The sequence below is a fragment of the Nipponia nippon genome, unplaced genomic scaffold, assembly GCF_047370975.1.
Source record: "Nipponia nippon isolate SJK-2023a ecotype South Korea unplaced genomic scaffold, ASM4737097v1 scaffold_9, whole genome shotgun sequence".
Taxonomy (NCBI): Eukaryota; Metazoa; Chordata; class Aves; order Pelecaniformes; family Threskiornithidae; genus Nipponia; species Nipponia nippon.
Genome location: NW_028262413.1, coordinates 47,855,737 through 48,416,333, shown reverse-complemented (window position 1 = coordinate 48,416,333; position 560,597 = coordinate 47,855,737). Strand labels below are relative to the sequence as shown.

Below are 560,597 nucleotides of genomic sequence, written 5' to 3'. Positions count from 1 at the left end.
CAAATCCTGGTCCTGGGTCCCCATCCCAACCGCTTGCAGAGCCTTTACCAACCGGCGTGGCTCACGCCTCGCCCCGCAGACGGTCTCTGCTACCAACGCTACCAGAGCACTGTGCCCACACCGGCATCGTCCTCCAACACCAGCATCACCCCCAAGCACCAGCATCACCCCACACCCGCGTCACTGAGATGGAAACCATGGAGGTGCCGTTTGATGGCTCCGCACAGGCAGAGGCTGCCCGGGTCTATTTTTTAAGTCCCATTTCTGCTCGTTGCTGAGAATGTCCCCATCAGGCATGAGCCTTTCTGGTGGCCTGCAATGCCACCAGCAGCTATGAAGAAGCAGCACCTCGGAGGAGATATGGAGCCTTGTACAGGTCAAGGCCTTCAATTAGTAACAGGTATGCATACAGCAATCTCATCATCTGTTCACATCTGGAATATCTCCTTTTCGGAGGGTACTACTTTTTATGCGGTTTCTGGAGAAATCTTTTATGGTTTTCTTCATTTTCTGAAATAGTGGTGTTACAGCAGGTAATCGTTTTGCAACGGCAATCCCGGCAAAGCCATTGCAAAATGGAAAACCTTTAGCAACTGGTTAATTCTGCCTGGGAAGAGTTTCAAATACGAAGTTTGTACACTTGCGTGTTATTTCTTGCTAATTGCAGCATCTCGGGGTGACTTCAAAGATCTCCATCAAAGAGCAGAAGGTTTAATACGGGCTGTGACGGCAGGTCAGGCTGTTTGCACTTGCCGAGCACCCGCTAACCTCCCCGCCGAGCAGGGCTGAGCGCTGGCCAGGCTGCAACCAGCATACCAGAACGATAATTTCTCTCCCTATATTTCTGTAATATCGCTTTGAAAACGAGGAAGATGAAAAAGGACAAGCATACCGGACACATTACTGCAGTTGTTAAAAAATAATGTGTCAACAGCCATTTAAAGAATAGGCTTCTGGTTCGTGTTGAGGTTTTGATCGTGAAAATCTGCTTGTTGTTGAATTTGGGTGCTCCGCTCTTGGTTTGTGCCCGATGTCCCGGCAATATGGGACCTCTTGAAGTGTCTGGGAATGAGCACCCAAGTGCCCTGATCCCACCCGAGAGAGACTGGCCTTGTTACTACCTTGTAAATTATTAACTATTAAATTATTTTTATCTTTTTAGACTAAAGGATGCAAAAAAAGAACCCCAAACAACCCAGTGGTGTGAGAAAAAAATTCTCCTTGACACAGCCCAAGCCCATCCACTTTCTCCTTGCCCTCCATCGCCTGTGAGCTGCTCACCCTCTTCCCCACGCATTGAGCTCATTGCTCCAAACCCACTTCTTCCCACCGCTGCCTGCAGTGCTGCCCGCGGTGCCGCCTGCCCGGCCCGCATGGCACAGCAACGGGCATCGGCGCCCAGCCCTCAGCCCCTGCCCAGCTGGGTATCAAACACCGTGGCCATCAGGAGGCACAGCCTAACCAGTGAAATCCAAATTAAATCACAGGAAGGGTGTGTGGTTTTGGGTTTTTTTCATTAGAAAAAGAGGAAATTTGGATGGCGGCATAACGAGTTATTTGTTTAAACACCAATAGAAACTTGTGGTAATTCAAATATCGTAAAACATTGTGAAAAAAGAAACGTAGACGGTCTGAAGCCCTGCGTGTGCAATGCCCCCAACCTTGGAGGCAGCTGGTCGCACCCCCTTCGCCCGGCACAGAGCGGGCAATGAGAGCGCTTTACATTAGATGTATAACGTCCTTTATCCACTGATCGCCGTACATATAGGTACTTCCCTAAAGTATGTCGTGGCGTGTTTAGTTAGTGTCACTTGGGTTAAATTTTAATCATATCTGTAAGTGTTTAATTAGAGTTATTGCCCTCAGGACAGAAGAAATGATGGTATATACCTTGTCGTAAAGTATTTATTTTATATTGTATACATGTAAAGTATTTATGAAGCTCAATAGTTGTTTTTTTAAGGCATTATCAGGATAATTTTCTGCAGTCATCTTATGATTCTGGAGATTTGGCTGGGAAAACCTTCGTGTAGGATTTCAGCAGGACGCCCGTGCGTGCAAGCAGTCTCCGGGGAAAAGCAGAAGTGGCAGTGGCGGGGGGGGCCGTGAGCTGGGGCCTCGTCCTGACTGCCTGTGCTGTGCAAGGAACGGGGAATACACCAGAACCGGGGAAAACACTCACCAGCATCGCCCGAGCCGGTCAAGGGACAAGTTGAGTCATTTTGTGGAGCACAAGGACAAGGGTTCATTGATCTGCTGCTGGAAAATATGTCCCCAATGCAGATGATGCGCAGCCAGTACCGTAACGCCACAGCGGCGGCTGTCCTTAGGGCAGAAAACCGTGCAAGACCACAGAAAGTACCAAAAGCGAGCGTGGCGGTGAGGGTGCCTCTCCCAGGCCATCAGCGACGTGCCCAGGGCTGCTCCATCCCTCTGTTTGTAGCATCCAGGCTGAGTTACTGGGGTAACTCAGGGACTGGACCCACAGCATCTTTGATGTTAATCATCCCAGCTCTGGAAAATGTATTTTAGCCTGATTTGATTCCCCAGTGGAGGAATGGATGCATCCAGGGCATCTGTAGGTCCGGGGATGCACAAAGAGGAACCCCCAGGACCCACCAGCTCCCCGGGAGCTGCAAATAGTGCCTGTTGGAGGAACATTTGGGGCCAGGAGCAGAAGAGCGTCCCTGGGGTGGGTGCCACCCGGGCTGTGCGTGGTGGTTACCGCCGGGCCGTGGCTGTGCTCTCGGCCCCAGCTCTGCCATCACGTCTCCGAGGGCAGGGATGCAGGCACGGAAAACCACTGGCCACGCTGGAGACCTGCCTGCAGGGACCTGCGCCATTAGCAGGCGGCAGAGCCGCAATCGGCAGCCACAGCAGCTTTGGACGCGGTTGGAGAGGCATCAAACTCCTCTGCTGGCAACTGCTGCGTCGGGGCTGAGGTTTGGACCTCCTCTGCGAAGGGATGTGAGTGCCGCAGGAGCATGTAGAGGCTAAAGCTGCTGCTCCTCCATACGTAGCATTTTCTCTGCGTGAATATGTCTGGTGGCCACCGGTGGGTCGTGGACCGCAGCCGGGCTCTGGGCTGCCCTTCCCTCCTCCTGCCCGCTGCAAACAGCAGCAATCAGGCAGCACAATTTACAGCTCATCGCTCCCGTCCTTCGGAGATCTGGGGAGCGCAGCCCTGGAAGCGGAGCTCTGCCACCAAAGTTTTCAAGGAAACACTTTCATCTAGTAAATAACATACTATTAATTTGCATGAGGGTTAAACTACTGTGCCGAGATGCATCTGCTTCAAAGCGATTTAAAGAGCAGACATTGAAGTGGTAACTCCTGCATCCTCTGAACAGCTCTTAACCAGTCTTCCCTGTTTTGTAAATGGCATTAGTATCTTAGCTGCTTATTTAAAGCTTTAAAAAGTAACCGACTTCCTTGAAGTCATTAAAGCCTAACCTTTAAACTCCAGGAGTCTAATGGTTCAAGCCAAGCATAATGTTGAGGCACATCTGTGATAAATCTGCTTTTAATCTCCACAAAGTGCTTTTCATAGATTCCAACTTTAACGTATTAGGTGTTAGATGAACACACTGAGTGCTAGTAAAATACACTAGATTGTAATCTATTACCTTTTACACAAAGCAGCATTTAGTTTTATTAACTATTGAAATATACTGAAAACTGTTAAAAAAGCACCGTGTAAATCTTTAAGATTCATGCTGTTTGATTTTATAGAGGCCTAATTCCTTGCAAAAGTAGCAGGAGAGTAGTTTGGCCAATGACTTAATAGTTTGTAGCTGATTAACAGAAACCTCCCATCTCCTTTCGGGGAGGCACTGGTTAATGAGGGGCCAGATGCGATGGAGGGGGCACTGTGGGAGCTGGGGCCTGGCCCCGTTGCACCCTGAAGCCGCTCTTTGCATGGGTGCAGGGGCTCAGGTGCAGCTTGACAAGCGGGGTGTTTAAAACTGGGGTGTCTCTGGCCCCCGGCGTGTGCTGGTGAGGGAGACCAGCCTGCAGCCAGGGGATGAGCACCGGCAGCGACAGGCAAGCCCATCTCTTTTCCATGGGGGTCCCTCTTCGGATGCGTGTCCTCCTGGTGAGAAGAGGACCTCTGGCTGTTGGGTGATGGTCGGAGTCTGTTGTAACCTCCCCGCCGCCCAAGAGGTGGTTCTTGCTGGGTTTTAGCCTGGAGTGAAATGTGGCAGAGAGGTTATTGCAGCCCCTGGGAATCCCCCGGCTGTGGTGGGAAGGCAGATGGGCTCTGCCTCGGAGTGGGGCCGGTGGGCTGAGCGCCGGGCAGGGTTGCATGCGCCAAATGATGAGATTACACTTTCCCGTTCCCTTTGGTGGTTATCAGGGTTATGGTGCGCAGGGGCTGGTGCAGAGCCAAAGGCTCCCGGGAGCCTGGTGCACCGGAGGGGATGATGAGCATCTCGGGCAATGCTCTCAGCCCGGCTCCCGCAGCACTGGGGCGGGGAGCCGATGCTTGCGAGGTCTGCAACCTGCCGCGTGTCCCTGCTGCCGGGTGCCCTGTGGATGCCGGGCGCCCTCCAGGTCACCTTCCGCATGCCCTCGCCCTGGCCAGCAGCCATTTTGCACAAGTGTAAATCCCCACTGACTGAGCCGAGCTGGGCGTTATTTTGGGGCTTTCCTCAGGTGCAGAAGCGGAGAGGATAACCACTCGGTGGGGCTGGGACCCTCGGCCGGGGGTGCAGCAGGGCCAGGCTGGCAGGCTGCTCACACCTCTGCCCCTGGCGAAGGACCTTTCCGCCCCATGCCCGCGCATGTGGGCTCTGGGAGTTTCCAGCCGTGCAGCTGGGCACCGTGCAGGATGCGGGATGAGTCAGAGCAAGAAACGGCGGGGCTGGCTGGGGGGAGGCCTGGGGTTCCCCTCCCGCCACTGCCTTGAGGGGCTGCGAGGAAAATAAACCCCACGCGCGAGCCATGGGACGTGGCCGGGGCCGCCCTCCCCAGCCCAGCTTGCTGCTGGCTGGCGCACGGGGTGCGAGCTCCCAGCTGAGCTGCGCTTGAGCAAACTCCCTGGGGTTTCCAGCCAAGCCTGGGATGCTTTGAGGCCTCAGTCGCAGGGGCGCTGGGGACATATCCTGCTCCAAACCAGGGCTGGGCAGCAAGAGGCTGAGGCTCTCGAAGGTTGCTTGAGTGCATGAACCTCTCCAGACCCGTCCTGCGTGCTCGGGGAAAACCCAGCTGGGCTGAAGGGTCCCCTTGGGCACCGGCACTCTCCTTCTCAAGCCATTGCATGCCGCCTCCCCGCCAGAAAGGCTCGGCGAGGGACAGCGGCAGTGCTCCAGTTTGCGTCTCTGTTATAGACATCAATGCAGCCAAGCGAAGCGGACCCCCCGCCTGGCTGCTGCAGTGGAGAGCGGCGAGCACGCACGGCCCCCCTGGGCCCCCCAGGAGAGCAGCGCCTGGCCGGGGGGGCCGGGCTGGGCCCCCCGGGGAGGGCGAGGACATGGCCACCGCCGAGCCAGTCTGTGTGAGCCTCGGCTGGCGGCACGGAGAGCCGGCGGGGGGAGCACGCCCAGCCATGGTTTTAATTTGCTCGCTTGCACGCGAGCGTCGGAGCTGAGTTTGCACGGGAGGCTCTGGGCTTGCGTGAGCCCATGGGACCCGTGCCCCACGGCCGCCCCACGGCTGCCCAGCAGCCCCATCCTTCGCTCCACTGCAAACGCTAGCAGCTCCCAACCACTGGCTGCACCGTGCTGCTGCACCACCGGCTGGGCTGGCCGGATCCTGGCTTGCTTGGCTGGGGGCTTCAACTCCAGGGCATGCACGGGATGCGCTTTGATGCTGGTCCCGGTGCTGAGCCGGGACGGAGCTGAGCTGGGGCTGGCTGCCGGCGCTGCAGTGAGGAGGGAGGTTTGGATTTTGGGGCTGGGCTCGTCTCCGTCTCCAGCCCTTCATCTGTACTTTTACAGCCAGCAGGACTAATTGTCAGGAAAACATGCATTTAAGGGGAAAAAATCCTTTAAGCCACAGAAAACTATAAACATGGGAATAATTAAAAGATATACAGGGCCAGAAAGTTAGCACAACAGTAGGTGATTTAAATATGTGCACAGGGACCTCTCTCCATACTTCCTAGCCAGCCACTCCCAGAGGCCTCTGAAACGGTGAAGGAAATGTTTGTTTGGATGCCAGCAGCACAAGTAGGAGCTATAAAGCCGGGTACGGTCACGGCGGCGTGCGGGGAACCTCCGTGGTCGGAGGCGGCAGCTCTGTGCAGATTTGCTGGGGCACGACTTTATTTTAATAAAAAGCTAAATTGAAAAACGTTGTTCGAGAGGCTGTTCCAGATCTGGAGGGAAATAACTCCGTTTCAGAGCTGACGAAGCCAAAGTGTGTTTTGGTTCTTTCCACTTTTGGAAGAACTGTCGATAGGTTGGTTTTTTTTTCTGTTGCTCTTTCTCCTTTCCTCTCCCTTATATGATTATTCAATTTGCCATGAAAGCTGGGACCAAACCAAAACCTCAATGCCAAAACCTCTGCACTTGGAGAACATTTGGACCCTGAGCTGGACCTTAAATTACATCTTGCACATGGCCCCAGCCGCGCTGGAGTAAAATCCAAAACATACATGAGTTCCTCGTTGTCGAGCCGCAGCTCGGAAGCGAGCTGCTTGCTGCCTGGGGGTTTCTCTGTCTTCCCCAAACCCAGGGGACAAAAATCGCGGTGTGCTGGAATGGTTTCCCCACGCGGGGACCTCTCGGTGCCGATGGGTGCTGCGGTGCCAGGGCGCAGACCTGCTCCATAGGATGGGGTGCAAGGGTCGCGGCTGCCTTTTGGGGTGTTTCGCAATGTTTCTGCCCCGGTGCGAAGCAGCTGGGGGTCCCTTTTTGGCTGGGTCGGGCACCCGCTCCCTCCTCTTTCCTCTTGCCGCGGCCGGGTAGGAAACACCTTCTGCAGCCCAGCCCCTGGGCAGGCGGCGTGGGGAGAGAGCAGCTCCTGCCAAAACCTCCTCCCGGCGGGGAGATGGGGAGATACAGGCCTGGCACGGCTCGGCTCTGTCATGGGGGATCTTGAAGCCCTGTGCACGTGTTCTGGAGCACCGACAGCCGAACGGCTGGATGCACCCCGCCAGCACGACCCCCTCTCCGTCTGCAGCGAAGAGGGTGGGTGCTCGGTGCTGGTCCCTGGGGACCGTCCCCTGAGGCATTGCTTCATCGCCCAGCTCAGGTGGGGTCTGCGCTTGGCCAGAGACCCCTCAGCGATGTCCTGGCAGGATGAGGTGGGACTGGCAGCATCTGCACGGGGATGCCCAAAGCCTCCGCTTGCGGCTGAACCCAGGGACCCGCTGGGAGCAGTTGCAAACCTCCCCTCCTTGCGCCAGGGAAAGCTGGCTTTGCTCCCCAGCCTTCACACTGGCATCTCCCAGGGCTTTGAGCTGCTGAGGATTGTGCCAGCCTTGCCGTGGTCACCAGGGCTCTTGAAGGAGACCAGCTCGCCCGGGCTCCCAACAGCACCCATCCCGCAGGCAAACCCTCCTGGCAGCAACTGCCGCCAGGCCTGGGTCCATGGCAAACAAATGTAAAACGTGGCAGGACCAGAGGGGTCTCGGTGCACAGCAAGGGCAAGGTGCTTGCTCCTGTGGTGACAACCAGCTGAGAACACCCCTGGCTTCCCAAAGAGGTGCCGGTGCCTGCCACAGCCTGGATGCCGCCAGCCAGGGCAACTCCCAGTGGGCAAAAGCCAGCAGGATCAGCCTTTTCTGTCATTGGGATCAGCCTTTTCCATCAGCGGGATCACCTTTTCCGTCTGCAGGATTACCTCTCCATCTGCAGGATAACCTCTCCATCCCCACCATCTCCCTCTCCACCCGGGGGTCTCCCTTTCTGTGGGATCCCCATGGGACCCGAGGCACGGCCACCAGAGCTGATCCCCATGGGACCCGAGGCACAGCCACCAGAGCTGATCCCCATGGGACCCAAGGCACGGCCACCAGAGCTGATCCCCATGGGACCCAAGGCACGGCCACCAGAGCTGATCCCCATGGGACCCGAGGCACAGCCACCAGAGCTGATCCCCTGGGCCCTCTCCTTTCCCACTTCAATAATTTCCTTTTTTCCCCCCTTTCCCACGTCTCTGCCTGCTCGTTTTCATCAGACACAGCCCATAAACAAGGCACATCCTCCTCTTGTGGAGCCCATGACCAGAGAGCTCTTGGCCTCATTTTAGCAGTACAAGGTGCTCCAGTGATTATTACCCCTAAATAACGTGGTTTAACAATTAACAGCTTGTTTAAACAGTATTTGCATTTTCCTACTACTGAACTGGAGACTTTAATCTCCACACACAAACAGCGGCTTGTCGGGACAAGCTGCGGGATCTCCGGGCCACGGTGCAGCCGTCCTCACCCCGGCTTGCTGTCCCTCTGCGGGGTTTCACCATAAATTACGGCGGCATTGCCGAGACCTGCGGCATCAGCCCTGCAGGCTTGGGTTCGGCTGGTGGAGGGGCCGGCGGGGCTCGGCACGGCCCCGGCGTGGTGGGTCGGACCGCGCGGTGCAGATGGTGCCGGGCGACAGCGCAGCCAGCTCCGCCGCTCCTCGGGCTCCTTTGAACGCGCTCGCTTCAATTATCTCTAATTACACGCGGTGTATCAGAAGCCAGACTGCTTTGAACCTGAAAGAGAATTTGTGCCGTTTCCAGGTGCAGAGCAGCAAGCCGCCCCAGCCACATGAAAAGTTGATATTTCTGGAACTATTAAAGAAGTGTCTTTTAATGATTTAATAAAATAGCCAGCGTAGCAATGAGTCCTCTCAGATGTCAAAACCCCAATCCCATAAACCATCACTCTGACGACTGGTTTCCTCAGATGCATCATCAGGGAACGATTTTCCGAGGCAGCCTGGGACGTCTGTAACGATGGAGCCAAAAGGGAGCCGAGGAGGGTCGGTGCCGCTCCTCCCCGCTCGCTCGGCGTGGCGATGGTCAAAGCTGGCCCGGCGCCATCGCCGAGCGCGGGCTGCGGCGTGCGTGGAGATGGGAGCACCGCGGTGCCTCTGAGGGCGCGACAGCGGGGTGATAGCCCTATTTATTTTGAGGAGGCCTGGTGACCTTTTGCAGGCAACGTAGATAAATGCTGGGCCAGGCGGCATTGTTCTCCCTTAAACCAAGAAATAGAAACATTAATCATCTAACCAGTCATTTATCATGGTTTGGGGGCATTAATTTGATGGTATGTCATTTCCCATTTGGTTTGTGTGTTGTGGAGGTTGCGTTCAAAACACCTTCAATTAGATGTAACTAATGATACAGAGCTATTTTAAGGACCGAGGATCCCTTATAGCAGGAGGTTGCTGCGACCGACACAGCCCGCGGAGCAGCCACCTCTGGCACCGGTTAGGAGCGGGGGGACGATCAGGCCCCCCTTGCTGGAGGACAAGCCACCGCCAGCCTCCCCGGGCTGCCGGGCTGCACCCTCGCACGGCACAGGGGTCTCACCCCAGGCTTGGGAAATCATGAAACCACCCAGAGCCCCCGAGTTCCCCCTTTCTCCTTCATCCCAGGCGGTCGGTGGGCTCCTTGTGCAGGCAAGCCCGGGAGAAGTTTGCTTGGTACCCAAGAACGACGTTTCCCTCCTACTCAACAACCAGCTCGTAGGTGCCAGGCTGACGTACTCCATCGCAGCGATCCCGTCACCTCTCAGGATTATTTGTAACGCAGACATTGTGGGAATGTCCTGGACCACGTCTGCCTCGCAGCTCCCTGGGCGAGGGAGGGCTGCGGTGTGCGGCCGATGGGTCCAGCTCTGTCCTGGGGGTCCATGATAATGTGATGGGGCTGCAGGTGGACCAGGTTGTGATGGGGAAGGGGACCGGGAGGGAGGTATGGGTGACCAGGGACCTCCTTTCCCATCAGATCCTGAGCAGATGTCCGGGGATGCTGCAGTACTGAGGGTCAAACAAGTCTTTGGAGCGGGGCGAGCTGGGATTTTGGATCAGGACCGGGCAGAGCTTGATCCTCCTCCATGCATCCACCGCATGAAGCCAAGCAGACCACAATGCCCAGATCAAAGAAGTCCAAAGGAGAGCGAGACCTCTGAGGACGTAGTCCCTGTGCAGGGAAACAGAGGAGACGAGCGTGCCCCAGCCTGCAAGCACCACGCTGCTGTGGTCTCGCAGAGGAGTCCCAGCCTGGCCCCGGGCCAGGGTCTGAGCGTGAGCACCGGGCGAGCTGTGGCCTGGTGATTAGGTGTGGGTTTGGTTCCTGGCTCGGCTGGGGACTCGTTGCGCAACTGGGGTGAAGCACGTAACCTCTTGCCTCGCTCGTTTGACTTTAGAGAGCTGTTAAGTCTCTGAATGGAAAAGCACCCCGTAATGACTCGGGTTATTAATGGTTGCTCGGGGAGTAATAGCAGAGCTGGGCAGATCAGAGGAGCTGCCTGCAAACAGCTCTGTCATCCTGCCTCGGAGCTGGCCTGCAACACCCTTATCTTTCCCAGACTGGGGCAGCTCCTGAGCAAAGGCTGCCCATCGTGCCAAATTGCACAGCAGAGCAGGCAAACACTCATTAGGTGCTAGGTGGAGCCTACCAAACCCATACTCGAGGGCCATCTAGAACCACAGCAAAGCCGGGCTGCAGCATCAGTCTGAGCTGTCAGCACGAAGCAGGAGGAGCTGCGTTACCACAGGTCGAAGTCAGAGCTTTGCTGTGCCTTGGAGAAAATCTCTTGCCGGACGAAAAGCAAGCACCTGCCCTGCAGCCATGCATGCAACACACCCTTCCCACCGCGGCAAGGCGGAACGCTCTCTAATGCTCACTAGAAAGTCCTGTCTCCTTAAGACCTGCTCCAAAGCAACCCAGGGAAAGGCAATTGCTGCCATTTTGGAGGGGTGGATGATTTACTCCACTGCCTGGAATGATTCACTCGGAGTCGGTCTGGTCTGTTTGGTCAGGGCCGTTTTGCAGGCTGGGCTCTCGGTTCCTGGTGCAGCATCACCTCGGGGGCCCTGGACACGGCGGCTCCGGGTTTCTTCTGATACGGGTGCACGGTGGGTGCCGGAGGGACGGCCCGTCTCCCACACCAGAGACCCCTGAGCATCCCTGTATCCCTGAGCAAGCGTGAGAGGCGAGGAAGGGGGAATGATCCCAACAGACATTTGACCTTCCCTGTCCGAAGGCTTTGTCAACACGGAGCAACCGCCTGGAATAGGCGTTGCAGAATAAGCTGTCCCGGTGAGCTGTTCGAGGCAGAGAAACCCTCGTTCCCTTGTGCAGGCTGGAGAGCCTTTAAAAAACGAAACAAAGTAAATTGCACATGTGTCTTTTGCACCAGCTTCTGGCTTTTGCACTGGAAACGTGGCTGAGACGATGGCTTTCAGCTCGAAACACCGCACTGATGCTGGCCGGGCTGGAAATCCCATCGGAGCTCAGCCCAGAGCCAGGCTGGGAGGGCACCGGCTTCCCCCCGCCGCCCCCGGCTCTCTGCCGAAGGGGAACGGGCTCCTGCCCACCTTGACTGGTGCAACCGAGGCCGAGGTCTTTTTTGGGGTGCAGGTGCAGGCTGGCATCAGTGCAGAGCTGCGCCCCAGCAGTCATTCCCGTGGCTTTTCCCCCGGGAATTGAAACACCCCCGAGCTGCCTCTATGGTGGGGTGAGCCGGACCGGGGCCCTGCCCCACGCTGGGCACTGGAGCTGCCCCCTCCCATGTGTCTGGCAGCAGGCAGGCAGGCAGGCAGCTGCCTGTAGCAAATCCCCCCCCAAGGAAAATGCCGCCGGCTCCCACGTCGGGCAGCTCGCCTGCGTGGGGCCGACACGGCTGCTCGCTGACCCCGCTCCCGAAGCACCGGTCCGAGGGCGTGCTGGCACGGCCGCGCTCGTTAGGGATGCCACAGTAATGCTTCTGTTATTCACAAACCCCACGCTGTTGTGTTTTCACCCCGGCTCCAGGCAGTGGCCTGGCTGGCTGTAAAGAGCATGAAACCCTTCTAAAACTTTCCGGCTAGCTGACAAAAGTCCTCCGTGATGTAGCGGTCCCAAGTATTTGCTTGATCTTCTGTTGCCACACATTCTTCCGAGAACAAACCCGCACAGCAACGCGCGCACGTCATTCTCCTCCGGAGAGCTGGCTGCTTTTCTCCGGTTATAAACCAAAGCTGACAAGTGTCAGACCTCCTGCCAAATTCGCACTGACTGGCATTCTCATGAGTGTTGGTCAAACAGTAAAATCCATTCATTTGTCTAAAAGCAAACCCACAGCATTCTCCTTGTCTCGGGCTGGGACAAAGTCTGTGCCTGTCTGCTCCCAACGCCCTTCCTATGATGGCAGCGGGCATCGCCCCCTCCTAACCCCGCGGCCGGCGCGAGGATGGGCTCTGCCGGGTGGCATGCCCACCCCAGCTGGTGCTTGGTGGGGGATGTTTAAGAAAGACCCCAAGCAAAGCAGGAAAGCAAAAGCCTGGGAGTTACTCGAGGCAGGGAGGGTGGGAGGCGGCGAGGCTGATGCTCTGGCTGGGCTCGGCTGCGAGCACGAGGCTTGGTCCCCTCCATCCTCCAGCAGTGCAGCCCCGGCACGATGTCCCCATCCCCAGGACCCGCCTTTGCCCCCACGGACCCCGGGAGGCTTCGTTCTCCCCCGCCACGGCGCGTGGCAGCGAGCGGCGCGGCCGACTCGGCGTGGACCGCTGTGTTTCTGGCTGACGGCGGCATCGGGGCTTGCTGCTCGGATTGACGTGCGTGCGTGTGCTTTTCGTGTTTGATTAAACGCTTCCGAGGAGGGAGATGCTTCATTTCCAGACCAGCAACAGATTGAGCAACAGAAGCATCTCTCTCTGTTGTGGAGCCTTCAGGAAGCTGTGGGTATTTTTTTTTTTCTTAAAAGACGTCGGAGATGCGCTGGGAGGAAAGCGGAAAACACAGGGCGAGTGTCGTGCAAACCTGGCAGCTCCTGCGAGCAGCTTGCGCTCAGCCTTCGGCTGGGATGAGCGACGGCTTTGAAGGCCGGGTGCGAGCGCCGCTGCTCCCGGAGCCGCTTGGAGCCGGGTGCCCTCGGCCGGGGAGGAGGCCCAGCCCCCGGGGTGGGTGCTGCCGCCCCGCTCCTGCGGCTGGAGGAGAGGAGGCCTGGGCAGCACCGCCCGCTGCCCTCTCGCCTAAGGCAGCCTCTGCTAAAGGCTGATCCTGCAAGAGGGCCACGGCCGCCTGCCCGCAGTGGGGCTGATGGGCTCCCGGGGAGGCAGCGTCCCGCAGCCCAGGCAGCTTTTGGGACAAGCCCTCTGCAGATAAATGCCATGTTTTATTGGGGTTGATGGAGGGCCTCTTCACCTTCCACCTCCCCCATTTTCTTCTTGCTTTGATGGAATTTCTCACGTGTCCTCACAGGCAGCATGTAACTTGTCGGCCCCTTTGCTGAGAGCCCAACGCGGCTCCGGGCCAGGGCAAAACAAGCCCTTGGCCAGCCCCCGGCTCCCCGCCGGCTCCTTCCCGCGGCCGGAGAGCAGAAGGCAGCCCGGCTGCACAGCGCGGCGGGGCACCCCAAACCCCGCGCCGCACCCTTCATCCCACCTGGGTGGTACGGGGAGATGGGATGCCCGCAGCTGAGCAGGGGCGTGCTGGGGACGGGGGGGCCCTGGGGCTCTGACCCCTTCCCTGCGCAGGGGATGCTCCGGGGTGGGAGACGGGGGGTACCCAGGCTCTGCGGGGCCGCGGGTGCCTGCGTAAAGGACAGTTTTGATTTCAGAGCTGCGGGGACAGCGGCCAAGCGGCTCTGAAATCAGAATTGTCCTTCACGCGGGGTCCCGCTCTTCTGCAGCCATCGGCTCAGCCTGGCCCGCGGTCCGGCGGGTGCTGCACCTCGCTGCGGGCTGCATGGGAACCGAAAGGTCCCCAGCACCTTTCCTGGGGACTCCTGGGCTTCTGGATGGCTCAGAAGTTACCACTTCTCAAATGCTGAAAGCTCACTGCTTTAGTCCCGAAGCACGTGATTTAGAGTCGGGCTATAAAACATGGTTTAATTAGCTGAGGAGCGGGGTGCGCTGGGATGGAGGGGTGCCGTCTCCTGCCCATCCGCGGGAGGGAAAGAGCCCGTCCCCACGAGAGACAGCAGCCCTGGCTCTGGGTGAGCGGTGGGACCACTGCCACGGGCTCGTACAGTCATTATTCCTCTGAAGGGAGACCACAAAATAGCTCCTGCCCAGCAGATACTTGCTGCAACTGAAACCAGTCCCGAGCTATCGCCGAAATCCGTTCTAGGCTGAGCCCCAGACAAATGTGCACAGCTCTCGTGTATCAGTGGTAAATGTCTTCCTGTTTAAAAGCTCTCAAAATCGCAGGGGTAGCTTGTTTTGACATTTGATTAGCCACAGAGAACAACTTGAGAGTGCTTGAGTGAGTGAGTGAGCAAACTCAGAAGCAATCCTGGTGCTGAATGCTCCGGCCTGTTAGCGATAGAGGCGTATCGGCCGGGGAGGGTGGGCACGGCTCCAGGGGGAAGATAAGTGGGCTGCTGGGAGAGGCGAAGGCGAGGAGAGGAAGTGGTGAGTGAAGTCAGCTGAAAACAGTTTCTTTTGCTCGCTCTGACTCATAAATTTCATTAATACCCGGGTTTGCTCGGCAGCGAGCGCAGCCGTGCGGACCTCCGTCTCCCCGGCCCCGTGTGCAGCCCTGCTCTGCTGGAGGGGGGTCTCCGGCTGCGCAGGACCCCGGAGGCGGGAGACCCACCGTCGGCGAGGGTTTCGGCTGCAAATAACCCCCCCGTCCCTTGCTGCCGGTGGCCTGAGCAGGTCGGTGACCGGGCAAAGATGCCACGCTGCTTGTCCTGTGGATGCCAGCGCGATGCTGCTGCTGGACCCCCAGGTGCCAGAGATGCTCCCAGGCCAAGGGCGTGCGGGGAAGGTGCGGGCAGAGCAGCAGGCAGAGCAGCAGGCAGGGTTTGGGGGGTGCTGGCCGGGCAGGGGGAGCATCCCTGCCTGCAGAAGATGGCAGCCACCCTCCTGCAGCCCTGGCAGTCATGAACTCCCAGGGGTTTGGTTTTTTTTTCCCCCCCGGACCTAAAACATGTTGTGTCAGGTTGGTCGTGACACTGCAGGGCTGTTTTCCTTTCTCTTGCTATCACTGCTATCAAGTAGGAGTTAACAGCTCTTGTTTATACAATGACTATCTGGCCAGAGGCTGATTTAATACCTCCCACTTCTTTTAAGTGCAAATAGACTCTAATGTGTGTATTAGGCTACTTGAATGGCTGTTCTGGTGAAATACTCGCTTTCCAAATAACTTATCTGCAGTTAATGCTGGGGAGAGGAGAAGAGCAAACTTCTTTAGAATTTAGCAATAATAAAAAGAAAACAATCCATTTAATATTTTCCTCTTTCCTTGGCTAAGCCTTTAGTCATACCGAGCCTTGCTGGCTTTTCGCAGGCAGAATCCTATAATGGTTTATGGGCCGCAGCCCTGATTCAGCAAGTCGCTTATGAGCATCCCCAGGCCTGAGCCCAACAGCTATGGCAGGCGATGCCGCGTCCCAGGACGCGGAGCTCCGCAGCAAGGCTGCCATCGCCCCGCTTCCAACCCAGCGCGGACGCCAGCCCCGCGCCGCCACCGGCCCGTGTCCCTCCCGGTCCCCGAGCCGCTCGCTGCGGGCTGGAGTGCGGCCACCGGCGGGGTGGGAGCGGTAGCCGTGCTGCGCAGGCAGCCGTCTGCAGCCGCGCTTGGCAGGAGAGACAAAGAGTAATATCATCCCTGAGCGAAACTGCAGAGTTTCTGCTGAGTCACAGTCATCAGGGAATGGGGAGAGCAATTACAGACGAAAACTGGGAAGGCATCCCAAACAAATTGGTTATAATTAACAAGTAGAAGAATAACACCAGTAATACCATTAGCAGGCCCAAAAGCCATTTGCAATATAATATCTATAATTAGACAGTATACAGCAAAAGCCTGGGCTGAGCTGCTCGCCCCGGGAAGGGAGGGCAGGTGAGCGTGGGGAGCAGAGCACCCGCGGCCCAGGCTCCGGGGGCGGCGAGCGGCGGCGAGCTCCGGCGAGCACCTGCGAGCGACCTGGCTCCGGCTGCCGGGACCGGGGAGGCTGGCGAAGGGCTGGCCCTGGCTGCGGGGACCGGGGAGGCTGGCGAAGGGCTGGCCCTGGCTCTGGTGCCCCGGGAGGCTCCGCAGGCACAGCTGAACCTGCTCTCCCTGCCGAGAGCAGCCAGGCTTTCTCCCTCCTCCGTGCCTGACATTAAATATAAATAAGTGCACAGTGTTGCTATCCCGGCAGCGGATGCAGCGTCGGAGCCCCAGTGCAGCCAGCACTGGTTGAGCGTGCAAGGCCAGCGCTGCTGCGGGCTCAGGGGCTCTGCACCCATCCTCTGCCAAAGCACAGCTCCTGCTCCCGGCTCTGCTCACCCCTGCGTGCCGGGGAGCTGGGGCAGTGCCGGGGCTGGATGCAGGCAGGGGGCAGGGAGGCAGGCAGGGGCAGGGAACACCGCTTCCCTGCCTCCAGAGAGCTCTCTGATCTCCTGTTTTCCCCGTCTGGGTTTGGACACGGGTGAGCTGGATGGAGCTGGCGGTGCTGGAGTTGCTGGGTTTGGACCTGAGCCGCAGCCGAGTCCTGTTAGCGAGTCCTGGGCCCAATCCCTCCACCAGCTCCTCGCGTTGGTCCCAACCTCCCGGCCAAAACTTTGCAACCGAGCGGATGGGCCGAGGCTTTCCTGGCAGGCGGGATGCCAGCTCCCAGCCCGGGTCTGGCTCTGCTGCCGGGAGGGTCCCGGGGCTCTCCCTCCCTCTGGCACCATTCGTGGTTGTCTGCAGAAATGCTCCCTGCCGCGGGGACCTGGAGATGGGTCCCCTGGCTCTGGTGAGAGCTCAGAGGTTACGAGGTCTCCTGCGCGAAACGTGCCTCCGACCTCGAGGAAGGTCCGTAGTACGTTCTCGTGAAAAAACGACGTTGCTGCTACCATTTACCCACCTCCTCACGCCTCCCATCCCAGCCACAGGGGTCAGGGCGGGGGGGGAAATTTTGCTTGTGAGGCTCAGGCCTTTGGTCGGTGCTAGGAGGAGTTTGCAGCAGGTCCTGAGCAGGTCTGAGCCTCCCGGGCCCCCCTGCCCGGGCAGCCCCCGGCCGCGGCGGCCACAGCCCAGCGGCTCTGGGCTGGGCGCGGGGATTGCTCAAGCAAATCCCGCGGATGAGGGTGAGGTCAATGGGAGTTCTTGTGAAAGGACGGGGTAATCGGGGCCTGTTGTGGCAACACCGGCAACCGTCGGCTCTTCCCCGTCCGCCTGCGTGCCGGGCTGCCGAGGCTTGGAAACCTCCCGGCGGCTTCTCGGTGCTGCTGGCCGTGGATGGGCAGAGCGGGCGCGCATGGCCGCGGAGGGCGACGGCGGTCCCCGCTGCTCCCTGCTCCTGCCGCCGGCCCGAAGGACCCCGGCACGGTGCCCTCATTTTTCTTTAATTGCCGTGGGGCAGAGAGAAAAGTCAGAGCTCAGGAGTTCTGCTGGGGCGTTTGAGGAGCAGGGCTGCGTCCGCAGACAAGGGCAAGGGTCCGACCCGTAAATCAGGAATTCAGGCCCCTTCCCCTTCAGGGGCCCGCAGTCCTCTGCCGTTTTGCAGGTTTGCACGGCTGCGTTTTTCCACCCAGAGCCCCAAGATTTGCTCTGAAGAGGAAAAACGGAGAAACTGGAAAAGCTCGAAGCCGGAGCGCGGTCTGTTGTGCAGGCATCGGCTCGGGCTGGCTTCGGGTGCTCAGGAGTGGTGGGAACACCCAAAACAGCTTTTGCTGTCCCCAGCCCCGCAGTGCCAGGAGCAGTTGCAGGATTGAACCCTCTCTTGCTGGGGGGGGGGGGGCTGTAAAACCTTCCTGCCAAGAGCAGATAAAGCCGAGCTTCCCCACAAAGCAAAATAAACTTGCTGATAGCTCTCCTGGCTCTCCGTGGTCGGTCATTAGTATGTGTTTCACTGCCTTCCCAGCTCTGAAATCCTTGTTTAGATAAACTTGAAAGCTAAAGGAAATTTGGCAGGCAGGGTCCTGCCCTGCGCGGAGGGCAGATAGTGTCACCTGAAATGTAAACACACACTATTGACCGGGGCCGGGACCGGCTTGTCAGCGATAAAGCCACCTCTCGGGGCGGCTGCCGTCACGCCGCCGCGCACAGGGAGCAGCGCCGGCGTCGGGTGAGTTCGGCTGGTCACGGCGGCCGGGGAGCGGGGTGGGAGCCGAGGCGACTCAGCGACCGGTGGGTGTGCACGTGTGTGCACGTGTGTGCACGTGTGTGCGCACAGGTTTCTCCTCTTCCCTCCGCCGCCTTCTCTGCACCCTACCAGCAAATCCACGTGGCCTGACGAAGCCGTGCTAACGCCATAGCCTCTTCCGGGGTCCACAGGACGCGGAATATGAAAAGGAGACAAAAAGCATGGGGGGAAAAAACCACATTTCTTAGCATCGGGGTTTTGGAACGGTTTCCCTGCAGGGTGACTGTGGCTGGGCAGAGGCTCGGGGCCGGCCCCTGGGAGCGGGGCTGCGGAGGGGCTGCGTGCCCCCGCCGAGGGGCCGGGATCTGGGAGCGCCGGGGTGGCTGATGCGGGAGCATCGACCGCGGGAGGATGGGGTGCAGCGGCTCTTCCCCGCAGAGGCCGTTTGGGAAGGGGAAGGGCAGCTCAGATGGTTTCCCCAAAGGGCGGCATCGCGGTGGGGACGGGACGGTGTCACAACACCCCGTGCCCAGAAGCCGAGCCCGAGGTTTCTCCCCAGACGGGGTGGATGAGGACATCTCCCCTTTCCTTTCCCGCGGCCGTGGGACCTCGCAGGGTGCCACGGTCGCACGCCCGGACACCCCGGCCCCGCAGCACAGGGGATGGGGCACATTTTGGCCAAAACCGCTCTTGGCACCAGCGACCTCCTAAGGGAGGGATCGCCGCACGGCCCCGGAGGACCCCAACCCCTCCTGCGCTCCGCTCCACCACCGCGTCCCTATGGCGAGCTGCCCTTTGCAGGCACCCAAACCACATCCGCGGGGCTGCACGGGGCCGCTGGTCTTTGCCGGGCATCCCCAGAGCCCTGCTCCTCATCCTCATCCTCGCCCGCTGGCCTTGGCTGCCCCAGCTCCGGCAGCGACGCGCTGGGGAGCGGCGCGGTGCCTCCCTCTCGCCCCGCATCGCCCGCGCGGGAGCCACGTGCCGTCCCCGGGCCGCGGCGACCACGGCACCGGGCGCAGCACAGGCTGGCCCGCTGCGAAGGGAGGCGGTGGCTTCTCCCGCCGAGGCTTTTTCTAAGATCATTAAGAAAAAAAAAACCTCAGAAAAATAACTTATGGGAAAAGATCACGGTTTATAATTGGGATGTGCAAATATCAATTTAAGTAGATTTTAAATCAATATGAACCAGGACGTTTCCCTTCACCCCTAATAGTTCTTTTTTTTTTTTTCAACCAGGTGAGTTTTAATAAGCTAAAATAAAACATCTGCTATTTCTGTACAGTCCTAGCGTGAGGAATATCAATTAACGAGAGGCATTCTCGGTCGTTTGAGTTCACCACAACAGCGCTGGAGCTATGGCTAGCTGGGAATGTGAAGAAAATTACAACCTTTTCGGGGAAACCATTAAATAAAAATCAGAATTTGTCCATAAGTACCACTGGGGGAGGGAAGCAGCTCGTCTAATGTGTTCTATTTTGAGCAATGAAATGAATTTTCAGTGCAAAACCGCTGCTTTCCCTTCCTCTCCCCCGGCCCCGCGGCCACCGAATGAGGCCCCAGGAAGCCCCTTTCCGCGCTCGCCCCATTTTTTGCACTTTTCCAGCCCAGCTGGGCGCAGAGCGAGGACGAACCGGGAGCGCGAGCGCTCGGCAGACGGCGCGGGCTCGCGGGGACTCGGCACCCAGCAGCACCAAACCCACACCGCCGCAGCTACAGGCTCACCAGGAACCCGCCGCGGGGTGGGGGAAGAAGATCACTTAACCTTCCCCAGCCGTGAAAAATTCACAAATATCCGCAAACCCAAGAGCTGAGGCCAAAGGGCAGCGGTTTGGAGGATCATCACGGATCGCTCCATCCTCCACCGGCTCCGGCAGCCTGCCGCCATGCCGCGCCGCGCTGTGCCCGGCGGCGAGGAGGAGCGGCGTGGCGAGGAAGGGCAGCTTCTCCCCTAAATAGATGTCGCCTTGGCAGCACGAACTGCCAGAAAAAGCACGTTACGGGGGAAATCAGTCCCGGTTCCATCGCTAATACTTCCAGGCTTGCCGTTACGGTTGGGATTGATGATCTCAAAGGTCTTCTCCAACCTAAACGATTCCGTGGTGAATTTTTGCCGGTTCCCCGGGCGCGGGCACCCTCGGGAGGCCCCATCCTGTGGCTCCAGCACCGTGGGCCCACGCTGTCCCACGCTTGCATGGGCGCTGTCCCAGCGGCTGCCGGCCCGGCTGCAGCCCCGGGGAAGCCGTGCACCCCGACGTGCGCCCCCGGGGAAGCCGTGCACCCCGACGTGCGCCCCTGGGGAGGCCGTGCACCCCGACGTGCGCCCCGGGGCCTTCGCAGAGAGCCGCTGCCTCTGCAGGGGGAAGGAAAAGCGAAGCAAAGGGGAGGCGCCATTAAAGAATGAGGAGGAGAGGGGGGAGATGGAGCGGGAGGCCGGGGGCGGCGGGTGGCTCCGGCTCCGGGGTTGGGTTCCGCACCGGGTTTTGCGTGTGCCCCCCCCCCCGCCGCCTCGGCCGGGCCCCACGTGGGGACAGGGCGGGGCCGGGCGGCGGCGACCAATGGGCAGCGCCCGGCCCTGACATTTCTTGTCACGTCAACAGCCCGGAACGCGCCTAATTAGCGACGGGGGGGGGGGGCACCCCCCCAATCGCGGGGGGGGGGCTCCTCCCCGCCCCTTAAATGGCTACGTTTCATCACGAGGGAGAAAACCCCGAAAATATTCCTTCGGTGCCCCAAATCGAGTGGCTGCCTGGCCCCCGCTGACGTCGCCCGGCGGCCGTGACGGGGGTGTGAGCGGGGAGGACACGCCCGCCCCAGCTAATTAAGCCGCCATGGCGGGCGGGGCGGGCGGGCGTTTGTCAGCGCTGCGGCCCCGCGTGGCTTTGATTGACAGCTCCCTCCCCGCCGCGCCGACCCGCCGGGGTCCAGCCAATCGCGTTGGAGCGACCGGCCGCCGGGGTTTTTGCTGATTGGTCAGGGGGTGGGGTTGGGCCCCACGTGGGGCGGGGAGGCTCCGCGTGACGTCAGGGAGAGCGGCCATTTTGTGGCCCCGGCCGGGCCCGCCCGCGGGGCCCTCACGCACGAAGCCGGGTCCCGCCGTGGGGGGGCTGCGGGCCCGGTGTCCCCCTCCCCCGACCACGGGCGGGCAGAGCAGGGCCGCCTGGAGCCTGTGGCGTTCGTGACATCACCCGCCTTCGTCATTAAAGCCGCGCGGAGTTGAAAGGAGGCGCTGGGGGGGGGGGGGTAGGGAGGGCCGGACCCCCGCGCCCGCCAGCACCGGGCAGGGCCGCGGCCTCCCCGGGCCCCGCAGATGAAGGGGGCCGCGCGGAGGGCGGGCATCACCGTGCCGTCATCCCGCCGGTTCGCTCGGTGGAGCGATGGGCGTCAGGGGGACGCAGCGGCTCTGTGGGGCGTACGGCGCCTCGCCGGGCCGCTCCGCCGAGCGCCAGGGCCGCGGGGGCAGCCCCGAACCGCGGCCCGGCGGCGGGGGGGGGACGGGGGGCGGGGCTTGGGGCGGGGGCGGGGCTTGGGGCGGGGGCGGGGCCACCCCGCCGCTGCTCTCTCTTGACATCGTTTCAGACACAAGCTGGCATTGTGACGTCGCCGCCGCCGCCGGCCACTCAGCGTCCCCCTTCCCCCGCCCCACGTGGGCCCGCCGCTCGCCCATTGGCCGGCGGAGGCGAGGACGTTGGGGTTTTGTTCCCTCCGTCACCGCCGCCCCGCTTTGCCCGAGCGCTCCGGCGGCGGCGGCGGCGCGGACCGCGTGCTCCAGCGGCGGCATCGCGGGGGCCGGGCGCGGCGGGCCCCGCTCCGCACCCGCACCGGCACCGAGCCGCGCTCCCCGGCAGGGGCCGGGCCCCCTCCCCGCCCGTCCCGGCCGCTGCCCGGCGCGGCGGCGGCAGCAGCATGGCTTGTGGAGTTACGGCGATGCCGGCTGGACGGAGCTAAAGCGCTCGCCCCCGGGCCGGGGGGGGCAGCGGCGGCACCGCTCGCACTTCGCATGCCCGGGAAGTCGGATGTGTACGGCCTCCTTCCCCCTCCTCCTCTCCTCCATGGCCGTCGTGCTCCGGCGTTAGTTCCTGGCTTTGCTTCCCCCTTCTTCTCGCAGCAGGAATTCCGCGGGATCCTCCTTCCGCCGGGGCCGTTTTGGTTGGGTTTTGTTGGCTTTTTTTATTTTTTTTTTTAATTATTTTTTGGGGGTGATTTTGCCTTTTTTGCCGGCAGCGGCTGCCGGAAGCCGGCGGCGGCGGGGGGGGGGGCGGGTAGGGAAGCGGAGGACCGCGGAGCGAAGCGGGGGGGGGGGGGGGAGGGGGGGGGGGTCGGCACCTGGCCCCGGCGGTGGCGGGCGGGCTCCGCGGGCGCGCAGCGCCGTCCCCGGCGGTGCGGAGCGGAGCGGAGCCGTGCGCGGGGGGGCCGAGCGGGGAGCCGGGCCCGCTCCCCCCGCCCTGCCCGCCCTCCTCCGCCCCCCGCACGGACTTTCCTCTCCTCTCTTTGTTCCAGTCCTCCGTCTCTCCCGGAGCGCTCCGTGGCCGGCGGGCAGCAGCGCACGTCGCCATCGCCGTAGCGAGGAACGGCGCGGTCGGTCCCAGTGACCGCGCCCCAGCCCTGCCATGTACCCCCAGGGCCGGCACCCGGTGAGTCCCGGTGCCCCCCCCGCCGCCCCGGCCCCGCTCCCCGGTGCTGAGCCCCCCTCTCTCCCCGCAGGCTCCGCACCAGCCGGGCCAGCCGGGCTTTAAATTCACCGTAGCCGAATCCTGCGACCGGATCAAGGACGAGTTCCAGTTCTTGCAAGCCCAGTACCACAGGTGAGCCCGGGGGGGGCCGGGGCGCGGCCGCGGGCAGCGCCGCTGCCTTCCCCTGCCTTCCCCTGCCTTCCCCTGCCTTCCCCTGCCTTCCCCTGCCTTCCCCTGCCTTCCCCTGCCTTCCCCTGCCTTCCCCTGCCTTCCCCTGCCTTCCCCTGCCTTCCCCTGCCTTCCCCTGCCTTCCCCTGCCTTCCCCTGCCTTCCCCTGCCTTCCCCTGCCTTCCCCTGCCTTCCCCTGCCTTCCCCTGCCTTCCCCTGCCTTCCCCTGCCTTCCCCTGCCTTCCCCTGCCTTCCCCTGCCCGCGGGGTCTCACCCCTCTCTGCTCTCTTCCCCCCTCCCCAGCCTAAAAGTGGAGTATGACAAGCTGGCGAACGAGAAGACAGAAATGCAGCGCCATTACGTTATGGTAAGAGACTTTAATCAGATTTCGGATCAGGCTGTAAATGTCATTAGCTGCTAGCCCAGCCCTGTGCTAGGGGGAAAAAAAAGGGGGGGGGACACGACACGACACGACACGACACACCCCCGGAACGGGCAGCTGCCTGCGGGGACGCCGTTGGGCAGGAGGGGCTGCCCGTGCCCGGTGCCGGGGCTGGCGGAGCCCGGGAGGCCTGGGAGCAAACACCAAGTTTCCTGTTAACCCGTTCTACCGGTGCCTGCAGCCCCGGGGGGGGGACGGGAGCGGCGGCCCCGGGCACCGGGGGTGGCCCCGGGGGTACCGGGGGCTGCCCCCCCCCCCCCCCCCGGCTCTGCCCCGGGGATGCGGGGTGAGGCCACCCCGGTGCCCCCCCCCGCCCCCCGGTGGAAAAGGGGGTTCTCGGGTTGCCACAAAAGCCTCTTTTGGGGGAAATTTGCCCGGCAGGGCCCCGGGCTGGGATGGGTGGCGTGGCCGAGGGGGTTGGCAGCACCCAGCGCCCCTTTCCCGGCGGGGGCCGGGGGCTTCCCAGCAGCACCGCTGCACCCCGGGGGGCAGAAATCCCCCCCCGCAGTGAGAAACTGGGTTTTTGGCCAGGCTCCGGGCCGTACCTGTTCTGCCAGGGCTGTGCAGGCGCCTGTCACACGGCTCTGCGCCTCTTTGTTTTTCTAAGAAGTAGCTTAGGAGGAGAAAACAGGAGTAAAAAGGAGTGTCCTCCTGTTAAATGCATGCCAGTTAAACCCTATAAACATCTGCTTGTTATAAGGTATAATTTCCTTGGCTACGAACGCTTTAAGCGCAGTTTTGACCGGGATGCTTTCTGGTAATGACCTTATGCAAATACCTTATGTTAAATTAATTCAAATTTTTCTTGGCTCTCTTTTTTTTTTTTTTTTTTTTATTCCCCAGTACTATGAAATGTCGTATGGTTTGAATATTGAAATGCACAAACAGGTGAGTAATCTAAAGGGGGAAAATTGTGAGCGATTGATCTCCTGGTGCCCTTTTCTCAACCCGAGATAAAATAGGCCCTGATTGCCCTGAATGGGGAATAGGTGCAGAAGTCGGGGATGTGACTCCCGGTGGGATGGCGGGGCCCGGCAGTTCCGCCGGGAACGGCGGGTTGATGGCAGGCCGGTGGGGTGTTTTGCCCATATTCAGGAGAAACTTTGCTTTTGCGAAGAGTGTTTGTGAGAAGAGGTGAAAACAGCCTTGCCTTCCACGCTGGGAGGTCGGTACCTGGAATAGCGCGTTCCCGGCACTGGGAAAATACTGTTATCTCCTGCGTTTTCCTCCGGTTTTGTTGTTGGTACAGCGCGACTGTTTCTAAGGTCGTAGCCCTGATACTCGCCGTGCAGCGGCGTGAGACTTAGGAGGGAATTATCTTCAGGGATACCGATAGCTTGTGGTGTGTTGCTCAATGTCACGGATTTGTCTTTGCATCTGGAAAATGAAGCAATGTTGGGTACTCTGGTGTGTTGTTTTTTTTTTTTTTGGTCTCCTCTAACATATAACTTGCCTGAGGGAAAAATATAGAAGGCCATAGCAGAATGTGGTGTGCTACCTTGATAAGATTATAGTTAAAGAGCCTAAAGGCTGGGCACATGATGGTAAAACTTAAAGGAATAAAGTTATTATTGAGATTAGACCTGATTATTTGTGCTGCTGCTGCTTACTGGTTTTAGAAGTAGTTCTAATTAAGAACTTAAGGCAGATAGAAGTTGACATCAACTTTGCAATTCGCAAATCAGCCCCATTCAACTCCAAAGTGGTTTTGCTTAATAGCAGCATCGCAGCAGCCCGGAGTAAGAAAGTGTCGTTAGCCGACTGATGAAATTCAAAGCAGCGTGTCTGCGAATCTGCCTCTCTTCTTCGCACACGCTTCCCTTTAGCTTTCGGGGACGTCGTCACGGGGTAACGAAAATAATTACTGCTTAGTCTTCGGGTTTTTTTAAAAGTATCTTCTTCCATGCAGATAATCCTGACTTCTTTCTCTCGGTCGCTGCTGCCCGGACAAAAGCGTCCAGGCGAGGCGGCGCTGCCTGCGGGGAGCGCGGGGGGCCGCGCAGAGCCGGGGTCCCCCGTGCCTGGGGCGGCGGGGCCGGCGTGCGGCTCGGGGAAGCCTCGGGCACGCTTTTCCCTCGGTGCAGCCGGGAATCCTCCTGAATGCAGAATTTCTGCTGAGGCCTGGGGTGGCCTCCTGCGAGGACCCCGTCCCCGTTTTGCACGTGGCCGGCGGGACACGGACCCTGCAGCCTCTTCAGAAGTGCTCGAGGGATCGGAGGAGCGCAAGCGTTGGTGCAGGCTGCTTTCGGGAGAGGGATTGCCCCTTACCACCTGGTCGCTCGGTGATGGAAGAGCTTCGCTCTGTGCAAACGCTGGGAGATGCTGAAATAACACAGCAAGACATCGAGCTTTTTCTCTTGATGGAAGCTTTGGAAGCAATTGCTCTTTCCCGAGATGCGCAGCGTGTTTTCCACCGGTGCATGGTCGTAACCAAAAACTGATCTGAGAGGGTTTGCGCCGCGGGATGAGTGTCAGGACCGGGGGGTGAGAGCCCGTCCCGGGCTCTGGCGTCGTTGGCGTGTGGATGGGGCGCTCCGCCATCCGCTCCGTCTTGCGGTGTGACCGTGTGGCCTGTCTTCCCCGTGGCGTTTGGCGAGGCAAAGCATCTGGGATGGTTTCGGAGGGTAACTGAGGAGCCTCAAAATGCCCAGGGGCAGTTTTCCGTGGGGCTGGTGCGCAGGCAGCTGCAGGCAGAGCCGCCGCTGCCCTCCCCGACCCGGATTTTGCAGGGTGGCAGTTCCCACGCCGCGGCGTTGGCAGCCCGGGGAGGCCCTGCGTGGTCGGTTTGCCTTGCTGGGAGCTTCGTCGCCTTGCAACTCGGCAGATAAATCTTCGCCGGATGATTCCAGCCTGCGAGGAGCATCCCCCGCCTGTTTTAGTTGTTCCTGGTGACATATGCTGCGTGCCTAGTGCTGGGCTGATGGGGGAAGTTTGGGGAGGTGAAGCTGTCTTGTTCTTTAATTGACAGCAATGTGCATGGTGCTGGAGGAAAACAAAGCGGCCCGAGCTGCTCCCAGCGTGCCTCCAGGCGAAAATGGGGCGCGAGGGAGCGGAGGGATGGGAGAGCGGGTGCCCGGGGAGGGTTCGCCCCTCTCTTGGGCTGCAGCATCCCCCCGAAAGGCATCCCCGCCGCTAATTGCAGCCTGGTCCTGCCTGCATCTGGTTGAGGGTGGCTAGTCCTGAACAAACAAGTTTATCAGCTGACCTGTTTAGCGGTTGACTTGTGTTTATCTGCACACAATCAAGTAGACTGAAGTGCTTGAATTATTCATGCAGTGTCCTGCCCTCCAGACTTGACTGCTTGTGATTACATCTGCTTGAGACAAACATTGATGGATACTTCATCTTTAAGCAAAAGGGGATTGTCTGTCTGTGGGTTTATATAACAGATTATCTCTTCTACGCTGAATATTAAGTGTGTGCATATGTGGCTGTGTGGGGGGTTTTTTTTTCCCCTTTCTTCTCGTTTTGTTTCTTGTTAAGAAAAAAATGTAGTTTCATAAACAACTCCATATGCAAGGAAATATTTAGGAAGTGACTACCCACTTTGTTGCATATAACGCAGTGAATTGCTCCTTACATCAGTCTTCCTGCTGAATGAAGCCCTGTCGCACCCGGGCTCGGCTTGCTTAAACCTGAGGCCAGTCGGGAGCTTTCTTTTTAAACCTGAGCGAAACTCTTTTTTAAGGTTAATTGATTTTTACCAAAGAAACTTTCACTCCCCTCTTGTTTTGGCATTGTTTTTGTTCAGATCTCTGTAGATAATTGCTGAATGCAGTCGGAAGGAATAAGGATTCCAAAAGAAAAACTAATTTTGCGTGGGGAAACGAGACACCTCAGAGGGGAGAACCTTTGTGCTGATTTTTTTTTTTTTTTTATGGCTGAGAACTCTCCACATAAGCACTTCTTGTTTTTGTGCTTAAACACTTAATGCTTGGAACAAACCTAAACCCTCCTGACACTTGCAGGGGAAGAGAGGCATGCTTTTTTTTTTTTCTAGAATATTCCAAGAACACAATATACTTTCTGTCATGCTTGTTAGCAAGGAGTGCCAGGTAATAATTTGCTAAATACTTCAGAAGCCAAGTAATTTGTTAGTGTGATACTCTCAGGTCTCCTAAGGTAGAAGGGAATAGCTGTCAGCCAGCTTAACCTCCCCTTCCCCTTGGCTTGCGGGCGGCCCCGGGGGTCCCGGGTGGGTTTTGGGGGTCCCGGGTGAGCTCTGCCCCCCCGCAGCCCGGGCACTGGTGGTAATTCTGTAATGAGGGGTTGTGGTCCGCCCCTCCACACCCCCTCCCTGAATTTAATTCTCATCAGTGAAGCTCTCCACTTTGCTAATAACGATAGCAGCCACAAATAGCTTTCAACATGCCATTGACAGCCTGGTTGGAGAGAGCACTTGAAATAGTGGTAGACAGCTGAAAGTACCCATAATTGTGCGCCGGAGTGAGAACCACACTGCTCAAGGGCCTTATTTTCATGTGCTTAAAGAGACAATATCCTGGTTTCAACAAATGCTTCTGGTGCTTCACCGGTGGTGTGATTTACTCCTTGCCTTCCTCCCACCGCCCCTGCCGCCCTCTTGCAGGGCTGGGGTCTGGGGGGACCTGCGCGGCGCCGCGGGAGACCTGGGGCGGCTGGCGGAGGGTTGTGGCGGTGCAGACCCGTCCCAAAAACACCGTCGGGGTGCGTGCGGGGTGACCTGTGGTTTTGGAGCCAAGGAGAAAGCTGGGGGCTCGCGGGAGGGTGCTTCTTCCCAGGAGTCTTGTGTGAGCCGTGGGATGATGTTCCCGCATCCCACGGACCATCGCTTTGGGCGCCCTACCAGCCCCATCGCTCCGGGGGTTTAGGCTTGCGGTGGAAAGTCTTTATAACGTTTTGCTGTGTTTTTCAAGAGGAGGAAGGGTCAGCTGAGCGGTGCGTGTGTACAGCCCCTTGGCTCCAGCCTGCGTCCCGCTGTTTAAATCAATAAGCAAGGGTCTGGGCTGGTGTGGCCCAAAGTCTGTTCTGAGACTGCGTCTGAGGTGGCCTGGTCTGGTGCGCTGGTGTGACTCCTTTCAAAACCATGTAGGTTCGTGGAGGATCCATCCCGCTCAGGGTGCGGGTCGGGGTGCGTCCGCTTCGTGCAGGGCGTTTGGGAAGGCTGGGGTGCTCCCTGCAGAGCAGGGGGTTTCTGGAAGCACCTCCGTCCCCAGGGCGTGGCTGAGCGCTGGCCCCAAAGGCTCCGGAGCGCTGGGAACCCAGGAGGGGTCTGGGTCTGGTCCTGCCCGAGGGTGCTGGGATCAGCCCAGGGGTGCGACCCCCGGGGCAGCGGCAGCCCTGCGGCTCCCGTTTGCTTGCTCAGCTAAGGCGAAGGCTAATATATTTTGGCACAGCGAGCATCTCTGTTGCCCAGAGCGGTGCCTGCCAGGGTGCAGGCTCCCCCCCGCACCCCCTCACCCTGATTCAAAGCTGGGGCTCCGCTTGCGCTCGAGTGCTTCGGGTGATTTTTAAGGTTGCTCCTTTCAACTCCACTCTGCGTATCCCGCGACTGACGGCCGGCAGAGTTATTTTTAAACTTCCCTCTGCCATGTCCAGGTGTAAAGACAAGAGGCCGGGGCTGCTGGGGAGAGCCAGCCCCGCAGCTATTTAACACCATGCCGCCGCACACTGCTGCAGCCGGAGCCCCTGCCCGGCTCTTGACTCGGCTCCAGCAGCGGCTCTCCGTGCCCTTAAGCGCTTTGGGTGCTGGTAGCAGCTCTGGCCATTTTAAGAGCGGGTGACGGGACTTGCAGCCTGCGGCCAAGCGGTCTGTCTCTTGATTTATAACCAGTGCAAATGTTTTCTCTGATTTCCCCCCTACCCGCTCGTGAAACACCACTCCAGAAGGGTTTCTTGTCTAGCAGCAGGTCGGATTGCTGGCAGGGGCGAGGGGCGGTGGGGGATTAGTCGGGATTTCAGGTCTTCCTGACTTCTTGCCCTTTTTAATGAGCGGCATGGAGTCGCCATCAGCATCCCGCTGCCCGGGGTGAGCGTCCCGGGAGGTGCTCCCACGGGTGCTGGTGCTGGTGCCTCTCCTGGGGTGCCCTGTGCAGCCCCCGGTCTTTCATCCCCGGCTCGTTTGCAGCCGCCGTCTCGGTGATGTATGGCGTGGTCCAGCGAAGATGCAGGGCGTTGGGAGGGGATGCGGAGGCTGGGATTGCCATGGCAACCCGCGGCGGGGAATGGAGGTTTTTCTTGGCAGGAGCGGCTCGGGGGGCTCCGCCGCTCTGGGGCAAGGTGATGAATGAGCCCTGTTATGGGGAAGGTGTCGGGCATGAAACCCTGCCCTGTTCCCAGCCCGCCGGAGGATCCCCTTTCGCTCCCAATTAAACTTTTAATGGGGACAACTGGAGTTTAATATGCTGGGGAATGGGAAATGTTCAAGTGAACAAATATTTAAAGATTATTGAATCTCATGTTAACAGGAAACCTCACGGTTGTAAACATAATATTTTGGACATCTAATATCTTCTTGCTTGCTGAATCCCACGTGGGAAGTCTCTCTCTCTGCAGAGCACAAAGTTTTTCTTCAAATCTTTGTTGGAAGTTTGGGCAGAATTGGATTTAAACGTGGAGGCCATGGGTTGTTTTGCGTCTTGTTTGCCTGGACCGTGTTAGTGCTGATGGTGCCTGGGGAACACTCGGCACCTTCCCTCCCTCTTCTGCAGAGGCGGCCTCTTTGGATGCTGCGGTTTTTTTTTCCTTTACGCCTAAACGACCTTTGCGACACACAGCCGGAGGGACTGCTCGTGCTGGCACCGCTGTTTTCACCTCAAATAAGGACTGAATTTGTTCTAGAATTTGTTAGGGGCTGGCAAGAAAGAGCTCGCAGGAGAAGCAACTGTGCTGGAGGAGCAATGCGCTGAGTGCTTGTTACGTCTAGAATCCAATAGGCTTCATCTGAAGGAATAAATATTTAATGGACCTGCAGTTTATATATAATCTAATCGATGTGTCAGTGCCAAAAAGGCCTTTAAAGAGGTTTTCTTATCGCTGAGCAACGTGTGATGTGAGCACCGGGGTGGTTATGGGTGGCACTGCTGCCGCTTTGAAGTGGCACGGCTCTGCCAGGGCAGCTGGCGGCACGCATGGTGCCAGCCCACGCTCCTGCACCACGCTCCTTCGGACGCGGCGCCGTGGCTGGCCTTGGTTTTTGCAGTTTTAGCTTGCAGCCCAATTTTGTGGGCGCAGAGTGGTCGGTGGGTGATGCACGCATGCTGGGTGTTCAAAAACTTGCGCTGGCCAGAGCCCTTCCTTCTGGGAGTATCGTGCCTTCCCCAGCTGTCCGATGCACCTCACATCCTTGTTTTCGGGTCCATGATAATCTTGGCACCTGGAGCGCTCGCGTAGCTGTAGCCAAGGTACTTGAGTCCAAACCGGAGTCACTTCCAGATGCCTCTGCCTTGCCACGGCGTGCCAGCACGTTCCCCTGACCTCTGGAAGGACTAATAAAAGCATCAGGTGTAACGCGATCGCCGGGGTGCTTTCGGAAAAGACGACGGCCAGAAATATCCCCGTCGCTTTGAAGCTGCAAGCGGCAATGCCCGCACAGAGGTGCTGGGGGTTCATGGGGACCCCTTGCAGCAGGGCCCCGAGCTGCGGTGGCTGTGGGGTCTCTGCGGGGGGGGTTCCCTCCGCGGGGGCTGGGGGACGTGGGGGTTCTCCTGGCATCTCCTTGCTTATGGTCATCCTGGGGCACATCGGTTGTGCTTGTCAGGTGAGCCTTGTAGTGCCCCAGCCACTGTCCAATTCCTCAAAGGAAGGGTTCAGTGTCTATTGGTTTTTTTCCTCCAAACTGTGATATTTGGATTTTTTTTTCTCATGGTATTTGAGCGCAGGTGGAGCTGAGAGCCCCGCTCTGGGTCAGCACCCCACTGGGGCTAGGATTAAAAATTGGAGCTGGTGTAGGGCACATCCTGGGGACGCCTTGGGGCCGAGCGGCGGGGGTCGGGGAGGGCGAAGCCTCGGGGTGCCGGAGCTGGAGGCCGTGATTTGGGGAGCACACGGGGGCTCTCCAAGTGGGGGGTGGCTGCTGCCCGTCTTAGGGAGGAGGCACCTTGCCGGCGGGGAGGCTGGAGCGAGACCCAGTTAATCACTTGTGTTATTGATAACGAGCTGCTCAGGGCTGTCGGAAGGAATTTCTGGGCGTTTGATTCTGTGCCAGGGCTCGGCTCCGGCCATTGTTGCGGCGCTGAATCCTCGCGGCTGCTCGGGCCGTGTTTGAGTTGGACCAAAAGCTGTTTTAACAGCTGCCTTGGCCGCCGGAGCAGCCGGCGTTAACTCTTGGGAGCCGGGCGGTGGCGATCCGGGCAGCTCCGCGTGCTGAGTGGGAGCATCGGTGGGGTGCGTGCTGCGGGGCAGGATGGCACCTCCCGGCACCGGGCTGCCAGCTCGCCCCGAACGTGTGCTGGGGTTATCACTCGATGAAAACGTTATTCCCAGTTAATGGAGATGATGTAGAAACCACAGTTTGACAGCACAGGTTTGTTGTTAAACTCCCAAATAATGCGGCTGAGCTGGCGGGTGTAAATGGTTACGGGTTAAGTTTCCCGAGTGTGATGGGAGGATGGCGCAAGGAGCCCGAACAGCTTTGGTTTGGGGTGGGGAGGGACCTCGACGGTGCGGAGATCAGAGCAAGCACCCACCCTCGCTGTTGACTAAACGCTTGCCGCGCGGAGCAGCGTGTGTTTGCGGAGGTTTCTTCTGAAGAAACTCAACGCCTGCAAGTAAGCGCCGGGCGCGGGAAGCGATGGCGAGGGGCTGTCCCCGCACGTGATCCCGGCTGGATGGGGCCAACTGATTTTCTGTGATCCGGCCTCTTTGGAGAGCGGCAGCTGCTGTGAGGATGGGGAGCTGTGCTAGCGTTTTCTTGAAACCAGGGGAACCCAGGCTGGTGCGAAGCTGCTGGGGCTGGTCCGTGACACTCGGTCCCATGATGGGAAGGGGACCGAAGTGTCCCGAGGGCGTGGGGAGCGGGGCCGTGTCCCTGCGCCGGCGAGCGCAAAGCGCACACAAAGGCGCTTTCGTTGCCTCTTTTGGGAGTTGCCGCTTCCTCTTGCGCGGCCGGGAGGGGACGGGGAGGGGATGCACGGGAGGGGGATGCAGGGAAGGGGACGGGGAGGGGATGCACGACACTGCTGCCGGGAAGCCTTGTGCAGTCTGGGGGGGGTTGCTCGGTACTAACTGTTGCTTTTTCTTCTTCCCTTTTTTCAGACAGAAATTGCTAAAAGACTGAATACAATTTTAGCCCAGATCATGCCTTTTCTGTCACAAGAGGTAAGGATGTTTTCACACTGCAGACGGTGGATGCTGCTTCTCCCGGGGGGGTTTCCCCAGGTGGGCAGCGCTGTGCCCCTCGGGGGATCCCGTGAGGGGGCATGGACCTGCTCCCACCAAACCTCTGGTTTGGGGGTCTGGGGCTGCTCTGGGGTGCCCCGTGAGGAACACGGCTGGGATCCCATCTACACGTTGCAAAATCCTGGGGGTGGGGGAGAGCCAGACCCCACGAGGGGCTTTGCTCGGCCATGGGGGTCTGCACCAAGCCCTCGGAGCAAAAAAGGCTGCGAGGGGCTGCTCCGGCTCCCCCTGCACCCCATGGAGCAGGGAGGTGCACCTGGGCTGCTGCTCTCATGAGTAAAATATAACCAAAAAAAGGGGTGACCAGCTCCTGCCCGGGGGTGCCGCCTTGGCTCGGTGCCCCCGTGCCCGCCTCTGACCCGGCTGTGCGCCTCTGTCCCCGCAGCACCAACAGCAAGTCGCACAGGCTGTTGAGCGTGCCAAGCAAGTGACAATGACGGAGTTGAATGCTATCATCGGGGTACGTGGACTTCCCAATCTGCCTCTCACCGTGTGTATACCCCTTTTATTCCTATCATTTACCATAACCAGAGGCAATCCTGTGCTCAGGCCGGGTTAAAGAAGGGCGGCTCGCAGCACCCTGGCCATCCCGCAGCCCCCCCAAACCACCAAAACTCCCCCAATCCGGCATCGAGCGAGACGGGGGGTGGCAGCCGCTGCTCGGGTAGCCCAGTCCCCCTCCCCGGGCACTAATGCAGCACCGGGGACCCTGGCCGGCCAAATTTGATGTTCTGCATGAGACTGGGGAGCGTTTGGGGAGCGGAGCAGGGCCGGGTGCCTGGCAGCCCTCCCGGAGCCCCCTGAGCCCAGGCATGTCTCTGCGTGTGCTGTTGATGTGAAATGTGCTGTAAACTTGATGGAGTTGTTGTTCCATGCATTGACTTACCCGCTCCCGTCTTACCGAGCTCTCTCTCGCAGATATCTCGGGCGGTTTTTAAGACTAACAATTTTTATTGTCTCTTTCATTGATGTAACAATCTCAGTCCTGCAGCATACCTGCTCTCTCTTGGAGCTCCCTTAGCGCTGGGACATCAGCGTCCCCAGCAGTGTCCTGGGGAGGTGGCTCCAGAGCTCCTCTGGGTTTTGGTGTTTGTTGTCCAAAAAATACTGATTTTTTTTTTTTTTTTTTTTAGTAACTACTTGCACTTCTTTCTTAAGCTACAAGGATCTTTGTGATTCTCTGCATTTAACTTGCTTTTATATGCATTTTTCTGGTTTTACGGGTAGCACTAAGTGTAGAAATGTGCTCCGGGCTCCTGCAGCCCTTGGGGCCGAGGAAAGGCTCGGCGGCAGCCGGATCCCTCGTGGTGGGGCTTGTGTGGTGGTGGCACTTGGGAAGCGGTCCGGGCATGGGAGCGTGTCTTATTGGGTCCACGCTGGGGTGGCAGGCAGCACCACGCAGCTGCCTGGCCTCCTGCCTGCTGCTGCCTGCACCTCACGCCTTCCTGGCAGGCTGGGAGGTGAACTGGTGCATCTGTGGCAGAGACAGCAAGCGAGGGAGATGCTCGGCTTTGAGCTGCTTTAAGTCGCAGCCAGGAGCCCAGGCAGCTAGAGGCAGATATTGGAATTCAATTAAGGTAAATGAGCGGGGCCCGTGACCCCCATTTTCAAGGTAATTGCTTCCTTGGATCAGAGCAAGTGTCGTCCTGTGATTAAGCAGCCAGCCATTTAATCGCTTTGCCTGACGAACTTTCAGGAGGCAGGAGTTATGGGCAGCCGGAGGAGCGCGGAGCTGATCCGGGCGGGCTGGGCAGCGGGGAGCATCTCCTCCCGCTGCGCCTTGGCGAGGGAGGGACGCGGGGTGGCTGCTGGCAGGAGGGCGGTGAGCGATGCCGTGTGCTTTGATGGCTTGAAGAGGAGGGCAGAGCTGGTCTCTGGGACGTGCTGCACGCTCCGGGCAGATGCGGAGCTGTTTTGGGTCTGTGCTGCTCGGTGGCTGCTGCACCTGCTCCGGAGCCCGCCGAGACGTGAAACCGAGAGGGGTTTGGTTTGTTTTTTTCCCCCCAGCAAACAGAATTTCTCCCCTTTTGTGCGTGCGCAGGGGTTTGTTATTGTAGGGTTGCTCATGTGGGGCAGACCACTCGTGTGTGTTTGTTCCTCTCGAGTGGAAGAGGGCAGCGCGCTGGGGCGTGCATGGACCCGCACCCCGTGTCCCATGGGAACAACGGGTGGCTCCGCCGTCCCCTGCCATGCCTGGCAGCAAGAGAAGGTGACTGTTTATAAACTGCACCAGCATCGTGGTGCAGGTGCTTTAAACAAAATTGACACACACAAAAAACCACACCAAATCATTAAAACCTTTTTTTTGCCCCTTTTGAGGTCAAGAACTGTTAATTTTATGCATCTAGGCCATTGTCTCACAGTTCTTCTGCTTCAGGCTTCTGTGAAATTGAGCCCTTGATTTGGTTATAGCTCTGGAAATGATTAGACTACTTTACTAAATTTAACGCAAGTGGTGAACTTAAGTGGTGAACCATTAAATCGGTTAACAAAGGCATGAAGCATGATGTACATAATCCAATTAAAAACACTCTACATACAAGATATTCCTTGCCAGCCTTTCTCATAAATTGCAACCTCCTTCATATCTTAACCATATTTGTCTGGCACATGCCGAGGGACCCCAGAAGGAAAACATCTCTGTCTGTGTGCATCTCCAGCCAGCTCCTCTTGCCTGGCCCGGACCCGGTGGCTGGGCGATGCCGATGTCCCCGCTGTCACCGGGGCTGGGTTTGCAGCACCTTTGTCCGCAGCCCCTTGCTGCAGGCTGATGTCCTGGGCTCTGCAGGGACGTCGGTCCGGTTTGGGGTCCTGCCAGCAGGTGAGGAGCCCCAGCGCAGCATCCTGAGCGGGTCTGAGCTTGCCCTTCAACTTGGGCACACTGGGGAGGTGTCAGGAGGGTCCCTGGCCCCACAAGGCTGCCCCAAGTCCTCGCTGTGTGCACGGCTTTGTCGGGCAGGACCGTGATCCTGCTTGGAGTTGAGCACCCCGTCTTGTCCCTGCCACCAGCTGAGATGTGGGGCACCCACCCGGGGCGGCTGGCTGTGGGTGCAGGCGTGTTTTTTTGGTGGCAAAGGTGGCCGACGAGCTCCTGCAGCCTGCCCTTCCCTGGGCTGTTTTGCAGCAAGCCCCTGCCTGATGTGGTTTTTAAAAACAACCTTTTTCAGGGAAGGGGGTAAGGCGCAGGGGAGGCAAGGTGGGCTTTTCAGCAGAGAAGATGCCGAGTGAGCAGCATTGCTGAGCTCCACTGCATCCCTCTGCGCCGTGGAGTCCCAGGTGGGTTTTATCCCCCTCCGTGGAGTCTCCAGGGTGCGATTCCTGAGCGCCGTGCAGGAGGGATGGGCATCGACCACTCCCTGGGCTGATGTGTGCAAACACGGTGGAGCGATGCAGCCGGGGAGGACTGCAGAGGCGGCCGCGGGGAGCTGCGAGCAGAGCCTGGGGATCCCCCAGCACCCAGCAGGGATGTGTGCTGGGCTCGTCAGCTCATCATCTTCTCCTGGCCACGGGACTGACCTGGCCGGGGCATAGCTCCTTCCAGCGATGCCGGGATGGAGGTCTGCAGCCCCAAGATGTGATCTTTGCTACCCCACGGAGCTGCGGGCAGCCCAGCCCCGACGCCAGACGGGAGGGACGAGGCTTCAAACCAGAGCTGCCTGGCGAGGAGACTTTCCAAATGGATTCTGCTCACTGGTTCCTGCCTGCCAAAGGGGAGAAAACCACATTGAACTGTGATCTCGGGCCACACTGGGATGTTCTGTCTTGACATTCATTTCCACTCCCCTGTGCTGGAGCGGGGCTGCTGCAGGGCGGCTCAGACCCCGCGGGGCCAGTCCCCCGCAGCTCACCGAGCCGTTGGATGGATGTATTTGCCAGCAGCTTAAAAAAAAAAAAAAAAAAAGGGAGGAAACCAGCAGTTTTCTGCTCCGCTGGAGGGCAAGTCTCAGGGTGGTGATTCTTCCTGCCTTCCCCGCTCTGCCCCAACTGGGTGCCGCTGCGTTGCTTGCGGTGGAGCTACGTCGTCTCCTGGGGCTGTGCCAAGGCTGTGACCCACGTCGTCGTGGGGCTGGAGTGTTGCTGCATGGACCCAGGGTGCCCGTGAGTCCGTGCCCCCCCTTCTCTGGGGCTCCTGCTGCTGCGGCGGGGTGTCACCCTGGGGTGGAAAGCCCCTGGGAGGAGCATTATGCAGTGCAGATATTTCTGCCCACTGTGGAAGTCAAAGATTGCTGAGGATAAAGCATGGGATCTCTGTGCATCCCGGCCCCACAGGGATGGGCACTGCTGGAAAGCTTGCGGGAGAGGGGCGTACTGTGCTGGAAAACCATCAGGGGCCATTCTCCAGGGTGATGCTCTGATATAATGGCCAGCCCTGCCTCTCACTTAAATGGGTGGAAATCACGTGAGACTGGGACTGTAAAGAGCCTCATTGATTTCAGCAAGAGCCCAGGCTCTGTTCCTCTTGCTTTGATGTCGGAGGGATTGATCTCGGTCCGTGTGCATGGCCAGGAGGCAGGGAGTGTGCTCCGTGCTGTCGAGGGATGCACCGGTACGGTGCTGGCACCATCCGGCAGAGCCTCTGGGGTTCGGGACCCCCACCGTGAGCTGTGGTGCTCCCCTTGCACCCCTGCTTTGAGGACACCTCCCCAAACAGAGGTCCTGAGGCTGCCCCCCCCTCTCTGCCCTGTGGATGGAGCAGCCCAGCAGAAGCCAAAAGCTCCTGCTTTTGAGGACACAATGATTCATGCTTTTCCTATAACAGCACTGCAGAGGCCTAATTGCCTTCTCGATTTGGCTTCTGCCACAGCTGAGACCTCTGTGCTGCCCGGAAGAAGCTATGTTTTAAGATAATGCATCTCCTCTGCCTGAAACTGTAGCTACAGCCTTTCAGATCTGGCTCCGGGTTGCATCCTGGGTGGGGATTTCCCTCTCCCCTTGCACAAGGCTTAGAAACCGGAGCCTGGCAGGTGTGGGTCGCCCACCCCCTTTCCCTGCACCCAGCTCTGCCCCGGGCAGCAAGAGGCTGCTCGGTCCCGCTGCACCCACCAGCATGTGACAGCCAGTCACCCCTTCCTGCTACCCCCTAAAATAGGTCCTTTAGTCGGGAGGTGGGTGGAACTGGTGCTTCCCCTGAAGACGTGGCCTCAGCGTGGGGTTTTTTTCCGAAAAGCTGCATCCTGGCTCCTGCAGCCGGGCTGCGGGGGCTGGCGGGGCGTCTGCAGGGTGCACCGAGGGGCGTGCAGGGTGCGGGGCATGCAGCCTGCCCTCCGCCTCGCTGCGGCTGCGTGTACGGCCTTGCGGCAGAGCCGCTTGCTGCCCCGCGGGCACGTGGGGGGCTGCCAGCGCGTGCGGGGCTGTGGGCTGGAGGGCGCCGGCCTTGCTCGATGGCAGGAGGAAGGCTTTTCAAGTGCACCTCCTGTGCATGCCGGGGTCGAGCTGTGCCCTGTGCGAAGCTGAGTGAAGGACCTGTCAGATTAAGCCTGCTTCTCCTGCTTTCCCAGGGTGTTTTGTGAGCTGTGGGCTGTGTCGTGGTGACTGGTGCTGCCCCGTCGGGCTGTGCTGGGGTCACCCCAGTGCTGCAGAGCATGAGCCGGTTTGGGGGCACCTGGCTGTGTCCCCTTGCAGCGCTGGGGAGGATGTGCTGGAAATTTCCTTGATGGACGTGTTGGAAATCTAGGGTCCCCCATACCTGGGAGGTATTTTTGGTGTATCCCTGCTGTGGTTTGAGCTGAGCCATGCTGCGATGGCATGGCAGGAGCCCCTTGCTCCCTGGCTGTTGTGGTGCAGGGCTGGGACTGAGCCCCTTTGAACCTTGCAGGCAGGGTCCTCGCCTGCGTTCCGTCCGTGCCCCTCAGGGTGCCCCGTGCAGGGACACGCGTTGGTGGTGCATCCGCTCGTTGTGCCGCAGGATCCTCCTCCGCGCACAGCCTGGCTTGCTAGAAAGCTGCCCGGGCTGGTGACCGCTTCTGCCGTGCTTGGCAGCACCAGGGAGGGAGAAAACCTGAACCGAGCTGGTGGCGGGGACCCGGGGGAGGCGTGGGGGGCTCCGCTGCAGCTCGGGTGTTCCCCCGGCACGTGATTCCTGCTGGAGGTCAGTTGCCCAAATGCAGCTTTCACTGGCAGCTAGCTGGGTGCTGCTTGAGGTGGCCGTGGGTGCAGGCCGGAGGGTTGGAAATGCAAGCGCCAGCTCTGAGACCCTCCCGGCTGGACCCTGCTGTCCTTGGGGTGGAGGAGCCGCGGGAGAGGTGGCCTGGGGCTCTTGGAAGTGACACCACCGAGGACAGACTGTTGACTGATAGCAACTTGGATTTCAGCTTGTTTTCTTCAAGTTTGTATTTGAAATAGAAACACAGGGGATGCGTTTGGTTTTCCCTTCCTCTCCCCAAAGCTGTAGTTCAGCTTTTTCCAGCTAAAAACGAGCAGGCAATTCCCACGGCTGGATGTGTGCGTGCTGGGATGGCTGGGGCTCGCCGCTCCCCAAAGCCCCGGGGAGCGGCCGGGGGGGGCCATGCACCGGCCCAGCCAGGCTGCAGCCGCCTGCGTGCGCGCTGGGGGCTGCGGGTGGTGATGCTGGGGGAGAGGGTGCACCTGCGCTCCGGGCAGCCCCATCGCCAGTGCAGGGGATGTCCAGCCGCTGTCGGAAGGGGACAGGAGCAGCAGAGTGGCAGGATGGGGCATAGGCACCGTGAGGGCAGTTTTCTTCTCACCATCAGGTGCCTTAAAGTTGGTCCTGAGCAAATAAGCAAAACTTTTTTTTTTCTTTCTGAGGTGGCCTGCGAGGATCCAGGATGCTTGAGTTTTCTTTCTCTGATCTGGTTGAGCAGCTGGCACTCCAGCCAGAGCTGCTTTCTGCGTCCTGCGCGGTATTTCTTTATTTTTTTTTGCTTAATATCTACTGAAAAGCAAAACCAGCCAAGTCTGCAGTAATGATGTGAACTGCCTTGAATTAAAGACAACTCCCGCAGTCTGGCCTGGGGTGCGTGTGGCACGCATGCACTCGTGCCACCCGGCCGTGTCGTGGGCAGCTGCGGTGGGGATCAGCGCCGGGGCCGTGCACGGGGCACCCTCCGTCCCTTCTGCTAACGGGGCTTCTCCTTCCAGGCAGCCCAGCGAGGCAGCTCCCCGGGGCATCACCTCGCTGCCCTCCCAGCGTAACGCCGGGCATGCCCCTTCCCGGCACTGCTCCTGCCACCGCGCCACTGCTCAATGCCTCGAAATCCCCCCCCTTGGTCCTGTTGCCCCCTCCCCAGCTCACTGGTGGTTTCATTGCAGCAGCAGCAGCTCCAGGCCCAGCACCTCTCCCACGCCGCCCATGGGCCCCCGGTCCAGCTGCCGCCGCACCCCTCGGGCCTCCAGCCGCCGGGCATCCCGCCGGTCACCGGCAGCAGCTCGGGGCTGCTGGCTCTCGGCGCCCTGGGGAGCCAGGCACACCTCGCCGTCAAGGATGAGAAAAACCATCACGACCTGGACCACAGAGGTGAGAGCGAGGGGCTGGGTCGATGGGGTCCCTGGGGGCTGCTCGTCGCTGCATCCCGCGGTGCTAGAAATGTCCTGGTCCAGGCATGGCTCTGCTCCCGCTGCCCCATCCCTCGGGAGAGTGGGCTTCAGGGGACGGGCTTCTGCTTTTCGGGATGCGGATTTCCCTAAAGGATGCTCCAGCCCCTTGGCTCAGCCTGGGCAGCCAAGGGAGGTGCGGCCGCTGCTGCAGCAATTCCCAGCGGCGGTTTCCAGGCGCTCCCAAAGCTTTCCCTGCTTTTCTTCTTTGCTGAGGTCAAGATGCTCCTTGGGAGCAGCTCAGGGACGGTGGGGTTTCTGAGGTGGTAGGGGAGGAGGGGACCTACCTCCAGGCTGCTCCTTTCTCTGCTCATTGAGGGCAGGGAATGCAAATTGCTCCCAGAACGGCACCGGCAGATTGAACCCTGTCGGCTTGATGTGCTCGCGTGCCCCCCGAGTTCGCACGCAGGTTGGAGCCCTCGCGGGCTTTGATGGAGGCTTGCTGCAAATCCTGCGTCCCCGTTCAGCCGCGCCTTAATGCTGAAGCAGCCTTCCTTCTCTCCATCGCTGTCGGAGACTTTCGATGGTCTGGAAACCAGCAATATTCACTAGCAACCTTGTTTTTTCTTATTATTAGCGATAAGACAATCTTTTTAGAAGAAAAAATGATGCATGAGTTCGGTTGCAAACCAACAGCCTTGACGATTTTCCGCACAAATCCCCCTGCCCATTAACCCACGAAGATCTGAGATCTTGCCCGTAATATGCTCATTTGCTTATCTAGCACCCAGTTATCCGACAGCCTCACGAAGCTGTTGGGCTCTTCTGCCTGGTGGATTTGGGATGTTTTTCCTCCCCGTGAAAGGCAGTGAGAAAATCTGTTGGTAGCAATTATCTCATTACATTCATTTTTCTGCATGGGTTCAAATTACCAGGAGATCCCAGGGAAAACGGGGCAGTTTGTGTACAAATTAATGGCTAAACCACATCCCGCTGACGTGGCTGCGGAGCCGGGCGGTCGGGACCTTCTCCTGGGTTTGTGACTTTGGGTGCAAGAGCCTTAGGCTGACGCCATTCCTTTTGCATTTCAGGGCATTTCCCCTTTCCCCTGTGTGTTTTGCCAAATAAATCACATTGTCTAAAAGAAAGGGGGAGGAGGCAGCGGGAGCTGGACGGACAAGGGGCATGAATTTTAAAGCAAAGCTGAAGGGAGCCCAAATAGGTTTTGAGTTAAAGCAGGAGGCCATGCAATGAGGAGCTTCTAGATCTTTTTTTCCTGTTTTAAGAATTACTCTAACTTGCTTTATTTTTCTGTCTTCTCTTTATTTTGGCTGTGACCGTGCCTCTGACACCATCTTCCACTAAAAAGAGCGAGACTCAAGTGCGGTAAGTCCCATTAACCTGCTTTTTTTCTCAGTTTCTGGTGGCTGCGTGTTTTTGTTTTACCTATTGTTTTAAAAACCAGGCTTCTGGGTGTGAGCTCCAGGGATGTCTTCTGCACAGGTCCTATTTAATAGAAGAAAAAGCAAGGAAAAAAAAAAACCCTTTGGATGGAAGAGCTGCTGGGCTGCCGGCTGTGCCGGGGCGAGTGGAGCCGCCTCCTCCAGGCTGGTTATGAGATTTGGTTTAAATCTTTTTGATTGCCGCAGAGCTTCAAGATTCGGTTTCAATTGACTAAGCCCTGTGAATGAGCACAGTCAAGTCTGCGCAGCTAAAAATCCTTCAGCGATTAGGAAAGCTATTTTATTCCTGATCACTCTTCTATTATCTTGGGTCATCTAATCTGTCGGGATGGGTTTGGCTATTACGCTGTGTTAAGTAGGACTTGGAAGGTCAAGCAGTTAACTAACCAGCTAAATAACCGTGGTGGAGGGCAGCCGTCACCTCCAGCACGGCTGCTTTTTATTTGCGTCCCTGACATCTCGGTGTTAATAGCAGCGGTTCGGTCCTTGTTTTGGCTGGGTGCAGTGCCTGAGTGTGGATGGCAGGGCGGGGAATATATTTTTTCGGTGGGCAGAGGCTGGTAGGATCCTGGTGGGGGGCTGCTCCCCCCCTGGGGGGGGGGCTCAGCCCGTGCCCCCCATCCCTGGGGCGCACAATGCCGCCGTCTCGGGGAAAAGCTGGCAGGACAAAGCCCGGCTGAGCCGCGGCTTTGCAGCGATTTCCTGCCATCCCCGAGTCCACAAATGGGCCTTTTGAGAGCCGGGGGCGGATGGGAAGAAAAGTGCCATTTAAGGGGGAAGATGGGAATTGGGCATCATTAACCTGCTCCTTCGGCGGGGAGGGGGCCGTCAGAGACGGGAAGGTTCCCGATCTATAAAACAAAATACGGGGTATTCCCCGCGGAGGTTTAATGCGCACGATAATCAGAGTTAGTCATTCATATTTTCCTAGCCTTGCCTGCGCAATAAAAAATATTTAGTTTCTTGGCGGCGGGCCAGCAGCAGGCTGAATGGATCGATGCCTCTAAATGCTTGACATGATTCTCTGGTAGCTGCGAGGTTTTTCAGCATGACTGCCTGAGAAGAAAGACCCCGGTGTTATCCAAAGCTGCTTATTGGGTACCGAGGAGAAACATGAACTGCTTTAGTTCTCCCTTTCAGCTGGGAAAGAAAGGCAGGCAGAGGAGCTTAGGAACATTTCTGCTTAGCAGGGGTGACAGGCTCTGCTACAAGACACAAAATGATGGCAATTTCTCTTGCTGCTCCCAGAAACTAATTGAAGGGCATCTGCATGGGGCCGGGCTTTCTCCGTTGCTCTCGAGGCGGTTTTGTGCTGCCATTTTTGTTCCCGACCCAATCCCGGCGTGCGCAGGACTTTCCTGGGAATGCTGGCATCTCCTGGGCTTTGCCGCTTGAAGCGGGCACAGCCAGCCCCCCCGAGCAGGGCTGCGCCGCGGGGCGCTGGGCTCCGCCGCTCCTGGTGACGGGGATTTTTCCAGACATTTTTTTGGATGCCCTTTGGCTCGGCAGAGCTGGGCTGCTGGCTCGGCTTAGCCGGGGCTGGGGTGAAGCGGTTCCTTTGCTCCCCTAATGAACGCTGGGGATGAGGCCCCGGCTCTGCTGATGCTGGAGGAAGCACCCGCGGGCTCTCGTGGGTGCCAGCCCAGGGCTGGGGCAAAGCTCTGGTGCTCCCCGTGGGGGACAGAGGATGATGGAGATGGGGCTGGTGCTCCCTTGCGGGCAGAGGATGGTGATGGGGCTGGTTCAGGGGAGCTCAGCTTTCCCCCCTCTCTGCATTGCCCAGTGCCTGCCAGTGGATCCCAGCGGCTGCTGGGAGCTGCCGTAACTGCACACCGCTTCCTCCCAGGGTTTGCCTTTCCAAACACCAACCAGCTCCTCCCTTGTTTCTGCTGTGCTTTTGCAGTAAATAGGCTCGGGTGCCCAGGAGCAGCCTTGCTGGAATGAAGCAGCATCCCCAGAGCTCGAAGCGATGCTCCGTGCACTGGTGGCCATCCCCCAGCCCCGGCTGGACCCTGTCCCCGGCTCCCTGTGTGGTGGGGCCATGGGGTCTCACCCCACCGCTGGGGTTTCACAGTCTAGGGCAAGGCTGGATTTTGGGCTCGGTGCTGGTTGAAGGGCTGCTTGCGACACCTTCTAAGCTGCTGCTCATGAAGTGCCATTTCCTTCTGTTTCCAACTTAAAAGTTTCGTCTGTTATTGCAGAATAATTCCGTTTCGCCCTCGGAAAGCCTGAGAGCCAGCGAGAAGCACCGGAGCTCCACAGACTACAGCATCGACTCCAAGAAGCGGAAAGCAGAGGAGAAGGACAGCATGAGCCGATATGTGAGTGGCAGGGACGGTCGGCGGCTGGGTCCGGCGGCCAGGGCAGGATGAGAGCTGCCGGGGGACGTGGTGGTGTGAGGTGTGGGGCGGCGGCACGCGTCCAGGCAGGACTTTGGGTGGGAGAAAGCGGGGTTTGGGTAAAACTCTCTAAACGTGGTGTGGGTGAGCTGTGTCCTGCTGCTGGGGGGGTTCGGCTCCCTGGGGGGCTGCCCCCCACCCTGGGGTTTGGCAGCTCTCTGCGGGATGTAACTCACTTTGTGTTTCAGGACAGCGATGGTGACAAAAGCGATGATCTGGTGGTCGACGTCTCCAACGAGGTGAGCCGTGGGGGCATTTCGGCAGGTCTGCTCCTCTCCCTGCGGCACGGTGGGGGGGTTGGGGGGTGGGGGCGATGCCCTAGGGGCCCCCTGGCACCAGCCCAATTCCTCCCTGAAAGAGGAGCCGGAGGGAGCCCTCCCCGCTGCTGGGGGTACCAATGCTTTCTGCTGTCTCGCAGGACCCTGCCACCCCCCGGGTCAGCCCAGCCCACTCCCCCCCGGAGAACGGCATAGACAAAGCCCGCGGGCTGAAGAAGGGGGACGCGCCAAACAGCCCGGCCTCGGTCGCCTCCTCCAGCAGCACTCCCTCCTCCAAGACTAAAGACCTGGGCCACGTATGTCCTTCGTTCTGCCGGGGGGATCGGGCCCCGCCAGCTGCGGGTGCTCGCTGGGTCCTGGGGGCTTGACGAGCAGGGGGTGCGGACACCGATGGATGAACCTCATCCTTTCTTTTTTTCCATCCCTTCTTCATCCAGAATGACAAATCGTCAACGCCCGGGCTCAAGTCAAACACTCCGACGCCGAGGAATGACGCTCCGACCCCGGGGACGAGCAGCACCCCGGGGCTGCGGCCGATGCCCGGCAAGCCGACCGGCATGGACCCCCTGGGTGGGTACCGGTCCCCTGGGTGCCCTGCGGTCCCCCATTGCCCCCTCTTGCTGCTGTCCCCAGCATGGCTTCAGCCCGTGCCCTCTGTTTGGGGCACAGCAGCTTGGGGGGGGGTCAGGCTTCTTGGGGACCTAATTCAGCTCAGGACAGGGATGCCAGCAGCTCAGGGGGTCCCCGTGCCAGAGACGGGGTGAGGAGGGAGGTCCCGCCATTGCATTTCTTCCTCGGGGGCGAGTGGGGCTGGATGCTGGCGGGCTCTGTCCCCTGACCATGTCCCCAACCCTCCTGCAGCTTCGGCCCTGCGGACACCCATCTCCATCGCCGGCTCTTACGCGGCTCCCTTCGCCATGATGGGGCACCATGAGATGAACGGCTCGCTCACCAGCCCCGGCGCCTACGCGGGGCTCCACAACATCCCCCCGCAGATGAGCGCCGCTGCCGCCGCCGCCGCTGCCTATGGCCGGTCGCCAATGGTGAGCTTTGGAGCTGTACGTAGCACTTTTAGCTCCTTTTCTCGCTCCCGGCGGGGGGGTGGGTGTGGGGAGGGTCCGGGGAGGTGCAGGGAGGGGGCTTCCCTGTCTCGGCTGTGACACCGGGGCTCCTCACCAGCCGTGTTTTGAATCAGCCACCATGAAAGGGCGCTGGGTGTGGAGATGCCTCCCCATGGGGTGATGTGCATGTGCCACTACATTGGGGTTTATCCTTCCCCCCATGCGTGGGAAGTACCCGCTGTGCAGCCCCCTTCCCCTTACTAAACACTGAGTCGTTCGCTTTAAGGCAAAACACAGGCAAAACAAGAAGGAAAACACTGCCATTAATGCAGAGATGGGGGTTCCTGCAGCTGGGGTGCTAGGCACAGCTTGGCTGTTCCTGTCCCTGGGGGCTTGGGAACAGCACAGGGAGGGTGAGCATGTCCCACGCTGGTCCTTCCAGACCAGAAACCTGTGCCTAATTCCCCAGTCCTTCCACTTTCTGCCAGGGAAAAAATAACGATTAGCTATTGAGCAGCAAGGGAAAAGAGGGAGCTACCGTGTTCCCATGCCGTCCGCGAGCCCGGGCAGGGAAGCTGTTTGCTCACGTGCCCAGCTCCTGCCTGGCCTTACCCCGTGTGCATCTCTTGGCAGGTTGGCTTCGACCCGCACCCGCCCATGCGGGCCCCCGGCCTGCCCTCGAGCCTGGCATCCATCCCCGGCGGGAAGCCGTAAGCCCCTCTTCGTCCTTTTGTGCGCTGGGTGGGGATGAGTGCGGGGCTTCACCTCGGTCTGGGTCCCACCGAGCCCCCGCAGAGCAGCGGTGGCCTCCGGCCCCCAGCAAAGCACGACCCGGCAGCCGGGTTGCAATGCCGCCCGGCCACCCCTTACTCCGGGTTTGCAGCAAACCTCTGTCTCTGGGGCTGATCCCTCTGTTTGCCCTCCCTCGGCAGAGCCTACTCCTTCCACGTGAGCGCCGACGGGCAGATGCAGCCGGTCCCCTTTCCTCACGACGCCCTGGCAGGTCCTGGCATCCCGCGGCACGCCCGGCAGATCAACACGCTGAGCCACGGGGAGGTGGTGTGCGCCGTCACCATCAGCAACCCCACCAGGCACGTCTACACCGGGGGCAAGGGGTGCGTGAAGATCTGGGACATCAGCCAGCCGGGCAGCAAGAGCCCCATCTCCCAGCTGGACTGCCTGGTAAGGGGGCTCGGCAGTGCTGCCGCGCGCGGGAGCTGGAGCATCCCCGATGCGTGTGCGAGCGAGCAAGCCGCAGCAGATTGCTCCCGGTCCCCAAGCGTGTGTCCCCCCTGCTTTCCCCCACCTCTAATGCAGTGAATCATTCATCGCCCTCCTGCTAACATCTCTTTTCCCCTCCAGAACCGAGATAACTACATCCGCTCCTGCAAGCTCCTCCCCGACGGCCGCACGCTGATCGTGGGAGGGGAGGCGAGCACGCTCACCATCTGGGACCTGGCTTCCCCCACGCCCCGCATCAAGGCCGAGCTGACCTCCTCCGCCCCCGCCTGCTACGCCCTGGCCATCAGCCCCGACGCCAAAGTCTGCTTCTCCTGCTGCAGCGACGGCAACATCGCCGTTTGGGACCTGCACAACCAGACGCTCGTCAGGTGAGCCAGCCTTGGCACCCGGCCGTGGCAGGAGGGCTGGGAGCACCGGGGCTTGCTTTTCTCCGTAATCGGGGTCTTTCTGGCCATGTTTTGGTGTGAGGACCTCAGGGATGGCAACAAGAATGCTATTTTGTGATGCTTTGTCTGTAAGTGAGCCCAGCAGGCTCGGCTGGGCTGGTGCACCTTGGCAAAGGATGCTCCCTGGATAGATTTCCAGGTGTGCTTGGTGCAGGGAAGCCTCATAAATACAGCCTGAGCACCAGCTCCCTCGAAGCAACCTAAGTGCTTTTTGCTAGTGTTCCCCTTAAAGTTTTGCATTATTTTTCGTTGTTTAAAGGCAATTCCAAGGCCACACAGACGGTGCCAGCTGCATAGATATCTCGCACGATGGTACGAAGTTGTGGACGGGAGGTCTGGACAACACAGTGCGCTCCTGGGACCTGCGGGAAGGGAGGCAGCTCCAGCAGCACGACTTCACCTCCCAGGTGAGCACGGGCTGCCCTCGGCCCCGGGAGGGGGGCACGTCCTGGCCTCGTTGTGCAGCTCCTCGTGGAGACCCCATGCAGGGGTTTATCCCTCCGTGGAAACCAGGGCAGCCCTCTCGGCAGCTGGCTCGTGCGTGGCCGTGGGAGGTTGGCTCTGTGCAGGGCTGTCCCCGCTGCTTTAGGTGTGACCGAAGGGTGTTGAAGGCAGGCAGAGCTGCGGGGCTCCCCTGGCTCTCGTTTCAGCTTCTCTTTCATGGCTTTTTCATCTACTGCAAGACTAGGCTGCCATTAAGAAAGCAGCGCTTGCCTAGGGATGCACACGGGTGTTGCAGGCTGGCTCTGGGTATCCCGCAGGTGGGATGGGTGCAGGGCTCGGGTACCTGCCACCTCCTGCAGACCCTCTCAGAGCCCTTGTCCAAAGGGGCAAAGCTGGGATCTTGTGTCCTCTTGGCAAGTGCAGCCGTCTCCGTGGGGCTGGAGCCACCCCAGCATTCGCAGGTCTCGTGCAGCTGCCCCAGACACGTGCACGTGCCTCTCCGAATCCTGCTGCGCCTCTTCAGGGCTGCCCAGCGACCTCCGCCCGTGCCGTGCGGCTGGTGAAACTGGAGTTGCGTGATCAGGGTCCAGAAAGGCAGCAGCGTGGCCGAGGTCTCTGCTGCGTCCCAGCTGCTGACCCCACAGCACTGGCAGCAGGGACCTTGCACTGCGTAACGCTGGGTATTGCGGAGCTGGGCATCCAGAAGCCGCGCCGTTGTGGTTTCCAGCCTACAAGTAGCCATGGCTTAGAGGTTTTTTTTTTTAGTCTTGCTGCCTTCCATGCCAAGTTTTCCTCTTCTGAAGGATGCCAGGAAGGTGTTTTCTGTCCCAAGACAGAAGTGCTGTCCCTTGAAGAGGCTGCATTTCAGCTGGGGTACCTCAGCCAGGGCAGGATCCGGGGCTGTGCTGCAGGGGCAGATGCCGTCCGCTGGCTCCTGGCTTTGCTGTGCCTGCGTTTCAGCGGCTGGGGACACGGTGATTTAAGAGGACCGGGCTGTGTTCCTCCCCTTCTGTCAGGCTGTTTTTCTTCTGAATTGCTGGCCTCACCGCCAGTGCTGCGGGCAAAGCCATCACATTATTAAAATCGCCAACGGGATCACCCTCAGCTCGGCTCATGCCCGGGCGATCCGAGTCTCTCCCCATTGGGGAATTGTCGGGGATGCAGAGGTGGCTGGTGCCTGCTCGGGCAGGTGGGTGCAAAGCCCCCCTGAGCACCTCCTGTCCCCCTGCAGATCTTCTCGCTGGGGTACTGCCCGACGGGCGAGTGGCTGGCGGTGGGCATGGAGAGCAGCAATGTGGAAGTGCTGCACCACACGAAACCCGACAAGTACCAGCTGCACCTCCACGAGAGCTGCGTCCTCTCCCTCAAGTTTGCCTACTGCGGTAAGTGGCTCCGGCTCTAAATTCAACTCCCTTGGTGATGGCTGGGGATGCGCGCGAGGACCGCGGCAGGATGGGACGATGCGCGGCACGGTGGCGGGGGGCTGAGCACAGAGGCTTCCAGCAGGATCTGTCCCACGGATGGTGCCATTGGGGATTATCCCCGTAAAACGATCGCGGTCGTGGTTGCAAGTCACCACGTCGCATCGCGGGAGGTGAACCAGCGCCTGCCCGTGTGCGAGCGTGGGGCAGTGCTGGGATGTGTTCTGGCAGGAGAGGGGCTGGGGCGAGCATCTCTGGAAAACCTCCAGATTTTCCAGTTTCTCCAAAATCTCTAATTTTTGAGGGTAAACAGCCAGAAGCCTCCAGGGGCAGGGAGAAGCCGGCCATGGGGTCCGGCCGGCAGCTTCGGTGCTGCCGGCCATGGGGCAGGGGGTCAGGATGGCAGCTTTCGGCCGCTGACGCCATGTTCCCCGGGCGCAGGTAAATGGTTTGTGAGTACTGGAAAAGACAACCTGCTCAACGCCTGGAGGACGCCCTACGGAGCGAGCATCTTCCAGGTAGGAGGCTGCCTCTCGGGCAGGGCACGGGGGTGGGCAGCGCCTGGACCCCCCTCTCAGCATCGTCCTGGGGGGCTGCCAGCCCTGGGGAGGGGGCAAAGCCTTTTGGGGTGGCCGGATTCAGTACCCGGCGTGCGGGATGCGGTGAGGCCACCGGCATGGATGTTGCTCAGTGAGACGCAGCTGCGGCAGCCTCGTCGGGAAACCAAACTGATGGTTTTTCCCCCCTCCCCCCTCTTTTTTCCAGTCCAAGGAATCCTCGTCCGTCTTAAGTTGTGACATTTCAGCGGATGACAAGTACATCGTCACGGGCTCTGGTGACAAGAAGGCCACAGTCTACGAGGTCATCTACTAACCACGGATTTGATAGCAGGGCTGGCAGCTCCCAGCGCCGGCGGTGGCAGGACTCGGGCGGCCGGCGGGGAGCGGCCGGGGGCTCGGGGGGGCTGCCGCGGGGTGGCCCCCGGGGCTCAGCCACGGACCGGCACACTCCGGCGGGGCTCTGCCTCGAGGGCCCGGCGTACAATACACACGGATTTATTTGGAGGTCTGCAAATATGGCACACATTGAAGCCCTAAACGGATTTTTGTTTGGTTTTAGGGTTTTGGGTTTTATTTTGAAAAAAAATTTTTTTTTTTTTTTTGGTTTTCTGGTTCTTTCCGTCTGCGCTTTGGTGGCACTATAAAGGACTTATTTTTTATCGTGACTTTTTTTTGTGCATCCTGCATAAGACTTGTGAAAAATGTAAATAACGGACTAGTAAATAGCATTGGAAGGGTGGGGGACCCCTCCCGGTACACTAGTTGTGTATTTTTCGTCTGCTGTAATTGTATTCCACTGATGGTTTTGGTGGTGGCAATTTTATTATTTTTTTTTTTTCCTTACCCCCCCGAGGCGTCCGTCGGGACGTGACTTTGCCGTGCAGCGCGTAACCAGGCTGAGCAAAGATGTCCACTGGTGAAAGTTGTTCCTACTGTCGTACCCGTGCGTTGTTCGGTGTGTTAGTGATGGTGGGACACTGCTGGGACCGCGGGGGACTCGGTCGGATCCTCAGCTACTGATGGGACATCAGCAACACAATCACCTTTTTTTATATATGGATTTTTTTGTGCTCGTATGTTTGAAGAAAAGGGGAAGCCCACGCTGCGGGATTGTCTGCGCAAGCCCTTCTTGGTCTTCGGACAGAAGCAATGAGGAGTGATTTCAAAGAAAGCATAGTAAATTCAGCTCAGGGAGCCATGAAAGATAATAGCAACTTATGTGTTTTGTATTCAAATGAAAGTAAAGAATTAGAATTGATAACCTTTAAAATACAGTTTTTTTAAAAGCAAAGTTTACTAACAAGTAGGGTTTGTGTGTGGTGGGGGGAAGGGGCTGGCTTTGGTAGGGTCCTGTGGGCTATATGGTCTTGTGTCTTCTGGTATATAGGTTCCGATGAAGCAAACCCCCTCCCCGCACAGGCCTGCGTTTCAGCGTTTTGTACTAAAGGGTTAAAAAAAAAAAAAGGACATAACGGGAAATAAAAGTATTTGTGTAGCAGAAGCGCTCACCCTGTATTGTAGCATATGGAAGAGAATTTTTATACTACATTTTTATGGATTATTTTTTAATTTTTGATTTTAATCTGGTCAAAAAAATAATGCTTAGGGTTCAGGTGAGAACTGCCTGGTTTACATACGTGGATTGTACAGACAGGGGAGAGGAGGCTGAAGGGGAGGCGATCGGTACCCGGCTGTCCTGGGGCGCGTGGTCGGCATCGCATCCCTCCGAGCGGCCGCTCTGGGGCGGGGAGAGGCCAGATGGGCTTGGAAGGAGATTTCACGGGAAACGTTTTTTCCCCTGTCAAAATAAGAGGGTTTTGAGATTTTTGCCCTTTTCTGTTCAAAAGAAAAAATAAGGGGAATGTCCCAGGCAAGCAGTTGCTCGTTAGTGCTTACTGTGTGCTGCCTCAGCCAGGGAGGAGATGGGATCGATCTTGCGCACTGATTACCCGAGGAAGGAAAAAGCAAGCTCGCTATTGAGGGAAAGTGGTTCTAAGGGCGGTTTGGCTCAGAAAAATGACTCCGAGAATGCCCCTGGTGCCGACGGACCCGTGCTGGTGCCTGGCGAGGGGTTCAGCGAGGCCCTGTCTGTGTTTTGGGGTTCGTGTTTGGTCCCCGTGGCCGGCACGGGGGCAGCTCCACCGGTCCCCTGCGCCCCCAGACCTGGGCGCAGCGTCCGACCCCGCGGCGCGTGGAGCATCCCCCCCCTTTGCATTGATGGGGTGGGTTTTTTTTTGAAAGGGATGGGGGGCTTTGAACTGCCCTCGTGGCCAACTTTCCCCCCGTGGTAAGGCCACCGCCAGCGTGCGTCCTGCGTGGTCACTGGTTTATGAGTCGGTGCTTCGTTTTCCTCCAAGAAAAAGAAAAAAAAAATAAAGGAACTGCATGTACCGGAGCTGGCGGAGGGTTACTAAGTCAGACTTCTCAACTTTACACCAAAGTATGTAGCAGAATATGTACAGCTGTTAATAACTACAACTGTTTTTTGTAAAAAAGGGAGAAAAAAAGAACAAAAAAAAAAAGGAAAAAAAGAATAAAAAGTAAATGTAATGAAGCTCAAATGAAAGCAAAGTGTCTATAAACCATTTGATCTCTGAAAACCTGCACTGAGTTGTTAATAAAAGCAAGCAAAGAAAGCGAGGGGCCGTTGTTCCTGCGTGGCGGGGCCGGGAATGGGAATTCCCATACTGATGGGAATGCCGGCGGAGGTCGGCTGGAGGAAGATCCGAGTGCGGGACTGATGGAGCAGCAGCCCCCAGCCCTTGGCTTCTCCCCTTCCCACAGTGCTGGTGGCTGCTGCCGCGGGGGTGGCGATGCGCTGCCGAGGGACCGAGGGACATGCTCCTTCCTCCTTGGCTGTCCCCTCGGGGCGAGCGAGCCCACGGCCACCCCAGACCCTATCCCCAGACCTCATCGTTTCTTTTTTCTTCCCAAAGGCATCGCCCAGCTCCTTTGTTTCTGCTGCTGCAAGCCTGCAGCGAGGACTTCGGGATGCAGCGAAGGCTGGGAGCAGGGGACCCTGCACCCCCAGGGGGATGCCGAGGCAGGGTGCCAGCCCGCGGGGTGCCCATGGCCGCGGGCGGGATGCTCGCCGTGGCTCAGGGATGGCGTCGGGCGGCTCCAAAACCACGGGACGCCGGCACCCACATTCCTGCACTGGGCCTGGGCGCCCCTGACAGAGACAAAGCGCTTTCCTTGAACTAGGACATACGAACCGTCCTGCGGGGGCTTCCCCGTGATGTATTGAACATGACAGAGCCTGCTGCGAGAGAGAAATAAAAAGCAGGAGCAGCACTCTAACTGCTTGGTTTCCCGATAATGTACAGCGGTAAATGGTTATGAGTGCATTTAAATCTGATTTTAAGCTGGATGGAATGAGGGACTTACACAGGGGACCATTAAAAGATAAAAATGGCAAGAAATCCTTTGTTGTAAGATTTCGGAGAGCCCGGTGCAGGGGAACGGAAGGGTTCGGTGGGGCCTGGCATCCCCCTCCGGCAGCCCCCGGTGCTGCCCCTTCGGGCACCCGAGCCGCTGCAGCTTCTGCTTTCAACAGTTCCCAGCAAACTGTTGCCCTTTGCAATTAATTTGGTTTGACTACAACCTTTCCGAAAGTGCTGACGGAGGAGGTGTTAAAGCGGTGCGTGGTCTCTCCGATTCCCATTTATGCTATCAGCCAGGCGCCGAACACCCGTCCTTTATAATTAAAGTATTCCAAGCCCCGCGCACTAAGGTTTTTTTTTATTATATATTCATAAGGGCTTTTTTTTAACATGCTTTTAGTTGAACCTTGGCTGCTGCTGTGACACACCAGGGCGTGAAGGCAGAGACCTCGCACACCGGCTGCCAAATCGGGTGGGCGTTGCAGTGGGGCACCAAGAAGCACCGGCGCCGACGCTTGCCCATCCCGCGTGCCCCGATGCCCGCGTGCCCGCCACAGGCGGGCGGTGGCCCCGGCGTACCCAGCAAACAGCACCTTTTGGGTGGAATTACCCACTTTTCATCAGCGATTTCCTTCTGTGAGCGCTGCAGCATCACACTCCTGCAAGGAAGGGCTCCCATGAAGGAGGCATGCAAAGTATTTGATCCTGGCGGCTGCTGAGCATCAAAACGGAGTCGTCACCCCCTTGGGTGTGCCCTATAGCCATCGCCCTTTCGGGTGCACCCCGACATTGCTCCCGGCTGGTTTCCCGCAGCAGCGCCGATCCTGGAGCCCTTGCAGGTGAGGACAGAGGTTGCACCGGGAGGGTGCGGCGGTTGGGTGCAGGTCACCGCTCTGGCAGCCGCCCGGGGCTGGGCACCGCTCCCCCTTCCCAGCCTGGCTCTCCAGGGCGGCAGTCAGCCCAAACTGCGCTTTGAGTAACCCATAATTATCGAATTACAGCGGGTAGGTCCTGGCGCGGAGGCAGGGGTTGTTAGCTTGCTGTGAAATAGCTAACTAACCCAACTGACCGAGGTGCAGGGTGGCTGCTCACGCCGCTGCTGTGGCAGTCACCCTGAGGCGCCCCGTGCAGCGAGGGCTTCGGCAGAGCCGCTCTGGGGCTCCTGCACAGCCGGGGGGTGCACGTGTGTCCCCCACCCCGAGCAGGCAGAGAAGGGGGACGGTGACCCCCAGGAACGCCTGCCCTGAGGCGCTAACCTGGCCAAGCAGCTTTTCCCATGCTGGGTCGCATCCCTAAATGGCAGCACCAGGCAGTGCTGCAGGCGTAGCAGAGCCGTGCCGTGCCGTGCTACCCCAGGAGCGGAGCAGACGGCTGCAGGCCGTGCTCCCCAGGCAGGCGGCCATGCAGGTTGCACCACGGGGAGCAGGGATAACGGGGTGCCCCTGTCCCCCTTCCTTTTCCTGGGCTCTGTGCCCGGTTCAGCGGGGCGGCTCACCCTTTGGGGTGCAAGGGGCAGCACCTCCCCGCAGCACGGCACCCACGGCAGCGGCCGTGCCGGGTGCTGTGCCGGGTGCCGTGCTGGGGGGGGCCGAGAGCCCTTTCCCACCCCCTTTCCACCCACCACCCGCTCGGTTGCGGCAGCACCTCATGCCATCCCTTGTCGCCGGCTCTCGGAACAGATGGCGGGAGGAGGCTCTGGGACACCATCAGCTGTTGTTATCGCTAGCTGATGACACGGAGTGTAAATTCTGTTGGCACTACTCCCTTCGTCTGTTCTGCCTCTGCATCCCACCAGTTTTAATTACTGTAATTGAGTTATAATGAATGATTGTGCATTACCATTGTCTGTAATGTGGCAGGGAGTATTCTGTTCGTTACACACTCCATCTAACAACATGCCCCTCCTCGTTGCTTTGTTTATCTGGTTGAAGGGTGTCATCACTTCAAATGGCAGAGATAAAACAGTACTCAGAGTGTCTGCGTTTAGATGTTTATCGTTTTTCTGTTCTCAGGCACTGGTGCTCCACTGAATCCCAGCGGAAAACTGCAGAAACAGATAAAAACTAATTTGGCTTAATCCCTCTTGAAAAAAAAAAACCAAAAAACAAACCCAACACAAAAAACCAAAACACCACAACAGCAAAAAAACCCTGCAGAGCTTTTGCCCGCTGAAAAAAATCATTAACGCGGGTTGCCGCACACCGCCCGCGGCAGGAGGGATCGCCGAGAGCCTCCCCCGGCGGGGGCTCGCCCCTGCCAGCCGCCCCTCGCTGCAGCGGGAGCCCTGTGGCTGCCAGCCTGTCCCTTCTGCGGGTGACACGGGCACCTGGAGCCCCGGGAAAGGGGCCCGGCCCTGCTCTGCCCATGCCCACCGTTCGGCCCGTGCATGGCGCCTGCTGCCGCCCTGGCCTTGGCTGCTGGGGGAGAGGCTGCGGGGCTGGGGGACAGCAGCACGAGAAAGCATCGGGGCCCCAGGGGACAGCCCGAGCCCAGCCCGTGGAGCTGTTTCTGATGGTGGCATCTCAACACTGACCGGGGACATTTGCAAAGCCCCTGATAGGGCTAAACCCCACTGCAACCAGCCAGGCTGCTCCCTGCTGGTGCTTACGCAGCCCCCGGAGGCCGGCTTCAACCTGGAGGCTCCCCGTAGCTTCGGGGGTCTCTGCTGCTCTAGGAAAGGGATATTATCCACACGGGAAATTGCGGCCTTTCCCAGCGGGCTGAGGTGAGATGCTCTGCTCCCTCCCGGCCCTGCCGAGGGTGCATGGGTGCCGGTGAGGCACTGGTGCCAGCACCCAAGGAGGAAGCTCTGCTCTTCTGATCGCCCAGCCGCTCCATTGGTGGCCTCCCCAAACCACCTCCGGACCTGCCGACGGCGCAGAGCCGGTGCAGCCGAGCTGCCAGCCTCGGTCACGGCCGTTCACAGCAAGTGCCGGCATGTACCGTCCCTGTCCCCTGCAAAGCCACCCAAGAGGAAAGGAAAAGGGGACACGGTGCCAGCCGCCGTGCCGCCGCCTCTGCTGCAAACACCTTGAGTGAGGCGGCCGCTGCATGTTCCCCTGGCCCTAAAATGCATGAAAAGCCTCATTAAAGCATGAAAAGTCTCAAAAATCTCATTAAAGGATACACGGGAGCACCGAGCCCACTGAAAACATGGCGTTCAAGGGGTACCCTTTTTATTTTTGAGGCAGAGACCAAGATCAGACTAATTTTTAAAGGCAGCTCTGCATTCGGTGAGCGCCCATCGTGCTTCTTGGCTTCTGCAAGGATAATAACGTGCTTGTGTGCACCTCATATTTCTTTTAGGCTGTGGCTGGCTTAGGAGAAAAATGTTGTGTGAGCGTTTTTTGTAAAAGACTTGGCTCCATCTGTACGCTGTCAGTAAATGGCTGGGCTAAATAACATGTTGTTATGAATAGTAGCATTTGATAGCTTTAAACCTTTTCTTTTTTCTTTTCTTTTTTTTTTTTTCTCTTTTTTTTTTTTCCCAAGGTAAATTCCAGCGGGATCAACACTACACAGGAATTGCCCCGGAGGAAGTTGGCTGTTCACCAATTCATCTTGTAAAAAAGATTCATTATTACTGTTGAGCTGAGATGAAACAATTCTCTGGAATTAACTAGTCTAATTTTGACCAGCCAATGTTTTGCTACAATGAAAGTTTTTATTGTTACACATAAAAGTCAAAACCCCCAGCACCCTTGGGGAGAAGATGGGTGAGATGATAAAGGTAACTGCGTGCACGGGCGCACGTGTGCGCACACAGAGGCACGCATGCAGGCCTGTCTGAGGAAGGTTCCCCCCCCCCGCCCCAGGATAATTATCCCGTCATTCCTGAGCCCTGGATGGGCTGTGCCATGGGGAGAAGCCCCTGGGCAGGGGTCAGGGATGCCGTGGTCTTGGCAGGATGCAGGAGCATCGGGCGGTTCAGCCCGGGCATCCCACACGTGGCGGCTTGGGCATGGGGGACGGTGGGCTGTGTCTTACAGAGTTCAAGATTTAAACCAAATGCAGACCCCAGAGCGGGTTTGGCAGCGGGGCCGGCCCCTGCCGCATCAGCGGCTGGTGTGGGGCAGCCTTGGGACCCCCCAAGGTCAGCGTGTGCCTGCCGGCGGGGGTCTCCAGGGACCCGGTGGGATTTTTGGCAGCTGGATGAACCCTACCCCTTCTCCTGCAGCCCCCATGGGCAGAACCACCCATCACGTGCAGTGTCTGGCATCGCTCTGCGACACAAGCATGACTTCCACGCTTGCTGGAATAAGCGCCCTCGCCTGCGGAGCAGGCACCTTCCGAGGCGGGACTGCCCGGTGTGAGTGACCGTGATGGGATCGGGGACGGGGACAGCACGGGACGCCGGGGGCGCGTGGCGGCGTGGGCAGCACCTCGTGCTACCCTGGGAGCTGCACCGTGGGCCCCGGACACACCTGGGACGCTAACGAGGCTGATGAGAATAAGCGCTGTGACTGACTGATAATTGGTATTTCATGCGTGCAGGTTTGATAGCTGCTGCCGGGAGGTTAATTAATGGTTCATTTATCCCCCAGAAGTACTCAACGAGAGTCTATTGACAGGTCTTGTTCACTCGGCATTTACCTTCCCACCGGCAGCAGAGGGATGAACGGCGGCAGCCCCTCCTGTGCCCGTTTCAGCGTGCGGGGGGTCCCTCTCCAGCACACACCCCACCGTCCCCGCGGCAGCCACCAAAGCTTTGCCGCTGGCAGGACGTGGCAGCGGGGCCGGGGCTCGGCCGCCACGCTCGGCAGCAGCACGCCGGCGCGGTGGCAGGGGAGAGCATCCATCAGCGGGACGTCGGGGCCCACGTTTACGCACGCAGGCACGTCAGGGCTGATTTACTGGAGGAGAGGTTCACCTTCCCGCGGACGCCGCGGCACGGGAGCCACGGCTGAATCCAGGAGCTCTCATTTAGGCACCCGAGCAAATGGCCCAGCAGTTTTAAAATGCTTTATGGCAGCACAAAGCAGCTGTGCTGTTCTCAAGGCGTATTGGAGCAGTTTAATTACATTTTGACACTAAGAGCTGTTTTATTATCCCAATTTTTGTTGTATAACTAGAACATGCAATGGATTGCGGAGGCATAATCCATTAATACTCACTTGTGAGGATTTGTAGCTTTGGACTTGTGGCCTTATACCTTACTTGCAGATAAATATATTATCCCCTGGTACAGCCTATCTGGGGGAGCCAGCGAGCCCACAACGTGCTGAGAGATGCAGTGTTTATGAACGCTCGTTACTCTGATCCCAGCGTGGCAGGGACACATCCTTGGTGTCCCAGCCGCCCTCGGTGGAGGGTCGCTCGGTCTCGGGCACGATGGGGAGCCGAGGGGACCAGGCACAGGGGAACCGGCCAGAGCTGCTCCTGGTGGCACTGCCCTCCCCGCAGGACGGCTGGTCCCACAGCCGGCACGTGTGATGGGGCTCTCTCCTTTGCTTAACCGCTCATTTTTGTGAAGCAACAGCTTTAAGCCCTCAGCCCTCCTGGAGGGGGAGGCGATGGGCTGGGGCAGTCTTCCACCATGCTCAATCCATACCCGTAACACTTCCCTGATAGTTTGGATATTAGAAATGAATGCAAAGGTGCAAAATTTCAAAGCAGGGGTGAGTCCATCTTCTTCATAAGGTCAGCAGAAGAGGGGAGTGGGTGAGTGGGACGGTGAGGCACAAGAGCTGGTCTGGGAGCCCCTGCCTGGCCCTTGCAAGGCCAGCAGGCACGGTATGGCACAGCACGGCACGGCACGGCACGCTGGTGTCGGTTGTACCCTCCTGATCACTGCTGGACAAACCGCAAAGCCACTGGCTGCCTTCAGCTTGCTCTTCTGTAGGAGGCAAAATTGTAAAAGTCAGTAGGTTTCTGAAACCACCAAGTTTCAAAGAAAGATAAAGATCAAAGCTAGCAAGGTCAAACTACAGCATCCCAGCCCGGACAGTGGCACACGGCTGCCGGGGTGACTTGTGCCGTGGCGGGTGGCTGTGTCACGGCTGCTGGAGGGGACTGGGGGGGTGATGGGGTGATGGGGTGATGGGGTGTTGGGGTGTTGGGGTGATGGGGCCAGGGAGGCCGCGGTGCTGCCCCGGGCTGTGCAGGCACAGCGGGAACCCTGCCCGGGAGGGGACACTGCCACGGGGCCAGGCAGCGCTGCGGCTTCATAGGCATCAAAGCCCTCGTTGGGGCTGACTCAATCCCACCCACAGCTGCTTTGCTCTGCACAGTATCTGAGAGCTCAAAACATCTGTGGAGGCAACATCTGGGGCAGTCCCTGTGCTCCCACACTGCTGACCCAGCCGGGAAGCTCCCAGCCAGCCCCCCCAAGACAACCTCAGCACAGCGGGTGAGCCCCCACTTCTCACTTGGGGCTCTTGGGTGGTTTTGGGCTCCTTTTTAGTTTTTTTCCTAGTAAGATTGCAAGACTGAAGGGGAGACATCTTTAATGTGGCAGAGGCTGTGCCGCTGGCCACGGGGTTCCCGGTGAGCTTAGGTTTGGCCGTGCTGGAGGTCACTGCTCCTCCTGAAAGCACCAATGCTCCTTTGAAACCAGCCAGCACTCAGATACAGAGCTTACACCCCCCTGCCCAGCTTTAATGAGATTTATCTCTCTTCTGATGAATGCCTTCCAAGGAACAGGAGCCATTTGAATGGCAAAGCAAGCGTCCCAGCGAATATACAGCCCAGGAGCTCTCCTGAGCCACCCCTGCTGCTCTCTGCGAGGGCTGGCCCAAGGCTGCACAAGAGCTGAGCCTGCCCGGCCTGTGCAAACCCATGAAAGCCCGTCCTTGGAGAGCCAGCAGCGGTCTGACCCCGTCTGTAAATGGGAACTGCGCTGCCTTACAGCTGGCTTGCTTCTTCCAGCAGAAATACGGACCATTTTCTCTACAAAGGTCTTGCTTCATCCCCGCTGCCTGCTGAGTCCCCAAGACCCTGTCCTGCTCTGTGCCGCGGGTGCCTCCGCAGCTCGATGCCGCAGCCCCCGCCGGCTGACGTCCCCCCGTAATCCCCAAAAGCAGCTCAGAAATTCCTCAAAGCAGGACCAGGGCTTTGCATGCTAATGGCAGGGCAGCGGGGATTAGCCGCCGTCCCACCCCCTGAGCAGCTCCCCGGCCCAGAAACGGCACAGACACCCTGGCAGATGCAAGGACCTCTGCCTGCTTTATGCACCGCTTTCTTAAATAAGTTGCTTTTCCCCTCCCCTTTCCTAACACTTAACCTCATGATCCTCACTCTTTGAACACACACAATTTTGGCACGCAGCTCTGCGGACCACCCTCAAAAGCAAATCTCTTTAATTTATGGAGAGGCTCAGCTTAAAACATGTGGGTTTTTTTTTTTTTTCCCCTCCTCCTTTTGCATTTTGTCCTGCCTATAAATTTTTAACAACAGTTTAGAAAACATGAGCAAATCATCAGCGACGTTTTTATAACCTGCCTAATACTTTAAATAAAAGGTTCCCCAGAAGTGCATGTCGGGAGCCGGGCAGAGCAGCATCTCGATTGCTAATCCGGCGGGTCAGCAGGGGCAGGAATAGTTACGGTTGTGCAGGAGCCCATCTGCCACCATGCCCCCCCAAACAGACCGATTTTGGGGGGGACACACTCAGGGACACGCGTGCCGGGGGCCAGCAGAGCGGCTCTGCCCTTCCTGCAAGCCACAGCCCTCCAGCAGAGCCAGCAGCCAGCCGTCCCCTGCCCGCCCCAGCCCCAAAGACCCCCCAGCCCCACACTTCCAATATCCCTGCCCGCATCGTGCGTGCCCGGAGCATCCTGCCTGCGTCCCTAGGTCTGGGATGGGAAGGCCATCAGCAGCCCCAGGGATTCGGTACAAAACCTGCTGAGAGCTTTTGCCTGAAAATAGAAGCCTGAATAGGGCTTTTCCTTTTGAAGATGCTAAAACGTTTTGTTTCTGACATTTCCAAAATGGAATTTAGCCTTTGCCTTTACAAACAGTGGTTTTTTCAATTTTTTTAATTTAAAATTGGCCGAGCTTTTAAAGATTGAAAGAAGGTTTAAATAACCTGAAAGCTCCCCGTTTCCTTCCACAAGTTTGAGGTGCCCCTAGCCGTGCTTTTGGAGCAGTCCGACCTGCTCCAGGGTGGTTTGACCCACGCCGGGCCCTCCTCCGCCCACCGGGCCCCCTTCCCACACGAGGGCCTTCGCTCTTGGCTGGGTTACGATACACACGGTCTGCTCGCGCCCCGCTCAGCGAGCTCCCACTGCTTCATCCTCCACTTAACCCCCCAGGGAACAACGTCTGTCCTTCCCCCAGGTCACTGGTGGGCACCTCCCGTGGTCCCCAGCGCTGGCAGCCCCGGCCACCCTCCGTGTGCTCTGTGCCTTCGTGTTTTTCGGGATCCCGGCACGTGAGCGCCTGGGGACAGTACGAAACCCATCGCTTCGACATTTACGATTATTCACCAAACTTGTAATCTCATCAAGGAGATATCACAAGAGCTTGACAAAGGCTGTTTCCCATAAATCCACGCTGATTGGCATTAATTGCACTGTCCTTCTCTGACTCTCTATTAATTGAGTCCCGTATCAGCTGTTCCATTATTTTTCCCGGGATCGATGTCAGCCTGACAGGCCTGTAATTACCTGGGTCATCTTGTTTGCCCTTTTAAAATACCGGCACAACATTAGCTTTCTCCCAGCCCTCTGGAACCACCCCGGTGTTCAAAGACTTATTGAAAATCAACATTAATGGCCCAACCGTTCCCCTTGGCCAACTGTTTTTAAAGCTTCTTGGCTGCAGCTTAACCTGACCTGCCGATTTCCACACGCCCGGGTTTAGCAACTGCTTAACGTTCGGGTGAGTTACCGCGGGGCCGGGAAGTCTTTCATCACCAACCACCGATCCCAACCCTTGGCTTCCTCCCAACCACCCGACCAACAGCTACTGAACACCTCTGCCCTTTCTGCATCCTCCTCCTGTAGACCAGGAATACGTCGTCAAGACGTCCTGCTCCAAAAAGTCTTCTCAGCCATATATCTGCTGGCATTAATTTTTCCTTTAATCCATTGCTTTTAACCAATTTGCATTTTTGGGTTCAGTACCTCTCGCATCTCTCCTGATGTTATGCGTAGCGGTCTTTGACTGCTGTCCTCCTGGCAAGGACCAAATTGCTCTTCTATGCCACAAAGCGTCATTTGCAGCAGGGACTTGAACAGAGCTGAAGCTCTGGCCTTACAGCAAAGCCAGCAATGAGATATCAGCTCGTAAGCGATAAAGCAAAGCCCTGGTCATGGTGCAAGCAGCAGCGAGCCAGGACTCCTCCAGGAACCCTCGCAGGGGCATCCAGCTTGCTTCTGCTGCACCAGCGCAGGCAGCGCGGCAAGCAAAGGGTTACTGCCCGTCCTCCCAGTGCTGCCTGGGACCCGGAATTGCTGGAACACGCGAAGATAATGTTCATTTGTCTTCATTAGGCGCAGGAAACATGGGAAGGAGCGGTGGTGCGGCCCAACAAGGGGCCCTTTTCAAGGATCATTGTGCCTTTCTGCCAGGTAATAGAGACAAATGGAAAGGGCTCTGAAGGTGTGCAAGCCACCCCGGGCGCAGGCTCCGCAGCCCGCTGGGAGAAAACCTGCGGGCAGCAGCGGGGGCCCGGGGGGGAGCCGCTCGGGAGGAGGCTGTTTCCACAGCAGGGTTTTCTTGACATCAAGAACAGCAGGAGAGGACGTGCCCAGGAACCGTCGGGTGCTTTGCGCTGAGGGGTGCTGAGCATCGTCCCCGGTGCGGAGGCAGCATCACCCTGCCAGGGTCCCCTGGCCCCAGCTGGGTCCCCGGCGGGACAAAAACAGGGTTTCTGCTCCCTCTCAGGGCGCTGCAAACCTCCCCGCACACCCGGGCGGCCGCTGCGCTCCCCAGCAGATGTTTGCTTACGCCGTTGGGCCACGACGACACCATAAATCCAGGCAAACCCAGCAAACACAATAAGCAATTGTTGTTTGACAGCGTCGACTGCTTTTGAACCGTCACGCAGTCTTCCATGGTGGGAAGCCGGGGCTGTAACCCCCCCGCCAGCCACCCCTTGGCCCTGTCCCCTTCCGGGGAGACCGCCCGCTCACAGCTCAGTTTATGGCCTGGCGGTAATTATACCTAGCCACAGCTCTTCTTAATTGACTGTAATGGATAGCCACATGAGGATATGGTTATATTAAAAAGGTTAATTGGTTTGGGCCGCGCATGTGTTTGGCTGGCAGTCCCTTCTGAGGCTGCCCCAGCACCCGGAGAGCGTGGCACCTCGGCACGGTGCCGGCGAGGGTCCCGGCTGTGGGTCTGGCTTGCACCAAGCTGCCGGCATCCGGATCACCGGGGCTCTACTCACCTTCTACAGCCTTCTTCCCCACTTGCCCTCCCCCAGATTTGTTTCTAAACATAAATACATGCCTGTTTCCATCAGCCTGATGGAGTAGGTGCCAAAGAGGTTCCTCTGGCTGCTGAGCGATGGGGCGCAGCAGTCACCCCCAGCTCTCCACCGATGCCGCCGCCGGTGCCTGCTCCAGCCAGGCAGGCAGGCTGGAGGTTCTGCAGGGAGCAGGGATGGCTTCTGGCTCCTCTGCCTTTCGGGAGCAGATGGAGGAGCGGCACAGCCCGTGCTGCACCGAGCCGGAGCCCGCGTGGCCCTTTCTGCCCACCTGCAACCCCAGGAGCTGTGGGGAGAGCTGGAAAAGGAGACACAGGCTGGCTGCAGCCCAGACCCCAGCAGGCTGGAGATGTTACAGCAGGATGCAGCGTGTCCCCTGGACCATCCCTGGTTAGCCTGACGGACACCCAGCCTCCGGCCAGCTGCCGAGGAGAGGGACCTCGCGGCCTCCGGTGCTGCCATGGCAGCACGTTTTCCCCAGCACGGAGGTGTCCAAAAGTGACCCCCCTGTTAGCCGAGCTGCTGGCGGGAGTGCAGCAAGTCCGTGTCCACTCCTGCTGAGTAACTAACAAAAAAGCATCTAAAAAAAGGCAGAGGTGACTGCAAGACTGATGAACAAAATCAGCCTTTGCACCCAAGGCGAGGCAAGGGGCGACGTGTCGGGCTCAGGAGCTGACAGAGAAGAGTTGCGGTTGCTCCTCTTTTATTTTATCTCCCTGCAGCAGCTCTTTGAACTGCTGGGAAAGAACAAAGCGTGCACAGCAGAGGAAAGGAAATATTGATGCAGGGAAGCGCGGAGTCACCCCTACCAGGCAAAAGAAGGAGAAGGATCCGTGTGGGTGCCCGTGCCATGTGCTCCAGCACCAACTGCACCGTGGCCGCCCGGCAGCAGCTTTAAAGGAGCAATTGTGCCCGAACACACAGCCACGGCGTAGGAAAACAAATCCCAGCAATACTCTGAGAGCGCGCGAGCCCAGCGCTCCAGAAAGTGCTTTGATTGCAGCAGGTTTTGGTGGAAGGCTATCGCAAAAAGGTTATCTCGACCGTGCGGTTTTTTGTTTTTTTTTTTTTTTTTTGTAAAAGATGAGCTGTTTTGTAACCTCACCTTGGGTATTTAATTCTCTGAAGCAAGCCTGAACTGCAGGAATGTCAAGCGAGGCTAAGTACTTGCCCTAGCATCACTACCAGACAAAAGCTGGCACTTTCTGGCATTAAATCGCTAAGAGACTGTCAAGGACTCTTCAATGCGGCTGCAAATTGTGTGGCCGAGCTGCAAAACACAACCCACAAGCTCCTCTTGGCCTGAACGCACCCGTAATCAGCTAAAACCATAATGGAGCACAGAGCAAAAAACCCCCAAAACCCCTCATTTTTCGCCATGCTGAAATGACGGGAGAAGCCCTGTGCTTCGCCTTGCCCGCTCGGCCAGCGCATCCCCATGCCCCAGGCCTCATGCATGCTCATTTTCCAGCCCGGCGATGCGGCCGCTGGCAGGATGGATGCATTTCACGCTCGGATTTGCAGGCGGGGATCAGGCCCCAGAGCATCAAGTGCATGGGTGGCGTGGGTGCCGCGGAGCGGTACCCGCTGCAGCCGGGGAGGATGCTGGGGCTGCGGCTTTGAGCCATCCATTGTGGCTGCAGAAATGTTTAGGAATCAGCCGTTTAATGAGAACAAAAGAAATTAATTGGTGGTTTAGGCCTAATGAGACCGCTGTGCAAATTAACAGTCCTCATCAGCAGAAACAAACAGAATCCTTAAACGAAGCCTTTGCGGGGTGATAAATAGGGGGTCGGGAGGGACCATCTGCCCACCCCTCCCCGGCACAGGCTCCGGGGGGAAAAAAAACACCCCAGATCTCAATAAAGCATAAATTCTCCATTTTATTCATCCAGACCCAGCTTGACACCACCATCTTACCGCCGAGATAAAGGAGAAACCCACTCGTATTTGCATCTGAAAGGGGCGAGACGCGGCCCCTGGCTGGGGAGCCGGAGCGGGGTCTCGGGGGGCGTTTAGCCCCTATTGAGGCCGGCACAAAGGGGGCCCCCGGCCCGGCGGCCGGACCCTGGGTATCCGTCACACAGCCCGTTTGTTCCCGCTGTTTACTTAAGACGTTCCTCAATTCCCAGCAAGGATTTGTATTTCGGGGTTGGTTTACTTCAGCTTGTAGGCTGGAAGAAAAAAGGGGGGGAAAAAAAAAAATCTGTCTGATCTTTAATAATCAAAGTAATTAGAATAATCCTTTCAGGGCTGAATGGGGGATTATTTCTTCGTGTCATTTTAGTTTCATCCTCATTTGGGCTCATAAAATGTGGAAAAAGCACTTCAAAAGCCCCACTGTAGTCCCCGGCCCTTCACGCTCTTGAAAATTCCCACCCAGGCGCCTGCCGAGCCCCCGTTCTCAGGGAAACCGCCGGCCCCGGCGTGTTTGGCTACAGCAAATTTATTTATTTCGGCGGTGGTCAAATAAACACCGGGTCCGGCGAGATTTGTGGATCGTTTGTTGTTTCGCTGTCTTGGGCAGATAAGGAAACCTTTGATGAAGTGAAGGGACTTTGTGTGTCTAATCTGAGCCCAGCAGCTACACGCAGCGATTGTAAAATGCTGCGGTGTCTGCAGGGAACAGTAATTACATAGGAGGATTAAAAGGTCCTAAACCTCACCTATATTTCACTTTTGTAAACTAGCGAGGAACAAAGAATTCTTGGCTCGCCCAGAGGAAAGAATAATTGACACAATTCGCAGGCGTGGGATTATTATAATGTAGATAAACGAAGAGAAGAGGACAAAACTAATTTAGGCCTGAAACTTTTCATCTGGCGTTTAACAAGAGGGATAAACACAGCTTCCAAAAGAAACGCCACAAAAAAAACCCCCCACCCCAAACCCCCCTTTCTGCCTCGCCCCGCTGGCCGCCCCCTCCCACGCGGGGGTGCAGGTCCCGGGGGGGCTGGGGCTGCCCTGGGTGGGGGGTGAAAAGAGAGGGGGAGCGCGGCCCCGTGCCTCTGCGATGCTGTAATTCCCCGGGGAGCTCCTCTCCCGCAGCAGCTTCGTCCCCGCAGCATGGTCATGGCCACGGGTGCACGCACCGCGGTGGCAGGAGGGACGAGCACCAGTGGGAGGAGGCACGAGCATCACGGTGGCTGGAGGGATGAGCACCGGTGGCAGGAGGGACGAGCACCACAGCGTCGAGAGGGACAAGGGACAAGCACCGCGGCCAGGAGAGCTGCCGTGTTTTTTCCTGCCGCGTGGCCCTGGACACTCACCCACTCGTGCAAGCGCCTGGAGAAGCTGCGTGGGAAAATCAAGCAAGCGCCCGACCTTGGTTTTGCACCCAGCTGACAGCGCCTCGCTGCTTTTGGGAACCAGAAGCTGAATTTTAACAAATTTTAGCCTTCTCATCAATAAAACACAGCTTTCCCCTCTTTTTCAAGGGCTACATGGAGCATAATAAATCAGTATTTATAAAACCCTAAGTGGCGCAGAAGTGCAAATAGCCAGCAAGCAGCCACGGTGCTGTTGCCACTTTAAGGCAGCAGATGCCTAAGCACAATACGCACCAGAATTATACAAGAACAGGGCCAAAAAAAAAAAAAAGGGAGGGGGGGGGAAGCCACGTCCTTTTTTGCCAGCTTGACTCCTGATTTCAGCTGATGAAAAGCATGCAAGCTCCCATCTGAGGCTGAAACCCAGAAAGGGTTTGTAGCAGCACAGGAATGAGCCCGGCTCCTCTGGTTTCCCGGAGTCCAGGTTGAATTTCCCGACAGCTGCTGACGCTGATAACCACCCCCAGGAGCAGTCGGTCCTATCTGCGCTCCCTGCTCCCAGGAAAAAGCAGGGCTGGAAAAAAAAAAATGAGGAATGCAAGCCTGCAGTCGGTGCGTGCGAGCGGAGCGTGCACGTGGGAGCGCGCCTGCACGTCAGCGTGCGCGGGCGTTGCTCCCGCGCTGGCATCCAGGTTGCTACGGGCAGGGGGAAACACTCCGGGCTCCGGGCTTTAAATTATGAACAATTATCAGCGGGAAAATGACAAGAATGAGAAAATTAACACAGAGCTCAATACATTCGGCTAAATGACTAACATAAATGCATTCCTATTAGGCAGTCAATATTGGGCTGGCAGCTCCTGTCTGTGCCTATTTCTCATTAGACAAAGCCTTGACCTTGACCTCATTGTCCTGTTTGCCGGGAGACAGAATCCCATAACAACTCGTTTGGCGAATGTATTGGACCAGTAATCCATAAATATTGATTCATTGTTTGCAGTGTAATTTAAATGTCAGTTATAAGCCCAGGGCAGATAAAGATCTGTATCAACAATAAAACTGGATAGAGGCTATAAATCCCCCGGGGCAGGCTGGGTTAAAATGGATATGCAATGCATGCGTCCTTTAAAAGAAAAAGCAAAAACAAAGAGAAAAAAAGAGCCACATTTCCTGTACATTAGGAGGAGGGAGGAGAGTCCTTATCTGGGCAAGCAGCGTAGGTTTGCAAACCCCAAACTGGGTGGCCCCGAGCCTGCCGCGTGCCCCTGCGGCCCCTTTGCCCCTTCCACCCTCTGCCCACCTCTGCTGCACCCCCGTCCCCTCGCCACCTTCTTCCTCCTCCTCCCCCCCTCCCCTCCAGCCGAGGTGCCCGAGCTGCGGGACCCCGGGCCTGGGGCTCCCAGCACCCCGCTCACCGGTGGCCAGGCACAAGGTGCTCCCTGAAACGTGCGTAGTTGTTTGCCCTCAGAGACGAGGAGGGGATAACCTTGGCCGATAACTGAGTAACTGCCACGAAACAGAGGGAAAAATCAGTTTTTGCGTTGAGTGCAGCTTTATAGCAGCAGTTCTGTAACTTTGTGTTAGCTGCAAACATCAGTGTCGTTGTGGCTGACGCAAAGATGCAAAACTATTGTTTTTTTTAAAAAAAAGTCCTTCTTTTTGGGCTAACAGACACAGCTCTGACTGCACTGGGGTTGTGGACCCGAACCCCCCGGAGCAACGTTTGCCTCCAAGGGCTGCAGCACCCGAGGGGCCGGAGCCCTCCCTGCATCCGCAGCCGGTGCCCCGGGGCCGTGCCAGCCCTGCACATGGCACACAAACCAGAGAAACAGCCCCAAAAGCAAGGCCCAGCACTGGCGCAGGCCATGGGCATGCAGACAAACAAGGTCATGGTGCCACTGCAGCTAAATCTGGCTGTGCACCAAGCGGCATTTAATAAAACGCCGGGGCGAGGCGATCGCCAGGCTTTACCCGTGCAGATGCTTATCCTTCTGTGTTGTTTCATTTCTTCTAAACATTTAATTACACTTCCAGTTATTTCCCTGTTAAGGCTGGATGCTGGTGGACTAATCAACTTCCCAGCGACACAAAGCAAATCCTATTGACAGCAGCGATAAGGAGTTACAGCCCGCAGCTGCTGAGCACGGCTCGCAAGCTGGCTGGAGGGGCTCGGGCAGCCCCGCGCCCCCGGCTCCCCGGCCCCCTGGCATATGGGGACCTCCACGGCCGCCCTGCCTCCCCGACCCCCGCGGCCCCGCCACTTGGCAGTCGGTTCCTGACACAAAAGCTCAACCGACCCACGTGAGGCTTTGATCCTCGCTCCCACTGCAGCCTCCTGCGTCTCCCCAAAGCCTGCCTGGCTGCCGACCCCAAAACGGGCCCAAGCCGCAGGGTGATGGCAAGGGACGCCTGGCATGTCACCGTTGGGCATGGGATGGAGGGACACCTGGCACAGCTACGGTGTGCACGCCATGGGGGGATGCCCAGCACAGCTCCAGCATCCATGGGATGGAGAGATGCCTGGCATGGCTCCAACATGCATGGGATGGAGGGATGCCTGGCACAGCTCCAGCATCCATGGGATGGAGGGATGCCTGGCACGGCTCTGGCATTCAAAGGATGCAAAGGATTTCAGCTCAGGCAAAAACCCTCCTCAGCCACCTCAGTGCAATTCCTGCACCGGGGGTCCTGTCTGGAGGCTGCAATTCAGGATAGAAAAGTGTTTCAAGGGCAGTTCCCAGCTATAAATAAAGCATTTTCCCCCATGGAGGCTGCACTCTGGGGCTGCACGGCAAAGGAAGGAAAAGATGGTTCATACACGCCCGCCCCGGTGCTGGAGGAGGCTGCGAGGAGGGCTCCCCGACGCCACGGCAATGCCAGGAGGAGCTTTGGGACCTCCCGCTGCTGGGACCGGCCGGCTTTGCTCCCTCTGAGGCGTGAAGCAGCCGGACCTGCTGCTGCCCTGCAGCAAGGGGCCCCGAAGTGATGCGGGGGGACACCCCAGGCTTTGGGGGTCCCGGGCACAGCAGCAGCATCTGCTCCCTCCTCGCTGCTCAGCCGCGGCCGGGAGGATGCGCCGGAGGTTTTCCCAGCCTGGGGCTCCTCCAGCCTTCGCTCCCCAGTGCCCCAGCCCAACCCTAAAGGGCGGAGGGAAGCCATTCCTCATTTTCTGGAAGAAGGAATCCCGCTCTCGCTCTGCACCCCTTAAAATACCCCCTTGTATCTGCTGTGGTTGCACGGCTCCGTAACAAGAAGAGCTCAGTTCTGTCTCCTTCTATCGGACCCGCTGGCGAGGCACAGGCTGTGCATAAAAACATTTCTGCAGCCTTCTTGTTGTCTCCTGGAAATTAGACACAAATTCTTGGCTCTCTCTTTCAAATACAGTCTTCTTCCTGCAAATGTATGTAAACTTGTAGCTCAAACCCATTATGCATTCAGGTGTGAATAGATAGCAATTTGAAATGTTTCTTTTTCCTGTAGACAGAACTTCACATTTTCTCCCATAGGTATTGTTTTTATGCAATACACTACAGTTTGGGGTTGTTTTTTTTTTTACTTTAACTAACAGCCATTTAAATTTTTTTATAGTCTAATATCTCTGTGAAGCAGTCTCAGACACTGAGCTCATTATTTATTGAGCTCTATCAGTGACTTTAAAAGAAATCTTTTATATCAGATTTGCAGCATAGTAATCTCCTTAGTCTGTTTGACAGGAAGAAAATCCACAGTGCATAAACTCCTTTACTGCCTCTGAATATGGGTTAAAAGAAATTCATTTTTCAGGGGAATATTCTGGAGATTAAACAGACTGGTGGGACCCGCACCTCTCCTGGCAGTGGGATGCTGATGGGATTTTATCTCCTGTCTCCGAGAGGGGAACCCAATGCCGAGCCCCGGGACAGAAAGCCCCCATGGTGGACATCACCAAGTGCCTCGACAACACAATAAATCCTTCTTCGTGTGGTCCACCTACCAGCTTTCTCTGCTAGAAGTGGCAAACCTTAATATCTAACAGCACGGAGCCAATATGGACTCAAAAGGCAGATGTTTGGGCGCGATAGGCCTTTCTCCATCTCCAGCTGCCCAGTTTGGCGGCAAAGCCACCCTGGAAAACCCCGAGGCTGGACCACGAACACAGCCCATGCTGAACTTCACCCCCAAGCAGAGCATCAGCTCCGTCCATCCTTTGTGCTGAGTTTCCTCTGGAATTAATATAAAACTCCCTTGGAAGTTTTCATTAAGGTCCTATTTAATATGGTGCAACGGGAGGCTGGTGTGGGACGCTGCCGAAGGGCACGGGCAGCGAACGCGACTTTTTAATGTGGTCCGGAGGTATGCGCACTCTAATCTTATTAGGCTTAGGGGCTTGAAGTTTAGAAGTTTAATTCAAACCCCCATTATTATGACTTACTCTTTATGCTCCCCTTGCGATGATTAATCCGTGAAAATAAAAAGTCCCTCCGTCCGTAAATTTGCAAGACACAAAAGAAGCAATAAGCCATTTTCTGGAATAATTTAAAGTGGGTTTGGAGAAAGACTTTGCTCGAGTGCTAGGGCAGATCAGAGATGCATGGGGGGACCGGCAACCTTTGAATTCCAGCAGTTACATTTTAATCCCATATTTGAATAACGTGACCAAAAGGCCTTTTCCATTAAAAAAAAGAGAGAGCAACAAAACAGGGAACCCAAGCTGGAGCTGGTTAGGCAGTGGCCAATGTGGTTCAGGGTTTCAGGGAGAGCTCGCACCGACGGGAGCCCAAGGGAGCAGGACCCCGGCGGTGTGGGACCCCGCGCCCTTGCAGGGCCCCGAGCTCCTGCAGCTCCCTGGCACCCAGAATAAAGCGCATTTGCAAACCTGTCCTTGAGAAAGCTCAGGCCGGACAAGCGGTCGTTGGCCACGGGAAGGAGAACGGTGGGTCCGAGGCCATCGCTTCAAACCACCCAAATCCGAAAGCACTGGCTGGCTTCAGACCAGCCTGACCCGCACACAAACCCGACGTCACAGCCCTGATTTTTGGGAAGGGATAAAAGATATGGGGAGGGAAGGGTTTTGTGGCAGCAAAGGAACAGCGCCCGTTGAAATCAGCAGCAGGGCACTGGGGCACCGATTCATCCCCAGTGGGCGATGCCACAGTCCTGGCACCCCAAAAAGCCATCGCCCCAGTCAGTGCTTTCGGGTAGCCCCTCGCCCCTCTCCCGGTGCCACGCACCGTTCAGCGGCGCCGCTGCCGCATGCATCACCCGGCCCTGAAGCAGCTCCTGCTCCCGCTGCCCCTTCCCCGGCTGCTGCTGCTGGAGCCGACAGGATTGCCGGGTGCTGAGCCACCCCCGTCCCCGTGCTGTGATGCTGCTCACCCCTCAGCTGGGACAGCGGAGATGAACCAGAGCAGCACGGGGCTCCAGCTTGCACCTACACACCATTTGGGGAAAACAAGCTTTTCTCATCCCAGACATTAATATCGTATGGCTTTTCTGCTCAAAAAGCACATTTGGGATTATTAGATCGCAGACATTATGGAAACTTCAGGAGAAATGCCAGGTGACTGCTGAACACCACACTTTACTATCTGAAAATAGCACTTCTGCATCTTCATCCAGTATTATTTATTTAGTGTCAGCTGCTTAAACATGCTCTGGAGGATGCTGAAGGTGTACAGCTCACAGGGCTGTTCTCCCTGACAGCTACCATCTCCTATATCACGTATTAGGGATGCTTAAGTCACGCTAACTGGAAGAGACACTGAATAAATGAATCCCAATGCCGCAGAGATGCTGTGTGTTTCCCCAAGCTGTGCAGCAGATCAGCCTGGGAAACCCATTGCAAAAGCTGGTTTCTCCATGCACAAATCTAGCAAACCCTTTTTGGGGGAGAGGAGGACCTGGAGCCCAAAGCAGCTCAGGAAGCCAGAGCAGCCAGTTGAGAACAGGTTTTTATACATCCCGGCTCACCTCGTGCTGACAGACCAATGGCATCCTTGTCTAGAGGAAATCTGAGGTCAGCGGGGAGCTGATGGTAACCCTGGGTACCATATCCCCTCCCTCCCGCATCCCTGGGTACCACATCTCCTCTCTCCCACATCCCTGGGTACCACATCTCCTCCCTCCTGCATCCCTGGGTACCACATCTCCTCCCTCCCGCGTCCCTGGGTACCACATCTCCTCCCTCCTGCATCCCTGGGTACCACATCCCCTCCCTCCTGCATCCTCTCCCTCCCGCATCCCCATCCATCCAGGATGCAGGGGGATCCCGATTTCAAGGAGGGGAGGAACCCTGCCTCTGGGTTCAGGCTCTTTGGGATCCACTTCCCAAATCCTTTAGCATCTCTCCCCACTGCGAGCAGCCACTGCCGGAGCCGGCGGAGCATCGGGTGCAGCCCCTCTTGATGTGGGAGCCAGCGGGACAGGCGCCCATGTATCTAGCAGCAGGATATGGCCCCATATGTTTTTCCTCTGCCTTAATTTACATTCCAGGAATGGATCAAAAAACCAAATAAAAACGGCAAGGCGATGCCAGCTCCTACATCTGCCTTTGGAAACCTTCAGCTGCGGCCACTAATGTTGCCTAATCCCGGCCAGACAGCACAGCTGAGAAGCTCGGCAGCGGCAGGGTGGGGAGCCTGCCTGCGGGCAGAGGGGTGCCCTGGGGATCGCAGCCCTCTCCCATGGGTGGAGACCACCACGCTCCCTCCATGCGAATCCTCCTCTCTCCTCTGAAGGCCATTGCACACGGGTGCAGGGCATGCGGCTGCACCGTGCCGAGAGGAAAATCTCCAAGCGTGCACCCGCTTTGGCCTCGATTTTAATTGCTTGTGATGAAATGATGGCATCAGGTCCCAACAAGGGCCAGCGCCTTCCAAAAAATCCCATTAGCAGCCAGGCGGCCCTGAGGTACAGCGTTTTTCCAGCAAGTTCACGGAGAGGCCGTGTTCCCCCCTCCCCGGTTTTTGGAAGCGCTTCGATGTCAGCCAACGTGTTCTGCTTTGATCAACAAAACTGCACAGGCACCGGAGCTGATGGTAATAGAAAACAAATTGAACCAGGCTGGAAATGTTTAAAAAGAAACACACAACGCGCGGGAGCCAAAAAGCACAGCCCGGCATATCCCGTGCTACACGAAGCAGCGTTTCACCCCAGACCTCAGGACATCAAACACCGACGGAGCTGGCAAAAGCCCCCCCTGCCCACCAAAGTGCATGAGGGGAGACGTGTTTATTTTTGTGACTGTTGCTTTTGCCCTGCCAGGCCCTCGCTCCCTTCAAATACACCCTTAAAATGTGGCTGACTCAAAGCTGCCCGGGGCTGCAGCTCTGCCAAGCGTCTGCGCTGCTCCCTGGGGGACGTGGGTAGCAGTGGGGGGTCTGGGGGAGTGGGCAGGGAAGCATTTGGGGGTGCTGCGAGCTCTCCAGGCTCCTAAAAGAGCTCCTAAACCCAGGATGCAGGAGGAGAGACCTGGTGGTGGTCCCTTCCCGGCACACGCACCGAAAAGCAGCTTCCCGGCGCCCAGGCAGCATCTCATCCCTGAGCTGGCCGGGGAGCGGGGCCGTGGGGAGCCCGGTGCCCCAGGGCATGGGGACAGGGACCTGCTGCCGCTGGGACCATCCCCATCCTTTCCCAGAGCATGACTGCGTGGTCCCTGCGGAGAGTGGCTTCCCAGGGGGAAGGGTCCTGCCTCCTGCACACCGGTCGTCCTGTGACACTGGCACCGGGCTCTCCCCATGGCAAAGCCCGGCTTTGCTCTCAGAAACCCCTGCCGCACAGGAGGCGCGCACACGGGCTCTGCGAGAGGCCAGGCACGAGCCCAGCAAACCTCTAAAATTAAGCACAATCAAGTGTTTGGCTGCGTTGCAACGTAACGGGGTAGCTCCAGAGGGACTCGGCCCCCAGCAGCTCTAACGACATCTTGACAAACCCCACGGAAAACCGCACGAGCCCCAGACCTGTGCGGATCTCCCTGAGTGGTTTTGAGCTTTAATGGGCAGGGCTTTGCTTTACAGCCCCAACGGCCGCTGCAGAAACGGAGCCGTTCTCCAAGTGGCAAGGGGCCAGCGGGACGGGCCGTTCACGAGCTGCAATCCAGGGTTTTTAAAAAGAAAACAAAAAAATAATGAAGGCTAATGAACACGAGGACATCTAAAGGGGTTAATGGTCAGTCAGAGATCTGAGTTGTTCCCAGGCACAGGCTCAGCCTGAGCGGAGGCGCAGAAAGGGGCGAGTGGCAGGACAGGGCATCTGGGGGGACGGGGGGACCCTGTCCCGGCTCCCCCTCTCCTACGGCCCAGGGCTGAAATTCGGGGGCACAGCACTCAACATGCCTTGCCTGAGGAAAGCGGGCAACCATCTCTTTCAGCTCGGATAACAGCACTTTGGATGTCCCAGGGCTGCTCCGTGGACCCCTGCACACGTGCCGGTGCCGCTGCACCGTATATACAGCACGGTGCTATAGGGAAGCTGTATAGACTCACTCCCAGTATACACCACAGCACTGTCGTGTCTGGCTGCCAAACCCTATGGAGAGTCATAACCAGCCAAAACCTATTTGCCTGTGCCAATTCCTCTGAGCCATGGAAAGATTCAGATTTATCATTATTTATTTCTTTCCTCAGAAATGTGGTGGCAGCTCTCTCCTGCTCTGCCTGTTCTTCCCGTACCTGCCGGCATTGTGCCTGACCTGGCAGGTCCCCGTAGGGACTGCCGGGCTGCCCCACAATGGTTCAAGGTCATACCAAAGCCGCTTTCATTTCTATTTGCTCTTTTCCACCCAGCTTTTGGGTGCGTGGCAGGAACACCTCTCGGGGCCGAGCACGCACAATGCGGGGAGCCGCTCCCCGGCCGGAGCCGCCACGCTGGGCTCTGCCCCAGCCCGTTGCGCTGGCCCCTGCCCAAGCGTCACGTAAAGAACAGGGAGCACCTGAAAACCAGAGCCATTCGGCAGGGATTGCAAACGGGAGCTGCAGGGACGGCTGGTGCCTTCCCTCCTCCAAGCCATCACTCATTGCCCGGCTAGGGAACAAAAGAGATGAGAAAGACGTAAAGTAACCCGATGTGCAACTCCAGCAGATCCCTGGGCACAGCACTGGGGAAATTTAAGAGATTTACATCTCCGCCCGTGCCCGCAGCAGCCCGGGTGTGGGGAGGAGGTTGGCAGGAGCAGTGATCTGCTACCAGCATGGGCACCGGTAGATCCGGTGGCCAGAGATACCGGGAGCCGAGACCCGCTGCTCGCCCGATGCTGGGTGGAAGCAGGCGTGCAAAGACATCCCGGTGCAGGCTGTGGTCTGATCCCGGGACACCGCAGGAAGACTATCCCATCGGTGGGACATGGGAGATGGTGCAAGAGCTGCCAGGCTCTGTATAAGGCAGCAGAGGGGTATTTTATTTTTATTATTGTCAAACATCGGGCTTGAAAACACCGCGGAACCAGCTGGGGCTCTTGAGCTGACACTCGCCGGCTCATTTGGAAAGTGCACCCTCTAGACCAGACAAGGAAAAAGTTTACAGTTCCCAATATTTTAACCCTAATCCCCGACAGAAAATCAGATTTGGGATGTAATTTGCATAGCATGTCTCATGATTTCATTTAATCTGCCCAATCCTCTTACGGAGCAGAACAGCATAAGTTATCACAGACAACGGGGCTGCTTAGAAACCGCAAATCCACCCATCCAGCAAACCTTGAACTCCGTGGTTAATCCCGCTCCTGCCAGCGCGCAGCACCGCGGAGGAGGAGAGGATGCGAGGAAGGGAGGCGAAGCCCCAGCCCCGCTCCGGCAGCGCGGGGTCAACCTCCGACCTCCCCGGAGCTGGAGTGAAATTTTAGGGCTTTGAGTCACTTCTTTGCTTTCAGGCGATTTGCCTATCCCCAGATCTTATTAGGAACTTAAATACCATCCTGATTGACACACTAAAAACATGCGTTCGGCTACGTCTGCCTTCCAGAATTAACTCAACCCAAAATTTCCTCCTAGCAGGAAACCCACGCCGGGCTCTGCTGCCGCTCGACTTTTTCAGTTAATAGAGCATCTACCAAAGCCTTTAGGCTTCATCTTTAATTTGTCCATATCATTACAGAGAAAACGTATTCTTTATAGCGATCGGATTCCAAATCGATCCAGCAATCGGAGCCGCATCCTATTTTTCAATTAACTCTTCATCATCAGTCCTGCTCCCTCGCACTCCGCTCGCATACCAAAAAAAAAAACCCCCAACAAAATACTTTTTAAATGATTTGTTGTGATCGAATAACTCCCCCAAATACCACAAAGTATTAAAATCCCTACTTCAATATCCTTTATCCTTTAAGGTTCTTTATAATTCAATAAACAGGATTTCAAATCCTCCCCAACCTGGGGTGGACTTGTTCTGCGCTGCTGTTCCAAGCCACTCTTCTAATGCATACTCTTATTAAGCTGTGCAAGCTTACAGCTCTTTAATCTTTTTGAACACATGTTGAGAAGAATAAAAGCAATTTTGTTTGGGAAACTGAAGGCCATGTTCAGCTGGAAATAAGCTTTTTCTATAATCTCACCTCTTGCTTTACAGAGCCGGCTGTGGGGCCGTTACCCAGTAACCCCTGAAAGGCACCACCTCGCTCCATTCATTTTCTCTCTTTTTTTTTAATTGTGGGAGGGGAGAATTAAGGAAAAACCCCTAATTTTGGCTCTTCTTCCCCGAATTGGTACAATTTTACAATTTCTGCCCTCAAAATAATCTCAGATCTGGGCTTCCTTTGGCTCACAGCTAATCTGGATGTAATTCCCCTACCTCTGCCTCTGCCCTTGGCAACACACAAATACAGATTAGAGGGTTATATAAATGTAATTTTCTAATTAATCATTTCAGGGCCAGCCACCACATTTTTTTGTATACCAACAAATGCACATACAGTTCAGCTGTGAGCGAGGGGAGGCTTTATATAACGGAAAGGTTTCTGCTCTGCAGCTGGAAAATAAACGGCCCCTTCACCTTGACCCCATCCAAACTCCCCAACGCGATGCCGGAGCAACCACCCGCTGCCAAAACATCCCCCACCTGCACCCCAAAGCCTTGCCGGGGCCGGGAAGGGACCCCCGAGTCGCCGGGGTTTGAGCCGCGCTGCTCCGGGGCTGTCCCAGCCATCCCGTCCCGCCGGGGAGGGATGCTGCATCCCACCTGAAACGCTTTGCGAAAACCTGGAAGAAAGAGGGGTTTGTTTTCTTTCTAAATATCTCATGGAAAAAATGCTCGCACGGCCTCTTTAAAAATAAACTGAAGTGTTCATTAGTTGGCCTATTTTTTCAGGTGTATTCTAATAGCACTAATTAACTCTAAGGTAGATTTTAGCACTTCAGCCTCCCTTTCTGCCTTCAAATGCCAAAACAAATCTTGCCATAATTACCAGCAATCCTTTTCATTACCGGCTGCCTAATTATCCTATTAATAGCACATCCTAAGAGACTATATTTGCTTGGCAGGCAAATATTTGTTTTTAAATTAGCAAACACAAAGACAAACTGCTCTGTTTGCTGAAGGATTTTGAAATGCAAAATGGTTTATATTCATGGAAAAAAAATTAATCCAAGTAAAACCAAATGCTTAATCCATTTGAAGCATTTGAATCTTTTCAGTGCATTCAACAAGGGGGAGGATAACTGTGCCAGAAGAGGTATCTTGGAATACCTTTATAATAACACGCCTGTGTCTGTACAAGGGCTCCTGGTAGTTTTATCGCTTGGGGAAGGATGCGATGCCTAGCAAACAACTGGGAAACCGGACCCTCGCGGCGAATTGTGCAGCTCAGAAGCCAGCGTGCTTCAGGAAACAACAAAAAGGTGATTTTCATCTTCCTCCCTTTTTGCATTTAAAGCCCAAACTGAAACTATTTTCAAATAGCACCTGGGGAGCATGGCTGGCGAGACCCTCTGGGGGCTCACAAGCGATTTCTCTGCAGGTACCCTGCTGCGCCGTGCAGCTGCGGGTGCAGCGGGGCCGCTCTTCGCCCCGCTACGGGACGCTGCCACGCTGCGGATCGGGCCGCAGCAAGAAAACGAGCTGCCTGTGGCTGCAGGAGCTCTCCCTCCTCTCAGGGCTCTACAGTGCAATATTTGCCTGGCACGGACGGCTCCGGCGCCGGGAGGACGCTGCGGTAGCGGGAGGATGCTGTCGTGGCAGGAGCATGCCGCAGCCACCGGGAAGGCACGCGCTCCGTGCACCGCTTGTCCCATCGAGCCGAGGGGATAACGCCATAACGTTTTGCTTTTAATAGGGAGCAGAAGTGCTCCCTTTCAGTGTGCAAAACTCCAGAGTGATTAGCCAGAAGAGTTAATTATTCATCCTATAGTTAAGAGGAGAGGTGATAAAGGACTTCAGCAGCGTGCCCTGTAGCGGTGGGCGGCACCGGGCGCTTCTCGGGACGGTGGCCCAAAGCCGCTGTGAAACCTCCATCGCTGGGAGGCGGAGGATGCTGAGATGCTCCTCTGCTTCTGCGGGAAGGCGATGGCAGAGCCTGTGGAGGAGGCCCCGTCTCCAGGATTCAAACCAAACAAGGATCAATAGATTCATCTGCAGCGGAGGAACTCCTCCGACATGCTTGCAGTCTGTGTCAGAGCAGCTGAATTATTTATGGACCTAGAGGGGCTTTTTCCCTGTCGGCTTGCAGAGCATCTACCTTCACAGACACAATTACAGGCAGCTCTCTGCAGAAAGCCAACACCTTTTTTTTTCTTTTTTTCTAAAACCCAACTACTTCTTCCCTGGGTTATAAAAAGAGAAATACAACCTCATCTTGCAAACCGCCGAGATGAAGGAGAGAAACGGGCAGCACTTTGCAGCTGTGTGTTACCGCAGGCTCAGGGGGCACAGGCAAGCTCCCAGGCTGAATGGGGGGTCACCCACGTTTGGGGTGCACATGCAGTCCCTCAACCCCGGCTCGCTTTTTCTCTGCAGCCCGAGGCAGGAGGAGGGTTAAATGTGTGGCTCTTCTTTCCAATTTAAGACCAACCTCCCATGCTGTAGCCTGGGGGATCTCAGTCCTGCTGGAGCGGGATATTGTGTCTGTCCAGATCGGCTTCCAGTGCCTGCCTGCCCCACGCTTGGTCCCACCGCCACCGCCGTGCCCCTGCCTGCAGCAGGCAGCACTGCCGAGGAGCTTAGGGGAGTTTATTTGGGATTAGAGGGTGCAGCGATAAGGCCAATCTGCTGCTCCTCCGCTGCAGGGAACCCAGCGCTGGGTCACCAAACCCCTTGCGCCCGGCCCCTTCCCCGGCCAGTCGGCAAAACCCGGCAGCCAGGGCGGGCTGAGGGTGCAGGGCGAGGGACACCACGCTGCGAGGGAAAATGAGTCGGCTCCTGGGACATAAAAGGTTAATCAGCCTGCGGAGAGCATTGCCCAGGGTCTACTTGAATGACTCAAGTCTAAAATATAGTGGCGGCCACACCGAGCACACAAAGGGGCTTTGCAATCCATTATGCCACATCGGAGACCTGGCTGAGACCACACATGTGAGAGCAGCAGTAAATAATGCATCGCCGCCCCGGCCAGCCTCCCTCCTTCTCCCTTTCCTTTTACGCTGTCAACCTCCTTGTCAGATCCTGGTGCCAGGCTGCCTGTTTGAATAAGCACCACGGGATAACAAATATCAAACCCCTCTTGCAAAAACAAAAAGACAAGAGCCCAGTACCGCTGCGAAATGCAGGGCCCTGTCCTGCTCCTTGAGGGAAGAGAAGGGATGGTGGATGAAGCTCTCCTCGCACACCGGCAACCCATGCGGCACGCACCCACCCACACCAGCGGTGTTTTATAGCCTCTGGGCTTCTCAGGCCATGGATCAGGTCGTTCGAGCGCGATGGGGCTAGGGATGTACCTTGGCTCCGAAAGGCAACTGTGGCCATCCCATACATTGCTGACTCCAGCGGCCGGAGCTCCAGGACCTGCCAAGCCTTGCTGGCACGGTCAAGTGATGCTTCCCAAAACAAACATCAGAGGCTCGTTGGTACCCAAGCTGCATCCAAGCAGATGCACAGAGGCTGCTGGTGGCAGGTCCGTGACACCCCCCGGGGACCACACTCCTCCTCCTGCACCGCCGCCGAGACCTGAGCCAGGACAGATTGTGCACCCACGTGTCACGTTGACACCGGCTGACAAATGCCTTTGGGAGAGCGACAGCAGGGCGGCTGTGCCTGCGTCCCCTTCAGCGGCCGACAAGCTGTGCGTCGCCGGCAAGGTTTGTCAGGGCTGCCACCGCCTGTTAATTGCATCGCAGACGAGGATGGGGTTTGGGAAGAGGGCGAGTCTCCAAGCTCAGCATCCTCGAACTGAAGGAGAGCCACCACTTCTGCAGCAGCAAGGTGCAGAAATTCAGGACCTCCTCTGTCTCCATCAGACGCACACCGACATGAGACTTGGCACGACTCTATCCCAGTTAGATTCAGAGATTTTAGGAGCAGAAGGAACAGCTTTGCAGCCTCCTGTGCTGAGTCAGGTCCAGAAGCTCCCCCCAAGCACACCCCTGAGGCTCCCCGGAGACTCTGACCATCCCTGGGAAAACACCGAGCCCCGGGGGTCCATGCCCACTTGTTTGCTATGTCTTTTCCCAGCAGAAGGCCCTTCTCGGGTCTGTCCCCTCTGATGGCACCAAGAAAGCGAAGAGGGTTTCTAGTAGCAAAGCCTCAGCAAGCAGTGGTAGCACCTGCTGCTCCCGGACTCCCCAAAAAGGGCAGAAATCGGAGACACGCACCCGCGGGGCCGGGCAAGGTGGGATGGGGCAGCAGCTGGGCGATGCTCCGAGGGGTGCGAGGGTCTTGTCCCCACAGATCCAAGCTCCAGCTCACTTCACCCGGTAGCCGACATCCCTGCCATTCGGTGAAGGACTGGGCCAGCGCCGTACAACCGCACAAATCAGTGCAGCAGCACCAAGAAGTGCACCCAGACAGACACCATGATAATGAAAATGCTTTTACAGGGCAAACAGGGTTGTTTTTGGGGGTTCCTTATAACCCCCCTTGTAACCCAGTGCATTACTGGGAGCAGATTGCCAGCTGTTTCATCAGGCCTCCAAAATTCATAATGATTCTAGGAGAAACCAAACCCCTTTGACGCAGAGATTTCCCGTCTTGAGCGGTTTCTCATTTCCCCGTGGACCCCCGAGGATCAGCAGACCTCGAATGCAGAGGGTCTAATCCAGCCTCCAGAGAGGCCGGGGATCACCCAGGGAGGAAGGCTCTCCTCTGCCTCCTGGGGCGGCCGGAGGGGCCCTTTCCCGGTGCTCCAGGTCTTTTGCGGAGGTCCCCATCCACCGTTCCCTCCTCTGCTCCGGGAGCCGTGTGGGATGAGCGTGCGCCTGGAGCCTTCCTGAGTCAGCAGCAATTTGGGGCTGCCAGGGATGTCCTTGGTCGGCTGCTCCATGATGATTCCCCTTCTCATGTCCTTTTAGCTCAAAATCACAACTATTTCACATTTAATTGTTTCGGTGATAAGAGAGCAATTCTTCCAGCTCCTCGATTAACTCGTAGCGTGCGTCTTGCTCCGCATCTCCTGCAGTGCTGCGGCCAGGACAGCTAACCGCCAGGGCTGAGAAACAATAACACCCCCTAATCTTATAACCACCGGTTTTCTGGGGTGGGGGAAAGGCTCCCCCGGCCAGGGGCAAGCGGGGGGCACGTGTGGGACAGGCACCCCATGCTGCGCGGGGAACCGGCTCGGGCAGTGATGCCGGAGGAGCTGGGGTGCTTGCCAATGGGCACGCTGGGGCAGAGGGGGCTGGTCCCTGCCAGGCACAACTCGGCAGTGGGAGGCTTCCCGCAAGCCTCGGGGGTCCCCAGCACCCATCGTGGGTGGGAGGCGTGGGAAGGCATCTGCAAAGGCTGGGGGAAAGCAGTCCTGGCAGCGGGACGCGTGTTTTTCCGAGAAACCCCAGTCTGGGCAGAGGATGGTGCAGCTGGAGCCCCCAGCCAGAGCGTCCCCTGGAGCTCCCCAGCCCCTGGACACCCACGGCTGTGCAAACAGGGCAGAAACTCCAGCTAGAGCCTCTCCAGCAAAAGGAAAAAAGGAAAAACCAGAGGCAGAGCGCCTCGTGCACCAGCAGCAGGAAAAACAAGCCCGGCTCCCACAATTCACCGAGGTTTGTTTTCACCTCGCGCGGGGTGGGAAGCAGATGGCGTGCCGAGGGACGGCGCCCGCCCAGGGGTCCGGCTCGGTTCTGGGTTTGATGAGCTGTGCACATGTGAACCCCGAACATCTGCAGCGCCATGTGGTGCGTGCAGCGGGCCAGGCGCAGCAGCCCCCCGCACCCCCCAACCCGCAGCTAAACACCATCAATTATTCATGACCGAGTTATTTGTGGTGCAAAGGGTCCATCAGCGACTTTGATTAAAAATCCAATGAGTAATGAATATGCAAAAGCAAGCGACTGCTTGGAGGAACAGATTTGTCAAATTGTCCATACTTCATCCAGATAAAGAAAAATCTCAAGAGGTCCTGAAATTGAAAAACTTACCATCGAATCACAGCATTATCTTAATGATTAAATCCCCTCTGCCACACAGACACTTCGCACGAATCTGAATGGGAAAATATTTGTATCTTAAATTCGAAGTAAGGGCAGCGAGAAGAGTGGCGCGCACACAAGAGGAAATGTGATTTTAATTCACATTGTGGCTCCACAGCCATTTAATTATTTTAATTAGGCTTAATTAGTGGTAAATTTACAATGATATGCTTGATACCTGGCATTAAATCTTTCATGCATAAATGTTTTGTTAAAATGAGAAAATAGGCACGTGGCATTTTGCCAGCAATTAGTGCTGAATGCTCTAATGAAAGATTACTGCTCTGCCGTGATTCATGATGACAGGCAGAGCCGGGGAGTTGTTTGTGTTTCACTGGGCAGACAATAACCCCGTCACCATCACCGTCACCTGCAGCCCCGCCACTGCCGTGGGTCTGGACCTGAGTCAGGGGCATTGCTGCTCCCCTGGAGAAGGGCATCCCCGTGCGGCCCCTCCGCAGGCCGGGGGACCGCTGGTGGCCCTGCAGGTGGCCCGGGGAGGGGACTGGCCGGCTGATGGCCACCCGCTCCCCACCCCAAGGCAGGCTGTGGGGTCACCCGAAGTATCCCCATCCTTCACAGGGGTGAAGGTGCCCTGGGCTATCTGCCTCCCTCCGCAGAATCCATCTCCATCCCGAAGAGCCAGCTGTCCCCTCCCTCCCTGTCACGCCAGGGCCCTTCTCGACACCTCCCTCCGTGCACCCCACGCTCCTCATGCCTGGATCCTCTCCCGCATCTCGGTGCAGCCATCAGCACTCAACCGCGCTTCGCCTCTCCTCGCCTTCCCTTTTTGCTTGAGTTTTCTCAGCCCCTTCTTTCCTGCTGAGCTCCAGCTACAGAAATCCTTACGCACTTTTAAAAATCCTTCGAGAAAGCTGGAGGAGAGGTGATTTCTTAGAGACACTTGTCGTGTTTGAAGCACAGCTCTTGGCTCGACGCTGGTCCCATGCTAGATGGACCAACTCCACCACCACGCAAGATCAAAAGAAGCATTTCCATCAGCTCAGCATGAAACACGGGTTTATCTCTTACCCTTCCCAGGAGGGGCTGGTGGAGGAGTGGGCGGGCAGGGGGCCTTCGAGGGTAAGGGGAGCATTTTGGTGCTGTCACCTCTCAACCTTACACTCCGTGGGATTTGGAGAAGCTGCGGGGGGAGGACACCCCGCTCCCACTGGGGACTGGCTACTTCGAGGATTTGGAAAGGGATTATAAACCCAGACTCCCCTTTGGCTATTGCAGACCACAGGATCTGGGTGAACTTGGTGCAAGGATGATTCCCAAGTGCCCTTCGCACGAGCTGCCTCCTGCCAGCTGCCCCGGAGCCCTGGAGCTACCGAACGCCTCTGCCGCCGCCTCCTTCCCTTTGAAAAGCAACCCAAACCGCTCACATCCCCTGCCCGCCAATGCAACAGAAGAGTTCAGTTTGGGCCGTGCCAAGCTACCACCCAAATCCAAACATATCTGCTGTGGAGTAACAGAAATGATTAAAGGACTGCTAAAAATTCCTCGGTTTTGTTTGGCTCTAATTGGAAGCAGTGGAGGGGGGATCCCAGCTAGGAGCACCCTGCAAATGCAGGGGCGGGTGGGGTGCACCCTATTTTCCTGAGCAAGCCTTACGTTCGCATTGTAAATGTGCCCTTCACTGCATACGGTGGCCGGGATGCAAAGCGAGCCGCTGACCCTGAGCAAGCGCGGAGGGAGAAGCCCAAGGAGCCCCGGGGAAAGGTGGTAGGAGCCGGTGCGAGAGCCGGCAGAGCTGGGGACGGCACGGGGACCCCCCCTGCATGGCTGCGGAAGAGCGATGGGAAACCATTCCGTGAATCGCAGCAGTAAAAGTCATAAGTTGAAAATTGCAAAAAATCCTCTGTCTATAGCATAGGAAACTTGTAGCGCCGTACGGCGGAGGGAAAGGCCGCTGAGCTTACTGGGCCTGGGGAAAGGTGGTTTGGTTGGGTTAGCGTGAGGAGAAACGGAGAGAAGCAATGAGGCTCCGGAGACCTTGGAAAGCTCTTGGCAGCCGACGCGAGTGAGCTATTGGAAATATATGCAGAATGACTGTTTGTTTTGCAGCTGGTGGCACACCATGTCCTCATTGCTCAGCAAACACAGCACAACCCCCACCGTCACGGAGCAAAGGAGGTGGTCAGGCTCTTTGGGAGAAGAGGGTGATTTGCATCTTTCCCCTAGCTGAGGGTCTCCCGAATTTCTAAAGCGCCTCTGTCCAGGGAAGGGCAGCAGGAGAACCACGAGGCTGCTCAGAGACTGGGCGAGGAGCAGGGGCGAGCAGGGACATTAATGCTTTATACAGAACCCAGCGCACGGAGAAGCCCAACATTGCAATTACAAACCTGCTAGAAATCACAGGAAGATATATTCCAGTATTTTCTAACTACAGTTAAGTGCACCGGGAGGATATTAACTATCTCCCCGGCCCTATTGATCTTCCTGTCTCCCGCTACTACTGGAAACAATTAGAGGTCAATAAGCAACATGAGATGAAATTTACAGCTGCCAGATAAACCATTTGGAAATATTTCCTTGCCCTTTTACATCAGCGGTTCTGTCAATACCGCAATCAAATATTTTTTATGGAAAAGAAAGTATCTTAGAAAATATATCTGTCCTGTCCCACGGACTGGGAGCAGAGCGTGTAAATACACAGCCAATGGCTGGCTGCTAGCAGCCCTTCAAGCAAAATCCAGCGTACAAATAGCAGTAAGACTTTCTGTTTTAACAGCACCATCCTTCCGGGAGCCGCGCTAATGCATTTACCCTCTCGGTGACCCTGCGAGAAGAAATAAGAAATCTTCCTCCTGAGGAAAGGAGGAAATCAGGGCATGGAAAGGTTGTGGGTGCAGTTTGCAAGGGGCACGCGTGCAGTGGCCCCGCTGCCCGCGGATGAGGATGTGGAAACGGCTGCGCAGCTTCGCTGCAGAGCCCCTGGCCGGGGGCACGCCGGGGGCTCCGTGGGGATGCACGTGTTGGACCCCGCGCTGGACGCAGGTGTAGGACACACGCATTGCATGCACATGTTGGGTGCACGTGTTGGGTGCATGCATTGCACACACGTTGGATGCCCACAGCTGTGCCAGGACTCCAGGGCACTCGTGCACACTCTGTGACCGGTCCGCGGTCCCGCAGAGATGCCTGGTTGGGTGCAGGACCAGAGACAGCACAGCCACATTGCCACGGGCACTCCTGGGGTCCTGCTGCTGCAGCGATCGCATCCCTGCCAGCCGCCTCGGCTCCTGCGGCTGGTAACGCCGGCACTGCGACGGTGCTGGGGCGAAGGGTGACAGAATAACCACAGCGGACCTGGCAAAATCACGGCATCCGAGGCAAGCGCAGAGACATCCCAGGAGCGGAGGCAGCCCTGCCCCAGCCCCCAGCACGAACACCAGGGACTCAGGACCACGCACTGGAATCTAATTTGGCTCCTGGCAAGAGAGATCCAACCTGAAGAGATGCACAGTTCTTACATTAAAAAAAAGCCATAAAGTCTACGCATACATGACAGATTTACTAAAGAAGCAATTCACTGCAGTGCCATCAAGCAAGTGTACATACAGCTCAATTTTGTAAGGAATCATTCATGGTACATTTAGTAAGGCTCCAGGATGAATGGGCTGAAGCATTCTTTTGCTATTTATCTCCTATTTTCCTTGATTGTTAACTCCTCCTCCCCGAACTCAGCTGTCACCACATTCCCACCCCTGATCCACAGAGCAGCCGTGGCGGGATGGGGAGAGCCGTGCCACCGGCCACCCCGAGCTGCTGCAGAGCTGCAGGATGGCGGAGGGCGCTGCTGCCGGAGCAGGCAGGGCTGGGGGCAGGCAGGGCTGGGGGCAGGCAGCCCCACGCTGCCAGAAGGGGCATCTCCAGACACACAGGACCACCTGCATTTTAGACCCTGCAGTCATGCACCCTTCCATCCCAGCAAGCCCTTGTCCGCTCCCACATCTCCATCTGCATCCTTGGAGCCATCCTGGAGCCACTGCTGATGTCCCACCCCAGCACTTCCCCTTCCTGAGGGCTTTGGTGGTCAGGTCCTCCGGGTGCCAGCTGGCAGCACACCACCTCCTCCTGCCATTTCTCCAAGGCTCAGAAAAGGCTAATGGCCCATCTCTCTGCAAAGGGTTGGGCCAAACCTCCGAACACCAATGCCAGCAGCCGTCTCTTTTGAAACAGCCTCCCCAGCCCTTTTCCTGCCAGGTTCCCTTCTGCAGATGAGCCAAATCCCCTCCGGACGCCAGCCCCTCTCCCTGCGCTGTCCTCTGTGCTCCTGCCCAGCCAGCCCACCCACCGCTCGGGGGGCTGCGGGTGCTCGGATGCTCACCATCCCTCCTGGCCCGAACAGCTGGGACGAGCCGCGCTTGTGAGACACCCTGCAGGTAAGCAGCACTCCAGAGGAATAAATTAAAAGGAAAGCTCTTCCTACATCAGCCTTTCTCCCCCAAGACTGGGTTTAGCTGTTCCCTAGGTCCAGCCGCATCCTCCCCATCCTACGAGCCCGGCGTTGCCCCATCCCATGCCACGCTGCCGAAGCGGCCGAAGCAGCCAGCGAGCCACGGTGCTGGCTCCTGCAGTCTGAGCACGTCTCCCACAGACCCTGTGCGGAGGCGGGCGCTCGTTAAAGGCTTTCTGTCCCCAAACGACCCCTGCGCGTCTCCGGAGGGCTCGGCTGCATCGATGCCTTCATCCTTCCAATACCTTGAATTTCGGCAGGAAGGGAGGCGTGCATCTGCGCATACGTGCCGCTGGGAACAATTTTGTCAACAGCACTTTAACATCCAAGTGATTCTCATCGCAGCTGGTGCTAGGAGCCCTGGGAACTGCAATAAAAATAGTTTTATAAAATAAATTACCTAGCATTTGCATATACTGTGCATAAAAGCACACACTTGGATGCTGACACTGAAGGCTCCCCGGGTCCAGGTCTGGGCTGGTAGCAACAAGGAGAATAGTAAACAGTGAAAAAAACCACTCTCTCCCTGTTATACCAGATGGCAAACAAGGGCTGGAGTGGAAAACTTAGCACTTCTTAATTAAATACCACTACAGTTCAGAGTCCAACCGGCTCTTGGTCAGTGAATAAAACATCATCTCTCTCCCGGAGGCGAGGGCACACCGGCTTTCCCAGGGAGGGAGGACCAGGAGCCCGCAAGCAGCCAAACCCTCCCACAGCCCTGCAGCTTGCTCCGTGCTCACTCGTGCTCGCTCCGCACGCTCCGCCAACGGTCCTCCAGCCACAAACCCGAGCTCAGCACCTTACCCCGCCTGCGTTATTCACCAGTTAACCCACAGGCATCAGCTATCCCCTCCGCTCCCTCTGTGCCTGTTGACTGGGATTTTGGGGACACCGGTACTGGGGTGCACTGGGGTCACTGGGACGTGCTGCACCCCAGTTAATGCCAGAGGTGGAGCAGCACCGCAGCCGCCCCAGCCCAGCGCCGTGTGGACGTGCCAGCATCCTTCAGCAGAATAAACCGCAGAATAATCCTGCCAAGCAAGGAGCACCCGCTCCACCAAACGCTTTGGCCGTGGCTCCCCAGAAAGGCGGGCGGAGAGCCGTCTCGCACCCCTCTACTTGCTGCACTTCTTCTCCCCCTACACTTGTGTCCTCGACAAGAAGGTGTCCCCCCCTCTGCTCCCAGGCTAGCCAGGTACCAGACCTTAGAGCAACCGTCCCCAAGCTGCAAGACCACAAGCTTATTTATTCTGAATATCAACAGTATAAAACAAATGTCTCGCCAAGAAAAGGATCGCTCTTCCAGCAGGCAGGCAGAGAGCACAGGTCGCAGCACCAGACAGATAATCAGCAGCTTTTTCAAGCCTGCAGGCTACAATAAGTAACTCGAAGGCTGAGAAACAAATGAGCCATGATCTTAAGTTATCATCGCAGGACATGGTATCCAAATCTGCCAATCTATGGCTTTAAGAGAGCTGGATATGGAAACCTCCCTTGAAACCCCTACGACAGATCCTCAGGTACTCGGTAGCTGCTGAGCGCAGGCTTCCATCAGAGCTATGAGCCCTGAGTAAACCATGAGTATGGCCATGCACGTGCGGCCCCAGCGCCGTGCGAGCAACTACACGCCGTCGAGGTGCTACGGGTGCGAGATAACGCTTAAAAAAAAGGCTCCAGGACTGATGTGCCTTTCAGCCTCCACCCTCCTCAGGGGCCTTCCAGCACACAAGAGGGGGCAAACACAGCCCCACCACAGCTCCCCGTGCCCCGAAAACCCGCTGTGGGCCCGTCTGGCCATTCCTCCTCCAGCAACGGGCGCAGGCTGGAGGATGCAGGAGGTGCCCGCAGCATAGTTTGGAGAGGGAGTGAATGAGGAATGGCTAAAAGTCCAGAAAGAGGGATAATTCACCGAGACTCACAACGAAAGCACAGCCGAAACCCACATCCCTTGGCAGCGCGCCGACCCCTGTACAGAGCGCACCCGGCTTGAGCAGCCGCACACGCAGGAACACCCGGCTGCCGCGGAAAACCCCTCTTCACTCCCTGGGAGGCAGGCTGCTCTACGGCACCCGCTCTTGACCGAAAGCTCGCCTGCATTGGGTGACCCCAACCAAACACCTCCGCTTGTGATCGCCATGGGTGGATTCATTTTATTTCCATTTAATTTGCACTGCAGGTCCTCCCTGCCCATCACGGCGATGCCTGGAGCCCAAGCAGGGTCCCTCCATGCTGCTGTAATGAATGAATAACAACAACCAGTGTTCATGCCCCGTACCTGCACTGCCACGGCACAATAAAAGCTAACGATAGCAGAGTAATTTGGCGAGGTCAGAACTGCTTTCTAGCTTCCTAGCAGGTCTCTTGGCCAAACAAGCACCAGGCATCCCCAAAACTCAGGGCTGCAGCATCCTTGGTGCCACTGCCCAGACTGCAGAGCTCCGAGGGAAATTGCTCTTCTTCCACGCCGCTAATACAATTTTTTTTACTAAACTCCTGAGCGGTGACACATAGGAGTGCGGACAGCCTGCGAGGCTCTCATACATCATCTGCTTTTTACATTATTAAAGGACTGCGCGGGTATTTTGGAGGGCCAGCTATGGAAAAGGCACAGCACATGTGCTTCTACCTCCAGGCTTTGGGATGTTTAAAGTGGTTTGGCCAGACAAGATGAAAGCGAACACACAAAATATTCTTACCTGGATGCTTTGGCTTGCCGCCGGCATTGTGCACTTGAGTTGCCCTATTTCTGTTCCTTTTGAAGAGATCCTTGGCAAAGAGAAAGGTGCGCCTTGAAATTGTCCAAAGCTTTCCTGGATTAAAATAGGAAGGAGAAAAGACAATTCAGCGATTGTTTATTGTGGGGGACGGCAGCCCCGGGCAGGGTAGGGACCCTGGCACCTTGGGGCTGTACAGACAAAAAGCTTGGTCCCCGTTTCCTAGAGGTAACACCAGACCTGGCTTGGGAAAAGCCCCCATAAACCCATTCTGCAGCCTAACACTGAGGTCTCCGAGGGCTGCAGCCGCTCACGCTGCAGGAGCCCCAGTGGTTTGTGGTTCTGCAGGCAAAAAAAAAGAGGATTTTTTTGGATACACACTCTTAAAACCGAGGGTGGACGTTTTTAAATGCCAAACCTCATCATGATGGAATGCGAGCAGCATCCTGCCGGAGCCAAGACGCCCTGTGCGGGAGACAGCAAGTCCTTTGGTGGTCCGAGAGCAAATGTCACCGGTTCCGTGGGGAAGCACTTATTTGAACAACAGCAAAACCCTTATTTTACCAAATCTTTTCAATTTTGAAAACAAACTCGCAGGGAGGATTCACTATTTGACTAACGGAAAGCTCTGCAGCCGGAGGAGGTGGCCGTTCAGGTACCGAGGAATTTACAAAGCAACCTGTTGAAGGCTCCGCGCGTGCAGCGGAAGGAGGAGGAAGGGTAAATGCAGAGCACGTGTGTCGGCAGCGACCGGGGGATTGCACGTCAAAGGCTCTAAATTTGGACATTACAAGGAACAAACTCCCTCCCCAGCCCCAGCAGCCCCACTGCAAACATCGGGATGCTGCTTCGGGGCATGAGATGAGGGAGTTTTGCCAAATTCAAACATCATTTTGAATGCATCACCCTGGGAAGGGTGCACAGGAGCCCCGGCCTTATCTGGGGAAGCACCCCAGCCCGCCGGGGGCAGATCTCTTTCCCCTCTAATTGCAGCCACATAGTATTTTTTTGCTCACAAGCCCTCATCTGTGCTAGTTATTAGTAAGGTGGGAGTCTGGCCACCTCTGCCCGAAGCCCTCCTGGCTCACAACACTGCTCACAGCCACGCTGCTGCTGGAAGGACGGCAATTCAGACACTGCATTTCCCGCAGCCGCACCGTATTGATTCCATGAGTGCAAACATGGGTCCTGACCTGCTCCCACCCTCCGGGCTCTCAGGGACACAGGAGATCCGTGCATCCCCCCGGCCCTGTGCAGCCCCCTGGCCCTGTGCATCCCCCAGCCCTGTGCATCCCCCAGCCCTGTGCATCCCCCAGGCCTGTGCATCCCCCCAGCTCCGTGCAGCCCCCCAGCTCTGTGCAGCCCCCCAGGCCTGTGCATCCCCCAGGCCTGTGCATCCCCCAGCCCTGTGCATCCCCCAGGCCTGTGCATCCCCCCAGCTCCGTGCAGCCCCCCAGCTCTGTGCAGCCCCCCAGGCCTGTGCATCCCCCAGGCCTGTGCATCCCCCCAGCTCCGTGCATCCCCCCAGCTGCGTGCATCTCCCCAGCCCTGTGCATCCCCCAGCCCTGTGCAGCCCCCCAGCCCTGTGCAGCCCCCCAGCCCTGTGCATCCCCCCAGCTCCGTGCAGCCCTCCAGCCCTGTGCATCCCCCAGCCCTGTGCATCCCCCCAGCCCTGTGCATCCCCCCAGCCCTGTGCATCCCCCTGGCTCCATGCATCCCCCAGCCCTGTGCATCCCCCCAGCCCTGTGCATCTCCCAGCCCTGTGCATCCCCCCAGCTCTGTGCAGCCCCCCAGCCCCATGCATCCCCCACTGCCTCCAATCCGGCAGCTAAGCTGGTGGCACAGGGATGTTTTTCACCAAAGGGGTGTGTGCAGGCGACTGCAGCTGAAATGCCACCAGAGGTGACAGGGCACGCAGCTCAGGGACTGGCATGTCCTCCCCACTGCTGGGGGTACAAAGGGGTGTGCAGGGCACGAGAGCTTTCCCAGGCTGCCGCTCCTGCACAGGCACCATCCTGTGGGTGCTGAGCTGCCCGTGACACCTCCGCCTCCCCAGTCCTGCCTGCGCCAGCCGAGGGCTCCCAGCACCTTGCAGGAACAGCCCCTCTGGAAAGCTCAGGGTTAACAGCATCCCATTCAAAAGGCTTTTTTCTAAAAAACAACATTATTTACAGCTCCTACCTCCTCAAGGGTAAATTTGCAGCCACATCATTAAGCACAGACAAAAGCCTTTAACCAGGCTGGGGCAGGGGTATTCACCGCCCAGGCTGGGGGGAGCCCTGCGCTCCCCATGAATGCAAACCTGGGGCAGCCGCATGCCCTGGTGCTGGAGCCGTGGTGAAAAGCGGAGCATCCCGCAGCGGCCTCGTCCTCCGGAGCCACGCGGGGCTGAGCTGACCCCGTCACCGCCGCCTGCCCGCCGTGACACGGAAACCTATTAGCCGCCTGGCTGGCAGACACCCATTAGCTGAAAGGGAAGCAGACCCAGAAAAACCAACATCACTCCCCCTGGGCCCACCAACCCTCCATCCGTCCCACTCTCACTGCTCTCCATCCCTTTATTAGCCATCCCGGGCATCCCTCCCCAGCTGCAGGCACCCTTCCAGTGGGTGCCTGCTGAAATCAAATGTTCATGGAAAGGGAAAGAGGAGACAGGGTGCTCCCGAGCTGGCTGGTCTTCGGAAGGGCAGCTTCTCCTTTCTGCCGGCAGTAACTGAGGACCACTTACCAGATGGAATAAACTGGCAATTTCTGTAGTGGTGACAAAAATGGGGTATCCTTCCAGCTGCAGCGTAGCCGGGGCTCGAGCATCGCGCTGCAGGGCTGTCAGCCTGCTCGCCAGCCCCGGTCCCCGCGGAGGGGCTCGGGTGGGCTCCTGCCCTCCTTCCTCTTTTTGGATGGAAGGAAGGTGGAAGGAGAGATGAAATCCTTCTTCCCAGGGCAGCCCGGAGAGCTGGTGGTTACGTTATGCAAAAAAGAGCCACTGTACCTTCCTGCAAAATTATGTGCTGCTAAAACTCCAGTTAATTCTTGCATTCGACCTTCATAGCATAATCTGGTTAATGTGGTTCAGGGGCTGAGCAAGCCCCATCTCCCTGCACATAATTCAATAACGGTTTGAAGAGCGAAATCCTCAGATGCTTATGTTGTCATGGAATCCATGAAATAAGATTAATCGGGGCAGAGGAAAAGAAAGTGAGAAATCAGAGCCTAGTTGGGGAGGATAAGAGGAGCTGAGGAGGATTGCCATCGAATACCAATTGCGCTCTCATCTGAAGATCTCCAGACCTCTTAAAACATGGAGAGACTTGCTACTCCTTCGCAGGAGGAGCCGTGTGTCAGTCTGCCTGGGGTCTCCAGCAACAATTCACAGGTCAGGCACTTCTCCGGGAACAGAAAAGGTACCAGAAAACAGTCTGAATTATTTTCATTTCATGCCAGCCCGCAGAGCCCCCGGGCACAGCCCAGACTCTGCTGCAGCCAGCGATGCAGCTCCTGCCTCGGTCCTGGGCTGCGGCAGAGCCCTGGGCGCCGCTCACGGCCCCTCGCCTGGTCAATGGGCCTTACAGCTTTGGTTAACTGCATTAATTAGGGGAACATGGGAAACTCAGGGATGGGAAACGCTATAAATCTCCTCCTGCAAAGAAGCAAATAATTCTTGAATTGATTTTGAGTGGCCAGGGAGCAATCTGCAGAGCAAAGGGCCCTGCTCTGACGGCCGTCTGAAACGAGGGGCACGTCTCGCCTGTGAGGAGCTCTTCCCTTCCAGTTAACGAAACAGCATCAATTTGTCTATACCCACCTCGCTGCCCTGGGGCCTCAGGAGCAGGGAATGCCCTGCACGCCCTTCTCCGGCTCCATCGCCACCAAAGCACCAGCCAATGTAATGCAGCAGCTTCTCACACGTGTATTTTCCACGCCTCTTTTTCTGGGCTTTGATGATTCCCTGGAGAATCAGAAGGATGCTGCTCCGGATCGTGGCGTGCAGACAACAGCAAGGGGTGTTTCTGTAGGTAAAATTAGGATGCTTGGATTCAAAAGGGATACCCGGGCTGCCGCCGCGAGCTGTGCCCCAGCCGGCCCTTCTGCCGGGACTCCCCCCGGCACCGACGCGCATTGCCACCCTCGAAATAATTTCCAGGGCACCTGAGCACTGCTGAACTGCACCAAGACCAATTCTGGTACACGAGCTAATCGCGGAAGGCAGCCCTAAATCAAAGCCACTGCTCTCGTTATAGATCGGAGGTGGAACTGAGCCGTAACATTTGGATATGGATTTGTACAGTCCCTAATTTAGGGGTGGGCTGAATTTCATTCATATCCCATCTGACACACACGCATTGGGCCGTTGGTTTGCCTGCAGGTGGGAAAAAAGAGAAAGCATTTTAAAAGGAAGGAGAACAACTTTCTTCCTAGGCCTCCTTAATGTTGCTCTGAACATCTTACAGCAGAAATCACTCCAGAGATCATTTAGACGTGCTTAGCTGATAATTTAAGCTTATAATTAAAAAATGATTTATTGACAGAAGCTTTAGTGGAAGAAGTTGTTAGAGTTTCATGTTAAATCTATAAAAGTCCTCATTCACATCCTTTAGACTCAAGGATTATTCATAACAAGCCCTTATACCTAGAGGGGTGGGAATAAAGTCCGTGTACCTGCTCCATTTCCCCCGTGGGGATGAATCCTTCTCAGTTAACACTCGGATGGGATAGGGCCTGAGGAATCACCTCAGTTTCCCACGTCGTCATGCCTGCCCTTAATCAGTTTGTCAGGGTTTCCTGCGCTCATCAGAGAAGGCGAGCCCAAGCCTCTCGGCTCCCTGCATCGTGCACGCTGCTGCACAACCCGGCTGCAGCAGCTAAGGGCAGAAATAAGGTCAGTCGGTGCAAGCAGGGACAGAAAGAGTCAGGGAGGGACCTGATGAAAAATAATATTGCTACGTGCCACCAGGAAGGAGGGCTTGACGTCCTTCGGAGCACGGAGCTCATAGCCCACCGGTGATGGCAGTTGCGCAGTGCGGCAGTTTATGATGTTTAAAAACTCAATTTTTTTATCTCCAGGGGGTGCAAGGCTGGGAAAGGACTTTAGGGAGTCACCCAGTCTGCCCCAAGGCTCTCCATCTCCACCAGTGTGACCCAAAGCTGGTGGAGATGGGGAAGACCTGCTCCTGATGGAGACCCACGGAAGAGGGCAACTCTTCCCACCGCCCTCCCCGTTCAAAACCATCGCACCGAAACAGAGGTGGAGCCTGGGATACCTACAGCTGTGAGCAAAACATTTACCGTCCCGTGGCACGCAGAGGCGGGCAGCGGCTGCGGCAGAGGAGCCGCCCGGGGAGCTGCTGCTGCGTCTGCAGGGCCTCCAAGGCAGGCGTTTTCCTCCAGCCAGCCCCGACCCCGAGCGCGGCCGTCCCCCCCACCCCCCGCGACAGCCCCTCGGCCGCAGGAAGATGACAATTAGAGCAAATATCTTTTGCGAGATAAGGAAAACGTTGTTTCCTGCAAACTTTACAACAGATTCTGCTCTTGGCAAGGCCAGAAGAAATTGAGGGAAATGTCGCTGGTCACAGCAAAGTTCCTCCTTTTTCCTTTTTAACAGTCGTTTTAGGTCAAAGTCTGTCTTTGTGTGCTCTAAATACGCTCTGTCAACAGCAGCGATGCAAGCAGCAGAGCCGGCACGTGATGGCCTTCTGCTAAGCGGCTCCACGTTACTTTACTCAAGATTTACTCTGCGCGGTGCCCACAAATCCACCTGATGGGAGAAGGTAAATATTTCCCAAGCTGACGCTCTCCCAGAGGAATGCTTGCGCATCACTCAGCTATGCTGGAAATGAATCACCTTTCAAATATTTGCTTTATCTTACCTTACCGTATAATTACCATCTCGACTCCTCCACCGGTTTTATTTTGTGAGCAGTTAAATAGTTGGCCTTAAACCCACAACGGAGGCAGCGAAGCCTGAAAACGATGAAGAAGCGGGGATGCTGTGGGAAGGCAGCACCTGGACTACAGCTTCCATCACGCGCTTTTCCTCCGGGACCTGCAGCCCATCCCGGATCCCAGCCTTGCTCCGAGCTGCAGCAGCCGCAGTGCCGGTGGCATCCCAAAACCTGCCCGAAAGTGGAGATAAAACCTCTGAGCCCCCCATCCAGGGATGCCCCGCTCGCCCGTCTGCAGCAACAGCAACCCTCCTCGTCCCCCTTCTCAGAAAAGCTGTAATCTAAGCAGCCTGTAGCAGCGAATTATATAGCTTTAATTAGTATTTAATTTAGATTGGAGGAGATAACTATTATATGTTTACTAAATATCAATTAATTATTTAAGATATATTTGTTGCAGCTCGCAACAATGCGTTAGATGTGTATCGGGCCTCTGTTAAACCTTAATAAATACGTGCTTTTAACAAACAATCAGCTTCTCAAGCGTAATAGCTAGTGCACGAGATGAAATGAAAAGATTAGCCAGAGCCGGTGCGTGATTTTGATGCCGGGTGCGGGAGCCGAGCAGCGGAGGGGCTGGGAAACGACATCCCGCGCTCGGTCCCCGACATCCCGCGCTTGGTCCCCGCGCTTCTCCAGCAGCATCCCAGCCAGCGCCGGGTGGTCCGGGATGTCCCGAGCATCCTTCTCAGCCGGGAGCGCTGGTACGTCCCCTGTGTTAAAGGCAGTCAAGTGTGAGGCCGAATATGAAACCGATGCTCGATCAGCAGTATGCGGATGAGAGGGGACTGTCACAAACAATGACTTTCTTTATCCCTTTGCGGTTTGTTCCCATGGCATGAAGGTCAGGAGGAAAGTAGATTTATTAAAGCATAAACAAACTGCATAAATGCTTATGGTAATTCCACTTCCGTTAAACATACCGGTTATTTTTAAAGCTACTTTAAATTATCTCCTTTCTAATGAAAACTCACATGTAATCTGTTAGTGAGGGATGTCTGTTGAACCATGAATTATTCAAAGAAGTCTCTGTTCTGTTATCTGGAGTCTCTGGAGATTATTCCCACCATTGTCCGTTGTGATGGGTCATTATGCACTCTGTGAATTTAATCTTTTAGGCTATCCAGCAGCACAGAAAAAATGTATGAATAACAATTTTCCTGTAATAACCTTCAACTAACCTTTCAACCAGAGTGAGTAATTCCAATCCTATTTTCACATCAATAGAAGAGTCAAAGCTAGGCAATTATCTCTTATCTGTTCCATAACCCTCCCCCTTTAATTTTTAAAAAGGATGTTAAAGTACTTACTGGAGGCAAGAAGAAGAAAGGAGGCTGGAATGAAGTATGGGCAAATTTTGATGAACAGTGATAGGGGTGTGGTTTAGATAATTATTAATTTCTCCCCCCCTTTTGCTGCATTCCTCCGTTCCCAGTGGCACACCAGTTGCCTCAGCCACGTCTCTACTGGGGCAGGGGGAGGAACACCGCCCCAGCCCCGCGGCTCTCCCCTTTCTGCCCTCGATCTGCACGGGAAGCGTCACCGAGTGGGCGCAGCCTCGCTGCTCCCAGTCACCGATGGCTCGGGGTGGCTCTGACGCTGCCTTGTCGGGCTCCCGGGGTGCACAGGCGGCTCTTTCGGGGGGTAACAGAGCCCAGACCGGCTCACCAGCATCCCCCAAACTCCAACCCGACCCACTCACCAGCATCCCCCAGACCCTAGCTGTGCTTCCTGGGGATTGCAATGCAGAGGAGACTCGGACACACGCCCCACGAGAGGTGGCACATGGCCTCCGGCCACCCGTGGGACCAGCCCAGTGCCAGCATCGGACGAGGGTTACCCAGAGGCTCTGGCATCCCCAGGGGGGTCCTCGGGGGGACGGGAGTTTGCCGGGAGGATTCAGGCAGCAATAAGGAAGCGCTGGCGAATCCCCGTCTGTTTGGATTTCGGTTTGCTCGGTCGGGCACCGCACCAGCCATGTTTGAAGGTCAGAGGTTTGTGATGATAAGCCAAGAATGAGTAAGCTGATTGCCAGCCTCGAACTCTCCAGTGGGAATTTGTATCGGCTGAACTCCGGAAAAAACCTCTCCAAGGCTCAGGAAGGGACATTTTATCAGGGAGGGAGGCTCAGCCGGGGGTAGGAGCTGCGGGGTGGGGAACGGGACGTCCCCGTTCCAGCCCTGTTACTGAACGCTGCGGGTTTGGGGAAGGCAGGAGTAAAACCAGCTCGCACTGCTCCCCACCCGCTCGAAGCACCTTTCTCACCCGGTCGGGTACGGGGAGGCAGGGATAGCCCCCCGCCGCTGCCAGGCAGCGTCCCCAGCACACCGGCGGGAGCTGCCGCAGTCAGGGATGCCGATGTCTCGCTGTATCTTTTATCTGCCTTACCCAACCTCTGCTCACAGGGTCTTTTAGGATGAAAACCATCACGCGGTGCGGACAGGAGCGGTGCAGGGGTGCCGGCCTCAGTGCAGCCCCCAGGCAGCAATGCAGCAATGCAGCCCTGCTGCGTGTCCCTAGGCTCGCTCCAAGCCCCTTCCCTCAGGAAAACCAGCCCTGCTGAGCCATGGCAAGACCCCGCAGCAGGCAGGAACGGTGCTGCACAACCGCACCATCCCCGGCACCTTCCCTTCGCAGGCAGAGCCGCCTCTCCGGACCGGGCACCCCAAACACCTCGGGGTGCTGTTGAGCTTCAGAGCCTCCCACGCTGAGCGGCTCCATCTCGTGCACCCAATGCCGTACCCGCACCCTGCGCCGCAGCTGTGCGAGCAGGCCAGCCCCGAGACCCGCACCTCTGGTCCTCTCCCTCTCAACGGGGATTTCTGATGTGACTTTGGTGCTGGAGAAACCTGGAACATCTGCTCTGAGTTAAAAGGCCCTGGATTTTCAAGGTCAAGGCTGCAGCATTGGCGGAGCTGCCTGTCCCGCCTGGGCCGGCTTGGGCCCCTGTTAAAATGTGGATTATTACACGTATGCAGACATACATATATAGAGAGCGAGCGAGAGTTGCAACCGCAGCTTTTGCCGTGTCCTGGTGGAGCCCGTGCGTGCCCTGGCCCCAGCTGTCGTTGCTGCGAGCACAACAGCATCCATCAATGCAAATCCCCTTCCCCAGTAAGTGTATAAAATTGCCCTATTTGCACTCGCTATTTCCTTCAGGAACAGAAATATCACCGGAGTAATCTCAGCCGGATTGCCAGCGCTGTGCTGCAGAAGCATCACATTTGAAAGTCTAATGACGGACATATTCCTCCTAATCAGAACAGTAATTTCATGGGCAAAACACCCCATTGTTTTGCAGAGAATGGCAACCAGGAAACAAGAATGCCGCGCTAAACATTAATTGTATCAGTGCCCAGGCATTTAAGAGAGCAGGGACTTCTCAGAGCAACGCACACCCCAGTTTTGGGGACAGTTGTCTTTAAGAGCCCTGGAAGTGGATGAGAAGGCTGATCTGCCGCCAGCTGGCAGGCTGGCGCGCTCCGGATAAATGCAGACTATTGTTCAGGCCTTTTACAACAGCAGCATCAAGCAAAGAGGAAAGAAAAACCAAAAATAAAAACAAATAATAAAAAAAAAATCAGCTGGCAGCACAGAGGTGAGGGCAGGAACAGGGATGCTCAGTGCACGGGGCTGGCAGGCAGTGCTGCCCAGCACCAGGATGGCCACGCGGAGGGGTGCTGGGTGCCGGCTCACCCCATGCGTCCTGCTGGCAGCCGAGCCACTGGCTCAGCCCGGGGCTGCAGCGCCGCCGAGGCCGGATCGTGCCCGGCTCGGGGCCGTGGCCAGCACCCCTCGCCAGCGGGCACCTCCGTGGGGAGCTGGCTGTTGTTCTCCAGACCCGGGGAGCACCAGCTACGCACGCCATAAATCAGCATAGGAAATCAATGCCCAGCTTGCTGCTCGCTGGGGAAGGTTAACAGTCAGACCTTGTTTGGGGGGAAATTCTTTTACCATGAGCTTCCCCAGCAGCGCATCCGTGCAAACCGCCCGGGCTTTGCCCGTACGCGGCCACGTGCAACCGGGCCCGCAGCCCCGACGCGGCGGGAGCCCAGCATCCCGGCACGCGGGGCTCGGCCACGCTGCCTGCTCCCGTCCGCAGCAGGTTGCGCTAGAGCCGACCTGTTTATTCTCCCTATTGCAGGCACTCCCCAGTTCACACCGCTTTAAGCTGATTAGAGATCGGTAGGTGTTGGTCAAATGCACTTGCCGCGCGTGTCCCAACACGTCTGCCACGCCGTAACGCCTGTCTGGCCAGCAGAAATGTTGGAGCGGCGCTGGCCAAGTCTCTATAAATTACTTATTAGTCACCCAGACTAAGATCTCCGTCCCAGATCTCAAAAATAGCTGTAGGCTGAGAACAGGCTTCTAAAAAGCAATTAAAAAGGCTGAGAAAGCAAACAGAGCAGGGTGAAAACCGAGACGTCTCTGAAGTCGGAGCTCTGCTGGGTCCGCTCGTAAACAACGTGCAATTTTCTATCGAGGGGGTTGGAAATAGAGCAGGGCACTTGTGAAGAGCTCGGCGAGGTGCATTTGTCGCTGCCTGCGCTGCCTGTTCCTGGGCTGTCAAGAGGAGAGCGGCTCTGCAGGCAGGCTGCCGGCCCGCCGGAGGAGCGGGCAGGAACGCCTCCATCCCCGCGGCCGGAGCTGGTGAGCAGCACCTGCCCGGGAGGAGGAGAGGGCGTCCAGCGGCTGCGGCCCTTTGGGGGCTTTGTTTGCTTGTTTGCTTCTTTCATTTATTTACTCCTCAGTTAAAAGTATGGGATGACAGTCAGCAGTGCCAGGAGCGCTGCGTTCAGGACGAGCACTGGTGTGGGTGAGCACCCCGACCTGCGTGCGGCTGGGGGGGCCTGCGGATGCTGCCGGGGGCGCGGGGACACCCCTGTCCCCAGCCCCGTAAACCCACCAGCCTTGGCGGAGACCTCGCAGGAGGCCCCCAGCAGCAGGTACCAGACCCCGCTCTCGCAGGTGACCCACCAACTGGTGGTCCAGAGGAGGAAGCATCACTGCCCAAAGATCTGAGGAGCATCTGGGCTCCCAGAGATGTCGTGGGCGAGCCCCTGCGCCAAGCAGCTGTGCCACATCTGCACCATCCCCCACGGGTGGGCACCGAGCTCTCCCCGGCCGCTTCCCAAGGCTTTCTTTGCCCAGGGCCCCAGCAAAGGACTCTCCGTGTGGATCTCACCAGCTGATATTTCTGGACTCCTCAAACGTGAACTCGCACAAACACTAACGTTGGATCGAGACCCAGCACTTGCGCTGTAAAATTATGCCCTATCAACAACTATGCTTCCTCCAGAGGAATAGAGTATGTGGTTTAATGACTCCAGTTGGCTTTAAAGCCTGAAATACAATTGTGCTGCCTGTGGCCAAATTTCCACTCAGACAATTTTTAAAAGTGCAGCCGCACGTCTAGGCTTATGGGTGTCTGGTGCTCGTCCTCAACGTCCCCGCGGGAGATGACCACCAGCGCCCCGAGCGCTCAACACGTCTGCGTGGCCCCAGGAGGTGGGTGACAAGGTGAACCCCGGAGCGGGGGGGTCAGGCCCCTCCACCGGCGCAGGGCAGCGGGCTCAGGAGGGTCACTCGAGAGGTCCCAGCATCCACCACAGCCAGGTGTTCTGCAGATGCAGCAGAAGATGCACCGGGCAGCGCCAGGGCACAGCGGCCTGAGCATCCACCATGGTGCCATGGTCAAGAGGCGACCTGACACCCCAGTGGTGGCAAGAGCAAAGCCTGGACCACAGTGCCAGTCCTCCCTGCTGAGATCTGCACGTGCTGCCTGGGCTGGGGCATGCCATCGTCTCATGCAACTAGTTTCCACTTGGGTGGAGGGGAAGAAACAACGCCTTGGAAGAGCTGCTGAGCAGAACAGCAGGGCTGTCTCGTGGTGGGAAATTATTTGGAGCAGGGAAGCGAGCACATGGCCAAAGGCGAGGCAGCACTGCAGATGAAGCCCGCAGCAGTGGGGATGGGCAGGAATGGTTAAAGGTCCATTTTGGGGCCACCTTCGCCCACCTGCCCCACGGCCACGGTGAGGAGCAGCGTGCTGCACAGCGGAGCCCCGTCCCTCCGCACCGCTGCGAGACCAAGATGTGCCCACCACCAAGCCCTCCGTGCTCACACTTTGCAGCAGCAGTGCAATCAGAGCCAGAACACCCCTGCCTTCCCCAACTCCATCTGCCCCATCGAATCACAGAGCAAAACGCCCGAAACACACTATTCCCGGGTCCAGTGGCCGAGAGCGGGAGCTAATTTGCCGGCACGGCTCCGCACTGATCCATCCCGCTTGCTCTGGTGGTGGCGGCAGCTCGGGCACTAATGAGGCAGCGAAGACAAACATTTTGTCAGCGCTGACAAAGGTGAGTTTTTATTAAAGCAAAAAAAAAGAAAAAAAAAAAGAAAAAAATTAATTGGGACAGCTTCGAAACGAGCCCTTGCGATGAAAGAGAGGGCGCAGCGGGGAGGCAGGTGTACTTACCCGCCGAACAAGAGCCATCTAAAGCCGGCTGCAAGCAGGTAATTTTAGAGACAATGATTTAGAGCGAAGCACAGAGAGGATTTCGGAAACCATGGTACCGGGTCCCCACGGTGCTCATTAAGGTTGTACAGATTGCATTTCCCATCTCCCTGCTAGCCCTCCAAAGTGCCTGTTATTAATTCATAGAAACATTGCAAGAGTGATTGAATCCAATGATTACTGGAGCAGGCAAACACAAGAGATGGTAAAATATTCTGTCTCTCTCTATCAAGGCTCTCCGAGCACAAAAAAAAAAGGGAAAAAAAAAAAAAAGTGTTGTGAAATATTAATCAGAGCTGTTTGCCCCTGGGCAGAAAGTGGGGAACGGTGCAATCAATGTAGCGCGAGCTTTCCCAGTGACATCTATTTGAGAAGCTGATTACTGTGGGTAAACATAACTAAATATTCTGGATCTTTGGATTTCACCTCTAGTGTCGCCACTAAAATCCGATTCCCTTATCATCCCTCCGCAGGCGCGGCCCCGGGGGAATCCGGCCGCGCGGCTCCTGCTGCAGCTGGTGGAGGGCGGAGCGGAGGGACGGGGTCTGGTACGGATTGCTTCCAGTGCGCTATAAACATCAGCTTGGGGGATGAGCCTGTGAAAGACGGTGCAGGAGCCCTTGGCAGACCAGCGGATTTATTGCCTGCTACGATCCCTGAAAGTGTAACTAATGGATTGAAGACACATAGGGAGTGCAAACAATTAATAGAAAATTAAGAGAAAGCAGCATATTAGCATCATTACAGCCAGATCTGGAAGCGCTGTCCCACGGGTCCACCACCGACGCACCCATGTCCCCCAGCTGCGCAGACAGCGGAGGGCAGGGGGAGGACGCCTCCGCCGCCCCCAGCAATAACCCCGCGCTCCTAATGAAGCTCTCACCACTAAGGTTGCTGTTAATGAGCTATGTAGTCTAATCTAATTGTTTCAAATATAATTGAATTTAATAGAACCATCCATGTCGTTATTTCTCGGTGGCTGCCAGCCGCGGACGGGCGCTCGCAGCACACCTGGACACCGGTGGGCATCGTCTGGCAGTGGCAGGGGTGCGCGGTGCTGCCTGCGTGCAGGCAGAGAAGGCAGGGTGCTGCCCGCATCCCCGCACCTCGACAACTTGCCTGGCCCTGCCTTGCTGTCAACATTGCCTTTCTATTTACCATTTTTTCCTGGGTTTGCCTATCATGTCCCAAAAAGCAGAAAACTTTGGGCTGAAAAAGGGTTTTTCCAGCAACCAAAAATATCAGAGTATTGTTTTTTCAAGAAAACCTCCCAAATTCTCAATAGAAAAAGAACTGAAGAGAAACTATTTTCTCGCAAAGCCATTTTTCTTTGGGAAAAAAACCTTCAGTAAAATTTTCAACTGGTTCTAGTTCTCAGAAAGCCGTTAATTACTTGTCATGGACCTCTAAAATAATTCTCCCCTCTTCCAACCTCCGCAGAGCCTTGGCCCACACAGGCTCTGCTTCCCCCCGCCGCTTGAAATGTCTCCGTGCAGCCAAAGCAAATGACGCTGGGAGCGTAACATGCATCTCTCCCAGATGTTCAGACATTAAAACAAGCATTAGGAAATGTGTGCGAGAGTGATGATGGACTCCTTTCATTGTCAGACTTTCCTGGCTTGGCAATAACACCGGGGCTGGCGCCGATACAACGGACAAGAAGCCGTAAGGACGTTGATGGAGCGGTGTGTGAGCACCAGCCGTTTCCAGGAATGTTTTTGCTAAACATGGTGTTTTGCTTTCAACCGAGCTGGCTCGGATGAGGAGGGCTTTCCCTGAGCAGAGAGGTCCTCGAAGAGCAGCAGGCAGGGCTGCAGCCCCGCATCGCCGTGCAGGCAGCGCTGCAGGCAGGAGCCCCGGCTCGCACCGACCTCCGCTCCGCAGATGAATTCTGTGCCAGGCTTCCTTCTGCCTGGGGAGCAAGAGATACCTCGGGGCGTGCTACGCTGGGAGAGCTTTTTTTTTTCCCCTTTTTCTCATTTATGATGGTCAGAGTTTTCTTTGGCCAAGCTGTGAGCCCCAAAACACGCAATCAAAATGCACAAACCTACAAAGCCCCAACAACCTACTCCCCCTGGATGTACGCAATCCGTCCGCAACACAAATGTGCCTTTTTGTTTTGCTTTGGGGTGAATTTTTCCTGGACTTACAGCCATGGAAACTGAGCTCTCCTTACCCGAAGCTCATATATAACCTACTTATTATCACATCATAGCTTCTCTCCCATTGCCCACCTGATATGCGTAACTTCTCCCCATACTCATGCAATCGTGACGTTCTTCTGACCCCGCTACTCTCCCTGTACATACATTTCTTTCCAATTCATTCCAATTCTGAACCATCTGGGGACTATACCAACCCCAGACGTGCACTGCACAGCAAGCCCTGCTAGGTTTCTTCCATCCTTTGACACCAGCTACCCCAGAGCAGCCCCTTCCCCAGGTCCACCGTCCTCCGGTGAAGTCTGAGCCGCTACAGACACAGATGTTAAATATCCCGATACTGGCACCTTCAGCCTTCCTGGACTTCCCTGGGCTGCCTTGGGTTTGGGCTCATTCTTCACTTTTTCATGCAATGAGTTCGTGGGGGCATGGACAGTCCCTCCCCGCCCAGCAGATGCAGTGGAGGGACCAAGCCAAGACCTGCAGCACCCGTTTAATCCATCACGGTAGCCTGAAAACAAGCCTGGACATCTTTATCAGGGTACCTCAGAGCATCTCTCTGCTGAGAGGTTCAAATCCTGCAATGCTCGGACAGGCAGCTGAAGCACTTTGTGTTTAATTGCAGAGGAGTGCACATTTTATATATAAAAATTTGTACCACTTAAGTCCCATTAGGAGAAGACAACCCCGAAATGGGAAAAGCAGCTTTATCCTTATGTAACAATAAAATTAAAAATTCGGAGCAGTAAATAGAGATGGGCTGATCTCAAGGGGGTTGGAGATTAAGTCCAGTTCAACTAAGTGCTTGGATGATTTAAACCACTTGTGTGTACAAACGCGGGCTGGGAATCTCAGGGGAACCCATGTGAAAACTTTCGCCTGTCCTGAATTTCAGTGGACGAGCGAGAACAACTTTTCCTGTGGCGGTTCAGTGTTTTTCATTCCAGGTCCCTCAAGAAAACAGGAAACGCGGAGTCAGATGGGAAGAAGTCAGCCACATTTTTGACCTAATAAAAAGGTCCTATTCAACAGCCAGGGAAAGCGATCCGGCGTTTGCCCTTATCCTGCCTTCTCCTAATCATACAGATCCTGCAGCATCCCCCGCCACAGTGCAGGGAATGGGAGAAAATACTCAAAAATGACCAACATCATCCCAGAATCCAAACTAGAAGAGAGAGGACGCCAGCCTGCTGCAGCTCCCACACTCATCGCTCGCAGGGGTGTATGTGGTTAGCTGGTTAGCCCTGAAATGCCATCCACCTGCCTGCCAGCAGCAACGCTGCCTGCACCCGCCCTGCCTGACCCACGCGAGCCCGCCAGACGTGGCAGGCAGTCCGGCATGCAGAGTGGCGGCTCTCGGGAAATAAGCCCAGAGCTTAGTCTCAGCTTTACAACCAAAGCCCTCGGTAGGGCAGATACTCATCCGTGCTGCCACAGGGACAGCCAAGGTGATGGCCCATTTCCAGCCCGAACCCCGAACTGCAGGAGAGCACCGCTCCAGAGCTGCCACCCAGTACAGCCCTGCACCCACGGATGCAAAGCGACTGATTTGAATAACGATGCTCATTTACATGTGGCTCCATATTACGCATGCACATGGTTTTTCCTCTCTCCTGCAAGCGGAGCTGGCTGTGCTGGGACGAGCTCGTGGCTGCCCGCCGGGGCTCCCTGAGCTTAGAGCAGAGACAGGCGGAGGGGACGATTACTCAGGACTTGTTTGAGCAGCACCAGATCTGTTGCTGTTGCCCAACTATGACTTTTTCAAAGGAAAAAAAAAAATATCCCTGAATGCGCTCCTTGGCTTGTCATCACTTAGCACTTCTGTCGCTTTGGACCCCAGGATCATCCCAGCTGGAACAACACAGTCACTCTCAATGCTGTGCTCCAAACCCAACAGCAGCAGCATGCCAGGCACCGTGGGACCCCGTTTCAGGGGGTGAAAGTCACCCACTGGTGCCCAGACCGGCCCTTGCAGGGATGGCTGGTGCTCAGGACGCTCCCCTGAATTTGGCCAGGTCTGTGCTTAGCCCCAGGCGTCCTGGGTAACCTCAACCAGCGTGCAGGGACCTGCCCTGGGCACCTCTGCTGAGCGGGCCAGAATGATGGCACCTGCTCTCCGGAGTCAGTGCATCCCACCATTTTGGGGAGGCATCCTAATTAATGCATGCACGGGGAGGTCTGGGCAGCTCCGTCCAACACACTGCCTGCTCACACACGCCACGTGCACCTGGATTTCCTTCTGCTCTGGAAAACCTCTCCGCCATACAGCACCCCCAGGCTGGCAGCAGTCTCACCTGTGCACCGGAGAGGACGCTCGGGCAGCTCCTCTCCCTGGCTGCCGAGGACCTGCAGGTTTGAGGGCCAGGAGGATGCTGTGGTCCCAGTGGGACGCCAAACTGGGAGCTCTATGAACAGAAAGGGGCTTCAGTTTGCAGCCTGCAAACTCTGGTGTGCCTGCAGCAAGCTTGGCAGGTGCCCCGGCGATGGCAGCCCTGCAGCCTGGACCAGCTCCTCCGCTCCCTCCCCACTGCCCAGCTCCTCAGGAAGCCTCTCAGCAAGCCCTTCTCTTCAAAGAACAACTTGTATAAATATTTTCCTAAACAAACAAGACCAACTGTGAGGTATTCCCCAAAGAAACTTTCAAAAGCAGGATTTCGTTTGTACTGAGGAACAGGGTATGCTAATGCAGCAGCTGTCTGAAGCTGCACGTCGCGACAGGGATGCATTTAATATCTGCGCCTGATGATTGAGTACTGTCTAGACAAAACCGCTTAAATCAGTTAGCGCGTGGTTTTAAGTGCTGAACTTGCTGTTATTGCTGCTAATGGGAGAACAGCCCCATTACCACCGACCCGCAAAGGCTATGCAAGACGCTCGCTTGGAGATCTGCAGAAACAACGGAACCGGGAATGCAGCAGAAAGGCTAAAATTAAAATCCGGCAGGAAAAGGGGATGAAGCAGAGTGCTTGTTAGCAAGACGAAGGGAACGTCCAATAAAATGACATTTTCCTTCTTAACACATTGCATTTGGAGGGGTTTCCGTCCTTGGCAATTGATTTGTTGCTTGTAGGTACTTTCCCTTCTGCTCAGTCACCAAGCCCAGTCTCATTATTGAATTTTTTCTTACAGTGAGGCTGGAATTTAAGTTTCCACTTGGAGAAGGTAAGCTGTGATTTGTGGATATTCCCATTAATAAAACACATTTTGTCTGCGGTGGCTCACAGCACGGCCATTGCCTTAGCTTGTCTCCAGCAACAGGACGGCCGTTGGTTTATTTGTTCAAATACTGGTGAATCCCAAAAGGTTTGTGAAATTCAGCATGTCTGGATACTCGCTTAAGGAGACAGGTTCGTCGTTATTTAGCCTTCTCCCATTTAAAAGGCTTCAGCTGGCCAATCGATGAGTAAAACCAGGACAACGCTGCAAGCATCAAAACCACAGCCAAAGCCGAATTCCCAGACTACAGTAAAGCTCATTCATCCCCGAAGGATGACGGCAGGGAGAGGAATCGTGATCGGTTCACAAATGACTTTCAGAATAAACAAAGGACTGAAGTCATTAGATAATGTATTTGCAATTAATGGTCTGTCCAGCTCCAGGCCCAATGGAAGGAGAGGGAAAGCGGAGTTGGAAAAAGCCTCGCTCTTCTTGACTGAAGTCCTGTCGCACGTTTTAATTGACAAATTAAATCCTGGTGTTGTCGCTAACCCAGAAAGAAAATCACTTGCAGCTCTGATGTTCCAGAGGTGCCGTGGTGGAAGGGGAGAGGAATGGCACGATGAAGGGAAGAGGAATGACCCAGCTTCACGGCCACGCCAGCCCTGGCTGAGCTTCGTTCATTCCTCTTTTTTTCCAAAAGATGGGAAAAATTGAAGAAACGGGGATGCGGTCCTCCCAAACTAGAGCATTAAATGGTCATTTGAATTTCGCCAGAATAATCAACATAAGGAGATGCTCGCCTTTCAAACATGGTCTCTCCTCGGGGAAGCAGCTCTTCTGGGAATAAGGAGAGGGGCAGAGCCAAGCCAGGCTGCAAATTCAGTGAGAAACGGGCAAAAGTCCTGCCGAGGCTTTGGTCCAACCAAAGCCAACCCTATTTCAGCACCATCCCGAATGGCTGGGGTTTGCTTAGACAAATGGTTCCACTTTTGGGTTGCATTAAATAAATAAATACGTTTTGAAGCTGATAAAGTCTTTTAAAAATTCATTAAAGAGAAAGAGCCTGGCGAGAGGCAGCCGAGAGCGGAGATTGCAGTCTAAAAGCCTTTTCCAACGTGAGCGACCGCTCTGATTTGCACAGCAGAAAATGGTGAGCTCCCCTTGCAAACCGCACCAGGCAGCACCGATCCCTGCCATATGGGCTGAAGAAAATTTCAAGGGACATAGTTAATAAGAACTAATTAACCTCATGAAATGCGCTTGTTGCTGGTGGCCCGGCATGTTTATTGACCGAGTCCTACACGAGGCAGTTTTCATTCCGTCTCCCTCTTTCCCATCACCCGCACGCCTGGCTGCAGATAAGGGAGCGGAGGCAGCTCCGGCACTTTAAGGAGACGTGGGGACACAGAGGGGATAAGCCAGACAAAGCACTTCACATGGTCCACTACACCTTTAATGTACAGAAAGTAATTAAAATGGGAGACAAATTCATCATCAGTCAGTTCAGTTCAAAGTGCAGCCAGGCTGTATCTTCCTTATGCATGGGTAGCGTGATGTGCATATCCGTCATAAAACCTGCATTAAAAATTAGTCAAAGCTGTTAGTACATCACAGCAGACCAGATGGTTTATGCTCTGAAGTGTTTCAGGAACCTCATTTTATTATACATGAATGCCTCATGTCGTAGGCCTGGGCTGATATTTTCATTAAACACACTCCACAAAGCATTACAGCTCTGTTGTCATTTTATTCAGCACGGATGATTTCTTGCACACAGGCTTTACGGTCATGGCTTGTCGCGGCTGCTCCTGCAGCACGGCGTGGCCCAGCTCGCCGCGGGCACGGCACGGCTTCCCCGGCACGGCTGCGCCACGACAGCCCCTCGTCCAGCTTTACGCTCCATGAGCCCGAAAGCCTCCCCGCAGCATCCCGCAGAGCTGCCTGCATCACTGTGCATGCTGCTGTGTGTCTGCTGGGCTTTTGGGGGATGTTCCCTGCAAGGGACCCTCTGATCCACAAATATTCCAAAAAGAGGAGCTCTCCGGCTGCATTCAATGCAGATTTTCCTCGAGCCGAGCCACGCGCACTATCAAAGCCACAGGGACATCCCCAAACCACCCCCCGGAGCTCTGCCTGAGCTGCTCGGCCGAGGAAGGGTATCTGGAAGAGGCAAGAGAAGACAAAGAGCAGCTGGTAAAATCTTAATGAATAACTGCAAAGGTGATGCGTGGAAGCCTGCCTGCGGTTGATGCCGGAGCAGCCCGTTAGCACAGCTCTGGACCCGACTGCACCCGCCTCGGTTTTGTGCTGCCGCGACTTCGTTCACTTCCAAACAGCGCCCCTGAAAGCAGCCAGGGTGACGGGCTCGTCCTGCTCTGCACCAGCCCGGACAGAAACCTTGTGTTTTCACAAGCCAGATCCCAGGAGAGGATCCCCAGGAACATGGGGACCAGACCCAGTGCACAAGACTCTGCTCTGTCCTGGGTACCCCGGGCCCGGCGGGATGCTCTGCCTGCACGCAACGAGAATCATTCAAAACAAAACACGCGAGCATGGACAATCCTCCTTGGCAGAGGAGAGGACAAGGGACCTGTGACAGATCCTGAATCAGGTTGCTTGGTGGTCACAGAAAAGCCCTGGATACTGATGATGAGCACCCGCAGCCGGGGCTGAGCACCTCCCTGGGGGTACCCACCTCCCCGCGCCCCGGCCGGCTGCATCTGTCTGCAGCACCAGCATCCCTCTTCCACGAGCTCATCTCAACGCGAGCTAGCCCGAGGCCTCGATAATTGAATGACAGCCTAGACAAAAACCAGCATTTAAAAAAAAAAAATAATCACATTGAAGCAGCCCGCTTTTTAATGTGGCCTGAAGAGATACAAAAATATTTTAATTCAGATTTTGGTCCACACAAATCTGCTTTAAAGCACTGGGGTCTAGCGATGTACTCGATCGAGGTTTCGGCTTCGTTGTGGGTTGGAGGCCTCGTTCACTTCACTGCAATAACTTTCTTTAAACAACAGCTCTGTGTGCGTGTGTGTTCTTGCAGCCATTTGGGGTAATAGCTATTCGGCATTTTAGATTAAGTTTAAATTGGCTCAGGTCATGTGTGTTATAATTTAAAATTTGTTATCTGAGCTCAATAGTCCATTAAAAAAAATACCTCACTGCTGAGAACAATTCAAAATGATCACATTCGCTAAAACGAGCCCCGAGATTGAAAAAGAGGGAACGAAATAACATTTTATACCGAAGACATAGTGATCCCTTCAGGTCAAAGCGAAGTGCGCTGGCAGAGCCCGGCGCAGGCAGCGCCGCGTGGCTGCAGGGTCCCTATCAGGGCTGGGGATAACGCAATAGAGGGTAATAAACACCCCAATGAATTCCACAACTATGATTTGATTTTTTTTTTCCCCCTCCCTAATTTTCTTTCTGCAGCTAAGATAAACAACTTAAATAAGATCAGGGTCACAGAGATGAACAGTTTGTGTTGCCTCAGACTTTGGTGGCGGAGAGAGGCGGCACGGCGGGGAGGGCTGGTGGGGAGCCCCTCGGCACGCAGCCGGGCTGGGTGATGAACCCCGACTCCACAGCCAGGCTGGGCCCTGGGATTGCTCCTGCTCGAGCGGGGTTTTCTGCAGGAAAGGTAGTGCCGGAGGAAGGCAGGGGTCCCGGGACCGCTCCTGCCCTGATGCCGGGGCATGGGTGGGAACTGGCTGCCGGGACATCACCCAAAGCTGCCTCCCCATCATCCACATTGCTGGCACAACAGCAGCTTCAGATTAACTTGTGGCCACCTGGATGGCAGTTAGCCACAGGGTGTGAGCTTCCTGACAGTAGGAGCAGGTCGGTCTGGAAGTCAGGAGAGCCTGAATCCAGCCCCTGCCTTCCCGGGGGCCGGTGGTCCCCTGCTGCCCACCCCTGCCCTGCCGTCACCCGCTCCCGGCACAGCTCCTGCCCCTGGGGCTCCACACCGCGCCCAGCACCGACAGAAACAAGCTCTTTCTCTATTTAGCAGTTATATGTAGGCCAATTTCCTTCACCTGGGATGGGAAAGACCACAGAGCCCAGCCAGCCATGCCATAAAATCCCATTATCAGCCTGCACCTTGACACCTCTCCAAGGGGATCCCAGTGTTTCCCCTCTCCGAGGGCTGCAAGCCACCTTCTGAAGTCAAGTCTCTTTATTCACACCTGCATTACACAGTTTCATCTTCCTTCATGCTTATGTCCCCAGTATATCCATTAATCACAATATAACCTCCTCCACAGGCTGTTTTTCCTGAGTAAGCAAGCACATTTCTTCCTACCATCATAAAATGAACTCTCTGTCCTCCATACCATCCTAATAACCACACTCAGGACCAGCTCCGCTTCGAACAGGTTTCTCTTGTGGATGAAACCCCATGACCATACAGCACGCAGCATTTTACTGCTGCCTTGGGCCATTAATTTTATCCCATCCCAAATGGAAAGACTTCTCCCAAGAACAGCAGTTGCCTTCTCTTTTTGCAGGCTGAGTCACACTCACAGGCCATGGGATGTACAAGAGAAAGGAGCTCCGGGCTCCAACACCGGTGACCACCAGAGAGCTCGGATGAAAGGTGATGGGCATGGTTTGCTGCTGGGCTGCAGCACCACGGTGGGCAGCACCTGCTCCTCTGCAGGTAGGCTCGGCCCCGGGCTGCAGGCAAGGGAAGGGGCCTCGGTAAGCTGCTCTTCCCTTAGCCTGCCTCGAGCAAAAGAGCAAACGGCGAAGCAATGAGGAGAGGCAAAACACAGGGCAAGAGCTGCTGTGAAAGATGAGACGAGGAAACGGCATGTGTGCTCCTTTACACATTCCCACATGGTGACGGCGGCAAGGAGACCAACCCCTTAGCGAAAACAAGCAAAACCCCTTTCCCCATCCATGGCCACATGAAGACATTTCTTATTTGCCAAGCTTCCAGCTTCTGAGATAAACATCTGCAGAGTCACACATCTCCCAGGCCATCTGCCCAGATGGAAAGATCTCCAGGGCAGACGCTTGCACCTTTCCATACCTTGGGATAGCATCAGCCTGTTTTGGGTAATTCCCCAATATGAGCAATTAATAACAGCAGCCCCTCCTCTCTGGTATTGACCAATGCAGAACAAGAGGAGACTTTCCTAAGAGAAGGTGTATTCCGGGTCATTAATCAGCCCATCAAAACATACCTTTTTAATAGGATAACCGCCCTGTTTGCTTTGCAGCTGTGTGCAGCAAGGACTGAAGCAATGTTATCCCCAGGCAACACGCGCAGGCGATGGGCACGTTGGAGAACCACGGATGCGCACACCCTCACCTGCTTGCACCACCGCCGCAGTGCCCGCATCCAGGACCTCGTGTGCTGGACCACCCGCTCTGCTCAGCAGTCCAGCTCCCTGCCTCCTCTTCCACCCATGCATGTCCTCCAGCCAATTCCTGAGAGTCATCAGGTCCTACAAACACAGAAAAAACAGTTGTAAGGTTCACAGTGGAGGTTATGAAAAAAACAGATGACTTTCACCCCTCGAAGTCCAGAGACGAGGAGAACTGCAGTAGGATAACCACTTCCATGAGATGCCTGGCCTTCAAACCTGACCAAGGCACTAGAGATGACTCCAAGGTTTCTCATGTAGGATTTTGGTCCTTTCGTTGTGGGACTGATGGATCACAGAGAGCCTGGGCTAAGGGGAAAGGACCAGGAAAACCAAGCCTGCTGCTGACCTTCGCATTGTGCTGGTTTCGTAGCATCGTAACAGGTATGAGCAATTTCATCCGTGCACGTTGAGGTCCGCCCACCTCACCCAACAGCTTGCACCAGCAAGGTCAGCCCCGAGACTTCAAACTTGGGTCATGTCTGTGAAATGGGCTGATTTGCCAAAGAAGGGGCTCTGAGCCGAGCCTCCCAGACTGCCCTGCCACCTCTTCCCTTCCCTTCCCTTCCCTGCATGTTGCCTCCTGTCAACACTGACCCATGGGCTCCTGCAGCACTTGGCCCTGGTTTGCAGAAAGGTTGCAGCACCGTCAACCCAGCTGTGGGCTGAAAGGCGATGGAGGTGGCCAGAGGGACATCGCCTTTGATCCCTGCGCGCCTCCCCGAGACGCTGAACGGGCAGCAGCTTGTTACTCTTGGGAACACATTTAGAAAGTCAGAACACAGAGAACCATGCAGCTTCGAGATGAAGATGATCCACTCATCTCTGCAATTGCACATTTCTCACTGAGCCTTACTCATCACCGACCGCCACAGTGCATCCTTGTGCCCTTCCCTCCAGGGCTGCTCCACAGACGGAGACGGAGGAGACCTGTGGGACACCGAACTGCTAATATCTGTAGCACTGAACGGCTGGAACGTGGTGGCCGATGTCTGGAAGGCACCATGTAGCAGCTAAGAGCAGCGGTGGGCAGTGCAAAGGGCAGAGCAGGCAGCCGTAAGGCCGCCCAAAGTAGTCTGTCAGCGCTCCCCCTTTCCCTGTGCATGGCTGTGTCAGAGCCAGACAGAGATTGAAATGGCTTCTGGCAATTTCCAAGGCCATCGCCATCCATCAGGAGCCTAACAAGTCCATTACTGTCAGCTGACAGCTCACAACACGCATCTCTGCTCTCGCAACGTTTGTGCTGACAGAGCCTGAATTATTTGCAACATCCCGCTCCCGGGGTGCTTCTACCTCGCCTCGCAACGCCGGGCTGGGTGGTCCCCCCGCCGGTCAGCATCGGCCCCCCAGCCCCGGGGACGGTCCCTGCCCCAGCCGTGCGGCGGGGCTGAGCTGCCCCCCACCCCGGGGCTCCATCCACATCCACAGGGGCACACAGCCCCTCCGGGGGGGACGGGAACAGGAACAGGGGTGGAAACGTGGGGAAAAATGAGTAATTGCACCACGCGTTTTGAAATTGGAAAATTTCAAAGAAATTTGCCCAGAGAAGCTGTGGATGCCCCCTCCCTGGCAGTGTTCAAGGCCAGGCTGGATGGGGCTTGGAGCAGCCTGGTGTAGTGGAAGCTGTCCCTGCCCATGGCAGGGGGCTGGAGCCAGATGATCTTTAAGGTCCCTTCCAACCCAAACCAGTCTGTGATTCTATGGAAGGCTCCGATAGGAAGCCCCCTTGCAGGTCACCTCCTCCTTATCAGATTTGATGTGTACATAAAATGAAAAAAAAAATAGATCTACATAACGAATCCATGCCCAAAGTCTCGGGAGCGATATGATTAACTGTTGACCATGAGTCCTTATAAGCAGAGAAGATGCGCTGACACAACAGCAGCAGTTTTGTTTCCTCATTTTCCTAAAGCTTCTAATGATCTTTAAAAGAAACCTCATGGGAGTTCTCTGCCATTTCCCCTCTCCTTTTTATCCTGGTTACGGTTTACAGTTACACTTCTGCCTCTGGACAAAGCGAGGTCTAATTAGCCACAAGCCCCCATTTATCATTTATCATCAGCTAAAGTATATTGCAACAGAGAATAAATTTGATTTTTTTTTTTTTTTCCAAGGAGGATCTTCAACTTCTGCCAACAGCATTAACAATCTGTAAAGTAATGAGGTGCTGTTGATGGTCTTAGACAGGTCTAGACAAAAACATAATTGCCTTCTGTGCTGTTATAGTTCATTAAGGCAGACGCGTTGTAGACCAAACCTCTACATCACAAAGCGTGGCTCAGTCCAAAATATTAACAACATAAGAACGAATAGACCCCTGACCTCTCCTGATGTCCCGCGGATAGAGCCGGAGCGTTTAATGGGGCAGTTTCATGTCTCTCTCTGAGCAATCGCTGCAGAAAAACACAGCTATTATCCCACACTTTCCATCTACTTTTTATCTATGTTGCCGCAAGTCTCGGCCGTAGGAAAAGCCCTTTACAAGAGTTTGCTGGATGGGCCGTGGACGGTTATTCAGCACGCGACTGCAGAGCGTGACACACCCCCAGGTCAAACCATATGCAAACAGCAAAGCTCCCGCAGCCCCAAAGGCAGCCCTGGTATCGGCGGGTATGGTTAGTGCCAATTAACACCAATTATCGGTGCCACGCTCCTCCTGGAGCGAGGCTTATGGCAACCACGAAGCAGAAGGATCTGCAAGGGACTGCAGAGCTGAATACGTGGGTTCGTATCTCTGGGTTGCTCTTTGCAACCAGAGATTGGCTCGCTGGCTTTGGCTTTCACCGATGCTACCTCAGCCCATTTTCAACCCCAGGAACTGCCCCTTTTTAATGTGCCACAAACCATTGTGCCACCCCACCAGGCACGGTCGTATTCCCAGCCGGAGCCGAGCCAGAGCCGGATCTGCAGCTCCCCACTCCATCAATGCTCGAGCTTGCTGGGAATCGAAGCGTCGGGAAGGGCCAGTGGTCCTGCCCCAAACTCGGGAATAGGATGCTGGGGGCAAGGGATTAAGATACATTCCATGGACCACTCCGGCCTAGGGGAATTTTTTCCCCTGTTTCTCCCCTGTCCTTTCTCATGCAAAACATGTGGTGACTTCACTGGAAGCTTTTACTATTGCAGGATCCTTGGGTTATGGGATTGTGAGTGAAGCTAGAAGAGCAGCAGAAACAGCTACAAGTAAGCAGGGCGATTTTGTGTTGTATTTTCGTCCTTCAGCTGCAGCTCTGCCGGAGCCCCAAGCTCCGTCGGGCCCCGGCTCACGGCCGGCTCGCCTGCAGGCATGCAGCAGCGAACAGCCCGCTGCTCCCCACCCCCCGGGAAGGATTGCGTTGGGCCAGCTTTCCCCCAAACGCAACTGCATCCTATTGTTTCTGGAAATAAACATCTCTAAAAACTTCCAAACTCTTGTAATATTTTTTTTTCTCTGTGCAGAGTGTCAAAAATTGTGAAAAGCAAAAGCAACCCAAGACACTTCCATCTAATTAACCCAAGCCACGGTTTTAATCAGAAAGAGTTTGCCTGATGAAACCTGTTTACATGTTTGCGAGCCGCGTTCATTAGGCGAGAAGCGTTAATGACGATCCCGGTGTCAGGAACTTTAAGCAAAGAGGGGTGGGTGAGTGACAGGTTCCCCCAACTTCGCTCCAACCCGCAGCTCTCAGCATCCCCTGGCAGCACGGAAAGGCTGCCAAGCCCAGAGCGACCGCTTATCTGGGGAAGGGAAAACCAAGAGGCAAGATAATAAAGATGAGCAATATGCTTTAAAGGAGCAGATGGGGTGCTTTCGCTTAGGAGGAGAACAAAGCTGCTTTCTGGAAAATTTAAAGGCGGTAAATCTAACTCAGAGCTGTGCAGCTCTACCCTGTGAGCAGCTGGAGGTGGTTTAGCCTCTAGCTGCCTCAAGAGGATTTAAACTGGCCACCCACTCTCCTCAGGGTGCCCCATGTCGTGTCCCAGACCCCGTGTTCCCCCCACTGATCGGTCAGAGCAAAGCCCCCCACCAAGGGCAAACAACCCTGAGCCCACCCAGCCGCACGCTACTCATAGTGATGCTCTGCAGCACCCATCTCTCCCCCCAGCTACCACCGGGTACCTGCTCTGTATCTTACAGAAGCCTCCGAAACCACCGCAGAGCAAACACGAAAATAAAGCAGCTCTCGGGGCTGGGGAGGGAATTTGTGGTGTGAGCCCACCCTGAGCCGCAGGTGTTGGGGCAGGGGGCCCAAGGGTCTTGACGGGGCTCTGTCTGCAGTGACAAAAGCTTCCCCCTGATAAGCATAATGAATTACTCTCATACCCTATATAGGCTGGAGTCCCATGCAAATTCACCCCAGCACTCCATCGTTATCTCTGCGCTCTAATTAGGCTTCCCAGCACCGAGAGCTGGGTGGAGCCCATGCAGGGCCATTCGTTATTCCTTAATGATGTTCTCCCTTCACAGTAACAGCTACGAGAGATGCCTGTGTGTACAGACATAAAGGGCATCTCATTTTGTTAAATGCATCCCTTGATCTTTCCTTTTTTTAAAAAAAAAAAAAAAAAAAAAAGGCTGGGATCAGCTTCGCAAGCAGGAATCATCCTCATCACGCTGCATCTCCTCAACGAGCGGTTTAATCTCTCTCAGAGCTGTAACCCTCCCAGGCTCTTTTGCAGCTCTTGCAGCAAAGGAGCCTTTTAAGACGGCGAAGGGAAGCGCAGCGTGACAGACCTCGATACCAGCGCTGAGAAAAAGCCACCCCACTTCCAGGCGACAAAACGGGCACGCTCCGGTTCCCATCAGCTCTGCGCGCTCCTGCGCTGAAAGGTCTCCTATGATATAGCTTTGCCTGTAATTAAAAACCCACACACATTCGCCTAATGGTTTCTAAACCCGTGTCTCTCCCCACATCTGTCGGCGCGGTTCTGGCAGCTGCTCGGCACCGCGGGTCCCGGGCTGTGCTGCGGCCAGCGGCGCAGGGGATGCTGGCGGGTTCTTCCCAGGCCCAGACTCTCCATTTTGGATGAATTTAACATATTAACATCACCTATTTGTATCTCATGAGAGCCTTGCGGGATTTTCCCCCTCAAAGCTTGCCATCGATGCCTCCAAGCTCCAAAAGTAAGTCAGCAAAAAAAGATTATAAAATTATAACTGCATCACTGGACACAGACAGGGAAACCATTAATTACACAGTTCCTACAGAGCACGGCCGGGACCGGCAGCAGGCAGATGGGTGCATCTGCAACGAGAGATTTCAGACGCAAACGGGAGAAGAGGGGGAGCAGTGGCCGTGCCCCCATCCCAACCCACGGGCACCCACTGCCCGCGGCGGTGCCAGCCCTCCCCCGGCAAAGCCCCGCGAAGAAACAGGACACAGCAGCACCGCAAGGGAAAAAAGGCATAAATCATGCATGTGCAAAGCCTTTCGGTAATTAACGTCACCGGTGATATGGCTGGGAAAGTTGCACCTCAGCCTCGCATGATGTTCTGCTAATTAAAGGCTTATTTTGTTACGGGAAGCCCTTTGTGTAAGATGTTTCACACAATCCAGCCTGAATTTTATGACCTGTGGGCTCCGTGAAGTGAGTAAACTGATGATCCTGGATTGTGCAATGCTCATTAAACGTTAATGCTGTGTGCATTTCCACCCCTGCGTTTGGAAGGCTACTAATCATTGTCCTAATAATTGTACAAAGCGGCTGCTCACCCCAAATCCTTTACTGAAATTAGTCCACAAGAGCCACCACGGCACAGCCCTGCCGGGACTTCCAATTTCATGTAAGCAAATGCCGGAAACTTTCTTCATTTCTTTAATATTCCGCAGGCGAGTAGTTCCACCGATGAGGAGATCACTTCTGCACATAACGGGTGAAAACCATAATAGGAACCAGAATTATAGGACCAGCATAGCGCATCTAACCAAGGTTAAACATCTCCTTACTTCATAACCCCCAGGTTATGCCCTGCCCCGGAGCAGAGGGCGTCTCGCACCGCAGAAGCATCCTCAAAGCCTTGCTGGGAAAGGGCGGCTGGAGCGCCGTTAGCATTTCAATGGGTTGAGCTGTTGATAAGAGATTATAATAAATTGGGATCCTTTTTCAAATCGTGCTACCGGCAAAATAAAATGCAGCCTGTAAATGGGAGAGAGATGGAGGCCAGGCTGTTTAAGAGCAGGCAAACCCACGCCCTGCCTGCGGTGCGCGTTAAGGAGGAGTAGCCAAGGCACTGAGAACAACTCCCTGCCTGCCAGCATTTTCCCCCAAATGGGGGAAAAAAACCCTATAAACCCGACGCGCGGTGATGCCAGGGATGACCATCCCAACGGCCGCGCACGAGGGACCGGGCTGCCGCCTCCCCCGCGCCGTCCCCGGCGTCCGACGCTCGGCTCTGCAGCCATCGCTGTTTTTTTCCGAGAGCAATTTGTGCCTATGTGGGATTTTATTAAAGCGTGCCAAACAATTCTAATTTATTCCTGCCAGCTAAAATGATAATTTCTCTCCACTCCTGTTTTACTAAATTGCTACCTTTATTTTTGCAATGTGTATATAATTACCAAATGTTACTAGATTCTACCCAAAATTTCTCTCCTTGGAATAGCAGCGATGTCTACTCACTGCTGTCAATTTTTTTTAAATGTTATGATTGATAAAATTAAACTGTGAAGCAGGGCATGAAATCTGTCTCATAGACACAATTTTTTTTTTTTGGCAATAGGAGAAAACAATGCCAGTCATAGAAAATCTCACAAAATGATTCACTGGAGAATGGAGGGAAACTTGTGGTTTTTTGCTTGAAGAACTTAATAAGACATCCACAGCAACTCCGAGCTGTATTGTTATATTCAATTACTTATGAGGCCCCAAGTTTCTCCACTTTAATTGCTCGAAGCAGGGAAGCTTTAGTCACAGTGTAATGTACCCAGGCATGTATGGGGTTTAATGAATCATACTAACTCTGCACTCCAAGCAATTAGGTAAATCTAGCTGTTAGTTAGTGAGGCATAAAATAAATTTAATCTCTCTTCTAAAAAATCAATTATAGTGCTGTAATGTATAATTCAATTTGGGTCATGCTACATAAATTTTCTGTTTTTAGTATGTTTTTCAACCGGTTGTTATTAGATTTTGCAAGCTGCATGTGTGTGAGTTTGGGGGGGGGGGGGGGGAAATGCTTTTTAAAGGATCCCGAACCATCCTTGCTGCCGCTGGGAGGGCGCAGCCGGGGCGGTTCGTCACCGGCGCTGCCCGTGGCACAGTGAGGCCCGGGGCACCTCTCCTGCCCGCGGGATGAGATCCCCCCCGGCCCCGAGGTGCTCCCCATAGGCGTCCCCCCAAAAGCAGTTTTGGGGCATCCCCACACCCCACAAACCGCCAGCCCTGGTGTTGTGGGAAGCGGGAGCAAAGGATGTGGGAACGGCGTGGCCGACCGAAACCACAGCCCCAGCGCAGCCTGGGTAAAGGAGCTGCTGGTGCTAACTGGTGAATAAAGCATGAAGGCTCGGTCCCGCCAGCCCCCCGAGGCGCTCGTGTTGCCTCTCCCTCCCGGGGCTGTGGGGTCCTGGCTCCCAACAGGCACCGAGCCCCGAGTGCAGCAGATCCCCCCACAGACACCGGGGTCCCACACCCAGATCCGAAGGCTGCCCAGCCATTCCTGGAGATCAGCCCCACTGTTTTCCCAGCTCATTGCAGCCAGACAGCCCCGCAGCTCTCCACGAACTGCTCCTACCCTGAGACGTGTGTGCCTCGAGGCCCGTTCACCACAACCTCATCCCACCTCACGGAGCCGTTGCGGGAACGGCCCTGGGCGATGCTGGGGACGTGGGTGCTGCTGCCCTCCTGCAGCACCCGGGACCTGAAACTCAGAGGGTGTCCGCCGAGTGCAGAGACGCACGACACCCATCCGGAGGTGGCACACTGGTCCCTGAAACGGCACAGGGTGCCCTAGCAATGGGTCCCAGAGCCCCGGACAAACGCTGGGCAGCGGGAGCTGCAATACAACATCATACTGGACTCTCCCTAAAGAGATGCTGTACACAGATATCTGCGGCATCCAGACAAAACCCTTGCAAGAGCACGGCTTTTGCTTTCGGCATTCAAGAGAGCAGGGTGTCGGGAGGTGCAACGGTCCACCCCGCATGGAGGGAGATGCTCCGGCGAGAAGCGAGGAGCAGCAGCGAGCCCGGGAGCTGGCAGCCGGGGCACGGGCGCAGCCTGGGAGCGGCAGGAGCAGCGCCACGGCCTTGGCACGGAGAGAGCAAGTGAGTCACGGGCTGATGCTGCAACACGGCAAACGTTCGGTGCAGAAAGCACCCACGCTTGTACTGGTGTGGGAGCAGCAAGGCTTTCAAGTAAAACACACGGTGGCAGTGGCAAAGGCTGTGAGTGTCCTCGGGCACCTCCCGAGCACTGTCATGACACGGCCACCCCGGGAAGATGACAAGGTGGCACATCGCTACGGTCTTCTCTACCCAGCAGCACGGATCGCACTGCTGGGACACACCCCATGCTCGGTGGCTACCTCTGCCACGGATCTCACCGGTGGATGCAAATGCGCTTCATTTCCACATGAAAGCAAAAAGAAAAGGCTTTGCTGGCTCTGTGACAAGACAGAATCTGCTGGAGGAGCGTGTGTTTTACAACACACTTTTCCAGAGGGAGCAAGGTGTGACATCTAGAGAACCTGGATTTTTCCCAAGCAGGTAAAACCCTGGTGTCTGACCTGGACCGGCACCCGAGGCCACATCCAGCCCACCTACCCCGGGACAGCACGAGTGGGCATGGGCGCACCAAGATGCGCACGCACCTGGTGGTGCCGTGCTGGAAGCGATGAGCCACATCACACGCACACGTCCCGGCGCGCTGCCGGCACTTCTGGGGACCTCAGCGTATGCAGTTAAAGAAGGTTGAGAGCGTATTAACAACTCTGGCATAAAGATTAGCTGGCAATACAAACAAGCCTGATTCACCACTAACTGGAGAAACTGGAAGCATAACCTCCGCACCGTGTTGCTCGATGTAATTGAAATCCAGCCCGCGGCTGGTGAGCAGATAAAGCGGCGCACCGGGGCACCCCTTCCCAGAGATGCACCGTTGTGCCCTTCCAGCACTCAGGAGAGCCCGAGCAATAAAGATGTATGAATCGTCCCGATTTATAGCCTTCTAAAGACAGCTTCTCCATTTGACGGGCACTTGGGTAAAATAAGTAATAATCCCAACAGCAGCTGCTGATGCAGACGATGCCCTTGGTGCAGAGGGTGCCAGGACGGGCTCCGGACAGGCAGAGCTGGAAGGGACAGAGTGGAGTCCCTAAGGATGCCTTTAACATGGAAACCCAGCGGGGAGCCAAGGCGCAGGCTCTCCTCCAAAGGGTTTCCCCTTTCCCAGCCCAATTCCTGGCCTCCCAGGCGTGCTGGCGATGCCGGCACCGCGCTCCTGCGGGATGCGGGTGCAGCTGGAGGAGCCGGTGCCACGTTTCGGTGGTAGGCACGGCCGTGGTTTACATCCCAGGAAAGCCAAAGGAGCGAGTTCAGAGCCAATGGATGCCGGCACCTCCCGGCACAGCACCGCCGCACACGGAGCCCGCGCGCACAACCAGAGAACTGCTTAAGCTTCTAATTAAGCCTCGCTTCTCAGTGGGTGATCAGGGCTTCACAGTTTATTAAAGCCTTTCCTCTTTTGATAATCTTTTCCTCTGCTTGCATTTCTTTTGGAGGAGGATTGTATCTAAAGCTCTCTCCAGCTGCCCGGACTCTGACAAAACAAATTATGCCAGCCATTTTTATACTGACGGGTATTTTTTCCACTCCCACATCTCCTTTTTGAATTAAAAAATTAACAGATATTTATGTTTGTTCACATCGAATGTGTTTCCTGAGCCCCGTCCTCTCTAGTGACTTTTCATGCAGCTTCCAGGGTTCTCACTCGCTTTTATTTAATACCTTTATCAATTGGTAAAATTCTAAAAACCTGTGTTTACAATCTGCAGCCGCTTCAGGGCTCGCTAACAAATACCCAAAATAGGAGGTAGGAATAATTAAAGGAAAGACACGCCGCACACGGACCTCAGCGTTACATACCATCTGGCTTGATCCATGAGATAAGTGTTATTTCAAATCCACCAGCCAAGGGCAGATTTTATTAGAAGCACAACCTCCCAACTGAAAAAAAACCCCTGCTGTCAAAATAAGCACTCGCTATTGTTAGGCCATTTCAACTTGTTGCCTAGCATTTTCCCCTCCTTGCCAGCTTAATGGAGTTTATTCCGTGATTTTTGAGCTCTCTGCATGTGTGTGGGGGGGAATCCCCCCCGGAGCAGTGTTAACTCGCAGGCTGCCCTCGGGAAGCGATGCTCGGTCCAGCCTCCCTCGGGACAAGGCTGGACCCAGGCCCCGCGCACGCAAACAAGGCATGTGTTCAGGTTGTCATGCAAGTCAAACGATGCTCCTGCTGTCAGGGCTGGTCTCCCGAGTGAGAGGTGGGAATAACCCCTGTTACGATACAGCCTCACCTGAAATGGCACCAGGGAAAGGCGTCGTGTTTCCACGGCCACGGCCCGCCCAGGGATGCCATCTCAGACTGCTCGGTGCCCAAGCATCTGCTCGCCCTCCCCAGCATGGGATCTGCAGGCAGCGACTACCGTGGTGCCCTGATTTTGGTACCATAGAGATTTATGATTTAAAATTATAACTCCCAAGCTAAAATGCTTGGCCTTAAATTACACCAACGAGCAAGGTCTCCTGGACGAGATAGGCATTTGCATACTTCAGAAGTTGGGCTTACGCAGTTTCATCCCTGTCACTGCAATCTAATAATAACCCCAGATGAAACCGTGCTCTCGGCTTCAAAGCGTGAGCACCAGGTCAAGCCCGCCCGGCCAGGGGCTTCACCGCAGACGGGGAGCCTCGTGCTGTCCGGGGAGGGTATCTGCTTCATCCCAGGGCAGCAAACGCCGAGGGGATGCCGTCCCGGGGATGCCAATCGCTCCGACCCCGCCATCCCTCCCAGCCCTATGCATCGGGGCTGGGACATGTATATGCATTAACGGCCCCGTGCTCCGGTCCGTCCCCTCTGGCAGCGGAGGCGTAAATCAGTGCTGCCGATTGCTCCCAGGCAAGAGCCAGCCCAGGGTCCACGACCAGCGTTGGGGCTTTGCCGGGTCTTGCCGGCTCCGTACCCCCGGCATGGCTACAGCCCTTGGGAGCTGCCCACAGGCCAAGTGCCGGCTCCTGGCACAGCCCGGCGGAGGGCTCTCTGCTCTGCTAAGTGCAATAATTGCGGTAATTGCATGACTAACATGTACACTGGCCTCTCAGAAATGGTAGCATGCTCCTGCCATGCTGAAATTCCCCCAAATCAGTTTTTAAAGGAACCCGTTACCTTCACTGCTGCTATCAAGCAGGGGGGCTTTTAATCAGGGCAATAACGAATGATAAACTAGGAGTGAATTAGTGCAAAATAATTGTTAAGCTCTCCAAGTTCCTAAACTCAGGCAGACCTTTCCCATCCTTTGATGTGACTAAGTTTTAATAAGCCCTGGATAAGTTCCAGGACCACAGGGTATACGTGAGAAATTTTACGTATAAATATATAATTGACGTGTCTATAAATGCCTGCAGGAATGGGCGCGCACACACACACACACACACACACGTATTGTGCTGTAACATTAATAGCACGTCCCAAATTGATACGCTGCTAAATAGCATTTCTTGTCCTGAGATCCTATTTTCACACTCGCAGCAAATACGACCTTTGTCTACGGCTGCCAGCTGCTTATAATTTTGACAGATGCAAGCACATTTCTGGGAAGCCGTATCCGTTCGGTGGCTAAAGATCAACAGGCTCTGCTCAGGCTTTAGTAAGATTGATTGGCTCAGGAGAATCCCATTTGCAGCCCCAACTGAGAATAGGTTTACCACGGAGAGGCGTTAATGACTTTGATATCAACGATCTAAATATGTCAACCTGTGACTCGTGTTGGTATTAAGGCACACTATATTTATACAAAACAGCCATTAGCAGAATGCTAATTAATGTGATTCAGTTTCCAAGTAAATCTCAGCCCTTCCAAGTGGTGTAATGCAAGACTTTATTTTAATCTCCCTGGAACTGCAGGGCTGCTGCTGCGCCTGGTCATCCCTTGGGATTAGCCAGATTTATTTTTGCTGACGTTTCCCATGGCACCCCCAGATCGGGAGCCAGTTATTGCACAGAGAGAGGCGGCGGAGGCAGCAACGCCGGGCGCTTCCCAACCGCTCTCAAAAGACAATTCGGTCCGGATGGTCGCAGCCCCACCGCCTGCTCTAGCAAACGAGTTCGCATACACAAATCCCTACCTAAATGGGATCAGCTGGGAACAACAGCACTGTTCTGCATCTCGCAGCGGGTAATTCATGCTCCGGGATTTTCTCCTGCACGCGTACGGGCTGATACTTGGATAGATGGTACCCCAGAAAAGGTGAGGTACGGACTGGCTGCTCTGGGCAGCCTCCGCTCCTGCACGTTGCCTTTGCTGGCTGGGAAAGCCAGCTTCATTGGCCTGGAGAAAGCCTCGCAGCTTCCCCAGGGCGCTCCGAGCCAGCCCTGGCTGCCCAACAGACCCCGGGAGACGCGGGAGGATGTGAAAGGCTCTTGTTCGGGACACATAACCCTGCTCTTGCATCTGCTGCCGGGGCCAAAGCAGGTACCCGGGCTGGCGACAGCATCGCTGGTGACGGGAAGCTGCACCTCGGCAGCTGCTATTCTGTGTAAGGTGTAATTAAAATGAGCCGGAGTTAGGGAGTTTTATCCCAACCGTCTGGGCTCCAAGAGCATCTGGATCAGTCTGGCCCAATCCCTACAACACCCACGGACCAGAAGAGCATGGCGATAGCTGCAGGCACTCGTACCACCACCGCCTACAGCCACGAGCCTCCTCGGACCTGGATTCCGGCGTCAAAGCCGGGTGCACCTATGGATCATTCCAGTTTTGCTTCCTAAAGTGTGCAAGAGGAAAAAGTCTTGCAAACATGGCCTGAAAGATACGATGAGAAGAGCCAAATGCATGATCTTAGTTGCCACCGATTCCCTCTCAGCTGTCCCCTTCAGCAAGAAATGAAAAGCAAACACACAGCGAACCCATTACACAGCGAGGCATCGGAAAACTGATGCCACAAAGAAGATTAATGGAGCAGAGCCACAAAAGTAAGAAAGAAAATGAAAACCAAGTAAGCACAGAGCTGGTAAAACACTCTGTTGCTGCCAAAGTGCCTGCTCGCCAAACACCCCGGGTCACCGCCGCGGCTGGAGCCTGCCGACCCCCACATCTTGCTGATGGTTTGGGCAGCCCTGTGACACCAATCCCATTAACCGCCCATGAGGATAAATGGAAGATATTTTTCCCCTTAAAAAAAAAAAAGTGAACAAGTGCCTTGGGAGGGGCTGGAGGGGCTATCCTGAAGCGAAAGGAAAGCTGCCTCTTTGCACGAGCTGCTCTGACCATCTCCTTCAGCAGACTGGGAAGTAATGGTGAAAACTGGTAACGTGGGTGAATTTGCTTCTGAAGGCTTCGGCGTGTTCCTTTATCCTGAGCTCGGTGATAGATGGTGGTGGCTTTTTACATTGTACTAATGCAAGAAACCTCTTTGCCAGATCACCATATCACTTGTTCTGCTGAAATCTCTATCAGCAAACAGGTGAATTTGGGGAGGAAGGTGAGGATGCCAGCTCCTCTGCAAGCACAGGTGTCTCAGCAGGCAGCCCTGCTGCAGGCAGCTCCCAGACACGTGGCCGTGGCTTCAAACACCCAAGTTTTGTCTTCTCGCAGGAGGGAGCCTGCAATTTCATGACCCGCTGGTGGAGGAGGATGCCACGGCTGCTGCCGCTGGAGCTTGCTGCACCCATGCGGTGCAGCCCCTCCCCGTGCAGCCCTGCCCCACGGGACACCCTCCTTCCAGGGGAGGGGAAGCCATGCCGCGTCGATCTCATCAATGCGCTGAAGTCATTATGGAATGCATTGTGGGAAATATTGGGGGTTTGTTACAGCCGAGACTTTTTTCAAACGCCTGGTATTTGAGAAACAAGCTCCATGTATCACACTCTTGTCCAATGGCAGGATGAGTGCCAGCGCTCCTGGACACCCCCAAGGACACCCACCCCGCTCAAATGTCCATGGGTGCCCCTTGCACGTGTTGGGGCCGGCACCTCACTGCTCCTGCCCAGCTGGGGCCAGCGGGGTGCCCTGCGCTCGCAGGGAGCTGCCAGCCGGCCCAGCACAGGGACCCTTCCCGATTTCGCTGGGGAGCACGTGCAACGGGTAAGCTCCGGTGCGCATTCCTGTCTCGGGAGAAGCCACTCCAGGCAATGGGAACACCGGGACCAGAACGTGGCCCAAGCCCACCATCGATTGCACTTCAACAGCCTCACGGACTTCGCTGCCCTCCCCGGCGTAACAGCTCTGCGGGTTAGGCAAGGAACAAGGAGCCCCTAAAATTCAGGGATTAAACAAATCCCAGAGCAATTTTCCAGGCTCTTTAAGGGCTCTGTTTTCCCACAATGATCAGCGCCTTTCCCACCTTCACCCCTCCACCTTGCAAAGTGAAGCACTTGGGCACGGCGTGCCGAAGCCAGAGCCCCACAGCGGGGTCCCTGCGATGCTCCCCGCAGCGCAGGCTGCTGCACGCTCCGTGCCGGGCAAAGCAGGGGCCGTACGGCTGCTCCTGACCATCACCACATGCTTTGCACGAGTATAAAAAGCGCTTCCTTTTGGTGTGGGTGACGCTGGCCGCAAAACACGCACCTTCCTCAAAACAACCCATCTCTGCTACCGTACCTGCCCCGCTGCAGCCCCGGTACGGACACTGCGCCGGTGCGAGCGGCTGCCTGAGCTCCCGAGCACCCAGCAGCCACTTTGCTCTTCGAACAGAAACACCCATTTCTTTGCTTCTGGTAATGATCAGCAAAATAAAAACCTGATTTTTCTATTGAGCCAAAGGAGCCCAGAAAGTGATGAGGCACTTTAACAACAAGAAGCATTGGGGCAGCTCCAGCATTCCTCCTCCTAGCCAAGAGAATTTATTTTTTAAAAAAAGGCAGGGATGTGTGTCCAAGGCTGTGGTGCAGCACACCCTGCCTGCCCCATGGGCTTCGGCTACAGCAACACCACGGGACAGCTCGGGGGAACCCAGGGTTGCAAAGGAGAGTGATTTAACCCAGCGCCAAGGGCGAGCGGGGTCTGACGGCTCTGCGGGGCGCAGCCCAGGGAGATTTCTCCTCAGATAACATGGTGAAGGGAAGATCTCTTCTGCTGGAGACGGGGCCAAACCCTTGGCTGACACCCAGCTCCAGTCCAGCGAGTGCCAGTAAGTGCACGTTTTGGCTCATTATGCCACATTTTCACCCAAGGCAGTGCCAAGCCACACCTCCGAGGTGGGAAACTCGGAGCTTTTGCAGGCTGGGGGGGCTCGGCCAGGCTGGGGTGCCAACAGGGCCAGGGCAACGTCAGTGACATTTGTCATCGCCGCCACTGCGCAGGGGGAATGCTGCCAGGGCAGTTTGTGCACGGGGCTTTTCCGACCAGAGTTGTAACGTTGGAGAAGCCCAGTTACCCCCTCCTGCCTCCACTGAGAGCATGAACCAGACTGAAAACCTCCGGGAAGGGCACTCGGCTGCAGCCGCTCGGGGTAAGTGGAGAACCCCCCGGGGGTAATTAATGGGAAAACCCCCGGGCAGCGTGCCGGCAGGGATGCAGGCTGCTCGCCTCGGCACGTTGCCCACGGGGAGGGGAGCATCCTGCTCCGGCCCTGATGCCATGGGCAGAGGGAAAGGCGCTGGCAGAGCGGCATCAAGCACCATCCCATCTTTCTGGGAAAGGGGCCCCTTTATTCTCCTCTCCTGGGGGATTTCTCCAGTGTTTTCCCATTTTGAGCTCCCGTGGTACTTGGGGTCCCACCGTTGGTCTCCACCACAGCCCAGGGTTGAGACCAGGCTTAAAGCAGCACCCGCAGGGACGCGCGTATTCCCGCTATCACATCCATCCCCACCAGCACATCCCGGCCTCAAACGCATTCCAGCTGGAAGGCTTAGCCATAAATCTTGTGGGGATCTGCTGGAGCTCACCGTGACCCCAGTGTGTGTCTGCTTCCTCCTACCACCGACACGACTACCGCTGCACACAACAGCCGCCGCACGCTGACAAGCCGCGGGAGGGGAGAAACATCTGGCTCTGCTCAATGCTCCGGCCCAGAGAGATATATATATAGAGAGAGAGATATATAACATGCAATTCCCACTCCAGCTGTGCTTTAACGCTCGCATGCTCAGTGCCTTCCTGGCCACACAGCCCTCCAAAAAATAAAAAAATTACAGTGTTTTAATGACAGCGCACCCCTGAAAGCTGCAGCCTGAGAGCGGTGTGCGGCATAGGGTGACCAGGGTAAATAGGGGCTGAAGGAACAGGGATTAGGAGCATAATCCTGCTCTCCCGGTGGCTTTGTGCCTGTGGTTAAATCAGTTTTCCATAGCTCAGGGCAGGGTCTCCCCAGCCCCAGGCCAGTAAGGATGTCGATGGTTCACTGGGTGTCAGCTCCGTGGGTTTGCCTGGCTCTCTCCTTCCCAGGTTTCTCCACGGGGTTTTACACCCGGGGAAAATTAGTTACAGAAAGCTGACATCTGGGATACATCTCTGGGACAAAAAAAAAAAAAAAATAAGAAAGATGGGGCAACACGGAGGGGACGGGCTGGCGGATCGCAGGCCACGGGTCACTCACTTGCAAAGACCCTTTTGAAGGGAAACGGCCCTAAAATTCAGCAAATTAATTTAGCCTCCACTGCCAGCACCCTGCTCCCTTCCTGGCTTTGCCATGATCCCAGCAAGCCCATCACCCGTTTGCCAAGAGCGACGTGGCCCTTGAGGTCCTCCCCTCTGCACCCATCTCCTGCAGTTTAGCGGGATGGCACGGTAAGAACCAGTAAACCACCCGGGAACTAAAGCACTCATCGAAATCTGCAAAATCCCCACCAAGCCCAAAATAAAACCTCAACAGCAGCTGCAAGAGCATCTCTCCACCTTAAGGGAGGTGAGGCGCGCTTTGGAGAGACGCACATCGGGAGTCAATTCTGCAAAGGCCGTAAAGTTACACGTGTGTGGAAACAAGATCAAAGGCAGAAGCATGTTTTTAAAGCCAAGGTTTTCATTTTGATCTGGGAATGATATACCGGACCCCACTCTCACGCAAAGTGGCTAAAGCCACCTGAAATCAGTGAGGTCCCAGTGATGCGCATGGGGCACCAACCCCTTTCCGTGCTGGGGTGCACCCACGTCCTGCCCTGAAAGTCACCCCCAGAGCTTGTGCTGAATCCAAGAGCCAAAGGGAATCACACAAGAACGTTTATCCCATCCACCTGCACGTATTCGGAGCCTCTGAGTTATCCCAGCAGGCTGTGCCTCTCATCCCGGCGTCTGGGCTGCCGGCAGCGGTAACACCTTCCCGCATCCCAAACCACGCGCTGCAAGATGATCAGGCGGATTTTCAACAGACTTGTTTTCCTAATTGTCTCTCTGCTCTGTTTTCTAATCGGAGATGTCTTAACACAAATAATTATAGCCAAGTAACTGATTAATCATTCAAATGAAATTAAAATTGAGTAAGTGATTTAATATATTTAGATAACGCACATGTGCAATAGAAAAAAAGTGATACTTATCTACAATTGTCACTCAAAATGGATGAGCTTCAATTATTTGTGGGGAGAAAACAGAGGTATAAAGTTCAGAATCCAAATTATTGTGTAAACTGTTGACACGTTCTGAACACTTATTTAAATGCCATTAAATAGATATTTAAATGAGAATGAATAATCACATCAATAATTCATTTGCAGCTTAAAAAGAAACTTTCATCCAATGTTTGCTGTCGGAAGAGGACAGTTTGGCTCTGAATCTTTTTAACATTGTGATAGAGGAAGAGTCTCTAAAATACCGTTTGGTCGGCGAGGCCCCAGGGCTTACATCTGATCCCCCAAACCCGCTCCCCGATCCATCTGCACAGCCTATAAATGCTCCCAGGGCTAAAATCACCTGGTTATTAAACCAGTTGGGTGCTTGGAGTGGCACGTTGGGATGGCTCCAAATGTTCCTCTATACGTGGCCCCAGACATGCCGAGCTTCTGTCCGTCGGCCATTTCGGGGCACGGTGTCACCCCCCGTCCTTCCCCCGGCAAAACCCCGGCTGGCGGCAGAGGGGCACTTGCAGTGCCGTGGAGCAGCGCCCGCCTCGCCAGGGTTATCTGGAAGGCGATTAGAAAATGATCCTCGTGATAATACGCCGGCTGATTATGTGCGTCCTCCTCCTCTCCGCTCTCACATCGCCGCTGCCTGCAGGGACAGCGAGTGCCGCGCGTCGCGTTACACCAGCCTCTGCCGTAAATATCTGTGTGCCAGGAGCGTACCGCAAGCACCGCCGGCAGGACCCGGTGCCGGGAACCACCAGCACGCCAAAACAAACCAGAGACTGCTGCAATCCCCATCTACAAATTATATTTTAATTTGGATCTTCTTAAAGACCCAGACGTTAAAAAAAGGAAGGCCACCCGTGTTTATGGCGTATTATGTTACAGGGCGAGGAAGTATAACATACCGAGCGCTGGTTCTTTAAACAGCATGTGTGCTCACGGGGGTATGTGGCAAGAGGTAACCCAACGCGATGAGACGCAGCATCAGGCATTTAAAAGAAATAGCTCTGCCAGTGAGAAACGTAGACAGCAAGTGCCTGACTTCGGTTGCTCCCTGTCCAGCTCGCAGGGGAGCATGAACGGCCTTTGGCAACGGAGAAAGACCAACTGAGCTGCAGAGCTGTTGAGCATCCCAGCCTGGTTCATACTGGGAAGACCTGGAGGGTGCCGTGGGCCTCCCTCGTCAGCACCCACTGAGCAGAGCTCAGCTGGCAAGACTGCCACGGCCACATCCCCCCATTAATTTGCTGCTGCACCTCGTCACCTCGCAGACAGTACCAGCCCGGACGCGTTGCACATCTGATTTAAACGAGGAGGACGAGGTCTCACCCAGCTCGGACCGTGCCGGTGGCGAGTGGGGAGGTGGTGCATGGCGGCACAGCCCCGCCAGACGCAAAGCTCGCTGCGGGAGGGAAGACAGATCACTCTGAAAAGCCAAAAACACAGGCAGGCAGTGCAGGCAGCAGGCTGAGCACCCTGTCCGTACAGGCAGCAAACCCACCTCACCCCTCAATTACAGAAATCACCGCGTGGTATTTGCTGTCCAGGGGCAGGGGAGGCGGCTCCCGTTATTATGAAATTATTGGGAAAGCATCGTCTGCTCTTTCCAATCACACATCCCTGTTGAGCAATAGTTTCTCAAGTATGAAGACCTACAGGTCTCAACACACCAGGCCATCTCTGCAGCCTCAGATGCTCAACTGGAAGACAAAACATGGGAATTTTTAATTGCTTTTTTTTTTATCTCCCAGCTGTCTCTAGGAACGCACCGCAGCCGCTCTGGCTGCAAAGACATTCCCCTTGAGAGCCCCAGGGAAAACTCTGGGTGCGAGTCCCTCCATCCCATGCCTGTGGTCCCCGTTGCCAGGTCGCCCTCATCAGCGGTGCTCATTTGACCCGTAGGATGATGCTCGAGACCTTCAGCTCCACGATGAGCCAGGCTTTGGGAGGCAGGGACGTGGCAGGAACGGCTCAGCCCTCTCTGCCCAGCACAGTGCCCGGGGCGGGCTCCAAAAGCACCAGCCCCCGTCTCCTCTTCGCTCCCCGGCACAAGGTGGATATATATTACTTAGCACTGCTGCGTTAAAAATATGATTGTCAGCCTCTGTAATTTTCCAGTGACAGCTCGAAAAGAAACAGCTGAGCCACAGAGCTCCAGCTCCACATGCCATCTATTTCTACTGTCAGCTCCAGAGAGATCTTAATTATAATGGCTTTTGGTGCTCATTCCTTCCTAATGCTGTAACAGGGAGATGATTGCAGCCGTAAATGAGCGATCAGTCTATTCCCTGCTGGGTAGTAAAACTGGTTGTCAGGCTGGGGAGGGACGGCACGCAAGAAACTGCTCCCCAGTTACAGTTCACGTTGCACACTCTAGATAAAATTGAATTTGGCTTACTCATAGCTGCAAGTTACAGGGCGCAAGGTGGTAATTGCCCCAGGAATGGAGAGGGAGCAAGAGGTTTAATTGGCTGCAGAGTCTGGAAACAGCAAGGATCAATTTTGCATTGGCTATAAATACGGACGATGAGCCTGGCTCCGAGGCTCCGGCTTTGCAGGCACCGGCTCAGCGTTGCTGCTTCTTATCACCCCTCCTCGGAGCTCAGGAGCAGCCGCACCGACCCAGCAGCTCAACTTATTTGCTTTGCCCAAGTGAAGACAAATTACAGCCAGGGCAAAGACTTCCAATGGATGTCAGAAAGCCTGGGACTCCTCTGCCAGCCTGCAAAAAGGAGGCAGCAGCGGAGGAGCCCAGAAGCAAAACCCAGGGGACCCGTAGGCCCACGTCCCCTCGCTCCTCCCGCACGCACAGGAAAGCGCAGGGAAAACCCCACTAAATGACATTCCCAAATACATTAGCTGTCTTCAAAAATACAACACGCTTTACAAAGACGTTTTAAAAGAGCCATATTATTCACTGGCCTAGACTGGAAGTCCAACTGTGGAGTTTCCTATGCAAGACCAGCAGCTCAGGTTAGAATTTATTTATGAAAGTAAAGCACACAAACCTTTGCGGAATGACCCACCTACCCGCCGCTCGCGTGCTGCTTTGGAAACGCCTCACCGAGGCGTGGAACCGGGGCGGCTGCTGCTTCGGCCGTGCTCTCTGCTGCCCTGCCAGATCCTGCTCCGCTCTCTTTGCAAACAAAAAGCCATTTACTCTGTACAGCAAATGACTAAATGCACGTTTATACAGTAATTAGACCTGATGAGAACTGAAGCTGTCTCCATCCTCAGCCTCCCAAGGAAAGCCAGGCTCTCCCGTTTTCTTTCGGAGGTTTTCTTTGGAGCCGAGGCATCCCTCTCACCAAGAGGAGACTGAGACACAGGTGAACACGGAGCCATCCCAGGGAAACCACCCAAGCTAAAGCCAGCAGCTGAATTAGTGCTCAGCCTAACCCCCCTTTGCGTGGTGGAGAGAGAGTATTTGAATTACAGGAAAGAGACATTGTTATCAGACTAGGTGTTAGGACAGGCTGACATCGGATAGACTGATGCCTGGTATGTGGAATATTTCACATTCCTGGAAAAACATGCCCTTGGTGCTGGGTGGGAGAGGAGCTCGGTCTGAACAGGCTGCCCCAGGTGATCCCCGCAACAACCTCCACGGCCGGGGTCGGCTGCGCGGACCAGAAACTGGCACCGTTGCCCTTATCACACGCGCGGGTGCGTGCCCACGCACGTGCACAGAGGGAGGGATAACTCACGCTTCCCGTCCCCGGCGTCCGCTGGGGGACTGGCGCTAGCTGACAGCTTTGCCCAGAGCATCAGGCCATCCAGCAAACCCAAACGCTCCGGATTGAGAGAGGAAAACAGGCACGGCAAACGCAAGGGCAGGGTGCGGGGCCGGCTGCACTCCTCTTCACCCTGGGATTTGGAAGGAGAAGCGTGCCCGCTGTGCGCGGCTCTTCAGGCCACACACTCGTCCCCTTGCCTGACCCAGTGCCAGGTTTGTTACCTTCCTGGGAAGGCTGCTATCTAAGCAATAAATTGATTTGCAAAATCTTCAAAAGCTTATAAAAGAAGTGATTGATGTGCTCATCTGCCGGGCCCTTCCTGCCTCCAAAAGTCTGGCTCATAATCACAGCATCTCAAGAAAAAAAAAATTAAAATAAATCTGTAAACACTACAGCTGATATTTTCACAGCTCTTTCTGCTGGCACCCGCAGCACCCGAAGCCTGCGGCAGCATGCGAAGCCTCCCCGGCCAGGCAGCCCCCCGCAAATTCACTAAATGCGCTCATTAGCAAACGTGCACCTTCCTTCCCTTCAGCCCCCTCGTCACGGGCTGGATGCGGCCTCTCCTGCTCTCCTGGCCAGAAGGAGGGGGCTCAGATATTCACTGTTCACCTTTGCTCCTACCCTGCATCACCCAGGTGCCCCCGCCAGGGACGGGGGGCCGGCGCTGGGCTGGTTTGCTTTTTGCCAAAGCCGGTCACAGCTGACTGAGGCAATTTTAGAGCTGAAAAGAAAGCTGTGAAGACCTCTCCCGGGTCACGGGCGGCAGAGCAAGCTAGCCACGCTGCTGCTATTTATGCTTCAGGGCTGCCACAGATTTATATCTTTGTCGTTATATATTGTTAAAAAAAAAAAAGAGAAAGGAAAAGCGCTTGTCCCCTTCTGAAGTTACAAAGTCAGAAGATCGCTGACTCAAGCACTGAAAGTCCCCGAGCAGCCGCTGCTCGTGCAGATTTAGACTCAACCCCAGCCAACCAAAAAGAATAATTATTTCTCTGCTCCGCTGTGCTATTTAAAGTACGACAAGGTACAAAGACACTGAATTATGCGCAGAAGAGTCACGCTCATGCACAGCAAGGTAGCAGCCACCGAAGATAAATAAACTGGATGCAAGTGCTCCTGCACCCGACCCGGTCTCCCCGGTGACTTTGATTCGTACAGAAATTATGGCCTAGATGGGCCAGCAGTTTCCAAGGTGCCCTGCTCCTCCGGCACCGGGCCCCGGCAGCCGCACAGGGATGAGCACCGGGTGCCGCAGGGGTGCACGGGGATGCAGCAGGCAAGGATGGCTCTGGCCACAAGAGCAGGACGGACCAAAGACTAACTGCTCTCACATCTTGTCCCCCGAGGGCATTTAACAGCAAGAATAGCCCTGTCCCTGAGAGCGGTCCCATCCCTGCAGCAAGGACAGCCCTGCGGGAGCGGGGACATCGTCGTACCGTCACCCCTCGACACAGGCACGGGTTCCTGGCATCTCCGGAGCTGCAGGTTCCCTCCGGAGCAGGGCTCCTCCTGTTCCCACATAAACCTTTAGTGACAAATCAAGCCCTGACTGTGCTCACCATTCAGTTCAGCATATTTCCTACCCGTTTGCAAACAAAAAAAGACCCGACCACAGCATAACACAATGGGCGAGACCACCGGGGCGGCCGTGTGTGAGCATCGTTCCTCCAGCCACCAGCCGAGCCGGCATCCTTCCCTCCCAATTCCTCCTCCAGACCAAGCTGCTCCCGCTGAACTGGGCTGCACCTCTCAGCCAAGCGCTGGGCTTGCTCGAGAAGCCCCAGGGCATGCTCTGCAGGGTGGCAGTTGCCACCCGTGATGTGCCACAAGCCATCTCCACGCATCCATTTTCAGCCCGGAGGCTGTTTCTCTCCAAAACCTCTTCATCTGCCCCCTCCTAGACTTTGTCCTCAGTCCTGTACCCATGGGCACAGGGACGGGCAGCCCACGGGCAGCACAAGGGAAAGCAAATAAGACATTTTTCAATGGGGTGGGATTTGCCCCAAGCCGATCCGCTGCCACATTCCCAAGAGCCCCTTGGGATGTGCCCAGCAATGGCTTGGGGCTTGGCTGCACAAAAAGAGTATTCAAATCCTTTCTTTTTCTTTTTTTATTGGCCCTACAGTACTTTATGGATCATCATTGGTTTCCTCATCTTCTCATAATTTATAAAAACGGCCTGTCGCTATACTTGGCTTCACCTCAAGTTCAGTAAATCAAGGTATTTAATTAAACATAGCAATTTCCCAGCTCTCAGCCCAATTCATAAGAAACTCACGCATCATTTGAGCGGGATTTTCATATACTTCACTTGGAAAAAGTACAGAGACGACTTCAGCAGAACAAAAATACATTTTTTTTGGCAACTCACAAAACCACTTTTCCTCCGTTGCAAGCACGTTACTGCTTCTCCATCACCTGCCAGAGGGCTATCCGATACGTCCCGGGAAAAGCCGTGGAGCAGGGCTCTGGTGAAGGCAGCGGGCAGGTACGCACCACGCGAGGGCAAAGCATCGCTGTGACAGCCACCAGCTAATGCAGCACCCTCCCACGCACCTCCACAGCAGCAGGAAAGCCCCTGCACCACCGCGTTGTCACCCCTGCACCACCGCGTTGTCCTTCATCACTCAGCAAGAATAAAGATATTCTGTGTCACGACATGGAAATCTTTGGAAAAGTCTGGATTATCAAGTTTTGTACCAAAACTTGGTTTTTCCTCTCCTTTTCTCCAGCACCAGCGTCTGTTAGAGAAACGGGACCATGTTTCAATCGTGGGAAAAGCATCCACAGGAGATTGCACATTATTCAGCCACAGAGGCTCTGACCTCGGGACCAGGCTGCGTCAACAACGGGACTTGGGGTTTTTCCCCCATGTTTTTCAGGTTTCCAGGTTTCATGCGGGCAGAGCGAGGCTGGGGCAGAGCCCCAGCACCCTACCGCAAACAGCAAAAGGGGCTCGTGCACTGACAGCAAACGGCTTTCCAGCAAATCCAAGAGCGCCGTGGGGATGTGACGGAATTCCCGAGTGAAGATGAAGTCAGGCACCCACAAGCAGAAGCTGGAAGAGGCTCGCCGTGGCAGAGCCATGCAGGAGCGGATCCGCACAAGAACTTCTGCAGGAAGGTATGTTGAAATGGAGGAGGAAAAATATCTAAAAATGTTCCAGAGTTCCTGCAGCTTGCTTTGAACAAAAATAATGCTATTTTACAAATAAAGTCATTAACAACCATCGGTACCTAGAACCTGCCCAGCACCTCACCCACCCTCATGTTTCTGCCGGCAGAAACCCTGGTGCCTCTGGGTTTGCAGATGCCGACTCTCGGGTGGCTTCATTGGCCACGCGGACAACCGCAGAGACGCCACAAAATGCCCTAAAAATTAAAAAAGCAAAATAAAGCTTGGAACTTGCTTTAAAATCCAGCTTGGATCTTTAGGGGGAAAAAAAACCCCAACCCAAACTTTTTTTTAAAAAAAAACAGATTTTTAATATTTGTTATTCTTTTTCTCAGGGAGAACCGGTCTCCCGCGCTTTGGTGTGGGACTGACGGGCCGCACCGCACCGTGCCGCGCCGCAGCCCCCGCTGGCCAGCCGCGCTCTGCCTTCGGGGCCGGATCGGTCCCTTTAACAAGTACAAGATTTCTCGCTCAAATAGCGTGTCAACCCAGGCATCGGAGCAATAACGCAAACACAACACATGCAGCCACTTAGAAGCCAATTAATATCGGCGGAAGGCCCCTTGTTGAAGGCAGCAGAAGGAACGATGTTACATTTCCGGAATAATGGCTGAAATTTGCCATTGTGTGTCATCAGGAATCATTTAAAATAGTTTTGATCTAAGTTCTTTCTGTCAGGGCTCTAATGAATTAACAGATGACAGATTGCCGTAATGAGAGTCTCTGCTTTCAAGACAAGGCTACATTGTTTTTTGCTGTACTACTCGTATAATTTGGGATGTTTAAAAATAATTATGGCAGAAGATTAATACCTTACACGTTTTCAGACATTTCTCACACACAGCGGAGAGCCGAGCCTGTCTTTTGCTCGGGTTTTAGGGACGTGGGTGGGAATGGGGGCAACACCCTTATACCCCAAAAAAACATCATTACACCCCAAACGTTGACATCTGGGTCTGGAACTAGAAAAAAACCCATAATTCCTGCCCTCTGTTCCCAGGGAGAGCGCCTTCCCCCCAAAACCCAGCAGGTCCTTTGGGATGAACCCCCACGGCCCCGGGTCGGGGACGCGGGGTTTCGGCAGGGGCTGCGGAGCAGCGGGCCCAGGGTGCCAGCTGGCCACCGAGCCCGTCGGCTCCTGGGGTAAAAAGAAGGAAAAAAAGCCAATAACCGGAGCAGGCTCGTCCCCCGGTTTGTGCCGCGTTCCCCGTACTCATTAGCTCGGTTGCTGGATCACATTTTTCTGCTGTGCAAAGGGACCACAAAGGCATATTATATTCAATGTTAAGTAAACAAACTTTTGAAAACTGCCTTTTATTGATTCCATACGGCCATCTGGTTTGAAGGAAAAGGCTCCCTCCCTCTTCCCCCTCCCTGCGAAAATATTCGAAGGTTAGGGACTGGCAGCGGCTCAGCATGGCTGAAAACCACCTAGTTTCCTTTGCGGTTAACAACACAGGAAAACGTCTAACTTTCAGATAAATGTTGGAGGCTTATTTGGTTCACCCATCTGGTAGCCAGCCTGTTCTGCGAAAATTAAAGATATACATATGCAAATATTCACAGTCTGCTTCCAAGATCTAAAGAATTTTTATGATGTAACCACAAAAAGAGGTTATTTAATGTTGACAATATGTAGCAGAGCAAAGCACTATAATGCTGCATATGGTAATGTAACTTATGAAAATGAAGCCGCAGTGCCCTTACGGAGTAATGAAAAGCAGATTTCACCTTGAAGACTATTTGAGCTGTTTAGCTTGTAACGACTTGAAAAAAAAAAAAAACCAACCAAAAAACATTGGTGTGAAAATCCAACTTGCCACACAGCCGCACGAATCCCGGGCCGTGCATGGCAGCATTACCACCAAACGGGCTCAGCCTGGCAGGCGCTGCCCTGTGCCAGGGATGTGCCACCGTCCCACCGGCGATGCCTGCAGTGCAGGCAGGGCACGGCCATACCCCCCCAGTGATGCTGATGCCAACAGAGCCCTGCCTGCCCAGGCTGCAGCTCCACGCGTGGCTCTCAGCATCACGGGTGGGCACGGGGGCAACGCATCCCTCTGCCCCCCCCAGCAGTGCCAGAGGGATGAGAGCAGTTGAGTGATTCTGGGTCAAGGGATGTGGGAAGGGTTGCACCCTGCAGACCCCAAGGGAGGCAGGGCACCCACAGTGGGGACCGCTCCATCACCGTGGGGCAGAGGCAGGGCACCCATGGTGGGTACCACCCCATCACCGTGGGGAAGAGCACCCACGGCGGGTACCGCTCCATCACCATGGGGAAGAGGACCCATGGCGGGTACCACCCCATCACCATGGGGAAGAGCACCCATGGCAGGTACTGCTCCATCACTGTGGGGAAGAGCACCCACGGCAGGTACCGCTCCATCACCGTGGGGGAGAGGCAGGGTGAGCTGCACATCCACCTTCCCCATCATCGCAGGGACCCCGCAGGAACTGGGTACCGCTCAGCTGGGAGACCCCAACCCAAGGGGGCACAGCCTTGCCACAAGCCTCCCGCCATCGGGCACATGCCACTCAGACACCAGTGGCCTCCCAGCTGAATGGGATGGCAATGGCACATCCCAGGACCACCGGCCCGTCTTCAGTCACCCACGCTCCGACCACATCAGCCACACAAAACACTTTACCCCCACGGTTCATCAGGAGCCTCAACTGAGCCATGCAGAAGCCTCTCCTAGCCAGCTCCACGTCCCTGATGCTGCTTTGCATGTAGTGAAGACTTATTGCTACTGCTAAAATTAATTATGTCCTCCTTCTGTAACGAGCACCTTTGTATATTATGCAAGCGCTTTGCCTGTCATCAACAGCCTCAGAGAAAAAGGAAGATGTTTGAATTAACAAAATATTACTGTGATCTTCTCCCTGACAGTATGGAAGCAATAATATTTAGTGAGTAACTGAGTTTTCTTTAATAATTTAGTAGACTGCAAAAACCTTGATCATCCAGCTGACTCTGAGAACAAAATAGTCAAGCTTTGTGCATCCTAAGCTGAGATAAAAACACAAGCAGAAGAAAGTTTAAAATTATATTTTAAAAAGCTAATTAAAAATGCAGCCCACATGCAAGAAAGAGGCCAGGGAAGCTGTTCTTTAAAGCAAGCGAAGCCACAGGTTTCCTATCTCCCCGATTCCTCTGCGAGAGCAGAGCGGAGGGATGTCGGCGAGCACTGAGGAAGGTGAAGGCGAAGGCACCTTGATGCAGGGACCCCCAGCCTGGCTGCACCCCAGGAGAGGTTTCTGAGACAGCCCCCAGCTCAGTTGGTGACATCCGGGGGACATCAGGGTTGCACCGAGCTCAGCACCAGACAGGTACCGGCTGTGAACCCGCCTCTCCCCCAGATCGTTTCGATTGAAGTCCTGTCATCCTTGGTCACCATGTGAGAGCGGAGAAAGCCCGTAGCCAAGCAGGCTGCACTGCTGCAGAGACCTCCAGCAAGTGCTTCTAGGAGCATAGGGCAAGACAGGAGACCTCCTGCCCCCCCCACCAGCTCCACGGTGGAGGCAAGGACGCTTCCCAGGGTGATAAATAAAGCATCTGCCCAAGGTTATTGCCAAAAGCGCCTGCAACAGCCCTCCTGTGCACACTGGTTATCACCTGCTTGTCCTACTCTGTCCCTATCTGGCCTCCTGAAGACTGCAGAAGCACGAGCGGGTCTCCACCAGCAGAGCTACAGCTACAGCAGGACATCAAGTGAGGACCTCTGAGTCACAGCAAGATGCTGAGCTTCAAACCTGGTTGTCGTACAACTCGATACGTCCCATCTCGTGCCCCTGGACCAAGTAGTGGTGTGTGCAGGAGAAGGGACGAGAAGCATCTTCAGTGCTGCAAAAACCCGTGGCCAGAGCTGGCCCAGCCAGCCCCAGCCCAGAAGGGCAAGAGCAGAGGGATGCGGGTGCACCACGAGCACCCATCACCCTCGGGTTCTGCCTTTCTCCAGCTCGCGAGCAGCAAACTGGCGAGGCGGACCCGAGACCGGCTGGCACAGCAGCTCGGGGCCCGGGGGACCTGAGAAGGACTCGGTGCTCAGCTCAGCACCGGCCTCGAGTCAGGCACGAGCCTGTGGATCCCAGCACCCCCCCAACCGACACCAGACAGACTTCATTTTTGTTGTTGCTGTTGTCATTAAGAGCCTGGGCTTCCCCCGGGAGCCCCCAGTCATTGAGGCAAATAATTTGACACGACGCATTTTTGAGCATCGCTGTTGGAAGCTACAGATATTCCCAGCTCAGGGCTGGTGAAGCGCAGGGGCTTGGCAATCTCCATCGCAGAGAAGGAGCTGTCAGGGAGCCTTGTGGAGGGAAGTTTGGAAGAAACAAGAAAGCAAAGAAACCTCAGCTTCTTTGACAGGGCCAGAACTATTAAAAGAGCACTTAGGCCCCTTAACATAAAAATGCATCAAAGAGGAAAACCAGATGAGAACAGATTCATTTGCCTTGGAGAAATCCTGGCTTTCTGATATGCTGCCTTCCTCCAGCGAAGGTTCAGTGCGGATTGAAATGCCTTCGGGCAGCAGAGCTGTTTTGTCTAAGGCGTGTATTTGCAGAGGGCATTTTAAGGAGCCGCCTCTCCGGAGGGGCTCCAGCACGGCTCCCTTCCCACTCATCGGCATGCAGAGCAAAAAGCCCCCGAACCCGCAATAATGAAAACTAGATTCCTTTTTAGATAAACACACTATATCAATGACAAAAAGATGAACCAAAGCTACATCAATGCTCAGAGCATCAAAGAGCTCAAGATCAGGCTTCAGACCTGCTAACAACGCCATCCGCTGCCTGCCGGCGCCTCGGCAGCTGGGCGAAGACCAGCCCCGCTGGGAGGGCTTGAGGACTCATCTGCAGGCACGTACCTGGGTGTTGTTGCCCTTGCAAGGTCACAGGACACTGAGCGATGCCACAGCTTGCTCCGTGGACATCACAGGAGGTCCCACCCATAGAGGAGACGCCAACCCTGGTGAAGGTGCCGAGGAGCTCGGGAGCATCTGCGCACAGCTGGAGCACCGCAGACCCCAAGAGACGCCTCGTGCGGAGCGCTCCCAGCTCCCGTGGCACACCGCTACCAACGCCAGAGGCAACCACGACAGCAAAAGCCCCAGCAAAAACTCCCCAACTTCAGCGGGAGTTGATGCTTCAACTTCAAACGCATGCATTTTGGTTTTGAACAGCTCTGAACCGGGGGGACACATAACGCAGGTGGGTGGGTGTGCAGAGGGGCTGCAGGGCCCTGCCAGGTCTTCTCCGAGCTCTGGGACAGGCTGTGTGACAACCAGTGCCCCGGTGGCTTTGTTGCTGGCCCTGCTCACCTCCTCTCCCAGCACACGGAGATGCAGAACCAGCATGCCATGTCTTGAATTAAAAATAAAGCAAAGCACCCCAGTAAGAGCCTCAGGGGTGAGGTTAGCTCAGAGGGCTGTAAAGATCATCCACCGCCTTAGCAGCCGATGCCTGTTCCAGGTTTACCACAACCCACAGGGAAACCTCTGAAGCCCTGGATGACTTGTGCAGGCTTCCCCCCAAAATGAGACCTCTCCAAGGAAGGTGTGCGAAACATGCAGGAGCCCCTGCGTGCCCCTAACCCGCAGGTAACACTTATTCAGTCCCCCCCGCTTTCGAACCCACCTCTGTTTATCCCCCACCGTAAAAGCAAGCGGCTGACGGGGCACCGACACGCTGCAACATCTGGGAGCCATCTCAGCCCTGGTGCTGAGCAGTGAGTCAACAGAAGGTGTGATGAGAGCCAGATGTCGGGCTCTGCCCATACATCCTAAGTGGAGGGGATTACAATAAGGGGACAAATAAAGAGGAAGGCCTGCGAGAATATGTGGAGCCCCTGGAGGCCTTTAAAACTGATTTTAAAAACCCACTTCCCTTGATTCAGAGGGAATTTTATAGAGTAGCACCAGCAAAGCGCTGGCTGTTTGTTGCAAGGCCAGGCGGCGCCGAGCCTGGGTTCCCGGCAGGAATAAACCCCCGATTTCCTGATGCGGGGAACACTGGCCAGCGCCCGGGCTCCCAGCGTGCCCAGCACGCGCGGGTGGCATCCAGCACCCACCGCGGTGGCAAACGGGCAACGCCACGGGCATCAGATGGTCGCTGGCTGCAGGATGCCCACTTGCAAAGCGGAGGGGAGATGAGCAAGCAGCAGGGAGGGAGCCTCTTGCTTGCCTGGTGCTTGCAGCAGCTTTAGCAGGAGATAGGTTTTCTTCTCCCTGCTCTGTCCCTGCCTGGGGAGGTGCAAAGCCTCTCCTCCTCCACAGGGAACAGGTACTCGAAGAGCAGTCAAAGGGCTCAGTGGCTGGAGCAGGGGGATTTTCCGGAGCCTGGCTGCTCACAGCCCTGCCACCACGCAGCGCTCTGGCTCCCGTGCCGGAGGTGGCAGCTCTCACGCCACCGGCATCTCTGCAAAGCCCTGGCCCGGCTCCATCGAAGCACTTTGCACCTTCCCTGTGCTGCCGAGACCCAGCGCAAATGCTTGCGAGTGGAAATAGAATTAAGCCTGGCTTTAACTGGGATGAAAATTACAGGAAAGCAGGAAACCACAGAGCAACCCCATCAGTCAGAGATCACCAGCAGCCACCGTCTCCACCACAGGCAGGAGCCGGGTGCACGGACTCCCTCATCAGCGATGTGATTAGAGGGGCCCCGCTCCTGTGCGGGCATGCCTGCATCCCACAGCCTCGCAGCGGCCCGCAGCAGGACCGAGGTGCCCAGCACAGGCACCCAGGCCATGCCTGGCCAGAGGTGCTCAGAGACATGGCTCAACTGCTAGGCAGAGCTTTACTAGCCTTTCTGATGCAAGGGTCGCGCCCTGGCACGCAGGACCTCACCCACGGCAGGGCACCGTGTCCCGGCAAGCCTGCACCCCAGGAGAGGAGGGAGGACACCCCACATTTCCCCTCTGCATGGACAAACCCCTTAAAGTGGATGAGCGGGATTTTGTTTGCAGCTCAGATCCGCTCCTTCCTGTGCCTCATCCAAGAGCTGATTGCCAATGGAACACAGCATCACCCCGGGCCGAGGCTTCCCTGCCGCCACACGGACCCTGAGGCTAAATCAAAACATTTATCGGAAGCCGATGCCGCAGCAGAAGGGGGATCCTCTGCTACGACAGAGGAGATGTTTGCGCAGCGACAGCCCCCTCTTCCCGGGCCTCCCTTCCCACCCCACCGGGTGCCGCACAAGCAGAGCAGCAGGTTTGGGTTGGCCTTTGAGCTGAGCGGTTGCTCAACGCAGTCGAATTGAAGAACCACGTTCCCGCTGGCTGAGGCACCCCAGGACCGAGCCACCCTCCCCATGCTCCCACCAGTCCAACCCCAGTTGCTCATTAAAAACCCATTAAAGGTTACAGTGGGGCTCTGACGCAGCTCACCTGGTTGGGGAGGGCTGATCGGGGGTGGGGATGGTCTGCTCCGGGGAGATGCTGGGTCCCTCTGGGACCTGCTCAGCACCTTTAACCCCACAAGCACCCATGTGGGCACCCCAGAGCCCACAAACAAACCAGGGCCTTACAAGCCAAAAAAAAAAAGGAGAGAATAAGGAAAGCCCTGTAGCACAAAGCAGAACTTGGTGGTTTGAACTTCAAGCTCAGGGGCTGGTTCATGAACGAAACCTGCAGCGATGCTGCGGGCTCCCCACGATGCCCCGTCCCGCTCCCGGCAGCGGCGGCTCCAGCGCGGGATGCCGAAGGGAAGAACCTCCAGTTTAATTAAGTCAAACTATCCAGCTTCGGGCTTAGGGTCTGCCACCGCTCACCTACCTGCTGCCTGCTGCCCGCCTGCTGCCCGCCTGCTGCCTGCCCGCTGCCTGCGCACGCCGCTACCTGCCCCGCCCCGCCCCGCCCCGCCCTTATGGGCTCGCAGCCGGGAAGCGCCGGCAGGGGGCGCCCGAGAGCGCCGGGCTGAGCCGGGCCGGGCTGGGCTGGGCTGGGCTGAGCTGAGCTGAGCTGAGCTGAGCTGAGTTGGGCTGAGCCGGGCTGGGCTGGGCTGAGCTGAGCTAAGCTGAGCTGAGTTGGGCTGAGCCGGGCCTGTCTGGGCTGAGCCGGGCTGGGCTGGGCTTAGCTGAGCTGAGCCGGGCTGAGCCGAGCTGGGCTGGGCTGCGCTGCGCTGAGCTGAGCTGAGCTGGACTCAGCCGGGCTGGGCTGAGCTGAGCTGGGCTCAGCTGGGCTGGCCTGGGCTGGGCTGAGCTGAGCCAAGCCGAGCTGAAATCAGCTGGGCTGAGCTGAGCTGAGCCAGGCTGGGCTGGGCTGAACTGAGCTGAGCTGAGTTGAGCCAGGCTGAGCTGAGCCAGGCTGGGCTAAGCTCAGCCCAGCCAAGCCAAGCCAGGCTGAGCCGGGCCTGGCCAGGCTGGGGACGCGCTGCCCGGCTCCATCCCCACATCCCCCTTGCTGTGTCTGACCCTCCTCACACGTGGGGCCATGGCCCCGATGCACTGACAGGCCCCCCCAGGTCCTGCTCCGTCGTTACTCCTCAGGCTATCGCTCCACTTGCCACCCCAATTAGTTTGGTTTTCCTGACCCACATCGGCTCTGCTGAGCCCCGCGCATCGTTAGCCGAGGCCGTCACGCCGGCTAATGAGGGGCTCAGCCACCACGGAGGAGATGCTGGGTCATTTTGCTCCCATTGGGATGACTTGGTTTTTCCGTGGCTGGTCCCCCGGTGGAGCCCAAAATGCCCAATCCCATCCATGCTCGTGCATGGATGGGATATTTCAGGAGGAGGTGAAAACACCGGGTGCAGCATCGCGCGGGGCCTCGCGCAGGAGAGCGGCACCCATGTTCGTGTCCTAATGCCCAGCCGGGAGAGGGACGGAGGGTTAGTGGGGGAGCAATGGCACATCCCACATCCCTGCTTTTTATTTCCATGCCGTATTTCCACGCCGTAAATCGGTGTATCTCGGGCATGCCTGCCTGCTGCCAGACTGCGGTGCTGCCAGTGCCAAAATCCCCGTGGAGAGCACGGCGCGGTCTGGGTGTGCACCGCACCGGCACCGTGGCCCGGGATGGGCGAAACGGGGCGAGCAAAGGGCTGTTTGGGCACCGGCAGCCCCGGCCTTAGTGCCGAGAGCCCCCCGCGGCACGGCCCGCCGCAGCCGCAGAGTGGCTGATGCTGGTTTATTTTTAATACTTAATGAGATAAAAGGTTGGAATTGCTTTTAAGCCTTAAATTGCCTTAGCCCTTTTTATCTTTAAAAAACACGACAAGCAGTTTTGGAGGGTATTTTTTTTTAAAGTTTGTTATAATGATTCCTGGTAGCTATTATGTTGGAAATAAGGCTCTTTCAAAGACTGTTGGGATACATTAAATGTTTCATTTTTCAGTCTCCGTTTCTTTGTTTTTGATCTCCATTCAGATTGATTAAAGACACTGACTGCTCAATTTTGATTAAATCCTAAATCATAACTGGCTTACAAAACAACTGTGAAAGCTGACATTTATGAAGTTCAGTAAACTAGTTGTAAGAACAGGAGTGCGAGATGGAAAAAAATAATAAAGTTCCTTTCCAAACAAACATCAGTTGACAGCAAACAGATGGTTAGAGGCTCTTACTTGTAAACTGGAAAAATTAAGATTTGGCAGGTTCTGTTAAAAAATAGTTACAAAACATCTTAAAGTTTTCCCCTTCATATCCTGGTGTTGCTCTGGGCTTCGTTTCAATATTTTCATAGGCTACTGCACGGAAAAGGTTCTGAATACATGAAAGCAGCTGGCATAAAAGGGCTCAGAAATACTAGTTAAGATTTATGGGAAGCAAGGCTGCCAGCATCCCAAAGATGCAGTATTTAAAACCCAGCTTCTCAGCCCACCAATAAATCACTGTAACTTAGCAGCATAGCTTGAGTTTCATCTCCAAAGGTGCAAGAAAAGTGGGTAAAATGTAACCTTGGTAGATTTTTCCATATTTGTTGACTTACCCCGTGATAATGTTAAGCTAATGTTTTTGGGCAAAGCACAGCCGCATAAAATTAAACCTCTCACTGCCACAGGTTCCCCCGCGGTGGGGGAATTCAGCCAGGGACCTGCTTCTTGCAGACAAACATTTCCTCCTCCTCTGAGCTGCGAGGGAAAAAAGGTCGAGGGAAACACGGGAGGAACACCCTGAATCCCATAGGGATGCAGGCGGGGGGAACGGTTGTGCCGAGACCCTTTGCTGGTGAGTTTGGCAGCATGACCGAAACCCGCTTGTGATTTTGGCCGTCGCAGTATCCCTTGGCAGCGCGTGGCCATTGCAATACCCCTTGGCAGCGCATACCCCCGCTTAATGGGGATGCAGCACCTGCAAACCCCCCATGCACACCCTGTACCTGCAGCAGCCCTTCGAGCGTGCACAGGCGGGTGTCCTGGGTGCTCAGGTCAGGGGAGCAGCACGCAGGGTGCTCCTCTCCCGCACCGGGTGCTCCCATGAACCCGGAGGGGTGTATTGCCCCCCCTGCGTGCTTTCCTGCCTGCACATGTCATGGGTGCTGTTGCTAAAGCCAAGGGAGGGTTAGGGTGCTGGGAAGAGCCACTCCCAGGCAGCGTCCCAGGCTGCAAACCTCCCTGCGTGGCATCTTGAGGGCATCCCTGCAGCCAGGTTGCAGGGGTACCCAAAACCCGGGCCAGCCCCTCAGGCAGCTGGGAGCGATGCCCTGGCCGTGCTGCCCCGGCGTCCGGCGGGTCCAGCTCTCGGCAGCCCCGCGGCATGCAGGCAGCAGCCGGTTCTCCAGGGTTAACAACTGAACCGCTCCGTCTTCGCCGGAGAGTCAATGGGGCCTTGTCTGCAACCTGAATTACTGGCCTGCAAACAATCATTTCAGAGTCAGCATCCAAGTCCCCTTTTCTCCCTCCCCCTCGCACCGAAACAGCCACTGAAACCATTTGCAAACTGTTTGCAATTGCTCTGGGCACAAACACAAGGTTTTGTCGGGTCCTGCAGCTGCTCCCCGCGAGCCGAGGGCTGCTGGGGAGCGAGAGCCTCGCTTGGCTGGCGTCGCTCAGCCCACACGGAGCAAAAATATACTCGCAGGCTGAAAACAATTTTAATTTTAAGATCAAAGAGAGTCAGAGGAAGGAGGGAGAGAGGCGTCCAGGAGAGGGCCCGATGTGTGTCTCTCCTTTTTAATGAGCTGCAGCAGTTGCAGGAGCCGAGCAGCCGCTGGACTCTGCGCCCAGAGCGACTGCAGCGCCGCGGAGGAGCTGTGCAGGGAAGCTGCAAGCGATGCACAGCCTGAGCGAGCGGCTGCAGCAAGGCGTGCAGGACCGCGGCAGACCCCGCCGAGGAGACCGAGGCTGTGGCGTGAATTCAGGCCGTGCTTAAAAGCTGCCACGGGTGTGAGAGCTCAAAGCTCCCCTGAACCTCGGGCAGCAGATTTGCAGCTCCTGCAGGTGCGGCGCCGGTGGGTGCCGATTCACCAGGTTCCCCACAGAGCCCGTGCTGGAGCACAGTCACCCCAAACCGGTGCCGGGAATCAGCCGCAGCACGGCTTACCTCCTTCTGCTGAGCCTATGGGACCCCACCGTGCATGTGCTGCTTACCTAGCAGTGCCGTGCCTCTTTTTTTCCCCATAAATGCATGTACCACGTTTCCATGGGACATGGGATGCCCGTGTGAAGCTTCTTCCAGAGCAATTGTCGCATTTCTTCTTTTCTGTAAGAAAAAATCCCTGGAGAACTGGGGCTTCGTTGCCTCTGCTTCCTTCCCAGGCAAGGCTTGCTGTAGAGAGATGCAGAAACATGTTAGAGAAGAAAACACGCAGGCAAACATTTCTGAACCTCATAGCACCGCTTTGATCCTCGTTTCATCTCTGGGTCAAGCCTTCTTTCGGCAGAACTTGGTTTATCATTCATACATCTAAATCCCTGGAAAAGAAACCCCCGTCTCATGAGATGTTGAAAACTCTGTTCAACAGAGTGCTAAAAATAATCTCCTCTGGGGAGCAATCCTGCTCTGCCCTGGAGGGAAATGGAAAGATGAGTTAATAGGTCTTTTCCATCTCTGGTTCCTGTAATTCTGCAAAAAACCAAGGCTGAGTCTGCTGTTTACTTTTCTGAATATGCAAAACTTGTCTCTGCAGGTCCCTGTTCCAGCCTTCCCGAATAGAAATACTGGCTGCCTTGCTGTAGTCCAGCTTTGCAAGTGCCTCTGATGTCTCCTTTTTTTTTTTTTTAATCTTTCTCTGCTACAGTGTTTTTCCTTTCTCCCTCTGCTCCTTTGAATGAATGCTCAGACAAACACTGGCTGTTTCCAAGGGACTGCCTCGAGTTGCCAACTTTTCTTCCCATGAAGAATCCTCTTCTCTGTGTGCTGAGCAGAGATAATAAATCAGGGGAGCAGGAATGCCCCGTCCCCGGGCCAGCGCAGCCGACGGCTCTCGATGACTCCTCCGACCGGAGGGGCAAGAGCCTGGGACTTTATTTTGCAGCCGTCTGGCTGCGCTGGAGCTGCGCTCCACGGCACTTGAGCTGGCAGGTGGGAGACGGGCTGCCATTTCTTAAAAAAGAAACCCCAAACCAACAAACGTCAAGTGCATTTATAACCATGTCTCCATCACCACTGGCTTGGCGGGAGAAGAAGGTTTTTACCTCGGAGCCATGGCCACCAGTTTGGCCAGGGCTTCCCTGCGAGGGATCCCAGTCACAAACTGGGGCCGTCCCTGTGCTGGGGACCAGGCAGGAGGAGCACGGCAGCCCCTGGGCAGGCAGAGGGTCGGGCAGAGCACATCGCGGGGATGCTTGTGCAGCCCTGGAGCTCGCTGGCCACACCTTGCCATGGCCGGGCCACGTGTGAGCATGAACGGGGCAGCAGGGACCAGCCGGGTCATCACCAAATCGCAGCCAGCCCGCCACCCGGGCCAGCCTTGTCCAAGCTGCAGCATTACCTGGCGTCCTTTAGCTCTGTTCCCCATCCAAATTCCCACTCATTCTTTGTTTCCTGCATTTTACTTTTTTTAAATTTAATTTTTTCCTGGAGGCTGTTGTGGTTTTGCTGCCTGCATAAACTCAGAATTGGCCTCCTGCGATCCCCGAGGAGCCGGGGCCGGTGATTCCAGCTGGGAGCGGCACGGGCGGGTGGCTCGGCTCATGCCCCCGCTGCTGGCTTGACTCAGCCCTCCGCCGGCACGGCCGCTGGACCGCAGCGCAGCAGCAGATGCTCAATGCCCTGCAGTTAGATGCCCTTCCAGTTGACAAGACCAACCGCGATGGCGTGGCGCCGATGGCCCAGCAGGTTGCCCAGAAGTCCGTGATGCTCTTGAGCAACGCAACCCAAGCGGCAGTGTCCCGTCCCCCCCTCCACAGCCAGCCTGCGAGCCCTCGGGGCTGCTCGTCGCTCCGCACTCACCCCGCAGCCTTTTCCAGCATCTCCCCTGCTTCTTTTCCTTTCCTCCTCCTGCTCCGTGATGTGATTTACAGCCGCCGCGTTGCTGCTCCCGTCTGGATGTGCCACAGCAGCGGGCACCATCTGCCACTGCCGTGCCCCGTGCAGCAGCATCCGTCATCCCGGTGGCCCTCGGTGCCACCTCCTCCGGGTGGTTTGTGGTAGGGGTGGGTGAGGAAGGCTGCGCTGCTGGCGGTTGTTTTGTCCTCTCTATAGATAATTAGAAATGCCACCGTTATGCAGTATTTAATTAATTGACAGGAAAGCTGGGTCGCCCTGAAGGAACTTATCACAGATATTAAAATGATATCAAAGAAGTTCTGCAGCTCTTTAAAGGGTGCTTTAAAATATGGGACCAAGCCCAGAGTAGGAAAAATGAGGTTCCTACGTGGTGAGTGATGGTATGAGAGTGGCCATGAGGCATCCAGTGGGGCAGCTGTGGGTTAACTGGGGCTGCTGGTGGCAAACTGCTCACCTCCAGCCAGGAACGGGCACGGAGGCCTTCGTTCTTGCCTGAAAGCCTCTTGGAGCCTGCCTGTAAGTACCTTTGAGTTTTCAGGCAAGGAAACAAACCCAAGCCCCAAGCCCACCCTACACTACAATCCAATTATCCATCCAAGAGCAGAAAATCACAGATGGTTTTGCATGGATTTTCTGAAGGAGTGATACTCCAAATGCTGTTATCTGGGGAACCGTAACAAAATGTACACGGGCACTTATAACTGCAGCATCTGGAAGGAACGGATAAAAATCTACTTATGTGCACAGGCAAAATTTCCAAGAGCAAGAGTGCTTCTGCAATTCATCGCCTGAATAGGAAACAGCAAGCAGCGGCCGAGTCAAGGACTGTGAGCCACTGGGAGTCAGCCTTATCCACCGCATCCCGGCTTCTGCTGAAAGCGAGAGCAAAAAACCTCCCAGCCCCTGGGATTCAAATGCTGCACAAATTCAAACCCCGTGTGCGGATGTGGGGCCGGGGTGATTTGCAGCTTCAGATGCTGAGGGGGAGTTTGGGAACAGCTGTAGAGCAAGGGAGAGGACGTAATCACGGAGGATGCTGGAGGGAGGGAGGGAGGCAGAGAGCAAGCAAGGCACTGGGAGAAACCTTTGTACTCTGGATTCCTCTGGCAGGCGTAATGGAAGGGGGACCAGGCTTAAAGGAAGCAGAACAAAGGACAAAAGCAATGTAAAGGCTTGGCAGAAAGGGGGACTTCTGACGGCTGCAATATTGGAGGGGTTTTTAAAGGAAGCATTTGAAAAGAAAGCTGCCCGCACTTCAAAATCCGGCATAGCGTTCCGCTGCTGGCGTGCTTCGGCTCAAGAAGGATCAGCAGAAGACAGAGGGGAACAAAGAGAATTTTTAATACGAAATCAGAAATATGGCCCGCTCGTGCGGGGCACTGGAACGGTGTGACGGCTGGCTCGGCCGCGCTCTCCCGATAGCTGGTGGAGCCGTGTGAACTCGTTGCAAAACTTCCTGGGGGATAAAAAAAAATCTCTTAGAAAACATTAGCATCAGGCTAAACTGGTGCATTGGCATACTGCCCACTGAACAATTTATCTCAGATATAAATAGCATAATTAACCTACATGGTATATACATTGCGTACCACCAGGATGACTTTTTGTTGGAAAACAAATAAATCTTTAAAAGTTTGAACCCTATTTACAGAATTGCTGCTCCATAAATCATTCAGATCATCAAGGCTACTTTATTATCGCCTTTCTGGCTGCATGCTTGCAAGGAAAAGGCAGAGAGCTGTAAATAGTTGGGCTTTATAAATATTCCCCAGCACACAGCAACTGTCTTTCAGCAGGTAATGAAACATATGACAAGCTCCTAAGCTATGACCGAGGGCTATTTCATGGTAGTTTCCTCCCAGTACGCAGTTCCAGTCGTTTTCTGCTCTCATACTGGAAAAGAGACTGGGATTTCTGTAATGTGGGAAGGGAGAACTGGGTCTGCCCGATTCGCATCCAGGACTGATGCCATCCACTTAGGAGGGTGCAGCTCCGTGCACAGTAAGGTGTGGCTTAAGCGCTGAGGATGGAGCCTTGCAGCAGGTCAGGGCTGCGGTCCAGAGGGCCGAGCTCCCTCTCCATCTCCGGGGCGTGCAAGGCGTGCATGGCCATGCCCGCGGGCGTGCGGGGTCCTGCTGCCAGGCCGGGTCCCTGCGTGCCGGCCAGTGTTGATGGGAGCCCCAAATGCAGCCAGGCTGAGCCCCTTCAGCCCTTGGGAGGAGAGCATCCGTGCCTACCTGCAGCCTCCAGCTGAGCCTTCGAGGGAACGCTCAGGCCACAAGCTCCAGCTGCGGGACGCAACCTTCATATCCACTGTCATTAGCTGTGTGGCGTGGCTGTCCCCCGTGCTGCTGCTCCGGGGCATGCGGCACCTGCAACCATCCTCGCCCTTTGCTTTGGTTGCAACGAGAGAAGCTTAATTGAATCCAGCTAATTTCTCTGAAGTCTGGAACCACCCTCAGTCTGCCTTTAGAGCCAATCTGGGAAGTAATGGTCAATTTACTGTGCATGCAGAGAGGGCAACAAGAACAAACATTAGTATTTCTTCTCCCTCAGTCCATCGCTGCTGCAGAAACAAGGCTGGCCGAGTGGTGCATGCAGCTCGAGTCCTGCTGCACTGGGGTCACATTGGCCGAACACCTTTAGCAGGGCATTGCCTGCCCCAAGCGTGACTTCAGCGTGACCAGGAGGGCATCACTCTGCTGTTTGCAGCCTCTTTAGCTCCCGAGGGCCGAGGAGAGCTGTGGCAGCCCCTGCATGGCTTCAAGCACTTCTCCAGGGCTTTGATGCAATGTCAGCATGATGCCGGGGCTGCAGGACATCCCAGGACTGCGCAGGGACGGTGATTCCCCCGCTCCATCACCGGCTCCACGTGCACTGGGGGCCATATGGAAAACCTTCTCCGGCTGACCGGGAGAGCAGCTCATCGCTGTAAGGAGGGAGGAACGCACGTGTTAGTACCTGTTCTCACCCTCCCTCGGTCTGCCCAGGAGCCGAGTCCCGGCTGGATCCCGCTCCCTCCACTCCTGCCTTCGGCTCCGAGCGGTGGTTTTGGTGGCAGTGCCAGGCCCTGCTCCGCCGGCACACCACGCTGCCGAGAGAAAGCGGCTCTGCAGGCTCCAGTGCCGTGGCAGAGGCCCTCCAGGTACAGCACAGCCCCGGCTTTGCTGCCTGCCTCTCTCCCACCTTTTGCTTGATGCTGTGCAAAGCATCTGGTGCGTGGCATCTCCTAATGCCGGCATGGCCCGACGCCGGCGTTTAGCCCGGTGCAATGACGCCTGCTAGGTATTCCTGCACAGCTTTTGCAAGGAAACCCAAGCGGCTCTGAGGCAGGCAGGAGCCTGGCTCAGCGTGCAAGGAGAGCAAGCCGGTATTTGCCTCAGAATGACGGCAAAAATGTACTTGCAGCTGGATGTTTCCTTAATATAAACACAGTCTTGCCACAAATGCACAATTGCCTATTTTCAAAGCTATTTGCAAGCATCAAGGGAGTAATCCTCACCGCTCCCTCGCCCTTCTCCAGTCCGTCGCAGAGGTGTGCAGGGCAGGCAGAAGAAAGCAGCGGATGCTGCTCATGGCAGAGACTCAGCGATGCCGCTGCTGGCACCCAGCTCTCTGCTCTCCCTGGATGCGCTCCTCAAAAACCTCTTCTTGCCCGTCAAGAGCAGCTGAGCGTGGCGAGAGCAGCCATCCTCCTCTGCCAGGTTGTCTGCTCCGGTGGGGTTTCAGCAGCAGCTCCAAGGCCAGCACCTCCTGTGCATCCTCTACTGCTCCTTCTCCGGGCGGCTGCTGGGTTCCTCCTAGGATCAGGCCACAGGTGGGGGTCACTTTTATTATTAATGCCTCCTGGCATCTCCTAAAGAGGCCTATTGAATTCCCGAGAGGTTACTTAGTGCCTGTTGGGGGAAGAAACACAAGTTTGTCCGTTTATCCCTGGTCCTTAGCTCGGGAGGTCCCCGGCACCAGGGAGCCCACGGGGAGGCTGCCTCTGCTTTACAGCTCCCCGTGCACAGCCTCCTCCTTTTATTTTTAGTTGATGGGATTTAGCATAAAATAGTGCTGACCTAGCAGTAATCTAAAAAATTTGCAATCGACAGCTAGATCATCGTGTGCCATATTTTTGACTTGCAAATAGCTACCACGGATAGCGAGGGTGTATTTATTAAACACAGCTAGTGTTGCATCTTTATTTAGCTCCTTCTGTTACCACACTGTATAATTCATTAAATTGCCTTATAAAGTTAGGGAGGAATTAAAACATTGACCAGCCCGTGAACCAGAGTTGACACTTCCATTATTTTAAAAGGAAAGCTGAGAGAAACTAAAACCTGACAAATAACCCCGTGCCGGGGAGCAGGGCCAGCAGCGGAGCTCACCTCGGCTGAGCAAGCGGGAAGCAAATCGGAGTCAGCTCCGGAGCATCGTGCCCAGTGGAGTGCGGCTGCCGGATCCATCCTGCACTTCCAGGGGAAGGATTCCCATCCCAGACAATGAGAAGCCTTCCCGAGCCCTCCTCGGGGTGCTGGATGGGCTGTTGCATCTCCTACCAAAACCAGGCAGTCGCGATGGCGAGGAAACACCAGCAGGGAGGACAAGGATGCTATTTTGGAAAGCAAAAGCCATTCACCACCATCAGCTGTGTTTCAGAGCAGACCCCGTCTTTAGGAGACCTCAGCCCCATGGCAGCATCGTATGTCTGGGTAGGGAAACGCTTGGCTTTCCAGCTCAGCGCCTGAGCCTGGCTCCGCAGGAGGGAAATCACACGCTGTCCTCTTCTGAGTACAATGTTTTACAACACCATGCTCTCTAATAAAATGTTCCCCTCAAGTTCATCTCCACGATAAAAACAGTTTCTTTCCTTAAATCGGAGGCCGTGTATACCTTGACTCATAAATATTTCATTAGCACCTGGAGAGTTTCCAGCAGAAAACGATGTGATTTGGAGCTCTGGGTTGTCTGGGCATCGCATGGACCCAGGCTGGGTAAAGCCCAGCATCTCTGCGTTAATGCACCCTGCTGCAGGGACCGTACCCCACTGCAAGCCATGCACCCCACTGCAGGCAGCGTATCCCATGTCAGTAGCGATGCATGGCTCGCAGCGGGGTCTGCTGCCTGCAGTGGGTGCATGGCTTGCAGTGGGGTGCACTGCCTGCAGCAGGGTGCACAGCCTGGACATCCCGGCCATCCTTGCAGTGCGGGACTCTCGGAGCCTCGGGCAAACCTCTCTGCCTAGCCCCTTGCCTGGCCCTCACCCCAATGCCGGTCCCCAACAGCACTGGTGTCCTGGAAGAGAAGAAAAAAATCCTGCTCAGAAAGTGGTGGCTCGTGCCCATGAATAATCTCAGCACTGGGAGGTGTTTTCATACCAAACAGGGAAGAAAGACAAAATTCTGAACTTTTTAAGGAAAAAAACTAAAACATTTTCTCTCCTCGACGTCCAGAAAACAAAAGCACCTTACTGCCACGCCCGGCTCTGCAGGGCAGCCTGGAGGGTCCGAAGCTGGGTGCTGCTCCCCTCTGCGGGGGCGAAGCTGTGAGCGTGCCCCCAGGCAGCCAGCCCCCCAGCTCCAGGCTTTTGGGGTGAACCTGCCTCTCCTCCAACCCCAAAGCTTGCCCTTTGGAAACATCGTCCCAGGAGAGGCATTTCCCTGCTTCGACGTGCCATGTGCAGATGAAAACCAGATTTCACCAGAAGCGCTCCGACCAGTACGTGTGCTGTGGCTTTAAAAAAAAATAATAAATAAACATCAAAATGATATTAAATACTAACACTGGTGCACAACTTGGCACGAAAGCCTAAATTCAAAACATGCCTGTCTCTGGAAAAAATTCTTTTCCTATAGGGAACCTCAGGCAATGCATCTTGCATCCAGCCCTGTCCTGGGGGTCTGCCCAGTGGGTCCCATCCTCTCCCCGTTGCGACCTAGAGGTGAGCAAAGGGTGACCAGCTTCAAAGGTGTTATTTTCAAGATGGAAAATAGGAGAAACTAGTCAGGGAACGGCAAATCCTGGGTGCAGGGCTGCTCTTGCTGAAACTGCGAGCCCCAGCCCCCCGGTGCAGGGGCTGAATCTCCCAGATGCTTCGGGGAAGCAGACCCTGTGCCACGGCGAGTGTTTGCAGACAAATCACGCCCATGAAAAATGCCAAATTCGTCTTCATTTACAAAATGTTTCCTTCCTCCTCACCCTGCAACTGTGGGAAGGGACCTGAGCGGGTGGTGCTGCAGCGGGCTCGGTGCTGCAGCGGGCTCTGCGCCGCCCCATCTCTCTCCTTGATGACAAAAACCTGGTTACTAAAGCAAGGAGGGGCATATACATTAAGTGGTGTGGGCTGAATAATTTCCAGTAAGCGGTGTACCCAGCGTTACCTCTGGTCCCATGTGGAAAGGCTGCCAGCAGACGAATGTTTCTTTGATTTATCGGTCGTTCAGAACGGTTGCCTCCCTCATTTTCGGGAATGATGCCTGGTATGTCGGATTGTTTGCAAATACCTCCCTGTGAACATTAAGCAGGTTAAATTCGAGCTGTGTTTGCTCAGCTTGGATGGGCCGTATCAGTCCCGGGGAAGGCCACGACTCCCCAGTTAGATGCATATAACGCTGCAACTGAGTTTTGTGCCTGCGGAGGCTCCGCTTTGTATGTTGACGTTTTTCACCACGGTTTTCCAATATTTGCTTAATTTCTAGCTATTTCCCAAGCCAGTTTTGCCAACAGCCCAGCTCACAAGCAGAGCCTTGAGCGGCCGTGCCCAGGGCCGGCTGGGGCAGCGCGTGGCAGGGGACGTCGCGGTGCTCGCCACGGAGCTCCGTGGTGCGCAGACCCCCTTCCTGCCCTGTTGCTGCGCCGCGTAGCACCTCGACGCCGGGATTCGATGCTGCGGGCAATCAGCAAGTCCTGCATTTATTTCCATACTGCCTCTAAGTTTTTCCTAGGAATCTGTGTATTGGCAAATCCTCAGAAAGGCTTCACCTGGAAAGCCAGGGTTTTGTTATAAACTTATTTCTCGCGTTCATATCTCTGGCAGGGAGGGGGAAAAAATGCTGCCGCTCACGCATCCATTCGCCTTGGCAGAGGTGATCCCTCAGCATCAGCACAAACAGCAGGGACAGGCTCTGGCGCACACCGAGCCCGGGCGGCTGTAAATAAATGATCCCCGAATGCCCTCGCCAAGGGAGAGGAGCACCAGGGGTGTTAACATCCCACCCCGTGTTACCGCTGCCCGTGCTCCTTTCCGCTCAGCTATTCGTGGCACTCCATGCCTGTAATAACTGGTGTTTTGGCAGCTGACGCTGTGTAATCGAACCAGGGCTGTCAGGGAAATTTGTAGCTATTTGCTTCACAGGGTTTCTTCATTCCACTCAGCAGCTGTCAGCCCGCGCCGCCTGGTTATTGATGATAGGCGCTAATCATGCAACAGATTCCCCACATAAATCAAGAGGCAGTAGAAAATAAAGTTTCTTCACACTGAGGTCATTTGCCCCCCTCCCAAGTGCCACGGAGAAGAAAAATACAAACTCTTACTCCTGCTATTAATAACCTCCCTCCCGCCGGCCCCCGGCACAGGGAGATGGTGTCAAATTTTAAATTACAGCTTTTGTTACATCAACTGAATTGTGTATTTATAAAACTAATTACTGGGTAAGTTCTGCACATTATGGGCTTGATTTGTGGACCGTCACGTGTTTGCAAAAGGGATCCTGTAAAAGGCTTTTTTCTTGCCTTTCTTTTCCCCCTCCCCTCGCGCCCAGCAGAGGTCAAGCGATGGATCTTGCATATTGTAAGTGACAGCTTCAAGTACCTCAAGGGTGCTAATCCACCATGAAACTTTTTTTCCATCATATCTTTATTGCGCTGGAAATGGAAGGCACTTCTCTCTCCTCGCGGCTGTCACTCTGCCCAAGTGTAAACCGGACAAATTTAGCCCCGGTTCAACGTCAGATGGCACGAACCCAACCTCGGCGCTGCTGCTTGCCGGGATGGCTTTCTTGCCGGTGGCATGGGGCCAGCATCACCCGGGGGACTGGTGTGATGACAAGGGGTGGCTGTTGGTCCTCCAGCAAGCGGTACCCACCACCACACTGGGCTGGACACGGGGCTCTTGCCCCCCACATTTGGAGATGCCGGGATCTTGGCCCCACAAGCCTGGAGGGCTGGGAAGGGCTGCGTGAGCACGAGAAGGGGGAGAGCCCGGTGCTCCCACACTCAGCTCCCATCAGACCTTATGGACCTGGGGAAAAAGGTGGTTTTTTTCTCCTGTTATAGCCCTATAAGCCATGCTACAGTGCTGGGATATAAGCGTGGGCTAAAACACCCCCTTCCCAGGGGCAAGCAAAGCCCCGTGCCCGACTGCAGGTGATGGTGCTGCACCTCGGGTGGTGCAGGGAAACCCCTGCGTCGCGCCGTGCACCACGCGATGCTCTCCCACCTCCATCCCTCCATCAGAGCAGCTCCCGCAGCACAAGGTGAGTTCATAATCCAGGGCACATTTTGGGGCTGAAGCTTTAGACTTCACAATTCACATCCCTCCTCCCACATCTCGCCTCGCTCCTTATCTTTGCAGCAGGATCGCAGCCTCTCCCCTGGTCCTGAGCTCTCAGCGTGGCCGGTGATGGCTAAATTACCCCTTCGTTAGCTGCTGGCCCCATGGCCTGGGACCTGAAACAGCCTGGCTGCTCACACCTCAGGCAGGACATACAGCCGGGCTGACAGGGGAGAAAAGCCCCTGTGATGGGTAATGTTCTGGAAAGAGATTGCAGCTTTATTCCTGGGAAGGAGAACAGGAGCATGTGTTATCGGGCAAGTCGGCACCGGCACCTCTGGCATCACCTGCCTCAGTCACCCAAAATCTCCCGTGAACGGTGGGGAATTGTGTCTCCTGCCCGTGCCCAGAGCAAATGCAGGCAGCACGGTGGCATTTGAGACATGCCACTGAATGTCAAGAAAACAGATAATCCTCTTATTATTATTTTTTTAATGTACAGTTACCAAATCATGAGCCCCAACACTTGCTAATTAGCCTCTAGAATGATGCGTTTGTTACAAAAATGGTTAATTCGCTCTGCGATGTGTCTCATACAAAAGAGCCAGCCTTTGAAGGCAAAGCTTTTATCCTTTTCAAACACATCCTCAAGTTATCAACTTCAACACAACATCAAGGCCTGCTTTTGTTGGAATAATTTAACACTAATAGTTCGCGAATGCTGCCACCGCTCCTTTTGCGGAGCTGTCACTGGCTGCAGCGAGACATTTGGTTCAAAGGCAGTGCCAGCACGGAGCCAACTTGGAGTTATTTTTTTAAAAAAACTTTTTTTCCACCCTTTCCGAAAGGCGGTTCGGAGCTCTGGCTGTCTGCTGTCTGGTTTGGCAGCACCGCTCTTGTCCATACCCGCGGCAGGGCCACGGCCGGTGGGTGATGCTGCAGCAGCCTCCCCGGAGCCGGGAGCCGGGCAGAGCTCCGGCATCGCAGCTGGCAGAGGGCTGGTGACTGGGTGCCTTGCTGGTCACGCCAGATCGCTGCTCTGGGTGGAGAAGTGGCAATTTAATGGACACGGGTAATGCAATGCTGTGTTGAAGGGCTGCGCATGCATTTGCTCAAGAAATCCCTGCAAGGAGGGTGAACCCTGTGACGGTCCTCACGGCAGCACCGAGCTGGAGGGGGCCGTCACCACAGCCAGCATCACCACCCACATCCCCTCCGTGGGACCACGGGACCGGCAGCACTGCCACGTCCCCCTCCCCGCCCCCAGAGCTCGGGGGGTCACCGCCCAGCAGACACCGACTGCCGCTTCCAGACCACTGGTGAGGGATGGGTGCGAGCCGGGCTCTCCCAGCTGGGGCACACAGGCAGCCTCCCGTCCCCTCCCGAGCTCCCCGCCGAGGCCGTACCTGGCTGGCAGGCAGCTGCCGGGTGCTGCCAGGTCCCCGGGAAGCGCGATGGCACGGCGCGGGTGCACGCAGACCCGCTCCAGCAGCACGGCGAGGCAGAAGCAAGGAGCAACCAGCATGACAAGCACAAGTCCTGGCTACAGTCATCTTCCAATTAACACCAGTTACAGCGGTGAAATGTCTCCACAGGCAAAGGAGCTGAACTAATGAGCCGCGCACCCAGATGCAGTAACTGAAGTGGCCGAAGGGGAAGAATCAATGTTGGTGCTCACTGATGCCTGCCTGCGGGCTTCCTGCGCATTCTGCATTTTAGCACGTCCCCAAGAGCCATGGCTCTGGTGACCACCCAGAGAAACCCTCCCGGCTCGGCAGGACCTCTCTTAGCGAGGCTTTAGCCAGCTCTCAGGCTCAGTTTACCTTTTATCGATGCTGGAAAGCTGGGACTCAAACCAATCAAGGCAAGGCAGGCTGTCCTCGGGCACACGAGTGCCTCCCCGTGCCGCTCCAGCTGCCATCGCTGCTGCCGCTCAGCGCCTCCTCGCCCTGCCGTGCCTCCCACAGCCATGTTACCTTACTCAAAATACGGTGACATCGGCCGGACCCTCTCCGTCTCGCAGCCTCGTCACCCCAGATCAGCACCGATGCATCGTCCCCAGCGCTGCCTCCACGTTGCCCCGTGCATTGACAGTGACAGCATTGCCCGGCCTTCCCTCGCCACGTCAAATAAAATATCCACCGGTGAGTGGCAGGTGTGGAGCCCAGCTGGGAGAGCGCATCAGCAAGGAAAATTGCCAAGATCAGGGAAAATAAAACTGGTATTTCAGAGTGCATCCCACCAGAGGGATGCTCTGCCGAGCAGCCCCGTCCACAGCAGGAGCAGGGACAGAGTCCGGCCGGGGAGGGGACGTGCCTGGATGCTGCAGGGCTGGGTTTGCCCCATTGCACCCCTCATGGCACGTACGTCTTGCTCTGTAAAACGCATACACACATTCATGCTTTCCAAAACACCGGCAGAACAATTTTCTGCCTTTCTAAGGAGCCTGACACCCCAAATTCATGACAGATGCAGCAGCAAACCTGCTGCAAGCGTGGGTGCAGAGGATCATGACAGTGCCGGGGCTCGCACCCCTTGGGGATGCCCTTGGCTTGGCAGGACCGGTGGCACCCGGGAGGGTCCCCACACCAGAGCCATCTCCGGCTCCCCACATCCCCAACACAACCCGCTCCGCCTGGGCAAGGACCTTTCCTCGCCTCCCAGCTGTGCCGAATTGCTCAAGCCGCATTGGGCCGGCTCCAAGGTGGAGCAAACCCCAGATTTCCCGACCTCGGATGCGGTCCCACGAGGGACCGGCCGCCCCCCGGCTTGCCCCCGTGCCCAGGGCGCTTCGCTGCGTCGCGTGTTGGTTTTGGCACCCGCAGCAGAACAACAGCACTCGCCCGGCTGAGTCAGAGCTATTCCTAGGTGAGCAGTTAAATAATTCAGTGACGTTTTATTTCAGAATTTAATTATTTTATCATTTATTTATTGGACTAAAGAGAGCTCTCTGGCATAGCAGGCTATAAATCCCTGTTTCCTCCAGCCTCCCCCTGCCTTTCCTCGCTCGGCTCTCACGTTCCCCGCTCCCGCGCTTCCGTGCATTATCAAAGGTGGTATAATCCCACGCGAACACATCTCCCCCACCTATTTCTCTGAATTATATCTCTTTTCCCTTTGTTTCCCCCTTTCCTTTTCCCTCAGCTGCTGAGCGACTGGGAAACAAAAAGGGCAGGAAAGACCCAGCATCCATGAAACCAAAAGGCGTCGGCGCCGAGGCTGCTGCCTGCAACGCCGAGCGTCCTTCTTGATGTACGATTTTGCCGCCGTGTGTGTGCGTCAACGGGAGCGAAGGCGCACAGATAGATTATTTTATTTCTCCTCAAGACTGTTCTCTAGTCTGAAAAAAAGAGCAAAACTTTAATCATCCACGCCCAGCCCCGATGTCAAAGCTGTTGGCTGCGCCCGTAAGACGACTCCTTGTTACCGGGCTCTAACATCGCTCAGGGTGCCACCACATTGTCTTCAGACAACGTTTGGTTTGTCTGCTTATAAATTATCACACCTACTTCAGCCTTTTCAGGTATAACCAGTAATTTAGCTTTTGGAAAGAAAAAAAAACCAAAAACAAAAACAAACCAAAAACCCCCAACTGTGGAAAGGGGAAAATCATCTCAAGCAAGAAATAACTAAAAAAATGTGCAAAACAGAATGAAAATGACACTTCAGCTTTAACATCACATCATTAGCAAGATATTTTATCATGCAATTCATCTGCCTACCTACCTGCTTCCCAAACCACAATGTTCCCCTCAGAGTTCTGTTCCTCTTTTGCAATGAACCATAAATTACATGCTGACAGCTTTAATTTGTGCAAAGTATGCCTGGTTGCTTCTGGCACAAGCAGCCGGCTGCTATAATAAGGTCAATATATATTCATTGTCGCATTGCTTGATGTGCCAGATAACACAAAAATGCAGAAATGTGGTAGTTTCTTTGGGGCTACAAAGTGGGAATGATAGAAAGCTAAGAACGCTGCATCTCATCAGGGCATCGCAAGCAGTTGGCTCATCATTTATGCATGGCATGAGCAATGTTATGATTTAACTAATCATCATCAGTTATTCATCCCATTGCTGTCAGGGGACCATGCAACACTTTCATTTCTTGCCAGTTCTGGATAATTTATGTTCCCCTATCATTTGAGGGTTGGTCGGTTTGTTTGTTTGCTTCCTTTTTTTTAATTTTTTTTGCCTTGTGGTTGACCATTAGCAGGTAAACTCCAACATTTCCTCTGCAGCGCGAGGCATCGATGTACGATGAAGCCTCCGAAACGCTGCCCATGGAGGAGGAGGAGATTTGCCCTCGCTGGGGGGACCCGAACCCCCCATGGCAGCCAGAGCGGCGTGGGGAGAAGCTGCCCACTCCGCATGCAAACCCACGGGAGACCTGCACTTTGCAGGGGTGCTGGTGGGTCGCATTGGTGCTTCGGGAAGCAACGCAAATCAGGCTGACGCTGTTTGGACACTGAGCAGCCCCTCCGCTCGCCGCCCGCTCCCAGCGAGGACGGTGATGGTGACAACAGCCCTGCGGAGCTGCTTTCGCAGCGAGCGTTGCTCCCAGCTATCCTCTCTCTGCTCCTGCCTGGTGCACCCTCCGATGCTCGGGCAGGGAGGTGCATCCCCTCGAAACCTCTGCAAACAGGGGAACCAGGCACCCCGCGACCCCCTCCCTGGCAGGGGGCAGCTGGGGGTGTTGTGCGGGTCCGAGAAACCCCTGCAGCCCACCCCACACTGCCCAACGGGGGTTTTGCTTTTTCTGATTCCATTTTCAGCAAATTAACCGAAAGGCAGGAGCTGAGGCACACGGTGCCCAGAGTGACGGAGACCCCGCAGGGGACAGAGGCAGGTCCAGAGCAGCCGGGATGGCTGCGGGTGCCCGCATTGGAGCTGGAGGGTGGCCGTGCAAGTGAAATAGCTGCTGAACACCAAATATTTCCAATGCATCACAATTACAGAAGCACCTGCACTAAACGGCTTTGCATGGTGCTGCTATGAACACTTATGGAGCTCGGTACCGCCCCAACACCCACAAACTCCTACCTGCAGAAATTATAAGGGTGGCCAGCGCCATGGCAGGGAAAGAGCATCGCTGCCCCATGGACCTCGGCACCAGGGAGGAAAACCCCTCGGACTATGCACGGCGATAAGCCCAAGCGCTGCTCCTGGTGGTAACGCAAGCAAATTTTGGGGTATGACCATCAAAGACATACGGGTTTCAGGGCATGGAGCTGCAGCAGCACCTCGCCATGGGCTTAGAGGGGCTTGAGCCTGGAAATCCACTGCCTCTTCTGGGGTCTGCCCTGGTGCCTAGGGCTGCTGCTGAGGTTTTAATTCAGCCCCGGTCTGTCAGGGAATGGGTTTGAACTCTCTATGGCGGAACAGGACAAGGCGTCCTCATCTGCGCTGGGGAGGGCTGGTTCCAGAGACGGCACCGTCCCCCCAGCACCGGGGGTACGGGGAGGCGGTGGCCCCCGAGGTGGGGTTTATCATCTGAGCATCTCAACGACAGCCCGACATCATTTTTTTTGTATGCGTAGCTACACATATAAACACAAACATTACCGCTACACTCACGGACATTTTCATAGAATACATATTAAAGGAAGGAGATTAGACGGCTTTTCCCCGAGATCATAAGTATTTAAAAAGCAATAAGGCTTAATGCCTGTTTTTCTTACTTTGTAAGGTGGTTGGGGATGATAAATGATAGGCAATTTCATGGCTGGAATTTCAATTTCCCAAAATATTAGTGCTGTTCTCCACTTCCAAGAGCTCCCTTTTGGCAGCCTCCTGCATTGCCTCCTTCTTCTCTGTTTCCAAATTAATGTTCGGGTCAGACATCCATTTCTTGGGCCTGGCAAAGGTCTTGGGAAGCTGGTCAGCAGCGCTTAGCCCCATCCGCATCCCATGGGAAGAGAGTTCGGAAAGCTGGAAATTTTTATTTTGGCATTTTTAAATAGAACGACTCTTCTCTTGTTTGGAAATATGTTTAGATGCAGCCAATGTAATTTTAAAAGAAATAAAAAAGCTCCAACATCGTGAAATGTTTTTATTTCAGAGAGATGAAAGGTGTCCATTTCAGCAAAGAAAAAGAAATTTCACCTGCGACTCATTTTTGATGGCTTTTTTGTTGAAGTGAAGAGAAGAAAACAAGATGTTTTTATACTGGTGCAAATGACTTATTGACCCCAAAGCAAGAAAAAACCAACCAACAAAAAGCCAGCAATCCTCCCAAAACAAGAAAACATTCAACCCAGGCGTCACATTGACAAGCACTTCTGTGAAACCTCAGCATGCATACACTGAAATTTCCAGAGTTTCTTATTATTTTTCCTACTTACCCATGCTACTTACTTTTCTCCTTCTACCCAGAGAGATGCAAAAGGGCTATGGGATGTGCCAGGCAGCTCTGCCACAGGAACACTAAATTAAGTGATTTTTATCAGCCATGCAGCTGATTTATCTTTCCATTAACGAGAGGACTCTCCCATCAGGGGCAATGAGAACGGCCCCAGGAGCCAGGATTTGGGTGGGGAAGGAAGGATGCTCTTGTGCTGCTGCCAGGTGTTAGGTACAGGGATCAGGGCATGGCTGGGGGATGCGACCGGCTTGTGCATGAGCAGGGAATGGATGAAGGAAGGAGAATGCAGGGATCTTCTCCAGCTAAGGACAGACAGCCCTGCTCATTGCCAGCAGGCTCTGCTAGCGCTAGCTTGTCCTTACCAGGCCCCTCTGGAAATATCCCCATTTCACCACGCAGAGATGAAGCCTGAAGTTTAGTGCTGCGCAGTGAAGGTGGCACCAGGGCCACTGTGCAGCCACGCGTCCTGGCCCTCAGCCACGCATCGCTGATGGGAAGACGGGGTGTGCTGGCTGCTCTGAAAGTAAAGCCCCGAAAACCTGGTGCCCAGCAAACCAAGCCCCAAGGCCAGTCCCCAGCACCAGCCCCAGACAGCTCAGGGACACCCCTCTCCCTGCCCTGGGCTGTGTGCAGGGGGGTTTCTCCAGGCTGGGGTCCCTGAGCCCCACCGCTGCCCCACGCAGACGGGGCCACGCTCGCCCCGGCGTTGCCTCCCTGGACCTTCTTCAGAAAGCTCCGGCTGTCAGACGAACCGGTCAGGTTTTTCAGAGGCAGAGATGTCCTGCGGTGAGCACGGCCGCCCCTCCGGCTGCCAGCACCGCGGCTCCTAAGGACCCCCGGCCCCAGTGATGTATTATTGAAATCCATTAAAGCGCGGCGGCTCTGACAGTGCTCTAAGGTAATATGTCACGGCACCACCGCTCTGATGATGTACTTACATAATATATCAAAGCCCCATCGCTCTGATTATGTTCTAATACAATATATCAAAACGCCATTGTTCTGATGATGCACTATTATAATACATCAAAGTACCAGGGGCCTGCTGATGTGCTATTACCGAACATCAAACTCTTGTCAATCTGGCGCTGTGCTCTCATGCAATGGCCGCTCAGAAAACGGTAATAAAATTAAGCTTATTTTTTAAAATTTATCTCTCTGTTCATCTGTGGAGGGATATTGATTTAGCACAGGTTGGGAACTGCATATATATCCCATAAGGTACGGGGCTGACTGATAAGGCTTCATATGTTTTAGGGCTTTTAAAATGCAAAGGGAGCTTGCTTTGTTTTTTGAGCTTGTGGGTCTCCGACGCCAGCCAGAAAGGAAAGAAAAAGCCCTCTTCTGCTTTGCAGCCGTGCACACACCTGAATTTTGCAGAGCACCCAGCGCAGCCTGTGGTTTCAGGAGGTGCTCGCCCTGCTGCTGCGGGTGCGGGAGAGCTGAAAGCCCATCAAGCTTTTAAAAACAAGAGATGTTGGGCCTTTTCCAGCAGCCTGAGTGCATTCTTGCTTCTCGATATTTTCCTGAAAAACACCATCTCCTGGGTGTCTCACAGCCTGCTGTGGGTTTTTTTTTACCCTTAGAGGCTAATAGCAATTTGCTGGGATGAATCCACCCCCATACCAGCGGATGGTGCGTCGGCACCAGGCAGCTCCCCTCTCTGTTCCCACCATGAGGACACACGCCACCCAAAATACACGAACAAAGGCTAAAGAGCAATGAAAAAACCAGAGGAAGAAAAGGAAGAGCTGCTTGTGATGTTCCCAGCCCCGGGGCAGGGCTCCACAGCCCTCTGCAGCAAAGCTGATTTATAGAGCCGGCAGCAGCCTGCAGGCGCTCAGCACCCAGGCGGGCAGCAGCGGAGCCCCCGGGCAGTTAACCCCGCACCAGCCCCCTGCCCCGTCCCATCCCCTCCGCAGTGGGGTAGACAACCCACCCCGTAAAGGGCTTTTCTCAGCACAGGGCTGAGAATCCATAAAGAGAAAGAGGAATAAGAAGTATGCATCACAAATATTTTTACGGCACATAAATAAACACAGATATTACTGTACGCCGATTGACACAGCAGCATTACCTTTGGCTCAGCATGTCAGCCCGGGCCAGAGGCTAGGAACGTGGACTTAGAGAAATTCAGCCCGGGGCTGGGATGCTGGCCCAGAGTGATGGGGATGGGCACGTGCAATGGTTTCTCCAGCAGCAGAGCAGCTCTGAGAGATCTCCTCACCCTTCCCCATCCCCAGGGCTGCAGTGGGTCGCTGGTGGGGTGAAGACCTCAGCCCTGGTGGGGCCAGCACCAAGACCCGGTGCCGCCGGAGCACGCAGGGACATCCCGGCTCAGCCCTCCTGGGCGAAGGGCTGTGCCTTGGGGAAGCTTTTACCACCCTCACTGTTTAATTTGGCTCCAGAACAAACCCAAGGGTGGTTAATGACATCTGCGTGCTTTCCAGCTCCCTCCCTGTAATTAGGGCTGCCTGGAGGCGCTATTCTAACGAGGGCCGGAGGAATTTCCCTGGGTGCTGAGCAAGGAGACCTGGCAGAGAGTTTTTGCCTTGGCTCAGGGAATCCTCTACAAACCTCCTTTGGGGAAAAAAAATAATATAAAAGCTATTTGTTATGGCATTGGAGCTTGGCTTTGAGCGAGGCTGCAGTTGAGGAGCACCTGCCCTGCTTGCAGGGCTGGAGGAGTGGTGTTTAATGGGGTAAGAGTGGTTTGGAGGTGCCGAGAACAGGCAGGGAGCTGCAGAGGCAGGTGGGGACGGGAGGTGTTTGCTGGGGGAGGAGAGGAGACCGATAAGAGCCGTGAGACAGCCTGGGGTCATCCTAGCTGGCTCTCCAGTGCTCTTCCAACACTTCCATCTGCAGAGATAAAAGTGCTGAGAAGAGACTGAAACTCTTCGCGCAGCAGCACAGGCGGGAGCGGAGGCGTGGGGGAGGCTGCCCGCCAAGGCTGAGCTGACAGGGGCATCTCCAGCAGAAGAGAAAAAGCTGTTTTCTTCCCATGACCCTTTCCTTTAACCCCTGGGCTGCCGCATTTGAGTTTTCACGTGAAGTTTCTCCCTCTCTCTAGGTTATCGGCCCTTCCTGCGCGTCCCGGGAACGGCAGCGATGTCTTTGCCCCTCCTGCCCCTGCACACCCCAGCTGCTCCTTGGCCACCATTCCACATGCCTACCTTTCCAGTCTGACCAGTCCCCCATGTCCACGCTGAGGGGTACAGCATGCATAGGGGTGGTCTGATTCTATAGAAAAAGCTCTGGTCCTCTCCCGCTCCCCCATAGGCACCAACTGCCCATCAGCGCTCGCTGACGATGACGGACTCAGCCAAGAGGGATCCAGAACCCCCATCCCCAGCAGGCCATGCTGGCATTTATTTCTGTGACTATACAGATGAGAAAATGTCATTAAAAGACAAAAAAACAGAGTTTAGCCCTCCTCAAGCAGACAATACCCGGAGCCGGGAACCACGGCGGTGATGCTGAGCAGCAGGGCTCAGCCTGGGGACCCTCTTCATGAGAAGGGCTGTGGGTGCAGAGCTGCCCTGGGGATGGTCCAGCACGGCAGGGACCTGCCCAGTTTGGAGAAAACACTGGTGGAAGTGAGACCAGAAGGAGGTGTGACCCAGCCAGCTGCTCCAACAGGCCCTGAGGAGGTGCTGAAATGGGAAAATAGCACCTATTATCCCCAAAACTGCTCAGGGTCAGGGGGCTGCGCATGTAGCAGCAGGGAAAAAGGAGGAGGCAGCTTTTCCTTTGCAACCAAACGACCAAGTCCCCTCTGCTTCGAGCATGGGGGGGGCGGGCAGAAGGGGCTGAAGCAGGGCTGGAACCGAGAGCAAGGCTGGGGCCAAGCAGCAGCAACCAGTGCTGTGAGGCTGGGGAGGAGAGCGGAGGAAACCACCCACGGCGCCTGTGCGAATGAGGAGATTTTCCAATCTCTCTAAACCCGATATTAAAAGGAGCCCGCAGGAATGCTGGATGCCTGCCATCCCGCTTCGCACCTTTTGCAAACCAAAACAGCCAGCCGAGCAGCTGGCACCGGAGGGGGGAATTTTGGGAGCCTGCGCCTTCGTTAGGAGCCATGTCGACCTGCAGGAACGTCCCACACGGCTTGTCCAGGGTCCCTGCTCCTGTTTCTGTGGGGAAGCCTCCACCTTTAATCTTCCAGTCCTCCCAGTGCCACCAGTTGGAGTAGCAAAGCTGCAGTTTCCCAGTTTATTCCCCAGGGCGGCAGCACCCACAGGTATTAATGCCACAGCCGCTGCCCCTGGCGCAGGGCCTGCAACCCAGCTTGCAGCCCCAGACCCACCTCTCAGCCCCAGACCCACCTCTGCGTGGCTGGACCCAGGGCAGGATTTGGCCCTACGCCGTGGCCTGCGGCTCTCCTGCCTGGCTTGTGGCATCGCAGGTGGCTCAGAGTGGTTGCCATCCCTTGGTGTCTCCGGTGGCCATGCGCAGCATCCTATGCATGACTCTGCCTCTCCGGGTGCCCTTTCCTCAAGAGCAGCGGGTCCTCGGTGCCCAGACTGACCGGCATTTCCGAGCACGGCTCTGGGTTGTGCAGGAGAAGGAGCGCTGGCACGGCTGGGAGAGCAAACAAAAAAAATGCGAGATAAGATGCACACGTTTTAACCTGTCCATTGCAGCGAGAGACCAGATAATGCGATAAGCTGGAGTTGCTCAAGAGTGAGTTTAAGGCTTTTTGATTAAGGAAAAGAAAAATATTCATTAATGATGTGTCACTTGCAGAGCATCCCTGCAGCCGCCGCATGGGGCGAGCCGGTGCGGTGCCCATCCCCAGCAGCCCCCTCGGAGGGACCCGTGGCCCCAGCCCCACACCGTGGCCGGCAGCAGTGGGATGCCGTGCCCACCCGGGCCCCCATCGGGGAAAGCAGGCAGGATCCGACCTGTGCCAGCACGTCGAGGGCTCCCCGTCCAAATCACCTACCTCCAGAAGAGCCATCCGAAGGCTGGAAGCTACTGAAACGCCTTGGCTTCAAACGCCTGCGTAACACGCCGTGCCACTCCAAGAGCTAATTACTTCTAATAAGAAATGAGTGCATTTACAAAAGGACACCTGCAAAGCCCAGCCTGCCGCAGCCGAGCCAGCCCGAGGAGCTCTGTAGGTCCGATGCTTGGCGCATGGTGAAATGCTGCTCTGACCCCGGCGCTGTGGGTGCTGCAGGGACGGACAGAGGCGTTTGTCCTCTCAGGTGCTCGGGGGACAGACAGACACGGCACCTCTTGCCCTGCCACCGTCACTCCAGCCATGCTTTGCACCAGGGCCCTGCATAGCAGGGGGAAGAGGGGCAATCCAAGCCCCTCACTGTCCTGCGGAGATGCTCGGGATGCCGCCGTGAGCAGCGGTGCAGAGCCAGCATCCCCACGATGCCGAACCACCCGGCCAGCCACCAGCACGGCAGTGCCAGCGCCCGTGCCCCCTCCCCAGCAATGCGCACCCCTGCCCCGCAGCAGAGGGCATCGTCTTCAGGCTGGGTTTACTTGGCTTAAGAAAATACTGATTTTCAAAACAGCTCTTTCTGGTGCGGCTGGGCTGAGGGGGCTCTTCTGCAGCCGAGGGCAAGGAGCCAAGCGAGCATCACCGCTTCCCTCCCGCAGCCCCTCCACTGTTTATTTTAGTGTATCTTTGGGAAAACGGCCATTGGTGGCAGGCAGAGATGTTTAATCAGCTTCATGTTTACTTTCGGAGCCACTGTACAAACAACACACTGTGGGTAAATTAAACAAACACCAGTTATAAAGTCTACATAATCAGCTTAAACTCAAAGGATAATTACAAGAGTCAAAATCTACAGTATCATAAAGATAGGCAGTCAAGGACTGGCTCCAGCACATGACAGAAATATAAGTTAGCTTTGAAAGATAACCTTGTGAGCTACAATTAACTCGCAGGCTTTGACAGTTACCGAAACCCTAAATGAAAATAGCCCAAGGAAAACAAATACAAGGTTTGGCACTCCTGAAGAAATTTAAACCTAAACATACAAATTAAAAGCACCTCGAGAGGCAGGGTGGGATTTAATAACATAATGTCTCCCATTCACTTGAAAGTAATTGATGCACAATAAAAAACCCTTTCTGTCAGCACAGGCAGTGGGAAAACCCGCCGAGTGGCTGTGGAAATCGAACCCTTTTCATGTAGAGGTTGGTTTTTTTTTTTTTTGTTTAAAAGCAATGACCTGACAGCAGAAAGCCTGCAGGGAAATGGCTTATTTGGAGAGATTGTTAACAAAAAGTGTCCGAGCCAGCCTGGCCCGTGCACAGCGCCCGCTGCAGCGAGCAGCAAATGCAGCGCTCATCGCTCCCCGCAAACACAAATAATGACCTTAATGAGCCTGGAAAAACTCGGAGGATGCTGGTAGCCCCAAGGAAAGCTGGCTTAGTGCAGGCAGGAGGGTTACTGAGGAGGGTAGTGGGGGGACCTGGCGGCAGCTCCTTGGGGAGGGGTGCAGGCAGATCCCCCCCTCACCCATATGGGGGATGCCATGCCCGGGCGGGCAGCCGGCACACGTGGGACAGCCCTACAATCCTGCAGCAGCGAGATTTTTAATTATTAAATTAAAGGATTACGAGCTATCAGACAAGTTCAAAATTCACGGGATAAATGTGAAAAGGTTTTGGCAGCGCTTTCACCAGTTCCCCTCCCCATTTCCCAGATGGTTCAGGCTCAAAATACAAATACATCCGCAAAACGGGGAAATTTCCCAACCCTGGCTTTCCTTGCACCCCTTGGATGCCAGCCCAGGCACGACCGTGGGTTGTGACCGTCTGCCACCCCTCTGATGGCCAAGGTGGAAGGAACCTGCTCCTTCTCCATCCCACTCCCAGCGGACAACTCCCCTCATCCCAGAAATCATCACCACTGGGGCTAATTGGGATGCTGGCTGGCAGTCTCGGCAGGGAGAGAAAAGAAAACAACCTGACACGTTACAACTTCCAACAAAGCTTCAGGGAGCAGCAGGTTTTCCTCAGAGACGGGAAAACAAATGCCTTTTAAAATAAAAGCCGATAAACTGACGAACTTAGTGCTGCTTCTCGCTTATAAATCACAGCGCTGCACTAGCTAATGGCTCTGGCAATGGGAGTTCAAAGGAAAGAAGTAACCTAATTATAAAGTTTGTTAGATTTATTGTCAGTTAATAACCGCGTTTTCAAAGATGCTATGAGTAAGATCAGTGGGTTTCTCATGCTTTACGCATTTTTCTCTTCCCAACAACTATTCTAGGTCAAATTTATTGCGCTGCGCTTCTTTTTCCATCACGGGGAGCGAGGACACTTGCAGGCAAGCCTTGCGCTGCTGTGATTAGCGTAATGAGGGCAGGTGAATATATCATCCTTCCTTGTGGCTTTTTTGGCTCAGATCGTGAGCGAGAAAAGGTGTCAAGAGCTGCTGGCAATTTTTGCAAATATTAATGTAATGAAACAACTCGAAGATGCTGAATTATTAAAGGTTCTCTTGCGTTTCTGATATTTTATTCCTTTTATTAAATGTGTAAGTAAGTGAAGTATCAGGGAGCTGGGCTGCTTTCCTTCTCCCATGCCTTTCCCAAAAGCGGCGGAAGGGAGGGAAAGGCAAATCCAGCCCGGTGCAGCCGTTCTGGCTGGGGTCGGATGCTCAGCCAGCAGAAGGGACAGGCCTGAGTTTTGGATTGATGAGCCCGTCGTCCCACAGCAAAGCAGGAGCATCTCCCAGGGATGGAGGTGATGGAGGGACACCGGGCTGTCTTTTCCCATAGCATTAACAAAAATATTCTGCATTAAGCACTCCAAAATAGGAGTAATATTCTAAGCTTAATTATCATTTAAATATAATAGGAATCTGATGTTTCTACCAAGCCAGCGTGTGCCAATCAGCCAGCAGTAAGCACCGCGTTTTCTAAACAAATCGTTATTAACTTTAATATATTGCAGGCATGTAGCAAGCTGGATCCAATTTTAAGTGAAAATTAATGGCAAATTCTTGTAACCACATTAAGAGCCATCTTAGTTCATTTGAAATCAGTTAAACATGAAAACAATATGAAAGCCATCTTGTGTGCCTGGAATATAAATATTTGTCCTTATCCTTGCCAGAGCAGCAAGAAAAATTAAGAGATGTTGGCATGTAAGCTTTATATAAACACACTCACAAAAGGCCGACATTTGATGGATTAAACTATTTGTCAATTTTTCCATTTCCTTCGTCAAAAAGTAATTAAACACTAAGCAGATGTCAGAATCTAATTGGTTCGAGAGAATATTGCACAATAGGATTTATGGCAATTGTGAAGTTGTATTTACATGTCTGTAAACAGGCAGCCGTTTGCCAGAAGACGCTGGTCACAGAGCTCTTGCCTCTTTTGAGTTTAAAAAAGCCTGATTTTGAAAAGCCCTTTTTCAGATTCGCCGGCTCCACACCCGCCGACCAGCCCAGGAAACCGGGGAGGTGGCACGGGCTCGGCTCCCCGCCGGGCTGGGATGCGCTCGGCCTCCCGCTCACACTGCGGGTGCGTCGGCCGCATCCTGCTGCGACGCCTCGGCTGCCCCAGGCTGGGGGAGCGGAGACGGGCAGGGACGGGGACCGTGGTCCTGCCTGCCACCCCCGCCGCGGCCCGGGCACCTCACAAGGAAATGAAAGTATTTCCTTTCGTTTGAATCCTTTTTCTCCCTTTTCCTCCATGGAAGAATGGGAGAAGGGAAAACAAATAGGAGAAAAACTTCTCCTCGAGGCCACCTTTGTGTTTGTTTTTTTCTTTTCCTGCTTTTTAAACTGAAGGGAAACCCAAGTACAAAAGAAGGAAAGATCCATATTGGAACATAATTTTTGAAATTTATGGTCAAAACTGTATTTTTCTTTGTGTTTTCTGCCCCGGTTACCTGGCTGCCTCAGAGCAGAGCACCCAGCAGCCCCGTGGTCCCCATCCCCCGGGGGGTACCCGTGCCGGGGAGGGAGCCTGGGGGTGCGAGGGGGCTGCGCCGGCTCCTGAACACCAATCCCCGTTACAGTAGTCATCCCTACCAGAGACCTCACACTGAAACTGAGGAGTACGGGTCCATTTAGGCAGTCACGTGCATGGTGTCGGTGACCTGGCACGGAGGAGCAGCAAGCCCTCGGCTTCTCCCACCAGCCCTGGCTTCGCAATTAGCCACCGGCACTGCTGATGAGGACCGGTACCTGAAACACCCTCAGCTGCGGGATTGGCAGAGCCTCACGAACTCAGATATCTCATTCCAGGGCAAAGATGCCTTCCTGGAAGAGGATGCGCCCCGGATGACCTGCGCTACGTGCTGGGGTTTATCTTCTCACCTCCTCGTCGCCCAGGAAGGCGGCGGTGCCGGTGCCAGCAGAGCCTTTCCTCCAGCGCTGGCACGGCTTGCACTGTCTCTGGCTCTTCGGATGACGGGGAGCTCTTGGATCCTCCGGACATCTGCCTTGGTGGATTAGGGACATGGGGAGCCTGGGACATCCCCCCGGGCGAGCAGCGAGGCAGCACATCTGTCACCGCTGATTATTTTTTCTGTTTTTCTTGAGAAAAACTGTGATGACTTTCTTGTTTTCGTTGGAAAGATGCTGGTCGAAATGCCAGGGGTTTATTCCCTAGAAAATTTCAGCAGGTTATGACCGATAAAGCATCCGTGGATGATGCTGGTGTGGGAGGCTCCTCTGCACCGCTCCACCAGTGACTGGGGGTTATGGCCTTTCTTGCCGTCACCGACCTGTGGGATTTCTGGGCAGGAGTGGGGGGCACAAGCATGAGCTGCTGCTGCCGCTGACCGAAGCAGGACCCGCTCAGGCTGCGATGGGCTGCGAGCACAAAGACGAAGCAAGACGGTCGCCCACCCGCACGACAGCCCCTGGCCACCCAGCTTGGGGCGAGGGCAGAGCCGGCTGTGGGATCACACCAGTGTCACCCTCTCCGACAGCATCGGGAGGACTGCCGTAACCCGAAACGCCCCAGAGGTGGCTGACGGGCGATCTGCAGGGATATATTTCATGGAGATTAATTAGCCGACAAGGTGCCAGGGCCAGGGGAGGCAAAGAAGATGCTTCGCATCCTGCACAGTCAGCAGGAAATGTCACCCTCTCCTGGTGCCCATCACCGCGGCATTGGGCCACCTGCCAGCTTTGACAGCGTTACGCCTATACATGTTCTGCAGCGATGTCAAGGAAAGGACAGCCCTCGTTCCAGCAGGCGGAGGGAACATCCCCCGTTACCAAAGCCGCCCTGCACGCTCTGAGAGGCTGGGCCCGCCGGGAGCCTCCTGCAGCCCCCAGCACTGGGGCGAGCGGCTGTGGGCAGCGGGGAGAAGGTTTGCTGCAGCTTCCCGGGGAGATTAGAAGAGCAAAGCGAAAGATCTTCTTGCCCACCAGCTCTTGCTGGGAGTTAATGCCCAGATTAAATCCCGGCTGCTCCTGCCCAGGGGAGCCACTTTCTGTAAACCTTCCCAGCACTGATGCTTGGGAATACAATTACAAAGACACTCTGCAATAACTTGGGGTGATGAATCAGTTTTAAGAAGGATTTTTGTTCATACCTGGCTCTGAGTACATGGGACCTGGTGCTGCTGCTGCTTAATGCGGCGGTACCAAAGCCACAGCTTTTATTTGAAGCAGGGAAGCTCACCCCGGAGCTGTTATTTCCCTTGCCATTCACCTACCTTATTTAACAAGAGAAATTAAACAGTTGCATGAGCTTTTGATCAAACCAAACCTCCACCGAAGTCACACGGTGACCTGGCTAATATTTGCATGGTAGATCGATGCCCCGTTCGTCTCACGGGCGCAGCAGCAGATGCAGGGCCGCGGGCGGGAGCTGCCGTGGACTCGGGCTGTTTGCTCCTGGTTCCGCTCCCGGCCAGCCTCCACCACCAAACCCTCCTGTTCGCCCAGCGAGAAAAAAAAAATGCAACGCCAATAAGGCATCACTCGTGCCAAGCTCGGAGCGGGAGAGGAGGGCTGCTGCACCGGCTGCGGGCTGCGCATCCTCCCTGCGAAGCCTGGAGCCCGCGGGCTGAGCTCGGCCCCTTCCAGCAGCTTCCTCCCGGCTCGCGTCGAGGCAGTGTTTTCTAAAAATGCATATTATAATTTACAATAAAGACATGGGAACAGTGACATTTACTGCAGACCTTGTGCTCATTAAAACAGTCTCATTGCCTCATTAATTCCATTTTTCAGAAATTATGTTCATTTTTATGCACTGTATTAGCTCCTCATGCATTTCACATGCTGCTATTCCACATTTAAGGAATATGTCTCGGAGAGGTTTCCAAATCAGCAATCCCAGCACCCTAGAAGCGAAATAATTACTTTTTCCATTGCTAGTTCCTGTTAACCCACTCAAGATAAATAAAATTAATGCGACTACATTTGTCATGTGAATTTAATTATTCCAAACAGCATTAGCCTGGGCTATAATTGTAGAGCAAATGTGCTTCATGATATCAAGGCTCACCGAGTGGAATTTAGTAGCGGATGTTTTTACGTTTCCAAAAGCTCCGGGGAGGCAGAGCCCCGATGGTACGGAGGGAAGGGCTGCCCCAGCCCCGCGCACGGGCCCCGGGCACCACCGTGGCCAAAGGGGACCCGCGCTGCAGCAAGCCGACGACGGGAGGCTTGCAGAAAAGGACAGCAAATGCATGCGCTTAATTCGGCGTGCAGGCAGGCTCCTCTTGCCCCGAAGGCGATTGCCCTGCCACGCGGGCTGTCCCCAGGAGCCCACCCGCGACGGCCGCCGAGGCACCGCACTTGGCTCGGCCAAGGGCAAAGCGCCTCCACTGCTGAGTTCCCAGGAACCGCTCCAGCCATCGCAAAACCAGCAGGAAGGCAAAGCCTCCAGATTCCAGGCATCTCCCCGACTCCTTTATTTCTTTCCTGCAGCTGAACCTTTAAGGACAACCTTCCCTCTCCGCTAGCTGAGGCTGCAGGTGTCCCAGGCACCAGCACGCTCTCGGCCGTTGGTACCTGCAGGAACATCTCACACTGCCCTTCTCCCCATCTCATCTCCTCCAGGTTTTTTTACCCTGCCCAGCACCAGAGCCCTCTTTCCTGCACCTTCCAGGAAGAGGCAGCCTGCACTTCACCACCAAAACCACTGTGTGTGTATATATATATTTGTGTATATATATATATATATATATTTTGTCCCTTGCCTATGCCTCACAGCTACTTTCCTTCTTTGGAATTAATTATTTAATCCCCCAGCTGTATTATTTAGCTCTCCAAAGCATCCTGGGCTGGCGATTGCATGAAAAATGCTATGCAGACGAAACCAGTAATGCAGCGCATCCATCCCCAGCTGGGAAGGGGTCCCGGGGGGAGAGGGCACCGCAGGGCTGGGACCTGCTGCCCCATGAGCTAATCTGGCTCGGCATATATATTTAACAAGGCTTTCTATAAGGAAACAAGCCTGGGATGAAGATGGGCTGTGGCATCCCCTCTTTAGCTTGCACGGTGGGTGCATACGGTGGGCTATACAATATTAATGAAGGAACGGTTTATTGGATTTCGTTCCCAGGGCTTCTTGAAGTGGCACTGGGCCACAGACAGCGGGTTATAAATAGGCGTGTGTCATTTAGAAGGTCACGCAGCGAACCTTGAGAAGTGCCAGAAACTTAACAAGAAACAGGGAAATGCAAATGAAATCAGAAGGAAAGAGGCGCTCCCAGGCACGGCCCCTGTCCCGGCGGCAGCGAGGTGCCGCTCAGGAGCAATGCTGGGTCTGCCGGAAGGCACCGCCGAAACACGGAGCTGCTCCTCCAGAAGACGAGCTGCCTTTTAATCGAAAACTTAATATCATCTGCTGCTTCAGCACGCGGCTGCTCTGGTGGATTCCCGCACTTTTTCTTGTGGCATTACAGGTCAGGGGATCCGACAGTGCCGGTGTGAGCGGCGGCACCGCCGGCAGCCGTCTCGCACGCCCGCCTTCACTCCCCGAGAGCTGGCCAAGGGGTGGCCGTGCTTGCTGCAACTCACGGGGCCACCACAACTTCTAAGGAAGAAAACGTGAACTTTAATAAAAGCTGACTGCTCTACCCTAAATAAAAAACATTCCCTGCCTTGAAGAAAAAACATTTTTTTTTTTTTATTATTTCAAAGTACCCTGTTCAGCAGCAGAGCATACAAATACTCATAGCTACGCAAATAGCAACTCTTTATTTGCTTTGTTTGCTCAGCTAATATTGACTTTCCAGCCTAACACTGCTGCTATTGAGTTTGGCTATTCACAATAATGTTTGACTAGCATTAGAACAGCGCAGCGATAACAACATGTGCAACCGAAAAAGCAATCCATCACCCCTCCGTGGGATAGTGCCATTATGACGGGGGGGGAAAAACCCGTCTGCTTATTCAGTCAAGTACAACTGTTGAATATAATGCTGGCAATGACACTCCTGGCTAGTTCAAACAACCCAAGGTTACAGCGTTATTGTGTACTCGCGCAGAGCAAACACTACGGAAAGGCTCCATTTCTGCTTGTCACCTTGGGTGGGACGCGAAGGGGTTTGTTTCGGGCCAGGGTCGGTGAACGCTGCCCCGTGCCAAGGCACCCTCCTGCCTCCTGGCATCGTGCCTGCCGTGGGAGAGCGGCACCGCGCCACGGACGGACGGAGGGACGGATGGAGGAGACCCCTCTGAGGTGGGAAGGAGGGCGAGAGCAGCGGTGGAAGGGGCAAGGATGGCTGCCTGGGGATTTTGGCTTATACAGAGCATCAGCACAGCATCCTGCAAGGGGGAGGAGCGGTACCGGCACCCCGCGCTGCCGCTCGCCCACCCGGAGTGGGCCGGCACCCGTGGCGTGGGTGCAGCGGGTACCCGCTGCCCTGTGCCTGCCGGGCGCTCCCCTTCCCAGCAGCCGCGTTCAGCACGCTCCTCGCTCAGGGCTTGCTTTGCAGACATATTTTGTTTCCCTTCCAGATTGCAGAGCCAGACTGATTGCCTTGTTTACCTCCCACGTGTGTCCACTAGTTTATATAAAATAGACATGTGTGCGTATCGGATGTACACAGAGGCAGGGAGCAGCCCCCATCTAGCAGGCGTTCTTCAGCCGGCTCCCTTCCCAGTAAAGCCCAAACTGGTACAGCTGGGTGGGCAGAGGGGACCCGCGGCAGCCCATGCTGGGGGCTAGCACTGCTCAGGGGGAAGCAGAGGGGAGAGACCCTCATCTTCCTCATCCTCTGGCCACAAACAAAAGGCACGAAGGCGTGGAGAGCAAGCACTTGAGAACTGACCATGTGAATAAACAGAAAAAGGCAAACATGCTTTCTGCCGCAAATAACTCCAAAAGAAGGAAACAAAGAGGTAATTATCATTGCTCAGCTGCTCCCGGGGCAGGGCACGGCCTGCCTGTTTGCTTTGGCTGAATCACCACCACCAAGAGGCACCCAGGCACCTCTGCGCAGGGGTTTACGCACGGAGGGGAGCTCGCCCCCCGCAGAGGACCAGAGCAAGGGCTCCAAGGGGGTTGTATACGCCGCAGAGGCATCACCTGCCTTGGCCGCGAGTGCTGCCCGCAGTGCAGGCAAGGCAGGCAGACCTCTGGCACGGTGCTCCCCGCCTGCTCTGCTTTACCTTATGGCAAATCCCTGCTGGGTCTGCCAAGCTGAGTCAATCCAGAAACGAAACTGTTGCAGCGCCGTCCTCTCCGTCGGCGCAGGGTTCAAGAGAGGCTCCTGCCCTGCGAAGGGCTGGGCTGCCAGGAGGGGTTTTTGGGTGGTCCCTTGGGGTCCCTCCACCACAGGAGCCCGTCACTGTGGCCCCAGCATCCTCTCGCTTGCGTATCTGCTGGAGCTGGGTGGGCTGGGCCATGTGCAAAGGCAAGAGGCTGCGCTGAGCTGAGCTCAGCCGTGGGAGGGGAGGTCGTTCCTGCACCCAAGCCCCTTGGATGCTGCAGGAGGAGTAAAGGCGTTTGCACGCTCCTTTGCTCCGATATTGCATTTTGCACTTCAGCCCCCTGGGCAGCCACACGTGCCACGTCTGTTTTCACAAACGTCCCAGCCAGCTTTTATCACCCCCCAGGGCCGCACAGCTCGGGGGAGCTCGGGAGAAAGGGCCAAATCCTGGCCCCTTACCTGACGCGTGTCTCCCAGCACCCGGGTCCAGCCCCGCTCCAGGACGAGGCAGCGCAGTCGAGCAGAGACGTTTTTTCCACGACCTCCACAAAGCAAGGCGGCCGCTTCATTTTCATGCGCACGAACCTGCTGATGAGCAAACCAGGCTGAACGCAAGAAGCAGATGGAGCGATGGCAGGACGTTGCCACAGCACATTAATATTTTTTGATGAAATTAGCACCCTGTTTTGGGGAGCTATTGGTGCTTCAGTGGGGAATCACTAACTGGGAGGGTGACATAAGCCTCCAGCACATGATGGAGACTGGGCATTGAAATGACCTTCTGCTCCAGATGTCCGCAACTGTCAGAGAAAACAGATGCCTCCCTTTTTTGTGTGGAAAAAAGGAGAAACAAAACAGTTGGACAATAAATGACTCATGAAAGCTCTCCTTTATTAACAAAAGCAGGAGAATAGCAGGTATCTGGTTTCATGAAACCATGTTTGCAGCTGTTTGTGTCCCGGGAAAAGGCCCAGGGAAACTTCGCTGGCTGTACATGAGCCCCGAGCAGGACTACGTCAGGGTTTGGAGAGCAATTTTGGTGTCATTATATGATATTATTTTAAACCAGTATGCAGACTGAAGCTCTCTGCTCTTTATTAGCCTGCTCTGGGTGTGCCTGGGCCTCGGGTCTGCTCAGTGACAAATAGCAGCCTATTATTAATGTCATTATTATTATATATGCATTTCTATAGAGCCCATCACACAGGCTCTCAATTATGCTTTGTGCTTATGTAGCACCTTTCATTTCAGGTCTCATGCTGCTTTACAAACATTAAACCAATGTTGGAATTTTTGCCAAAGGCAAAAAAAAAAAAAAAGTTAAGGGAGGGTGGGAGTGGAAGAGGAAATCCCAGCGCTGATGCCTCCAGTCCCTGCCTGCCACAAAGACAGCGATTGTACGCAGGAAAATACGCAAAGTGCTTTAATTTGGGGGTTCTCCAGTGGTTTTAATAAACACATTTGCTGGGGTGAAGCGAAGGCATGTGGCAGAGGGGAGGATTTGGTCTGCAAGGAGCGGCTGGCTGGGCGGACTGATGGGTGTTGGGGCCGGACCCCTCTTTCCTCCCATTACACTCCCGTTGTATTGTGCACCATCGCCTTTAACGATCAGAGCAATTAAACTCTCCTGCTCCCAGCCCAGAGTGTTTTCTCTCTGCACCATCACAGGGGAAACTTTCGGTGCCTGCTGCAGGTTTTTAACCTGCCTAAAGATGAAAACACCGAGTGCTCCTGCGGGGTTTATCCCCGGTGACCCATCGTACCAAGGTATCGGCAGGAGCCCCCGCTGCTCCGCTGTCCTGCCCCTCTATCCGGCGTGCGGGGGGCACACGAGAGGGATGCTGTGTCCCTCCTTGTTATTCAGGTCAAAGCACCGTGCCATGTTCAAACAATAACATTTCATAATTAGTTACAATTAGCCTGCTGTGGTTTGGAAGCCTCAGCAAGGGTTTTATCAACAAGAGCCTGCTGGCAGCGCTCCACCGAGAGAGATCGTGTGGCCTTCACCTTGCCTTGCCTGGGTGCCTGGCTTCCCCCCACCCGCTCCCCTTGCCCACAAATCCCCCTCCATCGCCCTGCCCTCCCAGGGCATTGCTCTGGGACAGCCTGGGGTTGCTCTTCACCTCCTGGTCCCGGCCAGCTCAGCTCTTTCTGCACCCATAGTGTTGGCTGGTGGGTACCACCCTTCACCTACAGCGCTTCAAGCCGACATCTGGCAGAGCCGTCACCTCTGGATACTGGTGCCTTCCCTGTTTCTGAGCTTAATTCACCCCTAGAAGAGCAATCGACTCCTGTCATTAACTACCAGGGTTTTTTCCCATCATCACACATGTCCCTGCCAGCATGCCCTCACCCACCCGCGCCGGCTGCCTTTGCTCTTTGGCCACGCAAGGGCTGGCTCCTATGGGAAACCCCCGAGAGATCTGGGCCAGCGTCGCATCCTAAATAAGCAGCAATAATGCAGATTGCCTCGCAGGGGCATTTAAAGGCTTAGAAAGCTCATGGCTGCCTGCGCAGTCTTATAGCGTAGTCCAGGGCAAATGGGGACTGATGTCCCCAAACTGGAGGGGGCAGGAGGGGCAGAGGCACATGTGGACATGGCTGTGCACCGCAGCTTGGGTTCATGGTAATGGTCCTTCCCCACCCATCTTCTGTGTCCCAACTATGAAACCCAAGGCCATTCCCTTCCACTTTTCCACCAGGCTGGCTGAACAGGGGTAGCCCAATGTCCCCTCCATCACAAGCAGGCACTCACCGCGCTCCCTGGTCTGTGGAGCAGGGTGTCATTCCGAGTACCGAGTCCATCGGGATATCGTACATCATCGCTTGGGAGTTTGCTGCAAATGGCGTGAGGCAAACAGCATGCAAGTCTGCTCACGGAGGCCAGGAAGAGCATTAGGAAAAGAGTTTTATGCTTATCTCCTTAATCCACAGAAACCTTTGAGAGATGCTGTGTAACGATAACCCAGCTCCTCCCGCGCCAAGCCTCCGGTCGGTGAGAAGGCGGTGGTGGCACATACGTCCCCGTCTCCCCTGGGAGAGAAAGAGCATCTCAGCTGCCTGCAGCAGGTCGCCCCGCACGGGCCGTGCGTGGGGAGGTGACTCCACATGGCAGCGACTTCGTGTGCTCCGACACCAGCAGCTGCCATCGGGAGAGCTGGTGTGGGTTTTCCAGGCAGAGAGAATGAAGGTTTCAACATATTTAAAAGTCAAAAGAGAAATGAAACTTTTTGACCAGCTGTCTCTAGAAAAAGACAAAAATATTTAATGCTGGCTTTATAGTTCGTGGACATTTCTCAGTGAACTAGTTTGGATGTGGGACAGGGAAGAGCTCCGAGCAGCAAAATCACTCATGGGCTGGAAAAAGCGTCCCGTAGCCAATATTTCCCTACAGGGCATTTTTGAAGATTTTCATATATATTAAAGCAGAAAAATAAATTTTAATGGAGAGCTCAGTTTGTTTTTTTCTGGGCATCTCTGAGATATAATTTCTAAGATTAAAGAACAAATGAGCATACTTCACACACGGCATTGACAGCACCATCCCCTTCCCGCTGCAGCGGGCACCGTACCTCTCTTTTCTGGTTCTAACCTCAGTGCAGGCGTCAGTCTGGGCGAATCCATCAGACGTGAGCGGGGCTGGGGCTGCAGGATCAGGCCCTACCTGGGCTGCTTGGAGCCCGTCCCGGCACAGCCACGAGCTCGCTGGCTGGTGCGTGTCAGGGCACGGCAGGGAGCAGAGGGGAAATCTTGGTCCGGCTTTCTCAGTTAAGGAGTTTCACAACCGACTTCAGGAGGGCCGGGGTTTTGCCGCAAAGGTGGTGGGACAGCAGCTGGCATTCATCTCCAGAGCTTTGGCCGGGAGCTAATTAGCAGCCGCGCTGTTGTGCAACCCTCTGAAAAGAGCATGTTTGGGCAACACCGATGCACCTCGCCTGCTGAATGCAACCTGGACACGGAGCCGGAGCAAAGCTATTCCTGCTGGATGCGACGGGCTGGGGGAGGATGGCAGGAGGGCTGCAGCTCCCGCAGGGTCTTCCAGCCGCTCTCGAGGCGAGCTGTCGCCTCTTGTCCTCCTGTGCAAGCTGTGTCCTGGCCAAATTGCAAAGCTCGGGGAAGAAATCAATGGGTGGCTTTCTGCCCAAGGCCTCCCCTCTGCCCGCGCAGGCACAAAGAAACCCGCTTTGCTCTCACAGCTGCCCGACGTCCTGCCCGCTCCCGCCTGCTGCGTTTTCTCGTGATTGATGGATGCTCAGCAGCTCCTAACCCAGAGCATCCAGGTTAATTGCTCAAAAGTAAACCACCTTTAACGTTCTTCAGGAAATACATTCTAGACGGTACGAAACGAGATGCGATGCTCTGATTCATCTTGGTGTCTAGCAAAATATCGCAGCAGTAAACTGATAAAGAAAATTGGGTCCAACGCAGCTAATTTTCAACCTGCAAATTAGAGCAGTCTGAATATAAACTATAACAAAGTTCTCATTAGCACATCTGGGGCTCAGGTCAGGGGTCCCAGGTGAGTATTTCTTCCAGGCCCATCCACGGGAGCCTCTGACCTGTGTTTCAATGCACCACGTGTGACCATCGACACGTGCCACATCCTCAGGCGCTGCTTCTCACTCCTCCACGGGACCCTGGTGCCAGCCAGGACCTGCAGCACGGGGGCACAGGGCATTGCCTCTGCTTCCAAGGCAGCTGAAGCCCAGCCCGAGCATCCCTCCATCCACCATACGCACGGAGCTGGAGCCAGCCCAGACATCCCCCATGGAGCCAAACCCCGGCAGCGGGGGCCGCAGGGTGGGCTCGGCGGCCGTCGAAGCAATTCCCATCTCTCAGTTGCGCAGCTTGGGCTGAATTTCTAGGCCAGGAGCTACGCCGTTACATGCAACTCCTTGCACCTGACATTAAACAAAAAAGGAGAGAGTACATTTCAGGTCCCCAAAGCCCCAAATCTTGCAACTCTCTGAGCACTTAATGTGTTAATCAGCTGCCAGGGGCTGCCCGGGCAGGCAGCGACACGGTGCCACTGCCATCTGCTGCCGCACACCGCGCCGGCAGCCCCCGCGCTGGCTGGGGCTTCTCCGGAGCTTTGTCTCCTTGAGACTTTGTGAGTCTTGAATCCCTACGCGTGCACTTCTGCCGTGCACGGCACACAGGCGTGGCTGCGCGTGGCGGCTCTCCACGTACGTGCTGGCACGTCTCTCGCCCAGACTAACACCCACCGGCAGGAGGGCTGTGTCGAAGGCAGGGGTGCTCAGGGCTCGCGTGGGCTGAGCGCATGGGCCCACGGAGGAAGGCGGGCGGCTGCAGGTCCGGCACGCATGGGGCTGAGAGCTCAGCTTGAACCCACGCAATTCCTGCAGAGGGAAGAGGACGGGGTCAGAAAAGCGAACGCCCCGAGGCCATTTCAACACAGCGCTCACTAAAGGTGCTGCAACAGCGGTGAGCCGGGACGTGGCACTTGCACCCTCGCACCTCTGCTGAAAGGCAGCGCGGGGGCTCATCCCACCGCGGGACAGTCACGGTCCGTTCGGATCTCTCAAGTTTACAGCACAATGTACTCTGGGATTTAAACTTTGTTTCATGAGCTCATTAAGAAATACGACAAACAAACCCAACATACAGGGGCTCAGTCCCCTTTCGCCCATACTAGTCTATTACGTGAATTCACTTATTCACCATTCAAGTCATAAGGTTTCATAACTTATAACCTGTAACTCTTAATGGCGTGTGCCTATGAGCAAAAAAACAAAAAAAAAAGGATGAGTTCCCTAGCCGAGGGCGAGTGCCCATCCTGCCTCCTCCGGCATGGCACGGTGTCCCCTGTATCACACCGGCATGAAAGCCTCCGCAGTCCAGCTGCTGCTGGATTTGCTTCCAAAGCTTGTAGGGTAAGCTGACCTTTTATACCTTCCAGCTTGCAGGTTTGGTCTGTAGCATTTCTAGAAGTTACCAGATCCTTAGGGAACTGCCAGGCAGAAGCTGCTGGCTGCCAGAGACAGCAATCTGCAGGTGACCGTGGTGCCTCACGTCCCGTCAGCTCCATCTGGCCGCCCGTCCTGCCTCCCTGGTGCTCTGGCTTTGACCTAACGGGGCTGCTCCCAGCGCACGTCAGGCCTTGGCATGGGCTGGGTTAGCCAAAATCTGAGCGGGAACGGAGGGAACAGCCACAGGGGCTGGGGGCAGGAGCACTGGGAGCTGCTCACGAACCCAAACTGGGGCGAAGGAGCTCAGCCCGAGCGGGCACGAGGGTTGCCAACACCGCTCACACCCATTTACACGCGTCGGGGAGCATCGTCCCCATCACCCACGGTGTGATCTCCTCTCTGCGCCGGGCAGCAAGCCTCTGTTCTGCTTCAGTTGTCTTCCCCTGCAAAAAGCGTTCTCTAACTACCGTTATCTAATATTTAGCAGCGCGCCGCACTAAACAAAGCGTTAGAGATGTGACTACACATCGCGTGTATTGTTACTCCATGTGTTCAAAATGAAAAGGCTGTTAGCTGGGTAAAATATTGTTCTCTGCATCTTTTAGGTATTTTCTGCTCTCAATCAGAGCCCAATTAGGTTCCTTTTCTGGGGAAAACGACACTTTGAGGGAGTGGAGCCGGAGCTCCTTACCTGCAAAGAGAAGCTTTTAGAATAATTGTCACGTATCACAAGGATGTGTTTGGTTACCCAAAAGGAAAACCGTGCCGATCGTTACCTGCCCCACTTATTCTCCTTCCACAACATGATAAATTAAAGATGAACCGTGCCGTTACACTCCGCCTCCCAACCAGCACCAGCGAGAGAACCCACCTGGGTAGGAGGGCTGGTGTCACTTTTTGGGGACCCCTTACTGGGAACTGGGGACCGGCATGGAGGCGTCCCCATCCCCGCGCACGGCACGGTCCCCGCTTGGGTCCCGGCTCCCCGCCGCAGGCTGGATCCGGCCTCTGGCCCACGGACCCGCTCACGCCTGGGTGTTGATGCTGGCCCGGCTCCTGTTTCTTTCGGCTGCAGATGAAAAGCATCTCCTGGTTTTATGGAAGAGACTTGGGCCAATTTTTGGCTGGCCATCCCAGCCTGGCAGTCGCTCCAGAAAAACATTTGGCCTCTATTGTTCCTTTTTGTTTTAAGCAGGAATTCAGATTTAGCCTGGAGTCCTCACAGTATTTTTTCTTTTTCTTTTTTTTTTTTTGGTGTTGTTTTCGAGTCAGGTGTTTTCCACCCCGATAACATCGCCCTGTTTGCTCCAAGATCACCTGCACAAACACGCTCTCAGCCCAAGGGGCAAGGTTCAAGAGTTGAAATCTGCCCCGCTGTGTGCCTGCGTGTGAGCCTCAGCCAAGCCCCGTTTTGGTCCCTTCTAATTATCCCTCGCCATATTAACAGATAATAGCTGTACATTTAAGCAAATTATCTCAAATAAAAAGGGGACAATAATTACACTGTTTGTTTTTGCTCCTTTCATTGCTGGAATTATTCTCTGTTTGCCCAGAGTTAAATATTAGTGAGAACCTTTCTGCACTAATGTCTGCTCAGTTGCCTTTTACTGTTTAAAACCAGCAAGAGTCAGTAAAAGTTTGGGCAAATATTAGATTTGGCAGAGTTTGCTGTTTGTATCAGGAAACCGATTGGTGTTATTGATTGACAGATGTGACCAAATGTTTAGAAAGTCTGTCCTCTATTGGATTCTGCTAGGTGTTTCAGCAAACAGCCCTAATACAAGGCAAACAGAGTTATTGGAAGAAGTACCAGGCTGTGTTAGCACAGTAAACTGAGGGCTATGCAAACAGCTTAAAAGAATCTGGCCACCTTCATATAACCTTTGATGTAGGTATTGATCCTTCTGAAGGTGGCAAAAAGTTTGAACAGGGAGCAGATTGAGTGGGATCAGATATATATAAACACCGCCAGAATGTAAATGTTATCTTTAAGCTACACTGTCGGTTTGGTAATGGATGTCTGTTTGGAATTTGTCTTCTTCCAAATCTCTAAATCCATGCAGCAATAAAAATTAATAATACCTTTTAGATAGACTGCTTCCTAAGTCTCTCTCTCCTCCGCTGCTAAGTGCAGCATCGGGCATCTTTAATTCTTCTAAGCCGAGGACCGGGGCTTGCAGCGAGCAGGAGCTGTGGCCTCGAGAGCTGCTGGCCCGGGGATGCGCTAACGGGGTGGCACGTGGCTGTGCGAACGGGGTGGCACAGGGATGCCCTAATGGGGTGGCACAGGGATGGGCTAACGGGGTGGCACAGGGACGGGCTAACGGGGTGGCACGTGGGTGTGCGAACGGGGTGGCACAACCTGGGGCAAAGCCCACCTCTCCGAGGTTTTTGCACGCCTGCCGGTACAGCAGCGCTCTCCGGGGCAAGGCAGGGCTGCGCCTTCTCGCAGGGCACATGGAGCCTGCAGAGGAAACTGCCTCACAAAAGGCATTTGAAGGCGGATTTGTCATGCGGCAAAGGGCAGACAGGGTCACCCCTCATCAGCACCAGCGAGGGCACGAGAGGCAGCACCACCCCAGCACCCGCTTGCTGCCGGCTGCCCGTGGCGTTTCCCAGCCGGGACACGCAGCCGGGTTGTGCTGCCTTACGGACACCCCTGCGGCATCCTTCCACCTCTCCATGGTATTTGCCAAAGTGCCTGAAACAGCCACCCAGACCACGGCCCGAGCTCCCGCGGCTCCCGGAGGCTGGGCACTGGTTTGGAACGGCCGCCCGCGGGGCAGCCCTGGCTCCAGCGTTGCATGCCGCGCTCTGCAGCGCAGGCTGCACGAAATCCACATTCAATTTGCATGTGCAATTACCCTGGTGCGGTATGCGGAGCGGTTTTGCATGCACAAGTGACCATTCATGCATCCAAATACCATCTGCGGTGACAATTACCACAAGCACACATGTAATCAAGGTAATTACGCACACAAATTGGGCATGTGATTGCATGGGCATTTCTATGATTTTTTTTTTTTTTTTAAGTTAGGTCTCTAAAAACTAAAATAGATTCTAAGTTATGTTTTAAATTATCTGCCCATCTGGCTATACTTGCAAATAACGACTGTTTATAGTGAGAGATATTAAACAGACGCTGTTGATAGATGGGTTAATCATTGCAAGAGAAGGAAAGGGATTGTTTTATGCCTGTGTATTGACCCACGATACATAGTAACTAATGACAGGCTTGAATACAAACAGGTAACAACCAGCTTTTTGTTTTAGAAATACCTTCTAACAAAAATGACAGTGTACACATTATAAGAACGTATCTGATGAATCATTACTGCAGTACAGTGTAGCGATGGACTTAAATAAAGCCCCGATTAATTATTAAACCCGCGTAGCGTACATTTCCAATTGCACAAAGCCCGGGAAGAGCTGGCGGAGCTCACGGCCTGCCAAGCCCTCGCCTTTCGGGTGGGTTTCTGTGCTCGGGGCTTTGCCCACCCTCTGCTCCCAGGAGCTCTGCCCCTCGCCGTGCACTGCCGTGGGTCACATCCAGCTCCCCGAATCCACTGGGAAACGTTCGCATTCGCTTAGGAGGTGTCTGTTCTTTGCTGGCCAAGCAGAAGAATAGAGCATGCAGTGCAATCAAAAAAGCCATTAGCACTGCCGACTCTTAAGAAAAATTAACATTATTCTTTAATGCCAGGCCCTACTTAGGTAGCACTCAGCCACGCAGTGGGCTGCTCCAGTCACACCAGCTTATGAAACCAACCATAAAGCAAAATGTCTCTGGAAGGAAACCCGATAATGCATCTCCCCCACTATCTCCATCAGCAGTAGGAGCTAAGAACAAGATGATTTGCTATTAAAGCATCAGTAAGGTATTTTGGCGTGTGTTAAACCTCTTGCTGGGCTACCCAGGCCAGCCCCTGCGCTGATGCTCCTGCAGCCACGGGCAGAGCGAGCTCTGCATTGGGAGCCTGATGCCTGGAGAAGAGCTCTCATCACCTGGGATCTAAACCGTTCAAGCTTTATTCCTCTCAGGAAATCACTTTCTGGGAGTTTCAAACCAAAGGTGATAAAAGTTTTGAGCCAAACTGCTCAAAATATGTGAGCATTTTGCAAAACTGGCAGCTGGGAGGAGAAACATGGAGCAATGGCCAGGAGCACACGTTCCTGAGAGCCACATCACGGGGACACCTCCTTCCCAATGTCCCCAGCAAAACCCTACAGCAAGCAGAAGAGTTTTGTCAGCACGAAACGGCCAGGAGAGGTTCGGGATGTGTCATTCCCCATGGAAAGGGGCTCAGCAGGGCATGGACACCACAAACGAGCAAAGGAAAAATGAGGACCCACCAAACTCCAGCTCCAGCCATGGAAAAGGTCTAGTGGGACTCACCATGCAAGCGTGGTCTTCCTTGCTCCCGCCGTGTCCCGTCGCATGGGGTGAGCTCCCAGGGCTGCCTGTGCTTTGGCTGATGTCGAAGGATGCGGGCGCTGGGAGCCGTCCCTCGGGCACTGAGGAAGGACCGTGCAGGCAGGGCAGCAGAGAGGAAAAGAAGGGAAATGTCCATGATTTGGAGCAAGAGCGAGCCGGGGACCCCCCGGGAGGCAGGTCAGGGGGCTTGGGCTACCTGCCAGGGCAGGGTGTGTTTTAATAGAAGCCTGCTGGGTTTTTAAACACACTCACCTTAGGGGAGATGCCAGGTAAAGTGCAGCACCCGTTGCTGCTGGGAGAGACGAGGGAAGGCAGGAGGGAAGGAAAGATGCAGCAGAAAGACACTGCAGCAGCAGCCGGTAGCAATGCAGGAGCAAAGGTGGCCCTAGCATTTCTGTTATAAATGCAGTTTCCATGGGTTTAGTGTATAACTAAGGCAGACAGAAAAAGAATGTGTGCTGCACCGGCTGATGCTCTAATGTTTCCTAATCTAGAGCAATTTTAAATCTCTCTGGCCATTTCTGGAGCCGCCATACAGCAATAAAAATAAATAGAGGTAAAATTATTTAAATGCTTACTTGGAGCATTAAAGCCTCCAGAAAGTTCAGGCCACTTCCAGTGCTGCTGTCACGTGGCAATGTCACCCTTGGCTCTGTGCCACCTGTCTGTACCCCCTGGCCGGTGAGACGGTTGTGCTGCTCCCGTCCTGCCCCCATGTCCCCTCTGCAGATGGAGAAGGCCAAGGGCAGCATTGTCGGCAGGACCTGGGAAGGTTGCTGGCCTCGCTGGCCGTTCCCGAGCCACACGGATGGCCACGCTCGTCTGTCTGGTGCCTTCCTGGACAGCCAGAGCTGCTGGAGTATGACCAGTCCTGCTGCAAAACCCAGGCGTGCACAGCGCTGCAGCCAATGCATGTGCTGAAATTGGGTTATTACCTGCAAATGGTGAATTGTGGTAAGCTCTTCCACACGGTTACCCGATTTACATATGTGATTTTGGTAATTGTGCATGCAGATTAGCCAGCCAATTGCGCATGTATTTTGCTAGCAGGGTTTGCATGGCTAATTCCCAGTGAATTTGAGGCAAGGGCAGTCCCAGGTGCCTGTGCCCGGTGCCATGGACGGTGCTGCGGCCCCACGCCCTCCTCTGCTCCTGCCCTGGCCCAGCCCAACCTCCGGGCTCTCACCAGAAGCCCTCTCTTTTGGAGACACCAAAAGGGCAGAAAGAAGAAAAAACTTATCCAGGTGCCAAAGCTGGCGTCAGACGCAGCCTGACGAGCATCGTCTTTGTGCCCGGGGATGGCGCGTTACCATCAGCACACACAGCATCCGCAAGTCACAAAACAGATGAGATGCTTCATTCCGAAGCTTCATTTTTTTTTAACAAAGCCCAGAATGAATAGAAAATGGCAGGAACGGCAGGAACCTATTTACCCTGAGAGAAATTGGAAAAGAAAACAAAATGGCAGAAAATTAATTCAATCCGCTATATAGTCTGCAATTGCTGCTTATAGCCGCCTTCCAAAAGATAGCTGGTAATTATCCTGTTTTATCATATAACAACAACTTATTACTGGAATAATGAGGGGAAAATAAGCAGCAGGAACATGCTGCTGGTTCCACGCCACGCTGCACTGAGTCGGCGTTGTGCCGCATTGTCAGGTTGAACCTACCGCACTCCACTTAATAGAACAATAATTTATTAATGCGTGCGCTTTGTGTTCTCAAAATATCATACGTACATTGATTAACTCCTGTCTCATCTTGTCTGGCAACTAAATAAGTCTTTTAAATCTTGATTTTGCAGGTAAGTAGAGAGAGAGCAGGAGGGAAGCAACCTTCTGGTGCAGCGAAAGCCACCGCGGAGCCCAGTCCTTCAGAATACGGGGGCGAAACACCGCAGGTTTTACCAGCAGTAGAAGGGGGGTTTAAAGCCATTCACGACGTTATCCAGCCACGCATATTTTTGATGTGAAAGCTGGCTCCCAACGTCACACCAGAAGCAGACAGAGGTGGACATCACCCCAAAATCACAGGGGTTTTTGGGGGAGAAAACTGGAGATCAGCAGGCGGACTGAGACACAAGAGCGGTTTCAGTGTTTCCCACATAAGGCTCTAACCGTGGATTGCTTTCTTCCAGCAACACTCCTCGTTTGACAGCCTAATTCTCCCAGAGCCATAAATAAAGCCACAGGGGACAACTAAGTTAGGTTTTTACAGCGTAAGCTCCAAATTGCACATGCTAGCAACTTCTATTAGTTTAGTCTTAAAGTGCGACGTTCCAGCAAGGCTTGGAGCGCAGGTAGCACTTATCACCTCGAGGGGGGAAAAGAGAAGCTAAATTTATCTTTCTGTCTTTATTCACCTTCTCAACGCTTTCATTTTTAGCATCGCTGATTGATGCAGTATGGGCCCCTCCGGCTGCAAGGTGACGTGAAATCCCTCCCGAAAAATATTTCCCTTCAAAAGCAGCCGCTCCGTTTCACCGGAGGGACCCGCCATCATCCTCGCACACAGAACCTGCGCTCTCTTGCCAGGAATATAACCCCCTTTATATTTTCTCTTGTTAAAAAAAAAAAAAAATAAAGCAACATCTGATTAGTTCCTGCTCATCCAAATTGCCACACGGGGATGCTTTAGAAGGGGTTGGGGACCACCTTCATTTTGCTGTCATGCCAGATGTGGCAAACTTGGGCACAACCACAAAATTAAGACCGTTTTGGACTTTCCCACTTTAGGTAATTTATCGCACACTCTCCGTTGGGTTATAAAATCAGGAAATTGTCTGAGCGAGCAGGAGGCCACGGAGCCACGCTTGCCCGGAGCGATGCGGGGGGTTTTCCTCCCCTGCCCCCCCAGAGCACGCAGTCGGACGGAGGGGACCCCGCGGCGGCTGCCCTGTAGCGCCGCTGGCTCAAACAAACCCGCGTTCCCCCCTTCCACCCCACAGCTGGGTTTCAAGCAGCGGTATTTCCCAACATTTATCACGTATTTCTCCGGGATACCGGGGTTCGCTAGGATGCTTGCAATGGACGGTAAGTGTTGGGAAATACCAGGTTTTCTTTTTTTCCAAGACAGCCCCTACGTACGCATTAGGGGGGAAGAGCAGCTCGTGAGGCACAAGGTCAAGTCTCCAGTTCAGTACAGGGATGACGGGCACAGGATTGGAGAGCAGGAACACTGCAGCTGGCCCGGGCAAGATAAAAGCCATGACTTTGGCCCAAATTTACCATGAACTGCTGCTTCTGGGCTTCCCCATGCAGCCGTGGAAGGCTCAGGACTAAACGCTTACTCTGGGTCGAAGCTGGGCTGGAGAGTCTCAGCCCAAGAAGTTTTGAGGAAGGATGCTCAGAGAGGTCCCTGCCTTGACGCCAGGGTGGGATGCGGCCAGGGGCAGCGCAGGGGACTCCGATTACTGTTGGGTGACCAAAACCACGCAGCGATGCGTCAAGAGCCGATGCGCCCGGCGCTGCCGGTGGCAGCTGAAGCCCAGCAGTCCCTTACCTGCAATACACAGGGGTGATTCCCGGTGCTGATCCGGGTCTGGGGTGCCACTGGGTCCATCCAGCACAGCTTGGCGAGGGCTCCCAGAGCAGTGCGGGATCCGTCCCTTCCACCGCTGGCCCACAGGACCTCGTCTCCCAAGGCTCATTTCATCCAGCGCCGGGCACGCCACGATGCCTGGGCACGCCAGCGGACAGCTAAGCGCCAGGGTGAGCTTTTTAAGTCAAATCTCTTTGCTTTTGTTACTTTTTTTGTTGCATTTCATGTCATAAATTCAAACACTTAGAGTACTTTTTCTGCTCCTATTAATGGGCGTATGTTTTTTTTTAAAGGATTATACAATAATGCATATTTATGAGACAACCATGGATCAAGAATACTGATATTTAAAAGATGCAATTATCTTTAAAAACTTTGCCTTTATTTTCATTCTAATGAATACAATGTTTTAAAGCAAGCTAATTGGCTTGCCAGTCATTTAGTTCAGTTGCCTGCTCATTACAACTCCCATATTTCCTTATAAGCAAATTTAAAAGCAGGCTGTTACTCCTGCTTTAAGTATTGGGTCTCCAAGGAATTAATATTTTTTTTCTGCACCATACAATAAAAATAATGCTTCCTAAACACTAGTGGCACCCTCATTAGATGAAACATCCTTTTGTTTTGATTGGAAAAGCCTGAACGTGAGATTAAAAGTAAAGGGGGAGAAAAGCGGAGAAAGTCTTTTATAGAAGCTGCTGCCACAGGAGATAACGCATAACAAGTTCTCGTCTGAAACACAGGCTCGCTAATTAATATTGTGAATTCAGCCAGAAACTGGACTATTGCTAAGATAAATCCCACTGTAACGGGGCGAGCAGGGGATATGCTGAGCCGACACTGAGCAGCAGCTCTGTGCTCGGACCCCGCACACCCCGACCCCGTCCCACGGGCCAGGGGAGCCGAACCACTGCTTTGGCTGGTGTGTTTGGGAGCAGGATTGGATTTAGCTTTATCAGTGCAGATTTGATTATTTAAGAGATGATTTTTTTTTTCCATTGAGTAATTATGTTCTGCTGAATTAGATTTCATTAAACAATGCAGTCTTGATGGCAGAAACAAATACGTTATTAATTTTAAAATCTGCTAGCTATTTCATTCAATTTGCAATATCAATAAAGAGGTTTGTGGTGGAAAACAAAAACACAGATGGACAGAGGCTTGGCCTGGAAACCTCCATGGCAGGAGCGATGGGTGCTGGAGCCCTCGCAGATGGGTGACACCAAGACCCCTGAGTACCACGGTCCTGGGATGCAGCTGGGAGACCCCAGTCTGCTACCTGGAGGCATTGCTGGTGTTAGAGCTGGTCCTCTCTGTCCCAAATTGACTAATGGATCGCATGACCATCCTGTTGCTCTTTCTGGAAATAGAGGAGCACAAATCATCGCTGCTATTTGCTTGGGCAAATGATTTTGCCATCACTTGAAGCATTTAAATCGCAGCTGAGTGTCCCTGTCAATGCTCCCCAGCTGAGGCAGAGATCTCAAAGCTGCTCGCCTTCCCAACCAGCCCCAGTGGGGGGGGACACTTCAAAATCCTCCCAAGCTGGGACCCCCCAGTCCCACCAGAGCCAGTGGGATGCTTGGCGAGGTGTTGGCAGGAACAGGCAGCCCCCGAGGCAGGCTGCGGGCAGGAATGCAGGCAGGAACGGCCCCAGGCACAGCCTGCTGCCTTCAGTTGGAGGCGAGAGGGATTCGCCGGGCTAAATGAAAAACTGTCAGTTTTTAGCAAAAGTCCAACTCTTGTTTTTAGCCCAGCTGAAAGGCTAGCTGTTGGGGATAGCAGACTCATCCCAAAGAGCCTTGAACATTAACAGACGCTGAGCGATGCCCAGCGCTGCCCCGTGCCCGTGCCCAGCCCTCGGCAGCCTGCTGCCGGCTCTCACCCACCGGCAGCTCACCCATCGCCTCTCTCGTACAAATATTTACACCGTTCAGACTGGCGTCAGCAGCAGAGGATAAATGGAGCTGGCTCGAGAGCCCACGCATCTGACAGAGGGCTGAGGGTGTTTCTGGAAGGGGAACGTGCCCCGGTGTAAGCCAGGAGCCCCATCCCAAGCGGATAGGGAGAAATGCTCGGGCTGGCTGTGTTTAGGTGGACATCCCGAACCTATTAATTACCGCAGCCCATGTGCCAGATGCATGTGCCTGCTTGCTTGTGCTTGGCTGGGGTCAGCATGGCGCTGTATCGATCACCGCGCCTTCACGCAATTAAGAAGGAGCAGAAAAAGCAGCGGGGGTTTGCTGCTGCTGGCGACGGGCTGAGCCCCCGGCCCTGCGGAGGACGAGGGTTTCCCAAGGATGCAGCTTTTTCCTGAGCAGGGCTTTAAATCCAGGCAAGCTCCCTTCATCCACGGGCATCCTGCAGTGACCGCGTACCTCGAGACCCAGCCTCTCTGCCGTACCTACGGACATCAGCATTCCTGGTAAAACCACTATTAAAAAAAAAAAAAAAATAGAGACACTTAAATTACATATTAATTTGATTTTCCAGAAGGTTTCTAGGAAATGTTTTCAATCAAGAAGTAAATTCAGATTGTAATAAAGTATTACATAAATATTTACATCAGCCCTGGCTTTACTTTAAAAGGAGGGATTTTTTCCCTCTTGCACATGCTGCCAAAGTAGTTAGCTGGCAAGCCAGTGAAAAAACAAGGTCTGGGAGTCACTTTTTCCCCTAGCAGATCCATCACCGAGCGATCAGAAGGTTTATTTTCCCCAAGTCTCCCCCAAATTCCATCATTTCCCTTCCTAAAAGATTCCATGTGTATCCCGAGCACCCGGTCGCCCAGGTAAGGCAGAGACATCAGCTATTTATACAAATTAGATGGGGGGAGGAGGGGAGGGAAAACGTCTTCAAAGCTGCAGCACATTAAAAGGAATTTATTAGATGTGTTGTGTGGGCAGGATGCCAGCTAAATTTAATATGGATCTATATACAAAGAAACTGTCTAGTTACACAGAATGAATATTTAATCATGCATGGATCAAGCAATTTCACAGAAGTAATTAAAAGCAGGCTTTGTTTATTGCTAAAAATTATAGCTACCCTATTGACCTGGTGCTGGAGTTCTTTTGCCATATTGAACATGTTACCTGCTGATATTATGTTATTAAATGGGGATTAAGACTATTTTTTTTTTCCTTTGCAGATAAGAGCTCTTAAGCTATCTTGTCTGTTTGTGCACAGAGGAGGGAAATAAAAGCCCCACAGTGGAAAAAACAAGCCTGCATGAATTCGAAGGGTTAGGAAAACACTCGTACCTATAAGGGGAAGGCGGAAAATGATGAATCAATTAAATACTCAATGGATCAGTTTGCTCCCAGGGGAGCAGCCTGGGGGGAGCAGAGCATCCCAAGGGATGCGTTTGATGCTGCTGAGCTGCTGGGGAGATGCCCGGGGCTCACGGCTCGGGTCCAAAGCCGGGGCAGAGCCGGGCAGAAAGATGCTCGACCGGGACATCCGTCGGAGAGCAATGGTGGAAAAACACCTACGCTGGAATCAGGGGTTTGTATCCCAGCCTCTCCCCAAAGCCCTGGGGAAGCTGGGGCTGTCGCTGCTGGTTTTTATGGCTCATTTGACGTTAAATCCCGCTTCCACATGCTGATGGCTCTGCATATCAAGCACACGCTGTAGATTTGCTTTGAAGCAAACTGACGACCGGGGATTCGTTGTGTGGCCTTAACAGTCCTGTATTGTCAGGAACGGATGCTCCCAGACCTAACTGGCCCCAAAACCTGGGTCACCCTGACCTTGAGACCAGCAAGAGGAGCCAAAATCCTCCTCCAGTTTTGCTGAGCACCTGTGGGCACACACCGGGACCGGGGGGCCGTTCTTCGCACAGGCGAAGGCCACTTTTGCTGGTACCGTTCAAACAAGCACGTTAGCATCACCCATAGCAGATCCCTCAGGCAACGGGGAGCCAGAGGAAAGAGCCGTCAGCTAATCCTGGAGACAATCAAATAATACTTACCTGGGGAGGATCAGGGCCAGAACAGGCTGGAAATGGCCAGACCCAGCCTGCGCGGTGCCTGCGGTCCCTGGGGGGGGTTGCAGGTCAGGAGAATAAGTAAGAAATTCAGTGTAAGCCACCCGTTCCCAGGCACCTTGTCCTCCCCGAGTGCAGGGCATCACCAGCCCACGCTAGCACCACCAACGGGGCAAACCACCTCGTTACTTAACGAGCCACTTACTAAAGAGCCATGTTTGGTGAGGGAGGCCGCCAGCTGCTCAGCGGCCTGGTAATGAGCTGATGCGCAGGATCCACTAGGTCTCGAAATCCTTGCTAGTCTAGAAAGCCTCCCCTTACCTCCTCCAGCATCTCTGCCTTGCAGGAGGACGATGGAGTGTGCAGACCAGGGCCTCCCCCAGCCAGTGGAAGCAGCTCGGGGACATCGGTCGTGTGCCGGCGGGGTGCTGTGGCTTTGGGGCACGCGTGTTTGGGAGCAGGCCGGTGACCCCCAGGGCTCCTGCGGGAAGAAATAACTTCAACATTTGCGTGTTAAGCACCCGAAGCATTTTTGCAAAACTGATAGCTATAGGCAAAATGCCGGGTAAAGCAAAGCGGCTTTAACAAGCTTTAATATAAAAATGTCCCTTGGAATACCAGCTTCGCTTAAAACCGTAAGAAAAATTAGGAGCCCAGGGTGAAAAGGGCTGGAAAAACAAATGAAAGAGGCTGGGGAAACACAAGCGGCGGGGAAACACACGCAAGAGAAGAAGTCTTAAAAGCCGATGAGCTGTCAGAACCCACGGTGCCAGACAAGAGGAGTTTCCAGGCTTCTTGCAGCCCGATGCACCTCTCCCCGACTCTGCCATTTCCCCTCCGACGAGCCGCTTGTAAGCTATTAGCAGATGAGGATATTACTATTTTACCCTTACTTTGCATAACTATAAATGACAGAGCAAATTGCCACTCTGTGAGAAAACAAGCCTGATGTATTTAAGCTGACAGCGTCTCTTTACATTATGATTATTTATAGTGCATTAGCACCGGGGCGGCTTCGCCAGGCGCTACCCGGGGCCAGCAGCTCCCGACCCACAGAGCGGCTCCTTATAACAATAAACCCCTGCTGCTTCCCAGAGTCTGCGAGAGTTCATGGAACAAAATAAAAGCCAGGGGTGATGACATTTATAAGCACTAAGATCTTAAAGACAGAAAAAATACTACTGTGGATGAAGGCTTTGAATCAAATTTTAATAAAAAGCTGGAATTCTGGCCAAGAGCTGCTCGACTGGAATATTAGAAAATTCACGCCCTTTAGTAGCCCCATTTTTGCTATGGGACACTTAAAGACACTTCAAATTACACATACGCATACATACAGATATGTATATGCGTATATGTGCATATATGTATGCACACACACGCAAAGGGAGAGCTTGCATATATATATACACACACACACACACACACACGAAGGGAGAGTTTTACTGCGTACTCAGCCGCTATCCATCTCAACGCTAACCCAGGACATACAGCAGTCCCGCTGACCCCACGCTTTCCCAACAAATCCTTCTGGTGCGTCAGACGAACCGCTTCGCAGCGTCGCCAAATAAAACCGCGATGCCGGGCCCGACGGGTGGCCGCTCGCTGGTCCCCCGTGTGCCACCAGCCTCGTCCTCTCTGCGGTTTCCCCTGGCGTGCAAAGGCAAGTGGGCTCGTGCCTGCGTGCCCGGCTCTCCCCAGCTGCATTTCCACAGCGCTGCTGGAGGAGGTTGCTCTGAAGCGGTGCAGGTGAGGCTCTGTCAAGCTGCACCCCAGGCATGCATCAAAGCTCAAAACCTAAATAAAACATCATTAAAAGTCCCTTGTGCCCGCTCCCCTCCCTCACTCCTCTCTTTTCAGGAAAACAATTATCCTAACTACTACAAATACTATTACCAGCATCCCTGAGCCCGGCCGTGCTGGCTCCCCGCTCCCGGCACGAGCACTAACATGGCACCGTGGACTGCCACACCGACACCTTCCCCATCGCCACCGCCGAGCGACGGCTCTCAGGAGCAGGAGGTGATGCCTGCAGCCTCTGCAGGGCACTGGGGACCTTCCCCAGGACAGAGGGTGCTGCCAGCCAGCACCCTGCCGTGCCCAGACCTGCAACGGCTAAATCCCACCGCGCGTCCCCGGCGGGTGCGATGCTGCCGAGTTAGTTGATGTGGCCTCGCGAGGCAACTCCAGGCTGGTGGAAGGAGAAGCTGGTGATGGTTCCTTCTCCTGGGGCAGCGGGACTATCCCGCAGGAGGATCCTTCCAGGACGAGGGTTAGCTGACCCGCAGGTAGTTATCTTGTCTATCCCACGTGTTAACATTCGCTAATCTGCGCATATGAAAGGGAACTCAAATCACAGAGCGTAATTAAGATGTGAATTCTGATGTGTAGGAAGAAGGGAGGGGGGGAAACACGGCCTCTCAAGGTCAAAAAACAAACCTAGACAAAAGTGTTATCTCCAGTGTTGCACAGCTGATTGCATCATCTGCATATGAAATTAAATATAATTAATATTTGTCATGCACAGACTGTTGCTGAACTCCCCTCACCCCCGCCCTCCCTTCTTCATTAATCTCCTAGTAACATCCAGAAAGTTGCATGTGGTAATAAAATACCAAGAACCCTCTCTAGTGATCTGAATTGGAGATAAATCTATTCTCTTGTCAGCAAGCCTAGAAGGCAGAAACTGTAACTTCCCCAGGAGTCAGCGACCTAGCTTGCAACAATTTGCTTAATTAGGAGAAAACAATATTTTTCACTAAATCGGGTGGCTAATGTATATCATTATAATCTGCCAAGGAAGTGGATTTGCCCTGATCCGCCGTGCCAAGAAGACAGCTGAACATTGTATTTACCTAGAAAGTATCCCTCAGCCCTATGTTAAAGAGGATGAGAGACAAATTATACCTTCATGTTAATGGTTGATGATTCTCTTACTGCGTGTCTGGAGGCCTCTTAGGTCTTACTTCTCTAAGACATAAGCCAATGATTTGTCCCAGGTATATTTTTCATCAACCCCATAAAAACTTCCAGTTGATGTTAATGGAGGAAGAGTTTATCTCCGATGGGTCCCAGACAGGCTTATTCCAAGGATATGCCAAGTACCCATTAAACAATACGACATAACAGGGCACGTGTTAGAGCGCAATAAAGATGCACCTAGTTGAGTTAGAGCGATTACGCTGCTGATTAAAAAAGCTCCTTTCAAGCAGCTTTACCCTGAGATGGGTTTGGGGAGGGGGGCGGCCCTGCATGGGTACACACAAGGGTTCCCCAAACCCCACTTCTGCACGCACCAAAGCTCTTATTTACAGTAACGTCTCCCGCAAGGAAAACTCCAGCCTGGCTCGGCGCTGCCGTCCTCAGCTCCTCCGGGAGAGGGGGAGCTGCACTCCAAGTGCTTGAATGTCCATAAACCCGTGGGCACGCACTTAAGACACACAAAACCCCAACAGCCAGTGCAACTGCTGAGCACGCAAGAAAGGCAGGGCTGGGACCAGATTATTTTAAAGCCCAAGCTTAAATGTACCGCCATGACCTAACGCCCACGCAGCTCGTTGCGCAGACCAGCCGGCTGCCGGAGGGCTCCCGCGCACTGTGCCGGCTGCGGGCGGTGCTCCCACCAGGGACCGTCCTGCCCCATCCCGGGCCACTCTCCCCATCCCTGGAGCTGGGCAGGAGCAGGGCAGAAAGCACCAGGGCGGGAGGAGGGAGCATTGCTCAGGGAGTTTTTTTCAGCACTAAATCCTGAATTTCTACACGGGTTTGTCTTAAGGTGAAGTTTAGCAGATCTCATTAATATTCCCTCGCCATCGCGAACCCGAGTGCTGACAATCTTTACCTTTCTTGCGGTGGTCCCTGGTGTGGTGACTCTGCACTAATTAGCAACCTTCCCCAGATGTATGCAAAAGCCAGTTTTTTCCCAGACTATGATTTTTCCACCTCCTCTGCCTTTGCTTTGCCACCACAACCCACCTTCCCCTTACACCTCCCCAAGCGCATGCTGGTGCACCTTCTCTCAATGCAAAAAAAAAAAAAAAAAAATTAAAACCAGACCCATACCTGAAAAATCTTAAAGATTTAAATTTTAAAGATTTAAATCTTGCAGGAAATTGGCAGGGGATGGAGCTACCCAGGGTCTGCCAGCTCCACACACCCCCAGACCTCACGGCTCACAGGGCTGTTTGCTGCACTGCATCTTGCCCATGTCTGGAGCCACAAGCTGGGTTTTGGTCTGGTTTATTTAAAGCTGAGCCCAGATTTGAAGTTTCAGCTCAGGTCCTGGCTCTCACATAGACCAATTCCTCTACACCTTTTCCTTTGCTTCTTATAACTTTTATTAGCCCAGCAAAAACAGTTGAGGCTTGGAAAGCACCACTGCGTTCACCATGGCACAGACCTCAGAGGAGACCACACTTTCCGAAAGTTCACTTCTGGCTGTAGCTTACAGCTCAGAAAACAGAGCTCAGTCTTTCACAGCTCATTTGCTAACTTCTCTCTAAACCAGTGAAAACCCCATTTGCCGTCCTGTTTATACCAACGCCTTTTTTATGCTGCTTTCCTGCATTTACAGCCTGTACTGGTCTGATTTCACAGTGTGCAAATTGGGTGCATTGCTCTGGAGAAGCTGGTGTTTAACCAGCATTTTGCCAGCCTCCGGCTATTACTGAACCCCACCCCGGTGCATCACTTACAGTGCTCGGTTTTGGGCAGCACGCAAAAGCAGGGCTGGTTGCATGTAGAAGAAAATTCCCATGCTGGATATTCTGGATATTCAAGGCCAAATTTGCACCCAGCCCTGCTCCAGCCTCAGTTTTTAAACCCCTACCTTGCAGACACCGGCAAGCGGAGCGGCGCAGCTCAGGCAGACCCAGCTCAGTGCTCACCAGCTGCGGTCACCACGTCACCCCAGGATGGAGCAAACAGGGCCAAGAATGGGTCATCTCCTCGAAACACAGCATATGGGTTGGCATCAAATCTCTGCTGGAAAGGAAAAAGCGGGGAAGGGAGGTCTCCAAGTTGCTTTCTTTGCCCAGGGCAGAGCAACCCAGAGCGAGAACATCCTGCAGGCAAACGTAAATGCATCCTCTGCGTGTGATCGCTGGGGAAGGTGCTCTGGGGTCCGATAGGAAGCTGCTGAGTGCTTGCAGGAAAGAATCTGGGGTTATAATGGAGACCAGCTGAACTTGAGTGGCCTGCAGATGCAAGAGCAAACAAATATCATATGGGGATGTGTAAACAGGCACCCGTCCTGTGGGAAATGAGAAGTCACCTGCCCACCCACCCACGTCCACCCTGTGCCCCGAGTTGGGGCTGGGGAGGGAGCAGCCCTGGTGCACAAGGGCTGCAGCACCGGGGGATGCTCTGCTCCTTACGTGCACGGCATTTCAGATGAAAAATAGCAAATGTGCAGCTGCTGGCAGAAAGACGGAGGTGGCAGAGCCGCGGCAAGCTGTCGGGCTGGGTGCAAGGTGAGCGGCACTGCCGGCAGCACCGGGATGGGGGACGGGGTGCAGGCAGGTCCTGCTGCCACGGCGGAAAAGGCGAGTAAGCTCACACACCTCTCCATGCATGCACACAGGGGAGCTCGCCCGAAGCTCTGTGCAAGGGCAGCCCTCTCCAAGCCTTTCCCCATGCTCCCACAGTTAAAAGAACCACCCCACGCAGCCCCGCTCCCTCGAAGCCTAGTTGCTGTTGCACGGAACCACTTGAAAATAGCACGGTGATCTTCAGAGACTTGGCAGAGACAGAAATTAAGGACTTCCCATCACAGACCGGAGAGCGCATCTCTCATCTCATCTGAAGTGGCTCAGAGAAGCTGCAACTAAAAGTCTCATGAAAAGTGAGCACCATGCCCTATTTCTGTAGGACTCTGCACTGAAGACAAATCAGCCCCAAAAGGCCCCCCTGATCCACGTACCCCATGGCCTGTCTTCCAGCACGTCCCAGAAGAGGCACCTGATTGCCCCGTGCACACCTGCTCCCCGCCGGCACGGACCTTCCAGGCTGCCCAGCTCCAACAAAATTGCCAAAATAGGATGAGGTGGAAAGAAAATACACAAGTTGAGGAGAGTTAGTGTGGAGATAAACCAAAGGGAGACGAGGGGAGGGTTCATGCTTGGGGATAAGGGGTATAATCGGGAAGGAAATTGAAAAGGAATTCCTTGGAATACGGCGTGCTGCTAATGGGTTCCCTCTGCACCGCCGGAGCAGAGCCTCTCCCCATCTGGATCCAATGCCAGTGTTATCCCAGCACGGGTATGTGTCAGAGACGGCAAACTGTGCCTAACCGCTTCGTTTTAGCGAGAGAAGTGAGCTGCACCAGCAAAAATTCAATTGGAAATTAATGAAAGTGCTGGATCTCTCCAAGTTTAAGTGCAGCTTGCAGGCGGACGTGCTGAGCCGGCCGAGCACCGTGGGTCAGCAGCGGGATGCTGGCAGCGGGGGCTTCCAGCCACTCTCCTGCTCCTGGAGCCTGGCCTTGCCAGGCACCCGCTGTCCCTGGGGAGCTGCTGGGGCCCAGGCTGATGTGGCACCCCAAGGGGATGCCTGCAGTGGGACAGGTGCTTCAGGGACGGCCGCGGCTGCCTGGGTGCTGGCATCACCCCCAAAACTGCAGCACGGTGCGATGCGTGCTCCCTGCGACGCCCGGGCTGGCGGGGACCGGCACGGGGCCGCGTTGATGCTTACAATCCCGGCAAAGCCGTGCCTTTGCCAGAGGTGGAGCCTTGGCATTTGCACAAGAGCAGCGTTTCTAGCAGCGAAATGGCCATTTTCCAGCATGCCATTATTTCTATTTTATAATGTTGCACAGCAGCCAAAGAATGGATCCGCGGAGTCTCTTTGGCACCAGGGAGGTTAACATTTTCCTCTTGGCACTTGTGCATTGATAGCTGTTAAGTGCAGGCTGCTCCTAGGCCAGAGATACGCCTTTCAATAATCTCTTCCTTTACCATTTCAAAGCCTCGACAATAAGTATTACTTCCTGGCAATTCCCGTTACCAGCACAGTACGTGCTCTGCCTGTGAGACAATACTCTCCGAGCAGGAGAAGGCCCTTTGCTGGAGTCTTGTTGTCGTTGCTGCTTTTGCGGTAAAGGAGGAATTAATCTGCTATTATATTTTCATCTCTTTGTCATCTGTTGGTATTGGAAAGCGTACTCCCCGAGCTTGCTGGACACCACATGAGCTAGTTAATTTTAATAAAAGATTAAATTAACGATGGGATCAGCAAGGCTTTCAAGAAACATATAACATTATATTAATCCCAGACATGCAGATTATTACACATATTACTGGATTTAAATATCGAATTGAAACTAGAGAAGGAAAAGGACTATGCAATATCTGAACTATCCAAGCGTGCCCATTACCCAGAGAGGAAATAAATCCCCTCGGCCCCCGAAGTCCTTGCCGCTGGAAGAGCGGGGGCCGTAACGCTGCGCTCACAGCCAGCGCCGCGCAGGGAGAGCCCTTTGTCTGCCACCAGGCATCGATCCAGCCCTTAATGAGGTCAACAGGAGGCTTTCCATGGGCTTCAGCAGCCTTTGGAGCTGTTCCTTCCTAACAAATCCAAAACTAAGAACCCATAGACAAGCACAGCTTCGTCAGCGGGGCAATTAAGCCCACTCCGGGAGCAGAGAAGCACGGCACCGGCTGCTGCCACCAGCCCACCTCCCTGCAGATGGCCAAGCCGGGGAGGGCAAGCATCCTTCTGCCCTTCGCCCGGAGCTGGTGGCCACGGAGAGCATCAGGGAAAGCATCATCACGGAGAGCATCATCACGGCAGCTCTGCGGGAGCAGGGGGCCGGGGCGAGCAGGAGGAGCTGGCACGGGGCTCTAGTTACAAGCTCGGTCCCACGTTAGGAGCCAAATCTCGATACCGAGAAAACTTCTAGTGCAAAAACAGCACAACACAGCCCCGGGTTAAATAAAACTCCCCGCTGCGTTAGAGCTGCAGTCTTGTGGGGTTGTTCCTTGCATTTTGTGGCTTGGAGCCCTGGCTGGTTTTCTCATTTGCTGTAAGACTCTCTTTCTCCTAATATGTCTTATTTCTTCCTCTGGGCTCACCGATGGCTCAGCCAGCGAAGGACCTGGCTCCGAGCACGTGGCTGGCCCGATGGGAAGCCACCTCCAGCTCTCCCCACACGTTGGCTTCTGCAGGGGGAGAATATCCCATGAAAGGGTCGGAGAAAACGCTGCCCAAATATCTACATTTGCCCACATTTATGGACTCCTGTCTTCCTTTCCTCACGCATCATTAAATTCATATGGTAGCCAAAAGCCTCGCTAAGTGGGGAATTTTTTTTGGCTCCCTATTTTGGTTACATCTGGTGCATAGGAGATATCCAGAATATTTTTAATGCACCAACATTTTTTCCTGCTTATTGTTTCAAACGCACAGAAGGGAGGAGAGAGCATTCGAGGCCGGATTTTTGGGGGTGTGAAAGAAGCCCAATGGAGTCAGTAGGATGAAAGTGCCGAAGATGCAGAGGCAGGAGGAGAGACCTGGGCTGCTGGGCACATCTCACGCCAATTTTAACGCTGGAGGTGAGCGATCGTCCCTTCGCGGCACTGGATCAGCGCGGCAATTCGTCTCTCTGCCAATGAAAAAATTAATGCTGTGAGCTGTAAATGAGCTGAAACTTGGTGGCGGTCCAGAAGATGGCTATCCGCCCTTTGCCTGTGATGGATTACTCCCACGACTAACAAACAAGCATCCAAACTCCTGTGCCACACTGACATCTTATGGAAAAAGCATTTGTTACAATTGCAGAGCTGCAGGAGCTGGAGAGGCGCTTAAAGGGCAGGTTTTCAATATAAAGGCCCAAATTTTGTTGCCTGCCTTGTCCTAACAAAACTGTTTCTGTCTGCTGTGGTATAAGCTGTACAAAAATCAATGGAATTTCTCTGCAATTAAAGCAATATTAGTGAGACCGTGAGTCCCCTCACTGCTTGGCACAACCTGAAGCTGCAAATCTAATGCTTATCCTCCAGCCTCACTTGTTTCCGATGATTTTATTGAAAAAAAAAAAAAAAAAAAGGGCTTTCGGTACACTGACCTCTACAGCAAGATACAAAACAAATTTGCTAGAAATTAATGAAGGAAGCAAGAGGGAACCTTGAGTTACTGGGCACAAGATAACAGCGTGCACATGGACCTTCAGGGCAGTAAAGCCCGCTGGCAAGCGGCCACTTTGTCCTTCGCTCTGTAAAAAGAAGAACACGCGCAAGCAGCATCGCCAGCCCAGGGAGGGCTGAACGCCACCGGTCGCCCAGCATGGTTTATGGCCAGGAGATTTTTGCAGGGGAGCAGAAATAATCTCACTGCAAGTTATTGGGAAGCTTATCTGAACCTCTTAGATTGCGTTCAAGATCACTGCTGGTGAGTAAACAGGAATAAATCACAGTATTTAGCAAAATTGCTTAAAATAAACGTCACAGAGAGCAGCCATCCAGTTCACAGATAAAACAAAGACGCATCACCCTCAGGGGAACCCTGCCACAGCCACTTCGCCAGCCCTTCTTACCATCAGACCCCAGTGCTCACAAGCTTTTTACCTTGAAGCCCAGTATGAGCACGGAGGCGCCGGGGGAGCGGGGACGAGCCTCCCAGCTGCAGGCAGCAAACCCCGGAGGGCAGCGGCAGAGATGAAGGTGCCTGGGGAGGTGATGGAGAGGAGAACTGGAGGGGTCCCGGGATGATTTTTCCCTTCCTTCAAAGCGCTGAGCTTTCAGACATCGTTTCTTTTTGCACAGTAAAAGCAGACAGCTCTGGTGTTTCCTCCGAACCCCGCAGCGGCACAGCCGCTGGTGGGACACCGGTGCCCTGGCACCCCGCTCCGCACTGCTGCACCCCCTTCACCATCACCAGCAATTTTGGCACAGGTGCCTGTGATCCTCCTTCCGGAGCAAGCCCGGCCTCTGCAGCCAACCCCAGATCCAGAGGAGATGGGGCCCGGGGTCTCCCAGACCCCAGGACCGTGCACCCCCAGGAATTAATCCTCCCTGTGACCTGCTGGAGCCCCAAACACCACCACCACAAGTGTCCTTTAGCCAAGGCTGCTGCCATTTCATTAGCCAATATTTGCACAGCGGTGGAAAGGTGTCGGCAGTTCCCTCTGCGCTGAGCATCGCTATGAGGCTGGAGGTGATCCGGCCCTGTGCCGGCTGCGGGATCACCTGGGAAGGGTGCAGACCCAGCGGGCTCTCCCAGCAGAAAGTCACCTACAGAAATGACATATGTCCTCTCCAGGGCTCTGCCCAGCTGCTCCCAGCCCCGGGGGAGCTGGGGCTCTCCTTTCCAAGAATAAAGGGGGCAAGGGCAGATTAAACACAGGCTTACCGAGCCACTTCCAGCTGCTCAGCACCGCTGCTCAGGTCCCTACTGCATTTCCAGAGACACCTTTGGGCTCTGCCTTAGAGAAACAGAAGAAGATGTTGAGGAGGAGGACGCAGCTCAAAGGCAGGAGGACGCGGAGAGGGTTCACCTCTCACCAGCCCGGCAGCGGGGTGCCGCCTCCCGATGCTCTGCAGACGTGGCATCTCCTCGGGCGAGGAGAGCTGTGAACACCCACCGCACCTCCCAGCCCCGTCGGCCGCAGCAGCTCATTCCCAGAGCAATGACACTGGCTGCGGAGCAGCGATCCTCCCGGGACCTACGGCACAAATCCCAGCAGCAGCAGCACCAACCGGCACTGGTACCAGTACACCACTTAGTACTTCATTTAGGGGCTGAGCCTGCAAACGTGAGGAAGAAAGGAATGGAGGGTGGGCAGCACCAGCCCTCCTGTGCACGGGGACGTGCTCTGCTCCCACGGCACCGGCTGTTCCTCCCCACCGGACCATCGCTGCCGCAGCCCTCGGGTGCTTCCAGCATCCACGGACTCAGTCCCCAAGCCATTTCTTGCCTTTCCTTTCACTATTGCCATAACAACATTGCAGGCCAAAACTTGACTGTAAACACTTTGGAGAAAAGCTGCTTATGGTAAGGCAGTTATTAAAGATATCCGTAGCATTCCCCAAATTGCAGGAAGAGCAACAGGAAAAAGAGACAAATGTGCAGTCACACGCTCAGAAACAGCAGTCACACGACTGGAGCACGAACCAGGATGGTGAGAAATCTGGGCTTTCCCCCTGCTTTGGCCCAAAAAGGGAATATCTGGGACCGACTCACCGCCTCCCAGTTTCCCACGGGCATAAAGCTTTCCCAAATGAGTCCCCTTCGCTGGGAGCAAGGGCTGCTCCCACCTCCCACAGGGCTCACGCAGAGCTCGGGTCGCGGTGCCTGCAGAGCACCGAAGGAACACAGAAACGCTGGTGCAAAAGCATAATAAGGCGATGATATTTTTAATAAGAAATTCAAAGAGTTTGCTTGTGGCTATCTGGGGTGGAAAGCCCTGTGCCAAACTCCATGATGGGTTTCTGCTGGGTTTTGCCCTCGGTTCAGTGGGATCTTGTTCTCGCTGGGAATTTCAGAGCGCTGAGCAAACGGGTCTGGCTTTGGTTTTACGTAGCAGAGAGCCCTGGCACGGGGCTGCCTCCAGCAGATGTGAGCGCCGGGTTAGCGAAGCCTCGCTGTGATTTATGTGCTGGTTTGGGAATCCACAGCCCTCGAGGGACCATGTCAAATCCACATCATCTGCCCGAGCGCCAGATCTCGCCGCTGGATCCCTGCCGGGATCGCTGCTCACTCGTTTCCCCCCACGTGCCCCTGCCCACCAGCTAACCCACCTCGTGGGCCGAGACGGGGCGGCTTGAGGCCGATTCCTGACCATCGCTGGGAAATCTCCAGCTCCTGCATGAAACACATGTGGACTTTGCTTCTTTTGGGATGTCCTTTAAATGCAGTCAGCCCTTCACACACCACTTTGCCCCGGCTGCTGTGAAGGAGGAGGGCTCCGCACGTCCAGCTCGCCAGCTGGGAAGGGATGGAGCTCCTAAAAAACCCCCAAGGGATGAGGGCCGCTCTCCTGCTGCCCTCCAGCTGCAGCGTGGCCGGCGGGGCCTCTGCTTGGTGCAGGGTGCTGAGTTTTGGGGAGAAGCGCCTCGTTCCTAGGGCTGTCACGCAGATGCTGAGCCACTGCTGTAACACACGGAGCCTGGCAGCCCCTCCAGCACTGACACCGTTCCCTTCCCCAAGTCGATGAGATGGTAAATCCGTGTTCATCCACACCTGGCAAGTCTCCTCGGGTCTCGGCTCCAGCCCTGGCAATGTGGGATGCAGACACTCATCCATCCCGAAAGGCAGGAGAAAATAAAACACATCCAGGTTTCCACCCGGCTTTGTGAAGATACATCCCGGCCCCTGCCAGCGCGGATCCCTTTACAGCGACACTTTGCTTCATCTGCACCTCTTGGCAGATCCAGATGGGCTCAGTGTTGACACATCTGGATCCCTTTGAAGCACCTGGACAGGGATCCAAGGATAACAACAATAGTTTGGCATGGCACGGAGACGGGCTCTGGCAAACCCACCTTTACAGCTGCTGATGGCGGGGAAGCAGGTCTGCAGGGAAGGTCCCGCTCCCGCACTGCCGCAGGAGAGACGTCAACACCTCGGTTCAACAGCAGCATCTCACACCTCCGCTGCATCGAGGCAGCGGTGCAAAATGTGCCCTTATTTACGAGCACCCTTCAGCATCCCTCCTTGCCAGAGTGCCCGGGTGCCGAGCCCGAGGGGGCCGGGGAGGCCAGGGCAGCGGCCCAAATCCTGCCTTTCCAACCGGCAACTCCCAGCCGCTGACACCTGGCTGGAGGTGATTAACAGAAACCAGCAGCCTTATTTCATGCATTTTAGCGAGACGCTGATGACTTGAGGTCACAACCCCTCGCTAATGAGAGGCTTTGTGTGCCTGACCGATGCCCTGAAGCAATTAGTCCCTCACAATGCTTATTATTTCTATATGAAACGGATGCTGCATGAGTTTTCTTACTTTTGGCAGAATTTCCTCCCCGTAAAGTAAATAAGCGTGCCCGTATTTACCAAAAGTGTTCCTGAGCGTGGTGACCCCAGCGGGGCCACGGCAGCGCCTTGAAGGAGAGCCAGCATTGCTCCGTGGCGGCTGAGCCGGGATGCCCTGTCACTCTCCCCTGAAAACCCCGGGAGGGGTTTTTAGCTGAAACCCCACGGCTGTGAGCAGCCCTGGTATGGTTGGCCACGGAGCCTGCAACCTCTTTGCCGGGGACGGGGCGAGAGCAGCACAGGAGAGTTATAACCCACACGGCAACGCAGAGCCCAGAGAGCCATTAGTTATCTCCTTAGGTAGGCTGTGCTTTGCCAGCACTTCTGATCATCTCTAACCTTCGGCTAAAACACTGCAACATCTATTTATAAGACCCGGGGACTGTAAAAAGCTAAATTCAATCCCTGGAGCAGCTCAGCCAAGCCAACCACCGAATGCATTAGCACCTCCCTCGCAGCCAGACCACACAAACCCAGGCTGGCAGCACCTCCCCGGCCCGTAACGTGCCAACCGCACACACCACGCGAAAGGCCACGCTGGCTGCAGGGCGCGAATCGCTCCCCCGTGCCGGAGATGCAGCACCGTGCAGCCGGGAGCACCCCGAGGAGCCCCGCGCCCTCCCCAGGGCACCTGCCACCGAGGGCAGCTGCAGCCAAGCACCGCTCAACAGACGCAAACCAGCCCGAGCAGCCGGCACCCGGCTGCTGCTCCCGCGCAGAGGTGTCCCTCCAAAGCACAACACCCGCAGCATTTGTTTAGCACGGGGGCACGCTTAGCGGCTTGCAGTTTATATGAGAGTGCACTCCTTCAGTGTCCTTTAAAGCACTTGCCTTCTGATTCGGAAGGGAGACTTGAAATAAAAATTAAAAGGCAAACAAAAGCAGTGTCTCCACTTAAAAGCCCTTTAAAGGCTTGGAGATGATTAATGTGTTTAAACTATAAACTGTAGCTGTTTTAAGAGGAGATAAATATGAGATCAAGACTTCTGACTACACAAACAGTGCGAAAGCATAAGTAAACAGCCATGGCAAGTTTAGCGCTCTCGTGGAGACAGAGTTCTGCAGGAGTCCTGCCTGTGCTCCGTGCTACCGCCGCAGGATTTAAAGAGCAGGCATCAGGCCGACACCAAAGAGAGCAAACAGCAATTAAGCTTTTCCTTCGCCAGCTGCACCGCGCAGGGTCAGAGCACCCAGCTCACCCGGGGGTCTGGGGCAGCAGAGCAGCTGGGGACTGCTTCCAGCAAGAAGCAAGCGGAGCAGCAACGCTCCCGCTCGTTAGAAAGGTGGCTGGTTGATACCGGCAGAGCTGGTTGATACTGGCAGAGCAGGGCTGGCGCGCAGCTTCCCTGTTTGCCGGGGGGAGCCGGTCCATGGGGAAGGTGCACGGCGGTGGCACCGGTGCACCGAGCTCAAGGCAAAACAGGTTCCTCTCCCAGCTCCCCAGGGAAAATGTTGCAACGCCAAGATTAGTGCAACTTCTGCCCGAAGAGTCATTGCTGTCGATTGCCAGCTTCTCCTTGCAAATCCACCCCAGCAGACACCCTGCTCTCCAGATCTCACCAGCACTAGTTCTGCTCAGCCGGGGATAAAACCAGGGTGATGGAGGGAAGCCACCTCTGCCTGGTGCCGTGGGCTGCACCAAGCCTGGCACGGGGCTGGAGGGCAGGAGGTAACGCAGGCGGCCGGCAGCACGCCCCCGCGTCGATGGGAGCACGATGGCAGAGCTGCAACGTGCAGCTGCATCGGCACATTTTGCAAAGCAGCTGCCAAAGCCGCTCATCACCTTCGTGACCCAACAGCAGCATGAGAAGCCAGGCAAGCCCGATGGAGGACTGACGGACGGGAGGAGATGCGGTGGGAGCCATGGGCAGAAACCCCTGACCTGTGCCAGGAGCACAGCCCCGTGTCCCCAAGAACAAAACACGTTCTCAGTGGCACTGGTTGGTCTGTTTTGTGTTAAACAAACAGACACCTGAGACAGAAAAATGTGTGCATCTCCCCCACAGCCCTGGTGGGACCCCACCGCTCTCCTCCCCAGCCCGGCGAGCAAGAAATCTTCCCTCCAGCTCTGGCAGATGGCGAAATACTCCACAAGAGGAAGAAGGAAAAGAAGCAATAACAAAGCCATTTCTGCCACAGATGAGTAAAGATCCTTGAACTCCCTCCAGAAAGAGGCCCCGTGTCCTCCAGGGCAGCTTGCAACACTCCGCCTGGCAGCTGAACTCCGAGCCCGCTCCTGAATCATCCCAATCGCGTTAGCACCAGCTCCCTTGCTACCCATCTCGTTTCGTAATTGAGAGCTGTGCCCTGGAAACTCCAGGATTTACATTCCTGCCTTGCTCAGTATCCCGGCACAGAGACGCCATTTTGTCCCCAGAGTCGCCGTGCTGAGCTGCTCGCCCTCCCGGGAGCACAGAGGCAACCCTCGGTACCCTTCCCACCACCAGATTCCCCTGTAGGCCTTGAAATCAATTTTTCCCTTCAACATCTGAAAAACTCCTCACCACCTTTTTCCCCCCAGGAGAAGCACTGGAGCTGCTCCATTGAGCACAGCCTGCTCCCCACGCCTGCCATCCAAGCCTTGCCATTTGGAGGTCCCTGTGTGCTGGGTTCACCACGAGCCGTATCCCAGTTCTCCAGTTTGTCGTATTTTTCTTGGTGATCCAAGACAGAGCTGCAGGGACAAACAAAAGGCACAAAACATAAAGACCATCAGATCTGAGCATGGAAAAACTCCTTTATCAGCTTCATCCTAAAGAGCAGGATGCAAAAGATGAAGACAGAGCCCACACTGGAAACCCCAGTACTACTTCTTCCACGCAACCCACAGCGACATCCCGAAACGAGCCCAGCGGGAATGCTTTTGGGAAGCGGTGGATGCGCGCGCGGATGCAGGGAAGGGGCTGTGGCTGATGCCCCTCGCTGCGCAGCGGGAATAACTGCACGAGCGCGGCGGGGAGGAGGTGGCAGTTCCTTGGTGCGTGGAAGGAAAGGCGAGCAAGCAAACATCAGAGAGCACGGGAAGCAAAGCGATGCATCGGACTTTGCTGCTGCAAGATTCATGTTGAGTTCAACGGGCCATTTAGCAGGTAACTGTCACTTCAAACAACACGGATTATTCAGACAACAGGAGACCAAGCTAGGGTAATGCCGCTCATAATCCTGTGTATGTTCAAACACTTTGACGGCTAGATAAATAGACTATTTAATTAAACCAACAAGTCATCGTTTATTTTCACATCACAATAGGTTAAATGACTTTTTATTCCCATTTTCCATATCAACAGAGCAGACTTTTTGGTAATAAAAGCTAAACTCTAATTAACAGCTGGTGTGGTTGTACTTGGCAGCATTGTGAGTAATTCAGTACAAAGCAAACACATTTACTATAAATGGCTTTTGATTGCAGAGACCAAGGTAATGGATGTTTTGTGAGCGGGTGCCAACTACCGCCTGGTTATTGTTTCAGAGGCATTGCAACAGGACCAAGGACAAGAGGAGAGCGGACGTCATCCTGGCCAGGAAGATGGAAGTGGGAAAACATCTAAACCATTTATAAACAGACCTTGGGATGGGGGCAGCACCCAGGGGTGCTGCTGAAATGTCTCTCCGGGAGGCAGCCAGAGCCCCCTCCGACCGCAGCGGGGTTTCAGGAGGAGCCCCACGCCGGGAGGGTCCTGTTAAGAAATGAAAGCACTAGGGTGAGCGAGCCAGGGTCTTACGCCAGCCCCGTCCCCCATCCCCCGGCCGGTGCTCGCCCAGCGGGCAGGACCGCATCCCCCATGCCGCTGGGGTGCTCCCCATCGCCTTTCCGCAGCCAGAGGAGCAGCCGTGCCCGCTGCTGCTACAAATCAACAAACACCACTTTGGGATGGGATATAAAATCTGCCCAGCTCATCATTTCCCATCATAACATCTTTTTTTTTTTTTTCCCCCCTCTTCCTTTTAAATCAGCACCGCTTTAATAAGCACCTCGCTGCTGGTAGTGCCAGCGAGGAAGGGGCTGATGCTGTCAGCACGGGAAAATAAATGGCGTGTCAGCAGCTTCACCTGCCGGCAGCGTGATTTGCAGCGCTCCCCACACCTTGCGACCCCGCCAGCCCCGAGGTTTATCAAGGCACGCTGTCGGTCACGCCTACCCCCTTTTAATGTTTTTCATTATTTATGCAGAAATATTGACAACAACTTGAAGTCCCTGGCCATCAAAATTATTTAAAATCAATCTCTCATGCTTCGCTTACTGATTTCCCATTTAAACGGTCTCTCCGGTGATTTAAATACTGCATCCTCATCCAGGCCTCTGTATCGATCCGCTGCTCGGATGGAGCGGTCCCCGCGCTGGGCGGAGCGTGCCCCGGCACAGGCCGGCTGGCAGGAGGGGCATCGGGACCCCCATGATTTGTCCCCCCACTGAGGTGGCAGCTTTCCTCTAAGATGTAAGCAGATTTTCTCAAATTAAAACAGAGGGAAGGTTTATTCGGAGGTGTTATAGCAGCACCGAGGTGCGGGTGTGGAGGAGAGACGGATGCTCCCCACGGAGCCACGTGGGCTCTGCGAAATGGGGTTTGGGCCAACTCCAGAGCAGCTGCTACAGTGTTGGGGCTGGGAAACTGGTTTGGAGGCGGATCTACTACAGTGCTGGGGAGTCAGTACCGGTGTTTTACCATCCCTCTTACCTGAAAGCCCCTTCTCCAGTGCTGCCAGTGCATTTGGGCAGCTCCAGTCGGAAACTGGGAGCTGAGAAAACCAACAGCATTGAGTTAACGACTGTGTTTGGCTGGACGTAAATTTATGCCCCAAAGGAAAGAACCAGCCTCTGCTTCCGACACCAGCATGAAACCCCTCCAGAACAAGGCAGGAACCCCGTGGGAAGCGGCTCCCCAAGGGGGGAAGACGGATGGGGGATCCAGGCGCAGCCCAGGAGCACTTGCTCTCTGCCTCGAGCGATATTTAAGCATTGCCCAAGGAGCAGGAGGGCTCAGCCTGGGGCAGGGTCTCCCCCAGGCTCTGGGCCCAGGGCTGATCCCCCTTGCGCAAAAGCCCCGTGCTCGTGCCATCGTCACCAGCCCGTCGCTCTCCAGCACAGCAGTGCCGGGACCCCCACAGCCTGCACCGAGGGGCTCGCGCAGCATCACACCGGGACCTCCAGCGCCGCTGGCCTCTGCCAGGCTGCGATACCCAGAAAGCATCCGGCGTGCAGGGACTCTGCACATTAAACAAGGACCTCAACACGAGCAAATCCTTTCTTTGAAAGCAAGAAAATACGCAGTGTTTTCCCTTGTTTTTAAAGGGAATGTGTAATCCGATTATTTTGAGCGAGGCTGGTCACAGGAACCACATAGAGCAAAACCCACAGTCTCTCAACCCCAAACGGCTCACTCCTGCCATTCTGCCTACCTGAGCCAACCCAGCAGCCCAGACCCCAGCCCAACCCCTCTTTCCTACGCTGGGAGCCTCCAGTACGTTTTGACCAGCTCTAGTTTTCCTAGAAGAAACCAGAAAGCTGAGAAAACCCGCAGCAGCTGAAGGGCCGCATTCAGCTGGGACGCCACGGCGTAACCCGATGGAAACCCAGACCCCGTGCCCGGCGGCAGCGGTGGGAACACTTTCCAGCCCCTGCCGCTCCCTCCTGCTTTGCGAAGGCTGGAGAAGCGATAAACCTGCCCGCTCCAGGAGCACTGCCACGGACCCGGGCGTTAATAGGGGTCGTTTGAGATGTCTCATCTTTGCTCTTGAGCTCTTTCCCTCTGCTGTTGGTGCCTTAGGGGCGTCTCCCACCTGCAGCTCGGTGCCAGGGGTGCTGAGGGCACTGCGCTGCCCTGGCATGGCTACAGGGCCACCGCTCGTGTCACCCCAGGCTGGCCAGGGGGACAAGCCGCTGTCCGACCGAGACTCAGGGCTTGGGCTTGAGGGCACCCAGCCTTGCAGAAATCCCTCCCGCCATGGGAGGCACCGAGGGCAGCTCTGGCTCCGGCTCGCAAGCACTGCCCTCCCCAAGGCACTTGCTCCACTCTCCCAGCACCGGTGAGACCCTCCTGTGGCCAGCCAGCCCTCGCTGGGACCAGGGATCGCCCAGGAGACACGTCCCCCACACTAACAACAGAAAAGTCACCTTGACATTCAATGGAAGCCCCGGGGGACCGCAGCACAGGGAAGCAGCTGCCTTGCACACACACGGAGAGAGCTCTCGGCACAGGAGCAGGGAACCTTTACATGGAAAAGGATGAAGAAGGCAAAACAAGCAAGTTTGGGAAGCCGGCATTGCTAGCCCATCTTCCACAGAAAGCACAGAAATTGTGGCAGCCTCAGCTTGGTCTTCCTGGTCTATTAGGATAAACCTATACAGCTTCGTTAGGGTTATTTTAATTTCTAGCATATATTTGAGAGGAGAACAGAAGACAGTTCCCCTGCCTGCACAATAATTATGGATTTTTGAAGTCCCGGTGGATTTTTGTGCCCAGAGGCACAGGCCTGCACACGCACCCCTGCCGACCACCTCTCCAGATCGGACAGGCTGCTGCACAGGCTGCTTTCTTTTGCCATCCCCACCAAAACACGAGCTACAGGAGCACAGTGCGATTCAGGACAACAAGGCATAGATTTTTTTTGCAAAGCAAGCTGCAAAATCAGACAAAACATTATCTGATCATAAAGCTCCAGTTTCCAGTGCTAACATGGAAGCAGCTGGGTCATACGGGATGGAGCTGCTCCAGGGTGAGCGATTCGAGGAGCCTCGTTAGGGTATAATAGCAGCTTTGTGGGGAAATGGCTGGAAGGGTGTTTGGAGAGCAGCGCCGGCGGCCGAGCCGCTCGGGCTGCGCGCTTGCCAGAGGTAAGCGAGCCAAGAATGCAATGGGCTGTATTAGACTTGTCATCGGGGCTGGTGCTGGGGAGCAACACGCCGTAAAGAGCCATCGCTTTCGGAAACGCTCGGTCCAGGCGGCTCTTTGGGGAACAGCTACCGGTCCCCCACTCCAGCCCCGCTCCCAGTGCTTTCCCACGCACAGGCGTCTGCCTCCACCGCCCTCCCGGACCCCGCGGTACCCGGCACGTGGGGCAGGGGGATGCACGGCATCCCGCCCCAGGGTGCTTTTCCAGGGATGCAGCTATATAATGGAGGTGTGTCCTCCAAATCCAGACCAGTCACCCGGAGGAGAAAGGGGCCATGCTCCCATTAGGATAACTCCCCAGCCACAGCTATCCTATAGCCGTACCTATATAATACCTGCTGTACGTTATGCCAGCGGCTTTGAAGGTGCAGGCTGCAGATGCACGGAGATCGGGGGGCGGCTTTAAGCGAAGCAAGAAACCAAGAGGCAGCAGCATCAGCCCTCAGCTTCCCCGGGGAGAGCCGGGGACCCACGAAGGAAAGCTGCTGCCCTGGGATGGGGCAGGGGCCAATGGCCACTGGGGTTTTCTGGTTCACTCGCCAGCCTCTTGCAAGCGACTGGGCCGGTTTCTGCTGACCTTGGAGGCCGTGCAAAGGAGAAATATAATTCGGTGTGGATTCCCTTCTTCCTGCTAAACAAGCTCTTAGTTCTCTTGTCACCTTTCATTTGCTCCGTTTGGTTTTGAAAACCTGCCAGGAGAGAATAAGGAGCCACATTCAGGGCAGATTACCCAACCTCAAAAAACAAGGCGATGCTTTGAGAGCCACATCCACTCCGCTGATGGAGAAAGGCAAACTCAATGACGAGAGTCAACCCAGGGAAAGAAAAAAAAAAAATCCCCACCACCTGCATTTGCTTTGTGTGACCTCTAGCTCCGACTACCGCTCCCGTGGAACAAATACAGAGGGGAGAGAAAAACACCGTGTCCTAAAGCAAACAGCAAGGACAAGCTTGATGAGAGTATTTAAGCGGTTATTAGAGAGCGCTTGATTGCAAACCTTGTAGGAGCCCCACGGAGCATGTGATGTTTGTTTTACCAGCACTTAGCAGCTGTCCTGTTAAGGAAGAGAACAAAGTGTAGGTGTTATAAAGTCAATATTGTTACAAGGAGGCGTGTGACAAAGGGCCACCGAGCTGCAGTTCAATGAAATCACTCTCTCATTGGGTTTATACAGCTTAGCTGGAGTTTATATTATTTCCCCTGAATTACTTTTCCAGATGTGTATGACATAAAAGATTAAGATCATAGACCCAACGTGATTATTTCCACTGATGAGATTAATGTGTGGGTTTGGGGTTTTTTTTTAATCTTAACTAGAAGATGGATTTTTGGATTAAATCAAAAACGTATTTTCAAATTGTTTCACATCCTTTGACCTTTAAAGGTCCCTTCCACCCCAACGCATTCTGTGATCCCCCAAAGCAGCAGCCCCGCTTCAGGTGGGGAGCTGCTCTCCTCCACCCATCCCGTTTTTTCCCAATCCTAAGAAGTTATCCTTTAAATTGAAATTTATCCTGTTTATTGTTGCCAAGAGGTGCATTGAAAAGAAAGGCCGCAAATCCCACTGGCATCTTCTTGAATGGCTGGGCTCTAAATAGCAACATTCAGAAAAATTTTAAAGAAATAATACTTTTTTTGCACCTGGGTTATTAGAGCATTAAAGCTTTTAATTGCCCATATATCCATCCCTGGGGCAGACACCTCCGAGCTGCGAGTCCACAGAGAGTTTTATTTTAACACTTGCTTTTCCATTGCCAAATTTTTGGTGGCCTTTGCCAGAAATGTTGGATTGCAGTAAAACAAACAAACAAAAAAAAGACACATTCACAGAAACACCCCTGCCAATGAAATGGCTATTTTCCATTATGAAAATTATTCCTTATAAAATTATGACCCAAATCACGTGGAAGAAATCTGCCCCCCCCAGCTCAGATGTGCTCCCCAGGCAGGGCTCCTGCTCCGAACCCCCCCAGGTCCCCGCGTTTAACCTGGAACCCTTGCAAGCACCCCGAAACAAGAAAGCAGGGCCCATATTTCCCGCTTCCTTCGCGGGAACCGCTGGGGCAGAGCCCTTCGAGTTTTACGTGTTTAAATCCTGCTCTGATGCCGCAGTCTCAGCTTTGTGCTTTCAGGAGGGAGGATTAACTTTATCCTTATTGCAGCTATTAACCTCTGCCTGCGAGGACACTGGAGGTAAATGAGTAACTTCATTTCTTGGGTAACAAGAAAATAAACGATACTGTCGCCAATGTGCACGGAGAAGTGATCTTCTTTCCATATGTGAGAGTAAACACTTTTTCTTTTTTAAACACACTGGCTTATTTTTTTTTTAAAGGAGCTTCCCAGTTTGCAAATTTTCACATTTTTATTGGGCATGTGCATCCATCAGGGGCTTGGCCTCCACTCCAGAGCTACATTTTCTAATCCATAACTTATTTTTTCTCTTATAAAAGCAGAGGTGTCAAACCCAGACCTTAAGAGGAAGGTGGAAATCCAGGCTTGCATCCTAATACCGCAGCCTGACCTCTTCGCCTGGACTTTACACCTCTGGAAATACTATCAGCTAAACCCTGCTTTTCCACTTAAGCACCGTTTAAAGATGAAACTATCTATAAGCTTCGCTTAGAATAACAGGACGGCTTTGGCGGTACCTGCCCTGTCCGGGGGCGGGCGGCGGCATCCCACCCCGCCATCCTTTAGCTGTGCGCTGCGGGTACCACGGGCTGGCTTCGAGATCTCCGGGCAGTGGGGACGCAGGGACCCCCCGAAAGGCAGCGGCTGAGAAGCCACAGCCTCAGAAAAGAAGCATTTCTTCTTGTCTGGGCTTTGCTGCATTTTCCCACCGAGTCGCTCTCCCCCGGCTCTGCAAATAGCAGCTCTGCCTTGTTTAGAAAGGCAATGTTGACATTTTGTTATAAACGGTAATGTCAATTTGATAAAGTTAATTACTTATTATTTGGAATCTAATTTGCATTGAAGGTTGAATTCATTAAAAAGCAGAACTCGTGTTTAAAGAGGAGGTGTCGGAAGCAGGCGGGGGGCTGTGGGAGCGGGCTGGCCTGGCCGTGGCCGGCGGGCTGTGCTCCGGCCCCGCTGTCAGAGGGTTTATTAACACAACAGATGAAAGTATTAACGTACCAGAGCTAAGAATTCCCAGTGCAATAATGCATTCGGATAGCCCAAGCTCAAGTAAATATTTACTTTGTCTTATTTTTCAGCTGAATTTCCTAAGGCGGCTGAGGAATTGTGCTTTCCAACTCTGCTCTGGTTTCAAGTCCACAGCAAAACACCCTTCCTACTCATACTAGTTTTAATATCAGTATTATGTCTAAAATACTTTCATTATTGCAACTTTTTTTGGTGTTTTTTGTTTGTGGTTTTTTTTTTTTTTTTTTTTTTTTTTTTTGCATCGGTTCATTCCAACAGCATTTCTTCTAAGCCTCGGAAAGCCAAACCCTTGCAGAAGGCCCACCCTGCCACCTCCCCTCCTTGATTTTCAGCCACCTATCACCCCTCCATCCAACAGCCCTGAAAACATTCAAACCAGTTGATTTTAGCATATCACACGCAGAAAAAGAAAACCCCAGGCGTGCTGGCCCTTAATCCAGAGCCAAAGCCATGGGCGCTCACCTTCCTCCCTCTATCTAGAGACAAAACCACATTTCCTAGGGAACAAATTCTCTTCCTAAGCCCTCTGCGCTGCTCAGATACCCTTACTAAAGTCCTCAGTGCATCCACCAAAACGCTGCTTAACACCCATCTCCCCTTAGGTGGCCATCTGGGAATAACTTGGGGGATTCCAGCTGGAGGGGACAACACAGAACCGGAGCAGCAAAGCCCCAAACCCACCACCAAAGAGCAGACGCCTCTCCAAAAACCTACGGGGCATCTTGGCAGGACCTGACCAAGCCGCCCATCCCCTGGGCTCCAGCCCCGAGGCAGAGCTGGTCCCTGTGGGCTCGGAGCAGGGGGGAAGGAGGTCGGGAAGCCCGGTGCCCCACCGCACGACAGCCCTGCCCAGCGCCCACCGTGAGCAGCTGCAGCCATGGTCCTGCGCAGCAGGCAGGGCTCAGAGCCAGGGGAGGCTCATTTCACCCTCAACTCTCCCTGAAAGCACCAAAAAACAAGTGGTACAGAGATGTTGCACGGTGCATTAACCCTTGTAATGCTGACGGCCCTCTGCTGCAGCTCCATGTCCTGCTTTTTCCACTCACAGCCTTTCCTCGGGTGTGCGGACACCTCGGTGCCCCAAATCCTCATCACCTTGCACTGGCAGGCTCCGAGTCACTGTTACACCAGGTTTATTGTCAAAGTGATCGCCACTGACATTTAAACCATCCTATTTTCCCTTTATCTCCTCACCCTTCTGCATTGTAGCTTGTAGTCCCTAGCTGCACGCCAAGATCCTTTCACCTCGTAGCATTTAGTCTGTAATTATTAGCACAAAGGCAGCTCACAGGTAAGCAGCAGGTAACGGTCATTGTAACGTGATAAATACTGCCCACCACTATACATGCACAAGGCTTAACAGCCAATTAGTGCAAAACAGCTGCACTTAATTAGGCATATTCCAGGCAGCGCTCATCTTGAGGAAAGGTGCAACCGTACCGGGAGGAAGGTGTGAGATGTTCCACAGCATCACCCCCGCCACCAGAGCCCGGCCAGGGAGCCGGAGGAGGAGGATGCTCCTCCAGGGACCCCCTGCTCCTCTCCCCGCTGCCCACCAGCAAGATTTTCCCTTTTCCTTCTCATTCTGCCTCCCCACGCCAAGGACCATCCCACTCGGTGGGTGCTGTCAGCAAAGGATGATCCATGCTCTGCGCCTCAAAGCTCGCCTCGGCTTGCTTTGTGCAAGAGGGAGGCTGGATTTGGGCAGCTCACCGGCACCCAAGCTCCACCACTCTCTCCTTACTCCAACTGGGGCAGAACCCAGCCAGCCGGGTGTGCGGAGCCGACAGGCAGCGTGCTCTGCGGCAGACACCGGGATGAGGCACTTCTCCCCAGCCGCCTTTGGCCGTCACGGCTCTCTACAAGCGCAGGCTTGTCTCGTCTTGCACCAGCCAGGTGGGAGCATCGAACGCCAACGTTTAACCTGCAAGAGCGGTGCATTTCCAGCAGCACCGAATAGATCTCTCCCACGTCTGTGTCCTGGGGGATTCATGCCTCCAGAGGACTGCCAGTAAATGGCGAAGCACAGCATGGGAGCTGGTCCACTGTTTGTCTTTCCCTGTGTGCCATGAGGGCAGGGTGCTTCACGCAGCCACGCTTCTCCAGAGCATCTCCAACGCCCTCATTAACCGCTCCCAATATTTTTCTAGCCATCCTTCAAAGGCTGCACCCCCCCGGCGCGGGGGTCCCAGAGGCGTTTCGCGGCGGTGGTGGGAGCAGAGCTGGTGACAACATGCCCAAGCACCATTTGCCACCCTGCGCTCCTCCAGCAAGGACCGGCACCCACACGGGACCCGTGGCATCGGTGGGATGGGGAGGCAGCCCCACCAGTGCCGGTGCAACCCCCCACCAGTGCCGGTGCAACCCCCCAGCCGCCCCGCGGGCTCGGGGAGGGGGGCACCCCCAGCCCCCCTGCACTGCCCTTGCCGGGCAGAGGCTGCGCAAACGGCTGCCAGGGCTTGGATCAGCGCAAGGGAAAGGCTAATCCGAGCCCGAGAAGCTAACAAACGGTTTCGAAACATTTCCAAGTGCAGCAGAAGGGCTAGTTCACTTCGAAACACAGTAGGATACAAGATTTACTAGGCAAAGCTGATGTTACTTACTGTACGCGTTCTCGGTAAAGGTTAAAGCTCTGCGAGCCAATGCGGGTTTAGGGGCTTCGCCGTGACCCGCTGCTCCACATGCTCATTTAATTTAATTTCTCTGGCTTTTGTCTGCAGAACACCTTCTACCCCTTTCAACAGTAAAGAGCCAAAAGCCCAAAGCTAATATTTATGCCTTAGATCTCCTTGATGATGCAATCTAGTAACAAATCACTACTTAAATAATCCAGCCATTTAATCATCCAGAAATGTGTAGAAATAAGAGGATTAGCCTTCTATCCTAGGGAATTGTATTTTACAGGCTCTAGGTTTTTTCCTAATAAAACAACAAGAGCAGCTCGTGGTATTTTAAAAATAAATCCAAGTATCCAAAGCTCCAGAACACGGGAGCTGTGGGGCAGCAGGAGGCTGCTCCGCTGCCAGCTACAACTCCTTGCTCACTAATGAAGGAGGTCTCCCCTGAACCGCAGGTTAAACGATGCGTTTAACTCTTGCACGTCCGCTCTCGGGGAGCAAACGTGACTTCTTTGCAGGGCTGAAGCGGGACCCAGCCCGCTGCCTTTCCCTGGGAGCTAACTCGGGGCGATGCACCCGTGCCGGAGCCATCCCTGCCCCTGGGTAGCGGCTCTGGTCAAGGCCAAACATCTTTCCTACAGAAAACAACTTGTTGCTTCCCACCCTGAGCACCCTTTTACTCATCTTTCTATAGGCGCTTCGTCCACAAAGCTGACTCTAATCAGAGACAATATAATTTTAGCATGCGGGTGGATTATTTTTAACAGCATCCGAACCCAACATAAATCAAGGCAGACATTGGAGACAAATGCTATTTCTGGGAAGCAGGGAGCAGCTCGTTGGAAAAGATCGTTACTTATACGTGACTGAGGCTGCCGGAGCAGGTCCTGCCCGAAGGAGGATGGCCACCAGCGCTGCCAGGGCCTCTGCAGTTTAGAAGGAGGGCTACAGCCCCCTCCTTGGGATGCAGACGCTGCCGAGCTGTCACAGACCCCAGCCATTTTTCCTACCAGCTGCCCTCCCCAGTAAGGTAAAGGCTTTTTCCCTGAACCAGTAAGGGTCGAGGTGGTTTTCATCATCCGCAAGCCCTCGGATGCCGCTCCCAGCGTCGTCCCCACGCAACCACGGGCTTTGCCACGTGTCAGCGCTTCATCTGCTGCCGTGATTTCGTGAGGGTTGCTCGCGCCTGCCAGGATTATGGCTTATAATTATTCACGCTGTGCCATGAACAGTGAGCCTCTCGGAAGAACAGCAACTCCAATTCCGATTCCTTCAGGCAATCTAAAGCTTATTCCTGCAAACTCTGAAGAGCCAGCTTTCAGCCTTCGTACCCAGCCCCAAAGCACCACTTGCAGACCATCACTGGCAGGCTGGGTCCAGCCGCGGACGTAGCTGGGGGGAGATGGAGGCCACCCCACCGTGGGCCACCCCGGGCCAGCAAGCACTGGCCACAGGACACAGCCACAATACAGGCTCTGCAATAATCAGAGCTGGACATGAGAGAGGAGACCACAAAAGGCAGTGGAAAAGAGAAAGCAGTTCACTGTGAGCAAGTGTATTAAAAGCAAAAATAATGACTAAGAAGTGAGCGTATCCCAGGCATCCAGCAGCGGCCACCCTCTGATCCCAGCCTCCGCTTGCGGGAGGAGTCGCTCAGAGCCAGGTGAATTCCTGCATCCCCGTTATACACGGAGCAGCAACACCGAGGTCTGACGGAGACGGGGCAGCACCAGAAGCCCAGGTTCGTACGTCTCGGGTCGCTGCCTGCCCTGTAGCCCGTTCTGCCTCCCCATCGCGCAGCGAGGACAACGCAGCAGCACCCAGCGCCCGACTGCCCACGGCCAGCACGGCTCATGTGCCCGCAGGCAGCAACACCCGGCAGATGCAGCCAAAGCAGAGATGTTCTGCAATGGCTTCAGTGGAAAAGTTGACTTCCACCCCAGACAGCCTCCTTCACCCCCTAGAGAGTCCGGATTTTTGGCCGTGCCTTTGATCCCTCTCCGCAAATAGCTCCCACCAGGCAGCGCGGGGGGACTGGGAGACTGACGGGCCCGGATTGAGAGGCCAGGCTGAGAACAGCTGTAGCCACTCGGGTCAGGGTCGGAGCATGTCAGCATGCAAGCGCGAAGCACACCCAGGAGCTGCCAGGTCCAAAAGCAAACAGGCTCCTCCGTCTCAGCTTTCCCCCCCCGCTCTCTGGCAGCCCGCCCGGCGCACAGCCGGGGTTCAGCCAGAACGCTTTTCACAGCAGCAGAGTGCAGGCACCTTTTTTTTTTTTCTTTTCTTTTGCAAAGCACTTGGCAAGAGCAGGCAGGCTAGCGAGGTGGGCAGTAAAACCCCGTTAACCTCACTGGGAAGAGTTCAGCTAATCCTACAGGCTTCTGGTCTCATATCCCTAGCAGTGATTCACTGCCGCAGACGCGGAGGGGCAGAACACGACCTGGAAGAACTTTTGTGCCTTATCTTGACCCATTTCAGATGGCAGACTTTGGAACAGCCCCAGTTCAAGAACAGCTCTACTCCAACGCGCCGTGTCTACGATTTCAGGGTTGAGCCTGCGGATTATTCTTCTGCTTTTCATTACTCAGCAGAGGCTGCAGCCAATTAATGCCAAAAACATCCAAGCAACACAGGCAACAGAGTCCAGAGCCTTCACCTTTTGCCAGTAGGAAACTCTGACGATTCAGAACTGGCAGGAAGATCGGGCAGCGTTAGCTGCAGACTTCAGCCTGTTCTGGGAGGAATTTGTTACCTCAAAAGGTAAACATGAATTCCGTTCAGTATTCCTGACAAATGCTGGCTTGCTAAGAAACCAAAGGACAAGCAAACTGACCGAGATTCTTCCCCGACTCCGGGCTTGCTCACCAAGCAGGACATCCACTGCGCATCAGCTCCCTTCCAGAGAGAAGCAGCTGACTGGACGTGCTGAAATTCTGCAGGCTTCCAGCTACATGAACCAGAAAGCACAGAAACGAGCCTCAGAACAAAGGCACTGAAGAGCTGTTGGCACCAGCGGGCTACAAGCCTTTGCAAAACAGCGTGATGCATCACGCTGGAGCATGGCATGATCCTGTTGGCCAAAGCAGGGACTGGCAGAAACAAGAAGGACCTGCAGTGAACTCTCTTCAAATGAAGAAAAGCACTAATCACATAAATTACCCTGCCTTTGGTGACTTTGTTTCCCTGTATAACCCAGCTCTCCTCAGCAACAGGTTCCAGCATCAGCAGCTGCCTCTTCCCCGCAGGGTCGCAGCCCGCCACCCTGCAGGCAAACATCCCTGCTGCCGACAGCGAGACCCCACGGCGCCCTTGGGTTTGGAGCCCCTGCTCTATAAACTGCTTCAGCCCAAGAAATTGCTCTAATATTGGGCGATAACAAATTCAGGGCTAATTCTCCCCCCCCCCACAAAAGCTTGCCCGCTAGAAGTGTGAACGTTGAGTTACTCCATAGGGCTGCTTCCTTACCCGCTCGCGGGAAACGTTAGCGGCAATCAGGGCAAAGCTCAAGGGAAAAATAAAGGAAGGCATACACGCGCTGCAAAGAGAGAGAAAAAAAAAGCTGAATTGCCAAAGATGAAAATTTTTCCCCAAAGCCCACTTGCTTCAGAAAGGCTTTTCCATCCTCGCTGACAGCAGACGTGGGAGCCGGCTCTGGCCAGCATCAAGCCGGCGGCCTCCTTCGCTGTTTCGCAGAGGAGCGGTGGTACAGGCAACCCTCCCACTGCGCGCTGCTGTTTGTTTTAGCGCTTCCCACTGAATGTCAGCGGAGACTAGAGAACGACAAGTACACAAAGATACCCACAATAAATGCCAGCCCTTGTTAGCTGAGTAAATTGTGTGCTTAGCCGAGTCTTAGAGGAATCTTTGCAGAGTAAACACTGCCAGTACTATGTGCGAGAGTAAATATGTGAAGAAGACGCAAAGACGTGAAGAACGACTTCAGAGGAATGCGATTGAGCGGCACCGAACGCAACTCTGCCGATGGAAAAGCGTTGCTAGACCTGGGCTAGGAAATGGCTCGATGGGCACGCCGAGCAAATCCCGCCGTGGCTGCCGCAAGGGCTTCGAGAGGGGCCGAGGCCTCAGCCAAGCCATGTTCCTCTCCAAACCTGAACCTGCGCCAGCCTGCAAAGCTCCTTCTCGCTCATTAGGTTTCAACCTTTAAAGTTATCTCAGGTGCCCATCACGGGAGGTAACAGCAGCATTGGAGCAATTAAAGATGTAACTAATTAACAGGCGGGAGGCGCGGGGTGGCTGTGGCGGCTGCACGGGGCGATGGCCAGTCCCGACGTCAAGCCGGGAAGAGCAGCCCAGCCTTCGCCCTACTCCTAAGCTCGGCTCCGAGGCAGAAGGCGGCGCAGCGAAGAACAAGCCACGGGCCGGAGGCAAGCTGTGACCGTGCTGCCACCTCCCTCGCAGCTCTGGCACGGACAGAGATCCTCCTCAGTGAGGCCTTATATTTGCACTTTCGAGTAACCTTTATAATAGGACAAAGGGGCTGCAGCAACTATTTTCTTTGTGCTTAACAGCTTTCTCCTTCAAAACAAGAGATTTCGGAGCAAAGCTCTTGCAAAACATTATCCATCAAAATACAGAACTCGGCAAGGACTGAGAAGTAAACACTGCGGCCGCACATCCTTTGCCACCAGCGATGTGAAACCCAGCGTTTTGCGAGCTAATTCACAACGCCTTTCGCGTTGTTTTTGAACGGACCCAAGTGAAGCTGTGCTCTGCAGCTAAGCGTTTTCCTTTACAAAGTCCTGAATATATCAGTTTCTCATGTCTCCCTCGAGGTTTCCCCAGTAACATTTTCAATTTTACTTACGCTGATGACAGGATGATTGAATTCAAATCGAAGAGATGATGCGTTTGACAGCTTGCTCATCATTAATAGCAGATTAATTATTTTAGTGCATGTGAAGGAGTTAATTTAAATGCCAGAAATAGGAGCATGGGCCTTATTTAAGTTTCTTTCATCGTTATTTCTGCCGGCTGCCCTCCCCGTCCTTGCCCTCCCACAGGGCAGCAGCAGAGGCAGGAAGATGGGTGGCAGCTGCGGAGGTTAGGGGTATCCCAAGCAGCTGGAAAGGAGGAATTCCCTGCTCCCAGCCCAGGGCAAAGCCTTCCTCCCGGCGGGGCAGAGGAGGAGGGATGCAGCAGCAGCTCCTGATGGTTATTCCACACCACCTAGTGGCATCGGCTCACCCTGCAGCTGCAGCAGCGCGGCTCCCCGCCGCGCCATCCCCACCAGCGCGGCGTTGGCCTGGCCAGCTCCAGTTCACAGAAGCCTCTTTTAAACCCACGCGTTTCTTCAGGCTGGTTTTTTCCCCCTCGTTGGTTCTTCTTCTGTTTGCCACTTATGACTTAGTAGCTATATTCTAAGACATTGCATTTAACGAATTAGGCAGTAAAGAAAAGCAAAACCGTACTTCGACCAGCATCCCGAACTCAGTCACCAAATGCACGCCTGCCACACAGCGCTCTCTCTGCTTGTCGTTTTTTGAAGCAGGACGCCTCCTTTCCCAGACCAAGGCGGAAAGCCTCTGAAACCATCAAGCAGCACCACCCGCTCAAGACAACAGAATAGCAACGCTCTGCCCCCTGCTTTCTCCGAGCGATTACGATCCAGCCTGCTCTTAGCTCGGTGAACGCTAGGACCGCCCCAGGGGACAGCATTAGTGCTGGCCATTACTGCCGCCGCACGGCTTTCTGCTCCAGCTGCGGGCCTACCAGACCTGTGAAAAGACGGTGTTTCTTTAGAATATAAGCCTTTCCCATGGACCACCTGAAAATAAATTTGTTTATACCAGCTACGAACAGGCACTCATAGTGGACAATTTTTCCTTAAAAAAAAAAGTTAAAAAATCCCCTAGGCTTTATAAAAAATGTTTTTTTAAACTCCTTAGTAAAGCTTTTTCTTACGCTGGAAAAAGCTCAGAGTTTCAACATCTCCTAATGAGGCAGTCACTCACTCAAAACGAAACCAACTGCCCTTGAAAGCAGTTTGCAGGCAGGAAGATAAGGCTGTCCAAAACCTATCTTGGGATCCAAGCAGATTCCTTGGTTTCAACTTCAGACGTTTCCCAAAGGGTGCACTCATTCCCAGCTCTTTGCACAAGACACAGTCAAGATGCTGCAGTGCTTCCCTTAGTTCCCGTAGCTTAGCATACCCCTAAGTAAAAAGAACACGGTTTGTAAGAGCCATTGAATAAAAGTATTTATTTTAACATGTTTGCAGAGCCACACATACAAAGTTCTCACCATATCTGTGAGCAAATTACCCTTTTACCCCATGTATCTACAGATGGAAAACATTTAATTATTTACTTGCGCTACAAAATAAAGTAGGTCTGATGTCAAGTCACCGTTACTCATCGTATCAGTGTTCTTGCTTCGTTACTATGAAGGTTTGAAGATTGAAATGTTTTCACAAGCTGATTTGCATATTAAATAATCAAAGGGAATCCTTTTAAGAAGAAATCTGTATTACCAAGCTGTTGCTAGTTATAATAAAATATGAAATGGCATAGAAACACTCTTAAAGTGCGTTACTGCATCTAAATAAATAGCAGCATTTATGCCTCTTCAAAACAGAGGACCTGACAAGGAAGGGATAGTGACCAGAACAGAAGTATTTTGCACTATAAAAAGAAAAAGCTGAAAAAATATGCAAGGCAAAAGCCTTGTGTCATCAGTCTATAAAGATACAGCTTAATAACAAGGGCTTCATACATACGAGACAGAAGGTGTTCTTCAGGAGGCCGGAGGACGCAATGGCAGAATGCCCCTACATCTACTGAAAATACACACGCCCACACGTACGCTTCTTTGGGATCGCAAGAAGTGTCTCCCCTTTAACCGCTGCCTAGCACAGGCCGTTATAAAACGATAAGCCTGTAGTGATAACAAAGCAGTTTTTATCAAGTTTATCGCTGGTAGCAGATATTACATCAGTCTGATAAAATCAAGAGGATTCCAACGCAGTAATACATTAAGTTCATGGCTTTCTTCGCCTAAAAAAGGAAAAAAAAAAGCCCCAAGCAACTTTTAGATTTTACACAGCAGCAGTTTTCCTTAAGAGCAGTCGATAGCCTATTCACCTATTCTGCTGTATACATCTCTCACACCTCCTAAGCTAAGAAATGCAACAATTAACACAAGGAAACTAAAGAGCTTATTTATCAAGAAACACTTGTATTTTGCTTTCTTTTTTAGACAGCCATGAGCGTAAAACAAAGTTTTATTTAAATTATTTAATAAGTTAAAATAAATAAGCTCCAACTTAATACACAGGCAAACTAAAGGATTTACTACGATGTTACAAGGCTGTAGCAAGGTTGCAAGTAGCAGTAGCCGCCTTGAGCAGGTCCCAGCTTCTAAGAAGAGATGTAATCACGTATATGCGAACGTGACGAAAGGCACCTATTTGCACCTTGTCTGAAAGAGGGATTACTGACTTCAGATACTCTCCAAAATACCCTTCCACCATAGCTCCAAACTTCTTGGATTCCAAATGCAATACGTTTGGTTCCTTTTGGCTTCACAGAAACCTCTTGACCTCTCCAGCCCTCTCTCCTGCCTGCAAACTCGTCTTGCAAAACTGCAAGTTTTCTTCCCCTGAGCTGAACAGGTGACTTCCACAGCACTGCCAGCACCTATCTGCAAGAAGCCAAATCCACGTATTGAATCCTGTTCTGCAGCAGCTAGTTTAACAAAACTATCTTCTCTGAAGCATTTCTTCTGTCAGTGAAGTGTTTTGCCAGACGTGGGGCTCAAGTGTTGGGCGCTAGCCTTACAAACTGCAGGATCATTTGGACTTTTTGCTAGAAATTGGGACTTCTGACTTGGTAAGCTTGCAGTTATGTGTGCAGCCACCACTGATCCCACCATGTTAAAGAACGGTAAGACAGCCCCGAAGAATTCAGACTGTTATCTATGCATTTGGAAAAGAGGAAAGTTTCTTCTAGCACGACTAGAGCCCATGCTTCCTTAGTAGGTTCCTTGATAATTACAGAGCAGGTAGCAGCTGGAACATGAGCCACGTTCAAGTATACCGTTAGGTACATCCTACGGTCGCCTCAGTTCCCTCCTCCCTGTGGAATTACTGAAATTGTAACCTCATTTAATTTAAATTTATCTAAGGATACAAAAATGAGTATTCTTTACTACATCAGCATCTGATAAAGGCTAGGGGGACAGAAGAGGGATACAGCTTAGTACCTTGTCACTGCCACCCCTAAGCCTATTCCACTCTGGACCTGCCAGGCATCCTACAGTTCCCAGCTTTTGATAGCCAAGAGAGCACAAGATCAAACCCGATATTCTACTCACTCCACTGAATGCCAGAGTTTTACCCAGAAGACAGGTGAATAATTCTGCTCAGAGTCTCCTACAGATCTATCCTGTCACCAGTTCCCAATACTGAATAACCCTGCTTATCTTACAGTATTAAGGAGGTATGAACCTCAAACCTGAAGCGGGAAGGACAGCAAGGTCAAGGGGGGGGAAAAAAAAAAAAGTTCTCTCACTTTAGATGTTATCAGGAAAGAGAATGCAATACCCCAGGAGAAGGGAGAGATGCACTTACTTGGGCTGAGCATGATGCTGATATCCAGGCCCAAGAGCTGATCCTGCCCTCATCTCCACCGCCACAGAACACTGAGAAGACACAGAAAATCAGTCTCTGTTGCTAACCCCTCACCCGGCTATCAGCACTACCCCAAATTCTCATCCAGATCAAGCATGAGGTGTCCCCCTCCTTCGTTTATAGCTTACTCTGGTTTCCACATCAGTCCATTCTGAGTCTGCAGCATCCTCGGGTGGGTCAGGATTGGAAGGTGAGGATCTTCGCTTTCGACTGAAAGAGGAGTAAGCAGGAAAAAAAAGTTACACGCGTCATGTATTTTGGCAGATTCTCATACACAAGAGAACACATTTTATACTTTCTAAATAAATACTTTGCTCTCAGCAGCAGCCCAGCCCTAAAAGCAGCTACAGCGTCTATAGGCCTCTCCAAGTTACTTTTATACGATTTCAAGTGAGATGCAACAACGCTTTGTTCAATCATTTGGACCAGAATCAGCTACTATTGGAGTCACGTATCGCCAACAGCATCAGAACCTAAAATTAAGTCAACTCACCCAGTTGGAGATTCTTGCTTCAGAGTCTCTATCTCGGTGAACTGCACGGCCTGTCCACCACCCCTGGTTTTGAACACATCACCCTGGAAGCCAAAAGCAGTTAACAAGGCACGGTCACTAGGGCAGTGCGATGGCTACGGCGCCAGGTTTCTCATGGAAACTTAAGTGCTTAAAAATGCCATTTCCCTGCAGGTTAGCAGCCAGCAAGCGTATGTGCACAAATACACTCTCCCCGCTATCTATCTTCTCTCATTATACACAGGACAACAAAGTGAACACCATCTCTCCTGATGCTCATGCAAGATACCCACAGAGCAGTCGCTACGATGACAAAGATTTTTGTATGGGGATGACTAAGTAATACTACAGAAATCATGTCGTGGGCTTAGTTTCAATAGTTCCATTCCACAGCACGAACAGGTATGTCGTCAGCTATGCAAGACTCTGCTTTTGAAAGCATCGCTGGAACCTACAAGGTTACCTTACAGGAGCGAGAGCTTTTTTAAAAACTCAAAAAGAAAGAAGACAATATTGGAAGGCCCATGACTGTAGGAAAAATGAACCAAAAGCTTCTTGCTACAAATTACAAAGAGCTCTCAATTTGCCTTAGGTAAGTACAGTCAGCGTTTTGGGACACAAACATTGCAAGCGTTCAAAGCCTAGGCTGTCTCACCAATTTGTTTGTCAGTTGACTACTAGAAATTATGTCCTGGAGCATTCCAGCATCCGTCACTGCAGCAAGCTCACTCATACCGCTAGTGAAAATCCAATAACATCACTCCAACAAGACCGACTCCACAAGATTAGCTGCAGCCACAAATCTAAGAAACTTCCACTACAAATGGATTATTGCATTTTACTAGAGGAAAAAAAACCTTAATTACTTTCAAGGAAAACGATGACTGAGCTAACCAAGCTTGTAATGGTTCATAGGAAGTAATGACAAAGTTCAAGAAAAGTCTTTTCAGACTCTAAAAGCTCCCTTGAATCCAACTGCACAAAACTTCCCAATCAAATCTCTTAGCGGATCGAGTCGAAGGTACCCTTTCGCGAGCCAGTAAGCCTGTAGCACAAACACATTGCCCGAAATAGGTTTTGACAGGGTTATCGCAAGTTTACGACGAAGGCGTTTGCTTTACCTTAATCAGTTTTGTTTCAATCTCCCCATCGGAGGCTAGCTCCTGGTGCGTCAGCATATACTTGTCACACTTAGCTAGCGCCTTTTCACTTGCAGCCGCTACCGTGATGGCATGAGGGACGTGCGGCTGCATGACTGTTTCAGTGGGCAGATTAGAAGGTGGCTTATGATCTACCCATCTCTCCCCAGCTGAGCGCGACCGTCTGTGTCTGAGACGAACTGGAGGTGCGTTCTGATCAGAGTGGAAGAGAATCAGAAGAAATCAGCACACAGTAAATCTCTCAGAGGATATCGTTAGCAGAAGTGAACTTTGCAGGTCTGGTTAAGATGCATTTGTATGAAGATCAAAGCTTCGTTCCTAAAGCGCGTTCAGAGCGCATCCTGAAAGGCACCGTTACCAAGAGCTTTGCGTAAAATTATTCATGGATTATTTCTGTGCCAATTCCTATTTTTTGTGAATTTTGGCCAAGTGTTATCCAATCTGTTGCATTCCATACCTAGTAAAGTTTCCTCAAGGAGGACATCTTTATGTTTGGTAATGCTCCTCCCGAGTTTCCAGATCAAAACGGATTGCTATGAACACATTAACCAGCCAGAAAAGAGAAATTTAGGTTTCCATGGATGCATTCATGGATCAAAATGTATTTCTGAGGTAGCAAAGCAAGCAGACTGAGTATGGATTTCCAACATCTCTAAAGGATGCAAGACCTCATAGCACTTTTGAGTAAACAGAGCAGAGGAAGCGTCCCCTGTCCTGGTGCTATCGCTTCTGAACTCAGCTGTTGGAAACCCATGAGAAGTGATGGAAGTTCACACTTTTTACGAACATGAACATTATTGTCAGTTGCTCAGGGAAATCAGAAAAAAATCTGGAAACTTGTTTAAAAACCTAGGTGCCTTCAAGATCTTTGAAGGGGCTTTTGAAAGAGTATTTGCAGACTCTCTTCCATTTACATACTAATTTGAGAGACCTCTGAATCGTGGCGAGGTTACACAACCCAGACTTATGAATGCAAATTGTATCCACTGTATTTTCAGGTGATGAGCACCAAATAGGATTTCTTTGACCAACAGACGTGAGATTGGCTGTACCCTTTACAGATAAACCTCTTACAAATCTAAAGCAGCTCTTAAAAATTAAACGTATATAGGGAAATGTGGCATTCTGCAAAAATCTTCCATTAAAATAAAAAAAAAAAAAAAGGAAAAAATAATTTCAAGGATTCCCCCCCCTTTTAGCGGGCAAGTACTTATTTCCATTGATGGTTTTTTTGAAACAGTTCTGCCAAGGTGCCTTAGAAGTTATGTTCCAAGGAGAGAGTACGCTATGCTGGTCACATTTTACTGCGGCAGAGACCGCATCCCTTACTCTGCTGACAAGCGTTCGTGTATTAGTTAATTGGAATAGCTTTTGCTTAAAAGCGTGTCCCTGACTTCAAAGAGCCAGCAAGTAACAGAACTTTTGAGAACGCTATCGAAAAATGAATCATACCATGATAGACTTTCCTCCCCTCGAGCAGCTCTCTCAAGAGGCTGGGGTTGTACAATTCTCTTCGATTTACCTGAGCCACTGCAACAGCGCTATACCGCGACAGAGACACCACCGATACAAACATTGATACACACCAGTTTAATGGGGGGGGGGGAAGTCTCCCACCTGTAAGCAAAGCCCCCAGTTTTAACGCAGATGTGAAAATTAAGGAAGACTATTCTAAGAGAGCTGAAGTTAACAGTCACACAAGTGAGATGTTTGTCCCAGCACGATTTCCAGTAGACATTTGCAGATATGGCTCACAAGACCACCTTTTAAGCTGCCCAAACAGACTACGGTAAATTGCAGGCTACAAGATAGATTTGAGGAGACAGACACAAGTTAAAACACAAGGACATTCACAGCTAGAGAAAAGGTCTAGCTAGTCAGGAGTTCCTTACAAGAGCTATCTACGCACTAGCAAGAAAGACACACGCTGCTTTTAAGGAGTTTTTAAATGTCCGGTTAAAAAGTCAAATAAGAGAGTAGTGAGACTCAACTTGGAAACAGCACCGTTGCATGAGAAATACATTTAGGAGAAAACTCTAATCTGTGTTAGGTGTGCTCAATGTAAGACAGCAGTTGTAATGAGCTTTTAAGCCAGACTAAGCAACACTACGTTTAGCTTTTGACAGGAGCAACACTAACCCTGCATTGATCCTCTTCTATTTCTAGCTCATCTCTACGCCTGGGAACCTCAATGACTCCAGTCCAGCACATCCCTCGCCTTCTGTCTGAGGGGTTATAGTCTCTACTTTGTTCTGGTTCTTGTTGTCTAGTCCTTGCATTAGAAGTGCCACTGGTATGCTTGTGCGAAGGGGTTTTCTGCTCCCATTCCATAACACAGGATGCCACAGAAATGCTGCTACAAGAATTAGAACGTCTGTGCACCTGCGAGTTGCTCACGAGCCGCTGGCCGTTAGCGACCTGAGTAATAAAGTTACTAGAAGGCTAGAGAGAACGGGAAAGAAGTTAGTGAACATACAGAACTGTCAACTTCAGGCAATAAAACAATGAATACTGACAATGTGCAGAGTGACAATTCAGCTATTCAGCTTTCGGACAGGTATTTTGTTGCAGCGACACCATTAAGAATCAGGTATTCTTCCAATACCAGTAGCATTAGAAGGCAGGAGCACAAATAAAGAGCACTGATAAACACAACAGGGGACAAAGAATTCAAAGCAAGTTTAAGTTATCCAGATTCTGTGCTTGGGAGCTATTTTCTAGCCACTAAAGAGAATTGGCCTACACTTTAGTTCAGTCTTATAAATATGCTTTTCCCTATATCAAGAGGTGTTTTAAAGGCAACTTACAGGTACTGGTGAAGGAGACACTGATCTCTGAACAGGCTTCTCTCTGTCTCTCTCCCGCGAAGGCCTTTCTGGCTTTTCATTTTTTGGTTCAGTAACAATGGCCTTCAGTTGCTTCAGTTTTTCATCTTTGACCCAAAGTTTGTTCTGCATTTCCAGCTGCTTTGCTGCTACACGACGCTCCTACAAAGACCAGTGAGGAAAAGCGTGAAGTACCTTACACGAAAGCACAAGAAATTGTGCTGAAAGTTTGAAGGGAATTGCATATTCCACATGGAATGAAGTTCTTCCCCACTGAGATATGAGCTATTGGAAACAATGACATATCAAGCCAAAGAACGACTTTGCAGATTATAAAACAGTACCACGTTTAATGCCATAATAATTTTGCTTCCTAAACGATGACAAATGGGAGCATGTCTAACTATAGTTCTATCAATCTGTCTTCTACCCTGAAGTAGTAAACAGTCCTGCAATAGTAAAAATTAATCCCTCAGATTTCCTTTCCTTATTGCTTGTCAAGTGCATATCTGAGCCAGAGTTTACATGAGGATACAGGGGAAACCCTGACACTGGGCTTCCACTGACAGAACAAGAGCATCACTCCTTAGTTAGAGTGCCACAAACCCAAAAGAACAAATTCTAGATACTGAAATGAAGTGACACAGTGCTTAAGAGAGCTGATCTATCTGCATCAAAAGTCCTTGAGGAATTTATTGTATCATACTGCATTTATAAAAGTCACGTTCAAAATGGCCGTCCAAGTCCATAATTATAAGCCAAACACATCTCCATTCTTAATGCTACTACTATATAAAAAAACCCACAAAAGCAAGCTGCCCAGCTCCCCCAGCATTGCTCCGTTCCATATTTCTAATAGACATGGTAGTACACTTACACACTCCTTCTCCCATTTCATGGTTGTTTCTGCCACCATGCCTTGCAATCGTGCCTCCAACCGACGCTTGTCAGAAGCCTGACGCTGCAATTTCTGGCTCTTGCTTTCTAGTTCTTGCTGAAGATTACGCTTGTCTTCTTCATAAATTGTCGCAGTTTTCTCTAAAATCTCAATCTAGAGGAAGAGAGGAAGGACTTGACTACAGTTCTTAGAAGCGCAACCATCTAAGCCCAGAATTGCTAGTTATATCAGACTTAACCCATACTAGAATATATGAGCTGTTGTGCAAATGTACCCAGATAAATAGTCCACATTCCAAAAAGTTTCAGAGATTTTACAACTTTCTTATAAGTTGCCCATCTTAATGTATTAAGAAAAGCCTCAACTCGTAAGAAAGCCAAAAAGCTAAAAAAGCGTTCAGTAAAGTTCCCGAGAAAATACTTTTAATCTTGTTTCTAATATCCATCTTGCAAGCAACTTCTGATGTCAAGAAGCGTACCAAATGGTACATAGAAAACGCATTTTCTGCTTAGCTTCAGACAATGAAAAAACTGACCTTGTATTCCAAAGTTTTAATTTTCTTCTCCAGGCGTTCTAGCTCCATTTTCTGTCCTGCTATTGTTTTCTCTTTTTCAGACAGTTTTCCTTGAATATAGTTTTCCTTGGACACAACACTAGAGTCAAATTCTTGCAGCATTGTTTTAAATGCAAGCACTGAAAAAGAATCGATATATTTTAATCTTCTCACCGTATCTCCATAGTATCAAAAGCAGTTCTGGTTCTCTCCTACCAATTTAACACCACCAGCTATTTCATTACCTCGAAAAAGGTTTTTTAAATGATCAGTCTGGACAAGATACTTATTTCCTGTTGGTACAGGAGAGATCCCCTGAGTAGTAACAAGGGCGCCAAAAAACCTAGCTCCACGCTGATGTTCAAATTCTTACCGTTTTTGGCAAACTCCTCTGACAACATTTGTCGTAGTTTATGGCGTTTTTCCAGGACTTCAATAAGCTTTGGAAGTGTTTGATCATCATTAACATCCAATAGCTCACATGAAGGCAATGGAGGAAAGTTCTGCAAAAACATTTCTGAAACAGATTGCTCTTCTGGTTCTGTAAGATTTAAAGCCAAGACAGTCTGTCAGCAAGCTACAGAAAAGAAAAATTCCATTTGACGATGCACAGCCACAGATCATTCATCCCACAGTATCATGAAGCAGACAGAACTTCGAATAATTAATAAGAACTAGAAGTTTTCAGAAGAGATGACAGTGTTGAGAAAAAGATTAAATGTGACATTCTGGATTCATTGCTTTATAATACCTCCAGGCAACTCTTGATTTCTGAAGTAGGCCCTAAGCATACAAAAAACATCAAAGTATCCTCCTCAGCACAATTTCCTTTCAGGAGCTGCAATAATGGGACCATGAATTCAACTCATCACCAATAACAAAGAATTACTTTGAGGCTTACACAATAACTGGGTTTATACTACAAGTAGCACTGCAGTATGAAAAGGGCAGTACCTCCTGCAGAGAAGGCTCACAACTAACAGTTAAGTGAAGTTCCTTTTGCACTTTCAAGGCTCAAATAATTTCTTTTAAAATTAAAAGCCTTCAAACTCCTAACAGAAAAAAACCTGTGCTGTAATCACCTAGCATTCTGGTATTTACCTCCATTTATTGGGCCACCCCGCATCTCCAATTTCCGTGAGAGTTCCTCTCTGAAGGCTTGATTCCTAAAGCGCCGTCCCGGCGTTAAGCCGCAGAGCGGTCTATCAACAGGTCTGGCAACTTCAACCTCCTGGGTCATTTCTGCAAAGCGCATGACTTGCTACAAAAGAACAAAAGCAAGCTTAACAACAAAACTGACCAGAAGCAGTCCAATGTAAGTTTGAAAGCGACACTTTAGGTCAATAAAAGCATTAGAGGAGACATTATCAAGCTATTATCTCGGGTAGTTCCCAGCTAGAGAGCTTGCGATTCTGAAGCAGAGCATCCAGAAACCTTCCTAGTAACACCTCCCCGACCTCAGCCCCCGAGGAACTATGAAACCGACTGTGCAGAGAGCTGAAGTTCTCGCAAGTACTGCCACAGTATGATCAAGCACCTAAATCCAGACAAGTATTTGGACTTCTGTAAACAAGAGAAACCTTTTCCCGTTTTACAGGCAAGCAGCAGTTGTCGTTTTTAAGAGGCAAAATAAGCCTTGGAGGGCACGTTTGCCTTATAGGTATTATGTTTTGCTACTAGTGTCCAAGCAACAAAAAATATCATTCCTGTCACCTGCTAAAGAAGGACAGTAATTCAGTGATAAACATGAAAAAAGAGTAGGAGGGAATGAGGTAAGATCTGCAAGGAAGTTACCAAGCTTTCCTCGTAGTCCTCAGCTTTAGGATTAACGCACACAATCATACGCACTTTTCCTTCACCATCAAAATAGTTCTTGAAGAGATGAGTCAGTTTGGAATCTCTGTACGGGACCATCTTAAAATAAAGCACATGAAAGATCTAGTAAGCTTTCATTACACCAGATCTTCATCAAATCAAAGATAATTAGATAATAGGTTGCATACCTTATTTGTTCCATACATCTGGTTTTCCCGTAGAACTTCAATACACGTTCTTAATGTCATTAGCGACTGATTAATATTCCCTTAAAAGAAAAAACACAAACTCTGTAAGCAGCCATTTGGATCATGTTCCCAAATTATTCAGCAGTTTACTTAAGAATAAATTGCCTGGACTTAAGTTACAGGTAACTGCTGTAATTAACTGAAGTATCAGAATACATGCTGCTAAAAACTGGTTTCCAAACTGGAGGATTTAAGGTTATCAAGTCAGATGACTGAACATCATCACAGAACACTCCAATTCTTCCTACGATTTCTCTACTAGGAGACAAGACTACTTGAGCACATATGAGCACATCAAATGACCAGGCTGTCTAACGGTGATACATACCTGCTTCTCTCAACCTGTTCCCTTCCGCCTTCGTTCTGTTAGTCCTTTCACTTCCAGCCAGGTCAACTAAAGACAGCTGGCTTAAAATGATCTGTTCTTTCTCCTGTTACAGAAAACAAATGATGTTAGGCTAATGATTAGCTCTATATTCCTTTTAACGAGGTGGGGGGAACACCCCCCCCAGCCTAAACCAGCACACACACTTAAAAAGAATTATGTTGCGCCTTTAAATAAAGTCTGAGGGTGTTTTTATAGCCCTTAACGCAAGAAGCTGCGCACCACTAGCTTTTTTTGTGAATAAGTTTAGTGGATCCTTTCTGTCTTGGGCCACAAGATCGATATAACAACCGCACTCCTTCAAATCCTCCAAGTTTTAGATTCTTAACAGTTTTTGCTCAAAAGAAGCAGAGGGAAGGAACAAAGGAATAAGCAGCTTCGCACTCCATGTTAACGCTCTATTTTCATTACAAAAAGGAGACTAATCCTGTCAAAGACGAGAAATTTAATAATTTTGATTTTCTTCAAAGCGAAATTGCTAGCGAGCAAGCGCGTACGCTCAAGACACGGTAACTGTTTTGGTAGGCCGCGCTGCCAGGTTCACCACCTTTTCTAACCTACAGATCCACGCCTACACGCACACAGTTCTCCTTCAGTAGCCCGCCCCGGAATTCACCTGTAGCACGTTATCTCCATCTGCATCCAGGGGGGCCTGAGCCAACTTTATTATAAAAACACTGTGAGAGCGACTAGATTCTCGATTCAGCTGAGTGTTTGCAATGCGCCTCTTCTTTTGACCTGTTTAGAAGAACAAAATCCCTCCAAAAACCTGTTTTATTTACCAGACTTACCACCTGGCAAAGCCAATTCTGTTTCAGCGTGACAGTGTAAAGGATTACACGTCTGCACTGAATTTAAGAAGTTATATTCTCAGATTTACCTCTCCAAAACACTTCAAAAGCTTCTTCTGTAGATTTCACCTCTACTTCTGTGCATCCTGTGACATACATGTTGTGATTCTGGTCCTCACGAAGTATTTTGGATTGTGGAGGTCTTAAGGACAGGGAGGAAATAAAACAAACAAAAACACTAAAATTGAGTGGCGTTTTCTGTACAACAATACATTGTGTCATGCAAATTTTCTTTTGTTTAAGTACAAAATTCAGACTGAATATGTCAATTATCCATACAGCAGATGGAAGAGGAAGTACAAGTACATGGACACACAGTCAGCCAAGATTAGTTACACTTCAGCTACTGCTTTAATTTAGAAGCTACGTTTAATTGCAATTCTTACTGGAAATCATGGGTTTGGATGGCAGCTATTGTTTTTCTACATGCATACAGAAGCAAGATGGCTTCAACAGCGTTCTATATTTGCTAGTAAAGCAAGAAGAGAGAGGGAGTCAGTCGGAGTTTATTTGCTGCTTCTACTAAAAGAAAATATCACTTTTCAATATTCGGAATAATATGCTTATGCACATACATAAAGTCACCATTTCGCACAGGAGTGTTGCAACTGTTCCACCTACCAAAAAAACAGGGTTAGAAAATATTAAGTCATTCAGCTTGTGTCTAAAACCTTTGTACATATAATACGCTGTAGCTTCCATAAATAGAAATAATCCAAGATTCTTCACAGGCTGATTTTTGGACATAGGCATAATACTAACCCAATAATTCTATTCTTCTTTAAAAAGCCTTGACAGATATTCAAACTCAATTCAAATCAGTACCCTGGAGACAGCTCTTGCTGTTTCAGAGCAATAGCTTGTTTTTCTCTAGTTAGTCTTTGTAAATCAGCCAGCTCTTTAATTAACACACGTACCGATGGATACGCTTAGGGTTTTCTTTAACAGATTTAGAATTTTTAAAAAATATATTCAAAGTTTAATTTGCAGACTGTTTTTCTGACGGTCTCAGGATTTACCAACTTGAGACATCAGCCAAGCACACACCTTTCCAAAAAACACCCAGAATTTCATGTATAAGACAATTCATTTCTGGTTTTATGGAAGTTACTGACGTCAAGTGAAATAACATGCAAACTTGCACTAACTGTAAAGCAACAACAAAATAGCAACTTTTGCCTAATGCACTGTTTCCAGGAGAAAAATGTCAGCTATGGAATGGCTTACTCCTCAAGCTGCAGTCACCTGCTAGGAATGGTACTTGCAGAATAGCATCAATAGACTCGGAATCTCAGTGGGATACAACACGCTGCCTAACAAATTAAATATTTGCTTATTAATCTCCCATTATAAGGGGGAAGGGAGCACTAAGTCTTAGCAGCAACAGAACAACCCTCAGTACTTGGCACACTGAAATACTACTGTCTGGACTCCTCGGGCATCCCCTTTTCCACGGGATTTTTGAAGTGATTTCCATGAATTGAGCCAGACTCGCCAAGACTACAGCCACAAAGACATATTGTAGTTCCCGCAAAAGCATAACCGAAGTAGGAGTAATGGTATTCATCAAACTAACTTTGGTTTTATAGGATCAAAGGGAGCTTCCTCCAAGAGGTCATATATGTAGTTGTTGTAGATCTCGATATAGGAGACAAAGACGCTGTAGACGTTATCTTCATCAACTTCTTCCACTTTGCAGTGATCTTGCACGTTGATCATATCAGCAAATTCTGGATCTATTTGCCGCCTGTTGAATGCACGCAGTAAGAGATTGTGGCGGAGCACCCACAGCCAGCTAACGTGTCAGACAGCGACTATACAATTAAAAAGCAAGTCTACTGACAGAGAGCATAATTCAAGTATGGAAGTGCTCACGCTAGCAACTAACGAAAACACATCCAGTCACATTAGATTAAAAACAGCACTCTGAAAAGTTTAAGTAGATAAACTTTCATCTGACTCTGCTGTACTCGGCTGCAGTAAGAAATGTCTTGCAAAATTCCTGGATAGTCAACATTTCCACCCTCCATTCAGGAATCTCACTATTTTGCAAAACATCCCCAAGTTTAACTTCACAGTATTCCTACTTGGTGAAGTCACAGCGTTTTACTCATGAGTTAGCAGGTACAAAAAATAGACTGCTGTTGCCTGATTCTAAGTCTTCTCATCTAAATACTTAATTATGCAATTGCTCAAACCACACGAAATACACTAGCTTTCCAATAACATTTTTCTTTCCTTTCTTCGAGGGAAGGATGAAGAGACCAAGGTAAGTTAAAGCCACAATTTCAGAATAACATCTATATTAACTAAATTCATTCTGCGTGTTACAATAGCTACTTACTTGCCAGATGGAGTTTTTGGAACCGGCATGGCCTCTCTTTTCTGGCGCTCTAAGAGAGCGTCTACTTCACACTGAACATCCACACCATTCTTGTCATCAAGCTTAAAAACCTGAGCAGTACATATAGTATGTTTAGAAAATATAACGACAAACACTAGAGAACATAAGGTGTTGGCCAGCAAAACAAATTATTTGATCAAGCTGCCTGGCAACTTTCAAATACCATGCCACTCACTAACACTCGATCTGCTGGCTAATGCAAAGAAAACAGATACTTCCAAGATAACAATACTTCATAAAAGCTCCTAAGCTAGCATGCTACCAAGGAAAAGACTTTCGGTATTATTTCAAATATATTTAGATACCAAAACTTCAGAGATGTTTGACCACAAGAGAAGCCTCACATCATGTCCTATATTATTTTAGATATGGTTTCCTGTGGCTTTTGTATCTTGTGGCTGGATTTCATTCCATAACTCAGAAAGCTTCCTCTTTCCTTTTTTTATTGTTTTAAAAAAGTTAATTAAAGAATGAGCGACAATTATAAAGATAGCCAGACCATACACCTTCATGAAATGTCCATCCTAGCTACCACGCCTGCATCCTTGGCCCTGCTCTTCACATCTCAAGGGGGTGGGATCTTTTCAGTTGGTTTTCTTTTCAAAGTGTTCCAGCCACATGACTAGACACTTTAAACACTTGGAACAGAAGCTTTTTTTCCTAGTGTTTTTAGGCTGTTACAAGCACCAGCATGGAGAATTCAGTGCAAAGCTACTCACAAATCGCTTGGCCTGGAACGGTCCTATGCTGTTGAAGATCATATCCAAACACCGCGGGAGAAGTCCTCCGTCACCAGGAGATCCCGTCATGGTGTGTGTTTTCCCGCTGCCTGTCACGCCATATGTAAAAAGGAGACCTAGGAGGGACAGGGAAGTTACGTAGTCACGCTTGCTGTCTCAAAAAAAAGCGCAGTTACAATCACGCCCTGTCTTTCTTGGGTCAAATCTATTTGGAAAAAACAATGACTCCTTTTGAACAGTTAACAGTAAACTATTCCAGCCCATCAAAAGCCGCTGCCATCACTAGCGTTTGCATCTCTCATTGACAGCCACTTCAACTACAACTAACAGCGCCTGTCATCCTCTCTGGGGACAGCGCACTCGGAAGCCAAAATGGAAGGAAGCCACTAAGCCCCAGGTGTAGAGGGCTGATGCGTTATGACTGTTACTGAGAGTCCAACCTAAGCCGGACAGTTCAGGAACCAACACCCTAACATCAAACCATGCCCTACAAATTGATTTATTTCTGTAGTCATTCTTTAGGTGGATAAGTCATCCCTTTCTGCAGAAAAAAGCTTCTCCAGTTAATGATGTACAGAAAGATTAGACCTTTACACAAATAACGTACGCATCATAACAAAGGTAAAGAGGTTTAGAAGTAATGAAAGGCAAGAAGTGCTTCCAAGGATGTTGTGTAGGGGAGCTATTCTCATTGCAAATAAGGTATACATGTTTTTACCTAGCTGAGCTAAGAAACCTTGAGACATATGAAATCATAGCAATATAAAAAACCTGCATGGTAGACACACAGAAAAGTGGTGGAGAACAAGTACTCACCATTTTTCCCACGAATGAGATCTTCCACTAGAGGTTTAGCCACCACATCAAAAAGCTCCTTCTGAACAACGAGTGTGCCAAACACTTCTTTAAATGAATACTGCGTCTGAGGAAAAGAAGATACACCGTCCTAAACCTTAAGTTTCCCTGTCCGGAAGTTCATTGCTTCAAAACGCTTCATTGCCTCATACCCTAGAGCCACTTTCCATCAGCTTACCAGAAGGATAAAGATTCTACTTTGGATTATACCAGCGTTTGAACATGGGCAGTTGCTCCAATATAACTATTCTGAGAGTAAGATGCGCATAATGAAGAACAGCAACCGTCTCGTCTTCACAGAGCTCCAGTCCAGAAGTCACCAGAAAAATCAAAAGCCTGACCTCCCCGCAACCAGAGAATCTCACAATTCACAGCTTCAAGCTCAAATTCCTGCTTGAGCTCAACCATCACCTACGCAAGCACTGAGCAAAGGAACACCCACAACGCCCAAAGTCGAGTTGTTTCAGCATTTAATCATTTTGTTTCAAGCCCCTGCCTTTTTCCAGTCTACCTTCATTTTCCAGTCATAGGTTTTCAATATGCTTTTTTTTTTTTTAATTTTGATTAATCTGGTCACTTTTCAATCAAAACACCTGCTTACGTAAACATTGGTTTTGCACAAAGGTTTGTTTACCAAGCTTTTAATTAATCTTTGCCTATTTTATTTAAGCCTTTGAAGATCACTTTCTGTACTTCCTATAAGAATTTCCCGTACTGAAATCAGAAACAAAGTATTCTACATCCCAGCTAACATCTTTTTTTTTTTTCTTGGAAACACCATGACCTTGTCTTATTTAGAGCTACAGCACTGTGCTGGGAACCTGCAGTTAACCGTTCCACTACCAAATCACGTTCAGTGCTACAGCACTCTGGCTCCTCATTCTGTTTGCGTGACCTAAACCCTCCTGTTCCAGGAAACACTTGTATTGATCAAGCAACAACACAAACCACTTTGTGATCCGCTACCTACTTTTCCACACTTCATGACATTTCGCCACTTTGTATACATAACCCACAGCTTTCCCTCCATACACATTATAGGGAACACTGTTTTTTTACCCAACTTATAGAATTATAGAATCGTTAAGGTTGGAAAAGACCCTTAAGATCATCGAGTCCGACCGTTAACTCAGCACTGCCAAGGCCACCACTAAACCATGTCCCTAAGCACCACATCTACCCGTCCTTTAAATACCTCCAGGGATGGTGACTCAGCCCCTGCCCTGGGCAGCCTGGGCCGGGGCCTGACAGCCCTTTCGGTGAAGAAGTTTTTCCTAATATCCAACCTAAACCTCCCCTGGCGCAGCTTGAGGCCGTTCCCTCTTGTCCTATCACTTGTTCCTGGGGAGAAGAGACCGACCCCCACCTGGCTCCAGCCTCCTTTCAGGCAGTTGTACAGAGCAATAAGGTCTCCCCTCAGCCTCCTCTTCTCCAGACTAAACAACCCCAGTTCCCTCAGCCGCTCCTCATAAGACTTGTGCTCCAGACCCTTCACCAGCTTTGTTGCCCTTCTCTGGCAAAGTTAAGTTTGGGAAAAAAAACTTAACTTTGGGATAAATGAACTGTTAATTCAGTTGCCACTGGTTTAGCTTAGAGCTGGTTTCTTTCAAGTAGTCCTACATGAAAAAGTTCTTCAAGCAGTCTAAATGCTTGCCAGCTTTGCTTTTGTTCCTTTTACCCTCCTCCTCCACCCTGCAGAAGCCTTTTCATATACAGAGAATATATGTGATGGCTAAGGGTGCATTTTTGCTCTAGCTAGTTTGCTGGTTTTGAAAATTCTCTTTTCTAAAAGTGCAAACTGCCGATTTGCACGTTGCAAGAGACACCGCGAGCCAAGGGAAAACATCGACAGCAGGGAAAAGGCCCCCGATCCCTCATGCCGGGCTGGAAGGCAGCCCCGCCAGCCCAGCCCAGCTCCGAGGCAGGGGGCACAGGCACGGACGTCCCCGCCGCCCCCCCGGCCGTTACCTCCCGGTACTCCCCGTTGCGGAATATCCTGTATCCGTCGGGCGGGTGGATCTGCACCGTGGTCTCGTTGATCACCTCGATGCAGCACTCCTGGTCGGGCCGGCTGAGCGGCCGCACCCTGCAGTACACCTGGGGAAGGGGAAGGCGGTGACACCGGGCCGGCGCCCCTCAGAGCGGCCCCGGCCCGGGACCCCCTCACCGCGGGGGGGGGGGACGGGACGGGACGGGACGACCACGGCCGCGGCCCCTCGCCCCAGCACTCACCCCCACGGGATCCTTCAGGCCGGGGTTGGACGGCTTCTTCAGCGCCGGCCTCCGCGGCGTCTTGGCCCTACTGGGAGAAGGAGGGAGGCCTGAGGGGCGGCCCGGCCGCCACGCCCCACCGGGCCGGGGCGGACGGCGGCGGCCGAAGGGGGCCCTGCCTGCCCCGCGGCCGGATGAGGGGAGAGGGGGGAGCGACTTACACCGCCTTCATGTCGCAAGGCGTCCCGGGATATCGCGATCGAGGCGGGCGCTGGCGGGCGCTGCCGCCCGGGCTCCGCGTTACCTCCGACCGGCGGCTCCGCGCGCGCTCCGCTGTGATTCAAATCTAACCAATCAGCGCGCGCGGCGCCGCGTAACGCCACCACGCAGCGCGCCGTTACGTCGGAGCGCCGCCGTCCTCCACCGCCGGCGGGGGCGGTAGGCGTTGCCATGGCGACGCCAGGGGGCGCGGCCCGAGGCGCGGGCGCCCCCTGCTGGGCCCGGCGGAGCGGGGCCCCGAGGGCGGGAGCGGCAGCGCCGGGGCCTGCGGCGATCCCCGGGGCCGGGGGCGGCCGCGCTCCCCCCCACGGCTGGGCCTGGAGGCCGCGGCCGGGCCCTGCCTCAGGGAAAGGGGTGAAGCCGCCGCGGGGAGGGCTCTGGGTGCCGCGCAGGCCCAGCGGGGCCGCGGGAAGGGAGCCGTTCGGGGCCCGGGCTGTGGAGGCCTCCCCCCGGGAGGCCGCCCGCGCTCTGTCGTGTGTGGTGTTTGCCTGATTTCTCTGCTTAGCGCACATAAAGGCTGCGGCTCAGCAGGAGAGGTGCGATCCGGCAAGTTCTCTGTGCCAGGGCCTCCCTGTGGCCGAGGCGCTGCCTGCCTGCAGGGAAATGAGTTAATTCCTAGCCTGGAGGAAAAGAGAAATGGTGGAAAACAGCCTAAAATGCGAAGCTAAGGCAGGCATAAAAAGCCCGGCCAAGCCAGTCCATCGAAAGAACTTCTTCCTGTGAAGGAAACGCACTTCTGATTCAAATGGGGAAACGGGTAGGGGATGGAGTAACTTGGGGTTTGACCCTGGGTAGCAGCAATTTGGGTATTAGGAAAAATTTCTTCACCGAAAGGGCTGTCAGGCCCTGGCCCAGGCTGCCCGGGGAGGTGGCTGCGTCCCCAGCCCTGGGGGTATTTAAAAGCCGGGGAGATGTGGTGCTTAGGGACATGGTTTGGTGGTGGGCTTGGCAGCGCTGGGTTAACGGCTGGACTCGATGATCTTAAGGGTCTTTTCCAACCTAAACGGTTCTGTGATTCTAATGAAGGCCTCCAGTGGGTTGAACTCCATCTCGCTTAAACCACTGACTCCAATCAAATTTTAGTGCAATTTAACTTCATTGTTAATTACCCCCTTAAGGGAAAAAAAAGCGCAAAGAAGTCCCAACCAGCTGTCTTTCCTTTTTTACTGTGACCGCTATCAGAACAAGCCACCGTCCCGGGCCAACCTTCACTTCTCAAACAGTGTTTTAAAATGCGTTGAAACAAGAGACATTTCGTAACGTTCTCCTAACACACGTCAAGGACACAAACGGTGAAAACTGCACTGACCTCCCCAGGAGCAGAACCAGAGCCCCGCATGCGGTCCCCTTGCCCTGCACCCTAGAACTGGGGAGACGGGGCTGCCGCCCTAAAAACCAGGCTGAATTCCCAAAGCCCTGGGAACAAACGGATAAAAGCTCCTGAAGGCGCACTTGCAGCAAAAAGCTCCGCTCACGGTTCCGCTGACTGCCACAGCGGCGTTTCATCGCTCCCAGACTGCTCAGGACTTAATAAATGAAAGCCAGCGTACTGATATCCACCGGGAAAATGACGCACGCAGGACGGATGAGAGCGCAGTTCAGCATCGGCACCGGAGGAGAGGTGGTTTAACAAACGCGGTAACGATTTCCCAGGACTGGAGGTACCGCCAGCCCGACGACAGCGCCTGCCTCGCCTGGGAGCTGCTCCAGAAGACAGTCCTCACTCCCGCCGCCATCACGTTCATACCCCCATTCCAGCTCCTTTTAATCCACATTGCGCATTATTCTCTTCTGGAAAAAGACACGCGTCTCTTGGATTAAGTGTTATTCAGGAATATTCAGATTCGCCTTTTACCTTAACTCAGAGGAACTCGATAGACCCAAAAATCTGCTGTGTCTGCGTAGTTCATCAGCGCAGTAAAATCTCCTTGGCTGGAGAGCAGATGAGTGAGGTTCTCTGGGATTTGGTCGTAAAGGTAACAGTTTTGTTTGGGATTTGCTCTGGACTGGGTGCAGACACACAACGAAACAACATGTTCCAGCCAATAAATAGCCTGTATTATTTACTCGTAACAATTTGACACGGAGTTTTTATTTCTTTATGTGAATAAAATTTCGTACATCGAATAGCTTTTGGAAGGCCTGTCTCCAATGGAACAAGAAATCTGGCTGACCTGGGCTGCTTCAAGAGCAAACATTCACTCGTTTAGTATGTAAAGGATGCACCAGACAAAGGATCCATGCAAAGCGCTGCAGGATCCAGAGGGATTATGGTAATGTATAATACGGTGTTCTATTTTTTAATGTAGCTTCCCTACAAATAATTTCACCTGAAGAGGACAAGAGGAGTGCCCAAATTAAAAAGTTAAACAACCAAGAAAAAAGTTATAATGATTCGTGTAAATTTTACAGACTCTTAAATCACCTCTTGCACGCAGAGCCAGATTCCTTTCCTGTCACACAAGTACACGAGGTAAATAAGCTTTGCAATTATCAGCAATTATCTCTGAAGTGATTAATTTTCACAGACGGTGTTTTTATGAAACTATACAAATCAGGTTAGCGTATATCAGTGCGATAGTTATATTAGTTTTCTCTTTTAATGAAATAAAACTGTTGAATAAACAGTTATGTTCCAGTGCTTATAAATATTAACATAAATCTTGGTCAGCTTTCAAAAGCAAGCTATTTTTCAAAAGACTTATTTGTCCCGTAATATATTTAACGAGCTGTTGTATTGTCACTCAAAAGTGCATCAATTATACCCTGATAGAGGTAATTATACACAAAACAAATTACACACCCGTATGATTATCAAGAAGCTCGATAGTATTCCCTAGCAGTAACCCTTGCAGCACACGTTGCTGTACCTCCTGCGCGGCGGCAGGTAAAGGCGACGCGACAGCCTGCGTCGCGGAGCCGCCGGCCGAGCCCTCCCGCGGGCTGCCTCCCCCTCGCCCGGTCCGGGCTGCCACCCCCTGGCTCTCCCCAGACCTCTCCGCTTCTGCCCCTGAAATCCAGACGCAGCAGCAAAGGACAGCAAGGAGCAAGGGCCGGAGCGTCAGGCTGCAGCTGGCCGAGCAGAGGTCTAACTCTGGAAATGCTTTAAAATTCCAGGTTTTGACCCGCGGCGCGTCACCAGCTCAGCTGTTCTAACTCCCGCCTTTCATCCGACAACGCTCACATCTCTATGCCGTACAGGCTCCTGCTTCTTGCTCCGCTGATGTTTTATTCTCCCCAGATGCCCCCATCCTATTCACTCCTGATAAGAAAAACACTCTTCGATGCGAGCGGGACCAGAAACTCGAGAGGTTCAGAGGTGATGGCTCTGCCATCGGTCACACCCTCAGGCCACGGGTCAGTCCAGCCCAGTACCCTGCCTCCAGAAACACCCGGGAGAGGACACCTCGACGTGGCAGTCATGAATTTCTCAGCCCTCGCCCTCAAGGTGTCAAACACCTTTTCTGAATAGCGCGGCTTCACGCCCGTGTTAAACACTCGGCACGAAACAGCGCTTGGAAGGAGGCCCGCGTCCCCACCTCGCGGGTGCAGGTATTTCTTCCTCCGTTTCGGTTTGATGCCACAAATGAGGTCAGAGAAGGAGCCCAGCTGTGAGCGCCGGACGGAGGCGTCCGGTGCAAGGAGGGAGGGACGGTGCCTCCCGGGCTTGGCGCTTGGGGCTGCGTCAGCCGCCGGGCAGTCGCGTCGCCCACGCAGGCGGGAGCTCAGCTCTCCCGTGGGAATTAACTTCCCAGGACTTACCTATGCGCCAGAACTGAACCCAAAAAAAGCTATTCTGGAAGAACGTCCCATGGAGGATTCTTCTAGAATAACTCTTTCTGGGTAATGATTAAAAATAGCTGAATCTAAAACATAGGCAAACCCTGGTCTCTCTCAATCCCACATCTGTCAGGCACTTGGGTTTAGTGTAAGGCAGATATTTGAGGTTTTAATCTCCAAAATAATGCCACTTTCAAGGTGAAAACCTTAGTTAGGGAGCCCCTGGGAGAGCCCTTGCTCTTGCCTTTGCCGAGGAGTCTTGGCTATTGGTCTAAACTGACGACAAGGACATCTGCGTCACCAGATGATCAGCGTTATCCACCTTCGCTTGCCTCCCTGATTCCTCCGTAAGGCAGACCTGATGAATGCCTATTGCTTTGGAAAGTATTAGCACGTATCTCCCTTTTACAGGAAAAGTTAAGATTATTTTAAATATTTCTTGTGGTGAAACAGCAACTTGATTAAAAGCGTTTCATAATCCGTTCCCAGCTTTAAAGCTATATGTACAAAAACCAGTGCAAGATGTTTCGCTCTTGAGAAAATCATGAATAAACATTTTCTCAGAGAGCGTAGGTGAACAAACGGCTCCTCATCCATACCATACACGTATTGTTTCGGGTCTCTCCGCTGGAGCAGCATAAGTACTGTCTAGACCCGAAGCCTAATGCCCGTGTGGTTTTTCTCTCTGCAGAGGCTCTGGGATGAAGCGCAGGGACATGGAGCAGAGCCCGATGACAGCCAGGCTGACGGCCACGCAGATGCCCATCGACCCGAGAGTCTGCAGGGAGGAGGGAAGCAGCGAGGGGGGCAGGGGCCGGTTGTGGCGCTCGGCCATGTCCATCATGATGGCCTCCATCTGGAAGTGCGTGCTGATGATCCCACACACGTGGAAAACTTGGTGGCTGTGCCCTGCAACAAAGCCAAAAGCGCTCACCGAGAAACTCCTTGGGCTTTCATTAAAACACCGCCGTGAGGGCTCAGCAGACCTTCTGCATAGCATCCACTGCCTCCGGGCATCACATGTTTAAATATTTATTCTACTAATTTCTCTGGTTTTTATCGTTGCGCCACCAGAGCACAGAGATCTTCCTTTCCAAAACGCAGCCGGCTGTAATGGAAGCGAGGGACGAGCGGCTCGCTGCTGCGATCCTGGCACACGCGAGGTGCTAAGGAGCGCGGTGCCTGTGCATGGCGTGGCGGGGGGAGCGGGGGAAGCCCCGATGCGGCCAGGGCTGCCATCCAGTCCCCTTGGTGGCTGCTCCTGCTGTGCCCTGACATGGCACCGTGCAGCACCGCCGTGCCACAGGTGAGGTTTTTTGCATGAGAAATGAGTGCTTTGCAGCCATGAAACCCTCTGTGAAACATTTTGGAACCAGCTTCCGGAGCTGTTCCCACTTTACCTAGGCAGGACTGCTGTATCTTGTACGGAAAATTACATTTTGAATTTCCAGCAGGGAATATATTATAGCCTCTGGGAGTCACTCATGCACTAATGCGCTTTCTTCCTGAAAATAATGAGAAAACAATGCCAACTCACCCTTTCGGCACTTACCAATGTAGTCAAAGTGTCCTGGTGCGAGTCTCTCGGGCAGATGGCTAGCGAAGATGAAGCACGTGAGGAAGGCGAGGACGGTGTGCTTGTAGTGGACCAGGATGGCAGCCTCCGTGCAGCTCTTCACCGCGCACAGGTAGAACTGCAGCAGCAGAGACGTGTCCAGGCAGGGGTACCGGGCAAGGGAAAGAGGGGAACGACACCTTTCTGAAGGAGGCAGCGCCGTGCCCCAAGCCCCCATCGCCTCTGGCTGCCCGTCACCCAACACCAGGGCAGGCGCTGCAGGACCCAGGGCTCAATACAAGAGCTGTCGCCTCCATTTCATGCAAATCCCAGCCCCGCACCTCCTGTCCCTAGACCTCCCTGCAGCAGAATTCCCACCCCGCTCCAGTTTAGGAACTAAAAAACTGGCAGCGTTCAAAGGCAGTAACTTTCCAGCACGGGCAGATTTGAGCGCGGCGCTTTGAAGCGGAAGGAATCTGCCTGTCAATAGGTGCAGGAAAAAATACCCAAATCTCTTTTCCTGCCAGAGTTTGTTTTCCTTAAAAAAAAAAAAAAAAAGGCTGGCATATTTTCCCAAATATTTTCAGACTAAGATGAAGCAGCTGATATTTCCAACCCTGCAGCACACAAATCTCGGTGCTGTGAATATGGGCCGTGGGAGGCGTACCCTGTAGAAGAGAGGGATGCTGTCGAAGAGGTACGGGTACACAAAGGCCAGCATGCGGGAAGCCTTGCTGAACCTGGGCCGCTCCACCTCCAGAAACCTAGAGGAAAACAGAGAAGGTATTTCACTCGGCACAGCCCGGCAGATTAGGCTGGATTCTGTTTGCCAGTCGTTTGCTGGGGACCGTGCAGGATGTAGACCTGCAGGATATAGACTGCACATACATTTCTCCACGGATGGCCGCGGATTCAGCCACCGCAACGCGATTTTTGTGTGCTGAGAGTATTAAAGCTGCGACCACCCTCAGCTCGCGTGGCTGAACCTGCCCCGGCTGAGCCCTGAGCTGGGGGAGGAAGGATTTAGGGGCCACCCTCCCCTGTTACATGCTCTGGCTGTCGCAGCTGCATCTCTGCCGCTCCGAAAACACCCTGTTTTACACCCTCCCGGTGTGGCTGATCTTGCTTCTGTCGCCACAGCTCATGAAGCGTTACCCATCAGCAGCTAGGAACAAAGCTGGTCTTTAAACAGCTGCTGCCCCTGCAGTTGTTTTTAACTGAGTTTTCACTCTCGGTTTTGAATCCAAGCTTTCTGAGCACGGCAATCAAGGAGAATGCATCTGCCTTGGTTTGGAGGGCTTTGCAGGGAACGCGGCGCTCCGGCTGTGATTGTCGCTGTTTGTTAATTAAGCTGTATTGCAGCTTAGGTCTGGAATGCATGCAATGTCACAGCAGCCTTTTTTTTTTTTTTACATCCCGCCAAACTTTGCAATTGTCATTTCAGAGAACGCGTGGAGTTACTGAAAACACAAAGTAAATTAATTTAGCGAGTTACTTTTTAATGACATCATGGTTATAATGGAAGAAGCAGCCTGTTGGTTATAGTCATACTATATATCAGGAGGAAAGCCTATATCTGTATGGGGAGTAGTATTCTGCACCTTGTTCCCCAGGAAATGGTGCTGCTGAAAGGTAGGACACTTCATAGCTGAAATCATGAAAGAATTGACCACGTAGGTCCCAAAAAACCATTGTAAAACCTGGAGCTGGGTCGCAAGCCGTGTGCCGAGCCCTCCACCTGCTCTTGCCGCACGGAGAACACAACTCAAATGAAACCCAGAGACGGAAAGCCGCGGGGAGCCGCCCCGCGCGCTGGCAGAGCCACCGGCCAGCCCGCTCCGCGCGGCGTCTCCATCTGCCCGCGGCGAGATGGCACGGCCGACGCGCCCCATGTCCCCTCCTGCCCCTCCGGCCCTGCGGGCAGTGGGGGCGGTGGGGTGGGTGTCAGGGTGCTCCCCGCCATGGGAAGGCTCCAGCAGGCAGCCCATCACCCTGCCCTCCCGCTGGAGCCATGGGAGCTCCAGAGCGGGAGCAGAAAACCTCCCTCTGATGCCTCTACTGGGAAAGACGGGCTTCGGCAGGGTTTTAGCCCAGTGCGGGAACAGGGAGATTAACTCGAGCAGAAGTACAACAGACCTGCCTGCAAAGCAGGAGGGCTCTATCAATGTGACCCAAAATATGGGTTGAAACGCCAACAATTTGACTAATGCTGAAGAGCCACTAACTGCATTAGGGCTTTTGTCTTGCTCCTCAGTTTGGCCTTCCACCACGGCTTGTGGCTTGCTCAGAAAGCATCACGATGATGCTGCAGATGCCTCCTGCTCTGTTTTCTCCTGTGTTTCTGCATGATTCCTGCTGTATTTTCCTGCCGTGGTTTCACCTGCCCGGTGCTGTACTCCCGTCCTGCTCACCTGCTGCTGCGCTCACCCCCGCCACCCATCTTCCCCCTCCTTCGGCCCCGCACCGATCTGACCCACGCTCTTCTGTTGCCAAAACAGAGCCACCGTACCGCAGCCCGGGCACAGGGCCAGGCGCGCGGTAACCCCGGGGACAGCGCCCTGTTCACACAGCACAGCGCGAGAGGTAGCAGAGTTCAAGCGATCTCTGTTCTCCTCCTGAAAAGCCCATACAGGTTTTTCTGCTTTCACGGGGAGATGCCAAATCCTCCAGCATGAAAGAAACCTTTTATGCGGCTGCTCATCCTGCGCTGGTGGGGGATGCAGTCGGACGCTCGCTGTTTCAGCGTGACAGGGGTATCCAGCGTCACGTAAAAGATAAACACTTATTTCAGTCCACCCGCACGTGTTTCCCTGTTTGGCGATTCAATGTTTCTAGGGCACAGGATGCAAAAACCAACCAAACAAAAATTCTTACTGTTGACTCATCGACCAGCTACCTAAAACTGGAAAATTTTCCAGAGAAGTTGATGAAATTTGGTGCACCAGCTTAGCAAATGCCTTTCTTCGGGTGCCCCACAGCAAGTCCCTGCCTCCATCACGTTGCCGCATCCTCCTCTGCACTAACCCATGCTCCCGTCGACCTTCGCAGGGCGCATGCAAGAGGCTGAGCGCACTCTGCCGCTGCGTTCGGCCACGGTGCAGAAGCTCAGCCGGGGTCAGGATCCCTTCCCTTGCCTGAGCCTCTCTGAAACGGCCAGGCGTGCCGCTCGCCTCTCTCCCTCCGAGTGACCCCAGTCCCATGTGCAGCCGGGGCCGCCGGCAGCCACGGACCCTCCCAGCTCCTGGAGACAGCCCTGCCCAGGGTGTGGTGGCAGAGCAGCCCTGACAGCATTGCTGTGCTGCTGCTGGGCCCTCGGCGAGCCGGGCAGAAGCCGGCGTGTCCCCTCCAACACGGCTGGCTCGGTAGCTTCACCACCCATTGCACAATCCGGTTTTGGGTCCGCTCCCCTCCATCCACCCCGTCCTCCGAGGGATGGTTTGGCTGGTGTGACTCAGCCGAGGGCAACGCTGAAGCGAATGCAATCGGTGAGCAGCACCCTGCGGTAAGAAACGGGGTGGCCCAGGCGCCGGCGGCCTCGCGGGGGTCTCAGGGGTGGCCAGCCCCGCCGCCTCCCCGTCCCCGACCCGCCGGCTGCGGCTCAGGCACCCCGGGGTGCAAGCCCGGCGCAAGCCACTTACGCAAACCGGGAAAGCAGCATGGAAAGGCGGGCGCAAAACCGTGCGCCCTTGTCCTCTGCAGCCTCAACCTGCAAGAGGGGAGAACGGAGAGGGACGGGCGGCCGGGGGCACGGCCGGGGGTCGCACACGCAGCTGAGACGCTCGGAGGGGCACGGGGCGCGAGCGGGCGGCGCGGGGCTGCTGGCAGCCCCATGGCTAATGCCCTCCCCAGACGCGAGCCGGTGCGCGCGATGTGCAGTGATGAAGGATGGGGGCTCTGCTCAGCGCCATGGGGGTAAACCAGCAGCATTGCTGGCGCACGCGGGTATGGTATATTCAGCATCCCTGCTCATCCAGGGATCTTTTGTGGATTTTTTTATTTTTAAGCTGACATTTGATGGATTTACTACTTCTCTAATGGAAATTACTGAGACAACAGGAATTGCTATTCTATCTCATAGCCATAGTTGCATGTTTTTCACATAACTGTACTTACAGTTTTGTAGCAGAGAGATGCTGACAATTAAATTTGCAGATCAGGATTTTTTTTAAACAATCCAAATTAACCTGGAACTCAAGTTGTTGATACTTCCTAAGTGTTATCTTCAAGTGGTAAGTACTAGGATTGGCACATGGTCAGTGAGCTTCGTTTGCTAAGCCCATCTAACGAGACAATAAAGAGACGCACAAGACAAAAATAAGAGGGGGAAAAGAGACAAAAAGAAAGAGAAAGAAATGAGGAATATAAGGAAAAAATACCAAGCCCCAACTGGCATCATCCACTGAGTGATCCAAGAGAGAGCCCTGAGCTTGCAGTGCTGCTCAGCAATACCAAGGGTAGGTCCAGATCTTCCACCCCAGGGAGTTACTCCAGGGAGTAACCCACAGACCAAAAGGCGAGTAAATCCTCCCGTACTCAACAGACACTGTAACGAGCCAAGTTTGCAGGATCCGTAAGGAATATCGAGGGCTCAGCACTCTCCCTCGGGAAGACACGGCGATGCTCGGCTGCATCCCAGCCTCTCCGGCAGCAGAGCCAGCCGGGCAGCGTGATTTCTTCCTGCTGGCTTTGCCGGCCTGGGAGCATCCTTCTCCTGGCTGAGGCAGCAGCATCGAAACACAGCCCTGTGCTGGGGGGCCCGGGGGCTGCCCGGGCCACGGCAGCCGGGGAGGAAAGGTCCCCCGGGGGCTACGTGATGCTGCGACAGGCGACCGCATGTCAAAGAGACCCCAAAATACAAAGGCACCCCAAAATACAAGGCAGGAATAACGCCAAACGATTCACACCACTCGTGAAAGCAGGAATTGTACATTTTGTACATTTTGCAAAGCATTGACAGGCACGAGTGCTTCCCAAACACAGCCTTCAGGGAGGTATCTACCATGAATTAAATAAAAACCAAACCAGCTAGAGCTCTAGCGTGGCATGGGTCGCTGGAAATCAGCCGAGCAGTTTAGACATTTGAGTTATTCCAAACAAATTGTCTAATGCTATTCAGGAAGAAAATACCACACACGCGATGCTGCTCAATGCTTTAAAAATGACGCAATCGGCCGCGAGAACGCTGAGGTTCCTCCCCTGCGAATCCGTTGCTCGCCCATGTAAACGCACGCACGCAGCACAGGCTGGTACCTGCCTTTGGCAGGACCGTGCTCATGCTTAAACCTAAACACATGCTTAAATGTTGGGCGCACAGGAGCCCACCCCTTTTTGAGGTTACGTTCGAGAAACAGCAGCCGAAGCGAGGCGCTGGAGGTGGGTATCTTCCTGCCAGGCACGCACCATGCGAAATCACCTTCCGAACTTGCAAAAATTAAAGCTGCTTCAGTGGTTTTGCATTTTCGATCGTCAAACTCTCCTCGTGCCAACAGGCAACGTGTTTCCCAAACCGAAAGTCCCCTTCTTCCCCTTCCTGAGCTTAAGGCTCATATTGTTACAATACAGCCTGTAATTGAAAACCTTTATGAATAATACTAATTAATGATTATGCTGGAGCAATTATAGCAGATAAAGCAGAAGCTTACCTGGAATAGCAGGACAGACTGGTGCTAATGGCAGTGTTAAACACCGCAATGGGGACGTAGCAGCGGTGGAAAGTGCTGTTGACCCATTCTGCTGGGAAAATGTACGCCGAGTATGCCAGCGCAGACCCTGGGAATGCAGGAGGAGCCGGGTTAGGTTAGCGCCGGGCCCCGCCGGGCCCCTCAGCATCCTCCTGGGCGCAGCTGTGAACCTGCAGATTGGCACTTGGCATCGGGCCCTCTCAGGAAAGGGCATCTGAATTAAGGGAGCCGAGCAGGTACGTGGCTAAGGGGAGCATCAGGCAGGTGCCCTCGCAGCCAGCTCCTGCAAACGCCTCTCCGTCGGGACGTTGTGCCATGAGGAGACCCTGGCTGCTGCTGCTTACCCTGGGCTTGCCCCCCAGCCGGGTGCCACCGACTTCCCTGACAGCATTTGTCTTCAATCTGGTTTTTTTTTTCTTATTCTATTTACTACAAATACCAAAGGCCTCTGTCACCGGGCCGCCCACTACAAAACCCAGCCCCAGATGATGATTTGTGGCGATGTCAGAGATGCCTCGCGGTCCCTCCAAGCGCCGGGCTGCAGGGAGGAGGAGGAGTAGAAACTACACGCAAGCAGCCGCCGTATCTGCGTATCTGCTCGTCCCACGGATGCGAGCCGTCCGCGCAGCCGGGGTTCAGCCCCGTCCCTGACGCCTCCCTGTGCTTCGGCTCCTGCTGCCCCGGGGAAGCGCTGGCACCCCACCGAAACCCCTGCAGCCTTGCCCGTCCTTACCCAAGCTGTACATGCTGAGAGCCGCGTAATCGAAGAAGTAGCAGATGTGCCGGGCGCGGGTGGACATGGTGCTGAAGGTGTGGGCGCAGCTGGAGGCGAGGGGGTAGATGCAGCAGGTCAGCAGGTAGACGAGGAGGGGCCAGGCGTGGGGGTCCTCCCGGCCCCCCGGCCCCCGCAGCCGCCCCACCAGGGTCCACACGAAGTACCTGGGGGTGGAGGAAGGTGAGCATCGCACCCTCGGGTGTCCCCCATCCCTGCTCCCACCGCGGAGACCCACCGCCTCCTCCCACGGATGCTGAGACCACGGCGCTGGGCTGAAGACTCAGGATAGGGTACCTACCAGGTGGGCACAAAGTGCGTCCAGATATTTAGGGTCTCGTTCGTCATTTGGAAGACGCTGAGGAGGCAGTCTGCTGCTGAGCTGCTGGGGGGGCGATACCCGAAGAGGATCCCCTGCTCCTGGTACCCCTGCAAGGCAAGGACTGGCACCGGTGGCAGTCGGAGGAGAAGGAAGGACAAACTGGAGGAGAAGGAAGGCAGGCTGCCAAAAGGAGGGTGCCCATGATTCAGGACCCAGGAGCCTGCTGCGAGGACAGAGCCGTGTCCCCCCATGGGTGGTGGTCCCGTGGAGGGGCTGAGCACTGCCCCGGTGGGGGGTGGCCACCCCAGCACGCTGCTCCCACTTGTCACCTCCCAAAATCCCACCCAGCCTCGGGCTTAGGGAAGAAAAGCTCCTCTCTGACCTTAGGCACTTGGTTGATGCTGAGCAGCCGGGGTAGCTTGAGGCTCAGCATTGCGCGGGTCGGGGCTCCGGCTCCGGCTCCGAGGGATGTTTTCGGTTTGGCTTCCCTGGGGACAGGCCCCGGCGGCACCTCACACCCCGCCTGGCCGCATCTCACACCCCGCGGGGGAAGCGATGGGACGGGGCTGCCCCAGGATGGGTGAAGCGATGCTCCCCGGGCTCAGGACGGGCGGCCTGGGGGGAGACGAGCATTCGTGGGGATGTGGCATGGTGTCCCCATGCGGGGTCCCAAACCCACACGTGGCAAATGCTTCCTGGGGGGTTCCCGTGGCATGGGGAGGGGAGATGGCATCCATCCCCACGTGGATGTTGGGGTCCCTCCCTACCACCCGTACCCGAAGGGGCAGAGGGAGAAGGACGGCATGTCCTTGTGCCCACCACCCAGAGGGACTGAAACCCCGTTATCACCCCAAGAGAGCATGGGGTGGTGCGGGAACAGCACCCACATCATCCAAGCACCTCAAGGTCCCACTGAAAGCCCTGGACACGGGCTGGGGGGCTGCAGGGTGCAGGCAGGTCCCTGCGGGGAAGCGGGGAGGACGCAGGGTCCCAGGCAGTGCCCAGGCTGGTTCCTCTCTGCCTGCTCCCCATCGGACATCCCAGTGCCGCGGTGCAGCCCCACCGTCCCCAGCGTCTCCATCTCTTACCCACTGATGGCTTCGGCAGCGCCGCCTCCCCCCCGCTCCGCCTCCACCGCCGGTCTGTGAAATAAAGGTGAAAAAAAGAATTATCTCCTGCACCCTTCTGCAAGGGATCCCCTGGCCCGGGGGAAGCTGGGCAAGAAGGGGTAACCCCCTTTGCTGCCCTTTTGCGGCCCCTGGCATTACCCTTCGCCTTCCCCTGCCCTTCCTCCCCACCCATACTCTACCTCTCTGTGCGGCCAAGCAGCTCCGGTGCAAAGCTACACGGGCAAAACGCCGTGGGACACGGTGCACGGGGAGTGCCTGGAGAGAGGGAGGTGGCGGGGAGGCGGTTAACAGGAATGGAAAAATTAACGAGGCAAGACAGCAATAAACCCAACGTAAAATAAAATTGGAAATGCCTTTAGTTAAAGATTAGACTTAAATCAGGAGCTTTTTCTTTTTTTTTTTTGGCTGTTGTGCTACAGGCGTGCTGCCTCAAAGCTACACAGAGCCTGCAGCCCCCCCGCGATCCCCTGGGTACCCCTGCACCTTGCCGTGGTGGCAAGGGGACCTTGTCCCTGCGGTGGGCTCCGGAGCCTCGAGGGCCAGCTGGAGGGCAGGCAGCGAGGGCAGGCAGCGAGGGCAGGCAGCGAGGGCTGCCGTTGGTTATTTGCATGCTCCAGAAATAAAGGGCAGCCTGGCACAGAGCTCTGCCTTTTCCTATCCCCGCCGCGAGTCTGATATAAACACAAATGAGGGCGATGATGGGACAGAACAAAAATAATGCCTCTTATCACGGTGAAGGCGAGGAAGCCGCACAAGCTCTTCACAAAGGCACGCTGCGGGGTGCGGGAGCCCTGATTTGCAAAGAGCCCTTGGACGGGAGCCCCGAGCTGGGTGCGCTCGGGTGCAAGCCAGGCAGAGCCCGTCCGACGCGGGGAGCAGGGCCCCTGTGCGCAGCCCGCAGCGGGCTGCCTCCGCGGAAGGACGTGGGAAGCACCGGGCCCAGGCTTAACGAAGAGCTTGTATTTTTAAGAGCAAAATGAGTCACCGGAGCTGTGGGGTGCAGCAGCAGCCCGGGCACACCCTGCAGTCCCGTGTTTTCCTCCTCCAGCGGCTGACTTTTTCCACCTGGGGAGCGGTGCTCCCACGGCAGCAGCATGGGACGAGGGATGGACGCCCATCGCAGCCGTGACCTCTGCAAACGGCTCCTTTGCAACCAGCAGGTTACAAACTCTGCAGGCTCACCCAGCCGGCTGCAAACACACCTCTTCCTCCTGCTCCTCCTCCTCCTCGCCCCATGGCCACGCACAAAGCCCCATGGGGACATCAGGCACCACAGGCTGCAGGTCCAGCCCGGCGGCCTTTGGTTTGTGCCACGTTCACCCAGGGACGGTTCCTGCCTGGCACCGGCTTTCACCCTTCGGGCTGCGGTTTGTCTCTGGCGAGAGCCGCCCTGACGCGTCCCCTGTCACCGTCCCTCCGCCGCGCGTCCGGACTTGGCTCCAGCGAGCGCGGAGCGTGGCTGCAGCCCCTCTCCCCCGGCACAGCTCTCCCTGCCAGCCCCGGCCGGCAGCCGGCGTCTTTCAACGGAGGGAAAAATATTTTAGCTGTTAATTATTAACTTCTATGACTTTCTTACGGCGGCACAAGGAGAGAGAGGAGTTGAGCTGTAAAATTAGCAGCTGGGCTCCTTTGAGTGCTCGGCACCGGAGTCAGCAGCATGGGACATGCCAAGACCTTTTCCAGCAGAACAGCAGAGGCTTTGTAGGAGGTTGTTATTGCTGCGGGTGGCTGCTGGTATCTGCTCGGGATCTGAGAGGAGCAGGCAGCTCCGAGCACACGCGAAAGCTCAGGGCTTTCCAAAATCAGTGCGTTTCAGGCACGTGCTCCAGCTCTTTGCCAGACCCAGAGCTTTCATCCGTCCTCCTCGGGGGACGGCCGCGTCTCAGCGCCCCGTCCCGCTCCTGAAACGCTGCCGAGTGAAACTTCCATGAATTCTGGAAACGATCAGCGCAGCCACGAGCTGCTGGTGCCGTAGGAGGGCAGAGAAAAAGCAACTTACTGCCGGCCCCACCGCACCATCCCCATCGCACACAGCTCTTTCCCACCTTCATCTTTTCATGGCGCGTCCGGAAAACTCCCAGCCTCCCGACACGGACCCGCGGGCGAGCTCATGCCGTGCAAACCCTCGGCATCCCCGGGGCAGCGTGAAAAGCAGCAAGATGAAATGATTCAAGGGGAAAAAGCAGAGTGGCCAGTACTTACGGCGCTGCTCCCGCGAGTGGGGCTGGGTCGGATGCTGCGTTATCGCCGGCGCTGGCTCTGAGTGAGCCTATTACTCATCTGTGTACAAACACAGCCCACATGGCCGAGCCGTGCTGGAAGCCCGGCCGGGGCGTAGGCAGGCAAGCGAGCGGGCTGGGGTAGGTTTGCCAAAGCCGGCAGCCCGGCAGGAAGGGCAGGGAGGCTCTGCCGACAGCCCTGCTTGCTGCCGGCAGCCGGCGGGACGGTCCCCGCACCCCGGCTGGGCGCGGGGGAAAGGCACGGCGGAGGTCAGCCCCGCCGGCTGCTTTCCCAGATGAGGAGCAAATTAATTCTGGCTCGTCTTTTAGCGAAACAGGAAAAAGGCAACAAAATAAAACCGGAAATAACCGTGGCCAAAGGCGCTCGGATCGCGCTCTGGATTAGCTTCAGCCCGGCCGCAAGGAAGCGGAATAAGGGCAGGAAAAAATATTAACTCACAGACCTCCCTGTGCATCTTCGGCCCCCAGGCCCCTCTGCCTTAGCACCGGAAAACCCCCGAAACTTGCTGAACTGTCTCCGAGGAGAGTGGAAAGTTAAAACCCCGCCATAGCTGACGAGGGAGCTGCTCCCAAACCGGAGAGAGCTCTCGCATCGTTCCCGGCTGGAGGGAGGACCGCGGCCGGGCGGGCGATGGGGGTCCCCTCGGCCACCGCGGGGCAGGAGCCACTGGCTCTCCCCACGCCTGCGCCGGCCGCAAAACCCGGCGCGTTTCCCCTTCTCCTCCCCGATAAAGCCTCTATTTTTACTGCAGCCGTTGGTAACGTGTTTCACAATATTTGGAGAGAGGGGTAGATTGAGGACCGCAGGTCGCTGGAGAGGGATGCAGGGGCGTTGCTCCTGTGTTATTAAGGAGGTGGAAGAACTGGAGCCGGGCGTAATGTGCTGCTCACGGGTCGCGGGGAGAAGCAAGAAGGGTCATTTGAAATCAGGGCTGGTGAATGTGCAGCACTATCCTGCATTTTAATCACAAGGGAAAGTCTCTTGACATCAGTTTCTGGGTGTAAGCGCCTTAACCCTCCCCTGCTGGCACTGCAGCACGGCGTCCCCTCGGACGGCGGCTTCCCAGAGCTCTGCCGTCTCCTTTCGGGTGCTGTTCCCACCAGGAGGGATGCCCCGGGGCTGAGATCGTTTCCCCGTCTCGGAGATGGCTGACCCACCAACAAGGGGCAGCTGCAGGGCAGGCACGGGGATTCGCACCAATGGGTCCAGTAACGGGTTCCTGAACGAAGCCACCCCCATGCAGAGGGCCAGATCCTGCCAGCAAAACCCAAACCCCGTGGCTGTGACCGTGAAACTCATCCCTGGCAGCGAACAGGAGCTCGGGGCTGATCTCACCTGGGCAGGGATGAGCCGGGGATGCAGGGACGGACGCGTGCCAGTGGGAGCCGATGCTCACGCTCCGGCGTGAGCCCACGCAGGGCTGGGGTTATAAACAGCCCTTCTATTTGCATGAAGAAGGTAAAGCCGTCCCCAGGCAGTACGAGGCAGATGGTTCCATCACAGCGCTGCTCGGAGGAGGAGCTGTGTCGTGGATAACCAGGCACCTCTGGGTCACCCGCAGCTCCTGCAGTGTTTTTCCCCCCCCTCGCTGGCAAATTGGCACAAAATTAGGATTTGCTTTGCGGGCGCGGGGCGGGTGAGGCCGCGGGCGGGCTGGGCACGCACACATCTGCATCCAGCTGCGGACAGGGGACAGTCCGGCTCCGGGGGAGGCTGTCACCGGCCTCGTCCCCCCGCGGCCCCCGGCCCCGCAGGGCTACGGGCCAAGAGAGCGGCGAGCAGGAGGAAAACGCCGCCTCTCCGCACACCCCAAGCTTTTGGCATCAAGCATGTGTTTTAAACCATCTCCTGGGCTCTTTTTTCCTCCAAACCATTGCCCACAGAGACCAAGATGGAGATTTACTCTACTCACCCCTTTGCCTGCCTGGGTTTATGAGCTGTGGCCGGTCAAATGAGCTGGAAAGGATGAAGTCTGCTGCTGCACTGCAATAAACCCATGAAATACTTTAAAATGACTCCTGGTTGTTTATACACGATCATTGACACAAACCCATCAAATAATCCGTCCACGTTTATTTGTGCTGGCAGCTCTCGGCAGCGGAGGAGAGATTGGTACCCGAGCACTTTGACCCCGCTTTGGGCAGGATCCCCAGCCCGGGGCAGGACTTTCTTCCCAGCGCCGTGCCTGTGTACGAGCAGCCTGGGAAACCTCGTGTTTCCGAACCGGTGTTTTCAGCGCTTGCAAAAGCTGTGCTGGCCCCGCGGTGCCTCCCGAGCTACTGGTGCGACGAGCTTCAAACCAGTGGAAACTGCCCAGCACTGAGCAGCTGAACGCCAGCTACCGTTTTTGCAGCAAAATAGGAACCGAGCTGAAATACAACCGTGTGAGCAGGACATCCCGGGGGGCTGGAAACCAGCAGCGAGCGCAAACCAGCCGAGAGCTTCTGCTGGCTCTTGTTCCTGGGGTCAAAGCACTGGGAAAAGGCACTTGCAGTGGGAAAGCTCCCGGCTGCCCGGCTCAGCTGCCTCCCAGGGCGCTGTGCTCTGGGGAAAGGCCTTGCCGGCACAGCACAAAGCCTTCGGTGAAGGTCTGTGCAGCCCCAAATCCCATGGGGTTAACGTGCGAGTGGCACATCCAGCCCTGCATCGGTGCAAATGCCCGGGCACCTCTAACGGGGGAGCCGGGGCCGCGGGGCTCAGCATCCCAACCGCCCTCCCCAAGCCTTGCTGCCGGCACGCGTTTGCCGAGGGCTGCCCAGGATCCACCCCAGCAGCATCAAGCTTGGCTCCAGCCTACAGCGAGGTTCACAGCCGCCGCCGCAGCCCAGCTCCCTGCGCTTTCACCGAAGGCGTTAAAAGCTGGAGAGGATGAAAAATGAAAAATAGATGTTTGAGCGTTGGCCGGATCCTGTTGCCCTGCCCTGTCGTTAACGGAGAACTGGGTGAGCTGGGAACTGGGGGCTGAGCAGCGCCAGCAGAGACATCGCATGGCTTGGGGACAGGGACAGCGCTGGCTCCGCTGCCGCTTTGCCACCAGCCCTGGAGCAGCGCGCGTCCTGGGCACACGCACACCCTGCCCGTCATCCGTCCCCCGGCTGCGCGCAGGCACAGCCCCGGGCAGATGTGCACAGCCACCCAGATGTGCACACCACCCCAGCTGTGCACGGCCACCCCAGCTGTGCACACCACCCCAGCTGTGCACACCCACCCAGATGTGCACTCCCACCCCAGATGTGCACACCACCCCAGCTGTACACACCTCCCCAGATGTGCACACCACCCCAGCTGTGCACGGCCACCCCAGATGTGCACAGCCACCCCAGCTGTGCACACCACCCCAGATGTGCACACCCACCCAGATGGGCACTCCCACCCCAGATGGGCACTCCCACCCCAGATGTTCACAGCCACCCCAGATGTGCACAGCCACCCCAGCTGTGCACAGCCACCCAGATGTGCACAGCCACCCCTGCAGATGTGCACATCCACCTCCCGGGCGTGCACCCCCCAGATGTGCCCCTGCACCCCCCGTGCAGAGTGCCCACCCCCCTGCAGCGCCTGGCAGCGTGGGGACGGCCTGGGGACAGCCACCCCCCGAGGGGCAGGGGATGCTGGTGGGACCGGCGCAGAGGCCGTGCCGTGGGTGCCAGCTCCCGGGTCCAGGCTGCGCCCCCGCACTCACCAGCACAGCACGCACTGGTTTTAGTCACTCTCTGGTTTTCGTTTGACGCATAACTGGGCAGCAGGGGCGTAAAGGTGACTTTTCCCAGCTGGCCACACCCCAGAACGCGGCGTCTGTTTGCTGAACCGCGGACAAACATCCACCCTCAAAAAAATGACTCAGTGGGAACCGCGGGGTCCAGCGTCGCACCCGGAGCTGCCCGTAAAGCCCTGCCAGCCTGGGGGAGAGCACCCGCACAGCCCCAGCCCCGGAGGCTGAGCCCAGCTTTTAGGCTAAGCCCAGCTTTTAGGCTGAGCCCAGCTTTCCAGGCAGCTCGCAGCAGCCGGGGCGGGCAGAGCCCGGCCCTTGCATGGCTCTGCCCGGGTCTGACACCCGTGGGGTTGATGGCAACGTGCTCCCAGCCAGTATAGCTTCTGCTGGTTTTTTATTTAAATTACCTGGAGAGTCCGAGCGCGGACTTTCCCAAAATTTGGGAAAGGTGAAGACCAAGCACGGGAAGGGTCCCCCACACCCCAGAACATCCAAGCGCACGGAAGCCATCGCACAGGAGGACCAAGGAGCGCCCCTGGCCCCACAGCCATCAGGAGCTGAGGGTCGGGCTCAGCACATGGTTCTCCACAGAGCCAGGAACCTCTGGGATCTCTCGCCCTTCCCCTGCCCGAAGCCCGGTGCGTGGCCCCACCGGTCCCCACCACCCTGGGCGACGGGGCCAACGGTGCCCAGCACACCAGCAGGTCTGCTGGCTGGTGCCGAGCCCCTGTGCCGGCTCCTGGGGGGGCCACCGTGGCCAGAGGGAGCCCGTTGCCCTGTCCTCCTCGCAAAGGGGACCTCAGCGAGGCAGCCCAGCTCATCCCTTCCCTTCCCTCCTGGGCAGGTTACACAGAGCGGCGCAGCCACTGCCACCTCCTCGCCGGGGCTCCAGCCGCGGGGCTCCCCAGGCGGCCTCCGAACCCCGCAGCATCGGAGCGGAGCCGCCAAGGGAAGGTGCAAAGGGAGAACTGGTTAATATTTAATTCGCCCCTAAGCCCACATGTTTAATTACACACATTTAATTCTTCACCGTGTTATTCATGGTCTACCGCAACCGCCGCCTCTTCAGCGCAAACCCGGCCCGGGGCCGACCCGGCACGTCCAGGTCCCGCAGCCCTGCAGGGCCTGATCCTGCTGTGCCGCAGCACCAGGCAGGGAGCGGCTCAGCCCGCGCCGGTGCCCACGGAGGACGAGGGCTCCCGCTGGGACCTCTGCCTGCGCTGCCGGCGCTTCGGCAGCGGCGTCTTTGCAGCAGGCGTTGCTGCAGCCCCGGCCGCCGCCGCTGGGCACGGCCACAAATACCGACACGGAACAATTCACAAGGTGACAACTGCAGAATACAAATGCAACGGTTTATTCTGCTGGTCCGAGTTGGTGTTTCCCCATAAAAGGGAGTTAGTTGTCTATAAAGTTAGTTCTGGAGCTATTCTAAATGGAGACAATCGGTTGTTCCAGACCTTGTGCTAGTTTAAAGCAAAGCGGAGCCGAGCTCAGGATATGCCTGACTTGCAGAATTGCAAAATATCCGTAGGTGACCTGGGGCTGGCACAAGGGCTGCAACACATCCCACGGCCCCCTGCTTCGGAGGGCCTTACCGCCACGTGCTGCCAAAGGCTTTACAAAAATCATTGGCAGTAAGAGGACAGGACGGCTAAAGGCAGGGGCGCCCGCAAGCCGAGCAGGATCCCTGCCTCACCCGCGTCTGCAGCGTGCAGGGAGAGCCGGGCCAGAGCCAGCGGGGGCTTTGCTATGGGATGGGGTTGATCCAGGAATGGTGCTGCGCCAGCACACAGAAAATAAACCAAACCACCCAAAACTTTAGAAAAATTTAAATTCATCCAAAATAAAGAAAAACTTAACGTCATCAGCAGCTCCATCAGCACTGTTAGCGCCCGTCGTGTGAGCAGAGGACGAGCCCCGCTGCAGCCTCTTAACGCCTTCGGAGACCACCACCCTCTGCCCCCGGCTCCGGACCCTCCATCTCCCAGCCTCTGGCTCCGGCCTCCCTTAATTAATATTTTTAATTACAAAATTAATAGGCTGGTACGTTCTGCTTACAGGGGGCGTGAGATGGAGGAATGTGCCAGCGCGGACGTTACCGTTCGGTTTTTGGAGGAGGCGGGGGTACGGCAGCCCCAGCCAGGAGCGGGGATGCTGCAGGGAGCGGAGGGCAGAGGGAGGAGAACGGCTCCGGAAAACCAGCGGGGAGAGAAGCGGGAGCCAAACCCTCGCTGGAGCACCGGGACTCCACGGGAAAAATCACCCCCGGCCCTTCCTCGCCATCACTGGCACCCTCCTCACCATCACTCCCGGAGCTCCATGCACTGCCCTGCCTGCCCCTGGCACCCGTGGGCACAGCTGGATATGGCCCCGCTCCGCACAAGCTGCTCCCAGTGCATTAAAGACAGCAATACCCAGTATTAATATTTAATTCTCTCTAAGCAGCTCAGCTCTCAGTTAAGCACCCAGCAGCCCGTCCCGCGGCCCCTGGGCAGAGGGAAATGGCATTTACCACCAGCTGCTTCTGCTGACATTTGATTGTTCAAACAAGGCCCAGGGAAAACAAAAAGCTACAGTGAAATATCGGCGCGTTTAATAAGATCCAGCCAAGCCCTGCGAGCGTTTGGGATAAAGACAGGATTTTAATAAAAAGGCTTCTTTATGATCAAATTAATGGGTTAGTATTCCCCACCCAAGCGATGCCATTTGGATTTTTTTTTTCCCCCTCCCAGTAATGGGCTTTGCAGAAACAAGTCTTTGTAGGTGCTTCCTGCACGTGAGCGGCTGAAGGTGCTGCTCGGTGCCAGGAGGTGCTCGGTGCCCGGGGGCCCCGGCTGATTCGGTGCCTTAGAGGGCACCGTGCGAAGGGCAGTTTGATATCCCACCTGGAAAAGAGCAGGGAAGGGAGGAAACTGCCGGCCTGGGGCCAGCGCCCGCAGGGGCCCTCCGGGTGGGCTGGGGAGCAGAGCCGGGTCCCGCAGGGCACCGCCGCGGGACGCAGCCAGCCCCGAGCACAGGCGTGCCTGCGCCCACGCCGCCCCGCGCCCTCACAGCATCCTCAGCAGAGCACAACGAGCTTCTTCCCGAGCGCCCTCAAAGCCTCTTTTCACATCCAGAAAGCTTCGGCCGAGATTTTGCTCCTGGGCCCAGGAAACGCGTCCGTGCGCCATCTCTGTCTCCCAGCGCAGGTAAAGAAGCTGCCGCCTCCTTGGCTGGAGCCCTGCTGTGCGGGGAAGCCGCTCCCCTCCATCAGCGCGGTCTCTCGTATTTCCTCGGGGTGACGGAAAGCCACAAAGCCACAATGAATCCATTTAGAAGGGAGTGCCTTAAGACGATGGCATCGCCTAAGCTCAGGAAGGCAATCACGCTGGGCTTATAAAGGGGGAAAGCTCTTTAGAGCAGCGTTTCTGCTGATAGAGGGGGCCAGGAGGCACTGGGGGTGAGGGATGGAGGGAGGGATGGAGCCACAGCGGAATGGTGCAGAAGGGAGGCTGTACGTGAAGCATTTTCCCACTAACGAGTACTATTAATCTACAGTAATCTAGAAAAACAAACAAAAAAAAAAACCACCAGAGAGACACCTCACCTTCACCACCATGAAGAGCAGGACCTGGTACCAGCATCTGCACACGCCGAGGGCAAGAGCAGAACCTCAAGGGCTTGAGGCCAGGCCAATGCTCTCGTTCCTTCCCGCACTTCGCACCAGAAGCCTGACCTTGCCGTAATTAGCCATCAAATATTTCACACCGCCTCCTTAGGGAGAGCGACAGCGGGCCCCCAGCAGCAGGTTTTCTGCGCCCACCCAAGTGCATTGAGAAATAAAGTGCTGTTGGCGTACTCACAGCACGAGGATCCACCAACTCCCCGTGGCACAAGCCTGGCGACGCCTCGAAAGGAGCAGTAACTCCTCTGCCCCATGGATGCGGCTTTTCCTGGCAGCTGGCAGGAGATGCACAGGATCCGTCTGTCCCGGCGGGTGCAGACGGACAGACTCCCATCACAGCCACAGGAGCCGGAGCAGAACCCCTCTGCTCGTTAGTGGTGATGACCATGGCACAAGGTGCTCCGTCCTGTTCGTCTTCAGTTCAACCCAACGAGAGCTACTCAGCGAGTTGCTTAAGAGGTACAAATTCAACAAGATGAGCTCTTAAAGTATTTACTGTCCTAAAGATTCAAGCCAGCGAGCGCCAGGATGTCTCTCAACATTTGCACTTCGCCATTGCAAAACTCCACCTTGTTTAATAGGCTGAAACGCCGAGCGCTTGGCATTTAAATAGCTCCTGCCGTTTTTGGAAGAGATTAGTAAAGTATAGAAGCGGATATTTAACATTCAAGAAGCGCAACGCATACATGGGAGCTATCAGTCATTCCAGGCAGATGGTAAATGTATCTCCTTTCGCCACAAACTGAGCAGCAAACATTCAAATTCATCACCAAGACAACATATTTAAATCCACTTCTATTTTCAATTCATACGTTTTTAACAAACTGCTAAGTAATGAAAATCAATATTTTCACCCAAGCAGTTGGGAGGCAGTCCTGCAGCTCTGCCCGGCTGCCGAAGGTTTGCTCTATGGGCTTCAGTCACGCAAAATGATTCACGACGGAGTCAAACGTGGCATCCTGGCTGCAGCAGGAGGCACCGGTTTTCCGTCGGTCGGGAAAAGTCGGCTCCGACTTAACGGCACTTCTGCGTCAAGGGGGGAAGCGTCACCTCAGGCCTGGAGTGGCTAAGGCAGAGGTGGCCTCAATCCCAATGGTGGGGGGGAATTTTGATAGGACTTGTGTGTTTTTAGCTGAAAGCAAGAGTTAAGAGCCTGGTGCATTTCTTGCACGTTACAAGCAACCTCAGCAGACCGCCTGTCGTCTTCGTTAGGGTATTTTTTCAGCGACCAGTTAGTTAAAATCATTATTTAACAAAAATTATATGAACTCAAAATAAGATGCATTCAGCAGAAATAACTCACATCGGCAACACACTGCGTGAACTTTACTTGAGCGGACAGAGGATGTACACCCGTGGTCCTTACCCCAAATCAGCAAACTCCTAACCGCTGAAGAAAGGACATTTTCCACCGTACTTAGAATAAAAACCTCCTGGAATTCCCTAAAAGGAGACAACTCAGAACCACTAAGACAACTGCTCATCAGAGCTCATCTGCAACCGCACATAGGGCAGAAGGTACCCACTGAAATAACGAAAATGCCCCACGCTTGTCTTAAGATAAAAAAATTTATTTTACAGTTTTATAAAGCAGCTTTACATTAAGCACAAACGTTGATCCGTTTACTTTGTATATAAACATAGTAGAACCTTTCCCTCTGCAAAAAGTCATGTCTCGCTGTATATAAAACTAACGTGTGCACATTGTGCTTAAACTGCAAAGTCTGTACAGCTTTACAAAGGACTACCCTTTACAAGAGCATCCTGTAAACAATTTATTGCATATTTAACACATGGTGTATATCCCACATGTAAAAAAAAAAAGTAGAAAAAATAAAGTACAATTACAAGGTGAATGAAAATAGCAGCTTTCAGTGAATGTCTTGCACAATGGCCGAGAAAAACAGCACTGCCACACTCGTACAGTTGTGCTTGTGTGTCACTGGTTTGCATATACCCATGCGCACTATGTTTCCGATGAAGTCTATGTACAGAAAGCCTCATAGAAAGATTAAACAGATCTTAGCGACTAAGACCTTTGTCAGTTTGAAGACCGAAAACAAACAGACAAAACCCAACTTAAGTGAATTCGATGAAGTTATGGGCACTGACGTCCAATAATCCTCTTCCACTGCACAACTCAATTAAAAAATAAACCAGGAGAAACCCCCACGCCAACTCTCTTCGGTTCTACCACCTCTGACGGTGGTTGGTTTAATTGACACGTGTGCTAAGGCCAACAACACCACGACGGGGGTGTTAAGGATAAGGTGGTCTGACAGGACCGATGGCGTTGGCGTGGCCAGCCTACGCTTCTGAGCTCACCTATCCAACAGCTGCCGGGCTGACTCTCACGCAGCACGGAAAGATCAGCGACACCGCGATTTTGCAACGGGCATTCATTAAAAAAAGAGGAAATTGTGGCCTCCATAAGGCACCGATACCATCTCTTGAGCAGTACCCAAAGCGTCTCGCTAGATTCTCCAAATCCAAAATGGGCAAAAGATGGAGGAAACACGCAGGAGAGAGATGTTTCTGTGTTTGCAGTAAGGACCAGTCGTTCAGTAAAGGAAGCACATTTTTCTGGGTTTTGTGTGTGCGCGCGCGTGTGCGTATACGCATGTACATAAAAAAAAAAATCACCTCTGCTACCTTTGGTATTGAAATTTCTCCTGTGACATCCACTTCTCAATTGATATGATCGTAGCACGCGTTTGCAAAGATCAAGTAATTACAAAGTTGTCTCAAATATCTGCGAGAAATAAAAAAGCATCAAAAAATAAAGAAAAAAAAAATCAAGATGCATATTGTCCTTGTGCCCAGCCTTTTTGTGATTTGAATCAACTTTGTCCTCAGTATAAACATCATAAGCTTAACCTCCACCTACTCGTCCAACACATAGTAGGATCAGTGGAAAAACCACTACGGTAATACGTGTCCTTCCCATGCCAGCATACAGCGGGAGCTTTCGAGTTTGGGACTCCTACAGCAAACACCAGCGTGCCTCAGCAGAGCTGGTAACCCGGTATTTGCTCCGCTACCAAACTAAACACCCCCGATCTAAGGATGCAATCGGTTGGTTTTACTCCTCTGGATCAACCAGGACGCTACACGCCGGGAAGGCAGGCTAATGGTGGGTGTAAAGGATTGATAAATAGGAACAAGAAACCGCCTGGTTTCTTCTGCATTACAACAGTACAGTGAAAGCGTTTGGGTTCGGATGCGTGTGTTCGGTTATTGCACGAGTACCCTTGCTCGCCTGGCAGAGCCACGAAGACAAAGCACACCCACGAAGCCAGTGCTGGAGATGCAACGACCCCTTACACGATGAGTAAGACAGTAGGCAGAGGTGAAACCTGGCATTAAAGCACAGGTGGAGCTGGAAAGGCCTCTGGGGTAATTTTAATTTTTAAAATGCTTGATATACTCAAGCAGGTTAAAAATGAAAATCACCATAGGAAAACCTTAATTAATTCCAATTGAATTTCCTGCACGCTACTCAAAACGAGCTCCATGTCACACTCAGGAATTGAAGACAAGTCTCCCAAAGAACGAAGTTACCAAAGCTTAGAGAAACCTCTCAGATGTCATAAAAAATACAGTGAAAAACATTGGGCTCCACGACAAGCGACTGCAGCTACCAGGGAGGAGATGACACCAGCAAACCTGACGGGCGATGGTAAATCTGGCTTTCTAAAAGGGGGGTGGCACGGCTGCAGGCTTTGCGAGCTCCGCGAGCCCCACCGAGTTGTGCTTACGTGACGTGACTTCGAAGCCTGCACGCCGTCTGCGTGTTTTCCGTCCACACGTCTGTAAAGAAACCATGCAGCTAAAGGATCTCCATACGGAGAATTGGGAAGAAAAAAAAAAAAAAAAAAAGTGTGTTTTTCACCCCAAGAAAAGAATCCGTATTAAAAAAACCCCCACCTTTAAAAAGATGCACTGTCCACTACCCAGGCTACAAGTAAATACACATTTACGGCGTTACACCACATGATCTGTTATGCTGTTCCAACATAGACACATATAACTCCATTTTAAAAGAGGCCACAGACTAACTTTTCAGGCAAGTGCTGGACTTGAGAGACCTGTATGGCTTCTGCAAATATTTTCCTGCAAAAAGGAAAAAAAAAAACCAAAAAAACAAACCACAAACAAAAGATGTCCCCAAACTCAGGAGCACAAAGGGGTTTTGCTTCGTGCAGATAGTTTCGCTGTGGAGCACTAAGGACAGGTGAAGTTCCCGAATCCCACCCATCAGACCCAAATATTTCCACACTGGAATGCAATGATTTCAGAAGATCAGTTTTAAGGATCACTTCTTTGAAACGGTCCCTACAAAATTTAGGATGCAACCTTTGAAACTGTACCTCTGCAAGGCAGCAGGACCGAGGGGTTTGGTTGTAAGCTCTAGTTGTGCTTTGCCCGGCCGCCTCGCAGATAGCTCTTCCACCTCTTGACGAACTCTTTGAAGATGGGGGACTCATCTATCGTGCTGAGGAGCTGGAGCTGGTTGATGTGGGTGGTGTGATAGTCCCATCGCGCCAGGTTGGGAGCAGTGCCGAGCATGAAGTGCCGAAGGTCGTAGATGGTCCCTGAGCCGGTGTCGTAGAGGGGAAGCATGGCCTTCAGGGACTCCATGCCCCGCTCATAGAGGACCCGCGCCTCCTTCCCCAGCTTCTCCCCAGCCGTTTCTTTTAAGTCATACAGCCCGATTAAGGAGTACATGAAACCGTTGAGCACGAAGGAGCTGGGCGAGGTTGGGTACTCCTCGTACCAGTCGTGCCGGTTCATGAAGACGGCTTTCACCCCGCGCTGCTCCGACGGCAGCTTGTAGGGCGCCGTCGCCCTCAGAGCCGAGCTGAGGAACGCGTGGTCCTTTGTCAGCAGGTACGCCCGCACCAGCGTCGAGATGGCCTGTCCTTGCGCCATGGCTGAGTACCAGCCCGGGTCCAAGGACTTAAATCCTTCCCCGAGCTTCCTCGTCACCATGATGGGCCAGCCGCCCCTCTCGTCCTGGTTCCTCACCAGCCAGTTGCTGGCAGCAAAAAAAGCTGCCATGTGAGCGGTGGCCGAGATGGTGACGTTATCGAGGAAGCCTCTACCTTTTGCTACCAGCCTCACCACTCTCTTGGGCATGATTTTGGTCTGCTTCACGGCTTTTGTGTTCGAGAGGCCGACGCCTTTCCGCAGGTCGGTCACCAGGTCCCTGGTGAGGGTGCTCCAGCTAGTCCTGGGACCGATGCCGTAGTAGATGTCTCGGTCCTTAAAAGCGATGAGCTGGGTGTTGGAGACATAGTGCACGGTGAAGAGCTGGTTCTTCTCTGTTGTCTCGAGAACCACGGACACGCTCCCGTTCGTTATGAATTTGAGATCAAAAGAAATAATAAAATCTCTGGTGTTCCCAAGCTGCAGAGACACCCCCTCGGTATTTTCTGCAAAACAAACAAAAAAGGCCTTGTTCAGTGGTAAAGCACTCATTTCTCCAAAACGTTTAAGCTACGAAGTGCAGCTTCCAGAGGTAAACCCTCTTACCAGGCAGGAACCAAAAGATTTTAGGGCAGCCCATCAATAATTCCATCATTCTTTCTGCCCACTATCATATATTATTTAATTAAGGATAAAAGTAAATCCGTGAGCGAAGGCCGACTCCCGCAGCACCGGGGAGAACTCGTTTGCATCTTACATTAACACGCTGCAGCACTTCGCTGCGGAGCAGAAGTGCCAGGGGCTCGATCGATGGCTTTATCGGATGCTTTTGGTACCTGATGGATGGAGGAGTGCGACGGCTGCCAGCAGGATCTGGGGTAAGGGAAAGGGCCACCAACGGCGGGGTCCTGCTGCTGCCTGCAGCTGCCTGCAGCTCAGGAGGCAGGCAGGACAGGCAGGGCCGGACTTTTTCTATGGGACGGGGCACAGCAGCCAAGCTGCAAGAATGTAGGTGTTGCGTGATTTTCCTCTGCTGTGATTCAAAATATAAGCCGACAACCACCCTTTTGTTCCAAACTGAAAATTTCACTTGGCAGAAAAGACACCAAAAACGCTTGAGCAGTCGCATTTCTGCATAAAGCTCCGCTTTCAGCAAAAAAAAAAAGCCGGAGGTGCCGAGAAGCAGGTATTTAGGATCCCCTCAGGACTAATATTTAATTCTGTGACTTTTTTCTTTCCCAACCTGACGGTTCCAAAAACCAGTGCGATGATTAGTTTAATGGGGAAAAAATGGAAAGAATACAGAAAGGCTAACGTGTTAAAGTATTTATTAACCTCTCCATTGGCAAAACTCAGTTTAATTAAAAAAAATACTAAATAAAGCTCCTAGGCAATGCCACATAATGAAATCCAGTGTTCTCTCGCAGGCTAGGCTTTAAAATGTAAAATCAACTCCTCCCCAAAAAACCTGTACTAGAAGATCAAAGGGCTAATTAGTTTGTAAGGCTGCCTGCAAATCCTGTAGCTCCGAAGGCACAGAGGGATGATAAACACTTAAAGACAGCCATCTTAAATTAACGGCTTTCTATAGAATAAAATTCTCCCGTGCAAGGCAATTGTTTCCTTTCTGCTACTTCTCCATGAGTGAAACGCCCTATAAATGTTTCTACGTGCAGCCAGCGAGTTATGGTCCGCTTTCCCCATCTCCCAGACTAATCTATGGCATTTCACATCACAACCGTTTCCACATCTTGTGCTGCAAGGTGCTATTGTACAGGACCTATTATTTTGACTGAATGTGATGTTTTCCAACCTTTTACAGTAAAAGCTTCACTCCTTTGAGTTTTGGAGATCGGCATCTGCTTTGGGAGAGGAAACCGAGCGCTTTGTTCCACAACGTTTTGCTCCTATGAAAAATCTAATTAAAAAACCCCACTCGCAATTCCTGTCAAGTAAGTTTTATGGTTCCTTGGAAATAAACGCTTGTGTGATAACGAAGTGAATTATAACAGAAGGGGAAAAAAAGAGTTTTAAGAAGCAAAGGAGAGAACTAAAGGCTGCCCGTTGTTTGCACTGCCTTAAGCGCCTATAAATCCATTACTTAAGGCCATCTAAGATGAGTGGATGCATACCGTGGCCTTCAAGCCCCACAGATTACTCTGCCATCAATAAAGGATGAGGACTGAATACCTAACAGATCTTTTAGCCTTTCCTCTCCCCGTATTTATCTACTACAAAGACACAAGAGTGTTCGACGATTTTTTCCCTAGAGACCCGGGCCTAAGGTGCCAACTGAAAATTACTTCATTGTCTTTTTAAGTAATGGACTCGTTAATTCTAATGGCTATTGATTGAGGAAAAATACATTACATCCTTATTAACGAGCCTGTCCTAGCACAAAGGAAACTCTTGCATGAAATAATGAATTTCCCTGCTAAGTACAAAACAGAACACAGTAAATTGAAGAGACGGCAACAAAATGCATCTTGCACGTCTGCAGGTGAAGGAGAGCGCCCGTATGCAGCCCCAGATCTTCACCATCCTCCCCGAGTCCCCTGCAGCTGCTCCCTCTTGCTCTCTTGTTTCAGGCAACTTGGGTTAGCCAGAAATAAGATCTCCAATTTTGCAAAAATAGTTGCATCCCAATGAAGAGAGAGATCCCGGGTCCAACCGGAGAGCTGCACGTGCTATGCTTGCTCCAGGCTGAAAATAGACCTTATCTGTCATCTGTCAACATCTGCTTATCACACGTCAGTGCTATTTCCCAGGCTTCACAACTGGTTCTTTTTTTTTTTTGCTTCTATTTTGAGACAGAAGCTGAAAGGCTCAGGAAACGTGACTGTAGCTTCTCATTGCCCTCCACGCATACATCCACCCATTTTTTCAGGAAAATAGTGTTGAAAAAGCAGTGATGGAGAGAAAACAGAAGAAAAGAAAAACTCCAGAGGTACAGAAACGAGATGACATTCTCAGGCGAGATCTTAAGGATGGGAAGTCACGCAGGAGAAATGAAAATACGTTAATACTAGCAAGTTAAAGCTCCTCTGACACCATCTGTGCAAATTAACGGACGTGGCTTAGCTGCCACGCATTTAGGACAACCCACCTGGAGCGACAAACTGTTTGACGCTAGTGAACTTGGCTTTATCAGACACCGTGGACAGAGAACAGCCTTTCGGCACCGTCCAGTCCACGGACCTGCTGGTTTTGTCCTTCTCTTCAGCCGTTTCGTACACCTCGATGTGGGGTGGTTTCTCCGTCAGGTTTTTACTGTAGTGACTTAACCCGTACTGTGCAATCTGGATGGGGTAGAAATAGCCTTGAGGTCCCCACTGCGTGGACAACGGCACACCTACGAGAGGGGAAGAACATGAGGATTTTACTGGCACATTTTCAGAAAAACAGTGTTTGCAGCCCTGCACGCGCCTCCTCCTTGCCCCATCACTCCTTTGCTTCTGCCAGATGATATTTCTAGGCTTCACCATTAGTGAGCCTTGAGGAAAGTCCTGGTCGAGGAGTGAATTGCTCCCATTTACACTGAGACCCGTGACGAGTCAAAACTAAGCAGATTTGAGTGGCAAAGTCCTTATCACGGTCTTCCATACATTCTCATTTAATTGTTTACTGAAGCATCATGCTTATTTTAAAATGCATTTAAAATGCCCTAACAGATTTCCCCCCACCCCCACCCCAGAGACCACTAAAGCTCCAAACGATGTTACAACTAACGCAATCCCTTTAACGCCACATAAATCTTTGCAACTTTAGCGTATATGTTATTACTAGATTTTGGTAAGAGTTATTTGATGCTAAAAGAGCAATTTACCCAGCATCTACAAATCTGCTCCAATTACCTTGGCTCCCCTAAGAGTATTACAAGCGCAGTCTGAAGCGATGCCTGCGGAAAGCAGCCTCGCTCTCCGTGCAATACCAGCAGAATACGCCCCAGTTCTTCCACCCAAAGCTGTCCCTTGTCTTCAGAGCTACTGCTCCAGCCCAGCCGTCCCTGGCATTAACCCTCCACACACGACTCCCCATCCCAAAAGCTGGCAGCCTTGCAGGGGAGCACACTTCATTTTGGGTTAGGGTGATTTTAGATTTAAAAGTCCGCACTGACCAGAAGAACCCCCCGGAGCACCACCTCTTTAGAGGATTCAAGGCAGGAAGATCACAGCGAACATCATCTGCAGCCCGATGGATTGGATTTCACAGGGAAAACTCGTTGTATGAGCTCAGACAATGTCACACAGCCGTGCTCGATATAAAACTTCCACCCTCCGTTAACGATCGTTAGCAGAGATCATACCCTGCCGAGCTCCAGGCTCTCCTCTGCCTGCCCTTCACCAGCTCCCAGGCGCCGCAGCCTCCAGTTTTGGGTGGAAAAACCCTTGCAACCATAAACTGCCTACCGCATCGCCGGCTGCGTGGGAAACGGCAACAAACTGTGCGGAGGAGACTTATTCATACACGTACCTCCGTAAGCCAGCAAACACGCCATACTTAAGATACAGATAAAAACAGGATTCTCCTGACGTCCTGGATTTTATTTGGAACAAATTCCCAACCTCTAAATATGAATCCAAAGCGGGAATATATCATTGTGACCCTCTGGCAGTATTGTAAACCTTTGCACGCACGTAAGAAAAGAAAAAAGAAGATGAAAATAAGCAAATTGGCTTTTGCACCATTTCCCTCCGTTTGCAACGTCAAGCTCAGAAACCAATTTCTTCTGAAATCTGGTACAATGAAAAGATTACTTAAAGTAAATGTAAAAAGATACATTTTCATATATATTCTGGTGCTTTGTGTTACTAATAAATATTACAGATGGAGATGTAATGGCTTACTGCTGCCTAAAGAGAAAACCATCACGGGAAATATTTAAATACCACGTATTATCTCAACTCCTGCAAGCCAGCTCGCCTATTAATGCTAAACATTTTCAGTTAAGGGTGCATTCATTGAGACTGAAAGATGCAAAAAAAGAAATCTGCTAGAAGAGCTTTCCTTGAAATTTATACAAGATGACAAGATGAAATTCCCCAGGTCACAGGACATAACAACACATTAACCTTGCAGAAAGAGAGAAGGGGAAAATATAGCACGATTTTTTTTTTTTCATCGCGCAGCAACATGAGAATCTCTAGGGCTGCAATGATGCAAGGCAAGAGCCTAAAACCGTCTGAGAACGTATTTTAATATTAAAACCCCTTCCCTACAAACTACAACTATTTCTCTTTTCCGACCTTTTTGCTGGATGCCAATAACTCTATTGCCTTTACAAAACCCAGGCTCTGGCGCCACGTTTCACAATGATAGGCCTCAAATCACAGGCTGCGAAAAAGCAACGTTTATAGATAAATAACCACGTTGTCGAGCATTAAGCTCGCTGGTCTCTCGAGGTTTAAGTAGAGAGCAGCTACGCGCAGCACCTCACGTGCGCGTCTGGCAAGGCAAGAGGCTGCCAAATCTGTCCGGGTTCTCGATTAGGTCTTACTGAATTTCAGCTTTTTGCTGAAAAACGTCACAAGAACCGCGGAGTCCAGCTGCAAGGGGCACCTCGCACATCTTCCACGTTTCATACAAAAACTGGTGGGGCTCCAAGACCCAGGTCCAAGCCCACCCCTCGACAACAAAAGCAGCACCCATGGCTATTATTCGTATTCACAAGCTGTATTTAATCAGCAATTAGAAAGAAAAGCCATCTCCTCAGCCTCTCGCAGCAGATGTAAAGCCCGAGCAGGGCAATGCTCACACGTAGTGGATGTGTAGTCACCAGGATGCATTTGCACCTCTGGGAGAGCCCCGAGTCTCAAAGCCCTGTTCCCCTTCCTTGGCAGATGTAACGAGGATGAGAGTTAAAAAAGTAATAAAGATGTGAGTAACCTTAAAAAAACCAAACAACTGACATACCCTATGCATTTGCTCACGCGAATCTTTTACAGACAAATTAATTGCAGGACACGCCAGCTTTCTGCAGTGACCGTATCATGAGAAGAGCTCATATCAACACAGCAGAGCATCACCGATCAGTGAGATGCATGAAAATTAATGTGTTTTATTAAGTAAAAGTTGGTCTTTAATTTATGAGGAGTCACAGTGTCACATTGCATAATAGTTTTATAAAGTCATTAATTTTTTAATATGAAACCTGACAAGAATTTTCTGCGATCAAATCTTTTCCGAGATGCGGGAAGACCTTGCGTCGGAATTACCGATTGCACGGTTTAGCAAAAGTGCAAATTGGAAAGGTTTTACTGTATATTAATTTTATCCAGGGACGCTTCGATGGCTGGAGAGCTTTTTGACCCTGCAGCAGTTCTCCAAAACCTCCTCGCCTTGCTGCGGGCAGCAGCACCTTTCCAGCTTTGGCAAGAGCTAATCCCACGCTGCTGAGCGAGACCCTCCCCGCTTGCTCTGGAGCAGCCCAGCGGCGAAGGTTCGACTGCTGTGTCTCCAGCACCGCCCCAGCAATGCAAGGAGATGGGATATTGTTAAACCTGAAGACAAAACCCCAAATATTAATCTGCCTGTGAGCGGCCAGGCTGTTCCGCAGGTGCTGGCAGCGCTGTTTGGCTCAGAGCATGGGGCTGTACCTGTGCCTGTGAGGAAGCAGGAGCCTCCTCAGACAGCAGGGCCAGGCTTTTTTATTTAATTTTAGATTTTAAAATAATTGTGGCTCCCTGACAGATACGACAAGTGTCAAAAACAATGCCAAAACCTGACAGCAGTACCATAAGAGACGCATCCTGGCACCTCTGGAGTTTGCTGCAATCAGTAAAACTGGAGACCACAGACCCATAGAACAGTTTGGGTTGGAAGGGACCTTTAAATGTCACCTAGTCCAACCCCCAGGATGCAGGATGGGAAAACTTGTCATGAAGCGGAGACCACACACGATTTCTCAAAGTTTTTTTCACCGAGACTATCATGACAAAATTCAGATCACTTTGCATCTCAAATGATGGCGGCAAATTTTAAAAAGCATTTCAACTATTAAAAAAAAATAAAATACTCGACACAAACCTTCAACGCCACTTATGCACTTCACTCTGTCTCGAACCTCTACGTTGTAGCCCTCGAAGGACATGAAGACCCCGTCGGGGTGGTAAGGTGCTCGCTGTGTGTATACTTTGGAGTAGCTATGAGAGAATTCAAACCTGTCATAACCATCGTACTGAGCAATTTTCCCATAAACCTCAAAGTATTTCTCTACCCAGCTGAACGGCAGGAAGACCTCGTTGCCTTCCCTCCTCCCTTTAACGGTGTGCTCGTCATTGATCAGACAGTCAATCTCCTCATACTTCAGCCCCGGGGCTTTGTTGCCGTTGAAGCTCCCTGCGACGGGGGGAGCCTTCTGCTGCTCCTGGGGCGATGCCTCCTCGCTCTGCTGCCGGGCCGGGTCGCTCTCGGAGGCGGCGGCGGCTCGGCGTTCGAGGCCGGCGAGGCTGCGGGGGAACGGGCCGGCCCTGTCGGAGGAGCATCGGTTCCAGAGCAGCACCGTCACCAGGGTGAAGAGGGCGCAGATGATGATCAGAGTCTTGTAGTTGACCCGAGCTGCCAAGCAACGCATATTCACACCATACCTGCAAAACAGAGAGGGGAGAGCTTTTTACGGGGGGGTGCTTCCAGCCGGAGCTGTTGGTTCTGCTGATGCAGAGCCCCGGTAGAGCCTGTCCGGCGGGAGCATCGCCACGTGCACGCCACGACGGCGTTGGGTGGGAAGGGGACAGATGGAGGCACCTAGAAGAGAATTTGGGTTTTTCCAGCTCTCCATAAGCAACGAGATCAAACGTACCAAGTCGTGATTCACCTCCCGGCTGCAACAACGTTGTTTCACCAAATGCAAAGGACGCAAAGAAACTGCGGCAATCGCAGGGCAAATGCTTCTAAACAAAAAGCTGGACGTTAACGAGATGCTCAGCAACCACCGGGAATCAACAAACAAGCTCTCACCGGCCTCGGCGCACAGGAGGAAGAGAAATCCTCAGCAGAATATAACCACCACCTACTCAGCACCGTGAAAGAGGGATTTCCAACAAAACAGCCCTACGATCAAAACCTGAAGCCTAGAAATAGCCGTAGTTCACACAGCTGAAATCACCGAGATATCTACTAAAAACAGATGGCTCTTTTTGCCTTTTTTTTTTTCAAAGCACAAACTATAAACATTTTTCTGAGATGAAAACTCAACACTCGAGGCTGGATCGATTCTTGACGTTACCACATCTCAAATGCACTTTTAAAGCAATACCGTGTACGAGGAGGAGCAAGCGGGCTGGTAACGGAGGACTTTACAGCCAGAGCCGAGGCGGGGATGGTGCCAGTGGCCCCGAGCCAGGAGCCAAAGCGAAAGAGGGACTGGGAAAGGACGGGACCGTCCCTGGGGACGGGACCTCCACGGACGCGCTCGGGGGCTCACGTGTCCTGGTCCCCCAGGAGAAGGCAGAAAGTATGTAAACCCTCGCTCGGGATTTTCTTTCTTTTTTTTTTTTTCCTGCAAGATGAACCTCCTGCTGCGTGAAGCGTGCTCCACCACCACCGTTACAGCCCCGGAGAGGAGCAAGGCTGAGCAGCGCGGGAATAAATCCAGAAGTTGAAGTGATTTAAGCACGTTTGCTCAGAAGACCCTACTTTTGCTGAGGAATGAAGTCCTTCAAACGACATGCGTGTTTTTCAAATGCACAGGAATATTTAAGATACACTTCATAAAATCCCTATTAAACAGAAGTTTAATTTCGCCTCCCTACTAAGCCGCAGCGTCAGAGCCGCTGAGTTAAGTTTTAAAGCCTTTGCTTAATTGCAGCCCCATCGGACATCCCTGGGGCCGCTGGGCAGCGGAGCCGGGACGGTCCCGCAGCGCTGGTGATTTCCACAAGATGCTCCAGAAACGGCTGCAGATATTGGCGATATTCTGCTGATAGGCAGCAGTTAACCATACAGCAATTAAAAGGAGTTTCACCTCGAGTTCCACCCCCCTGCTTTTTAAATGGAAATTATCTCCCGCCAGTTTTATGCTTCCATACTGTAAGCACCATCTGGTCACTTAAAACTGGACTTTAAAAGATAAGTGTCTTATTTTCTGAAAGCCCAGTTTACTACAAGCCTTCAGAGAACATAAATTTATATATAATTGTATTTTTATGGAAATGCTGGCATAAGAATAAATCCAATTTTCTGCATCAGCAGATAATTTTTAGTGATGATGCTTTCAGGATGACCTCAACAAATACGCCCTGCTCTTTTTACCCAAAGGGATAATTCAGTTTTAAATAGGGAATGACATTTCTGACACACTTCACCCCTACCTATAAAACTCAAAATTAATTAAGCCATCTGGATTACCAGGGGTTGGTGAGAGAAGGAAGGGAAAACACCATCACCGCACGTTTTACATCCCTGTGACCCCATGCCCGTTACTCCATGGGTTTAAACAGACTCCATAGCTGCAAAAAGGTCCTGGCTATGCCATTATACGCAGTTTTTATTTTATTTTGGTTCTGCTGCCTTGGACAGTAAAGAATTTGGAGCAGCACAAAGCGTTTCCTACGCTCGCCTTGCAGCTCCCGGGAAGAGGAGGAGATGCTGCAGGTCCAGTCCGGCCGCATCCGCAGCTTCCTGGCCACGCTGCTGAAATATTTAGTTTTCATGAACTATAAATGAACTGAAGAGGACTCGGAAAGAAAAGCCGAGTATTTTCAGAGAACCATCGCATTAACTCTCACCAGTCACCGAAAAAAAAATCTAGAAATATCAGCGCAGGAGAGAGACTTATTACATGTTAAATGGATAGATGGATTTTTATTCAAGTGCAGGAAAAAAGAATTCAGAATTTCAACAGTAGAACGAAGTCATTTAAACCCACAAAGGGACTGCGTTAAATTGGTTTATTCCCTTGCTGCTCTTATGAAAAGGATTTCATCATACCATACTTAAGAGTTACACGGGGAAGTAGTTTTAAGGTAGGAAGCGATATAGCCACGAGGCCCACGTTTGTTTTCTCCCCGTTTTGCAGGATGGCCTACCCAGCCCCTCCAGGCCTGCGCACCGAAACATCTCCCACCGAAATCTGAAGGCACAGGGTGTTTATCGTAAAAGTCGATCCCTAACCCTCAAGAATACCGGAGCTACAGGTTTTACAGGGCAAATAATTCTCAGAAGTCTGGCTAAAACTCCTTTAAATCTTACGCCCGATTACTACTGCGAGCTGCAGAAACGGCTGCAGCCGAGCGATGCAGGGCTGTTACTTACAGCTGGGACCGACAGCGACAACGCAAATAATCCATAAATTGATATTTGTTTAGCTTTACGCCGTTCACGCTTACGTAGTTGCTGTACAAATCATTATATAAATTCTAATTAAAATGCAATGAAATGGCATTTCTTACAGAGTGAACAACTAGTTTCAAATGCATCAGGGGTGCAATTAGAGAAACTCGTTTGCCCAATTCAAGTGAGGTGTCAAGGCTTCTGAAACACTGTTTTTAATATAAAGAACAACTGGGTTAAATAAAAATAAAAGCTTGCTACCACTGCTTTATTAATGATGCCTGGAAAGAGGACAAACCTTGGTACTCCATGCTGTGAATCGGGAGCCCGCGGTCCCGGCTGTGTATCTGACAGTGACAGAGTCAGTTCTGGTACTCAGTTCTTACATAAACCCAGGTTATTCGCATTCCAAAAATACATCTCTCTCTCTCTCTCTCTCTCTTACTAAGTCTCTTATAAGACAGGTTTTTTGATCTGCAAAACTCTGTTGAATATATTAAAAGTAAGAAGTCCTCTGAAGTCCGGACTATTGCCAGGTTTCTGTGTACTCGAGGGGAAAATTATATATATATTCCTCTGTGTGTATATATACACACACACATTCTTTTTCAATGAGTAATGATTTGACCATTTCCTTTCGATCAACGCCAGCATCAGCCCGAACAGTAATTCCCCAGCTCATCGCTCCCGTTCCAGGTGTGGGAATTAACTGGAGAACTACCATGATATTTAGCACGCCTTTGGTTTTGCAAGCACCGTTAAAATATACCTATTCCACTAACCCATTCCAGTTTTGTTAAGATATCTCAGTGGGAGTTACACAGCAGTGTTAGTCTGGAAATGTTAAATTCCAGCAGATGCTCTAGCACATCCTCCTCTGTTAGAGATAAATTTTCCATTGCAGCAAATGAGGAGACTGATGCAACATTTCCAGGCACAGACGCGTCCACCGAATCCTTCTGACTTTTCTGTAGTGCTATTTATACTCACGCTACCTGCATCTACCAAAGATCTTAAGCTGAACCTAATTTTAACTGAACGTCAGAGCCTTTTCTCGAACTCATCTGACCACCGACATTTCGTTAACTTCTGTCCTTCAGTTTTATTTTTTAGAAGTTTATATTATCAACATTAAAGTATCCTTTGGCATTTTATATAATGCATTTTATGTAATGTAACAACGATTGTATTTACTGTCAAAAACCAGTAAGAGGACTCTTTCTTTTTGAAAACCCCGAGACGACAGAGCAAACTTTCAAGCACAGGAACGAAAATGCCTCTCCTCCACCATCATAAAACACCAAACATCCAGGATCCAGGACAGCCCTTGTATTAATCTGAACAATTCTGGAAGAAAAAAGGGAAAGCAAGAGGAAGAATAAAATCTAGAAACAGAAGAATAGTAGCTTCTCTAGTAAACCCTACAAAAAGGTGAAGCAAAGAAGCCATGGTTCCTCAGAAAAGCAAGATCTCTGCAGCCTCCGGGTAACTTGTGAGGTTTTTGTTGAAGGGCTTTTTCCTGAAAGATCAGCCGTTCCCGACTGAAGCGGTTTTAACAGGTCTCTGCTTTCACGTTGTCCTCCCAGCCCCAAAAAGCAGCGCTGCCGTTGGATCCTCGTCATTTGTAGCTTACTTTAGTGCGAGCAGGAATAGGTTTGATCTCCTGTGCTCCTTCACGAGTGCCGTGGTGATGGACACATTTAAGACAAATTCATTTCCATACTGTATTTTCAAACCAGAGATAAAATAATTCACTTATAATTCCTGTTGTATAGTTTGCCTTTTCACGGCCCTTATGCAAGAGCAAAATGCAATTTCTTTTCCTGCTGAAAGCTCATAAAACCAGCAACAGAACCACTGGACATGCTTCATGGGAGAGCAGCGTGTGATGGGCAGGCGGAGAAGAGGACGAGCACCACGTCCCAGGCAGAAACACTCGGCACAGGAACCGTCGCGGTGCTTCACTCGTCATTGCTTAGCTTCAAAGCCAGGACGAACACAGGAGGCTCCTCTCCTGGATATAACCATCGATTTAGGCCATTTGTAAATCCAGCAGGCAATGCTGCAGTCGTTTTGCGCACAGTTGTGTGTGTAAGCGATGCTCTCCAGCACGGGAAGACCTCGGGGTATTTTCTCGGTGGGAAGATGCAGCTCCCTGGGCACAGAAGCACTGCCTGCACCTCCCGGGAGAGGGGAAAGGGAGGACGCACTCCGAAAAGCACTCCTGCTTTCCCAGCCGCAATCGCCGTGATGTGGTGAATTCATTTGAAACCAGGTGGCGTGGAAGCGGGTAACCTGCAGCAATCCTCGGACTCACCTTCCCAAGCTTGCTTCAGAAAGTGAGATTTCGTTTCTGCAGAGGGGCGAGATTTCGTTTCTGCAGAGGGGCGAGATTTCGTTTCTGCAGAGGGGCGAGATTTCGGCGCTGCTGCTGTCCATCTGCCCATGAGAGCATTTTGTCTCCAGCGCTTGTGCAGGTCCCCACAGGGTCTGGGCTTCCACAACCTGAACACGTTCCAGGTGGAGGGGGAAGACTGCTGCCAGGAGGACCCTGAAGCCGCAGCACCGTCCTGCTGCCCAGAGCCTCCCCGGCGCCCTTCCAAAAACCCACATCTTCAGGCGGTCCTCAAGTCTCACTGGCATCCACAGCTAAAAAAAATACGATTAAAACAGCGTCGCGTGCTGACACTGGACACAGCACTTCGCGTAAGGGCTGCAGCATTTTACCCAGGCGAGAGGTGAGAATGATTTAAAGCTTTCTCACAGCTCCCAAAGGTCCCGTCCGTGCAGGTTACCGGTGACGCTGCGGTGACAGGGACAGCAGGACAAATGCAGACAGGAATATGGCTGCTGGCCATGTGCTTTTATTTGTTTTTAACCATTATGCCCATCTCACCTGGGCAACACGGATAGAAGCTGCCCTTTCAGATAAGCCTGCGATACAAGCTGCCGGTGGCTACTTCGGTGCTGTCATTTTTTTTTGCTCACGTTGGATGGATTAGCTTTTAATAAACCAGATGAATGACTCTCCAACCAACAGAGATGACTCGCATTTAACTGGAATTAAAAGCCTAGAGGATGCATCCCGTGCAGCAAAAGCCCAACTTCCCCGGCTCTGCAACCACCCTACTCACCCGAGCAAAGAGCACAAAGTGTTTTGAGCTGGTTAAAAATCCTGGACGTCTTCCTGAACAAATAACTGAGTAAGGACTCCAGAAACCTCGTCACAAAGCGCACTCCCCAAGAACACGTCGGTTGGCAGCAAGTTAAAGCATTCGCATTTAAATTCTCTGCGTTTAAACAATAATCAAAAGTAAGTTGCCTGCTGCGTCTCGGAGGTCTCCGAATAGCCTAACACACCAGCTCCGTGTTTGCTCAGTAGGAAGACAGACAGTATTTTTACTTAAGACCAGGGATTTCTGCTGAATAGCGATAAGCTACCTATTTACTTTGAAGCCTCTATGCCAGACTAAGCTATTTAGTACAGAGGGAAAAAAAAAAAACCCTGAGCAGTGACTGCCAATTTGAGATACGTTAAATTCAATATTTAAAGAAAAGATACACCGCGCAATTTAACAAAATAAAGCAACAAGACTAGAACTTCAGTATATACCCAGACCTAAAAGTTGTACTCGGTTACACACAAAGCTCAGGCAGAATTTTTTCCCCGTTTCCTGTTTATTACACACAGCAAAACACTATTTAGGCTGGTCATCACGATGTTACAGAGTAGAGAAAAAAAAGAACTCGGGAATTGTTTGCAATAACTGTGGAAAATTCTTTCTGATAATTGTAATGACATCAGAATTTCAGATCTTTTGCCAACGCTTACTTATGCCTTATAACGTGATATTTAGGAATCATCGAACTTCCTGACAGCTCCGCGTTTCCCAAACGTGTTTTACCTGAGTCCTCAATCTGCTCCTTGGACTTCCTATCATCTGCTTCATTATGCATTTGCTTCCCCGCTCCGCATACAAACTAGCACCGTTCTGCAAAACGCTGGACCTGGAGGTGTTACGCATTGAGGAAAACCATTAAAAATATTCTGGCAATACGTACAATTTATCAGAGTGCTAACCTGGGCAAGCTGGTTTCAACAGACAAGCCTAGCTTCTAATATTTTATTTATACTTGATTTGCACAGAGCTTGTATTCAGTTAGTATTTTAATATGTAGCGCATTGTCAAGATTGCTTGTTTTTCCTTAAGTGCTCGGAAATTACAAGACTGTACAAACAGAAACGAATGTACCTACCACAACTGAATCTAGATTACCAGCCTCTCCGCTGGCTCTGTAGCACAGATTTACTGTCTAATCCTCACTGCTTCCAGTGCTCCATCTGTGGATGATTAGACAGAGAGGACCTAAAATATAAAGTGAAGCAGCCATATCCAGCAGCTTATCCGAGTTTTCCAGTCCAATTAGAGCCTAATATGGTTTTATTTGTATCAACACATCTATTACTAAGCATCAGCGAAGTCTGTGGCTATATAATAGTTCATTCAAAAAGTCAAAGTACTTTGCTGTGGACACTGATGTTATCGTTTCTTATTAGAAACTGAGCTTTGCGTCTAATTTTAGCATCGGGCGCATTCAGTGCTGGCATCCATGCGGCCACACAATTTGCAAGGCTTTCAGAAAGGTTTAGCTGCTGCCTTCAGACACGCGGGGAGCGACTGCAGCCCACCCTCGCCCCGCTCGCCCGCGGGACAGCCGTCTTCTCCTGCCCTCCGGACAGACGTACGTTTCTCTGCAGGCAAGACAGTTAACACCAGTTACAGCAGACTATTTCCCCACACAAGAGGAGGATTTTAGTGACACACAGGCCTTTGACTGCCGTGCAATCAGGAGCGTTTTATGATCCAAAATTGGAAAAAAAAAAATCGTAAAATTGGAAAACACTTGCACATTGCATTGCAATGAAGTGGCCAAGTTGCTTGAAGACTCGACAAGGCCCTGGATAACCTAGCCTAAGCCCTGCTTTCAACAGGAGATGGGGCTAGATGATCTCCAGATATCCCCTGCAACCGCGACTCTGCTAGGAGCCCACAAGAAGAGGCACAGCTCCGGGAAGGCACGGTGATGTAGCCAACAGAAAACACAAGATGCGGTTATATTGGTCCTACAAAGCAAGCACTGGTCGTCTTTCTCGACTCCTGCATACGCTGCACACTTTGAGAAGCATTCAGCAGCCTGCATTAATTTTTAAAAAAATCTAGTATAGCTCCAAGCGTAACTGTATTCTAAACTAAATAGAAAAAAATATTTTTCCTAAGATGCTAGGAGGGTGTTCCCTTGGCCTGCACTGCAAACGATGGGTTTATCCCTATTTCTGTGCACAACTGCTCAGCCCATACGCATTCGGACCAGCTGCCCGCTCCCAGCCATGGCCAAGGTGCTCGGCACCGAAGAGGCTATCAAGGTGCCTTTGCTTCTCTAGTAAATCTAGCACAGAATATCACTACAAAACTTTAAAGATGAAGTTATTTGTATATCATACTTCTATGCCATATCAGGAAAACCAGTTAGTAGGGACCGCTGCTGTAATTACGAGCCCATTTATTGTACAGTCTAACAAATCTACTTGCTTTCCAGATGGATTAAGCTATTAAACCCCTCACTAATGGCACGAACAATAACTCCAAAATCTAGCTGCTGCTTACAGAGGCATTACGCTGCCTCCTTCCAAGCTATCAAGTATTATATTGTTACTACACAGGTTAATGAAGCAAAAGATGAAACCATTTCATCACTCTCCCTTACATTTAGGCTTAGAAAGCAATGCCCGAGCAAGTCTCAAGATAGCAGCATTACGGGCTGTAACAAGACTCTCAGGAGGAGCCTTGCAATGTTTTTTCAGGGAGCTGGGCTCTGTCGTCAGGCGGGAACGGAGAGCCCACCGCATCGCTGGCTTTGCAGCACCCCCGTCCCCTTCCGTAGCAGTACTCCAGCCTCTCTGGGATGCCGCTGTTACCTCATTCAGCTCAAACTGCTTTTCAGTTAGCTATACCTTTCTGACAGCATATCCGACCGCCGAGGAAACGCCAGCTGGGAGGGGAACAGGGCAGCGTACGCAGCCATCGTCTCAGGCTGCTGCGGGGATCGGGTCGGGGGCTGAGGAGCTCCCACCGAACAACCCCAGCGACCCGGCTGAGGTTTAGCAACTTTAAGCAGTAACTGAACTGTCAGTTCTGCTTTACAGCGATCCTGGGACCTACGGGGAAAAATACCTGCAGCTGCCAATTGTGTTTAACTTACAGGAGCTAGCAGAGGTATAGGCTCTGCTTGCACTGCCAGGCACAGGCGTTAGAGCTGCCAGTTTTTCTGCTCAGCAACACGTTATTGCCTTCCTAGAAGAATGTAAAATGCGTCATTCCAACTATTTGTCGTCGTAAAGTAAAAACACAACAACAAAACAAACAGGGGAAGCCCCTTACTTACACCTTTTTCTTTAGAGCACTGCTTGGTGAGATGTGATGATCAGGAAAGGTCTCACTGTGGGTTAATCATTCAGAGCAAGCAAAAACCATCCAAATAAGGCAGCATTCGGTACTTTGTGGACACAGACACATCATCTACTCCATCCCACCGTGCAACCTGGCTGGCAAGAACAAGCAATTGGATCGTTTTGCTCCTCTGGATCATTAGTAACTTCCTCATAACGAGGCATCTGATCGCAGCCCTGAAGAAGAAAGAGCAAACTTCACACCAAGAAAGCACGAGCGAGCACCCGTCCTTCCTCACTCCTCGCTCTCCCCAGGCTCCCAGCTCACCCCCCGCAGTGGCTGGCGGGTCCCCGGGCGCCGGGCACCCAGGGGTGATGCTTCAGCCCCCCCATCCAAGACGGGCAGCACGGGGGCACCAGGGAGGACAGCAAGCCAGCTCGCACACGAAGCATCCAAACTACTCAAACCCTCAGCTGCAATGACTACAAGCAAACCGAAAGGTTCACAAGAGTGTAATTTGACCAATTATTTAAATTAATAAGCTGCATGTTTTTACCTAAGTGAAATACCTTGATTAACACCATTTTTGTCCTTAAAAACAGCCTCCGCGGTATCTCTGTCACCAGCTTCTCCAGCCCTGCAGTCTCCATACAGGTCACATTTAATCATCGGTGCTGGCAACTATTACATTATCGTGTCAGCTCCTATTTGTTACTGACTTATTAAAAAAGAGAAGCATTTTATACTGATGACGGAGAGTGGCAAAATTTTAAATGATTATAAATCCCCATCCCTGCTCTGCTCTGGCCGCAGTTCCCTCGCACACGTGTGCTATGGAAGCGCGGGTACCTGCTCTCGCTGACTACAACTATTTGCCTTTCCCAAAAGATAACCATTTGAGCTCCAAAGTTATTTTTGTCCAAAAGTTACTTTAGCTGCTTATTGGAACGAGCGTGATACAGAACATTTAACAGCTACAATTACAGCTGTGACCCTCACACCACATCATATCCCCAAACACCCACGTACCAGCTCTGTTACGCAGAATAATTGTGAAAAAGTGCGAAGGTATAAAGAACACACGTGGTTTTGGCAGCGCTCTCTCTAATGGACTGATATACTCATTTATATCCTAAGACAACTTTACGGACGGAAAGGCTGCAGTACCTGCTAGCTGGTTAAATCATTAATAACCTTTATCTTAAAGGTGGGAAGGTATTTCACATTTAAGCCACAATCAAGGAATAGTCAAATTATAAGGAAAAGAAAGATAAGGCATTTAAACAGTAACACAGCAGACGCTTTCCAAGCAGCTGGATGATGTTCAGCCCGGGACTGAACGGAAGGCGCAGTGTCTGGCGTACGTGCCGCGGGGGACAGAGGGGACAGGAGCGCCCGGCTGAAGTCTCTGCCACCCCAGCCGCTCGGCTGTCTGGCAACTCCTTCCTCGGATCCGAGCTTTCTGCTGCAGGCCAGCACGTAAAGCCAAATTCCTTTAATGCAAGGACTGATCCAGTACAGCGGCAGTAATTTAAATTTTGATCACGCCACTGGAGAGAAGATAAGCCACATAACTCATGGTCTATTTAGCCCTAAAAAGTCAGAACGTATCTACTTTGGAAATCCCTTTCTGCAGCTCAACGTTACTCACGTACATCTTTAGGGTTGGTACGACTTAAAAAGCAGAGTTTTCCCCTCCTGCCTCCCTTTCCGTGGCATGGTGAACAGCTATCAAACCTGCACACCCGGAGTAAAGGTTGGAGGGGCTTTTAGAGAAAAAAAAACAAAAACACACTTGCTTTTCAAGCCACAGAAACAGGATTTCCAACTTAATTCTAGGCTGGATTTATGAATCGTACAAAAAAATAGTGTTTAAGGAGCACAGACCACAACAACACAGGACAAAGCATCTAGCCACGCGTCATGAGGTTATGTACCTTAACCTGTCCATGGCTTATAGTGACAGAACTGCAGTAATAGCATCAACTCTTTGCTTAACAAAGCAGCTTTAACAAACCGAAAAAGCCATGTCTTCTTTTACCCAGCCCGATATTATTGCCTGCTTCAGGACAAGGTCCGCACGTCGCACACGGCTACCCTGATCCAGCTGCGGGAACGCACCTGGGCCTCTTACTTACTGCTTACCTGTCTCTGTTGCAAACATACATTGGATGAACTAAAATGCAAAGCCTGAAGCTTGCTTTGCCTCAATTTTGAAAAGGGAAGGCAACATCAAAAAAATCCCTCTCTGCCGGACCGGCGGAGCTGCCGGGCTGCTGGCGCAGAGCATCATTTCTGCTGATTTCACAAGCCGGTGTGTTTTCCCTGGAAATTAATGGGAAGCGAACACACAACCTAGGATCAAAATGAGATTTTTCACTATCGCTTTACGTTTTACTGGCTTAACAGAAATGCTTGAAAGTTGTCTCATGCAGGTACGTACACATTAGCAACCACATTCTGCAACTGAATTCTTTCACCAAATGACGCGGCACCGTCGCCCAGGCGTGACACCGAGCCAGCTCGCGGTTGAGCTCTGTCCCCTTTGCTTTCCTAATGAATTGGGAAAGAATAGCTGTAAGTATCGAGCAGCCAAAGCAGCAGCAGCTTCCTTCATTCTGAAAAAATGCGTTTATCTGTTTTCTCTCAGCATATGCTCTGGGACACCTTTTACATGAACAGAGAAGGAAAATCTTTTACCCCGATGCCAACAGAGGCAGCGCAGCTCAGTGACCCCGACCTGTTGACTCTTCTTGCTGCCCAGAAAGCCTCAAGTTTGCTTAGTGCTTTTCATTTTTTCCCTACCAGGTTCCCTCTAGGGGTTTCCACTAAAAAAAATCCTGATTATTTAGAACATCATCGTTTTCTTCCTGCCATTAAGCAGCCCGATACGCAACGTGCATTTTAGTAGGAAAGACGGAGCGGTGTTTTCTTTCCCGACAGGGCTTCGGGGACAGGAACGGAGCGGACAGAGATGCAGGCACTTCTGCTGCCAACTCATTACAACCCCGACAAGAATTCTATGCAAAGTGTGCTCCAAATTACAACTCGGACAGCTGGCAAGCGTTTGGCGTGCCTGCTCGCATGAAGTCTTCAAATAAAAATAGAAGAACCCTTCTAGTCTGAACACTGCCACCATTTAAATGGCAGGGGCACGAGACTTTGGAGGGTACGCACACCTCACCCTAAAAATTACATGCAGTTCCTATAAGCAGATGAACTTTGAAGACGTGGTCCAACATCTTCACGAGAGCGTATTTATGTTTGGCAATCGCTAGCGAGCTTCACGTAATTTCCTCAGTTAATCATGACTTACCTTCCAGCAAGCGACGGACACACGACAGCGCTGAAAAGCCAGTCTCACAGCAGTAAATGCATTAACAGCTCCCTCATGCACCGCTTCCAAGTGTTCCCCTGAACGCTCACATCTCTGGGAAGCCCCAAACCCCATAGTTTTGGTTCACCGATGTTTCCAGTTTATTATTGGCATAAACCATTCACAACTCTACTCTTACATACTTCTGACGGTACGGCAGAGTTGCATTGGCTTTTTCTTTGGCTATGCAAAAAGCAGAGGTTAAGCAAGCAACACTGCTTAGAGCAGACAAATAAATAAAATCTGTTTGAAGTCAGAGGAACTGGCTAAAAATGCCTCCTTTTTCTAGCTTAGCAAACCCTGGCGCTCTGTCCAGATGGTTCCCCGGGAAGGAGTTACTGATGGTAGTTACCCAATTGCAGAATTAAAGGTTTCAGCAAAATTTTGCTGCTTCAACTCAATGTTTCTAAAAAGAATGACGTGGGTAACAATAAGCAATGTCACTTAACAACGTTATTAAAGGGACTTTGCCAGGAAGTTTTGAGGCTTTGATTATAATTGCTTTCATGGGTATTTTCTCACAGAGTTCACTTAGGAAAAAAAAACACTGAAAATACTTTTCCTCCGAGTATATCATTAGGAGTGACTGAGCCTCAATAGTGGTAAACACAAGCGAAGCAGCAACATACAGTTTTCCCTACATGCTGGTTTGAACACCAAATCGAGAGGGCAGAGACCTGGGCGAAGGCACCCCTGGGTTTTACAGCCTGGCTTAGGCACAGCCTGGCTTAGGCACAGCCTGGCTTAGGCACAGCCTGGCTGCGTAAACCGGTGCGGCCGGGCACCGGGAACGTCCGATGCCAAAATAAAGCCGTGCCTGTGCGCTAGCTGAACTATCGCTTTCGAAGGATCGGTACACGAAAATATACGCACCAGGGAACGGTGTCCGAGCTGTAGATGACGGGGAGCAGGGTCGAGGCAGAAGAGCAAACCCCTGGCAGCGGGGTCTCTGATCCACGAGACCTCTATTTCTGGGGAGAGGTGCTGTGTTTCCTTCTCCTAATCCTTCAAATCAAGCTCTGTCTGGCACTTCATTCTCCAAATAACAGTCTGTCCCAGCAGAGTTTATGTTTAGACTCTGGCATTAACCCTGGCAAATGTGTTTGGAAACCTTCTGTTTCTAGCTTTTTTCACATTCAGCACGCCAGAGATTCCTCGGAGGCAGCGGCGCCGGGTACTGGGGAGACCAAGATAACGTACAAATCCTGTTTTTATTGAAGTTCACCACAAAGGCCGAGCTAGCTTCTACATCAGGCACACCGGTAACTTTAATTCTGTTTTTTTTTTTTTTTAAATACAGCCCATGAATGCATATAGGCATGTAATAAGGCATAAGATAGAGATATCCTTTTATTTTACCTCTTTTTATCCTGCTTTTCAGCTCCTTAGAAGAGCTGATGAAAAAGGAGGGCAGAATAGAATTAGAAGTGATATAAAAACATGCTGAAAGCTACTTGATAGCAAACTGCTTTGGCCGTGAATTATTCTGTACAGCTATGACAGTGAATTATTTATTTTTACGTACGGGAGGTGATTACTATTAAACATCCAATAGACAAAAAAAAATTACTAGTGAAAGGAAAGGTCAGAACGACTGCTGAGAAGAGATAAAACGTTTTCAGAGAAGACTTCTCTCTTCGGGAAGAGAGGCAGGTCAGTAAAGTGCAAAGAACTCTTGCATGGGGAGAGATGGAACATTTTTGTCCATGGCTCCTGTGTTCTGCTGATTCCTGAGATTCCTTCGGTTCTTTGCTTCCAACAAAACTGGGATGCACACCTACAATTATTATAGACTTGTATGTCCAACCCAGAACCTAACACAGGCTTGGCAGGACTTGTAGCCTTAAAATTCTAGCAATCAAAATATAATTTGAAGTTGATCACTCAAGACAGCTTTTCTTTGTAAGAAACAGAATTGCAAAATCTTCAGCCGCCTTCTTCAGGGGAACCAGAGCTGCAGTGCAGGATCAGAGATCAAACGCTGGGACTGGGCTGGGGGATACCACGTCCCTGTCTATTCTCCAGCTCTATTCAGGAAGGCCACGTCGAAGTTTAAATAGTTTTGCCAGTTGGAGCAAACAACAGACTTCATTCTTAAAGACAGCAGGAAATACCAGACATTAAAATTCTACTGTAGTGCCAAATTCTTCGTTTTTCTGACCTTTTTACGCCTATCCCTGCTTGAAAAATAAATCCACATTTTACAGGCATTCTAGCCCAATATTTTTAGCGTCAGGATCTCAGTTCCTCTAGTATTTGTAGACAGGAGTATTTCATCCACAATTTAAACCTACGCTTTTAAAACCAAACACAAACAAGCCCAAGAAGCAACTCCATCCCACCAGGACCAAGTCCCAGTGGTGTGTGTTACCTGATCAAGAGCAGCACCACTGAGTTGCATCAAACTAGCTTAAGATGCAGCATTTCCAGAGGCCAGGCAGGGACGGACGCCGTGCACGAGCGGCTGCTCCGGCCGGTGGGTGCAGAAGGGCCCAGGGCATCTCCCCTCCTGGAGATCACCAGGTGCAGCAGCAAGTGGAAGGGCACAGAGCATCATCTGTAGGACTTCCCTGCTTCTGTTCCATGTTTTCTATTAACGGTGATTATTGCCTCCATCATCCAGTAAATCTGCAAAGCTAGGAAGGTATTGCAAGTACAGCGGGAAACAGGATGCTTAATAAACTAAGAAAGTGGTCTGGAAAAGAAAAATTCAACCAATGCAAGTTATTCAGACAGGACTAACCACTGAAGAATGAGAAGACAGAAGTTGTCCCACTAAACAGGATTGCTTTGGGGTTTGTTTTGTTTTGTTTTGAAGTACCTAGAGGTTATACTGCATTGCAAATTAATCTCCAGCAGGCTGTCATTAAAAAAAAAATAAAAAAAAAATCACAACAGGATGGGTATACACGTGGAAAGGGTTTACAAGTCGCAAGACCTGAAGTAACCCTTCTGCTCTGCTGGGCAGTTGTGCAGATGGAGCCGGGAGAGCGACCCGCATCGGGCACTGCTCCAGGAGGACAGAGGCGGGTCGGAGCCGCACCGGGCCAGACCCACGCCGCCCATTCGGGAAGCCGCGTTCCCCGGGCCCCGCTTCAAGGCCAGGTCTCCTCCATTCCACATCTCTATACACACACACACACTCTCTGCTCCAGCGCTTGGGTATCCAAACCAGTTGTTACAATCAGAGTTGTTTTGGTTTGGTTTTTATGGAATATTTATGTCATTTCCTGGAGCAGTTGACTTCATTTCACCCCAGTCTAATGGGACTTCGGCAAGTGTAAGTGGTTTGTCCTCAGGAGAGGCAGCCGTACAGAAGTGTGTCCAGGCCTCCCCTACAGAAACTCCTTTTTTCATATCATTCACTGGTAAAGAGGTAATAATTGTATTGAAATAAGAAAAAAAAAAAAATTCACTGTGCTTTACAGCATTTAGAAACAGCTAATGGAGGATAGATGTTACAATTATGGCCCTATTCAGTTCGTGTAACAGCTTAAAGTGGAAGCTTGTAAAGTTGCTTTTTGTACTGTGGCAAAAAAAGTCTGCGTACATTCTGGTGGCTACATCTTTGCAGTTTGTGTTTTCAAATTTAGGTTAACACAAGCTTAACCTAACAAAAGAGTCCTAACGATCAACTAAACTCTCAAACGCTCTTCCAAAGCAAGTTTCCCTTCTCTAGCTCAACCTCAAGACTCAGTCATTCAAACCTGAAAAAGAGCCCCAGCCTTTCAAGAAAAAGGAAGAAAAAAGTTTGACTTCATCTGGATAACCTGGAACATAAGGGATGTAAGTGAGCAAGCAGCTCCCAAAGTGTCAAATATGATCTGTCTGTCTCTGGACATCAAGCCTCTCCTGACTTGCCCTGCTGGCTCACGGATGCCACCTGCCTATCGCTCACTTTTGGGGGAGCGCACCACAGAGTCGGATTTTGCAGCCTCCTGCCTCCTTCTCGTGATTAGGAGAGGGAGCGCCCCGCTTCTGCCGGGCTGAGGAGGGTTTGGATTTTGCCCTCGGGGGGTCCTGGAGACCCTTGCACAGCGGGGACCGATGGTTTCCCCTCCGCGCAGAGCGCGATGCCCCGCGGCAGCGCTGACGGCCCTCCTGGGGGTTCCCGGGGCAGGCGGCCAGGCGCCATCCCACGCGCCGGACCTCCATCCCTCGGAGGGAGCTGGAGGGACAGCTGCGCCCGGTTGCTTCTCACAGGCAGAAAAACAGATGAAATCACTCCAAACTCCTTGGATTCACAATAGATTCAGAAGATGAGGCTTGCGTAATTTCCATTTGGATAGAAAAGGCTTTCGATAACGTTCGCGTGCAGGAGGCAGCTCTTTGCCTACATGCAGAATCCTCGGCTTGCTGTGAAAGATGAGCATCGTCCAAACGAAGTTTGCACGGTCCCTCCCATCGCACCCCGCTCTCGATGCAGTAACTGCAATGAGTGCTGGACTAGTTACGCCATAGCATAGTTCTTAAACCCCAGAAATCATAAACTTACACAAACATCCCGACTCTACACAACAGTTCTTCCTTATGAAACTCTGTTCTCCATTACCCTTTGCAACTACGGCTCCTCCCTGCTTCCACCTCAAGAACGAGGGGACTGAAGATCCCTTGACTGCAGTTTCTTATATTCAGGAAAGAAAAGAATTTATGAAGAGACAACGCTGAGCTCCAAATGCAGATTTACAGTCAACGTTAATCCAGAGGGAGTCTCTAACGATCTTTGGCTCCACTTCTCAAGAGAGACTTTAGTTGTTCTTCCCGTTGCAATACACTGAATTATAACAGGATACTCGCTGTTCCTTAATAAGTGGCACTCAGATTTCTTCAACCTCTAAACACTGAGCAACCCACAGAATAGAAAGTTGCAACCCGAACTTATTGCTGTTGACAACATAATCTTCCTGCTTTTCTCCTTGGGATCAGCCTCATGCAAAAAACCCCAGCGTCAACCATAGCTTCTAGCAATATCATTAAACAAAAGACACGGACAACAGATACCTCATGTGTTCCAAGGGAAATAACTGGCAGCGGAATAACCTCGATCCTAACAAGCACAGACTGATTTTGGTCTGCGGCTACACAATGGTTTCCATTTCCTCTACGGACTCTTAGTTTGATTGGATTAACTTTAGCTGCAGGCCCTCCGGCAATACTCCCAGTTGGATTTCCGCATTAAAAAAATGTGGCGTGGGGCTTTTGGAGCTGCTGTTCGGCTGGGATTGCGGGGTTTAATGCCTTCAGTGCTCGGAGGACAGGCTAAACGTCACGCAGCCATCGAGTCAAGACTCTCGTGCTCAGGGATGCTGCGGTGCCCGTACACAACGATGTCATCTCCAAACTATTTCAGCATACGACAGCTGCTGTCAATAAGTTCGTCTAACTCACTCTTCTCCCTAAATGCTGCCGAACATCCCAGATTCGCTGAGCTCACGACCTGGCTGTCAGACACACTTGCACATAACGCTTTTAGCTTACGTTTGCGCCCATGCAAACCCTCGCACCTATCATCACCCAGCACCACAGGATCGGTAACCTGGCACTGAATCTCCTCTGCGTTTTAAAATACTAAATACTTTTAAAAAGTGAGTACCCAGGGGGGAAGTTACTGCCTCCTTCAGCCAAAAATACCGTTTCACTGGCAGCAGGATCGTGCTCAGTGATGCTCTACCCTTTTTCCCAGGCAAGCAGGCAGTTTGTTTTAAGAAAGGCCGTATCGCAGAACAAACCCTCAAGGAAATCAGCACGCATTTTTTAATCTTTGACTCTTCAGCTCCATTTATTGTGGACTTTTTATTGGCTTGCAACTTGCCATGCAAGTTAATCAAAACGCTGTGGGATTCTGGTGGAGACACGGTTAAGGGAGCAGACCAACGTTACCACCGCAGACTGCAGATGTGCACAACTTCAGCTAAGCATCTTTGAATTTTTTTTTCTTCTACGGTCTTTCTGCAACTTACTTTACACAAATTAACCTACAGGAGTTTTGCTACAGACTTCCCGAAGAACACAAGTTCACTTCTGGATTGCAAATGTTTACCACCTGCCCGTACGACAGTCGCTGCCCGAAGCCTGCAAGCAATTCCCCCGTCCCAGCGGGGAATCGTGGTGCCAGCGGCTGGATCCACATAACTGGTATTCCTGCTGAAACCCGGGCCGGCACTGACCCAGAGCTGCTGCAAAGCCCTCCCAGCTCCCGGTCAGTAGGGCAGAAGAGTTAAATTAGACCTTGATACTTACACCACATACTTGGAGTAGCCCCATTTAAACCAGCAAAGATGCATTCAATATCCGCAGAAGACAGGGACATTTGCACAGAAGCTGCCCAATGTAAATCTTCAGGATCCCAAGATTTACCTACTACTTATAGAATTCCATTTATGAAAAAACAGCCATTAACATGAAACAAGCAGGATGAAGGCAGTTCTCTTATGCAGTTGTTTTCCTGCAAAAAGAGGCCACAATTCCCTCCGTCTCCCCCGGCGCTTCAGGTAAAAGGGAATGATTTGCGATAGATGTGTGGTCTTTGATCGCTACTCTGAGACTCAATCTAATGGACCGTAAACTACCAAGCTCTCCCATGTCAATAAATAATGTATGAATATGTATTCATACAAACACACACGTATAATGCATTGGGACAGCAAGTCAGAACCGGCAGGAAAATATTCTCTTCTTTTCCAAAATAGGCTACATCGTCACCACTTTATGCACCCGTTCCTGTTGCTAAAAGAAACTCAGTTTTGTGGTTTACCTGTTTTTTCCAACGCAAGTTCTGCTCTGCAGAAGGAGGGGTCGATTTTCCTATTTTAAACAAACTGCTGCGAAACATCAACAAGCCCAGTGCCTCCTCTCCCCCGCCAAGGTAGGCAGCGTCGCTACCGCAAGCTTAATAGCAAGGAAGGTTGCAAAGGAAGAAGGAACAAACAGGAAGGATGCAATCACATTAGCTATTTTGGGGAGACGCAAAGCAAACCTCACGAAGCTTTAAGAACAGCCTAAAATTTAAGTAAGTCCGATATAATTCCGAATTCCTTCATTACGAAGTATCTCCAAAACAATCAGCATATGCAAAAATTTCATTTGCAAGCAAAAAAAAAAACCCACGCCAACCCAAAACCCTTTCACAATCATCCTGAAGATAAACCCCATTTCAAGGACGCTCCTGCGCTTGACTCCCCATCAGCACCCTTGACCTTCCAAGGGTGACTTGTAACCAAGGTGTCTATGACTAAACTCATGCTTTCCCCCCGCCCCCCAAACCACACGTTTTCCAGTGGTAAAAAGTGTTAAGACACCGGGGCAGAAACTGAAAACCCACGCCGAGGATATTCTCCGCAGCAAAGACACAAGTTACAGACACTTAAACTGAACGGAAAATCCTGACGCAGGCGGGTTCCCGAGCCGCCCAGGTGCGCAGCGAGCACCGACCTCCTCTCCTCTCCACACCAGCTATTCTAAACCATGAAACACGCAGCTCGCTGACGGGGGAAGCAGGGAAGAAGAAGAAATGAGTCCATTAAATATTACCTCCTGATCTGAAATACTTCTAGTTAGATTTCCTAGAAGACCTTTTATTGTTAAAGCAAGAAAGAGCACATTTTGCAGCAGCAGTTCCTAAAGCGTTCATCCAAATACAAACTGCACTATTTTTACTTATTGTTACATCATTATAAATATCTGGGCTTGCTGCACAGATTTCAGAAAAAGATAGTATTTCCAGTTTTAAACTGGCAGTAGAATATTTTAATATCTCGGTTCAACCCTCTGATGATAGTGTTTTATGTTAACTCCTGCTGATTCACAGCAAAAAACTAGCACTATTCGCTACATCCCAGAACAACAAAAATTACGGATGCTCGGGTCACTAGAAGATACTCTCGAGACCAGAAGTCTCGAACTATTCTGCAAATAGTTAGAGAGGTTAAATTTTAAGTGTTTTAAGATTTGAATAGCTTTGCCTCTTTGGAGGAAGAGCTGTTACCAAAATGAAAATACCTTTACCAAAAATATAAGAAAACAGAAACTGTTTAACCTCAGGCTAAATATATTCAGAATGAAGCCTCCAGCACTCAACAAGCTTAAGGAAATCTCCACTTGATGAAAATTCACTCAACAGGTTCCCTCCTAGAGACTTGATGAACGTCCTCATAGCTCAGACACTCAGCTGAGTTCCACAAGTGGGAAATTCAGACCAGAGTATTCGGAAGCAGCACGAGCTGACCACAAAACCTTACTCTCCGCTGAATGCGGAGAGGAAAACCTCAGTACTGGAGAAGACTGACCGCAGTGAAAGTCAGCGCGCACGGCACCAGTTTGTCCTGGTTCCCTGCTCGCCAACTTGCAAGATGATGAACACAAGAAACGCAGAGTTGGAAGAAGAAGAACAACCACGAAGGGAGGAGAGCTTTATCGATCTATCTATATACAAACATAGCCACTGCTTTATAGACAAGCTATGTCTATCCTACAACGAGGTCATTAATCTAATGAAAATACGTCAAGAAAAATGTGTTGAGCCTGACAATGATGCCATACCTCATCATTAATCTTGACCATATAACATCGCTACAGGCAAAAGAGCTATTAAGATGAAGACACTTAAATCACTCTACAGATGGAGCTCATCACGCCACTGTAAAAACGGTTTATTAGCAATACACTTCAAATCATTATCTGAAATTTTAGTATCTATTTAATATTTGTTGTGGCTTTATTGTTGCATCTTCGTTATTTTAAAACGTTTGCGCTATTAATGATAGGTCTGCCACCGACAAATGTAGCGCCGCAAGCATAATTCACTCACAAGTGGGTGCTTTGTGGGGAGTTTTTCGTTTGAGCAACTGGCAACGGCATTGCCAAAAAATTCTGCAAACATGCAAAGATCCAGTTAGCAATTAAGCACTAACAATAGTTTCGCTGATTATACTGTTTATGCTGAACACATTCAGCGATATGCATTGCAGCAAGAGACTGCATATACAGACAGGATAAAGTGATTCATAGCATTTCTGCGCTAGCAGCTTTACTGCAAATTTAAATAAAAAGAATTTTCAAAGTAAACGTTTTAAGCAGAAATGTAAGCATTTCGTATTCTATGCGTATATAAGCATTTCTGTTTCACCCATTATAAGCATTTCTATTCTACGCCTTATAAGCATTGACTAATAATGCAAATAGAGCGTTTCTGACTTCTTTCCTAGCATCGCTGATAATTTTCAGGAAAGGCGGTGCCTGGAAGATACCAAGTAAAGGCACGAAAAGCTAAAACTACCGGTTACTTCTGCCCTTTGCATCGCTGACAGCACCAGCGGGTGGGTTCCTGATATTTCAGAGGAGAAAACATCACCGCAGCCTTCCCACCGCTCTGGACAGCCAGAGGCAGACAGGGCTGTGGGCTGTCGTGCCATCGCTCCGCCACGGAAAACACATGGATTGCTATAAAATTTGTGAACCGCAACCATCCAGACGCGTAAGCAGACTACCTCCATTAACGTACGTTACTGCAGACCAACGGGTTGGATCCAAAAGCGTTCCCGTTTTAGCTGGAGCTGGCACCGCGTTAGAGGAAACGCGCTTGTAAGGCTTAACGTTGTTAGATGGATGCGAAGACAAAGTGTTTGCTTGTGAGCAAGCTGTACAAAATGCCATTAGCAAAGCTGCCAGAGAGAATGCTAATGCCGCATTCATCCCAAAGAAATCGTCGGTGGCTGTATCTTCCTCTTCGAGGGGTTGCTGGTTCTCGAGAGTCACTTGCAGAAGACAGGGGAAACCCAATTACGGAAAATAGCAATATCTTTGTCAAAAAACAGCAAGCAATTAAATCTCCCCTACACACGGAAACATGTATTAAAGCTAATTACTGTACATCGGTCAATGTAATTGCAACTCAAATGCAAGATGGTCCACGTAATTAGTTGGCACTAATGGAAACCTCATAATGCAACAAACGTACTAAAACACTCAGCGTCGAGAGTATTTCCGCGCAGCACCAGGAAGCCGTGCTACTTCTCTTGTCGAATTTAAGGAGCACTTTGCCAAAGAGAAGACGGATGGATATCGACACCTGGAGTCACTGAGGTCCTCCCACCTAAAGGAAGGCGCCCAGTTGATGGAAAGTCCCCCAGGCTCTGGCCGCAGCCTGTGCGTGCCCCGGCCCGGAAAGCTGTTTGGGCTCACCACCGAGCTGCCCGGGACCTGCTGCTCAACAACTTCATTTGGGCACATCGGCTTATCCGCTTTGATAGCCTCGTTAACACACCCAACCGAAAAATATTTTGTTTTCCCTTTTGCTATTCTTGTTAGCTCAGCTTCCTTTTGTTCCATTTGAGATTACCCTTGCTGTTGAGAAACTGCTTACACACTCCAAGATACTCTCAGAGAGGGTATGGCAACATTTCCCAGCCTTCGGCTGGCTACTGGGCCAGCTTCACTTCGATTTATACCGCTTGGCGATGCTCAGAGACACTCTGCCAAAGCGGGAACAGCAGGAAGATAAAGGAAGATTTGCAGCTGCAGCAAGCGCGGGAGCTCCTCACGTCAGGACGCCCAGAGCATTATTAACTCCTCGGGCAACGAGAACACAGCGACAGAATTTAACAAGCATCTCTGCTGCACCTGGTACCTCCTAAAGCACGAGAAGAACCACATGCTTAGGGAAGACCATACTTTACAAAGCCCAAAATGTTGGGCAGAAGACAAACTATTTTGTTGCAGGTTTCACAGAATTAGTAATTAGTGTTACTTAACTATTAAGTGATTTTACCCCTTCTGCCAGGTGTGTTTCTCCAAGAGGAGGAAAAAAAAAAAAAAAAAAAATAGTTTCACCTTCTGTGATGGGCATGGCTCAAAGACCAGGTTTTGACTGCAATGGCAAATCTTTTTCCGATGACAGAGGACTAATACAGGGCTGGGTGCAGCACGTAACCGTGCCCAACCGGGCAAATAAAGGCCAGCACGCGCCCGGTATCACCACAGCAGCCATCAGATGTGTATTACCCTACGAGCCAAGTCTGCAAGCAAACAGCACAAGAGAGATTTTATAGGAGAAAAGCTGAATTTACTAGAAAAATTCTTGGTGAGGCAAGTTTTTCTCAGAGCAAATGGCCGTCACTCTCCTTTGTAAAGGCTGATTGTTTGCAGGCTCCAACAGCTGTCAGTCAGTTTAACATTTTGCCTGGGTTTGGTTTAGTTGCAGATACCTGCCCAGTTCCTCAGTGGTTTTGAGCTTGTAATCTAACATCACCGCTTATCCACCAGTAACACGCTCTGGCCTAATAAACGAGTGGTTTAACGCACATTTAGCGACTTATTTCAAGCAGGTACAAATTAACCAATCCACCTTTTTGCCATCTGCTTGGAGAAAGTAATTCCCACATTAGAGTAATAAAATATGGTGATGTGACATTTCCACAGTAGCTACAGAAAAGCAGGCTTGGGCACAGCCCCCAAAACACATCCTATCTCACCTCTGCGGGGAAACGACACAAAACACACCAAGCTTGCAGAAATTTCCAAACAGAAGCTGGGCCTTTGGAAAAAAAAGAAAAAAAACCAAAACCACCTTGCTGGGGAAGCAGCTGTGGATGTGCCAATCTATTCTCCACCACAAACGTAAAATATGGAGGAGAAAGGGAAAGCTTACACATCTGTTGCCAGCAAGGGAACTAGGTCACTCGAGAAGCAATTAGCAGGCTCGCTGTAACGATCTCCCTCCACCCAGCCACGGTGCCTCAGATCCCCGATGAGCTGGGAGGTGGCCGCGCAGGAGCGCCGGGACGGGCACAGGACTGAAACACCCCTCGTTTGAGCGGAGTTCAGAACAACCTTCTGAAATGACAGTTTTTCAGATGCTGCTAGTTAAAAGTTAGCTGAAGTCTTAATTAACACAAAGCAGAAATATAAAATGAAAAGCTTAAAGCTCCTCTGCAGTCTAAAGGCCGCTGGCATTTTACCGGGGGACTGACGGAGGGCATCTTAAACTTCAGCAGGTGCCCTAGATGCACAGACTCAGTTATTTAAATATATCATAGACCAAGCAACCTAGAAAGACTTCATCCTAATTACAGCTGAACAGTTACCACTGAAGCACAAGTAGAATTAGAAACCACCACAGAATTATTACAGAAAAAGCTAATTTAACAACCAGCTCTGGAAACATTAACTGCGGCCATCAAGAAGGATAAGAAGACTTCACAGAAGAGCATCAGCCTCCAAAAATAGTCTAGAATGCCCTGGCTGCTGTGGAAAGGCAATATTGACCTGGAGATATTACATGAAAGACAGACTGAGGCAGGAGTCGCAGGCACGACCTGGTATCCACGGGCATATTTAGCACGGGGTTGCAGCCAGCGGGTTGCTCCTGCCTGTAGTAACCTGGTGCCTCTAGTAGCGTGCAAGACGAGTGAACCCGCAGGCAAAATGTTCTGTTTTCACCAAGTTTGGAAAAGTTTCTTAAAGAAGTTGTACCCGTACGCCCCCACACTCCCCATTGCCAGGAACAGAGTACTGCCCTAAAGTTTCTGTCCAACAGCCGGTCAATATGCAAGCATAAAAATAAAATTAATACTAACCTATTTTCTTCTGGATGCTACAGGCTCCCTTTTTCATCTAGAAAGTCCATGAATTCACTCTTTATTTTCTTTCAACACCACTGACAGCCTATAAATTATTACTTTATATTGCAGGGCATCCAGAGGCTCCAGCCAGGGTCAAAGCAACACGCTAGAATAGAGGCACTGGCTCCAGAAAGCTTCTCAGTCCTGGTCTATCAAAATATCCTTTTAGCGGATGCTGTTTGTATAGAATAAACCATTCAGTCTATGTCAATAGCTTCTCTGCTGCTGTTCCCCCTGGCAGATTAATTATCAGTCCACCCAGATCTCTTTCACCGTATTAACTGATGCAATGTCATTTAAAACATATTAAATACAGCAATATACCAAACTTGAAAATTTGAATCATTCATGAAGGCGAAAAAAAAAAAAAAAAAAAGTCTACACAAAGCTAGGAAATTTTGCAAACATCATTCTTTCATCTACCACCCTCCTCTGTATTTTTTTAAACCAATACTGAACTTGGGGGCAATTAATATCCGATACAGTTCTAAGAGCAGCAAAATCATTTTTAGCATCTCCTTCAAACCACTGTTTCATAGCATCCATCACTTAGAGGAAAACACAATCAAGACAGGAGTCTATGAATACCTCTGCTTTTTCTCCTGGATTCAATCTAGACTGCTTCTAAATACGTATAATGCCTAGACTACATTAACACATTAAAGCTTTGTAGATTGCCATCAGTGCTTCTGCGGCTTAATTTCATCCGTCCCTCACAATTCAGATCTTCAACTACTTTCATCCTAAAGAAAAAAAAAAAATCACTCCACTTTAAATATAAAAACTCATGATGCTCACATAAGCAGATTGCTAAGCATGTTTAAGAGGATATCTATTTAAAACCTGGCAGCAAAACTTTATTCCCCTACTAAACAGGAGTATTCTCCCAGATTCTATTGCCGCAATGTTAATAAAAAGCATATTCTACGATCAGTTAAGCTTGAAAAAGTCTGGGAAGGATGATGAGTTTGACAAGTCAAACAATTCAGGAGTAGACTTGGAGAATATAGCAAGTGATAGAAGAGCGAACATTTTAAGCAACTGATTAAAAAAAAACCACCACAAGGGATTCAGTGTGTTTGTTTTTCACTCCAGCTGCACAAAGGATAGAAAGGCACAGTGCAGTATCACAAAATGGATGCTTTTTTGCAACCACCACCTTAATTTCCAACCAAGTTAGTTTGTCCGGCTAAAAATTCATTTCCTACTTCTGACTGAAGATTTTAATTGCTAACACAGATGTTCTTTTCGGCTCATTCAAAAGTAACGAGAGAATTTAAGACATTCTGTGCCCGAGACAGTCCTGCTGCACAAAGTAATTGGAAATGACAGATCACATACACCAGCGCAGGCCTGACGTTTGTACATCAAGTTCTGAAATAAACCTCGGCAGATTCACAGCAGTACTCACCCCAAGCTGAACAAATGCAGCAGCAAAAGCCTGAAAAACAAAAAACTTACCAGTTTCAGATTAAACACATGAGAACAGCATGCATTAATTATTGGGCAGAAGTTTAAAGTTTCCTTTAATCATTTTGAAACGCTTTGAAATCACATGTCTGGTATAGCAGCTCCGAAAGAGCTTTTATCTTTCAGCTGTAACGCAGGAGGCACGCTGGAAACCCCAGACAAGATTTTCTACCTTCCAGTTTTGGCATCTCTCCTTTTGAATTAGCTTTCCTAAAGTTGCGCACAGCGAGATATACCACAACGAGTAAAGAAACTGTTTAAGTACAAAATATAATCACTAAATTTAATACGAGGAGAAACTTATACTTGAAAATCAGAGTCACAGAAAGCCAAGCTTCAGTTTAATACGTGTATTTTATGTAGCATCCCAAAGCCTCTATGCAAGTACAACAGGTTAAAAATCCTGCCGCCTCTGTGCTACCGAGCTCGTGCTTACGGCACGGATAATGACACACAACACAGAAAAGAAGGTCATTAACGTACTCCTCACATACAAACACACAGCTAGGCGCATAGCACGCAGCCCTGCTCTCACGCGCCGCTCACCCGGAATCGTTCACCACCGATACAAGCGCTCACACTGGAGTAATTTCTGGATACCATGGTAACATAACTCCAGCTCACCAAGTCTCACCTTTCGTGAAATTCATGCAACTACTACCTCTCCGAAGTGAGATTTTTCACCACCTCCACCCTATTTCTTCCCCCAGCGTCCTTCGGAAGTTACCAGCCTCACTTACCGTCCAAACGGGGAAAAATAAAAACCTCGGAAAATCAGGTTTTAGGTGTGCCAGCCCTTCAGCTGTACAACAAAGCCGACCCGCTCAGCTCTGCCCGAGCCCCGCAAAGGAGCCGGTGGCGGCCCCGCGCGACGCAGCCTGCTTGCTTTCCTCTGGGCAGGCTGAGCCCGGCCATCGCCACCGCACCTCCCGTAAACACGCAGCCATATGCCTTCTGCAGCTGCAAGTTATTAAATTGGATGAACGTTAACCATTTAGGCATCGACAGCAGGCTAAACGTTTTAAACACATTACAGAAACTCCAGCCCGAGAGTTAACCGAATACAGACATTTATTAAGCAGGGAACAGGGAGAATCTGCTCCTTTCTTACCTTAAGCAAAGGGAGGTCTCTGAATTCTAATGCATCTCAGATTTTTCAACTTCAAAAATATATCGGGTGGTGATTTGAAGTGATTTCCCTCTCCGATTTCCTACAGGGGAGATGTGAAGAAAAAAAAAAAAAAAAAAAAGGAAAAATTGAAGTACTTAAGGATCTGCAACAGCCATCGGAGTTGAATTCCCCCCCCCCCCCCCTCTATCTGTAAAAATCCTCTTATTCAGTCCTGTCTGCTCTTAAGACAGCACCGCTGACGAATTTCAAGGCTCAGCTCTTGACATGCAGAATCACTGAAGGATCAAGAGCATAAATGTCACTTCCTCCAGGCAGCACATCAACTGCAAAGGAGCCTAATCTGCTCTCCCCGCCGCAATCCTACCCAATCGAGGCGCAAATCCTGACATCTGCCTCATGCAGAGCTTTCATTAAACGTCTCTGAAGAATTCCAATTTAAAGCCCCTATCTAAAGGATCCCAGTTTTAGCTAAACCATTATGTAGTTTCACTTGAGAAACTGCACAAGTGGAAGAATATAAACTGAAAAGCTAATAAAACAGAAGTCAAAGACTAACCTTGAAACAAATTACAGCTGGCTACATCTGAGCGGTAGCAGAGGCTCTGGAATTATTAAATGAGCTTCAGAAGAGATTTAACTAACCAAATTCCACTGCAATGCTTTATTTATGATATGTGTGCCGGTCCCAAAATATTTGCTAGGGTTTTTCCATCTCCTTTATTGCTTTTGCATATTTCCTAATCAAATCCAACAGGCACAAACCCTATGGAGGCTGTAAGTTGGGTTGTTTGGGGTTTTTTTGGACATTATTTCATAACGCAGTGGCCTAAAGTTCCTTAAAATAGAAATTAGGTGTCATGAACACTACATCCTAAATACATGCTATATGTGGATTAAACAGAAATCAGGACACCAGCATCGACTTGAAACACCATATAATTAACTCCTAAAACGGCATTTTAATGGTCTCTGCCCTTCCTCAATTTGGCAATTGCGTGTATAATTACTCTCTTATTAGCTCTCTGCATCCTTCCCTTGCATTCCCAATTTAAAATTAAACAAAAACTCTTCTGTTGGAGTTTGCCTTGAAGAAGTCTTGTTTTAAAAGGATTACCCATCACTAAAAGCAAACTGGAGTCCATAAAAGGAGGCTTATTTGTGCACTTGAAGTCTATTTCTTTAGGTATCTAATACGCACCTGGATCTTTTAAAAACCTATTTGAATTTTCTTACTGAATTAGCTCAATAAAGTAAATTTTATCACCCATTAAAATTTATGCCAACGCAACTCGAGCCTGCACGGTATTTCTCCCTATAATCCTCTTGCTGGAGGCTCAATTTAATAAACAAAGGCAGCTCTAATAATTCAAATCTTACTTTCAAAGATGTGATGTGCCTGTCAGAAGCTTTCTGCAACACAGTCAGTGCATTTCTTCAGTCTCTCTCCAAGGCTTTGCATACGCTTAAGCCTGCGTCTTGCCTTTTGAATGCTGATAACTACCGTGGTTCTTTTCCCTCCTTTAAAGGATTAAATGCAACCACACAGACATTTTTATTAGTGCATCATGCACCATTAAATTGTCAGCTTGTCTTCCACGATTCTCTTTAAAAAAAAATAAATACGTGGCCTTGAAAACATCTTAACAACAAAATACTCATTTTCTTGGCACTTATTTATAAACTGAAGCAAACAAAGCCAAAATCCGACCAACAAAGCACCAGACGTGTTTTCCTCACAGCCAGGTTGCGGAAGACAAGAACCACTCTACACACAACATGTATTTTTAAAGACTGCGCAGTACGTTCACGTAACATCTACCGGAAAGCCCTTCACTTGGCTCCCCCAAGAGATTTATTTATATTATTTAAGAGCTCACCCTAACTGCCTTCAAGTGCCAAGGCGAGAACTCCCCCGTTTTGTACTCTGGTCATATGAGAACAACTCCCAGAGAAGAAATACAAGTTTTTAACGGGAGAAAGCAGTGATACTTTCATCCGAGACAGTCCTCCATGCATGAAGGATGATGCCGACACATGTGCTACGTGTCCCACACCAAGATGATGCCTTAGGCTCCTCTGCAGCTCCTTCCTAGGGGTGCTCTGGATCTTTAATACCTCCCTTATTTTTTGTCAGTATTTCTATCTGGGAGTGAATCGGCTCTTTTTCATACACTGGAGCTTCCTTCTCTCAGACTCCAACCTACCGCCGAAGACGTCCAAAATTTCCTTCAACGGGGCTGTGCCTTGGCACAATTTTCAACCAGCCCTGCAACCCTAACTTGAGAAAAAGCAGCCGGCCCTGCAGAAAGGCAGCTCCTGCCCAAATTGTACCTGTTTAGAGGATTCTGCCCATACACATCTTTTACCTTGTGTCTCACTACCAAGTTTTAAAAGTAACCAACATGTTTGAGATGTTTGACTAAGAAGGCACAAGACCCATTGACACTTTAGATTTGCACGTTGCTTCTGTTTTTCAGCACAGGCAGCAGCAACCTCCCTGCATCTCTTCCTCGAGGAGAATTCCTCTCTAAAATACTGGTAAAATTGCAAAAACTGTCATAGTCCTGTTCAACGGTGATGCAGTCGGTGCCAGGCAGAAGGCCCCTTGCTCTCTGCTGTCCCTGGATGGGCAGGACCGGGCTGGTTCGTTACAACCGGTCAGCAGAGAATAAACGAGGAGCATCCCCGCAACAGCTTGGACACAGTCAGGAGAGTCAATCTGGCCAAGTTATGTTTCTGTCTGCTCCTGGCTTGCGGAAAGAACAGCTGCAAAGCCTGGAAATAAACCCAGGAGATCGCCTGAAGGCTGAGCACGGAGCAGCCAAGCAGGTGCGTTACCCCCGTTTCTCTCGCAAGGCGAGCCCGGCGAACAGCTTGCACCGGGGGCTAGGCGAGGGCATCGCTCCAACAGCAAAGAAATCCCCGCAGGTACCTTCAGAAGAGGGATGGAGATCTTGCCGCAGTCAGACATTCAGCCAGCTCCACGAGGACTGCGGGAGCTAGAGGGTGAGAGGACAGGAACCACGCAGGAGGTGGCACAAGTGACATTTAACGCAACCCTGAGGGATGGAGAGCGGCTATTTTCTGTTCAGAGGAGCCCAAAGCCACGTTGGAAGCAGCAGCCCAACGTGCCGGCTTCCTCAGGAGGCACCTCAGCAGAAAATCACTCGACTTGCAGGTTGAAAGCAAAATTCACGTACACGCAGTTGCACATTTATCAAGAGCTTTTACGAATACACGCATAAAACCGAGAGATTTCTAACCATCAGCAGAGTCAAGTTTTTGCTCTCCAGTCTGAGCCATCTGCTTTGTTTTAAGCCTTGCTCCACTCAGCTTCACATCTCCAAACTCAGCTTCAGCGCCGAAGCGAAGCTTTGGATTCCTTTTGTTATATTTCTGAAATTATAGCGATTCCAGCACAGTTTGGTAAGTCATTAATACATGTAACTGGGCGATTAGAAGCCTTTGCTCGCAACCTGCAATTTCAGCACCCCCACAGCAGTGTTATCAGATAACGTGTTAATAACCCGCTGTGTCTAAATACGGTGTTACAGCGATAGGCATGTGCTGGTTTCAGAACGACAAAGCAAAGAGCCAAGCACGCAGATTTTACACAATCAATTCCAAACTCCCGACCGAAGATGAAATCCTGTTTCTAGATATAGGCTAACGCTTTATAAAACACTGTGGGAATGCAATACCCTAAACCACAATTAAAACAGCAAGGACTTGCTATGGTTTTTTTTAATATTTTTTTTTTTACTATTAAATTTAATTTTTAATTATTTTTTGATTTTAAAAAAAAAAGGCTTCTTGTAACTGCCCACAACCTTAGAAGGTTGTAACTACCGTAGGAGGTACAGCCTTTCCAGGAGCAGGGTAAGGCTGGACAACAGCTTTCGTACAAAGTTTTAAGACGCTCCCTGGAGGGAGCCTCACATCAAAGAACAAGACTTTTCCATCTTCAATAATGGAAGTTTTGACTGTAGACAAAGCCAACCGGAGAGGGGCCAGGCCAACGAAAGCCATGGAGGAGACGAGTACTCGGCCTCCCCAGGAAGGACTTGCAAGGGGAGAAGCAAGAGGATCTCATCCTAAGGCTCTCAGGATACATCCCAAAGAGATGGTCCAAAACCAGTTTAACTAATTTTGTTCATATTACTCTCGTGAATCCACAAAAATAACATTTTCTCTTCATGCCCAAACAGGAGGATTTTAATCTTGTTTCTATTAAACAGAAGAGTACGACCTCGTATTTTACTTCGGTGATCTATAAAACAGAATTTGTTGTTTCTAAAGCCCAAGATTATTCAGAGAAAAAAACTCTCTACTCCGCTTTCAGCTGTTGCACATTTCTGCCACTGAGCCACATCTGCAGCCACAGGCAGGACGCACAGCTCCTTCTCCGAGCCGCGTTTTAACATTTTCCCGAGTCAAGACTCTGACAGATTCAAGTTTCATAGTTCAGATCAGGCATCCGACATGGCCATAAACCCCAAGATCTGAATTTCTGCTCTCATACGATGCCCGTTATCAGTGCAGCTCCTCTAAATGTGCTGTGCCCATCCATGGAGACAGAGACGGACGTATTTTCCATAACCCAGCGTTTCCGTCGCCTCCCGGCTGTACAGGATGGTGGTACGGACAGTCAGAAGAACAACGTGGAAGCTGCAACCTGATGTCTCAGCTAAGATGCTGAAGGCCAGCAAAGACTCGTGGGTTTGAGGTTATGCATCAGCCTGCTCGAAGGAGGAGGGCAGAGGAGAAGAGGGGCAGGCACAGCAGCCTGCTTTCCGTGCACTGAACACACCGAGTTTCACGCTGACATTTGTCATTTATTAAGAGCGCTTTTCAATTTAAATAAGGTGGTTAAAGTGATAGCACCCAATTAACTGCTCAGTAGGAGAACGGCATTAATATGCATGAAACATTGAAAGCAGACGTGGGATTCTTAATTGTCTGAACCCACATGCAGCAAAGCTGCACTAATACTGTACCATCCTCCCCCCAAAAATATTTTTTAAAAAAAATCAGTATTCATTTCAGTAGCTGGTTTGGGTCCATTCTGATTTTTGCCCATTTAAACACCAGTGTTCAGTTTTACCCAACTGTATTCCTGGTGAGAGGGGAATTTTTGGTCCCATAGAAAGAGGAACCAGCCTGACTCAAGCCCACGGGGTTAAACCAGACTAACCCGGGTGCTGCAGGAAATCCCTGGATTTGAGCCACCGAGGCCATAAAACCATCCCTCCCGAGCGCTGCCATTCCAGTGTTCAATCCCAACACGGCCGGTTTTTCTGACTGCAATGTAGTGCAAAATGGTTATTTAGAGTTAAAAAAAAAAGTGCCCATTTAAGATTGATCTCCTTGTCTTACAAGGTGGGGGCTCTGGTGGGTTACAAAAAAATAGGGTCAGACTAAATTATTTTGTAGGCAGTTCCAGGCTAACTGCAGAGAACTGCCTGCCTCCGGTCACCGAAGTCGAGCAGGAGCTCCCGCAGCTCCCCGAACCGGCAAACCTCGGCTGCGCGGCAGCAGCACCGTAAGCTTTGCTCTTGCAGCTGCGCTGGTTTTATCGGCGTCGGGTTTTCCATCCTCGTCAGCCCCGTGAGCCTCCCGCAGGCAGCCCCAGCCGGCAGGAGCGGGATGCCCAGGGCTCCGCGCAGACTGCTGCTCCCCATCTAGACAAACATTAAGCTTGCGGTGCAGAAGGGTGGAATAAGAATTTTTTTAAAGCATGTCCCGAGAGAAATGATTGCAAATAGCAGGAGACTGAACTGTACGTGGATACCAAGGCGGGGGGTTTGCGATGCACAGAAATGGTATCGAACATCACGCAGGACCTGCTGCAAACCATCAAGGAACTTCATCCCTGGAAGGAGAGGAGCGAGTGCCAGCAGAGGGCACTCGGATGCCAAGAGAACAAACCCACGGTGCGCAGGGCGCGGGATGGCTCAGCCAACACCTCCATGGCCCAGGAGAGACGAGTTTTGCCTTTAGTCCTCAAGCAGTCGCAATTCCAACGCGTTTGATCCAAGGTCTAATTTCAGGCTCTCTTCCAGCCACAGCAAAACGCCTCTGCTGCCAACTCCCGTTTCGAAGGGTCCCTGCAATCCCGCGCACTGGACATGGGTGGGTTTGCTTTGACAGCAAAAACCAGAGAATAAGAAACCCCGCTCCAGTCCCCGAGGAGTCCTTCCACTTTGGGAAACTGTTTAAGGGGAAACGCGCACTACTGTCAGTCGCGCCAGCTGTTAAAATAAGGAGAAAGCAATGCCACAAGTCAAGCCAAGCATCTTGTTAGATAGTTTTTACGCTGCAACATTTTGCAAAGAAAGCTTAAATCTTCTTGGAGAAGCGGCCAACTTTATAGCAGCAAAATTTGAAATTCGCTGTCAAGCAGGCAGGGGACTTGTTAACAATCCCGTGAGTACTGAAATGCAGCGCATCACGAGTCGTATCTCGGCAAGGTAACCTCCATTCGCCCAAATGGAAACTGAACGTAAGGACTGAAACCAGTAGGACCAGTTTCAATTGTCGTTAACCGGGAGGGGGAAAAAAGTTTTACTGGTCAATGGTCCTTCTGGAGCAAGAAGCATTTTACCACAGAGTATTACAGATGGTCATTTTAAAGTAGTCATCACAGCAAGGATTAAGCCTACAGTTAGAGCATACGTCTCCAAGCAAATGCTGTGAGCTGTGCACCTTGGATTGTGCACAGCGTAAAATACGTGGGATGAGAACTGCACGCTATATAACCCATGACAGGGAAAATGCAAATGTTTACATGCACTGTATAAAGGGGGAAGACTGATAGTCGCATTTTTTTCATTTACACGGGTTTAAAAACTTATATGCAAGACGCTCTTAGTATCACACAGGTGGACTCGAGGCAAAAGCAGAACGCGTGACAGACAAGAGCCTGCAAAACCCCAAATCCTGCGTGCTGCTCCACCAGCACAAGAACGTGCACCTTGCAAGCACTACACCCCTAGGAAATGCTGAGAGAGCAAACCTGACTGTTCCAGGGCTTGAACACCTGAACAGACCAACACGCACACTGAACAGATCATCTTGTGAGCTCCTGATACCGTGCCCTTTTTATAAGCACACGCGTCAGGAGACAAAGCAATTTAGTAAGTGTCATGAGAAACGCAGCATCACCGTAAGTCTTCTGACCATGAAAAACGGCCATCAAAATGCGACGGTTCGGTGAATGATCTGTAAGCTTTTGTTTTCCCAAGCCACCAATACCATATAATGTTTAAAAAAAAAAAAAAAAAAAGTATTTAGGTAAGAGACTTGAGAATTATGTCTTTTAAAAGGTGAGAACCTGATAAATCTCACTCCTGCAAAAAAGCCAATTTTTGCAAATAGCTAAAAACCGTGTCACAATTATGCATTACTATACAGCCTGCAGTGTTGTGGCAGCCCATTTGCATATCTATTACTCTATAAATTTTACAGTCCACAAATACCAAGAATACTTTACTGTTACTGAACGCCAATGCCCAGACTTGCCTTTCTAAGAAAACTCAGAACCGTACAAAATCCTTGGTCTAAAGCATAACATTCACTGCTGGTACTACTGTAATTCTCAGCTCTGTGACCCACTCGGCTTAAAGTTTAAGAATAAATTCACTTTCTATGTCTGTAATACCGCTGTAAGATATAAGGCACCAAATATTTACTTCTGGATGTAGTTCAAAGATCAAATATGAGTTTAAGGACTGGATGTGTATTGTGACCGACTTTCTCCACGTTATACCAATAGGGATACAAAACCTCCTGTCCAGAGCAGTAATAAACTACGCAGTCAGTGATAAAAAAGCCCTCTATTGAAACATCTAGTGCAAATAAGACCTGTGACTATTGAGGAAAGCATCTGGCAGACATCAAATCCGAAAGCACACCTCTCCTGGCATCTGTCCGTTCTCACCGCTCAGCAAGGCGCTGATCCTACCCCTACCGATGAGCGTTCAAGGTTTTTGATACCGCATGTCAAAAATGAGTTTGCGTACCTGCACGGCTTATTCTGATATAAGGCAATTTCCCTACCAGAGGTAAGCAAATATACGCCTTTCAGTAACTACGGAGGATTCAACACGAGGGCATGAGTGTACCTCCCCTCTTTTCTTCCAGTGTGATGTTATTCTGTATATTATGCAAAGCAGTCCAAGTGTTCCGTTAAGTTTTCCATAATTCTTCACTTTTCCTGATAACATAATAGAAATGGTTCTTTTAAAAGTCTAATTCCCAGCAGGCTTAATATGAACATTCTCCGAGAGTGCTGCTCATGCTTAAAAACAGGCATTAAACAGCTAAAACATTTGATGTTTGGAAACAAAGTTACCCATCTGCCAAGGGTTTTGGAAGCATTACATACCACGAAAGATTTTCTGTTCTAAAACCATTTCATGTTAAAGAAAAATCTCCAGACATGCAAAGCTTAAAGCTCAAAAATAATCCTTTCCACTTACTTCTAGCTCTCCCTTGCAAAAGCATTTGTTTACTGTGAAGCACCAGTTTTGTTGCGAACAGCCACCCGTCGCATAAGATTGAGTATTTAGATCTACCTTACATCTACGAAATAATGGCATTTATAAATTAATCATAGCACTTAAAAATAACTGACCTACTTTGCTCGGCCACCTAGGATTCTCTGCGCGCAAGCATCCAAGCTACGAATTACCGCCGTGCCAATGGAAGTGTGAAGGTGCTGCACATCAAGCTGAGATTTCATGGCGAGCTGCTGCACAACCCGCGCTGCGTGCGCGCTTAGCTGCCTTCCAAACGCCGCCGCGGGGGCTCGCCAAGCCTCCCAGCGTGAAGGACCAGTTACCTCCATCAGGTTTCCTCAAACAGAAGCGCTGCAGTCCTGGATCGGTGGCATGCTCTTACGTACAGGAGGTACTTGAAGCTTCGGCTAGGGAGCAGGGATTTGCGGCAAGCTCGTTGTCTGCTGAGGGAAGCACTGAAAACAGCTTAAAGGAAGACAAAACAATGCATCCCTGGGTTGCAACGCACCCATGAAGCTAGGGACAGGCTGGAAGACAAGCCCAAGAGCAGGCGGGGGGACAAAGGCAGCATGCTCGGGGTGAGAAACAGCCTGCTGCTGGCGAGGCCACAGGCACCACGAAGCACTTTTGCAAGCTGAAGGGCAGCGGGACATCTGTTAACACCGCGCGCCGAGCGCTGGGGGTCCTGGTCTGTCCCAGCTGCGGAGGTGACCGAATTCTTACCCTCTTCTAATCCTAAAACCTGCTGGCTTTAAGTTACCACTAACATATGGCTGAGCAGGATGAAGCTGTTCCTCCCACCTACCCAAAAGCGAGTAGCTTTCCTGACAGCTTAACTTCCTGGGAAATTCAGTTTTTTCCTGGAAGAATACTCAGTACACGAAAAATATAGCGAAACCCACTACGATGTGGAGGAAGGTGGCTGTCGTTGTACAAAGCCTGCAGATCTCCGACACCTCGGTTCTGGGGCTGACAATATAATTGAGATTTTATCTAAATTCACCTTCTGTATGGCAGCTCTGGCGCAAATTTGTCATGTGGGCAAGGAAAAAACTACTCAAATCCAGTTATAATGTGAAGTAGAGGTGCACAACTCTAAGAATAGATTAAAAAAAAAAAACCACAACAGCTCCAATTATACTCAGCATCTTCCCTGGTCTTCCACAGATGTCTCGTCCTTCATTTCCTTCATCTGTAGAGCAACCATAGTGCTGTTCACGTTCTTCATTTAGTTATTATCAACTAGTAGAAAACCCGGCAAGCCTACGGCAAGTTATTTCTGTGTTTCCGTGGTTAGGATAGCCGCTCACAGCCAGTGGGACCAAAGCAAAGCCCGGCCACGCACCCGTGGAGACGGCGGCCCCCGGGGGTGCGGACAGCCCTGCCTGCACCTGTATTTTCCCTTCGAGTACAACCAGACGGTCCCAGAGCAGCTGGCGGATCTCACCGGCAACCACGCATCACCAAAACGCTTGCCTTCTTTGCAGTACGAAATACGTGACCTATTTTGGTTTCTCAGCTACATGGAGAAACAGTATATAAAAAAAAAAACAACAAACAAACCACATTGAGAAAATTACTTCTCCCTTACTGCAGCAGAAGATGCTCTGATCTCATTTGTTGACATTTATCATTAGGAAAAGAGACATCTGAAAGCCCTACGAGGAGAGCAAAGCTTCTTAGGGTTTTTAAGAAAGCCTACATTAAACAGCAGGGATGGCAAGAGCCGATTAGTCCTTCAGCTTGAGATACACAGCACAGTTAACACAATTTTTTATTTTTTTTTTAAAGAACTTAACAAAATCGGCTAAGACAACATAACCAGCAGCCTTCATATTCAGGTACCTTTTTAACAGGGGAGTTTGATGAATAAATACATCTCAAAGTCATAGCTCAACTTCCCGAAAATCAAAGTTGACATTTTTAACAAGATATGCTCAAGAAAAAAAGCAGAAGCATAAATCAAACTGGCATGGACACAAAAAAAAAAAAAAAAAAAAAAAAAAAAAAAAAGAAGGTATTTTCAAAGGGCCATCCACTTCAAACCACAAGCCAGAATCCTATTTTCAGAAGAGTACATTGATTTGACAGAGGCTTCTGCGGATGTATGACATCTTCTCTCTCTCTAAAGTCTTGAGACACTCAGCAATGAAACACGTCCAGGCCAGCTCCCTGACGACGCTTTGCTCGCTTATGAGAACTGGTTGCAAATGCAAACCATGCTCTTAAATAGTCAGCTCAATAGGCAATTTAACAATTCATCCTTAGATCTGTTCAAATGCTGCTTAAAACAAATCATTAGAAAGAAAATCAAGCCAGCAGCCAGGCATTATTTCTTATTCAGTCAAAACAGTATCTAGCCACCTTGTAGAACATCAGACTACACAAGGCAATCCAACAGCTTTTCAGGGAAAATATAAATCAAAAAAAAAAAAAAAAAGTAAAATCACATATAGTGTGAAGGTTACCTGACTGGATAACCTTCAGGTCCATTTAAACAACTCCGCTCTATCTATAAATGTGGCAAATACCACAAGCATTCAAAAATGAAATGGAAATACCAACCACCCGGGTTAGGAAGCCTGCCGATCTGAAAGCTCCAGGTGCTTTGTGGGCACATATCCCACCATAAGCACCAAGAACTGCACTTGTAGGGCATGATTTTTAAGGGTGATTTTCTTGCCCCAGTTACCTCTGCAGCCTGGACGGCACCGAACGCCGGCAGCCAAGCTAAGGGGCTGCTAGCGCAGCAGGGTAGGAAGCGTGGCTGACGTTCGCCCATTTCGACTGACCGATAAAAGCAATTTTTTTACTTCTTCAAGCATTGTTTGCAGGAATTAATTGGTATCTTTTGGTACTCTTTGAGAAGATTTCTATGGGAATTCAAATATTTAATGAATACAACAACTGGTAAAAAGAAAGCTCATTCTGTTCATATTTAGATTTCCTTTTTTCTTTAAGAGAAGGAAAACAGCAAAAACACTTCTTCAGGAAAACCGCAGCCAGGAAGAAACGAGGAAATCGTTTCACGTTCAGCATGGAAAGCAAAGTTTAAGAGGAACAAGGCTGCCTTTTCGCACACCAGGCACGCTTACCGAAGGTGAGATCAACCTTTGGTATCTGCAAGATCGAGAAGTGCAAATAAAGATCCTGAATTTTCAGCTCCGAGGGAAGCCCCACAGCCTCACCGGCTCTAGGAGCTCCTGATAAACCCCTTTTGTTTCAAAACTTTCTGGAATTTCCTGCATACCTTAATGCAATTAAAAAGAGGAAGAGAAACGCACCAACAGCCCCATTTCCCGTGCTAGACCAGCTCGGGGACGCTCCTATCAAACTTGCCTCTTCAGAAGTCTTCTCACTGAAACACACAGCTTAAACTAAACTCACAGGCACCCTACAAGGGACACAGAAAAAGCTCGAATGCTCTGGAACAGACTTTGTTTTTCATGGCAAGAAGCAGGACAGAAAACACCGAGCTTGAATGAAGCCACTTTAGAAGCTAAACCAGGCATTAACCTTCTTGGTTCACACCACCTACGAGAGGATCAAGCGCTCTACCACCAAGCCAAGCTCATTTTATGCTCGCTCGCTCCAGCTCTGTTCTTAGCTTGCTTTTTCACGGGTCTATGCATTAGCCCGAAAACCCAGCAAATGCGGGTCACCCCCACCGCTGCCATTTGCGGCGCACGTGCTGAACCGTGGTACCTCCCCAGTGCCTCCTCCGGGGAACATCCAGGGCAGAAATGCTGGACATGGAAACACTTGGCTCAAGCGAGCTTTGTTAGGCAGACTTTGCTCCTTAATCCAAATCATCTACGCACGTCTCTCAATCTGGATCCAAACGACATGCACGCTTGCTGAACTTTAAAAACCTTACCTGCTGTTTTACATATTCTTAAACTTATATTGCTGCGAAAGCCCATTTGAAAAGAACCTTAATCAAACAGAAACCTTATTGTTGTCAGCCTTACCAAGGTCAGCAGGAGATACATTTTACAGCTCAAGCTAAAGGGTCTTTTTTTGAGTGGCTAACCTTACTACTTAGCATTTACGGTTGCTTCAGAAAATTCTGTGTTAAGGTTTTTATTATAATGAAACAGGGAATACATCATTCCTGAAAGAGCCGAGATTCAATGCTCCAAAGTCTCTATCTATACGGTAGATATTGCACGGGCAGGAACATGGGTATTCCCTGAACATCTTAATTTCCAGAAGTGAGACTTTAGACAACAATAAATTCTAACTCCTGAAAACATGGCCAAACCAATTTATTTTGTGATCAACAAGCTACATATAATCAAGAGTCTGTAAATCAGATTTTATAAAGTGACAGCAGCCAACTGGTTCCCATATCAGGGGACACCAGCTGATCTTTAACACTAATAAAACAAGCAATATAAATGAGGAAAAAAGAAAAGGTGGCATACTTGAGATAAGACACTAATTAAAAGCTCATTTCCTTTGGAATTAGCAGTGAGCTTTCTTTAGAAGGATCTCATTACCATGCATTTTATCTGTCACCTCCAATATTTCAAATTCAATATTAACATTTAAAACACAGCTCAGAAGCTATGCGCCGTTTTCAAGTAAACTTGGTTAAATATTAGCTAGATCATGACAAAGTCTTTCTATCCGGCCGCAGGTTTGCGCGCCGCTTCACCCAGATTAAAAGCAAGCGCCAAGGCTCACCTGTGGCTCTGTCGGCAAGTACGGCACAAAGGTCGGCGGCGAGGAGGGATTACAAAGCCAGCAGCCCGCTCATCGCGCACAGAGGACGTGCCACGTTCCAGCGCCGACAAGACACCGAGAAGGAGCGGGAAGCAAAAAGGATGCCAAGAGGAGAGAAGGTGAAAAAACAGAAGGAAAAGCTGCAACTGCGGAGCACAGGGGGGAGTCAAAAAAATAGCGAGTGCTGATAGGAAAGCAAATTTACATTTTGTTTTAGAAATGCTAAGTGAAAATCCAGCCTAACTACAGAAAAGCTGAAGTTGCACAAGGCTTACTCGCGTGAGCAAATAGTCCCCAACTACGAGCGTTTATTCCCCAAATTTTATTTAGGAGCATCAGAATTTTAGCATTAGGGAATAAAAGGAATATCACAAAATGGCAATATTGTAAAAAGGGGAACATCTTCCGACATTTTAGGTCTGCAGCACAAGGCTAAACTGATGAGTCAACTTGCTTTGAAAACCAGCAGAAATTAGACCTTAAAGTTTTGACTGCGGCTCAAACATGAAAGCTGGTTCATTAAAACCATACCCAAGTTCTAAAGTATCCAGTTTAAGGAGCACTGCAAGTAGATGCCTTTTAATCTTAGGGCTCAATTAAATGTTCAGAGAAAGACAGCTACTTTAAATGAAACCTCAGTGAAATCCAACTTCTTATTTCCCTTTTCTTACCAAAGGAGTAGAGATCCTGAACAGAAAGAAAGAAGAAAACCACCAAAGACCATTAGGCAGAAAGACCATAAACCAGCAGTTTTGGTTATCACCTGCTCGTGTTACAATGGTACTGTGGGCCACCAGTGCCACTCCTGCCAAATACTATTTTGGGGGGCTTTCAGGGGGGGGGTTATGGTTTGTTTTTTTCTTTACACATTTTACCTAGTTCTCTGAAGCAGTCACCCAAGACCTCGTTTACTGCAGCATGCGCGCTACCCATCGACCAGCGCACCTCTTGTTTTTCCTGCTGGAGTAGCACTATAGAGTCAGCATTACAAATGGGAGCACTATTGTTAAAGAATCAATTGGACAATGAAAGAGCTAAGGACACTTGTCTTACAGAAAATTACTGTCAAATGCTGCCAGACCCAGCTTTCCCTCTTTCTGGGCCACCAGCCAGATACTAATCATTTCAGGTCCCTACTAATTTTTAGCCGTGTAACACGCTGAGTGATACAAAAGGGGCAGCTTTGTCCAGGCGGTGCTTTAGGATACTTTTATTGATTATTAAAAAAGAAGAAACTGCTACTATCCCAAATGTAGGCAGTGACATTATTACCTGCTGAAAACTTAAAGGACTTCCCGAGGCACCACCTGAAGGGACACATGCCAGTATCGCCTTATTAAAGCAAGCCTTCCTACCTTCTTAGAGCACAATGTCAAAAGCCTGGAAGCCGGGCAGACAAAATAGTCGTGGAAGTTATGCCTCATCTTGGTACGAAGGGATTCGCTTTTTTCAAAAGGTACAAAGAGTACCTGGATAATCGAGATGCCTTTGACCTCAATTATATTTATCGATCACCAACTGTATCAGAAGAGTTAGCGGTTCACTGAAGTGAAAACAATGCCTTTAAATAAACAGAGTGCAGTATTTCACCCGGATTTCACAACTATGCCAAAGAACATCTCAGCAGGGCAAGATGCCTCTACAGATACATTAAATATTGTTAACGCTTGTTACAAATGGCCAAGTTTAGAAGCACGTAACGTCCTTAAAAACCTTCCTTGCTTGGCCAGCTGTAACTAGGAGAACTATTAACTACTGTCAACTCCTGCGTCTAATGGAACAAGCCAAAAGGCTCAAGTTCCTAATAGTAAGGAAAAAAAAACACCACCCCAAAACCCCGCACTTTTTGTGTCTGAGGTGCCGCATTTCCCTGAAGCCAACAAGCATCGTGTGGAAGAACTGGAAGATCACGCTCCTGTGTGTACGCTGATCCTCTTCCACTAGCTGGGAAGCTGTGAGGTATTTGCCTTTGCAACGTTAAAATTTTGCTTTAAGGCACAATATATTAGCTGAAGCTTTGCATCATAATACTCCTATCATGCATCCTTCATACGATTCTCAAAATGGGCAGGAGCAGAACAGCCCACGGACGCTCAAACCTATCTGCAGCTATGGCGTAAGCACATCTTATTTGTGTTCTCATGACTTTGCCTTAACATGAAGTGCCCAAAATCTCTTTCGTTACAAGAGATCTTCCACAATCTCTTGTGCAAGGTGTGCAGCAGCTGATCAGCACGCTGTATTCAAAAGAAGACACAGTACGTATGATCCTGGAACGTATGGTCCTCATTACCCGAGTACTCACCTGCACTCATTCCAGCTCTCACAAAAACCATAAGTAGTACTTTAATTTTCCCCTTCCCAGAGAGCATGTTGATGAGGTTTTCTCCTCTTCACACTGCTCAAGTGGGTGTGAATTCCAGAAGGCAAAATGAGGAGAACATATAGGTCACGTCTCTTTGAATTAAGTCCCATTAAGGAGGGCGACAGTTCCCGTACCAACATACCTCCAGCACAAAAACCACTTAGCTGCAGCCTTCCTAACAAAGATAACTTCATCTTGTTACGCCTGCTACAGCGCTCGCTTAGAGCACGTAGTGATCCTTCACGTAAATAGGTTTACAGGTGGCTGTTACTTCGCTGATCCCAGAAACACCAGGAAACCTGCTGTTTGCTGGTACGGAAGCCGTCTCAGAGCTCAGTTTGACAAATCTGACGCACCTTAAGCTCCCAGTGAAAAACTAAAGAATAAGAAAGCATTCTGAGTTGAGCTTAGCTTTACGGAGCGCTGACTAAGCATCTCAGCCTTACTGCGAGTGCCTTCATGTTGGTTTTGTTATACCCCGACGTCTTGGGTACGGACACAAATGCATGCCAAACGCCTTGACGGGGCAGAGGAGCACCACACCTGAGCAGGAACAACCCACCTCAGCATCGTCCCCAGGTCAATACTCAGCCAAGCCGCTCGGGCAGCGTCTCTCATTCTGTACCAGGTGCCAACCTCCGAAAACACTCGCCCCCCTCTCGCCTAGCAGAAGCTGGTTGCACGGTGCGGTTAAACACGAGTCCTTGTTATTCCCGGGGCCTCCCCGGGTATGGTACACAAACCCCCTGGCACCTCACCGGGCAACAGCCCCGCTCCGCTGCTGCGGCGAAGGAGGCGGCTTCGCCTCCCCTCGAGGAAACACACCGGGTTTTACCTCACGGCGAGGCCTCAATTAGCGCAATTACTCCTTCTAGAGTTTGGTTCACCTTGAGTTGGAGGTTTTCCAGGCAGGACTCGCAGCGGGTGGAAAGCGGAGGGGCCCTTCTGCGTACCCCCGCGGACCAGGGCCCCTGTTCCTGCCTTCTCCTCAGCGGGCTCCCAGAGCCATCCCAAGCCTCCCAACTTGGGCTGAGCACGCCCGGGGAACCCACGGCGGCGCGGGGTGAGGCCGCCTGGCCCCGGCTCCCTCCCCAGCCCACCCCCACAGCCCCGGACCGCTGGATGACCCAACCCGCCGTTCCCACAGCCCCGAGGCCGCCCTTACCGGCCACCCGCTGAGGGAAGAGGGGCCCGCCTGGGGCTGAGGAGGGGGCGCGGGGCCGTGGCTCCCCCGGAGGGGCTGAGAGAGGCCTCCCGGGGGGGCGCGGAGGGGCGCTGGGCCCCCCGCGGGGCGGGGGCGGCGCGGCCGGGGGCAGCGAGCGGCGGGCGACCGGGCCGGTTCCTACCTGCGGGGGCGCGGGCCTCGCTGGCGGCGGAACCCCAGCGCCGGGGAGGCGGGGGCGCACGGAGGGGCCGCGCCGCGCCCCGCCTTCCCGCCGCGCCGCCAATGGGAGCGCGAGGGGCGGGGCGCGCCGAGGGCTCTGGCCAATGGGAGCGCGCGGCGCCGGGCGCGCGGCGCGCCGTGATAGCGGCGCCGGCGGGGCGGGGGGCGGGGAGCGGCGGGCGGGAGGGGCCGCTGCACCGGGGACACCGCTGCACCGGGGACACCAGCTCCCGCCGCTCCCGTACTCCGCCCCCATGCCGCCCCACACTCCCTTCCCCCTCAGCCCCGGCCCCATCCCGCTCTAGCCACCAGCACGCCCCTACCTGCGCGGTGCCGCCAACATGGGTGGCGGGCGGGGCGGGGCGGGCGGCGGGGCCTCCCGGGGAGCGGCAGCGCTCGGCGGCCACGGCGGAATCCCAGCGGCGGGGGCGGGGGGAGCGGGGAGGGGAGGGGAGGGAAGGGGAGGGGAGGGGGGAGCGGGCGGCCCGGCACCGCCCCCCCACTTCCCGCGAGAACGGCGGGCGGGGGCGGGGCCTGCCGCCGACCAATGGGGTGCGCGGGGCTCGGGGAGGCGGGCCTACCGGGCGGGAGGGAGCCGCCTATTGGCTGCGCCGCGCCACGCCCCTTGGCAGCGCGCACGTGGCGGGGGCGCGGGGCGGGGCCGTGGGGCAGCGCCGCGGCCGGGGCGCGATCGCGGCGGTGGCGCCCGCCGCTTTGACTGGGTTTTTTTAATTAAAATAACCGCTGAGGGGGTCTTTTAGTTAAAATAACCGGCCAGGTGCTTAGCAAGCCTGCAGGGAAATGTTTTTCTGCGGCCGGGCTTTCATTGTGCCGCTGCGGAGCCGGCAGCTGTGCCCGGGGCTGGGCCGCGGCCCGGAGGCCTCTCCCCCGGCCCGGCCCCGCGGCCTGCAGGGTGCAGGATCTCAGCAACACCTGGTAAGCGCTGGGGTTGCAGCTGCACCATGGTTTCCCGAACAACTGCAAGCATCACCTTTTACAAATTTTATCGTGCTTTTTTTTGTCTGGTTCTCTCTCGAAGTCGTAACTTACCCAGACTCCCGCCAGGAATAAAACTCCTCGTCCCTGCGCAGGCGACAGACACCCAGTTTCCCTTCAGCCGCTTTTAGCTTTTGCCAGCAGCTTCTGTAAAGCTGGTTTGCTGGTTGCAAGCAGCGCTTGGCTGTCCAAAGGCTGGATCCTGCCCGGGTGGGTCTGCAGAGCCTCGCACGCTGCCTCTGCACGTGCACAGCCTCGCACGCTGCTCCTTGCAAACCCCTCCTTTGCATTTCGCAGCCTTGCCCGCTCTGCTCCTGCCCTCGGGGCAGGGGTTTGCTGCCCTGCTCCCCTTCCCCTGCACCCCCACAGCCCCGTGGGCTGATTTTCCCTAAAGCTCAACCACCAGCTCCAAAAAAGCCGTTGCCCGGTGCTGGTGCCATGGGCCAGATCTGGGAGCGGGGAGGTGAAGCTGCTCCGGGAGCAGCACGGTGCTCTCGGACGCGTGGGCTGAGCACGGGGCCCTTTAACAAGCGACAGGACAAGCGCAAACGGCGTCAAGCTGCGCCAGGGCAGGTTTGGGTTGGGTATTAGGGAAAACTTTGTCCCCGAAAGGGCTGTCAGGCCCCGGCCCAGGCTGCCCAGGGCAGGGCTGAGTCCCCATCCCTGGAGGGATTTAAAAGCCGGGGAGATGTGGTGCTTGGGGACATGGTTTAGTGGTGACCTTGGCAGCGCTGGGTTAGCGGTTGGACTCGATGATCTTAAGGGTCTTTTTCAACCTAAACGATTCTGTGATCCAAGCCCACCTGTCTCCAAGTCTTTTATACCACTACAGACTCCCCATGCTAAAATCCAGGTTCAGGGAGCTCCAGCTGGAAATGGTGGATTGACCTTCCACTGATTTTAAATTAACCGAGTAAGAAGACGCTCAGCCACTGCCTTAATTACAGCATTATCTTCATTACTCATCAGCAGACCCGGGAAGGTATTTACTAGAGGCGGGGACTCGGCATTGCCACGCCACCTTCACCGCTTCGCCCTGCGGCTGCAAAGCACGGTCCTTCGGTCCTTCGGTCTCATCTTCTCCAGTGTGAATGCAAGAGAGCCCCGGCACGCGGTGTGCGAGGTCTGGCAGTGGAAGGGGGGGGGTGTCACACACTGGCGTGCACTTAATTGAGCAAGAATGTGTATAAAAAGTGCAGAACTGGATGCCGACCTTTGGTTATGTTGCATGAGCTGGTGAAGGTCGTGTGCTGCAGGGACCTCTCGGACGCTGGGATTCTGGTGGCTTTGCAAAGCAGGAATAGTCTTAATTATTCTTTTAGCTTGGCCCAAAGATTGTTTCCATGGCAATAAACACACGTACACACCCCGCTCCTTTGTCTAAGTTATTCGTTAGTCTTATTTGTCACACACCGTGAAAACAAAATCATAGGGTAAAACGCAAAGAGATTTTAAGATAATGAAAGGTTATTGCCTTCCGCTGTTCCTCTTTGTGCACAGAGGGAGCGTGCGACCGGAGCCAGCCGCGCCGGGAAATTTCCATTGCAAATGAGTTCAAAACCCCACCAAAGCTTTTCCATACTTTGGCGGATGTAATTGGTCGAGCAGAAGACAGGTTTCTGCTTTCACGTAAGAAGTTCTTGAAGTGCTGTACAGGAGGTATCGTTAAATGAAAAAAAAATAAATGGACTGTTTCCTTCATTAAACTGCGATAGTAAAAATAAGGTGTCCGGGTAAAACTTCAAGGCCCCTTTCTGCCTGCCCCGCGCCGGCGTGCCGGCACGTCGGCTGTCCTGGCTTGTCCAAGTGCTGTTCGGAGTCTGTCCACAAGCAAATAGTGTCCTCAAAGTAAAGAAATAGCGCAGGTGCTCTTGTGCCAGCAGGGGATAAAGGATTTCAGCAGAGGCCCCGTCAACCGTAATGCATTTAAATAGAGCTGAAAAGATGCGGTTTGCATGCCAGCATAAAAAAATTTACATTGCAATTATTATCTTGTTGCAGATTAGCTGCTGTGCCCTGTCTGCGAAATCCTTTCTTTCCGCCAGCCCGATACCAAGCTCAGTTTTTCTCCTTTCAGCCTCCTCCTGCACTGGGCTCTAAGCTGATGATTCCTGTATTAATATGTGGTTATTAGATGACTCCTCTGCCTCCACTGCTGCTATCTGTCTCTGGCAATGGAAGGAGGAAATGGATTCTTAAAACCTCAGGAACAAATAGTCCACGCACGGAGATCAGTCCTGCTCCCGCTGACGTCAATGGCAACATTTCCATCGGCTGCAACAGGGGCAGCATTAGTCCTAGCTATCAGATATTAGCTTGGTTTATAACCTCGCAAAACTCCACGTGGCTGAAGGGGGAAAGCTGTATCTGTTAAAAATAACTGGCGGGAATCAAGCGACTGTCAGCGATATTTCTCTTTCGGGGGGGAAAGCAACTATTGGGGCTGTTGGCTGTGAACGGGAGGCTGCCCGCGGCCTGGGGAGCAGCCCGGCCCCGCTCAGCTGCTGCCCGCGCCCAGACCCCAGCTCTCAGCGGGGCTGTAAGGAGTTACTGCTCTTTCATTAACTCCTCCGTCTCCCCTCTCGGGTGGGAGGGCAGCGGGGGGGAGCGCGGCCACTGATGGCTGCGGCAGAGCCTCTCGCTCCCTGCTGCCACGGGACAGTCCCCGTCCCTCCGCTCTGCAGGGAAGCACCCGCTCTCAAAACAGCTTTTACTGCCTGCAAATAAGAACTCCATTTAATTCCCAATGTACCACTGTGGCTACGCGGTGCATTGAAGCAGCCTTCAGGGGTCCAGCACCTTAATTTGCAGGTCCCCATCCTCCTTACGCTCGTGGCCCTGCCCTCGTCCCTGGCACCCCCTGCTCCTCAGTCCCCAGCTCCACCAGTTTGGGACCGGTTGTGCTGGGGACAGCGGGGGCAGGTCCTGTCCCCTCCCTGTACAAAATTTCCCACCCAAACTCCCGGCTCTCCCTGCCCCGCCAGGCAGAGGGGACAAGAAGACCCAGAAATCACCACCGGTCCTTCGTTTCCCTAATGAGAAGCTACCAGCTAATGAGATATCATCCAAGCAAAATATTAGGAGTCGCATAATAATTATATCAATGAAATCAACAACAATTTAACAGCAAAGGTTAATTACATTTATTTAAAAATCTGATAGACAAAATGATGCTCAAACAGTTGGGCAGACTAATTGAAAGCTAATGTTGCTGCTAAATTGAATTTCAAATGAATTTTACATCCATAGTTCATTTTGCTAATTTCATTCCCTGTATCCTGTAATTTGTTGGCAGTGATTGATTACTTAAGTGAATAATATCTATGTACCAGGACCACTTAGTGATAGAATATGCCAAGTGTGATCATACTGTTAATAAATACGGTTTCTTTAAGGTTTCCCTCTCTGTCTGGATTTCGGAGGGGCAGGGACGCGGTGCCGGGGGAGCAAAGGGCTTTCGGCAGCTGGAAGCTCCTATTTTAGTTTCTTCTTAACAGCAGGTTGCAAAAACGTTCCCGTGCGGACGGCAGCTGCCCCTCGCAGCCCTCCAGCGGCGCTGATACACGGCGGCACTTCATCACCTCCCGAATCCTCCTTTTCATTTGTCAACGGATGAAAACGTATCGATCGAGGGTTTGTCAGGGAACGTTCTGCGCGCGATATTCTGTGCAAGAGGCGCCGCAGCCCGGTCTCCAACCTGAAACCCGGCGCTGCGGACCCCCGACGTCCCGACACCCAGCCCCGAGGTCCCGAGGCTCAGCCATCCCTCCAAACCCCGCCAGCCGGAGCGGCCGCTCGGGGTAAAGACAGCAGAGCCCCACCAAGCGCTGCTGCCTCTTCTCGGCATCTTTGAAGCATCCACTGCTGCAAGATGAATGCAATTATATCTTAATAAAATTTTAATACAGGGAATTATGCGCTTTGCATCCAACCAACAATTAGCTGTTGCTATGCTACAGCCAGAGCGTAATCACAATAATGAAGCCAGCCAAGGGGAGGCATTAATCAGGAGGTGTATCATTATCCAGCCTCACCCCCTGCCTCCCCGGCTCCGCATTCGGAGCCTCCTGTTGCTTTAACGTGAAAACCACCCCCAAAACGAAGCGGACCCCGGCCTGGGAGGGAGCAGCCCCTCTCCGGGCACCGTAGCCCATCCCAGCTGGGGCTCGGTTTGGCCGAGGAGCCGAAGCTGCCTGTACCCCACTGCTCCAGCTCCCTGCCCGCTGCAGGGCCGAAGCCCCGTGAGCAGCAGCAATTCCCCCCTCCCCAGCTTTCACAGCTTGTCATCATTTATTCCTCGGATCCAAAGGAAACATCCGACGAACCGGAGATGCGGGGAAAGATGGCAGCTGACGGAGCTTCTGCGGATGGAAGGGGAAGAAATTCATTAATTTTTCATCGCCGTGGCTGGGACGTGAGCAGCTCATTATTCATCATGTCAGCAGTGACCTTGATGTTGCCTCCATCCCCCCTCGGAGAGTGTTTCCCCACCATCTGCTGAGCATCAGCCTGCCCTCCTGCCCACCAGCGATGGAAAACAACCCTGAGGCGGGAGCGAGCGCAGGCAGGCGGGTACCACTGCCGGCAGGAGCAGGCAGCTGAAAGCCTGCAGGATGCTTGCATGCTCCGGGGCAGCAAAACTACCTGCTGCAATGTGCCAGGAGGGTGCAGCGTGCATGCACGTTGCAAGCCCCAAAACAGGAGGAGCAACCAAATTCCTCCTGCTGAACCATATGCACTCCTGCAAAGGGCCGGCGGCGTGCACGCTGGCGGGCAGCGTGCCACTCGCAGAGCGGACACACTACACCTCTCGCTGTCCCCAAGCACCGACGCTTTCCTCTAAAGGAAAAATAAAAATCAAAGCCCACCCGGCTTGCGAGACCCTCCCGCCCTTCGAAAGCATGGCTGCATGCTTCCCATCAGGGCGGCATCCCCGTTTCCTCGGGTGTTTTCCATCATTTCTCCCCAAAAATCCCTCTGCTTTGGGCACCCTGGTGCCACGATGCTCAAAAAGAGATAAATTTGCTTTATTTTGTTTGGAGATGCTGCAGGCATCAGAGCGCTCCGGCACCCTGCAATTCAGCGGGGATGCGGAATGAAAACGATTATCAGCAGACGCATAATGATTCATTCTGTTTATAATTGCTTCAAAACGTAGGGAGAGCGGGGAGATGTAATTAACTCTTCTTTATGATTGAGATGAGTGTGTTTTCCTCGGCCACGTGACGCTGCCATATACAGCCACAATTTTTTTTCCCCCCTGGCATCTTTGGCCATGCGAAAGCGTAGATGTAGGCACGTGAATGGAGTCAATCCAGGAGCGTAGCTGAGAGCTATCCCTAAAACCCTGTAACTCCGTGGGCAGGGCAGGTGTTTCTTTCCCTGCAAGCCCCAGGAGGCTGCGGTTGTCCCGCTTTTCCCCTGGACATGGTGAGCAGGATCTCACATCATCCCCTGATTGAAACAGCCCCCTTCATTCCGGCAATGTCAGTAAACGGGCGCCCTGGTCCGTGCCCCAGAGGAGCAGCCCATGGGCTCGGGCTCTGGTTCACAGCACGGATCTCTTGCAAAGACCCTGAGCAGGTTTGGTTTCCTTGGCCGAAGCTTGGAAGAGACACGGAGCCGCAATGGGGAGCGCGGAGCTGAGGGAGGCCCTGCAGAGCGAGCTGAAGCTGGAGATGTCGTCAGAGGGATGCAGTGGGATGAAGGGGCAAGGGGAGCCCTTCTCCCACGCTGACACCGCCGGCGGGGCTCGGTTTGGCCACCTGCCTTACGTTTCCATCCTGCCGCTAACCGAGGAGGCAAGGAGCCCGCGTTAGCCAGGGTTAAGAAAAAATGACCTTGACTTTGGGATCGCCACCTCGTGCTGCGTGTTCCCGGGGTGCTGGGAGCTCTCTGCTGTCTCTCCATCCATCAGGCGTCAGCCCTGGCTGTAACCCGGAGGGGATCGTTACCCAGGCTGTCTGAAGCGGATTCAGCCGCAGAGTTTGTCATGGCCCCACGTCGAATGATTTCTCCTCTCTGCCTCCAGATTTCACCGTATCGCCGGAGCCAATTGCCCAGCCCAGCTCCTCTGGGAGCCGATTTAGGCTGCGTGACAAGGTCGGTGGGCCCTGTGCTGGCATCCCAGTAGGTCCAGGATGAGGCCGATGGAGTGGACTGACAGCACGTCACAGGAGGTCCCAGGTGCCACCCCAGCAAACCCTGCCACCCCCCTGCAGCTCCCCTGCCCCGTTACCTCATGCAGGAGGGCTACGCAGCGTCTCGCTGGGGCTGCAAGACAAAACAAGAGCGGGAAGGCGCGTGTCCCAGCGCTGGGGGATTTCTGCCTGCCCCTGCTGCTGCCCACGGCACCGTCCTGGGCTTCCCGCTGGATCGGCACCTTCCCGCAGCTGCCATGGCTGGGGCAAGGCTTCTGGCGGGGACCAAGGACTCACGGGCAAAGGCAGAGGCAAAACAAGGAGCACTGGATGCAGTGACCCAGGATAGGGGTGGATGCCGCAGCCGGCTCTGGAAGGCAGCGGGGTTCGGGCATCAAATCCCAGCCGAAATGGCCCCAGCACGGAGGAGAGAGGGGAGCAAAGCTGTGGATGGAGCAAGTGCGAGGCTTTGCAGCCCAGGGCTGGCTGATGACCACCCCAGCGGTGCTTGCAGGCTGGGCCAGGCTCTCGTGCCCCTCCGGCAGCCATGCCAATTAGCACCCGTGCCAATTGGCACCCATTCTGCACGGCATGGTAGCCCAGGGACCGTGGGGTGCCGCACGTGGTCCTGCCCCACGGCACGGCTGGGTGCTCCGAGCCTTCCCGGGGCGCGGGTCCCTCGGCACCCACGCTGCACCCTGCCGTGCCCGGGATGCGCCGGCTCTGCAGGACGGCTGGGAGATCTGGGTTAGACCTCGCGCTCCCCATGGGCGACTTTGCCATCAGATGAGCGTCTCATCTACGTTAATCTTTCTTTTTTACACGAAAGCACCAGCGTATTGCGCAGGCGGCCCGTAAAAGGCCGTATGAATCAGCCAGGGAAGGCAGCCTCACACGAGTGTTTATTGTGAGCAGCGATGGGTCCCCGCAAGCCACTGCTGCTGCCAGCGCCGCTGGCCACCCCGCACCCCGGGGTCCCATGTTTCGGACGTGTCCCCGTCCCACCAGCCCTCCCGCGGCGGGTGGGCTGTGCTGGGCCCCCTCGGCACCACCAAAATCTCAGTTTTCCTGGCGCAAAAAGAGACAAAACCCCTTCTGCGCTGCAAACCGGGCTGGGAGGGGATGGAAGGGGGGGCTGCCAAATTATTTGTCTTTGCAGAAAAACGTTGGGTGCCCTCTGGAAAGGAGCGGTCGGAGCTGCTGGGGCTGCCCCGGGGTGCGGGGCGGGCAGGGGGCTGTGGCAGGTCCGTCCTTGGGCAAGTGGGGCGAGGGGGGCCCGAGCCAGCCCGGCCCCGGCCCCGGGCGGCCGGCGCGGCCCCGGTTGCCGAGTCTGCAGTGCCCTCCTGTGGGCACGGCTCCGCCGGCGGGACCCCGCAGCCCTGCAGGGAGCCGGGACAGCCACCTCCGCCGTCCCGAAGGGCCCCGGGACCCCGTCCCCTCCGCCCCAAAGCCCTGCAAGGGGACGCAGGACCCCATCCCCTCCATCCCAAAGTCCCTCAAGGTGATGGAGGACCCTGTCCCCTCCATCCCAAAGCCCCACAAGGGGATGCAGGACCCCGTCGCCTCCACCCCAAAGCCCCACAAGGTGATGGAGGACCCCATCCCCTCCATCCCAAAGCCCCGCAAGGCAATGGAGGACACTCATCCCCTCCATCCCAAAGCCCTGCAAGGGGATGCAGGACCCCGTCGCCTCCACCCCGAAGCCCTTCAGGACCCTGTTCCCCCCATCCCAAAGTGCTCTGGGACACTGGGCCTTCGCCCCTCTCCAAGCCCCGGCACAGATGCTCCAGAACACCCCAAATGGCTCCAAGACCCCGTCCCCTCCACCCCAAAGCCCCGTGGCCCAGCTCAGCCCCTTCCTCTCCCTGTCCCTTGCTCGCCGTGCATCCCCCCCTTCCCCAGCTCTGACCCCGCAGCAGCCGGGAGCCAGCACGGGCCATGCAGCAGGATCCAGCCACCAGAGCCCATCACCCTGCGTCAGGGCTGGCTGGGACAGGCAGGGAGGCAAGGGCCAGCAGTTAGAAGTTTTCTTTGAAGAAGCGGAAGCCGAAGTGCTCGCAGTGAGCCCTGATGACTTTGGCAAGCGCCGGTGAGCCACAAAAGAAGACCTGGACTTTCCCTCTCTTCTCCTCCGCCACCTTCCCAAACACCTAGGGCACAGGCAAAAGGAGAAGATGAGGTGGTGGCACAGCCCCGGGGATGGCCGCATCCCTGCCTGCTTTGGCAGCTGCTGCCTGGCACAACTCAGCCTCCCCGAGCCCCTGCGGCACTCGTTTTCCCACGGGAGAGGCTTCCCCTGGTCTGGGATCCCGGTGCATCTTCCCACTCCGAAACGGGGCTCTCCCATGGTGTCCCCCCCAAAGAGGAGGTTCAGGGGACATGACTCCCTTCCCACAAGCACGATTTTGGCAGCGGGGCAGGGCCCACCCTCACCTTGCTCCAGTCGGGGCGGCCGGGCTGTGTCCTGGTCCGCAGCCCCGTGATCGAGTCCCTCTGCTCCTTGGCGGCCAGCAGGTCCAGGGCCATCTGCAGCCCAATGGCCTTCATGTCGTTCTTGCTGAGGGCCGATGTCATGTACATGTGCATCTCCAAAAACCGCCCTGGGCGTTCAAGGGGAGCCCGGCTGCAGATGGGGGTCCCAGCCCCATGCCGTGCCCCCTCGGGTCGGGTCGGGCTCTCCCAGGAGCGATGCCAAGCACGGGGCTGGGCACCCCCGGAGCAGCGGGCCACGCTGGCCGGCCCCTGTCTCCTGCTCACCTCCTGGCTCCTGCTCAGCCTGCTCCATTTCCAGCTTCGTTAGCAGGCTGACGAACCACTCAAAGTGCTTCTGGTCCCGGTTTATCCAGATGAAGTCAACCTGGAAGGACACAGCAGCCTCTGCTTCGGAGCTGGCAGGCAGCACGGGGACCCAACCCAGCCACCCACCGCCCCAGACCTCCTGGCCTGGGAGGGGATGCTCGTGGGCTCTCCACCCCCTCCCCATTGCAGACCTTGGCTCCGCGTCCCCCTCCGCCCGCTCTTACCTTCCTGAGTGTCATCTCCTCGTCCCGCAGGTCCTCGCACCACGAGTAGTGGCAGCTGGGGCAGCTCTGCTTTTGCCGGCGGTACCTGCACAGGCAGACGCAGCCCTGCCTGCCCCTGCCCGCCCGCACCCCTCAGACCCCAGCAGCCCTTTGCAGGGGCACCCCGAGCGCCCGTTCCTCACCAGCTCTGGTGCCTGCTCATGGCCAACCTCCCGCCAGCGGGTTTCCTGCAGCAGAAACCCCCGGGGGAAGCCTGACACCGAGGGAGGACCCAGCCGTGGGTCTACCATGGCATACATCTCGTCTTGTGCCTCCCAAAGCCACGTCGGGGCTCGTATCAGGGACCACAGAGCGACCCCAGCCTGAGCTGCTGCTACGGCACCAACCTGTACATGATGCTCTGCAAAATGGAGGCAAAGGGGGTGATGCCGATGCCCGCGCCGATGAGCACGGCGTGCTCCGAGGTGAAGATCCTCCATGCTGGGGTCCCGTAGGGGCCGTCGATGTAGCACTAGGAGAGACGAGAAGTGAGGAGAGATCCAGCAGCCCGTGGGTGCCAAAACAAACCTTAGGCTGTGGATAGGAGCAGGGTTAGTGCACAAGGTGCACTGCAGGCTTATGGAGCCCAGGCAGAATTTGGGGTTTTTATGGGAGTTTTATGGGAGCAGAGGCAGAGAACGGGGCCAGGCAGGAGCACGAAGCCCTCGGCAGCACGGGGTTTGCATCAGCCCCAGGCGGGACCACCCGTGCACACGTGTGGGGCAGCCGGGCGCACGCGTGGGTGCCCGCAGGGATGCTGAGCACAGCCCCGCTCACCGGCACCAGGGCAGGAGCGGGGTGTCCCTCACCTTGATGCTGCAGAGCCGACGAGTCTCGCCCAGCCCGGTGGAGACCTGCGAGGTAAAGAGAGCAGCGACCATCTCCTCCTCCGCACCCCTAACCCTCCGTGACAGCCAACACTAAACCCACGTGTTCCCCGGGTTTGGGGGGGGTTTTCCAGCTGGGTTTGCCCGGGCGGCACACACCGCTTCTTCAGGCCAAGCCCATGGCAGTGCCCGTGCTCCTGGCGGGACATCCCACCAACGTCCAGCACCAGGAACCTGCCACCTGCTGATGTTACCCAGATGGTAATCATTTTGAGTATTGATTAAAAAGGCAATTATCCAAATCCCCACACAAGTTGAGGGGTGAATAAGAGGTTTCCAAGGACCACGATGGCCCGGGCGGTGGGAGCAGGCGTGGAGAACCTCGGCTCACCAGGGGACAGATAAGAGCAAAAGAGAGACAGGGAGAAAAACTCATTAAAAATGACGCATGTAAATTCGTTATCTGCAGGGACTGCTCCTCCAGCCCAGACAGAATCAATATCCTGAGAGCTTTTCATGTCGGGGGATAAAAGCCGCTAACGGTGGCTCTCAGCATCCTGGCACTGCCATGGCTTACTTCCGAGAAGTTTCTTTTTAAAAGAGCTTTTTAATGAGCTTCGGCCCATTTGGGATGGAAGCGATGCTCCCCCTGGCTGGTTCTCCAGCCGCTGCTGCCTTGATGGGAGCAGAGACCCCCCTCCTTGCCCCACAGGCTTCAGGGGCTCTGCCTCTGCCCCCCGGGCAGCACGGGGGTCTCGGGGCGAGGGTGGGAGATGGTGCTCACCCCCTCCGCCGGCGGGTCCTCCTCCCCTGGGGCAGCAGCACCGGTGGCTTTGTACGACATCAGCTGAACGGCTCCGTCCCCGCCGGTGGCCACGGACCCCCCCTCCGAGCTGGCCCTGCTGCAGAGACCTTCCTGGAAACCAAAGGCCGAGGCATCGCTGGCTGGGATGCTCGCGGGCAGCTGATGCCCCATCCGTCAGGCTCGTACGGCCTCGGCGGAGGGGTGGGATGCAAAATCCCCCCAGGGTGCCCAAGCACCTTGCAGGGGACGCGCACCACAAGAGACACCCCCAGCACCCAGCCCGGTGCTGCACGGGTGCCTGAAAACTGGGGTGACCCCAGGGGGAGCCGCTCAGCAGAGAGCATCCAGCTCGGTCCTGTCCCTGCTTCTTTGCTTTTTTGGAGCTGGCCAGGGACAGACCACCCGGCAGAGCCCTCCGCATGTGCCGGACAAGGACATCAGCTTGAGTAACCCACGGGCAGACTGCGGGGTCCTCAGCTCGGCAAAGCCATCACCCTCCCTGCTCCAGGGGTGCAACGGGGAGGCCTCACCCCCTCCTCGCAAACGGCTGCCAACCAGCAGCATTTTAAGGTCTAACCTCTGCGTTTGCCAAAAGCTGAGCCCCATCGGCACCAACCTGCGCCCGGCACCGGCGTCTCTTCCCCCTCAGGCTCCTGCTGAGCGGTTTTGGCTCCGGGCCGGGCGATTCGGGCTGCTGGAAGTATTCGTACAGCTTGTTGGTCCACTGGCCCAGCGACCTGATGTGCAGCCAGAGGGTCTCTGCGGGATGAAGCAGAGCAGTGTGTGGGCATCTTATGTCGGGTACTGCCCTGCAGCCCCAGCACCGCGGGCTGGGTACCGCACAGCTCCAGCCCCGGGCACCCGGCAGCAATCTCCACCGACGTCCTTCATGTCAGCCCCGGGCTGGCAGCAGGGGACTGGGTTTGCTCTAACAGCTGGGTGAATCCCAAATCCCAAACCTTGGGCACCCATGGAGCCGGGCAGGGCATTTGGGTGCCATTTGGTCCCCACACCTTGCTTGAAATAACCCAAGCACATGTTTTTATACAGCATTTAGGTGCAGGCAGAGATGGAGGCAGGTGAGTCGAGGCATGCATGAACACACACTGCCCTGCTCCACGGGCACGGACACCTCCTTGCACGTCCCTCAGAGGGGATCCAGCCGTGCTGATGGCGCTTGTGTGATGCAAAACATCATCCCGGTGATGCGAAACAACAACATCCCGGTGATGCGAAACAACAACATCCCGGTGATGCGAAAGGAGCAAAGGACGGGCGATCACCTTGCTGCTCGGGAGCGCTGCTGATGGTGAAGGGGTGCCACTCGTAGGTGGCGATGGCCGGGATGTTCAGGTAGACGTAGTCCCCGGGCTTGTAGTGGAAAAACTGCGGTCTCTCGATCACCAGGTGAGTCACCTGGAGGAAAAAGGAGGAGCAGAGAAGGTGGGAGCATCCAGCGGGCAGGTCACGCCGGCGGGTCTCAGCCGGGGTGCTCTCCCCGCAGCCCACGAGCACCCGGGTTTGTGCCTCCCATTTTAAAAAGCAGCCAGGATGAGACGGACTTACAGCCTTGGCCTGAGAAAGGGGTTTGTTCTATTCACTGCCCCGCTTCGCTATCAGACAAAAATCTCAGTTAGAGCTGGCCTCGAATGACAATTTTTTTGAAGAAACCGAGAGTCAAAGCAGTTTTCATTTTGTCTTTTGTTGTTCTATGAGTTTAGGTTTTTTTACTTGAAAAAGAGGCAAAATTCTAAATAAAAAAAAATTGCTTGAAAACAAAAAAATTGCTTTCACCTTTTGCTGCAAACATCCATCAACACGACCCGAAGCAACCCAAACCCGCATCTTTTCCATGTAAGCTATTCATTGCGCCCCGTCCCCGCCGCACGTGGCCGGGGCAGCGTCCCCCCTCCAGCTCCCCGTGCGCACACGTCGGGGCCGTCACCCCGTCCGCGTCCCGCTGTCCCTCCTTTTCTCTGGCATCGAATAACCAGCGTGGTCACGTACAAAGTGCTTTTCCCCAAACTGCAAAACGCTTTGCGAATATTAAAAGGTATTTCTGTGCACCGTAGCATCTTTATCCCGGCTGCAGAAGCGGGGAGCAGCGGGAGGGAGGTGGGAAGGGGCACGGAGACCCCCGCGGGCGCAGACCTTGGAGGGGAGCAGGTTGACCTCCACGATGCGCAGCCCCCCGGCACGCCGCCGAGCCAAGCCGGCCACCTTCTCCAGCACGAAGAGGCAGCCGGGAACCGCAAACCACTTCCAGAAGTGGGGGCCGTGGAGGATGAGGAGGGTCCAGACGGAGATGTAGGAGAGGTGGGTCCAGTAGAAGACCTGCAGGTGGGGGGGAGAGGTGGGGGCTCAGCTGGGGCATCCCAGCAGGCAAAGGCAGCCCAAATGATAAAGAAAAGCACGGAAACCCCAAAACTGCAAATCTGAGGAGGACAGGGGCATCCAAGGGAGGTATCGGGGGGTACGCACCAGCTCAAGAGCTCTCCCCCACCCATGGGGCAGCACCCGGGTGGGCACCCCCCCACTGGACCCTCACCCCGGTCCCCTGCTCCCCGAGATGGAGCAGCTTTGGGTGCTCTGGGTCGCACGGGGCCGCGGCAGGACCCACCTCGAAGTGGCCGCTCCGTCGGACGCAGGGGCTGGAGAAGGCGAGCATGGCGGCCAGCAGCCCCTGGAGCGCCAGCCCCGTCTGCGAGGCCGTGCCGCCCAGGCCCCCAACGCCGGGCCGTGCCGACAGGAGGTACTCGGCGAGGGCATGGCGCCCGTCCTGCCGCGCCAGCCTGCCTGGGCACACGCACGGTCGGGATGGGGCACCCGCGGCACCCACGCGCTGCGCACCCAGATTTCTGCCGCACCCACTGAACTGTTACCAATTAATTTTTTTTAACTAAGCAGCACCCAAGCGCTTTGCTCAGACATTTTGGAAAATGCAACATTTCTCCTTTCCAGAGCCCGTTCTCGGGCTCAGCATCGTTGCAAGGGGGGCATTTTGCAGGAGGGTGGGCAGTGCACGCAGGCGTGCTCCCTGGGCATGCCACTCATGCCCCGGGGTGCACGGTGCAGCCCTGGCACCCTGCTGTGGGGTGAAGGGGGCCGTGGGGTGCAGGGCTGTGGGGTGCAGACCCCACTCGGGACCTGTGTGGGGGAGAGCGGGAGCCCTTCGCTGCCCGGCTGGGAAGCCACTAGAGGGGGATAACAGACAGCACACAGACTGTGCGGCACCGCACGCACCCTCCAGCTGCCTGCACCCTGCCTGCAGCCTCTCAGCCCCCCTGGGCATGTGCACTCCCTCTCCAGGCCTTGTATCCTCCTCCCCAGGACATGTGCATCCCTCCCCGAGACACATGCATCCCCTCCCTGGGACATCTGCATCCCTCCAGGACATGAGCATCCCCTCCCTGGGACGTCTGCATCCCTCCAGGACCTGAGCATCCCCCCTGAGGCTCGGTCCAGGCCCCTGCAGCTTTTCATCAGTGCAGTGTGGGTGATGCCCCTTGCACCAAGGGGCATTTTCCACTTTAGCAGAGGGACTGGAAGGGGGGAACCCACCACAGATGGCGTTAGAGTGGGTGCTGCCCACGATAAACCCCTCGTGGCCGAAGGGCCTCCCCTGCCTGGGAGCTGGTACTTACTGAAGTTGGCGATGTGGGCGGCCGTGTGAACGGCCGCCAGCGCCAGCACCACGTAACCCACGAGCTGGTGGAAAACAACGTGCTGGTCCAGCGGCAAAACCTTGGCGATGGGGGTAGCTCGCAGCCAGGTCAGGCACCTCCGCAGCATCAGCACCTCCGGGAGAGGGGCAAGCGGAGGTGCTGGGGGGCACCTGGAGGTGCCAGGGGACCCGGCCAGGGGCTGGTCCCCTGGGGCTCCGGAGCCAGCTCCCCCTGACATGGGGTGTCAGCGTGGAGAGCACCCCACGAGTACCCTTGTCCCAGAGAGCTCCCAACCTCCCTAACCCATTATTTACATATAATTATTTAAAGGAGGAGACAGCCTGGTCCCACAACTCCAAAAGTGCACAGGCTCCATTACTGCCCCCAAAAGACCCCCTGGCTGAGGGGTAAGGTCCCAGCGTCACTGGGACTGTAAACAGCCCAGGTAACCATCGCTCCGCACCCCCCGCAGCCCTCCTGCAGCCCAGCACCCGGCACTCACTGCGAGGAAGGCGCAGTTGAAGTTCAGGCACTGCCCGCAGCCCCGGGCCACCGCCACCCACCCGCCCAGGCCGGCGTGCTGCAGGGCGGCCAGGGCGAAGAGGAGGAGGTTGAGGCTGGCGTAGCCCCCCAGGAAGGCGAGCTTGCTGCGGTGGTTGTGCCAATACGCCCGGGTCAGGTAGCGCGGCCGGCGGCTCCGCTCCACGGGCGGTGGGGGCTTCAGCCAGCTTGCTGCACTGGGAGCAAAGGCATTGATCGCTCCTTGCCCGGAGGAGGGGGAAGCTGGGGCAGTCCTGCACCCAGGCTGGCACCCATCCCTGCATCTGGGCCCTGCATCCAATGTGGCATCATCCCTGCATCTGAGCACTGCACCCAGCGTGGCATCATCCCTGCATCTGAGCACTGCACCCAGCGTGGCATCATCCCTGCATCCAAGTGTGGCATCATCCCTGCATCCAAGCCCTGCACCCATCCCAACACCATCCCTGCACCTGAGCACTGCATCCAAGCCCTGCACCCATCCCAACACCATCCCTGCACCCATCCCAACACCATCCCTGCACCTGAGCACTGCATCCAAGCGCTGCACCCATCCCAACACCATCCCTGCACCCACACCCTGCACCCAGTGTGGCATCATCCCTGCATCCGAGCCCTGCACCCATCCCAACACCATCCTTGCACCCATCCTAGCACCTATCCCTGCATCCAAGACCAGCACCCAGCCTGGCACCATCCCTGCACCCAGCTTGGCACCATAAGGCGCCCGAGTGGCTCCCAGTGTTGGTCAATCACCTCGTGGTCTGGGCACCCCATGAGAGCCTTAACGAGAGCATAAATCCTGTGCTTCTCCCTCCATGCAGGAGGCAAAAGGTGCTCGCAAGGGAACCTGCAGCCCCGTGGGGCTGTCGGAGGGACCTGCCGACGCAGCTACCTGATGGTCAGGTTCTCCATGACCTCGGGGAAACCCTCCAGCTCCTCCCTGAGCTCCTCAAAGGTGATGGAGCCGCTGTGGTCCTTGTCAGCAGCCTCGAAGAGGGCCAGGGTGAGGTCTCCCAGCCGCTCCTCGGGCAGGGCTATCGCGCTCTCCCGCAGGCACCACCGCAGCACCACGCGCAGCTCGTCCGGGTCGATGGAGCCGCTGCCTGCATGGGGCGAGCGGGCGCCGCAGCGAGTCAGAGCGGGGACCCCCATACGCCGTAGCGCCCTGACAACCCCAGGGTTTTACCTTCAGCTTGCATCTTTGATGCAGAAATTGCCTCCCCCCCTTGCAGGCAGGCTCTCTGGGAGGAAGCCGTGCCCAGCCAGAGGAGGACCGTGCCATTGCTCATAAATCAGCAAACTCGTGGATTTAAACAAAACAGGTGATCTAATTGCAGCAGCCGCCTCGTCGTTTGGCTGGCAGAGCTCAGCGCTAGCAAAGCGATGCGGACGCGCTTATCTGGCAGGCGTGAGAGCAAACCCGAGAGGCAAGAGGCGCGGCTCTCAGCTCTTCGGCCAGCGTTTTACGCCCAAGCAGGTCAGAGCAGGAAAAGCAGCTCAAGAAGAGCTTTGCCTTTGTTATTTCCAGCTCTCCCAGCTGATGGAGGAAGAAGAGAGCGTGCTGGGATTCACAAATATCGACAGGATTGAGAGTTGATATTTGAGTGGAGCGGAGACTGCTCCTCTCCGCGGCTGAGGGCGAGAGCGCTTCGTGGGAAAGCCTGACGTGTGGCCGGTTTAATTGCTGGCTTTCAGATGGATTTTTGATGCTTTCATCACAGGAGGATAAGTACCAATTAATCTATTTGTCATCATCTTACCATCCACATCGTAAACTTGGAAGAGGAATCTCAGCTTGTCCGTCTCATTCCCGTGTACGAGCAGGCTCAGGGCTTTCAGCAGCTCCTCCAGGCTGATGGTCCCGCTCCCGTCCGAGTCGAACAGCGCGAAGAACCTCTCGGCGAAGAAGGACTGCGGGGAGAGGAACAAACACGCTCTCGCAGTGGTGGGATGCTCTCCACCAGCCGAATCCTAACACTAGAAACAAAGTTCTCACCGCCAGCAACGGGAATTGCCCGGCAAAAGCTGAAAGTCACGGGGACGGCCCGAAAACAGGAGGGAGGAACGAAGGCGGCTTTTTTGCAGGGGTGTATCGGCACCGCAGCCAGAGGGGGCTGCCCGGGCAGGGAGGGAGCCCTGGGACACGGGACGGGGCGGTAGGCAGCTGGGAGGGGATATTCGCTGGGAATAGCCAAGCCTGTTCAAAGACAGACTGTTGATATCCAACCAATTTTGCATTGCAGATGGTTAATCTGTGTTTTCCACTCCTGCTTGCTGCAGAGTACCGCTAGGTTTCTCTCTCTCCCTCTCTCATGCGACGTCGTACAATTCTATTTTTAAGCTTAATTTTCTCTAAGTACAATAAAAGGCCGCAGCTCTGGTGCTGCCCAGAGGAAGGGGAGCGCTCACCTCCTTCACTTGGAGAGCGGTTTTGAACTCTTCCAAGGCGATTTCTTTGTCCGGCCCCGCGATGCTCCCAAACTGCTTCCTCACCCACTGCAGCCACTCCGCGTCCTCGGCCGCGCTCATGGTGCAGGAACCTGCGGGAGGGCGCAGGGCAGGATGGGCAGCAGCCCCTCGCAACCCCCCGCAGCCTTCAAAATCTGCTTTTTTACTGTTCTGCCATGCTTTTGCCACCTGCAGACTCGCCGCAGCCTTGTGCTGCAAAGGGGCCGCTGCTCTCTGCCCAGCTCACTGGGACGGGGCAGCCCTCGTTGCTGGCCCTGAACTGGGTCCCGATGATATGTGTCTGAGGAGCGTGTGGCTGCTGCATTGCATGCAACCCCAAATTTCCACGTACCGAAGAAACAAGCTCCTGAGTCCTACTGGTACCTGCCACGCTCCAGATCACCACCGCGAAGGTGCTGGAGGTGATGTCAGTACTAATAAGGGGTAACTCCCTCCTCCTTGTCCTTTCCTCCCAAAAGATGTGGCTGTTTGAGCCACGCCGTGCCTGCACGCCCCGGGTGAGGCTCTCGGTTGCTTTTATGGACCTGAATTACCAAGCACCAAGACACAAGATGATAAGAGCTAATGCACTTGCAAGCGAGAGGAGCCGGGCTGCCCCTGCAAAGCCTCTGGCACCTCCCTGGGCTTGCTTTGCCTTTGCAGGAGCAGATGGCCCCGCAGGGGCTGTGCAGCTGATGGCCAAAAGGGAGAAATAACCCCTGCAAAAGAAAAAAAAAAAAAAACCTGCAGCTGCCTATGCTGCGTGAGGACCACGGGGCTCCCATGGCCACCAGGACCTGCCGGCCACCGCGAGAGCAGAGCATCCTCGGGGGGCTCAGCCCATGGCCCAGCTTCGTGCGCCCACTCCCCTCCCGGAGCCGGAGGTCACGGCTCAGCCCCAAAGGGCCGTGGAGGAAGGCAGGGTCCCCGCTTCGCTCCCTGGCAGCCCTGCGCAGTCGCCTTCTCTTTCATCTCCTGCTCTGAAGCCTCCGTGGCTCATCCGTCAGGTTCGCCGGGTGCATCAGGTGCGAGTCCCCGGGCTGCCCGGGTCCCTTTAGTCACCGAGCGTGCGCAGCGTCGCGCAGCCCGACGTGTTTCACAGCGTGCGCCCGGCGAGGCTGAACTTGTTACACCCACACCCTAATCCTAGGATTTCCCTAACTGTGGGGAGCTCGGTTTTACAGACCGAACCATCGCCAGAGCCTTTCGGCTCCCAGCGACAGGGCGGTGCTGTTCCGCCGTCGCGCTGGGACGAAAGGAGGGCGGCAGCAGCAAGATGCTTTGGGGTTTCCAAACAAAACCAGAGCGGGGAGATGGGAACCTTTGCTCCCCGCAGGCTCCCAGCCCTCTCTCCCCTTCCCTCTCCTCTCCCCCACTGGTCCCTGCCATCCCCCTCCCCATCTCCTCCTCCAGACCTCCACATCTTCGCTCCCCCATGCTTCTGTCAGATCTGTCAGCAGCTTGCCAACAGCGCCCAAAATTACCGTGGGCTCTCATTATCTTGGGAAACCACGAGAAAAAAATCAACGCAGAGCCGCCGCATTCAACGAGCCTTTTTCCAACTCCGACCCAGCCCATGCCGCCTTCCCCCAGCCCCCTTCAGTTCCCCCCTCTCAAAAGGCTCCTGCGGGGGCTCGGCAGAAGGACACGGTGTTCCCAGCGAGAGCGCGAGTTGGGGCAACACAGCTGGAAACAAGGCACAAACTCCTGCTCGCGTACAGGGGGGTCGCTCCCCAGCCCTCCCCTGCTTCACGCCGGGTTTAATTTATCGGCTCTCCTATCTCGCACCCAGTTTTGTCATCAGGTCTGTAGCCGCAGCCCCGTTCTTCTGTTGCTGCGTGATATTTAAAATGTAGCTGATCGCAGCTGTTGTATGTTATTCTTTTAATTTCCTTTATTTTATATTTCTCGCGCCATTAAGCACTCTAACCTTGGGAAGCGCGCGCCCTGCCAAATCCAATAAAGAGCTCGTATTCACCCGGTGCTTCAATCCTTATTTACTGGCCATCAGGAACACATGGGGAAGTGTCTTTTTCACACTGCAACCTTTATTCCTTTTTGAACAAATCCTACTTGTACGGCACTAAACTGTGACTAAATTGGGGAGGAGGTTGCCATGGGAATGTCAGAACCAGAAACCAGGTAGTAAACCATTTCGGCTTTACTACTCCGGCTCCTATCACGGCTGCTCCAGGCAGTAAACAAGCAGGGAGATGGTTTGTACGCTAAGCGGCAGAGTTTCGCTTCATCACTGGGGCTGAGGCGGCCGATCCCAGCTGGAAAACTCCCTCGGTCTACCTACTTACTTGGTTATTGGAAAGTTCGCTGAGCTTCATACAAAAATCCTCCTCTGGCCCCACGGGAACCGCAGAGATGGCTCAGGGTGGAGCTCAGATCCATCTCTCGGATCCATCTCTCCGATGGAGACGTTGCCCCGGGACCGAGGCTTGTGCTGCACAGACCCGATGTCGGGAGCATCCGCAGCCTCCCCTCTCCTCCCTCACCACCCCGGCGATGCACGCCCCACGTATCGGACCGCAAAGAACAGGCAAAACCGCGAAGAGGCCAGCGGGAGTCGGACAAAACGGATAGGGAAGCCCTGCGCGCTGCCCTGCGGTCAGCGCCTGCCCCTCCAGCCCCGGTGTCACGACGGAAAGTACCGGGAAACACAAAATACATCCCACAACAAGCATCTCCTTGGGTCACGACTGAGTCATTCCTCACGCCAGGGCTTATTTCCCTATCCACGATAAGGCTTTAACTTGCAACGATGGTGAAACAGTATTACAGTAAGCAGATTTTAAGAAAGCACACGAAAATACACGTTAACTATCTTAACCCAACTAAGAGCTGAGAACCAGGTGCTGTGGGCACTGCCTGCTACTGAGCTCCACGGCAAAGTAACGCAGCTTCAAGGGGGTCGTTCTCCCCATTGCCCCATGCAGCAGTATTTCTTCTCGGCTGTGTGTGTTTTACACGGAGTCGCAGCTTTCCCCGCTGGGATCCAGCGGGGACCAAGCGCAGATTCCGAACTGAGCTAAAACTGCCAATTCACACTCCAGATAAACGCACCTTAAACCTGTGGTGATCCAAGGTCGTGAAACCCTTTACTAGGGAAAGGGGAGAGTAAAACGTAAATCATCTTTAAGTACGTGCTAGATCCGACAGACACAAGCCCTCCTTTATGCTCAGAGTATTTCCACTATACAAATGTACTGTAGATCTCGAAAATAAAGAGACCTTAAATTTGCTAATACGACTTAATAAATCGTGGTCAGGCTGCTATAAAAAGAACATAATATATTATATTCAGACATCTGACATCGCACAGAGTGGGATAGGGGGTTATTTACTCCCCTTGGAGCCGGCAGATGTACCAGCGCAAAGTCTGTTTTATTTCAGTTCTTGCCTTAAATTCCTCATATAAGTTTATGAAAATAAGCCTGACGAGTCGATCTCCCAAGAAAAGCGCTTCTGTTTGCTCTGCCTGCAGAAATTCCCCTCCCAGGCCGTCAAAGATGACCACAGACCCAGCATTTTTGCACCGCGCTGGAATGCACGAAGGTAACCCACGCCACGCAAGCTAGGCTGAAGACAAGGACCCAGTTCTACGAAAACCTAGAGCGGAGCCCGATGCAGGCTGTTTCCATTTAAATCACTAATTAAAAGTACTTTTTAGAGTCAAATTATACATCTGTAAAACTTTACAGGATGGTGCCTCAACTGCCTGTCGCTCCAAGACCAAAATCAAATGTACCAACACATTCACGTCCTTAGAATCAGCAAAACAGCCAAGGATCAGGAGCAGATAATACCCCAGCAGCGAGGAGCGAGGCTCACGCCTGCTTAACGAAGAGGCTGTAATTAATTCAGCAGAGGTACATCCCTGCCGTGCTGCTGAGCGATAATTGAGGCAAGAAGCGACTTTGCCATAGAATCACAGAATCGTTAAGGTTGGAAAAGACCCTTGAGATCATCAAGTCCAACCGTTACCCCAGCACTGCCAAGCCCACCACTAACCCATGTCCCTAAGCACCACATATACCCGGCTTTTAAATACCTCCAGGGATGGGGACTCAGCCCCTGCCCTGGGCAGCCTGGGCCGGGGCCTGACAGCCCTTTGGGGGAAGAAGTTTTCCCTAATACCCAACCCAAACCTGCCCTGGCGCAGCTTGAGGCCGTTCCCTCTCGTCCCATCCCTTGTTCCTGGGGAGAAGAGACCGACCCCCCCCGGCTCCAGCCTCCTTTCAGGCAGTTGCAGAGAGCGATGAGGGCTCCCCTCAGCCTCCTCTTCTCCAGGCTGAGCCCCCCCAGCTCCCCCAGCCGCTCCTCCCCAGCCTTGGGCTCCAGCCCCTGCCCCAGCCTCGCTGCCCTGCTCTGGCCACGCTCCAGCCCCTCCATGGCCGCCTTGGGGTGAGGGGCCCAGCGCTGAGCACAGCATTCGAGGTGCGGCCTCACCAGTGCCCAGCACAGGGGGACCATCCCTGCCCTGGCCCTGCTGGCCACACTATCCCTGATACAAGCCAGGACGTCGTTGGCCCTCTTGGCCACCTGGGCACACTGCTGGCTCATGTTCAGCGGCTGTCGACCACCCCCCCCAGGCCCTTTCCCGCCGGGCAGCTCCCAGCCGCTCCTCCCCACGCCACGCACGCCTCCTTCCCAAGTGGCTTCAAAGGCAACATCCCCACGACGGAGCTTGAAATCCGAGGCACCGGCGGAGGCGGGAGGGGTACGGCAGCGTCCCGCTGCGGGGAGCGGGGGAGACGGGGGCGAGGTCCCCTCTGCTCCGGGAAAAGTCACCCTGCCCGGGCCCTTGTGAAGCCTGAAGACACTCAAGCCACGCGCCATGATTTGAAGTTAATTTTTTGTTGCTTCTTGCATTTATTAACCACCGAAGTTTGGACACATTTTGGTTTTTATGGCTCTGTCCCTCCAGACCCACTGGGTTAGGCACGGGAGCGGGCAGCGAGCGCAGGGCTGCCGTTTCACGCGGGCGCATCCCGACGCCGGCAATATTCCGTGTTTTTCTGAAAGCTTCAACACCTGCGGTCGTGTCACGACGCCCGAAACTCAGGACTTTACCTCTCTTGATCGAGAGCAACCGGGCTCCCTCTCTTCACAACGTGACTCCTCAAGGCCCCAAACCAAGAGCCAGCTAAAAGGGGACGACTTCTGTTATTTATCAGGAACCTCAGTTTCTAAGCCAGCCCAGTCTTTACAGGCTCTGGCTTGTGATTTCGGGGTGTTTGATGCCAGCAATTCTGAGATTTGGGGTTTTTTTTAAAGACTATCAAAAGATTTCTGAGGAAATAAAATCTAAATAATTGCTCACCAGGACGATTTGGTCTTTCTCTCATGTTAAAAACATGCACAAAAGCATCATGATTTAAGTGCTGTGCTCCATTTCTTTTCTTAGAACTCCGTTAAACATACTTCAGCACTTTGTAATTCCACAAACTGTAATCTACAATACGTTACATACTCAAACTGAGCACAATTAATACAAAATTATAACTGGCCAATATGTATCAATCTAAAGAATCCTCCTCCAAATACCTAGTTCCTTTTTAAAAAAAAAAAAATCAAATTAATTTTGTGTTCACCAGCTACCAGAATATTTGCGTTAAGGCAAGAAATGCTGTATATAGCAGCAACTTACATCTACAAATATTTACGCCTGCTCAGGTTTGACACAAGTGTTTCTACAAGGCAGAAAACTTAAAGATGTTTAAATTATACTAAAAGTGGCAAAAAAAAAACAATCTTTCTTGGAAGAATAGTCTGCTATTCTTAATACTTAGACTCACCTTAAATCAGGCAGTTGATACGATTTCCATCCTTGTTTATTCGCAGCCCCGGCACTCCTCAGCTAGCTGCGGAGTCCGAGCCCACCGATTTTGCCGCAGGCGACTGCGCCGCAGAGACGGCCACCCCCTTAGGGGTGTAAGCTAGGGCAGCCCTATTCCCTATTTCCACGTCAAATAAAAAAAAAAAAAAAAAAAAAAAAAAGGATTCCGACTGAACCATTACGGAGCATCTGGTGGTGACGTTTCCGTAATTACCGGGTTATTTCAGAACGCAGCAGACCACAGGTCATTCGTGTTCATAACAGCGCTGTATTTTGTAAGCAAGAAGAGGTATAAGTCCATTTCTAGCTCACAATTTTTAACCCCGGTGTCAGACGTGCTCCAAGGGGCTCTGGCTAAGAGCACCCGAGCGCAAGGAATCCGCGGAGTTGAGGGCCGGACCCCAGGAGGCACCGAGCTCCTAAACCTCCACCCGCACGCTCAAAAGGGCTGGAAGGTTCTGGTAAATCAAGGTATTTTGAAGCATCAAGCCAGTTTTGACACCAGAAAAAGAAAAATGATCTACAGACCGGGGAGGAAGGGCGCTTAGCACCCATGGCTCAAGACGCGGTGAGGCAGCTCCACGAGGATCCTGCCGCATCCGCAGGGATGCTGCTGGGCCACGCGCTGGATGTGACAACGCCACTCACGGACGTGGCAAAGCGGACGTTAATCTCGTGGTTTGTCCATATCGCAAACCCCCTTGGCGAACACAACGCACCGGGTGCCCATCTCGTCCGTACGTCAACGACATCCGCGAACGTCGTGGAGGTCGTTTCCATTTTGCATCCCAGCTCTGCAAACTCAGACCCGATTCCTCCCTCGGGTCTTGCAGAAAGTCTTACAAACAATGTACTACTGTCAGCAGGCGCGACGCCCAGCGCGTTATGTCCACAAACTCGTGCCATAAGAAAGCTGTACTCCAACATACTAAGGGGGGGGGGTGTGTGTTTTTTTTAAAATACCTCTCTTTACCAAAACACACATGTATTAGCGTCTATTGATACGAGCATGCGAAAATAAGGCATCTGTTCTGAAAGCATTCGACTCTCCCAAAATCCTGCACTTAAAATTGTCTAAGGAGTCTTACGCTTGGTAAGTAAAACACTCGTACTTCAGGTGGAGCAGAAAGATCCGCTTGCTGTGACCCTATGCCACACTGCCAGTGACTCCTGGCCCGGCAGCTGCCTAGAGCTGGTCAGAGTATTTGCAAAGCCGGAGAATTCAAACGACGTCGTCAGAACGGATCACTTGCACAAAACCCCGTGGCTGAGTGCTGTACTCACCATTCATTATTTTCCTGCCTCAAAGTTCCAGTCACCCGTTGAAGGAACATGAATTATTAACTTCAAACAAGCAACAACAATAATAAACAAAAAAGTAAAGCTCTCCACAATTTATAACTAAACTGTATAGTGCAAATTCACTTGTTTCTAAGGAAAAAACTCATGCAACTGCTCCGCACAATCAGAAAGTCCATTTGTTTATGTATAGTTCTAAGCGGAACAGCAGCAAAACTCATTGCAGTTGCTCCTACAAGAGAAGACAAATGAGATTTTGGATTCCTTACCCAGCCCATTCCCAAACTTTCCCAGGACAGTTCAGTTCTGACCCCGCTGACTTTAGCTTTCCTCTTCATTACTAAGATCGTCCATATTTATGAAAGCCCGTCACACAACAGTCAGGACCTAAACTCCGCTGCTTTCTGTGACGCTTTTTGCCATCACCATGTCACATTTCTGTTTCTCTGCACCGCTTCCTTTCGCGTACGCTGAAGGTCAATGGTTTAAAGCCAACACCCTACTGCTTTTCATTTTCATCAAGCAGAAGAAAAAGATGTTTTAAGAAAACTTTTAAACTAATATGCCAAATTTATGAAACTGACTATACTAGAAAGTTAGAAATATATTTTAAAATTAAGTATCATTATTTTCTTTACTTGGTATTAAAATACCAAGAATGTGCACGTTGTACTTCTCTGAATATAAGCCTTGTATCGTCACGGTATGAACCCACTGGTAACAGAAAAAGCATCGAAGCAGCATGTCATGGATACTGAACTGAGAGACACAGAAGTGAACATATTTAGTTTAAAAACATCTTTATGTCAAAAACCCCAAAACTCCCATTTTCAGCTTTTAACCTAGGCAGAAGACTACGTTTCAGGAAAGAACAATATTTGCCAGAAGCCTTCTAAGAATTTAACTAGAAGCAAAAGAAAATCCAAATAAACAGCAAGAAAATAGAAATAGCAAAGAGCTCCAAAAATCTGGCAACTAGCAGCAGAAAATGTAAACATTGCATGCTACTATTTCTAAGTAAGAACGTATTTTCCAATGATGAAATTGAAACTGGAATAAGCCCACAAAAAAAACCCTGGAGAAATTGTTGGAGCCAATTTATTATTATGCCATTAGTGTAGAACATCGAGTGTGTTCTAAAAATATGAGTGACTTGAGTTGTCCTCTCTTACATGCACATATGAAACACAGTAAAATTTGGAAAAGCCCACTGAGCATTACTCTCTATTTCACTACGGTCCAACTTATCATTGTCACGTAACAGATGTGAATAAAAGCATTTTAAAATGATAACTTTTCATTACTGGGATAAATACAGTTACCTCTGGTTTGAGTGACTGACAAAACTGAAAATCAACCCTTTAAACCTCAAGGAAAGACAATGACAATATTCCAGATATTAGTATTTAACTATTTTTTAGAGTGGTCTCACTGTTCTTAAAAGCTGGAATGTTTTTCTCAACTTAACTATCAATATATGTATTTAATTGATGACTAAAATCATGAAGCAGGTTAATCACAGATCTTATTTCCCTGGTTTCAGTTGAGCTCTCTCCTAGACCTAGTGGACAGAGAGATGGAGACAGAGGAAGCGTTAAAAAAATTATACGGTCGTTCTTACAAATTCTCCACTACTTTTCTAGTGCTTGAACTTTTGCTGTCTAGATTCTGGCCAATTCAACGTGCCCACTGAGATCCGGTCTCTTTAACGCTCCCAGGTGCGTTCTCTGCTGCTCTCTGTAACCTTTCAGTCATTCCCAAGATGACTTTGCCTACAGCTTGACGTTCCACCTACTTGCACTCACGCAACCTTTTTCATCGTTTTGCTGCTAAGTTCTGGGTTTTCAAACTTAATTGTGCTATTTAACATCCCTCTTTTTTTAAAACATTCTTCAAAGATTTCACTCAATCCATTTATTAACTGATCAAGAGTCTTAAATTTCTTTTTTGTAGCAGCAGTTTGAAACGTTAAGGCTAGCTCTTCCAGTGCTGTTGTCAGCTGAGTAGACTCACAAACACATAAACCAACAGAAATATCTGGGTCAGTCTGGAGCGTCAAAACTGATGGCGGTGTAGATGCAGTACGTTTTCTTGTCATTGCGATGCTTTCTAGGGTGGTTTTTTTGCTTTTTAGCATGTTTCCTGTATACTTTTAACCAAAGAGCATCAATGGTATCATTAGGAGTGGGTGTAACGGCTGAATGCTGAGCTGGCGCGCCCTGCGTGGGCACATTTCGCGTTACTTGCTGCAGAATGTCCACGAGGCTCGCCAGGGCTTCCTCTTCTTTAGCTGCTTCTGTCCTAGACAGAGTCGTTTGAGATGCTGAAAAAGAGTATTAAATAGCTTTTACGCTGTGCATTCACATGAATGTCAGATGCCCATTTGCTACACTCACCCTTCAGTCAACGTCACAAATAACAAACTTTAGTACAAATGCACTTTTGCTAGAATAATTGTAATTTTCATATTTACAGAAAATCCATTCGTTTTGCCATACTAGATGGTAGCCCTGCTTTCTTGACTGGATGAATAATGCAGTGAATTCTCCAGTTCACTCTGTCTCTGCAGTGAAATGGAGGTTTTCCATGCCACTCTTGAAAGCCGCAGTTTTTATGCCCTAACGAGCATGGGAATACGTGCCGGGGACGCCTTCCTTAAGAGCTTATTGGTTTGAAGAGGTCCTACTGCTTAGCGCGCAGCTCAACTGCGGGTTGTTGCTGTGCAGGGGAAAAGTTCTTACCATGGACTACGGCACCGACTGCCTCTACAGCTGAAATCTCGGTAGATGATGAAGGATGATGCACCATCATCTGTCAAACACAAAAACTAACTTTAATCACATCAGGACTTCCAGCTCATGGAAGTGATAATATTCATCGCCAGATTACCGCACTGAATTTTTTAAGTTTAAATTAAGACAAACTACTGTAAAAAAATTGGGGTGGAAGGAGACAACTTTAATCAAAACATTATGCCTAGAGAGGCCTGGAAACTCAAAGTTAAGGCTACTATTTTTAGTAAAGAAGCAATCAAACCAGGCCAAGAAAAAAACCCCAGTATATTCGTGAATATATTCTTTACAATACTCACAACTCATAAATTTGCTTCTCCTCTAGATGCACTATGTGGGGGAGAACATAGGCTTTTTCAAGTTTAAAAATGTCAAAATCCAACTTGCAAATGAACACTCTCAAGTGAACATTTTAATTTACACTTTGCTTTCCTACCTTTTTTCTTGGAAGAGACGACAGCAGGTAGATTCTAAATAGCCACCCGGTCTGCCTGCTGAAATGCAAGAAATCTACGTACAAACTTCCACACGTGCAAAACTTTGAACATGAATTCGTGTACATTCAGGCCTAAGAGCCTCACGTAAGGCCAGCGGCCCTACATGTATACAGTATATTCTTTTATCGTCAGACTCAGTATTTCTGAACAGCACAGCACAACTAAGACAGTACAACTTTTGACGAGTACCGTACAACTACAAAAAAGTACCGTGCATTCTTTAAGATTACTTTTATCGCAGAAGCAAAGTTTCCCCACCCAGAGCTATTCTAAAATACTGAACCAAGTTGGTCATCGCTAACAACTACAATAAAATGTCACAAAATTCACAGCATATCACAAACTTTTGAAAAACATGGAAACCACATCATTATGTTTGAAAAACACAAGATCGGAAAAGAACGTTATGATTCTTGTTCCAACGTCATCATTAAAACCCTAGCACTGGAAGAGTCAAAACTAAATGACATATTACAAAAACTGCCGCTTGCTGAAATTAATCCTCTTCATTGGGAATAAATAAGCATCTTTATGAAAGGTTCCACCTTGCAAATTTTAAAATGAAATTCACGCAAGTCTTTCCATACTGAGAGCCTATTAGGATTCCCTTTTGTCTCCCTTGACACTGCTCCCATAAAAATCAACATGAAAGCTTCCTAATAGTTTCAAGAGCAGAAGAATTTGGCTTATCATATACACAGTAGCACCAAAACAGCGAGTCATTAATGAGAAAGAAATACATCCATGTTCCAAAATCCCCTCTTTAAAATTACCTCTAGATGTTCCGCATTCCTGAAATTATGCTGCAATGGAAAAAGAAAGAAAAAAAATTTAGAAACATAATCAGTCACTCAGCACAAACACAAACAATGTGATCTCAGTTTGATACATAGGCTTGAATTTGCTGTTCTCTGTACTTTATAATCTTCTGCTTTGAATAGAAGTTGCCGTGTCATAAGCAGTTCTGGTAAGGGAAAGCTGCACAGCTCTATTGTGAAAGAAGAGAAGAGAGTGGTCTCTTTTTTACAGCTAGGTTTCTTTTATTTGCAATGAGTCCTCTGAAGCTCGTACGGATTTTTTTCTGAAACACAGATTCCCTTCCAAAGCTGGAATTTGCTTCAGAGGATCAGAACCTCTAAAAACAAAGAGAAAATGAATTATTTTCCCACGCAGCATCTTAATAGAGATATTACATTGAAGCATCCTATCCAGCGACTCAATAGAGTCTAACCGCCTCCCACGAAATGCTGTTAAGCCTTACTATTGACCTTCTAGGGAACATGACACATATCCTTTCCCCGTGCCACGCTGTCCTCGCGATCCCCCAGGTACATATTTGAAAGCGTTCAAGTGTTCACAAAAGTTCAGAGGTTTGTTTTGGGGGGGATTGACTTCCACCTTACATAATCCGCTCATCCTAACAATTTCAGAGCGAGTTAGAAATAAAGCTAGTCGCAATTCGCCTGTATGACGCTGCACGAGTACAGAAAATCTTACTGGTCCCTCCTGAGCAATACAAAAGAGCAGCTTTGGAAAAAGTACATGAAAGGTAATATAAAAATGAGATCTGATCTTCTACTGCTAGATAAAGGAGCTATGCAAGTTTCCACCTCAGCTATTAAATAACTCGCGCAGCAGAACAGGACTAGTGAAATACCAGCAGGCGTTTGTACAACCGCTTCTACGGTGTGACCGTTACAATGGCTATGTTACTATCTAGATCATTTAAAAATTGCACTTCGGTAAGCCTCCAAAATCAAAAAGACACACAAAGGGAAAAATGTCAAAGCCAATATTGAACCTTGAAGCTTAATAGTAAGGCTGTGCTGCGGTAACTGCTCAACCTAAAATACTTCAAATTGTTTCCTAATTCTATGTTTTTTCTGAGAGACAGACAATGTAAAATAATAAGAATTTCACTGTTAAAGCCTTTGTGGTTAATCAGGAACCAAAAGCTAGGAAACAGAGCTGCAAACAAACCTAACCATTGTAAAATCAAATTAAAATGTTACACAAACATTTATTTGCTAAAAATGGTGTGTAATTTTTTGCTGAAAGAATGCAAATAAACTTCTGGCTTTCTTCTGCCTTTCATGAGGCTTCACAATACCTCAACGTGTATGGAATAAATAAGTTTCTGTAACTTTTTCAGCTAAAACTTTGTTTACAGAACAGCATCCACACAAGAAATCATGTTTGGGGCAAGGCTGAAACCACAAAAGAAAAGAAAAATCGACCTTTGATGACAAAGAGCTCTCCTCATACGAGCAGTTCTCTAACAAGTGAGGTTTTACAGAGACTTTCATGCAGTGCTTTCAATAGCATGAAGTTTTCTAATTTCATAATTTAGATGAACAATCTTAATGACTAAAAATTAACCTGAGAACAGGGAAAAAAATTACAGCTATACCCCTATTCGAGTAATGGGAGAATTTGAAAATCTAAGGGATCTCAAAGGGTTTACAGAGGAGAAAGTATACCGATTAATCCATTTTGTCCGTGGCATCACAAAAAAACCCATCCCCAAACCCACACTGTAATCCAGAAGATGGAAAGCCTCTCTGGTTACTACACTGCCATTTGTCATCTCCGGAGGACAGATGTAAATTGGAAAGAGAGGAAGAGGACCAGGGCTGTCAAGAAAAATATTGATTTGTACTCAGCTGTCTTCTTTCAGATTTCCTCCAGACCTCCCCAGAATAGCAATTGGGGCAGGAGCAGAAGGCCCAGCAGCTGTGACTTGACATTGCACCCTCTCGCCTGCAGGCTCACCAGAAAGGCCTTCCATCCACTGAAACGGTGGTGACCATCCCACAGAAGATGCTGACAGACTAAATGCTGTCAGCTGGGAACTCAAAGGCAGAGCTATCACATGGACTGATTTCTTCAATGTGTAAAGAAAAGAGATATGTCCCCTCCTCTATAGCCACAGAGGACATTTATAAGTGATACCATCAAGTAAACTGCCAACAGAATAGAAATATTACTAACTTTGGTGGCATCTGCAAGTGCCTTCTGCTCTTTCCAAATGTTCCTTATGCCTCAGTTAGCAAAAGCCCCACAACTTCTGCCACGCTGGGAACAGTATGTGCAACGGAGGAAGGGTTCCAGGTAATAGGTGCCCTTTAACAGGTTTATCTTGCATTGCCTTGCGGTACAAATAGTGTTTTAACAGTCTATTCAGGCAGAAGTTTGTGGAGACAATGTAAAAGTTTTATTACTATACAGGAGGCAAAGCCTAGTATTATTTTTATTTCTGTGAAATTTTCTGTAATAGCTAGTTATTTAAAATATATATATTTTCCATAAAAAGGTACACAGAAGACTGTGTAAAAAAGCCTTAGATTTACTCTAGTTCACTCAATCTCTGAGCAAGAATGTAAGGTTTTTTGGTCTTCTCTAACAAGCCATTGCTCCGCAAACAATCAAAGGGAACAAGGTGTTTTATGCAGCATGACTAACACGAGCAACGGCCTCCCGCAGGCACACGTACAATTAAGCACCAGGCAGAGTCCCTGTACAAACAGAAATATCAAATCTCTTCTGTGCCCGCTCCTTCTGAAGGTTAAAGAGCAATACGCTATGGAGGAACGTGAGCTCAGACTGGATTAAATTGAGGAGCTTTCCTCAGGCTGGTAACAGCGGTTGCAGGCACGTTCCCCCTCCTCGACTGCCCTCGCTAGCCCACACCAGCAGCGTACGGCCACGCGGCCGGCTGCGGGCAAGCTCCCGCTCCTGCGCTCCCCGTCCTGCTCCCTGGCTTTCAGACACGCGCTGAACTCCAAGTAACACATCTGACGACATCGTTCTTGATAAAGTCTTCATTTAAGCAAGAGGAGGAGTCTTGATGTAAGTTACCATTTCCATCAACAACAGACTAATGCACTATTATTAAGCAAACGCCCGTGCTTTGGGTCATAAATACCTCCAGTGAAACAAATGACAAGCTTTGCAACGAGACAATAATTTGAAGAAACAGGTAGAAAATGCAATGAAGAAAATGAAATTTTAAAGCAACATCAGTCACGGGAGATGGCGACTGTGGGGAGAAGATGAGCCAGTCACTCATCACTTTGCGCTCTGCCTCGCTTGGTGGCAGAAAAGCTCAAGCATTCACACCAGATTGCTACTTTAAGCGCTGCAGAAGAGCTATTTCAGCTTGCCACTTCCCTAAATACGTGAACACGATGTTCCTCTAGGCCCCTCATGATGTGATGGAGTAACAACCCTTAACCTAGAACTGACAGGACATAAATATATTTTTATAAGCAGACAGAAGCTACGTGGCTTCTAGCACTTACAACCTCCTTTTAAAAAGAAGTATTAGGAAACACTGACAAGACTGTATCTAATGCCACTAGCTTCAGTAGTATAATGAGAGTCCCTTTAAAATTTTGTTTTGGTATTCAGCATTAAATTTGGGGAGCAATTGCATATGCAGCTAAGCAGGTCAGCATCCCCTTCATGGATAATTCTAATGCTTCCTATCTGCTTTTACATGCTCGGCACCGCGAATAAAGCACAGCACAAAACATGATGGTTCCTGAGAAGTAAACAGGCATGTGAGCCCAGGACCAGCTACACAACACATTGGTGACTGCCTCAGCCCCGCCGCTGCCCAACAGCCCCGCTCCCGGTCCGCCGGGCCTCCCCTTCCCAGCCCACCCGTCCCAGGCAGGGAGCGGGGAACAAATCGCCCCCACCGGCAGCTGGACCAGTGCAGGGCACACCAACCTCGCCCATCGGGCCGGAGGATGCAGGCGTGCCTTAGCCATATGCTGAAAAAACGAATGAGTCCATTTAAATGTTGGCACTCTGGGGGTTCTCTGCTACCACATGTGAAACACCGTAAAACCGAACCATTTTTAGGATGCAGGACAAAAACACGAAATTACTGCAATCGCAATTTCCTGCTATTAAGGCGGAGAAATACGCAGCTGTAGGCAGGGTGCACGACCAGCAATAACTAACTGCTTCCACCGTACCAGCGGTGCCTACTGCCGCCGCGCCCTTCAGAAACCCCCCCCGCAAACGACTGCCGGACCTTCCGGGTACTTTTTATTGTGCTTTTGCAGGGACTTTGGTCAAGGGGTCCAAATAACCCTGCTAGCTGTAGGCAACCAGCGCATTTTAATAAAACACTGTGAGTGGCTTTAAAGCTTTACATTAGAACAGTCTTTCCAGCAGTCCCAGCGCCTCGCAGCACAGATGTGCTGCATTTGGGGCGTGCAGGGGGAACCACATCCTGGCAGTACGTTCCAGGGCTGTGACGGGCGAGAAGGGGGACCCGACATCAGCTTTGTGCTGCAGCCTCTGCCATGGATGCAATCATCCACATCCCAGCTCTCCAAAGAAAGCAGCTGAACTGTGCAGCACAGGACTGACGAGGAAGGGAGGAGGCAGAGAGGTCCGGGCACACACCCTTCTCCAGGGGATTGATGGCAGCGTTAGTTGGTTACACCGTGATTTACTTCTCTCTTGATTATAAGTATGTTAAAAGAATCAAATGATATTGCCCATGATCAGCTACTGCTTTTAAAGTGATTGTTCTGGTTAACATTTCCTTTAGGAAATATGAGGGTGAAATAGAGGTGGCTGCAACCTATATCAAATTGAGAATGATTTAGTGCAGCAATAATCCAGCTATTAGCCCTTATCCGCAGCCGCTTGCTAAGGAAGATCCTGAAAGAATTTTCAACTAAGAAGTGGCAGTAAGAAGAGTCCAGGATTGGTTTTTCCAACTATTGCTAGCAATATTCCCCTGGTTAAATAAGATAGCAGATCTGAAATGGTTAAATAAGATAACGGTACTGAATGGTTATATAAGATAACGCATCTGCAATATGAGGAATAAATTCCTTATCATTTAAACGTCTCGGAGAAACAAGCTTCACACAGAGTGCACCGGAGCGTTTTTCTTTACAGCCCACCGACACCAAGCTCTCACCCTTCAGAGAGGGACTGCACCAGTATGCTTCAGTAAAGAGGTCTCCACTCTGCCTGTGACCTTTGTAAAGAAGCCACACCAGTCTATCCGACTTCAGTGGCACTTTTCATCACCTGTGGCATGGCACAATGGACAGGAATAGGAAAGGACAGAAATATTAGAAAATAACGTGTATCCCTTGATATGAAGGGGAAAAAAACCCCACAACATCATGAAAATGAGTTGCTATTCATGACAGACATTAAATTTCACTATTGTAATGGGAAAGAAGGTATGCAAAAGGTGTTAAAATCAAGCTTTCTACTTGATCATCTCAGAAAGTTTGGTCCAGAGGAGTCAGCACACCACAGGAACGGCCGTTCCTTGAGCAGTGCTAACTGCAGCAGGGTCCCTCAGCAGAGAACACCGGGCTTGCGTTGCCTAAGGAAAAATGAACTGCGAGCGTTTATATTTAAAGAACAGTGGGAATAAAATCTGGGAGACATTAGCAGCAACTGACAGAAAAAAAAAAAAAGCTGTCTGCGGGTACTGGAAAAGATGTAATCTGCACTGAAACCTGGCTATGCAGGCGCAGTGACTGAATGCTCGGCTTCTCCCACTGCGGAGCTATTTCTGGGCTTGGAAAGAAATCCTCTAGAGGGAGTCAGAAAATTGTTTAAAGGATTTTTTTCCCTTTCAGTCTGATAGTATCAAAAGACCAAGGGACCGTGAGCCATTCCACAAAGAAAAATAGTAATTAAAGAACTTTGCTTCATTAAATGAGGAATATTTAGAGCACAGCAGAGGCAAAAGGCTCACAGAGCAAACAAACATTTACACAGAGAGAAGCGGGCACTGGTGCAGCAAACTGCAGACCAAAGGGGAATCTGCCTCTCCAGGGAACTTCAAAGAAAGACATTTTCACCTGTCAAAGAGAGTTTTGGAAGTAAAATCCATGCAAGCCAGAAGAGCTTTAGGGATGAAAGGCTTGCAGCGACAGTGCCGGGGTGAGAGGAGCCAGAGCAAAGCGAGGGTGTGGGAGGCGGAGGGTCAGCCCGCCAAGGTCGGGGCTGGAAGATACGCCGGTTCAGAGCTGTGTGCATCAGCACTTCCAGGTTCCTGGTTCAGCCACCAGATACAGAAGTATAGTAAATATTTAATTAGATAGCAGTACGGCCAACATAGCATCCCTGTTTGTTCAGGGAAGTATTTTAAATAATTTTAAATTGGAAAGTTATTTTAGGCCCTTTAAAAATTACAGCCATTGTAAATCACTGGGGGAAATACAGTCTTGTTTTTTTCCCCCAAAAGTTATGAACAATTTCATTATATCCAGAATTTATTATCCACGGTTTGACAGGACGCTTTTAACCTATTACAAAATTTATAGTTGTGATTTCAATAACACTCTGTAGCTGTTTAACTTTACGTATGTGAGTAGTCCCACAAAAATCAATGGAAATGCATGTGTGAAAATGGGATTTCTGTTCCAGGAAAATGCGAGATTTTGTTTCATTTTGGAAAAAAAAAAAATCTGAATCAGGATGAAAAGTTGATATTGCAAAACTAACAAAATGGAAAACACATGGGAAAATGAAAGTTTTCTTTTAGAGCTTCAAAACAAATTTACTGGAACATTTCTTTCACTTTGATGTCTGCATTTCAAAACAGAGGAGAAAACAGAGTGGCCCAGCTACCAGTCTGCAGCAACCCGCCGTTGCAGGGGTGGTCCTGCGCGGGGACGGGGGGACGGCACTGGCAGCCGTCACCGAACGGCCAGGCAGTAAGTCCTGCAAGCCAGCGCCGCACCCACAGGGAAGGGAACCCCTCAGAGCAGCTGTGGCCAAACAGCAGCTCCCCGTGGCCAGCAGAGCTGCTCCAAATGCGGCACCTGGCTGGAGCTGCTGAAATGAGAACCACCTCAAAATACCAAAAATAATAACATCTGAAGTCTGAAAAATCAAACAAGACCCCTTACGCGATCAAATATAAAACGAGGTGGGAAACACAAACCAAAACATGATTGCGATTTTTGAAGATTTTACATTTTTTTCCCCAAACGTTACTGAAACATCAACACATTCATTTTAGAAAACAGATGCTTTGATAGGAAACTTCTGTCCAAACATTTCTGCCCATTCCAGTTTAGTCCCTAAACCAAATCAGTGCAAACCTGATCCCGAGAGGTTCCTCTACCAGCAAAGCAGTTGGAGAGAACGTGGCATCCACTCCAGACAAAAGACTTCAGACTTTCTACTCCATTCCTCTCAAATAAAATTTCTTTGTGCTGAGGGTTGGCAGCTCAGGCTCTGGCCTACCTTTCGGTGAGTTCAAATACAGCTAATTTAGAAATGTAGGCTCATCCCTTTAAAACAAGCCTCACTCAGAGATGAATCAGGCTTGACACCGCTGCCAGGTGGCAGCGGCAGACGGAGTACAGCAGCACTCCCAAGGGCTAGAGATGGCAGTACTCACACAGGGTTTGTAGAACTGGAGAACAGAAGGAAGAGGCTAACTTCGATATTCAACGCTGGCAACGCCACACCAGGGGCTGCAGGTTGTCACATCACTTCTGCACGCAGAGAGAAGTAAGCTTAGGGACTGGACTATCGCAGTGGGACTCCCATCCTCTTGTGCCTCCCCGTAAGCACCCCGAGAACCCCCTAACACCACGTGGCTGCTTCCCCTGCACCCATCAAATCCCCTAGCTCCAGATGGGGAGGTTTCCTGTACCGCACGGTTTGCGGGAGCGGAACCTGATTCAGTGGTTTTTCCTGCTCCCTTAGGAACAGCCGTGCTCAGAGCCCCCACGCTCACCCACCAAAGATGCCCTTCCCCAGTCATCACCGGTCAAGACACTCCCAACAGTTCTGATTCTGCATGTTATTCTGACATTTTAACTTTTTTTTTTTACTATGGTACACTTGAAACAATCTCTGGATTGCTGCCAAGCATGCTTCTTCCTTGAAATCTGTAGCCCCCTAGTCTCTCAAACAGAAAAAAACCCAAACAATAAAAACTCAACAAGCCTCCCTCCCCCCAAAAAAAACCCAACAAAAACCAAACCAAACCACATCTACACCCACCTTTTACTAAAGTGTCTTGTTCCAACTCCTCAGTTTCCTCTTGTTTAAGGGAAAGAATATTATGATGCATCTTACAAAACACATTCCACCTTTGTAATACTGTATTATTAGCAAAAGTAAAGGTTTGCCTATGCACAGATTTTGTACCGATACGACTAACTACATTTGTTTGGAAACAAATACAGATGATTCATAAAACTTGCTAGTATCAGTGTAATTATATTAGTATAAACTTATTGATATAGTTCATGAAATCACTTAGCTACTATGCTTAAATGCATGCATAATTGTGCTTAAACCAGCTCTAAATTTGACAAACATATGCCTGACATTTTTAAAGTGCTAGTAAAGAGTATGTTCCAATGAACCCCTTAGAGATCTCAAATCTAAATTAGGAATCTGAGATAACAGGAACACAGAGATGGCATTAAGATCCAGAAAATACGTTCAGGCCTCAAGCCTAACAATTTGCCTATACTGGAAATTTCCTCCAGCTCTGCTTGCTATCTGGTGTTACAAAGTATTCTGTGTTGATAAACAGAAGAATTTGTTAGGAAACAACTGGCATTCAGAAGCTCTTAGGAAATATGTTTACTGGGACGCAGAGGGAGTTCGCAGGCAGTCGGTCACCCCCAACCGCTGCTGCGCCTCTGCCAGGCTCTCCACCGGCATCTTCCACCTAACCATTAGAATTAATTTTCTCCCCCTGCTACATGACTATGCTGGCGACTGCTACTAACAAAGCTGCTAACGTCTCCGAATTCCTGGCCAATCTACGCCAAAGGAAAAATGGTACAAAACACATTCTTGGAGAGCCTGCTTTGGCCAAAACAGAGATAAAAAGTGGAAGAATGGAGTAAAGGTTCCATAAAGTGTGGCAGAAGAGAGGACAGAAACAGCCAGTACCTGGCAGGGCTGACAAAGCCAAGGTTCTCCTGAATAACATCTTGGTTCTACACTCACAAAGTGTGCTGTGGCCTGCATGTGTCTTGTGGCCCTTGTCTTCTCAAAAACAAACAAACAAACAAACAAACCACAAGAAAACACTTTCCCCCCCCCCAAACTGTGAGGGCGGTCAGACACTGGAGCTGGTTGCTCAGAGAGGAGCTATAGTCTCCAAACCTGACTTGACACGGTCCTGGACAACCTGCTGTAGATGACCTGCTTCAGCAGGGAGGTTGGATTAGTTGACCTCAGGAGGTCCCTTCCAACTTAAATGATTCTGTGATGAGTCCCATCGTTGAGTTTCGTGCAATTCAGAAACTCCACTGAGAGAGGAAAAAAAAAATAAAAAAAAAGAAACAATCTCAAACCATTATCAAGTTCCTGTGCATTACTCAGACAAAAATAACCCAAGGGGGGACAAACACCTTCCAGTCAGCAGTGCTGGCTCCATTAGAGAAGCCCTAGTGATTTATCTGTCAATACCAAGTTGGCTAGCTATGGGCTTGCAGCTGGAGAGGAGGCAGTAGTGAATGCATATAAACGTCGTGGAGCCACAAAACAAGATCTGCAACAGAGAAAAGTCATCCTAGACATCCTCAACGTCTCTTTTTGCAGACCTACAGCACTTCCCAGTCAGGGTCAGCTGGCTGATCCCCAAACTGGCATTTGTTGCATGAACTTTCTCAATTAGGGGAGGGAAAAAAAAAAAAAAAGACAAATCAAAAAGCAGCATGTTCTTCTACATCAGTCCCTTTCTCAGTGTCACTGGGTCTAGATCTATTGCCTATCTTTACACAAGCCTGCAGCAGCCGGCTTGAACTCGCCAGCACGAGAATGCAGTGCAGATGCACATCGCTCTTCCCCTTCGCTAGGGCCTGTCTCTACTTTGGGGTGGGGGTTAATATCAAAGAAACTTATGGTATAAACCAAGAAGCATCACAGGGATTGCTCGGTTTGAGATCAAGTCCCAAATTTCAGTTACCCCGACACAACTCGTACGACACCCACCACAGTAATTGCCAGCACCACAGTGAGCCATGAGATGGCTTACCACAATGACGACTGCCTGTTTCAAAACGTCACCAGGCTGTTTGGCTATACCATTACTTAAAATAGCTTAATCATAACGTACCTATACACTACAGGCACTCTGCTCTCTCAGCAATGGCTGAAATGCAAAATGCGTAATGCAAATACTGAGACGGGTTTCGAATGCGGATGTGCTTGAGAAACTCTACACATGCTACCTTCAGGAATGAGGATCTTAAACACCTGGAAGTCTTTGGAGAACACAAACAGCCTATCCGACAGGCACACACAGCTAAAGGGAAAGTCAGTCTGCTCAAAGGAAATGTTCCAAATTGATTCATTTGGGGAAAAGATTGAAAAAGTTTTTGGGTTTTATTTTCAGGTTGCGAATTTTCTTTACGCAGCCTAGAAACAAAAGGTGAAGTGTAACTAGTGACACTTTTTTTAAAAGGGAAAAAGAAATTTCCTGCCTGCTGAGATCTTACATTGGATGCTGAAGTTTTCTGTCCCGTGGGGTACACATAGTCAGAATCTGAGAGAGATGGTAGCAAAATTTGCTCTGCGAAGGAAATTGCTTTACTACAGGTGGCTTAAAATTATCTGGTTTCTATTTATGTTCATTAACTCAAATACCTGGGGAGAAGTAATGTTGGCTGAGACTTCAAATCCTTGCCTTTGCAAGCAAGGGTTTCCAAAGCTGACAGCCCCCCACCTCTGCGTTATCCACAGTCTCCCAACAGAAAAAAAGAAATGTAAGCCGTATTTCTGAAAAGATAAAGAGGATTTCTTTTCCATCCTGTTTTCTAGGCATGATGGAAAATATTTTTTTAAAAGATGACATTACAAACCACTTCTCCCTGTTCTGCTATATGCTAGGAGCAGGAACAGCAGCTTTTTGAGAAACAGCCATAGAAATAAGAGATCACAAAGGACTGAGAGAATTGGAAATAACAGAAACCATGAAGAAGATTTTAGAAGAAACAACAAAAATTCAGAAGTTTTCTACTTACCTCATTTGCCAGCCACGAGTTGTCATCATTCACCAACCCCCTCCACCCCCCCCACCCCCCAATTCTAAGGTCTGCATCTTAACCAGCTAAAAGCTATTAAATAGTCAGAGAATTAGCTTTGGACCCATGTGTATATTAGAACATCTGAAGGGAAATTAGGCAAATAATCACTTTGTATTCAGAAGCCTAACTCAATTTTAATATTAGAAGAGTACTACTTACTTCCAGTCCCACCAGTTTTCCCAGAATCTCCACCCCATTAAACTGGCTTGGCAAGATATTGACTGACAACACATTTCCCCAATGAAATGCAAGTTAAGAATCGCTTGATCATCGGCATTCTTTAGCAGACTGTTCCTGAGAGTATTTCACAGCCTGCCGAGGAGTCTAGGAGCTGATTAGTGCTTCCTTAGGTACCACGTACACCTGATCTATACGGTAACCCCTTTTGGGGACATGAGGAGGCAAAGTCACATCTGGAGAAATCTCAATGTTCCACATAGATTGCTCAATCACTCTGTTCCCTCTTTTTGCTCCTATTTCAGTGCTATGGCTAGTCACTCCTGTCATTCTCAAAACTTTTGCATCTACTATCTGCCAAAGATCACTAGCAGTGGAATAGTAAAAACTTTGTAGAAGGTGATTCTAAGCAATATTACTTTTGGATTTTCTAACAATAACATAACAAAATAGCCAGGCCAGTTATTTCTGCTGAGGAGCAACAACACATCTGCAAATCATGGAGCACTGGTAAAAAGAAACTTCAATACAAAAGCCTTAGGAACATACTTAGCTAAAATAATGTTAAAGACAGCCATAAATGCCTCTCTTTTATGCAAATTTCATAGCCCTCCTGGTCCAAACTTGTGTACATTAAGGATTTTACCCTATTACTTACTTCCACTTCGTAAAATCAAGTATAGCTAGCAAAACATATGCTGTGCTCTATGCACACAGCCCCTAGGCAAAAGACAAAATAAAGTCTGCTTTGGGATATATGTTTACTAAATGCATGAAAGATTAACAGACTCTGTTTCTAGAAATACAGAGATGCAGAATTCCAGAGCCAGAAACACAAGATAAGACCCTGGAAACTGCAGTGGATATGGCCAGAAAAATGTTAATACTAACGAAGTGCTGCTATAACACATTTTGTGTTGGGCAACAAGTTAAAAGCACTTTAACACAGATGACATTCACCAGACAGTCACAGTCATCCACACAAAGAGAAGGCTGTTTTGTTGGTTTTGGAATATCTGACTATGTATATTAGGCAACGGCTTCATTTCAGTGCTAAGTTACGGCCACACTGACAGCCAAGTCACATACACTTACGTTGAAGCAAGAATAAACGGGAAGGTTAAAAACATTGTGGCACTTCATGGCTGCTGTTTGAAAGGCGGGCTGTTGTCTAGATACACATTTAACGTTCATTCTTCTACCTTGCAAGAAAGGCTAAAACGTATTCACTGCTATTAATGAACAAATAAGCAGCAGGTATGATTATCACAAAAAACCGCTTCATCATGCAAGCTAGTAGTAAGTCAACCCCAAACCAGTCCTTTTATCAGCTTCACCAGATAAGCAACTGGCTTCTACTCTGCTACTCGCTATTACAGGATATTCCCTACAATTTCAGTTATGAAATAAAAAGACTATTGGACCTCAATAACCAGCAGGTAGTGGGATCCACCTCCTTCACCTGAACACTTTCCCAGTGTTAATCTCACAACAACAGCACATCTTCCTTACCTCAAGGTTTGGTTCTTGTGAACTCTGTCTCGGGGAGAGCAGGCAAGGAGAAGGGCAGCGGTACAGCTGAAGCCCGCTTGCAGCACCTTCCAAGCAGCATTCATGTTGTTTCACTTGGTCTGCCTCATCAGCAGTCATCTTTTTATTGTTGTTTGAGGTTCTGAACGGGGTGGCCTGGTTAACTCAAAGCCTGATTCCCAGCACTCCTCAATACACGATTGTGCTCGCTGACCTTCACTTGCTCGCAAGCCTACTGCATCTGAAGATGACACAGTCCGGTTTTGGTCATGGCGATACCAAGGACATGCACCCTGCTCCTTCTGCTCCGCTTTCCCTCGGCACAGCTCATTCCAGTCCTCCTCTTTAAACGATCTGGAAATCCTCAGTCAGTCACTGGCCTCCTGCCGAAACAATGGTACCTGTCAAAATCCAAACCTGGGCTTTTCCTCATCCTGTTGTCTTCTCCTCTCCACGTAGGACAGAAATCCCTAAAAGGTACTGGTATAGGCTAGCAACAGGGGGCTATCTGACTTCAGGATTACCCCACCGAACTACAGCTCCCTGGGAACTGATTTGTCAAGAGGAGGCACACCCTGGGAAACGATGGCATCTTGCAGGGATCGGAGATTGGATGTGATCAAAGAATTGCCAAAAAAAGCAACTGTAAAAGGGCAGGACAGACCCACTTCATCACTGCGGTGAGGTGGACTTGCCTGTATGAAAACCTCAATAAAACATTAAGGATCTGACTTGCTTAAAAAGAAGGATTGCCAAGGAGATCAGAGAGGACAGCAACACTACGGACCTCAAGAGCATTTCTTCCCCAATTTCAACACTTTCACCATCAATTAAAACTGATGGCTTTCTGTATATGTGATTGACTGTGCTGTATATCTGCAGGTTCCCCCCCTCAGTCAGGCCTTAAGTCAGCTGCAGGGGGATTCTGTCAAAACAGGATCAGGCCACGAGAAGAGTTGGCCAGAACCGAGTGAAGGAGATGGCTCTCAACAGAGGGAACAATGTACGTGTGCATCTAATCAAGACTTAAGGGGAGCGCCTACACTTTTTAATTAAAACACTTAATGAGCTTAACGTACAGGATTCAGTAATAGGACCTTTTGGCAGGAATCTAAGGGATACCCCTTTAAAAAAAAAAATCCCAAACCAACCAACCAACAAAAACCCAAAAAGGCAAAACGTGCTCTCTATAGGTACATCTACACTCCTGTCCCGCCTTTATTGTGGACTTTTTTTGGGTGGAGTTTAGATATTTCTGGAGAGTACATCATTGCTCTGCAATTATAAAGTGAATTTGTGATAGCAGCTCTTCATAGAAAAAAATACTCAAGTAGTATCTTCCTTTGCTTAAATCCATTTCCTACCCCTAGCTTTAAGTTCCACCCGTGTTTCCCTTGCATTCAGAGATGCTGAGTAAAGACATACTGTGAGTATTTACTGTGAGGAAGGTGGAAAGCTGGAACAAGCTGAAGATGAAATCAAAGGGAAGATACTTTGCTGGTGTCCATGAAAACCAGAAGCTGGTGAGCCACTGTCTTCATTTTAGAGGAACAAAAAGCCGCCTTTAGTGCTCACCCCTAGCTAGTAAAGAATACATCAGAATCTCTCCATTTTACCTCACAGCATAAAAAGCCAAAGGTGACCTGTTTATATCATTGTACTGTCCTTGGACTAATACTTTTCCTGGTACTAGAACTTACCTTAAGTAACCTGTACGCAGAGATGTATCTTCAAATATATATGACCATGTAGATCAGTGCCTTAAAAGTTCACGAACATACTAATTAATACAAGACACTCAAGTCATTTGAGTTCTCATTTGTATAATCGCTTGTCACGAACTTGTGTGTGAATTAGATATACGCCCAGTAAAACAAGTATAGCTCATCTGCATCCACGAAGCTCGATTTGCATGGATGGTCACTGCGAACGGGCAGATGCCTTCGGCACACAGCTCTACGTACCCGCACACGCTCCTGCAGCCCTTCTGTATTTTCAGAATCTGATCCTTGCCTATTTCCTCAGATGAACACCCACCTTTCTTTATAAGCACACACTCTCATTTATGCTCGCTGGCATTCCTGTATTTTCTGATGCCTGTAGTAAGATACCCCATAATTGCCACCTGTTTTGTTTTTTTTTTTTTTAATCTGTTTTCACACAAATTAATTTGAGTTTCGAATGCCTGACTGACCTGTGGAACCGCCTCGGGAAAAAACAGAGGGTGGCCGCAGAATTTCCACATACAGAACCAAGATTTGAAAATGCAGCTCTACTCGTTTTGCCCATACTGCAGTGACTGCTAGAACTCTCAACCACCAGACAAACTTAAAATGTTAATAAACCACAAACATTCATTTCCTATGGCTTTCCACTCATGAGGCTGAGATAGGAAAGCAAATATTTAAGGAACAATGACAGAAAGAGTACATTTTTAAGATTACTGTAAAAACAGTAGAAGTAGACATAAGAAAATAAACAAGGCTATATCATTTTGTATTTTTAAGAAAGAAGCTATTCATGAAGTATGGAGGAAAGAAGAAGAACGTATTTTATTCCTCCCCGCATGGGGCTTTTAAATATACACAACATATCGCGAGCTCTGGGAATTTTCAAAGAGAGTAACGCAGCACATCGGCAGTAATAACATTCGGAGCCTCCGAGTATTTCCCTAGCTCATCTCCAAGCACGCATTCCAGCGTGAAGATCCGTGCCTTGAGCTTCATTCTGGAGACACACAGAATGCTGCGGCACTTTGTACAGCGATTAGCCGGGAAGTCTGACCCCGCAACAAATGGCACTAGACAAGAAAGCTAAATTATCAAAACTTTATTTCAGCACTGTATGCTCAACAGGGTGTTTTGCATATCTGACTAAGCAGCCAATTTGCTGCTAGGTAAGCAAAGAATTTCTGACCCTGTTTGTACAACGCTGAACTCTAGCACGCAAGAGGGTGAACTGTGAATATTCTGTGAGGCTCATTCGATTAAATCACTTGCAATTTTTGTAATAGCATTTCTGTAAAGGAAAAGCACTTCCATTTACCCAAATGCAAACCTCGCTTTAACAGAAATGGGAATATATCATCCATATGAAGAAAAACAAACATACAGGGCCTAGCCAGCCTGTTTCTTTTTGAAGTGAAGTCTTTTTATGCTTAGCAGATGACAAATCCTTTTTGGTATATTCAATATTTAATATCCACCACTTAGTTCTAGGTTTCGTTGTATTTAAAAGAAAATAACATGTCATTTTCCAAGGCCTAGAATAGTGGTACTGCACTCAATGTGGATAGCGATTAACAACAAGAAATCCTTCTCTTTTTCTACCCAGATCTTTTCTGCCCCTCCAGCATTTTTTTCAGTCTGAAAACCATTGTAAGATTTTGCTGGGTCCGGTATTGGCAGAGTTTGCTCCTCACCCATTGCAGCACTCGGATTGCGTGGATGGGAAGGATGGATTTCAGCCACTTGGCCTGTTGACCGACTCTTCAAAGTACCATCTGATATACTTATGCTGCTTCACGTTGTCTCTGAGGTTCAAGACTCAGCAATGAAACCTGGATCCCTCGCATTGTAAGCAACACCCAGGGTGAAACAGATCAGAAAAGTCAGTAAAAATCTGATTATTCTTGTTAGCAAAGAACAAGTCCAGAGAAGAACAGCTAAGACAGCCTTTGTAACAGGTCTCATCAAGTATATAGGCACTTCACAAAAATGAAGGCTGAAAAGGGATAAAATTCCTCCCTCTACATACCTAAGGGATAAACATCAGAGGAGCAAGGCTACTTGATCTAACAGATATCACGACTACAAGGATACAGCCAAACCACCATGAAAAAATTAGATGGCTTGTATGCACCAGAGGCATTTGAACAGCCTCGGCATCTTTCCCTGTTCCCAGTTCAAGGTCATGCAACTTCCTCGTGCTGATCACACTTCCCTCCAGGAACAGGTTTTCACTGACATATTGACCATCCAGACCGAGACCCTCATTGAGGGAAAAACTGCAGCAGCTACTTATTATTACTGCCACTTCAATCACGTAAATACTGGAAGGAAAGAACGAGCTAAATAAGTCTACAGAAACAAATCTGATGGTTGCAGAGAAATTACAAGGTGAACGCGAGTCAACAGTGTTTATTTATTTTGACAGCAGCACTGCACTTTATGGGGATCAAAGACAAATATAACCCAGGTCTCAGCTGGAGTACAGCACCCAGCTTTGGAATGCTGCGCGTTAAGAGGGGTGTATCTAGTACAGACTATCTACAGAAAGCCCGTACAAACGATCAGATGTTCAGCAAACAACCTACAAGGAAGGGCTGAAGAAACAAAGGAGGCGGGCCTGACAAAAAGACCATGAAGTCTGTAAGTACTTTATATTTAAGGTATTAAGAAACCAAAACAAAACAAAGGGGGAAATACCTTTTTTTCCTGTTCATGGCCTGTATGAGAAGAAACAGGCTTACACTGCAGCAAGGAAGATTCAGGTCAGACGTTATGACTAGCAAGGATGGCAAGGTACTGGAGCAAATTACTGGGGAGCAGAAATTGCAGTATTACTTACCTCTAAGAGCAGCCCTCATAAACATCTGCTAGGAAGAAAGTTATGTGTAGCTGACCCGGCCCTGAAAGAGATGGCCTTCCATACTTCTGACTCAATGTTTGATCATTTCACATTCTATCATTATTTATTTGTTTTACTATAATGTCTCTAAAGTCTAGCCACTGACTCATGCCAAGTCCTGGGACAGGATAAACACATGACAGAAATTCCACAATGGGCACAAAAAAAAGAAACATAAGAGGCAGCAGTAGAACAGACAGATAGGGAGGCCCAAAGAAACAGCAAGGCAGCGTTGGTAGTCCCAACGGCGCATCAACAAATAACTCTGAAGGCTTTTGCAGTCATCATAGTAAAGGAAAATTAAGGGTTGTTTAGGAGAAGGGGTTGTTTATGGGAAAATAATGTATGAATTATTAATAATAATTAATAATAAATATATCATTACAATTGAAAATAATTAACAACAACTAATAATAAATAAGTATATAAAATAATTGTATGAAAATAATGGTTTTAAATGCAACAGGCAGACAATGGAGGCCGGCACACTGCATCAAGAAAAACAAGTGGCTGACTAAGGTGAGGTGATGAGAAGCAAGGCAGCGTGGGACCCGAGATAAGGAAAAAGACTTCCTATTGAAAGCAAGAGAGCAGAGCACAAGGAAGGGACGGAATATCCACCTGCACAATCCTGCACAATGCCCTCCGCAGCATCGCTCTGCGTGAACGCAACACATGATGAGATTTGTCACGTTACAGAAAACAATATTGGAAGGAGTGGTTAATTAGATGGTGCCATGTTGCCTAAGTTTTACATGGGCAGGTGGCCACAGACCTCATCACTTAAGATTTCATGTAGAAATATGGACAACCCTACTCAGAATTGGAGAGAATCTTATTTCAAAGATGATGCCTGATTTGAATCTGCGTGATAAGCAAATAAGGCTGTTTCATCTGCTGCGACTAAGACAGTGAAGGAGGAGGACTGGCAGAGGAAAAGAATCTCCAGGTTAACCGTGTGATGCATAAGCTGATGCCTCATTTACAGAGACACTTTCAGGAAGACAAAATGAGATTCTAAATTGTGACAGAAAACAGAACTAGGTAACACCAGAACTGCTGGTAAGACCACTAGTTTCATGCTTATGCAAAATAAGGGAGAGAGGAAGCAAGACGACGGCTGTGGTCTCTGATTACATACCGAAAACCAAGAGAGGGACAAACATGACAGGGTAAGGAAGCATTTAGGAAGATGAGAAAAGAACTGGTGGCAGCCAGCCACAGACGCCATGGGAAAACACAAGTCCAAGAGCATGACTGCTAGCGGCAGAAGCAAGATGAAGGAAATTTCTGCTTCTAGCTAGTGGAGAATCTTGGCCCTCTTGTTAGGGAATAAACACGTTTATGTTGGCTTTGCACCCCACTGTATGTTGTAGCCTGACCAGTGTAAATAGATTTAAGAAAATCAGACATCATAACCTCTTCTACTCTGACATAAAGTTCAGTTTTTGACTTGAACATCACCACGGTTGAGCTGTGAATCACAGCCTCAAATGATTTATCATCTGCGAATGGACGTTACCAGACCACAGGCCTCAAGACAGAATGGATGACCGGGCCATTTACCGCATTTAGTTGTAACGTTACGTGTTAACCCCCAACGTTCACCAGGCTTGCCCACAGAAAACACCGACGCTTTCTTGTTTTCCAGGGGACTGTTTTCACCTGCAATTTTATGAAAGGCTGAAGCACCACATAAACCTCAAGTAGTAAAATGGGGTGTATACCAGTAAACTTTAAAATGCACTACATCTATGTGGAGGGCTGGGAACAAGACAATCACATCAGCATTTATATATCCACGCACAACTAAAGCAAAATCTTTTGTTCAGATGGCAGAAGTCAGCTGTGTCAATTGAATCGCTCTGATGGAACTACTTGAATTTCCATTGCTCAAGTCTGGGTTTGAACAGTCTTGTATGACATTCAACAGACTGAAGGCTTCCTTTGTAAATGGAAGTGCGTGTGGGGAGGGACAACAAACGATTTGGCTGTTACCCAAAAAATAACAACTGTGTAACGTATTTCACTGGAGCAGCATGCCCAGCTTTATCTTTCAGTAAAGGCCTCCCTTCGCTAGGGTGGTGCATGAAGCATTTCCCATATTTTAGGGTCCTCTTTCCATGAGGAAGGAGGCAGGGACCCTCACTCTGCAGACTACCGAAGTCAAACTGGACGTTACTTATCCAAGTCCTGCTTCACCACTGTAGCTACTGTTGTGTTAGCAGACACGAAACGCACCTGCATCACAGCTTTACAGGACAGAGCGCACGGACTACTTGTAAAACTCCTGCTTTTGCCACCCAGAAACTCCGTACCCACCTAGAAGGGAAAACAACACAATGTGGCCACAAGAGGATTAGGATTCTCAATTATTACCAGAAAAACATTTATTTAATTAAATTTTAATTAAATGCCAGGCTAGATCTCATGGCTGATGTCTACCAGCAGCTTCTGTACAAACTTGCTGATCGTTCTTTATTCTCACTGCAGAAGCGGAACTGTAAGCAACTTACGAGCCAAAACCGAAGTGCTCATGAAGCCAATGGCAACAATTCCACTAATTCTACGAGCCAGGCCACCACATCCAGTACACGCTCAACCTCCTATTCAGCACCAACTCATTATACTTATTCCAGTACATCACTTCCATTTTAAAAGCATCAATGGTGCAGGCATGCAAGAACCCCGCTTTGTAACTTTTTAAAAAGGCCCATCTACTTTATCTTTAAAATTAATTTGGTTTGGATAATAACTTCTGCGCTACAGAATTTGCTTCCTTCCCCCTTCATTCTGTCTCTGAGTAAAGAAAGTATCCACGTATTCTAGCACAAGTCAAGTCTTCAATTTGTTAAATTAACTTCTTCCTTTTCTTCCTCTGTGTCTTAAAAGTAGCTGCATTTATTTTTACAACTGGACATAAAAAACGGTAGAAGAGACCCCGCACACTTGAAGACTAGCCCACACGCCTAAGAAGCACCGAGTACTTTTGGGTGGAGAGGAAGGGTAACTCTACTGTCAGTTTGGATTTACAAGTTCTGATCGATCTAGGTTTCCCACACGATGTACACATCACTTACCTCAGCTCAATTTACCCATCTATAAAACGGACACGAGTCTTCCTCCCGGTTTGTACATCTCATGGATATTATTCATAGTTACGGACGATTTTATGATTCTTCATAGTTATCAATCCATCCATTGGCTGGCTTCGTCTCCGGCTCAGTGAGTTTTTGAACCATTACAAGAACTGCAAAATCCTCTTTCGGAGCGCTGGCTAAACCAGGCGTTTCATATCCTATCGCCACCTGTGACTGACCTCTGAGTTTAACAATGGAATTATTTATGTAATTGGGCAAAAAAGGGATGGGTGTACAAGGCACCACACCTTTACATTAGCCAGAAAAATTAACAAATCACAAAGAAAAGCAGAGAAACTAAAGGATTATTAAACTCCATTTGTTAACCTACTTTGGAGACTGTGAAGACCTAATTATTGAGGAAAACCATTCTGGGATGAGCTGATCTTTTACACCAGCTGAAACCATAATTTTCATTTTAGAACTAGAATTATTAAAAAATAATCAGTTTTTACCCTCCTTTCCCGTATTGGAAAGGGGTTCGAAGATGGCACAGAAAAAGGATTAAACTACTATTTTCAGGCTTGGGGTTTTCATTGTTAAAAACAAACACAAAAAAACCAAAACACCACAGCCTTCAGGCAAAAATACATTTTGTAGAGAATCTTAATTTTTAATGGCATTTTCATAAATGCCGTGTGACTCTCATTCCATAAACTGATAGCCATCTATGACAAAGTCAATGTGCAGCGTAACTGCCACAAAAAAGGTCACTCTATTAGGGCTGAGCCCCAGCGCCTACATACACGTGCCAGACATGGAAGCTGCAGAACCACATTACTTACTATCGCTCTGTTTGCAGTCAGGAGATGCTTGGGAGGAGTACAGGGAGTCTCGCTCTATAGTAGAGCTCAGTCCTATAGTAGGACTACCATAGGACTCATGTTGTGCCTGAATTTGAGTCTGTAGGAATTGTACCATAGCAGTCAACAGGGGCAACAGCCAGGGATGCTTACAGAACGTTATCATGAAACGACTAACAATCTTGTGACAACTTCGTCTACTGGAACTCCCGATTCCCTCTTTACCTCTTGCCTGAATCAAGCCACAAAAACCTTTGCTCAAGAATGCCAAACAAGCTGTAGGAGGTAAATTCTTAAGAAACAGGAGGTGGAAACGACAAAAGTGAAGCAACAGGCAGATGAGAGTTTAAGAGCAAACCTGGCAATTCTCTGAAGAGGGTAAGGAAGACTGGATGAAATCAGGAAGGTTGTGTGTGCGTACGTACGTGTCGCTGACACTCAGAACAGCTGGGAAGGAAGCTAAGTACCCTCTTAAATAGGCCAGAGTAAGTATTTCTACTGCACAGATGAAACGTTATGATCTGCTAATGCAGATGTTGGGGAGAGGCAGTTAAATAGACTGCTCTGACTATAAAAATCAGAGTTCCTGAATTCCAGACCCATCTTTGGCACTAGACTGATGCATGACCTTTGGCAATTCACTTTAACACTTTCAAGTGGAAACTGCACTTACTGAGTGCTAGAAAAGTGAGTTTTGATGACACAGGTTAGTGAGAGAAAATAATGTTTTGGGGTTAGCATGCCAGAAGTCCCCCACTTCCCAGTAAAAGATTCTTCCTATTTGAACTAGTATTTATATTAAAAGGAAGCCTGGATCTAGCAGAACATCCCTTATCCCTCATCCCCCCAAATTATTCAAGAGCTCCTAAGTCCAAATTCTACTTTGGATCAAATCAGAAATGTTCCATTCAATATAACGGGAAACAAATATTAATAAATGAAAAGTCTGACCTACAGTCCAAGGAATGGCAAATAGAAAGCATTATCACAGAGAGAGCTAAAAAAGTCCTACTTTCTACAATACTGAAACAAATGAATTTATTACTGAATAAAACCTCGTGTAATGAAGTGCAAAACCGGAAGGTATTTATGTTTAAGAGGGCTGGGTTTTTTCCTTGCCTGAATTCAACAGGTTTTCCTCATTATCAGAGTAATTCAGTCCCTCTGAATCCTTGCCTGCCCTTCCACTATTATTTACAGAGCACACAAAACCAAAACCTTACCACCTCTAATTCCAAAATTTTAGCCCAGCCTAAACACTTTAGGAAATCCTGTGAAGCTTTAGTGTCAGTTTGAAACCTAGCAGAAATAGCCGCATCCGCACAGGCTGGTCTGAAGTTGGCAAGCGGAACAAGGCATTACGCTTCCGCTGCTCCCACCTTTATCACTCACACTACGACCCATAGAGCACTGGACATGACAGATTTTTTTAGTACTGGCAGAAGTTACTACGGCAGCTGCACTGGTAATTACGCTAGTAACTATGTCCCATGAATCACATTCCTCTTGAAGTCCCCTGCCCGAGACCTGTCCTCACTTTCATCTTCACTACGTAAACTGTCAGACTTGAAAGCTCCCACATCCACTGCAGCAAGTTTCATACAATACGCTCTTTCTACAGCAGGTACTTCTTATTTTGAGTGTAAGAAAGAAATGCACTCTGTTCTTTTGAAGTACGTCTGCTAAATCAAAACCTAATCATTCTGTAAAGTATAATAACTACAAGTACATTTCCTTTCCCCCCCTGAAAAGAGCAGAACTGGTCAAATACTCCTGAAAAGTTTTCTTGAAGTCCTAGTGGAACAGTAAGGCTGCTGTACTTGCAACTACATTCACGCTGCTGGCGTGCAGGCCTTGTAAAAATCTCACATCATGCTCTTGTTGCTTGAAGTAACTTGGACAAACTGCTATTAAAAAAAAAAATCCACCTTTCTATTTATCCCAACACACACAGATTTTTCAAGAATCTCTGAATTTTCCATTTTAATTAGAGTCCTCCAAATATCTGTCATCTTCAGGAACAGCTAAATCAGTCCTGCAAATTCTTTTCAAGAAACTTCATTTTATACAGTTTCATTTTGGCATCATCACTCACTATATTTCCCACCTTAGTTAAAAAATACATCAGCACATATTTTTAGCTTTGAATTCTGGTATGTAATCTTCTTAAACTTTTTGTACTAAAAATTGCTAATCCATAAGATGTTTGGCTTACAATGTCCCATTCACGAGATCTTACAAAAGTTCTGAAGTTGACCATGGGCAGGACAGCTTGTAAAAGGAAGACCAAGAGCAGTAAAAATGGCTGAATATTCAGTTACAAGATAAGTAATAGGCATTATAAGCCACTGGAACAAACTGAACAATTATTTCTCATTTGTTAAATCCTGTACAGTAAAATGAAGTATCAAAGCCATAAAAAAAGCACTTTTTGTAACGATGTCATCCTACCTTCATAATAAAACGATTAATGCTTCAGAAAAGATGGACAAAGAAATTTGCCAGCTTATGCGAGGAATTGCCTGGTTATCTAAAGAACACCAAAGAATCAACAACAAATACTCTTAAGCATCCTTTTCACAAAAAGAGATGCTATACAGTGCATTGGTTAAAAAACACAAAAACCCCTTCCAAAACTCACCTAAACCCTGTCCTAAAAGCATGCGAACTACAACCACCAGTTTTGGTAGGAAATAAAAACACATATTTGACAAACAGAAACGAGGGGGTTTGTGGGGGGGTGGCATACTGCGAAAGACTTGCAGGAAACTATTTAAGCTATTTTAAAAACAGATGTACAAGTTATGGAAGGTTTATGGGTGTATATATTGATCAGCCTATTCCCGCAGACCAGCAAGAATGCGTGAAACAATTTCTTCCCCTGTTTTGTTAATTATGAATTTCTAGGCTCCGCTGGCACGCCTGATATTGTGCAAATAAAAAGGCAAACAACATCCCACACTCAGCTCCGGAAAAAAAGCGCCAGTTTTGAGACGTACCAGAAGTATTCACCTCTTCTTCTCCTAATTTCCTAACTTAAAACAGATGCTTCCCATTCTATACATTGCTTTGAATAACCTTTCTTCATTTCTGGTCTGAGCTTCCCAGTTGAGTATCAACCTCTTACTTGAAACACCGCTAGAAAACAGAATATTGTGACACAAATGCGGAGTATTTGTAAGCAATTAACGCAGAAAGCAACAGGATTCACTCATATGCCAGAGCAATTATACACTGGTCCCAGCAGCAAGCACTGAAAAACATATTGTTTTGAACTTGCCCAACTCCCTCAAAGGGCTGATTACATGAGAAAAACGAGCAAATAACAGCAGACAAGAACCCTTCTGGGTTTAGACTTGACCACTCAGTTTACACCTTGCTAACCGCTACTGGGAGAGATTTAAACAGCTGAACAACAGACAGAAGGCACAGCACCAACATCCAAGCCTCTTAAAACAGCAGTAAGCTCCAGAGCTTATTCGTCCAACATCTTGAGCTCGTCTTTTTTTTTTTTTCGGCCTATAGCGCTCCCCTATGGATTTTAAGGGTCTCGAAGCATAAATTCGTGTTGTCAGAAAATTTATATAGTTTCTCAATGCTCATTTTTGTCCCTTTCCCCCAGAATTCCTGGATAACAGCAATCAATACTGTTCTAAATTCCCCTTAATGACCAATACTCCAGCTATGCTGGGGGGTGGGGAAGTTAAGGGCGGGAAGAGGGACAATTTAAGAACAGAATTTTCTCTTTCCAGTTACCATATCTACATCCACAGAAATGACTGAAGAAGATGTTACACAGAACATGAAGGAATGCATTGTCTAGATGCAGCAGGGACAAACAAGATACCAGCAGATCTACAAAGGAGTATTATAAGCCACAAAAAAACAATCAGCAGCTCATTTCAGCAAACGCTCAGCTACCCAGCAATTTTACAGACATAGAACACAGCAGGATTTCACACATGACGCACATGCTTAATGTATAGCAGCCCTTCATATGAAACTTGTGTTAATGTAAGGCTGCAGTATTCACATTAAAAAAAAATGTAAAAAAAAAAGGAAAGAAAAGAAACATGGAGAACCACGCATAACGAAATATAAACTGTGGATGAAATCACCTAATTGGCCAAATTGCAGTTACATTAAACAGTTTTTAAAGCTAGATCAGATAATACCCGAAAGATAATAATATAGAAGCACAGGAAAACTTAACTCAGGCTCAGCAATAACTGAAAAGTTTCTACAGCAAGTGCTTTTAGTATTTTAGATTTTGGCCCAGGCTTCTGACAAACGATCAGCTTCAACATGCAAACCTGTATTTAGAATTTCCTTTTCAGAGAGCTAACAACAAATTACTCTGAGCAATGAAGAAATTGGACAAATATGTGAACCATGTACAAAAATCAAACGTTAACTGTAGCGATTACAGCAATTACTCACAATATTAACTTCTTTGTACTCGAGCTTTAAAAACCAGAACATACAGGTAAGAACGGAGAATATTTTGATCTTCCAATGGGAGACTGACCAGGGATCCTACAGAGCAGCTTCCCACCATCGCGAGCAGGGCTCACATCACTTTTGCTGCTCCGCTCCATTAGGGATTCCAACAAGACAGGATTCCATACACCGTGTCAGTATGCAGTATTCCTAATCAACGATGTCTATAACAGATAGTCGACAGCTTTATTCACAGAAATGCATAATAAAAATTCCCCAACTAAGACCTAGTATTGCTTCATCGAAATGTCACAGTTTCTTCCTCTATTACGAAGAGAGCAGAACCAGATCCTTAGTTTAAATGGCATAGTCATATCCATTTTTAAAGCTGATTTATTTTTTTTCGTAGCCTAAAAGCATTGGTCAGTCCCGTGACCAGATTGTTTTTTTCACTGTTTGTTTAAGAAAAGCTGTACTCTGCAAAGATGTTATTTAAAATTTATTTACCGTTGTGATAGGACGCTTAGATATTTGGCCTGTGGAACATTTCCATTCATTTTTAGTTCTCCAAACAGTTCCCAAGACTTCTCAAACCTTTGCAATACAAACAGCGTGCACATGAATGGGGCAAAGGGGAAACCTACAGGTTTAAACATTTAATTTTGGTTTTGAACTTTGAATAAGTTTCCCCCAAAAGTTTGGAGGGGGGCATTTATACAACTTTATATAATTAGAACACACAACACATTCTTTCTGCTGATAAAACAAAGGAAAAAGTATCTCTGTATTCTCAGAAACTTTTTTTTTTTTTTTTAAATATTATGTCGGTTTAGTTAATACTTATAGACACTTTGTTTCCTTGATAAAAGTTCTTTTCCAAAGGTCTTCACCTGTGCCATGAAAACAAATTCCAGACCAAACCTTCCCTTGTGAAGCCTCAGCCCAGGGGCCACCTTTGTTCGCACCTGTAAAAGAGAATTTAAAACAGAGCTAAAACAAAATTCACCCTGACCCTGAAGTGTCCCAAATGCTTTGCAAAGTTGGTATTCTAAAACTACTACAGTAACGTCTATTATGTTGAAATCAGTGCCACAGAACAACAAATAAAACGACTTTTCTGTGCCACGGAGAAAACGGAGATCCAATGGCTCCAACAGCTCGATCATAATGAGGCCCTAAACCATCACAAACACATTAACCTGTTGCAGAATACCAGTGGTCCCGTACTGTAAGTTACACTTTTTACCTTCAGCTGGATCCAGCTTGACCTTTCTCCCAGCTCGCACCCTCTCAACAGAACTTGTGCTCAGTCGTCAACTGCATACATTACAGTTTATCCGCAGATGACACGGGTAAAAGAAGTATCTCCATCCTGCACTGCAAAATATTTTGACAAGACAGACAGTTTTCCAGCAATTCTCACCTTTTTGTTGATACTGAATATCAAACCTTTCAAACAACTCTTAGGGATTTTTACAGCCCTGCCTTTTTCGGCCACCTGAGGTGAAGGCAAGGTTAACAAGTCCACCAAAACTCCAGTGACTCTGCACCAAGGGACAAACGGGAACCTCACTAAGCGAATGAAGCACATTTTACCTATCGTCTGCTACGCCCAGCAATAACAGTCCCCTATGTTTGATAAAACCAGTCACAAGTACACGGAGACAAGCGAGCGTGGGGTTTTGCTGCTGTCGCAAGGCTAGTGGATCCAATACCTGACACAGATAACAAGGACATAGCTGGCACCTCATTTCAAAAGTCTGCCTGGCAAAAGATACAGGGGAATATACCTCTTATTGGCACCAGAGGCCCTGCCCCACCACTTCATCCAACAACTGGACATAACAGCAAGAGCAGGCTTCCGAGACTGCAAGGCTTCTGGGGACACCTTCGGAGCAGCTACAAGCATCTCCCAGGGAGGGAATCGACCGACCCGGGATTTCTTTGCACAAGCAAAGCCCCCCCGTCCTCCCTCTCTCTGCCCCGAGCCCTCAGCAGCCCCTCCGCCCGAAGGGGGGTTACCCCGAGCGGTAACACCCCGCGCTGACCGAGCGCCCGCCGCCCGGCACCGCCGTCCTACGCGCTCTCCCGCCGGGGCCCGCCGCGGGGATGCCGCCGAGGGCGGGCAGGGCCCGGTGGAGCCGAGCCGAGCCGAGCGGCCTGCCCTGCCCTGCCCGCCTCCCCTCACGGCCGCCGCCGCTGAGGAGATGGCCGCCCCTCCCGCGCGCGCCGCGCGGCCCGCCCGCCTCCCGCTCTCCCCGCCCGCCCGCCATTTCTCGCGCTCCGCCGCCCCTCAGCCGCCCCGCTCCGCTCCGCACCTTTTCCCTCCCTCCTGGCTGCTCGCCCCTGCCCGGGCGGCTCCGGCCCCTAGCGCCGCTCCCCGCCCCGCCTCGGCGCCTCCCCCAGGATCCGGCAGGCGGGGGGGAAAGCGGGAGCGGGGCGGGGGGAAAGGCGGCGGAGCGCACCCCATCCCCGCGGCGGAGCCGCCGCCGCTCCTTCCCCATCAGCCACCAGCACGGAATGATCCTCCGCTCCCAGCCGGGCTGTCCCCCTGGCCGGCTTCGCCGCTCCCCCATTGGCTTCCACCTCCCCTCGCCCGCCCCATTGGCTCCGGCCTCGCCTCAGCGGCGCGGCGGTTGGCGGGGAGGGACGTCAATCAGGCCGGAGCCCCCGGGAGCGCCCGCCTCCGCAGTTATCAGGTTAGTGTTCGCCGCGGTGCTGGGGCTCGGGGTTCCGAGCGGAGCTGGTTGAGCCCTCAAAGTCCCTGACCGCGCTGGCGTTGGGGGGGCCCGCACCGGTGTCACTGCGCCAGCCCAGCCGGGGACCGCCCGCGACTCCCGCCAGCCATGGACATGAAGAAAAGGATCCACTTAGAGCTGCGGAACAGGACGCCCTCAGATGTAAGCAATGCAAAAAAAAAAAAAATAATAATAATAAAAATCCATCCTGCTTTTTTTTTTTTTTTAAATTTTTTAATATTTTTATTTTTTTAGGGGGGGAGGGGTGTGCGTGTGCATCCCAGCCCCGCGGGGGTCGGAGCGGCTGCTGCTGCCCTTGAGGTGCCTACCTGTGTGTGTGTGTGTGCGTGTGTGTGTGTGTGTGTGTGTGCGGGGCCGTGCCGTGCCCCCCGATTCGGGGGTGCCCGAAGGCGGGCGCCTGACGGCTGAGGGGGAAACTGGAGGCTGCTCCCCGCTCCGCCGGCGTGCGATGCCTTCCAGGGGGCTCGCCGTGCATTAAATAAAAATAAGTTGGTGCTCCTCGCTCGCCGTGTTTAGTTGGCAAATATTTGTACTGGGTGCTGGGCAGGGAGAGGCAGACAGGGACTGCGAGTGAGTTGCGAATGGTTTAGTTTAAAGTGCGTCTTCATTTCTTTGCAGTGATCAGGCAAGAGAGACTGGGGAGCCATATTTGTAACTTTGTAGTCCTCATGAACGCGCCCTTTCTCTCTCTCTCCCTCTCTCCAGATGCTGAGAAGATAAAAGAAAAGAATTTTAAAGCAATGCTTAGCGTTTTTGGCGATCGGGTATCGCCGCCGGTAGCGCGAGCGTTGAATAAAAAAAATATTGCAAGAAATAAACGCACTCTCCACCCCCTCCATCCCCACACACGCACAAAAAGGCTGGATGTGTGCGTGTGCGTGTGCGTGTTTTTCTCCCCCCCCCCCGCCTCCCCTTCCCCCGGGGCCGGACTTCAGGTTGTTGTTCCGCGTCTGGCGGAATAAACGAGAGCGGGGAAAAAAACTTTGTCAGGACAAAAAAAAAAAAAAAAGGGGGGGGGGGGAACAACAAACCCCCGAAAGAGTCGGCGGCGGGGGGTGCCCGGCGGCAGGCGGGGCCCCGAGGCCGCTCCGGCGGGGCGCGAACTCGGGCCCCGGAGGCTGAGGGCAGCGGCGGGGAAGCCCCCTCCCCTCCCCGCCCCGCCGGGGCCGCCGCCGCCGCCGGGCCCTTGCATAATGGCCGGGGAGGGCGAGGTGCGCCCCGGCCCCGCCGCGGAAGGGGAACGGGAAGGGGGAAGAAACGGGGGGGAACGTACCTCTCCGGGGGGGAGGGCGGAGGCAAGGCGGCGGCCCCGCGGCTTTTCGGTGTCCGAGGGACAAAGGCGGGCAGGTCGATGTAACCTGCGCTTTAAAGTTTAAAAACTCCTGGGCGAGGAGGAGGAGGACGGGGGAGGAGGAGGAGGGCTCCCGCCACCGCCGCGGCACACGCCGCCGTCCCCGGCGGGCGGTGAGGCGAGGCGCGGCCCGGCCGGGCCCTGCGCGGCCGGCGGGGGCTCATTGTTCGGGCGCGGGGGGCACGGGGAGGCGAGCGGGGCCGCCGCCGAGCCGCTCCCGGCCCCGCGCCGCCAGCGCCACACCGCAAGTAGGACGCGGCGCCATGTTTTTTTTCTCCCCCCAACCCCCCCCCCCCCCCCCCCCCCCCCGCTTCTCCTCCTCCTCCTCCTCTTCTCCTCCTCCTCCTCAGTTGCGGCGGAGGGAACGGCCGAGCGCGGGCGGCGGCGCTGCCCTCCCCGCCGAGCCGTGAGAGGGGAGCCCCGCCGGCCCGGCCCGCCCGCCCGCCGGTTCCCGCTCTGGCAGGCCGGGGGGAGCGGCGGTGTGTGGCTGTGCGACATGAGGCGTTGGCGGAGGGGGGCCTTCCCGCCGGCACTGCGGCGGCGGGGCCGGGCGGCGGCGGCGGGGCGCCCGGGCGCCCTCTCCGACATGACTGCCAGCCGCCGGGGCTGCCATTTTGTCGCCGAGCGCGGGGCGGGAGGAGGCTTGTGACGACCGCAGCGGGACGAGCCAGGAGGGTAAAAAGGCACCGTCCCGTTCCCCCCCCCCCCTCCCCTTTTAATTATTATTTTTAATTATTTTTATTTAACCCGCGGGTGCTGCTGTGGGAGGCCGCCCCCCCGGCCTGCCGCGGGGACCGGGCCGCACCTGCCCGCCCCGCCCGGGCGGCAGCGGGGCCGGGGGTTCCCCGAGGGGCCTGCACCCCCCCCGGCCGGGGAGCGCGGCCCTGGGAGTGCGCCTTCTTCCTGGGCAGGGCCCTGCGGAAGGTAGGTCTCTGCTTCTGGAGCTCCTTTTTATATTTTTAATTTTGTTTTTCAATTCCTTTTTTGGCCTTTTTTCCACTGGTTTTCATCGATCTGTCCATCGCTCCTGCTGCTGGAGGCTTATTCCCCATTTCAAACACAGACATACGGTTTAAAGACTTGATCCAAAGTGTGCTAGGTATAAACCTGACTTTTTCTTTTTTTCCCTCCACGCTTGGGTTTTGTTCTTTTTTTTTTGTTCCTTTTTTTTGTTTAATTTTTTTTGTTCTTTTTTTTTTTTCTTTTTTTTTTTTGTTCAGTTTCTGTTCTGGCATACGCCAAAGAAAGTTGAGAGAGCTCTGATCTGGTGGGGGTTCGCTGTTCCTCAGTAACTCCGGAATCAACGGCAGTTAGTTGTAAAATACGGCTTATTTAACCTGTCACCACTTCTTTTTACCTGCTAGCCTTTAATCTGGCAATGAGTTATGTGTATCAGTCCTCCCAAGGTGATCACCTCCATTATAAAGCCAAATCTTTCTGGTTTCACAGGAAAGGGGATAGAGATGCCATTTGGGAATGCTGTTCTGTTTAGAGTCTGCTTTGTAAAGCTATTGATTACAGATGTGTGCACGTGCTTTCGTGTCGTGGAGAATTAAGTGTACGGTTTGAAGTCCGTTCCTGTAAAATACCCACTAAAATAAAATTCAGCTAAATCCAGCTACTGCTTCAGCTAAAATACTTGGAACTGGGGTTGAGAAGCGATTCTAATGGCAGTGTCATTTATTTGTGGATTTTAGTAAGTCTTTGGGCATGAACAGGATGGTTCTGTGAATTGTTGTCATTAGTCTCTACTGTGATAGATAGGCAATATTTCTCCTCCTCCTGTGGGGGATCATTATTTCCAAACTTTTAAGTGTAATGTAAATAAATCTTGGTGAAAATAACCGTGAATATACTTGTTTTGGAGCTTCTGCCCAATGTGCGCTTAAGTTTTGCGGTACAACTTATATTTAACATATCCTGTTATCAGAGCGTACAGGATCAAAACTTTCTGTAAATCAAAGTTAGAGAATAGGATGTTGGTACGGTGGCGTGGTTCTTTCTGAGTCTGTGTTAATACTTTATAGTTTGATCTGCCTGGTACGGTTCTTGTGTGGAATACTGAGTGCTGCTGTGCAGCTGAGCTAGCTGCTGCCAGCTGTTAAGTCATATAATTCTGTAAGGTTACATGTTGACTCATAAAACATAATATAAACGTCCTGAAGTGGATTGTATAGGAGCTATTTCTTCCTTTTCTTCCTCAGCCACTTTTTTGTTGCTTGTTTGTTTTGTTTTGTTTTGTTTTAAATTTCCCTCTATTTTTGTATGAATTCAGTGTTGCTGAGAGGTCTGGGTGGGTTTGGTGCTTGAAATTTGTTTTTTCTGTGTGTTGTACAGCCAGAGCTGAGCTTGCGCATCTCCTTTCTGCCCAGGTATTTCAACTCTTTATCCCATTACATTTAATGGTCGCTTACGGTAGTGCACTTGCCGTAGCCTTTGTCACTTTGCTTATCTTATCAACGTGGTTTCCTATTATAATAGAAATTGGCCAGGTACAGTTATTTTACGTGGGTTTCCTCCAGAGCCATCAGCCGGTAGCGGTGTAACTACTGACCTGGCAGAGGGGGTGCTCACCTAGGCGTGTTTGTGGGCGCTCTTGTTCGATGCCCGTCGTAAACTCACGAGTAAAATGCCAAGACTGTGAAACAAGCTCAGTACTAAGGCTCTTCTCAGTTGTGTGACACAGAGGTAGGTTTTGGAAATTATGCACAAAACTCATTTTCTCTGGTTTAGCGCTACCCCACCAGTTCATTTAGTCTGAGGATTTAGTGCTTTATCAGCTCAAAATTGTGACAGTGATAAAATACTGACTGCAACACTGAGTATTTCTTACAGTTCTTCCAACTCTGTTGCACTTTAAAACTTGTTTGACAGTCTGATTTCTCTCTGGTTTCCTGTAGATTTTAACACTGAAGGGAAGTATGGTGCAAGCATCTATCCAAAGTGTTCTTTCAAATGAAGAATATAAGTAAAAAGGCTCTTTTCCCCAAGCTAGTTCCATGTTGTGATACTTGCAACAACAGTAAAGAGTTTGAAGTGATACATGTCACTTTAAAGACCTGCATTTAAAAAAATATTTGGGTCTTGTGTATGGGTGCAGATACATACTTTTTTCCTTTCCGCAGGCTGAACAACCTCAAAATGGGAAGGGGATGCCTGCTAGGTTTGAAACAAGGTGGGATACGGTTGCATCAGGGGTGGCAGGAGATCATGCACAGGCTCTGTGCGGCATGTGCAGATTATCACGGGTTTTTGCAGACTTGTGTCACTTTAACCACTTATGTAGCTGACAGCAGGGTGTAAACGTACAAAGTAGTAGCTGTCTTTTTTGCAGACTTCCCAAGTTTGCGTAACAGCTGGTTTTCACGGCTCTGAATTTCCAGATGCAAACCTCTACAATGAGTATCCTCTGGATGGATGGATGCTCATCTTGGAGGGACTGCAGCCCACAAACGTCAGGTTGGAGGACGGGTGCGATGTGTGAGCTGTCCTCACTGAAATTTAGACTAGTTTCACAGCTGACGACTGGGCTGACCAGGGAGGTGTTGGGCAAATTCTCTTCTCTTAACCTGGACCAAGCTTTAAGCATATGAAAGGAGCTATGAACGTAGAATTGAAAAACACCGGTATATGGATCTAGAACTGGTTGCCTAATTTTCCCATTTCTTTGTGATACTGCTAGAAAGTAGCAACGGTAGGTGTTTGTTTGTTTTTTTTTTAACCCTCAACTCCTGAGAATTCCCTTTTGACCAGGAATATGAAAAGTGCAGTCACTGTTAACAAAATTTTCTGTGTGATTCAGGTGTGTGTCCAAATACTGGCTTGATAAAAATACATTGAGAGAAGTAGCTGGGGTTTAATTGATGGAATTGTGTTGTAGTCCATCAAGAAATGCATCTCCTGAAGAAACAAGGGTTCTTGTCCTGCCCACCAAATGAAACAAGTTGTTGAAACAAGGGGAAAAAAAAAAAGCTTCTTAGTACAAGCCTTCTAGGGTTAAGCCTAGCTATTATAATCCATCCCTGCGGCAGGATTTGTGTGTTATATATTAATAAATAGAACATACCTTTCTGCTGTTCTGCTCTAAATGTACACCAGAATCTCATGGGTGTTTCAGGGTACCATTAATCGTGTGCAGGGATTTAGGACTTTTAAAATATTTTCTCTTTTGTTGTATTTAAAAGACCATATTATCTGTCAGTGCTGTGTCTTTAAATGTACATTGAATGGTGGCACGAGTATCAGTGGCTGTTTTCTGAAGTATTTGCATCCCATAAGGCTGACGTTGACTGATTCTTCCCATTCCATTCATTCTGTGGATTACTCCCCCATCCTCCTGCCGTAAAGGTACAGGTATTGGTGAGTTGGAGAAGCCTGAAAATAAAGCACTGGACCTATGAAATGTGTGGGTGCCATGTCTTGAATGTTTTTTGAATTCAATAAAAGTAAGGGAAGGTTATGGGAGTAGCTCTGGTTTGCACGCCAGAATCCCAGGCCCCCACTGGGATCCCAGTGCCGTGTCTGGGAGGGAGCAGGACTTGCCCGGGGTGCCGGGAAGGGAGGTCCTCTCCTTGCCACCGGCCCAGGATGGCTTGCCATTTGGGGAGCGCGTGGTGGCTTTCAGCGGTCTGGACTGACAAACAGCTCAGCTCCGTGAACCAAACTCTCTGTGTCTGCGGCGAGGTACGAGTCTCAAGTGGGAATAGAGAGCAGTGATGGTTTTGTTGTGCTTTGGAGTGATGGGCGCTCCTCAGCTATTTTATGTGACACTGCTGGACTTGTTCTGCCTATAATTTTTTCCTGTCTCCTCTCTTGCTCTGCTATCCTTCAGACAAAATAGCTGGTAAATACATAGTCTGTATTTTTTGACTAGGTTGCTAAAATCGGTCCTGAAACCCTTGCATATGTAAGCATGACCTTTGAAATATTTCAAAAAAAAAAAAAAAGCCTCAGTGGTTTGCCTTACGCCACTGTGTAAAAGTTGTGCTCTCTATCTGAGCACTCGTTTGTCCATCGACTCGATCTATCGAACACTTTCCCTTCAAAGCCATAAAAAAGGCTAGGAAAAGCTTATCTTTTGCAAGTATGATTTGCCAGTGCATTCTGTAGCAGCTGACATCTTCAGAGGCTGCTTTTCCTATTAAATATGCAGCTCTTGAAATTAGTCTTAATTTAAATGCAGTGTTTCTTTTTTATGTGTGTCTCCGCATTGGTCCTTTGTTGCTGAGGGCCGTTCGGAGTACGTGCAACTGAACAAACCGAGCGGTTCAGCAAAACGCTTAAAATTTCCAGCTGAAGAATTTTCAAATTAAAGGTGCAATGCAATCTTACGTTTGGCTTCTGTTTTATTTAATAATAGCTGGCAGTCAATGAAAAGCACTTTGGATGTGGTATCAGGCGCTCTCTTTCTCAAATCGAGAGAAACTGAGACGTGGAGCTGAAGTGACCCGTGCGGAGTCACTCACCCCGGCCAGGAGCAGAGCAAAGTGCTCTGCCACTACGTGATACCATCTGTAGAAAGGGGAGAAGCAAGCAACATTAATGTGAATATTAAAAAGCATTTAATGCAAAGATCAAGCAATCTAATCGCTTGCGTGTTTGAAACAGTCTGTCTAAAGAAATATTTGGAGTTTTTACAGAGTTATGCTGCTAACAGTAGAAACAAAAACGAAAACTAGCTATATGCTTTTGAATGAAACAGCTTTCCGTGTCCCTCAAGTGTGTTCTCGATTTATTAATTAGTGTGTTGCTTATGCATATGGCTGTACTGACCCTTGTAAATGTGTGAAAGTATATTTATGTGACTCATGGGGTTTCTTGGTTGGGGGGGGGTTGAGAAAGACAACAGTAGATTATTCTTTCTGGAAGATTTTTAGTACTGGAGATGCCTCGTAATTAGATACGAGTGTAAGATGTAGTCAGAATTGCCAAGACTCTTCAGCCTTCTGCCACTTAATGTATTTCACTTGGACCTTTAGTTTCTCATAGAATAGAGCGAAGGGACGTAAAATTAGTTGGAGCCATATGTATTGCTTTCAGGGTTCATAGCTACACTACGTAAAATATTAGAGGGTAAAAAAAGTAAATGTATTGATACGGAGCCAGATTTTTTCTGAGCTATGCAAGCAGCCTTAAGCTGTCTCTGAACACAAAGCAGCTTTGATTTAAAAAAAAAAAATTAAATGCACAACAAGCACCAAACAAACAAAACAACACAAATTTCCCGTCTCTCCTCCCCTGCTCCTTCCCTTTTGCCGGGGTAGGGGTGATGCAGGGTTCCCCATACGTGCAGAGTGGCCAGCAAAAAGAGGATACCGACTGTGCTCATCCTTGTGGGAGTTAACATAAACAGAGCCCAGCTTGAGGGGGGGTTAAAAGGTGGCTTTAAACTGCTATTTTACTGTGTCACTTGGAACTTGGGGACAGCGATTTAACAAGATCCTTGAGCAAAGACTGTGACAGATGTCCACCGAGATGCCCGTGTTGTCGCCGGATTGTTCTTGGTTTCTCGGCAGATGTTTTCATGCAGTTCCTTGGTTGCACCCTCGCCTGGAGCAAATCCTGGTTTTCACCTCTCCTTCCCGGTCGTTTGTCGGGGCCTCGGTACCATGTTGATGGCACTTTGCTGCTTCCAACTTTAGGAGCCGGTGCACAGCCCCTCCTCTCCCCGGGCGCTCTTCTCAAGCGTGCTGGATGGTTAAGGGTTGAGAACCGTGCAGAACTGCAACCCAGAAAATATTCCAGTTGATTGTTAGATCAACTAAATGAAATACAAAGGCCTTGCTAGGGTATAGTTTACAAACGTGGAGTTAAACCCGTATGACAACTGTGGCATTGTAGTTCAAAGACAGCAGTATCGGGATCCGTGCCTGTCCACGTGTATCGGTGCTTGTAGTAAAAAATACGAGAGGCACCAAAACTGTATCGGCATGATGCCAGAGGTTCAATTTTGGGCTTCTGAAGTGTTGAAAAGTATTGGTAGGAGTTTCCAAGAAAGAGACGCAGAAGGGGATTCCAATATGAAAGTTTGACGGGGTTGTGTCATTTTGAGAAACCCTAAATGAATTTTGAGGTCCAGTAGTAGTTTCACATGACCTCGTTGCACGAATTTGGAGTTCCAGCTCTGCCGAATGGGTATAGAATAGGCGAAGCGGCTAGAAGCGGAGCAGATTGCCGTCGAGCCAGGCTGTGCTGGAAGCTGTTTTGTTCCGCAGTTGTGAATGGCTTGGGATGGAAGGGGCCAGTTGCAGAGTGCTGGTGGAGGGGACGCCTTTGTTCAGGTGTGGGGAGGGCGCCTGGGGGAAATCCTGCGAACTTGAGCCCCAACTGCTTTGAAGTCCTCAGCTGCGGTGAGGCTCTGCGCTTGTACCCGGTGTCCGTAATGGCGGTAATGGTCCAAATTGCAAGGTAGATGCATTAATCCCATCCAGTCTCTTCCCTTCAGTCACTGCCTCTGCTAATACGATTCTCAAGTACTCTGGCTGCTCGATGTCTTGCCCTTATCTCAAGGGAGGTGGTTTGTGTTCTCTCGCCATTTCTCCCTGCCCCTGGATTTGCAGATTCTCTGCCCACCGCAATAATGACCACAGCCTGTGCAAGGTAAACGGTCACCGGCTAACGAGTTTGAGACGTGTACTGCAAGTGAGTCAAATCTACATATGTCGTCTCAGACACTCATAATAAAGCCTTGAAGGGATGTATCAAAATCCAAAATCACGTTGGTTTGGCAAGGAAAAAAACGTCACTGTTGTCACCTGCGGTTGGTGTCTGTGAGCTTTATTCTGATTTGCTTTTTACTGGTGTATCTTGGGGGAGGAAAAGGATGTCAACACTATGGGAATTTTCCTTTCCCTGTTAAATTTCATTCTATTTGTGGCTAGATCCTCATCCCCGAGCATCTCCACCGGACGATGCCCAGAAGGAGCGGCTGAGGATTGCCCCGCTGAAGGGGAATCCCCCATGGCACCGAGCTAGCGCAGTCGGTGCCATGGCACCTGCCTGCCTCCCTGCCTGCAGGCAGCCCACCAGAGGCAGGAGCGGGCATGGCCCGAACGGGCAGCGCTCTGGCAAGCCTGGAAAGGCTGAACAGCTCTTGAGGTGTGTCTTAATTGGTGTACAGCAGCCCAGCAGCTGCTCTAATTTGGGCTAGAGATTATTCTGTCCTCCTCTGTCTCTTGCTGTTTTCCACCAGGAGCTGAACTTCGCGCAGCCTCGCTCTGCTGACTGTTTAAATCACAGGGGGCCCTAGCGTGGCTGAAGGTCCATCTTGAATGCAGGTGGCGAATGGCATGTGGTGCTATCTTCATTTAAAAAAAAAAAAAAATCAGTTCAGGTTGGTTATGTTTTGGTGACCGTCTTAGAGCAGAAGTTGCATTGTGTCTTCGAGCCTTCAGAGCGGCTTCGTTAGCCCAAGGTATTAAGTAGGCCAACTATTTTTTGACCTAGTCCTGTTCCAGATAGTAGCTGAAATGGAAATTATACAACGTTTCACTCATTCCAGTAGTATCTTGGGGGAAGCTTGTAAAATTGAGCATGGAGAACATCGTATCCTTACCATCGCTGTGGAGCTAAGCGTGAGCAATGGGCTGCTTGCAAGACTTGGGCATTATCTTGAACCTTGTCAAACCCACGCCTTCCCCAAGAAATGAGAACGTCGTGACTGTGGAGGGCTGGCTTCTCTTAAACTTTGCTGCACAAATTGAGTGGAATAGAAACCTAAGGAGATCCATTTCAGCTCAAGGATCCCCAAATCTGCACGAGCACAGATCTAGAATACAGTGCAAGAACTAGGACACAACCCTTGGCAGGCTGGTTACAGTAGACAGCAATGGTCGTTCTTTGCTGTGGAGCAATGCAGGGCTTTGCATGGACTATGCAGGCTTTTGAGACCAAAAAACCCCCGAAGACAGAAACCCAGGTGTCTTGAAGAAATGTTGGTGCATCTGGGAGAGAATAAAACTGTCTCTGCTTTCAAAACTAATTTGGACTTGGCTTCCACTTACAGGCTTCCCTTGTTCTCCCCTCCCTCCTTTCCACAGCTCTGCCCTCCTCCAAATGCAATGTCCATTGGGCTCAGAGGTACCAAGGACTTCCCTCAATGCTCCCCTGGATCATTAGTTTGGGAGCAGTGCAAGACAGAGTTAACACCCTCGTCTTTACCTGCTTTTTTTGATTAAAAATGCCACATAGTGGGATATTCCTGTCCTAGGGGTACCATGTGCAATGTACACTTCAAAAGCATCTGGTCCATTGTGCTGAAAATGAGATGTTACAGCCTTTGCTGTTCCTGCAGAATGGTATTTGTACTTGTAAATTTGCCTTTTATCTTTTAAAATTATATTCACAACTGTGTCCTTCTGTTACCTTGTTAAGCCTTCAATTACAGACGGGGATTTGGGAACTTAGTCCCAAGTTCATGGATCTCCCTGCTCATGGGTTGTAGGCTTTCTGAAGTCGAGACTTTGCCTTTTTACCTGTTAGAATGGAAATGTAGATTAAAGGTTAAGGTGATAACATGTGCGGCTTAATAGTTGTCTGCGTGTAATTATATTCTGTTGATCGTGTACGTGTTGATAATTGGAGAGTAGGGCCCCTTCCAGAGAGGCCGCCTGCACTGGGAGAGGGAGGCGGGGAAGGTCTGCCGGGCACCGTGCACAGCGAGCCAGTCCCAGGTGTCACTGGTGACATGTCCCATGAGATCCGGTGGCTGCTTGCGCACGGTTGCCTGTACTTACCCTAGGACTTGGTTGGAGTCTCGCCGTGCACCCCGTGGCTGTATTAAGGATACCATATATGCATTTGGGAACATAGCTTAATGCAGTAACCATACTAGGAAACAGATAAGAGTCCCTGGTTATCAAGCAGGCAGTAATGTAGAGTGTGATGTCGTGAAAGTCATGAAGAGATACAGGGGATGCAGTAATCCACAGTTAACAGCGCAGCGTGCGTTAACGGAGATGTGATGTCATGTGCTGAAAGCGTCTGGGACCATCAGAAATAGAAACTGGGATGACCACAGGAGAACAGGTCCAAGGCGTGTGGTCTGAAGAGCTTGTTGGAGAAGCTGCAATCTTCTTGCTTGCGCGCGACTGCTGAAAACGACGGGCTGATACCAGCAAACCACACAGCAACGCTTGAGCAGAAGTACAGGAACCACCAGGGAGCCCGGGCTCGGGCAGATGGCACCCATGAACGGGGCGAGGGGCAGCAGGGCCTTGAGCTGCCCGGGAACGCAGAGGACAAGGCGGAAGGGCAGGCTGGGCGAGAAACGCTCGGCAGCTGAAGCTGTGCAATGTGCAGTGCCCCTACCCAAGCACCTGATGGTGCCTTATCGTAAATGCTATCGAAGACGTGGTAGTGTACTACGGGAACCAAGCTAGCCACCTGCTTGTTAGGTTTTCTGCTAGACGTTCACCTGCGGGTGTTTCCTTAGCCATTCAGGTAAGTGTTGCGGTGTTATCTGTGGTGGTTGGTTGCCCGTGGCATGTTGCTCTTCTGCTGTTCCTCACTGTGTAGCAGTTTTTTGGGAGAGGGAGGAAAGATAAGTACAGTTCATGTGGTCTGCCTTGGACTAGTACTTACTTGTATTAGTACTTACTCCAATTAGCGCTTTGATTTGCTTATGCGTTGTGGCATGGACAGTGATAAGGTTGACCCGATACAACTCCTGCACATTGAATCTTCTTGCCTTTGGTGCAGCTAAACACGAATTAGCTGAGGACGCTTATTCCCTTAGCCTATCTCTCCAAACGAGTTCAGGTTGTCCTCCCTGATTGTGACTGCTCATCTGCGTGTCTGTAATATTACAGAGACCACCGTGTGATACAACCAAATCGGTTTAGACCAGCTGAGGCCCGCTCATCTCGTTCAGGTGTATAACAAGGCTCAGAAGGGGTGCTCGCCCAGGCTGCTTTCGTCAGGCAAAGGTTTATTCTGTGTTTTGGTGACAGAACACAAGGAAAGAAATGTAAAAATTGTAGTCTTACTGTGCGTTTTCAGGGAAGTTCAGTAGATGTTTGGAGAGTGATTCAGGAGCTGGAATTTTCCTGAAAGTTACAAAGACTTCTGAAAAACAGACGAGGGATAGGTTTTTAGTCCTTCTGTCATACTTTTGTGGTAGTGAGCTGTTTTAGATGGAATGTAGCTTCACTAAGGTCACCTTTCCGCTTCTCCCTCTCCGTACACTGACACAGTTACGTGCTCGCTCGTCAGGGCTGTAGTGTGCCTGGATGAGGGCCAGCGTCCTCACGAGGGGGCTAAGGTTTGAGAGGAGACCTCTGTGCCACAGCCAGCGCCTTGGAAAAGTGCCCTGTGAATAACCCAGAGGGGCCTCGGGGAGCGATGCCCTCTCCGGTTAACGGCAAAACAGCCGGTGCTTAAGGAGGCGATGGCAAGTCGGAGTGGAAGGGGAGGAGCGCGGGATGCGCAAGACTGCAGGCTGGGAGGCTGTGGGCAAATAGCTGAGGGGTAATTTTAATACTTATAAAAACTGTATAAGCTGGTGGCGGTTTTTACTGCTTGTACTGTATGCAAGAGAGTTGGGTACGATGCAGCAGTGAGCGTGCACGTGGAAGGGAAGTTGGGAGAAGCCCCACGAGCCTGGTTCATCCTCATTTTGCATGTGTGTATTTTCTACGGGATTCTTGAATCTATTTGAACATAAAGCCATCTTAATTTTGACTTGAATTTTATTTTGTGCAGTCATGTTCTTTTAGAAGCGATTCAGTGTGTTAATACACCTCTGACCACATAAGCACCGAAATTACGTTGCTGCAGTTGCGCTTCTGGAGCGTTAGGAGCTTATGCTCTGCTGGTTCCCAGATGAGCTCTTCGATTCCTCCAAGCTTTCTACCGCTTGCAAACCTGGCCGGTTTTATTCCATGATAGCTTCCCCGTGGAGTTGTTTTGACTGTACCTTTGCCCAGTATCTTGGTACTGGGCACTGCAAAGAAGAGAGCATTGCAGTTCTGTATCAAAGTTTTCTGAAAGGTAAAGAGCAAACAGCAGTCTCGTGTTAAAAAGAGCAAACTAAAAGTAGAAGCTGGTTGGCTCTTCTGCCACCATATTAAAGGGTTTTTCTTCTGCATCCGTGACTATTTCCAGCTCCCCCTGAAATCTCCTCTCTATGCCTGAGGAAGCTTTGTCCAATTCCCCGTTTGCCTCTTCTCCATCCTGCCCCTGGGGAGGACGAAGGGCTGTCCCACCTCCTGGGGTCGAGGGCAGAGGCCCCCTCTTTCTCAGTGTGAGGTTTCGGTGCTGCTTCACCCCGTGCCTTTGGTCTGCTGCAAAGCTCAAAGCCAGGGCTGACCCTAAGTTGTGCTGGCTGCTGCAGCCGCGAGCATTTTCCCTCCCTGAACTCCCTCCTGCCTTGCTTCATCTTCCTATGTCTGCTCCTGCAGCCTTCCTTTGCAAAGAGGATAAAGCAAAAAAAAGACGTTGGGGCTCTCCAGCCGTACGCCAACGCGGCACGGTCGGCACCGCAGCTCTCTCCTTTGCCCTCCTTGCTCCGAAACGTGTCTGTAGGTGGGTGCCGTCTCGGATGAGCCACCTTGCTGGCCAAGGGAGATAACAGGGCAGGCAGCGGCCTGGTGTGCTGGTGAGCAAGGACACAGATAGGGGGAAATGTAGCTGCTGTACGCCTGGGTTTGGGGTGGAGCTGCTTTTATTTTACTTTTTTTTTTTTCTTCCTTTTTTTTTTTTGGCGGGAGCTGTGTGTATGTGTGAAGCAGATGACTGAGAAAACTCTGTATTTGTCCCCAAATTGATCTCTCTGGAGAATCCTGATACTTAAATACTGTTACAGTAAGAAGATAAGTGCGTTTGCCTTTGAAATGGCTTTCCTGCTGTCCAAATTTCAAAGTAAAGAGGGGTTTTTGTAGTTTGTGTTTGGGGTTTTGGGTTTCGCCCCCCCCCCCGCCCCAGTGGCATAGATGTATGTGGGATCAGGAGCATTTGACTTGATCCTTGGTTTCTTCTAACCAGGCTAAAATTCTTCTGGAAGACTTTTGTGTAGTCATTCCCTATCATAATTCTTCTAGGAAAATTGTAGACTCTTGGAAAATGTATTTCCTGTCTAACGCTGATCCTCCTACTCTCAATGAATCACTTGTACTCTCGTGTTGCTTTGGGCTGACTTCCCTATTGACTTCAGTGCCTGGGATTTAATTAGAAACCTAGGGATGTGATTTGGAGCTATAAAACTACATAGGATTCTTCTCTGTGCAGCGGGATTACAGTAATAAAAAAAACTAAGAAAATTAAATATTTGCATATTAACTGTCCTTGGTGTGAACTGAAGAGTCGCCTCATGTTCTGCATACACCGCTCTTGCAGACGTGTTTTATCCCATCCTCCGCCTAAAGCAGCACCCCATCTCCCTTGCCAAACCTCTGAACAAACCTCAGCCGCGGGACGGGGTCTGCGGTGCACGCAGGAGGGTGGGCTTTCCTGGGTATTTCATAGGGGAGGAATAACCCCCAGAAATTCTCTGTGGGTGTGAAAACGCCTGGGTGTTCCCGAATGGGGGGGCCCTTCCTGTGGAATCAGAGCTTCCCCAGAGCCCAGGAAAACTCAGGTTGGCTACTAAGGGACTCGAATCCCATTAGCTTGACCTGGCTTTAGGGTGAAAAGGAGTGGTTTTATTCAGAGTAGGGCCTATTTAGGGGCTCTTTTGCATGGATGCTGTTTTCTGTCCGTTGAAGATAGCACCTGCAAAAAGAGTGGTGTTCTATTTAAAAAAAACAAAAAAACAAAAAAACCCAAAAAAAACCAAACCAAAACCCAAACGAAAAACCAAACCAACAAAACCCCAGCAACCCCCTGCAGCCTGTAACTTGCTGTACGCAGCTGTGGGGCTGCCCAGCCTTGGCTGTCGGGCAGGTCCCGCGCTGCTGAGGCCCACGGGGACGTTATCTTCACCTCTCCCTTCGAGCCTCCCTGCCGCATCAGGACAGGGGAGATAAGGGGTACGCCGCTGCAGCAGCAGCCGTGCTCGCTGAACCTCCCCTCCCAGCGTCATCTGACGCATCCCTTGTAATTCCCCAAGAAAGGAGCTGCCTCCGTGGAGAAGATCTTCCCCTGAAGTACCACCAAGCTACTGTCATGAGGAGGGGCGAGGGTAGGCTCCAGCAAGACCTGGTTTGGGATCGCCGGTGCCTGCCGTTGGGTTTCGGGGGTGTCTCAGCAGAGAGCAATCTCTCCGCGCTTGAAAGGCTCGAATAATTTTTGCATGCAGAGAGAAGCTATTTCAACAACTGATGATACGTTGTAATAGCACACGAGTTGTATGGAGTGTCAAAGGTGTAGGTTAGTTTAAAAATAAATACATGGGTTTCATATTTTTTTAGAATGTTTATTGCTTGCATATACCAAAGACGATGTTACTTCCAACAACCAAACCGGTTAGGCCAGGATTCGTGTTTTTGAGCTGTTCACACCATTTATAGAACAACACAAAGGTGGGCAGTTGAAGCAAAGCCAAATATCTGTGTTTTTGAAACATCAGTGACCTGGCAAGCCAGCAAACGCAGGGATCGGACACTAAAAATAACCTTTGGCATACTTGCCCGTTTACTGGAATACCTTTTGGTTTTGCCTGATCTCTGTCGTCCTTTGCTTGCAGGTGAAATCTTTATCCTCCACACAGAACGTTTTATACACATTTTGCCTTGCTCTTTTTCCAGGTTAAAGAACTCGTTCTTGACAACTGTAGGTCATACGAAGGCAAAATCGAAGGCCTTACAGATGAGTTTGAAGAGCTGGAATTCTTAAGTACAATCAACGTAGGCTTAACCTCAGTTGCAAACTTACCAAAGTTAAACAAACTTAAGAAGGTAAATAGAATGTCCTGAGCCATATCCCTCCCTCTTTGTGCTATATTGAATGTAAAATAGCTGTTTGTATGAAAACGTAATTTACCTGACCAGACTGCTTTGTGATACATGTTTGCACTAAAAACTCAAGCTGTTTATGTGCCTTTTAGCTCGAGCTAAGTGACAACAGAATCTCAGGAGGACTGGAAGTGTTGGCAGAAAAGTGTCCAAACCTCACGCATCTAAATCTAAGCGGCAACAAAATAAAAGATCTCGGTACAATAGAACCGCTGGTAAGTTGATGCGGTACAGGGTGAAATCAAACCCTGTTTTGTGATGAGTAGAGGCATTTTGGGCTTGGAAAGTCGCAGGCAGCTTGCAGTGGAGTGTCTTCGGTGCTTATCTCTCTGGCCAGGTTGCTGCGGGGCTGGCTCGGCCTGGCCCCGGGCTCTCTGGCAGCCGTGCCCCGGGGCTACGCCGGCAGCGTGAGCGGCTGCTTCCCTCTAGCGGCTGCGGCTCCGCCGCCGCCGGGCTCTCCCCACGGGCGCTGCGGGAAGCACGGCGGCTTTCCACGCTGGCGTGGGCTGCGGGTCCGTCTGCCAGACACTCTGCTTCAGCTCGCTGTGTTTTCCCCAAAGCGTTGGGTCTGAAATCACCAGCCACCGCTGCTGCCCAGGGACGCGGCGTGTGCCGGTGGTGGCAGGGGCCAGCCGCAGCGCCGTCTGCCTCCGTAATGGGTTTGCTCACTGCAGCTGGGCAGAGGTTGCTGAGCTTCCAGCTTCTGCCTGCTCGTTTCCATTACCTCTCCTACTCACGGTCATTACGCTTCTTATGTCAAGCGCTGAGTTCAGGTTTTGTCAGGTTGCGGTTCCAAAAAGCATCCAAGTGCCAATTCTGGTAGCACTGTTTTCTAGTTTTTGGTTTGTGTGCCCTTTGCTCTCCAGAAATGAAGAGTTTGGGCTCATGCTTATTTCCCAAATACTTGCTCTTAAAATGTCTCAAGGAGCAGTTCTCAGATGAGTCCATCTTGGATCTCCTTTCCCCCAGCAGAAGGGGAGAGCAGAGCAATTAAACTCACGTAGCAAACAGATGAGAGAGAAGATTGTGACTGCTCCCAGTTTCAGGCTTACTGTTTCCTTGATGTCACCGTTGCTGTACATGCTAAACTCCAGAAGGGAGATATTTCACAAGACTTGATACAAATCCTTAACTGCTTGTGCTTTTATTGTTAGTATTTCAAGGTGCTGTGGGCAATGCAGACCGCCTCCTTCTCAAAAAAAAAAAAAAATTTAAAACAGGAATTGAATTTCTGTTCAATTTCTAAGCCTTTTTTCATTTTCGAAAGGCTAAGGTACAATCATTAAAATTTTTCAGGTCTCTCTTAGCAACATTCTTGTGTCCAAAGCATAGTCTGTTTCTTCTTCCACTGAAAGCAGTACTTTATACCCGACTGCTGGCTCCCATGTCTTGCCTTGTGCTTTTGGGATAACTGATTGGACTGATATTTATTCTTTGCTTGGCCTCGCGCAGCATGTGTGATTTTGCACCGTTACCTCATTCCAAACTTCAGTCTTCTACTCGCGAGATGCTGAACTTGAGAGAGAGCATTTTCCACTCTCAGATACCAAAGCAGCACTGGCCAGGCACTGCAGATTTCTGTTCCACGCCAATTTAGTAGGCAGAGACCAAAATGACCCTTTTGTCATGGGAAGCTCTTGAGCACATTAACTCTGGCTGCTGTTGCATCCTCTGCTCTGTAGAGGATTATTGTAACGCTGAACTTAAGAGACTTTTCTTTCTTCGCAGAAAAAGTTAGAAAACCTGAAGAGTCTAGATCTTTTCAATTGCGAGGTAACCAACTTGAATGATTATAGAGAAAACGTATTCAAGCTCCTCCCGCAACTCACATACCTCGACGGCTACGATCGGGATGACAAAGAAGCACCGGACTCTGATGCAGAGGGCTACGTGGAGGGCTTAGACGACGAGGAGGAAGATGAAGATGGTATGTGAATTGTGCTACTTAGTGTACGTAAGTTAAAAGATCGATATGCTGCCTAGTACATTTTGCTTCCAGCTCTGACTTGTTGGCAAGAGAAGGGTGTTCTCAGCAGCTCCTTCCTGACTGATGTAAAGGAGAAGTACCTCAGTGTCCTCTGAAGGAACGAGGGGAAAGGAGATGGGCAGGGCCTGAAAGAGCTACTTTCTCAGTCTTATCTCTAGTGAAAGATCGGGATGACAAAGAAGCACCGGACTCTGATGCAGAGGGCTACGTGGAGGGCTTAGACGACGAGGAGGAAGATGAAGATGGTATGTGAATTTGTGCTGCTTGGTGTATGTAAGTTGAAAGGTTGATACGCTGCGTGGTACGTTTTGCTTCCAGCTCTTGCTTGTCGGCAGGAGAAGGGTGTCCTCAGCAGCTCCTTCCGGCTGATGTAAAGCAGAAGTATCTCGGTGTCCTCTGAAGGCACGAGGGGAGAGGAGATGGGCAGGGCCTGGAAGAGCTACTTTCTCAGTCTTATCTCCAGTGAAAGGTGGGGAGTGAAAGGGTGGTAGAAGAAAAGGGCCAGGACAAGTAAGACAAGCAGTAAGACACTGAAAGAGTTCAGGGAACAGCAAACCCCAGGGGATGAGGACATAGGGGAGAAGTGGGTAAGAAAGGACGGCATGCACACGCTGCAGTTTTCCAGGAACAGTACAATCAGGGAAGTATGAGCAGTTGTGTAGAGCCTGACGGAGAAGGGTAGGGTGGAGAACCAGGCTGGGCATAGAAAAAAGTAGCTGAGTCAAGGAATTAAGTAAAGGAGCCAAGGCGTTAATAGGAGGTTGTAGCTGCTCCATGAGGACAAAGTGAACTAGTTGGTATCAAGCAGAAGAGAGGAGAGTGTGTGTATTGAAGTCTGCCTGGGGCGAGCTCTGTGAAAGGCACTAACGAAGCAGCAAGCAGCTTTTTAATGTTAGGAAAATGCACGGTGGGTCCCGCTGTGCTGTATGTGCCCTGCTGCCTTCCCGGCAGACTGCACTCAGAGGCATCAGTGTACCGGTCGGATGAGTATCTGGCTGAGTTGGGGGAATTTGCTAGACTCTTCAAACCCAGCTGCACAGCAAAAGCAGAATAGCTGGACTTGCACTTTTGCCTCGAGTGCTGAATGTGAGCTCTGGTGAGAGGGGCGAGTGCTGCGGCAGTGCCTGCAGAGCCGTGCGTTCAGCCAGCTTCGGCAGGGACAGATTCTCCTCATCAGAGCACAAGTCTGGGCCTGCATTCAAATGCATGAAAAAGCTCCAAAACACCATTCCCGCAGCATGGAAAAACTCTTTCTGGTTTGTTGCTTGGGCTAGTTGCATTTAATCTCTTTCCTCTTGAAAAGAGATTGCAAACCTAGAAGACGGATCGTGTGTGACCCTTTTGTTTTGTTCTGGCAATGTAAAGGCAAGGGGTGTCCCCTGGGGAGGGTTCCCAGTGCATGGTTGGCTTGTAAAGTTCTGCTCTATCCTTGGTGGGAGCAGATGGACGCTTGCAGATGAAGAGCTGCAAGTGTCCCATGGGCTCAAAAATGCCTATTGGTAGTGGGAACGGGAGCAGCTGAAGCTAAAGCAGTCCCGAGGCTGCTGTGACTTACCGTCAAGGCCCCTGCAGCCCCAGAGCAGCTCAGACCACGGGTGCAGCTGCCACACTACCCTGTCACTAGGCTGAAGAGGCACAGGACTACATCTAGCCCTGCCTAGCAGCTGGAGCTGCCTTGAATTCTGTCCTGCCCTTAAGCAATGCTTCCAGTTTGCTTCTTGTGTCGATAGGAGGTCACGTGTCAGGTGGCAGCATTGGAAAAAAGTAAACTTTTAAGTGTCTGAGTGGTTAATCTTTTTTGACTGTATAGAAGAGGAGTACGATGATGACGCTCAGGTAGTAGAAGATGAAGAAGACGAGGAGGAAGAGGAGGAAGGAGAAGAGGAGGATGTGAGCGGAGAAGAGGAGGTAAGGATTTATGTAGTTAATAACGAGTGTGGAGCAAACATTCTCTAACTGGGAATAGTTGGGCAAGAAATGCACCGAATATTGGAGGCTTTTAGTACTTGAAGCCTGTGCTTTCTTTTTTACTTGAGAAGCATCACAGCGGGGGGTGGCTTTGAGGCGTGCCTGTCTATGAGCCAGCTGCCATCTAGTGACCATTGACATGAAATCATTCTGTTTATTGGGCCGATGTCAAAAACACTACCAGGAGCGTCTGCAGACCTAGTTTGTGGTGCCTCCGAGGGGCTGGGGTTACAGCCGCCGTACAGACGAGAGAGTGGTCCGCGACTCACTGACCCTGTGCTCTCGGAGCAAGGTTCCTTGGGATTCTTCAGGATGCTTAAATTCTTAGTGGAGTCCAGCTCCTGCGCGTAGGGTGTGCTGAGCCAGTCACAGTCTGCTGAGCCTTTGCTGTTAGCACAACTGCCGGGAATGGGGCTAAAATTTGACTGCAGGAGGTCATATTATCTGTCCTCCAGCCAAAGAACCTTAGATACTTCACTGCCACTGCGGAACGGTTGGTCAGCCTCTTCTCAAAACCAGCAGCAGCTCCTCAGGCTCCGCAGATGCCTGTTTGTGTTTTACCTCTCTCTGCCCCTACAATGTGTGCCTCCTCCTACTGACCAGTCGTCAAGTTTTACTAAACTCAAGACGTCGTAACAAAATTTGCAGCTACGTGTCAGCGTGAGGTATAAAACCATTTTCTCGCTGAAGGCTTGAAGGTAGAAGTGTCTGCTGTGATGGGTTGTGATTTTCTGCAATGAAACTTGGGCCAGAGTCCAGTTATACTGTAGCAAAAAACTGCACTTACGTAAGTGCGTGGGAAGCGTCTGCCTTTTTGTTTGGTTTTTGTTTAAGATGCTTCAAGGACTTTCTCTGTTGTAAAGTGCTGTTGGATATTACCAAATTGTGAAAGGTCCTGCACTGAAACCGACTTTTTTAATCCTTCCTTTTTTTTTTTTTTTTAATCCAGGAGGATGAAGAAGGCTACAACGATGGTGAGGTAGACGATGATGAAGATGAAGAAGAGCCCGGTACGGCAGTAATCCAGTTTTTGCTAGAGATAATAATAATATTTTTTTTAAAAAGTAAAATACCATTTTCTAAAAAGCAGGCTCATGTTTGTCTTCCTGCTCCTTTGATAGCCAGCCAGTTGCCAAAGTAGAAGCTTGTTGAACTTGTTCAACTCCTCAGCAGCGTGAGGGAGCACTGATATAATTCAAGTTGTGGTTTATTTTCTAGATGAAGAACGGGGACAGAAGAGAAAACGAGAACCTGAAGACGAAGGGGATGAAGACGACTAAACTGAATAACCTATTTTGAAAATTTCCTATTGTGATTTGACTGTTTTTACCCTGTATTTCCCCTCCCCACACCCCCCAACCTTTTTTTTTCTTTTTTTTTTTTTTTTTTTTCTGATTGTAATGTTGCTGTGGGAACGAGAGGGAGAAGCAGACTGGGTGGGCAAGGGAATAAAATACTATTTTTACTGCCACTCCTCCTCCTATTCATTTTAAATTTTTTCTTTTTGTCCCTCTCTTAGTCCCTGTAACTGCAATAGTAAGTATAAACCAAGTGGTAATTTGTTTCTTATTATTGGAGTGGATAGTTTGACATCTTTTAAAAAAAAAAAAAAAAAAAGAAAAAAGACAAAAAAGTGTAAGATCAGTGGATGATACCCCAAATACAGATACTCTGTTCTGAGACAGCTGAATAGCATTGGTTGTTGGGATTCTTCCACCGCTGCCAGTCACTAACTACATTGTAAGCGTTTTTTGGGGGATGCTGCAAATCTGGGCAAAGCATCCCTCCACAGCAACAGGTGTGAGAATGGCATATTGATAAAGTGATTTATTTGTTGCCTGTCCGTGAATGACTGCCATTTTCAGCCAATGCTTTCCCTGCTTTTGTAGGTACCTTTTATTTTTGCTGTTTGTAAATAGTGACCAAATGTTTTTGTTGGTTTTTTTGGGGTGTTCCTTTGGATCTGGTTTGTGGGGTGAATTTGCAGTCCCCCCCCTTCCCCGCCCTGTGTGTTGTGTGTTTTCCTTTCTGTTTGTTTTTGGGTTTTTTTGGCTAGGGTATAGCCAATACACTGAAAATGGCAGGCATTTAAATATATATATAAATATATATAAAAAGTGTTCCTAATTCCTGAGTTACTAGTGAAATGAATTTGACAATTGTAATAAAAAAATGTTTCAACCCTTTTAAATAAGGTGTGTACTATTTTGGTCTGTAATATATAACACCTAGTCAATTTTAAGTGATGAGAAACTACTTCCACTTGTGCTATATACTTTGAAAATTTTTACAAACCTAAATACAGGAGGCAGTTCAGCATGTAGGGTAGGAGGTTTCTTTTCATACACTCAAGCACGAGATACTAATACAAAATTGTATTTTCTTACCTAGTGGAAGTCAGTAAAATGACTGAAAATACCTAGTGAATGTACAGTTTTACTTTCATATCCCTCTTTAAATAGCTTTAGAAGTGACTTGTATTTCCTAGTCAATATTTCATCTGTATAAATACATTTGCAACAGTTTTTTTTCCCAGAAGAGCCAAACTTTGAGTTTTATGTCTGTTTGTCATTGATGAATTTCAATAAATCTTTTTATACAATTTTTTCTGTGGCTTATTTGAGTAAAATGGGCCACTGGGAAGGAATCATATACCTTTTTCAAAAGGCATCGACTAAGCTATTCTGGTAAATTCCCTGATATTTTTAGTAGCTTGATGATACGTTTTGCACCATAAAAACTACTCTTAGCCATGGTTGGGTGAAACCAAGGGAAAGGTTTTGGCTTGAATGCAAATAGTAGTATGCCATTTTTCTTTCAAAACGAGGGTTTCTTCTCTTACCAGCATGATTATTGCAGTTAAGCGTGTTCATTTCTACTGTTTAATCCTCTCCCTGTTTATCCAGGCCCAGAAGAAAGAGCTCTTGATTCCCTTCGTCTGAGCGAGGTGCTGTGGTTCGGTGCACGAGTTCTGCGTTAGTATATCTAGGAGCCGTGGTCATCTGAGGCGAGGGCTATCTGCTGTGACTTACTGCCAGTCCAGAGCTAAGTCTCCGCGTTTTCCTCTCTTGTGAACGTGTTGTGTATTAAAGGCGAATGGCACAGCATGTAGCGTAGACTCTGTACTGAAAATTACGTTGCTGTGCTGTGCAAGAGAGCGAGAAGCTGTGGAGGATCACATATTGCTCCTTAACTGGATCTCTTCGGGGAAAAAAGAGGTGGGAAACTTCGCTATCCCGAAGCGTTTGTGTAGGGTGGAGGTTTTTTGTTTGTGTTTTTTTAAAGAGGAAATCCAGCTGGGCAAACTGCTCCCTCCCCAGCCGGGATCTGCTGCTGCAAAACCGAAACCACGAACTGGCAGGGCAGGGTCAGGCTCCTACGAAGCAAAGAGCAGCCGCCAGCCCTGGTAACGCGGGCAGGGCCGGCAGCTCTCGAGCTGCAACCCAAACAGAGCCCTGTGTCACTCCAAACCAGCTTAGTCTAAGACTTCAGTTTGGTTTTAAACTGGGAAACTGGTTTTTCCAAAGACGGAGCTTTTTATGCAAGCTGTTAGAAGGAATCGGCAGCCACCAGACCTGACCTTTCCTGCACGAGGAGGCTCTGCAGGCCGCAGAGCCGCAGCCCAGATGAACGTTCCCTTTGCATGCAGGAGATGCAGCAGGAGCAGGCTCCCGCGGTGGTGCTGAAGTGACGGTTGGGTTAACCTTTGTCACCCGTGGGCTCTGCTGAGCCGCCTCGGGCTTGCAAAGCAAGCTGGCCCCGCAAGCACTCGGAAACCCTTCAGCTCTTCACCCTGTGTAAGCACTGAATGGCCCAGGTGTTATTTAAGTGACTCTGCTCTTTGTACTGTTAATTGTTTCAAAGCTGACTCTGGAATTAGTGAGGTTTCTCAAAGAAAACTGCGGCAGTAAGGCCTTTGCTACCCATCCCTAGTCTTTGCTGCCGTCCCTGTGAAGCAGGGTCTTGCTGGCTGTTGGGCTCCGCTGAAGCGCTAATCCTGGGAGAGGGAAGAGGGGAGGCGGGTGTCTGATGAACAGCAAGGTCCTGACTCTGTGCTGGGAGGTGACAGAGTGACGTCTGGCTGCCTACTGCCACTGCAGACGAAAATGGGGTTTGCCCAGTGTGGGTGATGTCATAGTTATTTCATGTTTCATAGTTTATAAGTACGGTCTTGTCACGCTGAGAACCAAGGGCTTGTTTCTCCAAGTGGTCTGTGCGTACGTAGGTGCCGGCTAAAGATACTTGGCAACTTGCAAAGATACTTTGCAACTTATCAACTCTCGGAAAAAAGCCCAAACCCCGGTATTTTATAACAGTTCAGCAGGAAAACCCAGGTAGAAGTACTGACAGAAATGAAGAATGGGAGAGTTAAGCTCACTCAAATGCCAACTTTTTGTGCCGCTTGGCTCTTTCTGCGCGCCGTACTTTGAAGCGCCCTGGTCACGCAGCAGTCTAGGGCTGAGAGATCTGCTGGGGCCGTGGGGCCGGAGCCTGGTGCTCTCCAGATGCCCAAACCGTTCTCTTTTGTGGATTCATCCTTAGGTGTAGCGTGAAACATGCTTCACCTGCAACTTGTCGGGTCCTGGGGGAAACCTTCATGGAAAAGCAGAGCCCTCCCTTGGCTCCGATTTCAGAGAAATCCCAAGAGTTTGTTCCCGGGGTGCTTTATTCTGCCTCGCTGTCCTGAGCCTGTCCTAAAGCTGAACCCTCCTAAAATGTCCTGCTGGGGCTTCCCACCCCTCTTCGCAGACAAAACCTGGCTCCTGTGCTGCTCGGGGTTGCGCAGTGCCTGTCAAGGAGCGTACACAAGTGGGGAACAAGATGCTCTTGGTGAAAATTGTCATGTGCCAAGCTGAACGTATGGGGACTGTAAATCCGTGTGGTCTTAATAGCACAATGGCCTCGGTGTTTGCATTTCTGGCTTCCCCGAGGATGGCTTCTCCTTGCTTGATTTGATAATCCTTTAATATCTGAACTATTTGTGGAGGTTAAAGCAAGGGCGCGGGACTCCGGTGAAGGTCAGGAAAGCTTTCCGAGCCCAGATAATTGTCAACGTTATCCAATTACACAGGAGGAGATGACTGCTGGCTCTGCCTGGACCCTGCCGCAGGCCCCCCTCCACTGGTTTGAATGGTATTTCCTTGGGAATTTGTGACAGTCAGGGAAAGCTATTCCTTCATCCTCTTGGCCGAGGTGGGGCCAGTGACTTGCTTGGCCACATACATGTTGCAGATCACTTTGAACTGAGATTTGGATAGAGAGAGGGGCAAATCCGCTGGTCTGCGGCCAGCTGCAACAGCTGACCATCCTTGTCGGAAGCGGATCCCTGGAACAGTGGCGGTCTAGGGTCTTGTCCTGCCCTGCGATGCTCTGGTTGGGATTAAATCGCTGCCTGCGTTCTCTGCAGGACAATCCCTGCTTCGACCAGGGCTCTCTTACAATTGTCTTTAAAGATCTCTTATGTTTCGGTAAGAATGAATCGTCCTGTCCTAAAATTTAGAAATCTCTGATGACTACAGACCTCGGCCCTAGGAGCGAGATGGCTGAGGATTTTCAGTCCCCGTTGTTAAGGGAAGAAATGTGCTGCAGAATACTTAAAAAATGAGACTTGATTAAGGATCCAGCTGCATGGCGCTCATCCTGATGTGAAAATAACTCTTTCTCAGCTTCCCGGAGGTCACAACAGCTTTAGCTATTGACACCTGCAGCAGCAGCGAACGCGCAGGCTGGGCAGAGGTGTGGGCTGGTAGCGGCCGTCTCTGCAGCCAGGGAGGACGCCCCGGCACTGGGTTTGTGGTGACGGGAGCTCCCCGCAGCCCTGCGGCTGCTGCCGGCGTCCTGCCAGCCCCTCCGGACCGCGACCGACGGCTCGGCTCTAGCAGAAAGAAGTGGGCAGCCTGGGAACGGGATGAAGGAGCGGCGCTCGCTGAAGGCTGACAGCAGGTAGGTCTGGGAGAAGGGCCTCGGTGCTTTCCCGGCGCCCAAATTGGCCAGGGCAGCAGGCTCTCCCTCATCCCGGCTCGCCGCTCTCTTCTGCTCCTGCAAATAATTCTTCCCACCTCCCCAAACGGAGCCGGGAAAGCTCTCCCCCTCTCTCCTGCTCTGCTGCGCGCTGACGAACGCTTCCTTCGCGGTGGCGGGTGAAGCAATCGCCCTGCGCAACCCACAGCTTCGCTTGCGACAGCGCTCGCCCTTCTTCCAGGCGAGGCTCTGGCAGCAGCAGCGCCCTGATTCCCGGCTGCAGGAATCGCCAGGGCGGGATTTAAATATTCGGCTGCTGGTTTGCTTCGTGCGTTGGGCAAGGGGACGGGTGGGGGGGGATTGATGCTGGGGGGGATAAGGGCAGGGTGGGACGCGGGCTGGAGTCGGAGTACGTACGTGTGTGCTTCAGGAGCTGCAGTTATCGCTCCCCTTTGAACTGGAAAACCTGACCGCTTTTTCTGTCTGAGCATCTCCCATTAACTCCTACTGGTGCTTTTCCAGATGTGTTTTGACTGTGGTTCTGTTCAGCTGGGCAGTTCTCGCTTGGTTCAGATAACGTCACCGTGCGACTTCGCCGCTATCAGCTGGTTGATGTCGCTGCTGGTTTTGCTCCTTCTGCCCAGAGCCAATAAAAACCCGATGAAGAACTTTTTGGTAAAGGCTTTAACACTTTCTGTTTGGGGTTTTTATTTTTCCATTACACTTGGCACTGCCAAACGTGCACGGAGAAGGGAGGCGGCAGCAGAGGCAGCGTCGGGCGAGCATCTCTCCCGTGCGAGAACGCTCCAGGTGTCCCTGTAGGTCACCTTTGCTGTGATTGCTGATTTTCCTGTGATTTTCCAGTGCTGCTCAGAAGCTGGCTGCAGGCGACGGGCTGCTGAGCCCTTAGGGATGCTGCGGAACATCTGGAGCGGCCACATCTGGCTGAAGCGGGTTGCTGTGGCATGTGGCACGTGCCCGGCGCTCGCCGGGACACCCAGAGAAGCAGCCGTCCGCCGCACAAATCCTGGTGCCGTTTCAGCTCCGTTGCAGCACCAAATGCCCCTTTTGGTGTTTGACAGCCTCCAGGAGGGGATGGGAAGGTTGGATTCTGGGAATTTCGCTTTAGGTCAAAAGGCAGCAGCGTGTAATTTCTAAAAATGCACTACATTTGTAAAAAATTCTAGTAATTTTTTTGCTGTGAGGGGGTTGAACTCCCAGTGGAGTGCGTAGCTGGCGCTGCTGAACCAAGCGGGGCCAAGTTCTGCGAGCGCAAAGCACCCCTTGATTTTAAGCCTGTCAGAAAAAGGAGGAACCGGCATCATCCTCCGCAAATTGATGGGAAACTCCCATTTAATTAAAACAAAACCCGTAGCGGCTTCTCCTCTGCATTTTCTTCCTTTTAGATTTCAAAAATGAGATCTTGTATCTTCATCTATAAATTCAGGGGGGTTTTAATCACCAGAAATCTTCTCAAGCAGGCATCCACAAAATGTTGGAAAGCAGAATTAACAATAATCCTGCAGCTTGGAAGCAGAGGAGGAGGCCGAGCCTCGAACAAAGCGAAACCTCTGGGAAGCCGAAAGTAGGTCAGGTTGATAAGGCTGAGCACAGAGGGACAGCGCTAACACGGAGGGGAAAAGCAAAGTAGGAAAGAAATCACCCCGTGGCTGGGTTTGACGAAGGAAGGGGCTGTCTGCTGCGGACAGCTGAGATCTTTAAGCCTTTTTCTTTAAACCCTGTTATCCCTGAAGATGTCAGATGGAGAAGTAATGGCAATTACCAGCAGTACAGGACGGGTGAGACCTCAGCCTGGGTTTGGATGGGGACAGCTTGGGAAATGCTGCAGATAAATGAGATAGTTGTGATTTACTGAGTCTGGATAAAGTTCCTGGTGCTGGAGAGCGAGGGATCAGCTCTGCTAATGCTGCAGGACCGGGGAGCACCTGGGAGGCTTTAAAGAAACCTTAATGTCTGCAAGAAGGATGGGAGAAAAAAAGCTGGGAGGTTACAGACTCATTTAGACCCTGGAAAATACTGCAAACTACCCAGAAGCATCTAAAAACCCCCAACGGCAGCACAGGCTCATCAAGAGCAAAGGGCAGGGCCGGGGGTCTGGCGGGAGCCGTCCCGCAGGTCCCAAGTGGCACAAAACCCTCGGGATCGGGGTGGTGCCGCGGGTCCCTGCAGCGAGGGGGGGCTGCCCCCAGCTGCGCGGGGCCCCCGATCCGTGGTCAAGTCATCGGGTTGCAGCAGTGCTAAAATTGGATGGATCAAGTGCCCCAAAAATGGGCCTTTCTGCTTGAAATAGCGCCCAGATGGTGCAGGAGGCAACGCTGGGAGAAGCGCGAGCTGCTACTGAGAGAGGGGAGGTTGGGAGGAGAGGTGCAAGAGGAGCAGTGGGAACCTGGTGAAGGGTTTGCCCTGCAAACCGCACAGCCACGGCTCGGGCTGGAGAGTTTTTGGGGAATCCCAAACATTTTGGCAACCCCGTGAGCACGCTGTGCAAAGGTATGCATGCTGTGCAAAGGTATGCATGCTGTGCAAAGGTATGCACGCTTTGCAAAGGTCTGGGGCCTGCTGAAGCCCACCCGGAGCCATCCCGCATCCCCCTCACCTGCAACAGAGGCGGCGACCGCCGCTGGATTCGTGCTGCTGTTTGCAGATATGCTAATTGGCTCATTAATCATCACCGCTCGCAGCTGTAATTGGGCTCATTTTGTATCGATTCAAGGGCCTTTGGAGAAGCGTTGGCTCTTCCCTTACAAGAGATAATTTAGTGCAATAGGTCCCAACACCCCCCCTTTGAACAAGGCCGTAAGACATAACTAACCTCAGGCAGGACCAAGCCATCGCCGCTCTGCACAAAGCAGCCGGGCCCTGCTTTAACAGCGGTTTCTCCTTCCAATTATGAGACACGAGAAAACTAGGAAACTCCAGGCCTGACACCAAATGATAACACGTTCCTCAACACAGAAAAAAAAAAGAAATAAAGCTTAAAGCTCAATTTCCATCTCAGCATCCCTCGTGCCGCCCTCTGGCTCGCGCACGCCGGGCTGCGGCAGCGGGGGGGAGCCGGGGCAGCCGCAGAACCCCTACGTTTGGGGCCGCTCTCGGCATAGGGGGTTTGTAAGAAAGATGGGGACAGACTTTTTAGTAGAGCCTGCTGCGATAGGACAAGGGGTGCTGGTTTTAAACTAAAAGAGGGGAGATTTGGCCTAGCTATAAGGAAAAAAGTTTTTACAAGGAGAGTGGTGAGACACTGGCACGGGGTGGCCAGAGAGGTGGTGGATGCCCCATCCCTGGAAACATTCACGGTCAGGTTGGACAGGGCTGTGAGCAGCCAGATCTAGCGGAAGGTGTCCCAGCTCGTTGCAGGGGGGTTGGACTGGATGGCCTTCAAAGGTCCCTTCCCACCCAAACCCTTCTACGATGCTATGATTCGTCTTTGGCTGCTTCACTCATCCCTCTCCCCGCTCGCTCGCCTCGCAGGGGAGCCCGAAGCAGCCAGCCCAGCCCAGGGCAGCTCCCAGTGCCTCCTTCCCTGCGCGAGCCGGGCTTCTGCTCCTCGAGCCGCACACCCAAGCCCCGCGCAGCCATCCCACAGCATCGAGCCGAGCCTCCGGCCAGCACCGCTCGACGCTGCCGTGACCTCCCACCCCCAGGGCAGAGCTGCAGTGCAAGCAGAGGACACCTTTGTGTGCACCCAAAAATGCCCCTTTAGGTCCCAGCACCCTCTCGGGTGGGGGCCAGAGCTCGTGCACGGCCCCTCGGCAAAGACACAAAGGAGCGGGCAAGGGTTTGGTATCTTGAAAACATTTTATTTCATCACTATTCCGTGGTAGCATAAATAATAGGCAATGACAGCACATGTAACATAAAGGGGGGGAAGCAGGGGGCGCGGGGCACAACGTAAAATAACAGAGAGGAGAAACCGCTGCGCTGGTAGTGCTGGGCACTTCAGCAACTTGATTTAGTGAAAATATACATATATATATATAAGTAAACTAGCAGTATTTGGTGTCGTTCCCTGTGCTACAGGCCTAATCCACAACAAAAACCGTGATTGTACGCACATGCTGAACCCATCGAGCGCCCGCGCAGCTCCAGCACCCGCTGGGTCCATGTGGCGGGGCGAGATGGGTGCCATCCTTCCCTCCCCACGGCGCTGGCCTGTGTCCCAGCGGAAAGGAGGAGGGTAAGTCCCTCTTTGCAGAGGCAGAGGGAGCAAAAATCCCTCCCCGGTTGGGAAACCCAGCCTCTTTTTTTTTTTTTTACGATTTTAAAGGACCTAGGTGCATGTGCCCGGCTGCACGCACACATGTGGAGCAGCTCCCTTCTCAGGCTGCTGATGCTCACGGGCTGCTCCTGCCAAAGCCCGGCCGTGCCGCAGCCCCGGCACCACCGCCACCACGGGAAGGGTCCTGGGCTGCCCCGGTGGCAGCGTCCTGTAGTGAATTAAGCCCTTCCCACACCCCCTTCCAGTTCTGCACCCGCTGTCACATTTTTGCATAGAAAAAAAAAATTAATAGCAACGAAGCATCGCGCTTTGCCGTCGCCCCGGCTCCTCCGTGCCGGTTAATCCCGCCGGAGGGGACACTGCTCGTCTACTTACTCCGAGACCACTGCTGGGGCACAGGGACCCCAGCCGCCTCTCATGCAGTAGCTCTCGGTTATAGCGGTTTTAGTGCTAGACAAGACTGGGAGGACGTATTTCCAGTTAGCGAGCGGGCTCTTGGCAGGTCACTTGACTTCTGGCTCATATTCTGTGTAAGTGGATACAACAAAATTAAAGAGCGAGTATAAACAAAGAAAGTTCATTTATAAAACGTCCCTGGAAGTTAATTATTCTTCGGGCTGTTGCGGAAGTTTTTTAACTCCAGCTGTAGCTGTCGGATCCGTATGTCTTTCTGCGAGAGCTCGTCTTTCAGCCGCCGGATCTCGTCCTGCTGCCGGAAGAACATCCGAAGGAGCTGGAAGGGAAGGAGGGAGCTGGAGGGACCCTGCCGGCCGCTCGCCCCCGGGGCTTCGCCCTCCTGCCGGCCTCCGGAGCCACGCTGGGGCTGTTTCGCAGCTCGGCTGCTTTTGCAACACGACTTCACCTGCCGTGCTGCCCGCTCCTGCGGACTTAATATTTCACCCTCCGGCTTGGGAATACCCTATGCATTTAATCTGCAAACTCAGCTCCAGCAAAACAAATTCCTTCCGGGACCAAGTGCTGACGTTTCCCCAGCACCTCCACATGTTGCTCCCAAAGGAGGGTTTTAATTTAAGTTTAGGAGCTTAACGCTGCTGCTTTCGGGTGCTCTGTGGTTAATGCGGAGCGGGATGCTTCAAGCCACAGGGAAACGCAGTGCCCAGGCGCTTCAGTTTGGGAGTTTTCCAAGATGCACCCAAAAAGTGTCCCCGCAGCCAGCGCCCATCCCCGTCCCCATCCCGCGCTTTCCTACCTCGTTCTCCGTCCGGGGCGGCACGTTCTCCAGCAGGTCTATGCCGTTAACGACGACGCTCTTCTTCTCCCTCACCGGTGCCTTAAAGACGATTTTGGATGTCTTCTTGTAGCCCTCCTTCAGCGACATCAGGATGGGATCTGAGCAGGGCAGAGCGCGGGAGGGGTCAGGGGGGCTGCGGCCCTGTCCCGCTGCCCAGCCGTTTTCGGGGCTCCGTGCCGCCCGCCCAGCACGGCGCCGGTGACTTTACCTCTGTTCACCCCGCTCAGCCATTCATCCGGCGTGAGGGCTGGCTCCGTACCTGGAGTCATCGGGTAAATGTCCTCTTGGTACGTCTCTGACTAAAAACACGGGGAAAGAAAAGCAACCGCCTCCGTGAATCTGCTCACAATTTTAACTACACGTTGCAACATGCTGCAAACGGTTGCGCTCACTCCTTTGGCATGCAGCAGTGCAGCCACCCAGGGCACCCGGGGAAGTCATACGCTGGTGTTTGCACCATGAAGTTCGATGAGAAATGCCAGCGCTGCCTGCTCAGGGCACAGGCAGCGGACCTGGGGAACGCTGGCCGGCAGCAGAGCAGAGGGGCCGGAGGAGGATGACAGTGCTGGGAAGGCAAATGCCAAACCCTGCTCCAGCTCCGAGATGCATTTTTCCAGACACAGCCCCCAGACCTCAGGTGAGACAAGCCCCTTGTTACCTGTTGCAATGAACCAAGCTGATTTTGCATTGCATCAAGGCCAGGAGCAACGCAAAGATGCATTTCCTAAAAACATTCCCATTAAGCCTTGGGTACATTCCCCCTGGGAATCCCATGCCTGGGAAGCGTAAAGAGTGGGAGGGCTAAGACTGGTGCAGAGATCCAGCTGTCGGACTGGTCAGCAAAAAGCAGTGCAAGCAGGGGAACCTCCATCACACCGGAGCCGCTTCGGACACCGCTCAGCCCCGCCAGCCTGTCCCCGCGCCCCGGGGCGCAGCGAGGGACTCACCCTCCTCGGCACAATCATCGAGATGGGTTCGATCAGCCCCTTGAGGGTGACGAGCTTGTAGAAACGAAAGACCTCGCAGGCCGACACGTCCAGCCCGTGCTTTGGCATCACCCCTGCGGAGGAGGCGCAGACAATAACCCCTGGGTGCTGCGAACCCCGGGCAGCCGGCTGGCACCCACCCGCCTCCCCAGCACCGAGGACCCCGAAAGGTCCTTGCTCTCCGTTGGGAGACCCAGATCCTTGCTGAATTAATCCCTGCCATCACCCTGGGGACCTGGGGTACAGACCCGGGCCACACCAGGGGTGTTTGCAGGGACACTGGGAAAAGGATGAGCAGATTTTATTCAGGACAAATCACAAGAATCACTGACGGACGTCCCCTGGAAAAGCCATGACAGCAGGAAGGGTGTCACCAGGCGTGCGCCCGGCCGGGACCCAGCCCCAGCCCACCTGCGTCGCTGCAGGAAGGACAGCGCAGCAACGCGAACGCTGCCCTGCAAGCGCTGCAGCCCTGCGGTGATGCTCCAGTGCCGGCACAGCGCCCGCCAAACCCGTGCCAAACCCATTTACAAGTGGCCTTTAATTAAGCACTTTCCACCATCTACCTTTTGCATGTTTGGAGCGAAGGGCCAGCAGCACAGCCATCCTTACCCAGTCCTTTTTGCGGGGCCGGGGAGCGAAACTCCATGAGATAACTCAGGTAGGGCTTTTCCGAGCCGATCTCGTAGTACCGAATGTTGCCGTCGCCCTGGAGCAAGCGCAGGGAAGAGGGATGGTTTACTCCTTTGGCAAACATGAGGTTGAATAAAGACTACGGTAACAACCCCCAGCACCCCGTCCTTGGGAAACGCTGGGGGGATACAGGCTGGGGATGCTGCCGCATTGTGCATCACCCCGCGGGATGCTGCCAACTCATGCAACAGTGGCAGGCGCCTCTCCAAACCAGGGGTTTGGGGCCAAAGAGCTGCATAACGCTTTGCTCGGGGCTCAGCACAGCCCTGTTCCCCATCGGGCTCTTCTCCCCCACGTTGTTTGCTGGGGAGAGGCCCCTTCGCCTCTCCGGGAGATGTTGCAGCCGCCGCAGCTGCGGGATGCGAAGCGCAGCCTGTACCTTGCCAGCCAAGTACAGCATGTGAGTGTCGGCGTCGTAGAAAGGGAAGAGGAGACCCGAGAGCCCGTCAATCTCCTCCTCTATCAGGGGCATGGACAGGTCTTCCTGCGCAAGAAGGAAAAGCACTTTATGAAGCAAGATGGGGGTCCCGGCGGGGACGGAGCAGGGGTCCCGGCACCCACCTGGTCCCAGAGGGCGATCTGCCGTGTGTTCCAGCGCGACACCCCCGTCGTCAGCAGCCGCTTCGTGCTGCCCAGGAAGACCACCCGGTTGACGCGGTGGTTCTTGCAGCTGGCCTCCTGCAAGACAGAGGCGTGCTCGCTGGCAGCCCCCAGACCCGGCCCTCACCCCAGGAAAGCCCCTTCCTTGGCAGCTACCCCGGCCTGCCATCCCCCCAGCGCCTCGTCCCGGTGAAACGCCGCCTCCGTGCCGGGGGGTGGCAGCCGGTATGGAGGTACCGTGCTTCAGCGCCTGTCCCCTGTGCAAAATGAAAATGCCCATCTCCCTTAATAGTAGCTACCACTTTCACTGAGAAACCACCATCTTCCTCCAAACTGTGGCTCTTTCTGGAACTTTCTGCACCTCCCCCTAGTTTCTACTATTTTCCACAAATCCTTAATTAATAAAAGAATAAAAGCCTCCAACTCCTGTGCTTGGGATGAGACTGAGCCCTCCCCATCGTCTCCACCTAATTAAAACAACCGTTCCCCCCCCCAGCAGAGAATTACCTGCAGACCCTGACACATGCAAAACATCACGAGTATGTACAGCACCTTGCAAATGTTTTTACACGTTTCGGCAGGATTCCTCCCCAAGATCTTACTTCTAACCCCCCATCCCATGCAGCACACAGCACCCCGGCATGAGCACTGCACCTGCAGGACCCTGCCGGAGCGCGGCTCCACAACCCGCAGCTTCTTGTCCTTGCAGGTGGTGGCCAGGAGGCTGCCGTCGGTGTTGAAGGACATGCAGAGGATGACGTCCGTGTGGCAATCGATCATCTTCACCGGCTCCCCGATGTCCAGGTTCCAGATGAGGACCTGCGGGAAGCGGGGAGGCTGCCCCAGCGTCTCCGCTCCTGGTGACCTCCCACCCCTCCTGCAACCTCCGTGTCTGCTTTGGGCATCTTAATAGCTCCTATTTTAGCTGAAATCGTCCCCTCATCACCTACAGATCCCCTTCCCTCCTCCCAGGGCTGCCCTACAGCAAAATTAAAATAGCCTTTATGACCGGCTGGCAAGACCTTTGCACGAGGGAAGGCACTGCCTGCTGCACGACACGGTGGGTCATTCTCTTCCAGGCAGCAGGATCCTGCCCCGGCTGCACGCAGGTGACTCCCACCCACGCCACGAGCAGGGAAAACCTTTGCAGTGGCCAAGCGCAAGCAGCGGGGCCGGGCAGGGCTCACCTTATAGTCGTAGCCGGCGCTGAAGAGGATGTTGTTGGTGGTGGGGTGCCACTCGACGAGGCCGACGCGCCGGCTGTGCCCGTACAGCTCCAGGACGGCCTCCGTCATGTTCCTCTTCAGGCCGCCCTCGGGGATCTCCCAGATCCGCACCTGCGGGACGAGGCAGCGTTGGGATGGGTTTGGGAGCGCTGGGAGGACCCCGACACCCGCCCGGGCAGCTCTGAGCTGCTGAATCCCTGCAGTGCCCTGATGCCAGCAGCCTCATCCTGCACCCTAATGCATGTCCTGGGGGTCGATCCAGCCCCCTGGGAGGGCAGGGCGGGAACACGGAGAGTCCATCCCATCAGACCAACAAGCACCGGGGGAAAGGGTAGCCCAAAAAACGGCAGTGGTTTCACCCCTGGACTGCGAGTGCCGAGGAAGAGGAGCCGATGAAGCCGATGCAGTGGGGCCAGGGGAGACCCCCCCCACCGCCGTCAGCCTCGGGGGCAGCTGCCGCCCACCCAGCGGGGAGAACCTGGGTTAAAAACAAGCCAGAAAAGCCTCTGCAGGGAAGGTGCTTGCTGAACAAAAGGAGATGATGCACTGGGGCAGAATAAGGCTTCTATAGCATCTCCTCTTCAATCAAACAGCTCCAGATAATGCTATCAAAGAGCGGTTATAGATGCTTCCATCTCCACAGCAGGTCACTGGTACGAAGCTGAAGCAACACGTTGCATTTACCTACCCCCCCCCCGTTGGACCGCGCCCGAGCGCCCTGGACCTGTCCGAGCAGCGAGACCCGGGGTCCTGCCAGCCCTGCGGCTTCCCGGAGCCCCCCGAAACCCGGCCGTGTTTGGTGGTGCGCACACGTCCCCGTGGTTCAGATGAAGAGGTGAAACGACGGCGCTTTGCACCCTCATCTCCTCCCCACGGCAGGCTGCCCTTGGCCAGCGCGCTCATCCTTCCCAGAGCCTTCATCTCATCCCAGCTCGGATAACGGTTGCAGCCACATCACACCACCTTTAAGGAACACTCATTAAAAAAGCCGAACCACATCGGATGCAGCGCACAGCCCATGCAGGTTCCCTCTCGCCTCCTCCACCAGCATCTCAAAAGACGAGCTTGCCTTTGGGCAGACGCGGTGGCCGGGGCCGTGCTGCCCCAACGAGCATCGCTGAGTGGAAATAAAGCTTTTTCCAGAACAGGGAATATCTGGGAAGCTGCTGCCGGGGAGGACTCATCCTGCTGCCCCTCCGGTCGCTCCTCCCTCTCTTCACCACCACCCCCAAGGGTCACCCCGTCCAGCCGGGGGCTGAGCTACAGCTGGGGGCAAAACTTAATTTGCAGTATTGCAGTGAAAAATCTGCATACAGATCTATGGGTGGAGCAGGGAGCTTTCTGCCCGAACCTGCACATTTAGAGGTGGAAGATGCTGCTCTTCGAGTTGCATGGCGTGCAGAGGAAACAGCATTACGAGAGACACAGTTAAGAGGCCGGTTTGGCTCAGAAGGATGATTCTGAGAGCATCAGCGGTTTTCAAACAAGGCACAACATGAGGAACAAGCAACACAACCCTGATGGCTGGGTGTCGAAGGAACCGGTTATGAAAGCGGCGGGTTACGAAACGGCTGTTACCAAACCTCCGGCTGCGCCTCGCTCGGGCGATCTGCATCCAGGAGTGAGCTCTGCACGCCGGAGAGGCGTCTGCTGCACGCTCGCTGCTCGGGGGCTGCACCGGCAAAGCCGGGGGGGCCGCAGGGAAACCTTCCCGCGATGCCCGGGCTCCCTGCATCGTCAGGGTCTGCTCAGCTAGGAGCTACCTCTTGCCTTTCGCTGTGCAGGTAGCGTAAAGGATGGCTATTAAATGGGTCCTGCACTACTGGCTCCTGCACCCGTGTGCAGCCGGGAAGCATCGCCGGGGCTCTGCAGCGCAGCATCACCTCTGCGGTCTGCTCCTAATGGAGTTGCATCATTCCTCGTGTCTTGCAAAAAAAGGGGGTGACAGGGACAGGCTGTTTCAGGCAGGTTTCCCCATTACCATGGCCACTATGATCTGAAAATAGACGCGTCGGAACTGGTTGCACTACTAATGCTGTTCTGTTGCCAGTATAGGCATAGCTGGAGCTAACCCAAAACTCAAGCACTGGGTTTCACAACCTCATCCCATCCTGGTACGGAAACGATGCTTTTGGAAAATTATAATTAAAAAACCAGAGGAACAGCCCTAGAACCCTCCTCCCATGACACCAGGGAGAGCAGCCGGGGTGGGACGCAGCCTGTGAAACCAGAGGCTTCCCCTCCCAACCCATCCTAAGAAACTTTCTTGATAAAATTTTCCCTGAAACACCCCTTTCCACGAAGAGATGTATCCTGCAAGCACGACACCGTGCTGCAAAATCCCCCCTCTAGCTCTGCACGCCGTATCAGCTCGCTGCGCCCGAGTGCACGGAGAACTCCGGCACAAGGAAAATGCGGAGCCTGAAACACCTACGGAGACTGGGTAATTCCCCTTTTAATCTTCCCGCTTGGTTTGTCCTGCCCTTTAAAAGCTCCTTCCCAAAAAGCCTTCACAGCATTTCAGCAACTCACAGCACTGCGGCAGGATGGGGAACTCAAGGATCAGCCCTGCTGCTAATTGTCCTGCGAGGACGAATAATGAATTAACGGTCCCGGGTGCCCAAGGGAGAGCATCAGGAGAGGACAGATGCCATTATCTGAGCGGGGACAGACAGGTACGGATGGATACGGGTTTGATAGCGAGGGAGAAATTACAGGAGGAGTTTCAAGCAGAGCGATAACCCGGGTGGGCTGCGAGAGAGATCACTCTCCAGCGAGGCGGCGTCAAATTGCGGCCGTTAATATCGGGTCCTGCCGAGCCATAAAATCCTCATCACCCCCTTGGAGAGGGTTAACCCACAGCGATGCCCTGGGGACAAGGCTGCACACGTCGTCCTCTCCACGTAGGGCATGATGGAGGAAAGGCACGAGTGCGGAGCAGGACCGGCCGGCTGCATCGCCGCGCTCGTGGCCGGTCCCCCGTGTCGCCTGGGGTGGTGGTGTCCCCGGGTGACAAATATCATGCAAACACTACTTTCTGCAGCTTGGACTCCACGAGAACCTGGGCATCCTCTCTCTTTGATAAAGACTGTTGGCCCGAACCTCATTAAACCTGGTTAAGACCTGCCCATAAGCAGCACCCTGGGCATGGGGTGGCACCCGGAGCCACGAGCCCACCCAGCTGCAGGGCTGCTCCCCTCCAACTCATCCCCATCAGGGGAAACCCCCCCACTGGACAGCCTCAGCAGCAATGAACTCAATTTCCCAGGCTTAATGAAGCCTTCCCAGTATCCTCCCTCCCTCCCAGCACCTCCTATTCCCCGGCAACTGGATATAAAAGGTTATAATTTAAAGTGGGAGGCAGCTCACCATGATTCATGGCCATGATCTGAATTTTTTTCCCCACTCAATATCTTCCTTGACAAGCTTTCAGCTAATAAAAAATGCCAATATCCTGAACTGAAGGAGAGGATGAGACATTAGGTGATAATACAGTGAAACGCCAAGGATCAGGCAAGGCAGATTTATAACCGGTTAAAAACGGGATCACCCCAAACCCCAGCTTTTGCCGTGCAGAATGGGCGATGGTTTCTCATCTCCTCCCATGTACAAAGGCTTTTTTTCCTTTATGATACAGCCGCTGGGATGGGCTTGTTTGCATCCAGAAAATAAAAAGGAGGAGGATGGAAATAACAGCTACGTCAAGATGACCTGATTCATTAACCCCCAGCCTGCAAAACTGCCTTTTGCTCATCTCACTTGATGGATCAGGCCACGAGAGCAGTTGCAGCCCCTGCGGTCCCTGATAGCAAGAAGGATTAATAATAGCATTGCTGTTGGGCTTGGAAGAAAGAAGAAAGAAAGAAAAAAAAAAAAAGACATTGTTTTGCACAGCTGTACGGCTTATCTGCAGCGGGGGGCACGGAAAGAGCAGCGCTGTGACAATAAGTGACACCGGGGACAGCAGAGGAGCTGGACACCAGCCACAGCCCCTGCACCACAGCCACAGGAGCCGGGGATTGGCACCATTTGCCTCTTGCTCTGCATCAATCTCTTACCCCCTCTCCGTTCCTGAGGCTGCTGAGCCATCGCCCACCCGCGGTGCCTCCGGCAGCTCCCTCCCCACCCCTCCGGGTGGACAAACGAAAGGCAGGAGGGTGCACGGAGCTGCACGACCGCGGCCGCTCGTCCCCCCGGGAGGTGCCAGCCCGAAGGGTCCCAGCTCACCGAGGTGTCTTCGGAGCACGATGCGATGATGTTCTCAATGAAGGGATTCCACTTGATGTCCAGCACATTGCCCTGGTGACCGCAAACTTTGGGGTAGTTTGGTTCGATCCGGCCTGTCTGTAATTTAAAATAAACCAAAAAAAAAGAAAAAAAAATTAGTGATAAAGTTGATCTTTTTAAGGCTGGAGCCCTGTTAGGGGAGAGAGCTCCGTGGCTTGCACCGGGATGGGGCTTTTGGCTGGAGGAGATGCCCAGCTGAGTCGGGGGCTGGTTTTACCCCATCGATATTCCCAGGGGCAGCTGCAGCTGGTCTGTGTATGAGAAGGGCTTGAACACAAGCCCATGGGGCTGCCCACCCCCGGGGAGCTCGGGAGGAGATCTTTGCATGATCACGCGACACCACGGGCAAGAGGGCTGGAAGGGACTCGAGAGGCTGCGAGCCAACCCTCGGGCCTCCAGGCAGATCAGCCACCGGGCCACGCGCCAGATGTTTGGTACTTTCCTCCCAAACTTTGGAAGTGACATTGAGCAAGGTGTGCATGCGTACTCCGCAGGACAAATCCCCAGTGACTTCGGGATCATCAACACTCTTGCTTAACGATGCTAATAACCTAACCGTGACACCACTTGATGGGATCCTTCTGCACGGATGGAAACCCTTGCAAGACTTTTAGGGACGATCCGGTCTTGCCGTCCCAGCAGAGCTAGGACCTGCAGAGCTCCGCAGCAGAGGACAGTGCACAGCACTCGGCACAGCCTCCTCTTAGGGTTCCCATTGCAGATGGGTTGCAGGAGCCCCATGCTCCTCGCAGGGAGCCTCCGTGGCCAGCCACCCCACCGCCCTTCCTTCCCCTGCGCTGGCTCCCTGCCGCAGCCTGGAGGTGGTGGCACGCTTGGAGCGTGCAAACTAACTAGGTCAGCACGACACAGCCACTAAATATTTCATAGCCCTTCCAGCACTGACCTTTTAACATATCGAGCTCCTAGCTCCATTTAACGTGAACAAAGAAATGCACCGAGGATAACACGCTGCATTTTTACCATCCGCAGCTAAGGGCAACGGCCAGGAGTGCTCCGGGTAGCCGGATCCGCTCACCCCTGTGCCGTCACCGCTGGGAAGGTTTATTTGAATTAGTTTGTTCCCAGAGAGACACGGCTGCTAATTGCCAGGCAGCCCTGGTGCCCGCTGCAGCGCGGCGTGGTCGGTCGCAGCTCCGGCAAACGCCAGCCAGGACCAGCGCGGGATGCATGGGAAGAGCGGCTCTGCCTGCCCGGATTCGACCAGGCAGGGATGGAGATGCAGAAAACCATCACACAAGGCACTGAGAAACACAGGCCAACACAACCCTCCCCGAGGCCGCCTTACCAATTTTAAAATACTTTTCATAGGCATTATTATTAGAGCGAAAAGCCAGTTCTTGCTCAAATTGCTACAACAGCTCTAAGTCATCCCTTGAACACAGCTCATATATAAGATGAGAACTAGGCTGGCCTTAAAACACCGGGGACTTAGTTATGTGGGTCATTTTAGTTACCGAGGCAAAAGAAAAAAAAAAAATAGGTGCCTGCTCTTGCTGCCTTCAGTACGGGGCCAAATAGAGACCTTCAGCTCCATCGCTGGCTGGGTAACGGGCGCTGGCAGCCGTTCCCCTCTGCCCTTCCACGCCGTCTCTTACAAACAGTCATTAATTCCCCGGCGTGCGACGGGCGCGGAATCACATCCCCGCTAGCCGGTCTGCGATGAGCACTTAATGCAAGACTGATTTCTAACTCATGAGCCTCTTTCTAATTAGGGCACGTTACGCAAATTCCCTACCCATATGGTGCAGGGTTCATTTTCCCTTCGGTGACTGATACCTGCCGGTGTGATTTTAACCTTCATTACAGCCAATTTCAGGGGCGTCAGGGCAGGGATGGATGGAAGAGCCGGGATGGGGCGGCTGCACCCGCCTCCTCCTTCAGCTACTGACAGCATCACTTCAGCTCGCTCAGGGAGCCTAAATTTTGATAATTCTGCCCATCAGCACCAACGTGGCTCAGATCTGAGCTGCCACCTCAGCCCTGGACCCTTAACTGCCTCCTGCCATTTTCCTCCCTGCATTCACCTGGCAGCTTTGCCCCAGGTAAGCAGCGGCCATCCACGTACACCACGTTTCTGACATTATCGAAGAGCTGAAAGGGCGTTTTCCTAGTTAATGCCCCAGCCTTGGGTTTTATTAGTGCTATTATAAATGAGCTCAGGTTTTTCAGGATAAAAACAAGCAAAGTGACTTTCTGACAGTTTTGCCAGGGTGACCCAAAGCTCTGGCAGCTGGGGGCTCTGGATGATGCCATGGCCGGAGGGACAGACCCCTGAACCCCCCATCCTGGTCCCCTGAATCCCCCCAGGATACTTTCCTTTGCCTACATTACATCAAGCGCCACTGCAAACACCGGAGCATCCCATAGGAAGAGCAATACATTAAAGTACGCATCACCCATGGATTTTAAATTTTCCTTTTACTCAGTGGCAAAGACAGCCCCTTGGGAAGGCCCTGTCACACCCAACCTGCAGGGTGGGGGGCAATGACCCCCAGCATCTCCGGGATCCCCCAAGACACGGAGATCTCCATGCTGGAAGCCAACGGTCCCCAGGAAAAGCAAGGCTCAAGGAGCAGCATCGGCTGACCAAGCACTGAGAGTACGCAGGCCATAACGCAAGGGAAATCATTAGAGAAGACAAACGCTTCATTTAAATAAAAATAAAGTCTTTCCAATGCAAAGCCTAGAAAACAGATTTGATCAAAAAATTAGTTTTCCACTAAATTGAATTTTCCAAAAGGGGGGGGCGGGGGGGAAGATTTAGGAAAATGTTGCTTTTCACTATAAACATCTCAATATCTTTAAGTTTTCCCATGGAAAAAAAATAATTCTGCCCTCCTTTCACAGGTGGGGAGGAGCTGGCACGGGTGGGGAAAGCTCAGTCCTGTGCCCCACAGCCCTGGGGAGAGGATGAGGTGCTTCGGGTCCCCTCCTGCACACCAGCATCGCACCGAGCGAAGCGCGAGCTGCGGGGATGCAGCCCCCGCGATAAGCAGACAAGATTTGGGAAGGAAAAACCCAAGGGGGAGACGCAGAAGGTGGAGGGAAACGCAGCAACGCTGGTGCTTCCTTAGCGCACAAAGCGCTGCCTCCCAGTACCACCCAGTGACCCTCCTGTGAAGTACTGGGATGCAAAGCACAGCTTTACGGGTTGTTATAGTAAGTACACTAGCAGACTTCACTTACCCAAACAGCACAGATTATCTAGCTTCCCCCTATTTCCATATTTGCGTCAGCATGACAGTATTAACGCACTGTCTAGAGCAGAAATTCATGCAGCAGCTGTTAAAGTCCAGGCGGACCGACCTTTTAACGGCACAAGTTAACATGCAATCACTTTAATTTTGAGCAACCAGCCGAGTGATTTCCTTTGCAAAGTAGGTTTGATGGTTTTTGTCAAAATTCATTAGGCTTTCAAGAGGACAAAACAGAGTTTGGTTACCAAGGATAGTTTCTGCCCAAGAAATCAAGAGTTTTGATTAAAATAAGTTGAAGGCAGCCAGTGCGCAGGAGCTGCCACAGTGCCCGCAGCAAGGGACAGCCCTTGTGCGAGAGCAGTGGCGGGTTGTGCCCGTGCCAAGGCACCCGAAAGAGGAGGAGGAGCCAAATAAAAAGAAAAATACATGTAAAAAACAGGGATTCATGCCATAGCTTCCCATTTAGTCATTCTTGGAGCGACCTCGCCAGCAGCCATGCATTAAGCCCTGGTGAATCCTAATTGCGGGATCCCTGATCCCTGGCTAGGGGAGGCTCGGTGACCCAGATACCGTCCCTTTAGCGAGAGCGTGCCATGCCGTGCGGCGGCTCTCCGGGCACCAGCAACCTGATGTGTGCCATGGCATGCGCTGGAAGGAGCAAGCCTTCCAGCAACTTCAGCCCCTCAAAGCCCTCCCTTCGCTAAAGCAATTAGGAGCACTTGAAAAGGAGAAAGTTATTTGTATTGTGTCTTGGGAAGAAAGGACAATGAATTTTTTAAGCTGGTTGAATTCAGTTGTTTTGCTGCTTGGTGACCAAGAAAGAAGCCTTCCCCTGGGAATGGCTGCAACAGCAGCAGAGGGACCAGCAGCGAGGGCAGAGCCCAGGAGGGATGGATGCACGGCCCTGGGATGGGGAACACTATCGCTAGGAGCAAAGCCTCTTTATTCTTAGAAGCATCACTTTCAAGCACTCTCAGTCATCAAAGCGTTGCTGGGAGCGGTGTGAGCTCACGAGCTGTTTTGATATCAGAGTCCATCTCAGTGAACCTCTTGGCCATCACCAGACTCAAGTGACGGGAAGCATTCTCACTTCAGACCCTCCGAGCAGCACAAGCTTCAGTCTCACGATGGCAGGACTCCGCATTTGCTTCGCAACAAACCAGCAGGAAGCTCAGATAAATCATTTTAGTATATATATTTCAGAAAACCTGCTTTTCACCAGCTTCCCTGGAAATACAAGCCCAGAACATTTCCAAATCCTCATGTTTCCTATGAAGCTCTACCAGTGCGGTGAAAACCTTTACTCAACTCTACCCTCAAACCAATCGCGCACGGAAAACTTTACAGAAACAGCAGCAGCATCCATCCAGCATCAACACCAGCACCTTCAGAGCCTGTCCCTGGGTGAGGAACCTCCCCGAGGAAGGAGCACCCACCACAGCCCCGGGGACCGGCCAGGCCACCCTTCCTCACCCAGCAGCTTCCCCCAGATGCTCCCTGATCCCTTATTAGCTTTTAGATGGGGATCAGGGAAGCGCTGCCTGAGCCGTAGGGGATTTACAGGGTTTCCCAGGAAATCCTTGGGTACACACAAGTCTCCAGTGGCTGAGATTAAGAGTAAATACATTTACTGCTGTCTTTTTAAAGAAGGTCTCTCCTACTCGAGAAGCAAAGAGGAGGAAATTACACAGATTCCCCTGACCCGGGGCAGATCCCCGGCTGATTTCAGTACAAGGGGCGGTTGCTGCAGGTTAACTGATCTTCATTAGGAACCAAGTCAAACGGAACCAGCACAAGCGAGAGAGAAATTGGACAAACCCTCGGCAGGGACCCAGAAAACCCATTGCCACGATGCGCGGCTGGCTGCACATCTCCCCCCACGGTGGTGGGGTCCAGCCCCAGCTGAGAGCCCACGGGAAGGGGGAGGCAAGAGGAGGGCTCCAGGCACAGCTGGGCACCACATCTGCAGCACCAGCTAGCAAAGCCAAGAGCGGGGAGAGCTTGGACGCGAGGGGACGGGTTACTGGGCAGCGGAGGCGTTGCACCAAGAGACAGCGCTTGCTGCCCCGGTCACACAAATAATTCCCCAAGGAAACGCCCATGTGCAGGTGGAAGGATGCTGCTATCGGAGATGTTTCTCTCCAACAACTGAATAAATGTAAAGACAGACGAACCAAGCCTTTGCCCACCTTTTCTGTTCTCCCCAGCAGCACCTCTTCTGCCAGGACATGCATCCACCGGCTGCAAACCACCAGACGGGAGCAATTGCATGTTCCCAGTTTGGCCAGAGCCAGCCAAGGCTGAGGAGACTGGGCAACCGCATGTGTTCCTAGCAGGATCATCCCCTGGGAGGGATGGGGCACACAACTGACCTGGCTGGAAGCTGGTCCAGGGATTCTCAGTAATATAAATCCATAAAAAAGAAAAACAAAGAAATCCATGCATGCAATCAATAATATTGTTCATCGAAACATCAATTCCAGGTGCTGGAAATGTCTGAACGCGCTTCTGGGTCCTGCAGAGAGTAACCTGGTTATCGTGGACACGCTGCCAAGCTTTCTGACTGCTCGTGTGAATGAGAGCAGTAAGTAAAACGCTAAGCCAAGCCCAGCTTTCTAGTAAACAAATTACAAACGCCCAGCTCATGTTCCGGCACCTTTGAGTGAAGAAGCTGTTTAGCCAGATGTGCACCTCCAGGAAAAAAAACGCCACAAGCGAGAGCTGCCGCCCCTTTTCCCAGCCTGTAACACCCGGGAATTCAAACAGGGAGGGGAGGGAGGTGGAGATGTGCTCTGTGCATCCTCCAGCACCTGCGAAAAAACTCTTTGTACTCTTTAACCAAGCCGTGGAAATACGCAGGGGTGGGCAGAGCCGGGCAGGATTTCTGCTTAGTCCTATGGATTTTATTGCTTCTGCATCTCCCACCCCCTTGGGTCCACGGGCACCTTCCCCAGCCAGCCTCGCCACGGGCAGGGGAGAAGGGGAAGGCAGAAAGGCTGCAACCCAGGCAGGTTTTAGCGACCATCCTCTGTACAGCAAGCACTCTTAGCCATCCTCTCCCTCAGCACCTCTGCCTCGGCCTCCACGCCATGCTCCTTCAGCAAACACCACAAGTCTCCGTGCCTCAGTTTCCCCAGGAGCGATGATGCTACCGCTGTCTCTGGCAAACTCCGCGTTCAGGGGCGCTTTGGGATAAACAGTCCCAGATTCACCACGTCGCTTGCCATAAAAAAATTACATCAATTCATAGATGACTTAATTACTCTTTTTGTTATACAACTAAACCACTCAAGTCATAAAGCAGGAAAAGAAATCAGCATTGTTTAATGCCATTTTTGCCAGGATGAAGGTTTAAATATCAGTTAGTCCCCTTGTGTGGATATAAATACTGTTAAATTAAATAAAAATACTGCTGTGGGCTGCCCGCGCTTGGGGTAACTATCAGATGAGCTGCTCCAGCCACGCTGGACCCACAGAGCCCCATAGCCCTGTGGCCCTAAAATCCACAAAGCAATGCACACAGCAGCTTTGGACAAACAATTTGCACAGATTAAAACCCCGAAGCCTTGCTGCGGAAGTATTTATCTGCACCATAAAAGCAGTAACCAGGCTCAAGCTTGTTAATTAAAAAGACAAAAGCCCATATAATGTCCCTGTTAAATTGGATTATGGACACTAAAAATAAATCCATGCTTATTGGTAACAAAAAGGCACTTTTCCCCAGCGAGGACAGGGTTTCTCTCTATTTCAACCGGCAGAGGGGGCAGGCAATTGCAGGCAGGGCTGCACTGCCATGGCCCAGGCAAAGCTGAGCTCTCGCTTCCCCGGGCTCAAGCCCAGGCTTTGCTGCAAATGCAGCAGCATTAAGGAGGACAAAATCCATATTTCCCCTCCCAAGCTCCTGTTGGCCCAAGGACCCACGTATTCAAACCTCTTTTCCTCCTCTGATCCGCCGCCAGCTCTCAGGGCAGCATTACAATTTTACGTTGACACTTTTCGACCGATCCAGGTGCTTAAAAGCAGCCAGATCCCAGGCCTGGGCTTCCCACAGCTTCTCTCCTGTTATCTCCTTGAGAAATGCAGGGACATCAGATTGCGCTCCAGTGTGGAACAGTAATGCTGAAGTGACAGGTTTTTTGTAAGCCTCAGGTCTTTTTTTTTTTCCTTCCTGGCCAACTCTAGGTTAAAGGAGATGTCCCCCATAGACTAAAATCAGATAAAGAAAAATTCACAGAAAACAAAAAAAAAACCACCATTGTACAGACCAAGGCAGTCTCCTGTGTCCTGAGTTTAAAGGTAGAAAAGCTCCAAGGACATGAAAATTGGTTCATAGTACAGAGAAATAGAGAAAAATCTGTATTTTGTCCTGCAGAAAACCTCCTGGTACTTTGAAGCGCAGCAGCTTCAAGAAGCAAGGAAAGCAGCTGTGTGATGAGCTTGCCCATTCTCTGCCCAGCCTTGGCAAGGAGGTGTCCCCACAGAGGGGCCATGCACGGCTCCCTGGGGCGAGGCCACGAGCACACAGGCAGAGCAGATGCCACCGGGACCCTGAGCCAAGCCAAGCCATCCCAGAGCCCGGGTGGGCTGCCCAGGGCACACAGCCCACTCCTCCCGCTCACCAGCTGCCACCCTGGCACACAGCTGGCAGGGGACACCCATGCAGGTTATTGCCACCAATCCAGCACAGACAAGGGACAGTGACACTGCTCTGCGTGATACAGGGGCTGCTGCTCTCTTGCATCCCTTTGTGCTGGGTAACGAGGGGAGAGGCCATACATGCAAGCGGTTCCCTGCAGCAAAACTCGGGCTTTGCCCAACTGCTGTCCCTGTCCCCATCCCCCCAGAGCTGCTGTGGAGGTTTGGGACCTCCATGGGGATTAGCAATGGGTCCGTCACCTCCACAGGCCACCCCTGCTCCAGGCAGGCTTGTAGACACCCCCACAGCAGCAGCAAGGGACAGCAGCATCCCACAGGGACACAGCAGGGCTCAGTCCCCTGCCAGCCCCACAGGACCCCCCTGCTCACACCTCTGCTGCTCCGCACACGCCACCCATGCACCCATCCATCACCAGCAGCGGGGTGAGGGACCTGCCCCGTGCTCGGCCCCACGCCACGGGCAGCTCAAGCAGCTCACACACAGCCAAGCACAGCTACAGCGGGCACAAGCAACAGCTTTGGACTTCAGCTTCCTACACATAAACAGAGACTCCCCTTTCCTGCTCACTGCTTCCTTCAGCCATGCAGGCAGATAACATTGTCTGACTGTGGAAAACAAGCTATCTTCATCCCTGGTAGAAACAAAAATCCTCCTGTTGCAGTGCAAGCAGTGCCTGCCTGCACCCCTACACCAGCCCATAGCCACCCCTCCTCTTAAAACTGTTCCTAACACCCCTCCTCACCCCCATCCCAGTTTGTATAAAGCCAACTAAACGAGGCACAGCTGAGCTAGATCTATATATTGCTGGAGCTTGTTTTTCCTTAGTTGTTTTGGCCAGCCCAGGGCTAGCAAAGCCTCAGCGCTGCCCAAAGCATGTGGACTCTCAGCTTCCTTGGTGCTGGCTGTTGCAGGTGAGCTTCAGCACAAACGTGCTGGTTTATTTTTTGATTTAATAACTGCTGCTAAAAGCTGTCCTGGGACTGGGAGGAGGGCAGCTCTCCAGCTTCAGGGCTGCAAGTGTAGTATCATCAAAAAATGCCATATATTTTTGTTCCTTCCCCGGCCAGTGTGCTCTGGGGCTCCCCACGCATTTGGATAAGGCTAAAGCATTTTAGAGACTAAACAGACCGAAGCTGAAGACAACAGTTTAGGGATGGAAGCCCCTTTGGAGGGGGGGAGCAGGGGCTGCAGGGCCCCATCCCGGCTCTGGGGTCGCACATGGATGTGAGAGCCATGGCTTTCCTTTTGGAGGGACAGAAATGCTTCATTGCTACTGATGAAAGACTGGAAATGCCACAAAATGCACCCTGGAGTGTTTGAAAGCCCAGAAGAGGCAAAGGCTCCTCCATGGGTGACTTTGGGCTGTTGTGATGTTGATGGCAATGATGGATTTCAGTGTTGGTGTTAAGGGACGTGCAGCACTGGGGAAAACACCGCTGCAAAATGTCCCATCTCAGATTCTCCTAATTAAGCACATTCTCTGCTAAGAAACCTTAGCCACACCATTCCTGATGTTTCTGGGATTTTTGCACAGATTTTTTTGAAAAATGGAGCCCAAATCCTGGCTTTCCTATAATTTCATGGGTCCTTCTCGCTCAGCCCCTCTCTGGCCATGCATCCCTTCACAAGGCGGAGAGTACGAGGGATGGCCCGTGGGGGGACGGCCGGTGCCGGGAGCATGTCAGGAGCGGATGAAGCACAAGTGTGGGCCGTGCTGGACCACAAACGGGGATGTAATTTCACTGAGCTGCTTTCCCGCAGATTTGCACTGTCTGAGCAAGATTGGATTTTGCTCGTGATGACGGAGCTCAACCCATTAATGCTGACTCAAAATACACAGACATTTTTGACGCGGTCTCCTCCCCGCTTCAGCTGAAGTCTGGACCGAATCCTGTTGCTGGGGTTTGGGGAGCAAATCATCATCTTCTCGAGCCTCAGCCCGAGCATCAGCGCACAAGCTCTCCTTCACCCACTCTCCGGGGATATTTATAGCACAAAACCTTTGCGGTGCTGGGGAGAGGCTGATTCCCAGTAGCCGAGGCTCCAGAATTTGGGATCCTGCCCCGGCTCTGCCGCAGCGTGGGGCGGGAGGACAGTCTTGGGGAGGACGGCGGAACAAAACGCTGCCGTGCTCCGTCTTTCCAGCCTACGCAGCCTTGCAGAAGTGGTTACACATCTACTTGATCGCTACGTAAATACACGAGGAACCAGCATTTCTGATGTGCAGGCAGAGGAACATATGGCCCAGCGTATGCAAATGCATTGTCACTCGAAGCATAAAGCAGAGGGGTTTCTGGTGAACATTTCTGAGCAGAACAGAGGGCAGAAATGTGGAGAAAAAAAAAAAAAAAGATGGCAGCAAATCAAATCCTGAGTAGATCTGCAGTATCTAGGTTACCTTAATTATGTTCGGCTAAATATGGATGCCAATTAATTAGAGGGCTGCTGATTTCCAAAGAAAATGAGTTTACTCTTAATGAGCTAATCAGTCCCTATTTAAAAAAAAAATAATGAAATTATTAGATTGTACAAAGGCGTGTGCAGCCACTTGACACAGAGTGCTGAGGTCTGCTCCGGCTGGGATTTATTGGGTGCAATATTGCCAGGATTTCCGCATGGGGCTGACAATCCCTTCGGAACAGGTTGCAAACAGCATCGCATTCCCTCTGCTCTTATCCCACTGGGACCAGGCTACTTTTGCCAGAAAAAAAAAAAAAAAAAAGGTAATTTGCTGGCAATACCGGGTTATCAGCTCAGGATTTAGGACCACGAGCAAGTGGCATGTGGACAGGCATCCTCCCAGCCCGGGCTCGGCGGCGTGGGGAGGGAGGCCGAGATGGAGCTGGAGCACTCCGAGTGCTCAAAGCTCCTGGTTTTTTGAATATTAATAAGAGTCAAGCTGTGCGCTGCAATTAAAACGCTGATTATAATTTCTTCCATCTGTAGCTGATTCTACTCCAGAAATTAAAGAGAAATTCAGAAGACGTGTGAACGTTACATGGGGAAAGTGTCTAAGAGGAATGCCGGGGTGTGGGGAGACGGGGTGCGGAGGGGCTCGGAGGGCTCCTCCATCCCACCGCGGCCGGCTCTGCCAGCTTCCCCTCCCGGCTGGAAATCCCAGTGGGTTTGGCACTGTGACTTTGCTGTCCGGGAGCCTGAGAGACAACCACCTTCTCCCCATGCATGTTGTATGTCTTCACATGTGGTGTGTCTTCAAGATATATAGGGTAGGTGCATCTTTAAGGGGAGTGAGTGCAGCTCCTCCGATGCCAAAAACGCTCCCGAGAATGAGTGACTCGGAGCCCCGTGTCCCCTCCTGCAGCCCGAGAGCCGTGGGGCGAGGGCAGGATGCCCAGGGACGGGATGCGGGTACCAGCTCGGAGCTGCTGGTCCACATACTGGAGCACCGGTGGGAGAGCAGCAGTGCAATTGTGGTACGCCATGGCAGCGCCCTGCGCTCGAGTTTTGGGAACAAAGCAAAGATAATATTTATTTCATGTTCAAGGTCGCTGCTGCCCAGCTTTTCCTGCAAGAGACACAACTCTGCATCTGCCACGGGGACGGGTGCTCGGGCAGGAGCCACCGCCGCACACCAAGTGCGGTCCCACGGGGCGGCTTCTGAAGCATCAGCTGAATTTCTGGGCGTTTAAAATTGCATGAGCAAGAGATGTGCGGATTCACGTGGGTATTCGTGCAAAGAGCTGGGGAAAGTCTGAGCTGGGGAAGCAAAAGCACAGCGCGGCGGGGAGAAAGGATATGTGCTGCAAATAGGATTAATAACGCAGAGGTGTATGCACCGCTTCCCCCGTGCAAAGAGCTTTAGAGGGGTACAGCTGCAAACCGAAGCCCAGAGCCCTCTGCGCAGCTCCTGGGCTCCGGCTGCTCGTAAGGAGCTCTGGCTTGGTGATGGAGGCTTCAAAATAAATCTTGTGTGAGGTGGCATCTGCTGCAGTGCACAAAGCAAAAGCCCCTGGGGTTTTGCAACAGGAAGACTGGGTGCGCAGCTGTGCTCACCCTCTCGGGCTGTCCAGGGTGTGAAATTTGAGGGCTGAGATTATATGGACGAGCTCAAATAAAGGGGAAGGGACTCCCCTGCTTCCTGGGAGCTGTGTTGGTGAGATACTGGGGTCACAAACCCGAGTGGCCTCTGCCACTGCGAGGGGTAAGGGTGGAGATGTGCCCAGCGCCCGCCCTGCCGCCACGTGCTCGCTGAGACATGCCAAAAACGCCTTTAACAAATGTTTCATTTTCTTCCTAAAGAAAAAACTCGGTTCTCTAAGGCACCTGTAAATCCTCCCTTCCCCACACAAGAAAACCCCAGTAAAGGACAGCAGAGGCTTTGACACACCCCGCTGCAGGAGGGGATTGCGGGGATGGACCCTGCGTCCGCACACCCGCGCTTAGGGACCGGCTCCGGATCGGAGTCACCTCCGCCGCGGCCAAACCTCTTACCTGCTCGAGGGGGATGACGAGGAAGGAGCCCCCGCCGGCGCTCTCCGTCACGATGGCAAGGAAGCGGGCGTTGACGGCGCAGAAGTGGTTGTCGTGGACGTTCTTGGTGATGGGGATGCCGTCGAAGCAGTGCTCCCGGCTCGCCACCTTCCCGTAGACGTTCCGAAACTTGGAGCTGCGGTACTGCGGGCGCCATGACATCTGCGGGGCAAACGCAGAGGGCTTAGCCTTCCGAAAATACCCCACCTGGGCTGGTTCCCAGTTGCCTTCCAGTTTCCAACCCGTGCTGCAATAGGGGTTTTGCCTGACGAGGCATAGCAGTAGCAGGGCAACCCAGATCTGCAAGTATCACCCCCTTGAAGAAATGTAAGATGTCTCCGCAGTGCAAGGTACAACTCACTCACAAAAGGCATTAAAAGGCTCTCTACTGTTGCAAAATTTAAGCTGATCTCCTTTTCAGCATGAACTGCTTATCTAGAACACACAGCACTACTACTTCTTGTGCATATGACAAATGAATTAAGGCTTTTAATGCGATGACTTGGAAATGGATTGGTCTGGACCAGATGAAAGCATGCATCGGGGCAGACTAAGAGCACTTAGGCAGGCAGTGAGCATCGGAGAGCTGGTACACCTTGCGTTCAGCTGTCTCAGCTTATTTTGCACGGGTGTCCCCACGTGGGCTAACCCGCAGCATCGCGGGAGCTCCGGCTGCAGGCTGGCTGCCCTTGCTCCCAACAGTGAGATGATCCCAGGGATCCCACCAGCTGATCCCGGCGGACCAGGGATCCCAAGGACCCACCAGCTCATCCTGCTTCCCCACAGCAAGCCCAAGCGCTGCAGATGCATGCACAGAAATTAGTGCGCTTTCCTTTGTCGTCACTGCTTTGCTTTTTCTAAATAAAAAAAAAAAACCAAAAACAACTGCTTTTTTCATTTCTTTTGAACAGTTCTTATGGTAGCACAAGCGTTCATGATGAAGTCTATAAAGATTTAAGGCACTCTGAGTGTGCAGAAGAGCCTAAGTGTTTAAGCCACCTTAGAGCAACATAAGTGCTCGGCTCTATCCAAACACGTTGTAATTGCACGCCTGAGGACTCGCAGCCGCTCGCATCTTCATAACCGGCCTCTATTGACAAAAGCCCGTAAGTGCGTACTTAAACACTGGGTCATTTGCTGAGAGCATCTCTCAGCACGGGGCAACACCAGAGAAGGGCGCTGGTGGCTGCTCTAACCCTGAATAACTCCGACGGCGTCCCTGCTTCGCCCCAAACTCAACGCCACGAGGTTGGGAGCACGGTGTCTTTGAGCAGCACCTCCTGAATTTGAAAGGGGAATGCTTTAAGACTGGAAACAGTCGTGTCTCGATCCCCAGGCTGCAAGGAAAAAGGACATGGATCCTTGAGGATTTAAACCGAAATGAGAGCAGAGGCGCATTTTTGGCTGGAAAGGTTTCTGCTCTGAAAAAATGCAGACTCACGTCCAACAAAATGCTGTGAATCTTTGCCAAACCTACCCAAGCGTTCGGAGCCAGGCAGGGCAAGGAAAAACACCCCGACCGCAGCCTGAGGAGTGGCTTTCAAGAGTTTCACTAAATCTTACATTTTCCTTTGTCTGAACAGATGAGTTTTCATATTGAAATTACATTTTTTATAATGTTAAAAAGGCACAAAAATGTATTTTGATATTTTTTAAGCTCTCAATTTGCTCCGTGATCCCAGGAGTTTGACTTTGCCCTCATTTCTGCCGTCCAAATTCTACCAAAAAGGCTGTTTGCTCCATCCCTCCCCCACTAAACTTTTCAGATGCCTCGTAGCGTATCCGCACGCAGGAGAAAACCCACGGCCCCCCCTGCAGAAACCCCTCCTGCCGCACGGGGGTAGCAGAAAAGGGGCTCCCAATATTCTGTGCATCCAGAAATTCAACTTAACAAGTCGCTGCCAAACGAAGCGCCAGCACGAACGAGCTGCAAGCAGCCCAGAGGTGTTATTGCCCTTAACATGAGTCCTGGTGTGTGTGCTATGGATGCTCCCTACTCGCCGTGGTCCCCAGACACGAGAGCGATGCTGCTGCCAGGACCTCAGCACTTTTGCATCTCTTTTTTTTTCAGCCTCGCCTGTTTTATTTTTTCACCGAAAACTGGGCAAGTCTCCACTCAGCCCCCGCCATGCCAGGAGGAAGCAATAAGCTCAAGTGCCTGTTTCGCTGGAGAAATCCAGAGTTTCTTTCCTTTAACCCCAGTCAGTATTTCCTGCAAACAGCGTCACATCGCCCCGCAGCCCCGGGGATGCAGACAGCCCGGAAAGGCCGGCAAAATCCCTGGCAAGGGGCTCGGGGCTGCCCAGAGCCAGCATTGTGCAGCGAGCGGCTGCCGGCTGAGCCCTTTCCTGCAGATTTCTGGTTTTGGCAGCTGGCAGAGGCTTTCCCGCACCAGAAATAGCTCCCGTGCTGCGTGGGAGATCCGGGGACCTGGGGGGCTCGCGAGGGTCCCAGCCCCACCGGCAGCGGGGAGCATCAGCCTTGGGATGGAGCTCTGTGCCGCGTGCTGCGCTGCGGGAGGAGGGGGAAAAGCAGCTGATGGGACACTTACACATCCACAAAAATTCTGGTTTGAAAAATAAAATCCTTTGCCCCTTCGTCTGGCTCCAAAGCGGGCTGCTCCTGCCGGCGTTTTGTCCCGTTGCTGGAGCAAGGTGCTCAAAAGTGGGTGGGCAGGAAAAGTCTGCTTTCAAAACACCTTCACGCCTGGTCCTTCGGCAGATGGCTTCGGCAGAGGTTGTGTTCTCTGGCTGGAAACGTCCTGGGGAAAGCGGCGCCTTGTTCTGCGGTGCTTTACACCTCCGGGTTTGGCACGTGGCGGTGCTGCCGGCACCGGCGGGATCTGCCCGCCCTGGGCAGCCATGCTCTGCCCGAAGTCCTTTCCCCGGGGAGCCCACCGGGCTGCAGGAGGCATTGCCTCCAAACAAAAACCTAGAAATACTTTCTGGCTGAGAAAAAAATCGCCGGTTTCCCATTGCATTATCCCATTTGGGGTGTTTCTGTGAGTCATGTTTCAGTTCTGGATTGATGAAAACTTTGAGTCTCCAAGCAGATTTATTTTTCCATTTAATTTTATTATTTATTTCTCCATTTATTTTTCCCTACTATATGTACTTAAACCTTCTCTTTGAAGCTAGTCTCACCTCATGGGGCTTCCAAGCACCCAGGGGATGGGGGAAGGAGCAGGAGCCCTTTGGTTTCTGCTGGCAGCCCATGTGGCAGCACCTCCAGGGACACCACAGCTCCGATCCGGAAAGATTTCCCTGGCACCCAGCTGCTCCCGAAGGATGCAGACACGAGCGCAAGCCCACGTGCAAGGCCACCGAGTGACCTAAGGGATGCCAGGAAGAAGAAAGTTAATGAAACACCAACGTGCAAAGGGTGATGCACTGCCCTTACGCTGCAAGCACGGCTGCTGACGGGTTGCATGTGGGAAGTTGCCCTGGAAAAATACATGGTTTCACAAGAAACACCACTTTATGATGGAAAACTGTTGAAAAAAAGTCGATTTTTCTAGCCAGGAGGATGAAAATCTCTTATCCCACAGCCTCTGCAATAATTTCAAATTCCAAATTTGAAATTTTCAAAAGTTTTGCATAGTTTCAAATGGGAAATAGCTTTGTTATTTCCTTATTTATTTTCCCTCCGTGTGCTGCTTTGCAGAGTCTGTTGCTCGCCGGGGTTTCCAGGCTCGGAGGGGGCCCGCTGGAGTTCGGCGCTGGACAAACATCCCATTTCCTGCAAAGGCTTTTGAAGACGAGGAGGGGATGGAGAGGAGGGGGGATGCAGGGATGCTTCGGACACGGGCAGGACGCAGCTCGGCGTTCCCCTCCGGCACCGAGTATTTTGCAGGTGGTGCCGACATTTCCCAGCCGGGGAGGAAAACGGCCTCTTCCCCAAAGGAGCTCGACTCGGGCAAGACAAAGCAGGAGAGGAAAGGCTGGAAAAAGCCACCCCGCCGCGGTCCCACGCTGGCCCCTCTGCACTTCGCTTCCTCCCGGGGGGACGGGGACGGCGGCCGGGGGCTTCGCACGGGTCTTTGCGTGCGGAGACCGAAGTGTCTCGTGTCTCACGGGGCGCGAGGAGAGGTGGCCACGGCCTGGCCACGGTGGCATCGTTGTGGCAAGCCCTCCACGTGCCAGGGGACAGGGACCTTCCCCAAAACTTAAAGAGAAACGTTGCATTTGCTGTCTTCCCCTTGAATTTAAACCCTTGCTCCATCTGCATTTCGGCAACCGTGGAAATGAACAGCATTTCAAACTCTTGGGGTTTTTGTTCCAAATTTCTTTTCCTTTTTCTCCTCACTTACAAGCTATTTGCAGGGTTTTGACTTAAATTTTGCAAAATTGTGTCTCTTCAGAACCTATCGTTTTCATTGCAAATTATTTTCCCCCTACAAATACCCTTCTCTCTGCTCTAGAACGGAAAAATGAAAAAAAGAAACTCGGGGTGAATTCAGGGGTGCTTGTGAGGCCCCCAGCCATCACCCCGCAGCCGACGGGCGCGCTGCTGCCGGCTGCTCTCCAGGAAGACCGAGGATGCTGGAAAACAAAAAAATCCTGCTAATTTTAGCTCCTGCATGCCGCTCGCCCTGTGCACTTGCATGAAGCCGCAGACGTCCCTGGAGCCCCGGTCAGCCCCGGCTCTGATCGAACGCCCGGCAGCGAGGGACCAGCTCCTGTCGCCGTGTGATGTGCCACATCCAGCAATTCTGGAAGTTATTATCCAGAGCATTTGCTCTCCTACAATATATAATTTTTATAAAACTCGCTTTTTGAGTAATTCTCTACATTCTGCTGACGCTAATGGGCATTTTTATTTTTCCATCACCTCACTCTCAATGGCTCAGAGGCGTTAAAAAAATATTATTGATTTATTGGAGTCATTTCCATCCATCTCCAGAATTGGACTAATGTGCCACCGTTTCCAAGTTTCATTCTAGTTCTGCATTATTCTTGGACTCCGGTTTTTCCTTTCATTACAAAACTCCTCCCTTGTTTTGAGTTGAGCAGAACTTACATGAAAAACAAGAATAATATAAAGCACTTTGAAGTGAGGCAATAAAATAAATCACGTCCCTAATCACAACATTCAGCATCAACATCAACCTCATGAAACAAGCAGCAGCAGAGAAATTCTCCGCTCTGGCGTTTTTAGGCTCATTACAATGTTTTACTTATTTAAGTGCTTGAGGGGAAGAGCGTGTCCCAAAATCCCAAGCGGGAAGGTGGAAATCTCCTTTGTAACAACAGTTAGAGCAGAAAATGGGTGAGCTGGGGAGCCCGGAGCAGTGATACGGGCCAGTGCAGAGCATCCCTCTCCCTGTCCTCCCCTGCCCCTGCTCCCCCAGCAGCCCCGGGGAGGGGAGGGCCTGGCAGCGCTTCCATCCCGCTCCTCCTCTCCAAACAAAAGAACAAAGCAGCTCATTGAGGTTTCATAATCGGAGCAACGATATCTGCCACCGCCGGGCGTCCGCGCCGAGCCGGGCACTCAGGCTGGGGGGAACATCCCTCATTTAGCAAAAATATTTCATTGAAGGAGAAATGCAGAGGAGTGGCGGGTTGTTTCTGTGTGTCATTGCGTCACTTTTGGTGCTGTTCCTCAAAACCAGAGGAAAACACACAGGCCTGGAGGTGGGGAAAGACCCCAGGGACAGTATTATAAGCAAGGAGTCTGGTGTTCGCAGCTCCGGGTGAAGCTTGCCGCGCTCCCTGGCACCTTTGCAGAGTTGCACTAATATCTTACTCTGACCCTGCCCCACTGCAAAAGCAGATATGGGGAGAAGATGGACAGGAGCATGCCACGTAGGTCGGTTAGCAAGAGATTTTCCACATTCAACAGGGCTGGATTAAGGCAACGATGCTGAGGAGCGGCTGCAGCCCATACCGGGGAAGGGACGGGAAAGTTTTCTTCTCCGAGAGCACGGGCTGGTCCGTGCATGGAGGCTGCAGAGAGCTGACTTCTCTCCTTTTCCCCATCTATCCCGGGAGCTGCAATATTGCATCGCGTATCACAGGGCCGACACAAGCAAGAAATGGAGGCATTCCCAGCAGGGAGCTCCCCGGGATGAGGAGCAAAGCAACCCTGCGGCTGCCGAGGGGTCAGAGCTGCCCCGGTTTGGGCACCCTGCGAGCTCCTGCTTCTTGCAGGGTGGGGAAATAAGCTTTTAAGTGGGTGTCTCAGGCTGCCATTCAGTTTTACAGCAGAGAGCAGCTTCAGGAGAAATTGCATTAAAAAAACGAAACCCAAACAACTTTTTGTTTTGCAGGTTTTCCCCTAGGATGGAGGACGGGTACCCGCCCTGCAGCCCCCAGCAGCCAGGCAGAGCCGACGCCGTGGGGCAGGCGGATCTGACCCGCGTGTCCCAGCAGCAGACACGATACCCACAGGGACCAGCTCTGCTCACATCCCCCTGGGAACGGCACTGCCGTTCGCCTGGGAAAAAAAAAAAGAAAACAAGAAGCAAAAAACCCCAGCCCCTCTTTGGGGCTTTTCTGATCTGCTGGCAGCTCCAGCCTTTGCTACCAGCAGCAGCAGGACACAGCTCTTGTCTCAATGTGTTTATTTTTAAATGCATCTTTTCAAGCATTGGGAGTCTTGGCAACAGCAGCCAGGAGGGAGAGCTTGCGCAGAGAGCTCCCAACGCTGCAATAGGCAGTCACACAGCGCAGTGGACTGTAATCCCTTAAAAATCTCTATATCCTATATATAGCGCTGTTTAATCTGCCTCAATCATGAGAGCTTTCACCGAAATGAATTTCTGCTTTCACCTGTACGAGGCAGTCATTTTGGGGGGTCGGCGATACCCCCAGCCCGGCACAGCGGGAGCCCTTTCTCCTTCGCACTGTGCCCCCCCAGCTGTGGCACCCACGGGGCTGGGGCACCCACGGCAGCTCTTTGGGTTACCGCGATGGCACGTAGCATCTCCCATGCCCTTAGAGAGGTTTTTACTGGGAAACCAGTGCTCTTTCATCGTGACTGTCTGACTTATTCTTCTGTCCGTGGTTAAGTAGCAGGGTTATGGTTGACTAGCAAGAAAAAGATAGTTGTGTGAAAAAGTGTATTGGGAAACCAACATTTTTTGTCTAGAAAATCTGGGGCTTTCAGGAGCGGTTTTGTGGCACTCCAGGAGACAGTGCCTTTCCAAAATCACATTATTCCCTGTTTTCATTCCTCCTCCTGGCGCAGGCAGAGGTTCTGGCGAGCATTCCCCATCTGGCCTTTCCAGTTTTGTACGAAGAAGGCAGTTTTGTACAAAGAAAACCAAATGCAACTGCAACCCCCCCCCGCAATGCCCCTGTGCCCCCCTTGCGTGGGGTGATTTTCCCTCTCTCCTCTCCAGAGCTAACACGTTGCCCGCGCATCCCCGGCAGCCACTGGGCAGAAGTTATTTTCCATTAGAAAGGTCAGCAGTGCTCAAGTTTGACATTTTGAGTATTGATCAGCCATTAAGGCAACAAAGTGTTACTGGGCAAAAACAAGAGCCGCTTTTTGGCAGATCTTAACCAAGGAGACAGCTTCATTTGTAGGAGGCACAGGGCTGCCCGATCGCCCCTGCCTTTGCCCAGGGACATTCCTCACAGGTCCCATGTGCAGAGAGCAGGGAAGAAAACACCAAAATAGTTCATCAGGGCTTATTTTAGAGGAGAAAGCCACTGCCTGACCTGTCGCCATGCCATGCTCCCAAGCATGCTGCCATGTGCCTTACAGGACAGAGCCATCATCCCCGAAGTCCCTGCGAGGCGAGCACGACCCTGCTCTGGTCCCAGTGCTCCTCCACACCCGGTGGGAGCATCAGCACTGGGGGCTTTAGGAGCCCCGTGGCCAAGGGGGGATTAAACCCCTTCCCAAAGGACACGGTGCATATTGGCCATGGACTTGAGGGGGAGCCCAGGACCCACAAGGGCCAGCGGCAGGGGACCTGCGCCTGCGGAGCGCTGGGACGGGCAGGGCTGTGCTCATACCCTAAATCAACGCTGGCAAACAGCAAAACGAGCCACCTCCCCGCCCCAAACCCATCCCCGCTCGCTTTGCTTGAGCAAAGCTGCTATCGCTTCCACTCGGAGGGGAAAATGCACAAGCGGGAGCTGGCAGAGCCGCTCGCGGGCTGCAGCAGGACGGTGCCACCCCGAGACGTGTCCTGCCCAGGCTCCTCCGGACACGGAGGGTGGGATCTGCTCAGTGCATGCCCCGTGCGTTAGCAAAGCAGGTATGTAGGATTTATGCTGCTGGAATCCACTCCCTAAAGAAAAGCTTGAAGTTAAACAGCTATATTTTGATAAGATACCCAGCATTGCCAAAATTAGTCATCAAACGCTTATTGTTCCATGCACGTTAGATTAGAGCCAAACAAATGCTGATTTTAATCTCTCCAGTGCTCTAATGCTCTGATGCCTCTCAATTCAACCTTGAAAACGGCTTTTGTTCACATTAATGGCTTTCATGCTAACGAGGCTCGGTAAGATTTAACATTTAGGCACATCCCGTTCTTCATTTTAATAACAATTCCGCCACAGAGAGCAACACATGTTTGCAGTGTGCAGGCATAACTCAGCCACCAAACATGTCTGAAAGTCCAGATGCAGCATTGCTGCAGGACTGATGCTTTGGCCGCTGCACCCGGGCGCATTTACAGCCCGAGCTTGACTTAAAAGCAGACAGGCTAAGAAATGCCGAGTCTCCGGTGTAAATTAAGTGGTTTCTCTTTTGTGCCAAGAGACCGTCAGAGCAGAGCCAGCCAGTTGGGCTCTTGGCTTGCTTGGCTTCAGCTGCTGTTTCTATGCATCTCTCTGTCCCAGCCTTATTAAAATGCCCTGCGCGGGACACTCACCAGGCTGCTGTGCTTGCTTCCCAGCACGCTAGACTTGTGGAGGTCTCTCATTGACTCGACAAGAGCTCTGTGCAGAGAGGGAAAGCAAAAACATTCAATTCACCATCCCGGGAGGCTGAGATAAAACACACAAACCCTTCCTGCTTCTCCGCGCCGTGGTGTTGGGCAATGCGTGGCAGGATCTGACCCCACGGGGCTGCTCCCGGGCAGTTTTTGCAGGAGCCGGAGCATCGCCGGTGGCAGGGCACGAGGCTCAGCCCCACGAGCCGACGGCAGCAGCCATCACGCCGACCCCCGTGTCCTCCTCCCCGGTGGCTGCTAGCCCCGTTTAGGATAATTACGCTTTGCCGCCTACTTTCTTCTAGAGAACAAAGTAATTCCAACACAAATAGTTTTTGCTCCTGAGACCGTTAGCAAATGGAGGCTTTTACGTACACGGCACATTACCTGACTCATACGCAGCCCGGTAACGTACTCATTAACCTGTCCAGAAACCCTGGGATCAGCAGCGGGATGTAAAGCAACATCTATTCATACGCCCAGGTAAAGTTTGCCAGCGAGTCAGCTGCTTGCTCAGAGCCCCCAAAGCACCGGTGCGGGCAAGACCACCCCCTGCCTGCCGCGGCCAGGGCAGGATCAGGCCCCAAGCCCCGCATGGGGACAGCCTGACACGGCAGCGGGGACTGCGACAGGCGAGGGGTGCCTCCATGCAGCCTCCCCTCGGGGAAGCGCAAAAGGGAGAGCGTTTTTTTGCTGGATATTTTCAGCGCAACCGGCTTTTGCAAGCACCAGAAATGGGGAGTTGCACTCAGCCACGGGGAAAAGACACTTTGTACCCTGCCACCAAGCAAACTGTTAAAATGGTGCAATTTCAAAGGCTTCAATTTTTGCATTTGTGCTTCTCTGCAAGAAGCACTTCCTTGACATTTGAAAAAAGGCAGTTTGCATGAAATCCAGCCCAGGCTGATGGATGCAGCTTGTTGAGGCGTTCCCAGCCCATGTCACCCCGAGGAGCAGCCCCAGGCATCAGGGATGGCAGCCAGAGCCCCGCACACCCGTACCAGGCTGGCAACACGCCCCGGGTAGCAGCACAGCAGCGATGGTGGTCAGAGCCCCGAAACTAAGTCCTGTCGGCCTGAGGAAGCTACAGGGGTGGGAGGGAAAGAAGGGTTGGATAGTTGTATGAGGTCGGTTCAGGGTTATATATTGACCACTAAAAAGCAGATGATGGGTATTTATGAGACAGGCAAAACTGCACATCCCATTACAGAATAGCTATGTCGATAATGAAGAATAAAGCTCCCCATTAAGCCGCCATGCAGCTATTACGGTTTGGATGGCTCGGTAGTTTTGATTCCAAGATAACATCAGTGGTGCCACGGGACCTCATCCATCTCCTGCTGCCGCGAGAGTGCGGTGGCTCCCGGGCTGGGGACGGTCACAGCTCTGCTTGCCCCCGGCACCGGTCCGGCCGAGCCCCTGCCCCGGGGTCCCGTGGAGACCCATGCAAGCCTCTCCATGGCTGCCAGTGGGCAGAAATGCCGCCTGGAAATGCTCCATTGCCAGCACCAGGGACACAGTCCCAAATGCCATCAGCATCTTGACGCTGCTTTTTCTTTCAGATCAAGTTTTTCCATGCAGGTTTCGATCCCTCAGTAAAAAAATTATTATACATATCCCAAATTAGTTATAAATCTTCAAGAACAGAGAAAAGAGTCTCCTCCTAGGGAAGAAGCTTTTTTTTCCTGGCCCTGATATGGGTTTGATCCCCATGAAAAGCTGATAAGCAATTGCATAATTTTTGCTTTACCGACACAACGTGGAGCCCTGGGGCACCGTGCCGGGCAGAGTGGAGCAGCCTGCAGAGCCACGGGCAGGCCGGTCCTCGCCCCTGCCAGCTGATGCTGCACGAGGCAGCGTCCCTCGCCGCGACATGCACCCACGGCAGGATAAAGCGCCATCGGCCCCTTCTCTCGCGGGGGGCAGAGGTGAATCAGCCGTGCAGGGAGAGGGTCCTCCTCCTCCCATCCCACCCCACCGGCTCCGTTTTCACCGGCTCCTGCCGGGATGCGGTGCTGGAGCGTCTGTCCCATGGCTCGTGCATGTTCATACCACTGATGAGAGACCCCCATCTCCGCCATCCCCACCAGCCCCTTACACACACACAGTCCACGGAGCCAGGGAGAGCCCTTCAGCCTGCTCTTGACAACACTTTGGAGACCCAAATCCTACAGTAACCAGCAAAGCTCCTTGTTTTCGCCTTATTTATGCATCTGGCTGATGGCACAAACAGCTGGAGCGGCAGAGGGAAGCTGCGCGAATGGCTTCAGCTCTGCACCCAGCCGCAGGAAACACCTTTGGGCTCTAATAAACACCGGAATAAATGCACCGAGTGGGGCCTCAAAGCAGAGCACATTCCTACAAGACAGGCCGTCGTGTTCCCATCCCCTCTGTCCCATGGAGGTGGCTGGGGTCGGTGTGGGGCATAGTTCGGGTCTCACCCCACACAGCTCCCCGACGGTGGCTCCCCCGTGGCAGGGCCGTGCCCCGTGCCCGGTTCACAGGCTGCTCCGCGGCAGGGATGCTGCCAGCCGTACGCTGGCACGTGGGACATCTGAGAGCCCTCAGACCAAACATTGGGTTAAGGTTGCGTTAGAAAACCGGACTTGAAGTTTGATGCTGAATTCACTGCACCCTTACTCCTGGGGTTTTGCATTTGCCTGTTTGCTATAGTGAATGATGAGCTGATGGATTTAATTGCCTCGCAGTGCAGGAGCACCAGCGCTGACGTGGCCTGGCTGCCTCCTTCACGAGTGGGCTGGCACCCATGGGCTCATGCTGTGCCCCAGGAAGGTGCCCCCCACCAATGCATCCCCGCACTGAACCTCTCCCCCCGGCAGGGACGGCAGGGGAGGGGGACGGACCCTGCTGACACTGAGTCCGACAGTGAGATACAAGCACTGCAGGAGCAGCGGCTGCACTCCAGGGGTGCCTTTGGGCTGCCCCACGCTCAGCTGTGACCCAAGGAGCAGCACCAGGGCTGCCGGGAAGCTCTGTGGGGCGATGGCAGGAGCGTGAGCATCCCCTGGCCTGGCTCTGCCCCACGTGCCCACGTCCCACAGCCCTGCCAGAGCAGCCCCAGTGACGGGGGCCAGGGACAGCAGCACATTGGGATGCTCCGAAAGGGGGTTTCCAAGGTTGTGCTGCAAATCCAGACGTCCCCACATCAGCTTCACCCTGCGCCTGCCCTCCAGCACCTTGGTGGGTGCTCTGCAGTGGCTGGCACCGACAGGACGAGCAGCACCCTGCGCCCAAGATCAATGCTATGATTAGACGCATGATGCTGTGATGATACTAGCACTGGGGCAATGTCCAGGCAGAAGAGAGACCGGGGACACCAGGCAGTCGTACAGCCCAGGGCAGAGCTCCCAAGGGGCTGAGACCCCCCCACCACAGCACTGCTCTGATTTGGTCCCCCCAAAGTGGGGCTGAGCTGCCAAGAGCCAGAGCAGATCTCTGCTTCTGCACCCATTGGGGTGCTGGGTGCACCCCAGCTCCACAACGGTGACCCCGAAGCGGGGCGGGGGGGCCCAAGACGGGATTTTTGGCAGGCACGGTTCGCTTTGGGAAAGCCACTTGTCCTTAGCGCACAGACAAGAAGAGGCAAAAAGAGCTCTGTGTTTATCCAACTTGTAAAGGGCAGTAGACTGATCTAACAAATATTAAGGATTAATCCCATTAACACAGTCTAAACAAAGGACAAAAGACAAATGAACATTTCTGAAGTGATATCTGCCAGCTGAGTTTTTTCCAGCCTGGAAGGAAGTGACTGGGATTTCCCTGGAGTTCAACTTTTCAATGATTTCTTCTTTCTAGAGACCCCTGACTGCCTGGGAAGAGCCTCTCCTCTTCCCAAGCCGCTGGGAAAAAAGCACCAAGCGAGGCCAGATGTCTCCTGGCCACGGGGCCGGGCTGTCACCGCGAGTCCCCGTCCCTCCTCCTTGACCACGGAGCTGCTTCCCACCACCCCGGGCGCTTCAGTGGTCCCACGGATATCACGGACTGCCCGGGAACGATGCAAAAAGCATCCCCGGCACCAGCATTTGCGCTGCCGGCGGGGGCCCCATTTTGGCCCATTTTCCCCCCAGGAAACCTTCCGGGGGAGGCAAACCAAACCTCTCCTGGGCCCACGTGCTGAGAAGAAACACAAATCTCAGGCTCATCAATAAATTCTGTAAACAAGCACAATTTTCCTCCCACTCTGTTTCCCAACTCCTTCCCACCCCGCAAAGCTGGCGGAAACATCCTGATGAAGCACAAAGCATTTCTGGCCTGCGGAGCTGCCCTGGGTCACTGACCACAGGATTTTACCCTCCTCCCTCCTCCAGCTTCTTTGAATAATGTTTCCTTGACGGCAAAAAATATTGCATGCTTTTTCTCAACGTGAGAGGATTTTAGGAAATTCAGAGAGGGGAAAAAAAAGTCTCTTTTCACGTGTTGGGATGAGCGGGTAACCAAGCCAGGCGCTCGTCCGTGAGCGTTATTTCACATCGCATCACACGTCGTCAAGAAGACTGAGTCAAGAGACTTGGTTACAATAGTTTTCCAGGCAGGATCCAGCAGTTTTAAGCAGAATAAGCGGGGCTGTCCATATAACAAGAGAGAGCCTCCGGTGGGAGGACGCCAGAAATCCAACCCCTCCTAAATTCACCTGCTTTTTAATTGTAAAGAGGTGAAAAGCCAGGCGCGCAGGTGTTAAAGGGCCGGGGGACGGCGGGGAGAAGGGCGGCTGCCGGACCCCAAGGGTAAGAAACTGCTTGGGAAGATGCTATTCGGTGGGTGAAGGTAAAAAAAATGGGGGCAAAAAGGACTGCTGGGAGCACTAACATTTCTTCTTTTGAGATAGCCTGAGAAAAAATCCTTACCAAGCCCCAGCTTTGTATGGGACATGAACCACAGAAACTTATTTATCCTGGCAAACAAGACTTTGTGAAAGCAGGGAGGTAGTGCACGGGTGAGCCGCTCAGACACCTCTCCCTGCTGTTTTCCACCCAAAGGCCCCAAAACGTTCCCCGCGAACAAGCACCCCGGGGTGCTCCTCGGGGCATGGGGCAGCATCCCACAGCCCAGGCTCCGGCGGCTCCTTTCCCATCCCAGCCGCTCCCGCATGGAGCCATTCGTTCCTGGACAGCTTACAAAACCACAAGGGTTTTTTGGAAGTTAATCCCAGTTGGGGGCAAAACTTTTCCAAAAGAGAAGAAGGAAAGAAAGAGAAAAAAAAAAAGAAGAAAAACAAACACTATCTTCTAAATATTTCAGGCTTCAGAAACCCGTTTCCTGGCCAGCACGAGGAAGTGCCAGAGCCGGGGTGGATGAAGGTCACAGGACGGCCAGGGCCGGGATGCGGGAGGCACCGACCCCCCCGCCGCCAGCCCGCGCGGTGCCCGCCGGGGAGCTGGAGCCCGGACAAGCCCTGCCTTGTGCGCCGGCTCCCAGGAAGGGGGAAACCATCCACAGAAGCGAAATAGAGCCTTGTTATTCAGGCACAAACAAGAGCCCAGGGAAGTTCATGGAGGAACATTTGCGCTATTCCTCCCCTGCCCCGTGATGTCCATGCATTCACCACAGCCTCCAATCTCGCCTTTTCCCTATTTTTCCTTGTATTTTAGCACACAATGCTCTGGAATCAGGTTTCTTTGCACTTAATATAATTACGAGAGCAGCCAAAGCGACTTTCTTTGCCAGAGGTTCATAGTGAACCGACCCGGAGCTGTAAACCCCCTGGGAAGGCGCAGGAGCCGGCGTCCCGCAGGCTGAGCTCGCAGGGGATGCTCGCTGCACACCGCAGCCTCGCCCATGTTCACCCGAGCAATATTTTTTGCACATTCAGCTTTTTGGTCACTTGCTTAAAGGCCTCAGCATTTCCACAAGGACCGAGCCTTCCGTGGATCTGCTCTCTTCTGATGTATGGAGCTTCTTTGGGGTACAGGGTCAAATTTTGCGGGGAGGAGAGCTGCAGCAGCTGCTGTGCTCCTTTTGATAAAAAATGCTTTTCTGGCTGTGCAACCGCCTGCCCAGCTATCTGCAGAGCAATTGGGGATGGCACAGAGGGGGTGAGAGGGGCTGCCGTGTCCCTGGGCTGTTTGCATCCCTCTCCGGTCCCCCCCCGGGGCCGCCCCAGGGTCCGTCGGGGCACGGGCGCAGTGCGGGGTCCTCACCTGCCCTGCTCTGCTCCACGGGCTCGTCGGGCACGTCCTGACACCCAGGGACGGACGCGGGGCTCAGGGAACCGTGGGTGCTCCTCGACCCTGGAAGAAAGGGAAACCCTTTGGTTACAGCAGCACCGCTGCCGCCTGCCCAAGCCCTCGCCAGGCGCGAAGCCTGAACCTCGGCTTCACCAAACGCACTCGAGACACGCTGGGTGCCAAGAGGCACCGGGGTGCAGCCGCTGGCGCCAGCACAGCTGCAGGCAGCTCATTCCTAATGATATTAGGATTAGCTCCAGCCCCCCGCTCTCGTCGCCGGCCCCCAGCCCCACATGACGAAAGTGCTGCTTATCACAGCTGCCAGCAGGGATTTCATAGCATGGGCTGAGCAATCCCTCATTCACCGGTGGGGATATTGAGCCCCAAAGCACCCAGTGCAGAGGCTCTGGGTGCCAGAAGCCAGCATGGGGATGGCCCCAGCCTTCCGGCAGCCATGGGACCCCCGAGCATCACAGCCGCACTCCCGGTGCTGCTGGCATGGATGGGTCAGGATGTGGCCCCCATCACTCCGGAGCTCCCCCAGCCCCTGCGAGGGCCGGCGTGCCTCGGGGCGGGTGTGCAGAGTCCTGTGCACGGACAGAGAGACCTTTATTCTCTGGGGAATTTATAGCAGCTATTGTACAGGAGAGCAGGGATGCTCAGAGCAGAGGGCAGCCAGGGCTGGGCTGTCCGAAGGGACAGTCACGGATGCAGAGGGACCCTCATCCCTGCATCGCTAACGGCTTGGGGTTCGGCAACAGCCCCAGCAGCCCTACAACACAGGGAACCAGCCTTTTAGGTCCTTCCCATTACCAAAACCAAACAGCATTAACTCTGTGACAGCGGTGCCCGGCACTGGCATCCCCCCCTGTCCCCAACACAGGCACATGCACATCCCCGGGCTGGCCCCAGTTGGCCCCAGCAGCTTTCCCGGCTGCACCACGGGGCTTTTTGGCTGGAGCGCGGCTATTCCTGACCCTTCGGCACAGGAGGTGGGTGAGGATTTTTCCATAAGGCCCGACAGCTTGTTTGAGGGATTCGCACAGCAGGTTGTCGGCAGAAGAAACCACCACTCGGAGAGGGGAAAATCCAGGTCTGCATCCCGTCAGGAGGATGGGGGCTGCGGTCAGCACCCAGACGGGGAGGGCAGTGCGTTGCAGCTTGCTAGCACACCTCCCGTCCCGGTGCTGAGCAGGGGCAGGTGCTTCCTCGGCCGTGCTTTTACGTGAGCATGGAGCAACAGGTTGGAAAGCCTCATTTTTGGGGCAGCGAGGCGGCTTTCACCCTGCCCTGCTTGAGGATGCTCAGGTTTCCCATCAAGCAGGGGCCCTGTCGTGCTCACCAGCTGCATGCCACAGCACGACCCCAATCTGGGCTCAGCTCTGAAGGGTTTAGCCCTATTTCTCTGCTCTCTGCAACTCAAGCAACATCTCGGCTGCTCCAGGACCGCCCTGGCACAGCCTCTCCCTGGGCAGTTTTGCTCCTGAGGCTTTTCACGGCGATGCTCGAGGCTCTGCAGACCGACTCCGGCCGGAGAGCCGCAGTGACGGGGCTTTGCCAACAGCTTTGTGATGAACAAAGGAGCGCGGGATTTCTGGGAGCTGAGCTTGGCGCTGGTCCCCTCCCAGCCCGGGAACGATGGGATTCACAGATTTGTGGGGGACTCTAGCAGCTGGCTCCGTCACGTAGATTTTGCCTGCTGCCAGATTTGGGTAATTACACACTGACTCGGGAGATAGGAATCCAGGATTCGACTCCTTCGAGCTCTCTGCTAGCTGGGTAATGAATTGAACTATTCATCATTTGATAAAATTTCCATGAAAAGAAGAAGAAGGGGAGGGGACCCTGCGTTGCATTCGCAGGGTATGAATTACAGCGCCCAGCGAGCCTGCTGGCCACAGACGGGCAATATTAAAGCGCCAGATTAACGCTGCATTGAATCACAATTAAAACTCATTAAAAAGCCGCAGGCCAGACAAGTTGCCTTTGATGAGAGTAATACTTCTTGAAACGGGGAGCTGCCATTTTTAGCCTCAAAGCGGCCCGTTATGCTTGTTCCCAACCCCCAGAAATCCCACCAAAGCTAAAGATTAGTGAACATCCACACTGTTGGAGAGAAGGCGACTTGTTCTTTGCTTTATTAACAATTCAGCACTGACTGCCTTGTTCCATCCCGGGCCAGCTGGTAAGCGATGTGGCCTCCTTACCTCCTTCCAGCTGTGGCACCACACACCATTACGCGATCTCCACTCATCGCATGCTGCAAAGCAGCTCCTCCAGAAGAGCCACCATCCCTCCCTACCTGCCTCGAACCCACCTCGGGAATCCATTTTGCACGATTAATTATTTATGAGCAACGTCTGCCTGGGCAGCCCAAACGAGCGAGGCTTTTCCAACAGCCACACCGCTGAACCCCAGCTAAAAATATAAGGATTTTAAGGCAGCAAGAGGCAGAAAAAGCCCTGCTCCTCCCGCACCCTCCGCGGGTTGTTTCTGCCTTCACCACTGCCTCCGTGCCCCTCTCCTGCCGGGAAGAGCATCTGGCCTTTGTCACAGTGCTGTGCCAGCGCCTCGCTGGGACACTCGGTCCTGCACGGGGACCTGGCCCCGCTCCCCGCTGCACAGCCCCGGCTGGGTTCAGGGTTAAAGGAGCCCTACTGATCTGCACACCATGAGCAAAACCCCATGCAATGATAGATCCCGTTAATCTATTTGCTAGATAGGTTGATTAGCTTGCACCTAATTCATTAACATGAGTTTTATTAATATTATTTGGAGACGTGTCTCAAGCATCAGAGCACACACAGTGCTTCATCAAGCTGATTTTTAGCAAACCACCTAGAGAAGACTTACTCGTTATTTCTCCAGAAATAAAGTCAAGCCGTGCTGTCCAAAGCCTAATTTCTGCAAAGCCATTTTCCCTGATAACATGGCCCAGCGCCTCCAACCGAGCTTTCAATTGATTGAACCAGTGTCAGCTTTTCCATGGGATCAGCATTTGCCCCAGACACGCTAAACCTGCCCTTACCGCCGAGGCAGAGGACACCGCGCCTCGCCGTCAGGGACGTCACTTCGGCTGCCGCCGTCGCAGCATCGTAGCCGTAGCCTCCCAGTCAAGGGCCTCTGCGGTAATTACTATTTACCCGTGTCAGGGCATCGTTTATTTACTGTGTTTGATCACGACAGGCCATAGTTGTGATTTCCTCTCTGGGTTTTGGTTTTGGCTTCATCTTGTCGCTGAACTATGAGGGTGAGCTGTTATCTAGGCAGCGTGGCTCGATCACTGATGCCAATTAATAGATAATAAAGCCAGAGGAGACTATAGGATAATTCAGGCTAATGCACACTGCGGGACCTCCCAGATGGCATCCTCTTTTAAACTGCATCTTTTAGAAAAACCTCCAGTCATTTTAAAACTATATTCCCAAAATTAACACGCCCCCAGGCCCCCACTAACTTGTGTTCATGGTTAATTATATTTAGGGCTTTGGAAACAGCCTCTGGCGACGGGTGGGAGCTGGAAACAGCACTGACATACCAAGGGGCTTCTGCCATGCCTCTGCCTGCCAAAACACACCCAGCACAACCCCTGCTCAGAGGTTCAATGTGTCTAGCCCCTCCCTGACCGCAGGATTCCCACTTGTGTATCCCCAAAGATCCCATTACCCTTTCGATGGCAATGAAATCCGGAGAGCCCATCCGTGGGCTCTTTCCTCCCACTTCTGCTCTCCATCCTGTGACTCACATCCCTTCTCCCCCGAGCCCCACGCCGCCCGCCCGCCATCAGCCCGGCTTCGTGCTCTTCCTGCTCGCTGGTATAAAGCGGAAAGTCATCTGGAGTGAGGAATTACTCACCCAGCCCCGGTAAACCACAGCCGTCGAGCAATTCCCCATTTGCCATGAGACCCGGGCCTGTCAGCACTGTTTGCCTATTGCTTTTGCAAGGAGACTTGTTTAGCTTTGTAACACAGACCCTTTTCTTTATCCATAATGCATTTGGGCTGGTTTTCTGTTTGCAAGCAACAGAGACCAAACCTGAGCCCCAGACCCTGGCAGGACCAGCTGATTGACAGCAGGGATGAAGTTGCCTCTGATTCCTACAGCATCTTCTCTACTGAAAGCCACCACCTCCGTGGCTCTTATTGCAGAGCCTGGAGAAAGCCCTGGCCAGGCAGAGCTGGTGTGGCATGGCATGGCCTGGCATGGCATGGCATGCCATGCCATGCAACGCCATGCCATGCAATGCAACGATGCCAGGGAGGTGTCACAGAGTTTGGGCAGATCCCTGAGCATGAGGCGTGGGCTCTTTTTGCATTTCAATCGTTCCTTCTCCATCCTATTTATAACCTGCTTAAACTCTCCCGGGTAGAAAACTCCCCCAAAAGAGCGAGGTCTGGGGATGCGCTGCGGCTGCTTGCATTTCTTCCTGTGGGAGAGAAGGGGGTGGCTTGAGACACGGATGAAACCAGCTTGTTTCACATACTGACAGCAGGTATTTCTGCCCGCTCCTTGCCTTCCCCCAGCCCCCCCACACACCCCAAGAAAAGCTTTTTGTGCCTCCCCATGCCTCAGGCTACTTTTCAAATCTATTTTCCTCTAAGGATGAACTGCTCAGGAATATTTGCAAAGTTTGTAAAATCCTACCCATGGCTCCTGTTTCCAGCACCGCCTGGGAAGCGGCCCCACTGTGGGAGAAGCTGCTGCAGGAGCGCTGTAAATACCTGTCCCTGGCAGCGCTGGGAGCTGTGGGCTTTACTGGTTTTAGTTAGACACCTGCTGCTGGGCAGGCTGCAAAGACCCCAGAAGTCCCCCAGGGCTCCCCCTTCGCCTGCCCCACCACGGGAACAGAGGCACGATCCCCGTCCCTGAGCCCCCCCCCCTCCAGCCTCGGGGCGCTGGACCCTTCCCCGAGCCACCACCTCGCACTGGCTCCTGGCAGCCAAAAACACACAGAAAAAGCGTCTCCTCTCCCACGGGCGCTCGTGCCCCTTTCTTTTTTCCCCCGCCACATCAGCCTGGGCCATACGTGCCAGCCTTGACCGGTGAGTGAAGGACAATTTCTCCACCTCGGTGCTGGGGTCCGTGTCCCAGCTTGCCTGGAAAGCCCCCGGCGCTGATGCCGTGGCAGGTCAGGAGCCTGCTCTTGGGCTTTCTTTAGCTTGCATCAGCACAGCCCATATTGCAGGAAATAATATCTATAGGGTGTATTAGAGCTTTACACTGCCGTAGCGAAAGCATACTCTGTCCATACAGTATAGATCTTCCCAGTTTACACCTCTATTCCCCAAAGATTAACAGCAGAGTCCTTTCCCGTCCTACTGAAGGTGCTTTCCTTGCAGCCCTGCAGCCTTTTCTCGACGTAGCTCTGAATAAATCAATTTGCACTCAGAAAAAAATCTGTTAACGAGCACTACAAATTAGTCAGCCTGGCTTAAAACTGTGACACTTGATATCAGTAAGTTTGTAGTTCTTTCAACCCGATTGACCTTTCACGTCCATCCATCAATCCCTCTCTCAGCACCCAGAAGAGCTGGAAATACACTTTTTCTTGAACACAGATGCTGGTGGGTTTGTCGAGCTGGCAGGGACTGCGGGCCAGCACGATGCAGCACGAGGCACGTGGAAATACCCAACAACAAATGCAAACGCCGGTGACCGCCCAGCAAAAGCCAAGCAGGCAAAATGCAAGTTATTTGCTAAGGACAAAGATGGGAGAGAGCGATTCCTCCCCAGCAGCCTCTTCACTGGGGAGCCCGGGCACACACAGCGCCGGCCCTGGAGCATCTTCAGGCTCGTTGGATGTCCCCAGCGCGCTCATGCCAACACGTGTGCCCCTGCTGCGTGTCCCCTCCTGCCAGCGGGGCAGCGACATTTAGGGTGAAAGGCAGCAAACAGAGCACAGCTACTGCTTCCCTCCCGGACACGTCCTGCCTCAGGGCTCGGAGAAGGACCACAACAGCTTCAGCCCCGTTTGCTTCCACTCCGCATGCACCAAGGTAGTTAATTCAGCGCCATGCCCAATGCCCTGGCAAGTCTGCACTGTGGCCCCGTGAGCCGTGCCACAGCCCGGATCAGCGGTGTGGCACCAAACACCCGCAGGGACCCCGTCACTCCCGTCCCCGGGATGGCGATCGCAGCCCGCTGAGCCCCTTCCAGCTACGGCCAGACCCTGCCCGCCGTGGGGCCAGGCAGCCCCTCGCTCGGGGGGCTTCCCGAGGCAGGGGGGCTGCTGTTTCCCCTCGAATATATGAACCATTAGACTCATCGGCACAACCACATCCTCGTGTCGGGGCAGCAGAGCAAGCGGGAGGGCTTGGGCCAAGCAGGTCCTGCTTGGACCGCTCTGCTCCCAAAGTCCCATGGCTCCCACAGTCCGGAGGTGGCCCCTTTCCTCCGGACGCTGCCATGTCATGCACTAATTCAGCAGGATGCTGGGTGCTCTGGACCACCCCGGCGGCAGATTCACCCTGGCACAACCCCGACCCGCTGCGGGATGGGGCGTGTGGGAGGTGAACTGGGCGCTCTGGTACGAGGGATGGTGGGGACGGAGAAATGGGAAAGAGTCCTCAGAGAGCAAAACCTTCCCCTCTGCAGCACTGGCGGCAATTTGGGAGAGCAGAGCTCTCAGGCTGATCCAGCAGACGGTTAGAGGGCAGATTCAGGGGACCAAAGAGGCTCCGCATCGCCTCCCACACCCGGCGCCTCTGCTCGGGGTGGCTTTGCTCAGCCGCCGCCGAGCCCCTTCCACCCTCCAGCCCCCCCAGCCCGCTCCTTAATCCCCCCCAGCCCCATTCCCGAGGTCTCCCCCCGCCCAGAGAAGCCGGCAGCCACCTGTAGAGGGCTGGGCAGCATCTGCCGAGCGGCCGCGGAAAGCGGCTTAGAGCGGGGTCCGCCCGCGGGGATGCTCAGCCCTCCCCGGCCCCCCCGGCCGGCAGCTCCAAGGGTTAAAAATGCAGCACAGCTACGAGCCGGAGGGGCCGAGCAAGCGGGAGCCGCGAGGAAAAAAAAAAAAAGAAAAGAAAATCTAATAAGATAAAAATAAATAAAAAGCTACAACCTGGGGCGGGGGGAGGCGGCGGGCGGGCCCCGCTCCGCAGCCCCTCGGCGCGGCACCTTGCGGGCAGCGGGGCGGGGGTGGGAGGTCGCGGGGCCGGCTCAGCATCCCAGCCGGGGAGGGCAGGTCCTTACCTTGGTGACAGTCATGCGGGGAAGTGGCGGAGGGGTGAGAGAGGCTCCGCGGGCGGAGCGGGAGATGCGCAGAGGGAGGGGGGGGAATAAAAAATGAAAGAAGAAAAAAAGGCGCCCGGGGAGGGGGGTGAGGGCGGCGGCTGCTGCGTTGTCCCTGCGGAGGAGCCGCTCCGGCGGCTGCAGCAGAGCGGGGAGCCCGCAGCCCGCAGCCCGCAGCCCGCCCGGGCCAGCAGCCGAAGCCGTCGGTCCTCGGCGCGGCGGCGGCGGTGATGTCAGCCCGCGGCGCGGTGACGGAACAGCCGCCTCCCGCGCGGGGGGGGGGGGCCGGGGCAGGCAGGGGCAGGCAGGGAGGCCAGGCAAGGATGGGGCGGGGGGGAGCTCGGAGAAAAAGCCGTGTTTTAACTCTTTGCCCACCCCAGTTCCCCTCCCCGGGGGCAGGAGGCACCTGCTGCCCCCGCCCCGGGGATGGCGGCCACCCAGGAGGGGCCTCCCTGCACCGAGGTCCAGTGGCGACCAGTAAGACCAGTGTGTATACACCGGGAGTGCAATAGCCCTCCGTTCTCCAAAGCAGTAAGAAATAAATGCGGGTTTCTGGGCGCTGACCAGACGACAGGCTGCATTGCCAGCTTCTGCAACCAAGTCACATATTTTATCACCGGCGTTCTGCAGCGGGAGCCGGGGACGTGCTGCAGGGTTCACACCTTGCTGCCTGTCCCTCCTGGCTGGGCATCGCACTAGGGTCCTATAGCATCCATAAGCATCCATCCGTGGGCTTCTTTCCCTTCACATACAAAGTAATTTTTTTTTTCCCCCTATTATAATCAGTGACAAGTGACAACAGCAGAGACCACTGCTTTGTCCCAGAGCTGTCATTCCCATTTTCCAGGCGAATGCAGGGTGGCGCAGACTGGAGGTGGCACTCGGATGCGCAAGGTTACGCCGGCGTCCCCCCCCTGTGCAGCTGGGTGCCCGGGCACCTCCACAGACCGGGGCCCAAACAGCCGCTACGAGGTCACTGATGCAGGAATAAAATCTGTGTGATTTTACCCCGCTTCTTCTTCTCACCACCGAGCAAACCGGCCTCCTGACGGCACCAACTCAAAATAAAGTCGGGGGTACAAGGGAGCAGGAGGCACTGAAGCATCCCTGCTAGCCATGGCCCGCGTCACCTGGCCATGCACCCTTGCACCAGCCACGGAACAGGCATTTTCTCACATTTAAAGTTCCCCATCACTGGAGATGAGAGAAGCAACACTTCGGAAACGTAGCATTTGAGCTCCTTGTCTCCTGGTTCCATGGGAATGAAACCAGCAGGATACAGCCCAGGCGCAGAGTTATCCAGCCATTAGATTAGATGCTGCACCAACTTATGTTATTATTGCTGAATTAAAACTACTTGAGGCCAATACCAAATGCATTTCCAATTCCCCTTAAAGAAAAGCACGCTGCCAATAAACAAAGGATTTCCTTTTTATAAGGAGATTATCCAGCCAAGAGTCTGATGAAAGATTACGGAGTTTTATTCTAGTGCCGAGCCTTCCCATAAAATATCAGTGGATCTGATAACAAGTGAATACCGGGAGTTGTAAAAAAAAAGTCTGTCCTCTGATATTCTTCTAAAAATCAACTCTGTTTTTAAAGATAAACCATGTGCCGTGGGCTGGACTGGAAACTCTGAGGAAGGTTAATGCAATTAATGTAGAGCGGATGACATTAGCCAGCAGAAGGAGCCACGTCTAATTCCCGAACCACCCAGCGATGACCTCTTCCCAACAAAAACCCCGTTTTCCCAGGAGCTGGTGACCGAAGCGGGAGGCTCAATGCAGACACAGATGATGCTTAAAACTAAACAGAGCTTGGGAGGTGACCGAGACAGGGGACATCGAGGCCCAGATCAGCCGAAGGGGGAGAAAGCAGGCTCTTGCAAAGCCTTAGAGGAGCTGCCGTGCCCCGGCTGCCGTCACTTGTGCCATGGAAGCGGCAGCGCCCGCGGCCCACTGCACCTCCTGCGCTCGTCTGGAGCCGCTGGGATTAATTAGCACCAATTAGCTGATTGAAACAACTTGCTTGGAGCGGCAAACTGGGACAGCTGGCGAAGGTAGGGTGAGAAGGGAAAGGCTGCTGGGAAGGCGTGCGTTGCTGGGTGGCTCCTGGGGGCCTGATCCTGCTGATGGAGGGAGGCCGCAGCCACGCAGCCTCTCCATATGGTGGTAAACCCCAGCATCCCCCAAACCCCAAACGCCGCTGCTGGGGGGGAGCCCAGAAATGCTCCTGTTGGGGAAAGGGCCGGGACCCCTTTTGGGGAGGAGCGGGGAGGACAGGGAGGGCCGGGGGACGCAGCCCGGCCAGCTGAGCCCTTGCCAAGGAGCCGGAGGGATGCTGGGGTCACTCAGCCCTCGCTGGGGTGGGAAGGTGGGATTTTGCAGCGATGGAGAAGCCGCAGCAGCGCTGGCCCTGCCGAACACGGGACAATTCCCTGGCCTGAGCACCTGCGCTGCCTTCCAGCAGCACTGCGGGCTGAGGGCACCCGCCGCAGCATCTCTGCACGAGTCCCAGCAGCAAATGGCATTAATGGGTGCGTGGGGCACTGCTGAGAGCTGGTGGGGGCGAACGGGCCCTTAGTTTTGCCCCATGGCTGGGAAAATAGCATGGGCTCCTTGGTTCACCAGTATAGCAGAGCGACTCCAACCCCCAATCATCTGGCTTTTGGCAGACTGGAAAGGATTTTATTATACTTTGGATCAAAATTAAGCCAGTGATAGATTGCCGGGGCTTTGTAGCTTGGGTATTTGCTTTGAAGGTTTGTTGGGACCCCGTTCAAGCCCCAGACTGGACTTGCCCTCCTGGGGGACCGAGGAGGGGGGTTTGCTGGGGCTGTGCAGACCTGCACTGACAGCACCCCCTCTCCCGCTGCAGTGCCCGGGGAAAGGGAGATGCTCAGCACTGGCAAAGAGTTAAAATCTCCTTTTGGCATGGCGCAGGATCCATGCTGGTCCTGGTCTCCTCCGGCTGGAGCTGCCTGCAGAGGAAATCAGCATCAGGGCTGCGTGGGGAGGATTGCTCGGTCCCCATGCTGCGAGCATTGCTCGTGGGAACGCGTCTCCCATGGCCCAGGAGGATGCCTACAGGATGGCCAGCAGGAATACTCCTGCAGGGCTGGATCAGGCTGTGCAGCCCCAGCCCTGTGCAGACACATCTGCTGCAAAGAGCTGCTCCAGCAGAGCCCTTGCTGGAGGGAGCCGGGATTTCCCACCCGCAGCGTGTCCGTGGGTGATGCTGAGAGCGGTGCGGTGCTGCGCTGCCTCGCCCAGCAGCCATGGCGGGCGAGGAGCTCTGTGGGTGCCAGGGGCTGGGGTGAGGAGCGGCGGTGGGGGTGGCTTGGGCTCCCTCTCCCGGCTCTGCTGAGATAAAATTGATGCATATATCGTGGGGACGGGAAGCTTGCAAGCCTGTGAGCACACGCTGGCTGCAACGGATGGCGTGGGGACAGGATGGAGGACGCCAGGGGACCCCAGGGACACCGGCAGGGGCATGTGGCAGTGCACATCCCTTGGGGCAAGCAAAATCCATAGCCGTTGCTGCAGCAGAGCAAACCCAGGCAGACAGATGCTCAGGGGCCTGAGCTGGGCTAATTAAGAAAAGCCCTCCCGAAACCAGACTGGGGGGCCCCTGTGCCCCCCCACCTCCCACCTCGCAGCATCTGGAGCCCACGCGCGGAGCAGGGCTGCGTTTCTGTCCTTCCTGCCATGCGGCTCATCCCACCCCTCTATTTATCTGCGTGTTTAATTTACTGGCGCTGCTGAGCTGGAGGAAGGAGCTGCTGTCTGGGTGGATGCGAGCAATTAAAGGAAGTCGTCGGGATAATTGGAGCCTGCCTGCCTGGCTGTGCAGCGGGGCAGGGGCTGCAGGAAGAGCATGGCTCCTAGTGCCTGTGTCCAGAAGATCTGGGACATGTAACGCTGCAGATGCATGTCTGTCTTCAGTGCAATACATCACCTTGATCAAGGAAAGCTCCTGAGAGAAATATTGCCGAACCCATCCCGAATCGTAAGACTGGATAGACTTCATCAACCCATTACTCACTGCTTGGCTTGCCTGAGCCAGGCTCCAAGCTCTGAGGTTGACCTGGTTACACCATGGATGAGTTTAGCCCTTCATTTGATGAAACTCTTGGAAAGACACATCTCTATTGCACCAGGCTGTGCTTGTGGACATATGAGACTAATAACGAAGCCGCGCTGTAACACATAATTACTGTGTCACCAGAGAGCCCTGCTTATGAGATGATTCATGAATGAACCTGGCCAAGTCGCTTGCTGCAAGCCCATGATGGCTTTGCTGTGGGGATGCAGGTCAGGCCCCAAATCTCCTGCATGAGGTGTCTGCCCGGCTGGCTGGGAGACGGGACAGCTCGGTGCCTGGGGCTGGCTGGGCTCCATTAGCACCGGCACGCCGCAGGGACTGACCGTGACCGACGCTGCCATCGGACATGGTGGTCCCAACGCTCCGTCGGAGGCGGTGCTCCCGGTGCTGCCACGAGCATGAGCCACCCCAGAGGCAGGTGGAGCAAGTTTTCATGTCCTCCAGGTCCCTGCTCTTTCTCAGCAATGCCATTCCCTCTGAAATGAAGGACGTGTGGTCCTCCCTTAGCAAATACTTGACTCTTCAGGAAAGATCCACTGGGCTGTTCTTTGCCTCATCAAAAATGAGTTACAGTTCTCAGAGACGCTCCTGTCGCTGGGCTGGTGTAGTAGGCGGCCACAGCTGAATGCATTGCTTGCGCTGGCTAAAATTACATTGAAATAAATATAGCATAGATACTACATACAGTCTGTGCATGGCAAATTGTCGTGGATTATCCCCAGAGTTACTGCAGCTGTGAATTATACGGAGGTTAATGTTTGGATTTCATACCAGATAATTTATAGACAAGTCCAGGGACGGGCTTTCATCTGCTTTGATTCATCTGGAATAACAATACTTGGTAGAACCTGGCACTTGGACCGCACTGAAAACCCAAGCCCTTCTACTTGAAAGCAAGATGTTTCCATTTAAAAACACTGTTAGCAAGAACAAACATCTCTCTATTACTGACTCTCCTTGCTCTTCCCTCCGCTGCAGTCATCTGGTTCAGATTAGCCCTGGATAAGGTCCCGTTTTGCTCAGGGAACTAGGAGGGGAACTTGGAGCTATTTCTACTCATTTCAAGTATGAATTGAATGTGGTGCACAAATGAAAATGCAATGAGCTCCAGCATGCGAAGGGAATCAAAGAGACATGGCAGCTCCTCCTGGTGGAAAATCACTTCTAACAGCACGGGAGATGGAGGGTGGGAGCTGAGTTTCCCACCTCAAAGCGGTGCTGCCTGTCCCCAGTCCCCAGGCAGCCACCAGGACCAGTAGCAATGACCCCCGGCACGGGGGAAGCTGTGGTTGAGGTGTGGGTTTGGGGGAGAAGCCCAGCTCGGTTTGGCCGGACCAGCACCAGGGTCTGGTGCTCCTCTCTGCTGGCTGGGAGTGGAGAGTCCCAAGCTGCTCTCCTGGCACCCATCATCTTCTCACCCAGTGGGAAACTGCTCTTTTCTCCAGGAAGGAGGAGGGACAGCCTTCCTCCCTCACCTCCCCAGCGAGGATGCCAGCAGCCTCAACCAGCTGGCTGGGAGGAAAGCCCTCCTCTCACGAGCGGGAAAAGCTATTCCCAAGCAAAGCCAAACAAGAGGGAGCCTCTCAACAGCAGCAAGTTAAATCCAGCCTCTTCTTGTGGCTTGTTGTTTACATAGCGCCTGTTTATAGCCAGCTCTTGCCATAGCTGCTAATTTGATAGCATGTGACGGGTCGGAAACGCTTTGCAGAAGATGACAGAGAGAAAAACAGCCATCACGTCAGAGGCTGGAGCAAAGCAAGGGAGCTGGGACAAAGAGCTGTTTAGATTTTGGGTTGGTGTGTTTTGGGGAGATAAAGAGGTAAATATAACATATTGTGTATATATACATACCCCTTGGTGCTCAGAGCTTGACACTGCCTGGTGTGCTCCTTCCATATCTATAGGTTGGTGGCTGCTGCAGCACCCGAGCGTCGGGTGTGCGATGCAAAGCACCCATGCAGCGATGGCATCTCCTGCAGCAGGACTTGCCTCAGCGAGGGGCGAGCTGCCTGCAGCCGGGCTGCACAGCAAGGAAAGGCCGGTCACGTACTGCAAGCGAAGATCTCGAGTCCTCCAGCTACAGGAGAGCGATTCAACGTGTGCCTGAGCTCCTGATGGCGGCAGAAGCAGGGATGTGCTTGAAGTTAACCACGCGTCTGTGTGTCCTCCCTCAGGGTCGCTGTCTGGAGGTGGGTCTGAAACAGCCTGAGTTCATTGCAGAGCAGCCAAGGTGTGAGTTACCTGTAGATGAGTCGCTCTTCTTTTATTTTTTCACTCTACTGAAAGAAAACTGTTGTTATTGCGGTGTTGAGATGGTGTTTGCAGCCCATGAAGCCCTCTGAACTCAGCTTCGCCCAGTGCCAGCTAGCACAGCAAACCTGTCCCTCGGCGGGGACATTGCACCAACGTCGCGGGGAGACAGATTTAGCCAGAAACCCAGCGCTGATCTCCACCTTTGAACTTGTTTCACCCCGTCCCTGGCCTTGCAAGGGGGCTGCCTGTCCCCACCTGCATTTCCCCAGCTCAGCAGAGCTGCCGGCTTGCAGCAGCGCCCGTCACCAAGCTGGTGGCTCCTGCGGTGGCTCGTCACTGTGCCCCACGCTGAGCGTGCATGTGGTTTCAGGCATTCCTTCCCCTGCATCTCAGCACACCAGTAACGGCTGGGATCTGCAGGCTCTGGGCTAACTGGGGTGGAAAACACCCTGAGGTCAGTGAGTCTTTCAGGAGGTGGTCAGGCTCTCACTGCTAAACCGGGAGTTGGGGCTGGGGGAGCAAAGGGCTTAAAAATAATTTGTAAAAAGAAGCCCTTCGAAAGTGTTCGCTATCTTTAGATGGGCTGGGCCTGTCGTGGGTTTGGCGGCTTGTGTCTCAGCAAGGATATTTCCAGAGACCTCTCGGACACGCAGCTCAAGGACAGATTTGCAGCTTCTCCCGTGCAGCATCGCTCTCTGTGTTGACAGCCCTGGCCACGGCAGAGGAGACAGCGGCTTCCCCTTGAGCTGCCCACTCGGGGAGGTTTTCTGACCCTTTGAAAGGAGGGCACTTGTGGTAAGAGCAGCTTTTCTAACTCAGCCTAACCTGACGCGTGCCACGAGGAGCTCTGAAATCAGACAGCTCATTCAGGTACCTGTGAATGGCTGCTGGGTGAAAAGCTGCTGCCCAAAGGAGGTGTGAAGCCTCCAACCTCTTCGTGAGACACAGCAACGTCCTTCCCCCTCTTCTCCTATTTACGGAGGTGCTCCTGGTGCTCCTGGTCTCCAGCCGGCACGGCCAGGCTCCCCGGGAGCATGTGGATTTGCCCTGGCAGGCGCTGAAGGACTGGCACGGATCAGAAGCAGCGCTGTGAGCCGAGCTTTCAGCACCTCCGTTTGCTGTCAGCTCCACTCCCTGGCTAAATTTTTGATAAAAGGCCTGTCCTGTGCCTCGTGCAAGCCAGGACCTAGCCCTTCTTTCCGAAAATATTTCCCAGCTTCCTTATTTTCTGCTCGTATACAGTTGCTTGGTGGAAAACCAGAGGGATGAGCATCAGATGGTGCAGAAGAGAAGCCGGGGTCTCCTGGGGCTCTTCCATTGCTCTCTGCTGGAGGAAGATGAACCTGCAGGGTCCCAGGGGCAGCTTTAACCCTAAACCCAGGCAGGAGAGATTTAAATGAGCGATGAGTGGGAAAACTCAAGGCAATTACAAAAATCCTGCAGAAACCAGCTTTTCCCCCAGCCCAACCGAGGTGAGAAGCCCTCCTTGCACGGGTGGCTCTGCTCCGTCACCGTCCCCCAACGCTCCCGACACGCTCCCCCCGTCCTCCAGCTGCAGGCTGTGTGTTATGGTCACCCCCTGCACTTCTCTTGCAAAGCTCCTCTCTGCTTCTAGCACCAATGGCTGAAGCATGAGAGACCAGAGGGACAATATTGGCTTAAAACCATGCACAGAGGTCCTGCCTCAGGCTCTCAGATAACTCCCGGGAATGCTCCCAACCCAGCAGCATTTGGGTACCACGGGCCCCACGAGCTGTGCGTGCACCTCAAGAGGTTCCCAAGGTCTTAATATTGTCCCCTATAGAGAGAGGTGCTGGGTGGACATGGGAAAGAGCAGCAGAAATGACAGGGGGTGCAGTGCAAAGTCTCCCAGTGGGGAGCCGAGCCGAGCCGAGCCCCCGGGAGCGTACGGGGAGCCTTTCCTAACCCTCAGCGGTCTGGGTCTTCTGGCTGCACCGCTACTGCTCAGACAGGCAAAGGCCTGGTGTGGATTTCTGTTTAAATGGAGTCCAGATTTAAGGCTGTGCTAAGTCACATCTCCTGCTGGAGGAAAGCATACATTGAATTTGGAAACCCGGAGGATACGGTGGCAGAGCGGGAAGTGGCCGGACTTGGGAGCTCCCCGTGCAGCATGGAGGGCATGGAAACGGGACTCCATTTTAGGCAGAGCATCCTGGCAAGAGTCCTGGGCTGTGGGAAGCCAGCCCGGGCAATTTAAGAAGGGTTTTCCATAGCTCGCGTCTGTTGTTTGGTGAATGTGTTTGGCAGTTGCCTCCAACATGCATTTTAACTGGAAACCTGAAACGCTTGGCCCACTTGCTCTTTTTCCCCTCGCAGCGCGAACACCCCCAAGTCTCCCTGGGCTCGGGGGCAGCAGGGGAGAGGTTGGCACCGTCGGGGTGGGCAGGGTGGCCGGGTCCCCTCAATCGCTCCCACTGACCCCCGTGGGCGACCTGCCAAGGATCCCCACAATGATCACGTCACCCGAAATGGGATCTGCTCCCCAGCTGGAAGTGCAGTACTTGGAAAAGGGGCTGGTGAAGCAGCAGCTGAGGGAGCTCACCGAAGCCCCTCGTTCCTCCCAGTTCCCCCAACTTCTGCACCCCCCCCCCCATCTGCAATTCCCACCCGCTTTGCCAGGACGAGCTGGAGAAGGGAAGTGCTGAGAAATGAGCCCTGAGCCAAGCACTTCACCAAGCGGATTTTGTGTGTCGTCTTCCTCTGACCCTTCATTTTGGGGGCTGAGCCTGGGCACAGTGCTGCATTTCTGGGGTCTGAGCCTGGGACACTGCAGCATTTTTAGGGGGCTGAGCCTGAAGCTCATTGCAGCATTTTGGGGGTGAATCCGAGGCACACCATAGCATTTCTGGGCTCCCAGCCTGGGGCACTGCAGCACTTTTCAGGGCCTGAGCCCAGGGTGCACTGCAGCATTTTTAGGGGGCTGAAGCTGGGGTACCACAGACTTTGGGGGGCGCTGAGCCAGGGGCACCACAGCGTTTTGGGGGGCTGAGCCCAAAACACACTGCAATGTCTTTCATGGGTTGAGTCTGGGGCACAGTGCAGCATTTTGGGGGCTGCACCCAGGGTGCAGCACAGCATTTTGGGGGGCTGAACCCAAAGCACATCACAGCATTTTGGGGGGACTGCACCCAGGGCGCAGCACAGCATTTTGGGGGGGCTGAACGCAGGACGCACTGCAGCATTTCAGGGGGCTGAGCCCAGGATGCAGCCCAACATTTTGGAGGGCTGAGGCCAGAGCTCACCGCAGCACTTTGGGGGGCTGAACCCAGGGTGCAGCACAGCATTTTGGGGGGCTGACCCCAGGATGCACCCCAGCATTTTGGGGGGCTGAGCCCAGAGCTCACGGCAGCATTTTGGGGGACTGAACCAAGGGTGCAGCACAGCATTTTGGGGGGCTGAGCCCAGAGCTCACCACAGCACTTGGCGGGGATAAGGTGCACAAAGCCACCACAATTTCCACCAAAGCCATGAAACGATTATATATTTTTGTCAAAATGCGTAGTGCTCTCCCCCATCACCCCTTGTTTTAGCCGCGGGAGGCCGGGGCTTGCAGCATCAAGGGTAGCTGCTCGTGTGTTAATCGGATGGGGTGCTCAGACCTCACAGGGGACAGGCACCCCGGCAGCGTGCCGGCACGGACACAGGGCTGTGACAGCGTCGGATGGGACAGGACAGCACACGATGCACGGGACACACCAGGCAGCGATGCACCGGGATGCCGACCAGAGCCATGTGCCTGGCACAGTGGTTATAAAGCCATTTACGTTCCTAGAGCTTTTTACAAATATTTTTGAGCAAAATAAATAAAAGCAAACAAAGCACCACCCGGGAAAGCCACAAAGCGTGACCAAGGAGCTGGGACGGTGGGGTGCGTTGCCAGCGACCGCAGCTTCACCAGGTCGGCCAGAGCTCAGCTGTATTTTACACGTGGTAGTCGCTGGCCTTGAGACTTGCAGGGATGGAGGCTGCCAGGGTGCTCGGCCATCCACACCCTCCTGTGCCTCAGTTTACCCAGACAAAGCGTGGAAGCCTCTGCCTTCCAAGCACTGACCCTGAGCAGGTGTGGGGCTTCTGCAGTGCTCTGGGCACATTGGCTGGGCAACACTTCACACCCCAAAAAATAAAAATTTCTGACCATCGTGGCTAGTAGCTACGTTTATTTTCTAAATGCTTATTTAAACCCTTTTCAGCCCAGGAAGGGCAAGTTTTGGTCCTACTGCCTGCAGCCCCATGGCTGAGCGGGGGAGAGAGGGAAGGAGACCCTTCGTGCATAACCCATGGAGAAAGCGCATCAGCTCTCGCCTCTCCGGGCAGTTTTTAAGAGGCTGCTTGACCCTTCTCCGGTGCCAGAAGCGCTCCCAGCCCACCCAGACATGCTGCACACGTTTTGTGCAGCTCCGGGTTAATTTTTTGGGAAATGTCAGCAGGGTCCTGTTGGAAATGTGGGTTTGGGGCTGGCAATGGAGAGCCCGCTTCCGCGGGGTGACGCACGCTGGAAGCACGGCCACGTGCAGCACACCTCTCAGCCAAATACTGCCGAGAAAAGGTCTCTCACTGCCGCTTTGTACCAGTTTTGTCTCTCATTCTCCTTCCCTGCTTATTTTCGTCACCTTCTGCTGCAATTGCTGGTGGGAGAAAGCCCACTGGAGAGCTCAGACAGGGAGGTTTTGGTCGGCTTTGCTGAAGCGAGGGCGTGTGTCACGAGCTCTGGCCGTCCGTGTGCTCAGCCCCGGCTGGGCTGGAGCCACCTGGGGCTGATCCAGCACAGCAGCTGCCGGAGCCACAGCTGGCCCCAAATCCTGCCCTCTCCCAGGGGATGCACCGGGCAGGGTCCTCCCCTCCGGCTCAGGCACCCTGGGCTGCTTCGCCTCCCTCTATCCCCAGTGTCCCTGTCCCCAGGGCTGCTGAGGGAGCACCCCAGAACCTCAGTGCTCCGTTTTGGGGCTGCAGCAGGAGTATGCTGTCAGCTGTGAGTTCAAAGGTAAATGAGCTCATTAGGCTGCAAGTGTTAATTAGCAGCCTTTGCTTAAAAGAGCTGGAGCTGGAGCAAGGGCAGTGTTTTGTTGGTGCTGCAAGGAGTTGGGGTGTCCTACAGCTCCCCTGGTGCAAGAGTCTGTCCTGGAGAGACACCGAAGTCTTTCTGCCCAGCTTTGCACCCAAAGCAAGTGTCTTCCCAGGCTGGATCCGTGCCTCTGCATGACGGATGCTGTGAGGCAGCATCTCTTTGCCTGGCTGTGGATGGTGCATGGTGGACCACTGTGTGCTCTGAGACTTGTCCCGTCGGTGGCACCTGCTGCCGTGTGCACATGGGAGAGGGGACCCAAGTGGCTGCGACAGTGAGCGAGCAGCCCTGTGCAGGCAGCCTCTGCCTGGGGTGAGTACTGGGGTCTCCGGCTGCTCGAGCAGGGGAGGTGCCATGCACTGACCTGGCATTTGTCCCTGTTGGTCTGTGGCTGTTTAGCAAAGCTCAGCCATATCTCTAGCAAAGCCTCCTGGACCCTACCGGGTGCTGCAGCACCCATGGGTGCCAGGTGGCTCTGAGCACTCTGCTGTTGGGGTCCTGGAGGTCCAGCCTGGCCCTGGTGTTGGTTATCTGCATGGCTCTGCCCACGGACTCTGCAGAGGTGGCCTCTCCTCTGAGCAACACTGCAGGGTCTTGCTGCTCTGAGTGGGGTTAAAGGAGGCTGGAGTGAGCTCTTAGCTCTCATGCCAGGGGCTCAGCTCTGGAGGATGCCACTTTTGCGGGCACAAAGTTATGTGACTGGGCTTGTTCCTGTATGTGCCATGTAAATGTATCCCTGGGCTCATGAAACGAGCCCTGAGCCTTTCCCCAGGCTCTGTGCAGAGTGAAAGGGAGCTGTTGACCTCCCCCCGATGAAGCCAGGCCAATGCAACTCCTCTGCTGTTGACATCTCAGCTGCTTGCTGGAAATACCCATTTCATCTCTCAGATAGGAAATCTATGTAGAGAGAAGTGTCTTCATCTCTATTCTTGGCTTGCTCTGAATTAGCATATCCCTCTGTTTCCTTGGCTCAAACACTACCTGTGGGGCAAAAACCCTAGTGCCACCCTTGCTGGCCTGTGTGCCCCTGAGGTGCCCATGACCACAGGGCTGAGTATGGCCAGCTCTGGCAGGGGCTGCTGCACCCCAGACCAGGCATGCTGTGCCATGCCATGCCCATGTCTTTGCTCCATGGCAGGGCATCATGCAGACCTGGGAACACCGAGCAGCCCCGGGAGGTGGGACATCCCCCTTCCTTGAGCTGGGATCACCTCCCAAGGGCTTTGGGGTGGGAGCAGGGTGCATGCTACAGCCCAGCTGCTGGTACAGGGTGTCTTCCCATGATTTCCCTTCCCGTGAGCAAGAGCGAGCCGGCACTGTCCCCCCGTGGAGGACTAGGCAGGGAAGAGCTGCCTGCAGGCAGCAGGGGAGCCAGCATGCTCATTTTTTTGCATATTACGTGCTTTTCTGTGAATAAACTTGGGAGTTTCAGTAGCAATATTTTTTGTCTCCATCTGTGAATGTGCACACGCATAGGAGGAAGAGAGTGGAGGGAGTTGGAATGACAAAACATGGGAATTTGGGGATCTGGGGCATCCCCAAGTGCTCTGGGGCCAGTTGTGCTGATAACTGGGTTTTGTGGTCCATGTAGCTGCTGAGGAGGCTGTGTGTCCTGCTGAGCTCGTTAGAGGGCCCTGGCATGGGGATGTGAATCCTGAATCTTAACAGCTTTGTCCTCCCCAGCAGTGCAATACACTGGAAGGAGGTGCAGGGCACACCCTGCCTGCCCTGCACAGAGCGCGCTCGGGAATGAAAAATGGGCTTCTAATTTCAATCCTGTGCCATCCTTTGCAAGGAGATCGGAAAAAGGCTGGTTCTCCAAAGCGATGTCCGCTGCCACCTTCGCACATTGCTCCCCCGGCCCTGAGCTAGGAGAGCTTTGCAAGGGAAATAAAAACGTTTCAAGCATGAGAAAACACTGCTGCCAGGCCACGACAGGTTCACTTGTGGTGTTGGGGAGTCCAGAGCAGCTCCCAACATGCCAGAAATATCTGCAAAATTTCTTTTCAGGGTGTTCCAGCTTTGCTTTGTATTTCTCCTGCCCAGCAGTGGATGGGGAGTGGGGGTCTGGCTGCAAAACGGCCTGGGTAACCGTGGGGCTGGATCAAAGGCATTCACATTTGGTCTGGGCCCACTTAACGCTTCGAAAGGTGATGAAAAGGGGCTGTGTGCATGTGTGTGAAGTGAAAAATACTGTAAAAGATTCCTCTTCTATAAATCCCGGCAGCTGAAATGGGGGCCTGGGACAGGCTGCCAAGTGCTGCAGAGGAGAAACCTATCCACCCGCTCTGGTTTGATTTTTCTAGCAGACCTAGGTAAGCACAGCAGCAGAACAATAATTTAGAGCTCCCCTAAATGATTTTCAGGTGTGAGTAGGTAGCATAACATGGGCTGTAACACTAAATGAAAGGAATGGCTTTGCTTCCATAAATGTATTAACAATACATCATACTTAAGAGTAATAGAGACTTGGCTACATAAACCAAGATTTTTTTTACATGATAGCAGTATGGAAAAAAAGTTGAAGCGGTAATTTTACAGTCGAGAGGTCCTGTAGTGATGGTTATAGCAGGGTTTCTGGACTGGAGAGATCCAGACTGGGTCTGGGTCTGGGGTGCTTGGGTACCAGCAGCATCTGATGGATGCAGGTCATGCCGTTTGAGCGCAGTCCAGGTGCTGTTGGGGTGTCCTGTGCTGGGATCCCCATGGAGCAGGGTGAAATGTCACCGCAGCCCCTGCCTGGGCACCCTCCGTCCCCGAGGTCTTGCTGAGCTTGGAGCTGGTGGGTGCGCAGTCTCCAGCAAGGACCTGTCTGGTCCCAGTGAAAGGCGGCTACTGGAGGAAGGGTCCCTGGCTGTACCCCTCCCCAGCTTGCCGTGCGGGGGCTGCAGGACCACACCAAGGGCTGGGTGCTGCCTTGGCTCCCTCCATCGTGGGGATGAGGGTGGGATTGGGGTGAAGGCTGTTCAGCCTTTGGTGCAGGAACCAGCTCTTGTTGCATTTCTAATACAGAGCTGACCTTCGAGGACCTGCTCCCTCGGGGCTGCGGGTGTCCCACGTAAGCAGCGATTTATAAAGCCGGGCTAAGGTTGCACCCGGGCTCCCTGACTCCCTGCAGTCTCCAGTCAGTGTTTGTGTAACGCTCCCCATACAATTCTGATGGTGTTGGGGGGGGAAAAGCACCTTTAAAGGGTTTGGCAAGTCCCTCCTCATTTTTACAGCAGGGGGAGTGCAGTGTCCAGAGGTTTCATGACATCATTTGAGGCTTTTTTCCCTTTTTCTAAACAATAAACAAGTAAATTTGTCATGGAGCTGGCTCCCCTCGCCCTGACCACCTGCACGACTTACTGCATCTAATGAAACACATGTTTTCCCAGCAGTCTGGCCTGGAGGAAAACGTCTGCAAAATGACATATTCTTCTAGTTACAGTTTGCAAAATTGTATTTATTTTTTCTTTTTCGAAAGTGCTAAATATAGCCTCCTCCACTCAGGAGCAGGACCGCTTCTGCCAGCTCGGGGGTAGCAGGGAGCAGAGTAGATGTGCTGCAATGCTGGCGGCAGCCATGGAGGAGCAGGAGAAAGGAGAAAGTCTGCTTTAATATGGGTAGCACTTGCAGGTGATGGAAGCTGTCTTTCCTTATTACATGCTTAATTAAAAAAGAAGCAAAGGGGATACTTGTGAATGCTCACGTTGAGCCGAGCTTGGCGGCTGATCCAGGGGTCCCTCCCGCGGAGCCTTCCCTGGCGTGCATCGGCCCATCCTGCTGGAAAAGGCTGGTTTTAAAAGTGAGTGATGGCAAAATAATTAAAACTGCAGGTTTATAAGGTGATTTCAAGCTTTTTTAAATCTGTAACTAACTACCAAAAAACGTTGAGAGATTAAAAAAAAAAAATGCAGCGTTTTACTAAGGAGGAGCTGAAATCAAAGGGAGAGAAAGTTGGGAGGTGCCGTAAGCGGTCGGTGCCGCTTTGCGCCAGGAGCATTGACAGACCTGGATGTGGGCACTGATTCCTTGGGTTTTGAGGGCTCTGGAAAATGAGATTTGCTGAAGTTTCTGTTAAATTATATAACATCCTTTTTTTTTTTTTTTTTTTTTTTTTAAATCTGAAACCCAAGTCATTTTTCATCTTAGACACCAATGTCAACCCACGTGGGACAAGCGGTGTGTGGCACTCGGCTGTGCTTCACACGGGGTTTTATTCCATCCCGACAGCATCCTGACATCGGAAGAGGTGCCTTTATACATAATGCTCGACTCCATCACAAATATGGTATGCAGATGGCATAGAAAAGTCTATATGTCCACCAAAAGAAAGATCTTAAAACCTGCTTCCTGACAGCTTTATTTAGTTTATGAAGGTGCTCATTTATCAAAGTGCTGCATTCGGTATAAATATCTTTTGTGAATGGAATCATTTTTCATTTGTTGTAACTCAGAAAATACAAAGTAGACAGCCTGTTTTCTTTACTTTTATTTCATTCTGATGCCTGAATCTCTTTAGGATTGGATTTTACCGGTGCTGAACAGCGTTACAGGTGCCCAGGCTGCTCTGAGGCCAGGCTTATCCTGGGCTGGGCCATCCCAGAGCTCATCCCGCTTTGGGCCAGGCTGGCACAGGACCGGCAGCAGCAGGACCCGGCCGCTTCGGGAGGTCCTGGCTACTGCCGGGAGAGGTGAAGCGATGCAGGCTGAGGGTGAGATCCAGCACCGTCTGCCAGAGGAGATGCTGGAGTTTGGTTTAAAACAGGCGTATTGCCAGGAAGGTGGGCAGCCCTGGGGATTAACTAATCCCTGCTCTGTCCTCCCGAGTGGGTGCCAGCCCGCTGCAGCTGCTGGCACGGCCCTGGTGTGTGCTGGCAGGGAGTTTTCTCTGTTCCTCATCTGTCCCAGGCCCCCGGCTGGTTTGGGCAGCAAAACATCTTTTTCCTGTTACAAGCCAGGGCAGGTTTCTTGCTGATGCTGCATCCTTCCCCGTGAGCCGGCATTTCTGTGACACTGACTCATCCCTGTTTGCTAAAATACAGTCACTTAATCACCCACCGCCTGGCCCCGCTCCTGCCCTGCCCCGGGAGCACCGGCTGGGGACGGTCCCGGGGGGTTTGATCCCCAAAACGGGCAAGTGGAGAGCAGGTATGGGACCACCGGCAAGCAGGGGCTTTGCAAGCCCCGCTAGCCATTGCAGGCAGGGCTTCTGCACACGCCGCAACTTGGAAAATAATAATAATAATGCAACTTGGAAAATAATAATAATAATGCAACTTGGAAAATAATAATAATGCTAAAATAACATGTGGGAAGAGGTGGGAGAAGCCAGAGGAAACTGTAGTTTGGGAGCTTGAACTAGGAAAATAAAAAAAAGGGGGCATGAGTACAGACTCGGTGGCTGGGGGTTTCTTCCCTGCAGCTGCTATAGCAAAGGGGTGACTCTTTCCCACCCCATTTCATGGCAAAAGCCATGGAGGGAGCCAAAATCCAAGCAAAGGACAAGGAAAAAGCTTAGCAATGCTGTTACGTGATTTTAAGCAAGCGGTGGAGTTAAACCTTCAGTGAATTCGCAGACAGAAGCAGGAGCGAGCAGCTCTGATGCTAGTGTGGTTTCAAAGCAATCTTGTCCCTGGGACATCTCTGGGCTGGTTTTATGGACTGGAGGGAGGAAACGAAACCACCTGCTCCTTGAGGTAATACATTCCTTAGCCCGAAATATTTCTCGTGTGGATCTCCAGAATCCGCGAGGCATTTGTTTAGACGTTGAGACTGTGTTTTGGTGAGAGCCAGTCTGACGGCGGCAGCTTTAAACACTTTCATATTTTCCTTTTTTCCATTTTTCTTGGTTCCTTTAGCTGGCTGCCTTCGGATGGCGTTTCCTGCTCCGCAGACAATGCCGCATGGCAGAGCCGCCGGTGCTCCGGCCAGCACAGGCAGCCAGGGGAAGGTGAAAAGCAGGGTCAGCGTTCTCTATGAAGAACTGGCTTTCTTTATAATGTCTTCAACCCTTTTTTTTCCCCAGAAAAAAAAATAATCGGAGAATGTGCTGGCATTCAGCTTTGGAACAAAACCTCAGATTTCACTAACAAAGAAAGCACCTTCTTTTGGCTGATCTTGACTTAAAAATCTGACTTTCAAATTCTTTGGCAGAAGCAGGAAACTTTGCACTAACTCTAGTATCAAATTGTGCAGATTGAGGGAGACGATGCCTTGAGGATGATGCTTTTTCTCTGCCTTGCTCTGCTGTCCCCAGCCCGCGGGTGGGCGCAGCTCTGCGCAGCGTGGCACAGGAGCTGCAGCCAGGGAGGCTTGTCTCTTTTTATTTAAGCTGATTGCTGTTAAATACCTTCATTCTCGATACGCAGGCAGAGTTTGCATGGTGCAAGAGAGCATTTTGGATATCGGAGGCTCAATGCCATTCCCAGCAAAGTCCATTGGCTTCAGAGACGATGGCCAAATGGCCACTAAATGCAGCTGAACTCACACCTCCACGCTTGAAACTCAGGGCAGTAGAAAGGCTTTTGACCTTCTGGCAAACCGAAGGGGTTCAAAGCCACTTGCAAGCAGTTTCACAAATGGAAAACAAAAAGGGGGGACACATTAAAAGCCCTAAAGGACCATTTTTGCTCTGTACCACCAGTGGTGGGGAGGGAAGGGTAGAGCAATTTGCCTTTTGGGAGAGGGCACGGCGGGGACATGAAGCACACCGGGATGCTCTCGCAAGAGGCAAAGCCCTCTCCGCTTGTGCTGTTGCTGGGAGTGAACCCTCCGTCAGGGTATGCTTAATGCAGGCGATGAATCACAGGGCTGCGGGGATCTGCTGCCAGTCTGCAAACGCTACGGCAGAGGCAATATCCCGGGCTGCCGCCTCGGCACGGGGATGCTCCTGGCTGCGGGGCATCGGTGTTGGCAAAGCAGGGGACCGCGGCGCTCATCCTCCGCAGGAGCGCTCGGCCAGTAATGGCCTTACCAGAGCATGGAGAGCAAAGCAGAGCACTCTCCAGACACCTGGAATGTGTTCAATCTGTCTCCAGAGGCTAAAAATGGCTCATCCTTCCTTTTTTTAGAGAGGGCTGTCTAGAAAATGCCAGCACTGAGTGCCCTTGGAGTCAGGTGAATGGGGAGCTGGGGATCTGGTTTTGCTGCCTGCTGGCGTTTCTGGTTTGGAAAGGCGTTTGAGCTGCTTGGAGGACGTGTTCTGTGAGCTATGAAGGCTTGTTATAGTAACCCAGTTGCATCTTGGAGTGGGTAACGTGCTTATTTTCTGCAGTGGACTGTTCGGGAGAAATTACCAAAAATATTCAATTCCTAACCTGCATCCAGAGGAGCAAGAATTCCCAGTAAAAGTGATGCAAGGGCTGGGGTCACCCTTTCGACGCCACTGGTCTGGAGCACAGATTTGAAGCTGGGGAGGAGGTGAGCAGCGGGGAGGAGCTGGTGGGACTCGTGCTGTGACGATCTCGAGCCTTAACCAGATTTCTGGTCAAATTTGTATTTCCCTTTTCTGAAATTTTTGAATCCCCTCAAAGCTTGCGCTAAGAGAGGCTGTTACTTTGCCTTCCTTTAAGAAGAAAAACCCATGTTTTGGTCTCAGTGTCAGCACTGTCCCCACCCAGAATCCATCAGCTCCTTTTTTTTCTTCCCACCCTCTCTGCATAAACACAATTCCCCCCTTGGTAGGGCCAGGGAAGCACGAAGCTGTGCGGCTGCAAGCGATACCCCTTGTATAATCCCCAGGGGAATGTGGGGGCTCGAGAGGATGGTGCATGGGAGATGGATGGTGCACGGGAGATGGATGCAGCACCCTTCTCCTGGCTGTACCTCCCCTTTTCACATAACGGGGAGGAAAGCAGGTTTGAAAAGCCTTTTTTCTTCCTCCTTCACAAAAGATTTTGTGCCCAGAGTTACTTTTACTGTTGCATATTTTCCTCTCCTGGAGGTTCAGCAGCGTATTAATCAAGCTCTCCTCTGATGTTGTGATTTTTATGGACTGCCAACTGCACACAGCCAGTTTGGCATCTTCTCTAACAAACCAAGGTTTAAATGGCTTTACCATTTGTATTTAGGGCTTAACTGCTTATGTCACTTCGGTAGAATTAATCTGGAGGAAAAAAAAAAAAAAAGCAGAATTCATATTGCACAACGATTGCCTCCAGACAGGGAAGAATTGCTACATGCGGGCAAATGGAGGTAGCAGAAACCTGCAGCTGTGAATAGCACGGCTGTGGGGCAGGAGATAAAATAATATTCATAATAGTTCAGAATAGTTACGTAAGAGGGGGAGTATTTTCTGCAATGGAAAATTTCACAGGGGAAAGAATCTGTTTTGGTGAGGTATTTAAATTCTTTCTTTGGTTTGAGAGGGGGTGAAGTGCTTGGGATGCAAGGGCTTTCCCAAAGCCTCTCCGGGGTGATGCACTGGGGATGCACAGGGATCTGGCCAACCCTGGACACTTGAGCCTTCCTTATAGGGGGGGAAAAAACCCCAACAATATGATTTTTTTTGTGTGTGCGCTGTATGTGTGGAAGAGATGTGAGCAGGATCCGAGCTGTGGTACCTGGGAACTTGTCTAGACAGCGTGTGCCACGGGTCAGGCAGGGAATTCGGACTGCAGTTACTCAGCATGAGCTCTGCCACAGGGGATTCATCCTAATAATTCATTATCCAGGCAGGGTGGATGTTTGTTCATTCAAAGTAAGAAATAAACAGGGAGAGACTAAATAAATAGAACAAAAATAATGCTGGCTAAGTAAACAAAGAAATTTCTCGGTAGCAAACACGTCTTTTACGGTTAGCGGTCTGTAAATACAGCATTGGGAAAGCTGCTTGAATCGTGAAGTCACCGTGGCAGCGTCAGACACCTGGGAAGCCTTGGACCCAGGGTCCAGCTGGGAGAGGAGTGACCTTAAAATATGGGGGGGGACCCTATAGCTGCTTCCTCACGCCCCTGCACCCTGCAGTCCCCCCCCGGGGAGACTGTGTCTCTCCCAGCTGCCTGCCCTTGCCGTCAGGTCCTGGGACTCGGCAACCCTTTTAGAGGGGCTTTAGCACGCTTCAGAAAGGGCTTTTGGAGTGTAAAGTCATCTGTTCGGAGGTGGATGTTTATAGCTGGGCGCTGATTGCCAAGACAGCAAGAAACATCTGACAAGGAACATCTCAGCTATTGAATTTTGTGTATATTTTTGCAAAAATATCATTGGCCAAGGCTTTGCTGCCTACCTCAGCCCAGCATCCCCAAGCCCCCACCAGCCCTGGTCCAGCTACAAAAGCATTTGGCCCCGGCACGAGCTTGGTGGCATGAAAGAAGAGAAGAGAAGCACTTTGGTGAGGGCTAATAAGTACAGCTTATGCTAATTGAGTGCTGGGAGCTAAGGGCCAAAGTTCTTCCAAACACGGCGGGGGTGCCAAGTCTCTGCTTTCTGGAGGTTAAATTACTTTCCTCTTTTTTTTTTTTTTTTTTTTTTTTAAAAATCCAATGGATCTCTGTGGCGTCACTTCACTGGGGGAGTTTCTTTTGGGTTAGTGTGTATTTTATCCCCTGATGTTGCTTCTGGAGTTGGGTGTTGCTCGTGGCTGCCTCCTCCTTGCTTTCCCCGGAGAAGGGGGTGGACGGGGGTCTCCGGGTCTCTGTGCCGCTGTGGTCCGTGCCTGCCGGGGACGGCGGGTGCAGGCAGAGGGACCCTGCGGCCGGTGCAGGATGCTGAGGGCAGGAACCCCAAGCTGCTCCGGCAAGGAGGCAGATGTTGGCCATCGGTCTTGTAGCATAACTCAGGATTTTCCTGCTCCTGTGGGCAACACTCCCGTGGGTGCCCTGGGTCCCAGCTCAGCATCTCCCCTCCTTTCCCAGTCTCTGGTCTCCCTCCCCTTCCCTGGACCACGCTGTACTCGGGGTGATCCCAGCTGGGACATTGCTCTTGCCCTTGGGGTAGGGTGAGTGAGAGGGAGACCCTGGGGCACAGAAATAGCCCTGGAGCATCCCAAAGTGGGAAACCACTGGGTCACTCCCTCTGGGTGCTGTGCTGGCAGGGCAGGGGAGGCTCTCGCCTTCTTAGTCTTGTGCTCTGTAGAGACGTAACGTTTCCTGGCTTTGCATGAGGCTGATAATCTCCGGGAGAGGCTGGCTTTCTGTTTACGTCAGCGTTTGTTTTGGACAACCAACTCTCCAGAGCTCTGAGCTCAGCGGGGCTGTGTGCCGGCCAGGCGTGACGGCACCACGTGCTCCGCTGGCCCGCGCTCGCCCTCGGCAGACGGCTTTGAGCTGCTCCCCATCACCCAAGGGTGACAAATCTGTGACAAATCTGCTCACACCTGACTGCGCCCGCCCAGGGGTCTGAGCATGTCGAGACCCCCAGGGAGCCGCTGGTGGTCTGGCTTCATGCCGCCTTTTCCCTTCCTGCCATGCCAGAGCTGTGTGCGGGTGTAACCCTGACCCCAGACCCAGGGCTTGAGCAGCATTTGGTGCTCCTGAGCTGGGGGATATGTGTAACCGGAGCATCCAGCCTGCACTCATCCTTCCTCCAAAACTATGGGAGAAGCACCCCTGGGAGCACTGGGCACATCCCGGACCCTCCGCAGCACCATCACACCGGGGCAGCTCGCGATTCAATCCCCTCATGACACCATCAGCCCTTCCTCCGTTTATATTAGTGAATTAGGGATTTTTGTTTTCATTCCTGGCCTCTGTTTACATTCCTTGTATCCTAGCTTAATTCTTCCAAAACTCCAGAAGCAATAGCATCCAATACATGACACCCTCCGAAAGGTCAGGCTCAAGGAGGCATCTGCCGAAGGGAAAGGCTGAAGTTTGGAAAAAATGACCACACGTGGGAAAACCTACAGTGAACTGCTGGGATGACTTCAAAATGTAGGGGAGGAAGGTCAGGCAGCCAGTGAGGCGGTAGCACAAGCTCGTGTAGGGTTTGGAGGCATCAAGGTGAGAACTTGAGCTGGGACTCGGATGCATGAATGGAAGTTATAGTTATTTGTAGGCTTTTCTATTTCAGTGTGCACGAAGGCTTGCTTGGTTCAGCCGTGCAGCCCGGGGTCATCCTCCCGCAAGCTGCAAGGGCATGGTCAGTGCAGTATTCTCCTTATCCAGCTTTTTAAGAAACCCATCCAAGGATGTTAATTTGGGGAAGACACAAGACCTTCCCTTTGGGAATGGCTCAGGAATGGCTTGTGTAATTCCCTGACCAGATCTGCAGCCAGATGAACTTGCTGCCTGGGTTGAAACAGTCCCTGCCTGCTCTCTCCTTGCTTTTTTACCAACTTGCGCTGGTATTTGCAGAAAATGCCGATGGTCGGGAAGGTAAAAATCCTGCCCGGGGCTCAGGTGCAGAGTTCAGCTCCCAGGTTTTGCTTCTGCTGAAGGGATGGGGCGGTTTGAGCCCAGTGGTGTTTGGCTGCAGAGCATGGATGATCTCCAGCGTGCACAAGCCTTAGTTTGCACCTTGACGCTTTTCTTGGAAACTGTCAGGCTTGTGGAGAAAATATGAGGGTTTTTTGGTCACAAATTTCTGACAACTGAGCCACAAGCAGAAACTTTTCTTGGGAGCCAGACTTTTTTGGGGTTGGAAGCTTGAGGACTGCCCTTCCACACTAAAAGCTCTTGCTTTGCTCTGTTTTCAGGAGAAAACTGTTTTGTTTCTCACTTTCTCCACAAATTTATTCCTGGCTGCCAGAGGGCCCTGAGGGCTCGATGCTGCTCTCATCGGGTTGGTTCTGCAGCAAAGTGGGATGCACAATTAACCGGTGGGATGGCTCCTGCAAGCACCCGCAAAGCCCAGCATCCTGGCTCTGAGCACCCCCCTACCCCTACATCCCCCAGCAAAACCTAACATAAAGAAAACCATCCCAAGGGCTCGCTGAGAGCCAGGCAGAGCTCGCAGCAAATCTTTTCCTACCGCCCTTCCAAGCGCCTGCGTGGGGACCGCCTGTTTGTTTGCAGCAGCACCGGTCTCTATTGGAGATGTCAGCCCTGCGAGGAAGCGGTGCTGCCGCCCGGTCCTCGTCCCCTGCGATGCTGTGGCGTTCATAGTAGTCAGCAGCTGGGAGATGGGGAAAAAAAGGAAAAAAAATTAAAAAACAACCCTCCTTCAGCTGCCTGAGTTTGTGTTTTGCCCTGTGGCAGCGTGCGGGGTTCTCCCCGGCTGCCCCTGGCTCCACGCCGCTGCAGGCTGAGATCTTTTGGAAAGCGCTGCCTGGGCTGGATGAAGCAGCACTGAAATTGGAGCAGGATCCAAAAATGAAGTGGGAAAGCAGCTCTTAATACGTGCCCAGCTTTTTTCTGTTTACAGGATTAATATCATATGATGAATACATGAAAATTATCTTCTGTGGGGTTTTTAGATGTTAAGGAGGCCTGCTGCTGAGTTTTCTGCTGGATGTCTTGGGATGTCCCCATAGCAACTTTTTGCAAGGGGTTGAAATACTATTATTTCCTTGTTTTTTTGTTTTCCCATCCATCACTTCCAATGACAGCTGTTTACATTTTGGAAGTATTACATCAATATTATCACAGCACAGCTCTTCTCCTTTGAACTCTTGGCATTTCTTGCTCGTGCAAAGAGGCTCGGTTGCATTAAGATGTCCGAGGGCGAGCGCTGATGACTCGGCAGAGGAGGGATCTGCAGAGCAACGCAGCCACACGAGTGACTAGAGTTTAAACCAGTTTTGCAGATCAGTTGAGTAAAACCCCGCTCCCCTGCTATCCCAGTCGCATCCAATTTAAGCTAATGAGAAACCCCCAGGGATTTGCAAGCTGCTTGCAGACAACTGACAAAGAGCGATGAAGCAGAAGGGGTCTGATGGACATCGCTCATGAAACCAAAGCAGCTCCCGGGGTTTCTCCTTTTGCTTTGCTGCACATGAACCACGACCACTGCGGTGAAACCTCTCGCGGCCAGTCCTTTGGCAGGAGTGGAAAAGCGGATCCCTGTAAATCCGACTTTCCACTGGTTTTCAGGTCAGGGAGTTCAAGGCCGGAGGCAGCTGCTGCCGCTCGGTTTTCCGTGGAGTTTTTGAACTTCTGACATGCTGTGATTGAGACCCCACCTGCTCTGTTTGGGGAGGGAGAGATAACACGAGGCCCAGGACCCTTCTGGTGTTATTTTTCCCATCTTTCCTCCATAACCCTTCAAGCTGGCTGGTTCCAGCGATCTGCTTCCAAACAGCCTCTCTGAAAACTGAACCAAGATGCAAATGTCAAGATTATATAGGCCTTTCGTAATTTTTTTTTTTTTTTTTAATGAAAAACTGGCTTGGCTTCCAGCTGCATGGGAGAGTTTAGTTCCCAGCGAGGGATTTCCCCTGACGTGCCCCGTCTGTGGCCCCAGGCTGGGAGCAGGAGCAGCGAGGCTGTGACTTCTGCTCAGAGCATCCACTTCTCAGGGATCCCTCCCTCTGTGTGCTGCTTACTCTGTGTTTTAAATCTCATCTGTGCTTCCTGCCCAAGCTTTTTAATATTTCCTTTTATTCCCTAAAACCTGCTTTTTAACTTTCACCGAGCCAGAAATGCATTTTGTTCCTTTCAGCTGTTGCTGTCCCCTGAAATTCTGCTTTTTCCTCTAGAGTTATATAGGGGAAAAACAGCTGGGGGACATAGTTAAGAAGTGAAAATACCTGTCAAGCAGCGTTTTGCTAGTGGAAGGAGCACTGTACAAACAAGCTAAAGAGCATCCACATCTCTGCGCCGTTTTGGATCCTACTGCTGCTTTGATCTCCGTTCCAGACATGTGTCCTCTCCCGCCTGCAGACCCCAAACGCATATTTTCAGGAGGGAAGAGGGGAGAATGAAACGAAACTGGATCTCCCAGACACTCTGTTTCCTCCAAGAGTGTCTCGAGCGGAGCTTATCTCCCTCCTGTAGACCCCAAACTGTCTGACAGGCACTCGGTAGACAGACCTGTCAGCGTTTGGAGCCATCTCAAAAGATCTTTGCTCTCGGCTGGGTGGGAAGAGGGACAAAAACCCCATCAAGGACCTTTGCTTGCTCTTCTGCTTCAAGGGGAGGAGAGCTGGCACCACAGCAGGCAGGCTGCTCTGGCTTTGCTTTTTCTCCTGGCTGCAAGGTCAGTCTCACCGAGCTTGATCGCTGCAGGTAGCAACTGCACCTGGAGATGCTTCTGTAGGCAAACAGGGCTGGAGGGCGGGTGGGGAAGGACCTCCAGGGTCACATCTACTGTCTGAAAACAAACCAAAGACTGGATTTATCTTTACTGCTTGGAAAAAGTGGAGGCAAGGCAGTGGCTGGTCCTGCCTCCCCAGTGGAGCCACCCCAGCTGGGCTCTGTGGTCTGGTCCACGGGCACTCAGGGCTGCATCCCAGCCCCAAAGCCTCACCGCAGTTGGAGCTGAGCTCCTGCTGGAGCTGCCTCCTGGGCACCTCCTCCACAGGGTGTCCCCGGCCCGGGGAGGAAGAGGATGGAGGGAGAAAATCCCACCCTGGGGATGTTGCTGTACTTTGGGTGTTTTGGGCTGCTTAGTCCAGCCCAGAGGTGATGGGGCCCTAAATGACAGTGGTGGCTGTTGAGGGGATACTGGCCCAAGAGCTCTATGCAGTGGGAGCATCCCGTTGTGCCCGAGGACAGCCCTGGCAGAGGGGAAGAAAACACTCACTAGCAGTTTTCCTCCTGGTGCTTTGCTGTTTGCTTCCCAGCCGGACTCTCCTGGGTGGCCGTGCCAGCCGAGACGTACTCGTGCCTGTGTAGGTGCTGGGGAACCGAAATGGTGCGACCGGGTGCCCCAGTGCTGCGTGGTGCCCTGCGGCATCGCAGCACCCTCCTCGGTGCTGTGGGCACCGGCTCGGCTCTCCTCCATCCTGGGGATGGCATCTGAACAGAGGTGGCACCTGAGCAGAGGTGGTACCCAGCTGGAGGTGGCATCAGAGCAGATGCAGCAGCCAAGACTAGGTGGCATCTGAGTGGAGGTAGTGCCCAAGCAGAGGTGGCACCTGAGCAGAGGTGGTAGCTAAGCAGTGGCAGCTTCTGAGCAGAGGTGGCACCTGAGCAGAAGTGGCACCCAAGTGGAGGTGGCTGGAGGTGGCATCCAAGCAGAGGTGGCACCCCAAAACCATCAGTGACCCCATGCAGACCTTCTGTCACCAAGCCCCCATCAGGGTGAGGAGTCCCCGGGGGATCCCAGCCAGGTGCTGTGGGGAGAAGACCAGGGTGCTGCCATGGGATTGAAGTTCCCAGCCAGCATGGCCCTGCTGGGAAGCCGATCCCTAAAGGGTGCCGCGGCCGCATGAAGGCTGTCCCCTCTCCCGTCCTCTCCTGCTGTACCTCCTACAAGTTTCGCTTGTCCCTCCCACTCCCTCCCAATGCTCGCCTTCTGTCAGGGAGCCGGGAAAGGCTGGGGATAAGCAAAGGGCTCTGCGAGAGAGGCTACCAGTCTGGCTGGCTGCCTCCCGCGGATGCTCGGGGCCGGGGAGCAGGGCAGCCGGCGCTCCCATGGACCTCCCCAGCGGGATGCTCCTCGCCTGCTCCCTCTGCCTCCTGCCCGGTAAGCGCCCGTTCCCCCTCCTGCGCCCACCCCAATTCCCCAGGCAAGGGGAAAGCAACCGGGAATAACTTTTGCTTATTTGGAAAAGGTGCTGGAGAAAACCCAAGGTTAATAAGGCTGTTGGAAAAGTCTCCTTGGGAGCAAGAGGGAGGGAGCGAGGCGGGCGCCTTCGAGGCAGGCAAAGGGGAGTTGAAAGGGATGGAGGGCTTTGATGGGCTCCCAGGAATGAACAGGCGGGCGCCCTCCCGGCCCCCCTTCTCGCCTGGGCTAGAGTTGGAGCGGGATTAGTTAGCATTTTTCTGAAGCATCAGACGGTGGGGGACAAAAAAGTCCCCCCAAAATAAAGCCAGACCCTTTTACCTAGAGCTAACTTTTGTGATCCACATGTGATTAGTCCTGTTGCACATGAGGGGGCTGTGCAAAAGAAAATTGCTTGGGGTTAAATGAGTTAGGAGAGGTTTTAGGCAAGCCTTTGGTTTCAGGAGGTGAGCCTGCAGCTTCTCCCACACGGCGGGACGAGCCTTGCCACCGGCTGGGGTGTGAGGGGGGGTTCTGCTTCTTGCTGGCCCCTCGCTGATGCGCTCGGGCTCGCTTCTTGCAGAAAGAGACTCCCCGGCAGCGGTCATTTTTGCTGCAATTACATCTGGCATCCTCCTGCACGCAGCCCAGGCTCAGAGCAGCCAGGCTGGGACCGTTCAGCGCTGCAAAGGGGAAAAAGAGCTTTTCCCCGCTACCAGGAGCGCTGCCACCGGCTCACGCCTCCCTGCCAGCCTGCAGCGCTTCTGCCACTGCAAACAATTCTAAACATCCTGATGGAAAAATGCACCGGGGTGATTTTTTTACTTCTTTTCTTTTTTTTTTTCCCCCTTTCTAATTGCACTGTTGCTTGATCCTTTAAAGCAAGCCGCAGCGGAGCTGCCTTTCTTTGCTTAATAGGGAACATGTGTCTGTGCCTTGCATGGCGGCAGCAAGCATGGCGGGGCGCGGGGCTGCCTGCGTGGAGCTGCTGGGGCCAATTGCTCCAGCACGGAGACGGTGGCACATCCCCGGCCGTGCTTACGTTGGCGACCAAGTCCGTGGGGTGAGCTCCCCTTAAAGAGATGCTGCTCGTAGATACGTGACAGTTATTGCAGAGCGTAGGCAGGGGATGTGGCAAGTCGGCGTCTCCGCCTTGGGCTGAACAGAAATCCCCCACGCTAGGGTTTCTGCTCGCGAGTGTTTCTGCCCACGGGTGTTTCTGCCCACAGGGGTTTCTGCCTGTGCCTGGAGTGGCCGGCGACGGCAGCGCTGCTGCAGTGAACGTGAGCCATGTGCCGGCAGGAAGGGTTAATGCTTCCAGCACTCCGTGGTGGTCTCTGGACAAGGATGGGATGCATTGTGGCTACCGGTCAATATATTTTGCCAAGGACTAATGGTGACATTTTGCCATCCAGACTAAAAGCAAATTTGTGCGATGCGTGGGACCCCTCGGGGCCCTGGTCTGAGCTGAGGGTGCGGGGTTGGGACGTGCATCCTCAGGAATGGTCCCTTCGCCGTGCGGGCAGCACTGCCTGTCCCAATGCGTGCCCTCACATGCAAACCAAGCTCTGGTGGTGCTTTGCCCGAAGGAAGCCCCCCTCCCCGCTCTCTCCAGCAGCCCCGGGGGAACCTCCTGCACATGGGCTCTGTCCCCACTCTTGCATCGTCCCATGGGCTGGGAGTGCCCGGAGGCACCGTGGCATCTCCAGCGCTTGCTTGGTTATTACGTGTCACCAGCAATAGAGCCCAGGGAGGAAGCAGGCGATGCTGGTGCCCAGCAGCCAGTCCCCTTCTAGCTGGCACCTTGCGGGGCCAGGGACGCCCCCAGCGCCATGCCTCTGTGCACAGCCAGTCTTGGGGACAATCCAAGGTGTCCCTAAACATCAGATCAGGCCAGCTCCTCTTCCCTGAGACTTCGGTGTAAGCAGGGCATAGGTCTGGGCTGAGAGCAGGAGAGCCCGGCCAAGAGGTGCTGAGCCATGGCTGAGCCAAATAAACACCTTTGGTGGCCACGGGTGGCCTGGTTGCTCGCTGACACCGTGTGCTGGCAGGGAAGCTGCGACTTCCAGAAGGATCCGGGGAGGATGCGCTGAGATGTGATAACTTCCCTTGTGTCAGACCATGCCTCTGTTTTCCTTTGCTGGTTTGGTTTTTCAGAGAAGGTAGTCGGCTCCTTCCCTCTCTAAAGGGTCACCAAATGGTAAAATCATCGCGCTTGCTCCATGAGGCATGTTTGGGATTGTCCAGGTGGGTTTCCAAGGGACCTTTCAGTCCAGGCTTTGATGGTGGGTACTTAATTTTGGGTGGCTGCACAGCCCCAGCAGTGGGGCTGAGTAGGACCCCACCTCCCTGCCTACCCGTTGTCCATCCACTGGCCAAAGTTTGGCCAGCAAAGGTCCATTAAACACCCCCCGAGGTGCATGGGGCTCTGAGAAGCCGACTCCCCACATGGTCCCCACAACCCATCGCTTTCCTGGTGTCTCCCTGGGAAAGGGGTGGTCAGAGACCTGCCGCTATTTATTCCTGATGCCGGTTGCGTTATCGCTAATGAATGCGCTGCAAATGAATAATCAACACGTTCCTTAGGGCTGCAAAATGTGGCCATCAAACAGCTCCTCCCTGACTTTTGGGGGGCCAGAAAGCTGGAATTATGGAAGCACAAGGTCCTTGTGTAGCTAACGCCCTGGGGCTGTTTGTCAGAGATTTTGTGGGTAACCAGGAATGTTACAACACACGAGCCGGCGATGACTGATCCTCTGTTCATCCTCAGTATTCCCTGGCTCGCCATCCACCGCTGCAGCAGCCACCAAACCCTGGGTTGTTTCCTAATAGCTGATGACAAACGCTGGCTTTGAGATAGCGACCTGGAGAGGAATTTGGTGCTTTCACCATCTCAATCAGCAAAGAGCGCTTGATAGGAATTAAAGCTAGAAGATAGGACAGGGACACATGGCCCACCCTGCTCCTTCTCAGGGCCTGCTAGTTTTTCCCCAAATACCCTGTATCAAGCTTATATGTTTTCTAGTTAAGCCAAATATTCCAATCCTAAGAAAAGAAAAAGTAATGTGCATGGCAGATGGGTTGCAGGGGGCATCTGATGCCACCAAAGCCTGTGTGGTGGTGGGGATGGGGTCACAGGAGCCCAGCCCACTGCTGGGTGGCCAGTGGCATCCCCAGGGGTGCTGAGGATGCAGGGGTTGCAGTGGTGATGCCAGGGTCCACGGACCCGCTGCCCCATCACAGACGTCACGTCTCCTTTACGGGCTTCAGCGATGAGAGAGGAAGCGGGAGCAAGAATAGCAAGGCGAGTTTCAAAGTGCCAGACTGAGCTGCTTGACCCCAGCATGCTCCAGGTTTTTGGCAGATGTGAGCTTTCCCCCCGCCACGCACTCCCAGGCTCCTCCAGCGAGCAGCTCCCTCGTCCCTGCAAGAAAGCAAGACCCTGGCGCAGCACGTGCTCTTCTCGTGTCCCATTCACACCCCTTTCCTTGGGTTGCCTGTAGTGCCCCCAAATCCTGTATCTCCTCCTGTGCCGCCCCTGGGGACCTGCAGCAGCCCGACAGCGGGCAAACTGCCTTTGCCCTGGGGAATTTGGCAGAAGAGCCCGTGCGGACCCAGACACAGGTTCCCCTGGGCCAGACTCAGCTGCAGCCTTTGAGTTGTTTCTCCCCACCCTGTTGCTGCCTCATGTCGGCTCAGCCTCTCTCCAGAAACTCTGTCCCGGAGCTGTGACAGTGCTGGAGGCCAGTGCAACAGGCTGGGTTTGCACAACACAGGAAAAAAAAAAAGGAAATTCTTCTGGCAGCTCCACTGCCCAGCTTGCATCTCCTTAAATCGTAAAGGTTTGGAGCAAAGGTAGCGAGCTAAAGCCCCAAACCTCTCACAGCAGCAGAAGCAGCCTTGGGGCACCACGGCAAGTGCCACCAGGCTGCGTTATGGCACCTTCCCAGCGTCCCTTTGCTGGCGGTGAATCCCGTTGCCTGCCCGAAGGATGCAGGCAGGAGGCATGGGCAGAGGAACGGGCAGGAGGACAGTGCTGGGGCCCTGAGAGCATCCCCCTCACGAAAGTTTCCCTTACAGGGAGGACTTATTTTTATTCTTTTTGGCAGAAAAGGTGCCTTTTATTCCCAGTATTGTTTCCCAAATGTGTTTTGGTTTTTTTCTTTTCAATATTTGATCTGACAAGAATCAAAAGTTTGGACTCGACAGAAGCTCCAGTTCGGAAAGGAGGTATTTGAGGCTTCCTGCCTTGGCAGCATCGCAAGCAAAACATGTGGCTTTTGGTCACTTATTTATGACAGTGATGTCACTCCTGACAAGAAAATGAGACTTGGTTCTTAGGGTTGCTAAATCTCCTTGACAACCTCTCAAAAAGCTCCCATTAGCTTAAGCCAGTTTAAATATTCTCCGATTATTTTTTTTTCTTTCTGCCTCGAATGCACCCACATCTGTCGGCTTGCTGAAATTCCTTCCCTCTGCCATCCTCTGCCTGGAAACTTTCTTCCAGATCATTTTGCTTTTCCAGCCCCATTGCCTTCCCCGGTCCCCGCTACCTGCTGCGAGCGGGATGCTCCGGCACGGCGAGCGGGCACAAACCCCTTGCAGCACTTCTCCCTGCTGCCCCCGATTCAGAGCCCTTTGCACTTCATGAAGAATTCGTGCTATTTATTTGGGGTTTATGTTGTTTTTCATGACCAGCCAGGCCACCTTTAGCAGGAGGCTACAGCTGCACGATGGTGTCCTAACGCAAGGAGCCACGGGATGGGGGTCCCCAACTTGTCCCAGCGTTCCCGCTCCCCAAAAACCTCTGCTTGGGGCTCTGCAGTGCAAAATCAGAGAAACTCTGCTGAATGCAAAAAACCAGAAGAAAACCCATCACATGCTCTCTGACACTCACTCTGCACCCAAGTGATGAAGATGCCTCTGCATTACCTGGAATTGGAACCTTGCTTGAAACACAAACCCCCCTTCCCAAAAGACTCCGCTCTTCCAGCCAGGTGCAGGGTGTCACCCCGTCTCGCCGGTGGCAGCAATGTGACACCCAGGGGTGCTTCCAGCTCCCCGTCCCCACAGCCCCAACCTTTGCCCATCACCTCTCTCGATGGCCGATCCTGGCCTCTGTTTCTCCGCTGGGTAATGGTTAACTCAGAGGAGGTTTTAATTTGTTTTGTAACGTTAAATAAGGTCAACGTACCACAAAATATGCTGGCTCTCATACCCCGTCTCCTTTTTTTTCCCCCCTGCTTTCTAGAATTTCTTTTTGTAGGATTTTAAAGCTCCTTACCTCAGCTCTCCTTGGTGAGACTCCGCAGTTCTCTGTTTACGGAGCCAACGTTGCAGATTTGTTCCTATGACTGCAAAAAATCAAGTTTATCCCTAACACTCCTACCTATAAAAGCACTTTCCATCCTGAATTTTTCTGCCTGGGAAGCGGCATTCCCAACCTCTCCTGTTGACAACCCCTTTATACCCCTATAAATACCAAATGTGATCCTTCTGCTGCTTTTAAAGCCGTCCTTACTAGGGACGCCAGGATCTTTTATTTGCAACCGCAGCTACTTTCTGCCCAAAGGCGAACGAAGACCGGGATATCCTGGCTATTGCATATCCTTCCCTGCAGCACCGTCTCCCATGCAGTCGCTCCTTGCTGGGACCTGGGCCATGCTCAAGCAAACCTGTTGGGAAAATAATATCGTAAAGTAAAAACACCTCCCTGTAGAAGCTGTGCAGCATTTGCACCCATGGAGGGTTTGAACGTGATGCCAGCCTGAGCCAAAGTGTATGTGTCTGTGGATAAAGACCGGGGCTGATACCCGCTGGCTATGGGACATGGACCACGGGACATGGGACGTGGGTGGCTGCAGCATTTTGCAGCCACCAGTAATGGAGGGAACGCAGTGCATCAGCCACTCGGCGCAGATACTGCTCTTCCCCCCTGCCCAGGGGTGGTCTTTGCCCCCAGCCAATTTCTTCATCGAATGCACCCAGGGGGGCTGTGGGCACAATTGAGGGCAGCTCCTGCACCCATGGGTGGGCGAAGAGGCATCTCCAGCAGCCCTGGAACATCCCAGTCCTGGGGAGACTCACCCGACCTGCCCTGTCTGCACACCCTGCCGCTGGGTCCGGCTCCTGGCAGAGGGAGGAGCTGCCAGACCGATACCCCAGGATTTGCCCCCTGGCAGCAAATTGCTCTTGAAGGTTTATCCGTGCAGGCTGTGAGCACCGGGATCCCCAGAGCTGGGATGCTGTGGCCCGGGATCCTGCTCCCGCTGTCCTGCATCCTCCAGAGCAGCCTTGGGGAGAGGAGTAAGACCAAAAATTGTCCCGTCTGGGTCTGAGCACCCATCTTCAGGGACATCCCCCTCCAGAGCCGCCTCTCCCTAGCAAACCCCCTGGCAGCACCGGCTTTCGCTCGTCGAGGAAAAGTGAATCCCATCTTTGGCTCTTTGGTACCGCGAAACCCTTGGGGACAGCAGGAGGTGGCCCATGGGGACAGCCAGGCTGGGTGATGGGCCCCAGACCAGGCACATCTGGCGTGGCCACACGTTTCCTATGTACCCCCAGCCCGTGGTCCCTGCTGGGATGCATGGGGACATGGTGGTGGCCATCCCCACCACAAGCAGCTGCTGCTCCACGGCTGGAGGAGCCCAGCATTGCTGCAGAGCAGCATCACCCATCACAGAGGGCTTGAGGAGATGTCAGAGGGAGGCAGATGCTCTCCTCTCCCCTCCCCATGCCCATCCTGGCAGCCCTGGCTTCAGCTGATTCACTTTTACAGCAGCCTAGAGGAAAAATACTTTTTGCTTTATCATAAACCAGAAACACACTTTTGCTTTGGTAGCAGTGGTGGGCGCCAGCTCAGCAGCCCCAAGGAGGACGTTGGTGCCTGCCAGGGTGAGGCCCCTTCGCAGGTGGGCTGGGGAAGGGCGCTGCCCTCCAGGGCTTGCACAGCTGTGGCTTCTCAACCCTAAATGAACCTGCTTAAAGCTGTAGCCCCGGGGCTGGCTACTCCCTAGAAGCTCAGTGCTGGAGAGAGGAGTGCTGCAGGTGAGGTGGGGCTGGTGTGCTTTGGATCTTGCAGCCTCCTGTCCATCGTAGCTGGCTGTGGGAATGCTGTGATGGGGTAAAACCCTTGTTTCATGTAGGACCCTCCTGGGGTATATTATACAATTTTAGGGGAGCAGCATTCCCAGGATGTTTGAGGTTGGGAGGCACCTCTGAAGACCACCTAATCCAGCCCCTGCTCAAGCAGGGTGACCTGGAGCAGGTTGTCCAGGGCTGTGTCCAGTTGGGGTTTGAATATCTCAATGGCTGGAGACTGCAAAGCCTCTTGGGGTGACCTGTTCAGTCTCTGACCACAGCAAAAAAGTGTTTTCTCCTACCACGTCAGCACCTTGGTTGATGGCATCCTTCTTTTCTGTCCCCAGGGTTCAGTGACACCTTCAACATTGACACCAAGAGGCCCAAAATCATAGCTGGCTCTAAGGAAGCGTATTTTGGCTACACGGTGCAGCAGCATGACATCGGGGGGAAGAAATGGTAAGTGAGCTCTGCGCCAGGCTCTGCAGAGGAGGGAATCTAAAGCAACCTAGCCAAAACACCGAATATCTCCTCCTGCTCCATTGGACCACTGGTTTGGGGTGGGCAGTGCTGTGGCTCCAAGGGAAACTGAGGTTTGCTCTTGGTGATGCTGGTGCCAAGCTAGCCTGGACAAAGCAAAGAATAGAAACCCTCTTCCTTTCAAAAAGGGGAGTTTTATGTGGGGGATAACAGTGTATTTTGTATTTGATGGGTGTATGTGTATGGAGGGTGCAGTGCTCTGGCTACTGCCCGGCTGCTTCTCTGTGGCAGGTGCTGTGCATGGGGCTTTGCTCCAGGCAGGTTCATGGTTCCCTGGGGTCCCTCAGCCTTCAATGTTTGCTGGAAACCCATCTGGGTTTTGGGTCGAGGCCATCCCATTTTATATAGTTTCCACCAAAGCCGTGGTCTGCAGAAGTGCTCAGACCTGCCTGCATCTGTCAGGAGTGCAAAATGAGACTCGGATGGGCTTTGCTTGGGTTTTGGGTTTCTGGCAGGTTTTGCTCCTTGCTAGGGCTGATCCCTGCTGGGGGATCCTGCACAGATGTTGGCAGAGACCCTTGGTGCTTGCCAGGAGCACATCTGGATGCTGCAGTGATGGGGGCAGCTCAAAAGCCCATGGAATTCCCTGCAACTGAATTACTGCGGACCTGAAGGGTCTGCCTCACGGGTGGATGACAGCCAGGCTTAAGGCAGCAAGCAAGCATGTAACCAATCCAGATGGATACCCCTGAAATTCAAAACTCAGACCTGTTATGCCTTTGCATGACCTTTGTGGGCGCTGGTGGGGCGTGCGGGGCTGGGCTCTGTCCTGTGTCCTCAAGCTGAGCTGATATTTCACTGCAAGGAGGAGCAGGGAGGTTTGGCTTTAACCTTGGTCTCCCCAGCTGCCGTCAGCATGGCCTGAAACCTCCCCGCTCGCTGCTTCCCTTCTGTTTAATGGAAGGTCGGGGCCAGCCGCCCAGGCACGCTGCGGTCAGCCTTTCCGCTGGCTCTGAGCCCCAGTTTCCTGCAAGGATTTTGTGCTTTTCCCAAACAGTACCGTGCATCCAGTTAATGGGGTGATGCTGATGCTGTGGCCCCTCTGCTACATCGGGGCTGCGGAGGCCGTCTGGGCTCCGGTGGTCCCAGCTGCATCCTGGGGAGCCGTTAGCAATTAAATCCGTGCTGATGTTTCCACTCTCCAGGTCACTGTTTCCTTTCACCATCCAGCAGAGACCTGAGTTAATATTCATAAAGCTTTGAATGGTGGGATCAGGTTCAGCTTTCTGCTGGGAGCGTGTGCTCTGGGATGGGCTGGGAAGGGAGAGGCGTTGCCTGGGGTGCAGCCCGTGAAGCTGCCTCTGTCCCATTGCAGAGATGGGTCCTGAGCAGGTATTTTAGCACCCAGTATCCCCTCTGAAGTTCAGAGACTCACATCTGCGTGGCGGTGATGAGCTTTTCCACTGCTTCAGCTCAAGATGGAGCATGGGGCTGCTTGCAGCTGGGCTGAGTCTCCCCAGAAGTGTGACTGTGCCAGGTACCAGAGCATCCTTGCAGGTGGACATCCCCATGGTCCATGACCAGGTTTGCATGCAGCAGTCAGGGATCTTTCTCCTAGAGCTGGCCCTGCCTGGGACTGTGGCAGGGACTGGGTGGTCTCTTGGGATCCCTTTCATCCTCGCTGTCCATGAACCTGTGCTATGGGACCATTTCCCAACTGGCCAGCTTACACTTAAGGCAGAAGCCAGAAACATCTGGCACGGGACACAGGCCTCCACCCTTTCTTCACTTGAGAACATGGATATTTACCCAAAGAAATGCTTTTTTTGGGGGGCTAAAGAATTTTGGGCAGCCTGACAGCACAACTGCTTGTGGCCAGAGTCACCGGAGCACGGCATAAACATGACTGTCGAGTAGTTCCAGTAAATAAAGCAAATTCTTGCAACATCCCCTGCTTGAGACCTGGCTGATGTTAACTGATGATGTTGCTTTGCTTGGTGTGAAGTCTTCCATCCTCATCTCCCTCCATGCGATGCTGGAGCACATCTGGGTGGCACCCTGCACTTAATTTCTAAGGGAATTTCAGCCCAGCCTGGTGTCTCCGTCCCTCACCTGCTCCTGAGCAGAGCCCAGGCATGTCTGTGAGATGGTGGGATGGGGACCGTGCTCTCCAGGGCAGTTGATCTGATGCTTCAGAGCACGCGAGCTCTTCATTTGCACAGACCTCTGCTGTGAAATATTTTCTATCAGGAATGGATCCAAAACCCCAAAAAATTGGTGGTATTTGCACTGGCCCCTGCAAGGGACTCTGGCTCCGCAGACGTGCCTGCCAGGTCAGGGCTAAGCCTAGGAAAGGCTGTTCAGAGATTGTCATTCTCCGAAGAAGATAAAGAGCAGGAACCAAGTGTTTTTGCCATCACATTCCTCCCTGCCTCTGCTTCTGGAGAATATCCATTTTCCATATCTCATTTCATCCTAAACATGCCAGAAGTCTCCCCTTGGAGGAAAGCAGTGTAACTGGACATGAATGGCATACAGGTGCCTTGCTCCAAGGTGCTCATGTGCCACCGTGCTCCCCAAATGACAAAAATGACACCTGTGGGTGCAGGTGGTGGGAACGCACCTGGGACTGCAGCTGAGCCTTGCTCCCGAGGAAGGACCCTCCTCGCCCACCCCTGGGCAGGAGGTGCAGGGCATGGATGCGGCCGAGCCTGCCCCATCCCTCAGTTTATTTTGCAGGAGTCCTGGTCAAGGCATTTCTGAGGGATCCTGTGCAATTCGCCCCAGCCCCTTGGCATTTGGTTTCCCTGCCAGGCAGGGATGGCAGAAGTAGCTAAGCTGTTGGGTGTTCAGTGCCTGCGTGGGCTGGTTTTGCTGTTCTGCAGAGATTTCTGCCCAAAGTGAGCTCTCTGAGGGAGAGACCCTGTGGAGGTTGGTGGAAAATACCCTTTTTTTTTTTTTTTTTTTTTTAATATTTTCAGTCCAGTCGTAGCTATAGATGCTCTTTTAGGCATGATCCTGGCTGCACCCTGTGCAATTCCCATGCCATTTGGGGCCTCTTATGTTTGTTTTTTTTTTTCTCATGTCTTCAAGCTGCCACCATCACTGATGGGGTGGTCAAGGGCTTGCTTCCCTGGGGACCAGGGAAGGGAGGATTTTTGCCTCCTTTCCCAGCAGGACACTGGAGCAAAGACCAGGTCTGGCTCATTTTGGCCCTTCTCACATCTCTCCTTCCAACATCAGGCAGGACACAGCTGTAGCTTTCTCTTCTGTTGGTTCCTCTGCATGAAAAAAAGGATGTTTTCTACACAGGATGAATGTACGTAGATACATAAGTACAACATCTATTTGAATATACAATTATGTAGTATAAAACATCTATTAAATATGTGTACACAGTTAAAAAATGAAGCCACCATGACTCATTCTGGTTAAAGGATAAATGACTGAACAAACAAAAAATCTATAGTATAAACCAAGGACATACAGAGAGAGCAGGATAATAATTGTGCTGAGCCTCAGCCAACCCCAGGAGCTGGCAGGAGGCAGAAGAAATGGAGATGCTAAGATGAAACCCCAGTTGCTGGTAAAGGCAGAAGAGCAGACGAGCATCCTTCAATACCGTCCCAGAGGAGTTCAACAAAATCCACTGAAATGCAGAAGAGCTCGGGGAAACTAAATGGTTATCTCAGAAGCGTGGTTTGTATAGGAGCAATGGTTATAACAACGTGCAGAGACCCGACTGCCAAATACCAAATGTGGAATCTGAGGACTTTGGCACCTATCCTTCAGTCTGAGTCTTTTAATGCTGCTTTTGGCTAGTGCGGATTGTTTTAGAAGAGATTCAAAGCAGGTTTTATATATAATGTGTATATATATATATATATATATATCTGTGTGTGTGTATAGGCATATTTGCATATGTGTATACACAAACTTACATATAATATTCTGTAGGTATATTTTTAGTTGTGACTATTTCCCTTTTTCTAACTTTTCGGGGAAGGAGCCAGATGATTTGCACAAGGGGGCTGTAACTGCAACCCTGATAGTGGAAAATCTGGGAGGAAAGAATTCAGATTATTAAACCGCAAGGGAAAAAAGGCGCTTGGATATATACTGCTCGTAAAGCTCATCGATTCGTGGGGTGGCTTTTCTCTGCTCACTCGTCTTCCCAGGCAGAGAGTGGCTTTCAGACCTTTCTCTCAACACTTTCTCTCCCTTTTTCATTAAGCTAGAGGTGCAACCCAAGTGCCTTCTCCAAGTATGTGAATGGAAAAAATGACAACAGGCTACTGAAACTCATCCTACCGTGCAACGTAGCTTCGTACAGCGGCAGTCAGGCAGTGGCTGCCCTGCCCCGGGCTGCTCCTGGTGCAGGCAGGGCAAGCGGTGCTTGGTGTTACAGGGTTTGAGCATCCCCAGACCCCAGGAATGGGCATCTTGGGTGAAAGCCTGGGGAAATGGGAGCTCTCTGTGCTGCTGTGCTTGGGGTAAAGTGGCCTGGCAAGAGTTTTGGTAGAAGGAGAGGGAGCTACTGTAAGGGCAGAGATGATCGTGGCGTTGATCTGAAGGGGTGACTTGGCTTGGAGCTGTTCCTCTGCCCCGAGTCATACTTTGGTTCATGACATGTTGGGGGTAAGGTATGGATCGCATGAATTCAGGCACATTTTGTTGCTGTGGATGGATTTATTTGGGCAAAATGTGCGTCTTCAAACATGAAAAGAGTTTTCACAAATGCACATGGGACATGTCCCTCAAACATGGAAGCTCCCATCCCCATGTGCGCTTGCTTCATGCTGCACATGGGTGTTTGTGGCAAACACAAACTGGAATCACCTCATTTAGGGAGAAAACATTCTTAGAGGTCCGAAATCAGGTGGAAAAAAAGGGAAAAAAGTTCCCTCCATCTTTCATCTCCCCTCTCCCAATTGCTTTTCCTGATTGCTGCCCATCATCCCATGAGCAGGAGCTGTGTCACTCCGTAAGGAAGGACAAAAGGACGTGTTCCCTCCTCCCACACGTGCACAGGAGGACATGCCAACCACTGCCGTGAGCTTTCCATTGCCACCAGACACCCCAGTACAGAAGCAGGAGAGGGAAAGGGGCCTGGGGGAGGTGGGTTGTGCCTCCATGGGGCCAACAGCAGCAGCTGTGATGCTCCACGCAGCGAGCACCGGGACTGCTGCCCCGCACCAGCTTGCATCTGTGGATTAAAAGTTTTCAGCTATGCAAAAAATGAAGCTTGGGAAGAACTGGCTGTGGAAGGAAAGCCCTGGGAATAAACGGCCTTCAGAAGCCGTAAAAATAATAAATATAGCATTCCCAAGCTGGCTGAAGTCAGGGCTTCGCTGATGCTGCTGGCAAGGTGGCTAGGGAGTGCATCTACCAGTTGGGGTACTGGATGCTCTGGAGAGCTCTCTAGCTGCTCTTTCCCTCTTGAGCTCCTGTCTCGTGCTGTCCTGACCCCACTTTGCAGCAAAAGGGTGCTGTGAAGTCTCAGTGCAGGGTTTGGCCCCCTTGAGCCCCCTTGTGCACAGCTCCCCACCACCCTCAGCTGGAGCCCATCCTTGCAAGCACCCCAGGGGTGACCCTCCCTTCCGAGGGTGCCTGCAGGGGGGCAGCCCTGAGCCCCCCTCCCCGCAGCTGCTCCAGGCACAGACATGACGTTTCCAGTCTGAGCGCGGCCAGAGGGAGAAGAGAGAGAAAAATCTGCTCGGCGGATTTAAAGCTATAATTGTGCTGATCTGGAAAAACAGTTAAAGGGTTTGCTATTTCCCTACTACTGCGAGAGGCTTTCTTGGCTGTAATTCTCCTGTGGTTTGGCCGGTACCCGAGCGCTCGGATTATTTTGGTGAAAGGGTACATAACTGCAAAGCATTCCTCCGGCGCGGGGATAATGTCTGCTCCTGGCTCTCCCTCCCACCACGCCAGGGCTGCAGGCACAGGCTGGCTGCGGGGTGCAGGATGCTGTAGCAGCCCACCCCATCTCCTGTGTTCAGGGGTTGTCCCCTTTTTGGTATGCGTGGGGCCTTTCTTTCCAGAAAATCACATAGGCTCTGTTATTAGCATTGCTGGCTCTTCAGGGCTGCTCTGCAGGTTAGTCTGCCCCTGCCTGGCACCTTCGCAGGTTGCCTTGAAGGACACGGGACATCTGACATCCCTGGGGCAGGTCTTCCTTGGCATAAAGCAGCGCGGTTGTCACAGATGCTGGGGCCAGTTTGCATCAACTGGTTAGGCCCTTTCATTTTTTTTTTTTTTTTTTTAAAGAAACCATTTGGTCTAATCAGAAAAATAGATGTGGTCTCATGTTACTTGCTGTAGGACTTGCAGAAGAGAGGGGCTCACGGGAGGATGTCCCCTTGCAGACAAAGCCAGTCTGCACCAGCAGCGCTCAGCTGACACTCTTCATGGTTGGTAGCAGGCTGAAAGAGGAAGGAAAAGGTCTGCCACCCTGTCCAGCAAAAAAGCAAAACCGCACTCAGTATTTTTTTTTCCACATGGGACCCAACGAAAGGCACATGTAGAAATGGGGATTTGGGCTACACAACAAATCTGGCAGGTGGAGAGCAGCTGCCCCGCAGCTCCTGGGCTCCTGGGCATCCCAGCATCTCCGTCTTGCCTTCACCACCTCGAGAGCCTGAAAATTTCCCCTGCTCCAGTGCTGCAGGTTTATCCAGAGCTTTCCAAACCACTGCAGCAAGAGCAGCATTCCCTAAGCTGCCTTTGCGTGCTGTGACACCCAGGTGGGCTTCCCCCTCTGATGTGCACCAGGGTTTTTAGGAAGAAACAGAGGAAGCCCATCAAGCACGAGCTTTGGCAGCCGGGCCCTTGGCGCCTAGAGGAAAATTGTCTTTTTGGTGTTTTTAAAGCATCCTCATTGCACCATAGCATCAGCATTCAGGTGCAGCCCTAAGACCCCAGCACCCATCCCGCAGGGAGGCTGGAGGTGGATGGACAACAAGTCCTGCCTGTGCCATCATGTTACGCACGTGCTGCAAAATATCTATAGCCTCATTTATGAAGATCTTTATGGAGGAAAGGGGTCTTGCTCCTTCCCATCCCATATTATTCACCCATAAAAAGGTCTTTGCAATCACATCTTCATTATTTAGGGTTGGGAGCCTGGTGCCCTGGTCTCAGAGTGCTGAAGGGCAGATGAATGGAGCTGTGATATTGGAGCCAGTGACCCAATGATGCTTCCAATGCAGAAATGCCTGGGTGGGGGAGCTGGTGATAATGGGTGACTGGGGAAAGCAAGAGGCACCTGGTGAGAATCGGAGTCACAGAGCAGGGTTTGCTTTGGAAACCTCCAGAAGAAAGCCAGGGATCGCACGAGTCCTGGTGGACACGTGCAGCCTACAGAGAGCATCAACCAGTAACTCCAAACGCCGCAGTGGAAACCCGTGGCTGGGCCAAGAATCACTGACGGGCCTCGCCTGTAAACACCTCTTTATTACAATATCGCTAAGTTAAAGGGAAAAAATTACACCAGGAAAAATAAGAAAGTATCATTACTGCTGACCACAATACTCTGCGAGTTCCTCAGACATGTTTTGCAACATGCCCGTCATCTGCTATTTTAAGGAGAGCGCCAGTAATTTTGCTTACTGCGATGTCTGTGTAATTGCTGCAGCAGCGCAGGGCTCGGACCCTGCATGGCTCCCTGTCCTGGTGCTGGGTCCCCTCGGGGCTGTTCCCGTGACGTGGCCGCTTGGCGTGGGGGCAGATGGCCCGCTGGGTCCTGCTTGGCCACGGGAAGGGGTTTGCAGACGTGCTGTGGGAACCGGCTGTGTAATTAGGAGCATCCATGCCCCGCTCGGCCCAGCGCGCGGAACAGCTGGTTAAATTACAGTTGTGTTTATGTTTCATTTTGCAATGAGAGGGTTTGTTATAAAGCAGAGAAAACATTGATCAGCCTTTAAAAAAACAACAACCGAGGGTGCTTGTGTGCGTTGGTGGCAGATGGACAGCCTCCTGCAGGCACTCCCCATGCAGGAGCAGGAGGGAGCAGGGATGGGGACAAAGCTCATGTCCAGGACTGGTCCGGGTCTGGACCAGGTTGCCTGCGCTGGGCACTGCAGGGTCAGTGGGACCCAAACCTCAAAGCAAGGATGCGCTACATCTTGGGAGAGAAATCCCCTAAAACTCACCAAACATGGGGATGAAGCACTGCAACTGCTCTGTCGTTAGTAGATTGTCTATGAATTGGGGTAATATGGGGAGCACAGGGAGAGCTGGGGGTGAGCGAGAGGCTCTAATGCCTCCACTGGGAATGCTTCTGCCTTTTTTTTTTTTTTTTTTTTTTTGCCAGGTATTCAATGGGCAAAACAGTCTTGCAAAGGGTGTAACATTGCCCTGCAATCACTGCTAAATAATGAGCCCGAATGGCTCGTTGGCAATGAGTCAGCCCAAAGCTGGGTGCTGGAGAAGAGCCCCTCCAGAGCTGTGTGAAGGACATCAGCCCAGAAGCAGTGCTAGGGCTGGAGATGATCAGGAACGGATCAGGATGAGATGATGTGGATGAGGGAAAGGCTGTGGATGTTGTCTACCTGGACTTTAGTAAAGCCTTTGACACTGTTTCCCACAGCATTCTTCTGGAGAAACTGGCTGCTCATGGCTCGGACGGGTGTACGCTTCACTGGGTAAAAAACCGGCTGGATGGCCAGGCCCGAAGAGTTGTGGTGAATGGAGTTAAATCCAGTTGGTGGCCAGTCACAAATGGTGTTCCCCAGGGCTCGGTACTGGGGCCAGTTCTGTTTACTATCTTTATCAACGGTCTGGACGAGGGCATCGAGGGCACCCTCAGTGAGTTTGCAGACAACACCCAGTTGGGCGGGAGTGTTGATCTGCTGGAGGGTAGGAAGGCCCTACAGGGGGATCTGGACAGGCTGGGTCGATGGGCCAAGGCCAGATGTATGAGGTTCAACAGGGCTCAGGGCCGGGTCCTGCACTTGGGGCACACCAACCCCAGGCACCGCTGCAGACGTGGGGAGGAGCGGCTGGGAGCTGCCCGGCGGGAAAGGGCCTGGGGGGGGTGGTCGACAGCCGCCTGAACATGAGCCAGCAGTGTGCCAAGGTGGCCAATAGCATCCTGGCTTGTGTCAGAAATAGTGTGGCCAGCAGGAGCAGGGCAGGGATCGTCCCCCTGTGCTGGGCACTGGTGAGGCCGCCCCTCGAATGCTGTGCTCAGCGCTGGGCCCCTCACCCCACGAAGGCCATGGAGGGGCTGGAGCGTGGCCAGAGCAGGGCAGCGAGGCTGGGGCAGGGGCTGGAGCCCAAGGCTGGGGAGGAGCGGCTGGGGGAGCTGGGGGGGCTCAGCCTGGAGAGGAGGAGGCTGAGGGGAGCCCTCATCGCTCTCTGCAGCTGCCTGAAAGGAGGCTGGAGCTGGGGGGGTCGGTCTCTTCTCCCCAGTAACAAGGGATGGGACGAGAGGGAACGGCCTCAAGTGGCGCCAGGGAAGTTTTAGATTGGCTACTAGGAGAAACTTCGTCCTTGAAAGGGCTGTCAGGCCCTGGCCCAGGCTGCCCAGGGCAGTGGTGGAGTCCCCATCCCTGGAGGTATTTAAAAGCCGGGTATATGTGGTGCTTAGGGACATGGTTTAGTGGTGGACTTGGCAGTGCTGGGTTAACGGTTGGACTTAATGATCTTGAAGGTCTTTTCCAACCTAAACAATTTTATGATTCTATGTTCCACACAGGAGAGAAGGTCGTGGATGAAACAGCCATGGCCGGGAGGAGCATCCTCTCCTGGGTGGCAGCGCCCGGGGACATTGTCCCTCACCGAGGGTAAAGGAAACCTGATGCAGGTGGTGCAAATAGTTCCCTGCTGTAACCATCCTCTTCCTCCTCCTCCCCTGCTGCCCTGGCCTCAGCTCCGTGCTGGGTGAAACCTCTTGCTGCTGTCAGGTGGGAAAGCAAAGGTTTGCATCTCTCCTGTCTTTGTGCACCATGCTTCTTCAAAACTGCTTTCTGAATGTACCCAATTGATATTATTTAATACACTGTTAACCCAGCGCACATCAGGAAGGCTTGTTGGTGCTCCCAGACCCAACACCTCTTCTCACTGCCAGCCTTCGCTCCTCTCCCAGATGCCCCGAGCTCCCTCCCTGGCTGCCCCTGGCCCGTGGGACTGCTCCATAGACGGACCAAAAAAACCCGTTCATCGTCTTCTGATATCTCTGCTGCACCTCCCCAGGCTTTGGGCAGTGCTAAGGGATGGATCTGGGTTTAATAATGCAATAGCCATCAACTCAAACTCCCTCTATGAGACCGTGTTGGAGGTCACTCTGCCGCAGATGTTTGTCCCAGGCGTGTTTTTGTGGTGGCCCTTGGCCACCAACATATGAGTTTTGTCTGCTCGTGGTGAGCAGAACTGGCCGGAGAGACAAGTCTGTCCGTTGCTGCCCATGCAAGGCGATGGGATCCTCACCATCAGCAGAGCCAACCTCCATTGCCCATGTTCTTCAGTGGAGCTGTCTTGTATTTAGATTTAAAAAAATCACCAGAGATTGATAAAATGATTTGCTAGAGGCCACACAGAAAGCTGCTGTCAGACCAAGGACTCATTTTCAGGTCCCACATCCTCCTGTGCCGCCATCTCTTTGACTCCTCCGCTGTTTCTGCCTCTCCCTGGACTCCCACTAGGTATTTTTTTCCACCGTTGCCAATGTGGAGAAAAACATTTCGAAGTCCATTCCTCCGTCACACTCCTTCCAAGGAGCCCCGATCCCATTTAAAGTTTTCCACAGCTGAACTCTCCCTTTCCTGAACCTCCTTAATCACTTCTTCATCCAGTTCCATCTTGAATAAATTAACTGCAAGTGAATTTGCCTTGCAGGAGATTAAGTGTCCCATTGATTGAAAAATCCTGTGAAAAGCATAGTTGCTTCTCCGTTCCTCCCTAATCCCTGCATTCCCAGATCACCAGCTAGACATACCTTCCGTTCCTGATATCTTTCCATTTAATCAAAGTATCTTAAGGCTCAAAACGAGCTTTGCAACCTCTCTGCAATGCACCCAGGGAGCCTGCTATGCCGGGGGGGTTATTCCCTTAAAAAGTCAGGAATTTGCTGGATGCAAAAAGGCTGAGGGGTTTCTGGGGTGTGGGCTCATCATGCGTACGGGGCGAAGGGCTGAGCTACCTCCAGGCAAAGATGCTGGTTAATACAGCCCTGCAGGAGAAAGTGCGGGTAAAAACCAACAGCACTTTAGGGGCAACAGGCAGAAAATTAAAATTTATGCAATAGAGAATAATAAATGAGAATAAACAAGGACTAAAGAAATGAAGCAGAACCAGACCCAGGACTGTCAGAGGTGGTTTGATGGTATGCTTCTCCGGGAGGGGATGCTTGGGACGGGCGCATCCCTTCGGCTCAGCGCGGGAGGCTGCAGGTACATCCAAACGGCCACGAATTTTTAAGTGCTGAACTCTGCGACAAATTTCCCAGGGAAACGCTGGCTTCTCCATTGCCTGATGCCTTCAAATCAGGGACGGATGTTTTTCCGGAAAATGTGCTCCAGCCAAACATAATTTATTGGGTTCAGTACTGAGATAACTGGCATGAATTAATGTCTGTGACACAGGGAATTTCACCAGATAATGTTTTGACTAAGGGAAAAAAAAAATACCCCAATAATTCAATCAGTACCAAGCAGCTGTGACTCTAATTGTTTTAGACACTGAAGCAGAGCAGCGTTTCGGGTTTTATGTTGCTTGGTGTGCTAGAAGCTCAACACCACTCGTGCACATGTAATGAAATAATTTAAAACAGTGGAAAAAAAAATGCAAATTGGGCTTGACACCATTGCTTTGATGTTTGCTGTGAGACTTGTCCAGCCTGCAGTGACGGACACAGCGTCCCGTCCCCAGCCCAGGCAGGGCACTGGGAAGTGGGACCCAGCACGGGCGCTTTGCTGGCAAAGCAGAAATTGGGTTTCCGCTCCCCTCGCTGCACAGGCAGAGCAGAGGCTCCTCGGGTATTTTCACCAACAGCCTGGTTTTCCTTTTTTTTTTTTTTCCTCCCCCCAGGATGAAAGTTAAAAATATGTCCTCAGACATGTTGCTCTGAGCAGTCTGCACTTTTCGCGTTTAATCCCTTTTTTTGCCTTTGTTTTCCCCATAAGGAGCGCATGAAAAGGAAGGCGAGGGCGGGCTTGTTTGGTTCTTATTTTCTTTTAAAGTTTCATTTATTAACCAAGCCGTGACGCAAGGTCCTGCCGCTTCCCTCTTTGCAGAGGGCTTTGCTTGTTTAGCATCAGGCTGTGGCCGGGGGGGGGGGGGGGATTGCAGCCCTCCAAGGAGCACGAAGGGGGAGATTTGGGGTGACCCATGGGTGCGTGGGGAGGGGGAGAGCCGGGATGGAGCAGGGGATGGCTCCCTGCTGCGGCAGGATGCTCCACTTGGATTTGGGTGATTTGGGATGGGACGGGTTTGGCTTTTCTTTTTTTTTTTTTTTTTTTTAGAAAAAAAGTATTTAGAGCATGGGTTTACAAACCACAAAGTAAGGGGAAAAGGTTTGTAAGCAGCCTGTGAGCTGGTGAGTAGGGCAGCATCTCTGACAGCCGACTTTGGGGAACGCTTACAGCATCCCTGCAACTGGCACCTTTCAAACAGCTGGAAAAGCCTTTTTCTCCCTAGCTGCCAAGTTTCCATGAGAATTTGACAGCTTCAGCTAATGAATCGTTTAAATTTAACCGAAAAGGGAAAACAATGCCATTGTCTTTGGGAGACAAAAATTCTGTTTTCATGAGCTTCACAACCCCTTTGCATTCATGGCAGTGCCTGTAAATATTTGGGCTTTCTTTGAGCTTCCAGCCCTGACGTAGGGCTGGGGAATTGGGGGAACGGGTGGTTTGCCCTCGTCATTGTCTCGCGTTTTAAAGAGATGCTTCGACCTAATAACTGCTGGTGTTCGGGAATATTTATTAATGGGTAGTGTGATAATATTAATATGTGAAAATCAATGAGTAGTGTGATAATATTAATATGTGAATATTAACTAATGGGAAAGTCCCAGATGGGATTTTCCTGCTGTGAAGTGGGGGGACACATCAAAGTGAAGAAGTTAATGTTAAATCCTGTTTATGTTAAACTCTTCTATTGGAATGAAGAACTAAAAAATGAGAACACCATCTGAGATGTGTCAACCTTCATTTCTTTTCATCTTCAAGGTCTTTTTCTCTCCCCCTCCCACACTCTTTCACTACATTTCCCATCTTCCACCTTCCCCTCGTCTCTGACCATGAGCAAACGGGCATTGAGAGTGCGGCAGAGGCAGAGGGAGACGAGCAAACTCCTTGCACAGGTCAGGGAGAAGGTACCAGATTTCCCTGAGCTTCTGGATGCTATTCAGGACAGTTCCAGATGGTTATTATTTTCCCCTAATTAATCTCCTTGTTAGCAATGAAGCTCTAAGACAGGAAGTATTTCCATGAGAATCCTTAAACACTGCTTAGATTTTGGAGCTTTTAATTTGGTGAGCAATTCCATTTTATAGTGATGGAATAAAAGAATGAGTGTTCAGTGTCTTTGTAGAAGCAGTGTTTAAAAAAAAAAAAAAAATTACCATTTCTGGTCTAACAAGGAACATCTGTGCTGGGGACGGTCGCTTTGCCAGCTGCTGGGTAAAGCAGCGCGGAACAAAAGAGGTCCTGTTTATCTGGCAATCCGGACTTGGATGGTCACATCCACCGATAGGATTTTGAAAGCAAAAAAGCCATGGAGCAGATTTATTTTGAGGCTAAGACATTGGGAGCAGAAGACGCCAATAACCCGTGGTTCGAGGTATTTTTGAACTAGCCTGGAAGGAATGGCCAAATTCCTCAGGTCCTGCTTTCCTCCTCCTTTTGGTTTGCTGTTTTGTACTATTCTGGTCAAGTCCACAAGAAAAAGTGAGAAAAATGCTTGCAATGTCCCAGATACATCCTGACTAGTGGTCTGCACCCTTGATGGATGTATGTGTTTTTATTAGCTCCTCTTATTTTAAAGAACAGATAGGTGCCCAACGTCCTTGCCCACTGCTGAGCTGGGGATCCTAACGTACCGCTCTGGGCTGCTTGTAAGTGAATGGAGCAAAACTCCTGGAAATTCACTTTTTCAGCTGTTTAGTGGGGAAAATTCCCCGCAGATCCCAGTGTAAGCTGCTGTTACTGCTACACCAACTCTTTGCTATTCCTTCGGGTATCACTAGGCAGGACTCCTTCGTACACATCCGAGTCCTGAAGGCAATCCTGGCACAAAAAGGTTCCTACCTGAAGCAGCGGTGAGAAGGGACACCTCCATTTCCCCCTCCCTGGGGCCAGCCATGCCCACCACCGGCCCTCAGACAGATGCTGAGGGTTTCGGTGCCGGTGCCAGCCATGAGCTGAGGTGGTGATGGGGGTCCTCTGCTCCTCCCCACACCGTCAGCTGGTTTTGCAGACCTCGCTCGCTGCCAGGCGTTCATTCGCCCCTGTTGCATCTGATGGCCATTACTTCCAAGCAGCAGTGAGTCATCGTCCCCGGCTTATTGCTGCCTGCTGTCGTGGGAAGGGAAAGTCAAAACAATGCTTTTGTTGCTTGCGCCGAGTCAGGTCAGGGGAACGACGGCGTCCCCCCAGCAAGGGACCCTCTCCTGACTCCCCCCTGAGCCACGAGCCAGGGGTTTGGGCTGGGGAATCCTTTTTCCTGGTGGAGTTCCCTTCGGTGGTGGCCATGGGTTTGCTCCCACACCTCCCCCCCAGCCGCTGGGCACTGACAGACCCCTCTTTCCCGCAGGCTGGTGGTGGGAGCTCCCTACGAAACCAACGGCCAGCAGAAGACGGGAGATGTCTACAAGTGCCCGGTGACCAGTGACACCCACAGCAACTGCACCAAACTCAACCTAGGTACTGCACGCCCGCAGGGCAGCAAGGGGAATGGGGCATTTTTAACACGGTGTTTTTTATCACTGCTTTGGCCTGTAAAGGTGAACCCTGTCACGTTGCCCAGATTGTCCCCAAAAGCGTGAAGACTGCATGTTTTAGGAGGATTTTTAGACAAGGAATTATTTCAGGTGTTCATGTTACTCCTGGTGCTGAGCTTTAAGCAGCGTTAGGGTAAAATCAAGCAAATCTGAATAAAGTAAAAAAGTTATTTATTTAATATAGCTTAAACTGGTTTGTTAAATGATCAGGATAAACTTACCAAAGGATAATGGTCCCACTAGCAAATACCTGACTGCACATGGCCGTGTCTGTATTCCCTCTCCGGTGGATGCTCGGACAACATGTCCACCACAGCAGGTTCCCTGATCACAGGCAAGTTTTGCTCCCAGCATCCATCCTGCTCCCTAGGCTTTGGTATTTGGGGAATTATCCCCCAGCCCCACCACCCCCAGGCCCCGTCACTCCCGTCACAGGAGGGGAGACTCTGGGGGTGCTCCCGTCCCACAGACATCCCAATCCCATCCCCCTGGATGGAGAGAGCGAGCTCTTTCTTGAAGTTTCTCAGGCTGGTCCAGCACCGGCTGTGCCGACAGCACAATATCGCGATATCGCGACCTGCCCTCCCCGGGTCAGGGCAGTGCAAGTCTCGGGGGCGGGGGGGGGGACAAGTCCTGTTTGCTGTCCAAAGTGGGAGACCCGACGGGCACGTCCCTGTCTCAGCGGGGAATGTGGGAGCCGGGGACTTTCTCATGGTCCTGAGGAGCATCGCTGGGGTTTGGGGGCAAGGTCTGGGATTTTTTAACGCTGGAGCCAGCTGTTCTCACTTCATTTTTCATCATTATGAATCTGAACTATCCTGGGTTTCTACCAGAGCTGATAAGAGAGGAGGAACTTTGAGTCATCTGCAATATTTGATTGATTGGCTCAAAATCTTTTTTTTTTAAACATTGTTTTCTTTTTTCCTTTTCTTTTGTTATTTGCTATGAGAACATTGAGATTCTTCAAGGAAATAAATCTCTTCTGTGTGTAAATTTGACTCTTGCTAAAAGTAATCTTTTTTCCATTGGAAATGAGTTCCAAATGAAAAGATCGGTTCCATGAGCACATCCTATTTTATTTTTTTCCCAATTAACTTGTCTAGTTAGCACAATCCACTGAGGCCCTTTGAGTAAAACCAGACGCGGAGCTGCCCTGGGGGATGCCCAGCTGACAGCCAGCGTGCGGCAGAGATGACCGTAGCATGGAGAAGCAGGAGCTGACGTGGGACCGGGGCTCTGCCCCTGCCCTGCCCACGCCGAGTGGGCAGCGGGTGCAGGAGCTGGCAGGGAGCATCCCGCTCCCCACCGCAGAGCTGCGGTTGTGAGGTGTAGCATAGCTGGGTACCAGGGCAGGACAGCGGGGTGGCAGCATCTGCAGCCGGGATCCTGGAGGATTTGTAACGTGGGCCAAAGCCCCTTTTTTCTCTGGCTTTGCTGTGGTGTGCGTGCAGACGGCAGGTTGAAGCAAGCTCAGGGCGCGCGGGTGAGAGCCGGGGCTGCAGCCAGCAGGTCTGTGGGGAGAAGTGAGGGGTTGTTGGAAGCTGCTCAGCTTCGGGCTGAGCTTCTACAAGCTCCAGGTTGTGTATCTTGGTTTATGAGCCTCTTCTCGGCTTAAACCTCAGTAAGAAACTTCCAAAGATCACAGGCAAAGAAACCAACCCCTCAATTTTACCATTAATTGCCCAATTTCCTCCTTCTCAGTTTGCTTCTTGGTCCTAACAGCAAAGGGGGAGCCCTGGGTCATGGGGAGCTGCATCACCCCTTGAAGTGGAGGAATGGCTGGGTTAGGCAGCACTGGTGCCACAGCTAAACGATATCAGCAGTAACAGAAAGACAGGGCTGCCCTGGGGGCCATTCCCAGTTTCTGGGCTGTAACGTGGGAAACAAAACCAATGCACAAAGATAAATCAGCCACTGGTGACCCAACAATAAAAGATGGGATGCTAGAGCCGCTCAGAGGGGTTTCTTCCTAAAGACTGACTACGTAAGGGATGCCGGCTCTGACTCACGGTTTCATTCCCTAGAAGATGTTTCTCCTTGGTTGTGACATCTAAGAAAAAAACCAACTCTTACCTTGACCACTGCTTCCAAAAAAACCCAAAAGCACAAAGTCTGCAGTGTAAGCATGCCGAGACGGCTCTCCTCCAGTGTTCAGCTGGGTTTCCTCTTGCTCGAGAGATGCTGGGGAGCAAGACGGGGACATGGGCTGGGTGGCTGGCATCCCTGCCTGGCGGCTGTCCCTAACCGCATCCTCTCTCCGAAGGACGGGTAACGCTCTCCAATGTCTCCGAGCGGAAGGACAACATGCGCCTCGGCCTCAGCCTGGCTACCAACCCCAAGGACAACAGCTTTCTGGTGAGGAATGGGGGCTTCGGCTCAGCCTGGCCGCCCTGCGCGGGGAGGTCACTGCAAGGTGCACGTACATAGCACGTAAAGGCATGCCAAACCAAATGCATGTACATATACGTGTAAGGGCACGCAAATACACCTCTCTGTGTATTTATTTATACGCTGCATGCACCGCGGGGCTCAGGAACCTCATGCACCCCCATCTTCCACAGGGGAAAAAGATGCCAAAGCAAAGGACAGCCTTGAAAAGCAGCAATTAAAAAGTGGCAATTTTAAACCCATCCCTGATGCTTGATTTTTTTCCCCCAGGCCTGTAGCCCTCTCTGGTCCCATGAGTGTGGGAGCTCCTACTACACCACGGGCATGTGCTCCCGGGTCAACTCCAACTTCAGGTTCTCCAAGACGGTGGCTCCGGCTCTGCAGAGTATGAGAAACAATCTGCCCTGCAGCTCTAATCCCGCCTTTGAAGTCAGAGGGAATTTCTGTTCTCTAATCGCTTCAGTCCCATTGAGAAAACAAAGCGATGTCAGTGTTTAAGCGAAGGCAAGAGAGCAGAGGAAATGGTTGCAGGGAAGTGATTCAAAGGGGGTTACGTACACAGACATCTGGTAAACATTTTCCTTTTGACTGATAGCCGGGGAAGACAAAAAATACCTTATTCTTCCAAAACTAGAAATAAAAGTATCCAGAATATTTTATCAGCACAGCTAGGAAGGCAAAATAGGGAAAGAATTCAGACCTTGGCCACACAAAACAAAGAGCCCATTGACTGAAAGCTAAATATTTTGGCCCAAATTTGTAAATTTGGGTACGTGATTTTATTCTGAGGTATTAAACAAGCTTCCAGGCTTTCCTGTGGGTGGTACGAAATTGCAGAAGCCTGTCCTGCACCATCAGGGCTCCCAGAAGCTCCTTGCCCCAGCTGGGCGTGGGATGTGATGCCCCAGCTCCATCACCTATTTGGTGTCAATTAATTCTCAGGGCATAGAGCAGGGCATGGGAAAATGGGACTTTTAGGGGGCAGAGGCAATAAAGGCAGAGCCCACCACCAAATGCTCAGTGTTGCTTCTCTCTTTATGGCCAGGAGATGCTTTTAGCCCTCTCTGCAAAGGGCAACTGTTTTTTTAGGGAGAAGGTGGCTAACGAGCAGAGCGTTATCATTTAGCGAGTGGGATGCAGAGAGTCGGCTCCTCTCCCTGGGTCCCGGGGTGAGCGGGGGATTGGGATGGTGGTGGGCAGCTGAGGACCACAGTGATGGAGTGACCCATGTGAGACTCCAGCCCATGGATGCGCTAACCCATAAATGCCCACAGTCAGTGAAAAGGTCAACCGATAAATGTCTGTCGTTGGAAAATTCAGCATCTTCTAGTTTTCTGCAGCTTTTCTAAATAATGTTATAAAATATAAGCAAGATAGAGAGATGGCAGTGAGCAATTTTCACTGCTGAAAACCAGTCGACTGTCTAAATCCTCTGCAGCCCGTACTGCTGGGCTGAGCCCTGGGGTCCTCGCCGGGGTTCTTGGCTGCCTCACTGCTGAGGATTTAACGGGAAGGGGAGGAAATGCCCGACTTGCGTTGTAGGGCGAGCACAGGCAGGGCTGGGGAGTGACTCAGGGGTAAAGCATTGCTTGGCGGGAGGGACGGGGGCCGGATCCTACCTACAGCGGGCCACTCTTTGAAGTATGCAGCTATATTAGACCGGATAAAGGCCCAAATCTGAATCAGAAAGGATACTGCTGAGTGTTATTCTTAGAAAGTTATCCAGTCTTTTCTCGGCAGAGAGGATGCTTGTGGCTTCTCTCTACCTTGCTGAAGCCCAAAAGTCTTTATGAATGATTGAAATAAGATTTTTTTTTTTTTAACAAATCATAAGAACAAGTACCTGACTGCAAGGAATGAAGCCATAAATCTCTCCTTTGCAAGTGTTGCCAAGGTCTTTCAATAACACACTGCATATTTTTCACAGGATGCCAGACGTACATGGACATAATCATAGTTCTGGATGGATCAAACAGCATATATCCTTGGGTTGAAGTTCAGCACTTCCTGATAAACATCTTGAAAAAATTTTATATTGGCCCCGGCCAGATACAAGTAAGCCCCTGCACAACTTGTGCTTCCCGCTGTGTCGTGCTGAGTCCCCTGGCTGCGCTGACGGGGCCCTCTTTGACGCTCTTTTTCTGCCAATATGTTGTAATATGGCGCCCCGCTTTTTCAAAATAAACTTTCAATATATGGATTTTAAAGCTGAGCCCGTGGAAATAACACTCACATTAATGTCTCTAAATGAGCTATGGAGAGAGCAGCACCCCACACCCTGTCTGGGCATGGGGAGGATGAAATCACATAGAAATACAGAAGTATTGCCCTGTGCTGAGGCAGCTTGTTACAGCTCTGACGAGCTCTCCATCCTCTTCCTAATAGTGATAGTGGGCTGATTTGGGCAGGGATATCCTCAACAATTTGCACAAATAACCCCCAATTTGGTCCCATCTAGAGATGCTGAGGGTCGGCACTGGGGCACAGCACATCTGCATCACCCCAAACCTTTATAGCAGGGCAGGGGGGGCTGCACATGGGTGAGAGCTGGCAGAGAATAGAAATAACATTGAGCATTATCAGTGGTCCCGTAGAGGGAAAACTGGAGCAAATTGGGACAGAGTGACTGATTTTTAAAGGTGACTGTTATTTTGCGTGATGGACAAAACAAGCTCGTTGTGTCGCAGGCCCTCGCTACGCAGTGGGTTGTTGGCGTCTTTTGTGATATTCTTTTAATCCCTAGGTCGGAGTTGTTCAGTACGGAGAAGATGTTGTCCATGAGTTTCATTTAAATGACTACAGGTCTGTAAAAGATGTGGTAGCAGCTGCCAGTCACATAGAGCAAAGAGGAGGTACAGAAACCAGGACTGCCTATGGGATAGAGTTTGCTCGGTAAAAATCTCTCACCTTCCTGTTCCTCCTGATAACAAGTTTAAAATCACTGTTTGTTTTTCTTCCCTCTCTCCCCCTTCACTTTTCCTCGCTGCTTAGAAAGCATGGGATACCGCCAGGCTAAAAATGCTTTTGCAAAACCGCTCAGTCCTTAATTAGTGCTTTACAAACGATGCTTTCCAAAACTGCTCCGTCCTCGGTTGCAGCTGGACCAGACGGAGGGCACAGAGGCAGGCTCTGAAGAAGTATCCTCTTTCCGAAAGCAGCCAGAGCTGAGCTCTCAGCCCCCAAACGCAACCCTGCGCCTGCCCCAGGCACTGTAGCTCTTCTGCAGGTGTCCGTCGGGTACCCGGGAGCTCCGTACAGCCCCAACCCACGGCTCCATCTCCTCCATTGTCTGGGACAAGTGCTTGCTCCTGCACTTTTCTGCCATAGCTTGACAATATTCCTGCTGCAGATTTGGGGCATTTTGCTGAATTAAAGGCTCCTCTCCTGCAAGAAGCCAGCTCCATCGGTGGAAAAATCCCCTTTTAAAGTCCTAAAATGTTTCCCGAGAGTCCTGCACCCGACTGCACCTCCCCAAGGGCTAGCAGCCCACCAAACGCCGCTCGGCGCTTTACAATGCGGGCGGTTGGGTGTGCGTCTCGGCAGCCGCGGCGGTTTTGGTGATCGCGCGGCGGTGGGAGCTGCGACCCGCCTGGCGAGGCTGAGCAGCCCAGGGCATCTCTTCAATTGCAGCTCGGAAGCGTTTCAGAAAGGTGGCCGGAAAGGGGCAAAGAGAGTAATGATTGTAATCACAGATGGAGAGTCGCACGACAGCCCAGACCTGGAGAAGGTGATCGAGGACAGCGAGAAGGACAACGTCACCAGATACGCGGTGGCAGTAAGTGTTGGGGGGCTCTTTCGGCAGCGAACGGCTGCAAAAGCCGTGCAGAGCTCAGCGGTGCCCCGTGCACCCCAATGCCATGGGGCTGGCAGTGCAGCACACCTCCTGGCGTGTTTGCAGGGTGGCTGTTGCTGGCCCTGCTTTTGCAGGAGGCGGTAGGATGTTCAGCTCTGGATTCGGCTGCTGGAGCAGGCGCCATGGCCAGGGACAGGCAGGACCCTGCATTGTGCTGAGCACCCGAATTGCATGAGGGGTGCCCAGCCTGGGCTGCCTGGAGGAATTACAGCAAATCCTCGCTCCCTGGTTTGCTCCCGCAATGGGGTGTCAGTTGCCAAAGCTTTCAGGCTCCTTCTATATGGACACCCCTCACTCGGGTGCTTTGGGATTGCTCTATCCATCACATGAAAACCCGAGTCTTGCATTTCTATTTCAAACCTAGGTACTGGGTTATTATAACAGAAGAGGAATCAATCCCGAAGCCTTTTTGAATGAGATAAAATTTATAGCAAGCGACCCAGATGACAAGCATTTCTTTAATGTCACGGATGAAGCAGCACTCAAAGACATTGTGGATGCGCTGGGGGAAAGGATATTTAGCTTGGAAGGTGAGCGATGCTCCTCCGTGACACAGCCCGGCTGGCCAGGCTGCAGTGGGTTGCTTCAGATGTGCTGTCGGTCCTCGGTTCACTGAATTTAAACGGGTCACACTGGGGGTTTCCCTAATATGTTTGATACAGAACCTAAAATCACACTTTGAATATGTTTATATATAAAGAAATGTCTGTATTTTTGCATCCCTCAAGCATCAGGAACAGAGATGGCCTCTTCTCAAAAGGTGACCCCTTATTCTTGCAACGGTTATTTGCAGAGCTGTGACGGCTCTGCCATTTATAGCAAACCTTTGAAATTTGGCGCGGGGGTCATCTGGATGTCAGCATCTTTCTCGCCCATCAAACTCCATTCAAACCCAGATGCGTTATAAGCAGGCAAAAAACCACACACGGACTGCCAGGGGCTCCCTGGGGTGGCAGACATTGCGGGGTTATGGGAATAATGTGGGGTTTTACGGTTTATTGGCTGAAACGAAATATCAGGAAATATTTTTGTTCTAAATGACAGAGCTTCTGTCCGCCTTGTGACAAGTTAGTCAGTCTCCAAAACTAAATTTATCTAAATTTCATAGGAAAAGCGCATTCTGGGATGAACAATTGAAACAGAAGATGGAGGGCTTTCACTGAAAATTAAACATATCAGGGGAATTTTGGTCACACCAGCTCACAAACTCCCCACCAGTTTGCCAGTTATGTTGGTCCAGCCAGCCCAATGCCTCTCAGGGGAAGAAAGCTTGCCTGGGTGAGAAGCTTCACCCAGTTGCAATTATGAAGTAAAATCCTCTAAATCCACATTTTTGTGTGACCTCGCAGCTGGGAAAGGAGAGAACCGCACTGCAGCAGAGCTCCCAGTATCTGTGAGCAGCACAAGTTTGTGTAATTGTGGTCATTTAGGGAGAAACAGGCTCATTTGTGGCAACCGAGGTCCTTGTGCCCCAGGTGGGCTGGAGGTGGGCGCTCACCCCACCCCGACCCACTGGGGCTCCACTCAACCCCCCCAGGAGAGCAAAGCTCTTCATTAAATACAAATTCCCTTTTTTGTTTCTAAGGAACCAACAAGAACGAAATCTCCTTTGGCCTGGAAATGTCCCAGACTGGATTTTCATCGCATGTTGTGGAAGTAAGAGAGTAAACGTGGGGGTTTTTGCTCCTTTTTTGCACCCTTTAAAGGTGCTTTTTACCATCACCAGCAGCTGCAGGTGGGGAGATGGGTATTTTGGGCAAGTTATTAATCATGACACTAAATTGCTAACATGAACATAAGGAAGAAAATGCTGTTGGTGTTGGTTTATCCCATGGGAAGGGAATTGCTGGGAGACCAGGTGCTGGTCAGCAGTGGGATGCAGAGGATGGTCAGTCCCCCTCCACCCACGGGATCTGTGGGCTGGCAGGTCCCAGCAAAAAGCCAGGAGGGATTTCTGCTCGGGCTTTTCTTGGGGAGGAAAAGAACGCTGAAAAGATATGGATGGTGTGGAAAAGTCATTCCAGCATGTTTAAAAATCTCCATCTTTCCAGGTGTGCTTTGGAGAATGGTTTGCTTGATTTTTTTTTTATTATTGTTTTTTTTTTTCTTTTCCATTTGTGAGATTTCTCCCCTTTTCTGTAAAATGTGCGATTTCTGAGAGGGACCATTTGCTGTTTTTCTCTTCTGCACTCTGCAGCCTCCGATAAGTATATAGTTTAGGATTTGGGCTTTGAGGGACCCCTATATGTGCTCTCACACAACACCAGCCCATTGGGTGCCCTCATCCATCTCAGCATGAGTCAGCTTTGCCCGCATGGGCAGCATGGGGGAGAATTACCTCCACTTGGCAAGAAATACCCTCAAGCTGCTCCTGCTCTCCCACAGGATGGGATCTTGCTGGGGGCAGTGGGTGCCTATGACTGGAACGGGGCCGTCCTGAAGGAAACCAGCAGCGGGAAGGTCATTCCCCTGCGGGAATCTTATCTCCAGGAGTTCCCGGAGGAGCTGAAAAATCATGGAGCGTATTTAGGTAAGAAAGCCTAATGAGGCTCTGCTGCCAGGGCTGAATTCATGATTTTGTGCTTAATAATAGGAAGAACAACATGTTTCTCAAATGACTAATAGCAGCCAGCGCTCCCAGTGTAGGCAGCACCATGCCCAGCTGTCTGCGAGTTCCCGTCAGCGCGAGACCCCTTGCTCAGGGATGCAGCGTATGTGAGCATCCTCACCTGGGAAGAGTCCAGTGTTGACCACGGTGTGCAGCACAGAAGTGATTTAAATGCAGAAGTAGCTCAGAGACCGCCCAGCCCGGGTCATCTACAGCGCTTACTGGAATGGTTTAAAAAGCACTGATGAAATTTCATGCCTAGGGAGGAAATACCTGCTGGGTTAATCCGTTCCATGTGCGGCCGTTGAAGCTCCGGAGTAAAAATATCAGCCTGGTTTGCAAAATGAAGCCTCTCTCCGGAGATGTGCGTGCCAGGCTGAGCTGCCCCGTGGCAGGGAGCGGGGTGGGATGCTGCGGGGTCACCCACCGGTGTGTCGGGGCTCTTTCCTCCGCTAGGGACACAAAGAGCCCCTGGGCACACAGGTCACCTCTTGGGGTGACAGCAGAGTGTCCCCCCACCTTGGCTGCAAGTGCCTGGACTGGGCACGGCTGCGGCTGTGCAAGGGGTACCCATGACAGTATGAGGGAGCTCAGCTGGGCTCTGTCTTTCCCCTTGCCTGGATAAGAAATCCAGGAATATTAAGGAAACGCCGGTGCATCTTGCTGCGGAGCAGCCCGGCTCGCCCAGCACCGGGACCTGGGGCTTTCAAGGCTGATGCTTGGCTTAGGAATATCCCCCCAGGAGGGGAATATTTAGGGAGACGGAGACCCCCGGTAAGGCCAATGCCCAGGGAAAGGGGTCTGTAAACCCCAATAATCCCTGGAGATTGTCAAAACTCAACTGGATGTGACCCCGAGTGATCTGATCCAGCTTCATGGTTGGCCATGTTTTGAGTTTCTAATAATTTAAGTAGCATTTAAAACTGACTGTGAATGTGCAGGAACCTGGAGCTGGGTTTGAAAAACAGGATTTTACAGCCCCAGCATTGTATTCCTGCATAAGCCCATCTGCAACCATAGGCAAGTGCTGCAGCCCAGTGTGCGATGTGTGGTGTCGGTGATCCCGGCGCAGAAAATAACCCGTCTGGGTAGGAAAGAGGGATCGCTCAGGGTCATTCGCTTATGCAGGGTTATTTCCATAAGGACTCGTGAGTGATGGTCTTGACGGATTCATGGCTTTTATTGGACTGTGAACGTTAACATCAAGCATCAGGAGTGTCTTTCACGCTTGGTTTCGGACGCAACGGTGCTGGGGTCTCAAGGGAGCAGGGCAGTGAGTGGGCGCTGCAGCCTCCTGGCATGCATGCACCTTGCTAGCGTTTGTTTAACTTGATGTGAGCCATGAAATAAAACACTTATCAGGCTGTGAATCGGACTTGCCTTTGATGAGAGAAGGATTTTGCACGGGGTTTGCCGGCTGCGTTAGGTGGTGCCAAAACTCTTGGCGCAGCTGCACTGCTCAGGGTGTAGCTAGGACCTGAGCAGGCGGCTTAAAGCCCAAGGCCAGGGCGCTGGGGTTTATTTGAATGACTTTATCTTCGAAGAAATCTGGGTTTCTAGCTTCCCTGTCTGGGAGGCGGCCAGAGCTGTGTCAGCAGCTGGGGGCTAATGGGAAGCCAAGCACCAGGCAGCAGGCGGGAGCAGGCAGGGAGCCGCTCAGCCGTGCTCACCCCGCGCCTGCCCCCCTTCCAGGTTACACCGTCTCCTCCGTCATATCCACCAAGCACGAGCGGATTTACGTTGCAGGAGCGCCCAGGTTCAACCACACCGGGAAAGTCATCATTTTCAGCATGCACAATAACCGAAACCTCACCATCCACCAGGCGCTGAAGGGAGAGCAGGTAACGCTGAGGGTGCTGCAGGGATTTTTCCATCCAAGGGGATGCTCCTCCATCATCATCCCCCTTCATTTTCCAAATTGTTCTGTTCAAATGGCTCAGCAGTGTGATACACCCACGGGCAGCTGGGGTTGTCGCTGGCTGTCGCTACACCTGCAGCTCCGAACCGTGTGGCTGTAGCAGGGATGGGGCTTGGAACGTCCCTGCGGTCCCAGCCGGGGGGGGTGGCAGTGCCCCTACACGCCAGGAGCATTGCTCCCATCCCCTCCTCTGTCTCCTCCAGATCGGCTCCTACTACGGCAGCGAGATCAACTCCCTCGATGTCAACGGTGATGGTGTCACCGACGTTTTGCTGGTGGGAGCCCCCATGTACTTCAGCGAGGGCAGGGAGAGGGGGAAGGTCTATGTCTACACCCTGCGGGAGGTACGTGGCAGCACCGCGGGGCGAGCCAGGGATGTTGCAGCGGCCAGGGCGTTTGGGTGCTATCACGGGAACTGTGTCCCCACGTGTCACCTTCCCGGGGTGGCTCCGGGCTGCGCACTCCCGCCAGCTTCCCTCAAACATCCCAGGGCACCACAGCCCGGTCCAAAGGCAACAGAGCTTGGCAGCGCCTTGCTGTTGTGGCTGCTGCGAGACTCGAGGAGGATTTGTCTCTTTTCCTTGTTTATAAACAATCTCAGGGGGTTTGCTCGCTGCCAGCGAAGGGAGTCCAGCCTGTGCTGGAGCGGAGCCGCCTCGTCTCGAGGCTTCGCTGCTGCTGGCCGAGTGAGCTTCCCGGCCCCGAGAAGGTGATGCACGGGGTGCAAGGTGGGGTCTTTGCAGCATGGGTGTCTCTCTGGAGAAGCAGTCTCCATCCACTTTGCCTGCCCCAAAACCATTCCCTCCAAGGGCACCCTCCTGCCTGGAGGCTGGGCCAGGCATGGGGTTGTGGGGAGCAGCAGGGTCGGTCCCTCCAGCATCCCTTCAGAGCACAGATGGGACATGTGCCACCCCCGTCCCCTGCCCTGGTGTCCAGCAGCACTCAGGGGCAGGACCAGCTTTCCTGCTGCCCTCAAATCTGGCTCAAAATGCAGTTTCTGAGCCAAATCCATCAGACGCCAGGGGCACGTGGGGCAGTGAGCAGGTCGTGCTCTATATCCAAGGCTGCAGAGCCCACCCAGAGCAGCCCAAGTCCCCATATCCAAAGCACAGCTTTTTATGCAATTATTTACATAGGTTGCTATAAAAGGAAGGCAAAGCAGGAGTGGGGCTGGCACAGGGCTCATCCATCCCCAAGGACGTGCTGAGCAGAAAGTCCCATGGCCCCAGGAGGGCTCTCACCTCCTTCCTTAGAGAAATTGCTCGCACATCACTGCATCTTGTTTGCTTGCCTTTGAGGGTTTTCTCCTCTTGCCATCCTTGCTGATGACATTTTCCTTTTTTGTTTGTTTTTTTTTTCCTTTTCTCTTTGGCTGGCCCAGCAGAACCGCTTCATTTCCAGCGGTGCCCTCGTCGATCTGCAGAGCTACCAGAACTCCCGCTTCGGCTCCTGCATCGCCGCCGTGCCCGACCTCAATCAGGACTCCTACAACGACCTTGTCGTCGGGGCACCTTTGGAGGACGAGCACCAAGGAGCTATATACATCTTCCTCGGCTTTGAAGAGACCATCCTGAAGAAGTACAAGCAGGTACGGCTCCTGGGTGCTTCGGTTGTCCTCGTCCTTCATCAGAACAAATATCATTTGTGCCCATTTTAAGGACTGATAGAGCACAATAAATTCACACACGGTATTGCATTGTTAATTATTATTGCGAGATATTTTCTCTTGTGAGGGGGTCCAAGACAAAGCAAAAGTAGGGTATGGAAAACATGCTTGAAATTAGAGGCAATGCTTAGCACTCGGTGCAACAGATTGCTATAGATAAAACATTTCTCACACTTGTGAGAAATAGTAAATATGCAGAGTAATTTCAGCAGAAATCTCTGCATGGTGTCTCCGAAGAGAAACTGCTTGCATTCCCTGGAAAATTATGTTTGGTGCAATCACTGAGAAAGGGGCATCTTCAGTAGCGTGGTGGAGGTGGGCATGGCAAACCCCTCCTTCGCAGGCAGGGATGCTCCTGCTGGAAACCAGCCTGGATTCTCCCCTTTGCTTTTCAGCGGATAGCAGCTGTGGACCTCGCGCCGGGCCTGATGTATTTTGGATGCAGCATCCACGGACAGTTGGACCTGAATGAAGACGGGCTCATAGACTTGGCCGTCGGCTCTCTGGGGAATGCCGTGCTGTTGTGGTTAGCTCTATCTCCTTTGGCACTCTCCTCTGCCCGAAGCTCATTGCAGTATGATGACATTTTTTGGGGAAAACTGATCTCCAAACAATCTGACCCATCTTCCCACAATAATGACCCCCTGTCTGGTGGGGCCGTGGGATTTCAATGCCGTTGGGCCCTAGAAGGACGTCAGAGTTGGTTTTGCACTGAATTTCATCATTAGTTCCCCAGGAGTTTCAAATCAGCTGATTGATTTGTGGTGATTTGCCCAGGCTCCCTCTGTTCTTATTTAATAAGAACAATTTAATATTTTCAAATATTGATTAATGTTTGGAAAGTCCCTTGAAGCTGTTAGGACGGAGGGTAGCTGTGCCCAGCAGAGACGGGCCACCCTGGGGTCTGCCCTGAAAAGTGTGATGTGCATGCAAGGGGCCAAATCCTGCCCTTGGTGTTGAGCTACTTCACTGGCATAAGCAGGAGGCAAATATGTGCAAGAGATTTTATTCTTCAAATACTATATAGATGAGCTTGAGAGTAGATCAGCATGCTGTGGTGACCTTTGGTCTTCCTCAGCACCTTCTTGATGTTGAGAAAATGGGTGAGAAGGTGTGAAAAGGGTGAATCAGGAGGTGTGGGAGAGACTTGGAGGCTGCTTATCCTGTGCCCCAGCACATCTCCCAGCCCCTGCTCGCCCCGCAGGTCCCGCAGCGTGGTCCAGATCAACGCCAGCATCCGCTTCGAGCCCTCCAAAATCAACATCTTCACCAAGGACTGCAAGCGGAACGGGAAGGATGCCACCTGCATGTCGGCCTTCATCTGCTTCACCGCCGTCTTCCTCTCGGCTCACTTCCAGACAGCCAGCGTGGGTAAGCGGCGCGGCTGCTCGCGCGACAAAAACCCCAATTCACGCGTTGTTTAGGTCTCCAGCCCCGAGGGAGCACCTGGCTCCTGCCAAGGGAAACCATGCCAAGGAGCTTGGCATGTCTGGAGGAGTGCACATTGCCATCTGCCACATCCCTTTTTACCCACAAATGTGTCCTTATCCTGGCTGATGTTGCAGGGACAGTGGCTCTGCCATTAAGCAGTGCCAAGGAACACCCCAAGGATACAACCTTACCTGTGTTTAACCTCTTCTCTCACCTACGCCCTGGGGCCAAGCTCTCCTGCAGCTCCTCTTGCTGTGATACGTGTGATGGGGATGTCACCACCACCCCACCAGCCAGCGGGACAGGAGAGGACGTGCCCGTACCATGTCCTGCAGAGCTCATCCATCCTCCCCGCTGCAGCGGCAGGACACATCTGCCGACCATATGTGCCTGTTTCCCTAATATCTCGGGGAATCTCTGTGAAGTTATTGGCCAGCTCTGCTATTAAACCCTTGCACGTTGCTGTGACCCCGGATCTAACCGGCGGATGCCCATGACTCAGCTGGAGCGGGGGGAAGCGATAGCAGCTCAGCTCCCTCCAACCCGGCAGCAAACGCTGTCAAAGGAAAATCAGGTCCCAAGTGAAGCCAAAGGAAAAACTCCCAGCCCCTAGAGCAAGAATTTTGATTTGTACTATCAAATCCAGTGTTTTCCTGCTATGATTGTGGAGCTTGCAGGACAAAAAGCCGAGTGGGGTTTTCTTTATTTATTTACTTTTACACTTATTTCTACTCAGAAGATCCCCCCACGGATGGTGTGGATGGGGGCTGACGGTTGCTCTTTGCTTTCTTGCATGTTTTGCATCGCATTGGTGTAGTGGGTGCAAACCCCTCCCTGCTCGGCACCGGGTTGGGGACCTTCAGGTTTTTTGACAGCACTGCAGGAAGAAAATGATCTCCAGTAAAGCATCTAGGAGAGGAGAGTGCTCCGGGGTAGAATACCTCCAGAACTGGGACAGGCCAGCATGTGAATATAGAATAGGCAGATGGTTATATATCCTGCACAGGCTTTACTCGGTGTCTTGTAGTAATGCATTTTTAAAGTTCCTCATTTGACCTGAAGAGTGGACGCTTTGCCCAAAAGAAATGTCTGTTAGAAACACTTAACAATAACTATAACCTGATTTTCCCAATTTTCCCTTAGTGTGCTCCCTGCCATACTCCTCCCAGTGGGGCAATAGGGGTTTGAGTGCACAAAAGCCCATTTTTTGATCCAGTGTTGCTATATAGTGAGCATAACCCCGGGGAAAAGCCCTGACAGCACTGCTCTCCCTCCAGCACTGCGGTACAATGCCACCATCGACGAGCGCAGGTACACGCCGCGGGCTCACCTGGACGAGAGCGGGGAGCGGCACACGCAGAAGGGGCTGGTGCTGCTCGCCGGGCAGGAGCACTGCGACAGGCTCCAGTTCCACGTCTTGGTGAGTGTGAAGGAGGACAAGGCCAGGGTCTCCTCCTCTGCCAGCCCCAGGGGAGAGCCAGCTGCCCGAGCAAAGACAGTCTCCACCTTGTGCAAAACAGCGATGCACCAGGATGTGGTCAGAGGAGCCTCGATGGCTTCATGAGGCTGGAAATGAGCCTCATCCTCCAGCCTGGATTTCTTCGCGCTGGGTTTGATGTGGTCAGGGATGGAGCTGCTGGTGCGCGGCAGCTGCTGGGTCCCCGAGCGTTGACTTCATTGCAGCCCCAGCTTGCGCTGTGCTCCTTTCCACGAGCCGCTAGCCATGCTCTTGGGGAGGACGTGCACTCCTGACGCCCAGATCAGGCTGATCGTCCTGCTCCAAAATCAGTGAAAACTCATCTTTTCCATCAGGAAACAAATGCCTCCATGCCAGTCCCTGGTGCTCTCACCCTCCGCACCGCTCTGACCATCAGGGTCCCCCTCCCCAAGTGCAGGAGCCAGAGAAACCCTCTGCATTGCTTGCAGGGAACAGCTGATGCACAAACCTGGCCAAAATCAAACATTCCCAGTGAATGATGAGAATATTGCAGAGGCCAGGGAGGGCCGAGCTGCCAGACTGGCCCGGCCCCAAGCCCCAGCCTGAACCGCCGTGAACTTCTGGGAAATTTGAGTCTGGAGCTTGAGATGGAGCTTGTGATTTAGCCCAAGAAGCATCTCACTTCAGAGCATCTATCTGAACCCCGTGCGGCTGAGGCAATGCAGGGGAAGAGCTCGTAGAGCTGCAGGAAAGGTGCAGCTTCGCTGCCGGCCAGATGAGCCCCAGATAAGGGTTGCAGGACAGCTCTGTCCCCCCGGGAGCCTGGCTTGGGGTCAGTCCCCTCGGAGCATCCATCTTTTGGAGCCAGCATCTCCAGGGTGAAGCTTTTCACCATCAGATGGGTGTTGAGTGGCACTGCTGAGCTCGGGTTGTCTCTGTCCCTAGGTGAGGATTAGCTGGAGAGACAGAATGATTACACACTGAGTATATTAGATTGCAAAGCTTTTATTTCATAAAATAATCAATCACACATGCCTGTAATTCTGCCTTACCTTGCTCCCTGACGCGGCCCCTCCACCAGCAGGAGCCCTGTCCTTCTCAACGATGCTTTCTGTCCACCGCAGGACACAGCTGACTATGTGAAGCCAGTGACGTTCTCCATCGACTACGAGCTGGAGCACCCCGAGAACGGCCCCATGCTGGACGACGGCTGGCCCACCTCGCTCAAGGTCTCGGTAGGTAGCAGCACCGACCTCCCAGGTTGCCTTTTATCAAATGCTTGGGCAGCAGATATATCTCTGAAGGTAACATTTGCTTCTTTATCTTGGGGCTGTAATCCCTGGTCCCTCCCGTGATGCCAATGTGTTCGCATTCGCTGCAGCCTGGGATCGCCACCCGTGTCTCTTCTTCTTGGAGTATAACGTGGTGTGCAAAGCGTCATTGAGCTGCTCTTGTTGTCCCCCTCAGGTCCCTTTCTGGAACGGGTGCAATGAGGATGAGCACTGTGTCCCTGACCTGGTCCTGGACGCCAGAAGCGATGTGCCCAGTGCCATGTGAGTAGGTCACTCGGAGCATCCTCCCAACCAGTATCACAAACCGGGAGGGCTCCAAATCCCAGCCCCAACCCATGCTCCATAGAGACTGGCATCGCAGCTGGTCCTTCATCCAACACCACCATGAGATGCTCCTCGGCACCTCCGCTCACAGCGGGTCTCTGAGCCTCTGCCTGCTCCCTGCCTGGAACAAAGAGGTGGTTTTTCAGGGAATCCACAAAATAACTAATATTTGATGCTATGGTGATGAGCCCCCGGGAGACAAATCAGTAAATAACAGGGGGGAGTAAATGCAAGGCTGGCATTGCCCACTTGGCAATTACAGGCTTGACTCACGCAGCAGAAATAATTATATGCTACATCTGATCACTTAGAGAGCATATAAAGGTTATCTAGGAGCACAGGAGCCTGAATCTCGGCCTCCCGTCAACGGCAGTGGGCTCTGGATCAAGCTCATGGCCAGCACTGCTACCTGGGGATTGCTTGTATCCCGTAATTCAACATTTATTGCTCTGTGTCTCCTGTAAACTCTTGGTCCTGAGGCTGCGACCTGGAGCATGACTGGTTCTGGCTGGGCGGCGCTGTGGGAGGTTGAAGTGAGCTGTAGGTAGGGGATTATTTATGGATCTTAGTGGCTGGAGTCCTGCAAATAATCATGGGCAGACACCATGGTCTGTGAGGGTGCCAGACCTCTGGTCCACCTCCTCCCGAACCCTTGGAGCTTTCCCGATGGCATCAGCAAGCACCAGATCGTGCCCTGCAAGAGCAGCTGATGTGGAGGTGATTTCTGCTGAGAAAACTGTTTTTGAGGTGACTTGTTGGAATAGAGCTATTCCTTCAAACCAGCGCCCTGGCTGTCCCACTGTTAGAGACAGAAGGTGGCATCGTCCTACGTTTTCCTTTCCTTTTTTATTTTGCATAAAGAAAATAAATGCCCAAACACCCATCAAGTCTGTAAAAGCAGACACTGCCATTGCAGAGTTTGTGCTGGTAAACTTACCAGGAGGTAGATCTCAGCCAGGCTGAAACTAAAGGCCAGCTTTACCCTTTGCTAATGGTATGGAATCTATTTTTCCTTACATCCCGGCTGTGTTAAGAGCTCCTAACTGGGTTTGAGAAAGCTAGGCACCGCTAGCCAAAAATCACAAGCAAAATGATGGTCCACGTGAGGAATTTGTGATTCCTCTTTCCTAGCAGCGCCGCATGACAGAGGGAGAGCAGGGATTTCCTTGCGCTGTCCTGTGCACCGTGCACATAAAAACCCTGGGGCCAGGTCTTGGTGCTGTGCTGGCGGCAGCTCGTGCCTTCACCGCTGCCCTCGTCTCGCAGGGAGTATTGCCGGCGGGCTCTGCGGAGGCCACCGCCGGACTGCTCGGCCTTCAGCCTCTCCTTCGACACCTCCGTCTTCGTCATCGAGAGCAGCAGGAGGAGGGTGGCCGTGGAGGCGGCGCTGGAGAACCGAGGCGAAAATGCCTACAGCACGGTCCTCAACATCTCCTTCTCCAGAAACCTCCAGTTCGCCAGCTTGATCCCCAAGGTGAGGCTGCCGGGGGAGATCCAGGGCTTTCCAGAGGCGTTTCTAATCCCGGCCGGATGAGAAAGCTGTGTCCTAAACCAGAGCCCAAAAATGTCTCCATCCCTCATAAATCAGGCATGTTTATGGGCTTAGTTCCTAAGCACTTGCAGCCCTTTCAGCTCTTTATTTTGGAAATACAAAAACGTTTGAATTTTAAGAGCCTGAAAGAAGGTCAAATGCAAATGAAATTGCTTCCCTCTTTATTTTTCTACTCCAATAGTTTAAAAATACTTGCTGCACGTGGCCAAGTTCCTGTCAGGGATGAATTTTTGCAGCTGAGATATAACTCCTGGAAGTATGGCCTAATAACGGGAACGTGGTCGCAGCTCAGCATCGAGCCGAGCGATGCCACTTCTCTACGGCTGTCCCCTGGCTGAGCCCATCGTGCCCCATCCACTCCCACCCTCCCCCGCCACTCGCTCCGTCTTGGTGTGACTCCTCCCTTCTCCCAGCGAGGTTTGGGAAATATGCTGATGCTGCTGAGCCCTCTCTCATCCCCCCAATGACTTCATACCCGCCCGCAGATCCCATGTCCTGCATTTGTTTTTCTACAAGCCATGCCAAGGGAAAATTGTGGGGCACGTTGCCCACAAAATAAGAAAAACGCATTTTCTGAGAGATTACTCTAAATTAAGTGAGGGGGGAAAACCCTACGATGCTCGGTAACAGAGAGCACCATGCAGCAGTGGTTGCGGGAAATATTTGTAGCTGGTTATGGAAGCATCGCTGCTAACGGGTTCCTGGTTGACGCCTCTTATAAATAAGCAAATTGCCAACTGGAGGGGATGGATGTTTGTGTCAGAGGCTGTACAGAGACCCAAATAAAAAGTAGCTGTGGCCCCAGAAAGTCCATAATCTCAGCAGACGAGTGGGAGAAGGCTCCAGGTTGTTGCTGATGGCTGTCAAGGCATTTTCCCTGCGGCTGGTGCTGGGATGTTTCGGTTCCTGAGTAGGACTTGTCCAGTGGACCAGCGAATAGCTCATCGTCTCATGATGGGGAGGGACACCTGCATACAACCTGCTTACAACCTCTTGTAGGGTTGCTACAGCCTGGCAGCAGAGGAGGCAGAGCAGGGACCCATCCCACCCCAGCCTGCGCGTGAGCTTTGCAACGGGCAGGAGCTTCCCCAGCCTGGCTGGTGAGCTGGAAGGTGTTCAAGCAGCAGGAACGTAATTGTTGAGACAAGGAAATTAAATATTCCTGCTTAGCTGGTGGCCATTGAGAATAATAGCTCATGTTATCTCTTATCTTCCCTGTGACTCCTCAACACAGAAAAATATTCTTCTTCCCAGTTATAGTGCCAAGAATAATTGGGTTCATTCATTCACTGCTGTAGTTAAATTTCTAAAGAGGATTTAAATCAGAAAGCTGGAAGCCGCTTGCTAGAAATGCCCTCTCCAGGAATGGCCCTAGAAATTCAGCTGCATGGGAAGGATTCCCAGCCTGCAGCAAGCAGGGGGGTTGGTTGGTTGTGTTTTCCAGAAGTTAAAGCCTCTTTTGAGCCCCATGGGTGTGTTTGCTGCTTTCACAAAGAGCCAGGTCACAGGGCTTCTGCCCAGTGTCATGGACACGTCGCATCCCATTTTAGGATGACACGGACATCAACATCGACTGCATGACTGAAGACAAGCACCTCAACAAGAAAGTGTGCAATGTGAGCTACCCGTTTTTCCGAGCCAAGGCCAAGGTAAAGCTATTCCCTCCCTCCCAAGTGAGGCTTCGCCCGCAGGACAGGAGCCCTCTGCTGCCAGTACAGCCGTGGGGGCCACATCCATCCATTTGCGGGCTGGGCGGCTTTGAATAGGAGTTTTAAAGATACACATTTGGTTTCTTCCTTTTCTGTCTGTTGCTGCTGTTTGAAAGTCGCAGTAGGGGAGCCGGGATGGTTAGGACGCTGCTTTGATGCTAGGAGAGCACCAAAATGAAACCCAGCTCCTCCGAGTAAAAGGATTTGACTCCAGCCCTTTGGAGCAATTTAATATTGGCTTCAAACCACTGATGGTAACTTCCCCAAGCTCCTTCCTTGCAGGATGAGGCACCCTTCCCTCCCTGAGAGGTATTCCTTGTTCTGAACACCCAGGGTCCCTCCGGACCCTCCTCCAAGCCTGCCCAAGCCCCCTCGGGCTGGTGGCATCCTCCAAACCGCAGCTCACAGCGGTTCCCAGCACTTGGGATAAGCCCAAGTCCAGTGAGCGTAATTTTTTATATGTCATAAAACCCTTTGTAAGCATTAAGGTAGAGAAGGAAAAGCGAGGAGATGCCATGGGCAGAGCAGGACCTCGCTTGCCAAGGTCACTCTCTCCAGTCACCTTGTGAAAACCCACCTGCCTGTCCTGCACCCCTGTGGGAAAATGGGCCGAGACGAGTGGGATCTACAGAGAAATCTTTCCAACCGCTGTATCCGTCTGAAGCCTTTCCTTGTCAAAAGCTTGATAATGACGGATGAGCTCCAGGCAACTCGCTAGGCTTTAAAGCTCCGAAAAAAGCCCTCTCAGATGCCTGTGGCCGTACACGAGAGCGCAGCAGCCCCGACTCCCCATGACCTACGGGGGCTGAGAATGCATCTGCGTGGCATCAGGTAGTCCAGGTCCTGCCAAAACAAAGACAAGCTGGAAATGGAAATTTGGCCCAAAAGCAGCAGGAGTTTTAATATTATACTCAGCTGTGCAGTCCCAGACAGTTTGAGGTCATTGCCACAGCTCTTGCAGATGTGACATTTATCACATTTTATTGTTGTTGGCCTCTCTCCGGCTGCCTTCCCCCGCCAGCCGACCCCGTGCCGCAGATGGGAGCGAGCGGCCTCTCGCTGCAGGTCCCCCGGAGGGTTTCTCTTCCAAAGGGGGGCTGCTTGCTTCTCCAATCTCAGAGCAAAAAAATGCAGTGTGTGGGGCTGAGAATAAATCCTGCAAATCCCCCGCGTGGCCTCTTCTCTCCCTGGAAGGCCAAGGCTCTGCCCAAAGCCCAGCAGCATCTCCCGGGGGGATCAGGGGGATGCTCTCACCCACAGAGCACCCGCTGCTGGCTGGCACTCGGGGTTTTTTTTTTCCCCTAGTGTTTTCTGCAATCTGTTTCCAACCTCCGCAGGTAGCTTTTCGCCTGGATTTTGAATTCAGCAAGTCGATTTTCCTTCAAAGCATGGAGATCTACTTGATCGCCAACAGGTTAATGGTTGCTTTCTCCCTTGCATGTGTTTGCGAGGTCGATGGGACTTTGCCTGCTTGCGTTGGGTTTCTTTCTTCCATAGCCATAGGTGATGCTGGAGGCTTTACTCGGGGAATAACCACAAGGAAACCTGATTGCCACGGGTTATTACAGAGTGTGCAGCCCTGTATTCACAAACTAGGCTTTTTTTTATTTATCTATGTATTTATATTGATCATTTTTCTGTATATGTGGAGGCTGTGCAGCTGCTGCCAGGCTCTGCGCTGAGCAGAAAGGGTCTCGGCCACTGCTGCTTTCTTACTCACCGTCACAACTGCAAATACTCCCAGGAAAAATATCTCCTAACAGCTTTGCAAAATCCTCCTCGCTCACTTGCCCTGCACAGGTAAAGCTTTCTGACAGCCAAGGGAAATCTCGTCAGGGCTTTTTTTTTTTTTCATTTTCATCATTAGAGCAGATGAGGATTTGCTCTGCTGGGGCTGCTACACTGCTTTAAGGCTGCTGGGTGTGAAACCTCTCTCCAAATGATCTTTTATGGCCTTGGGCTAATAAAAGTTACAGAATAAAATTGCTCCTCTTTACACTTTGGCCAAAAAGCAAAAGTTCAGCCCTTCTCCACCTGCTTCCCTATGACCCCCCCCCCCAAAAAACCCAGAGGGGAGCTGGCTCCCACCTCACCCCCTGCTTGCCCCGCTGCTGTTGACAGTGACAGCGAGGAGAAGGAGAGCACCAAGGAAGACAACTTTGCCCACCTGAATTTTCAGCTGAAGTACGAAGCCGACCTGCTCTTCACCAGGTGCGTGTGTTGGAAGGGGACGCAGCTTTTGGGGGGACACGGCTTGCAGGGTGGCCTTTGGGACAACCAGTGCTGGCCCCACGGGAGCTGCATTCAAACAGAGCCCAGCGCAAATTGGGCTTTAATTTGGGGAATCTGGGTTTGGTTTAGAAAAGGGGCTGAAGGAACCATAAAAATCACTCTGCAAGGATTCCTTGGTGCTGCACACCACGCTCGGTGGGTCCTTACAAAAATCAACAGCAAGAAGCAACGAGGTGCTGTGCTTTCACAATGTTTAAATGCACAAGTCTTATTAAACAGGTGTGAGGGCAATTTTTTTTTAAGGGGAAAAAGTACTTATTGTAGGTAGTAATGTTCATAACATGTTACTAGCCAGTGTCTGGGCCGGTAGCCATCTCACTGAAAGTCCTCTCAGCCGAAGCTCAGCTGAGGGATGTGTGTGGAAGGGTTTGGGCATCAACAGTAACTACAGCAGAGAGTGTCCTCGGTCCAAGAAGAGCAGGGAGCTAAGGCACAGATGATAATTTATTAACCTGATTATAAGAAAAAACGTGGACCCCAGAAGCACATTCCCTGGCACAACTTGCTGTAATTCTTAGCAGATTCTTCAGACATTTTATTTTTTTCACACCAGAGGCAGTGGGGCACTGAAAATAAAACCACTTTAATATTTACAATTTATGGAGAGCAGGGGGATTCTCAATTTAACAAATATCAGGATCGCCCTTACAGGAGAAGGGAGACCTTGGAGGGGAAGTAGCAGCATGAAAAATTCAAATTTGGGCACCATGACGGGGAAAAAAGGGGGACTAATTTCAGAGAGGTCTGGGGCTTTGGGGCCACACGCCCTGTGTCGTGACGCCTGCGAGCGTGTCCCATCACAGGTGCTCCCAGCCAGGCTCCCACCGGCACCCATCAGATGCTCCTGGCTCCTTTCCCTCCTCTCCAGCTGCGAAACAGAGATGTGATTTACCTCCCCAGATTTATACGTGACATGCAAACCACTGACCAGGGCTTTGGATGTCTCTGTTATAATAAAAAGGCCAGAAAAAATCTACAAAGAAAGGGAAAATACTGCAGAAGCAGAATAGCGTGAAAAATCCCGTCTTTTTTTGCACGAGGTGGAGCCAGGCGATGGTTTCCATCCAAAATGGGGCCAGACAGACCAAAAGTCCTCTCCTTGGGGAACCTGCCTGCAGAGGGGCTGGGGCAGCCCAGCCTGGTGCTGGGGGCAGCTGGGCACGGGGCTGCTTCGTGCTCCGTTTGCTCCAAGCCCTCCTCATGACTCGTCCTCCTTCGTCACGGCAGGGCATCGAGCCTGGACTACTACGAAATCAGGTCGAACAGCTCCCTGGAGAGATACGACAGCATTGGCCCCCCCTTTCATTGCACCTTCAAGGTAAGGAGGGGGTTTTAAACCAGCTGAGGGACCCCTCAAGTGCCATCCCGAAGGTGGGATGTGCCATGGTCACCCTGCTCATCCCCATCCCGCGGGACGCTGGCACCCCGTGCACACCTCCGTGCTCTGTCCTCGCAGCTGCAGAACCTGGGCTTCTTCCCTGTGGAGGGGGTGACCATCAAACTCACCGTCCCCGTGGCCACCCGGGCGGGCAACCGCCTCCTGCTCCTGACCGAATTCGTGGTGGACCAGGTAGGAGGGGGTTTCATCCCCATTAAGCACGTGTGGGGCCTTTCTGCACCAGTGGGTCACCCCAGCCTTTTGCAATCCCCCCCCCCATGCTCACACCTGCACGGACGGGTTTGGCTTGTGCCTGTGCTTCTCCCTTTTTCATTCGTTTGGCTGCAAACGTGGAAAATGGTAGCGGCCAAAGGGTTTAGTCCAAATATTTCTCCAAGCTAGACCTCCCTCCGGTATGCAGTGAATTCTTGAGGGTCTCGAAAGCATTAGCTGTGCCTGGGGTGAACTGCAGCCTTGAGCAGCCACGCAAGCGGTGCGAGGGCTGGGGGCAGACCCCGGGGCATCCCGAGCCCCCCGCTGCCCCTGCAGCCATGCAGGACTCACGTGCCGGTGATGGAAAGAGCCCGGCACAGGGGACAGGGTGTTTATGGGCGGATTTGGCCTTGACAGGGGCATTTTGTATTGACAGCTCTGGCAAAATCCCCGTGTCACCTGTGACACGCCAGCGCACGTGGCTGGCGTCCTGGACGGGGCTCTCTGCCAGGCTGATTTTTGCTGGGGAAGAGGCACAAAGCACAGGAATTAATTAAAGTAGGATGCTGGATTCCTTTTGGGCCAGGACCTCCTCCAGCACCGTGGCGGTGGCAGCCACATCCCACAGGGATCCCAGCTCAGCCACCAGCACGAGCAAAGCCGAGGGGGTGCCAGGGTCCCCCCCTTCCACCAGGATAGGTGCCAAGCATGGGGCAGGACATGGGGAGGTGGCCGCCGTGGTCCCCGTCCCCATGCTCGGAACCCATCAGCTTCTCCCGCAGGAGAACGCAACCTGCAACATCTGGGGAAACACCACCGACTACCGGAGGACGCCCGCCGAGGAGGACCTCTCCCGCATCTCCCACCTGGTACGTGCCTTCATGGGCCTGATCCTGGCCCCGGGCTGAGCCCTGCTGCCCCAGGTAGCCACCAAACCAGAGAGAAAGCCCCTGGGAGGGGGATGCCCCATGGCCACAGGGGAAGACAGGTGTGTGGGCCCTCCGCCGGGGTTTGGATCTCGGTCCCCTCGATACATGCCAGAGGAGAAGCCCAGGGGACTTTTATCCCCTTCTCAGCAGCGATGCTCCCACGCCACAAACTTCTCCCCTTGCAGAACCACAGCAACTCCGACATCATTTCCATTGACTGCAATGTGAAATTAGCCCCCAACGAGGAGATGAACTTGCACTTGCGTGGTAATCTGTGGATGAAGTCTCTGAAAGCAGTAAGTCCTCCCTTGGAGGAGAAATCCCCCAAAGGAGCCCTCGCACCACAAAAACATGGGGTTTTTTTCCTCTCCTGTAAGTGCCTTCCCTCCCAGGGAGCCTGGGCATGTGTGGGGTGATTTTTGTTTTCAAATCCTCCTTATTCTATCAGTGTGTGCATCCAACATGCCACACAGCACCTCATCATGGGAAATTTAATCTCGAGCAGTCCTTTTTTGCTGCAATTTAGCCACACCCACTACTTGACCTGCATTGGCCTCCCCTACGGATGCAGCACACCGCATCCCTGGCATGGATGCAGCACACCGCATGGATGCAAAGCCGTGTTGGGGAGCAAAGCCATGGGGGGCACCCGGTCGGGGCGCTGGGTCCTCTGCCATGGCCGGTGCTCATGTCCAGCATCTCTTTGCACAGCTGAAGTTCAAGTCACTGAAGCTCACCACAAACGCCGCTCTCCAGCGGCGCTTCGGGAGCCCCTTCATCTTCCGCGAGGAGGACCCCAGCCGCCAGGTGAGCCCCCGGCCAGGAGGGTCACACACGGACCCGGCAGCCTTGGGGATGCTGCAACACCCTGCTCTGACCCCAGCGGGGAAAAACCCTGCGGCCAGCAGAAAGGCTGGAGCGACCCGCGCTGGGGACCCGGCTCTGCAGAGCCCGGGGCAGCTCGGCGCAGGTGTGGTCGGAGCCAGGCAGCTCCGGTCCCAGCACCACCAGATTGAGCAGGGAAAACCTGAGCCAAATCACTGGTGCGTGGGGTGGGCATCCTCCCCAGCAGCTCCAGCACCCTCCCAAAGGGAGGGGACGCTCAACATCCCCACCATCATGCCCGTCCCCCCCATCCCCTGCCTGCCCGGCTCTTGCACCCGGCGGCAGCAGCGTATTTTGATGCTCTTTCCTTGCAGATAACATTTGAAATCTCCAAGCCGGAGGAGTCACAGATCCCCATCTGGATCATCCTGGGGAGCACGTTAGGAGGCCTCCTGCTCCTGGCCCTGCTCGTCCTCGCGCTCTGGAAGGTGAGCAGCCCTTAAGCAGCACCCGCTGGGGGCTCGGTGGAGACCCCCATGCATGGAGGGACCCCCTGGCCCCCCAGTTCTGTGTCCCACAAGCCCCTCTGCACCACCAGGAATCGCAAAAAAGCTCCTCTAACCTCTTTCCGCTTCCATATTATTTATGTTCAGGGTCTAAACCTCCCGGCAATATCGCATTAAAAGAAAGACTCTTCCCAGCAATCAGCGGAAGTAATGGTGGGGTTTTCTTTTGTTTCTCTTTAATCCCTACAGCTTGGATTTTTTAAAAGCGGGAGCCGCAGGCGAGCGGCAGAGCGGGAGCGGGAGCGGAGCGCCCAGGGGCTGGAGTGATGCCGCCGGGGCCACCGGCTCCCCCCGCACCCCCTCCCAGCCCCTCGCCAGTTACGGAGCAGAGGTTCGCCTCGATGCCGAGGGATTTGGGTGCTGAGCTCGGGTTTGCATCGAGATGAGAGTACACCCCTTTGTGTGAAGTCACCTAAACAGGTCCAAAAGCCAAAAAAAAAAGCCCAAACCCAAACCCTACACATCCCAAAATCTCCAACCCCTACTCACGGCCCCACGCCACAGCAAGAGGAGCTTCAAACTGGGTTTGCAATGAGGTGGCAGGGGTGCGGGGACGGAGGGGCCACCGAAGCAACGTGCCCCGTAACTCGAGGCAAACTACGGGTGCGAAAATCTTTAAAAAAAGCATCTCCTTAAAAAAAAAGAAATGAGGATTGCTCCTTCCCGTGGCGGAGCTGTAGCAAACGCCCGGGCTTTGCTGGCCATGGCTCTCAAACTGTGTTGCATTCGTTAACCGGAGCAATTGGGTGGAGATTTTAATTTGCCTTCTTCTTAATGCACTGAATACAAATGATAGCAAATTAAAGCACCTTAATGCAAATCTCCAGTGTCCAGCTGTACATACTTATTTTAAAAATATTTACCTGTTTAAGCAAAGGAGAAAAAAAAAAAAATCAAAAAATTGAGGGGAAAAAAAAAAAAATCAAAACCCAGTTTGAAGTGTTTTCTACACACTGAGCAGTTTCGAAGAGCTTGTGTCCAGCAAGGGTCCGCACGTGTATTATAACTGTACATACTTGGTGTCACGCGAAACCAGACGGTCGGTGCTGTTTGACAAAAATCTTTCTTTTTGCATAACAGAATTATTTATGCTAATATTAATTTTATGGATGAAAAGAAAGCATATGTCCTCCGGATGTGTAATGAAGTTTGTTAAATACTGTCCTAGCATTTTTTAAGGATTAAAAATACAGTATTTTAAAAATGAATAGCCTCTACTCCCCTTCTGTGCTAGCCCACTTCCACGGCTCGGCTGGGCACGGGCGGGAGCTGCTCGCACCCCTCTGGGACGCAGCGGAGGAGGACGGGGCTCAGACTTTTTCCTCCACTTATTTACTGTAGGGTACAAGCTTTTTGCAGCCTGTCTTTATGGGGATGCTGTCAGGAGGGACGAGCGGCCGGGGGTGCAGCCCCAGCGCCCTTGTGAGCCCGGAGGAAGGCATGCTGCAGAACCAGCCCCGTGCCTTGTATAAAATTTGGGGGGGAAATCTGATTTTTCACATTGCTAGCATCCTCACCTTGAATGGGAGTTGTTAATGTCAGAGTTTCTGGCTGGTTCGGGTCTCGGCTCTCCTGGGGGCCCAGCTGGGGTGCAGGGCTACCCCGGAGAGCCAAAATCCCAGTGCAGGGACCAGGGCGGGTGCTCGGGGCTCGGCGAGCCCAGGGCAGGGCTGGCACTGCCAGCGCTCCCACTGCCCCAAAGAGACCAAAGTCTGCAGAGTTATTTCTTTTTCCCTCTTCATGCTCAACCAATTTTCCTTACTGCTGTTGAAAGCGCATAGGCAGGATGCATGAGGACTACTGATGGCATCTTTCCAACGTTCTATTGCTAGGAAAAAAATAAATAACTGCTTTTCAAGGCTTTGTCCAGAAGCATCTCAGCCCTCGGTGCCATGAAAACAGCAGCCGCTCGTCTCCCCCCGAGCCCGCACAGTTCCCCCTCCCTGCCCAGGCGTTCGATCCCTGCAGCCGCAAGGGACATCAGCAAGGGCTGGGCAGGAGCCTTCAGCGGGGCATCCCCACGGACGTGGGGGTGGTGGGTGCCTGCCCGCCGCCTCCAGACCCACATAGAAAGGCATACACATAGCTGTGTGTGTATATATTTTTAATATGCTCTCTCTCTATATATATATGTCTGCGTGTGCTTATATCCTCCTGCTTTAGGAAACCATACTCACAGGCAAGATGGTGCACCAGCTTTGGGGGGTGTGTGTGTGTGTGTGTTTGTGTGTGAATGTGTGTCTACGTATACGTGTGTGTGTGTGTATGTGTGTGTGTGTGTGTGTATATGTGTGTGTGTATGTGTGGTATATGTGTATAAGTGCGTGTGTATTTGAGAGCAAGAGCATGTCCGGCCTCCAGCTTTGGGAAGCCGTGCTCACAGGGGACACTGTGCACCAGCTACGATCTCTGTGTGTGTGTGTACACATATGTATATATGTATATATGTGTGTACATATACATATGTGTGCATGTGTATATGCTTATGTATGTATATATAAAAAGTGTGCCTGTATATACATATAGGCATATACATGTGTGTGCATGCATATGTGTGTGCATACATACGTATTTCTACACTGTCCCTGTACACGTATCTCCCACCCAGCACGTCCCAGGGCCCGGAGCAGCGGCTGTCACCCACCGGTACCCAGCATCAAAGCGTCAGCACTGCGGGTTCAAATGTAAAGAGGGTTTGTAGGTACTGAGAACTTGATTAAAGGTACTTACACCGACAGCTTTTATCAATTTAACTCAAAACAGCGCAGGCAAAGCAGTCGAGCTGCTCCGCACAGTTATTTCGGTTCAAACTGACGCTCACGCAGAGGGGACCGGAGCAAACGGGCACCGCTGACGGGGGGGGACGGGGCTCGAGGCTGGGGCGTCCCCGCGGAGCCGCATCTGCAGGGCCACCAGTCCCCCACCAGGCTGGCACCGCGCAGCAGCAGCGATGGGGCCGGCGTCCAGTCCCTGCCAAACACAAAACTGGAGTCCTGTCATTTGAAAAAAAAAAAGAAAAGCGAGTTGTTTTCAGAAAAGAGCTTTCTTTACCAAGCCAAGTGCTTTCCCCTGCTTGCTGATGCTGAGGCTCTGGGGTAGAGCTGAGCAGTGGCTGCCTCCACGGAGATGTAGAAATCTATGGAATAAACGTGGAAAAATGGATTTTTCATCCAGCTGCATGATGCCAGAACCAGCTAGGGCTCTCATCACCACCTAAGGACCATGGTGTAAGCATAGCCGACCCAAAGACGAGCATGTGAAATGCCAGCTGCAGCTCCCTCCGTGTGCAGCGGCGCTGCCCTTCTGCTCGGGAACTCGCCTCTCCGAGCGCATCCCTCCGGATAGAGGGACTGAGACGCCGGCAAGCAGGGCCGAGGGTTTGCTCAGCATCGGCTGAACGTGGGCTGGCCTCGGCAAGGTCTATTTTTAAAAGCCGGTCTGCTCCCCAACAGCAGCTCCCTGCACTGAGCCAGCTCTATAAATAACAGATCACCACCTACGGGCACAGGCACCTCGTCCCTGGCGGGGGGACGTCACGCAGCTCCTTTTCCCCAGTGAAAGGAGCACCTGTGGGGTTTGCACAGGTTTTTTCAAGAGCTCTAAATAACTCCCACAAAGAGAGCGAGCGCACTCTTTCAGCTTTTAATGCTTGAAAAAGAAATTCCCAGACTAAGGAGAGGGAAGGTGCCGGGACGCCGACAGCCGTGACGGACTTTGCTGCACCCACAGGTGTGCAGAAACAGGCACCCACTGTTTTTTTTTTTTTCCCTATCCTTTGGCCAAGAGCTTTTACTGCCGTAGCGAAGGCGGCAGAAGAGCCGATGCCACCTTCCCGGGCTGCGGACAAGCAGGAACACGTCTTCACCAGGAACCGGGACAAAGCCCAGGGCCCGCACCCGAGACAGGGGCGGCTTTAGCATCAGCTGCTCCTCCATGGCACAGACCTTCCCCCTCTTTATAATAAAGTGCTTTGCAATCTACTGGCAAGAAGTTTTATTGCTGCTTCTGGGTAACAGCATCCTCTCTCTTCAGGTCTTCACATATTGAAATCATCCCAGGAACGGCATGAACAAAGCAGAACCTCAGCAAATATCCTGCAACGGAGCCAAAAGTGGGAAAGGATCAGAGCAAAGCTACAGGAAGAAGCAGCTTTTCCACAAGATTGTTTGTTGTAACATTTCTTTCTTATTAAAAAAGCAGAATTGTGGGAAGAGCGGCCTCTTTCACCTTATTATTACCTACAGATATTTCAAGCACGCACGTTTGTTCCAAGAAGGGTTGTACACAGCTATTTCACATGAACACAACACTTACATTACTCCATGTCAGAAATAGGTCCTGAGGAAAAAAAAACAAACACAGTGCAAGGAAATACTGTCTTAATCAACGATACAGCAACCTGTACTGGTGTCCAGTCCAGAATGCTTTGCTCACAGCAAGCCGTACTGGCTGCTGAAAGGCTTCAGCCCTCGCCCCTCTTCGCCCCCGCTCTCCCAAGCCAAAGAGACCCAAGGGCCACCGACTCCCAGTTGTAACTACACGCACGTCAGGAACTATAGAGCGTAAAAGGGAACAGCAAGGCAGCAGAGCTCTGTTCGAAGCACATGGCACAGTGTAACAGAAGACTTTTTTCTGTAACGCATACGCACCGATTCACATATTCATTAACTTTAACTGAGCCAGCTACCAGCAACTTTAGCAGCTAAATGATAATCATCTGGTGCGTGTTCTCAAGTTGTTTGAGCTTCTGGTTCAAAGCTTTAGCTGTAACGGACACAATCCCACAATGGGAGACTAAAAGCATTCCCCAGTTCTCAAGATGAGCCACAGTGACTTAAACGGGTTTTTTTGCTTGCTTTTTTGATTTCCAACAGCCAGGTTAAAAATCGCCACTGTAAATTCGTGGCAAAATACAAAACTGCAGCTTTCCCAATGACTGCAGATGAGTACACCTCAGCACGCGGGAGGACGACATTTAGGGTAATACTTCACAGGAACAGCAACACCTTCCCAACCCTCTGACAACAGCCGTGTGTCTTGCATTAAGGCCCCAGGTGGCCGAATTTGGCTTTGCCATTTTGCCTGACGTGCGACTGCAAGAGCCGTGGTTTTTAAATGCAGTAGTCCAACCTACCTGAGATATGACGGACCCATTTTTCATTTTAGGAGCTAGCTTCTAGCAGAGTAAAGTTTGCAGCTTAGAAGACACGGTATTTCTAAAGCTCTTCCCTTTCAGGAGACACAACGGCCAGCGGCACGGTACCATACAACCTAAGCAGTGCTGTTCTGCTTGGCACTAGACAAAAATTAAGAGTTACAAGCTAATTCCACATTCAATGTTTATTTATTTGTAATACAAATAGAAACGTGTGCCCAAATCTCGCCTTGAAGTTCTACCCAGATTGTTTAAAAAAAACCTACAGAACATTCTTTCATCATCTGAGAATTAAAAAGTTGCATTTAAAATAAACAGAGTTTTCAGTAGCCTGTCAAAACAAGTGACATTTTACTGCCGGGAGTATCTGCAACTTCTACCAAGGAGAAGTACTTTCTCAAGCAACAGCGTTATTATACAATCAGTTGCTTATCATAAAAGATCTTATGATAGGACAATTTTTTAAAAATCAGTTTTAATAGAGATTTTCATAATGAAAGGAGTAAAAATCATGAAAAATCCTCAAGTCCAATTCAGGGAGGCACAGACTCCACGCTTATTGGAAAAGCCAGTTTCAAGCAGTATCCCGCTCCAAAGGAAGACTCTCTTTGGCGACAGACTACTCCATTAGGAAGATACAGCATTTGGAATCCAAGAGTGCACTTTTACATACTTTGAGTCAACAAGGTGCGTGTTGATCATTGAAACAACAAAAAACAAGTTAAAAGCATTTTGAAATGTTGGGACACACACAAACACAAATACCCTATAAATTTTCTAGGTATCCATGCATGATCTTTATATATGAGCAACTTTGCTACATAAAAAGAAACCATGACTCCGGTTCATTTCGGTCAATGTGCAAGCTCCTTTTTCAAAAGTTATTCAGTACTTACTGTAGTAGTGTAAATGAAGAGCTTGATACTTCAACTATTATTAGATGAACATACCGTAGCTGAATTTAAACCTGTATTTCCTAAAAGAGCATTCCATACGTCTGTAGCTGTTGATAACCGCTGTTCAAAATTTAATTTAAAACAAATTAAAAATTTAAAATGTTACCAACATCTTCAGCATTAACTGAAAGGCATAAAAAGATGGTGAGGTATGAGAGCAATGGACTGCTCTGTATGTCGAGACTTCGCTTTTAACCAACTACCACATCATTTCCAATTGTTCTTTCCCACCTCACTCCAAGAAGTTGTAAAATTTGCAAAGCTGCTGCCTCGGTAGCACAGTGACACAGGCTTTCAGAGGTGCCTTTGTAAATAACTACCTAAAGCATTCGGCTGCAAATCCTAAGTGGAGATGTGTATTGGCAACAAAACATCCTGCACAAGCTACACTGGGATTCTTTCCACTTTGTTTATAAAAAACAAAGAGATAACGAAGCAATTCATTTAATCAAAAGAAATGACCAAAATCTCAAACATCGGATTTGACTACAGGAAAACGCTGTGGCTTTTTTTCCCCCCGCCAAGATCTGCATGAGAACTGAGGCTGCAGACGGAATCCAGAGGAACCCCCAAAAAAAAAGGATAGAGAAAAACAACTCCATGTATACATATGTATTCTGCTGTCTGCAGTTGATGTCGTCCCGGGATAGCACCACCACGAAAGATTTTATGTAGCCTAGTGAAACTTCACAAATTCTTCCAGAGTTCTGGGGATCTGGTTTTGGTAGCTGATGTTATAGATCCGTACTGCTCGGGCAGCCAGGCACTTGAGACTCAGCTTCATTTGAGTTTTAAGGAGTATTTCAGACACCCCTGTCGTACTTTTATCAAGAGGGGTTTTCTTCTGCTTATTCGTCATGTCTGTATGAGCACCAGCCTCCACCAGGCTAATGATGATGGAATGCAATGTCAAGAAGTCACTGATGGGCCTGTGGTACTGGACAATGATGTGGAGCGGACTGTTTCCTTCGTTGTCCACAGCGTTCACATCAGCACCACAATCTAGCAAGAGTTTCGTGACAAGCGCGTTAGGAAAGCTGCAGACATCATTCGTGTGGAAGTCGTCAACCGGTGTACTGGAATTGACAGCGTGATGCAGCAAACTGGAGCCATCCCGAGTTCTGGGATCGAGGTGAATCAGGTTGTAAATCTGTTTGTTGATTCGTGACTGATCCTCCTCGCTGCACTGGGTCTTGGTAGAGATGCAGACTAAGTAGAGAAAGGTAAAAATGTTGCATTCGTAGTTGTCCATGGCCGTGTGGATGTCAGAGTCTTGGGTGGTTTTGATCCGGGACATGCCTTGCTCTATTTCCAAGACGCTGCACCTCAGAACGCTCTCAATGTCCTTGGCTTTAACAGGCTCGTTTAAGTGGATCATCTGAGAAAAGACTTGAGCGAACCTCAGGAGGTCCTTATGAGTGTTCCTGTTGCCTTTTTGCCTTAGATGCAACGCGTGGAGCCATAGCTTGATACACTGTTCAAACTCCATGTTATCTGCATAAACAGCCCCCCGGTAAATAATGGGGTGAGAAACATCGATGTTGTCCGAGCCCAGAATTCTTTCTCGCACAATGAGGCCTTCCATGTGAAGGGCATCTCTGTCCTGCCTAATAGACTCTAATTCCTGAGGAGTCCTGCATTCAGTCCTGTTTCCATAAGCTTCAATTTGTGGAAGAACTTCTTTTTCAATTATATTCTCGCTGTCTCGGTACCTCTCCAGCATCGCTAAATATAAATAGTGGTAAGTCTTCAGTATATCGTAGTTTTCTCTGTCATTTGCGAACGAGGCACCCAGAAGTTCCAGAGCTTCAATCCGGCTTCTCCTATCACAGTCGGCGTGCGCGAGCAGCAGCTCTACAACGTCGGCCTTGCAGCTCTCGGCAGCGACTTTCAGCGGAGTCATCCCATGGCCGTTCACCATCATCGCCGCCTTCCACTTGACCAGCTCCCTCACTATTTCCAAGTGGCCGGCTTCGGCTGCGAAGTGCAACGCCGTGGCACCGCAGTGGGCTTTGGCGTTGGGATCGGCATGCTGCTCGAGGAGGTACCTCACCACGTCCGTGTGGCCTTTGTAAGCCGCAATCATAAGGCAAGTGTTGTCGTACTTGTTGGCGATGCTGATGTTGGCGTTGTTTTCCACCAGGTATTTCACAATGTCCAGTCTGCCATCGAAACAGGCAGCCCTCAGGGGAGTCGAGTTGGTCACTGTAGTGTGATTCACGTTGGCGCCGTGACTCACCAGCAATTTGACTACTTCAAAGTGGCCGGCTCCTGCTGCACACCAGAGAGCTGTGGCTCCATCAATGACAAAACTAAAAACGTAAAGACAGAAACAAGCAGTTAAACCCACGCTCTTTCAAAAGCATCTCTTACAGACAGACGAGCAGTAGGCAACAGGCACGAACATACTCAGCCACTAAAAGATATTTTATAGCCATCCTGGTTTTGTGCTTGAAGGAACTTACCGGGGTAACCAAGGTAAAAGAATGAGACTCATCAAGCACACAGACCTCCTGGAGGAAGAAGTGCTGGAAGCGGAAACTTCAAAGCAGCCAGGGGATTTAGCCACATTTTGCACTACTACTCCCCGGGCTGCTTTGAAGATCCTACCTGCAAGCTCCAGCCCTCAGCCTACGGGGGTCTCAGGAAGAATAGTTACAAGAATTACTGCTTCTCTGATGCCTTGTGCCAGAGACTGACACATTAAAGAACAAGAGAAAAGTTAAAATTGACGTATTGACACAAAAAAACCCAAACTCAGACTCGAATAACAGTATAGCTACGCAATACACCGGCCCTGGCAGCGCAGCTGGCGGAAGAATTTCGTGTCGCTTCACTCGTTCTCTCTCCCTGAGCTGCAAAATTGCCACCGCTGCCGCTGCGCCGATACCTCCTGTTCGAGAGACCGCACCGTAAACCAGACCAGCAGTCTGGCTACACAAATGGAACCCCGGGAATAAAATAAAATTTAAAAAGCAGAAGTTCTTCTGAGCCGGACTGTTTCACAGATCTGTTTTACGTCATGGCCTTGTAGACCATGATGTCATTCAGCTTGCTGGCACTTGTAAATGAGGGAACAGTTAACTTTAGCAAAGCATCACAGTTTCTTAAGCTGTTTTCATTCCCAAATCCAGCACGCTGTGTAACAACAAAGATAAAGGCTGATGTCCTTTCCATTCCCCTGGCTTCTGAAGCAGCACTTGAACGTAGAAACAGGCGGCGTTCACACCGCAGTTAATACACACTCGAGGAGTGTCCCAAATCACAGAGGAGGGACAAATATCTCATTCCGTATGTCCAAACAGTCACGTTTCCCAAAGTTAAAGTATCGTAAGACACCGACTTAATTTTAACAACTATTTTCATCATTTTATGAAGCTCTCACGTAGCTCAGCAGGAATAGTTGTGTAATCCAACACCTCTAGACAACATTTCAGAGGCCATTTAAGAGCTGCGGCATGCAGAGACGTCTACACCTTTATTCACAGTAAGAAGCTCCTTATTTTGTGAACGAGCACATTGAAATACTTTTATATTGAAACAGGAGGGAAGTCAGGACCTAGGATTTGTTAATGAACATGAGGTGATTTATTGGTGCGGTACAGGCCTATATTTACAAGTCAAAAGCCCGAAGCCCAAACAAGCAGAGCTGCTGTGCCACCTTATCTGGAGAAGAACGACAGTAATGCGGGATCACATGCCGCCTCCTCTCTTCTCGCCAGGCTGCGGCTCCCACTGTGCCCATTGTGTCTCAGACAACACCTCCTTTAATCTGCACCAGGCAGAGGCTCTGGCAAGCAGATCACCAGCCCATCAAGGCACAGCTTGAGAAAGGAGAAAATTTGGCAGCAGAGGGGGGCTGGCAGCCCTTCCTATCGCTTTCTGTCAACAGAAGCCCTCCCTTTAACTGAATTTGGGGCAGATCTCACCCTAGGTATTCTCAATCAGTTTTTCCTTGTGGAAAAAAAGGGCTGGAAGAGAAGAGGAAGAAAGAAAATAACCCAAACTGCACAGAGAAGTGGGTTCCTCCCCCTTCATTCAGCATGTAAGAACCAAGCCGGTCTTTCCCGGGCCAGGTGGAGCTGCGCAGGCAGAGCTCCGGCTCACCAAGCAGGAGCCAGACGAGCGATATCAGCGGGGACCCATTACGATCCCTCTCGCTCAGTATCTGATGTCAGCCCTCCTCCCTGCGCAAACTACCTGCAAAACCTGAAGCCGTACAAAAGACCGATCTACCTTCACGATTAGTCAGCTTGATGTTGAAAACTGACAGACAGGCAAAGAACTTGATGAGCACTGTGGGAGATTTTAAAAACGATGTTCCTCCTTCCTTCTGCTGTGGCAGAACAGCGCCCGGGGACCTGGACATCGCTGCCTGGCTTCTCCCTAAACGGTGGCATCAGCACCACTGCCCCCGCCGGGTCCCAGCTGAGGGCCTGGCACCCTATTCCCATCCTAAAATGTCACACCTCTCTCCCGGCGATCCCGTACACTGGCTCCCTGCGGCGAGGGAGGGACGCTCCTTGGGACGCCTGGGCTGGATGCTGAAAAACCCTCAATTTGAGTAAACCAAGGCCTGGCTCCTGGCGTGCAAATACCACCCTACCCTGACCTGACGCCTCCCGTCACCGGCGGCAGCGAGCAATCTCACAGAAATCTCCCGTTTCGGCACAGTGGGAGAGAACACGAGGTGACGTGCTCACCGAGGGGAGCCTCGATGAGGAGCTCTCCAGGCTGCAGCGAATATTCTTCTGCCTACAGGGAGACCTCAGAAGGGCAAAGGCATCTGTGGCTCACAAATCATCAGGTGGGGGGATCTCGAACAGCAAAGCCGTTTTTACGGGTAATAAAGCACCTTTCCCAACGCCAGCCGGGGCTCCACGCCCCTGCGCCGTGCCGGTACCGAGGCCGGTTTCTGTCGGTGGCGGCGCCGGATGGCATCGCGCTCTACCTACCCGTCGAAGCGGACCGTGCCGGTCTGCTGGGTCTGGACGCGGTAGTGCTCGAGGAGCAGGCGGACCACCTTGGTGTGGCCGTTGCGGGCGGCGATGATGAGCGGGGTGGAGCGCTGCCCACCGTGCTGGCTGACGTAGCCCAGCAGGTATTTGATGTCACTCTCGGAGCGGTTGAGGAGCAGCGCGGCCAGGGTCAGCACTCGCCCCTCGCTCGCCGCCTTGTACACGTACCCGGCCAGGCCCTCCATCGCCGCCTCCTCCTCCTCCCGACTGCGGCCCCGGCGACCGGGCCGGCCCCGCTCGGGCCTACCGGCCTGCCCCGCCGCCGGGGCGGCCTCTCCCTCCGCCTCCTCCTCCGTCCTGCCTCGGTGCCCGGCGGGGGGCACATGCGGCCCCCTCGGGGCCAGCCGCCCGCCGGGCCCGGCCAGCCCCTCCGGGCCGGCGGCGAGGCGGGGCAGCCCCAGCTCCCCGCCGCCGCACGCCTCACCCGCCCAGCGAGCCCCCGCCGCCCGCCCCGGGCCCGCGGCCCATCCCCGGCGCCGCCGCGGCGCCGCAGCGGGGACGCGAACCCGCGGCCCGCCCGACGCGGGGGGGGCCCCGGAGCGCGGCAGCGCAGGGAGCGGGCCCGGCGCCGCTCCGCCAGCCGCAGAGGGCCCCGCCGCTACCGGTCGCCGGAAGGGCCCTGCCGGGGCGCGGCGGGCACGGGCGTCCGCCGCCGCTCCGCCCCCACCGCCCACTCCGGAAGCGCCACCGGAAGCGCCGCGCCCTTTCCCTCTTCCCCCCCGGCAACCGGCGGCAGCGCACGGACGTTCCGGGGGGCGGGCGGCACAGGGCCCCGGCGCGGCTCCGGTCCTCCGGGCACCCCGCTGCTGCCCGCCCGCCCCCGGGACCGCGGGTCCCGCGGTCCGGCCGGAGGCTGCACGGCCTCCCCTGGCCTGCCCTGCCCTCCTCGGGTGGCCTGGCGCTGGGCCGGGCCCTCCCGGCGCTGCTTCGGTTGGGTTGGGTTGGGTTGGGCTGGCTTGGGTTGGGCTGGCTTGGGTTGGGCTGGCTTGGTTGGATTCGGTTGGGTTAGGCTGGGTTCATCTGGGTTGGGCTGGGTTGAGTTGGGTTGGGCTGAGCTGGGTTGGGTTGGGCTGAGCTGGGTTGGGCTCAGTTGGGTTGGGTTTGGTCCAGTTGGGCTGGGTTGGGTTGGATCTGGTTCAGTTGGATTGGATTGGGTTGAGTTGGACTGGGTTGGATTCAGTTGAGCTGGGCTGGGTTGGGTCTGGTTCAGTTGGGCTGGGCTGTTTGGATTGGGTTAGGTTAGGTTAGGTTGAGTTGGCTTCAGTTGGGCTGGGTTGGGACTGGTTCAGTTGGATCAGGTTGGTTGGATTGGGTTGGGTTAGGTTGGGTTGATTTGTGTTGGGTTTGGTTTTGTTTGGTTCAGTTTGTTGCTTTTTTTAAAGAAGGGACCAGCAGCTTTCATCACCTCGGCCATGACTCCACCCCAACACCCTCAGCACACGCAGGAGCTTCGTCCTTGGTTTCAGGGACGCCATTACCAGCCTCGCTGCACGCGTATCATCTTAACCGAGAGCTAAAGGCAACCCACCTGCTTGGCCGCCTCTCCTTTCTTCTGCACAGATCATCTCCCAGAGACCTTCAGGAGGTGCCCCATGCTGTGACCAGCTACATGAGACCAATAAAGGCCACGGTAAGTAACGTGATACACAACCTGCGCCGCTGTCTGTTGCGTGCCATTGTTTTCAAGGGGATACGGTATCAGCCGTATTAATAGTTAATTTAAAATCATGCAACTGGAGCCGCTGCTCTTTGTGGAAAGTTTTGTGCAGGCCAGGCCATGCATTATGTATGGGAGCAGCGGCCCGGCTGCGCGGGCAGCGTTGCCGAAAGGAGCCCTGGAGAGGCGAGAGGGAAGTGAGTCAGGCCACGGTCAGCTCTACGGTGTTCAGTCAAGGAGGATCAGCTTTTAACAGCCACGTACGCATGTAAGGTACAGCGCGACAAGCAGGGTTCATGGTAAGTTTAAGTGGAACCTGTCTCCATTACCTCAACGATCTCCTCCACTTTTCAAGGATTTTTTTTTCCAACAAAAGCTGCAGGTACCACTCGCATTCCCTCGTGGGTTAGCATGAATGGCACAGAGAAGGTCCGTGAGGAAGCACCGATGCTGCCACCGTCCCTCCTGGCAGCAGCGCTGAGCAGAGAGACCGAGGTCTCTGTTCTGCAGCTTCTTGGAGCCTCATCGACTTCGGTGTGTCCAGCTCACTGTGGTCTTTCCTCAGCAGAAAGCTATGGCGCAGCTTCAGGTGGTTATCCCCAGTTACCACCTCCACAAGAGAGATGTGCACAGCCACGGAAACAGAGACGGGAATGTGTCGGTGTAGTTACTGCAGCTCAGAGCCGACCCTGAGGGTGCCTGAGCGTGTGTAAGCCCCTGAGCTCCACCGTGCTCAGCCTCAGAGTCCTCAAACCACCCAGGAGCAGAGTCAGAAACGTTAAATGCCCGTTTCCCCTCACCAGTTCATCTTAAGCTGCATCTCCACTGAGGAGCTCTGCTTGTTTCAAATGCAGATGCATCTCCCAATTTAGACCCTTAACTACAAGTCCCAGGGGGTGCAAATCCTTCCCTGCCTCCCACTTTTACTGCCCGTGAGTCGTCCCGACCTGATGCCATTTATCCAGGCAAAATGGGGGAGAGGGAACAGAGCATGGCATCCCCGGGTCTCCCGACTCGTCAGAGTAATAATGTCCGTTTGCTTTACACCATGCGGGTGCAGAACACAAGTTATTTCGTTCCAGGGTAATGGAGACGAGACCTGCCACACGTAGTGATTTGCTCGTGGCGATAAGCCAAATCTGTGGCAGAGCCACGCTGTGCTCTGCCACCTTATTTCCATTAAACCTCGGGCTTAAAAGGATACAGTGCTTGCATGGGACGGGCTGCATTTTCCATGTCGTTCTCTGCCAGCCTTTTCTCACCTCTGAATCGCATTTTCTTGGCGAGGTGAGGACTCGTATCGAGATGTGTGGCCGTACATCGGGGCCGAGAGCTTTCCATCGGAAGAGCAATTTAGGAGTTGAATATCATCTTTCTCTTTTTCTGCTGTTTTAAAAACAGCAAAAGGCTTGTGCTTTGGAGAGGGGAAGGCAAATAAAATAAGCTGGGGAGAGGACGGAGAGGGGAAGGCTGGGCTGGGCTGAGCTGAGCTGGGCCGCGCTGCGCTGGGCTGAGCTGAGCTGGGCTGGGCTACGCTGGGCTGAGCTGAGCTGGGCTACGCTGGGCTGGGCTGAGCTGAGCTGGGCTACGCTGGGCTGGGCTGGGCCACGCTACGCTGGGCTGAGCTGGGCTGAGCTGAGCTGAGCTGAGCTATGCTGGGCTGAGCTGAGCTGGGCTACGCTGGGCTGGGCTGAGCTGAGCTGGGCTGCGCTACGCTGGGCTTGGCTGGGCTGAGCTGAGCTGAGCTGGGCCGAGCTCGGCCGCGCTGTCCCCGCCCCGCCGTCCCCCCCCCGGCCGCGCAGCCGCCGCTCGTCCCCCGGCGCCGAGGCGGGGCCCGGGCGGAGCGGGGCCGGGGCGATCGCGGCCGGGAGCAGCCGGGCCCGGGCCCGGGCGGGCGGATGCAGGGCGCGGCGCGGCGGCGGCCGTTCCCGGCGGCGGCCCCGGGCTCCCCGCAGCCCGCCGGGCCGCTCTACCCGGGCAGGTGGGCGGCGGGGCCGGGGGCGGCGGGGGGGGGGGACGGGGACGGGAGCCCCGCTTCGTTCCCTGGGGGTCCCAAGCCCCAGGCAGCCCCCCCCAGCCCCTCCCGTGCCCCCCGGCCCCGTCCGCGGTACCCCCGCCCCGTCCGGGATGCTGCGGTTGTCCAGGGCATCCCGGAGGGTCGGGGTCCCCCAGCGTCGCGCCGGGTTCCCCGGCTCGGTCGCGGCACCGCAGCCTTGTCCGGGGCATCCTGGCTTACCTGGGTTACCCCCGCTGGGCCGGGAACCCCGGCTGGCCCAGGCTTCGACAGCCCCTTCCAGGGAGCCGCAGCTCTCCCGGATCACCCAGGGCACCCCGACTTGTCCAGGGTACCGCCGTCCTCTTCCTCCATCCATCGGGTTTGGACCTTGGGCTCAGGTAGCACAACCTCTTGGCTGATCCTGTTCACGCCGTTCTGGTCTCAGCACCACAGGAAAGCGATTCATCCACTTTTCCCATAGGGAGGTGAAGGTCCGGTGGTGCTGGGGGGTTATTTATTTGATGGAAAGACTTCAGTGGGGTTGGATCAGGCCTTGATTTGCCGAGGCAGAAGAGGAGAATCTTCAGAGTGGAAGATGAAGGCGATAGTGTATCCAGAGCATCCCTGTGCTTGAGTCCACCAGGCATCCATGCATTTTTAGTGTTCAGCACAAGTGCCATGGGAGTCAAATTTTGCTTTGTCATGCAAAAGTTAAAAATAGTTGCACTTAATTCAGCACTTAAGCTTTTCATCCTGCTTTTGGGCTCACTTCTCGGCCAGGAAGAGCCTTCTTACGGGGATGTGCCAGTTTTTATTAACAACGCTTTGCCTCCTGCTCTCTTTGGCCTCTCAACTTTGTTGTTACTCCACAGATCCCAAAGCCCGGAGACGTGCCGGCAGCCAGGGAAGCGTGGGTTTTGGGTGGGGATGCAGACCTGGAGTCTGCTCCCTGCCTTCTCAGAGACCTGTTATATGACTTAAGGCTGACACTGTCGCTTCTGTCATCTGTAGGCATGGAGTGGTCAAGAACGAGGACACCTTCAAGACCTCCCCGTTTCATTTTGATCTGTGGTTCTACTTCACGCTGCAGAACTGGGTGCTGGACTTCGGGCGTCCCATCGCGATGGTGAGTGTGGCAGAGGCAGGCCCGCTGCTTTGCTTGCGCTCAGCTTATTTAGGGTGGAGGATGGGGGGGGGCAGAGCCGTGGTGGTCCCCTGTAGACCCACGGGCTGTTTTCTACACCAAAGGGACGCCCTTGAGGAGCTGTCCTTGAGAGCAGGACCGCTGCCACGTGCTGGTGTGAGTAGCTGGTACCAAGCGCATTGCTCCAGTCACGGGGAAGGTACCTGGGAAACTCGGTCCGTGTCGTCTATCCCACAACTTCATGTTTCCATAACAAAAGTTACCTGGAGAGGTTCCTGCTGCTCTTCCCCATACCTTGCTGGTATCTCCAGAGCTTGGGACTCCTGCTCTCCAGGTAGGGCAGGGCAGAAGTGGCCGTTACCCTCAAATGTAATTTTTTATTGCTGGTGTCTGCACATGGCAGAGGGTTAACGGAGAGCCACTGCTGCGGGACTCCCGAACGCCTTGCTCGCTCGCTTGGCCGCACAACTTCACGGCATCAGCTCTGGGCAGCACTGTGGGAGCGTACAGCTGAGACGTAAATGCGCTGTGCCTTTAGCACCCGCTTCCAGATGGCGCTTTTAGGGATGCTTACTGCAAGAAGTGCTGCCCAGCTTCGTTCCTAACAGCTACGGGAAGTCAAGCTGACCATTAGCAAGCAGCGGCAGGCCAAAGCAAGGATTCTCTCTCTCCCTGTCTTTTGGCCAGTGTCGGGGCTGTAATCGTGAGCTGGGCGGTGAGGAGATACTGATGGGCTTTTTTTCCTCCCCCTCCTCAGATAATCCTACCTTTGGAGTGGTTTCCTCTAAACAAACCGAGTGCTGGAGATTATTTCCACATGGCTTACAATGTTATCACGCCGTTTCTTCTGCTAAAGGTAAACCTCGAGGTGCAGGTGCTACTTTTTTTTTTAATAGTACCGGTTGTAAAAACAGGGCAAACAATACAGTTTTGTAAAGGCTAAGAGTTTGTTAGGAACTTGTTGAACAAATGTTGGTTAGGCACAAACTCCCGCAAGTGAGGCGGCCCTACCGTACGTTAGAGCTTTGCCACTCCAGAAAGAATTTGTGATGCCGCCTTTTAAAGAGCAAGGCAGGGACCAGCTTAATCCAGCTCAATTTCCCACATATACAAAGCAAATCGCTTCCCCCGGGAACTCCGGATCCAGGAGGAGTCAGAGCCCTCTCCCTGGCTGAGCCAAAGCCTATTTTTAAGACAACATCCATCCGTGACTTAAAAGACCTTATGAGACAGCTGGAACTATAGTAGATTTTCTAAATTGTTCAGAGCTCACTTGCTCTTTGACATTAGGATTGTATCTTCAGCTTGAATTTATCTTGCTTCAGCTGCCAGCCACTGGATCGTGTAAACCATTTATGAGGTTAAAGACTGTCATGTCATTAGAAATCTTCTTATATTAAACACTTCGCAGCCAGAAGATAAGAGAAAGCAATTATAAATCTATTTTAACCTTCATTAGCTAGAAATTGAATTATTTCCTGAGATGTAAATGATTCTCTCTCTCCTGAGTCTGTCTGGGAGATTTTAAATGCCAGTGTGGCCAAAAAGGAATAGTCAGGATCCGGTCCTTTGGGGGCTGTGAGAGCTCTGAAGCTCGGTCTGACCCGTCACAGTCTGACACAGCCGATTTCTGCAGGCTGGGTACTCATCAGGTTAAAATTTGCAGTCTTGGCCTTCCCCGGCAGCACCGCATGAGGGGTTGGTCCACAGAAAAAAATCCATTTGTTATTCAGGGTGCATTTCTTTTGCCCAGCGTCCCCTCGAAGGACGTGTCCCACCATCCTTTTCCATCAGACGAGGACCTTTTGCTCTCCTCGTCCTCTCTGACCCCTCTGACATTCATACAGGAGTTACAGAGAAAGGGAAAGTTAAGCCTCAAAATGAAATACAAATAAGGAGCTTTTCACTGTTTATGAAGAGCTGCAAAGCTGATTTGGCAGCAGGGAGATGGGAGGCGAAGGTGGCCCCAGGTCACCCCAGGCTCTGAGTAACCCCGGGCTCCCAGCCAGCCTCCCCTGCCTGCCTCCACCCGGACCTAAGCGGACCACGAGATGGTACAGGGAATGCTCATCACTAAAGCCGGTGTTCAAAAGGTTGCCTCAACCGGTTTTGCTGGTAATTAGATATTTCTAGATATGGGTTTAAATGCAGCTTCCTCTTTAGAAGCAAATCAGAGGGAGGCGAGTCTGATTCCATTAGGAAGAAAGGAAAAAAAAAAAAAACAAACCGTTCAACAAGCGACCTTTGAAAATCATCCAGGGGAGAATTATAAAGGAGCAAGTGTCTCAGGCAGGGGAGCGAAGTGCGTGGGCAGCCGGAGCGCTGCCGGCGGCTCTCCTGCCACTGGAGGGCACAGCCAGCCTTGCAGAGCCGCTCAGCAGAGCAGCCAGAGAAAACAGCTGCCTTTTTGTTTCTCATTAATCGGTTTCGATCACATCTGGTGAAGAAATTGCTTTGAGTACTGTATTAGAAGTACTGGATCGCTGGTTCGGCCTAAGCATTGACTCAGGTTAAGGGTGCTGCTTTGCAGAAGTGTTTAAAAAAACGTGGTTTTGTTGTTGCAAACAGGGATAAAGTGTGTACTCGAACCTGAAAACCATGTAGTCTGGTGGGAAACGTGTCTGAGATGCGTTTAGGGAAAGCAGCTGCCATCAGGGAAGTTCGTTCTGGTGCGGTCGCACCGCTTTCCCCGGGAGGACGACGCGTTTCCCCCGGCGGGGTGCCGGCCGTCGCAGGCAGCAGCTCGCACCCGCTACGGCAGCACAACCTGCAGCTTTCTGCAAGCCCCTGCTTGGGCTTAGAGGATTTTTGCAAAGCACCGTAAAGTTGGAGAGGGCAGAACTTGTCGCGTGTCTCTGCTGGTACCTCCTCGCTGTTCAACACATCTCTGTGGTTTTAGCTCATCGAGAGATCCCCCAAGACCTTACCGAGATCGATGGTCTACGTCAGCATCATCATGTTTGTCATGGGAGCCAGCATCCACTTGGTCGGAGACTCCGTAAACCATCGCCTGATTTTCAGTGGCTACCAGCACCATCTGTCTGTAAGAGAGAATCCCATCATCAAGAACCTGAAGCCAGAGACACTGGTAAAGAGGCAGGGTTTTATACAAGCACTTAAAAAAAAATATTAATTGCTTCTTCTTATTTAATAGAGTCCTGTTCCCTCTGCCCTCTTAAATCTCTTTTCATTGCATTGCAGATTGATTCCTTTGAGCTGCTGTACTACTACGATGAATATTTAGGTCATTCAATGTGGTAAGCAATTTACAGTCTATCTAGCGGCCTCAGAACGTAACGCAAGGGAGGGCAGATCTGATCTGATCATAGCTTAATATGTAAAAAAAATAAAATGCAGCTGATGACAGCTGGCTGGGGATAATGTTCTCATAACCAGTGTGATTACAGTGGATCTCTCCCTTGGAAAATCACCCGTTCCCCCTAGTTTTGTCTCTGTCTCAGTAATATTTCTGGGACGTGGCAGTTGTTCGACAGCCGCAGGGGCCAGAGGAACAGCTCATCTGTTCTCGCCCCTCGGCCACCTCCCGCGGGATACCCAGGTGAAGAGACAGGTTACGGCGCAGGTCTGAGGGCTCCACAGACTCCTTGGCTGTCACCACCCGCATTTTTGCTCCTCTGGAAGCTGACCCCAAAGCAACCCAGCTCTGCCTGCTCTCTCTGGCCCTTTGCTCTCTCCCCTCCTTTACCGTGCATCCATTTAGTGCCCCCCGGTGAGAGGGAAGGGTTGCTCGTGTAGCCAGACAGGTGCTGCCCAGTAACAGAGACTGTTTGGCCATGGTGGTCTAGGGAGCTCAGTTAGGGCCTGATCTCAGCGCCATCACCCCAAGCCGACCCTAGAAATGCTCATTCCAGCTGGACAGTGTGCTTCAGCCGGCGTGGCTGCGCTTGCTGACCCAGCGGCAGATAACGCCGGCAGCGCCTGCAGGCTGCGGCAGGTCCCGTCGGCACCCTCCCGCCCGTGCGAGCAGCACCCGCTGCTGCAGACTGTCCTGCGTCCTGCCCTGCCTGTGCCGAAGACCCCAGAGAGGACGGTCTGGCCCTTCATCCGCTGCCGGATAATCCTGAGACCTCTCTGAGCACAGAGGGAAATCTCTCCCCCGTCAAGCCTTCCCAGTTTATTTGCTGTTCTTTGAGTTCTGCGAAGCAAGCAAATTCTGTTCTTTTAAAGAGAAAAGGGCTCTGTTAGGTTGTTGAAAGCTTGGTCCACATCCTGCTTTCCTGCAGTTCAGCTTTTAACGGGACACAATGCTCTTAAACAGCCTCTTAGAGCCTGGGAGCGTAACAAATGCAATTGTTGGACCGAGCACTTGAGCCCAGCCTTTGACTTAATCAGCAAACTTGGGCTTTTCCTGCGAGAGCCCCAGAAGTCTCATTATCTGCAGGAGCGCTCGGTGCAGCCAGGACACAGACTAGCCCTGCACCAGGCACCGCCAGCCCTTCGTCCCTCCTTGGACGCAGCGGTAATCTCGTCGCGAGGGCTGTGACACTGGCAGAGAGGTGATGCCCTGACTGGTACCGCAGGACCCCACCTCCCAGTTACCCACTGCTTCACCCGCCCAAGCACGTGTGGCCAGAGTGGGCTGGGTGGCCTCTGCTGCTGCTCTTTCACCAAATTAATTCACAGGCTCGGCATAGGAATTGCCTATGCGCATGGTTTGGGTTGGAGGGGATTTAAACACATCCCAGGGTCTCACCACTGATCCGTGTGTTGTTTCTGTTTGCAGGTACATCCCTTTTTTCCTGATACTCTTTATATATTTCACCGGCTGCTTCACCCCTGTTGAAGAGGAGAGCAGGATGCCAGTGCCTGCCTTGCTTCTGATGGGGCCCAGCAGCCTTTATTACTGGTAAGCGGCTTCTGTCCGCTCTGGGTGGGCGAGGGACGAAGCGGGAGCACCGCAGGCAGCCCTGGGGAGCACCGCAGGCAGCGGGCAGCGTGCAGGCAGCGGCTCCCTGTTCCCCAGGGCAGACCTTGCAGCTTCTGCTCCGCAGGTCTGGAAAATCAAATCAAATCTGGTTGGAATTTGCAGCCACTTGAGCCTTTGCAAGTTGGGACAACTTCAGGGTCACTCATCAGCACCCCTGTCCCGGCTTGGGGTGTTTCTTCAGCCACCCTGGCGGTCATGTTGTTACTGCTGGAGCTCCAGCTTCCAGCCTCTGCAGCACTTGCTGTCTGCCCCCCTTCAAAGGCTGCCGTTTGCTGCGCTGTCGCAGTTCCTCGACGATTTTGGGGGGGTCACCCGGTGCCTGCAGCGCGTCTGCCTGGTCTCAGGTTGCTGGTGGCAGTGGGATGCTCTCACCAGTTGTCCTGGGATTTCACACAGAGCCCAGGCTGCCTGCGTGATGCTCAGATGCGGCCTCCTCGGCTCGCCCTGCGGGTCCAAATAGCCTTTTGAGAGAGGTCTTATTTATTTCCCATTTTCATTAGCCTCATCTTCCCAAACAGTTTCCCTGATGGCAGCCAAACAACTTTTCATTCATCTTCAGAGATGATGTTCTCTCTTGCCCGTGGCTTTGCCCCCTGCTGAGACTGTTTTTATACAGTAAATTAATTTTTGATAGTCAAAATCATCAGGAAGATTTGGTTAGTTCCCAGTTACCCCATTGCACTTCCTTTAAATATATCAGCGTGAATCTCTGCAGTTCATGTGCTAGCGATTTAAGAACGAGGGAGTGTAATTCCCGTCCCCTAAGGCCCGCTCCGGACCGGCCGCTGCCAGGTACAGCACAGGGCGAGCAGTGGATTTTTGGACTAAATGAGCAAAGCATCCACGGTTTGGAGCCAGTCTGACTTTTGTTTTGCCGTTAAGCATCCCATGCACAAACTGAGCCCAGCACCTTTCAGATCCCATACTGGGCGCGTGTTTCTTTACCCGTTCTCTTAATGAAGCCCATAGCTCAGTTGTTAAATTACTGATACGAAACGTGAAAACAAATCGCAGCGTAAAAGCTGGCCGTAGAAAGCAGCACAGCCTCCTTTGGCTGTAGAGGAGGGAGAAGGGGGAGACGTTCGCCCCAGGTAGAGCTGGCTGTGCTGGGGCTGCCGCCGCGCAGTGCTTTCTCCCGGGGGCACTAATGGGTTTTTTTGCTTTGTAGGTATCTGGTGACGGAAGGTCAGATTTTCATCCTCTACATTTTCACTTTCTTTGCCATGATGGCTTTAGTGATGCACCAGAAACGCAAAGGACTCGTCCTGGACAGCAATGGGCTTTTTCTTTTCTACTCCTTCATCATAACACTGGTCCTCATTGCTGTTTGGGTGGTTTGGCTGTGGAATGACAAGATTCTCAGGAAGAAGTACCCTGGCGTGATCTATATCCCTGAGCCGTGGGCATTTTACACCCTGCACATGAACAACCTCCATGCAGCAAAGGAAAGTTTATAAGTTTTGATATTTTAGAGTGATCAGAAGAAAAATAAATCTAGTTTTTTCTAATGTAGATGTATTTCAAATAAATTCCTGACCAACATTAGCTGCAAGATGTGTCGTGCATTAACGAGACCTAGCTGGGGAGGGGGTGTTCGAAAAAAAGGGAAAGATAAGTCTTTGCAACTTCACGCTGTAGAGGCAGGGCTGCGGCGGAGGAGCTGCCCCGGCTTCGCACCGCCCAGCCCTTGCAATTGCACAACGCAGATCCACACTGGACTTTTTTGGGTGCTTACGGGACAGCACCCAGTCCCTCCCATATCAGAGCAGGGGCACAGCATCCCAGCCCCACGGTGGTCCACGCCGCTGGTGAACCCACATCCCACCCTTGCCGCCCCCGAGAGCATCCCAGCCTTTAACGGGAGTGCGTGCTGGGAAGTCGGAGCGCTCTCACCCTCCCCGGGTTTTGGCACAGAGATGTATCTGCTCCTCCCACGCTGCTCCCAGCTGAGTAAATGTGCTGGGAAGGGGCTGAGCTGCCCTACCTTGGATCTGCATGGCGGCTCTGCTCGGCCGTGCCTCCCCGGCGAGCCCTCCCCGGCTCCCAGCCATCAGCGCCGGGGTTAAGCCATCGCTGCTGAGCGCCGGCGCGGTGCGGGAAGGGCCTGGCTGGCAGCAGAGCCAGAAGGGCCAATTCCTCACAAATGCAGCCCAAAAAGAGCATCGGGCAGGGGGTGAGCTCCAGCCTCGGCCCCAGTCGCATGGAGTCTGCGCTGCCAGCAGCTTCTGCTCCCGCTCGCCGCTTATCCAGCTTCAGGTGATGGAGCTGAGGCCCTGCAACTCCAGCTGCGTCCCTGCCATGGTTTATGTCTATAAAATTTGTGAGAGCCCTGCGTGATGGAGTCCAAGTGGTAGAAGAAAAAAAGCTATTA

At 52.6% G+C, this 560,597-nt stretch overlaps 12 protein-coding genes and 4 long non-coding RNA genes across 89 annotated transcripts; 5 read left to right on the top strand and 11 right to left on the bottom strand.

The window, feature by feature from the left end:
* Positions 1-21,716: 21,716 nt before the first annotated feature.
* On the top strand, positions 21,717-50,446 carry TLE3 (TLE family member 3, transcriptional corepressor). 9 transcript variants are annotated; one of them, XM_087745396.1, is made up of 21 exons: positions 21,717-22,291; positions 22,643-22,776; positions 22,847-22,947; positions 23,287-23,350; positions 24,269-24,313; positions 32,660-32,722; positions 33,189-33,263; positions 40,076-40,277; positions 41,664-41,680; positions 43,959-44,078; positions 44,345-44,395; positions 44,575-44,730; positions 44,872-45,004; positions 45,296-45,477; positions 46,129-46,205; positions 46,428-46,677; positions 46,858-47,105; positions 47,443-47,590; positions 48,859-49,009; positions 49,490-49,566; positions 49,814-50,446. In XM_087745396.1, the coding sequence occupies exons 2-21, from the start codon at positions 22,753-22,755 to the stop codon at positions 49,919-49,921; spliced, it is 2,292 nt and encodes a 763-aa protein (XP_087601522.1). In that variant the 5' UTR covers positions 21,717-22,291; positions 22,643-22,752; the 3' UTR covers positions 49,922-50,446. The 9 variants fall into 9 exon arrangements, with proteins under 9 accessions (XP_087601522.1, XP_087601521.1, XP_087601518.1 ...); XM_087745395.1 differs by having other exon boundaries at positions 40,073-40,277; XM_087745392.1 differs by having other exon boundaries at positions 33,189-33,293; positions 45,296-45,492.
* A 7,975-nt stretch (positions 50,447-58,421) lies between these two features.
* Positions 58,422-90,805, bottom strand: LOC148050332 (uncharacterized). Its single transcript, XR_015701595.1, has 3 exons — positions 90,578-90,805; positions 90,320-90,433; positions 58,422-58,827 (listed from the first exon to the last, which is right to left on the bottom strand). It is a non-coding gene; the product is annotated as an uncharacterized LOC148050332 (long non-coding RNA).
* Positions 90,806-95,766: 4,961 nt separating this feature from the next.
* Positions 95,767-145,925, bottom strand: LOC148050331 (uncharacterized). 2 transcript variants are annotated; one of them, XR_015701721.1, is made up of 4 exons: positions 145,878-145,925; positions 113,441-113,576; positions 96,202-96,447; positions 95,767-96,089 (listed from the first exon to the last, which is right to left on the bottom strand). It is a non-coding gene; the product is annotated as an uncharacterized LOC148050331 (long non-coding RNA). The 2 variants fall into 2 exon arrangements; XR_015701722.1 differs by lacking the exon at positions 145,878-145,925 and adding an exon at positions 134,220-134,522.
* A 23,885-nt stretch (positions 145,926-169,810) lies between these two features.
* On the bottom strand, positions 169,811-181,053 carry LOC148050330 (uncharacterized). Its single transcript, XR_015701200.1, has 3 exons — positions 180,901-181,053; positions 170,660-170,915; positions 169,811-169,987 (listed from the first exon to the last, which is right to left on the bottom strand). It is a non-coding gene; the product is annotated as an uncharacterized LOC148050330 (long non-coding RNA).
* A 14,166-nt stretch (positions 181,054-195,219) lies between these two features.
* LOC148050329 (uncharacterized) lies at positions 195,220-219,111 on the bottom strand. Its single transcript, XM_087743942.1, has 8 exons — positions 219,014-219,111; positions 216,041-216,228; positions 215,365-215,476; positions 214,304-214,473; positions 199,158-199,317; positions 198,822-198,888; positions 197,227-197,282; positions 195,220-196,208 (listed from the first exon to the last, which is right to left on the bottom strand). The coding sequence occupies exons 2-8, from the start codon at positions 216,089-216,091 to the stop codon at positions 195,961-195,963; spliced, it is 864 nt and encodes a 287-aa protein (XP_087600068.1). The 5' UTR covers positions 216,092-216,228; positions 219,014-219,111; the 3' UTR covers positions 195,220-195,960.
* Positions 219,112-230,680: 11,569 nt separating this feature from the next.
* Positions 230,681-248,887, bottom strand: KIF23 (kinesin family member 23). Of its 5 annotated transcripts, none has more exons than XM_087743759.1 (24): positions 248,801-248,887; positions 248,601-248,670; positions 248,337-248,465; positions 246,330-246,435; positions 245,493-245,629; positions 244,714-244,823; positions 243,946-244,116; positions 242,945-242,986; positions 242,399-242,511; positions 242,135-242,256; positions 241,462-241,564; positions 241,074-241,153; positions 240,865-240,984; positions 240,172-240,331; positions 239,444-239,611; positions 239,053-239,210; positions 238,497-238,670; positions 237,602-237,781; positions 236,934-237,236; positions 234,756-234,986; positions 233,617-233,699; positions 233,252-233,333; positions 233,064-233,134; positions 230,681-231,489 (listed from the first exon to the last, which is right to left on the bottom strand). In XM_087743759.1, the coding sequence occupies exons 1-24, from the start codon at positions 248,809-248,811 to the stop codon at positions 231,474-231,476; spliced, it is 2,940 nt and encodes a 979-aa protein (XP_087599885.1). In that variant the 5' UTR covers positions 248,812-248,887; the 3' UTR covers positions 230,681-231,473. The 5 variants fall into 5 exon arrangements, with proteins under 5 accessions (XP_087599885.1, XP_087599886.1, XP_087599887.1 ...); XM_087743760.1 differs by having other exon boundaries at positions 248,601-248,667; positions 248,801-248,850; XM_087743761.1 differs by lacking the exon at positions 242,945-242,986.
* A 1,121-nt stretch (positions 248,888-250,008) lies between these two features.
* PAQR5 (progestin and adipoQ receptor family member 5) lies at positions 250,009-261,487 on the bottom strand. 3 transcript variants are annotated; one of them, XM_087743563.1, is made up of 7 exons: positions 261,351-261,487; positions 260,948-261,148; positions 260,608-260,813; positions 259,836-259,962; positions 254,861-254,957; positions 254,191-254,332; positions 250,009-253,547 (listed from the first exon to the last, which is right to left on the bottom strand). In XM_087743563.1, exons 2-7 carry the CDS (start codon positions 260,992-260,994, stop codon positions 253,300-253,302), a joined length of 867 nt encoding a protein of 288 aa, XP_087599689.1. In that variant the 5' UTR covers positions 260,995-261,148; positions 261,351-261,487; the 3' UTR covers positions 250,009-253,299. The 3 variants fall into 3 exon arrangements, with proteins under 3 accessions (XP_087599689.1, XP_009468477.1, XP_087599690.1); XM_009470202.2 differs by having other exon boundaries at positions 260,948-261,075; positions 261,351-261,484; XM_087743564.1 differs by having other exon boundaries at positions 260,948-261,127; positions 261,351-261,479.
* A 572-nt stretch (positions 261,488-262,059) lies between these two features.
* Positions 262,060-329,318, bottom strand: GLCE (glucuronic acid epimerase). Of its 14 annotated transcripts, XM_087743554.1 has the most exons (12): positions 299,110-299,402; positions 297,612-297,915; positions 296,679-296,921; positions 293,358-293,517; positions 293,175-293,266; positions 290,819-290,921; positions 290,048-290,203; positions 283,671-284,230; positions 279,751-279,996; positions 276,086-277,150; positions 262,278-262,353; positions 262,060-262,110 (listed from the first exon to the last, which is right to left on the bottom strand). In XM_087743554.1, exons 8-10 carry the CDS (start codon positions 284,215-284,217, stop codon positions 276,126-276,128), a joined length of 1,818 nt encoding a protein of 605 aa, XP_087599680.1. In that variant the 5' UTR covers positions 284,218-284,230; positions 290,048-290,203; positions 290,819-290,921; positions 293,175-293,266; positions 293,358-293,517; positions 296,679-296,921; positions 297,612-297,915; positions 299,110-299,402; the 3' UTR covers positions 262,060-262,110; positions 262,278-262,353; positions 276,086-276,125. The 14 variants fall into 14 exon arrangements, with proteins under 14 accessions (XP_087599680.1, XP_087599682.1, XP_087599681.1 ...); XM_087743556.1 differs by lacking the exons at positions 296,679-296,921; positions 297,612-297,915; positions 299,110-299,402 and adding exons at positions 311,937-312,036; positions 328,916-328,973; XM_087743555.1 differs by lacking the exons at positions 296,679-296,921; positions 297,612-297,915; positions 299,110-299,402 and having other exon boundaries at positions 293,360-293,394.
* Positions 329,319-338,038: 8,720 nt separating this feature from the next.
* On the bottom strand, positions 338,039-347,520 carry NOX5 (NADPH oxidase 5). Its single transcript, XM_087744123.1, has 16 exons — positions 347,401-347,520; positions 346,752-346,902; positions 345,884-346,094; positions 344,951-345,185; positions 344,428-344,581; positions 343,404-343,579; positions 342,935-343,117; positions 342,067-342,199; positions 341,400-341,542; positions 340,763-340,894; positions 339,961-340,005; positions 339,499-339,623; positions 339,113-339,197; positions 338,847-338,946; positions 338,523-338,689; positions 338,039-338,239 (listed from the first exon to the last, which is right to left on the bottom strand). The coding sequence occupies exons 1-16, from the start codon at positions 347,518-347,520 to the stop codon at positions 338,108-338,110; spliced, it is 2,292 nt and encodes a 763-aa protein (XP_087600249.1). The 3' UTR covers positions 338,039-338,107.
* Positions 347,521-355,666: 8,146 nt separating this feature from the next.
* Positions 355,667-387,269, bottom strand: LOC148050328 (uncharacterized). 38 transcript variants are annotated; one of them, XR_015701424.1, is made up of 14 exons: positions 386,972-387,183; positions 385,900-386,030; positions 385,161-385,618; positions 384,654-384,877; positions 378,512-379,591; positions 371,624-372,024; positions 367,794-368,155; positions 366,888-366,926; positions 366,277-366,373; positions 365,975-366,119; positions 358,649-358,678; positions 357,815-357,872; positions 357,328-357,397; positions 355,667-356,909 (listed from the first exon to the last, which is right to left on the bottom strand). XR_015701424.1 is itself a non-coding variant. In XM_087744402.1 (10 exons), exons 7-10 carry the CDS (start codon positions 371,759-371,761, stop codon positions 356,629-356,631), a joined length of 519 nt encoding a protein of 172 aa, XP_087600528.1. In that variant the 5' UTR covers positions 371,762-372,024; positions 378,512-378,592; positions 379,351-379,591; positions 384,654-384,877; positions 385,161-385,618; positions 385,900-386,030; positions 386,972-387,183; the 3' UTR covers positions 355,667-356,628. The 38 variants fall into 38 exon arrangements, 16 of the variants coding, with proteins under 16 accessions (XP_087600528.1, XP_087600538.1, XP_087600532.1 ...); XR_015701421.1 differs by having other exon boundaries at positions 365,975-366,115; XR_015701427.1 differs by having other exon boundaries at positions 365,975-366,115; positions 368,010-368,155.
* Positions 387,270-387,421: 152 nt separating this feature from the next.
* ANP32A (acidic nuclear phosphoprotein 32 family member A) lies at positions 387,422-410,208 on the top strand. The gene is made up of 8 exons (XM_087744401.1): positions 387,422-387,553; positions 403,445-403,594; positions 403,744-403,866; positions 405,380-405,578; positions 405,785-405,883; positions 407,449-407,546; positions 408,556-408,616; positions 408,825-410,208. The coding sequence occupies exons 1-8, from the start codon at positions 387,500-387,502 to the stop codon at positions 408,884-408,886; spliced, it is 846 nt and encodes a 281-aa protein (XP_087600527.1). The 5' UTR covers positions 387,422-387,499; the 3' UTR covers positions 408,887-410,208.
* A 7,168-nt stretch (positions 410,209-417,376) lies between these two features.
* On the bottom strand, positions 417,377-461,763 carry CORO2B (coronin 2B). 6 transcript variants are annotated; one of them, XM_087744304.1, is made up of 14 exons: positions 461,350-461,450; positions 454,266-454,355; positions 448,048-448,114; positions 439,179-439,379; positions 426,792-426,908; positions 422,526-422,675; positions 421,993-422,157; positions 421,300-421,416; positions 421,118-421,222; positions 420,658-420,754; positions 420,007-420,119; positions 419,268-419,358; positions 419,018-419,157; positions 417,377-418,540 (listed from the first exon to the last, which is right to left on the bottom strand). In XM_087744304.1, exons 3-14 carry the CDS (start codon positions 448,096-448,098, stop codon positions 418,409-418,411), a joined length of 1,479 nt encoding a protein of 492 aa, XP_087600430.1. In that variant the 5' UTR covers positions 448,099-448,114; positions 454,266-454,355; positions 461,350-461,450; the 3' UTR covers positions 417,377-418,408. The 6 variants fall into 6 exon arrangements, with proteins under 6 accessions (XP_087600430.1, XP_087600431.1, XP_087600432.1 ...); XM_087744303.1 differs by lacking the exon at positions 461,350-461,450 and adding an exon at positions 461,481-461,763 and having other exon boundaries at positions 417,378-418,540; XM_087744305.1 differs by lacking the exons at positions 454,266-454,355; positions 461,350-461,450 and adding an exon at positions 461,481-461,763.
* LOC148050327 (uncharacterized) lies at positions 435,496-439,156 on the top strand. Its single transcript, XR_015701394.1, has 3 exons — positions 435,496-435,637; positions 438,232-438,407; positions 438,987-439,156. It is a non-coding gene; the product is annotated as an uncharacterized LOC148050327 (long non-coding RNA).
* A 26,522-nt stretch (positions 461,764-488,285) lies between the features above and the next one.
* ITGA11 (integrin subunit alpha 11) lies at positions 488,286-542,569 on the top strand. Of its 2 annotated transcripts, none has more exons than XM_087743251.1 (30): positions 488,286-488,448; positions 495,894-496,005; positions 510,784-510,893; positions 513,234-513,325; positions 513,629-513,743; positions 515,286-515,413; positions 516,102-516,250; positions 516,989-517,133; positions 517,576-517,741; positions 518,797-518,867; positions 519,597-519,741; positions 521,512-521,660; positions 521,941-522,081; positions 523,122-523,325; positions 523,799-523,929; positions 524,608-524,774; positions 526,112-526,254; positions 527,397-527,507; positions 527,740-527,825; positions 529,155-529,362; positions 530,991-531,089; positions 532,487-532,563; positions 533,271-533,360; positions 534,669-534,759; positions 534,898-535,011; positions 535,815-535,901; positions 536,147-536,257; positions 536,673-536,768; positions 537,161-537,274; positions 541,385-542,569. In XM_087743251.1, the coding sequence occupies exons 1-30, from the start codon at positions 488,397-488,399 to the stop codon at positions 541,397-541,399; spliced, it is 3,519 nt and encodes a 1,172-aa protein (XP_087599377.1). In that variant the 5' UTR covers positions 488,286-488,396; the 3' UTR covers positions 541,400-542,569. The 2 variants fall into 2 exon arrangements, with proteins under 2 accessions (XP_087599377.1, XP_009468288.1); XM_009470013.2 differs by lacking the exon at positions 541,385-542,569 and adding an exon at positions 537,542-538,515.
* Positions 542,570-542,677: 108 nt separating this feature from the next.
* Positions 542,678-549,145, bottom strand: FEM1B (fem-1 homolog B). Its single transcript, XM_009470014.2, has 2 exons — positions 548,419-549,145; positions 542,678-545,775 (listed from the first exon to the last, which is right to left on the bottom strand). The coding sequence occupies exons 1-2, from the start codon at positions 548,664-548,666 to the stop codon at positions 544,140-544,142; spliced, it is 1,884 nt and encodes a 627-aa protein (XP_009468289.1). The 5' UTR covers positions 548,667-549,145; the 3' UTR covers positions 542,678-544,139.
* A 64-nt stretch (positions 549,146-549,209) lies between these two features.
* CLN6 (CLN6 transmembrane ER protein) lies at positions 549,210-559,771 on the top strand. 3 transcript variants are annotated; one of them, XM_087745445.1, is made up of 10 exons: positions 549,210-549,411; positions 549,864-550,111; positions 550,241-550,437; positions 550,515-551,425; positions 553,146-553,260; positions 554,036-554,134; positions 556,178-556,366; positions 556,480-556,535; positions 558,023-558,145; positions 559,395-559,771. In XM_087745445.1, exons 4-10 carry the CDS (start codon positions 551,352-551,354, stop codon positions 559,681-559,683), a joined length of 945 nt encoding a protein of 314 aa, XP_087601571.1. In that variant the 5' UTR covers positions 549,210-549,411; positions 549,864-550,111; positions 550,241-550,437; positions 550,515-551,351; the 3' UTR covers positions 559,684-559,771. The 3 variants fall into 3 exon arrangements, with proteins under 3 accessions (XP_087601571.1, XP_087601572.1, XP_087601570.1); XM_087745446.1 differs by lacking the exon at positions 549,210-549,411 and having other exon boundaries at positions 549,644-550,111; XM_087745444.1 differs by lacking the exons at positions 549,210-549,411; positions 549,864-550,111; positions 550,241-550,437; positions 550,515-551,425 and adding an exon at positions 551,771-552,119.
* Positions 559,772-560,597: the final 826 nt, after the last annotated feature.

Excerpts from the sequence above, each read along its gene's own strand:
- TLE3 (XM_087745391.1), top strand. The coding sequence starts at position 22,753 with ATGTACCCCCAGGGCCGGCACCCG. Across the intron at positions 22,777-22,846 it reads ACCCCCAGGGCCGGCACCCG|GCTCCGCACCAGCCGGGCCA; the intron begins GTGAGTCCCGGT and ends CTCTCCCCGCAG. Across the intron at positions 49,010-49,489 it reads CCTCAAGTTTGCCTACTGCG|GTAAATGGTTTGTGAGTACT; the intron begins GTAAGTGGCTCC and ends CCCCGGGCGCAG.
- LOC148050329 (XM_087743942.1), bottom strand. The coding sequence starts at position 216,091 with ATGAGGATGCAGTATTTAAATCACCGGAGAGACCGTTTAAATGGGAAA. Across the intron at positions 215,477-216,040 it reads ACCGTTTAAATGGGAAATCA|GACCCTCCCGGCGTGGGGCT; the intron begins GTAAGCGAAGCA and ends ATTTCTTAACAG. Across the intron at positions 196,209-197,226 it reads CAGAGAGGCTGGGTCTCGAG|AAAGAGCAACAGGATGGTCA; the intron begins GTACGCGGTCAC and ends CTCTATTTCCAG.
- KIF23 (XM_087743759.1), bottom strand. Across the intron at positions 240,332-240,864 it reads AGGACTACGAGGAAAGCTTG|CAAGTCATGCGCTTTGCAGA; the intron begins GTAACTTCCTTG and ends GTTCTTTTGTAG. Across the intron at positions 234,987-236,933 it reads TAGAAGAGGATCAATGCAGG|AACGCACCTCCAGTTCGTCT; the intron begins GTTAGTGTTGCT and ends CACTCTGATCAG.
- PAQR5 (XM_009470202.2), bottom strand. The coding sequence starts at position 261,401 with ATGCTGAGCCTCAAGCTACCCCGGCTGCTCAGCATCAACCAAGTGCCT. Across the intron at positions 260,814-260,947 it reads ACGCACTTTGTGCCCACCTG|GTACTTCGTGTGGACCCTGG; the intron begins GTAGGTACCCTA and ends CTCCACCCCCAG. Across the intron at positions 254,958-259,835 it reads AGTCTGTCCTGCTATTCCAG|GTTTCTGGAGGTGGAGCGGC; the intron begins GTAAGCTTCTGC and ends GTTTTCCTCTAG.
- GLCE (XM_087743550.1), bottom strand. The coding sequence starts at position 284,217 with ATGCGTTGCTTGGCAGCTCGGGTCAACTACAAGACTCTGATCATCATC. Across the intron at positions 279,997-283,670 it reads GTGCATAAGTGGCGTTGAAG|GTGTGCCGTTGTCCACGCAG; the intron begins GTTTGTGTCGAG and ends CCCCTCTCGTAG. Across the intron at positions 277,151-279,750 it reads CAAACAGTTTGTCGCTCCAG|AAAATACCGAGGGGGTGTCT; the intron begins GTGGGTTGTCCT and ends TTTGTTTTGCAG.
- NOX5 (XM_087744123.1), bottom strand. The coding sequence starts at position 347,520 with ATGAGCGCGGCCGAGGACGCGGAGTGGCTGCAGTGGGTGAGGAAGCAG. Across the intron at positions 339,198-339,498 it reads TTGCAGAGCATCATGTACAG|GTACCGCCGGCAAAAGCAGA; the intron begins GTTGGTGCCGTA and ends CTGCCTGTGCAG. Across the intron at positions 338,690-338,846 it reads GGCTGAGCAGGAGCCAGGAG|GGCGGTTTTTGGAGATGCAC; the intron begins GTGAGCAGGAGA and ends TTGAACGCCCAG.
- LOC148050328 (XM_087744402.1), bottom strand. The coding sequence starts at position 371,761 with ATGACTGCTGATGAGGCAGACCAAGTGAAACAACATGAATGCTGCTTG. Across the intron at positions 358,679-371,623 it reads CACAAGAACCAAACCTTGAG|CATAATTTCAGGAATGCGGA; the intron begins GTAAGGAAGATG and ends TTTCCATTGCAG. Across the intron at positions 356,910-357,327 it reads AGTCGGTGCCGTAGTCCATG|CATCTCAAACGACTCTGTCT; the intron begins GTAAGAACTTTT and ends ACTCTTTTTCAG.
- ANP32A (XM_087744401.1), top strand. The coding sequence starts at position 387,500 with ATGGACATGAAGAAAAGGATCCACTTAGAGCTGCGGAACAGGACGCCC. Across the intron at positions 403,867-405,379 it reads TCGGTACAATAGAACCGCTG|AAAAAGTTAGAAAACCTGAA; the intron begins GTAAGTTGATGC and ends CTTTCTTCGCAG. Across the intron at positions 408,617-408,824 it reads TGAAGATGAAGAAGAGCCCG|ATGAAGAACGGGGACAGAAG; the intron begins GTACGGCAGTAA and ends TTTATTTTCTAG.
- CORO2B (XM_087744305.1), bottom strand. The coding sequence starts at position 448,098 with ATGAGAGACCTCCACAAGTCTAGCGTGCTGGGAAGCAAGCACAGCAGC. Across the intron at positions 422,676-426,791 it reads CGTGCTCCGAAGACACCTCG|GTGCGGATCTGGGAGATCCC; the intron begins GTGAGCTGGGAC and ends CTCGTCCCGCAG. Across the intron at positions 418,541-419,017 it reads CGCCCCGGACGGAGAACGAG|CTCCTTCGGATGTTCTTCCG; the intron begins GTAGGAAAGCGC and ends CTTCCCTTCCAG.
- ITGA11 (XM_009470013.2), top strand. The coding sequence starts at position 488,397 with ATGGACCTCCCCAGCGGGATGCTCCTCGCCTGCTCCCTCTGCCTCCTG. Across the intron at positions 523,326-523,798 it reads TCCTGAAGAAGTACAAGCAG|CGGATAGCAGCTGTGGACCT; the intron begins GTACGGCTCCTG and ends TTTGCTTTTCAG. Across the intron at positions 526,255-527,396 it reads GGCTCCAGTTCCACGTCTTG|GACACAGCTGACTATGTGAA; the intron begins GTGAGTGTGAAG and ends TGTCCACCGCAG.
- FEM1B (XM_009470014.2), bottom strand. The coding sequence starts at position 548,666 with ATGGAGGGCCTGGCCGGGTACGTGTACAAGGCGGCGAGCGAGGGGCGA. Across the intron at positions 545,776-548,418 it reads GGCACGGTCCGCTTCGACGG|TTTTGTCATTGATGGAGCCA; the intron begins GTAGGTAGAGCG and ends TTACGTTTTTAG.
- CLN6 (XM_087745444.1), top strand. The coding sequence starts at position 552,037 with ATGCAGGGCGCGGCGCGGCGGCGGCCGTTCCCGGCGGCGGCCCCGGGC. Across the intron at positions 553,261-554,035 it reads TCGGGCGTCCCATCGCGATG|ATAATCCTACCTTTGGAGTG; the intron begins GTGAGTGTGGCA and ends CCCCCTCCTCAG. Across the intron at positions 554,135-556,177 it reads CGCCGTTTCTTCTGCTAAAG|CTCATCGAGAGATCCCCCAA; the intron begins GTAAACCTCGAG and ends CTGTGGTTTTAG.